Raw genomic sequence first — 576,716 nt, 5'->3', positions numbered from 1 at the left:
CATCGGTTTAAAGCGTCGATTCTCTGTGTTAAAACCACAGGGTTAAGGATTAATGTGTAGTTAAGAAGTTAAGCAGAAATAGTTTGTAGGAACTATTTTCCGGTGGATTTTCTAAGAATGAAAAACAACCGCGAGCTATCTTTGGACTAATACGCTGATTGTTGAAATGACCTGCTATACTTGTCATTTAGTAACTGCCCAGTTTCTGAAGGAATTTTCCCACCAGAATATAAAGTGGGCTATCCACACAATGAGAGGGGGGGAGCAGCAGAGAGAAGCATAGATTTACAAAGCATAGCAACAACACCTTCTCCTAGCAGGTGGCTGGAACCTTACCTTAGAAATTATAAGGTTCCGAGAAGGTGCATAAAGCCCTTTTATCAGAATTGGGTGTTTGGATAGGCGATTCTGCACGATTTTTCGCTAGGAAGTCAGTGGTGCTGTTTGTTTCTAAAGTTGGGCTTTCCATTTGTCATCTATATTCCAGATTGGAGGTATAAGGGTGTTTCTGTAAAATCTGCTTGTACTTCTTCTCTTTTCATTCCATTTAATGAATGAAGGCCTCCCCACTATTGAGTAGGGCCCGATGGTTTTTAAGTACATTGTTATATGTAATTTAATAAATCATCCATAACAAAAAAGATCTTGGATCAAATGGCCTATTCTTTGGGTCTGTTTTGAGATCTAAATCCATCCTTATAAGCTAGTGATTCAATCCCATCCCTAGTAGGATCGAAGCTTCGACAAAGATATCCCGGCCTATGACCTATTCTGACACTAGGAATTGGTCCAGTCTAGATGCTACATGTTGTGCTCCTCCTCTCTTGTTGTTCCAAGTGAATAATCCATTGATTATAGGTATATCTAGTAAATGCAGACTTTATATAATGTCCCTGAATGCCTCCATATCCGCATCCATTCTCCTAAGACCCCCTTTCTTTTCCTCTAACAAAGTGATGCCATTAAATTTCCCTCCCAAAATCCATAGCTCTTCCTCGTGTAATCGTTTTAGTTTTGCTAGATTGTCTAGGAAGCCTCTTTTTTCCCGTGGAATGTGAGGCCCATATACCCCCATCAGCATGGCCCAGTCTCTGGACCCAATATGTCTGAAATTTCCTGATAGGATTCGAGACAAGCTCACCCATTCATCAAATATCACCTCCTTCGGGTTCCATAGGATATCCAGTCCTCCCAAGTTGCCATTGGAATCCTGAGCCACCACCTCGTATTGTAGTTTCATGTTTTGTACAACTTCTTTTAGTATGTTTTCAAAGATTTTTATCTCTTGAATGATCATTATGATCGTGTGGTCCTTGCAAATCCTATCTTTCAAGTACCTTTTTTTGCCCCTGCTATTGAGGCCTTGAACTTTCCAGGGTGTAATGATCGTTGGGAAGGTTTGTTAAGGTGGTGGAATACTGCTAATAGCGGTACCACCCTTCCAAAATTTACCAACATGTCTCCCACCATCTAAATGGATTCTTGTAAGTTTTTGTGGCCCCTCTTCTTCCCACCTTTCCTTGTTGCTATTATCTCTGGCCCCTGCCCTTGGTTGTGGGCCCAACTGTTCCGACTGTTCTAAGCTTAGCTGACCTTGCTTGGCTTTAAAACTTTGGAAGGTTTCCCGGTATAGTCAATAACCTTCTCATCACCTGTTCCTCCATGCTCATGTCCTCGTTCATTCCATCTATGTCCATGTTAGCTTGCTCCTCTTGTATCACAGGGGCCTCTTTCTCTTAAGGTTCCTCTTCCGCTTTCCTTTTTTGTTTCTATTCGCCTTTTACCTATTTGTGGGGATTATTTGATCTCCCCTTGTCTTTGGATTCATTGGAACTCTCCTCTTCTTCCTCGATCAATACCTCAAAGAAGTTACCCTAGTTTGACCCTTTCTTTGGCTGCTATTAGGTTGAGTTAATTGGGGTCTTTGCATTTCATTTCTTCTACTAGAACTCTTGAAACCCTTCCTTATCCTCATTTCCTTTACCCTTGCCTTGAGCTTCTGATGATTCCACAGACTCACTCTGGTTGAGGGGGCATGCTTTGTACAGATGTCCCTACTCGTGACATCTCCTGCACCAGAAGGGAATATGTTCGTAGTCTAGGGTTTGTTTCCATACTTCATCTTGATATTCCAACTCTATGTATTCTGACAAAGGTTCTGTTATATTCACGTAAATGTAGGTTCATGCATATGAGGTATATATTCCTCGTTTGGTGGTATCTGTCCCTTTCAGAAAACTCCTTATTGAGTTTCCTATTCCTTCCAGTATTTCTGGATCCTAGAAGTCCATTGGCAGACCAAACATTCTTACCCAAATTGAGGTGTCCATCAGCTTCTCTTGATCGGGATTGTAGCATTCCTCCTAATGCCTCATGAAGAGCCCTGCATTATAATAGAAATATGGGCCGTTCTCAAATATTCATTCCTTGTCTTCGAGGCTGGTGAAGATCACTGTAAAGAACCATCTTGCCCCCAACTTCAACTCTATGTGCCCCTTCAATTTCCATTTGTGTTGTATCCATTTCACCAGTTCTTTCTATGACAATCATGCAACGATAAATTTACAGATTAGGGCATGGTCCTTCATATATTTCCTATATGTCTCTAGTTTGTTGTTTGGTATTAAAAACTTCGACTTATTAATGTCTTTTGGCATGCATTATCCTCTAAATCTGTTTTTCCATTGAGCCCCCTAATACTGGCATTCTGTTTATCCCTCCATTTCTACCTCCACTTCTCGCTACTCCTGCGCCTTGCACACTTTATTCTCTCATTGTTACTTTTTTATAGGAGGGGGCCTCTTCTGCCCCACCCTCGACCCCCCTTGGACACTCATCTTGCCATCAAAGCCTGCACAGATCGCTTTGGTTCTGCAACTGTCAGGAAAGTTCAGAGCATTTGCAGGGCTTGCAGAAACCCTAACCTCGCGCTCATCACTTAGATTGTAGTTGAATGTCTGTTTGGTAATGAAATTTGAAATGGGACATGATTGGAAAATTCCTAACCTTAGGATATAACCTTGCATCATGTCTGACAATGTTAGGCCCCTATACTACTAGTGTAACCCCTTATTGTTATTAGTACAACCCACTTATTATATTGATGTACCCATGTAGTGCCCATAATGTTACTATTGTGCCATATAGAAGCCCACTATTGTTATTATTGTGCCCTTATATTATTATTGTTATGTCGACTCTGATTATGTTATGACCCCTTAGACTTCTATATATAGAAAGGAGGTCTTTTCATTCGTATCATCAAAGAATTGTTCATTTATGTAATGTAAAGGAAGTTTCCCCCTCGAAGAGGCTGAATTCTAAGGTGTTGATCTATCTTTTCTATCTTTTCTTGAGCTGGTTTCATAACATTTGGTATCAGAGCTTTGGATTCTAGGGTTTCGCTGCTCCAAACAGGTCATAGTGGCATTTTTGCTATAACTTTTTTTTATGCGATGTTTCAGAAGCTAAAAAAAAAACCCATTTGAGAAGAAATCGCACTGAATCTTGGGTCCAAATTTCAGATCTTTTCGTGCTATCTTTGCGGAGATATGATCTGAGGAAGTTGGTATTTTTGCAGACTCCTGAATTACATTCCAAAGAGGTGACCTGGGGAAAATCGTCATAACTTTCTCTTTGAGCATCGGATTGAAATTTCGTAAGAAGGTACAGGAAGAAGACGGACTCTAGTTTCTTGTGTATCTTTTCCAGAGCCAAGGGTCGAAACAGGGACACGTGGCACGTCGTACAAGTTTGCTCTACTGAACTAGTCTATAATCAGGTCACTGTGGGAGATTTGACATAACTCTTTGTTGGAGAATCCAACTGGGATCAGACTGGTGGCATTGGAAATAGGACACAGAGGGCTACTATAGGTTGCAATTTTAGAACTTAAAGATCCAAAAGTACAAAGTTACAACCGTTTCAAGGTCGAGCTCCTAAAATCAAGAAAAAGAAAGATGAGGAAGTTTGATGGCAAGGATCCGGTAAATTGGATACTTCAGATGGAGCAATATTTTGATCTACATGGTGTACCACTATTACAAAAGGTATGTATTGCATCTTCATATTTAGAACCAGATCAATTTTTATGGTATGAAGGGCTTTGTTCTCGCAAAAAACTTGTTACGTGGTCAATTTTCACGGAGGAAATGATAGCACATTATGAGGATACAAAGAATAACACCTTCTTTAGAGCAACACCACAACAATTGGAAAGAGTAAAAGGGCTTTGTGACATAGTGGAAAGAAAAATTATGGAAACCAAGAAGCATACCCCTCACAACTATAAAGATGGAAGTGTTGTTTCTCCTAGCCTTCCACAACCTACAAGGGTTACACCACAACAATTGGAAGAAAAGAGAGAAAAAGGGCTTTGTTACAATTGTGATAGCAAATGCACTAAAGGTCATAAGTGCGCTGAGAAGAAATTATTTTACATAGAATATGAAGAGGAGGAAGAAAAGGATCAAGAAACATCAAAAGAAGAAGATATACGCCAGGACCCCACCCCAGAGAAAGAAGAAATGAATCAAACCATATCTTGTAAAGCATTGGCAAGAATTACCAATCCTCAAACTCTCAAGATAGAAGGACATATCAAGAAGAAAAAGGTGCAAGAAGTGAAAGATCACATTGAGAAAGAAGAAATGAACCCAACCATATCTTGTAATTCATTGGTCGAAATTACCACTCCTCAAACTATCAAGATAGAAGGACATATCAAGAAGAAAAAGGTGAAAGAAGTGAAAGATAACATCGAGAAAGAAGAAATGAATCCAACCATATCTTGTAATTCATTGGTCGAAATTACCACTCCTCAAACTATCAAGATAGAAGGACATATCAAGAAGAAAAATGTTCAAGAAGTGAAAGATCACATCGAGCATCAAGAAATGAATCCGACCATATCTTGTAAAGGATTGGAAGAAATTACCACTCCTCAAAATCTAGAGATAGAAGGATATATCAAAAAGAAAAAGGTTCAAGCAGAGAAAGATCACATCGAGCATCAACAACAAGTTCTCCAAATTTTAAAGGATAACGCCACTTCAGTGCAACATCAAACGAAACAACAGGTAGATCAACATCGTAGTGAAAAATGTTTTGATGTAGGTGATTGGGTATTTTTACTGCTACATCTCAAGCAAACTATTTATGAGAAGGAAATGTTGGCAATACTACATGCACTTAAAAAATGGCGACCTTACCGAATGGGAAGACTCTTCAAGGATGAGGATGTGGAAGCATTGTTTTGTGCTATTTCTATTATCCAACCAGATTGGATAAACGGAGCAAGGGACGAATGGAAGAAGGACGAAGAAGTATGGCCATGTATTCAAAAGTTGCAAAAGATCCCAATTCGAAGAATATTGCCAGAAATTGAAGAAGAAGGAAAAATCATATTGGATCTTGGAGCAGTCATAGAAACAAGAACCCGATAGCTACGAAATCGATCAATTTCAGAGTATCACATCAAGTGGAAGAACTTACGCGCTGAAGATTCCACATGGGAGGACAAGAATTTTATACAGAAGTATCAAGAACTACTCAAGCGTTGAGGACAACGCTTTTTGAAGGAGAGGGGCATGTTAGGCCCCTATACTACTAGTGTAACCCCTTATTGTTATTAGTACAACCCACTTATTATATTGGTGTACCCATGTAGTGCCCATATTGTTACTATTGTGCCACATAGAAGCCCACTATTGTTATTATTGTGCCCTTACATTATTATTGTTATGTCGGCTCTGATTATGTTATGACCCCTTAGACTCCTATATATAGAAAGGAGGTCTTTTCATTTGTATCATCGAAGAATTGTTCATTTATGTAATGTAAAGGAGGTTGCCCTCTCGAAGAGGCTGAATTCTAAGGCGTTGATCTATCTTTTCTATCTTTTCTTGAGCTGGTTTCATAACATACAAATATCCTACATAACTATGTTTCTCACTTAGATAGAACTTTCACATAAGGTAAGTTGAAGCAAAACTATAAAGGTTGCATGAAACCTAAAATATAAATGTTTAAGCTCAAAGTAAATATATAACAATGCAAAGGTGTGTAAAGTAATCAAATAAATAATATACAATTCGAATAAATAAGATTGACAAATAAATGAAGCCTGGGCATGCATTTTAGTGAAGTAAGGCAATTTTGGCTTGCTTTACAAAAATGCAAGCCTAGCCTTCATTTCAAGGCCAAAATGATTCAATTTGGAGAGTAATTTTTTCTACTCATAATTAACATTAATTTTGCACATAGAAAATTCTGTTGTGCAAGAGTATGCCAAATTGGATCGATTTCATACGGTTAAAGTCAAGGTTTGTGGGCGTAAAATAAATGCACACCATGACTTGTACTAAATTGGTTGTGCGATAATGATCATTCCAACCTAAATATTGTTACACAACATTTTGTCAATGTCCCTATACTCCCTGTTCCTCGATATTGGAGGACCTCCATAATGAACTCTATGTGATTTCCCATCATAAAGAGCATGCCTTTGCACCCCTATTTATGTGCAAAACATTCCCCTATTGCATAATTTCCTGAGAATCTTCCTTCAATCCCAGTTTTAAAGACGCTAGTGCTCAGTTCCTTCCCCGCACCGATTTGCAGAGTTTGAAACTAGGCCTGGTGCCGAACGACACAAGCGAGCCCTTTACCACTCGCGTTGACCCTCTTTTGGCAAGTTTTTTAAAAATGGAGTCGAAGCTTCCATGTCTAGAAGCTTCGTGAATGAAAGTCTAGTAAATGGTTGGGTTAGATAGAGCCTAGAGAGCCTGTTTGGGCTCCTTTCCCCTATTAAGATGGAACAAACCAAACCGATAATCCCTCTTCCATAATAATAGGAACCATCTCTCCTCCATCAAAGCTATATAAACTCCTCCTTTTCCAAGCTGAATTAGCCTTTTTTTGAGTTTGAATAACCAACAAGATATCTATAGCTTTATCCTTCTAGTTTATGTTTGTGAAGGGAGAATAACATGCTTGGTTTGGTTTGGAACTAAAGGGAAGAAGCCTTAAACTTTCGGCTGGCCATCTCCTTCGAGACTGCCCTGACATTCCTAGAGTCTTAGAGGTATGGTCTCAAGACCTAAATATACCATCCGTCAACCTCTGGAGATCATGTCAATGCTACACCTTCAGCTAATGATGGCAAGAGGATGGGAAAGATTAGATTCCCCTATAATTTATGTGAAGGAAAACATCTTCTTCACCTTTGTACTCTTATGGATAAAGCTTCCAACATTTTGGAAAACCTTACAAATCCTCAAGCCCAACTTCTTGTTGGTTATCAGAGGATTTCTTCTAACCCTCTCCTGGTTGGTAAAGAGATTGACTTGGATTCATCTCTTGCCCATTTGCCTCTTCTTGAGAATGTCTCTCTTATGTTTGTTCCTGACCAACCATTAGTTGAAAAGAGTGTCAACTTGGCTTTGACTTCAGTTGTTCACTCTTTTCCCGAAGAGAGCGATGATCATATTGCTCATGTTCTTCTCGTCTCCTGAGATTCCCATTAATCAAAGAGTGGCCCTACCGTCCCAGTTGTTCAGGAGAGTCCTTCTCCTATTCCTGTAGAGCATGGGGGCAATCATATGATGCCCCCACCAAGTAGTTCTATCGTTTCTTTTGATTGGAGTCAATTGACTGCTTTCCGCCTTCCATCTTATGTGCCTTTCCAGATCACAGTACAAGCCTATAATATGGAAGTACATGGAACTATATTGGATGAAGGTGCATCTATTAACATCATGTCTTCTACTACTTGGAAAGCTTTGGGTTCCCCACATCTTGTGCCTATCACCCATAATCTGTTGGCGTTCAACGAAGGAACCCATCATCCCTTAGGGATCCTTCCGAAGTTCCCTATTAGTTTGGGAGGAAAGACCATCTATATAGATGTGATGATAGGCCAAGGTCCCTTAGATTTTAATCTTCTCCTTGGACCCGACTATGTCTATGTCATGGGAGCTCTTGTTTCTTCACTTTTCCATGTGGTTTGTTTTCCACACGAAGGGAGAATAGTGACTATTGATCAATTATCGTTCATTAGTCACCGGGTGCCTCCTATGTAACCATCGTCCCCTATTGGTTCTTGTTTGCAAGCAGTACCCTTGCCGCCACACGTCAATTATGTGGCTACCAATTCCGTCTCCACATCTGCTGATGTTCACACAGATGGTATAGTACATTATGTACTGGGGGCATTGGAAACCGATTTGTCTTTGGTACCAGTTGACATGTATTCCTCCTAGAGTGTGATTCTCCCGTCTAGTGAGGACCTCTTGGGAGCCATGTTCTCGTATGGTCCATGAACAAGTGTCGGAGCATGGTTCCTGGTCTTGTGTCAAGCTCCTTAAAAAATGAAACAAGGAGTCATGAGGATAGTTCCTAGTCTTGTGTAAACCTCATTAAAAAATGAAACAAAGTGTCGGAGCAGAGTTCCTTGTCTTGTGTCAAGCTCCTTAAAAATCGAAACAAGGAGTTTTGAGGATAGTTCTTTTACTATGTAAACCTTGTTAAAAAATGAAACACCTCCCTTTTCCAAATCGAGTCTTTGATTAAGATCTCGTAAAATCCCAGTCGAGTCTTTCCTGGATCTCAAAAGTGAACCTTCATTCCATCCACCTAGTTGAATGAAATGAAGCTTGGGGGGCATGTACCTCGAATTGAGTCACTATGCTGGGGGCATGCAAACTTAACTCAAGCATAGTTTCTCTTTTTTTAAAGCTTGTGTAAAAATGAAACCAAACTCAAGCATGGTTTTTCATTTCAAGCTTGTGTAAACATGAAATCGAATTCAAGCAGAGCTCCCCATGGTTCAATCTTGTGTAAAAATGAACCCATAATCGGAACCAGTTGCTACCCTTTATACCACTCATTCCTCCAAGACGAGTCACCTTTAAGCTCTTTTCTAACTCGTAAAAAATGAAAATATTGTCGAGTATTTTCCCTTTTACACTCGTTAAAGCAAATAAAAGTAGGGAGTCATCTTTGAGCTCTTTTATGACTCTCAATATGAAAAGATTGTCGAAATCTTGTCGTTTTGAACTCTTTAAAGGCTGTGAAACATCATTTACCCAGTATACGTTTACCCTTTTTTCACACTGGGATAAAATATTTATGAAAAAGGTACTCCTTGATTGACATGGTCAAGTGGTTCTCTCAAGTATTGTTTTCTACTTTTTTCGGGCTCGAGAGACACAAATGTACGAAAAGGGACCTTTTATAGTTTTATTTTCCGTGTCTTTTTCAAACTCTCTAAATATGAAAACGATACCGAGTTACACCTTTATCGGACTCGTTAAAATATTAATTGACATCGGATTTGTCACAATGACGGACATGAGCTTCTCCTTCCTAGAGCTCATTAATTTCACTAGGTTGGATTCATTCGAAGGATGGAATTATAGTGTAAGCACATGCTATCCCCTTCAAGCTTGCGATTAAAAATAACTGGGGTACTCGCCAGAAATGGTGGGGGAAAATTGGAAGTATTTCATCAGTTGTATTCTTCACTTGAGGTAGCATGTCGCTCTTGAACATTGACACTCATCTACTGTTCGTGTCGGGTTTTGGGACATCCTCACTCTGTCACTTGCCTCCCTGGGTTTTGGGTTATCCATTTTAAACCTCTCATATGATCTCTGCCACGTCACCATGACCTCTGATCCTATGATGTCAAATGCTGCCAAAATTTGGAGTCGTGTCATCCATATGTTCAAGAGAAGTCTTCGTACCTGTACATTGCCTGATCATACGTCACCGTATTGGATTAATCTCTTTCATCGTGTTTCTCGTTTCGTGCCGATGATGAAGCATTCATTATGACCTTCCTTCGACAGATCACTTCCTGTCGACTTCAGTTCATTATCCAGGAAGTTGATCTAGAAACTCCTTTCCAGTACCTTAGAGCTTGCATGCCATAATGGAAAGTTCTTCACACTCGACGACAGGTTCACGTCATTGGCCTTCGATTGGATGACTTCATGGGTGTTCGACTTCAGTTCCTTATTCACACTCTGTGAATTGTGCTTCTGGTACCTTGAGAGCCATTATCATTATTGGTGGTTTCTCTCGTGCTTGTTAACATTTCACATCATTGACTAGTAATCAAGAAATTTTCTAGCATGTTCAACATCAACACATCTACTCATGTGCTAGAGATTGTACTTTGATGGGGTCGTATTGGAGCGCAAGACCTTGGGCTTAGATTACACAAGTCCAGGTTGCAGGGTGATGTGACATGATCATGCTTAAATACAAGTCTCTTTCAGATGGATGGCTGCGACAATACCATGAGTATGTTATATGTGATCCTTCTCATTATTAGATGGTTACGACCATACCTTGGGTTTGATATGATACTCCTTATTGGATGACTACGTCCAAACCACACTTTATGTATCATTTATCAGAGTTTTCAGTGATTTTTATGTATCTATGCTTGCTTGCAGGTTTTCCAACGACCGTCTCTGGTTCCACACATCTACTTGTAAGGCATTTCACCCCTCACTCTAGTTGACCTTCACGCTTTAGGGGGCATCTGTTACATAGCACTTTGTCATTGTCCCTATACTCCCCGTTCCTAAATCCTGGCGGACCTCCACAGTGAACTCTATGTGCTTTCCCATCATAAAGAGCATGCCTTTGCATCCCTATTTATGTGCAGAACATTCCGCTCTTGTATCATTTTCCAAGAATCTTCCTTCAATCCCAGTTTTCAAGACCAACGCTAGTGCTCAGTTCCTTCCTTGCACCGATGTGCAGAGTTTGAAACCAGGCCTGACACCAAATGGCACAAGTGAGCCCTTTAGCACTTGCTCCGAACCTCTTTTGGCAAGTTTTTAAAAAGTGGAGTCGAAGCTTCGAGGTCTAGAAGCTTTGTGAATGGAAGTCTGGTAAATGGTTGGGCTGGATAGAGCTGAGAGAGTCTATTTGGGATCCTTTCCCCTATTAAAATGGAACAAACCAAAGAGATAAGCCCTCTCCAATCATAAGAGGAACCATATCCCCTCCATCAAAGCTATATAAACTCCTCCTTTTCCAAGATGAACTAGTCTTTTTTGGAGCTTGAATAACCAACAAGATATCTAGCCTTCTAGTTTATGTTTGTGAAGGGAGAATAGTGTGTTTGGTTTGGTTTGGAACTAAAGGGAAGAAGCCTTAAACTTCCATTGTTGAGGCTAACCATGAGATGCTAGCAGTGGTGTTGGAACCCAGATACGTCAGAGGAGACCTACAACGTCAAGGATTTGGTTGTATTTCCTTCTGAGTTATATCAATACAACTAATGGTTATTTCCTTCATTGAGTGCCATATTACATGTGATAGCTTAAGATTCCTTAACTTTTTAAGTAGATTGAATGCGATTGTATGCTGTCACATTTGTTGTTGTCTCTTGTGTATTTGTTTCAGATATTTGATCAGAAAGAATGAAAGGAAGCTGGAGCAAAGGAGCGATATCACCATCAAGAAGATTAGTGTTCTAAGAGGTAGGCCCTCTTATTCTATTCTTGTCCAAGGAAGTTTACATTAGGTTGTTCTGTTTGCCGCTAGACCCACTCTTGGGCTAGAGGGATCACCTTTGTCCATAAAGGAGATTTACCTACTCCATAGTTACCTACTTCTATTATTTATGATCGAGATTCTCAATTTATCGAGAATTTTTGGTCAAGTTTATGGAAACTCATGGACACAAAGTTGAATAAGAAGATAACATTTCATCCACAAATCAACAACCACACAGAAGTAGTCAACAAAACAATAGTGTATCTCCTTCAAGGATATTTTGGTAAGCATCCTAAAAATTGGGATGAGAATTTGTATTACATCCAACATGCCTACAATTGTGCCAAACATTCATTTGCACAAGTATCTCAATTTGAAGTTTGTTTGGTTTATTTTGCAAAGTCTCTTGTGGATTTCATCTCTAGTAAAGTATTGTAGTGGATGGACATAGTGATGTGGACAAATCCAAACATTTCATTGAACAGATTCAGCTAGTGCATCAAGGGGTACACAAACATTTGGAGAAAAGAAAATCCAAGTATAAAGAAAGACATGATAAGCATCGGACTGATCATGATTTCCAAGTGGGAGATAAAGTTTGATTGTACATCAATAAGGAAAGAATACAAGGTGAAGGTAAAAATCTCAAGCCAATCAGATATGGTCCTTTCAAAATTTTGGAGAAGATTGGTAACAAAGATTTTTGATTAGATTTTCGGCCTTACATGCAAATTTATTCTATTGTGAGTGTGGAAAACTTGAGATTGTATGAGCCTCCTATGATTGATGATCAATAAGAGAATGTTCAAATTCCATATATAGAAGGTTTTTCTCCTAAATATTTAAATGAGTTGCATAAAGACTCAATTATTGACAGGAGGATAAGGACTTCATGCAGAGGTAATGTGGAGTATCTTCGAGTGGGGCTCAAAGGTACCAATATAAGCAAAGTAAGGTGGATAGAGATCAATAAAGTGAGGGAGTTTTACCCTCGCTTACTTATTGAGTAAAAATAGACTTTTGGTGGTCCAAAAGCTTCTAGTGGGGAGGAATGATCGAGGGGATAAAAAATATGCTCAAAAAATGAAAGTGCTCAAATTATCTCGAAACTGGCATCAAATCATAGATATCATTGTTTTTATTCCAATGACACTTGAATCGCCTCAAAACGACATAGTATGAGGAATTTATTGTGTTATGAAGTTTTTGGCAAACAACTTGAAAGTCACCTTGTAGGGTTGATTGGATAGTTTACGGATGCCACATGGCATTCTGTACAATGATGTCATGTTTATGGCATCATCTGAATGGGATGTACTGATGACATCTTGGACAAGTGACGTGAGACCACATGGCACATGATGATTCGTTGTATGGGTTCTATGGTGGACCAATCATAGGTCGCCACATGGGCCAACTAGAGGGTGCCACATGGCCCTATGAGAGGCCTCCAAGTGTTCTTGGTTTTCATGCCAAAATTTTGTTATGGAGCGGAATGGACCTCTGTAGGTTTTGAATGAATGACCTTCGACAAACAAACTGACTGCTCCACTGTTGAACCACAAGCATGATATGATCAACATAAGTAGTGAGTTATATTTAAAGTTAACCATTGGAAGCTGGACCCGGAGACATAGCCCAGGAGGGGTGAACTCTATCATCAATTTATTGTGTTGTGACTCTACTTATTGTTCATTTTTTAATAGTTAAAATCTACAAAATTTAACTTAGTTTGTTTACTTTTGAAATCATGATCCATTGCCCAAAAGACATAAAGTAGCTTTCAAAACTTTACATGAAACCTTCACTTTTAATTTTAGATCACTATGTTGTTACACAACACAGTGGTTAGAATTTTCTAATCATTAAAGCATGAATAAGACTAATAATAACAATAACACTACACAACACACAAGCTATTCAACAAAAAGGTATGGTGCCACCAATGGTTGAGATTGCATTAATGAAACGTACAATATTACAATGATGGTGCTGTCCCCCTCTGTCATTATCTATATGTTTTTATATGTCTATCTCGTGTGGGCAGAGAGTACACCTCTTTATAATGTCATATTGCAATGATAATATCATCATGAGAATCTCTTGATTCTAATGTGATCTAATTTGAGAATACACATTAACAATTTGATAACAATTTCCAAGGTTAGGAGAAAGTTGTTACAAGTTTTACAAATTACAATAATTATCAATTAAAAATCCTACATGTTTAAGTTGCGTTGTCCATAAACTTCTCCTTTGACAGTTGATGGGCCTCCAAATTAGACACAAATTAAGGCCCATGTAACCTTTCTTAGACGCATAAAGGTTATATTAAATCTATCCTTCTACACTTAATAATGTTTTTTTAAGCTTTAATATGTTCTTAGGAAGGTTTAGAGATAATTGCATATTATGTGTCTAATATTATTTCTTTTTGCAGAATATTGAGAGAACATTGATAGAATATTGAGTAAATTATGAATGAGATAATATAGGGAATTTCTCCCTACTATAGGATAGACCAATATTAGATAATAAATGAATAAGATATTATGAAATTATTAAACAAATTTTGGAGCTCCACTTATTGAGAAAATCTAGGAATGTATTCCATGTCATTAAATGAAGATTCCTCCTGTTGGGAACCATATCCACTTTTTGAGGGATTTTGGAGAGTAAAGTTTCCTTCTTTCAAGGAGGATGCTTCCCCGTCAATTTTTATAAGTAAAAATTCGAATTTTCCTCCAGGGGCATGTATTTCTTAGTATTCTTGTGAAGAAAACTTGTTATTTAGCAGCTCCACTTTCATTTCTAGCAGGGATGTACTTAGATTGATTCAAATAATGAAGTTTGGTGCCATTTTTAGCTTCTAAAGTTTGGTTTCCTTCATAGGACTTTGAGTATCCTTGGGCTTGGCCATCTCAGGAGCCTCATATCCCTATTGTACAATTTCTTTATTTTCTTTGAATGTATTTTTCACTTGCATCTCTTATTTCTGCATTTAGTGTTCATGCTTCCTTTGTTGTAGGTTATATTGGTTAAATGATTGAAGTGAGTTATTTTTTAGGTTATTTACAGAGTCACAAGCATGATTCATCCTTAGAACATCTTTGAAAAGTCATATTCATCATTGAGCTACTTGGATTGGTTTACTAGTTCACAAATCTATAATGTCTAGAAGTCTTTTGTAGAAAAAAGTAGTAATTTTCTTCTAATTTTTAGAACATGTTAATGAGCCTCTTTCGAGATGATTCCACTTGGATTCAGTCATAAAAACATTCAATTTAATAACAAAATTTACCCCATATAATTTTCACTTGACAAGGTTAGGAATTTGGTAGGTTAATTAGCTCACTCATTCTTGAATTTCTAGTTTTTGTAGTAATTTTCTGCTATTTTTTAGCACATGTTAAAAAGGGTATTTTTGAGTGATTCCACTTATATTGGAGTCTTAGGACATCCTAATTAATAACAAAATTTACCCCATCTCATTTTCATTCGATTTTATTGGTCATTCAGTGAGATAAATTGGAGGACAAATTAACTGACATATTGGGTATTTTAGCCTTTGCAAGTATAACAATCACATTTTTGTTTTTTTTTTTTGGTGTGTAGGTACTAATGTTGATTTTCAAGGTTATAATTGTCATCCTACATTCCTCCTACCATCATCATCCTCTTTCTCCTCACTACACAATGCCCTCAAAACTCTGCCATCGAAAGTACATTTTTGGGTCATTGAAGGACATTATGTGGATTTGTTTTTATGCAATATGGGCCTTTGAGAGTTTCTAAGCTTGGAAAAATCCTCATACAACCTTCATATATTTTTTTCTATCCTTTCCCACCTTTAGATCACCTTTTCCACCCTTATAATTCTCACGGATCCAATCTTGTAGCAAAATAGAGAAATCTTGTAGCATTATGTAGCACCATGTAAACTTGGCCATATTTTCTCCAGAAGCTTGAATTTTGCCTGTTAACCTTGAATAATTACCCTTAGGCTATGAAAACAGGATTGAGGAATCCAAAAGACCACTTAGGACTTTCCTTTTTGCCTCTGCAACATATTCCAACAATTCAGGTTTAGTAGACAGGTTGATCAATTGAATGACATAGTGATGATTTTCATGATTACTTTATGAAGCGCCTAATGAACCCTGTTACTAGCTATAATCTCTTTTGAATGCAGTGATGGATATTTGGTTCATGCTATTTACTTTATTCTATTATAATAGGTTTTATTTGCTGCAATAGGTTGAGGTTTCTGTTTCAAGCATTTCAATTTATACAATTAGTTTAGGTTCAATTTCATGATATTCACTTCATTGCATCATATCAACGAAAGAAGAACATATTGCATGTTGCACATATAGTGTTGACACCTCTTAAGTTTGTACGAACCCTAGGTTGATAATTTAAGTTGGTAGCCTTGGGATTTGCAGTATTCTTGTTGCAATACTAGGGCTCATCAATAGTTGAACTATCTTTTCACCAAATTCTTCCCAGATTGATATTCATAACTAATTGAAGGAGGTTACAAATAGATCTTCATGTGTAGAAACAATGCTTAGTGAGTCCTTGTCCTGTCCTTAGCAAGGCAAAACTATAAAGTGTAATCCTGCAACAACATCTCAATAGGCCCCAAACCCTATAAGAACACAATTGTTAGTTTTATGAGGAAAATAGTCTAAAACAATAGTTATTATGCCAAATTAGAAGTATAATTGGATCATAAGGATGAAATACAAAAAGAGACATATCGAAGTTGATAATGGTTGTTACAGTGGCAGAGTATGATCTAGAGAATAAAACAAGGTTAAAAAAAAGGTAGGAAAATGAGTGCAAAAATATGCAAATTTCACATCCCAATATCTCCCCCAAACTTAAGTATATGTATGTCCATGTTTGCATGATTTCATGTCCCAACATCTCCATCCCATTCCACTTCAACTATTGGTTCTTGTCTAACAACAACATCTTCAACACATTATTGTGGCATAACAGTTCAAAATTCTTCATATTTCTCTCCAACTTGAATTCCAACCGCAATAGTGGTTGGCCTTTCATAACCTGCTTCCTCCAGCACTTCATTACATCACAAATTTGACATTACTTATGCCATTTCTGCCAGGGTTTCTAATCCATTTTGTTTAAACTTTGGCATGGCCAAGACCAGAGCATCACTAATATTTTGATTTCAGTCTGCAATTTCCCTTTGTTGTGCTTTTCACTAATGAAAATGATTTCCTTTGACAGTCAGGGCATGTAATGGCACTGCCACTGTGAATAAGTTAATTACTAGACTGAAGTTTCCCTTCTCATTTTCCTCCTTCAATTTATTAATTTGTTAAATAAGGAGGTTAATTTCAGACTTACCTGGTAAAGAGACATCTTCTTGTTCCTTTTTGAGCTCCTCCTGGTTTTGTTGTTCCTTAGATTCCTTTGTTTCAGGTGGAACATCGTGAACTTCAAGTGTCGGGGTATGTTCTTTTACAAATTCTTCTTCTTTCTCCTCATTTTGTTGTCCCTTGCTCTCCTTTGGTTCTACTGTATTAGAACATTCATCAAATATTAGGGTAGATGATGGTGTAACAATAATTACCCGCACTCTCTTCTAGGATTCATTCCACCCAATCACTTTTTCAATTCCCTCTTTCTCACCACAGTTTTTGCACGAGTAAATATTTTAGATGCTTTCTTACATTCCCTGGGCATTTATGTTTTAGGAACCCCTGCTTTAGCTAACACTGTTCCAGGTGCCCTTGTTTCAGCAGTTTTTGCCTCTGGCCCTTCTTCCTTAATAGGGTATCCGGGATAACTATCCTTAGAATGTCCAGTAGATATATCCACATGTTCCTTAGTGCTTGCTCTTTTTCCTTCAGCAGATGTACCGTCAGACGTTCTTAATGAACTTTGTCTATTAGGGTTTCTGTGAAGGGGTCTAGGAGGTGTAACAACTCTTCTTTGTCTAGGAAGTTTAACTGCTCTAGTTTGTCTGCGAGGTGTAACTGTTATGTATTGTAGTTCCATTTTAGTACTTACCTCCTATTCTTCATTTATTGGCTTCTTCAAATTCCTATTTCTTAGTGCAGTTTGTATAAGAGTAGGTTTTTCATATACTTCCTTAGATTCCTCAGTTATTTCTGTTTCAGGAACCCCTTCTTCAGCTGACGTTGTTTCAGGTGCCCCTTATTTCAATAGTCTCTTCCTCAGGCCCTTATTCCTCAATAACGGATCCATGATAACTATCCCCAGATTGTCCAATGGATATATCCATAGGTTCTTTATTGCTTTCTTTTTTACCTTCAACAAATGTATTGGTAGACGTTCTTATAGAACTTTATCTCTTACTATTTCAGCGACGGGGTCTAAGAGGTGTAACCTCTCTTCTTTGTATCAGAATTGTAGTTCCTCTACTTTGTCTGGAAGGCGTAACTTCTCTATCTTCTGGTTTTGTTTCAACACTTACCTCTTTTTCTTCACTTTCTGGCTTCTTCAGTTTCCTCTTTTTCACCGCAGTTTGTACAGGAGTAGATTTTTCAGATACTTCATTAGATTCCCCGAGCATTTTTGTTTCAGGAACTCTTGCTTCAACTGATGTTGTTCCAAGTACCCCTTTTTCAGTAGTATCTGCCTCGGGCCCTTCTTCCTCAATGGGAATTCATGATAACTATCCACAGGTTGTCCACTGGATATAACCACAGGTTATTTAATGTATGCTCTTTTTCCTTCAGTGGATGTACCAGTAGACGTTCTTATGGAACTTCGTCTCTTACTATTTATATGACGGGGTCTAGGAGGTGTAACCGCTCTTCTTTGTCTAGGAAGTGTAGCTACTCTACTTTGTATGGGAGGTGTAATTAACCTATCTTCTAGTATTGTTTCAACACTTACCTCCTGCTCTTCACTTTCACTTTCCTTTGTTTTAGAGGTTGGTGCATGTGACTTTGCTAATAAACTAGTCCATGTTCTTTCCTGTTGTTGCAGTGAATGAATTCTGATTAACTAGATGAGCACATGGTTGGTTAAGTAGCTCTTTGGATGTTTTTCTATATGCATCGCCTCTACCATATGTTGTAAATATTTTAGCAAATAATAAGGAAAATATATCATTTGTCCATTGCAAAGATGTGTCAATAACTTAAAATGATAATTGAATATTATCCCAAAACGTCCCTCGCAAGTAATGAAATTCTAAATCAAGAAAGACACATCATCCCAAGGGTGAGGAAGGGATGTTCTATTAAAAGCTCTCCCCTTGTTCCTTACTTCCTCTCCTCGTAAAAATGTTTCCATAGCTGTTGGAATTGTTATTTTCGTAGAAAACCAGCGAGCCCCTGTCTAAGGTAAACCTATCACCCTGGAAATAATGTCCTTTGTAACAAAAAATTGGAATCCTTTAACCTCTTAATGTTTCTCCTGCAAAGCCTGTATGAATTCCATAGATCTATTCGTTGAAACCCTGCAGCTTATCAAAGTAGAAAACCACCATGCATTCCAAAATATTTCTAGGGCTTCTAGATGGTGTAGCAGTGCATCAATGGAGCCTGGTTCATGATGGACGACCACTCCTCCCATGGTTGTTTCAGAGACTATTACTACTCAAAACTGTTTCAAAGACACTTATAAGGCGACACTTGGTTAATACAAACAGTTGGGTAGAGAATATTAGTTGAATAAAATTTGGCAATGGGTAAGGAATAATTAAGGTCACCCTTTCAATCAATTTAGGCTTTCAATGATAAATGACAACTACCAATAATGATTTCCAAGTAGTCATGTTGATTTTCACCAATAACAACAGGAGTAAGGGCGGTAGTGGGTAATTATTGGTTTAAGATACGTGTATTGTGTGTCTTCCAGACGATAATTACAAAATTTGGCTTATCGTACACTCCTCCCCCCAACTTAATAACAAAATTCATCTGTGGCATGTGTAACAAAAAAAATCATATCCAATTCTAGAACGAGGATAAAGTTACGATGTTACAGAGGAAGCTACAAAAGAAGCTAAAATGGACACTAAAAACAATGCCATAGCTGGAAGCTAAAAAGGAAGCTACACAAGAATCTATATACGGAGCTACATTAGGGGCTAAAGATGAAGTTAAACTAGTCATTACAGACAACACTAATGTCAACGATAAATTGCGTTGAATTTAGCACTAGTTCTCTGTGATCAACGTAAAAACATCAAAATTAGCACCATCCTGATAAATAGCGCTGATTTTTTCAAAGTGGTGGACAAAATTACACTTAAACAATCAATGGAAGCAAAATAGGTAGCTAATGAGGAAGCTAATCACAGGGATTTGCTGTAGTGTTTGTCTCCTATATATATTTACACAAACACAAGGCAACCTAGTATTAGGATCATCAAATCGTGTCTTGTACATTTTTGTTCATTTTAAAAGGGGGCTCCCCCCTCAAAGAGAACTATAATTATTGTTTTCAACGTTCATAATGTTATTAGAGCTTATGATCCTAGGGTTTTGTTGCTTCAAACAAGTCATCATGGTATTTTCGTTATAACATCTTTCCTAGGACGTTTCAGATGGTGATATTTAGAGCAAATTTAGGAGAGATCTCAAAGAACATTTGATAAAAAAATTAGATATTGGTTTGTTATACTTTTGGAGATATGCTCTAAGGAAGTTAGGGTGCATGAATGCTCCTGAAATCAATTTCAAATAGGACAATTTGGCATTTTCACTATAAAAAAATTTGGGATGTTTCATATTGGGAAATTTTGAGGGGATAGAGGCAATATTTTTAGGTACCTTTTGTTATCACCAAAATAGGGGTTTACATCATTCCTAGTCATGGTCTTAGATAAGTGTCAAGTCACCCTATGTTTTAATGGGTAGGTGATAGGTTAGGAGTCCCAAAGTTTTCATTTTTCATATCCAAATAAAGTCTAACATCCTTTTTCCATGTTTCATAAGTCTTACATTCTTTTTAGAAACTCATAGCTTAAGCCATTTTGAAAATTTTTGGAATTAGCCCCGAAACCACATTTTCGTAGCACAGACAGTGTAAAATGTATGTTTTGCGCTACGAAAACGCTGCTCTTTTCGTAGCACTTTTCCCTGCGCGCTATGAAAGCAGGAATTCATAGAACAGTCTTGTCAAACATCAATCCGTTAGCATTCCGTTAAAATTTTCATTATTAGGTGTTAGCTAGGAGTCAGTCCTTAAGCATGCCACCATCCAAACTCATCATTTCAAATTTAGGGCTCATTATGAAAGATATTTTCATATTTTAAAGGGCTGGCTAGCCTCATCATTTTAGTTTGCATGCAAACCCTCAAATATAATTGTTTTCAAACAATAAGCTTTGGTAATCTTCCACCAAGGTTTTCCTCATCCATAATTCAGTCGAGGCTGATCACCATTGGCAGGCGAGGCTGATCAACAATATTTCAAGCGAGGTCGGTTTTGTTACAAGAATTCAGAAGGAAAGATGACAGAGGAGAAGAAACGTCACAGGTCTGGCCATTGTTTAAGAACAGAACCTGAAAGCACCAAGGTCATAGTCAGAGACAAATTAGTTGTAGAAGCTTTCAAGAAAGCATGATGCTGGAAGTTTTGTAAGAAATTGCAGGGAGGACATACTCAGGTGACAAAGGAGTTTGCACTCCATTTCACTGGCTCAAGCACAAAGGTTGGAATGCTGAACTTGCAAATTTCTCCAGAGGTCATAGCTTTGGTGACAGAAATTCCTAGGGGGCAAGATACATGGTTCAAAAACTTCAGATTCGACATGGAACCATGTAAGGTGTTCCTAAAGCTAGAGTTTTCAGAAACCGACTTAACCAAGGCAGTTCCCAAAGACTACATCAAGGACAACTATACCAACTTGCTCTTCAACATTCAACGTTATTTCACCTGTGAAGGCAGATATCAAAAGGTTTATTCATATCATTTTAAACTCCTGTTACATTTTACTGGTATGATTTCTCTAGATTTGCCTTCTTATTTCGAAGTGTAGTGAAGATGGAAGATAAAGTACAATTAAAATCTCAAGGATGTGAAACTTCCTTGTTTCATCATGGTCTAATTAAACTGATAGTTCTACATGAACTCAAGAGGATCAATAAAGAATGGTCTTCGTTTTTGTTTTTATGTGACTTTGGAGTAGAAAAACAAGGTGTAGACATTAGCCCTAGGGTTAAAGGAACTCCATCAGCAGAAACCAGCAAGTCTGTAATGTCTAGGGAAAAAAGTTATGTTAAGCTGAAACCTAGGAAGCAGGTGAAAGAAAAAGTAAGCATATCACCAGTAGTCATCCTTGAAACTCCTAAATCTACAAAGGAAAAGATGCCTGAGGTTAAGGGAATGACACAAGAATAGTCAACCAACAAACCAGTTCAAAAAATATTGACTAGAAGTCAAATTGCAAAGGAGAAAGGTAAAACAGTGATCTCGGGAGAAGGTTCCAGCTTGAAGGGTGATTTAAATTATATTTTAAAATCCATTGATATTACAGAATCCCCTTTGGTGTAGGCAGATGTGATAAAATATGATCAAGGAAAATCATAGAAATTGAAACCCTCCAGGAAATTGGAATTTGAGGATGATGTCACAACATTTGTTTTCAAACCCAGAAAACCCTTAACCAGGAAATCCAAGAAGATGCAAGAGTCCAATATTGAGCCGGGGAGAACATAAGAAACATCTGTTTTTCAAGAAGAATTGATTGACATTTTGTCTCCAAGACCTGAAGGTGACAAAAGCACGGTTCCTGCCACTCAGACAGAAAAAGCCAGTTTTGAAGTTATGGAAGAAAGGCTAAAAGATGCCAATAATGAAATTTCTAGACTAAGAGTGAGAGCAAGAGAGCATGCTGCTGAAAGGACAAATTTCAAAAGGATGAAGGCTCTCTGGGAAGCTGAAAAGGTGTCCAAACCAGAAATAGTAAACAGTGAAGCTCAATACTTTACTTGGACTATTCCTACAATCAAAGAAGCCAGATTTGTAAGGAAGATTAATGCTGAGATGAGAGCTACAAATAGGAGATTGAAGAGGCAAATTGAAGACCTAAAAATACAACTAACCAAATCTGGAAAAGGGTCTACAACAACAATGAAATAGGGTGTTGAAAAGGGGCAGTGAAGGAGATATATTAAAACAGTTTTGGCACATAAAAAGAGTTTTGGCATATAAAAGGAAGAACAATTGTGAAGAAGAACATTTATAAGGGTAAGTGATTTTGATTTTTGGTTGATCATATCAGTCTTCATGGAATTTTGAAAAACTCCCAAACTACAAATTTTTGAAGGCCGTGTTGAAAAAGAGCATACACAGCAGTTTCGTAGCGCGCTACAAAACTGCTGAAGATGATCATTTAGCACTTATGGATGCTTTCCAAAGGTAAGGTTTGATTAGTTCCAAATTTTGAAGTTGCTGGTAGACATGGGATCATGTATGAAGTCTCAGATGGCAATGGTGTAGAAAGAAAAGTCCCAGGAAGTATTTCATAAATGATATAAAAGCTGTGCTACGAAAACAGAGTATTTTCGTAGCACAGTCATGTTTTGTCTTTCCTCCATATTTTTGAGTTTCCTTTTCTTTGCACAGGTGGAAAATGAAATGTTAATGGGTTATTAATGCATGCCACATGTATACCAGCAAAACTACTCGAAGATAAGCTGAATGGATTAAGGGCCTTAAAAGGAGGAACTCTGTCTCCTAGTTTTCAGGACAGTTAAGTCATGACTTAGCAGGTTTTGCAACAGCACTATGGACATCATCAAGCTTGAAGACATGGTTGGAAGTTGATTAAAGAATGTATTGAAGACATAGATAGGGTTATTGAAATCATGTTTTAGGAGTTTCACTCCTATTTGTATTAGGACTCTTAAAGACAACTAGCTGTCAAGTTGTAATTAAGTAGTTTGTTTTATGAATAGATAGGTGTCATTGATAGGAATTCGAATTCCCCTAGAGATGGATCATAGTATCCAAGGTTGTAAAAAATCTATATTAAGCTTGAGAATCGAATTCCTCAGGGTTGGTAATTTTTCATTGTGTTATTGTAAGAAACTGTGGTTTTTCATACTTAATACAGAGATCAGTTTGACTACTCAAGATTCACAAGGAGTTTATGTGTTTGATGTTCTTATGGCCTTGTTCAATTACTTATTTGCAGTGGTATGAGCTTGTGATACTTAGAATTCATTGGAAAATGCTCTAACTTCCTTCACATGCTTGTAAACTGTGTTGATTCACTATGTTACTGTTCTATTTATAAACCTAGACTCTAAGTGCCTTGACTTCCATGTTTTGTTGATCATGTTGTTTTGTTGAAAACTATCTTGACTCCATAGCCCAATAGATGTTTTCTAATCTTTGATTCAACCAGTCAACTAGCTATACAATTATTCATTTTGTTCCTAGAGTTAGCCATCTAATCATAATAAAAAATCTTTAACCTAGTGAGAGAGCCCTCTTAGGTTGAGAGGGCTAAGCCTCAACCAAAAGATTGGTTTGAAAGAGTTACTCAGAGTCTACTTGATCAGCAGCCTATCAGGGTCAGATTTTGTGATAACACCTTTGATAAAAATTTCATGTTTTGGTTCATTATACTTTTGCATATGCTCTAAGGTTGTTAGGATACCTAAATGCTCCTAAAAGTAATTTATAGAGGTTAGTTTTGCATTTTCACTATAAAATATCTTTAGGGATGTTTCAGATCATGAAATTTTGAGGAGAGATAAGAGATGTCACTAGGTATATATGCTAAAATTTTCATACTTTGGTTCATTATAATTTTAGAGATATGCCCCATGGGGGTGAGGATTTCTAAAGGGTCCTAAAATCAACTTCAAACAAGTTAGCTTGGTAATTTTGTTATGAATTTTTTATGGGACTTTTTAGACTGTGAAATTCTCAAAGATCTTAGGAGACATATAGAAGTACCTCTAGTAAAAATTTCATAATTATATTTGAATAATTGGATACCAGGAAGACCATACAAGTTTTCTCTTGGGAAGAGACAAAAAATCAACAAATTTTGGAAAAGTTTACCATAACTTTCATTGGGCGCATAAAATTCTAGTCAGAAATGTGGAATTATAGAGAAGACATATCAGAGTATTATAGACCAAGTTTTAGATTAAGAAGGGCTCAAATATCAAATATATATCAAGAAAAATGTCACCCATTTAGATATTCTACATAAGTTTTTAAAGGTATATAACAGACAAGTAACATCCTTTGATTAGAAGATCCATTTTTTTCAAGTGATTGGAAATTGTAATAAAGAGGAGTACTATTATTATTCTCTCACATGGCTTGAAAGAAACATCCAAAAGCTACTATACCAATTAAACCTCCTAAAGGCTCATCCAAGACTTACGAAGAAATGAAGACTTAAAATTTAGGTTCTCCTAGTTAGAGAAGAAAGTTAATAAAATGACTAGTTGTATGTTGAAAAAGGTGGATTTATCGAGTTCTCAAGAAAACCTAAAATGGAAATTATGGATGTAATTGAAAAGAATATGAATGAAAATAAGGAACAAATACAAAAATCTGTAAAAGAATTATAAATCATTCTATTAAAGGATCTCTAAAAAAAGGATATGGAGATCCAAGCAAATCATGATCATAAGGAGAAGTGTTGAGACTCAATCACATATGGGAAGCATTTATCACAATTAGAGAGCACAAATATTAAATCACATAACCATAATCATGAATTTTCAATCCAAAATCCACAACATCAAGGCTTCAAGTCAACACCAAGGAACTGCCACATTTTGAAGATAAATATGAGGAAGTTTAATGGTAACGATCCTACAATATGGATATTCCAAATGTTGGGTGTGTGTTATATTATTTCCACATTTAGCCCCATGCGCAAAGTAGGGGGGTGGTAGCCCCCCTGCAAGGGGTTTGGGGCAGCGGCCCGAGTTTTTTTTTGGAACCTATATAAGTGGGCGGACCTACCTATGGTTTTGTGCATAGGTTTTTGCACATGGTTTTGGGCATGATGGTTTTCTGCCCATGGTATCTTGTAGATTGGGTCAAGGGAGCTATGGTTATGTTCTAATCCAGGGTTAATGGATTGGGGTTTATGAATGCTTCAACATGTATATATATGTTTTGTAACATTGAAAGAAATATAATGAAAAATCAATATGGTAGTCTCGGTTTTAGGAACCATTGGAAAATCTCTGTGTATATCTATTTTATGTTTTTGTTTCTTGTCATAGTATATTTTTCTATTTTTAAGAATTTATTTGCAGGTAATTTTTGTACAGGATTAAAACCTACATTTGGTATCATAGTTGTTTCGGTTTCAAGGGGACGCCTTTGTTGTTGAGGGGTTGCTCGGGCCTATGGTAGACCCTAGTCAATGGGAGATCCGCGGGATCAATTCTTCCTGTGAAAGAAGATGGTGAGTAGTGGAAAGATAGAGATCGAGAAATTTAATGGTCATAGTTTTGAGTTGTGGAAATCAAGATGGAGGATCTTTTGGTGGATAAAGATCAGTGGATTGCGATAGATCTAGGTACTAAACCAACGACAATGTCAGTTGAAGATTGGGAAAAATTGGATCAGAAAGCAAAGAGCACAACACAGTTGTGTATCTCAGATTCAATATTGTTGAATGTATTAGGGGAAGCTATGGTGAAGGATTTGTGGGACAAGTTAGGGACTTTGTACCAATCTAAGTCTCTGGTGAACAAATTGTTCCTACGAAAAAAGTTGTATAACCCGAGGATGAAGGATGGAGACTTAGTGACAGAGAATTTGAACGCCTTTAATATTGTGGTAAGCCAATTTTCCTTTGTTGATATTAAAATTTCAGATGAAGATAAGTGCATCAGTTTTCTATGTTCTCTACCAAATTCATGGGATAGTCTGGTTGTTGCAATAGGTAGTAATACAACTACCTTGAAGTTTGATGAAATAGTCTCATCCTTGTTGTTAGAGGAGATGAGACGAAAAAATATGGAGGGTTGGAATGGAGATGCCTTTTCTGTACGAGGAAAGTCCCAGAATAGAAAACAAAAATAAGTCCTCCAGTGGGAGATCTAAATCTAGAGGGAGATCTAAATATCTAGGAAAACCTGTAAAGGTTTGTTAGAAATGTGCAAAGGAAGGACACTTCAAAAAGGATTGTAGATCTAAAGCTCCTGAGAAAGGAAAGGAATCTAATGATGCTCCTTCTGCAGAGGCGAAAACCACCTCAAGTGAAGGTGGGGATGTGTAATTGGCTTCTTCTTCAAGTACACATGTAGATCATGAGGCATGGTTTATTGACTTAGGTGCATCCTTTCACTTCAATTCCCATAGGGAGTGGTTCTGCGAGTATGAGAAATATGATGGTGGTAATGTCTTCCTAGCGGATGACAAGAAGGAGAGAATCATTGGACGTGGAAAAGTCAAGCTGAAGTTGCAAGGTGGAAGGATTAGAGCACTTCCGGGTGTTTTGCATATTCCTGCATTGGCCAGAAATCTGATTTCTATAAGGAAGATGGATTATGCAGGTGTAAAAATAGTGTTTGAGAAAGACACCTTGAAGATGGTTCGAGGAACACTGTTATTGATGTGGGGAGTTCAGATTGGAATATTGTACAAGCTTCTAGGTAGTACTGTTATTGATGGGTACAACATTTATGTGATTCCTGAAATTGGAGCAGAAAATATAGTGGTCTCTGGAGAAAAGATCGTGTTACGGAATCAAAGGCTTGGACATATTGGAGAGAAGGTTCTTTGAATACTTCATGGTAATGGTATGGTAGAAGGTATGTCTAACTACTCTCTGGATTTCGATTTCTGTGAACATTGTGTATATGGGAAGTAGAATCGGGCGAGTTTCCCCTCTAATTCTAAGAGGGTGAAAGGGATATTAGAGCTTGTGCACAATGATGTGTTTGGACCTGTGCCAGTGTTGGGAACGGGTCCCCTGGGGTCTATTTTGGGATTAAAAGCCCAAGTTTTGGGGCTAAAAGCCCAAGTTTTGTGTAAAGGATGTAAAGCCTCCGCATTTTTTGATCATGGAGCGTGAAGATGTAAAGAGTTACTAAGGGTTTTCTGCCCTTCTTTTGTATAAGTCATGTCGGCTTTTGAGATCGGCCCTTGGTCCACAGACCATGGGATTGTATAAAAATGGAGTCTTAGAAGAGTCTACGACAGTGCAGTAGTTAAGTAATAAGTTTTGGGTCTGTGGAAGCTAAGAGCGAAGAGTCTTAGCATAGGTAGACGCTCTGCAGCTGAGTGCACAGAGGCCTAGGATAAAAGTATGCAGCTGAGTGTGCGGACCCCTGCAACTGTGTGCGCAGGGTATTCAAAGTCTGTACTGGGAATTTGGATTATCAATAAAGAGAAGTATTCTGAAATTACCCGTGTATTTTACTTATGTTAATTGCATATGATTATGTTATGTTGAACACTGGGTTTATGTTTTCTTGTTATTTTGATGCATGAATCTATATTTTTCCTTGTGTTATATTACCGCAAGTAGAGATATATGTTTACACAAAGATAATCATAAATGCATGTTAAAGTTGGCCAACACTTAATATAATTCAGGTAATTATACAGTAGAGGCACGTAAGTACTTGAACCACCTGTTAGGGTTGCGTAAAGGACCGTTGTAGACCTTTGTGGAGTTTAGAGGATGAATAAGAAGAATACATCGATAAGCCTAAAAGGCTTATAAGCCTGCGTGAGGAAAGAATTGAAGGTATAAAACCAACATCACAACCATCTCAGGGTGCAGAAACTTGGTTCTTGCATCCCCCCATACTGCTTCGGGTGAGACTTCAGTTCGCGCTCCGCGGATTGATGCCAAAAGGGCTAGTAGTGTGCGGATTTTCTTGTCTAATTAACGCCAAACCTTGGTCTAGGCCCATCAAGCCAACAAATGGTTCCGTTGCCGGGACTGGGATCTGCGTAAGAGATGTGTGATGTCACATCATTGGAATCCAACTAAGGAAGAGACCGTAGACTGGTTGGATAGAAAGGTCCATGAATTCGCGGTGCAGGAAAACATGAATCCACGATTGACGAAAGAACAGTGGTTGGATAGATATCTATACACAAAGATACAAGAGATCTTCTTCTGTTCCTTCCCAGTTAAATTATACGAGTGGATCGCAAAGTTGACAGACGACCGAGGGAGGTGGATGCTTAACGGTCCAATCGTTTGGACACCAGAGTTGGTGCAAAGATTGGAAGTCTTTGAAGGTAAGATTGTGCGTGCTGTTGATCATTGGCTCGATCGTATCATAAGAGGATTTGTGGCAGAGTTCGTGGTCGATACTTCGTCAGTTATAACGAAGTAGAGCGACGCTTCTTCAAAGGGCCGCGAGGTAAGTATTTAAGGTCTTTAATTACTTGGATTAAGATGTTATTATGTGAAAATCAGGTTATGTAGTTGCCTTGATGTTTGGAGCTATGCGAAGTGGAATAAATTTCAGGGACAGGGGAAGAAAAGGCCCTGAATATAGCCCGCTGATTGAGCCTTCCTTGAGTGACGACGAGGGAGCAGCACAGGTTTCTCTGCCGAGCGCTATTCAGTTGATAAAGCAAGGGTTCTTGTGAATACCTCATCCACCCACACCACCTCCATCATCACCTCCATCGCTTACACCCTCGCACACACCACCGCCACCTCCACCACCATTCAGTATGGCGAATTCAGTAAAGCTGCCTGTGTTCAAGGGCCTAGGGAATGAAGATCCAGACCAGTTTTGGTTTGTAGTGAAGGCTGTATGGGAAGCTCAGGGTATCATGGATGATCAAATGAAGAAAGAAACGTCGGTTAGTGCTTTGCAGGACCACACACTAATGTGGTACATTTTGAAGATATATAGATTGCGCTAAATAAGGAATTTAGTAGACCTAAGTCTGAAGCGCAATCAATTGTGGGATTCAAAGAGATCATGATGAAACCTGGTGAGACACCATGGGAGCTAGATCAGAGATTGAAGTGCAAGATCCACGAAGCTAACATGAATCTGACAGATGGGCAGCACCGCAAATGGTTTGTGGCTATGCTCCTGCCTCATCTGAGGGTTGCGCTATCACAACAAAAGATTAGGACTTAGGCGGAAGCTCTGGAGATTGCATGAAACACCGATGCCATATGATAATCTAGGGGTTCAATAGATTCACGCACAATTGCAGAACCTCTTCCTAGAGATGCAGACCCTAAAGAATGATAGAATAGTTCGACCAGAGGTACACAAAGAAGTTTGGTGCCTGAAATGAAAAGGTCAAGGGCATGAAAAGGATCACTGTTCAATATTTGCGAATTATGTTGTAGCAGGGGGGCCATTGCCTCTGAGGTCGGAAGATGTAGCAGGGCCAAGTATAGGGCCTATGCTATGGTGTGCTACGAAACATGCAATAAACAATTGCCATTTGTTGCAAAAATTCGTACAAACACCACAAAAACTCTTCTGCAACTTCTGTCAATCAATGGGTCATGATGAGCGCAATTGCTGTAGTTACGAATTGATGATGGACAGGACACTTGCATACAGGGTGCAGACAGAAATGCGGCTTCCAGACTAAGGTGCTGGAGGAGCGCGAGGCGAGTATCAGGGGTACAGACAAGGCCGAGGTGGAGGAGGATCTGGTAGAGGTCAAGGGTAGGTTATCTGTTACAATTATGGAGGACCAGGACACTACGTGCGAGACTGCCCGAATCCAACATGTCTTTCATGCCGCTATTGTATTCAGTTTGACCATGCAATGGAGGATTTCCCTATATTGTTGGCTAAGATACGCAAAAAGGGGGTGCAACCTCAACAACCAACTCAGAACCTACAAACGATGAGGGCTGAGCCTCGCGAGAAGACCCTAAGGTAAATATTATGCTGCGAAGTGGAGTGACAATTGGTGAGGATAAGGGGAAGTAGCCTAAATAAGGTGAGTAGGTCTGCAAAGCGCTAGAAAAGGAGATTGGGTTTGGTCTGGAACACGCAAAAGAAACATTTATGGAAGCGAAGAAAAGTTTCGTTGAGGCCTCTACCTCAGGGAGTCAAGAGAAGCTGACTGAAGAAATGGACCTGTCCATGATTACCACGTCCTTGCAAACCTACATGAAACTGCTATGTGATAGAATGGCAGTGAAGGGACTACAGGAACTGATCAATCGATGCGTTGGCAAGGAAAACACTACTGACGAACCACGCATAGTCAGAAAGCTTGGTAAGCATAAGGCAAGGACTGGACGTGAGATGAGACTCACCGCACAGATAGGAGAATACGAAATGGACCAAGTTATCTTGGACCTAGGGTCTGATGCAAATGTTTTGCCTAAACAGACGTGGGAGTGAATGGGGAGACCTGCACTGCAGTGGTCTCCGATTCAGTTAAGAATGGAAAATCAGCAAAAGATCATCCCAATGGGGAGGTTGCAGGGAGTAACAATGGATATTGAAGGCGCGAGCACATTGGTTGATTTTGAAGTGATAGAGATTGTGGATGACAATAATCCCTACCCCGCGCTCCTAGGGATCGATTGGGCCACTGACATGAATGGGGTGATCAATCTAAAGAAGCGAAAGATGATATTCGAGAAGAAACTGCTTCGCATAGTGGCGCAACTGGACCCTGCAGAAGGACCGTGCTATACTGAGCTGGTCCGCGATTATGAAAGTGATGACGATTTAGACCAGATTTACAAGATAACGACGGATCAAGATTGGGTGAATCTGATAGCAGATAGACGTATTGCATGGGACCACGAGAGCTCCTACACATCATATTTAGACGAATAACTAGAGCACTGACATAATTAACTATATGAAGTGTCTACGCTGCACTGTAATATGATGACCAAGTAGTTGCATTGTGTATCATCAAAGGTAAGAAATCTGCCTCACTATGATGGGTTAACTGATGTTGATCAATTTTTGGATGCATTTGAAAGGGAAGTACCAGAGAAGCATCACTTCTGGTCATTGGATTGGGCGCTGCGCACTATGCCCGCAAGATGGTGGGGTACACACAAAGATAGTTTTGATGATTGGTGCGAATATAGAAGGAAGATGAGGGTATGCGTTGGCCATCCAAAGGTATGATTAACCAAAAATTATGATGGGAGAAATGATCCATGCAACTATTTGGCCAAATGGACTAAAGTGTACGGAGTGAAGCCTCAACCAGAGTGGGTCCATCTGTTTTGTCATACCTTGGATGTTATAGCAATGAATTGGTACTTAGAGACAAAACTCCGCCATGGGACCGAAGAATGGGATGTTTTGTGCCAAGGATTTTTGATGATGTTCAGTTTTGAGGATGGATTTGAATCTATCGATGAAGCGTTGCAGGAGGTTAAGGCAATAATCTTCAAGATACCACAGGATCCTCTAGATTTGATTCAACCTGATTGGACTACCTAGTTGAGCCATGCACTGGAGTGTTACAATGTAACAATGGAAGAAGAAGACGAAGACCCAAGGAAGATTAATATCCCGGAGATTCAAGGTCACTGCAAAGTTGATGGACTGCAACTAGAGAACCTCGACATAACCGCGCCACTCAAAACTAGACATGTGAACATTGGCACGAAGGCATAGCCAAAGTTTGCAAATATTGGGGACTATTAGGACGACGCGACAGTAGATAAGATTGCCGAACTACTCCGCGAATATCAGGACCTGTTCCCCATGAAGTTTTGAGATCTAAAAGGGATAATAGGAGACTTGGGTGTCATGAAGATCACCATAAAACCAGATGTGAAACCTGTGAAGCAAAGACCTTACCGCCTCAATTCGAAGTATAAAGAAAGGTTTCGCTTAGAGTTAGATAAGATGCTCGTGGCATGTATCATTGAACCAGTCGAAGAATTTGATTGGGCCAGCCTAATAGTAGTTCACGAAAAGAAGGAGAAGGAAGAAATAAGGATATGCGTAGATCTCAGGAAATTGCATGATGCCTGTGTGCATGATCCCTTCCCAACTCTGTTCACCGATGAGGTCCTGGATAATGTTGGCAGCCAAGAAGCATATTCGTTCATTCATGGGTTCTATGGGTACCATCAGATCAAGATCGCACTGAAAGATAGAAGTAAGATGACCTTTGCGATTGAATGGGGATGCTTCCAGTATACGATGATGCCTTTTGGGTTGAAGAACGCGCTGACAATCTTTTCGTGCGTAGTCATCGCGGTGTTCAAAGATTTCATTCATAAATTTTTGGAAGTATACTTTGATGATTGGACAGTGTTTGGACTTGTAAAGCGTTATGTGGCAAGTCTGCGCTTGATGCTAGATACTTGCCGAAGTTACTAGATCGTGCTCAATCTAAAGAAATGTTTGTTTTATATCCATTTTGGGATCTTGCTGGGCCATGTGGTATGAAGACAGGGCTTGATGGTAGACCTAGCGAAGATCGCAGTCATATTCAATCTAGAGGCACCAAGGAGTGTGAAGAAGCTGCGTGCAACACTAGGGCATACGAGATACTATAGGAAATTCATCAAGATATATGCCCAGATCATCGCACTGATGGAAAAATTGTTAAAGAAGGATGTTACGTTTTGTTGGAATGAAGAATGCCAGAAGAGCTTAGATGTGCTAAAGGAGAAAATGGTCACCGCACTGATCTTAGTCTTCCCAGATTAGAAAAAGGAGTTTCATGTGCATGTGGATGTGTCATGTATTGTGCTGGGAGAAATATTGACACAGGATGGTGAGGGGGACTTTGATCATCCTATAGCGTTCGCAAGTAGGAAGCTGTCCAAAGCGGAGAAAAATTATTCCATGAGAGAGCGCGAAGGACTAGCTATGGTGTATGCACTCCAAAAGTTCAATCATTATTTGTTGGGTAGAGATTTTAAGATGTATACAGACCATTCTGCATTAAAATACCTGGTCAACAAGCTTGTGTTGGGGGGGAAGATATGCAGGTGGCTGTTGTTGTTCCAGGAGTAAGATTTTGAAGTTATTGCGAAACCAAGACGCTTGAATGCTGGACCGGATCATCTGCCACGCATTGAATAGGAGAGGAACCTACTAATTTGGAGGAAGGATTACCCGACACGTATCTCTTTGTAGTGCGTGTCGCGGAAAACCACTTTGAAGATATTATACACTTCCTGACGACAAGAATGGCTCCGGAGGGTTATACAAGTCAACAAAAGAAGGAAATGGTGGTATGCGTAGCAAAATTTTCTATCATTGTAGGACACTTGTACAAAATGGGATCAAATGAATTATTGTGACGCTATGTGCTAGAGTTTGAAAGAAACAACATCCTCGCTGAGGCGCATAGCGAAGCTGCAAGAGGTAATTATGCGGGAAAAACAACAACACAAAAGATTCTATGCACTGGGTTGTGGTGGCTGACCTTGCATAAGGATTCAAAAGCTTATTGTAGGGCATGCGATGCATGCCAAAGGACTGGCAGAACCTTGCACAGGGATGAGCTTCTGCTGAATTCATAGATATCGTTACAACCCTTCTAGAAGTGGGCGATTGACTTTGTAGGACGAATTCAACCTCTAGGAAGGAAGACCGGTGCACGGTACATCATCACCGCAACTGAGTACTTAACCAGATGGGCGGAGGAACAACCTGTGAAGGACTGTACAAGCATGATAGCAGCAAAATTTATCTTTGAGTACATATTGACAAGGTTTGGTTGTCAAAAAAATTTAATGAGCGATTGCGGTACACACTTTCTTAATGAGACGATCAACGCGATGACGGAAGAGTTTCAGGTTTACCATCAGAAGAGCACACCCTATCACCCGTAGGCTAATGGAACGGTAGAAGCATTTAATAAGATACTAGAGAACACACTAACAAAGGTTTGCAATGCTCAAAGGAATGACTGGGATGTGCGCATACCCACGGTACTATGGGCTTACAGAATGACTTGCAAGAAGTTGACTGGAAAAACACCATTCAGGCTGGTTTATGGCATAGAAGCTGTGATGCCGATGGAGTACATTGTACCTAGTCTGTGCATAGCGGCATTCACAGGAATGGTGGATCGCGGAGCCCTGGAGGAGAGGCTTGCGCAGCTAACAGAGCTTGAGGAGGATAGATTTCTAGCTAGATTCCATTAACAAGTTCAAAAGGAGCGCGAAAAGGCATGGCACGATCGACGCATCAAACTATGCACCTTCAAGATAGATGATTTAGTTCTATTATATGACAACAAGTTTGATAAATTTCTAGGAAAATTTCGGATGCATTGGCTGGGGCCCTATGTCATCAAGGATATTACCGATGGTGGAGCAGTTTAGTTGGTAAAGTTGAATGGAGAACCATTCCCAGGGATGGTGAATGGCAGTCGATTGAAGCCATACACCGATGATCTGGCTAGATGACTACATGACGGAAGCATAGTCTTAGCACTCCAGGCAGCTAAAAGGAGGCACGGGACTATAAACTACACTGCCCGAGTTGGAGAGCTGCACAAAATGAAGGAATGTCATAGTGTCAGCAGAAACGCGCGGGGAGCTATGCTACCCAAGAAGGGAGTGTGCAAGGTAGTCGAAAAGTGACCGTTATGGTCACTATTCATGACTTGACAGTGGGAAAATGGCTAAATGAAGTGTGTTGGGTTGCGTTATATTCTTTCCATGACTAGCCCACTTAGTTAACTAGGGCGTTAGAGGGGGGGCGGAGCCCCCCCTTCGTTGTGCCTATTGCGTAGCAGGGGGGTCACAAGGGGTTGGAGGGGTGCAGGTAAACCCCCTCTATGGGGCCTGGGGCAGCGCCCTGGAAAATTTTATTTTTGGACCCTATATTAGGTTGGGTGGACCCGGGGATGAGGGGGGGGGGCATTTAAGTCAGAATTTAAGGGCAGGATCAGTGAAAATTTGCCGCCAATCCAACATTTATGAATGAATTTTGGGGGGAATGGTCAGATTTGAATTCAAAAATGCTTATAAATTACAGGTGGCTGCCTAGCGAAAAACACTTGGCATTTTGAGAATTGAGGTGTTGAGCTGTTAGGCGTGTATGAAGCGTGAGTACTTTGAAGCTTTGATAGCGAGTTTAGCATTTGAGAAGTTACCAAAGGAAGTGAAAGAGTTGCTATCTAGTATCATGTCGACACCCACAAAAATCATGAGTGCAAGAGAAGTAATGGCAGCTGAGGGAATTGCACTGGAAGTAGCAATGGAAGCTGAGGGAGCTGCCCTAGAGATTGAGAGCATCGAAGTACCGGCAGAAGTGCCTAAATCACCAAGGATGCCGAAGACGAGGCCTACGCCGACCAAAGAGGGTCCAAAAGCAAAGAAAGATAAGCAAAAAGCGTCACTGCCAGTGCGCGCATCACCCATAAAGCACCCACAGAAGGAAAAGCCCACCGCACAGGAGAAGGGCAAGGTAATTGAGCTGGAGCCTAAAGAAGATGTTGAAGAACTCCATATGGGTGAGGGAGACATTGAAATGGGGGAGGAGGATGTTGAAGTTGAGGGGTCTGACCTTATCTCTAAACTGCCCGAGTACATTGCTCCGCCCAGAGGCAAGACAAAGGTTCCGAAGGACATTGATGAAAGCAAGGTCATGCTGCATCCACCCTTACTGCCAAGCAAAATCATCTTTGAAGGACCACGCCTAGGACGCGTCGTCCATTTAAAATTGGAGGATTGGGATTTGGCTGATACAGAGCGCTTTCCCCACTTAGCGACACATCAACTCATGCACCGCATCTTTTACAAAGACTCTGGTGTGACCATGCTGGAGCCAAGAAAGTGGGTGAAAGGGGTGGATAAAGCTGGTCTGTTAAACATGCCATGGGTACCGCATTACAACCGCATGCCCATAACCATGATAGTAATCAGGCAACTGCAATGCTTGGTGCATGATGGGTGCTTGTGGCTAGAGGAGCCGATACTGATCATCGACATGCTGATCCATAGGATCACTCGACTGTCACACGTAGGAGAAAATTCGGCCATGGAATTTGGCGGAAAGACAAGTGAGTGCGACCTCGCTGAAGTAATGAAGGATAAATTTAAGCTCACTAAGAAGCCACACGGCTACTCCATCACTAGCATAACCAACCCCGTAGTTAAGGTAGCCGCTCATATCCTGGCAGGAAATATTTTGAGGAAGTGTCGCGCAGATGAATTGCTGGCACCAGTAGTGTCATTAGTGGCTCAGTGCACGGAGGGTGTATAGTTCAATTGGGCAGGTTATCTCTGCAACGAGTTCCTCACAAACTGCAGAGAGGTGCAGGATCAAAACAAAACGTTCCACTATGCATGGTTGTTGCTATCCATAGTGTTGGTCACATAGGATTTACCAGAGGATAGTCAGTTTCCTCCAGTTGCGTAGGACCTACCGGAAGCAGCGAAGTTCGCTTTGCTCTGGGCTACGAAGGACCCCCAAAGGGTCAAGGATAACAAGGTCTTTTGGATCATGATGGAAATGAGTATCCAGATGGCCATCAACCGCAAGTGCAGTTGTCACCGACAATTTTTGATAAGATAACAGAGTATGTAGAATTCAAGGAAGACTTCCACCATGTCTCCATGCACACGCGGAAGGATCCTGAACAAAAGTGGTATGACCTGCAGATTGGCACACTGCTTCGGACTTGACAGCTGGGTCTAGCAAGTCTACAATGCAGTGAAAAAGGGAAGAGGCCATGCTGAAGATGGAACAATTGGCCAAGAAAAGGAGGAAGGAGGTTAAGGATAAAACCAAGGCAGAATGCGCTGCCGTGAAGTAAACAGGAGGACATGAAGAAGAGGAGGAGCACAACTCTAACGGGAGTCACAAGTTTCCTTCCCCGAAGACAGAGGAGGATGAACAACAATCAGAGTAGGGAGGAGTGGACTCGGAGACTACTCCATTCCAGATTAAGCGCAACAGGGAACAAGGGAAAGTAGGGCCGCGGAAGAAGTCTAAGGCCGACAGGACTTCCCTCGACCCAATCACCTTGTATGAAGGTGATTTAAATGAAATTGGTGATGTGGTGAGGGATGCGACCACAGAACTACTACAATAGTTTGAGCAGCAGTAGAAATAAGCCTTGGGCGCCATTCAGATGGGTCTGTGTGAGCTGCAGATCTAGGCGTTGCAGGTGCAGACCAGTGTGCGACGGAGTAGCGCAACGTCAACAAGTTTGGCACCTGACACCTTAGAAGCAGCAGGGATGGTACACAGACTAGATCCCTAGGCAATAGCGCTACCAGACGGAGTGATGATTATAGAAGCAGAAGCTGATAGGGCCACTGTCAGCACCCTCAAGGGGGTTGGACTCAATTTATCTACACTTGCAAGTGAAGCCCTTCACACTTTGCAGGATGGTGTGATCGCAGAACTTCGGGCCCGCAAGCAATGCACGCTACATGTTATCAGTGAGAAAAGGGTGAACAATGCTCAGATGGCTGCACAAAAGAATTATCTTATTGATCTCTTTAAGGCCATAACGGACAAGAATGAGTGCACAACAAAGGTAGTGGCTGAGGCATGCAGGTCTGTCCCAGAACTGGACATTCCCAAAGATGAGCCAGTGGATGTCAGAATTCAGAAGCTCATTACCGGAGTAGGCGAAGTGAGAACAGAGTTGGAAAAGGTTCAGTTTAACCTGAACCTTAAGATTGCAAAACTTGAGTTGAGGGCCCATCCTTCAACTCCGCCAGAAGTCAGAGAGCAACGCAAGGTAGCTGTTAAGGATGCCATTGTAGCAATAGATAGCGCAGTAAAGGATTGCACTGTGCTCTTCGAGCAGTCGCTCGAAGTAGTCACCAGCTTACAGGAGGATCCCAATGTGCAGAGGCTAGAAACAGAGGCGCGGGAGCTGCAATAGTGATATGATGAGGTTAAAGTGATGGCGCGCATAGTCGCCATTACCCGAACGCTAGAGAAGCTGCAGGAAGCTAAGGCGCTGAAAGAGTAGGTGGATGCAACACAACACAGGGAAGCATTATTGAAGGCTCGATTGAAGCCTTGGCTAGACAAAGCATATGTGCTCATGGCCACCATTGAAGGCAAACTGGCTAGTCTGTAGGAAACACAGCAAAATGTACAGGCAGATGGCACAGGGCCAACGACGGAGTAGTTGGTCGAGCAGATGAAGCAGGCGGCAACACAATGCACCGCCAAAGTCGCAGTGGTACAAGTGGAGCTGGGAGGTCTTTGTGACAATATCTCTGCGCCAGCAGAGTGACTCAAGGGCGAGTCACCATGTTTGTGTTGGGGGCCTATTGGGAACGGGTTCCCTGCGGTCAATTTTGGGGTTAAAAGTCCAAGTTTTGGGGCTAAAAGCCCAAGTTTTGTGTAAAGGATGTAATGTCTCTGCATTTTGTGATCACAAAGCGCGAATATTTAAAGAGTTACTAAGGGTTTTCTGACCTTCTTTTGTATAAGTCATGCCGGCTTTAGAGATCTGCCCTTGGTTCGCGGACCATGGGATTGTATAAAAATGGAGTCTTAGAAGAGTCTAAGGCAGTGCATTAGTTAAGTAATAAGTTTTGGTAGAGTTTTGGGTATGTGGAAGCTAGGAGTGAAGAGTCTTAGCATAGGTAGAGGCTCTGTAGCTGAGTGTGCAAAGGTCTAGGGTAAAAGTCCACAGCTGAGTGCATGGACCCTTGCTGCTGTGTGCGCAGGGTAGTCAGAGTCTGTACTGGGAATTTGGATTATCAATAGAGAGAAGTATTTTGAAATTACCTGTGTAGTTTACTTCTGTTAATTGCATGAGATTATGTTATGTTGAACATTGGGTTTATGTTTTCTTGTTATTTTGATGCAAGAATCTATATTTTTCCCTGTGTTATATGACTGCAAGTAGAGATATATGTTTACGTGAAGATAATCATAAATGCATGTTAAAGTTGGCCAACACTTAAGATAATTCGGGTAATTATACAGTAGAGGCGCATAAGTACCTGAAAGACCTGTTAGGGTTGCCCGAAGGACCATCATAGACCTTCGCAGAGGTTTAGAGGACGAATAAGAAGAATATATTGATAAGCCTAAAAGGCTTATCGACCTACACGAGGAAAGAATTGAAGGTATAAAACCAACATCACAACCATCTCAAGGTGTGGAAACTTGGTTCTTGCATCCCCCCATACTACTTCAGGTGAGACTTCAGTCCCTGCTCCGTGGATTGATTCCAAAAAGACCAGTAGTATAGGGATTTGCTTGGCTAATTAACACCAAACCTGGGTCAGGGCCCATCAAATCAACAATTGGTTCCATCACTGGGTAAGTTTGTGTACTATGTATCATTTATAGATGACTTCTCAAGGAATACATGGATATATTTCCTCAGGAAGAAATCTAAAGTCTTTGACATGTTTAAATAATTTAAGGCTTTGGTGGAAAACCCTACAAAGAAGAAGATAAATGTGATGAGGACAGATAATGGTGGAGAGTTCTACAAGAAGGAATTTGATTATTTCTGTAAAAAGTGTGGTATAGCATGGAAGAAGACAACTCCATACATACCTCAGCAAAACAAAGTTACAAAAAGAATGAACATGAGGTTGATGGAAATGGCAAGAAGCATGCTCAGTGATGGCGGGTTAGGATGCGAATTCTGGGCAGAGGCGGTGGAGACTTCATGTTACCTGGTTAATAGATCACCTTCATCGAATTTCGAGGATAAGTCTCCACATGAGGTATGGAATGGTAATAAACCATTTCTTTCACATCCGAGGGTATTTGGTTGTGATGTGTTAGTGTTGGTATCTTCGTCCCTCCATCAGTGATCAAATTTCTCTTTTGTCATGCATATTAGGTGTCCCATCCGATCAGCTGCATTCCATTAGGCCATGAATCAAATTGATGGAAATGGTTCATTGTCAATTTCCCTCATGACATTCACCTGCTGGCCTGTTTTCACATGTTTTAGGTCATTTACTATCATTTTGTTTCATTTCATTTACAAAAGTCAGTTTTAGGGTTTTAGTCTCACTAGGTCTAGGGTTTGCCATCATGGTCATCCAAAACTCAATAAAAGGTCAGCAGGCACATGAAGAGGTTTTATAAGTTCATAGAATCATAAATTCACTGATGATATGCTCAATAAATGGTTTTTACCTCAAAACTCTGTTTTGAGGTGAAAACAAAGTTTTTATATTTTATGTACAAATTTTATGTAATTTAAAGTGTTTCTATATGTAATAAGTTCATCAGCTGCTCTTGGTCACCTTGCCAACTCCAGCCACTGCAAAAACAAAAACATCAATGCATCAATCCATCAATTGATCAAGAAAAGTCACAGTTCAAATGAAAAACATAGTTTTTGAGCAAAAGTGACTAAGACTTTATAAAAGTGGGTTTGAAATAAGGAAAAATTAAAAGGCATCCATATATAAAGTGAAATTATGCTATTCATCTATTTCATTGTGCAAAACATCCTTGAAGAGCTAAAATCGCGATTTGGAGGCAAATTGAGCAAAAGAAGGTGAAAACCCTATTTTTCTAGCAAATCTGCCTGGTGCTGTGCATCAGAAGCTTGGCGCTGCACATCAGACTGGCGCTGTGCATCAACGGGTTTTAGCCAGTGTAAAATTACAAGGGCACTGCGCATTAGGAGAGCGCTGCGCATCAGCCAAGAAAGTGCCAAAACCATTCCAAATCGCCCAAAACTCTAAAAAATGCTACATTTCTCTCCTACAAGTAAGTTCTCATTGGTCTTGAGCTGAATTTGGTCTTCTACATATTTTCTTCATGAGTTTTGTATCTTGAAAATCAAAACCCTAGCTTGTCTTCATAAATTTTCTTTTCATTGTAAAACTTTCACTCCATAACCAAAACCAACATCTTTTTCCCCTTTTCTATACTTCATTGCCCTAAATTAATCCATTAATTCCATTTTCCCTATCCCACTCCCCTAAGAAAACTCATTCCCTTCATCAAACCCTAAGTCCCTACATAAAACCATAATTTCCAAAACTTCTCCCTTCATTTCCCAACTCCATTCCACATTTGTAAACTCTCTTCATACTCATCTTCCTTGTCCTCATCCATTATCATTTTCCACCTCACTTCCCTAAGACAAGCACCATGACAAGAAATAATGAATCAAGTTATGAAGAAGAAACACTTAGTGACAGCTCAAGGGAAAGAAATGTACAGCCTAGGAGACCTCACAAGGGTGGAAAAATTATTAGAGAGGAACCTATTAGCATGACTAAACTCCTTGCTTGCCCCCTTGCTACCACATGTTTCAGATATCAGTCTTGCTTTGAGTTTTGTGAGATGGTTGAGAGGGTTAAATACCATCATGAGTTAGCAAGGAAGTTTGTCATAAACATGGAGAATAATGTGGTGCACCTTGCTGGGATCAATTTCACTCTTTCACCAGCTATTATTGTAGAAGCTACTAGAATGCTAGATGTAGGGGAAAAGTGGAACAAAAGGCAGAATATCAACAAGCAGCATTATGAACCATATATCAAGGCCAAATATCATGGTAAACTTAGCAGGGTGTTTCCTTTCAAGTTCTTGGAGGATCGGTATGTTCCACTCATGAAACTTATCATCAAATACTTCACATGTGAGGGTAGGTTCTCCAAACTTTATGCCTACCATATCAGATTACTTATGCACTTCACCAGCGTCAGAATGATGAGTATTCCTTATTTCATATGTAAAAACATAGAGAGGATGACTGTGATTGCAAAAAGAAAACCATACCCACAGTAGCTCAATAGTATTTATCATTTTGCTGTCATCAAAATTATTGTTTTGCATCAGCTCACCCAGTTAGGAGTGTCATGGGAAATTTTCATTGCCCATGAAAGCTTCAAGGGGCCTCAAATATTTGCAAATCCTCAAGAGGAAGGTGAACCTTTTGGGCAACAAAAAGAGCCTGAAAGCAAAACTGAAGAGGCTCATATTCCTGTGTTTGTAACTTATGAAAGAGGCACTAGGATGCTTTTTGCATCAGCCAAACGAGTACTATCTCCACCAGGGGTGGAAGGGGTCTCGTTTTCTTCACCGGATCATAGGCAAATGCTATCTTCACCAGGGGTGAAAGGGGCTTTGCCTTCTTCTTCAGCTGAACAGGTACAGGGAAAAGACAAAGGAAAGCAACAGGTGCATGAAGAAGGCCCTACTAAAGGGCAAGACAAGGATTTTGTTTTGGTTGAGGAAGATGACACTGATTTGGGCTCTCAAAGCTCAAGAATCAAGGATATGATCATCAAAGAGAAGGAGGCTGAAATCCAAGCCTTATCACTTGACCTTGAGAGGGCTAAATGGATCATTAACTTTCTTGAGCAAGAGAACAAGCAACTAGAGGACAAACAAGCTATTATGGAGCTGCAAACAATTAGAGAAAATAGGCAAGTGGCAAAAAGAAGAAAAATCAAGATGACATCCCTTGAGCAAGAAATTGAGGCTGACCGAGAATCATGGTTGGAAAGAGTGAATATCCACCTTGAGAAGATGCTTGATAAAGCTAACAAAGAGAAGAAATTTCTGCGCCACATGGCTTATCATTACTTAGCTCGGAATAAAATTTGCAAGACAAGGATAAATAGCCTAAAAGCTAAGTTAAAGAGAGCCTTGAGAGCCAAAAAGGAACAAGATAAACTTAAAATTTTGGCTGAAGCTTCATTGGCTCAACAAAGCAATTAGTAAGCTTTCCTCTTTCCAAATTTGAAGAAAGTTTAGGAAAATTTTGTCATTTCACAATTTCGTAATTCAAAACACGGGAATTTTTCGCTGATGCGCAGCGCCACCGGCGCTACACATTGAGTTGGCTAGGTATTTTGCAAAATGGCTTGCATTTTTGGATTCCTCATGGAAAAATAATGAAACCCAAAAAGTTTCATAAGATTTGGAGGAGATCTGGGTCACATAAAGGGCAAAAAACACCTAAAAATTGCCCTCTCTGCCACTTTTTGGACCCACAGGAACAAGTATTGGGAGAAATGATTTTTGAAGGGGAAAGGGGACTCGAAATAAAAAAATTCTAGTTGTCCTAGAAAGTAGTCAGGTAGAGCTTTCTAACAAGCTATCTTGGGCCTAATTTGGTGAAGTGGAAGGCCTCCAAATTCAGCCTTGAAGTGGAACTGCGCATTAGGCTCAAGGTGCTGCGCATCATGCAAAATTTTGCCAATTTTTCCTAAAAACTCAGAATTTCGCCTAGTTTGTTGACATTTGACTTTTTCTTCTCTCTTTGGTAAATTAATGATGTAATATGATGTAATGTGATGTACTATGATGCAAATATGATGAAAAATGACTTGAAGAGGTAGATACATTAGTTAGAATTAGTTTGAGGATGAATGAATTAGTTTCCATAGTTTTAAAGGCAAGCTGTTCCACTGCTTATTTTTCAGTTCCTAGTTTAGATGTTGTTAAAATAGCTCTTAAATCATGGATTCAACCCCTGATGGCTAGCATAGGTTCTTCGATGCCTATATCTTGTACTTTCTTAGTCATTTGTCAAGGTTGGACTCTTGTGGATGCATTGAGCTACATTGTAAATCACTTATGCAGTTTGGCAAGGAAATGAACCAGGGTTTTGTAGCATTTTGTGGGATTCTTGTGGTAATGTGTATTGGCATTGTTTTTTCCTATGTTATTTAGTTTCTCTTATGTGTATATGTGCCATCATCTATCTTTTTCTGCATAACTAAATGAATCAAGATTAATAGGTGGAATCCATTGATGTTCAATGCTTTGCCTTGGGGTAACATTTAGTTTAAAATGTTTTTTGCTGTTTGAAGAGGACTCATGAACTTTACATGCCCTCTCCAACTCCTAACCAGTTTTTAGACTCACCATCACATTCATTTCAAAGTGCTAAAACACTTTCCTACCTCGCCCCACAGAAACCTCTGCAAATCTGAGTTGATTTCTCAGACCCAAAGCTACCTTCCTCATTTGATCCAGCAATCAACCATCAAAATTAAACGAAATCCTCTAAGCAAATATACCTAGCCTAAAATCAACATTAGTTTTCAGTCATCTCAAGCCTTAGTTGCCATATTCTTTTGAGATTGACAAGGAGAGAGCCCTCTCCCGACCTGGTAGGGCTATCTACCAGATTAAGCATGGTTTGATGTTACCCTAGATTTGCCTTCCTTCAGCCTGAGGTAGATTTAGGCCCTAACATGATGCACATGTACATGTTCCAAAGGAGAAAAGAACCAAGTTGGATAGTAAATATGAAAGGTGCATCTTTATTGGGTATAAGGATGGTTTAAAAGGTTATATGACTTGGAACCCAAAAATAGGGAAGGTTGTGTACAACTGAGATGTGGTGTTTAGAGAGGTGAAAGATGTTATTAAACATGAATTCTTACTAAAGTAACTTGAGAAGATAGAGTTTGAGCTAAAGGAGGAAGAATTAAACTCTACAGTGGAATAGGAGTAAGAAGATGAAGAGCCACAAACTCAAGCTGTGAGAAGATCAATTCAAGAAAGAAGGTAGCTAGAAAGGTATAGTCCATCTGCTTTCTATTCAAAATTTCCTTTATCGATTACTGATGATGATCCTAGAACTGTCATGGAGGTAGTAGATTCAGAGGATGGTAAACTCTGGAAAGAGGCCATGGTTGATGAAATGGCATCTTTGGACAAAAATGAGGCTTAGGATCTGGTGGATTTGTTGGCTTATTGGGGCCCGACCCAGGTTCAGAGTTAAGTTAGCCAAACAAATCCTGGTACTACTGGCTCTTTCGACAATAGTCTACGGAGCGCGGACTGAGGTCTCACCCAAAGTAGTATGGGAGGGTGCTAGAACCAGGTTTCCACACCCTGGAGATGTCTTATGAGTTCAAGTGGTCCGTAGTTTGAGCCTGCGCACAGGTTGCTTCGCGAACTTTCTCGTACCTCACAACCTGATATATTGCCTTCGCACAGCCCTTCCCAGGGGCTGAACGCTGCGCTCTACGTTATTACCCCAGACCTTACTGGTATTCCAATGCTAGTTGATTATCTTAACCTTATTGTGTGCTTTAAGTTATACTTAACAACATAAACCATTCATACAGGTGCGCGCAGTGAATAAACAATATATTTGCAAATTATATCAAACAAGCTTTAACCCAAGAACAGATACATAGAATTATATCAAAACTTCTCTTTATTATTTCCTTCCTCGGTTACAAACTCGACTTCACCCTACGGACTAGCTGTAGGGGTCCGTGCACTCAGCTTCGGACTACTAGGCCTCTGCGCACTCAGCTGCAAAGCCTTATCCTACTCTACGACCCAAAGACACACTTTACACTTCGACTTAGTCACTCAGATTTTTTTCCATCTTCTTCCTTCTCTCCTTTACACTTAGAGCCTCATTCTATTTATACAATCCCATGGTCCACGGACCATGGGTAGGTCTATCCAGCTGACATTACATGACAAAACTAGGGTGGACAACCCTATGACTCTATCATACTTTTGCGCCCTGCGCCCGCAATTTGCGGAGCTTTACAATAAGATGCGGTCAAAACTTGGGCTTTGAGCCCAAAAACATGCCTTGGGGGGATTCCATGCCCAACAGGCCCCCAACACAAACATCGTGACTCACCCTCGAGTCACTCTGTCGGTGCGGCGATCTTTGCACGGAGTCCTGCTAACTTTTCCCGCACTGCACAGAGGTCAGTAGCACACTGAGCTGCCGCTTGCTGGATCTGCTCCATATGCTTTTCTGAGACCTTTGTGTCGGGAGTGCTTCTCTACATCTGTATTGATATCTGCTACATATGTTTATAGTCCCGCGCCTTTGTCTGGATCCTTGGAGCGTGAAGACTGTGCTTTTGCCGGCTAGTCAGATAGCCAGCCCACCCATGTAGGGCTTCAAGCGGCTGCCATTCACTTTGCCTGGGAAAGGTTCTCCATTTAGTTTGACTAGCTGGACCGCGCCTCCCTCTGTGACCTCCTTAACAACGTATGGTCCTAGCCAATGCATTCTAAACTTTCCAGGGAACTTATCAAACTTACTGTTGTACAACAACACTAAATCATTTACCTTGAATGTGCGCAACTTAATATGGCGATCGTGCCAGGCCTTCTCACGTTGCTTTTGCACCTGTTGATGAAATCCAGCCAGGAACCGTTCCTCCTCAAGTTCTTCCAACTGCGCGAGCCTTTCTTCCAGGGCTTCACGGTCTATCATACCTGTGAGCGCTGCTATGTGCAGACTAGGTACAATATACTCCATTGGCATGACAACTTCCATGCCATAAACTAATTGGAAAGGTGTTTGTCCCATCAGTTTCTTGCATGTCGTCCTATAATCCCATAGTATTGTAGGTACGCGCAGGTCCCAATCGGTTTGTTGCGCATTGCATACTTTGGTTAGCGCAGTCTCCAGTATTTTGTTGAATGCTTCTACTATCCCATTGACTTGCGGGTGATACAGTGTGCTTTTCTGGTGATACACCTGGAACTCTGCTGTGAGCGCGCTGATGGTTTCATTCGAGAAATGTGTATTGGATTTTCGGACAGCCAAATTGGGTTAAGACGTGTTCGAAAAAAAAACTTCGTAGCTGTAGCGGCCTTGCAGTCTTTGATCGGCTGCGCTTCCACCCAGCGCAACAAGTACTTCGTCGCGGTGATGATGTATCGCGCCCCCATTTTTCCTTGAGGTTTGATAGGTCCCACAAAGTCGATTGCCCACTTTTTGAAGGGCTGCAGCGTCATTTGTGGATTCAAAGGCATCTCATCCCTTCGCGATGGTTTACCGGTCCTTTGACATATATCGCAGGCCTTACAGTGTGCTTTTGAATCTTGATGAAGGGTTGGCCACCACAACCCTGCGTGGAGAATATTTTGTGCGGTTGCTCATCCTGCATAGTGTCCTCCTGCAATGCCCCCATGTGCTTCTGCGAGGATCTAACTTCATTCAAATTCAGGTATGTACCTTCGCAGTATCTCATCATTTCCCATTTTGCATAGGTGCCCCATGATGATAGAAAAATCTGTTGCGCACACCACAAATTCCTTCTTTTGTTGGACGGAGTATTCCTTCGGCACAGTCCCTATTGTCAGGAAGTGGATTATATCTTTGAAGTGTCCATCCACAACGTGTACAGCAAAGAGCTGTGCGTCAGGTAATCCTTCCTCCAAACTAGTAGGTTCCTCGCCCGTCTCAATATGCAACAAGTGATTTGGTCCTGCGTTCAGGCGTCCAGGTTTTACCACGACCTCAAAGTCATATTCTTGGAACAATAAGAGCCACCTACATATGCACCCCCACAACACAAGCTTATTGACCAAGTACTTTAGCGCAGAATGGTCTGTATACATCTTGAAATTTCCTCCTAGCAAATAGTGTCTGTATTTTTGGAGCGCGTACACCATCGCCAATCCCTTGTGCTTGGTTGTGGAATAGTTATTTTCGGCTTTGGACAATCTATGACTTGCAAATGCGATAGGGTGATCCAAGCCCTCTCTGCCCTCTTGTGTGAGCACTGCTCCTAGCACTATACATGATGCATCAACATGGACATGAAACTCCACATCCCATTTTGGGAAGACCAGGATTGGAGCAGAGGCCAATTTCTCCTTTAGGACATCGAGGCTCCTCATGCAATCATCATTCCAGCAGAACGTGACATCCTTTTTCAATATTTTCTCCATCGGCACAGTGATCTGGGCATAACTTTTGATGAACTTCTTGTAGTACCCTGTGTGTCCCAAGGTAGCGCACAACTGTTTAACACTTCGTGGTGCTTCCAAATTTAGAATTACTGCAATATTCGTAGGGTCTACCATTAGTTCTTGTTTGCAGACCACATGTCCTAGTGGGTTCCCAAAGGGAACAAGGAACGCACACTTCTTAAGGTTCAGCGCAATCTGGCGTCATCGGCAAGTATCCAGCATCAAACATAAGCTTGCTACGCGGTGCTTAACCAATCCAAAGACAGTCCAATCATTCAGATAGACCTCCTGGAATTTATGGATATATTCTTTGAAGGCGGCAACAACTATGCACGAAAAGATGGCTGGCGCGTTTTTAACCTAAACGACATGACGATGTATTGAAAGCAGCTCCATTCAGTGGCGAAGGTGGTCTTGCTTCTGTCTTCTGGTGCGATTTTTATCTGGTGGTACCCTGAGAACCCATCGGTGAAAAAATATGCTTCTTTCTCGCCGACATTTTCTAATACTTCATTTGTGAATGGGGTTAGGAATGGGTCATGTACATAGCCATCATTCAACTTCCTGAGGTCCACACATATTCTTATCTCGCCCTTATGCTTTTTCTCCTACACTACCATAGGGATTACCTAGTCGTATTCTTCCACCGGCTCAATAATTCCATTTGCGAGCATTTTGTCTAGTTCTACGCGGACCTTTTCCTTATACTTCGGATTCAAGCGGTAAGGCCTCTTCTTAACTGGCTTCGTGTCGGGTTTTAGGGTGATCTTCATCATCCCTAAATCGCCAACGATCCCCTTTAAGTCCATAATCTTGGTCAGGAATAAGTCTTGGTACTCACGGAGTAACTCAGCGACCTTATCCACCATGGCATCATCCCAATAGTCATCGACGGTTGCATACTTTGGTTCGGCCTCCGTCCCAATGTTTACCTGCTTCATTTTTACTGGTGCGGTGATGTTAGGATCTTCAATCAATGGTCCTTGAACCTCGTGATAGCCTTTAGTTTCTGGAATGTTAATTTTTCGTGGATCTTCATCATCCTCCTCAATGTTTACATTGTAACACTCCAACGTGCAGCTCAGCTGGGTTGCCCATTCTGGCTGAAGCACTTCCATTGGCTCCTAGGGTATTTTGAAGATAACTGCTTTTACTGCTTGTAGTGCATCATCAATAATATCCCACTAATGATCCTCAAACGTGAAAGTTAACAGGAACCCTTCGTGCAAGATATCCCATTCGCTCATGCCATGGTGGAGCTCTGTCTCAGTATACCAATTCATGGGTATGATATCCAGGGTATGACAGAATAGGTGCACCCACTCAAGTTGTGGTTCTTCCCCATAGACCTTGGTCCATTTCGCAAGGTGTGCATGTGGATCATCTCGTCCATCATACTTATCCATTAGCCGCATCTGAGGTGTCCCAAACCGCATGCGCCTCATCCTTCTACATTCGCGCCAGCATTCAAACCTTCTTTGATGCATACCCCACCATCTTGCGGGCATAGCATGCAGTGCCCATTTCAGAGTGTTGAAACACTGCTATTCTAGTACTTCTCTTTCAAATTTGTTCAGGAAATTATCCACCTCGCTCAACGCATCATACATAGGCAGATCTCTTACTTCTGTTTCCAGGCAACCCAGTGACCTTGTCATCATGTTACAATTGAGTATGGTTACCTCGTGTAACCGGTTATGCCATTGTTCCATTTCCTCGTTCGAATCTGAGGTGCACGAGCTTTCACGTTCCCACGAGAGTCTGCCATCCGCTGTTGGATTTACCCAGACCTGCTCCCGCGCAGTTATCTTGTAGGTACAGTTTAGATCGTCATCGCTATCGTAGTCGCGCACTGGCTCTATGTAGCGCGATCCTTCCGCAGGATCTAAAGGTACCACTACGCACAGTGACGTTTTCTCAAAAATTATCTTGCATTTCTTTAGATTTATCACTCCATTCATGTCATTGGCCCAATCTATTCCCAGTAGCGCAAGATAGGGATTGTCGCCATCAACAATATCAATCACTTCGAAATCGGCTAGCGCACTCACACCTTCGATATCTACCGTTATTCCCTACAATCTTCCCATAGGTAGGATCTTTTGCTGGTTCACCATTCACAGTTGAATAGGAGACCATTGCAGCGCATGCCTACCCATGCGTTCCCACGTCTGCTTTGGCAAGATGTTCGCGTCCGATCCTAGATCTAAAATCACTTGATCCATTTCATATTCCTTGATCTGCACAGTCAATCTCATCTCTCTTCCTGTTCGCATTGTGTGCTTCCCCAGCTTCCGGACTATGCGTGGTTCTCCTGGCATGGTTCCACACATCGGGTGATGAGTTCTTGCAACCCCTTCATAGCTTTGTTGTCGCGCAGCAGCTTCATGCATGTATCAAAAAATGCAGTGAGCATTGATGGGTCCATTTCCGGTTCTAGTTTGTCTTTACTTCCTGAAGTGGAGGCATCCACAAAGCTCTTCATAGCTTCCATGAATGTCTCCTTAGCACACTCTCAATGACATTCTGGTTCCTTTGTTGGAGCCTTGCAAACCCAGGCACTCTCTTCGGGCTGCTTGCCTTTGTCATCTCCTGTCGTGATACCACTTCGGAGTATTATATCTACATTCGGGTCTTCCTCGCGCAACTCAACCCTCATCATTTGCAGGTTCTTAGTTGGGGGAGATTAGAGTGCTCCTTTATTGCGCAACCTCACTATCAGCGTGGGAGATTCCTCCGTCTCATGATCAAAATGGGTACAATATAAGCATGATGGTCTCGTTGGATTTGTACAATCGCAGGCATAATGCCCTGTCCCTCCGCAATTGTAACATATCAGCTGTCCACGACCTCTTCCTGGTCCCATTCCACCTCGACCTCATCTGCGCCCCTAAAATCCGGTGCGTGCCATACCTGCATTTTGATCAAGGGCCAGTGTTTTGGTCTGAACTCTGTAAGTAGGAGTTTGATCCATCATTAGTTCATAACTTCTACAGGTACGCTCATCGTGGCCTACTGACCTATAGAAATTACAGAACGACTGCTGGGAATTATGTGTATACTTATGTAATAGATGGCAGTTATCTGTAACATGCTTCCTCCTATCTGACATCGCGCACCATAATGTAGGCGCCGTGCTCGTTCCTGCTTGTGCCTCCGGTCTCAATGGCATTGGTCCTCCTCCTGCCAGGTAGTTCGCGAAGACTGGACAATGGTCCTTGTCATGTCCCTGGCCTTTGCACTTTATGCACCATACCTCCTCGTGTGCTTTTGGGTAAGCCGTCTTGTCTTGTTTCAAACTCTGCATCTCAAGGCACAAGTTTTTCAACTGCGCGTGGATCTGTTGAACTCCCAGGTTAGGATCTTGTATCGGGGTCTCGTGCAGTCTCATCGCGATCTCCAAGGCCTCGGCCTGAGTGGTTAGCTTCTGTTGTGACAATGCGTTCCTTAGATGTGGCATTAGCGATGCTACAAACCATGCGCGGTGTTGCCCATCCGTCAAGGTCATATTGGCTTCACAAATTGTACACTTTAGTCTTTGATCCAGCTCCCAGGGGGTCTCGCCTAGAAGCATCGTGATTTCCTTAAATCCAATGATCGACTATGTCTCTGATTTTGGCTTGCTAAATTCCTTGTTTAGCACAACTTGGATATCTGCGATCCCTGCATTCAGATTGTCATTGGAATGCTTAATGTACCAAGTCAGTGCGCGATCCTGCAGAGTGCTGACCAGCGTTGCTTTCTTTATATTGTCATCTGTGACTCCTTGCGCTTCCCATACAACCCTTACCACGAACCAAAACTGGTCCGGATCTTCATTCCCTACTCCTTTGAACACTGACAACTTTATCGCGCTTGCCATATTGAACTGTGGTGGTGGCGGAGGTGGTGTGGGCGAAGATGGGGGTGAAGATGGTGAAACTGGTGGTGGTGTAGGTGGGAGTGGTATGCACGGAATTCGCTGCTTTATCAAACTGATCACACTTCTTGGTGAAACCTTCGCGAGCTCTTCCTCGCTTTCTCGTGGAGGTGAAATCAAGGGGCTAGTTTCTAGTTCTGCGCTACCTTCATTTCTGTAGATCCTCCCACTTCGCATAGCCCCAAACATCAATTTATTTGCATAACCCACTTTTCACACAGTAGCATTTTAATCCAAGTGTTCAAATATTTAATGTACTTACCTCGCGGTCCTTTGAGGAAGTGTCGTTCTGCCTCGCTATAGCTGACTGAAGTATCTACTGCAAACTCGGTGATAAATCCTCCTATAATTCGATCGAGCCAGTGATCCACAGTGTGCACGATCTTATCTTCTGATGCTTCCAGTCTGTGCACCAACTCTGGAGTCCACACAATAGGTTTGTCGAGCCTACACCTTCCTTGACTGTCTGCTAGCTTCGCGATCCACTCGTACAACTCAGAGGGGAAGGATGTAAAGAAAATTTCATGGATTTCTGTATATAAGTAGCAATCTAACCACTCTTCCTTTGATAATCATGGATTCTTGTTTTCCTGCGTCGCGAAGTCGTGAATATTTCTATCCAACCACTCTTCAATTCCTTTCTTTGTCGGATTCATGTTGGCTTATTGGGGCCTGACCCAAGTTCAGAGTTAAGTTAGCCAAATAAATCCTAGTACTACTGGCCCTTTCGGTAACAGTCTGCGGAGCGCGGAATGAGGTCTCACCCAAAGTAGTATGGGAGGGTGCTAGAACTAGGTTTCCGCACCCTAGAGATGTCTAGTGAGTTCAAGTGGTATGCGGTTTGACCTTGCATGCAGGTTGTTTCGCGCACTTTCATGTACCTCGCAGCCTGATATACTGCCTTCGTGCAACCCTTCCCAGGGGCTGAACGCTGCGATCTGCATTATTACCCAAGACCTTACTGGTATTCCAATGTTAGTTTATTATCTTAGCCTACTTGCGTGCTTTAAGTTATACTTAACAACATAAACCATTCATATAGGTGCACGCAGTGAATAAACAATATATTTTCAAATTATATCAAACAAACATTAACCTAAGAACAGATACATAGAATTATAACAAAACTTCTCATTATTAATTCCTTCCTCGGTTACAGACTTGACTTCACCTTGCGCACTCAGTTGTAGGGGTCTGCGCACTCAGCTGCGGACTACTAGGCCTCCACACACTCAGTTGCAGAGCCTTCTCCTACTCTACAACCCAAAGACACACTTTACACTTCGACTTAATCTCTTAGAATTTTTTCCTTCTTCTTCATTCTCCCATTTACACTTAGATCCTCGCTCTATTTATACAATCCCATGGTTCGCGGACCATGGGTAGGTCTATCTAGCCGACATTACATTACAAAACTAGGGCAGACAACCTTGTGACTCTATCATACTTTCGTGCCCTGCGCCCGTAATTCGTGGATCTTTACAACAAGATTTGGTCAAAACTTAGGCTTTGGGCCCCAAAACATGCCTTGGGGGGATTCCATGCCCAACAGGAGTTGCCGGCTAGAAGGAAACCCATTGGAAGCAAATGGGTGTTTAAGAAGAAGATGAATGCATAAGGCAAGGTGGAGAAATAAAAATCTTGGTTGGTAGAAAAAGGTTATTCCCAAGTGTCGATAATTTGTTTTGGTGATATTTTTTCTCCTGTCACCAAGGTAGCTTCTATTAGATTACTTTTATCAGTTGTTGTTGCTTTTGATTTTGAGGTAGAACAAATGGATGTGAAGACACCATTTCTTCACGAGGATCTGGAAGAAGAGATCTACATGAAGCAACCTGAAGGTTTTGTAGTGAAGGGTAAGAAAGAACGGGTATGCAGGTTAAAAAACTCATTTTATGGGTTAAAACAATCATAATGGATGTGGTATCAGAAATTTGATACATATATACGGGGACTTGGCTTCACCAAAAGTAAAGCATATCATTGTGTGTATTTTAAGTTAATTTGTGACCGTGTTATTTATTTGGTCTTGTATGTTGGTGATATGTTGCTGATTGGAAATAAAAATCCAGGATTTGAAGACCCAATTGTCCTCCAAATTTGACCTGAAGGATCTTGGTGTTGCAAACTATATTTTGGGCATGGAAATTAAACGAGATCGGCAAAAGAGGAAGCTCTGGTTAAACCAGAGGAAGTATGTTGAGACAATTCTGCAGAGGTTTAATATGCATGATAGTAAACTGGTGAAGGTTCCTATTCCTGTGGGTGTAAAGATATTTGTTGAAAAGTGACCCAAGACACAATAAGAGGAAGAGCACATGTCCCATGTTCCATATGCAAGTGAAGTTAGTAGCTTGATGTATGCAATGGTCTGTACTAGACCAGACATTTCACATGCAGTGAGAGTATTGAGCAGGTTTATGTCAAAACCAGGGAAGGAGCATTGGACATAAGTGAAGCGCATTTTTAGGTATTTGCGTGGCACTAGTGATTATGGTTTGTGCTACCAAGGAAGACCAGGATTGGATAGAGTTTTGGACATCCGTGTCTTTGTTGATGCAGACTAGGCTGGAGATCTAGATAAGAGAATATCTACAAGTGGGTATGTATTTAACCTATTTGGAGGTTCATTCAATTGGATGAGCAAGAGATATTCTATAGAGGCAATTTCAACTACAGAGGAAAAATACATGGCAACCACTCATGTAAGCAACGAAGTAGTTTGGTTGTAGAGATTGTGTTCAAGTATGGGGTTAGTACAATGAGATATAAGGATAGACTGTGGTAGCCAAAGTGTAATTTTCTTTGCAATTTTCTTGGCAAATAACTATGCTTATCATTCAAAGACAAAGCACATTGATGTTCAGTATCACTTTGTGAGGGATATGGTTGAGGACAAAAAGCTGTTGTTGGTAAAGGTGGACACTTTGAAGAATGATGTAGATGCATTGACGAAGTCTGTGAGCACTAAGAATTTTTCTTGGTGTAGAGAAACAATGGGCATTGCAGGGCTGGACCAATGACTAAGCTCTCTTGTGACCCACTGTGTGGAAAATAAAACAAGAAGTTGGAGAAAGTTCGGTGTGTGTTATAGTCTTTCCACGACTAGCCTCATGTGCAAAGCAGGGGGGTTAGAGGGGGGGGGGGCGGGGCGCGAAAGATTAGGGGGGTCACAGGGAGGGGTGGTAGCCCCCCTTGTTGGGAGGTTTATAGGGGGTCCCCGAGATTTTTTTTTGGACCATATATTAGGTGGGTGGACCTACCTATGGTTTTGTACATGGGTTTTTGCACATGGTTTTGGGAATGATGGTTTTCTGCCCATGGTATCTTGTAGATCTGGTTAAGGGAACTATGACTATGTTCTAATCCAGGGTTAATGGATTGGAGTTTATGAATGCTTCATCGTGTATATATATGTGTTTTAACATTGAAAGGAATATAATGAAAAATCAATATGGTAGTCCCTGTTTCGGGATCTAGGGGAAGATATATGTGCATATATGTTTTATGTTTTGTGTTTCTCGCCATTGTATATTTTTCTATTTTTGTGAATTCGTTTGTAGTTAATTTCTATACAAGGTTAAAACCTACACCAAATGGAGAAATACTTTGATCTACAACAAGTGGCATCCTTACAAAAGGTAAATATTGCATCCATGTTTCTAGAACAAGAACAACATGTATGGTATGAATGGCTTTGTGAAAGGAAAAAGGATCATGTTATATATTGATCCATTTTTATAAAGGAATTTATAGCACATTATGGGGATATTAAGAGCAATAGATTATTTAGTTAATTGGTAAATATTCTACAAAAAGGTATAATTGTAGGGCACATTCAAGAATTACAAAATTCGAATCTCAGGGTAAAGAATATTTTAGATAATAATTTGTTAAAGCTCTTTATAAAGGAAAGAATCAAACATGAGGTGTGTCTCTTTGAAACTAAATCCCTAGAGAATGCTTTTATTCTAGTGAGGAAATTTGAAAGCAAAAATTTGGCTCCTAGAAAATTGGTCACCAACAACTATAAAGAACATCATGTTCCCTCTCCTAACCTCACTCAACCGATAAGGTTGACACCTCAATAAATGTATGAAACAAGAGAAAAAGGATTGTGTTTCAAGTGTGACAAGTACAGTAAAGGGCATAAATGTGGTGAGAAGAAATTATTATACATAGAATTTGAAGAGGAAAAAGTTCAATAATTGGAATCGTCACAAGATCTAGAGCTAGAAGAGACCACTCCAACAATATATTGTCATGCATTGGCAAGCATAAATACTCCAAAAATCCTCAGGATAGAAATATATATCAAAAAGAAAAAGGTAACAATGTTGATTGATTCTAGTAGTACCCGTAACTTGATCAATAATAGACTAGCAAAACTTCTCAACTATTTCATATTTCTAGCAACATATTTTCAAGTAATGATTGTAGATGGAGGTACCATAAATTGTTCAGGTAAGTGCCACATTATTAAGATCAATATGGGGGGTATTTATTGGATAGTACATAGATTGAAATACAAATGGGTGGTGTTGATGTTGTATTAGGGGTCCAACAGTTGTAATAATTGGGAACAATGACCTTTGATTTTGAGATCTCTTCATAAGATTTACCTTAGAAGACATGGAAATTAATCTTAGATATATCCAAGGGAAACCCTTTAAAGTGATAAGATTGAATGGAATGACAAAACTACTCAAAAGGGGCATTAGGGTGTAATTACACACTTGTTTTCACTAAATTTTCAAATGTCAATATTATCTATGTCAAGGGATCTACATAAAGCTATCAACAATCATTCCAAGGTATTTGGAGTAATGCCTAAAGGTCTTCCACTAGCTATAGATCATGACTATGCCATTCATTTGCAACTTGGAAGTGTACTAGAGATAAATGAATAAGGGAAAAATCATACTAGAAGTAGAAATAATCATTTAGACAAGGATTAAGCAATTGAGTAATCCAACAGTTGTGGCGTACCTTATAAAACAAAATAACCTACAAATGGAAGAGGTGGCATAGGAAGATGACTTATTCACGCATAATCACTAGACATTAGTCAAATGTTGAGGAAAATACTTGTTTTAAGTACGGGAGCATGTTAAGCCATATAAAATACCCATGAAAATCCTTATTAATCCCTAGATATTGAGTAATTACATTTTTTATTGTTATATTGTTATGTATGTGGTGACAAGGATAAATGACCCAACAACAATTATTAAGGGGTTCTTAATGGTATGAGGTCCCAACTAGAACTCTCACCTTTTGCGGTAAGAGACCCATCTAGATTCTAGCTCGATGTCCATTCTTGGTTTTAAGAATGCTATGAGATATAAAAACCGTCACAAAAGGGAGTTACAATCTCTAAGCTAAAAATTTATAAACATAAAATGTAACTGATATAAGCTAGTTAGCAACTGAAATATAAATAAGAATAAGGAGGCAATGAGCTAATAAATAAAGATTCCTAGTCAAAGAAACAATTAGCCGATTTCTAGGACAAAAATGAGTGCTTAACTTACTGGAGAAAATCTGGAATAAATAATTATTTTAATTGCATAAGTGGTCATTGATGAAACATGCAAAATTGAAACAATCAACATGTGAGAATAAACTATCTATTCAACACATTACTATGTGACCTAACAATAAAACATCTCACAAAATACATACCTGAATTAACTTGTTAAAGAATAGTCTAAGAAAAAGACAAAATGTCTGTGGAAATGTGGCTTTACAAATTGCATTAAAAGCTTCCTAATATAATAACAGTGAATGCAAAAGTACCTGCCTCCTAGCTTCAATTTGAAAGAAAATCAAGAAGTTCAAAATGTGGAACCCTTCATACTAATAGTTTTACAATATTTATAGATTGAGTTAGTAATTACCCTTGTGACTTTTCAACTTCTGTGGGATCAGTTACAACTATTTAGCTTATCATGATTTACAAATCTAATAAAATAAAATACTTAAAAACCATCAGAAATGAGGTTGGAAACTGTTAAACTTGATTGGATCCTTAATTGAGCTTCATGGCATCTTTTATATATGCCACCCAGAATTCATAGCATGATGCAATCATTTTGATCCTCTAAGGAAGCAAGCTCTCCATGAGTACATGATATTTTGTTATGTTTTAGGAGAGAACTGGAATGTCTTTCTTCAGGGAAACCAACATAGAGTTCAAGGTTGTTTGTTACTTAGTAGGCTCAACAAGGTGTTGCTTCAGGTTGTCCTTATTTATCTTGTTTGTGAAGACACTCAAAGACAGTTTGCATTTAAAAAAAATAACAAATTTTTGTTTATCTATTCATTTGGTTCGGACTCTCCTTGGACCCCAATTGATGGAAGTATATTCATTTTGATGATCCTTTTAGGGTTGCGTAAAGGACCGTTGCAGACCTTTGTGGATTTTAGAGGATGAATAAGAAGAATACATCGATAAGCCTAAAAGGCTTATAAGCCTGCGTGAGGAAAGAATTGAAGGTATAAAACCAACATCACAACCATCTCAGGGTGCAGAAACTTGGTTCCTGCATCCCCCCATACTGCTTCGGGTGAGACTTCAGTTCGCGCTCCGCGGATTGATGCCAAAAGGGCTAGTAGTGTGGGGATTTTCTTGTCTAATTAACGCCAAACCTTGGTCTAGGCCCATCAAGCCAACAAATGGTTCCGTTGCCGGGACTGGGATCTGCGTAAGAGATGTGTGATGTCACATCATTGGTATCCAACTAAGGAAGAGACCGTAGACTGGTTGGATAGAAAGGTCCATGAATTCGCAGTGCAGGAAAACATGAATCCACGATTGACGAAAGAACAATGGTTGGATAGATATCTATACACAAAGATACAAGAGATCTTCTTCTGTTCCTTCCCAGTTGAATTATACGAGTGGATCGCAAAGTTGACAGACGACCGAGGGAGGTGGATGCTTAACGGTCCAATCGTTTGGACACCAGAGTTGGTACAAAGATTGGAAGTCTTTGAAGGTAAGATTGTGCGTGCTGTTGATCATTGGCTCGATTGTATCATAAGAGGATTTGTGGCAGAGTTCGTGGTCGATACTTCATCAGTTATAACGAAGTAGAGCGACGCTTCTTCAAAGGGCCGCGAGGTAAGTATTTAAGGTCTTTAAATACTTGGATTAAGATGTTATTATGTGAAAATCAGGTTATGTAGTTTCCTTGATTTTTGGAGCTATGCGAAGTGGAATAACTTTCAGGGACAGGGGAAGAAAAGGCCCTGAATATAGCCCGATGATTGAGCCTTCCTTGAGTGACGACGAGGGAGCAGCACAGGTTTCTCTGCCGAGTGCTATTTAGTTGATAAAGCAAGGGTTCTTGTGAATACCTCATCCACCCACACCACCTCCATCATCACCTCCATCGCTTACACCCTCGCACACACCACCGCCACCTCCACCACCATTCAGTATGGCGAATTCAGTAAAGCTGCCTGTGTTCAAGGGCCTAGGGAATGAAGATCCAGACCAGTTTTGGTTTGTAGCGAAGGCTGTATGGGAAGCTCAGGGTATCATGGATGATCAAATGAAGAAAGAAACGTCGGTTAGTGCTTTGCAGGACCACACACTAATGTGGTACATTTTGAAGATATATAGATTGCGCTAAATAAGGAATTTAGTAGACCTAAGTCTGAAGCGCAATCAATTGTGGGATTCAAAGAGATCATGATGAAACCTGGTGAGACACCATGGGAGCTAGATCAGAGATTGAAGTGCAAGATCCACGAAGCTAACATGAATCTGACAGATGGGCAGCACCGCAAATGGTTTGTGGCTATGCTCCTGCCTCATCTGAGGGTTGCGCTATCACAACAAAAGATTAGGACTTAGGCGGAAGCTCTGGAGATTGCATGAAACACCGATGCCATATGATAATCTAGGGGTTCAATAGATTCACGCACAATTGCAGAACCTCTTCCTAGAGATGCAGACCCTAAAGAATGATAGAATAATTCGACCAGAGGTACACAAAGAAGTTTGGTGCCTGAAATGAAAAGGTCAAGGGCATGAAAAGGATCACTGTTCAATATTTGCGAATTATGTTGTAGCAGGGGGGCCATTGCCTCTGAGGTCGGAAGATGTAGCAGGGCCAAGTATAGGGCCTATGATATGGTGTGCTACGAAACATGCAATAAACAATTGCCATTTGTTGCAAAAATTCGTACAAACACCACAAAAACTCTTCTGCAACTTCTGTCAATCAATGGGTCATGATGAGCGCAATTGCTGTAGTTACGAATTGATGATGGACAGGACACTTGCATACAGGGTGCAGACAGAAATGCGGCCTCCAGACTAAGGTGCTGGAGGAGCGCGAGGCGAGTATCAGGGGTACAGACAAGGCCGAGGTGGAGGAGGACCTGGTAGAGGTCAAGGGTAGGTTATTTGTTACAATTATGGAGGACCAGGACACTACGTGCGAGACTGCCCGAATCCAACATGTCTTTCATGCCGCTATTGTATTCAGTTTGACCATGCAATGGAGGATTTCCCTATATTGTTGGCTAAGATACGCAAAAAGGGGGTGCAACCTCAACAACCAACTCAGAACCTACAAATGATGAGGGCTGAGCCTCGCGAGGAAGACCCTAAGGTAAATATTATGCTGCGAAGTGGAGTGACAATTGGTGAGGATAAGGGGAAGTAGCCTAAATAAGGTGAGTAGGTCTGCAAAGCGCTAGAAAAGGAGATTGGGTTTGGTCTGGAACACGTAAAAGAAACATTTATGGAAGCGAAGAAAAGTTTCGTTGAGGCCTCTACCTCAGGGAGTCAAGAGAAGCTGACTGAAGAAATGGACCTGTCCATGATTACCACGTCCTTGCAAACCTACATGAAACTGCTATGTGATAGAATGGCAGTGAAGGGACTACAGGAACTGATCAATCGATGCGTTGGCAAGGAAAACACTACTGACGAACCACGCATAGTCATAAAGCTTGGTAAGCATAAGGCAAGGACTGGACGTGAGATGAGACTTACCGCACAGATAGAAGAATACGAAATGGACCAAGTTATCTTGGACCTAGGGTCTGATGCAAATGTTTTGCCTAAACATACGTGGGAGTGAATGGGGAGACCTGCACTGCAGTGGTCTACGATTCAGTTAAGAATGACAAATCAGCAAAAGATCATCCCGATGGGGAGGTTGCAGGGAGTAACAATAGATATTGAAGGCGTGAGCACATCGGTTGATTTTGAAGTGATAGAGATTGTGGATGACACTAATCCCTACCCCGCGCTCCTAGGGAACGATTGGGCCACTGACATGAATGGGGTGATCAATCTAAAGAAGCGGAAGATGATATTCGAGAAGAAACTGCTTCGCATAGTGGTGCAACTGGACCCTGCAGAAGGACCGTGCTATACTGAGCTGGTCCGCGATTATGAAAGTGATGACGATTTAGACCAGATTTACAAGATAACGACGGATCAAGATTGGGTGAATCTGATAGCAGATAGACGTATTGCATGGGACCACGAGAGCTCCTACACATCATATTTAGACGAATAACTAGAGCACTGACATAATTAACTATATGAAGTGTCTACGCTGCACTGTAATATGATGACCAAGTAGTTGCATTGTGTATCATCAAAGGTAAGAAATCTGCCTCACTATGATGGGTTAACTGATGTTGATCAATTTTTGGATGCATTTGAAAGGGAAGTACCAGAGAAGCATCACTTCTGGTCATTGGATTGGGCGCTGCGCACTATGCCCGCAAGATGGTGGGGTACACACAAAGATAGTTTTGATGATTGGTGCGAATATAGAAGGAAGATGAGGGTACGCGTTGGCCATCCAAAGGTATGATTAACCAAAAATTATGATGGGAGAAATGATCCATGCAACTATTTGGCCAAATGGACTAAAGTGTACGGAGTGAAGCCTCAACCAGAGTGGGTCCATCTGTTTTGTCATACCTTGGATGTTATAGCAATGAATTGGTACTTAGAGACAAAACTCCGCCATGGGACCGAAGAATGGGATGTTTTGTGCCAAGGATTTTTGATGATGTTCAGTTTTGAGGATGGATTTGAATCTATCGATGAAGCGTTGCAGGAGGTTAAGGCAATAATCTTCAAGATACCACAGGATCCTCTAGATTTGATTCAACCTGATTGGACTACCTAGTTGAGCCATGCACTGGAGTGTTACAATGTAACAATGGAAGAAGAAGACGAAGACCCAAGGAAGATTAATATCCCGGAGATTCAAGGTCACTGCAAAGTTGATGGACTGCAACTAGAGAACCTCGACATAACCGCGCCACTCAAAACTAGACATGTGAACATTGGCACGAAGGCATAGCCAAAGTTTGCAAATATTGGGGACTATTAGGACGACGCGACAGTAGATAAGATTGCCGAACTACTCCGCGAATATCAGGACCTGTTCCCCATGAAGTTTTGAGATCTAAAAGGGATAATAGGAGACTTGGGTGTCATGAAGATCACCATAAAACCAGATGTGAAACCTGTGAAGCAAAGACCTTACCGCCTCAATTCGAAGTATAAAGAAAGGTTTCGCTTAGAGTTAGATAAGATGCTCGTGGCATGTATCATTGAACCAGTCGAAGAATTTGATTGGGTCAGCCTAATAGTAGTTCACGAAAAGAAGGAGAAGGAAGAAATAAGGATATGCGTAGATCTCAGGAAATTGCATGATGCCTGTGTGCATGATCCCTTCCCAACTCTGTTCACCGATGAGGTCCTGGATAATGTTGGCAGCCAAGAAGCATATTCGTTCATTCATGGGTTCTATGGGTACCATCAGATCAAGATCGCACTGAAAGATAGAAGTAAGATGACCTTTGCGATTGAATGGGGATGCTTCCAGTATACGATGATGCCTTTTGGGTTGAAGAATGCGCTGACAATCTTTTCGTGCGTAGTCATCGCGGTGTTCAAAGATTTCATTCATAAATTTTTGGAAGTATACTTTGATGATTGGACAGTGTTTGGACTTGTAAAGCGTTATGTGGCAAGTCTGCGCTTGATGCTAGATACTTGCCGAAGTTACTAGATCGTGCTCAATCTAAAGAAATGTTTGTTTTATATCCATTTTGGGATCTTGCTGGGCCATGTGGTATGAAGACAGGGCTTGATGGTAGACCTAGCGAAGATCGCAGTCATATTCAATCTAGAGGCACCAAGGAGTGTGAAGAAGCTGCGTGCAACACTAGGGCATACGAGATACTATAGGAAATTCATCAAGATATATGCCCAGATCATCGCACCGATGGAAAAATTGTTAAAGAAGGATGTTACGTTTTGTTGGAATGAAGAATGCCAGAAGAGCTTAGATGTGCTAAAGGAGAAAATGGTCACCACACTGATCTTAGTCTTCCCAGATTAGAAAAAGGAGTTTCATGTGCATGTGGATGTGTCATGTATTGCGCTGGGAGAAATATTGACACAGGATGGTGAGGGGGACTTTGATCATCCTATAGCGTTCGCAAGTAGGAAGCTGTCCAAAGCGGAGAAAAATTATTCCATGAGAGAGCGCGAAGGACTAGCTATGGTGTATGCACTCCAAAAGTTCAATCATTATTTGTTGGGTAGAGATTTTAAGATGTATACAGACCATTCTGCATTAAAATACCTGGTCAACAAGCTTGTGTTGGGGGGGAAGATATGTAGGTGGCTGTTGTTGTTCCAGGAGTAAGATTTTGAAGTTATTGATAAACCAAGACGCTTGAATGCTGGACCGGATCATCTGCCACGCATTGAATAGGAGAGGAACCTACTAATTTGGAGGAAGGATTACCCGACACGTATCTCTTTGTAGTGCGTGCCGCGGAAAACCACTTTGAAGATATTATACACTTCCTGACGACAAGAATGGCTCCGGAGGGTTATACAAGTCAACAGAAGAAGGAAATGGTGGTATGCGTAGCAAAATTTTCTATCATTGTAGGACACTTGTACAAAATGGGATCAAATGAAGTATTGTGACGCTATGTGCTAGAGTTTGAAAGAAACAACATCCTCGCTGAGGCGCATAGCGAAGCTGCAAGAGGTAATTATGCGGGAAAAACAACAACACAAAAGATTCTATGCACTGGGTTGTGGTGGCTGACCTTGCATAAGGATTCAAAAGCTTATTGTAGGGCATGCGATGCATGCCAAAGGACTGGCAGAACCTTGCACAGGGATGAGCTTCTGCTGAATTCGCAGATATCGTTACAACCCTTCTAGAAGTGGGCGATTGACTTTGTAGGACGAATTCAACCTCTAGGACGGAAGACCGGTGCACGGTACATCATCACCGCAACTGAGTACTTAACCAGATGGGCGGAGGAACAACCTGTGAAGGACTGTACAAGCATGATAGCAGCAAAATTTATCTTTGAGTACATATTGACAAGGTTTGGTTGTCAAAAAAATTTAATGAGCGATTGCGGTACACACTTTCTTAATGAGACGATCAACGCGATAACGGAAGAGTTTCAGGTTTACCATCAGAAGAGCACACCCTATCACCCGTAGGCTAATGGAACGGTAGAAGCATTTAATAGGATACTAGAGAACACACTAACAAATGTTTACAATGCTCAAAGGAATGACTGGGATGTGCGCATACCCGCGGCACTATGGGCTTACAGAATGACTTGCAAGAAGTTGACTGGAAAAACACCATTCAGGCTGGTTTATGGCATAGAAGCTGTGATGCCGATGGAGTACATTGTACCTAGTCTGCGCATAGCGGCATTCACAGGAATGGTGGATCGCGGAGCCCTGGAGGAGAGGCTTGCGCAGCTAACAGAGCTTGAGGAGGATAGATTTCTAGCTAGATTCCATCAACAAGTTCAAAAGGAGCGCGAAAAGGCATGGCACGATCGACACATCAAACTATGCACCTTCAAGGTAAATGATTTAGTTCTATTATATGACAACAAGTTTGATAAATTTCTAGGAAAATTTCGGATGCATTGGCTGGGGCCCTATGTCATCAAGGATATTACCGATGGTGGAGCAGTTCAGTTGGTAAAGTTGAATGGAGAACCATTCCCAGGGAGGGTGAATGGCAGTCGATTGAAGCCATACACCGACGATCTGGCTAGATGACTACATGATGGAAGCATAGTCTTAGCACTCCAGGCAGCTAAAAGGAGGCACGGGACTATAAACTACACTGCCCGAGTTGGAGAGCTGCACAAAATGAAGGAATGTCATAGTGTCAGCAGAAACGCGCGGGGAGCTATGCTACCCAAGAAGGGAGTGTGCAAGGTAGCCGAAAAGTGACCGTTATGGTCACTATTCATGACTTGACAGTGGGAAAACGGCTAAATGAAGTGTGTTGGGTTGTGTTATATTCTTTCCATGACTAGCCCACTTAGTTAACTAGGGCGTTAGAGGGGGGGCGGAGCCCCCCCTTCGTTGTGCCTATTGCGTAGCAGGGGGGTCACAAGGGGTTGGAGGGGTGCAGGTAAACCCCCTCTATGGGGCCTGGGGCAGCGCCCTGGAAAATTTTATTTTTGGACCCTATATTAGGTTGGGTGGACCCGGGGATGAGGGGTAGGGGGGCATTTAAGTCAGAATTTAAGGGCAAGATCAGTGAAAATCTGCCGCCAATCCAACATTTATGAATGAATTTTGGGGGGAATGGTCAGATTTGAATTCAAAAATGCTTATAAATTACAGGTGGCTGCCCAGCGAAAAACACTTGGCATTTTGAGAATTGAGGTGTTGAGCTCTTAGGCGTGTATGAAGCGTGAGTACTTTGAAGCTTTGATAGCGAGTTTAGCATTTGAGAAGTTACCAAAGGAAGTGCAAGAGTTGCTATCTAGTATCATGTCGACACCCACAAAAATCATGAGTGCAAGAGAAGTAATGGCAGCTGAGGGAATTGCACTGGAAGTAGCAATGGAAGCTGAGGGAGCTGCCCTAGAGATTGAGAGCGTCGAAGTACCGGCAGAAGTGCCTAAATCACCAAGGATGCCAAAGATGAGGCCTACGCCGACCAAAGAGGGTCCAAAAGCAAAGAAAGATAAGCAAAAAGCGTCACTGCCAGTGCGCGCATCACCCATAAAGCACCCACAGAAGGAAAAGCCCACCGCACAGGAGAAGGGAAAGGTAATTGAGCTAGAGCCTAAAGAAGATGTTGAAGAACTCCATATGGGTGAGGGAGACATTGACATGGGGGAGGAGGATGTTGAAGTTGAGGGGTCTGACCTTATCTCTAAACTGCCCGAGTACATTGCTCCGCCCAGAGGCAAGACAAAGGTTCCGAAGGACATTGATGAAAGCAAGGTCATGCTGCATCCACCCTTACTGCCGAGAAAAATCATCTTTGAAGGACCATGCCTAGGACGCGTCGTCCATTTAAAATTGGAGGATTGGGATTTGGCTGATACAGAGCGCTTTCCCCACTTAGCGACACATCAACTCATGCACCGCATCTTTTACAAAGACTCTGGTGTGACCATGCTGGAGCCAAGAACGTGGGTGAAAGGGGTGGATAAAGCTGGTCTGTTAAACATGCCATGGGTACCGCATTACAACCGCATGCCCATAACCATGATAGTAATCAGGCAACTGCTATGCTTGGTGCATGATGGGTGCTTGTGGCTAGAGGAGCCGATACTGATCATCGACATGCTGATCCATAGGATCACTCGGCTGTCGCACGTAGGAGAAAATTCGGCCATGGAATTTGGCGGAAAGACAAGTGAGTGCGACCTCGTTGAAGTAATGAAGGATAAATTTAAGCTCACTAAGAAGCCACACGGCTACTCCATCACTAGCATAACCAACCCCGTAGTTAAGGTAGCCGCTCATATCCTGGCAGGAAATATTTTGAGGAAGTGTCGCGGAGATGAATTGCTGGCACCAGTAGTGTCATTAGTGGCTCAGTGCACGGAGGGTGTATAGTTCAATTGGACACGCTATCTCTGCAACGAGTTCCTCACAAACTGCAGAGAGGTGCAGGATCAAAACAAAACGTTCCACTATGCATGGTTGTTGCTATCCATAGTGTTGGTCACATAGGAGTTACCAGAGGATAGTCAGTTTCCTCCAGTTGCGTAGGACCTACCGGAAGCAGCGAAGTTCGCTTTGCTCTGGGCTACGAAGGACCCCCAAAGGGTCAAGGATAACAAGGTCTTTTGGATCATGATGGAAATGAGTATCCAGATGGCCATCAACCGCAAGTGCAGTTGTCACCGAAAATTTTTGATAAGATAACAGAGTATGTAGAATTCAAGGAAGACTTCCACCATGTCTCCATGCACACGCGGAAGGATCCTGAACAAAAGTGGTATGACCTGCAGATTGGCACACTGCTTCGGACTTGACAGCTGGGTCTAGCAAGTCTACAATGCAGTGAAAAAGGGAAGAGGCCATGCTGAAGATGGAACAATTGGCCAAGAAAAGGAGGAAGGAGGTTAAGGATAAAACCAAGGCAGAATGCGCTGCCGTGAAGTAAACAGGAGGACATGAAGAAGAGGAGGAGCACAACTCTAACGGGAGTCACAAGTTTCCTTCCCCGAAGACAGAGGAGGATGAACAACAATCAGAGTAGGGAGGAGTGGACTCAGAGACTACTCCATTCCAGATTAAGCGCAACAGGGAACAAGGGAAAGTAGGGCCGCGGAAGAAGTCTAAGGCCGACAGGACTTCCCTCCACCCAATCACCTTGTATGAAGGTGATTTAAATGACATTGGTGATGTGGTGAGGGATGCGACCGCAGAACTACTACAATAGTTTGAGCAGCAGTAGAAATAAGCCTTGGGCGCCATTCAGATGGGTCTGTGTGAGCTGCAGATCTAGGCGTTGCAGGTGCAGACCAGTGTGCGATGGAGTAGCGCAACGTCAACAAGTTTGGCACCTGACACCTTAGAAGCAGCAGGGATGGTACACAGACTAGATCCCTAGGCAATAGCGCTACCAGACGGAGTGATGATTATAGAAGCAGAAGCTGATAGGGCCACTGTCAGCACCCTCAAGGGGGTTGGACTCAATTTATCTACACTTGCAAGTGAAGCCCTTCACACTTTGCAGGATGGTGTGATCGCAGAACTTCGGGCCCGCAAGCAATGCACGCTACATGTTATCAGTGAGAAAAGGGTGAACAATGCTCAGATGGCTGCACAAAAGAATTATCTTATTGATCTCTTTAAGGCCATAACGGACAAGAATGAGTGCACAACAAAGGTAGTGGCTGAGGCATGCAGGTCTGTCCCAGAACTGGACATTCCCAAAGATGAGCCAGTGGATGTCAGAATTCAGAAGCTCATTACCGGAGTAGTCGAAGTGAGAACAGAGTTGGAAAAGGTTCAGTTTAACCTGAACCTTAAGATTGCAAAACTTGAGTTGAGGGCCCATCCTTCAACTCCGCTAGAAGTCAGAGAGCAACACAAGGTAGCTGTTAAGGATGCCATTGTAGCAATAGATAGCGCAGTAAAGGATTGCACTTTCTTCTACGAGCAGTCGCTCGAAGTAGTCACCAGCCTACAGGAGGATCCCAATGTGCAGAGGCTGGAAACAGAGGCGCGGGAGCTGCAATAGTGATATGATGAGGTTAAAGTGATGGCGCGCACCGTCGCCATTACCCAAAGGCTAGAGAAGCTGCAGGAAGCAAAGGCGCTGAAAGAGTAGGTGGATGCAACACAACACAGGGAAGCATTATTGAAGGTTCGATTGAAGCCTTGGCTAGACAAAGCATATGTGCTCATGGCCACCATTGAAGGCAAACTGGCTAGTCTGTAGGAAACACAGCAAAATGTACAGGCAGATGGCACAGGGCCAACGACGGAGTAGTTGGTCGAGCAGATGAAGCAGGCGGCAACACAATGCACCGCCAAAGTCGCAGTGGTACAAGTGGAGCTGGGAGGTCTTTGCGACAATATCTCTGCGCCAGCAGAGTGACTCAAGGGTGAGTCACCATGTTTGTGTTGGGGGCCTATTGGGAACGGGTTCCCTGCGGTCAATTTTGGGGTTAAAAGTCCAAGTTTTGGGGCTAAAAGCCCAAGTTTTGTGTAAAGGATGTAATGTCTCCGCATTTTGTGATCACAAAGCGTGAATATGTAAAGAGTTACTAAGGGTTTTCTGACCTTCTTTTGTATAAGTCATGCCGGCTTTAGAGATCTGCCCTTGGTTCGCGGACCATGGGATTGTATAAAAATGGAGTCTTAGAAGAGTCTAAGGCAGTGCATTAGTTAAGTAATAAGTTTTGGTAGAGTTTTGGGTATGTGGAAGCTAGGAGTGAAGAGTCTTAGCATAGGTAGAGGCTCTGTAGCTGAGTGTGCAAAGGTCTAGGGTAAAAGTCCACAGCTGAGTGCATGGACCCTTGCAGCTGTGTGCGCAGGGTAGTCAGAGTCTGTACTGGGAATTTGGATTATCAATAAAGAGAAGTATTTTGAAATTACCTGTGTAGTTTACTTCTGTTAATTGCATGAGATTATGTTATGTTGAACATTGGGTTTATGTTTTCTTGTTATTTTGATGCAAGAATCTATATTTTTCCCTGTGTTATATGACTGCAAGTAGAGATATATGTTTACGTGAAGATAATCATAAATGCATGTTAAAGTTGGCCAACACTTAAGATAATTCGGGTAATTATACAGTAGAGGCGCATAAGTACCTGAAAGACCTGTTAGGGTTGCCCGAAGGACCATCATAGACCTTCGCAGAGGTTTAGAGGACGAATAAGAAGAATATATTGATAAGCCTAAAAGGCTTATCGACCTACACGAGGAAAGAATTGAAGGTATAAAACCAACATCACAACCATCTCAAGGTGTGGAAACTTGGTTCTTGCATCCCCCCATACTACTTCAGGTGAGACTTCAGTCCCTGCTCCGTGGATTGATTCCAAAAAGACCAGTAGTATAGGGATTTGCTTGGCTAATTAACACCAAACCTGGGTTAGGGCCCATCAAATCAACAATCGGTTCCATCACTGGGTAAGTTTGTGTACTATGTATCATTTATAGATGACTTCTCAAGGAATACATGGATATATTTCCTCAGGAAGAAATCTAAAGTCTTTGACATGTTTAAATAATTTAAGGCTTTGGTGGAAAACCCTACAAAGAAGAAGATAAATGTGATGAGGACAGATAATGGTGGAGAGTTCTACAAGAAGGAATTTGATTATTTCTGTAAAAAGTGTGGTATAGCATGGAAGAAGACAACTCCATACATACCTCAGCAAAACAAAGTTACAAAAAGAATGAACAGGAGGGTGATGGAAAAGGCAAGAAGCATGCTCAGTGATGGCGGGTTAGGATGCGAATTCTGGGCAGAGGCGGTGGAGACTTCATGTTACCTAGTTAATAGATCACCTTCATCGAATTTCGAGGATAAGTCTCCACATGAGGTATGGAATGGTAATAAACCATTTCTTTCACATCCGAGGGTATTTGGTTGTGATGTGTTAGTGTTGGTATCTTCATCCCTCCATCAGTGATCAAATTTCTCTTTTGTCATGCATATTAGGTGTCCCATCCGATCAGCTGCATTCCATTAGGCCATGAATCAAATTGATGGAAATGGTTCATTGTCAATTTCCCTCATGACATTCACCTGCTGGCCTATTTTCACATGTTTTAGGTCATTTACTATCATTTTATTTCATTTCATTTACAAAAGTCAGTTTTAGGGTTTTAGTCTCACTAGGTCTAGGGTTTGCCATCATGGTCATCCAAAACTCAATAAAAGGTCAGCAGACACATGAAGAGGTTTTATAAGTTCATAGAATCATAAATTCACTGATGATATGCTCAATAAATGGTTTTTACCTCAAAACTCTGTTTTGAGGTGAAAACAAAGTTTTTATATTTTATGTACAAATTTTATGTAATTTAAAGTGTTTCTATATGTAATAAGTTCAGCAGCTGCTCTTGGTCACCTTGCCAACTCCAGCCACTGCAAAAACAAAAGCATCAATGCATCAGTCCATCAATTGATCAAGAAAAGTCACACTTCAAATGAAAAACAGAGTTTTTGAGCAAAAGTGACTAAGACTTTATAAAAGTGGGTTTGAAATAAGGAAAAATTAAAAGGCATCCATATATAAAGTGAAATTATGCTATTCATCTATTTCATTGTGCAAAACATCCTTGAAGAGCTAAAATCGCGATTTGGAGGCAAATTGAGCAAAAGAAGGTGAAAACCCTATTTTTCTAGCAAATCTGCCTGGTGCTGTGCATCAGAAGCTTGGCGCTGCACATCAGACTGGCGCTGTGCATCAGCGGGTTTTAGCCAGTGTAAAATTACAAGGGCACTGCGCATTAGGAGAGCGCTGCGCATCAGCCAAGAAAGTGCCAAAACCATTCCAAATCGCCCAAAACTCTAAAAAATGCTACATTTCTCTCCTACAAGTAAGTTCTCATTGGTCTTGAGCTGAATTTGGTCTTCTACATATTTTCTTCATGAGTTTTGTATCTTGAAAATCAAACCCTAGCTTGTCTTCATAAATTTCCATTTCATTGTAAAACTTTCACTCCATAACCAAAACCAACATCTTTTTCCCCTTTTCTATACTTCATTGCCCTAAATTAATCCATTAATTCCATTTTCCCTATCCCACTCCCCTAAGAAAACTCATTCCCTTCATCAAACCCTAAGTCCCTTCATAAAACCATAATTTCCAAAACTTCTCCCTTCATTTCCCAACTCCATTCCACATTTGTAAAATCTCTTCATACTCATCTTCCTTGTCCTCATCCATTATCATTTTCCACCTCACTTCCCTAAGACAAGCACCATGACAAGAAACAGTGAATCAAGTTATGAAGAAGAAACACTTAGTGACAGCTCAAGGGAAAGAAATGTACAGCCTAGGAGACCTCACAAGGGTGGAAAAATTATTAGAGAGGAACCTATTAGCATGACTAAACTCCTTGCTTGCCCCCTTGCTACCACATGTTTCAGATATCAGTCTTGCTTTGAGTTTTGTGAGATGGTTGAGAGAGTTAAATACCATCATGAGTTAGCAAGGAAGTTTGTCATAAACATGGAGAATAATGTGGTGCACCTTGCTGGGATCAATTTCACTCTTTCACCAGCTATTATTGTAGAAGCTACTAGAATGCCAGATGTAGGGGAAAAGTGGAACAAAAGGCAGAATATCAACAAGCAGCATTATGAACCATATATCAAGGCCAAATATCATGGTAAACTTAGCAGGGTGTTTCCTTTCAAGTTCTTGGAGGATCGGTATGTTCCACTCATGAAACTTATCATTAAATACTTCACATGTGAGGGTAGGTTCTCCAAACTTTATGCCTACCATATCAGATTACTTATGCACTTCACCAGGGTCAGAATGATGAGTATTCCATATTTCATATGTAAAAACATAGAGAGGATGACTGTGATTGCAAAAAGAAAACCATACCCACAGTAGCTCAATAGTATTTATCATTTTGCTGTCATCAAAATTATTGTTTTGCATCAGCTCACCCAGTTAGGAGTGTCATGGAAAATTTTCATTGCCCATGAAAGCTTCAAGGGGCCTCAAATATTTGTAGATCCTCAAGAGGAAGGTGAACCTTTTGGGCAACAAAAAGAGCCTGAAAGCAAAACTGAAGAGGCTCATATTCCTATGTTTGTAACTTATGAAAGAGGCACTAGGATGCTTTTTGCATCAGCCAAACGAGTACTATCTTCACCAGGGGTGGAAGGGGTCTCGTTTTCTTCACCGGGTCATAGGCAAATGCTATCTTCACCAGGGGTGAAAGGGGCTTTACCTTCTTCTTCAGCTGAACAGGTACAGGGAAAAGACAAAGGAAAGCAACAGGTGCATGAAGAAGGCCCTACTGAAGGGCAAGACAAGGATTTTGTTTTGGTTGAGGAAGATGACACTGATTTGGGCTCTCAAAGCTCAAGAATCAAGGATATGATCATCAAAGAGAAGGAGGCTGAAATCCAAGCCTTATCACTTGACCTTGAGAGGGCTAAATGGATCATTAACTTTCTTGAGCAAGAGAACAAGCAACTAGAGGACAAACAAGCTATTATGGAGCTGCAAACAATTAGAGAAAATAGGCAAGTGGCAAAAAGAAGAAAAATCAAGATGACATCCCTTGAGCAAGAAATTGAGGCTGACCGAGAATCATGGTTGGAAAGAGTGAATATCCACCTTGATAAGATGCTTGATAAAGCTAACAAAGAGAAGAAATTTCTGCGCCACATGGCTTATCATTACTTAGCTCGGAATAAAATTTGCAAGACAAGGATAAATAGCCTAAAAGCTAAGTTAAAGAGAGCCTTGAGAGCCAAAAAGGAACAAGATAAACTTAAAATTTTGGCTGAAGCTTCATTGGCTCAACAAAGCAATTAGTAAGCTTTCCTCTTGCCAAATTTGAAGAAATTTTGGGAAAATTTTGTCATTTCACAATTTTGTAATTCAAAACACGGGAATTTTTGGCTGATGCGCAGCGCCACCGGCACTACACATTGATTTGGCTAGGTATTTTGCAAAATGGCTTGCATTTTTGGATTCCTCATGGAAAAATAATGAAACCCAAAAAGTTTCATAAGATTTGGAGGAGATCTGGGTCACCTAAAGGGCAAAAAACACCTAAAAATTGCCCTCTCTGCCACTTTTTGGACCCACAGGAACAAGTATTGGGAGAAATGATTTTTGAAGGGGAAAGGGGACTCGAAATAAAAAAATTCTAGTTGTCCTAGAGAGTAGTCAGGTAGAGCTTTCTAACAAGCTATCTTGGGCCTAATTTGGTGAAGTGGAAGGCCTCCAAATTCAGCCTTGAAATGGAACTGCGCATTAGGCTCAAGGTGCTGCGCATCATGCAAAATTTTGCCAATTTTTCCTAAAAACTCAGAATTTCGCCTAGTTTGTTGACATTTGACTTTTTCTTCTCTCTTTGGTAAATTAATGATGTAATATGATGTAATGTGATGTACTATGATGCAAATATGATGAAAAATGACTTGAAGAGGTAGATACATTAGTTAGAATTAGTTTGAGGATGAATGAATTAGTTTCCATAGTTTTAAAGGCAAGCTGTTCCACTGCTTATTTTTCAGTTCCTAGTTTAGATGTTGTTAAAATAGCTCTTAAATCATGGATTCAACCCCTGATGGCTAGCATAGGTTCTTCGATGCCTATATCTTGTACTTTCTTAGTCATTTGTCAAGGTTGGACTCTTGTGGATGCATTGAGCTACATTGTAAATCACTTATGCAGTTTGGCAAGGAAATGAACCAGGGTTTTGTAGCATTTTGTGGGATTCTTGTGGTAATGTGTATTGGCATTGTTTTTTCCTATGTTATTTAGTTTCTCTTATGTGTATATGTGCCATCATCTATCTTTTTCTGCATAACTAAATGAATCAAGATTAATAGGTGGAATCCATTGATGTTCAATGCTTTGCCTTGGGGTAACATTTAGTTTAAAATGTTTTTTGCTGTTTGAAGAGGACTCATGAACTTTACATGCCCTCTCCAACTCCTAACCAGTTTTTAGACTCACCATCACATTCATTTCAAAGTGCTAAAACACTTTCCTACCTCGCCCCACAGAAACCTCTGCAAATCTGAGTTGATTTCTCAGACCCAAAGCTGCCTTCCTCATTTGATCCAGCAATCAACCATCAAAATTAAACGAAATCCTCTAAGCAAATATACCTAGCCTAAAATCAACATTAATTTTCAGTCATCTCAAGCCTTAGTTGCCATATTCTTTTGAGATTGACAAGGAGAGAGCCCTCTCCCGACCTGGTAGGGCTATCTACCAGATTAAGCATGGTTTGATGTTACCCTAGATTTGCCTTCCTTCAGCCTGAGGTAGATTTAGGCCCTAACATGATGCACATGTACATGTTCCAAAGGAGAAAAGAACCAAGTTGGATAGTAAATATGAAAGGTGCATCTTTATTGGGTATAAGGATGGTTTAAAAGGTTATATGACTTGGAACCCAAAAATAGGGAAGGTTGTGTACAACTGAGATGTGGTGTTTAGAGAGGTGAAAGATGTTATTAAACATGAATTCTTACTAAAGTAACTTGAGAAGATAGAGTTTGAGCTAAAGGAGGAAGAATTAAACTCTACAGTGGAATAGGAGTAAGAAGATGAAGAGCCACAAACTCAAGCTGTGAGAAGATCAATTCAAGAAAGAAGGTAGCTAGAAAGGTATAGTCCATCTGCTTTCTATTCAAAATTTCCTTTATCGATTACTGATGATGATCCTAGAACTGTCAGGGAGGTAGTAGATTCAGAGGATGGTAAACTCTGGAAAGAGGCCATGGTTGATGAAATGGCATCTTTGGACAAAAATGAGGCTTAGGATCTGGTGGATTTGTTGGCTTATTGGGGCCCGACCCAGGTTCAGAGTTAAGTTAGCCAAACAAATCCTGGTACTACTGGCTCTTTCGACAATAGTCTACGGAGCGCGGACTGAGGTCTCACCCAAAGTAGTATGGGAGGGTGCTAGAACCAGGTTTCCACACCCTGGAGATGTCTTATGAGTTCAAGTGGTCCGTAGTTTGAGCCTGCGCACAGGTTGCTTCGCGAACTTTCTCGTACCTCACAACCTGATATATTGCCTTCGCACAGCCCTTCCCAGGGGCTGAACGCTGCGCTCTACGTTATTACCCCAGACCTTACTGGTATTCCAATGCTAGTTGATTATCTTAACCTTATTGTGTGCTTTAAGTTATACTTAACAACATAAACCATTCATACAGGTGCGCGCAGTGAATAAACAATATATTTGCAAATTATATCAAACAAGCATTAACCCAAGAACAGATACATAGAATTATATCAAAACTTCTCTTTATTATTTCCTTCCTCGGTTACAAACTCGACTTCACCCTACGGACTAGCTGTAGGGGTCCGTGCACTCAGCTTCGGACTACTAGGCCTCTGCGCACTCAGCTGCAAAGCCTTATCCTACTCTACGACCCAAAGACACACTTTACACTTCGACTTAATCACTCTGATTTTTTTCCATCTTCTTCCTTCTCTCCTTTACACTTAGAGCCTCATTCTATTTATACAATCCCATGGTCCACAGACCATGGGTAGGTCTATCCAGCTGACATTACATGACAAAACTAGGGTGGACAACCCTATGACTCTATCATACTTTTGCGCCCTGCGCCCGCAATTTGCGGATCTTTACAATAAGATGCGGTCAAAACTTGGGCTTTGAGCCCAAAAACATGCCTTGGGGGGATTCCATGCCCAACAGGCCCCCAACACAAACATCGTGACTCACCCTCGAGTCACTCTGTCGGTGCGGCGATCTTTGCACAGAGTCCCGCTAACTTTTCCCGCACTGCGCAGAGGTCAGTAGCACACTGAGCTGCCGCTTGCTGGATCTGCTCCATATGCTTTTCTGAGACCTTTGTGTCGGGAGTGCTTCTCTACATCTGTATTGATATCTGCTGCATATGTTTATAGTCCCGCGCCTTTGTCTGGATCCTTGGAGCGTGAAGACTGTGCTTCTGCCGGCTAGTCAGATAGCCAGCCCACCCATGTAGGGCTTCAAGCGGCTGCCATTCACTTTGCATGGGAAAGGTTCTCCATTTAGTTTGACTAGCTGGACCGCGCCTCCCTCTGTGACCTCCTTAACAACGTATGGTCCTAGCCAATGCATTCTAAACTTTCCAGGGAACTTATCAAACTTACTGTCGTACAACAACACTAAATCATTTACCTTGAATGTGCGCAACTTAATATGGCGATCGTGCCAGGCCTTCTCACGTTGCTTTTGCACCTGTTGATGAAATCCAGCCAGGAATCGTTCCTCCTCAAGTTTGTCCAACTGCGCGAGCCTTTCTTCGAGGGCTTCACGGTCTATCATACCTGTGAGCGCTGCTATGTGCAGACTAGGTACAATATACTCCATTGGCATGACAACTTCCATGCCATAAACTAATTGGAAAGGTGTTTGTCCCATCAGTTTCTTGCATGTCGTCCTATAATCCCATAGTATTGTAGGTACGCGCAGGTCCCAATCGGTTCGTTGCGCATTGCATACTTTGGTTAACGCAGTCTCCAGTATTTTGTTGAATGCTTCTACTATCCCATTGGCTTGCGGGTGATACAGTGTGCTTTTCTGGTGATACACCTGGAACTCTGCTGTGAGCGCGCTGATGGTTTCATTCGAGAAATGTGTATTGGATTTTCGGACAGCCAAATTGGGTTAAGTTCGAAAAAAAAACTTCGTAGCTGTAGCGGCCTTGCAGTCTTTGATCGGCTGCGCTTCCACCCAGCGCAACAAGTACTTCGTCGCGGTGATGATGTATCGCGCCCCCATTTTTCCTTGAGGTTTGATAGGTCCCACAAAGTCGATTGCCCACTTTTTGAAGGGCTGCAACGTCATTTGTGGATTCAAAGGCATCTCATCCCTTCGCGATGGTTTACCTGTCCTTTGACATATATCGCAGGCCTTACAGTGTGCTTTTGAATCTTGATGAAGGGTTGGCCACCACAACCCTGCGTGGAGAATATTTTGTGCGGTTGCTCATCCTGCATAGTGTCCTCCTGCAATGCCCCCATGTGCTTCTGCGAGGATCTAACTTCATTCAAATTCAGGTATGTACCTTCGCAGTATCTCATCATTTCCCATTTTGCATAGGTGCCCCATGATGATAGAAAAATCTGTTGCGCACACCACAAATTCCTTCTTTTGTTGGACGGAGTATTCCTTCGGCACAGTCCCTATTGTCAGGAAGTGGATTATATCTTTGAAGTGTCCATCCGCAACGTGTACAGCAAAGAGCTGCGCGTCAGGTAATCCTTCCTCCAAACTAGTAGGTTCCTCGCCCGTCTCAATATGCAACAAGTGATCTGGTCCTGCGTTCAGGCGTCCAGGTTTTACCACGACCTCAAAGTCATATTCTTGGAACAATAAGAGCCACCTACGTATGCACCCCCACAACACAAGCTTATTGACCAGGTACTTTAGCGCAGAATGGTCTGTATACATCTTGAAATTTCCTCCTAGCAAATAGTGTCTGTGTTTTTGGAGCGCGTACACCATCGCAAATCCCTTGTGCTTGGTTGTGGAATAGTTATTTTCGGCTTTGGACAATCTATGACTTGCAAATGCGATAGGGTGATCCAAGCCCTCTCTGCCCTCTTGTGTGAGCACTGCTCTTAGCACTATACATGATGCATCAACATGGACATGAAACTCTACATCCCATTTTGGGAAGACCAGGATTGGAGCAGAGGCCAATTTCTCCTTTAGGACATCGAGGCTCCTCATGCAATCATCATTCCAGCAGAACGTGACATCCTTTTTCAATATTTTCTCCATCGGCACAGTGATCTGGGCATAACTTTTGATGAACTTCTTGTAGTACCCTGTGTGTCCCAAGGTAGCGCACAACTGTTTAACACTTCGTGGTGCTTCCAAATTTAGAATTACTGCAATATTCGTAGGGTCTACCATTAGTTCTTGTTTGCAGACCACATGTCCTAGTGGGTTCCCAAAGGGAACAAGGAACGCACACTTCTTAAGGTTCAGTGCAATCTGGCGTCGTCGGCAAGTATCCAACATCAAACATAAGCTTGCTACGCGGTGCTTAACCAATCCAAAGACAGTCCAATCATTCAGATAGACCTCCTGGAATTTATGGATATATTCTTTGAAGGCGGCAACAACTATGCACGAAAAGATGGCTGGCGCGTTTTTAACCTAAACGACATGACGATGTATTGAAAGCAGCTCCATTCAGTGGCGAAGGTGGTCTTGCTTCTGTCTTCTGGTGCGATTTTTATCTGGTGGTACCCTGAGAACCCATCGGTGAAAAAATATGCTTCTTTCTCGCCGACATTTTCTAATACTTCATTTGTGAATGGGGTCAGGAATGGGTCATGTACATAGCCATCATTCAACTTCCTGAGGTCCACACATATTCTTATCTCGCCCTTATGCTTTTTCTCCTACACTACCATAGGGATTACCTAGTCGTATTCTTCCACCGGCTCAATAATTCCATTTGCGAGCATTTTGTCTAGTTCTACGCGGACCTTTTCCTTATACTTCGGATTCAAGCGGTAAGGCCTCTTCTTAACTGGCTTCGTGTCGGGTTTTAGGGTGATCTTCATCATCCCTAAATCGCCAACGATCCCCTTTAAGTCCATAATCTTGGTCAGGAATAAGTCTTGGTACTCACGGAGTAACTCAGCGACCTTATCCACCATGGCATCATCCCAATATTCATCGACGGTTGCATACTTCGGTTCGGCCTCCGTCCCAATGTTTACCTGCTTCATTTTTACTGGTGCGGTGACGTTAGGATATTCAATCAGTGGTCCTTGAACCTCGTGATAGCCTTTAGTTTCTGGAATGTTAATTTTTCGTGGATCTTCATCCTCCTCCTCAATGTTTACATTGTAACACTCCAACCTGCAGCTCAGCTGGGTCGCCCATTCTGGCTGAAGCACTTCCATTGGCTCCTAGGGTATTTTGAAGATAGCTGCTTTTACTGCTTGTAGTGCATCATCAATAGTATCCCACTAATGATCCTCAAACGTGAAAGTTAACAGGAACCCTTCGTCGCGAAGTCGTGAATATTTCTATCCAACCACTCTTCAATTCCTTTCTTTGTCGGATTCATGTTGGCTTATTGGGGCCTGACCCAGGTTCAGAGTTAAGTTAGCCAAATAAATCCTAGTACTACTGGCCCTTTCGGTAACAGTCTGCGGAGCGCGGAATGAGGTCTCACCCAAAGTAGTATGGGAGGGTGCTAGAACTAGGTTTCTGCACCCTAGAGATGTCTAGTGAGTTCAAGTGGTATGCGGTTTGACCTTGCATGCAGGTTGTTTCGCGCACTTTCATGTACCTCGCAGCCTGATATACTGCCTTCGTGCAACCCTTCCCAGGGGCTGAACGCTGCGATCTGCATTATTACCCAAGACCTTACTGGTATTCCAATGTTAGTTTATTATCTTAGCCTACTTGCGTGCTTTAAGTTATACTTAACAACATAAACCATTCATATAGGTGCACGCAGTGAATAAACAATATATTTTCAAATTATATCAAACAAACATTAACCTAAGAACAGATACATAGAATTATAACAAAACTTCTCATTATTAATTCCTTCCTCGGTTACAGACTTGACTTCGCCTTGCGCACTCAGTTGTAGGGGTCTGCGCACTCAGCTGCGGACTACTAGGCCTCTACACACTCAGTTGCAGAGCCTTCTCCTACTCTACAACCCAAAGACACACTTTACACTTCGACTTAATCTCTTAGAATTTTTTCCTTCTTCTTCATTCTCCCCTTTACACTTAGAGCCTCGCTCTATTTATACAATCCCATGGTTCGCGGACCATGGGTAGGTCTATCTAGCTGACATTACATTACAAAACTAGGGCAGACAACCTTGTGACTCTATCATACTTTCGTGCCCTGCGCCCGTAATTCGTGGAGCTTTACAACAAGATTTGGTCAAAACTTAGGCTTTGGGCCCCAAAACATGCCTTGGGGGGATTCCATGCCCAACAGGAGTTGCCGGCTAGAAGGAAACCCATTGGAAGCAAATGGGTGTTTAAGAAGAAGATGAATGCATAAGGCAAGGTGGAGAAATAAAAATCTTGGTTGGTAGAAAAAGGTTATTCCCAAGTGTCGATAATTTGTTTTGGTGATATTTTTTCTCCTGTCACCAAGGTAGCTTCTATTAGATTACTTTTATTAGTGTTGTTGCTTTTGATTTTGAGGTAGAACAAATGGATTTTAAGACACCATTTCTTCACGAGGATCTGGAAGAAGAGATCTACATGAAGCAACCTGAAGGTTTTGTAGTGAAGGGTAAGAAAGAACGGGTATGCAGGTTAAAAAACTCATTTTATGGGTTAAAACAATCATAAAGGATGTGGTATCAGAAATTTGATACATATATACGGGGACTTGGCTTCACCAAAAGCAAAGCATATCATTGTGTGTATTTTAAGTTAATTTGTGACCATGTTATTTATTTGGTCTTGTATGTTGGTGATATGTTGCTGATTGGAAATAAAAATCCAGGATTTGAAGACCCAATTGTCCTCCAAATTTGACCTGAAGGATCTTGGTGTTGCAAACTATATTTTGGGCATGGAAATTAAACGAGATCGGCAAAAGAGGAAGCTCTGGTTAAACCAGAGGAAGTATGTTGAGACAATTCTGCAGAGGTTTAATATGCATGATAGTAAACTGGTGAAGGTTCCTATTCCTGTGGGTGTAAAGTTATTTGTTGAAAAGTGACCCAAGACACAATAAGAGGAAGAGCACATGTCCCATGTTCCATATGCAAGTGAAGTTAGTAGCTTGATGTATGCAATGGTCTGTACTAGACCAGACATTTCACATGCAGTGAGAGTATTGAGCAGGTTTATGTCAAAACCAGGGAAGGAGCATTGGACATAAGTGAAGCGCATTTTTAGGTATTTGCGTGGCACTAGTGATTATGGTTTGTGCTACCAAGGAAGACCAGGATTGGATAGAGTTTTGGACATCCGTGGCTTTGTTGATGCAGACTAGGCTGGAGATCTAGATAAGAGAATATCTACAAGTGGGTATGTATTTAACCTATTTGGAGGTTCATTCAATTGGATGAGCAAGAGATATTCTATAGAGGCAATTTCAACTACAGAGGAAAAATACATGGCAACCACTCATGTAAGCAACGAAGTAGTTTGGTTGTAGAGATTGTGTTCAAGTATGGGGTTAGTACAATGAGATATAAGGATAGACTGTGGTAGCCAAAGTGTAATTTTCTTGGCAAATAACTATGCTTATCATTCAAAGACAAAGCACATTGATGTTCAGTATCACTTTGTGAGGGATATGGTTGAGGACAAAAAGGTGTTGTTGGTAAAGGTGGACACTTTGAAGAATGATGTAGATGCATTGACGAAGTCTGTGAGCACTAAGAATTTTTCTTGGTGTAGAGAAACAATGGGCATTGCAGGGCTGGACCAATGACTAAGCTCTCTTGTGATCCACTGTGTGGAAAATAAAACAAGAAGTTGGAGAAAGTTCGGTGTGTGTTATAGTCTTTCCACGACTAGCCTCATGTGCAAAGCAGGGGGGTTAGAGGGGGGGGGGGGGGGGGGCGCGAAAGATTAGGGGGGTCACAGGGAGGGGTGGTAGCCCCCCTTGTTGGGAGGTTTATAGGGGGTCCCCGAGATTTTTTTTTTGGACCATATATTAGGTGGGTGGACCTACCTATGGTTTTGTACATGGGTTTTTGCACATGGTTTTGGGAATGATGGTTTTCTGCCCATGGTATCTTGTAGATCTGGTTAAGGGAACTATGACTATGTTCTAATCCAGGGTTAATGGATTGGAGTTTATGAATGCTTCATCGTGTATATATATGTGTTTTAACATTGAAAGGAATATAATGAAAAATCAATATGGTAGTCCCTGTTTCGGGATCTAGGGGAAGATATATGTGCATATATGTTTTATGTTTTGTGTTTCTCGCCATTGTATATTTTTCTATTTTTGTGAATTCGTTTGTAGTTAATTTCTATACAAGGTTAAAACCTACACCAAATGGAGAAATACTTTGATCTACAACAAGTGGCATCCTTACAAAAGGTAAATATTGCATCCATGTTTCTAGAACAAGAACAACATGTATGGTATGAATGGCATTGTGAAAGGAAAAAGGATCATGTTATATATTGATCCATTTTTATAAAGGAATTTATAGCACATTATGGGGATATTAAGAGCAATAGATTATTTAGTTAATTGGTAAATATTCTACAAAAAGGTATAATTGTAGGGCACATTCAAGAATTACAAAATTCGAATCTCAGGGTAAAGAATATTTTAGATAATAATTTGTTAAAGCTCTTTATAAAGGAAAGAATCAAACATGAGGTGTGTCTCTTTGAAACTAAATCCCTAGAGAATGCTTTTATTCTAGTGAGGAAATTTGAAAGCAAAAATTTGGCTACTAGAAAATTGGTCACCAACAACTATAAAGAACATCATGCTCCCTCTCCTAACCTCACTCAACCGATAAGGTTGACACCTCAATAAATGTATGAAACAAGAGAAAAAGGATTGTGTTTCAAGTGTGACAAGTACAGTAAAGGGCATAAATGTGGTGAGAAGAAATTATTATACATAGAATTTGAAGAGGAAAAAGTTCAATAATTGGAATCGTCACAAGATCTAGAGCTAGAAGAGACCACTCCAACAATATATTGTCATGCATTGGCAAGCATAAATACTCCAAAAATCCTCAGGATAGAAATATATATCAAAAAGAAAAAGGTAACAATGTTGATTGATTCTAGTAGTACCCGTAACTTGATCAATAATAGACTAGCAAAACTCCTCAACTATTTCATATTTCTAGCAACATATTTTCAAGTAATGATTGTAGATGGAGGTACCATAAATTGTTCAGGTAAGTGCCACATTATTAAGATCAATATGGGGGGTATTTATTGGATAGTACATATATTGAAATACAAATGGGTGGTGTTGATGTTGTATTAGGGGTCCAACAGTTGTAATAATTGGGAACAATGACCTTTGATTTTGAGATCTCTTCATAAGATTTACCTTAGAAGACATGGAAATTAATCTTAGATATATCCAAGGGAAACCCTTTAAAGTGATAAGATTGAATGGAATGACAAAACTACTCAAAAGGGGCACTAGGGTGTAATTACACACTTGTTTTCACTAAATTTTCAAATGTCAATATTATCTATGTCAAGGGATCTACATAAAGCTATCAACAATCATTCCAAGGTATTTGGAGTAATGCCTAAAGGTCTTCCACTAGCTATAGATCATGACTATGCCATTCATTTGCAACTTGGAAGTGTACTAGAGATAAATGAATAAGGGAAAAATCATACTAGAAGTAGAAATAATCATTTAGACAAGGATTAAGCAATTGAGTAATCCAACAGTTGTGGCGTACCTTATAAAACAAAATAACCTACAAATGGAAGAGGTGGCATAGGAAGATGACTTATTCACGCATAATCACTAGACGTTAGTCAAATGTTGAGGAAAATACTTGTTTTAAGTACGGGAGCATGTTAAGCCATATAAAATACCCATGAAAATCCTTATTAATCCCTAGATATTGAGTAATTACATTTTTTATTGTTATATTGTTATGTATGTGGTGACAAGGATAAATGACCCAACAACAATTATTAAGGGGTTCTTAATGGTATGAGGTCCCAACTAGAACTCTCACCTTTTGCGGTAAGAGACCCATCTAGATTCTAGCTCGATGTCCATTCTTGGTTTTAAGAATGCTATGAGATATAAAAACCGTCACAAAAGGGAGTTACAATCTCTAAGCTAAAAATTTATAAACATAAAATGTAACTGATATAAGCTAGTTAGCAACTGAAATATAAATAAGAATAAGGAGGCAATGAGCTAATAAATAAAGATTCCTAGTCAAAGAAACAATTAGCCGATTTCTAGGACAAAAATGAGTGCTTAACTTACTGGAGAAAATCTGGAATAAATAATTATTTTAATTGCATAAGTGGTCATTGATGAAACATGCAAAATTGAAACAATCAACATGTGAGAATAAACTATCTATTCAACATATTACTATGTGACCTAACAATAAAACATCTCACAAAATACATACCTGAATTAACTTGTTAAAGAATAGTCTAAGAAAAAGACAAAATGTCTGTGGAAATGTGGCTTTACAAATTGCATTAAAAGCTTCCTAATATAATAACAGTGAATGCAAAAGTACCTGCCTCCTAGCTTCAATTTGAAAGAAAATCAAGAAGTTCAAAATGTGGAACCCTTCATACTAATAGTTTTACAATATTTATAGATTGAGTTAGTAATTACCCTTGCGACTTTTCAACTTCTGTGGGATCAGTTACAACTATTTAGCTTATCATGATTTACAAATCTAATAAAATAAAATACTTAAAAACCATCAGAAATGAGGTTGGAAACTGTTAAACTTGATTGGATCCTTAATTGAGCTTCATGGCATCTTTTATATATGCCACCCAGAATTCAAGCATGATGCAATCATTTTGATCCTCTAAGGAAGCAAGCTCTCCATGAGTACATGATATTTTGTTATGTTTTAGGAGAGAACTGGAATGTCTTTCTTCAGGGAAACCAACATAGAGTTCAAGGTTGTTTGTTACTTAGTAGGCTCAACAAGGTGTTGCTTCAGGTTGTCCTTATTTATCTTGTTTGTGAAGACACTCAAAGACAGTTTGCATTTAAAAAAAATAACAAATTTTTGTTTATCTATTCATTTGGTTCGGACTCTCCTTGGACCCCAATTGATGGAAGTATATTCATTTTGATGATCCTTTTAGGAAAAGAGTAATGTTGTCGATGTTGTGTCACTAATCAAGATATATCCTTTTCTAGTTTATTTTGTATCATTATGTATTGATTTATGGTGGCCAGGGTGCTGGCGTAATGGAAAATTGTTCAAACCCAGAAACGATTTCAGCGAGTTCGAGCTGAATTTCTTCTTGGATTTCCTGCGGAGAATCAGTCATCTACCTCCAAAGCTGGCTATTTTGCTAAATAAATAGAATTGCTAAATTTGGTTGAAACGACAAGTGCTTTAAAAGTCCCTTAAACATCTCACATCACAATCACAATTTCTCCAGACAGGTTTCATTCACTCATAACCATGTGATGCGATATTAGTCGGCGCTCCTCGTATCACATGTCGCATTTCACAACTCCGCCGACCAGGGTTACTCACTCTTGAACCATGCGATGTGATATCAATCGGCGTGTTAAAAAATTATATATTACAGAGCAATGGAACACATAAAATATTGCAGAAATATAAACATAGAAAACACATAAAACAAGAGAGACACAGATATACGTGGTTCACCTAGTTTGGGCTACATCCACGGAGAAACAATCAGTCCTTCTTTTATTATATTATCCAGCAAACTGAAGAGATACAACCTACAACAGATCCACTGTAACACCCTCTTCACTCTCAATCTCCTCCCTTTTTCTCACTCAGAATCCAGATGTCCATAGACACAATACAATTCCCTCATATATAGTGAGGGGTTGCCTTCTAGGGCAAAAAACCCTAAATTAAACATAACTTCTACCGTCAGATCATCCGCTTAATGAACGACCTAGATTGACTAGAAATTACTAGGCTTTTACAAGGCAATTTTACATCTATTTTTTAGCTCGCTGGGGGACCACTAGCCCCCGGACCCCCCATCCAAGGGGGGATTTACCCCCCCGGACTCTCGTGAGGGGGACAAGTCCCCCCCGCGTGGAGGGGTGTACAGTCTTCCTGGGGTATACATCCAGCTGAAACCTTTGAATACAGAAGATAATCAAACTCCACACCCAACACGGCAATCATCGCACATCGCAAATCGTAAATCGCAATTCAGTCCCAAGTCTCTATCGCATATCGCAAAGGGAGACGAGATTGCGATAAGCGAAATTGCGATGACCTTTTTTTTGTTTGCGACTTAGCAATTAGTCTCCACCGTTTGATCAAGGCACACTTAATCCAACGGTACGTAGTGATATCGCCTGGAAATCTTACGCGACGCTTACCCACCTCACGAAGTCGATAAGATTTATAAGTCCTCAATTTATAAAAGTTTGGGTTCGGATTTGAGATTAACGCCCGATCATCTTAAGGACCAATATCCATTGGATAACAGAGGCCATCAGATCTACAACTCGTGGGACTTCGATCAAAACATGGATTAAGACAGACCTAACCCCCACTGTTGACGGTGATGTAAGACGTTGAAAAGAAATCGACAGCTAGGAGAGAGTACGAGACTTTGACCATGATTTAGAAACTCGTGCACTTCTACTCCCGTAGTCATTGATCACTAGATTTTACACCCGACCAAAGAGAAAATGAAATGCAAACACACCAGATTAAGTAGAAATATAAATTTTCAAGCCAATTGTAAATTCAATGATACACATAGATACTACGAAGGGACGCAACACCTCCGGGATTGACCAATTACACAACACAAATACACAGAGTTATGTTTTCTGCAACTTAATCATATGTGGCCAAAACAAGCTGAATCAGTCAAAATCCTTTTCCAATCATTCAGAACTTAAATAAATATTATTCCATCCTAATTATCAGATCCTTAAAACACTGGATCGAATTTGCCTAATCTTAACAATATCTAATCTAGTCGATATTCTCCTTGAGAATCTCAACTGAATCAAAACTGCATGAATCAATTACAAAGCCATTCAATCCCTAAATCTTAGCTCAAATCATATCTAGAAAGCTAAAGGATCCCACTCCTTTGCTTGTAATTTTTTTTGTATTTTGGAATAAGTTCGAAGCCTTTTGCCTTCAAGCCTCATGCTCCTGCATCAGACTCCTGAGGACAAAATTCTTCATGGGCTCTTGTCCATGAGCTCTTCTACAAAACTGCCCAACTTCTGTAGCATGGAATCTGTCATCCAAGTAGCTTCAACAATTGGTTGATCTTTCCATTTGACCAAATACTGAAAATATTCCTGTCCTCTTGTCTTCTTCAACAATTTCTTGTCCAAAATCCTCTCTGGCTTCAATTCCTTTGCTATAGGTAACTGTTTTACCCAATCAATCTCTTGTTCTTCTTGATCCTCTGCTGTGTCATCTACCTGTTCCTTTTCATACCTGTATAAGTCAGCAACATTAAAAATTGGAGATATTCCAATATCAGGGGGTAATTCAATTTCATATGCATTTGTAGAAAATTTTCTCAAGACTCTGCATGGTCCAATTTTCTTAAACTTTAGTTTATTATACTCCCTTTTTGGAAATCTTTCCTTCCTCAGGTGTGCTAAAACCAAATCTCCAACCTCAAAATTAACTTCTCTTCTCTTCAAATCTGCTCTACCCTTGTATTTTATGTTGCTGTCCTGTAGTTGTTGTTTTACCTGTTCATGTATTGCTTGAACTTCTGTAGAAAAATCTTCTCCTTTAGCACTTCTCCTTTCAGCTTTTCCCAAGTCTCTCAATTCAGACACTCCTCTTGGGTGCATTCCATAAATTATATGGAATGGACTCTGCCCTGTACTCCTGTTAGGAGAATCATTATATGCATATTCTACCTGTGCCAATACTTGATCCCATTGTTTTGGATGTTCACCTGCAAGACTTCTCAAAAGATTACCTAAGCTTCTATTTACAACTTCAGTCTGTCCATCAGTCTGAGGATGATAAGCAGAACTGAAACTCAATTTAGTTCCAAGCTTCTTCCACAATGTCCTCCAGAAATGTCCAACAAATCTGGTGTCTTTGTCTGAAACAATGCTCTTAGGTAACCCATGTAATATTACAATCTCCTTAAAAAATAGATTAGCAATATGAGTAGCATCACTGGTTTTATAACATGGAATAAAATGTGCCATTTTTGAAAATCTGTCAACTACTACATAAATTGAATCATTTCCTCTTTGAGTTTTTGGCAAACCCAAACAAAGTCCATACTTACCATATCCCAAGGCCTATCTGGAATAGGTAATGGAGTGTACAAACCTGTGTTTTGACTCCTTCCCTTCGCATACTGACAAAATTTACAAATTTTCACATACTTTTCCACTTCAGACCTCATTTTCGGCCAAAAATAAAACATGTTCAACTATTCATAAGTCTTGTCTGCACCAAAATGCCCTCCAAGTCCTCCACTATGTTTCTCCTTAATCAAATTCTCCCTCATAGAAAAACTTGGTATGCACAGTTGATTTCTTTTAAACAATAGTCCCTCTTGCAGGAAATAATCCAGCCACTTGCTTCTGTCTAACAAAACAGGATTTCTACAAGCTTCAAATGCCTCTTTAAAATCTAGATCTTTCTCATATAACTCTTTAAGAAAATCAAAACCCAACACTTGAATTTGACTTTCTTGAACAAAAATGATTTTTCTACTTAAGGCATCTGCTACTTTGTTTGATTGACCAGTTATATGTTTTAATACAAAATTAAAGCTTTGTAGGTATTATACCCATTTTGCATGCTTTTGATTAAACTTTGGTTGTTGCATAATGTACTGTAATGCATGGTTATTTGAATAGAGTATGAACTCCTTAGACATCAAGTAATGTCTCCAATTATTCAAATATTGTACCACTGAATAAAACTCCTTGTCATAAGAAGAATATTTCCTCCTTGTCTCATCTAGCTTTTCACTAAAATGAGCTACAACCCTATCCTCGCGACTCAAAACAGCTCCAATGGCTTCTCCATTGGCATCACATTTCACTTGAAAAGGGTTATTAAAATAAGGTAAAATCAAAATAGGTTTCTTAGTAATCTTTCTCTTCAACAACTGGAAGTTCTTTTCTGCTTCAGCAGTCCATTTAAATGGTTGTCTGTCCTTCTTTATTGTGTCAATAATTGAAGCATTAATCTTACTAAAATTCCTTATGAATTTCCTGTAAAAACTAGCAAGACCATGAAAACTTCTTACCTCAAAGACACTTTTTGGTGAAGGCCACTCCATGATAGCCTTGATCTTCTCTGGATCCATCTTTAACCCCTCAACAGAAACAACGAAGCCCAAATACACCAACTCCTCCTTCATGAATGAACATTTCTTTAAATTTAACAGTAATTTTTCTTGTTGTAGCCTCTGTAAGACATAATTCAGATGTCTCACATGTTCCTCCTTAGATCTGCTGTAAACTAATATATCGTCCAAATATACTATTACAAATTTACCAATAAATTCCTTCAGAACTTCATTCATAAGTCTCATAAATGTACTAGGGGCATTCGACAATCCAAAAGGCATTACCATCCACTCATACAATCCTTCATTAGTTTTAAAAGAAATTTTCCACTCATCTCCCTCTCTAATTCTGATTTGATGATAACCACTTTTTAAATCTAACTTTGTAAAATATCTAGCTCCACTCAAACAATCCATCAAATATTCGATTCTAGGTAAAGGAAATATGTACCTGATTGTTATCTTATTGATTGCTCTCGAGTCAGTGCACATTCTCTAGCCTCCATCTTTATTTGGGCTCAACACTATTGGCATTGCACAAGGACTCAAACTCTCTCTAACCAGTCCCTTGTCCCCATTAGAAAAATCATTCATCACATAGATTTGATTCCAGGAACAAATATACCTAATAAATCAACTTACAAGATGACTCCCACAAATAACTATCCAACATCTCTTGAATTTCAATTGGTAAATCAGAAATTTTTTTGGAAGTAATTATTGCCTTAGGTTTTCAAACCAATGCAAAACTTACCTCATCTTCTTCAATCTGCTGTAAGTACTCCTTTCCACTCAACAAAAGGGTCTTTGGATTAGGTTTCTTCGATGTATCCTCTTCCTCTTGTGGCAGCAATGTATGATTGACACCATCTTTGCTGAATGTATTATTCTTTCCATCGTGCATAGCTCCTCTGTCATACTGCCATGATCTTCCCAACAATATATGACACACATCCATAGGCATCACATCGCACAGAATTTTGTCTCTGTATTTTCCCAACTACAACTCCACTTCACATTGCTCATTCACTACCAACTGATATCCCTTTTGAAGCCATGACACCTTATAAGGTGTTGGATGTTTCTTTGTTTTCAATTTCAACTTCTCCACCACTTCTGTGGAGACCAAATTATCTGTACTACCACTGTCTATTATCATTTGACAACACTTCCCTTGAACCTTGCACACAGTCCTGAACAAGGTTTTCCTTTGTGCTGGTTCAACAATTTCCTTAGCTGGTTTTAACAAAATTTTGTTGACTACCAAAGATTCCCCTTTCTCTGGTACATTCTCTTCATCTATTACCTTTGTTTCTTCCTCTTCAGTTTTTGCAACAATTGCATTCCTCTGATTCGTTCCTATATTTTCTGGGCACTCATAAGCTCTGTGTCCCAGCTTGTTACATCTATAACATCTAACTTCTCTTCCTCTACCTCTGCCTCCTCTTCCTCTGGAAAAACTCCCTCTGCCACTTGCATCACCTCCTGTGGGTGCATGCTGACTTGAGCTGCTGCTAGCTCCATCTCCAGGTGTTGTAGATCTTCCTCTACCACCTTGTCTTCCCCTTCCTCGGAAAGTACCTCTATTTCTGGCAGACTGCTTCCTCATGAGTTTTTCTTCAGCCTTCAGTACCATCTGATAAGCCTCTTCTACTATTTTAGGAGACAGTACACTTATCTCATCTTGAATGTCCATTCTAAGACCATTCACATATCTAGCAACCTTCTCATCTATATCTTGGATTTGTCCTACTCTTATACTCACTTTGTAGAATTCCTCTGTGTATTCCTTTACTGTCATAGACCTCTGTCTAAGATTCTGCATCTGTCTAAATAATGTTTGTTGATAGTCACTTGGCAGAAACTTACTTTTCAGTTTTTCCACCATCCTGTTCCAATTCTTAATTGGTTGTTTGCCAAGTCTTCTTCTTTCTTCCTGCACTCCATCCCACCAAAGTGCTTCATGTACTTTCAGTTTTGTGACAACAAACTTCACCTTCTTTCCTTCATCTATTTCTTCATAATTGAAGAATTTCTCCATGTCATTTATCCAGTCTATCAATTCCTCAAGGCTTAAGCTTCCTGTGTAGATTGAGACTTCAAGTCTAGGCTTGGATGTGGATCTCAATACTGACCTAAAGAATCTCATTTCAGGAGTTACATCTGCAGGTTCTTCATCTTCTGCAGCTCCAGCTTCAGGTTCATTAACATCTCCAGCATCTGCTTTTCTTCCCATTTCCATTGCTTCTAATCTAGCTTGCATTTGTTGCATAGCTTCCAACACTTCAGCATTTGCAACTGGTCGTCCTTTTCTTCGACCACCACCTCTTCCTCCAACTCTAAAAGCCATGTTGGATTTCTTTTTTTGATCCTTGAGATCCTATTCAATGTTAGTAGGCTACTCTGATACCACAAATGGTGGCTGGGGTGCAGGCGTAATGGACAATCATTCAAACCCAAAAACGATTTCAGCAAGTTCGGGCGGAATTTCTTCTTGGATTTCTTACGGAGTATCAGTCATCTACCTCCAAAGCTGGCTATTCTGCTAAATTAAAAGAACTGCTAAATTTGGCTGAAATGACAAGTGCTTTACAAGTCCCTTAAACATCACACATCGCAATCGCAATTTCTCTAGATAGGTTTCATTCACTTATAACCATGCGATGCGATATTAATTAGCGCTCCTCGTATCGCATGTCGCATTTCACAATTTCGCCGATCAGGGTTACTCACTCTTGAACCATGCAATGTAATATCAATCGACGATCACCGCACATTGCAAATTGCAAATCACAAATTGAAATTCAGTCCCGAGTCTCTATCGCATATCGCAAAGGGAGATGACATTGCGATAAGCGAAATTGCGATGACCTTTTTTCTATTTGTGACTTAGTGACTAGTCTCCACCGTTTGATCAAGGCACACTTAATCCAATGGTTAGTAGCAATATCACCCAGAAATATTACACGATGCTTACCCGCCTCATGGATCCGATAAGATTTATAAGTCCTCAATTTATAAAAGTTCGGGTCTAGATTTGAGATTAATGCCCAATCATCTTAAGACCCGATATCCATTGGATAACGGAGGCCATCAGATCTACGGCTCATGGGACTTCGATTAACACACGGATTAAAACAGACCTAACCCTCGCTGTTGACGGTGACGTAAGACGTTGAAAATGAAATCGACGGCTAGGAGAGAGTACGGGACTTCGACCACGATTTAGAAACTTGTACACTTCTACTCCCGCAGTCGTTGATCACCAGATTTTACACACGACGAAAGAGAAAATGAAACGCGAACACACCAGATTAAATAGAACTCTAAATTTTCAAGCCAAACTATAAATTCAATGATACACAGAGATACTACGGAGGGACGCAACACCTCCAGGATTGACCAATTACACAACACAAATACACAAAGTTATGTTTTCTGCAACTTAATCATATGTGGCCAAAACAAGCCGAATCAGTCAAAATCCTTTTCCAATCATTCAGAACTTACATAAATACTATTCCATCCTAATTATCTAATCCTTAAAAAAATGGATCAAATTTTCCTAATCTTAACAATATCTAATCTGGTCGATATTCTCCTCGAGAATCTCAACTGAATCAAAACTGCATGAATTAATTACAAAACCATTCAATCCCTAAATCCTAGCTCAAATCCTATCTAGAAAGCTTGTAAATTGATAGCTAAAGGATCCCACTCCTTTGCTTGTAACTTTTTTTATATTTTTGGAATAAGTTCAAAGCCTTTTGCCTTCAAGCCTTGACATACTCCTGCACCAATTTATAACAATGGAGTCATATGTCAATTCCTAAGAGTTGATCGCGGGAATTTATGTTGGGACCTGAGGATACTCTTTGGGCCATATCTCTAGATTATTAACAACATTTAGGAGCCCTTATAGTTAGATTCCTTTCTCTTTAACTAGATGTCAAAGTGATAATGATATGGTTGATATTTATTGCATGATTTGAAGATAAGGGCATGCTTGCAGGACTAGAGATTTGTGGGAATCATGTAATTTTAAGCCACATACCCTCTCATCCTCTACCTTGATGCTAACCTATTTTATTGTCTTGGTTTACGTTTTCAACATATTAACCTATTGTTTGAGCTTGATTATTTGTGCATTATTATTCTTCATTTTCTTTAGGAGATCCTGTACAATTCTCTCAGTGACTTGAGAGAATGTTGTACCTACTGAGGCCATGGAAATGGGATCATTCCTTAATAAGGCATTATGGGGATCTTAGTGGTGATTTGTATTGATGGAAGATGTGGCATGACATTTGTTTTCTTTTTGTGCTCCATAGTTCAGGCTATGATTGAACCTAAACTTATTCAACTTGGCCATCGTCTTCCTTCTAGTTGTTGAAAATGCAACAAGAAAATCGTAGTTTGATTTCGCCTTAGTCAAACTAGAGAAAATTTAAATTTCTATTTCAGTAGAAATCTTGGAGGTAGTTAACTGAGGTGACATGGCACTCATCACTTAGTTAATTTGAGTTGGGGAAGCTTGAGTTCAATTCAGTATGCTAAATTGTTAAATTGTAGCAATCTATCTCATTTAATTTGAGTTATAGTCAGTTTACCTAGTTCTAACTGTCAAAAGAACTAGTGGAGGTAAAGTTGTGGAAGTGGAACTTCAACCACACTCAGTGATAAACTAGTTAACTAATCAATCAGCCCAAAATAATTATTGCATGCAAATAATTCGAGCTACCCAGTTGAGATGGAGATACCAAAGTAATGTACTATCAATTGTAGCTTATTCCAATGTGTACAATAGGTGCATGCAGTTAGAGGAAGGACCTAATGGAATTGCGCAATTCAATAGTGGGAAATTCCTAAATAATAGGGCCCAATTTCCCAAGGGAACAACGGAAGGAAATTGGAGCTTGGAGGGCTTGAAAATTGGCTAAGTGTTGGCTAGAGTCAGTTAGTCAGGTAGAGGGATAAACTATACACTTGCAAGGTGTGCTCAAGCTTGAGAAAGCACATGTATATCTTATGTATTCTCTTATTAATGCAATATACATAGTAAGTGGTTTTGAGAAGTTGATTTCCCCTAAATAAATCTTTGTGCATGTGTGATGTTTCCTTTTGCATGCCTATGATTTGTGTTCTATATGGTGAATTAACTTCTGTAGATCAGTAGAGTAGCTTCAAGCCTTGTGATTTAGTAAATTTCATGAGAAATTTTGAATCTACACATTAATTTCTACATGGTATCATAGTAGGATTCACTGTAGATAAAATATTTTGAAGTTTCCATTGTAGGAGATTTGAATTTGAAGACTAGTGTTGCAGGTTTTCTTTAGGATTATGGATTTCAATGGAATAAGGCTCAAATATTCCCTTGATGGAAGCTCAAATTATGTTTCATGGAAGGACCGCATGGAGGCAGTACTAGAAGATAATGGGTTGAAGGAATTCATTGATAATGATATTATGAAACCAACAACATTTGATGCTAAGGATCTAGCAGAATGGAAGAAGTGTGTATCCAAGGTGAGGAGAATCATATTGGAGGGATTATGAGACCATATTGTCTCAAATATCCACGGGAAAGAGACTCTGTATGCAATGTGGCAAGCATTGAAAAATCTATTCCAGAATAGTAGTGACCACAAGAAGTTGGCGCTCAAGGACAAACTTCGAAATATCAAGATGCAGAGGAACAAGACCATTCCAAAGTACCTGAGCAAGTTCACACAATGTCGTGACGAGCTTGGAAAGTTGGTGTTACTATAGCAGAGGATGATTTTGTGAGCCTATTCCTTCTAGGCCTTCCAAAAAGCTGGCACAGCTACCAAGATTCGGTGAATGGGAGGGAGAAATTACCAAATTAGGAACGCTTATGGTCTGATTTTGTACAGGAGGAAATAAGGAAAAATACCATAGATGGAACTTCATCCAAGGGAAAGGATGAGGAGAACTGTTCCTTGGCTGGAAAGGGAAGAAATCCCAATCCAAAGCAGAATCTAGTCAAGGGGGCAAGAAGACAGACTTGTCTAGAATCAAGTGCTTTCACCGTCATGAACTTGGGCACTATGCCAATGCAACGAAGTGTCCACACAAGAATACAAGAAACAATACCTTAGGAGGAGCAGCGGTGAAACTTTTTCTTCACTGTTCGAGCTTGATTTTACTCATTGCATGCATGGCCATAACAGTGATGGGAAGCATGTGGTACCTTGATAGCGGTGCTTCGTTCCATATGATGGGAATGGATTTTTTTTAATGATTTGGAGGAGAAGGATCTCCAGATGCACATCGATAGGGGAGATGATGGAAGGTATAGTGCATCTGAGATTGGTACAGTCACCTTTTCGATGGAGTCGGGCTCCCCTCTCAAGCTCAAGGATGTGATGTTTGTTCCGGTTCTAAAGAACAATATTGTCTCCATTACAGTTTTGGAAGACCATCGTTATAATGTGATCTTCATCAAAGGAAACACATTCCTAAGACACATAGCCACGGGATAATTGAATTAGTTTGGGGTTCGTGTGAAGAACCTTTACAAGCTAGATCTGGAGGGTTGTGATGCATTGAGCACAAAGGCAGAGAAGGTGCAGAGCCACGATGTCGGTGAACTTTGGCATAAAAGACATGGTTGTTTGCATCATGGTGCTTTAAAGATCATGCAACAGATTACCACAGGCCTCCTCAAAGGAGCACTAGAGAAGCAAGACACATGAAAATGGTTTACCTTGGGGAAGTACACAAAATTCACCTTCCATGATTGAGACAACATAGCACATGAAATCCTTGAAAGGATACACTTTGATGTTCGTTGACCTTTCTTGATAGCCTCCAATGCCAGGGACAAGTATTTTTTCATATTTATTGATGACTTCTGAAGGGAAGTGTTGGATCTCTTCATGTAGAAGAAGGATGAGACTTTCTCCAAGTTCTTAGAGTTCAAGGCACTGATGGAGAAATAAACAGGCAAGAAGGTGAAGACTCTCATGAGCGATAATGGAGGTGAGTATGTGTCAAACGAGTTTAAAAATTTATGTGCAAAAGAAGGCATTCGGCAAGAGTTGACGCCACCACCACAACCCACAACAGAAATGGGTGGCTGAGAGGAAGAATCGTAGCATTGTGAGAGCAGCATGAGCGATGCTGCATGACCAAATCCTAACTCAACACTTATGGGCTGAGGCATTTAACAAAACAGTCTATTTTCAAAACAAGAGTCCTCATTGGATTGTTGGCATGATCACACTAGGGGAGGCTTTCTCAGGGATGAATTCAGATGTGTCAGACTTCAATATTTTTGGAGCCTATGTCTACTGCCATGCCTTTAAAGAATAAAGGAAGAAGCTAGAGATGACAATAGAGTTGGGGTATTTTTGGGTTACACAGAAACTCCCCACAACTACCGTGTGTATTTTTCATCCCTCAGATTGATAGTTGTGTGAAGGGATGTAAAATTTGATGAAGACAAAGCCATATGGTGCTCTCTTTAGAGGGAGCTGCAGATCCCACTAGAGGAGGAGCTTTTAGCTCCAAAGGAGGAGCCTTAGGATGATGTGGAGTAGCCACAAGTTGAGGAGAAGAGAGTGGAGACATCCACTCAAGCATAACCATCTTGAGAAAGTAGGAAGAGAACCAGAGAACCTGAGAAACTTGTGCAAGATGCGAGGGAGAATCTGCGTTCTCCTTTAAATCATAACAGCCAAAGATGGTCACCAGATTGGTACACTGGGTATATGGATATAATGATTGAGCTAGTAGAGACCGAACCATCCTCATTAGAGGAAGTAGTAGATAAACCAACATGGGTTGATGAAATGGTGGAGGAGTATGAATCCATTATGTATAAAAATGTTTGGGAAGTGGTCCCAAGACCAGTAGACAAATCAGTTGTCGGTTCGAGATGGATCTTCAAGGTGAATCAAGCAGTAGATGGAAGCATAGAAAAGTATAAGGCCATATTTGTGGCCGAGGGGTACTCTCTGGTTGAGGGGATTGACTACGAGGATACCTTTTCCCCTATAGCAAGGTAATCATTTATCAGATCAATCCTTTCATTGGCTACATAGATGGGGTGTAAGATCCACTAGATGGATGTGAAAACAACACTCCTTTATGGAGTTATTGAGGAGGAGGTGTATATCAAGCAACCAAAAGGCTTCAAGACTTTTTATCGAGAGCCTCAAGTGTACATAATCAAGTAAGCAGTGTATGGTCTCAAGCAAGCACTCCATGCTTGCTACAACATGATCGATAACTATCTCACTGGTTTGAGCTTCAGTAAAAGTGAAGCGAATGCAAAATTATATCTTATTTTGGTAGAAGGTAAATTGTTGATTATTGTTTTATATGTCGATCACTTTGTTGAAAAATGTGCAACAAGAAATGTTAAATTTAGAATGTGCTAAAAAGAGACCTGCTAAAAATAACATGTATAAAAATAGCAGTTTGGTCAGTGAGGTCATTGGCTTCATTGGGTGAGAGGTGAAACTGCTAAAAGTAGAAAGTTATAAAAATAGCATTTCTGGGTCCCTTCCTGTTTATAGCAGTCCCTAGTCTATATATAGGAAGTAAAATTAATTTTGGTCTTAACAGCAGTTGGAAATATTAATTAATTAATTCAGTTGAGTTTGTCAGGCCAGGGTAACTCCAGAATGAGCGGGAGAGAAAAATGATATTATTATTCATTAGCTAACTCATATTTATATACATAAATACAACGGATTAGTTCATCTTCCTGATGACTGTCCAGTTCACCCATCCGTTTCGGATTAGGTGTCAACATTCCCCCCCTTAATCTGAAGGGATGTTGGTGAGTCCAAGCATCGTTCTGAATCTTTCAAGATTTTCTCTTCCAATCGCTTTGGTGAAGATGTCTGCAATTTGCTCGTTTGTGGAACAATGACGGAGATGGATTGTTTTGGCCTCAACATGATGTCAGATCAGATGATATTTAGTATTGATGTGCTTAGTACGATCATGGAACTTTGGGTTCTTGGCCAACTTTATTGCAGATGTGTTATCAATCATGAGTGGAGTTGATTGTATTTGTTTTACCTGCAAATCTTCAAGAATTTTCCTGAGCCACACAATTTCTTTCGTTGCTTCAGCTGCTGCCACATATTCTGCTTCTGTTGTGGAATCTGCTGGTACTGATTGTTTGCGTGATCTCCAGGAGACAGCTCCTGATCCAAGACTCATAGCATATCCTGAAGTAGATACCCCAGTTTCTTTGTCTCCATCGAAGTCTGAATCAGAGTATCCAATCAAGTTGAAGTCGTCCACCTGTGTATACTTGATTCCAAGGTCTTGAGTTCCCTTCAAGTACCTTAGAACTCTTTTTGCAGCAAACCAATGTCCCTCACAAGGCTTTTGCATAAACCTGGAGAGGATTCCAACAACAAATGAAATGTCTGGTCTGGTAGTAGTGAGGTAGATGAGACTTCCTACAAGCTGTCTATACTTTGTTGCATCCTCAAATTCCTTTCCTTCAATAGATGTGAGCTTCAAGTTTTGTTCCATTGGAGTACAAAGGGGATTGCACTCTGTCATGCCAAATCTGTTTAACAAATCTCCAATGTATTTCTTTTGAGAAAGAAATATGGACTTTGGATGTTGGGTTACTTCAATGCCAAGATAGTAATGAACATAGCCCAAATAAGTCATTTCAATTTTTTTTCCTAATTCTTTCTTTATGGATGCAATATAGCTTTCATTGTTCCCTGTCATTAAAAGATCATCTACATATACCACAAGATATACAACTGTTTTGCCAACTTTCTTGACAAATAAAGTTGCATCATCAAGATCAAAATGATTGAAGTTGAGTTTCAGAAGATGCTCAGTTAGTTTTTCATACCATGCTCGTGGTGCTTGTTTGAGGCCATACAAGGACTTCACAAGTTTGCATACTTTATGTTCATGTCCTTTCACAGCAAATCCTTCAGGCTGGGACATAAAAACATTCTCTTTTAGATCTCCATTCAAGAATGCAGTTTTTACATCCATTTGATGGACTTTCCAACCGTTCTGAGCAACTAGTGCAAAGAGTGTCCGGATGGTGGCCCATTTTGCTGTGGGGGAAAAAGTTTCCTCATAATCGACCCCTTCCTTTTGTGCAAAACCTTTTGCCACAAGCCTAGCTTTGTGCTTGTCAAGTGAGCCATCAGCTTTGTACTTGTTCTTGTAGACTCACTTGCAGCCAATTGGTTTGGTTCCAAATGGAGGATCAACCAGCTTCCAAGTGCCATTCTTTATGAGGGCATCATACTCCTTCTGCATCACTTCTTTCCATTCATTATGAGAAGCAGCTTCTTTGAAGGAAGTTGGTTCAAAATATGTAGACAAGTTCAATTCACAATCATAAGTAACATCCATATCAACAGGTGAATTAGAGTTATCTACATCACCTCCATCTTGTCGGTTTGTATTTCTGGTTCCTGTTTTTCCAATTTCATCAAGATGAACACTTTCAAGTGTCTTTGTCAGCCACTTTGGGGGACCTTTCTGAGATGGTCCAGGCTGCTCGGTTGATTGAGTTGGGTCTGAATCAAGATTGAGTCTCCCAATTCTATCAATTACATCACTTAAAGCATCATCCGTTGTTGGAGTGTCATGCAGGGGAGATTGTTCTTCAGAAGAAGATTCCACATGTTGATCTAGTATAGGAATCCCCCCTTCAAGATGTGGAATCTGATTATCAAACTCTTGAAATGATTTTGGTTTTGTGAATCTATCCAAGCGATCAAATTGCCGCTCAACAACACTGTCAGATTTGGATGATTTAAGAAAAATGACATCTCTAGATAAAACAAACTTTTTATTTACTTCATCATAGAGGCAGTATGCTTTAGATGTGTTTGAATACCCCAGGAAGATACACTTACGACTTCTAGCACCAAGTTTGTTTCTATGTACCTTTGGTATTAAAGCATAACAGGTGGAACCAAAAATCCTGAGATGTTTTACCGAAGGAACATGTCCATACCACAATTCATAAGGAGTCTTGTTTCTTATAGCACTAGATGGACATCTATTCTTTATATATGCAGCACATAGAACAACATCAGCCCAAAACATTGTCTTTACATTTTTGAAGAAAAGCATGGATCGTACCATATTCAAAATTGTTCTGTTCATTCTTTCAGCTACACCATTCTGTTGAGGATTATAAGGCACAGTTGTTTGATGTTTAATCCCATGTTGGCGAAGATAGTGTTCAAATTCATTTGATGTATATTCTTTTCCATTATCAGTGCGAATAGACCCAATATGAGATTGTGCATCATTTTCAATCCATTTATGAAAATTCTTGAATGTTTGAAAAGCATCAGATTTGTTCTTCAATAAATAAACCCAACACATTCTGGTGTAATCATCAATAAATGTCATGATATATTTATTTCCATTTGCAGAAGAAACAGGAATTGGACCACATAAATCTAAATGAATGAGTTCAAGCTTCCTATGTGCTCTTGAATGTGAATCATGAAAAGACTGTTTGCTATGCTTTCCTAGAATGCAAGCATCACATTGCTTATATTTTCTAGGAATTGTAGGCAAACCAACAACACCATTTTTCTTCAACAAGCGGAGACTATCATAGTTTAAATGTCCAAATCTAGCATGCCATAATAAAATTGATGGAAGTGTACCTTCTTCATGATGAGAAATATATGCAAAATGTTGTGCATGAGCAGAGGTTCCTTGCAGTTTAAGAAGTCTTTCTTCTTCTATACCCCTCATGACAAGTGAATGGTCAGATGCCTTTCTTACCTCAAGCTTTCCATCAAACATATGAATGGAGTGACCTTGCTGGCGGATGTGGACCAGATACAACAAGTTTCTCTTGAGCTGTGGGAGATATAGAACATGATCCAGAAGAAAGTCTGGAAGACCAGACAGTTTAAGCCTGATTGTGCCAAGCCCTGATGGCTTGATTTTTGACTGATCTGCAAAGTATACTGCTCCATCAACATTTTCAGTGAAATCTTCAAAAAAATCTTTCCTATGAGTCATATGACAGGTTGCTCCTGAATCAAGCAATCAGTCATTTTTCGAAGAAGCAAGTGAAGCATTAAACAAGTCTTCATTTACTCCAATGTTACATTGTGCCTCAATATAGTGAGCGGATTCAGGTGCTTTACCTTTGTCTGTGTCATCAGTTTTACCTTTTTGCTGGTTTCTTCTCTGCTCAATCTTGTCCCATGGTAGCTTGCATGTAGAAGCATCATGTGATCCATTTCGTTTGCAGCGAATGCAATGCAGATCTGCCTTTTCTGCTTGAGAATGTCTGCCCCCCTGCCTCTGAAGTATCTTCCTCTTCCTCTTCGTCCACCTCTTCCTCTTGTAGAATCTTGAGCAGGATGCTTTTCTTTATGAGCAAGGCAAACAGTCTCTTCAGAAGATTCAGGTACTGTTTTCTTTCCAAAGGCTTTCTCTCTTTCAGCAAACTTTTTCACAAGAGAGTCAAAGGTTATATCTTTAAGGTTTCCATTTTCTTGTAAAGACTTAAGATAATTGGAGTAGGTAGGATAGAGTGCTTTGAGAAAGGCAATAAGAGAGATATCCAACTCAACCTTAGTGGATTTAATATCATGCATTATAGACTTTATTTCAGATGCAAGAGCAAGAGGATCATTATTTTTCAGTTCAAGAGTGAAGAGTTTAATCATGAGCTGAACAACTTCAAGTGCAGAATGTGTATCGCAGAGTTCTTTCAGCTTTTTTAGAGCTTCAAAGGCAGTGGAATAGGATGAAATATGACGACTTACTTCTTCATTTACAGATGCTGCGATCAATGCATAGGCTTTGCTGTTTTTGTTTTCCCAAATGGCAAGTTCTTTATCTGATGTAGGCTGCACAGGGGCTTTGTCTTCTTCTCCGACACACACTCCTTTCCACAACTCATTGTAGATGAGAGTGTGTTTTACCATCCAAGACCATTCTGAATAGTTCTCCTTGCCAGTGAGAACTATTCCTACCATAGAAATGATTGAATGCATTCTGTAAAAAAATATCTCTGCCAAAAAAAAAACTTCTGTTGATAAAAGACTTCTAGGTTAGTGGAGGTAAAACCAAAATGTACAGTTGTTATTTGTCGGTGAAATGATATCGTGATATGAATCACAAACCAGAAATATCATCATTCTGCCTTATAAAATCTCAAGCAATCCTCTTTCTTGTCCCTAAATATCATAATGCTGACTTATGAAAAAAATCGAACTTCATTTACTGCTGCAATAATATCACTTTGACTTCAAACATTTCAAATAATAAAAATCTCGAACTTCATTCCCATTTGCTGTTGCAATAATATCACTTTGACTTACAAAAATCTCAAACCATAATCGTGGCAGTTACGGGTACCCGTCCGCAAACAATCAATAATATTCAAAAAGCTCTTTCAGATAACCAGCGTGCCCAAGAGTAATACAGTGGAATTTAATAGAATTGAAAGAGAAATGAACGTGGGAGGACGGCGTAGGAAGACTTCAGAATTGGGGGCTTCTTATACGAGTAGGAGTCGACGAAGGAGATATCTTTTCTCCAAAAGTTTCAACAAGGGAGTTGGAGGATATGTTTAAGGCATTTACAGTTCATGGAGTTGTTATTCGTCGAATAAATGACACCATTGCGTTAGCAGTTTTTAGGAAACCTGCTTCTGCTTGTGAAGCACTACGAATCATTCATAGTCAATATAATATCCGTGCATTGGATGAGAATGACAGTCTTCTCAGCTTACTTTCTGATAAATATTTGGAACCTCCCTTTCCAAGACCTCTTACTTCTGCCCGAACCGCACAGAGGATGATTGTTGGAGCTTTAAGAAGCCAAGGGCTCACCAAACTTCCGCTGCGCCACTTCCGCTGGCTCACCAAAGGGGTGTCTATCAAATCCAGCTTTAATTCTATTCAAAAACTAGAAGGAGATATATTTTTGCAATAGAGAGAAGATGACAGACAAGTATGCATACTTTTTGCAATGGAGAAAATGATATAAAGTATGGTAAATCATTTCATAGGGTAACGGGCAGGTCCCGCGATCAAACCCGCGGACGTCCCAGCTTTGAATGGAAAAGATGACAGACAACCGGTCTACAGTCAATACCCAATTCTACATCTGCTAAATAACTGAAAGGATCTCGGCGGCAGGCATTTTAATTAAACACATAATATACTTTTGCATTCTCCAGAAAACTCACTGTTCGTTAATTTGGAATTCCGACCAGGAGCAGGGATTGTGTGTTCACCTTCTTTGTCATCTCTCGGCTGAGCAAAAACGTACAGATGCATGTAACCCGACTTCCATGTTGAAGAACATTGGTCGCAGAGCTACAACCTCTAGAATGCTAGGGTTTCGAATGATTCCAGTCGGCGTGAGGGAAGAGGGAAGGGCGTTACCAATGCAGTGACGCTTCAACGGATGTATAGTGAGCAGTCTTCATGACAGAGGCGCTCAGTCTCAGGATAGAGGGGTCATGAGGCAGCAGAAAACGGATGCGCAGAGATTCAATGAGGTGCATGGAATCACGCAGAGGACAGAGCGCTGGCAGAGGCAGGAGTTAAAGCTATTTTAGGAACTGGGACCTGTGCTCTGATACCATGTCAGGCCAGGGTAACTCCAGAATGAGCGGGAGAGAAAACTGATATTATTATTCATTAGCTAACTCATATTTATATACATAAATACAACATATCAGTTCATCTTCCTGATGACTGTCCAGTTCACCCATCCGTTTCGGATTAGGTGTCAACAGAGTTAATTAGTTAAGGAAATTCGAAGTTGAAGTCTTTGTGAGCATGCACATGAGTTGTCCCACTGATTGAGGAATTGATCCTTAATTTCCTCCACTGATTGAGGGAATAAGTATGAGTTCTATAATGAGAGAATCAGTTAACTTAGTTCTAACTAGTCAAGTCCAGTTAGATTATTTTAACAAGTTGTTAAAATAATAAAATATAGTTTGTTAATGCTTGCATGCATGTGACAACTATTGTTTTAGATAGCTGAGAATTCACTCATGGATAACTGTTGCATGTCAATTTTGTTAGAGACCCAGTTGAGATCAGATGTGGGACAGTGTACTATCAGATGCTTGACTATTTCTAGTCAGTGGTTTTTGCATGGTTGAGGAACTAGTGTCCTCAAGGATTGCGTAGTTGGACCATTGGTTAACTTGGTATGTTTGGAATTAATTGCATTTGCTTTTGCTATTATTTCCTAAGAAAACTACGTAAGGAAATAGGGATTGGACCATAGGTAAAGCCTATATATACAGGGCTTGGTTGGTTCATGAGATATATCTTCATAGTTCATTGAGAACTGGATAGCTTGAGAGATGATTCTTTTTGTATTGTGAAGAGGATTTCCACTTGATTGATAATACATGGTTGGGGTTTTATGCTGGTGCTTTCCCTTGGATATATCTTGTGTTATGTGTGATTATTTCTCTTGATCAGTTATGTTTGTTTCTAATTGATGCTCATGAATTCGATTATGCTTCTGCTTAATGTTTTGTAGAAGTAGAACAAGTATTATGCTTTAGGACATTGCATATATCGGTTTGTTCTACAGGTGAAATTTCTACATGGTATCGGAGCATAGGTGATCAAGCAAGAACAATATACTAGCAGGAGAAATTCAAATTTTATTATTCGGGATATAGATCTCAAGTTCTTATCACATCTATTTCATCGATGGCATTCTATGGTTTGAGGCTTGAGTATGCCCTTGATGGCAGCTCAAACTATATAGCTTGGAAGGATCACATGGAGGCAGTTTTGGAAGATAATGGTCTTAAGGATTTCATTGATCAATAAATCCCTAAGCCTACTAACGAGACTGAGTAGGTGGAATGGAGGAAGTGTGTGGCTAGAGCTAGGAGAATTCTCTTGGAGGGAGTGCGAGATCACACTGTCTCGAGCCTCCATGGGAAGGAGACTCCACATGCAATGTGGAAAACATTGAAAGATTTATATCAGAATAGCAGTGCTCAAAGGAAGCTGGCACTGAAGGAAAAACTTTGAAAGATCAAGTGTGAAAGGGATGAGACGATCTCTATGTATCTGACCAAGCTCATCACATGTAAGGATGAGCTTGCAAGTGTAGGGGTCGTGACATCGGATGAGGATATGGTGAGTCTAGCACTCCTTGGCGTTCCTAAGAGCTGGCATAGCTAATAAGACTCGGTGAATGGAAGGGAGAAACTACCAGATTGGGAACGACTATGGTTGGATTTGATGCAGGAGGACATCAAATGGAGCACCAGAGATAGTTCTTCATCCATGCATGATGAGGAGAACTGCACCTTAGCGAGTAAGGCGAAGAAGGGGAAAGAGAAGGTTTCTCTTTCTGAATCCAATTCTTCCAATGATGGGAAGAAGGTTGACAAATCGAAAGTGCGATGCTTTCGTTGTCATGAGGTGGGCCATTATGCTACAAATTGTCCATGGAGGAAATCCAAGAAGGGATCTGGGGAAGGATCTGAAGGTGAGGCACTTGCTTCATAGTTTGAGTTGGATTTCACACTCTTCACATGCTTGGTTTCATCCATGGTGGGAAGTGGTTAATTTCTTGACAGTGGAGCTTCTTTCCACATGATCGATGACAAGAGTTTGTTCAATACTTTGGAGGAGAAATATCTCCAGATACTCATAACGATGGGTAATGATGAGAAGTATAGTTTCTCAGGTGTAGGCATGGTTATTTTCAGAGGGAGCATGGATCTCGCCTTACCTTGACCGATGTCAAGTATGTACCAGGACTAAAGAGAAACTTGGTGTCGATCGCGATGCTGGAAGACAGAGGCTATGATGTAGTCTTCAGTAAGGGAAAGGTTCTCCTTAGACACATCATCACTAGACAGGTGAAGCAGATTGGTTCACGGGTCAAGAACCTGTATGCTCTTGAGTTTCAAGATGCATGCAAATCCTTGAGCAGCAAGGCAACTGATGGAGACTTGGTGGTTGAGAGGGAGGGTTTATTACCTCTCAACATGTAGAGCCAGAAGAAGTCTCAGATGATTATGGAGGAGCCACGATTGGTGTAGTAACTTTAGGTGGTTGTGGAGCAGCCACAATAGGGGAAGCTGATAGGAGATCGAGTAGAGACATCTACTCATGCAGAGACCTCCAGTAGGGGGAAACTTTGAGCCAAGTGGGCTGAGGGATCACATGCAGCCATACCTCCAGGTAGGAGGTGGGGCGATATAGATTGATCGTCCCAAGGAGGAGGGGCGGGATTCTTGAGGTACCCAACCTCTTGGATGAGACCTTACTACGGGAGCCCCGATGTGGAGTAGCAGGAACTGAATGATTGGGTAGAGACAAATGCAGATGGAGCGGCAGAGAGAGCTACAGTGCAGGGAATCCCAGGACAATGCATAGCTAGCAGGCTACAACAATGCGAAAGGCACAAGTGTTTTGCACAGTGCTAGGTGGCACAGAGAGGTGTGCAATGGTGCGAGATGCATGGAGATGTTGCAGTAGCACAGATGTCAGAGTGGGAGCACTTGTCAGCAGCAGGTGTGGAGCACCTGGAAGGTATGCTTTTTGATAAGTAATCTAGTGGTTTTTCAATACTATTTCTGATCTTTTCTGCATTATGAGCCTAAAAATATAAGGGTTTTGGTAAATTGGGTGAAAATGGACAAACAAAGCTCAATCACTAATAATCGACGTTTTCTATGCAGAAAGACGCGGAAATAAGGAATTATCGAGTAAAAACAAGAAGCGCAAGGAAAGTAACTGCTACCCCGTCGACAGGGAACCGGATGCGGACAAGATCAAGTAAAATTGGAGCCGAATAATCCAGGAAAAGAACGCAGGGTATCGTGACGGAGAACGCAAGAAGGAAAGAGGAGACCCGAACGATTAGCGAATCCCTCAGGATCTTCGATCCTGAGGGATCGCTGCTTTAAGCTTATCTTTTGTATCTAGACATCTCCGTCATTTCTGTTATATAAAGGTACCACGCCATCGAGCGTGGGGGACGACTGTTGTTATAATATAAACTCAGAACGATTTTGATCATTGAGCTGTTGTAAGATCTGATTTTGTATACTTTTGTTAATGCAATCAATATAAAGGATTTGGTGTTCACTTCGTTTCTACATCTGAAGTAACTCTAAGCAGTGTACCATCGTAGCCAAGGGCCCAGCTCCGACGGTCACTCGCTGTTGTATCATACGGTGATTTGTGTGGTTTGCTTATTTCTTTCATTACAGTAATCCGATATATCTTTGCTATGATAGACTATGCTTCTTAATTAATACTTGAATCTGAATAAATTCTTCAATTCATGTCTCTGTATTACACGAACTGAATCTATTTGAATTACATCCATTTCTACAGCAAGTTATTGGTATGAATGTTATCATTATTGGATTCATATGAAATAAGTATTTGTGAGACTTGAAGATAATATTGCTTTGTTCAGAAACATAGTCACATCATACATTACTCTCGGATCGCTGCAGTAGTATAGACCGTGTACATACTTCGGAGTTTGCTGTTCCATTTGGAGTTGCTGTTCCTTTTGGGTTTGCTGTTCCATTTGGGTTTGCTGTTCCATTTGGGTTTGCTGTTCCATTTGGTTTGCTGTTCCATTTTATATGATTGACGTTTCCTGTTTATGATAGTTTGCTGTTCCATTTCATTACTGCTGTTCCATTTTACAGAATTGCTGTTCCATTTTACTTTCGCTAATCTGCCTTTATTGCTTTCGCGTGATAGCAGGCCTAAGGCTGTCGTGAGCCCAGCAAGACGCTGCCTAGCTCCCTGACCTATAAGCCCGTGCTTTGGTTTTCTTTCTTTATTAGTTTCTAAAGGGAAGGGTTATTGGTTCCGTACCCTTGACTGATCATCTGCCTTGTGTGATTTCATTTCCTGAATTGGTTTAGTTACAGCTTAGTGTTTGTTTCCTTTCAAGTTATTAGAACGCTATACTACCGAGCACTACTTGGACAGAACAGCCTCGGATTGAGTTACTCCTTGAAAGAACAAAATGATCCCGGATTGACTTAATAATGTGGAATAATTGGTGGTGTGAGAGACCCTAGTTATAGCTCTACATTTTGGTGCCGTTGCCGGGGAAGGGTTAATAGCCATTTGTCCTTTATAGAGTAGTGCGCAAATCTGCTAGGAGGGAGTTTGATTTTTAAAACGGAAGGTAAGAACCTGCGTACGGAGCATGTAAAAGCCCTGCTCCACCGTCCGCTCTCTTAGTAGAATTGCTGGTTAAATAGGATTTAGCAGTTTAATTGGAGTGCATGACTAAGCAGAAAAAGTTAGAAAAAGATCAAAAGCCTCCATCCAAAGCCAAGGGGCCAGTGACCCTTGGACGAACGACCTTTATAGACGAAATCTATAAGAAAGCCGACTCTCAACCATCAGTAGGTTATAAGAAAGTCAATTCTAAACAGCCTACTAGTTCCCTTCAGGCCTCGGGATCACCATCCGAAGCCTTTGCTGAGGTGCACAGTCGAATAGAGGAGCAGGATTTTCAAGAGATTGAAAATTTGGCTCCTAGACCATTGCACGAAGGGACCCAAAGTAACCTTTGTGAAGGAGAAGGAGAAACAGGGGAAATTGAGGAACCTAGATCTCCTATTGAATTAAATCAGCCTTTGAATAGCCCGGACAAGGGAAGCGCTGTGAAAATCCTTGTTGAAGGAATTCATTCACCGCAGACAGTTGGGGCCATTATCATCCCTGATCAAGGGAGCGGTGTCAAGACAATCCCTGTTAAGACTACCCCTCCTCAACCAAGGAACACTCTCTTGGAAATTCCTGAAGATTACTGGCATATATTCGATCCCATGGCGCAGAATCAGCCAAACACCCAGACCTCCACATTGCAATATCCGATAGTAGATTCTGCAGCAAACGCGCCCATGAAAGCCATCCCTCTCCAACATATTCCCACATTTCATGGCCTCACATCAGAAGATCCGGACGCATTCTTGTTCGAATTTGATGTATTATGTAGAGGATACGATTACACCACCGATCCCCAGAAACTGAAATTGTTCCCCTCTACATTAAAAGGGGCCGCGTTGAGATGGTTTATGGGCTTAGGTGGTGGGGTTATTAACAATTGGGATCAAATGAAAGAAGCCTTTTTAAAGAAATACCAAGATTACTGTAGATCGAGGGAATTAAAAGATGAAATCTTTCAAATTTCAGCCAGACCAAACGAAACCTTAGAAGAATATGTGGAACGTTTCCAATATAACTTGCAAAGATCCCCTTATGCATCACTACCTCTGCCGGATAACGTGTTGAAAACTGCATTAATTAGAGGTATGAGAGAGCAATGGATCGAAACGTTAAACATCATGGGGAAAGGAGACATTTATCAGGAAAATTTTGCTGATATCATTGATCTGTGTATCAGGAGCTCAAGAGGCAGCACGAGGATAAAACCAGCAGAATATGATCGCTTCCCCAGAGATAACAGAACACTAACAGAGGGAGTAACACGAGTGGAACTTGGAAATTTGCTAGAAAATTTTAAAACTGATATCCTGGGAACACTAACTACACAACTTGACATTGTGCAGGCTAAACAGAAGCAAGCCGAGGCAGAGCAGAATCTAGCCATTTTTTGCCCACGATGCAGGAAGAAGCACATCCACAAGGAATGCCCGCTGGATACAGTCCAAATATGTGCTATCTGCACCAAGGACCACCTGACCGAAAGCTGCCCTTCACTTCCTGGTTTGAAGGCAGTATACAAAGAAGCAGAAGAGGAGTCAGAACCAGCATATTTTGTTAACCAGCGTCGTCAATGGCAGCCTAGGCAACCAGGTATGTTTTCAGACCCCTCCTCTTCTTTTCAACCCCCGCAGTTCAATACTCAGCAACAGAACATGTGGCAAAATCAGTCCCAACCCCCGTTTTCAAATTGGTCACCTCAAATGTTTCCTACTCCGAATCCTTGGATGTCCCAATTTGGTTGGCCAAACTGCCCTTATCCTCCACCATATTGGCAGAATAGTTCCTATCCTCCACAGTGGACCCCTTCCACTTCGCAAAGCTCATCCTGGCAGACAAGCTGGCCAAGATCGACATATCAGCCAGCAGGATCAATCCCACTCCCTCAACCAACTCTGCCAGCTTTACCACAAAATCCCCAGTCTAATCTGAGACCGCAACTCCCAGCCCAACCCAATCCCAATCCTAATAATAGGCCAGTCCAATCCATCCAAATCATAGACACATCAGAGATTGAGTCTGACCTAAGGGAGTGCAACGATCTTCAGTTAAGATCTGGGCGAATAATAGAAACAGAGGGAGACAAAACGGTGCATATTGAAAATCAGTTACCAGTAGAACAACCCCCACAACGGGAGGATGAAAACAAAGAGCAAAACAATAAACAAGCAAGTACATCCTCTCCTCCTTTCCCAGAACGATTAGTCATATCTCGACCTATACAACCTCCAGACTTTGACATTTTGGGAGAGTTACAAAATTTGTATATAAAGATCCCATTCCTCCAAGCCATACAAGATATTCCTATATATGCGAAAACCATAAAGGAATTATGCATCAAAAAATCAAGGAGGAATACAAATACTAACCCTAGAGTCCAAGTAGTTGGTACTTTATCCGACCTATTATCAGGAAAAGAGACACCTATCAAATATGAAGATCCCGGGAACCCAATTGTGATTGTTCAAATCTATGGCCAAACCCTGACTAACGCTCTAGTCGACCTGGGAGCTGCAATCAACATTTTGACAACCTCCACCTGCCAAAAGCTTGGCATTACGTCAGTAGAACCTACCTCTACTCTGTTAGAATTGGCAGATCGATCTGTAGTTCGACCAGAAGGTACTCTGAATGATGTCATGGTTTCCGTAGATTCATGGGAGTATCCCACAGATTTCCTGGTAATTAATCCTAAAACCCGACTAGATGGACATCCGTTAATCCTAGGCAGACGCTGGCTTGCTACTGCCGATGCCTACATAGGCTGCCGGCAGGGAAACATGACTATAGCTAAAGGACCCGATGTCAAAAATTTAATTCTATATCCTCCAGCTCAGCCGAGCCTGCTAATGATTAAAACTAACTCTTATCCTGTATCATATCTTGCTAACAACATCAGATCTCCATTAACTATACAGAAGGTGTTAGACTTCAAAGATCAAACAGAAGACGACGCCATTAACAATTTTATTAGTCAAGCTGAAGCTAGAACACATATGCAGTGTCTTATGATAGAGGCAGCATTTGACAGTGAGCTAGAAGAAGATCCCTTAAAAGATCCGCATGATCAGACAATACCAGTAACTGCTGTTGCTAATACTAAAGTGGTGGAAATTGAACCTTGTAAAACTTTGAATATTAACGCCAATCTTACACCAGATCAAGAGATAAAACTTGTTAATCTGTTACAAAAATACAAGGATGCATTTGCGTGGGATTACCCCGACATGAAGGGGATTGATCCTCAATTATGCACCCATCACATCTATATAGAGAAAGATGCAAGACCTGTCCGTCAGCCACAAAGAAGACTCAACCCTCACCTGAAAGAGATAGTAAAAGATGAACTTCAGAAGCTCTTAGATGTTAACTTTATTTACCCTATCTCTGAAAGTAAATGGGTCTCTCCCCTTGTGGTGGTACCCAAGAAAAATGGAAAATGGAGGATTTGTGTCGATTACAGGGAGTTAAACAAGGCTACACAAAAGGATCACTTTCCCCTCCCATTTATAGATCAAGTATTGGACACGTTAGCAGGGAAGAAATTTTTCTCCTTTTTGGATGGCTTCAGTGGATATAACCAAATCCAAATTGCCCCTGAAGACCAGGATAAAACTACCTTTACGTGCCCTTGGGGAACGTTTGCCTATCGTGTATTGCCTTTCGGCCTATGTAACGCCCCTGCTACATTTCAAAGGGCTATTCTCAGTATTTTTGCAGATCTAATAAACGATGGACTTGAGGTGTATATGGATGACTTCACACCGTATGGGGATGAATTTGATCCAGCTCTGGATACCCTGGAAAAAGTTCTACAACGCTGCATTGCTACCAGACTCTGCCTGAGCCATGAGAAGTGCTACATGATGATGACGGAAGGGCTCATTCTAGGGCACTACATTTCAGCAGCTGGCATCCAGGTAGACCCTGCTAAAATTCAGATTCTTTTGCTCATCCCTACCCCCACTACTCAAACAGAGGTACGTAGTTTCCTTGGATTTTCCGGATATTACAGACGTTTTATAGAACATTATTCACGAATTGCAGCACCTCTATATGCTCTGACAGGTAATGTCGATTTTTTGTGGACAGATAAATGCGACCAGGCTTTTAAAGAATTGAAAAAGTTGTTGTCAATAGCTCCAGTCCTTCGAGGACCAAACTGGAATCTGCCATTCCAGATCTCATCGGATGCCTCGGATACAGCAATCGGTGCAGTCCTAGGACAAGAAGAGGATAAGAAGCCATACGCTATTTACTATATTAGCAAAAATTTATCCTCTGCTGAACTCAATTATACTGTTACTGAAAAGGAATTTCTGGCTGTAATTCATGCTGTTAATAAATTTAGGCATTATATTACAGGTTACCCTGTTGATCATCTAGCAAACAAACCTGTCACGAATGCTAGAGTAACTCGATGGTTGATCCTGTTGCAGGAGTTTGACATCACAATTAAGGATCGACCCGGCAAGGAGAACCCTGTAGCCGACTTCCTCTCAAGAATACCCAAATCAAGCGAAGCAGCAGCCGTGGAAGATCAATTCCCTGACGAACATCTGTTTGCCATTGCCATTCGAACACCCTGGTATGCTGACGTCGCCAATTACCTTGCAGTGGGTAAGTTACCAAAACACCTAACCCCTCAGGAACGAAAGCAAATTGTTCAAAAAAGCACACGATTTTCGTGGATTGGAGACCATTTATTCCATACAGGAGCAAACATGCAAATCAGAAGATGTATTCGAGAGGATGAGATCCTAGACATCTTAAAGGCTTGTCACAGCGGACCATGCGGGGGGCACTTTGCCGACAAGAGAACAGCACATAAAATACTACAGGCAGGGTACTATTGGCCTACAATCTTTAAGGACGCGAAAAAGTTTGTGCAGGCCTGTGATAGCTGCCATCGAGCAGGAAAACCTGGTCAAGCTGATGAAATGCCTCTGAGACCACAAGTGGTTATTGAGCCATTTGAACGATGGGCTCTCGATTTCGTCGGACCCATTAATCCACCATCAAACCAAAGGACATACATCCTGGTGGCAACAGACTATGTTACTAAATGGGTTGAGGCTGAATCATTAGCTAGGGCTACAGAAGATTCGGTAATACAATTTTTGTTCCATTTGTTTGTACGTTATGGACTTCCGAGAGAAGTAATTACAGATGGTGGACCACAATTTGTTGGAAACAAACTAGCTGCAACATTTAACAATTATCATATCCAACATAAGATTACTACCCCCTACCATCCGCAGGCAAATGGACAAGTAGAAAACAGTAACAAGATAATTGAGTCGATCTTAACAAAGACCATCGCATCACACAGGCGTGATTGGGCTGCTCGGCTACCTGAAGCACTGTGGGCTTATAGAACCACATGGAGAAGTACGACAGGCTATTCACCTTATCAATTGGTGTTTGGGAAACAACCAATCTTTCCTATCGAATTCGAGATCCAAACACTACGAACTGCACAAGAGGTCGGCCTAGATCTGAATGAGGCACAGATCAATCGACTACGACAAATCAACGAATTGGATGAGATTAGGCTCTCTGCATTACAAAACACAGCATTAATCCAACAGCAGCGAGCTAAGTGGCACGATGCACTTATAAAGAATAAAGTCTTCCATGAAGGAGACTGGGCTCTGTTATACGATTCTCGGTTCCAGGACTTTCCGGGGAAACTCCAGACTCGCTGGCTAGGACCATATGAGATCCAGAAGGTGCACGACAATGGGACCCTCACTCTGATCACGATTGACGGTTCTGGACATACGTTCAAAGTGAATGGCCACCGAGTTCGCCTCTATCGAAAGCCTCTTACTCGGGAATCCTTTTGTCAACAGCTTCAGCAAGATACTGATTTGGAGATCCTAGGAGAGGAAGTGAAATCTTCCTCACCCATAACTTAAGCAATTTGTTTTTCATAATTTGTACATAACATCCTGTACATATGTTCTTTTCATCTTTTGTTTGCAGTATTTTGATTACCTTATTTCGCACAGCACTGGTTTGATTTTGCTGTTCCTTTTTAAAAGGAACAACACCCGTTTGATTTTGCTGTTCCTTTTTAAAAGGAACAGCACTTTTGGTGTTTTGCTGTTCCTTTGCAAAAAGGAACAGCACTTGTTGTTTTTTTGTTCCTTTGCGAAAAGGAACAACACTTTTTGCTTTGCTGTTCCTTTGCGAAAAGGAACATCACTTTTTACTTTGCTGTTCCTTTGCGAAAAGGAACAGCACTTTTGTGTTTTGGAATTTTTGCTGTTCCTTTGCAAAAAGGAACAACACTTTGGCATTTTGGAATTTTTGCTGTTCCTTTGCAAAAAGGAACAACACTTTTTGGTTCTGCTGTTCCTTTACGAAAAGGAACAACACTTTTTGGGCTTTGCTGTTCCTTTGCGAAAAGGAACAGCCCGTGTGGATTTTTGCTGTTCCTTTGCGAGAAGGAACAGCCCGTGTGGATTTTTGTTGTTCCTTTGCGAAAAGGAACAACCCGTGTGGATTTTTGCTGTTCCTTTGCGAAAAGGAACAGCCCGTGTGGATTTTTGCTGTTCCTTTGCAAAAAGGAACAGCATTCGCATTTTTTTTTTTTTAGATGCAAAATTTGGTTAATTCCGCTATTTTCCGCAAGAAGAGTCATCCACATGCTTAGTGCAGAGAAGACACCATCAGAACCTTTCTGCTTCTATTTGGACGTTTTGCGATTATACTCTCCTAAATCCTTCAGATATAGCAATGACATTATGCAATGAACATAAAAGCATGATATACCGAAACCTGCATATCATAAATCGCTATTATTTTAACAGTCAGTATATATAAGAAGTCAAGAGGAAGGACATTAACTTTCGTCTTTACTGTCATTATCTTGTTCCTGAACCATGGTTTGGAAATTTTTATCATGTCGATCTTCCTAAAAACTTTCTTGATCATTACTGAGGAATATGAGCAAACAATTTATATCTGTCTGTTGGGATTGTAAGACTTCTTCCACCATTCCCCGCTCTTAAGGAGTGCGGAACCACCCTTATGTGTAATTGAACAAAGAAAAAAGAAGTGTGCTGCAAAAGAAGAATAAAAGAAAAAATAAGAACAAGACATGAAATCGTCAAATGCAGGATAGGGGGTCTCATTCAGAGCCAGCCTACCATGATCATAAGGATGGAAGCGAAGTGGCATTCCCATTACGACCACCACACCAGGGATATGGTCCAAAGGTAAAATAACAAGCAAACCTTGGAACAGGAGGTCTCATCATGAGCCGGCCTGACCACGTTTCGTGCCTACCTTGTGAATGGCATTATGGTTATCTGGTCACCAAGCCAGCATAATGGCCTGCATTTTGACAAAGCACTCTTCAGTAGATACACAAAGGATAATGGTTTCGGAGGGTGAGATAAACAACTTTGCCAAGGTTATGAACACCTGTTGGCAGCAGAGCTCTGTTAATGGCATTGGAGTCGTAATATTTACACCAACAGGTATGATATTAAGTCTGTTTGTCTTTTATATCCTTTGCATGTATCATATGTCACACCCTGATATAATTATCGCATGAGCATTATCACCAATCATGGCAACGGAATTGACAATGACTACTGGAGACTTGGTACAGTTGACAGACGTCCAACCCTCGGCTCCTCATTATATCACACTGGCTTATCTTAAAAGCGATCCATTTTTCTGCCTCGGTTTCGGTACTTCATTGTCCTTTTACAACATGGCATAATTTCCACCTGATGTACTTTATGATTTGACTCCCGACTGGCTGCTGCTCCTCTCTTTGACGGCTGGGGGCAGCCTATCAGATCATGGGGGGGGAGGTGACCTCATTACTCCAATGGTTACGTGGCTGCACACCATTCGGGCAAAATAATAACACGATTTAACGGTATGATGATCTCATTCTACGGACTGCCATCCACGATCTTTCTCTTTGCTGCATGCTCTGCGAAAATCCTTCCTAAAAAGAGCATCGAGTATCCCCTCAGTTCGGTAAATACTGCGGACAGTTGCTGTGTCATTCCCGAGTTCATTCTTGAGAGTAAGCTATGGGCAGGAAAACAATCTGAAGTGAACCACACAAGCTGACCGCGTCTGCTGCTGCCCGCAAAATTCTGGAAAATGCAGGATGGTTGAATTACTTCAACCGCCTGCAAGAATCGAACGAGGCTGTAGCGTTGGAATTCCTGCAAAATCTGCAGGAAAACCACTCTATAGTCGGAGGAAAGCGGATAGAAGTCACGGAGGACATTATTGCAGAAACCACAGGATTACCAGCTGTTGGACCCAGATGGGAGCTGAAGAAGGAAAGACTGCAGAAAGCAATGGAAATTTTCCAAAGCGAAGGCCAAAGTCTGACAGTCAAAGGGAAAGGAGTTCTGCCGACAACACTGGGGGAACCCTGGACCGAGCTGGCGAAGATAGTGCAGAGCTATATCACATGCGAAGGGAGAAAAGATGTGGTAAGGGCTCGTCACTTGAAACTTCTAGCTGTTTTGAAGGGAAAATGCTCTGTAAATCTCCCTGCCTTTTTAAATTCATTATTACATGATGCGGCCCGAAGTTTGAAGAAGGCTCAGCACGCAGAGACGATTGTTAGCCACCACGGACTGATTCGGCTAATAATAAGCCACAGTCTTGCCCAACAGCAAGACACCTGGGAGGAATTGGTCGAAACAGTCAAAATGGGACTGGCTTTACCTCGAACCTCCAGCACACTGGAACGTTCAGAAGAACACAAGGAGCCAGCAGCAGAAAAGCATGTTGTTTCAAAACGAAAGCAGTCCTGTAGCACGCCGGAACAATCAGAGAAACGTAAGAAGTCGGCGGCAGAAAAGCATGCTGTGTTGAAACGGAAGCGATCCTCCGATACGCCGGAACGACCAAAGGAACCTAGAGAACCTTTTGGCACTCCCAACCTGCCTGAAAGACCCAGGAAGTCAGCTCGATTGGTTCGAATACGGGGAAGGTTGGAAAATATTCAGAAAACTGCGACCCAACCAATCGAAATCGAGGACGAACCTTCGGAAGAGGAAGGTGAATTACCCGAAGGAAATGCTGAGCAACTAGAGGCTGGAACTAACCAGCCAGAAGAAGGAATTGAGGAAGAAAATGCACAATCCATGGGTAGTCCGTTGCAAGACCATCCAGGAGAAGAGGAATTGGCAGCAGTTCTGGCCAATATGGGAGAATACGGCCAAGCCTCTAGTCCAGGAGGCATCGTTGACGGTCCCGCATAAGAAGAGTTACCTGAAGAAGGGCATGCAGAAGAGACAGGGGAAGAAAACCTGCCTGGCTTTGGTAATGAAGCAGAAGACATCAATTCGGGACAATCTGTCCCCAGGGCGCCGGAAGATGTTCCAGGAGAGGAAGAAGAAGTAAGATTGAAGGCCAAACCCTCTGCCGAGGCTAGGGAAATTGCAAAATTGAAGAAGAAGCACCAGAGGATGCTGGGTACGATAGCCAGACTTCGGCAACAAATCAAAATGTTGAAAGCCAGTCTGAGAATACAAAAAACCGCAAGGCAAAGGAAAAGGACCACGGCAGCAAGAACCCCGAGGGTTAGGGTTCGTTTTGATGGACGAAACCCCATCAGGAGACCTACTGTTGAGGAACAGTCCGCTGTTCCGAATGACAATGAGGAACAGGGTGCTGTTCCATCTGGCCCGGAGGAACAAATGGATATTCCAATGGAACAACAGGAGGCTCCGGTGGTAAGACCGCAACAACCCTTTGTTCGCATTAAAAAGGAAACAGATAACAAAGAGGTTCAAACAGAAGCACCCCCCTCGGGTGTAATTCGGGTCCTAAATTCCAAACAACGCAATAGGAAGGTCCAGGTTAAACTTCCAGCTTCTACGGCTCTGTGGAAGAAAGACCCGAAAACCAGAACCTTGCATAAAATGATGAAGGAAGCCCAGCAGGAGGCCGAGCAGTTACGAGAACAGACGGTCCCCAAGGAAAGATACGAGGAGCTCCAACAGCAACTTCGAAACATCAGTCAGTCTGAGAGCCAGGCATTTGAAGGATGGCAGAAGGAGCAGGAAAAGGTTGCTAAGGTAACTCGTCGACTAGATAGTGTTGTTAAGCAGATGGACACCTTGTGTTCCTTGTATACTGATGTTTTGACTTGTAGAGCCCCTGCTAAAAATTATGCTTTGTTTTTGCTTGAACGTTATTTGAGATTAAAAATAAAAGCTGTTAGGGCAGGAGCACCCATCCATATCAACACTGTTAATGATTTTATAGATTGCTGCAAGCACTATGGAGTTAAAGTTCAAAGGTTGTTATGTGAATTCTACTTGCACAATCTTGTCTTAGACCAGGAAACTGATTTGAATCCTGGCCCTTTCGTTGGCGATATACAATTTCAAGCCTTTATCTCATTTGGGGTGAATCAGTTAAAATGGCTTAAAGCTTACAACATCTTTCAGAGGCAAGAAAATAGTTTAGACCTATGGGTACGGGCTGAACCTAGGGACCCAGCAGCATTATGGAGAGAGCATAGGAGTATGATGAGGATCCCAGGTGTCATGAAGATATTAGGTTCCATGCATGGAGACTTGATCCGAAATGGTCTGGAGTATTTCCTGACTATTAAAGACCAGGCCTTCCATGCTGCAAAGTTTCGCTACCGAACCTCTAACCCAAACATCCAGCTCAGGGAACCCTTTAACTTTGAGAATTTTGAATTAGCTGCCAGTCGATTGAGTCTCTATGGGGAACAGATTCTGCGAGCAGGACCATTGTGGTTGGGGTATCGGTTTCGCAGCCCAATTGTTTGGCATCCTGCACCTGGTTATCAGGCTCTATATGAGATGCCTGCAGATCAGTTAGACCAGTTCTTTGACCATCTAGTTGCGAATCATGGTTGTCGGCCTCTTCGTGAGATCCCTTCTCCGGCCTACTCTCTCACAACCCTGCATGTCAATTACAACGTTTTCATGAGGACATGAAACAGGGTAAGCAGGGGGGTGTGTGGAGCACCTGGAAGGTATGCTTTTTGATAAGTAATCTAGTGGTTTTTCAATACTATTTCTGATCTTTTCTGCATTATGAGCCTAAAAATATAAGGGTTTTGGTAAATTGGGTGAAAATGGACAAACAAAGCTCAATCACTAATAATCGACGTTTTCTATGCAGAAAGACGCGGAAATAAGGAATTATCGAGTAAAAACAAGAAGCGCAAGGAAAGTAATTGCTACCCCGTCGACAGGGAACCGGATGCGGACAAGATCAAGTAAAATTGGAGCCGAATAATCCAGGAAAAGAACGCAGGGTATCGTGACGGAGAACGCAAGAAGGAAAGAGGAGACCCGAATGATTAGCGAATCCCTCAGGATCTTCGATCCTGAGGGATCGCTGCTTTAAGCTTATCTTTTTTATCTAGACATCTCCGTCATTTCTGTTATATAAAGGTACCACGCCATCGAGCGTGGGGGACGACTGTTGTTATAATATAAACTCAGAACGATTTTGATCACTGAGCTGTTGTAAGATCTGATTTTGTATACTTTTGTTAATGCAATCAATATAAAGGATTTGGTGTTCACTTCGTTTCTACATCTGAAGTAACTCTAAGCAGTGTACCATCGTAGCCAAGGGCCCAGCTCCGACGGTCACTCGCTGTTGTATCATACGGTGATTTGTGTGGTTTGCTTATTTCTTTCATTACAGTAATCCGATATATCTTTGCTATGATAGACTATGCTTCTTAATTAATACTTGAATCTGAATAAATTCTTTAATTCACGTCTCTGTATTACACGAACTGAATCTATTTGAATTGCATCCATTTCTACAGCAAGTTATTGGTATGAATGTTATCATTATTGGATTCATATGAAATAAGTATTTGTGAGACTTGAAGATAATATCGCTTTGTTCAGAAACATAGTCACATCATACATTACTCTCGGATCGCTGCAGTAGTATAGACCGTGTACATACTTCGGAGTTTGCTGTTCCATTTGGAGTTGCTGTTCCTTTTGGGTTTGCTGTTCCATTTGGGTTTGCTGTTCCATTTGGTTTGCTGTTCCATTTTATATGATTGACGTTTCCTATTTATGATAGTTTGCTGTTCCATTTCATTACTGCTGTTCCATTTTACAGAATTGTTGTTCCATTTTACTTTCGCTAATCTGCCTTTATTGCTTTCACGTGATAGCAGGCCTAAGGCTGTCGTGAGCCCAGCAAGACGCTGCCTAGCTCCCTGACCTATAAGCCCGTGCTTTGGTTTTCTTTCTTTATCAGTTTCTAAAGGGAAGGGTTATTGGTTTCGTACCCTTGACTGATCATCTGCCTTGTGTGATTTCATTTCCTGAATTGGTTTAGTTACAGCTTAGTGTTTGTTTCCTTTCAAGTTATTAGAACGCTATACTACCGAGCACTACTTGGACAGAACAACCTCAGATTGAGTTACTCCTTGAAAGAACAAAACGATCCCGGATTGACTTAATAATGTGGAATAATTGGTGGTGTGAGAGACCCTAGTTATAGCTCTACATTTTGGCGCCGTTGTTGGGGAAGGGGTAATAGCCATTTGTCCTTTATAGAGTAGTGCGCAAATCTGCTAGGAGGGAGTTGGATTTTAAAAACGGAAGGTAAGAACTTGCGTACGGAGCATGTAAAAGCCCTGCTCCACCGTCCGCTCTCTTAGTAGAATTGCTGGTTAAATAGGATTTAGCAGTTTAATTGGAGTGCATGACTAAGCAGAAAAAGTTAGAAAAAGATCAAAAGCCTCCATCCAAAGCCAAGGGGCCAGTGACCCTTGGACGAATGACCTTTATAGACGAAATCTATAAGAAAGCCGACTCTCAGCCATCAGTAGGTTATAAGAAAGTCAATTCTAAACAGCCTACTAGTTCCCTTCAGGCCTTGGGATCACCATCCGAAGCCTTTGCTGAGGTGCACAGTCGAATAGAGGAGCAGGATTTTCAAGAGATTGAAAATTTGACTCCTGGACCATTGCACGAAGGGACCCAAAGTAACCTTTGTGAAGGAGAAGGAGAAACAGGGGAAATTGAGGAACCTAGATCTCCTATTGAATTAAATCAGCCTTTGAATAGCCCGGACAAGGGAAGCGCTGTGAAAATCCTTGTTGAAGGAATTCATTCACCGCAGACAGTTGGGGCCATTATCATCCCTGATCAAGGGAGCGGTGTCAAGACAATCCTTGTTAAGACTACCCCTCCTCAACCAAGGAACACTCTCTTGGAAATTCCTGAAGATTACTGGCATATATTCGATCCCATGGCGCAGAATCAGCCAAACACCTAGACCTCCACATTGCAATATCCGATAGTAGATTCTGCAGCAAACGCGCCCATGAAAGCCATCCCTCTCCAGCATATTCCCACATTTCATGGCCTCACATCAGAAGATCCGGACGCATTCTTGTTCGAATTTGATGTATTATGTAGAGGATACGATTACACCACTGATCCCCAGAAACTGAAATTGTTCCCCTCTACATTAAAAGGGGCCGCGTTGAGATGGTTTATGGGCTTAGGTGGTGGGGTTATTAACAATTGGGATCAAATGAAAGAAGCCTTTTTAAAGAAATACCAAGATTACTGTAGATCGAGGGAATTAAAAGATGAAATATTTCAAATGTCAGCCAGACCAAGCGAAACCTTAGAAGAATATGTGGAACGTTTCCAATATAACTTGCAAAGATCCCCTTATGCATCACTACCTCTGCCGGATAACGTGTTGAAAACTGCATTAATTAGAGGTATGAGAGAGCAATGGATCGAAACGTTAAACATCATGGGGAAAGGAGACATTTATCAGGAAAATTTTGCTAATATCATTGATCTGTGTATCAGGAGCTCAAGAGGCAGCACGAGGATAAAACCAGCGGAATATGATCGCTTCCCCAGAGATAACAGAACACTAACAGAGGGAGTAACACGAGTGGAACTTGGAAATTTGCTAGAAAATTTTAAAACTGATATCCTGGGAACACTAACTACACAACTTGACATTGTGCAGGCTAAACAGAAGCAAGCCGAGGCAGAGCAGAATCTAGCCATTTTTTTCCCACGATGCAGGAAGAAGCACAGCCACAAGGAATGCCCGCTAGATACAGTCCAAATATGTGCTATCTGCACCAAGGACCACCTGACCGAAAGCTGCCCTTCACTTCCTGGTTTGAAGGCAGTATACAAAGAAGTAGAAGAGGAGTCAGAACCAGCATATTTTGTTAACCAGCGTCGTCAATGGCAGCCTAGGCAACCAGGTATGTTTTCAGACCCCTCCTCTTCTTTTCAACCCCCGCAGTTCAATACTCAGCAACAGAACATGTGGCAAAATCAGTCCCAACCCCGTTTTCCAATTGGTCACCTCAAATGTTTCCTACTCTGAATCCTTGGATGTCCCAATTTGGTTGGCCAAACTGCCCTTATCCTCCACCATATTGGCAGAATAGTTCCTATCCTCCACAGTGGACCCCTTCCACTTCGCAAAGCTCATCCTGGCAGACAAGCTGGCCAAGATCGACATATCAGCCAGCAGGATCAATCCCACTCCCTCAACCAACTCTGCCAGCTTTACCAGAAAATCCCCAGTCTAATCTGAGGCCGCAACTCCCAGCCCAACCCAATCCCAATCCTAATAATAGGCCAGTCCAATCCATCCAAATCATAGATACATCAGAGATTGAGTCTGACCTAAGGGAGTGCAACGATCTTCAGTTAAGATCTGGGCGAATAATAGAAACAGAGGGAGACAAAACGGTGCATATTGAAAATCAGTTACCAGTAGAACAACCCCCACAACGGGAGGATGAAAACAAAGAGCAAAACAATAAACAAGCAAGTACATCCTCTCCTCCTTTCCCAGAACGATTAGTCATATCTCGACCTATACAACCTCCAGACTTTGACATTTTGGGAGAGTTACAAAATTTGTATATAAAGATCCCATTCCTCCAAGCCATACAAGATATTCCTATATATGCGAAAACCATAAAGGAATTATGCATCAAAAAATCAAGGAGGAATACAAATACTAACCCTAGAGTCCAAGTAGTTGGTACTTTATCCGACCTATTATCAGGAAAAGAGACACCTATCAAATATGAAGATCCCGGGAACCCAATTGTGACTGTTCAAATCTATGGCCAAACCCTGACTAACGCTCTAGTCGACCTGGGAGCTGCAATCAACATTTTGACAACCTCCACCTACCAAAAGCTTGGCATTACGTCAGTAGAACCTACCTCTACTCTGTTAGAATTGGCAGATCGATCTGTAGTTCGACCAGAAGGTACTCTGAATGATGTCATGGTTTCCGTAGATTCATGGGAGTATCCCACAGATTTCCTGGTAATTAATCCTAAAACCCGACTAGATGGACATCCATTAATCCTAGGCAGACCCTGGCTTGCTACTGCCGATGCCTACATAGGCTGCCGGCAGGGAAACATGACTATAGCTAAAGGACCCGATGTCAAAAATTTAATTCTATATCCTCCAGCTCAGCCGAGCCTGCCAATGATTAAAACTAACTCTTATCCTGTATCATATCTTGCTAACAACATCAGATCTCCATTAACTATACAGAAGGCGTTAGACTTCAAAGATCAAACAGAAGACGACGCCATTAACAATTTTATTAGTCAAGCTGAAGCTAGAACACATATGCAGTGTCTTATGATAGAGGCAGCATTTGACAGTGAGCTAGAAGAAGATCCCTTAAAAGATCCGCATGATCAGACAATACCAGTAACTGCTGTTGCTAATACTAAAGTGGTGGAAATTGAACCTGGTAAAACTCTGAATATTAACGCCAATCTTACACCAGATCAAGAGATAAAACTTGTTAATCTGTTACAAAAATACAAGGATGCATTTGCGTGGGATTACCCCGACATGAAGGGGATTGATCCTCAATTATGCACCCATCACATCTATATAGAGAAAGATGCAAGACCTGTCCGTCAGCCACAAAGAAGACTCAACCCTCACCTGAAAGAGATAGTAAAAGATGAACTTCAGAAGCTCTTAGATGTTAACTTTATTTACCCTATCTCTGACAGTAAATGGGTCTCTCCCCTTGTGGTGGTACCCAAGAAAAATGGAAAATGGAGGATTTGCGTCGATTACAGGGAGTTAAACAAGGTTACACAAAAGGATCACTTTCCCCTCCCATTTATAGATCAAGTATTGGACACGTTAGCAGGGAAGAAATTTTTCTCCTTTTTAGATGGCTTCAGTGGATATAACCAAATCCAAATTGCCCCTGAAGACCAGGATAAAACTACCTTTACGTGCCCTTGGGGAACGTTTGCCTATCGTGTATTTCCTTTCGGCCTATGTAACGCCCCTGCTACATTTCAAAGGGCTATTCTCAGTATTTTTGCAGATCTAATAAACGATGGACTTGAGGTGTATATGGACGACTTCACACCGTATGGGGATGAATTTGATCCAGCTCTGGATACCCTGGAAAAAGTTCTACAACGCTGCATTGCTACCAGACTCTGCCTGAGCCATGAGAAGTGCTACATGATGATGACGGAAGGGCTCATTCTAGGGCACTACATTTCAGCAGCTGGCATCCAGGTAGACCCTGCTAAAATTCAGATTCTTTTGCTCATCCCTACCCCCACTACTCAAACAGAGGTACGTAGTTTCCTTGGATTTTCCAGATATTACAGACGTTTTATAGAACATTATTCACGAATTGCAGCACCTCTATATGCTCTGACAGGTAATGTCGATTTTTTGTGGACAGATAAATGCGACCAGGCTTTTAAAGAATTGAAAAAGTTGCTGTCAATAGCTCCAGTCCTTCGAGGACCAAACTGGAATCTGCCATTCCAGATCTCATCGGATGCCTCAGATACAGCAATCGGTGCAGTCCTAGGACAAGAAGAGGATAAGAAGCCATACGCTATTTACTATATTAGAAAAAATTTATCCTCTGCTGAACTCAATTATACTGTTACTGAAAAGGAATTTCTGGCTGTAATTCATGCTGTTAATAAATTTAGGCATTATGTTACAGGTTACCCTGTTGATCATCTAGCAAACAAACCTGTCACGAATGCTAGAGTAACTCGATGGTTGATCCTGTTGCAGGAGTTTGACATCACAATTAAGGATCGACCCGGCAAGGAGAACCCTGTAGCCGACTTCCTCTCAAGAATACCCAAATCAAGCGAAGCAGCAGCCGTGGAAGATCAATTCCCTGACGAACATCTGTTTGCCATTGCCATTCGAACACCCTGGTATGCTGACGTCGCCAATTACCTTGCAGTGGGTAAGTTACCAAAACACCTAACCCCTCAGGAACGAAAGCAAATTGTTCAAAAAAGCACACGATTTTCGTGGATTGGAGACCATTTATTCCATACAGGAGCAGACATGCAAATCAGAAGGTGTATTCGAGAGGATGAGATCCTAGACATCTTAAAGGCTTGTCACAGCGGACCATGCGGGGGGCACTTTGCCGACAAGAGAACAGCACATAAAATACTACAGGCAGGGTACTATTGGCCTACAATCTTTAAGGACGCGAAAAAGTTTGTGCAGGCCTGTGATAGCTGCCAGCGAGCAGGAAAACCTGGTCAAGCTGATGAAATGCCTCTGAGACCACAAGTGGTTATTGAGCCATTTGAACGATGGGCTCTCGATTTCGTCGGACCCATTAATCCACCATCAAACCAAAGGACATACATCCTGGTGGCAACAGACTATGTTACTAAATGGGTTGAGGCTGAATCATTAGCTAGGGCTACAGAAGATTCGGTAATACAATTTTTGTTCCATTTGTTTGTACGTTATGGACTTCCGAGAGAAGTAATTACAGATGGTGGACCACAATTTGTTGGAAACAAACTAGCTGCAACATTTAACAATTATCATATCCAACATAAGATTACTACCCCCTACCATCCGCAGGCAAATGGACAAGTAGAAAACAGTAACAAGATAATTGAGTCGATCTTAACAAAGACCATCGCATCACACAGGCGTGATTGGGCTGCTCGGCTACCTGAAGCACTGTGGGCTTATAGAACCACATGGAGAAGTACGACAGGCTATTCACCTTATCAATTGGTGTTTGGGAAACAACCAATCTTTCCTATCGAATTCGAGATTCAAACACTACGAACTGCAGAAGAGGTCGGCCTAGATATGAATGAGGCACAGATCAATCGACTACGACAAATCAACAAATTGGATGAGATTAGGCTCTCTGCATTACAAAACACAACATTAATCCAACAGCAGCGAGCTAAGTGGCACGATGCACTTATAAAGAATAAAGTCTTCCATGAAGGAGACTAGGCTCTGTTATACGATTCTCGGTTCCAGGACTTCCCGGGGAAACTCCAGACTCGCTGGCTAGGACCATATGAGATCCAGAAGGTGCACGACAATGGGACCCTCACTCTGATCACGATTGACGGTTCTGGACATACGTTCAAAGTGAATGGCCACCGAGTTCGCCTCTATCGAAAGCCTCTTACTCGGGAATCCTTTTGTCAACAGCTTCAGCAAGATACTGATTTGGAGATCCTAGGAGAGGAAGTGAAATCTTCCTCACCCATAACTTAAGCAATTTGTTTTTCATAATTTGTACATAAAATCCTGTACATATGTTCTTTTCATCTTTTGTTTGCAGTATTTTGATTACCTTATTTCGCACAGCACTGGTTTGATTTTGCTGTTCCTTTTTAAAAGGAACAGCACTTTTGGTGTTTTGATGTTCCTTTGCAAAAAGGAACAACACTTGTTGTTTTTGCTGTTCCTTTGCGAAAAGGAACAACACTTTTTGCTTTGCTGTTCCTCTGCGAAAAGGAACAACACTTTTTACTTTGTTGTTCCTTTGCGAAAAGGAACAGCACGTTTGTGTTTTGGAATTTTTGCTGTTTCTTTGCAAAAAGGAACAGCACTTTGGCGTTTTGGAATTTTTGCTGTTCCTTTGCGAAAAGGAACAGCACTTTTTGGTTCTGCTGTTCCTTTACGAAAAGGAACAGCACTTTTTGGGCTTTGTTGTTCCTTTGCGAAAAGGAACAGCCCGTGTGGATTTTTGCTGTTCCTTTGCGAAAAGGAACAGCCCGTGTGGATTTTTGCTGTTCCTTTGCGAAAAGGAACAGCCCGTGTGGATTTTTGCTGTTCCTTTGCGAAAAGGAACAGCCCGTGTGGATTTTTGTTGTTCCTTTGCGAAAAGGAACAGCCCGTGTGGATTTTTGCTGTTCCTTTGCAAAAAGGAACAACATTCGCATATTTTTTTTTTTTAGATGCAGAATTTGGTTAATTCCGCTATTTTCCGCAAGAAGAGTCATCCACATGCTTAGTGCAGAGAAGACACCATCAGAACCTTTCTGCTTCTATTTGGACGTTTTGCGATTATACTCTCCGAAATCCTTCAGATATAGCAATGACATTATGCAATGAACATAAAAGCATGATATACCGAAACCTGGATACCATAAATCGCTATTATTTTAACAGTCAGTATATATAAGAAGTCAAGAGGAAGGAAATTAACTTTCGTCTTTATTGTCATTATCTTGTTCCTGAACCATGGTTTGGAAATTTTTATCATGTCGATCTTCCTAAAAACTTTCTTGATCATTACTGAGGAATATGAGCAAACAATTTATATCTGTCTGTTGGGATTGTAAGACTTCTTCCACCATTCCCCGCTCTTAAGGAGTGCGGAACCACCCTTATGTGTAATTGAACAAAGAAAAAAGAAGTGTGCTGCAAAAGAAGAATAAAAGAAAAAATAAGAACAAGACATGAAATCGTCAAATGCAGGATAGGGGGTCTCATTCAGAGCCAGCCTACCATGATCATAAGGATGGAAGCGAAGTGGCATTCCCATTACGGCCACCACACCAGGGATATGGTCCAAAGGTAAAATAACAAGCAAACCTTGGAACAAGAGGTCTCATCACGAGCCGGCCTGACCACGTTTCGTGCCTACCTTGTGAATGGCATTATGGTTATCTGGTCACCAAGCCAGCATAATGGCCTGCATTTTGACAAAGCACTCTTCAGTAGATACACAAAGGATAATGGTTCCGGAGGGTGAGATAAACAACTTTGCCAAGGTTATGAACACCTGTTGGCAGCAGAGCTCTGTTAATGGCATTGGAGTCGTAATATTTACACCAACAGGTATGATATTAAGTCTGTTTGTCTTTTATATCCTTTGCATGTATCATATGTCACACCCTGATATAATTATCGCATGAGCATTATCACCAATCATGGCAACGGAATTGACAATGACTACTGGAGACTTGGTACAGTTGACAGACGTCCAACCCTCGGCTCCTCATTATATCACACTGGCTTATCTTAAAAGCGATCCATTTTTCTGCCTCGGTTTCGGTACTTCATTGTCCTTTTACAACATGGCATAATTTCCACCTGTTGTACTTTATGATTTGACTCCCGACTGGCTGCTGCTCCTCTCTTTGACGGCTGGGGGCAGCCTATCAGATCGCGGGGGGGGAGGTGACCTCATTACTCCAATGGTTACGTGGCTGCACACCATTCGGGCAAAATAATAACACGATTTAACGGTATGATGATCTCATTCTACGGACTGCCATCCATGATCTTTCTCTTTGCTGCATGCTCTGCGAAAATCCTTCCTAAAAAGAGCATCGAGTATCCCCTTAGTTCGGTAAATACTGCGGACAGTTGCTGTGTCATTCCCGAGTTCATTCCTGAGAGTAAGCTATGGGCGGGAAAACAATCCGAAGTGAACCACACAAGCTGACCGCGTCTGCTGCTGCCCGCGAAATTCTGGAAAATGCAGGATGGTTGAATTACTTCAACCGCCTGCAAGAATCGAACGAGGCTGTAGCGTTGGAATTCCTGCAAAATCTGCAGGAAAACCACTCTATAGTCGGAGGAAAGCGGATAGAAGTCACGGAGGACATTATTGCAGAAACCACAGGATTACCAGCTGTTGGACCCAGATGGGAGCTGAAGAAGGAAAGACTGCAGAAAGCAATGGAAATTTTCCAAAGCGAAGGCCAAAGTCTGACAGTCAAAGGGAAAGGAGTTCTGTCGACAACACTGGGGGAACCCTGGACCGAGCTGGCGAAGATAGTGCAGAGCTATATCACCTGCGAAGGGAGAAAATATGTGGTAAGGGCTCGTCACTTGAAACTTCTAGCTGTTTTGAAGGGAAAATGCTCTGTAAATCTCCCTGCCTTTTTAAATTCATTATTACATGATGCGGCCCGAAGTTTGAAGAAGGCTCAACACGCAGAGACGGTTGTTAGCCACCACGGACTGATTCGGCTAATAATAAGCCACAGTCTTGCCCAACAGTAAGACACCTGGGAGGAATTGGTCGAAACAGTCAAAATGGGACTGGCTTTACCTCGAACCTCCAACACACTGGAACGTTCAGAAGAACACAAGGAGCCAGCAGCAGAAAAGCATGCTGTTTCAAAACGAAAGCAGTCCTCTAGCACGCCGGAACAATCAGAGAAACGTAAGAAGTCGGCGGCAGAAAAGCATGCTGTGTCGAAACGGAAGCGATCCTCCGATACGCCGGAACGACCAAAGGAACCTAGAGAACCTGTTGGCACTCCCAACCTGCCTGAAAGACCCAGGAAGTCAGCTCGATTGGTTCGAATACGGGGAAGGTTGGAAAAGATTCAGAAAACTACGACCTAACCAATCGAAATCGAGGACGAACCTTCGGAAGAGGAAGGTGAATTACCCGAAGGAAATGCTGAGCAACTAGAGGCTGGAACTAACCAGCCAGAAGAAGGAATTGAGGAAGAAAATGCACAATCTATGGGTAGTCCGTTGCAAGACCATCCAGGAGAAGAGGAATTGGCAGCAATTCTGGCCAATATGGGAGAATACGGCCAAGCCTCCAGTCCAGGAGGTATCCTTGACGGTCCCGCATAAGAAGAGTTACTTGAAGAAGGGCATGCAGAAGAGGCAGGGGAAGAAAACCTGCCTGGCTTTGGTAATGAAGCAGAAGACATCAATTCGGGACAATCTGTCCCCAGGGCGCCGGAAGATGTTCCAGGAGAGGAAGAAGAAGTAAGATTGAAGGCCAAACCCTCTGTCGAGGCTAGGAAAATTGCAAAATTGAAGAAGAAGCACCAGAGGATGCTGGGCACGATAGCCAGACTTCGGCAACAAATCAAAATGTTGAAAGCCAGTCTGAGAATACAAAAAACCGCAAGGCAAAGGAAAAGGACCACGGCAGCAAGAACCCCGAGGGTTAGGGTTCATTTTGATGGACGAAACCCCATCAGGAGACCTACTGTTGAGGAACAGTTCGCTGTTCCGAATGAAAATGAGGAACAAGGTGCTGTTCCAATAGAAACTGCTGTTCCATCTGGCCCGGAGGAACAAATGGATATTCCAATGGAACAGCAGGAGGCTCCGGTGGTAAGACCGCAGCAACCCTTTGTTCGCATTAAAAAGGAAACAGATAACAAAGAGGTTCAAACAGAAGCACCCCCCTCGGGTGTAATTCGGGTCCTAAATTCCAAACAACGCAATAGGAAGGTCCAGGTTAAACTTCCAGCTTCTACGGCTCTGTGGAAGAAAGACCTGAAAACCAGAACCTTGCATAAAATGATGAAGGAAGCCCAGCAGGAGGCCGAGCAGTTACGAGAACAGATGGTCCCCAAGGAAAGATACGAGGAGCTCCAACAGCAACTTCGAAACATCAGTCAGTCTGAGAGCCAGGCCTTTGAAGGATGGCAGAAGGAGCAGGAAAAGGTTGCTAAGGTAACTCGTCGACTAGATAGTGTTGTTAAGCAGATGGACACCTTGTGTTCCTTGTATACTGATGTTTTGACTTGTAGAGCCCCTGCTAAAAATTATGCTTTGTTTTTGCTTGAACGTTATTTGAGATTAAAAATAAAAGCTGTTAGGGCAGGAGCACCCATCCATATCAACACTGTTAATGATTTTATAGATTGCTGCAAGCACTATGGAGTTAAAGTTCAAAGGTTGTTATGTGAATTCTACTTGCACAATCTTGTCTTAGACCAGGAAACTAATTTGAATCCTGGCCCTTTCATTGGCGATATACAATTTCAAGCCTTTATCTCATTTGGGGTGAATCAGTTAAAATGGCTTAAAGCTTACAACATCTTTCAGAGGCAAGAAAATAGTTTAGACCTATGGGTACGGGCTGAACCTAGGGACCCAGCAGCATTATGGAGAGAGCATAGGAGTATGATGAGGATCCCAGGTGTCATGAAGATAGTAGGTTCCATGCATGGAGACTTGATCCGAAATGGTCTGGAGTATTTCCTGACTATTAAAGACCAGGCCTTCCATGCTGCAAAGTTTCGCTACCGAACCTCTAACCCAAACATCCAGCTCAGGGAACCCTTTAACTTTGAGAATTTTGAATTGGCTGCCAGTCGATTGAGTCTCTATGGGGAACGGATTCTGCGAGCAGGACCATTGTGGTTGGGGTATCGGTTTCGCAGCCCAATTGTTTGGCATCCTGCACCTGGATATCAGGCTCTATATGAGATGCCTGCAGATCAGTTAGACCAGTTCTTTGACCATCTAGTTGCGAATCATGGTTGTCGGCCTCTTCGTGAGATCCCTTCTCCGGCCTACTCTCTCACAGCCCTGCATGTCAATTACAACGTTTTCATGAGGACATGAAACAGGGTAAGCAGGGGGGTGTGTGGAGCACCTGGAAGGTATGCTTTTTGATAAGTAATCTAGTGGTTTTTCAATACTATTTCTGATCTTTTCTGCATTATGAGCCTAAAAATATAAGGGTTTTGGTAAATTGGGTGAAAATGGACAAACAAAGCTCAATCACTAATAATCGACGTTTTCTATGCAGAAAGACGCGGAAATAAGGAATTATCGAGTAAAAACAAGAAGCGCAAGGAAAGTAACTGCTACCCCGTCGACAGGGAACCGGATGCGGACAAGATCAAGTAAAATTGGAGCCGAATAATCCAGGAAAAGAACGCAGGGTATCGTGACGGAGAACGCAAGAAGGAAAGAGGAGACCCGAACGATTAGCGAATCCCTCAGGATCTTCGATCCTGAGGGATCGCTGCTTTAAGCTTATCTTTTGTATCTAGACATCTCCGTCATTTCTGTTATATAAAGGTACCACGCCATCGAGCGTGGGGGACGACTGTTGTTATAATTATAAACTCAGAACGATTTTGATCACTGAGCTTTTGTAAGATCTGATTTTGTATACTTTTGTTAATGCAATCAATATAAAGGATTTGGTGTTCACTTCGTTTCTACATCTGAAGTAACTCTAAGCAGTGTACCATCGTAGCCAAGGGCCCAGCTCCGACGGTCACTCGTTGTTGTATCATACGGTGATTTGTGTGGTTTGCTTATTTCTTTCATTACAGTAATCCGATATATCTTTGCTATGATAGACTATGCTTCTTAATTAATACTTGAATCTGAATAAATTCTTCAATTCATGTCTCTGTATTACACGAACTAAATCTATTTGAATTACATCCATTTCTACAGCAAGTTATTGGTATGAATGTTATCATTATTGGATTCATATGAAATAAGTATTTGTGAGACTTGAAGATAATATCGCTTTGTTCAGAAACATAGTCACATCATACATTACTCTCGGATCGCTGCAGTAGTATAGACCGTGTACATACTTCGGAGTCTGCTGTTCCATTTGGAGTGCTGTTCCATTTGGAGTTGCTGTTCCTTTTGGGTTTGCTGTTCCATTTGGGTTTGCTGTTCCATTTGGTTTGCTGTTCCATTTTATATGATTGACGTTTCCTGTTTATGATAGTTTGTTGTTCCATGTCATTACTGTTGTTCCATTTTACAGAATTGCTGTTCCATTTTACTTTCGCTAATCTGCCTTTATTGCTTTCGCGTGATAGCAGGCCTAAGGCTGTCGTGAGCCCAGCAAGACGCTGCCTAGCTCCCTGACCTATAAGCCCGTGCTTTGGTTTTCTTTCTTTATCAGTTTCTAAAGGGAAGGGTTATTGGTTCCGTACCCTTGACTGATCATCTGCCTTGTGTGATTTCATTTCCTGAATTGGTTTAGTTACAGCTTAGTGTTTGTTTCCTTTCAAGTTATTAGAACGCTATACTACCGAGCACTACTTGGACAGAACAACCTCGGATTGAGTTACTCCTTGAAAGAACAAAACGATCCCGGATTGACTTAATAATGTGGAATAATTGGTGGTGTGAGAGACCCTAGTTATAGCTCTACAGCAGGTAGAGCTTCAGCATCAGAGTATGTTCCTAGCCCAACAGAGTGGTCAGTTGGGGGTGTTTTTGTTCCAAGTGTTGTTGGAACAAGTGGACTGGGTAGATGTGTTACATGCAGAACATTCCAGAGTTACAGGATTGGGTTCGAGAGAAAGCCTTTCTTGTTGAGAGGGAGTGTTGAAAAATGTGCAACAAGAAATGCTAAATTTAGAATGTGCTAAAAATAGACCTACTAAAAATAACATGTCTAAAAATAATAGTTTGGCTAGTGAGGTCATTGGCCACATTGGGTGAGAGGTGAAACTACTAAAAATAGAAAGTTATAAAAATAACATTTCTGGGTCCCTTCTTATTTATAGCAGTCCCTAGTCTATCTATAGGAAGTAAAATTAATTTTGCTCTTAACAGTAGTTGGAAATATTAATTAATTAATTCAGTTGAGTTAAGGAAATTCCAATTTTAAGTCTTTGTGAGCATGCACATGAGTTGTCCCACTGATTGAGGAATTTATCCTTAATTTCCTCCGCTGATTGAGGGAATAAGTATGAGTTCTATAGTGAGAGAATCAGTTGACTTAGTTATAACTAGTCAAGTGTAGTTAGATTATTTTAACAAGTTGTTAAAATAATATAATATAGTTTGTTAATGCTTGCATGCATGTGACAACTATTATTTTAGATCACTGAGAATTCACTCATGGATAACTGTTGCATGTCAGTTCTGTCAGAGACCCAGTTGAGATCAGATGTGGGAAAGTGTACTATCAGATGCTTGACTATTTCTAGTAAGTAGTTTTTGCATGGTTGAGGAACTAGTGTCCACAAGGATTGCATATTTGGACCATTGGTTAACTTGGTATGTTTGGAATTAATTGCATATGCTTTTGCTATTATTTCCTAAGCAAATACGTAAGGAAATAGGGATTGGACCATAGGTAAAGCCTATATATACAGGGCTTGGTTGGTTCATGAGATATATCTTCATATCTTCATAGTTCATTGAGAACTGGATAGCTTGAGAGTTGATTCTTTTTGTATTGTGAAGAGGATTTCCACTTGATTGATAATACATGGTTGGGGTTTTATGTTGGTGCTTTCCCCTGGATATATCTTGTGTTATGTGTGATTACTTCTCTTGATCAGTTATGCTTGTTTTTGCTTGATGTTACTCATGAATTCAATTATGCTTCCGCTTAATGTTTTGTAGAAGTAAAACAAGTATTATGCTTTAGGACATTGCATATATCGATTTGTTCTACAGGTGAAATTTCTACACACTTGATTTTGATGGGTGATGAGAAGTTGATTAGATATTACAAGGAGGACCTTGAAAGAGAGTTTTAGATAGTACACGAGTCTCATGCACTACTTCCTTCGATTGGAAGTATGGCAAGGTGATGGGGAATTATTTTTCCCTCAAGGAAAGTATGCCAATGAGATATTTTAGAGGTCATGCATGGACAGGTGCAAACCCATGGAGTCTCCTTTAGCGACCAACTATATTTATATGTCAATGGATAGGTGAAAAGTGACTTTGGAAACCCTTTCCCAAGGATGGAATGGAGAATGGAACCTGGTTTCTCTTTAAGAAAGGGACTTGGTCCTCTAGGGCTAAGGGGTGAGGATTGGAGGGCTGAAGGAGAAGGAATAGTATTATAGACGAGGTTCTCAATCCCTATAATCCTTGGGAAAACTTAGATTCCAAAATGGTCCTTGAAAAATAATATTTATTGAGAGGTGGGACCACATAGGGCCAAGTGGACCCTGTCTAAGTTCGGGGATGGAATGTAGCAACCAATGATGTTCCTATCCTAGACAAGGTGAAAGGAAAGGAACAAATAAGAATATTTACTTCAAAAAGTTGAATTGACCTTGCTGATGCCTAGCCTCAGGGATGCCTAGGAAAAAGTCAGTCCTAGAGCCAGGGCTTGGGATTCCCGGAGATTCCATCATTAGAATTGCCTCAAATTTGAAGGAGAGGGAGGGGACCCACCAACGCAATAGTCTATAGGAGATCGAAATTTTTTCTTAAGTCAATTCCTGAGAAATTGATGCCCTAGGTGACCTAATGGGGCTAGACCTAGGGAAAAGGATAAAAGGATAAAAAGAGGGTTAAAATGATCACCCTTTTTGAGGGATATGTGCCTAGTTCACTTAGGGATATGGATTCAGGGATAATGATGAGTAAGAGCTTGGTTTCTTGATCAAGGAGGCCCGGAAAGTCAAATTCATCCGATGTTGAGAGAAAGAAAAGAAAAGTGATCTTCAAACATTTATCCTTCAAAGAAAATGATGCAATTTTCTCAGGATAAATAACATTGGCCCATATATTAAATTAGCTAAAACATGCTCAATTCCACATTTAAATAATGCAACAACTAGCCCTAATTTTCACAGTATGCACCAACAAGAGTAAAAGAATTAAAATTTACTTACAACGTTATAGAGTATATCCAACCAAAATTTCGTTTGATCAATAAAGCTCCAAGACAAGAGAAATAGTCCAAATCCATACATCAAAATTCATCCATATCCAAAAACATCCACCAAGGAAAAAGTGTGAAATTCTCTATGATTAGAGAGATCCCAAGTCAAGTGATCTTACAAATGAGTGTATCTAACATCAATATGTATCCTCCTAAGGCATTAAAATTAGCCTATGGACTTACATTATCCCCAAATGATAAAATAATGTGCAAATAAAACCCCTATTGGTGACAAGCCCACAAAAATAGCTCACAAATGTAAAAATAAGCCTCATAAGGGGCCAAATAATAATATGTGCATGACGTAGGGGCCATATTGAGGAAAAAATTCCTCGGAATATGATGGACAAGGGGGTGGCCCCTTTTTCTCCAATTAGTAGACATGTAGTGCTCCCAGTGGGTATGAGGGCACAAAGATGACCCCATGGGTCTCCATATGAAGCAAAGATCCTTTGCAAGGGTCCAAGTGGTGGAATGAATGATTCCATGACATCGTACAAGTCTTGAGACACCTGTCAAGAGTGTGGGACTCCTGTGGGGGCATGCTGGGTATAATGTACCAAGCATATCACCATCATCCCAAAAGTGGATCGCTATTAATCTCCAAGCATCCATGAAGATCCGTGGAGCGCTATTTATTGTTGTGGAGGCCAATGGATCTCTATGCACACCCTACATGTGCCAATGTAGACCTCTGGGGTTAGGTACCATATAGGGAGACCAAACCCAAATGGAAACCACCTGTAGTCATGGATAAGATCTAATGCGTCCCTAGGCATCTAGTACAACCATTCATTAAAATAATAGGGTAAAAGAGCTTACAAAGCATGGATAACAACAAGGACACTTCATAATGGCATGCCCTTCCATAGTGGGCTTTGGCATGTGCTAGTGTCTCTAGGCTCCAAAGGGGGTTAGCCAAGTACATTATTAGGTGGTTTCAACCCTTAAAATGGATAGTATGTCCAAGGTAAATCCCTCTAATGGGGGTGGAAAGTTACAAATAAGTGAGGTGGAATAAGGAATGAGAGGGGCAGCGCTGGGCCACATGGTGGGGCATATGGGTAGCTAGATAAAGTGAAGCCCACACTTGGGTATGTAATGTATAGGAAGGAGAAGTCATGGTACATGAGGTGATTCGGCCTTGATTTTTCCACCTTTCTTCATATACCTTTTGCCTTTTATGAATTTTCTTTAATTATCTACTCGGGGCTCAAAGGACAAGAGCATGATGTGTAAGATATAGCAGTGATTACCCCCTTTAGGTATGGTGACTCATTTCCCTCTAGGGGTTGGGACAATCATGGGTTCCTAAATGATATAGGAGGCTCATCTAGGGCCTATGGAAGCATGGTGATGGCCAATGATTTGAGCAGAGCTCATGTAATGCCTTTTGCCCATGTGCTAATTATTTTTTTCTCGACCATATTTTGCATTTTATGGTACAATTTCATGTTAAATGTGGCCAATTGTGCTTTTCACTTTTTCTTTTAATTGCTTCAACCTCAGGGGCATCATTCTAGGCCTGACTCAAGGCGGGGGCGAGGGGATAGTGAGGCTAGCCCTGTGTGGATCCAGAATGGGAATGTGGACCCAGGTGGGAGAAAAGATGAATGGGGGAATAGTGAGTGGAAAGGGAGTAATATGTGAGAGTAAAGGAGTGGGACCATGCACCCAAAGTGTTATATACCTAGGAGGGATAATATGGGGTACAAAGGGAGGTACCCAAAGGAATAATGTAATAATGGGATGGGCCATAGTAATAAATAAGGTGGTTAACCCGTATCATGTAAAGGACCACAAGTAGTTAGTAATAATGTAATGGGCCCATGGTATTAGATAGATGGTATTGAGAGAACCATGGTAATGACCCATGGTATTGTATGTATGAGGCCTATATAGAGGCTAAAGGCTCCACATTGAGAGGTGTCAAGGATTATTGTATGAACATGCATATGGCTTGTGGAGTGTTCTCCTTCCTTAAGGAGTGAATGTATGGTGTTGCCCTACCTTAAGGGTTTGATCAATAAAGAAACATTTCTATCTTCTTATTTCTTGGGTTTATTTGCATTGTCATATATTTTCAGATCAGATCTATAACAAGTGGTATTAGAACACTTTCTTGGGCAAAAGTGGAGAATTTTTTTTAATTTTTTGCAGGAACTTTCTGGGGTGGCGAGTTTCAGATCAAATCTGTACATTTTGGGGCAAAATCTACAAAATCTAATTACAGAACTAGATTATTTGTGAAAAAATACTCGATTTCAAAAAAATAAAATTGGCTGAATCGGAGTCCAGATGAAGGAGATATCGCTGATCTAAAACTTAGTGGTGTTGCAGATATTTTTCGGGGCAGCGAATTTGCGGTGCAGATTTGGATGTCCTGGTGCAAACTCTATAGAATTTACTTGCAGATCTGGATTCCTTGTGAAAAAATACTCGATTTCAAAAAAAAAAATCAGTCGAATCGGAGCTCGGATGAGGGAGATATCACTGATTTAAGATCAGCTCTTTTTTTCAGAATTTTTGGTGACGACGGGAGAGTTGCAGCACATATTTGAAATTCCAGTGCCTGGATCGGGATTTCTATCACATGGGAAGATGCAGAATGGTTGTTCCATTTCTTAAAACAGGTCATAATAGGGATTCTGAGCAATATTGATGGAAGTGTGGCCATTTCAAATTTTCGCCAACTTTTTTTGTGATGGTGGGCCTAGATCAGAATTTGAGGGACTTATATAAATTTGATGGCTCTCATTCAGCCAAATGGCTAGCACAAATGGAGAAATATTTCAAATTGAATTACATCTATGATGATGCGACTTCGCTGAGTGTAGAAAAAATGTACTTGGACCACGAAAGATGGCAATGGTGGCAATGTCATCAAAAATGCCATCCAAGGACAACTACTTGGCAGATGTTCGCAAAATCTATTTGTGACCACTTTGACCATAAATCTAATTTTGTGGGTCCTCTTACTAAGCTCACACAGACCAGCACACAAACTAGCAAAGATTTTATTTTTACAGGAAAGAAGGAAACCAAGAAACCTAAAGGGTTATTTTCTGCTGGTATCTCCTTATTGCAAGTTCATGGATTGATTCAGAAGGAGAAGATCATTGTGTCTATAAATCCTAATTGCAAGCATAATTTTATCAATGTTAATTTGGCAAAAAATTGCAAGTTCCAACCAAACACATTGAAAACACACAGGTTGATGATGAGGATGTTCAAGTTTATAAGGATTTGAAGTTGTCCATGGATAAGTATGTGTTGCATGGTGATTTTTATATTTCAGATATGGATAACATGGATGTTGTTTTGGGATACCCTTGGATGGAATTAGTGGGTACTATCAATATTAATGTGCAGAAGAAATTCCTTAAGCTTTGGTATAAAAATAAGAAAATTGTTGAAGTTTGGTACCGGAGGACAGGTGGTTCCCTAAGGCTTTGATCTTTGGCCTAGGGAAAAGTGTCCAAAAGAATTTAATTTTTCTCCTAAAGTGACTTTATAATTTTTATAAAGTCAAATCTAATTTAAAAGTGATTTTAAGTGATAAAGCTACTAAAGTCTAATTTTAAAGTGACTTTAATAAAGTCAATGTAAAATTAGAAAGGAAAAGTGATTTTGGAAATAAGTGACTAAGGGGGTCTTTATTAAAGTGGGGTGAACTAAAAAATAGAAAGTGAGATTTAAATGAGCATTTAATCTCAGCCCTAGATCTCAATCTATTTCAGCCATTAGATTTAGGGATTCCCCAAAAGTCACTTAGGGTTAGATTAAAGGAGGAAAAGGAGGAAAAGGTCATTCATTCTTTCATGAGTAGATTGAGAGCAAGAGAGCAAGAGAGAAAGGGAGATTTCTAGACAGGGAGGAGAAACAGGCAGTAGCTTGGCACACATTCCAAGGCAACATTTTAGCAAATCCGTACAGCTGAGTTAGCACACAGTGAAAGACAAATATTGGGCACAATTTTCTAGAAATCCGTACAGCAAGTGCACAGAAATCGAGGAGCAAAAATCCGTACAACAAGTGGTTGTACCTTGGCATGCAAATCGAGGCAAATCCGTACAACTGTACTGCTGGTTTTTTTTGCATGCAAATCGAGGAAATCCGTACAACGTATTTATTACAGCTTACACGCTTTTCTAAGAGGCCGTACAACATTTATTGTTGTTCTATTTTGCTGTTTGCAAGTTTTTCCATTTGGCTATGAGGCACGGAAAACGAGATAAGTTGTAAAAGTTTGCTTGCTGATTTTTTGCTGAATATTTCTCACTGTAAAAATCATTTTCCAGAAATAAGAAAGAGCTCTCGAACTAGTTTTCCCCAAGAGTTGTAAGGGGTTTTTCCAGGGTCACCTTGACCAAAAATCACTGTGTTTAAATGAGTTAAATGGCTGTTTGTATGTGCTGATTTTTATATTTATGCATTTTCCAGCATTATGTAAAATTTCCAGAATTTGTGTTTTCAGCAAAATTTATTTTCCAGTTGTTGAATGTATGGATATGGGAAAGGGCATTTAACTATTTTGGAGAAATAAGGTGAAACTGAAAATCGGGGTGGGAAATGAGACATTTCTACATGGTATCAGAGCTTGAGTGCTCAAGTGCAGTTTGGGACAGCAAGGAGGAAAATTACAGCCTGCTGATTTTTCACTCAGAAAATTCCAGCAAGTTGATTTTTCACAAACAACAATTTTATCTTTACTACAGCAGTGCGATTTTTCAGTTTTAGGATAGCAGGATGTCATTGGGATTGAGGGTGGAGGATAGGTTGGATGGGCATTCCAATTACAACGTTTGGAAGGAGAGAATGCAGAGCATCTTTGAGGAGGCAGAAGTCTGGGACATCATGGTGCATACCACACAGAACCCTGTTTTTGTGCCTACTGATGCTACTCAGTTGGCTGATTATAATAAAAATAATAACAAGGGTAAGAGACTGATTCTAGACGGAGTCAAAGACCATTGCATTCCTCAGGTGAGAGGAAAGAGAAATGCCCATGAGATGTGGACAACCTTGTCCAATCTCTACCAGAGTACCAATGAGAACCTAAAAATGGTCCTGAAGGAGAAGCTGAAGACCATTAAGATGGGCAATGATAGTGTAGCGGGATATCTCACAAAGATTACTAATGTGAGAGATGAGTTCGCAGCAGTTGGAGAGGTCATTTCATCCACTGAGTTGGTGCGGATTGCAGTGAATGGCCTCCTCCGTTCATGGATGAACTTTGCTGATGGGGTTTGTGCACGGGAGACCCTTTCCACATGGGAGAGGTTTTGGGATGATTGCATTCAGACAGAGATCAGGAAAGGTCAGATTGGGGCAGCCAAGCCAGTTGAGCAGGATGAGGATGTAGCATTGTTGGCAGGAGGTAAGAAAGGCAAAGGGAAGAAGCAGGCTTCCACAAGCAATGGTGGGGGCAAAGGCAAAGGTAAAGGTAAACATGGTAACACACAGAAGGACTATTCCAAGGTGAAGTGTTGGAATTGTCAAAAGATGGGACATTATGCAGTTGTGTGTCTGGAGAAGAAGAAGAAGAAGGGGAAGAACCAGAGCATGACAACATCAGTAGAGGTTGAGGACTTTGTAGATCATTTTGATCGAAAGTTTGCGTTCACTGCGTGTAAGTCCTCTAGTGCAGGATCACCTGCCACACAGGTTCAGAGGGAGCATGCTTTTCCCTTGATTAGCGGACAATTTCGGGTATCTAGTATGTGGACAGTGGGGCTTCATGTCACATGACAAGAGTCCGTGAGTACTTCTCAGGGCTTTCAGAGAGTCGCACTGATATAGAGGTAGTACTCGATGATGACAGAGTTATTAAAGCAGTCGGTGTGGGGACACTGACATTTCAGAGGGAGTCCAAACCTCCCTTGAAGGTGTCAGATGTTCTTTATGTGCCAGGGATGAGGAAGAACCTCATATCTGTCTCATATTTGGAGGACAGAGGATTTGAGGTACTGTTCAGGGGAGGAAAAGTGTTGATGTATCCCGAGGGCACTCTAGCTGATTCAGTTAGAGTGATAGGTGTACGCCATGCAAAGGTGTACAAGTTTGCATTCCAGCCCCTTTTGGCATTGAGTAGTAGTATCGACAGCAGAGTTAGCAGTTCTAAGCTGTGTGAGATTTGGCACCGAAGGATGGGGCATATGTATCATGGAGCCTTGAGTACCTTGCAGGAGATCACTATAGGTGTGCCAGATTTCAATACTGATCACTTTGATACTTGCAACGGATGTGCGATGGGCAAGTTTGCCAAATCCCCTTTTCCCAGCAGTGACAACAGAGCGACTGGGATACTTGATTTGATTCATTCCAATGTGAGCGGTCGGATGTCTCATGTTTCCTTGAGTGGATATGAGTACTATGTTTTATTCATTGATTATCACTCCAGGAGGACCTGGATTTATTTCTTGAAGACCAAGAGTGAGGTCTTCAAGCAGTTTCAGGAGTTCAGAGCTCTTGTGGATACACAGACAGGTCAGAAGATCAAGTCCCTGAGGTCGGAAAATGGGGGAGAGTACACCCTTGGAGAGTTTGTTGACTATTATGCGGAGGCAGGCATTAGGAGGGAGTTCACTGTTCCTTACAACCCCCAGCAGAATGGGGTTGCGGAGAGGAAGAACAGATCCATCGAAGGGGCTGCCAAAGCCATGTTACATGATCAGGGGTTGCCATTGTTCTTGTGGGCAGAGGCCTGCAACACAACTGTTTATTCGCTGAACAAGAGTCTGCATCGTGCCTTGGGGCACGTGACTCCGGAGGAGGTTTTTTCTGGGAAGAAGCCTGATATTGGTCATCTTCGTATCTTTGGGTGCATTACATACTCCTACATACCCAAGGAGAAGAGGACCAAACTAGAGCCCACTGTAGAGAAGGGTATCTTTGTGGGCTATAGTGAGACCTCAAAGGCCTTTCGGATTTACATTCCTGCATAGAGGAAAGTTGTTGTCAGGCAGGATGTGAAGTTCGAGGAGGACAGGGCCTTTAGGAGATCACAAGAGTTAGAGTATCTGGATCAGCCAGACCCTCAGCAGTAGTTGAGTCAGTCGCAGGGATCCAGTGGGCAGGGATCAGGAGGATTTGGAGGTACATCTATGAGGATGTTAGGTCCATCAGTGAGTAGTGGCTTGTCGAGCCAGAGGGGTGGTGCTTCGGGCAGCATACAGAGCAGTTCACAGAGCAGTTCACTAGGGAGTCCACTGATGGACAGTTCACACGGTACCTCAACTTCTACAGGTTCAAGTACAAGCAGGAGGACAACAAACAGACAGTCAGGAGTTCAGGCTCCTGATGATGATGAGGAGGATGAGTTTCATTCTCCAATGAGAGAAGTATGCTCAGGGAAGAGGAAGCCCAAGTGGCTTCAGGACACCTTGAGAGTTGCCACATCTGTTGCTGAGCCTAAGAGGCCGGTCAGAGAGAGTAGACCACCTGAGAGGTTTTGTAGCTATATGGCAATGGCTACTAGCATCCTTGACTCTGAGCCTTCTAGCTGTGAGGAGGCAGCTAACTAGCAGGTCTGGAGAGAGGCCATGCAGGAGGAGTATTCTTCTATCATGAAGAATGATGTTTGGGAGGTGGTGCCGAGGCCTGAGGGCAAATCCGTGGTTACTTCCAGATGGCTTTACAAGGTAAAGCATGCTGTAGATGGCAGCATTGAGAAATTCAAAGCGAGGTTTGTGGTTAGAGGGTTCTCCCAGGTAGAGGGAGTTGATTATGAGGAGACCTTCGCTCCCGTGGCTCGATATATTTCGATCCGCTCCATTATATCGATAACAGCAGAGATGGGTTGGAAGATCCAACAGATGATGTGAAGACTGTATTTCTCAAAGGCTTCATATAGGAGGAGGTGTACATTGAGCATCCACAGGGCTTTTAGGTGCATGGGAAGGAGTCGCATGTGTGCAGACTGAATAAGGCCCTTTATGGCATGAAGCAAACTCCCAGAGCTTGGTACTCTAGGATAGATACGTACTTGCAGGGGATGGGTTTCATAAAGAGTGAGGCAGATCCGAACCTTTACTATATTGTGATAGGTGAGGAGCCTCTCATTCTGGTGTTGTATGTAGATGACTTGGTCATTACAGGTGCAGAGAGACTCATAGAGCACTGCAAGAGAGATCTTGCACTGGAGTTTGAGATGAAGGACATCGGCTTGATGCATTACTTTTTGGGTTTGGAGGTGTGGCAGGAGGAGGGACATTTCTTCCTGGGGCAGGGGAAGTATATTGTGGACATTCTTGGCAGATTCCACATGGAGGATTGTAAACCCATGTCGACATCGATGATCACCAACTGGAAGAAGCTTCATGCTTCGGATTCTGAGTTGGTGGATCCCACATTGTACAGGCAGCTAATTGGTTCCTTGAAGTATTTGGTCAACACTAGACCAGATATTTGTTTTGCAGTCAACACGATGAGTCAGTTTATGTGTGAGCCTAGGAAGGTTCACTGGGTGGCTGCAAAACACATTTTGCGGTACTTGCAGGGGACATTGGATTATGGTCTAGACTACGGGCAGGGGGATGGAGTGAGATTGGCAGGTTATATTAATTTTGATTGGGAAGGTTGTGCTTCTGATAGGAAGAGCACTTCAGGGTGCTGTTTTAGGTTGGGTTCGGCAGTAGTGTCATGGTTCAGCTGGAAGAAGAAGTCAGTAGCATTGAGTTCAGCGGAAGCAGAGTATATGGAAGCCAGTCTAGCTAGTTTTGAGGCCATATGGCTTCACAAGATGTTGTTTGGCTTATTTGGTCAGCCGTTGAGACCTTCAGTGATTTACTGTGATAGCCAGAGTTGCATTAAACTCACGGAGAATCCAGTATTTCATGACAGGTCAAAGCATATAGGGATCAAATATCATTTCATCAGAGACTGTGTTCAGAAGGGCACTGTGAAGCTTGAGTATATTCCCATTGATGAGCAGGTTGCAGATTTTATTACCAAAGCCTTACCATGGGGCAAGCATGACTACTTCAGAGACAAGATGGGTGTGGTGAGGAACACCTTCCTCGGTAAGAGGGAGTGTTGAAATTTGGTACCGGAGGACAGGTGGTTCCCTAAGGCTTTGATCTTTGGCCTAGGGAAAAGTGTCCAAAAGAATTTAATTTTTCTCCTAAAGTGACTTTATAATTTTTATAAAGTCAAATCTAATTTAAAAGTGACTTTAAGTGATAAAGTTACTAAAGTCTAATTTTAAAGTGACTTTAATAAAGTCAATGTAAAATTAGAAAGGAAAAGTGACTTTGGAAATAAATGACTAAGTGGGTCTTTATTAAAGTGGGGTGAATTAAAAAATATAAAGTGAGATTTAAATGAGCATTTAATCTCAGCCCTAGATCTCAATCTATTTCAGCCATTGGATTTAGGGATTCCCCAAAAGTCACTTAGGGTTAGATTAAATGAGGAAAAGGAGGAAAAGATCATTCATTCTTTCATGAGCAGATTGAGAGAAAGAGAGCAAGAGAGCAAGGGAGATTTCTGGACATGGAGGAGAAGGAGGCAGCATCTTGGCACACATTCCAAGGCAACATTTTAGCAAATCCGTACAGCTGAGTTAGCGCATAGTGAAAGACAGATATTGGGCATGATTTTCTAGAAATCTGTACAACAAGTGCACAGAAATCGAGGAGCAAAAATCCGTACAGCAAGTGGTTGTACCTTGGCACGCAAATCGAGGCAAATCCGTATAGCTGTATTGCTGGTTTTTTCCTGCACGCAAATTGAGTAAATCCGTACAGTTTATTTATGGCATCTTGCACGCTTTTCTAGGAGGCCGTACAACATTTATTGCTGTTCTGTTTTGCTGTTTGCAAGTTTTTCCAGTTGGCTGTGAGGCACGGAAAACGAGATAAGTTGTAAAAGTTTGCTTGCTGATTTTTTGCTGAATATTTCTCACTGTAAAAAGCATTTTCCAGAAATAAGAAAGAGCTCTCGAACTGGTTTTCCCCAAGAGTTGTAGGGGGTTTTTCCAGGGTCACCTTGACCAAAAATCACTGTGTTTAAATGAGTTAAATGGTTGTTTGTATGTGCTGATTTTTATATTTCTGCATTCTGTTAAATTTCCAGAATTTGTGTTTTCAGCAAAATTTATTTTCCAGTTGTTGAATGTATGGATATGGGAAAGGGCATTTAACTATTTTGGAGAAATAAGGTGAAACTAAAAACCGAGGTGGGAAATGAGAAATTTCTACAAAAATTACATTACATTACAGGATATTTCCATCAATAAAAAGGTAGAGTCCACAAAGGCTGAAGCAGAGGATGTTCCAGGGACTGACATATCAGATGATGAGCCATTGATGATCAACAATCAAACACAAACAAAGGCTGAAGCATAAAAGGTTACAGGTGCTGATACATCAGATGAGGGCTCAGTGGTTGAAGTAATATTGGAAGATAAGACACCACAACAAGCATCAGATAAGAGTCAGGCTCTAGTAAAGGGTGAATTAAAGAAAAAGACACCGTGGGTTAAAACTTCAACATATCATCACCCACATCACGCCGCAAGACAACAACCAACAAGATGGCAACCAATTAGCCATAAGGACAACAACCCCCTCATGACAGATAGAGCGGAGCGAAGATCCACCTACTACACATCAACACAGAAGAGCTGCCACGGTCAACTTCCATCTCAAGCGAGCGAGGCACCAGCGAGATCAAGGGTTCACCTTCCTCTTGGATGGCTAGATGCACGTGCATGGTACCAATGGACTACTCTTTTCAGGAGATCTTGTTATTTGTGTTCTTCCCATGTTTCAGGGATGAAACATGCTAAGGGAGGTGGAATGTTATATACCTAGGAGGGATAATATGGTGTACAAAGGGAGGTGCCCAAGGGAATAATGTAATAATGGAATGGGCCATAGTAATAAATAAAGTGGTTAACCCGTATCATGTAAGGGACCACAAGTAGTTAATAATGATGTAATGGGCCCATGGTATTAGATAGATGGTATTGAGGGAACCGTAGTAATGACCCATGGTATTTTATTTATGAGGCCTATATAGAGGTTAAAGATTCCACATTGAGAGGTGTCAAAGATTATTATATGAACAGGATATGGCTTGTGGAGTGTTCTCCTTCCTTAAGGAGTGAATGTATGGTGTTGCCCTACCCTAAGGGTTTGATCAATAAAGAAGCATTTCTATCTTCTTATTTCTTGGGTTTATTTGCATTGTCTTATATTTTCAGATTAGATCTATAACAAGTGGTATTAGAGCACTTTCTTGGGCAAAAGTGGAGAATTTTTATTTTTATTTTTATTTTTTTATTTTTATTTTTTTTCTGCAGGAACTTTCTAGGGCGGCGAGTTTGCAGATCAGATCTGTATATTTTGGGGCAAAATCTACAAAATCTAATTGCAAATCTGGATTCTTTGTGAAAAAATACCCGATTTCAAAAAAAAAATTGGGGTTTCCCAAGTAGTACCACCCTAGAACTGAATGGTCAATAAAGGAGATCCCACGGGACTAAGATCCAAGGGTAACAACCAAAAGAGATCAAGGGGATAGGAGCACAAACTAAACCCACTCTTTCTGCCAAATCCCCCCATCAATCCATACCCAGAAGTATCCATGATAAGTAAACCCAATACTCAATTACCAAATGACAAGACATACCTTTAGATTCGGGAGGTCCACCTTCAAACATACAATTAATACAGGTAGGTGAGGGACCACATGGCTGGCTCAGGTGGCAAAGAAATGGCACTAGGATCTAGTAGGAGGCATCAAGGGGCTGTTGGCTATCGGTTGAGGCTCATCATGGAGAAAAAAATTTCATGGGGATATCACCCACAAAGTGGTGAATAAGATCTAGCTCCAACTGGGACGTGATGTCTCGAAGTAGTGGGCGAGGCTTCTCGAACGAGAAGTCACAAGAAGTCCAAAAATATCTTGGTCACCATAGACCTGTTATCTTCACATGTCAAAGATCAAAGCCACAGGGAAACATGTTTTTCACGGTGTGTGATGATCACCCATGCTTAATGTTAGCCCATAAACCAAAAGAATATGCATTTTTTAAATTTGTATATGCAATATAATCTATCATGAGAAACATCATATGCGGTTAGTTCTAATGCAAAAATCATTATGCAATGCATCCTACCCTAAGATGCATATGAAAAAGCTATTATTAAGTGTAATCATAAAGCCACTACATCCAACTATCATCAAGTCAATATAAATATGCCTTCCTATATTATTAGAACAAATCCCAAAGCGAATGCAAATCCAAACACAAGGAGAATGGTGTGGGAGGGAGGTGGGAAAATATGATGCCCACACCTGGATGATTGTGTCAAAAGAGGTAAGAAAAGGATGTAATCTAGTCCATGAGATCTTCTCTTGCAACCAAAATATGTAGATGTCAATAACCAAGCTCATAAACTTTTGATGGATGGAAACCTCAGGCATGTCACTTCCACCATCTTCGTTATTATTTATGACATGGTTTATGGCCTTCATTGGGTTATGATTAGTGGGAAAGGGAGGTTGACGAGATGGAGAAACACAAGTAGGTTGTGCATGATGATTACACTAGAGAAGGGGGACTATGGAATGATCAAAACCCTGAGGGTGCATCCAAGGAGAAAAAGTGTAATCAATGAAGGGATTCTCCTTGACACTATACTCAGGAGGGGAAAAGGGCTCACAATTACTTGAGATTATATGACCAGGGGAGATGGAACCACTTGATGAAGACTCAAGATGATGACTAATAGGAAAAAGGGAGAATGAAATATTGTATTCAATAGGTTGTGCCTTTCCAAAATCATAATCTAAAGGTTCAAGTTATTTGAACATAGAATCATACTCAAGAGAAGTGGGAGCCCAATCAATGTCCTTAGTACCAAAGATTAGGTCTCTTCTAAAAGGAAAATTGATCACTTCCAACTTCTCCTCTTTATGCAAAGGAAAATTAATATTATCCTTCTCAAGGGTATCAATGGGTATGTCATCATAAGTAGTGCCTGAGGGGAAAGGAATATCAATCTCATCTTCATCCTCCTTGTTGGTGTTATAAATGGGAGCACAATCAAATTAAGGACCAAAAATTTCCCATTTCTCCTTTTCAATGTGGAAATAATCTTCAATATCATATTCCAAGGGGCGAATGGGATCGTCTCTCTCAAGGTTTTCAAAAGAGGTTTCATCGAGAGTAATATCCTTAAGAAAGCCAAGGTTGGTCTCAATTTATCTTTCCATAAATTCACCCTTCCCAACACATGTGTCCTCAAAATCATCATTTTAATTATGTGGACCCAAGGAGGACTCATCTTCTTGCTCATTACCTAGATTCTTAATGTCTTTATGATGCTCGATGAGAGATTCCTCTTGGATTCTTAATGCAGGGTATATTTTAAAATGACTAATAAAGCCATCAATGAACTCCTCAACAGATGAGATGCTCTTGGGTTCATGATCATGGAGCCATGAGTTATGACCACCGAGAGATCCCATGAAAAACAATATATGAACATCTTGGTGAACCACTTTCTCCTTTGAAGTATGTGCATTGAATATTTCCACATGGTCATTTGCGGAGAGTGGATCATCATCAAACATGGGAATACACGTAGCATCCTTCCCACGAAATTATTAGGATGTCCAGGGATGATATCAATGTCCAAAGCGAGAAATTTATGAAATAATGACAACCTATTTGAGGTATACAAGAAACATATGTAGGAGTCACACCAAGGTGATATAAAGATGCCTAGAAAATTCTTGCTTCACCCTACAAGCATCGACCTTAAAGTTCAATGAAGAAATAGGGCTTCATTCTTCCAATGGATTCACCAATAATGATGTGTTGATATGTCGTACGGGGAACAAAACACACGTCTCCTCCCTGGAAATGACACTAGAAATGTTATGTTAGGCCCCTATACTACTAGTGTAACCCCTTATTGTTATTAGTACAACCAACTTATTATATTGATGTACCCATGTAGTTCCCATATTGTTACTATTGTGCCACATAGAAGCCCACTATTGTTATTATTGTGCATTTACATTATTATTGTTATGTCGGCTCTGATTATGTTATGACCCCTTAGACTCCTATATATAGAAAGGAGGTATTTTCATTTGTATCATCCAAGAATTTCTCATTTATGTAATGTAAAGGAGGCTGCCCCCTCGAAGAGGCTGAATTCTAAGGCATTGATCTATCTTTTCTATATTTTTCTTGAGCTGGTTTCATAACATTTGGTATCAGAGCATATCAAGAAAAATGGAAAGCAAAATTATGGCAACCACGAAGCATACCACTCGCAACTATAAAGATGGAAGTGTTGTTGCCCCTAGTCTTCCACAACCTATAAGGTTGACACCACAACAATTGGAAGAAAAAAGAGCAAAAGGGCTTTGTTACAGTTGTGATAGCAAATACACTAAAGGTCATAAGTGTGCTAAGAAGAAATTATTTTACATAGAATATGAAGAGGAGGAAGAAAATGATCAAGAAAGATCAAAAGAAGAGGATATACGCCAGAACCCCACACCAGAGAAAGAAGAAATGAATCAGATCATATCTTGTAAAGCATTGGCAAGAATTACCACTCCTCAAACTCTCAATATAGAAGGACATATCAAGAAGAAAAAGGTGCAAGAAGTGAAAGATCACATCGAGAAAGAAGAAATGAATCCAACCATATCTTGTAATTCATTGGTCGAAATTACCACTCCTCAAACTATCAAGATAGAAGGACATATCAAGAAGAAAAATGTTCAAGAAGTGAAAGATCACATCGAGCATCAAGAAATGAATCCGACCATATCTTGTAAAGGATTGGAAGAAATTACCACTCCTCAAACTCTAGAGATAGAAGGACATATCAAGAAGAAAAAGGTTCAAGCAGAAAAAAATCACATCGAGCATCAACAACAAGTTCTCCAACTTTTAAAGGATAACGCCATTTCGGTGCAAAATCAAACGAAACAACAGGTAGATCAACATCGTAGTGAAAAATGTTTTGATGTAGGTGATTGGGTATTTTTATTGCTACATTTCAAGCAAGCTATTTATGAGAAGGAAATGTTGGCAATATTATATGCACTTAAAAAATGGCGACCTTACCGAATGGGAAGACTCTCCAAGGATGAGGATGTGGAAGCATTGTTTTGTGCTATTTCTATTATCCAACCAGATTGGATAAACGAAGCAAGGGATGAATGGAAGAAGGATGAAGAAGTATGGCCACTTATTCAAAAGTTGCAAAAGATCCCAATTCAAACAATATTGCCAGAAATTGAAGAGGAAGGAAAAATCATATTGGAACCTGGAGCAGTCAAAGAAACAAGAACCCGGCAGCTACGAAATCGATCAATTTCAGAGTATCTCATCAAGTGGAAGAACTTACCCGCTGAAGATTCCACATGGGAGGACAAGAATTTTATACAGAAGCATCAAGAACTACTCAAGCGTTGAGGACAACGCTTTTTGAAGGAGAGGGGCATGTTATGCCCCTATACTACTAGTGTAACCCCTTATTGTTATTAGTACAACCCACTTATTATATTGATGTACCCATGTAGTGCCCATATTGTTACTATTGTGCCACATAGAAGCCCACTATTGTTATTATTGTGCCCTTACATTATTATTGTTATGTCGGCTCTGATTATGTTATGACCCCTTAGACTCCTATATACAGAAAGGAGGTCTTTTCATTTGTATCATCCAAGAATTGCTCATTTATGTAATGTAAAGGAGGTTGCCCCCTCGAAGAGGTTGAATTTCTAAGGCGTTGATCTATCTTTTCTATATTTTTCTTGAGCTGGTTTCATAACATGTTACCACTCAAAAAAACAGGGGACCTAAAAGGGGTTCTTAAGAGGGCAACGGTGGATACTTAGCCCATTGTCACCACATCTAAGCCCCCCTGCTCTTTACGAACTTTCACCAATGGGAGGAGTCCCAGTAATTTAGGGATCACTTGTAAGTATATGTCAATGGATAGGTGAAAAGTGACCTTGGAAACCCTTTCCCAAGGATGGAGTAAAGAATGGAACTTGTTTGCTCTTTAAGCAAGGGACTTGGTCCTCCAGGGGTAAGGGGTGAGGATTGGAAGGTTGAGGGAGAAGGAGTAGGCTTATATATGAGGTTCTAAATACCTATAATTCTTGGGGAAACTTGGATTCCCAAATTACCCTTGAAAAATAGTATTTATTGAGAATTGGGACCAAATGGGGCCAAGTGGACCCAATTTAGGTTCGAGGATGGAATGTAGCAACCAATGATGTTCCTATCCCAGAGAAGGTGAAAGGAAAGGACCAAACAAGAATATTTACTTCAAAAAGTTGAATTGATCCTATTGAGGTCTAGCCTTAGGGATTCCTAGGAAAAATTCGATCCTAGAGCTAGCGCTTGGGATTCCCAAATATTCCACATTAGAATTGCCTCAAATTTGGATGAGAGGGAGGGGACCCACCATCACAGTAGCCTGTAGGGGATAGAAATTTTTCCTTGGGACAATTCCTGATAAATTGATGCCCTAGGTGACCTAATGGGGCTAGACCTAGGGAAAAGGGGAAAGGGTAAAAATAGGGTTAAAATGATCACCCTTTTTTAGGGATCAGTGCCTATTTCACTTGGGGATATGGAGTTATGGATAATGATGAGTAAGAAGTTGGTTTCTTGATCAAGGAGGCTCGGAAAGTCTTCATCCGATGTTGAGAGAAAGAAAAGAAAAGTGACCTTCAAGCATTTATACTTCAAAGAAAATGATGCAAGCTTATTGATATAAATAAATCTCTAGGACATTTCATTCATATAACATTGGCCCATAAATTAGCTAAAATATGCTCAACTCCACATTTCAATAATGTAGTAACTAGCACTAATTTTAGTAGTATGCAACAACAAGAATAATAGCATTAAAATTTACTTACAACGTTATAGAGTATATCCAACCAACATTTCGTTTGCTCAATAAATCTCCAAGACAAGGGGGTGGCCCCTTTTTCTCCAAGTAGTAGACATGTGGTGCTCCGAGTAGGTATGAGGGCACATAGATGACCCCATGGGTCTCCATATGAATTGGGAATCCTCTACAAGGGTCCAAGTGGTGGAATGAATTCCACAATGACATCGTACAAGTCCTGGGACACCTATCAACAGTGTGGGGCTCCCGTGGGGGCCTGCTAGGCATAATGTACCAAGCATATCACCATCATCCCAAAGTGGATCACTAGTAATCTCCGAGCATCCATGAAGATCTGTGGAGTGATGTCTACTTTTGTGGAGGCTAATATCTCTCTATGAATACCCTACATGTGCCAATTTAGACCTTTAAGGTTAGGATCCCATACAGGTAGATAAAACCCAAATGGAAACCACATGTAATCCTACATAAGATCCAATGTGTCCCCTAGGCTTCCAGTACAACCAATCATTAAAATAATTAGGTAAAAGAGCTTAAAAATCATGGAAAACAATGAGGACACTTCATAATGGCATGCCCTACCATAGTGGGCTTTGGCGTGTGCTAGTGTCTCCAGGATCTAAAGGGGGTTAGCCAAGTACCTTATTAGGTGGTTTCAACCCTTAAAGGGGATAGTACGTCCAAGGTAGATCCATATAATGGGGGTGGCAAGTGACAGATAAGTGAGGTGGAATAGGGAATGAGAGTGGAAGCCTTGGGCCACATGGTGGGGCATAGGGGTGGCTATATAAAGGGAAGTCCACACTTGTGTATGTAATGTATAAGAGGGAGCAGTCGTGGTACATTAGGTGCTCCAACCATGATTTTTCCACCCTTCTTCATATACCTTTTTCCTTTTATGAATTTTCTTTAATTAACTACTTGGGGTTCAAAGGACAAGAGCATGATGTGTAAGATATAACAGTGTTTACCCCTCTAGGTAGGGTGGTTCCTTGCCCTCTAGGGGTTGGGACAATCATGGGTTCCTGAATAATAGAGGAGACTCATATAGGGCCTATGGAACCATGGTGATGGCCAATTATTGGGGTAGATCTCATGTAATGGATTTTGCCCATGTGCTAATTATTTTTGTCCCTGCCATCTTTCTCATTTTGTGGTACAATTTCCTGTTAAATGTGGCCAATTATGCTTTTCACTTTTCTTTTAATTGCTTCAACCTCTAGAGCATCAATCTAGGCCTGACCCAAGGTGGGGGAAAGGGGATAGGGAGGTTAGCCCTATGTGGACCCAGAATGGGAATGTGGACCAAGGTGGGAGAAAATATGAATGGGAGTATAGTGAGTGGAAGGGGAGTAATATGTGCGGGTAAAGGAGTGGGACCACGCACGCAAAGTCGGGATTTCCCAAGTAGTACCACACTAGAACTGAATGGTCAGTAAATAAGATCCCACAGGACTAAGATCCAAGGGTAACAACCAAAAGTGATCAAGGGGACAAGAGCACAAACTAAGCCCACTATCTCCGCCAAATCGCCCCATCAATCCACACCCAGAAATATCCATGATAAGTAAACCCAATGCTCAATTACCAAATGACAAGACATATCTTTAGATTTGGTAGGCCCACCTTCAAAAATACAATCAATACAGGTGGGTGAGGGACCACATGGCTGGCTTAGGTGGCAAAGAAATGGCACAACGAGCTAGTAGAAGGCATCAAGGGCCTACTAGCTGCCAGCTGAGGCTCATCATGGAGAAAAATTTCTCATGGAGATATCACCCACAAAGTGGTGGGTAACAAGTACTTCAGGTGAAATTTTTAGTGTTGGGTCTGCAGTAGTTTCTTGGTACAATATGAAGCGTAGATATGTGGCATTTATCTCAGTGGAAGCATAATACATGGCTGCAAGTCAAGCAACATGTGAGGAGACGTGGATGAGAAAGATAATTGCTGGCTGGAAGATAATTGTTGGCTTGTTTGGTGCGATGATGGATCCAACTGTGATTTACTATGATAATCAGAGAATCAAACTCTATGAAAATATGATTTTTCATAATCGATCCAAGCATATTGATATCTGGTATCACCATCTATGGGATTGTGCGTAGAGGCAGATTATGTTGTTGTAGTAGATTCAGATAGAGGAACACAATGGTGATATTTTAACAAAGGATTTTTCAAGAGGTAAGTTTGAGTTCCATAGGTGCAGGATAGGGGTGGTTTATAATCCATTTCTTGCTGAGAGGGAGTTTTGAAAATGCAGCAAGAAAATCTTAGCTTGACTTTGCCTTGGCTAAATTAGAGAAAAAATGAATTTCTATTTCAGCAGAAATATTGGAGGTAGTTAATTGAGGTGACATGGCACTTGTCACTCAGTTTACTCAGTTAATTCGAGTTGGGGAAGGTTGAGTTCAGTTCAGTATGTTTGATTTCTAATTTGTAGCAATTTTGTTTCAATTAATTTGAGTTATTACCAGTTTAATTAGTTCTAATTGTCAGAAGAACTAGTGGAGGTCAGGTTTTGGAAGTGGAACTTCAACCACACTCAGTGATAAATTAGCCCAAAATAATTGTTGCATGCAGAGAATTTGAGTTACCCAGTTGAAATGGAGATTCCAAGGTAGTGTACTATCAGTTGTAGCACATTCCAATGTGTACATGTGGTGCATGCAATTAAAGGAAGGATCTAAGGTAATTATGCAATTCAATAGTGGGAAATTCCTAAATAATAGGGGCCAATTTCCCAAGGGAATGACACAAGGAAATAAGAGCTTGGAGGGCTTTAATATTGGCTAAGTGTTGGCTAGAGTCAATGAGTCAATTAGAAGAATTTACTCTACACTTGTAGGGTGTGCCCAAGCTTGAGCAAGCATATGTATTTCTTCTTTATTCTCTTACTAAATAAAAATATAAATAGTGAGTAGTTTTGAGCAGTTGCTTTCCCCTAGATAAATATATGTGCATGTGTGATGTTTCTTATTGCATGTCTATGATTTGTGTTCGATATGGTGAATTAACTTCTACAAATCAGTAGATTAGCTTCAAGTCTTGTGATTTTGTAAATTTCATGAGCAGTTTTGAATTTACACATTAATTTCTACACTTCCTTCTAGCTAGTATGAATGGAAATAGGATCCTTCCTTACCTCAAGAACTATGGGCCTCTTAGTGGTAATTTGTACTAATGGTAGATGTGGTGTGACATTTGTTTTCTTTTTGTGATCCATAGTTCAGGCTATGATTGAACCTAAACTCATTCAATTTTACCACCTTCTTCCTTTTAGCTAGTATGATGTCCATTTTAATCACAAGTAGGTGGCCTCTTTTTATTTATGGAACTATTGACAATATTGAATCAATATCCATTGTGAATGAATCTGGACGAGCTTTGGTTTTGTTTTTACTTGTTGAACCTAGAGAGATTCTTCTCTAGCTCTGGATTTTGCTTCATCTTGTTTTTTTACCGATGATGGATGTGGCATGACATTAGTTTTCTTTGTGTGTTCCATAGTTAAAGATATTATTTAACCTAAATTTATTCAATTTTACCACCTTCTTCCTCTTAAATAGTTTTATTCTCATTTCAATCACAAGTAGGTGGCCTCTTATGATTTATAGAAGTATTGACAATAGTGGATCAATCTACATTGTGAACGAATTTGGCTTAGCTTTTGCTTTGGTTATTCTTGTTGAACTTAGATAGATTCTTCTTTGGCTCTATATTTTGCTTCATCTTTCATCCTTTTATTCTCTTCTTCTTTACTTATCATTTCTTCTTTCGTTCTTCTAATTTCCTCAGACCTCCTTCTCCATTCCGTTTCTCTCCTCAATTAGTCTTCCTCTTATTGTTTATGTTCAACTTATTGAGCTACTTTGTCATCCTCCTATATGATCTGAGCTACCTCCTAATCTTGTCTCAATTTACTCTTTCTCCTTATAAGTTGCTTATTGTTTATATTCTTATTCTTGTGTTGATGCTTCTATATTTCCTTGCATCTTTTCTACTGTTCCTGAGAAGGATTGTAGCTTATTCTTGAGATGACTTCTACGAAATTTAAAGTGTTCTTGTGCTTCTCTTCATCTGCCAAGGTATCTAACTAATATTCCCACCTATACTTGAATGATATGCAATGATCCTTCACTGTGGATTTTGGATAATATATATGGAACATTAGATACCAAAAATAGAAAAGCATCATAGCCTCAGAATATTCTTTTTCCCTCTTAACATCCTTCAATTCATATGCTCACAAGTGGAATGGAATTTTAGGGAAGGGATGTTTCTTGTTCCTATAGAGAGTTCCACCTACTCCTATATAAACCTAATAAACTATCTCTTATGGTAATACCTTGTCATTTACAAATATGGGTAGCAGGTGGGGAGGTTTCGTTGCTCTAAACACTAATATAAATACCATCTTGATCCATGAACGAGTCACCGACTGGGGCATTATGTTATGCAACCAGCTCACAAATAAATAGATCAAGAACTTAAAAATTATCCTCGTCGAGGGGGAAACCTCCTTTACATTACATAAATGAACAATTTTTGGATGATACAAATGACAAGACCTCCTTTGTATATATAAGACTCTAAGGGGCCACAATATAATCAGATTTTACATACCAATAATAATGTAAGGGCACAACAATAATAATAAGGGGGGTACACTAGTATTATAGGGACTTAACATGCTCCTCTCCTTCAAAAAGGTGTTTTCCTCAATGCTTGAGTAATTCTATATGCTTCTGTATAAAATTCTCACCCTCACATGTGGAATATTCAACGGGTAATTTCTTCCACTTAATGAGATACTCTGAAATTGATGGATTTTGTAGCTATTGGGTTCTTGTTTCCGTGACTACTTCAAGCTCAAATATGATTTTTCCTTCTTCTTCAAATTCTGGAAACACTGTTTGAACTGGAAGCTTGCCACAGATAACCTTCTTTAATCATGAACCATGGAAAACTGGGCGTACTCGAGAATATGCAAGCAACTCCAATTTATATGCCATATTACCAATCTTTTGCAACACCTTGTAAGGACTGTAGTACTTAGGTGATAATTTATTATCTTTCTTAGCTTGCTTGAGAGAAATTTGTTTGTATGGTAGTAGCCGTAAAAATACCCAGTCACCTACATCGAAACTTCTTTCACTACGATGTTGATATGCTTGTTGTTTCATTTGATTATGTGCTAGAGTGATGTTATCCTTTAAGAGTTGGAGAACTTGTTGTTGATGTTCGATGTGATCTTCCACTGCTTGAACCTTGGAATTTTCTCTTAAAGATGATGTGATGGATAGTGGATGATATCCATAAAGTGCCATAAATGGGGTAATTTTTGCTGCTATATGGAAGGAAGTGTTATACCACCATTTAGCTAGAGGTAACCACTTGACCCATTCAGTTTTTTTATCAGATACAAATCAATGAAGATATCCTTCCAAACATTTGTTCACTATCTCAGTTTTCCCATCAGATTGAGGATGATAAGATGAGATATGAGCTAATTGAGTACCAAGACAAGAAAATAATTCCGTTCAAAAATTTCCAGTGAAAATGGGATCTTTGTCACTTACTATAATCTTTGGATTTCCATGAAGGTTTTGATTTTTTTCCATAAATGTAATAACAACTGTACTAGCTTTAAAAGGATGAGATAATTCACAAAAATGTGCATACTTAGTAAGTCTATCAAGTACCACCATGATAACACTCTTTCCTTAAGACTTGGGTAAACATGTGATAAAATCCATTGAGCCCTCCTTCCAATGCTAACTTGGAATGGCTAAAGGTTGTAACAAGTCCGGGGTCTTAATTGTCTCAACATTATTTTGTTGGCAAACCAAAAATTTTGCCAAAAACTTTTGAATATCAGATTTAAGGCCATCCCAAAAAAATTTCTTCTTGACACTATGTTAAGTTTTTAAAAATCATGAGTGACCTCCTAAGGGAGAGGTGTGCAATTCCAAAAGAATCTTTTGTTTGAGCTGGGAATTCTCACAAATATATAATTTATCTTTGTACCATAATGTATCATTTTTCCAGCTAAATGTATCAGATGCACTAGGATCTTGCTTCAACTTTTGAATGAGCAATCAAACCTCTTCATCATTCTTCCATTCATCCCTTGCTTCGATTATCCACTCAAGTTGGATAATAGAAATGGCATAAATCAATGCTTACACATCCTCATCCTTTCTTGAGAGTGAATATGCAACAACATTTTTCTTCCCATTTTTGTAGATGATTTCAAAGTCATAACCCAACATCCTTGTCATCCATTTTTGTTGCTCTTCTGAAGATAATCTTTTTTCCAAAAAGTGTTTAAGGCTATCATGATTTTTTTTTTTTGCATGAAGTGTCTTCCCATTAGTAAAGTCATCATTGCTTTAGTGCATGTAGTATTACCAGCATTTCCTTCTCATAAATAGGTTTGTGTAAATAATTTCCTTTGATTGGACGACTTTCAAAAGAAATGGGTCTTCCTCCTTGCATTAAAACAACACCAATTCGCTTTCATGAAGCATCACCTTCCATTTTTTTTTTTTTGGGTGAAGTCTAGTGTAGCTAAGACCGGTGCTCGGCACATTGCCTCTTTAAGATGTTCAAAGGCCTTTGTTGCTTCTAGAGTCCAAGAAAATGCATCTTTCTTCAACAATGATGTTATAGGTGTTTCTATTCTCCCATAATTCTTAACAAACTTGTGATAATACCCTGTCAACCCGAGAAATCCTCGAAGATGCCTTATGGTTGTGGGGATTTTCCATTCCTTAATGGATTTAATTTTGTAGGTATACCTTAACACCCTCATGAGATACAATATGACCCAAATATTCCATCTCATGTACTCCAAAGAAAATTTTGGAGGCTTTTGCATATAATTGTTTCTCCTCCAATAGTTTGAGCACCCTGTCAACATGTTGAACATGATCGTTCTAAGACTTGATGCAGATTAGTATATCATCAAAAAATACTAACACAAATTTTCTAAGGAAAGGTTTGAAAATGGAACTCATCAAACCTTGAAATGTGGAAAGTGCATTAGTAAGGCCAAAAGGCATGACCAAAAATTCATAATGACCCTCACGAGTTCTGAATGTTATTTTTGAAATGTCTTCAGTATTTATTCTAATTTGATGATATCCTGAACGAATATCCAACTTGGTGAAGTAAATTGTTCCATGTAATTCATCCAACAATTCATCAATGACAAAAATGGGAAATATATCTTTAATAGTGATCTTATTGAGCCCCCTATAATATGGACACATAAGGCATGATCCATCCTTCTTGTGCACCAATACTATTGGAGCAGATAAAGAACTTTGACGAGGTTGAATTATACCAGCCTCTAGCATTTCTGCTACCATACATTCAATTTCACTCTTTTGGGCATAAGGATATCTGTAAGGCCTGATGTTTGGAGGAAAACTTCCTGGAATCAAGTGAATCTCATGATCAAGATCACAAATAGGTGGGAGGCCTTTGGGAGTATCAAACACCTTGGAATGATTGTCCAATACTTTTTGGAGATATGGAGAAATAGATGTTTTCGATGTTTGAACCCCTAGCGAGCATAATTGTGTACTTATGCCCCATTTTTCTTTCTTAAGATGTTTTTTCATGCCATTAGAGCTTATTATATTTCTTGCTTTCCCTGTGATACCCCTTAATTCAACTTCATTTCCTTCCAAAAAAAATTCAAGAAAAATGATTGAAAATTGAAAGCTATCGTCCCCAAAGATTGTAACCATTGGACTCCTAGTACAACATCAACACCACCCATTGGAATGGAAATCACTGGAGAATCAAATACATATTCCCCCATGGTTAGCTTGATATTATGACACTTTCTAGAGAAATTTATAGTTCCTCTATTTCTAACCATCACTTGACACTCTGGTGTTGGATATAGGAAGCAAATCAATTCCTTGGTTATCTTACAGTGAATAAAATTATGGGTACTACCCGAATCAATCAACACTATTACCTTTTTCTTCTTGATATATCCTTCTATCTTGAGAGTTTGAGGAGTGTTAATTTCTACCAATGCATTACAAGATATGGTCGGATTCATTTCTTCTTTATTTGGGGTTGGTTCCTGGTGTATATCCTCCTCTTTTGGTGTTTCTTGTTCCTTTTATTCCTCTTCACAATCTATGTAGAATAATTTCTTCTTAGCACACTTATGACCTTTAGTGTATTTGTTATCACAACTGTAACAAATCCCTTTTGATATTTTTTCCTCCCATTTTTGTGGTGTCAACCTTGTAGGTTCTAGAAGGCTAGGAGCAACAACACTTCCATATTTACAGTTGTGAGTGCTAGACTTCCTTGTTGCCATATTTTTTCTTTCAACTTTTCTTGCCACCCTGAATGCCTTCTCCAATGAATTAGGTTCCCAAAGGTGAACCTCATTTTGGATGTTATCCTTTAAGGTGCTTATGAAGACATTAATCCTATGCTCCTCTTGAATTTCATTTACCCTGATATTTAATTTTTGGAAGCCCTCAATGTGCTCTGCCATTGAACCCTTTTGTTTGAGAATTATCAATTGCCTAAAGAAGATGTTTCTCTTTGTATTCTCATAATGTGTTATCATTTCCTCTGTAAAAATTGACCAAGTGACAAATGGTTTATGAGAACAAATCCATCAATACCATAAAAATTTATTAGGTTATAAATATAAAGTTGCAATGCGTACCTTCTCTATGTGTTGCACATTGTGGAGATTGAAATATTGTTCCATCTATAGTATCCATGTTACTGGATCCTTGCCATCAAACTTCCTCATATCGATATTTGGAATATGGTGGGTCTTAAATCCAAATATTTAGAGTCTATGGAATCATTATTAACATTCATTTTATTCTCATCATGATTTTCATCTAATACCTTTTCGCCATTAGGAACCATTTCTTGTAGCAACTTTGTCAAACCTTCCTTCAAACCTTCCATGTCTTCTTTTAAACCATTCTTCAAATATTCCATGTTGCCTTTCTGTTTTTATTCTATACCATCCATTTTAGCTTCCATACCATTCTTCCAACCATATATCTTAGCTCCCATTTCATTTTTGGTTACTCATTGTGAGAGAGAAATTTGTTGCACTTGATCTCGTAATTTTGATATATCATGTTGCATTTCTTCCTCTTCTTCATGTGTCATAGAAGAGATTTCTGGTTAATTACTAGGTGTGTCATTTTTGTTTTTTGCTTTGAGGTATTTTTAATAAAACAATGATATATTTTATTCACTATTCCCTTTGAATCACTTCACACTGATTTTTCAAACAAAAGTTATGCAAAATTTAAAAATACACACCTTTTTCATGCTTTTTAGGAGCTAGATATTGCATTTGTTGTATCTTTGTAATTGAGAATATCGAAGATCTAAAATTTTGTTATGTAGTATAACTCTATTTTCCTTTCTAACCCAACAAATCACACCAATATTGGATTCTTCAAGGAAGAGTTATTTTCAATCTCCCACGATGACCTGTTTATAGACTATTTCCATAGAGCGTACTTGTAAGGATTTCCACGTGTCACTATTTTGACCTTTAGCTCTGAAAATGATATAAAAAAAAGCTACCATCTGTCATATTTCTCTCACTTCTTACAAAATTCAAATATGATGTTCAGAGAGAAAGTTATGACGATTTTCCCTAGGTCACCTGTTTGAGATGGAATACTGGAACCTACAACAACCATAACTTCCTCGGATCATATCTATGAAAATATAGCAAGAAAAGATCTTAATTTTGTACATGAAGTTCATCAATATTTCGGCTCCATTTGGTTTCAATTTCGGATTATGAATCTTCGTAGAAAAAAAATTATAGTCAAAATTCCACGATGACCTGTTTGAAGCAGTGAAACCCTAGAATCCAAAGCTTTGATACCAAATGTTATGCAACCAGCTCACAAATAGATAGATCAATGACTTAAAAATGATCCTCTTCGAGGGGGGGAACCTCCTTTACATTACATAAATGAACAATTCTTTGATGATAGAAATGAAAAGACCTCCTTTGTATATATAGGATTCTAAGGGGTCGCAATATAATTAGAGCCTACATAACAATAATAATGTAAGGGCACAACAATAACAATAGTGGGATTTTATGGGGCACAACAATAACAATGTGGGGGCTACATGGGAACAACAACAATAATAAGGGTGATACACTAGTATTATAATAACCTAACACATTACTAGTATGACCCTTTCTGATATACATGGGGAAGCCTTAATAGATTCTCATATAAGGGCACAAAAAACTCTTGAAAATTTTGTGCATAAGCTGGCATATAATAATCCTATCAAATAATTTTGTTGTAAATATGGACTAACTCCTCATGAATGTTTCATCTTCAGTTCATTGTTGGGAATGGCATCTTGGCATAGAAAATTTCCAAAAGGTAAAAGTCCATAAAATATTGAGGTTGTTATCCTTCCTTGGGGTTCTGAGCCTATTCAATACATTCTCTTAGAAATCCTAATAAGATGTTTTCCTAGTTGAAAATTTTCCTTCAATTGCCACCGTGTACATGAGTGGAACTCAACCTTCAAGCAAGGTTTTAGAATTGGACCAACCACATAGCTGAGATAACATAGCAACCACCAACTCAAAAGGGGTTTTAAAATATTGACTTGTTACTCTTTATTCACTTGTGTTATGAAAGTACTCTTACCGGTCCACAATGTCTTGAGTAGTTCTCTAGGAAAATTTTTGAAGTTTGTTAGCCAATCTTCGTCCAAGCACACTTCTTCCCTGGGTATCTTATAGTACACCTCAATGTCAAATGCACTAAAAGAAGAAATGGGTTTTCCATGGCTATCTATGATCATGGCTTCTTTTGGATCTACATGCTTCATTAGGCATTTTATAACTTCATCACATGGGAACACAAATGGATGGGAAGCTACATTTAACAACTAGGATCTCCTTGCATTCTTGTAGATTTTTGAATTTGGATCATCTAAGGGTGGATTTTCCCTTTGAAATAATGTATATATATTTGACAGGTATACATGGTAAATTTTTTAATGAAACATGGCATGTCGTAGAACTTAGGTCTAGAAGAGTTAGCAGGTTGTTCTTCATTAGATGAATTAGTCGTGGAGATTTTCAATCTCGTTTCTTGGACATGCACATGATTTTTATGCAAGTCCCATAAAAGAAAAAAAAAACATTATGGATATTATCTTATAATGCAGAACACAGAGAGCTGAGGATTTGAGTTTCAAGGCTAGCTGGGTTTGAGAAAAAAAGGGGGTTTCAGTGGTGAGTAAAAACCAATATTGTTGGATTCACAATCTTGATTGGGATAGTTGTGTGTCTTCACATGAAGAAAATTATCGAGGTACAAGGAGATAAGTGAGATTTTATGGGAAATAAATATTTTCTCATGTATCAAACTTTAAGAGATAGATAACCAGTCTGGTTAACTTGAGCATAGTCCTAGGGTTGAGTTGAGCAAGAGAAAGGCATAGATGTAGCTAGTTGGGGTTTAAACTGTAAATGTCCTTTTCTCTACTATAACTCTATTTCTAGAGTCGATATTAGGGTTTTTAATCTTTTCTATGAGCTATAGGATGTGTAAAATGCACATTGAGTCACTATGGTTGAGGGTTCAAGGGTAATCAACTTAGCATAACCCAAAGATTAAAAAAATCCACCTTGAAACTCATTCACTTGGTCAAATATGAAGAAAAGAGATGATTTCACGCAAATAATATAATTCTTGGGTAAATAATTGCATTGAAAATGATTGTAAAAGACAAGCAAATTTGAATAAGCAGAAAAAGTACTTACTTTGGCTGAGCTAGCTAAAACTAATGTTAACCAAGAAATTTGAGGTGAAATGCCTTGTCAATTAAGTGATTTGACCTCCAGAAGAAGAGAAACAATGGGTGTGAGGAAAAAAGAGTGCTATAAGCCTTTTTTAAAGAGTTTCTCAAGAGATTTTTGCATTAGATACTTGAGTAATTTCTTTTTAAAACTTGAATTTTACCTTTTGTTAACTCAATGTGACTTAAGAAACTCAAGAAAAAACCTGGAGAGTGAGAGAAAATCTCAAGGGATTTATCTTAAATCTATCTTGAAGCTCAAGGATTTTTTTGTAGAGCTAAGAAGAAGCCTACTAATGTGTCGTAACACTCCATTGAGGCTGAATGGAGCAACACTGAGAGAGAGGAAGGCCAAAATTTGAGTCTGAGAGTGATTTTCTAGAGTTGTAGTGTTCATGGGATGAGAGATACTAGGGTGTTATGGCATGGTACAAAGCCTTAGTGGAGTGCTACAAAGGTAAAGAAAGGGATAAAAATGAAGTTTGAAGGCCAAGTCTGAGGGTGTAGTATTGTCTTAAGGCTTAAGAGGGTGATATGGTGTTGAAGTTTTGGTCAAGAGGGCATTATGGCAACCTAATCTGAAAATGAGATCTTGGACTAATATGAAGGTATTAAAAACTCATGTGCATGGATTTGCCTATATTACTTAGTGCAACGGATCGATAAGATTGTGAATAATATGGACAATGAAACAGTTAAAGATACATAACAGACACACACACATAACACAAGAAGATAATCAAGTAGTTCGCCCAAAAATCCTGGGCTACGTCTCCTGGTCCAACCTTCAGTGGTGACCTCTCTATTATGTCTTCAAGAGCAGATTTTTACAAAAGTGAGCTCAATTTGAGTCTCAACACAATAGATATAAAACAACAGGAGTTTACTTGAATCCCTCAAGTCTCTCTGAGTACATGTTGGGTGGCGCAAGCCCCGCGGAACGAGTATAGGGTGTGAAGCCCGGAATTTTGGGTAATATTAGGGTAAAAGACTCCGCGGAAAGCGTGGAGTGCGAACTATAGTAGGTTGAGTCAAAGGGCAGTCCACCCAAAAATAATGTAAAGAAATAGTAATAGAGTCGGCCCACGGAGGGATCGTGGGCCAAGGGAGAGTATAAATAGAGCATGGCTCTATGAGGGAAAGGTAGTTCTTTTAGAAGATGGAAGGTAATGGGTTCTGTAAGGTAATAGCTTGAAAGCATCTGTAAGTCTGAGTCAAGGGAGTAGGGTAGAAGGTAGAGGCTCTGCAGCTGTGTGCGCAGAGGCCTGGTAAGTTCACAGCTGTGTGTGTGGACCCCTGTAGCTGAGTGCACAGGGTGGATCTAGATGTATTGGTGAAAATTGATAATAAAGATAAGTTTTTTCTAAATTTTGTGCTAATAGCGACTTCACTGTTTTAGGATAAATGAACTATTGTGATTTTTGCATTTGTTGTGATTGAATACATGTGAACTGGGTTAATCTTGATGCACGAAGTAACCAAAAGTAATAAATGTTTGCTTAAAGACCGCTTTGACTAGATCAAACCAGTGATAAGTGACTCAATCTGTAATAAGCGTGATTAGGATATTATGATCTGCGTGGATTTGGCGCAGCACAACACTGCAGAATAGCGCGCGAGCCCCAACCCACATCCAAGACATCTGCAGGGTGCGGAAACCTGGTTCTAGCACCCTCCCCCACTACCTCAAGTGAGACCTCAGTCTACGCTTTGCGGGCTTTTGCCAAAAGGGCCAGTAGCTACGGGATTTGTTTGGCTAAATAATTCTTCCGAACCTGGGTCAAGCCCAAATAAGCCAACAAATGGTTCTGTTGTCGAGACCGGGATCTACCTAAGGGGTGTCTGGTGTGAAATGCGGGGACGCTAGAGGAAAGAGTGATGAAGGATCAGGACGGTAGTAATGGTGAGCACCATCCAGTTACCAATATTCAAGGGAGTAGGAAGTGAAGATCCGGAAAAGTTTTGGTTTGTATTGAATTCAGTATGGAACGCGCAGCAGATCACAGATGATAATATCAAGAAAGTCGTCTTAGTCAGCACACTACAGGACCGAGCGCTAACATGGTATATGAAGTATTCGGGCATCAACCCAATGGCGGGGATAGCAGACATCTACATTGAGTTAAAGAAGGAGTTCAGCTGGCCAAAATCGGAGTTGCAGTCGGTCGTAGGATTCAAAGAAATCACGATGATGCCTAGTGAGACCCCGTGGGATCTGGATCAAAGGTTAAAAAGCACTATTCGCGAAGCCAACATGACCCTGACGGATGCACAACACCGCGCTTGGTTTATCGCATCATTAACGCCATATCTGAAATCAGCTTTGTCACAACAGAAGATCTCAACCCAAGAAAAAGCATTGGAGGTAGCAATGTGGCTACACGAAACCCCGTACAGGACCCAGGGTTGGGAGTTTAGCAAATCCAAGCGCAGGTCCAAAATTTGTGTTTGGAAATACAAAAGTTAAAACAAGACCAGGTGCCGGAAGTTTGGGAAGAAGTTTGGTGCATCAAGTGTAGGGGCCAGGGACATGATAAAGACCATTGTCCAGTCGCAGTAAACCTTGTGGTCACAGGGGGACCAACACCATTGTGACCAGAGGCACAGGCAGGGCTGAGTGTGATCGCCCCACTCTGGTGCGCAATCTGTCAAGTAGGAGGAAAACACAACACGGATAATTTCCACCTGTTGTCGAAATACAATCAGACCCCCCAGCAGCTCTTTTGCAACTTTTGTAGATCGGTGGGTCATGAGGATAGAGATTGCCGAATGTTGGTGGATCAGGCATTTGCCTACCGAATACAGACTACAAGACGAGGTCAAAATCTAGTTGCAACGTTTGCGCGCGGTGGATTCCAAGGACGGGGTCAAGGACGGGGCAAAATGGGACCAGGAAGGGGTCGAGGACAGCTAATTTGTTACAATTGTGGAGGACCAGGACACTACGCACGGGATTGCACAAATCCAACTCAAGTATCATGTCCCTATTGCGAACAATTCGACCATGAACTACTAGATTGCCCTATGCTGCTAGCACAGATCCACAAAAAAAGGACACGACCTCCTGCGATGACACAGAATGTCTAGATGATAAGGGCCAAACCACGCAATGAAGAACCTAAAGTAAATATGGTATTAAGGAGCGGTGCAACCTTAGAAGGAGGTCAGTCTGAGTTGTATAAAGGTCCCTCGATGTTAACAAGTTTCATAGAAACTTGCATGAATTTACTTTGTGATAATAAGGCAGTGAAAGGATTGCGGGAGGTAATTAAAAAATATGCAGGATCGCTAGAACCTCACATAGTCCGACAGATGTGGAGCCATACATCTCGAACCCGACAAGAAATGTGGTTAACAGCGTGGATTGGTGACTATGAGATGGATCAGGTCATTCTGGACCTCGGTTCGGATGCAAACATCTTGCCTAAGTAGACATGGGAGTATATTGGCAAGTCCCCACTCCAATGGTCTCCGATCCAATTACGGATGGAAAATGAGCAGAAGATCGTGCCCATGGGTAGGCTGCAAGGAATCAGCGTAGACCTGGATGGTGCAAGCACTAGAATGGACTTTGAATTTATTGAGATAGTGGACGAAAAAATCCCATACCCTGCGTTTTTGGGAATAGACTGGGCATCGACATGAATGGGATTATTAATTTCAAGCACAGAAAGATGATATTAAGTCCCGCCACATAGTTGTTCCGCTAGATCCAACCGAGGGACCCCGTTACACGGAACCTGTGCGCGACGACGAGCAGGACGAAGCATTGGATTGCATCTACCAATTTTTTGCACAAAGGCCAATAAAGGGTAAGGTAATGGAGGAATGGAGAATTTCACAGGGTTACGCGGAACCATACACTGATGATTCGGAGGATGAAGACGAGAAATGGTGGAACATAATGAACGGGGCAACTACTTTAAGCTGCAATATGCTGAAAAGATTCATGTACTGCGTTAAAGCTTAGGATCGCGAGCTGCTGGTGTATGACGAGCTCACCATAGTAAATGAATTCTTGAAGAATTTTGAGAGCATAGTGCTAGAGTACCAGCGATTTGACGCGCTCAAATGGGCATTGTGCGCGACACTGGCACAATGGTGGGGTACCCATGAAGGAACTTTTGCAGATTGGCGAAGCTGTAAGTGCATGATGCAGATATGATTTGGGAAGCCAACACTCCAACTAACAGAGAAATATGATGGACGAGAGAATCCGCACATACACCTGAGCAAATGGACCAAAGCCTATGGCGAGGAGCCGCAACCAGAATGGGTACACCTCTTTTATCATACCTTATATGTCATCCCAAGGAATTGGTATACTGAAACAAAGCTCCAACGTGGCACAAGTGAGTGGGATATCTTGCGCGAAAGGTTTCTGTCAACATTTCTTTTTGAGGATCAATGGATGGATACAGTGGATGACGCCTTAAAGCTAGTAAAGACCGCAATTTTCACGTTGTCGCTGGAACCGAAAGAAGTCGTGCAACCAGATTGGTTGTGACAGCTGCACCGGGCCTTGGAATGTTACAATGTAAAAGTATAAGGGGATGAGGATGATCCGCGCGACATCCATATACCAGAATCTGAAGGAAGTCGGGAAGTGCGCGGCCTCGAAATAGAAGATCTAGACATCGCAGCGCCATTAAAAATGAAGCAAGTGAATATCGGAATAGAGGAAGAACCGAAGTATGCTACGCTTGGGGATTACTGGGACAACGCTACAGTGGAAAAGGTTGTTGAGCTACTCAGGGAGTATCGAGACCTCTTCCCTACTAAGATTATGGAGCTGAAAGGGATTCGGGGTGAACTAGGAATGATGAAGATAACTTTGAAGCCTGACGTGAAGCCAGTAAAGCAGCGACCTTACCGATTGAATCCAAAATACAAAGCAAAAGTATGAGAAGAGCTGGACAAGATGCTGGCAGTCGAGATCATTGAACCAGTTGAGGAGTCTGATTGGGTAAGTTCGATGGTGGTACAGGAGAAGAAACAGAAGGGTGAGATCTGCATCTACGTGGATTTACGGAAACTCAATGATGCTTGTGTTAACGATCCATTTCCCACACCTTTTACCGATGAAGTCTTAGAAAATGTGGGTAGACAGGAAGCGTATTCCTTTACAGATGGGTTCTCTGGATACCATCAGATCAAGATCACGCCGAAAGATCGAAGCAAGACAACGTTTGCTACAGAATGGGGTTGTTTTCAGTATACAGTGATGCCATTTGGGCTGAAGAACACGCCGGCAATATTTTCCCGCATTGTGGTAGCTGCATTCAAGGAATTTATACATAAATTCTTGGAAGTCTATCTTGACGATTGGACCGTCTTTGGCCTAGTTAAGAAACATACTGAGAGCTTACGATTAATGCTGGATACCTGCCGTCGACACCAGATTGCGCTCAATCTAAAGAAGTGTATGTTCCTTGTTCCTTTCGGGAACTTGCTAGGTCACGTAGTTTGTAGGCAAGGCCTGATGGTGGATTTGGCAAAGATCGTTGTCATACTAGGTCTACAAGCACCGCGTAGTGTCAAACAGCTCTGCGCTACACTGGGACACACGGGGTACTATCGGAAGTTCATAAAAGGTTATGCCCAGATCACTGCTCCAATGGAACAATTGTTAAAAAAGGATGCCATGTATTGCTGGAACGAGGAATGTAACAAAAGCCTAGGATTGTTGCAAGAAAAAATGTTATCTGCCCCTATCTTGATCTTTCCAAAATGGGACGTGGAGTTCCATGTGCATGTCGACGCATCGTGTATCGCGTTAGGAGTAGTACTTACTCAAGAAGGCGCGGAGGGAGTTGACCACCCGATTGTGTTTGCAAGTCGAAGGTTGTCAAAAGCTGAGAAGAATTACTCTACTACTGAGCGAGAGGGATTGGCGATGGTGTACGCACTCCAAAAGTATCATCACTATTTTCTTGGAAGACATTTTAAGGTGTATATTTACCACTCTACACTAAAATACCTAGTGAATAAGCCTGTGTTGGGGGGGCACATCTGTCGATGGTTGCTATTGTTTCAGGAATATGATTTTGAGGTTGTTGTAAAGCTAGGACATCTGAATGTGGGTCTAGACCACTTATCCAAGATTTAGACAGGCGAGGAACCCACGAGTTTAGAAGAAGGACTCCCAGACGACCAATTGTATACAGTGCACATTGAGGATGGCCACTTTGAAGATATAATCTATTTTTTGACTACCGGCACTGCATCGCAGGGGTATTCTCTGCAACAAAAGAAGGAATTGGTGACACGAGCAGCAGATTTCATTGTGATTGCCAACCATCTCTACAAGATGGGTCATGATGAGATATTATGCAGTTATGTACCAAAGTTTGAGCGAGAATAGATCCTTGTCGAAGCACATGGAGGGGTTGCTAGTGGACATTATGCGGGCCGCGCCATTGCCCAGAAGGTTCTTTGCGCCGAATTATGGTGGCCCACCCTACATCAAGATTCAAAAGCATACTGCTGAGCCTGCGATGTATGCCAATGAACAGGCAAGCCGTCGTGAAGGGAGGAAATTCCACTTCAACCACAGGTAACACTACAACCATTTGAGAAATGTGCGATTGAATTCATTGGGCCTATTGAACCACGAGGGAAGACGGGTGCACGCTATATTATCACTAAAACCGAATGCTTGACCTGATGGGCAGAAGCACAACCAGTTAAAGATTACACAACCGTGATAGCGGCAAAGTTCTTGTTCGAGAATGTGTTGACTAGGTTTGGGTGTCCTAAGATTTTCATGAGTGATCGAGGAATGCATTTTTTGAACGAAACCATCAGCGCGCTCACTGAGGAATTCCAAATATATCACCAACAGAGCACGCCATACCATCTGTAAGAAAATGGGACTGTTGAAGCATTCAAAAAAAATTTGGAAACTGTGTTGACTAAGATCTGCAATGCGCGACGGAACGATTGGGACTTGCACATCCCTGCTGTGCTATGGGCATATTGAACCACATGCAAAAAGTTGACATGCTAGACACCGTTTCGACTAGTCTATGGTAAGGAGGTTGTGATGCCTATAGAATATATCATGCCTAGCCTGTGGATTGTAGCAGTTGTAGGAATGGCAGATCATGGGGCCTTGGAGGAAAGGCTCATACAACTCGACGAACTGGACAAAGAACAATTTCTAGCAGGATTTCATCAGCAGGTACAAAAATAGCGTGAGAAAGCATGGCATGATCACCATATCAAGGTGCGCACGGTCAAGAAGGATGATCTTGTATTATTACATGACAGTAAGTTCGAAAAATTCCCAGGTAAACTCCGTATGTATTGGTTGGGACCTTACGTCATTAAAGAAGTAACTGATGGGGGTGAAGTTCAGCTGGCTAAGCTCAACGGAGACCCCTTCCTGAGAAGAGCGAATGGCAGTCGCATGAAGCTCTATACGGGCAAGCCGACCACCTGACTAACCGTTCCATAGAGAGTCTCACTGCTCCGACCAGTTGAAAGAGAGTGAGGGATGATAAAGTAGTCTTGGGGAAAGATGCGCATGTATCAGGGTACGCGTACAATTGGCCAACAATCAGGGGCGTGGTTCCGTGGACAGAGCCACGCGGGTGCACCGCTCCAAGGAATGATGACCGTTAATACCACTGTTCATGACAAGATGGCTACATTATGGCAAAAGGGAGTGGGCGGTGGGAAATTAAGAGCCACAGTATGAGCCAGATATGAAATGATCGACCACAGATTTCACACGGGAAGGTTACACGAGCTGGAACGAGCGACAATCCAGGCATTTGAAGTTCGCATGGCTTATAAATCACCATGGGGAATCCGCTGGGCAACCTACGCTTTGAAAATACAGATGGAGTTGTTCATCATCTCTGCACCCGGCATGCACCCGAAGGTAGTAATCTGGTCGAAGAAGGGGCAAGACTCTCTAAGGAGTCTGGTATTGACAGCTGTGGGTATCCCGTAGGCTGCAGTGTCACTAGCAGGGGATGTACCGGAAAACAAGGAATGCGAAGTAGAATTGGTCCAAATGCCATCGCCCCACCTAGGGGCAGGATGGCGTGTTACAACAGAACAACAGAAGGATGGACAGACAACGACCATGGGTGGAGATGCAGTCAATAAGTTGCCTCTGATGGTTCTCGATGAGTGGGATCCGGCGGACAGCAACCAGGGTCTTGCAAAATTGCAACACAGGTTGCAGCAGATACGTTGGTTGGAAAGGGCTACGGTGGTACTAGGAGGTCCCATATGTGGCTCACCCGCTCATGCTAAAATCCTTAGAGGGGGTGTTCTGTGTTAATCGATCAGAGCAGAATGAGCATCATCGGTTGCGAGATATGGTAGAAACACTGAAGCTGGAAAAGTGTTGCAGGAGACAAAGCAGGAGCAGCCGGATGACGAGCGCCACTCAACGAAAGGCAAACCACAAAGCCAAGACAGAGTGTCTAGTCATGCTAGTAAGTGACTCGAGACGAGTCATGATGATTGTGTTGGGGGACTGTTGGGTAGCGCAAGCCCTGCGGAACGAGTATAGGGTGCGAAGCCTGGAATTTTGGGTAGTATTAGGGTAAAAGACTCCGCGGAAAGCGCAGAGCACGAACTATAGTAGGTTGAGTCAAAGGGTAGTCCACCCAAAAATAATGTAAAGAAATAGTAATAGAGTCAGCCCGCAGAGGGATTACGGGCCAAGGGAGAGTATAAATAGAGCGTGGCTCTATGAGGGAAAGGCAGTTCTTTTAGAAGATGGAAGGTAATGGGTTTTGTAAGGTAATAGCTTGAAAGCATCTGTAAGTCTGAGTCAAGGGAGTAGGGTAGAAGGTAGAGGCTCTGTAGCTGTGTGCGCAGAGGCCTGGTAAGTCCGTAGCTGTGTGTGTGGACCCCTGCAGCTGAGTGCGCAGGGTGGATCTGGATGTATTGGTGAAAATTGATAATAAATATAAGTTTCTTATGAATTCTATGCTAATTGTGACTTCACTGTTTTAGGGTAAATGAACTATTGTGATTTCTGCATTTGCTGTGACTGAATACATGTGAACTAGGTTAATCTTGATGCGCGAAGTAACCAAAAGTAATAAATGTTTTCTTAAATACCACTTTGACTAGATCAAACCAGTGATAAGTGACTCAATATATAATAAGCGTGATTAGGATATTCTGATCTGCGCGGATCTGGCGCAGTGCGAGGCTGCAGAACAGCGCATGAGCCCCAACCCACATCCAGGACATCCCCAGGGTGCGAAAACCTAGTTCCAGCACCCTCCCCTGCTACCTCGAGTGAGACCTCAGTCCACACTTCACGGGCTGTTGCCGAAAGGGCCGGTAGCTGCAGGATTTGTTTGGCTAAATAATTCTTCCGAACCTGGGTCAAGCCCAAATAAGCCAATAGTACACTGACTCTCCCTCTCCTTCTCTGTCTTTTTTCTCTCTGTCTCAGCACTGCTTGCCTTTGTCTTTATCATTCTGTGGCTTTTAAGCCAATCAACGTTGTCTGTTCGTTTCCTCTTCTGGGCTCTCTAGCTTCCGGCCTTTGTCCGTTCAAACCCCCTCTGAGCGTTAACCAATCATGGTGTAACATCTTTAGGGATGGTGGCCACCTGTTCTGCAACAGAAGGAACCATCGGCGCTTTAGAAATCCCCAAAATAGTTGTTCTCTATTTACACAAAGAAATACACAAAAACATGGGAAAATTTGCCCAAACGCGGTCTATCGGACTTGAAATATTATCAATTCCGCCTTATAATCCCTTCGGATCCATTGTTGGGCACTATTGCAAGTGATCATCGATCAACGATTATTATTGATTTTGGGTGGCTCAGGCACACGGAGATTACCTGCCCGAAAAGGGTGGTTTTCTCTCTCTGATGCCTGGCCATATGGTGGCTAGTGTATGGGCTCGGGCAGAGCCCGACCAATACCACTTATCGCCTACGGCCTGCCCGAAATCCCGCTTGCTTCAGAACTCAAAACACATCTTGCTACATATAAAACCCTTTCGGGTCCGTTTTATCGCCCAATTCACATTTCCTTTGATTTTCATTTATTTAACGAAAACACGAATTTACATTGAAAAACTAATTTTTACGGAACTCAAAATATATATAGATTTTGACCCATAAGACCTATCGGGTCCGGTTTTATCGCAAGTCGCATGTATTGGCTCCGATCCTCTGTATCGTTCCGATGCGATATTATGATATCGCAATCGCATAGTCCCCAGGCCTTTGGTAAGTGCTCCCTTGTATTTTGCCGATGTGATATTGTGGGTTATCTTGGGCCATCTATTTGTGTGCTTGATCGACAATCCTCATTGACTCGTGCTGATCACGATCGCAACTTTCATATGGTAGCCCTCGATAGCCTCTGCTTGTCATTGTTGATTGCGATATGCCGATCGGATCTAGACCATTGATCGGCCAGATTCGACGGCTCCTGTGCATCATTCTTTTGACCTCAGATAGGCTCTGTTTTCTCATTTTCTTCATGTTTTTCACTCTCGATAGTGTTTTCCGCCATTTTTAAAAGTTCATCCTTTGCGATAGTTTTTTATTTTTGTAGACTTAGAGGGTTTTTAGGATCCATTTTGGATCACGCCTTCCCACTGAAATATTTTGGACCACCAAAAGTTGGTTTTTAAGCATCGATCAAGTGAGGATACAACTTCCTCACTTGTCCAATCTTTATCCATCTTGCACTGCTTGGTTTTGAAGCTTTGAGTCCAACTCAGGTACTCAACATCCCCTCTACACGTAGTTCTCACCTTCTTGTCCAGAACTGTGTCTTCCTGCAACTCATTGAGATATTCAGGCAACAAATCACCAATAGAAGGCAATTGAATTTGCTCTTCGGGATCTTAAATCATTGAAGGTTCATATATTCTCAAGTTCTCTGCATTAATCACTGAATAATTATGCATATAGGCTGGAAAATCAAGGCGAAAAGCGTTTTCACCAATTTTCTCAAGTATCTTGAAAGGCCCATACCTTATTGGCTTCAGCTTCTTACCTTCACCTTGCATTTTGTCTTTGCTGATGTACAGCCATACTTGATCACCAACTTGGAAGCTATGCTCAATCCGATGCTTGTCATGCCTTGCCTTATACTTGGCTTGGCTTCTTTCCAGCTGTTCCTACACTACCTGGTGAATTTCTTGGATCTGTTCAATGAACTTGGTTGCTTTGTCCGCATCATTGTGTCCATCAACTATTATGTCTTTACTAAAGACAAAATCCAAGGGAGACTTTGGTGTAAAACCAAAACAAGTCTCAAAAGGAGATCTCTATGTAGAAGAGTGTCTGGCACGGTTGTAAGCATGTTGTACATAACACAAATGTTCATCCCAAAGCTTGGGATGCTTGCTGAAATAGCCCCTTAGCAACTAGATCACTGTCATATTGACCACCTATGTTTGGCCATTTGTTTGTGGATGAAATGTTGTGCTCTTCTTCAATATGGTGTCCATCAACTCCCATAGATTTGACCAAAACTTCCCAACAAATCGGGAATCTTGATAAGATACAATGGAAGTGGGTAACCCAAAATGAACTCATACATGCCGAAATAACAACTTCGTTATTTGTTCAATTGTAATCTGCTTGTTACAAGGTATTAAAATACACATTTTGCTGAAACTATCCACAATAACATATAAATAATCATGACCTTTTCTAGATTTTGGCAATCCCCCAACAAAGTCCATGGAAACACTTTCCCAAGGACGAGAAGGAACTGGAAGTGGAGTTTACAAGCCTAATTTTCTATTACTGGGCTTGCTTGTAGCACACATGGTACACCCTTTAATATACCTAGAAACTGTTTCATGCATTCTTGGCCAATAACAGAACCTTTGCAGCTGCGCAACTATTTTACTTACACCAAAATGACCTGATATTAGAGAAGTATGTGCTTCTCGGATTATGTTAACTCTTTCAGTTTGAGGAATGCATAAATTTCCCAAATGATATAAGAGTTGGTCCTTAACATGATAATCCAATTCTTCTACTTGTTTGCCATGACTTAAAGTTGCATATACATCTTTAAAATCTACATCTTGAGCATATTGTTCAATGTAGCTTTCATGCAACACTGAGTTATTCTTAAGTATAGTAGATGCATTTATGGTTGGTCTTGATAGCATATCTGCAACTTTATTGTGTATGCCCTTCTTATATCTAATGACAAGATGAAACTAGTGTAGAAAACCCATCCACCTATAGTCTCTTGATTGCTGCAATTTAGTTTGTGAGTGTAAATACTGAAGTGGTTGATGATCTGTATGTATAATTGTTTCTTTTCCCATTAGGTAATGTTTCCACTTTTTCACACTCTGTACTAATGCATACAATTCTTTATCATATGTGGGATAATTAGCTACTGCAGAAGTAAATGTCTCAGAAGGATAACATATGGGTTTACCGTGTTGCACCAACACTGCTCCCATGGCATAGTCACTAGCATTTGTTTCAATCTCAAATGGTCGTTGAAGATATGGCAGTGCTAGTACTGGTGTTGTACTACTTTCTTTCAAGGTGTCGAAGGTTTTCTGATGTTTGTCTCCCCATTGAAACACCTAGTTCAATATTGTCAAAGCATGTAAGGGAGTTGAAATCAAGGAAAAGTTACCAATAAACTTTCTCCAATATTGTGTTGCTCCTAGGAAACTCCTAACTTATGTAGCAAATTTGGGTTTAGGCCAACTCACAATGACTTCAACCTTAGAGGGATCTATCTTCAATTCACCACGCCCTATAATATGACCCAAATAATTTAAAGATGTTTTGCCAAATTCACATTTTGATAACTTCACATAGAGATTTTCTCTTTTCAAAACATCTAAAGTCTGTTTTACATGCTTCAAATGTTCTTCCCATGTTTTACTGAAAACAATAATGTCATATAAATATAAAATTACAAAATCATCAATAAAAGGTCAAAGTACATCATTCATAACTCTCATGAAAGTGGCAGGAGCATTAGTTAAGCCAAAAGGCATAACCAGCCATTCATATAGCCCTTGCTTTGTCTTGAAAGCAGTCTTCCATGCATCTTGTTCTGCAACTCTGACCTGATGATAGCCACTATGCAAGTCCAACTTGGAAAAGTAAATTGTTTCTTTCAACTGATCTAATAGATCATCAATGCAAGGAAGAGGATAACGATTCTTTATCGTTATTTTATTCAGTGCTCTGTAATCAATGCACATTCTCCACAGAACATCTTTCTTTCTCACCAATACAATTGGAGATCCACATAGTGATGTGCTTGGTCTTATGAACGCTTTATTGAGCAGCTCTTGTACCTGCTTCTTGATCTCTGCATTCTCTAAAGTGGATAACCTGTACATTCCGATGTTAGGCAATGGAGCATCTTGCTGCAAATGAATATCATGTACTATTTCCCTTTTGGGTGGTAGACCTTTAGGTTCTTGAAATAGGATATCATATTTTGAAACAACTTTATCTAAATCAGCTTTCTATTTAGCATCACAACCTTCAAATACATTGGTTTTATCAGGGTTCTTTTCCTTTACAACCATTGGTAAAAATTTCTTGCAAGAATTTACAATTCTTTTCATCTGCCCTGAGTTTATGAGAGAGTAGTTATTTTTGAGTTTATGAGTTCTAAAAATGTATTATGTTCCATCTTTAGTGATTTGATACTTATTTTCAGCTCTATAGAAAATGGCTTTTCTATCATACAAGGACTTCCTAAAACAATACCACATATATCCAAGGGAACTATATCTAACTCAACCTCATCTACAAATGTTAACCCAATAGAAAACCTAAGTTTACATTGTCTAGTCACTTGTAGCTTTTCTTTATCACATACCCAACCTAATGGATATGGCTTCTTGTGAGGTGTTGTTAGTAAGTCCAACTTCTTTACAATTGTTTCAGAAATCAAGTTTACTTGTGAACCACTATCAAACAAAGTATCAATATTTTGGTGCTTGGAAATAACTCTAATATGAAAAAGCTCATGTATTTTCCTCTCATTATCTTCATTATCAATAGATTGTATATAATTACTTGTAGATGCTTTATAATTTTTACCATTTATACCTGTGGCTGTGGCTGTTGTTTCATCACCTGAGTCTGACCCCAAGTCTTTCTTAATAACATCATCAGTCTTCTTCTTCTTACCACCGAACTTCTTAGGTCTCAGCTCCGGATGCAAGGACCAGCAGTGTTCATCATCGTGTCCATCCTTCTTGCAGTGAGTGCACGAAGTTTTGTCTTTCTGTACAACATTTTTCTTCCTCTCCTTCCATTTCTGCTTCTTCTTCTCCTTGTTCTTGCTTGTAGAGGGTTTTGATGATTCCCCAATCTCTGGGTTCACATTCTTGCCTCTAGCCTCTAGATGTGTAGCCTGAACTTATACATCATCTAGGCTAGTGGGGTTAAACATGAGAATGGTGTGCTTCAAATAGTGATGTAGACCACCTATATACTTCAGCAAAGTTTCAGGTGAGTCTAGAGAAATGCCTAGGGTTAAAGCTCTTTTTCTAAATTCCTGGGTATAGCTTTGTACACTTTGGCCCTTTAATTCACGAAGAGTTTACTAACTCATCATTGCTTTCTGCATATAATCTAGTGGATAGAATTGTTTTTTAATGGCAAAAACAAATTCATTCCAGGTAGAAATAATTTTACCATGCTTCTTCAAATCAGCTTGTGTCTTGCCTTCCCACCACACTAGTGCAGTTCCTCCAAGGCGAAGACTAACCAGCTGAATATTTCTCCTCTCTGAATCAATGTTCTGTACCCTGCAATATTCATCAATCTGTCTAATCTAGTTATCTAGCTTTTCTGCATTTAATTCTCCATCATAGCTTGGCAAATCAAACTTTACATCTAATTTAATCAAAGATGTTTTCTTCTTTTTCTTTTCAGGGCTAGGAGATGAGGATGATGGAGGTGATGGTGGAGGAGATGATGGAGGAAGCTTTTCCCCTTTCCCTTTGCCCTCTGGGGCATCTAGAGAAGGTTCCTCTACTCCCTTGTCTTGTTTCGATGTCGAAGTGCTTTCACTTCGACCCTTGTTGAATTCTCGATACATCTCTTCTACCATGGCTGTCATGGTCATGAAACTATCCATGAACTAAGATTCTGATTCCAATGGGGTTTGTTTTTCCATTCTCCTCCTAGGATTTACTCTTCCAATTTTTGGATTAGGCTCAACAAGTTCTCCTTCTCCTAGTTTGAGCTTTGACCTAGTTAGCATTCAACAATCTAGCACAAGCTTGTCTAACATTAGCAAACCTAAAGCTTTGATACCACTTGATCTGAAAATGAGATCTTAGACTAACGTTAAGGTATTACAGACTCATGTGCATGGATTTTCCTATATTACTTAGTGCAACGGATCGATAAGATTGCGAATAATATAGATAATGAAGCAGTTAAAGATACATAACAGACACACACACATAACACAGCAAGATAATCAAGGAGTTCACCCAAAACTCCTGGGCTACGTCTCCTAGTCCAGCCTTTAGTGGTGACCTCTCTATTATGTCTTCAAGAGCAGAGTTTTACAAAAGTGAGCTCAATTTGAGTCTCAACACAACAGATATAAAATAGCAGGAGTTTACTTGAATCCCTCAAGTCTCTCTGAGTACACAGACTCTCCCTCTCCTTCTTTGTCTTTGTTTCTCTCTGTCTCAGCACTGCTTGCCTTTGTCTCTGTCATTTTGTGGCTTTTAAGCCAATCGACGTTTTCATTTCATTTCCTCTTCTGGGCTCTCTGGCTTCCAGCCTATGTCCATTCAAACTCCCTCTGAGCGTTAACCAATCATGGTGTAACGTCTTCAGGGATGGTGGCCACCTATTCTGCAATGGAAGGAACCATCGGTGCTTTAGAAATCCCCAAAACAGTCGTTCTCTGTTTACACAGAGAAATACACAAAAACACAGGAAAATTTTCCTAAATGCGGTCTATCAGACCTGAAATATTATCAATTCCGCCTTTTAATCCCTTCGGATCCGTCGTTGGTAGCTATCGCAAGTGATCATCGATCAACGATTATTATTGCTTTCGGGTGGCTCACACATATGGAGATTACCCGCTCGAAAAGGGTGGTTTTCTCTCTTCGGTGCCTGGCCACGTGGCGGCTAGTGTATGGGCTCAGGCAGAGCCCGACCAATACCACTTACTGCCTATGGCCTGCCCAAAATCCTGCTTGCTTTAGAACTCAAAACACATCTCGCTGCATATAAAAACCCTTTCGGGTCCATTTTATCGCCCAATTCGCATTTCCTTTGATTTTCGTTTATTTAACGAAAACGCGAATTTACATTGAAAAAATCTTTTTACGGAACTCGAAATATATATATATATATATATATATATATATATATATATATATATATATATATATATATATATATATATATATATATATATATTTTGACCCATAAGACCTGTCAGGTCCAGCTTTATTGCAAGTCACATGTATTGGCTCTGCTCCTCTGTATCGTTCCGATGCGATATTGAGATATCGCATCGCATAGTCCTTGGGCCTTTGGTAAGCACTCCCTTGTATTTTGCCGACGTAACATTGTGGGTTAACTTGGGCCTTCGATCTGCACGCTTGATTGACGGTCCTCATTGACTCGCGCTAATTGCGATCACAACTTTCATATGGTAGCCTCCGATAGCCTCCGCTTGCCACTGCCGATTGCGATATGCCGATTGGATCTCGACCGTTGATTGGCCAGATCCGACGGCTCCTGTGCATCATTATTTTGACATCTGATAGGCTTTTTTTTCTCGTTTTATTCATGTTTTTCACTCTCGATAGTGTTTTCCACCATTTTTAAAAGTTCATCCTTTGCGATAGTTTTTTATTTTTGAAGACTTAGAGGGTTTTTAGGATCCATTTTGGATCACAACCTTACAAGACAAAATTTTGAGAGAGAGACGTAAGAGGAGGATTTTATTAAGGCTCAAACGGGTGTTATAACATTGGCTTGAGTTCCAGGAGGGTGTTGCTTAAGAGTTTAGAGGCTAAAAAACCAATTTGCAAGGCTATAACATTAGGTTGAGGCTCACTGGGGTAATATAACATTGATTATGAGCCTAAAGAGGTGTTATACTAGCTTAGAAAGACTTATATATTCAAAGGAACTAAAGTTGAAACCTCTCTTTAAGAGTTATCTTAGAATTTTAGAGAGCTACAAGGTTTCTCTCAGAAGCTAAGCTAAAGGTTTGTGCTCATTATTGTTGTTGAGTTGGTCATGAAGTCTCAAACAGGCTAACAAGCCTCCCTCGGTTATATAAAGACACATGCATACACACACACACACACACACACACTGAGGAGACCTAGTCTTAGGATCATCAAACCTTGTCTTGTACATTGTATTCATCATAAAAGTATGTTCCCCCCTTGAAGAGGATTGTAATTACTGGTTTCTTATCAATTTTAAGGTGCTAGATTCACACCAGACTTTTTGTTAAATTTGTGTAAGACAAAACAACTTGATATTTATGGCTTAATTTAAAATTTCATACATTTTTTGAATGTTTTATTCCTGGAAATCCCATATTTATTTGTATTACTATTTTGTATAGTTTGACCACAACAAATGTTTAATACAACATTAAGTATTGAATTTATAAAAAAACAGTAAAGAGACTTTAACAACCTTTAGTTTTGTATATGAAATGGGTTGAATTGAATGGTGAAAAGCAAGGAGTTTTCATCATTGAGCAAGGATTTATTCTTATGAGGCCTATTTACCCTAAAATCCATGGTGATGTTGGCTTGATGGGGCTTGGACCCAGGTTCAGAGTCAGTTGTGCTAACCAAAAAAACCCTACACTACCGACCCTTTTGGCAACAACCCGCGTAGTGCAGGTTGCAGTCTCACTCGAGGCAGTATTGGGGGATGCTAGAACCAGGTTTCTGCATCCAAAAGGCTATGTGATATGGTTTAAGGTGTTTCCTGCAGTTTTATTTCTAATCCGACCTTCGCTAACCCTTATTCATGAAACTCAAGTGACTTTCAGATAAAGAGAGTTATAAGCTTCGTGTAACCATCTAATCATACATGAAATAACATCTAACAATTGATCTAGATCTTCACATATTAATTAAGATAAAATACAGATAAATATCATTTAGCTGGTGCAAATACAAAAAATACGCAATTACATAAAAATAGACATAGAATTGCTTCAAATATCTTTTATTACTTTAGATCTTCCTTATACAACTTTCCAGACCCTGTGCACACAGCTACAGGGGCCCGCGCACTCAGCTGCAGGGGCCCGCGCACTCAGCTGCAGGAGCCTTCTCCTTCACCCAAAACATAGAAAGATCTTCAATTACAGGCTCAAAGGTATTTCATCCATCAAGTACTTATCTAATTGATCTCCTTAGACTTGCTAAGATACCATTTTAACGTACACTATTTGGTTCCATTGTTGGGGAGTGAAGTAACGAAGAGATATTTTTCCTTGGAGAACGATAAAGATTAGATCTATTCCTTGCTGGTGAACAAGGAGTAGGCATTTATTTATTAGTTGCATTGTTTTCACTTAGCGAATCCACTTTGTGATATGGCGATTCCACTGGATTACTGATCCCACTATTTCAAGATTTCAGCTGCCAAATTTTGTACATGTTTCCCATAGGTAGTCCTTGGTTGCAAAAACTATGCCAGGAAACCAACTCAACCAGCCTTTAGGTTCAATATGGCCCTTGAACCAGAGGGGGCTACCTTAGTTGTTACGAGGCTTTATTTAACGATGTTTACCTGTCATTGAATAACAGCTTTTGAAGCACGATGACTAGATTTATGGTTTTAATTGGGGGTGGTTGGAGATCAATGACAATCCCTATTCATGATTAAAGGCCTCTCTCACAGGGTCCCTTCTGAAAGTGTCAGCTTCCAGCCTAACATAATGACTTAACTTTTCAAGGATTATGATAGAAGAATATAAGGAGATTCCTAATAATTGAGCAGTCAACCTGATTACTTAACAACTAAGGAAATTTGGTTGCGTGTAGAATATTTCTACAACCCAACAAAACACATTCTGGAGAAGATAGAAGGAAAAACAATAATCAGTTCAAAGAAGAGATAACTCAGATAGACAGATCAATATACTAATCTCTTTAACTTGTAGGGGATTTCAGAGAGATTGAAACTCAATCTATTCTTACCCAGATCTTCTATAATACTTTGAAAATGTGTAGAAAATAGGTTATGGAAACACTAGAAAGACATACTAGAAACAAAAATTCTGTCATAAATTGGAGCCGAAAGGCTTTCATTAGAAATCCTATAATAGAAGCTATTACAGAGTCAAGAGCCTTGGCATCAAAAGCCAACCCTTGTTTATTACAAATAAAAGAATATATAGGAAAACCTTAAGTTGAACCTTCATCTGATGTTACAAGCTTTTAGGGATCAAAATCTAACAATAATCTAAAAAAATAAATCTCTCTAATTTATATGTTGGAAACTTTGAACTGCTTGCAAGTATCTTGCCTTGAAATTTGGAATTGGTTCACTAGTGCTCATGTTCTGCCTTTGTTTGTTGATACCCAAAATACGCTCATCTTATGCCATGTGTTGAATTTTAGTTGTAGCATGTCTTTGATTACTTGAAATATGTTGTGTGTTGCCTCGAATTGTTGAGCTGCTTGAGTCAAATTCCTTGGAATTGAATTTGGAATGCTCTGCCACTTGTCTTAGGTCTTAAGAATAGAGAATGTAATCCTATGCCTGTTGATTTTTTGCCTTGGTACTCTGAAGTTGTTGAATACTCCCCTGTTCTTTCTCCCTTGGTGTTTTTCAAACTGCTGACGAGAAATCTGAGTGGGATAGCTCGATCAAGATATCTGAACTACTTTCAGCACTCCACAACAACGCAATTGTTTCAATACAAGTCCTTTCTCAAATTTTAATCAATTTGGTTTGATACACCAAATGAAATGAGGTGTAGTGTTTTCCAATTGTTGCATTAGCCTAAAAATGTACCTGTAAAACCACTAATGGATTTCGAGGGGGGCCTTGGTGGTATGTGGTTTCAAGTCAGGGGGTGCGAAATTTACGATAGATTGCCACATATACAAATATGGTCTTATCAAAACCACTTTTCAAATCCCCCCTCTTTTTTAAACTTTGGAAAACACGAGGGGTTCGAAATGAATGATGGTCGTTGATCTATGAGTTGTAGCCCTCGGGGCTTAGGTGGAAACTATATAATCAGGGCCAAGGGACCCATGACCAAAACCTTTTTGGGGCTTATACCCTCAGGCTAGAAAAGGGGGCCGATTCTTTGAAGTATAACATTATGATAGTCCTTTGAAAGAACACTTCGGGACTTAGTGGAAAAGGGGGTCGATTCTTTAGAAATATTATGCTACATGGGACCACATAATATGTTCTTAGGCCTTTATAATATCATGACTTTGCAATCGATGATTTTATAACATAGCACTTGGTTTCACCCTCCATGACTTGCGATCGCCGATCACCTTCCGTGATTAGTCCTGGTCCTTCGGCTCTTCACGTGACCACATTTAAGCCCCCATATCAGAGCTCCTTTTCCTGGCAATTCACAATCGGAACTTTTAAAGTGTCAACAGTTGCAAAATGTCGATTGCAATCACCGATCACCTTTTGCATGTGGCCCTTGGTCCTATGACTCTTCATGTGCCCACTTCCATCCCTCTTATCGGAGCCCCTCTGTCAGAAGTTTTCAATCAGAGGTTTCACTCTGATGCAAAACAAGCCTCAACCTCTAATCGTTGATATGCGATTGTTGATGTCTTCACTGCCACGTGTCAACCTGTGAGTGGTGACACATGTCACCCATTTTTGGCCCCTTATGACCCTTGAAAATGTCGAATCCACCTACCACGTGTTCACCGTATGACCACGCCATTGTTTACGTCATCCTCCATGTGGCCCTTATCGGATCTGATTGCTGACTACCACATGTCACTTTTGGAGGAGAGAGAAAAGGCCCAACCTTGCTATGATTTGCGATGAATTTCCTTTATAATTTTCTTTCGGCATTTCCCGAGACTTTAACACTAGAGGCCTATTTCCTATTGATTTAACACTTCAGCGCAACACTTCTCTGATAATGAGATATGCAATGCCCCTTTGGACCTTCAATCGCCGATTGTTGATACTGTGGGACCTCCGATCACCAAGATCCGAGACTCAACGCTTAGCCTTTTTCCTTTGTTTTCTGGATTTTGAAGAGTGAACTTCAACTTGTTCTATCTTTTGATCCAGGTGTCCATTTGGGGAGTTCTATATACCATTGGAAAGATAATTCAGATTAATTTCCAATGGAGAAGGCCCGATGAAGATATGAGTCCTTTCCATGCTTGAAAAATGACCTCAAATCTCCTTGTCTTATTTATTTAGATTTCCAAAGAAAATTTATATAAGCCTGAGGATTTAGCCAGGAGGTATACTAGCTATTTTTTTTTTTGTAACTTTGAAGGGTTTCAAAATAAGTTACAACATGGTATAGCATTCAATCTCATGGGCTTCACTATGACTTCAAAATCATATTGTTTAAAAAGGAGAAACCATCTAAAGATTTATGCCCCTAACACAGGCTTATTGATGAGGTACTTCAAAGAAGAATGATCCATGTACATCTTAAGTGTGCACTTAGTAGATAATACATGACCTTTTGTAGTTCATAAACCATGGCCAAACCTTCGCTCTTTGTGGTTGAGTACTTCCTTTGGGCCTTAGATAGTTTCCGACTAGCGAAGGCAATCGGGTGATCGATATCTCCTGCCCCTGCTTGTGTTAAGACGACTCCCAACGCTATGCAAGACACATCCACATGCACATGAAATTCCTTCTTCCAATCTAGGAATACTAGGATTGGTGTCATAACCATCTTCTCTTTCAGAGTATCAAAGCTCTTCTAAGAATTGTCATCCCAACAAAACGCAACATCCTTCTTTAACAGCTTCTCCATGGGCGCAGTGATATGCACATATATGCCTTAATAAACTTCCTATAGTACCGAATATGACCCAATGTCATGCGTAGCTGTGTTATGTTCCTAGGGGGCTCCAGGTTGATAGTGACAACGATCTTGGCAAGGCCTAACTTCAATCCATGCTTAAAGACAACGTGGCCTAACAATATTATGTAAGGTACATAGAAAATACATTTCTTCATGTTCAGAGAGATCTAGTACTTCCTACAATTATCCAACATCAAACACAGACTAGAGACATGCTTCTTGACCAGCCCAAACACTGTCCAATCATCGAAGTATACTTCAAAAAACTTATGCATGAACTCATTGAACGTTGCAACAACCACCCTAGAGAAAATTGCAAAAAAAAAAATTGAGTCTGAAATGCATAATTGTATACTGGAATGACCCCCATTCTGTAGCGAAGATAGTCTTACTTCTATCCTCCAACGCGATCTTAATGTGGTGGTATCCTGAGAATTCGTCCGTAAATGAGCAAGCATTTTGTCTGCTAACATTCTCGAGAACTTTATCTGTAAACAATGTAGGAATGGATCATGGACACATGCATTGTTTAGCTTCCGCAAATTGTGATATCGCCTTTTGTTTTCTTCTTTTGGACCACCATAGGATTGACCCACTCAGATTCCTCTACAGGCTTGATTATTCCAGTCGCAAGCATTTTATTGATTTTCTCTCGTACCTTTTCCTTGTATTTGGGGTTCAACCGATATGGGCGTTGCTTAACTAGCTTCGCATCGGGTTTTAAATTGATCTTCATCACCCCCAAATCCCATACTATCCCTTTCAAGTGAGAGAACTTGTTCAGAATTAAATCATGATATTCATGTAGTAATTCAGCTACCTTATCCACTATATCTTCATCCCAATAGTTGGCAATGTTCACGAATTTTAGTTCTTCTTTTGAACCAATGTTCACTTGCTTTGTGCGCACTGGTTGCAAGATATCAGGGATATCCACACTAGGTCCCCCAAATTCGCATTGTCCCTCTGATTCAGGGATATTAATATTCCACAGATACTCATCAGCTTATTCTATTGTAACATTGTAACATTCTAAAGCATGTTGTAGCTGTGTACTCCAGTAAGGCTATACCCACGTGATAGGTTCGACTGGTGTTCAGAAGATTATTGCTTTAATCTCTTGAAGTGCTTCATCAATGCATGCGAACCCATCTTCAAAACTGATCATGATCAAGAAAATTTCTTTCACCTCATCCCAGTCAGCGGTCCTATGCTGCAACTCTATTTCTAAATACCAGTTCTTCGGGATAACATCCAGGGTATGAATAAATATATGCACCCATCCCAGTACTACTCTAGCCCAAGCATGCTTAGCTACGGAGTTTTGATAGGATCCAGTGCTTTAACGCTGGTATGATCGCACCCACTCAGGTTGAGGTATTTCACCCCACGCCAGATGTTCACACGAATCATCCTTCCCTGTGTATTTTTCAGTGACTCAGTTGTTCACATAGCAAAATCTTAATCGCATCATTCGACGATATTCCTTCCAATCAGCAAAATTATCCCTGTGTGTACCCCACCATATTGCAGGTGTAGCTCTTAACGCTAGATCTAAGGCCTAGAACCGATGTTCCTCTAGTTCATCCCTTTCAAAATGTTCAAGAAATATATTAACATCACCCAAGAAATCATAATTGGGTAACTTACCTTTCTCAATAGATACACATCGTAGTGATTTTGTAAGCCAATTACATTGCAGCATAGAGACCTCATGCAACTGATTTAGCCAATTTTCAAACTCTTCATCTGAGTTTGATTGGTAGGAGTGGTACTTCTCCCAGCTAATCCTTCCATCCACAGTGGGATTGATCCAATCTTCATTTCATGCAGTTAACTTATAGATGTTCTCAATGTCTTCATCTTCATAATAGTCACGATTTGGTTCTGTGTATCATGCACCTTCAGCTGGATCCAACAAGACAATTACTCAAAGTTCATTTTTCTCAAATACCATGCTTCGCTTCTTTAAGTTGATGATTTCATTCATGTCAAAATCCCAATCAATCTCGAGAAACGTTGGGTATGGATTACTATCATCGACATTATGAATAACTTCGAAATCAACCACTGCTCTTGTACCTTCAATATCTACAGTTACTCCATGCAGGCACCCCATTGGAATTATCTTCTGTTGATTCGCCATGCGCAGCTGAATTGGTAACCATTGTAACTTAGGATTTCCCATACGTTCCCAAGTCTACTTCAGCAGTACATTAGCATCGGAGCCCAAGTCTAAGATTACCTGATCCATTTCAAAATCACTGATATGCGCAGTCAGCTGCATCTCCCTACCGAATTTTTTATTGCTTTGGTTTACCTTATTGATTGTGTGTTATCCTAGTAACGACTTATCCTTGTTGGTGCAGTTATCTATCAGTTCTTGCAGTCTCTCCACTACCTTCTGATCCTGTAGTAACTTCATACAGGTTTGCATAAACGAATTCAATACTATTGAATCTTAATATTGGGTTGCAGTATCATCTTCAAGTTTCTCCTTTCGCGAGACTATCAACATTGGGTTGTGAGATGTAGAAGCACCTGGGCCCATAAAATTATTTCTTGCTTCCATAAATGTCTCTTTTTCTTTATGCAAATCAAACCTAACATTACTTTCACCAGCTTTTCGAAGCCATGACTCTAATTCTGGTTGTTTCCCTTCAACCTTGTCTTCACTAGTGGCTACACCACTTCGCGTGACTATGTTAACACTAGGATTATCTTCGCGTGGCTTAGATCTCATCATTTGAATATTTTGTGTTTGTTTTTGGGACTTCTTCTCCAACATATTCACTATTAAGATCAGGAAATCTTCTATAACATGATCAAATTGACAACAGTATTGACATAAAGGGGTGTTGGATTGTGACATTCACATGCAAAGTGGTCTGGTTCTTCGCAATTGTAATAAATAATATGGCCCTGACCCCTCCCATCTCCCCCTCCTTGTCCTCTTCACCGTCCTTGAAATCCTCCATGACCTGTAGGTGAGCTTTGGTCATTCTGCGCGCGGTTTTCAACCTGCATCCTATACAATGGAGTTCTCTCCATCATTAATTCATTGCTTTGACAATTCCTCTCGCCGTGACCAACTTATTTACAACATTTATAAAAAAATTGTTTCAGAGTCTGTATAAACTTCTGTAATAGGGAGAAATTATTGGTTGAATGTTGTCCTAAAACTTGGCAAATACTACACCAGGTACTTGCACCGGTGCTTAATCCAGTGGAAGACTATAGTTTATTGGGTTAGGACCTCTCGTGGCTATATAATCCTGGAACATAGGGCTGATCTGGATGTAAACAGGAACGCAACAAATTATAGATACAACCACACATATAGAGATGCAGTAGAAATAATACTTCATTTCATTACTGTAAAATACTGAAATATGCTTACAAAGAGAAATTGAAATAAACTAGCTAGGGCGATGGTAGCTTATCTCTGAGAAGATATGTGGTGGCTACATCCCTCTGAACTGTGTCACAATGAGGTTCGAAGGCCTATTTATTGTTGAGAAACAATGGAAAACCCTAAACATCCAAAAACCTAACCCTAGAAGATGAAACGCCAAACTGTGGGCCTCGTTAGGGAAATTGGTACATCAACTTCCCAGGGTCGTAACTTTGGCATACGATCTTCGTTTGACGCGCACAATATCTTGTTAGAAAGATATATCTGAGAAATACAACTTTGGGAAGAGGAATATCGGTCCATGGACCCATGTTGCTCCTAGTTTTCCCAAAATAATGTCGTTTAGGGCCTCAAAAAAGCTCCGGAAGTTCAGGACTCGAAAAAATGCTAAAAATAGTAAATTGTGCTACAATTAAGGAAACTGAAAAGCTGAAAGAAACAATAGTGGGGGTCTAAGTGGAATTGGCAGGTGGCCACCAATATCCACCTGGATCATTCCTCCCCCCTTAGGAAGCAATGGTCCCCATTGCGTTGAGTTCCTCCATGAGATGAGGAAACTTCTGTTGAACTTGGTCCCTGGTGAGCCACTTGCCCTGGTGAAGGAGTTGGCTTGCTTTGACAACTCGATACAGTTGGATATTCTACTGGTGAGTGTGCTTGATCTGTGTGTCCATGATCCGATCAGTTGCAACTTGTTCCATGCAATCTGGATTTAACTCTGTGGGTGTGAGTTGTTCTGCAATGTCAGATGTGTCTAGTAATGGTGGAAAGTATGGCTGAAGGTGGTCCACATTGAACACTGGGTGTAGGCTAAGGAATTGGGGAATGTTGAGCTCAAATACATTGTCTCCCACAACCTTGGTAATGGTGTAACGACCATATCGGAGTGGTCTAAGTTTCCAATAGGCTTCGGTAAGGCGTTCCTTTTGCAAATGCAACCAAACTTTGTCGCCCACCTGAAACTTGTGTGGCACCCGTTGTTGATCATGTCGCTACTTTTACTTGGAATTTGATTTCTCCAGAATGTCATGGACCTACTGGCAAATATTTTGGACGTGCTCAATGAATCTTTTTGCCTTATCTGTTTCAGACTGGACATGAGCCAAATCTGTGTGAGTAGATGCAAATGGCATGGCCACATCAATGGGAAATAGTGGCTGGAATCCCAACCCCACCTAAAAAGGGTTGTGGCCAGTCGAGCTATGGAGAGCCCAGTTGTAGCCGTGATGAACATAGGGGAGGCTCTCATCCCATGTGTGTGGATGATTTGACTTGTACATGTGCAGAATGTGTACGATCATCCTGTTGACAACCTCTGTCTGGCCATCAGTTTGAAGATGGAAGGTTGTGGACTTAGTGAGTTTGGTGTCCAGCATTGACCAGAGACTGGACCAAAATGTACTGAGGAACTTGTTGTCCCGGTCTGAGATGATAGACTGTGGGATCCCAAAATGTACCCACACTCTTTCAAAGAAGAGTTTAGCAGTGGCTTCTGTTTTGATATTCTTCTTGCAGGCCGCCATAATGGCCATCTTCAAGAACCTGCCGATGACCACTAAAACAAAGTCATTTCCATGCTTCGTAGAAGGAAGGCCCGACATGTAATCCATGGATATGGATTCCCAAGGTCGAATAGGGGTAGGTAGCGGGGTATAGAGGCCTTACTTCTTGATGGTCAGTTTGGCAATGGCGCAGGTAGTGCATGATCTGATGTACTTCCCGACATGTTGTCGAAGATTCGGCCAATAGAAATACTTCTGCAGTACTGCCACCATTTTTCAACTCCGAAATGCCAAGTAGCCCGACTATAGTGTGCTTCCCAAATCATCTTGGCACGCTCACTTGAAGGAACACAAAGGTGACCTAGGTGGCATAATAAGGCATCCTGGAGGTCAATATCTAGAACATGCTGACCCTCCAAGAGTGTCTGGTATGTGTGGCCGAATTCTGGGTCACTTTTGTAGATAAGTGGCCATTTAGAAGTCTCGTGCCCACAAGAGTTGAGAACGGTGGTTAATGCCATGATCGGTGGTCGACTAAGGAAATATGAAACATTATTGGTGTTTTCCTTCTTATACTTGATATTCAAATGGAACTCTTGCACGTATGTGGACCACTTCTGATGGTGATCATTCTGCAATTTCCCTTGGGTATGTATGAACTGCAGGGGTCGGTGGTCTTTGTGGATGACCGTTTCCTTACCCCAAATGTAGTGCTTTCATTGTCTGCAAGCATGCACAATGGAATACATCTATTTTTCATAATTTGGATACTTCTAGACTATGTCTAAAAGTGTCTCACTGTGATATGCCATTGGATGCTTGTGTTGAGTAAGGACTGGCCCAATAGCATAGTTAAAGACATCTATCTCAACCTCAAATGGTTGTTGCAAGTCTGGTAATGCGAGCATTGGTGCCGAGCAGAGGCGATCTTTCAACTCTGTGAATGCCTTCTGTTGAGATTCAGACCAAAAGAATTTTTCTTTCGCTCCTCCCTTGGTGACTTGATTCAAGGGTCAAGTGATATGAGAGAATCCCAACACGAACTTGTGGTAGAAGTTGGCAACACCTAGAAAGCTGCGGAGCTCTATCAGAATGGTTGGAGATGGCCAATCCCGAATGGCTTAGATATTGGTTGGATCCACATGCACCCCACGTTCATCAATAATGTATCCTAGATATTGAACCTGGGTCATGCCAAAAGTATATTTGTCCAAATTGGCACATAACTTGTGTTGCCGCAGTGTTTGGAGAACTTGTCGGATGTGGTGGAGGTGATCTTACCAACTTTGGCTAAAGATCAGGATGTCATCCAAGTATACCACTACAAAGGAGTTGGTGAATGGCCGCAAGATGTCATCCATTAGCCTCATGAAGGTTGTAGGAGCATTTTTCAATCCGAAAGGCATAACTAACCATTCAAAAAGGCCCTCCTTAGCTTTGAAGGCAGTATTTCACATATCGGAGGGTTCGATTGGTACCTGGTGATATCCTAACTTTAAATCGATCTTGCTGAAATATTTTGCCCCCTTCAGTTGGTCCAAGAGGTCATCAATCCGTGGGATCAGGTACCTATTACGGACAGTGATCTTGTTTAGCACTCGATAGTCAATACAGAGTCTCTAAGTCCCATCCTTCTTCTGTACCAACACGATCAGGCTCCCACAAGGCGATGAACTCAGACGGATGTGACCTTTCTGCAATAGCTCCTAAATCTACCTCTCAATTTCATCGTTCTCCAAAATGGAGCACTAATAGATTGGTCCATTGGGCAGCGATGCACATGGGGTCATATCGATGGAGTGCTTGACCTGACAGTGCAGAGGAACCCCTGTGAGGGAGGTGAAGATCTCCTTGTACTCCTCCACGACCTTGTCCATCTGTAGTTTTCGTGCGGTGGGGCCCTTTCTTGAGGTCATGGCCATTGTCTTCTTTTTTCCTTGAGGGCGTATCGTCAGGAAAACAAATTTCCCGGTTTTGGAAATGAGCTTATTGCATTGTTTTGTAGTAACCAAAGAGATGGCGGTAGGTGGTGCTACCTCTGGTATCCTGTACAACTTATTTCCCAAGGTAACAATAACAGCACAGGGCCTTGATTCATACACAGCATGTCGCTTCCACAAGTATGGTTGTCCTAATAATACATCACAAACATCAAGGGGAGAAACATCACACAATACCTCATCCGTGAAGGGCTTGATGTTGTATGGAAGGCGACACTGCTGGCTCACGCGAAGAACCCGTCCTTGGTGAAGCCATCCGATGGTGTACGGTTATGGATGTGATGTGGTAGGTAAGCCTAACTGCTTCACGACCTCTACCGAAATGAGGTTCTTTTCGCTCTCGTTTTCGACCATGAACTATAGTGGGGAGCCCTTTACTGACATATGGGAGTGGAAGAGATGCTCCTCTTCCTCTGGATCTTCGTGGTGGCAACGATGGTGTTGGCCTCCACATCGATAATCTGCTTCCCTTTGTCATTCCCCTTGTCAGGTTCTGACTCAAAGTCGAAACATGCATCTGATTCTGAAACCTTTAGCTCGGCCACCAGTGACTGCTTGGCCCAACACTCACTTGTGTTGTGAGTGGAGCTCTTATGGAACTCACACCACTTTCCGTGTCCTTTTTCGGCTTCAAGGTACTGTTCTTTGCTTATAGCTTTGGCGGGTTGTCTTGGGCTGCACTGCCTTGGCTTTGTCCTTTGTTCTACAGTTTGGGGCCACCTTTCCCTTACTTCGGGTTCGCAGATCCAAAGTCTCGCTTCTTTTGTTTAAACTTTTTCTCGATCTTGACAGCATATCGGTATGCCGCGTCGAGCGAGGAGATGTTCAGGAATTCTGTTTCTTCCTGGATGTACTTGTGCAGGCAACCGCGGTATTTGAGTAACAATGATGTACTTGTGTAGGCAACTGCGGTATTTGAGTAACAAATGCTGCTCTGAATCCTTGATAGCCAACTTTGTGCGAAGGGTATGGAAAATATTGGTAAACTCTAGCATGTCTTGGTCCCTTCCCTGCTGCAACATGGTCCACTTTATGTATTGATCCTCATAGCTTCCGACAAGGTAGTACTGCTCCTTAATGGCAGTCCAGAATGAATTCCAAGTGGGTGAGGCTGAAAACAGTGAGGCCATACTTTCATCCTTCTGCTCATAGTAGGTTTCCCACCAGTTCTTGACATGGAGGGCAGCTTTGAGAAGAGCGAAAGTAATATTTTCCCGACCGGAAAAATCATGAATAGAAAAATACCCTTCTAGCAGATTTAACCATTTATCTACGACGTTTGCATCTATTTGACCCTCAAATACGGGAATGTCAAAGTCATCTTGTACCTTAAAGGGTGTGGTACTTCCAGAGTAGCTGCTGGAAGTACATGTGTCGCCCCTGGGTAGTATCTGAAGGATCTGGGAAAAGTTGTCCATCATCGCATTCCTTTGTCGCTTGAGGGCCTCTTCGAGCAAGATTTTGGTAGGATCTCATGCCCCCTCGTCTTTCTTTTCATCCTCCATGGGAGGCCATCAATATTTGTGAGGCAAGTCTTGCAAAGTTTCGACCAGTTCAAGCCCTAACTCCTTATATCTCGACCTCGTTGGGGACATGCAAAGAAAGACAGAGAAAGAGCAGACTGCTGTGATACCATTGATCCGAATTTAAGCAGGAATGCAACAAATTACAGATATAACCATACATATAGAGATGTAGTAGAGATAATACTTCATTTCATTACTATAAAATACTGAAATATGCTTACAAAGAGAAATGGAAATAAACTAGCTAGGGCGATGGTAGCTTATCTCTGAGAAGAGATTTAGCGGCTACATGCCTCTGAACTATGTTATAATGAGGCTCGAAGGCCTATTTATTGTTGAGAAACAATGGAAAACACTAAACATCTAAAAACCTAACCCTAGAAGATGAAACGCCAAACTGTGGGCACCGTTTGGGTAAATTGGTACATCAACTTCTCGGGGTCGTAAATTTGGCATACAATCTTCATTTGACACGCACAATATATCATTAAAAAGATCTATCCGAGAACTACAACTTTGGGAAGAGAAACATCGGTCCATGGACACATGTTGCTCCTAGTTTTCCCAAAAAAAAGTCGTTTAGGGCCTCAAAACAGCTCCGGAAGTTCAGGACCCAAAAAAATGCTAAAAATAGTAAATTGTGCTACAATTAAGGAAATTGAAAAGCTGAAAGAAACAATGGTGGGGGTCCAAGTGGAATTGGCAGGTGGCCACCAATATCCACCTGGATCAAGGGCATTGATCCTTATGATGACCTTCAACCTTGCATTTTGTGCACCAAACTTCAGAATGTGTCTCTGACTTATCCTCCTTTCCCTTCTTCAGTTCCTACAACTCCATATGCAGGCTTGCTGGTTGTGCCTAGATCTACTCAACTCCTACATTCGTATCCTAGATGGGTGAAGCTTCTAGCTTCATCGTGATTTCCAATGCTTCAACCTGAGACCTAATCTTATGTTGAGATAACGTAATCTTAAGTGAGGTAATAACAAAGCTATGTACCAGTCCCTATGTTTTTCATATGATATTTGAAGATTAGCTTGACTTAGTAATCACTTCAGTCATTGATATATCCCATGAAAATTCATTAACCCTCTGCTTAATCTCCTTGATCTCAATTATAGACTGAGATTTCAACTTCGGCTTCGTAAATTTTGTGTTCAGCGCATCCTTTGTATTAAACAATGAAGCAGCTAGGTGAGTCGTGTTGTATCTGATATACCATGTAAGCACCCTATCTTGTAGCGCTATAACCAGTTGTGCTTTCTTCATATCATCATCATTGATTTGTTTTGCTTTCCACACAACTTTTGCAAAAAACCAAAACTGTTCAAGATCCTCTAATCCCTAACCCCTGAATACAGACATTTTTACTGTATTTTCCATACTGAATAACAGAGGTGGAGGTGTAGGTGTATGAGGTGGAGGCGAAGGTGGAGGTGGAGTGGTCAGATGTTGAATTCCATAAGTACCCTAATCTATAGCCTGCACCACACCTTTGGGCGTACTAGGGGCTACTTCATTCTTCTTCACTTTCAGACTCTCCTAATAAGGGACTGTATTCACTTTCAAAAAAATTATCTTGATCTACTCTGAGTCGCTTTCCACTTCACGTAGATCCATTTGGGCCCCTCTTAAACATTAAGGTAAAGGCATAACCCTCTTTTCACACAAAATCATTTTAATCTAGGTTTTTAATGATTTCAGGTACTTACCTCTCGAACCTTTGAAGAATAGTCGTTCGGCCTTGCTATAGGACACAGATGTATCTATTGCAAATTCAATGACGAAATTGTCAAAGATACTATCAATCCAGTAATCAACAGCCCTCGCAATTCTTTTTTTTTTTAACACAATCAGATATTGATTATATTGCAAAAAAGAAAAGAGGAGCATACTCCTATTACAATCGATGAGGTTTAGATTCAAGTAGAAAGATGAAAATGGGAGCGCAGTCCCTATTTCTATGCTTAAAATCCAATGTTCTATTCATTCCTTTGTCTATCCTGGCATATTGCCTTACATACTATCCTGAGAGTAGCATAAAATTGCAATACATTTAAATTATTTTTCGATTTTTCAGTATTGATTGACTGACTACTTCTATTGAGAGTGGTGCTTCTTGCCTTGTGGAACTGAGTTTTCTCATTCCTGGATCTGTGTGGTTGACTTGATGTAGGCGACAACTTCCTCTAGGTGCTCACATTTATTCTTGAGTGCAATAATTTCAGCTTTCTGAGCTTCACTATCTCTTTGTTGATAAATGAACTCCCTCCTCATTTCTGTCCTGAGTTCCTGAAGGGCATCATTGAATCTGCTTATCATGAATTTATTTTCCCTACATGTGGGACATCCATCATTTTTTGCAGCTTTTTCAATTGGGTTGCATTCCATTTTGTTCCACTGTTTTGCTATATTTTTGATAAGGCTATTGTTCCTCTTGTAAGTGCTATTACTGTGCTTGTTGTTGTCTTGATTGTGCCTTCTGCTGGTGTTGTTTTGCTCTGTTGTATTGTTTTTTGAAGATTGTCCTTCCTTTGAAAAACGCTCTGAACTGAAGCAGACTGTCACTGCCCAAGTGTAAGGGAGGCACAACGATGCCCAATCAGAGAGAGAAGAAAGGCTCTGAGACCGATTGAAGGAGATATCTGCCAGAAGCTTAGCGATAGCTGCATGAGTTGGAATGAAGAGATCACAATGTGATGGATGATGGCTCTGAGGGAGATGATGTAAATTTCGGTGAGTGGATGAGTCAATAAGAGATTTACATGGGGATATGGAAACACAAAGAAGAAAACTATAGCAAATTAGGGGATAAAGACACAAGGCGAAGTGGAGAACACGGTGCCTATTAAGGAACAAGGAGTTAGGAACACACTTGATGTTATTGCAGTGATTGGGGATAAGCATACGCTTACAATTTATGAACAAAAATTTTCTTTGGAGCTTGACATTGATATGACGGATAATTGCGCTATTCATGCGGAGAGGATCTCGATCCTCCTTGGCCTGCGGGCTTAAGATAGAGGCATATTTTTTTGTATTTTTTGTATATACACCTGTGATTGCCATTTGAGTACAGCTGCTAGAGTATCTGCCTCATGATTTTCTGATGTACTTTCACAGTTGGTTTGATTTTTCTTATTCTTTTTTTCAATGATTAACTCTTTCCTCATGGAGATTGCTTTGATCTATGGGATGGAGCTAAAGTATATATCTTCATTTTCCTTAATTCTTCCTGCCTCTCTTTCTGTTGCTTTGTTAGCAAAATTATCAGCCTTTTTGTTATGTTCTCTTAGAACATGCTTAAACTAACAATTCTTGAGGCTTTTAGATTCATTCTTATCCTCTTGTAGATTTTGTTCATAGCTAAGTTGTTGGGGCTCTTGTATTTGATCATTTCTTCTATAAAAATTGCTGAATCTCCTGTTACTATAGGATCTTGGATTGTTTTGTTTTTTATTATCCTTGAGCCTAATAGTAAACTGTAAGCTTCAACTTTGTTATTTTTTGTTTCTCCTAGGCCCCATTCGTAGGTGACTATCTCTTTCCCATCTAGATCACTTATAAATCCTCCTGTCCCTACTTTCCCTGGGTTGTTTTTCGATGCCCCATCGAAGAAAAGAATGAATCTATTTTGTTTTTTTTTTCCACTATGCGAATTCTTCTTCATTCATCCTTATTTTCCAACTTCGAGCTGTAGGATTTTTCTTTGGTCCTGCTTTCCTAGTGTTTTTCAATATAGCTTTCCCAATCACATCTCTCTCCTCTTGTTGTAAGTTGTTGTGACCCACTGTTGACATCCCTTTAGTGTTTAAAATTTCTGAAACTAAACCCCAAGCTTTTAATAAGATTCTACATGTTCTTGGATTTTGTTCTTTGACGATGCTTTTATTTCTAGTTAGCCAAATCTGCCAACACAAAACTGCTGGAAGGCATTCCCAAAGCCTGTTAATTGTAGCCTTGTTCTTTGTAGAATAGGGATAAGCCTTCTCCCATGCTTTATAAAACTCTGAGAAGGTGTTTGTGAAATTTAAATTGATTTCCAGCAGACTTGAAATTTGCTTCCAGCACTCTCTGGCTATCTTACAGTTTAGAAAGAGATGTTGTATGGACTCTTCTTCTTTCAGGCACATGGAGCACCTGGAGGGACCATGAATTCATTTCTTTTTTAAATTTCTTATGGTTAGTATTTTGCCTTTTAGAAGAGTCCATATGAATGCTTTTATTTTAGGAAGGCTTTCAGTCTTCCATGCCAATTTCTAGAGGTTCCATTCGTGATTATTTTGGTGATCTTGAAGTGCTTTGTTCCCTGTTTTAATCGTATGTCCTCCTCCACTAGGATCCCAAACAAAATCGTCCTCTTCCTCAATACTTATGGGCATTGCCCCTTTGAGATGATGCTTTAATTTCTCCCATTGTCCTTTCAGATTTAAAGGAATTGTTGTGATTTACCACTCATGCAAAGTTTGTTGATCCCATACTGATATTGAGTGAAGAGTGTTCAATCCTCTTTCTATCATCCATCTTTGTATGCTTTGGAGGTAGAATTGAAGGTTTAAGGGCTCTTTTCCCATGATTCTGTCATCCCATATTGGCACCATTTTCCTGTTGCTGGGAGTTTTAGATATATGATTTCTGATTAAGGGGATTATTTTTTTCACAAGTTTCCAAACTTGCATGCACGGCCTCATAGGGATGTTGTCAATCAATAGATTTTTTCTAGCTTGATTCAAATATTTTGTGGCGAGAGATTTTTTCCACCAACTCTCCTTTCTGGTTATCATTCTCCAAATTATTTTCATTCCTAGTGCAGTGTTCATTAGGCCTGGTAAACGAATGGATAGTCCTCCCTGTTCATATGGTAATGTGACTTGATCCCACTTAACCAAACTGAACTTTTTTCTCTCTTGCTTCCCTCCCTACCATAGAAAGCTTCTTATGATTAATTCCATTTGCTTATGTGCGCTTGCCGGTGCCAAAATTATCACATACTGATATATTGGGAGAGCTAAAAGTATTTCTTTTATCAAAATCACCCTGCTTACCATATTGAGCCACATCATACCCCATTTTTGTATTTTGTCTTTCATTTTTTCAACTTGTTTGCTCCATAATTCAGCCTTCAGATTCTCTTTAGCTATTGGGAGTCCTAAATAGAAGAAGTGCGTCCATCTTTCTTGGGTTGGGATCTCAAGAATTTGCGAGATACTCTGCATTGTTCTTGATGGTGTGTTCCAACCATATATTTTGCATTTCGAGTTGTTTAAGAGACCTCTGGATACCTAAAGAAAGTCGTCTATAACTTTTTAAAATCTTCTTGCTATTATACTTGATGCCCCTCCCAATAAGAGGGTGTCATCAATGAAGAGGGAGTGATTAATACTTTTGACTCCTCTTGCAATTTGGAGACTTGTAATGTTTTTTTCTCTTCTTTTTCTTTCTAATGTTGTGCTTAGTGTTTTAGCGATTATAATGTATAGAAATGGCGAAAGCGGACACCATTTTCTCAACCCTCTTGAACTCTGAAAAAAAAAATTATTTGGTCTTCCATTTATTAGAGGCACTATCCAAGGGGCCAAGATGCAGGCCTGTATGATCTCTATTATTACTTGAGAGAACCCAAATTTTTTAAGAACTGATGTTAGGTATGTGTGGCTGACCCTATCAAAAGCATTAGCCATGTCTAACTTTATTATAATTCCTTTCTCTTTCCTTTGTATGCTTGTGTGGATAGCTTCCTGTACAACAATCACATTGTCAATGATTTGCCTGCTAGGGACAAAGCCTCCCTGATTTTCAGAGATTATTTCAAGGAGAACTTGCTTGATTCTATTGGTTATTATTTTTGTGATAATTTTGTAGGAGGAGTTACAGAGAGATATTGGTTTATATCTGTTGAAGGTATTTGGATTGGGACCCTTTGGAATTAGTGCCAGATAAGATGATTTGATATTTCCTCCCATTTTTTTGAAGACATTTTTAATTATTCTCAAGACGTCTTTTTTTACGACATTCCAATGCTACCTATAAAAGGCAATTGTGAAACCATCTAGTCCCAGGGCCTTGTCTGGGTAGAGACTCCATATTGCTTCCAACACTTCTTATTCAAAGATTTCTTTGTTTATTTCTGAGTTTTGAACATCTCTTTTTTTTTTTTTTGAGTGTGTTGTAGAAAGTCCTCATGATCTGTTGGTTGTTCATTAGCTGTTAATAGATCTTTGAAGTGGTTATGAGCTGATTTTTTCATTTCCTCCGCTCCCTTTATTTCTTGCCCATCCACTTGAATTTGATCTATCTGATTTCTAGCTCTTCTTATTTTCATTGTGTTGTGAAAGAAGGCAGTATTTTTGTCCCTGGCATTCAGCGAGAGGCATCTAGATTTTAGTCTAAGCTCTTCTTCTTCTTTTCTGTTTTCTCTATATATTTCCCAAAATAATTCCTTTTCTTGCAGGTAACCTTGCTTTTCCTCCACTTTATTTTCCTTTTCTTCTTGCATTTTGTCCATTTTTTTTGCAGCTCTATTTTCCCTTTTTTTTAATTTCATTCTCTCTTGCCCATATTTTTAGGTTTAGTCTCAGATTATTTAATTTTGTTTCCCAAACATAATGGGGTGAACTTGTAATTTTTTGTGCCCAAGCCTCTATGATTTAAGTTCTAAAATCTTCATTGTTGTCCCAGATTGAGTTGTATCTAAAAGGAAGAGGACCTTGATTGTCCATTTTACCCAATATGATTGTTATTGGTTTATGGTCTGATGTCGTTGTATGTATAATTTTGGACTTGATAGAAATGAATTCAGCTGCTATGTTTTCTTGAACTAATATTCTGGCCAGCCTCTCCTTTATATTTCTCTTGCCCACACTCTTATTTCTCCAAGTGTATTTCCCATTACTTGGCGGAACGTCAATTACATTGTGATGCTCCATCATTGCTTCCAAAACTTCCCTTGATGGATCCGCATAATATGTCCCTCCAAATTTCTATTATATATTTCTAACCAAGTTTAGGTCACCTCCCAAAATTATTTTCCCATTTTGAATTTCTGTTAGAGTTTCTTTCATTGTATTCCAGCATTTCTCTTTTTCCTTGTAATGGTTTGGAGCGTATATGTTGATGAGAATGTATTTTTCCTTTAGATCAGTTTTGATCTAGTGCTTCTCCATGTTTTGATTTATCATTTCCAATTTCCCTTTTTTCCAAAGGGTGCAAATTCCTCTTGAAGCTCTTGTGGCCTCTAGCGCTAATCCTTCATAAATTTTTAATTTTTTTATCATTTTTCCAGCTTCTTCACTGTTTATTTTGGTCTCCTGAATCATGAAAATTTTTGGCACTTATTTCATTAAAATGTCTCTTGTTTCATTTACTTTATAAGTTGTACCCAAACCACGATAGCTCCAATAGACCACTATCATTATTTATTGATTTGATGGTGTGTGGTACCTTTCCCTTTCTGCTGATTTTTTTCGCTATTTCCTGAGCTTTTCCCAAAGAAGGAGTCCATTGGTTGCTGAGTGCCTAGAGCCATCTCCTTGGCTGCTGCTTCATCCCTTAATTCCTTGTTAGATTTTCTGCTTGCTTTTTTTTGGTGTTCATTGTTTTGAAGAATCTCTTTGGACTGGTTTCTGGTTAAGATATGGTACTGAAGGAGGGGGGAGGGGGGGAGGGAGGAAAATATGAGAGAGCTGAGGGAATGGGGGGGAGATCGAGGTGAAGATGGGTAGGGAGGATCTTCTAGGGGCCCAAAGGGGTTAAAATTTGTGAGGGGTGGAGGGATGACAACGGAAGGAGATGAAGGAGAAGTTTCATTTGAGACCTAAGGTTGCGATGAAGGAGGAGGAGATTATTGGTAGATTTCTTCCTTTTAACTTGTTCCCATTTATTTTCTGGTTCCTAAAAACTTTCATTTTCTTTTTTTTTTACAGAATCTATTTGCAAAATGACCATATTCGTGACATACCTTGCATTTGAATGGAATTTGTTCATAATCCAGCTACTATATGTTCATCCATTAATCTACTTTGATCTTTATCGCTTCCGGGAGCCCTTTTCCTAGATCCACTTCCACGCATATTTTGGCACATGCATGCATGTTATCCTTCGGTTCACATCTGTCTATATATTTCCCTACTGCATTCCCTATGGCCTTTACTGACTCATCTCCCCAGCAATGGAGGGGTATGTGGGGTAACCTGACGCACACTGATATGGCACTGGGTACATCCATTTCAGGATCAAAGTCTGGAGTCTATCGATTTAAGTATAATCCTCTGGTATCCATGAAATATGGACCATTCCTAAATATTAGATCTCTATCTTCTTTTGTTTCAAAATGGAAGGTGTAGTACCCTCTTCCGCAGAACCTTATTGAGATTTTCCCATTGATGGTTGAGCTCCAGTTTCTTTGAACCCATTTCTGAAACGATTTGGGTGACGGCCATAGCCCTGTGAACTATCCAACTAGGCCGCGTTCAGCGAGAGACAGCGCTGCTTTGTGCGAGAGGGAAGGATTAAGAGAGATTTCTGGGATGTCATCAAGTTTTTTGACAAACTTGTTTATTGTTGGCCTAATTCTTAGAAGTCCTGTTGTAGCTATAAGGGATGCAAATGTGTTAGCTGCATCTTCATTTGCCCGTTGTCGCTCTGGAGGTGGTTCACCCTCATATGGAGGATCCATGATCCAAATGGATCCAGGAATGCCCTCTAAGTCTTCACAAAACTATTAAAAATCATGCCCAAGGTTATAAATCCCTTAAAAGATCAAAATTATCATAAGAGGGACACCCTTAGCAGGGCAGAGAAACACTATCGGGCAACCCAAAACCCATGAAATCATGAAAAAATAGAGCAATTACAAGCGGAACAGGTGATGCATAGTAGTCGTCTGATTTGGCCGATCAATCGCAATCGGCGGTAACCTTCAGTAGAGATCAGCGGGATCTACTTGACAGTTGCGATCACGAACAGCGATATCAGTGATTAACATATGTATATGGCAACCATGATTGGCGAAGTTAATATGGACCGTTGATCAAGCGCACAGATCTACGGCCCATATTAACTCGCAGGTTCGCTATCGGGGGATTGCAGGAGCACTCACAACGACTCGGGGACATTGCGATGGGAGATTGCGATATCGCAATCGAGGCGACCCAATGATCCGAACCCGATAGGATTATCGGCAACATTTTATAGTATTTGAGATCCACAAACAAGGCCATTTCAATGATTTTCATGATTTTCATTGTATTTCTAAAATACAAAGGGGTGAAGCCTTCCTGATATGCGATATGCGACCAGTGGGTGGACCCGATAGGGGATTAAATCATATTTAAAGGACTTTGAAGTCTGACATATCATGTTTTTGTAGATTTCCCTGTTTAAAATGAATTTTCTTGTGTTTGACAGAGCGCGGTTGTTACAAGCGTTTCAGAGGCCCGAAGCACTCTGACACTGCAGAATGGGTAGCCACCTCCTCTCCATGCATTGAGCAATTATTGTATAACACTGGAGAGGGATTCAAAGTGTTCAAGAGGTTGGGGAGACCGAGAGATAGGACCATGAAACTAACAGGCAATGCATTTCTAGCTATAAAGCCACAGACAGAGAGCATAACAGGGAGGAGGAAGTATTCAGGAAAATGTCGAGACAAAGTTGGGACAGAGAGCATTAGGGGAGTCTGTGTACTCATAGAGAACTTGAGAGGTTCAAGTAAACTCTTATTGTTGTATTCTGTTGTGTGTGAAGCTCAAATTGAGCTCACTGTTGTAAACAAAACTCTGCTTGAAGACATAATAGAGAGGCCACCACTGAAGGCTGGACCAGGAGATGTAGCCCAGGAGTATTGGGTGAACTCCTTATTAAATTTTTTGTGTCATGTGTTATCTATTATGTTTTGTTATTGCTTCATTATCTGTGCATTTCGCAATCTTATCGATCCATTGCATATAATGACATAGACTAATCCATGCACATAAGTCTGTAATACCTTATTATTTATCTTAGATCTCATTTTCAGATCAAGTGGTATCAGAGCTTTAGGTTGCTAAGGTTAGACAAGCTTGTGCTGGACTGTTTATGAATGCTCACTAGATCAAAGCTTAAATTAGGAGAAGGAAAATTGGTTGAATCTAACCCAGAAATTGGTAGAGTCTATACTAGGAGGAAAATGTCAGAAGAAAACCCTTTGGAATCAGACTCTCAGTTCATGGACAGTTTCATGACCATGAGAGCCATGGTAGAAGAAATGTATAGAGAATTTAAGAAAGGTCAAAGTGAAGATTCTTCTACTTCCAAACAAGACAAAGGAGCAGAAGAATCTCATATAGATGGCCATTCTGAAGGCAAAGGGAAAGGAAAAGAGGTTCCTATGTCCACACCTCCTGACAGCCCTAAAAATAAAAAGAAGAAAACATCTTTGATTAAATTAGATGTTAAATTTGATTTGCCTGTTTATGATGGAGAATTAAATGCAGAGAAGTTAGATAACTAGATTAGGCAGATTGATGTGTATTGCAAAGTGAAAAATATTCATTCAGACAGAATTAAGATTCAGTTGGCCAACCTACGCCTTGGAGGAATTGCCTTGGTATGGTGGAAGGCAAGACACAAGCTAACTTGAAGAAGCATGGTAAAACTCTTTCTGTCTGGAGTGAATTTGTTTCTGCAATTAAAAAACAATTTTATCCACTAGCTTATATGCAGCAAGCTATGATGAGTTGGCAAACTCTTTGCCAATTAAAAGGGCAAAGTGTACAAAGCTACACCCAAGAGTTTAGAAAAAGAGCTTTGATTCTAGGCATTTCTTTAGACTCACCTGAAACTTTGCTGAAGTATATAGGTGGTCTACATAGTTATTTGAGACATACCATTCTCATGTTTAACCCTACTAGCATAGATGAGGTATCTGTTCAAGCTACCCATCTAGAGGCTAGAGGCAAGAATGTGAACCCAGAGATTGGGGGATCATCAAAACCCACTACAAGCAAGAACAAGGAAAAGAGGAAGCAGAAATGGAAAGAGAGGAAGGCCAATACTGTACAAAAGGCCAAACCTTCATGCACTCACTACAAGAAGGATGGACATGATGATGAACATTGTTGGTCTTTGCATCCAGAGCTGAAACCCAAGAAGTTCGATGGCAAGAAGAAGAAGATTGTTGTTGCTATACAAAAAGATTTGGGGTCAGACTCAGGTGATGAAACAACAATTGTAGCCACAGGTATAAAAGGTAAAAATTCTGAAGCATCTACTAGTAATTCTGCCCAAACTATTGATAGTGAAGAAAATGAGAGAAGAAGACATGAGCTTTTTCATATTAGAGTTATTTCCAAGCATCAAAATATTGATACTTTGTTTGATAGTGGCTCACAAGTAAACTTAATTTTTGAAGCAATTGTAAAGAATTTGGGACTGCTAACCACACCTCACAAGAAGCCATATACATTAGGTTGGGTATGTGATAAAGCAAAGCTACTAGTGACTAGACAATGTAAACTTAGGTTTTATTTTGGGTCAGCATTTGTGGATGAGGTTGAGTTAGATATTGTTCCCTTGGATATATGTGGAATTTTTTTAGGAAGTCCTTACTTGTATGATAGAAAAGCCATATTCTATAGAGCTGAAAATAAGTATCAACTTGTTAAAGATGGGATAGAATATATTTTAAGAGCTCACAAACTCAAGAATAATTATACTCTAATAAACTCAAGGCAGATGAAAAGAATTGTAAATTCATGCAAGCAATTTTTACTGATGGTTGTAAAGGAAAAGAAACCTGATAAGAGCAATGTATTTGAAGGTTGTGATGCTAAACAGCAAGCTGATTTAGAAAAAGTTGTTTCAGAATATGACATCTTATTTCAAGAACCTAAAGGTCTACCACCAAAAAGGGAAATTGTACATGATATTAATTTGCAGCAAGATGCTCCATTGCCTAACATCAAAATGTACAGGTTATCCACTTTAGAGAATGCAGAAATCAAGAAGAAAGTACATGAGCTGCTTGAGAAAGGGTTCATAAGACCAAGCACATCACCATGCGGATCCCCAATAGTGTTGGTGAGAAAGAAGGACAGTTCGTGGAGGATGTGCATTGATTACTGAGCACTGAATAAAATAATGATCAAGAATCGTTATCCCCTTCCTCGCATAGATGATCTATTGGATCAACTGAAAGAGGTTGTTTACTTTTCCAAGTTGGACCTACGTAGTGGTTACCATCAGGTTAGAGTAGCAGAGCAAGATGCATGGAAGACTGCTTTCAAAACAAAGCAAGGGTTGTATGAATGGCTAGTTATGCCTTTTAGATTAACTAATGCTCCTGCCACTTTCATGAGAGTAATGAATGATTTACTCAGACCTTTTATCAATGATTTTGTAATTGTATATTTTGATGACATTATTGCATTTAGTAAAACATGGGAGGAACATTTAAAGCATTTAAAGTAGACCCTAGATGTTTTAAAGCAAGAAAATATCTATGTTAAATTATCTCAGTGTGAATTTGGTAAAACATCTTTGAATTATTTGGGTCATATTGTAGGGGTTGGTGAATTGAAGATAGATCCCTCTAAGGTCACAGTCACTGTAAACTAGCCTAAACCCAAGTCTGCTACCGAAGTTAGAAGCTTCCTAGGGGCAACACAATATTGGAGAAATTTTATTGCTAACTTTTCCTTAATTCCAGTTCCCTTGCATGCTTTGACAAGATTGAACAAGGTGTTTCAGTGGGGAGGCAAACAGCAGAAAGCCTTCGACACCTTGAAAGAAAAAATTAGTATAGCACTAGTACTAGCATTGCCAAATCTTCAACAGCCATTTGAGATCGAAACAGATGGTAGTGATTATGCCATGGGAGCAGTGTTGATGCAACATGGTAAACCCATATGCTACCATTCTGAGACTTTTAATTCTGCAGTAGTTAATTATCCTACATATGATAAAGAATTGTATGCATTAGTCCAGAGTGTGAAAAAGTGGAAACATTACTTAATGGGCAAAGAAACAGTAATACATACTGATCATCAACCACTTCAGTACTTGCACTCACAAACTAAGTTGCAACAATCAAGACACTATAGGTGGATGGGTTTCCTACAACAGTTTCATTTAGTTATTAGATATAAAAAGGGAAACACAATAAAGTTGCAGATATGTTGTCCAAACCAATCATAAATGCATCTACTATACTTAAGCATAACTCAGTAATGCATGAAAGCTACATTGAACAATATGCTCAAGATATAGACTTTAAAGATGTATATGCAGCTTTAAGTAATGGCAAAAAGGTAGAAGAAGTGGATTACTATATTAAGGACCAACTCTTGTATCATTTGGGAAAGCTATGCATTCCACAAATAGAGAGAATTAATATAATTAGGGAAGCACATACTTCTCTGATATCAGGTCATTTTGGTGTAAGCAAAACAATTGCACAACTACAAAGATATTGCTATTGGCCAAAAATGCATGAAACAATTTCTAGATATGTAAGAGGGTGTACCATGTGTGCTAAAAGCAAGCCTAGCAATAGAAAACTAGGCTTGTACACTCCACTGCCAGTCCCTTCCCGTCCTTGGGAAATTGTTTCCATGGACTTTGTTGGGGGATTACCAAAATCTAGAAAAGGTCATGACTACTTATACATTATTGTGGACAGGTTCAGTAAAATGTGTATTTTAATACCTTGTAATAAGCAAATTACAGCTAAACAAACAGCGAAATTGTTCTTTCAGCATGTCTAGGTGCATTTTAGGTTTCCCACTTCCATGGTATCTAATCAAGACTCCCTATTTATTGGGATTGGTCAAGTCTGTGGGAATTAATGGACACCAGACTGAAGAAAAGCACAGCCTTTCATCCACAGATAGATGGCCAAACAGAGGTAGTCAACCAGATAGTGATCCAGTTGCTCAGGGGTTATTGCAGCAAGCATCCCAAGCTTTAGGATGAACATTTATGTTATGTGCAGCATGCTTACAACCGTGCTAAACATTCTTCTACACACATATCTCCTTTTGAGACCTATTTTGGTTTTATACCAAGGTCTCCCTTGGATTTTGTCTTTGAAAAATATATAGCAGTTGATGGACACAGTGATGTGGATAAAGCAACCAGATTCATTGAATAGATCCAAGCGATTCACCGGGAGTGCAGGAACAGCTAGAAAAGAGCCAAGCCAAATACAAGGCAATGCATGATAAACACCTGGTGGAGCACAGCTTCCAAGTTGGCGATCAAGTATGGTTGTATATCAGCAAGGACAGAATGCAAGGTGAAGGAAAGAAGTTGAAGTCAATAAGGTATGGGCCTTTTAAGGTACTTGAGAAAATTGGTGAGAATGCTTTCCGCCTTGATCTACTAGCATACATGCACATCTATTCAGTAGTAAATTTAGAAAATTTAAGACTATTTGAACCTTCATTAATTGAAAATCCAGAAGAGCAAAGTCAATTGCCTTCCATTAATGATCTATTACCTGAATACCTCAATGAGCTGTAGGAAGATACAGTTCTTGATAGGAAGGTGAGAACAACACGCAGAGGAGATGTTGAGTAGCTAACGATTGGACTCAAAGGTTCAAAACCCAGCAGTGCAAAATGGATAGAGATTGGACAAGTGAGGCAGCAATATCCTCACTTGATTGATGCTTGAAACCCAACTTTTGGTGGTCCTAAAGCCTTTTTCAATGGGAAGGCGTGATCCAAATGGATCCAGGAATGCCCTCTAAGTCTTCATAAAACTATTAAAAATCATGCCCACGGTTAAAAATCCCTTAAAAAATCAAAATTATCATAAGAGGGACACCCTTAGCAGGGCGGAGAAACACTATTAGGCAGCCCAAAACTCGTGAAATCATGAAAAAATAGAGCAATTACAAGCGGAACAGGTGATGCACAGTAGCTGTCTGATATGGCTGATCAACGGTCTAGATCGGATCGACAATCGCAAGTGGCGGTAACCTTCAGCAGAGATCAGCGGGATCTACTTGAGAGTTGCGATCGCGAATAACGATATCGGCAATTAACATATGTATATGGCGACCACGATTAGCAGAGTTAATATGGACCATCGATCAAGCGCACAGATCGATGGCCCATATTAACTCGCAGGTTCGCTATTGGGGGATTGTAGGAACACTCACAATAGCCTGGGGACATTGCGATGGGCGATTGCGATATCGCAATCGGAGCAACCCAATGATCTGGACCCGATAGGATTATCGACAACATTTTATAGGATTTGAGATCCGCAAACAGGGCCATTTCAATGTATTTCATGATTTTCGTTGTGTTTCCAAAATACAAAGGGGCGGAGCCTTCCCGATATGCGATATCCGACCAATGGGTGGACCCGATAGGGGATTAAACCATATTTAAAGGACTTTGAAGTCCGACATATCATGTTTTGGCGGATTTCTCCATTTAAAATGCATTTTCCCTGTGTTTGATAGAGCGCGGCTGTTACAGGCATTTCAGAGGCCCGAAGCACTCTAACATTGCGGAATGGGTGGCCACCTCCTCTCCATGTGTTGAGAAATGATTGTATAATGCTGGAGAGCGATTCAAAGCATTCAAGAGGCCGGGGAGACCGAGAGCATAACAGGGAGGAGGCAGTATTCAGGAAAATGCCGAGACAGAGTTGGGACAGAGAGCATTAGGGGAGTCTGTGTACTCATATAGAACTTGAGAGGTTCAAGTAAACTCTTATTGTTGTTTTATGTTGTGTGTGAAGCTCAAATTGAGCTCACCGTTGTAAACAAAACTCTGCTCGAAGACATAATAGAGAGGCCACCATTGAAGGCTGGACCAGGACATGTAGCCCAGGAGTATTGGGTGAACTCCTTATTAAATTTGGTGTGTCATGTGTTATCTATTATGTTTTGTTACTGCTTCATTGTCTATGCATTTCACATTCTTATCGATCCATTTGCATATAATGACATAGACTAATCCATGCACATAAGTTTGTAATACCTTATTATTTATCATAGATCTCATTTTCAGATCAATCCATTTTCTCTATAGTCACTGCAGCAAGAGGCCGCTGAGAGGCGGCTACGTGTAGGGCGAGAACCAGCTAGGTCACATGGAGCAGCAGCAGGGGCGCGCACGGTTTTTTGCTAGTGTCTCTCAACGGTTCTCTTATGATTCATCAACAACCCTTGCAACCTTATAATCAGATCTTTCAAGATGTTTAACTAATTCTGGAGTCCACACAATAGGATCATCGCGCTTACAAGTAGGTTCACTATCTGCAAATTTGGATAGTCACTCATATAACTCACATGGGAATGATGAAAAGAAAACTTCATGTACTGATGTGTAAAGATACCTTTGTAATCACTTTTGTTTTGATAAGCGTGGATTCCTATTCTCCTGGCCTGTCCGATGTATCCACTTCTTGATTTCCTTATTAGTTGGTATCCACTTATGCCACATCACACATCCCTCAGATAGATCCCGGTCCCGACAACGGAACCATTTGTTGGCTTAAGGGGGCTTGGATCTAGGTTCAGATTTAGTTGCACTAACCAACAAAACCCTAAACTACCAGCCCTTTCGACAACAACCCACACAGCGCAAGCTGCATGTTAGAACCAAGCTTCTGCATCCAAAAGGCTATGTCATGTGGTTTAAGGCGTTTCCTTCAATTTTAGTTCTAATCTGAACTTTTCGAACCCTTATTCATGAAACTCAAGTAATTTTCAGATAAAAAGAGTTATAAGATTCGCGTAACCATCTAATCGTACATGGAATAACATATAACAGTTGATTTGGATCTTCACGAAGTAATTAAGATAAAATACAGATAAATATCATTCAGTTGTGCGTAAATACAGAAAATACACAAATGCATAAAAATAGACATATAGTTGCTTCAAATATCTTTTTATTACTTCAAATATTCCTTATACAACTTTCCAGACCCTACACACACAGCTGTAGGGCCCGTGCACTCAGTTGCAGGAGCATTCCCCTTCTCCCAAAACATAGAAATATCTGCAATTACAAGCTCAAAGTTATTTCATCCATCAAGTACTTATCTAATTGATTTCCTTAGACTCACTAAGACACCCTTTTATATACTCTTTTTTATTACAGTACCATGGTTCGAAAATCATGGGCGGATCTCAAAACCCCTTGACTCCTATTTGACCTACGCTACTCACGCTCCTCTCCTCAAAATGTAGATACTTACAATATTTTGACAAATTTGACCCAGGGGACCCCATCCCAACAGGCGACACCTTAAGGTAGTGGTCTAATGTGTGGTTGCACCCAAAGATATTATATTAATGGTGTTGTGACCATGCACACATAAGTGGATCAAATCCCACCCCCATGCCCGTCTTTTATCATAAGTAAAATCCTGCTAGCGTGATTATATTTCAAGGGTTAGTTCTATAATTTTTCCAAGGTTCCAAACTCACGATAATCAAGAGGAGACAAGAAAAAAAAAACTATCCATGTTAAGATTTAGTGTGGCCTAGGTTGGGTACAATCTGAAGGTGATTTTGATGACTTAGATGCCCCTAGCTCAAATTTTCTTAGACCACAAGGCCAAACCCACAAGTCAAGAACACACTAGCAAAAAAAATAAAAATTTATCTGTAACTTTGTGGCCACCTTTGATGGTGAATCGTTGAAACTCTTTAGAGGTGGATCTCTTGAATTCCTTGTATATTTGTTGTTCAACTATAATCTCTCTTTCAATATTTGTCGATGAATAAGTTTCATTTCTCTTTCCATGATTGAAATATTCACTAGATATACACAACCCTTGAAGTAGTTGACCCTAGTAAAAATGGAAATAAACAATTGCAATAGCCTGAATTGTTACCAATATCACACAATTTCTATAAAGTCACTATAAAATCCCCTCTTTCTTATCAAAATTACCCTATCTCTCACTCTAGTTTGATCTCCAAAACTGCTCTCCACAACCATAAACAAGAATATAAACCTACATTTCTCTCATTAATAAGACATCCCCTCTAAATTTATTTTCAAAGTCGGCCTCTTTTTGCCAAAGATTTGAATTCTACTATCCGATGGCTCCATGTAACATCTCGTCTCTCGTCCAAACATTCTTCTCCACTAGTTCAAAATTTTAGTTTGGGAGTAAATAAGGGGAAATGATAGTGAGAATCTTTCTTTGCCACCCTACCACACTCTCTTTGTAATATATCCCAAAGGAAACATCTTATGGACTTCTCCTCATTCCAAGAATGGTACCCAATGTAAATCCTATTGAAGAATCTAGGGCAATTAGGTGTAGAGTGATTCTTCGGGACTATATAACAATTTGTGAAGTCCTTTTAGAATTTTTATTTTGTTAGTTTGATCTTATTCTTCTCTTATTAATGCATGTGTGTTTGCTTCATCAACTACTATCAAAACATAAAACAAGAACAGAAGATGTTGGCTCTCTTCCAGGGCCAAAACCTCTATTCTCTTGAGAGGAAAATCCTTTGGTAAGTTTTCTCTTATTTAAGCTTCTTTCTTGATCAATGCCAAACCCTATAGCCTTAACTAGAAGATCCTCCAAGCACAAGTCAAGTCCTTCCTTTTCTCTGCACTATGTTTCCCTGACACTTTGTCCACCTCCTTCCGGCACTTCGTTCCCCAGCACTTCGTCCTTCTTCTGGCACTTCGTTCTTCCTTCCATTGTTAGTAGACCTTCTAGAAGAGATACTTATCTTTAGTGATATCCTTCACCTAATAATACTCCTTCCTTCTCTTGATCAACCGAGTCCCTTCTTGATGTATAGTGGTAGGCTTAGTGTGATAGCACTGCAACCCTAATTCTCGCATGTGTGAGAGTTCTTGTTGATGTTATATGGCTCCTTTTTCCTTCGCTTGAGGTCCTTCCTTCTTCGCTTGGATAGGAGGCTTAGTAGGCCTAGTTTGTAGCCCAAATGATGAGAGATGAGCAACTTTAATGTTGTTGTTGTAGTGATTGCAAATATCCCTCCTATTCCTCGCACATGTGACTGCAATTCACCCTAAAACAGTCCTTTATACTTTAGTTATATTTCCTCCTTCTTCACTGCACTAGAGGCTGTTGGGCACCTAATCCTCTAAGGGTTGGTGTGGAAGTTGAACAACCAAAGGGAGTCCAAAGGACCACTTGGAATATGAAGCCAAGGGTCACGCATATGTATTATAAATATGTATCATTGTGAATAAGAAAAGTAATCTAATGTTTATCTTTCATATTTATTTCGCCATGTATGTGTTTAACATGGTATCAAAGCGGGCGTTCTCCTGCCTGCTTCATTTTGAGCCAATGATTTTGTGATTTATATGTGCATGAAAATTTAGCCATCAGTCTTTCATTTGATGAATATCCTATCAACTATATTTTAGCTTCATTATCTACCTTAGTAACTCCTTTCTGACACTCTATCTATTCTAATGATACTCTTTCTGATGATCTGTCCACCCTAAGGCCCTGGCTCAAGTGGATTCCAGAAACGTTCTCTACCATTGGAGAAGTGTAGCTCTACCATTCTGGATGCTACTCGGTCATCTACCCCTCTAAATATTGTCTTACATATGAGACCTAAATGGTGTATGGCACGCCCACCGTGGGGCTCGAACCCATGACCACAATCACCTCAATTTCAGCTTCAACATTTTGAGGCCTTTCAATTTCTCCTTTATACCACTCAAGCTAGGCCTTGACATTGAAATCTATTCCATTGGCAAGAAGGGCTTTTGCTCAACGGATCCTTCTGGTGGCCTACGCTCAAATCCTCCTCCAATATCAAGCTCATCTATAGTATCCTGAACATCTGAGGCAATTTGCAAAATAGTTTCCTCGAAAGTTGCAATGGTAGTCCACATCGTATCCAATTTCAAAATCCAGTTTTATTTGAGAAATTAGCTTCAATTAAGGGCATCTCTCCGATATTGCAGATGTCTCTCATGCGCCCTAGAATTTGGTCACCTCTAGATTTAGTTTTTGAAGTAATTGTGAATTTATTTTTCCAACTATATTGGTTGCTTTTAATTAGTTTCTGAGACAAAATCTTGATATTACTCGCATTGAAGTATTGTAGTTAAACACGCTTATTATACATTCCCTTGTTCATTGTGTGTTCGGTGCACCAAGATAAACATTGAAATTGAATCTGCCATTGTAACCGTTGAGCTGGACCTGGAGAATTTGGCCCGAAAAATTTCCCTGAGCCACAACCTGCCATACCAGATTCAGAGTTGTATCCATAGACAAAGATGCCCTGAGCATGCCTTAAGTTGGTGATGTCTCTTCAAAGAATTGGAGACACTTCCTCTAGTAGAAGACTTCAGCTTCTTGCCAGTTTTGGAAGAGTTCCAGGAATTGCATTAACCATTCGAGATTTGGTGGTAATCCTTAAACCATCACAGGTTGAGACCTCCCTTTTCAGGTTGAGGTTCTCCTTTTTATGCGGGGTGAGACCTCCCTTTCATGGTTGAAAATTTCCCTCTTCAAAACATCAGGAGCACTTCCTCTAACAGAAGACCTCAGCTTCTTTGTCAGACCTCGAAGAGTTCTAGGAATTGCAATAAGCATTCCAGTGTTGGTGTTCATCCTTAAACCACCTCCCTTGATACCAACATTTCAGAGAATACATTTAGCCTAGTGCTTACATGCATTTTTGCACATTTTTTATTACATCTCTCTTCTTGACTTGTACATAACCCTTCGGATTAAGGGGGGGAATGTTGGACACCTAATCCTCCAAGGGTTGGTGTGGAAGTTGAACAACCAAAGGGAGTCCAAGGGACCACTTGGAATATGAAACCAAGGATCACTCCTATGTATTATAAATGTGTATCATTGTGAATAAGAAAATTAATCTAATGTTTTATCTTTCATATTGCTTTCGCCATGTATGTGTTTAACAGAGTCTCCTTTAAACTCGACTTTTCCACCTTTTATTTTACTTCACTTGCTCGCTTATTTTAGAGATGATTTCATTTTCTTTGGAGGAGTGGACAACCTCTATATATAGAGGATTGTCCCTCCTTTAGGCCGACTTGACTTCCTTTTCTTTGATGGGTGCTTTTAATGGTGTCTTTGCTAGGAGGAGACTTGACTTTTCTTGGAGGTGACTTCTTTTACTCTTATACATAATGTAACATACCCTTAAGGTCTTCAACATAATTCTTTTGACTCTTTGACTCATCTATAGCACTTAAACATGTGCTAGACCTATTTCAATGAGCAATAAACTCATTGACATATATTATAAAAATAATATTTCTTTTCTTGAATAAATACAAATATCAAAAGTACATTTATGAAGATCGAACCTAGTTACATTTCCTTCGACACTCCCTCTTAACTTGGGATGTATTCATATAACACTACAAGGTGTTTGGCTATGTTTCAATCTTCAAAGAAATCACATAAGAGAAATCAGATTTGCAATCCATCGGTTATAGCATCATATCAATCAACATTGTTATAGTGCAAGGCCTTGACTAACATCTCCATCTCTTCATGAGACCATGAGCTACAATGTTGGTGAGACCAATGATTTATAGAAACCTTCATCATTGTCTCTCAAGGTACATACCCACCCGCATGTTCACTAAGTATGGTCTTCTAGGACTATTCTTATCTTGGGTTCCCAGCCCTCAAATAATATCGTTCCTCTTGCCTAATCTTGTCATGTCTGCCCTACACATCCTCAAAGAGTATCAGATCTCAGATGATTACCTAATCCTCTCATTCTTTCTTCCCAAGTGAAGACAAGAATGTTGTGTCTATCACTTCCTCTCAATTGAGGAAGACGTGCCCAAAGTATACTCTAACAAGGTACTCGTCCAAGTTCCTTTGTAATTGGGAACTTCTTACAACTCCCTCTTAGCTAGGGACTTGGCCATTCATCAGCAACTTCTTCTTTGTGGGTCCTTCAGCTGCTCGATCTTTTTCCTTCCTTCGATGTCATGAAGTATTTATTTGAACTTCCTCTTGGTAAGGCACCATCCATCGATCACTTTCCTTCCTGGCTTGATATGTCATTGCTTCCTTCGTGGAAAGTGGTCTTCTTGTTATATATAAGGTTTTCTTATAATCTTTCCATTCCTTTGTCATATTTGTCCATGCTTCGTGCAGGTTTTAACCCGGTACAGAAATTACCTACATACGAATTCTAAAACACATAAAATAAAAAAAGCAAGAGCATAACACATAAAACACATATACACATAGATTTTCCCCTGGATCCCAAAACCGAGACTACTAGGTTGATTTTTCATTATATTCCTTTCAATGTTACAATACATATTTATACATGCTGAAGAATCTAATACCATGAACCGAAAACCATAGGCAGGTCCACCCAACCTAATATAGGGTCCAAAAAAAAAACATCCCAAGGTGCTGCCTCGGACCCCGTAAAGGGGGGCTACCCGCACCCCCCCCCCCCCCGCTGCTGCGCAATCAACGCAACGAAGGGGGGGCTCTGCCCTCCCTCTAACCCCTCGATTCACTACGTAGGTTAGTCGTGGAACGAATATAACACAACCTAACATTCTCCCACTTTTTTTTTCCTTTCCACAAGGGGCCACAAGAGAGCTTAGTCATTTTTCCAGCCCTAAAACGCCCATTGTTTCTCTACACTAGGAGAACTTCTCAGAGCTCACAAATATTTTCAATGCAACTGCAGTATTCTTCAAAGTTTCCACCTTTACCAGCAACACCTTTTTTTCTTATATCACATCCCTCACAAAGTGATACTAAACATCAATGTGCTTTGTCTTTAAATGATAAGCAGGGTTCTTTGCCAAGAAAATTGCACTTTGGCTGTCACAGTCTATCCTTATAGCTCCTTGTACTAACTCCATACTTGAACACAATCTCTGCAACCAAAATTTTCCTTGCTTGCATGAGTGGCTGCCATGTATTCTGCCTCTGTAGTTGATAGTGCCACTACAAATTGTTTCTTACTCATCCAACTGACTGCACCTCCAAATATGTTAAACACATATCCACTTGTAGATCTTCTCTGATCCAAATATCCAGCCCAGTCTGCATCAACAAAGCCATGGATATCCAAGAATCTATCTAACCCTGGTCTTCCTTGGTAGCACAAACCATAATCACTAGTGCCACACAAATACCTGAAAACCTGCTTCACTACTGTCCAATGCTCCTTCCTTGGTTTTGACATAAACCTACTCAATACTCCCACTGCATGTGCAATGTCTGGTCTAGTACAAACCATTGCATACATCAGGCTACCGACTGCACTTGCATATGGAACACGGAACATATCCTCTTCCTCTTCTTGTGTCTTGGGACACTGTTCAGCATATAGCTTTACACCTACAGGAATAGAAACCTTCACCGATTTACTATCATGCATATTAAACCTCTACAATATTGTCTCGACATACTTCCTCTGGTTTAACCAGAGCTTCCTCTTTTCCTGATCTCTTTTAATTTCCATGCCCAAAATATAGTTTCCAGCACCAAAATATTTCATGTCAAATTTGGAGGACAATTGGGTCTTCAAATCCTGGATAATTTCTTTGTCATTTCCAACCAGCAACATATCATCCACATACAAGACTAGATCAATAACACGTCACCAATTAATTTAAAATACACACAGTGATATGCTTTGTTCTGGTGAAGCCAAGTCCCCGTATAAATGTATCAAATTTCTGATACCACATCCTTGGTGATTGTTTTAACCCATACAGAGACTTCTTTAACTTGCATACCAGTTCTTTCTTACCCTTCACTGCAAAGCCTTCAGGTTGCTTCATGTAGATCTCCTCTTCCAGATCCCCGTGAAGAAATGTTGTCTTCACATCCATCTGTTCTACCTCAAAATCAAAAGTAGTAGCAACAGATAAAAGTAATCTAATAGAAGTTACCTTGGCAACAGGAGAAAAAATATCACCAAAATCAATTGCTGGCACCTGGGAATAACCTTTTGCTACCAACTGAGATTTGTATTTCTCCACCTTTCCTTCTACATTTGTCTTCTTCTTGAACACCCAAGCCTTATTTTTGTGAAAAGATGTCATTTCATCAACCATGGCCTCTTTCCAGAGTTTTCCATCCTCTGAATCTACTGCTTCCTTCATAGTTATGGGATCATCATCATTAATAGATAAAGAAAAATTTGAACAAAAAGCAGATGGACTATACCTTTCTAGCTGCCTTCTTTCTCGAATTGATCTTCTTACACCCGGAGCTTGTGGCTCTTCATCTTCTGATTCCTCCTCTGTTGTAGAGTCTGATTCTTCCTCCTTTAGCTCAAGCTCTATCTTCTCAAGTTCCTCTGGTTGGACTTCATGTTTAATAACATCTTTCACCTCTTTTAACACCACATCTCGGCTGTACACAACCTTCCTTGTTGCTAGGTTCCAAAGCTTATAACCCTTTAAACCATCCTTATACCTAATAAAGATGCACTTTTCAGATTTACTATCCAAATTTGTTTGTTTCTCCTTTGGAACATGTACATATGCATCACATCAAAATACCCTCAGATGTGAAAGAGAGGATTTCTTACCAATCCATACCTCTTGTGGAGTCTTATCATCCAACACTGATGAAGGTGATCTATTGACCAAGTAACATGCTGTCTCCACCGCCTCTACCTAGAATTCCTATCCTAACCCAGCACCACTGAGCATGATTCTTTCCCTTTCCATCAACATCTTGTTCATTCTTTCTACAACTACATTTTGCTAAGGTGTATATGGAGTAGTCTTATGTCGTGCTATACCACACTTCTTATAGAATTGTTCAAATTCCTTACTGCAAAACTCTCCACCGTTATCTGTCCTCAGCACCTTTATCTTCTCTTTGTCTGGTTTTCCACCAGAGCCTTAAATTCTTTAAACCTGTCAAAGACTTCAGATATCTTCTTAAGGAAATATATCCATTTATTCCTTGAGAAGTCATCTATAAATGATACATAGTACATAGACTTACCCAGTGATGGAACCTTCACAGGTCCAAACACATCACTGTGCACAAGCTCTAATATCTGTTTCGCCCTCTTACCACTAGAGGGGAACTCACCCGATTTTGCTTCCCATATACACAATTCTCACAGAAATCAAAATCCAGAGATCTATTACTCATACCTTCTACCATACCTTTATCATGAAGTATCCGAAGGCCCTTCTCTCCAATATGTCCAAGCCTTTGATGCCACAACATGGTCTTTTCTCCAGAGACCACTAGATTTTCTACTCCACTTTCAGGAACCACATAATTGTTGCACCCATCAACAACAGTGCTACCTTGCAGCTTGTATAGAGTTCCAGTCCAAACTCCCCACATCAATACCAGTGCTCCTCGAACCATATTTCAAGTATCCTTCTCGAACATTGTTTTTACACCTGCATCATCCAACTTGCTTATAGAAATCAGATTTATGGCTAATGCAGGAATATGTAGAACACCCGAAAGTGTTCTAACCCTTCCACCTTGCAACTTCAACTTTACTTTTCCACGACCAACGATTCTAGCTTTCCTATCATCCCCTAAGAAGACATCACCACCATCGTATTTATCATATTCGTAGAACCACTCTCTATGGGGAGTGAAGTGAAAGGATGCACCTGAGTTAATCAATCATGCCTCATGATCTACATGTGTACTTGAAGAAGCCAAGTACACGTCCCCACCTTCATCTGAGGTGGTTTTCGCCTCTATAGAAGAAGCATCATAAAATCCCTTTCCTTTGTCAGGAGCTTTATATTTACAGTCCCTTTTGTAGTTCCCTTCCTTTCCGCATTTCCAACACACCACCTTTACAGGTTTTCCTGGAGATTTAGATCTCCGTCTAGACTTAGATCTCCCACTCGATGACTTATTTTTGTTTCTATTCTGGGACCGTCCTCGTACAGACAAGGCATCACCATTCTGGCTCTCCATATTTTTCCGTCTCATCCCCTCCATTAGCAAGGATGACACTATTTCATCAAACTGCAAGGCAGTTGCATTGCTACCTATTGCAATAACTAGACTATCCCACGAATCTGGTAGAGAACACAAAAAACTGATGCACTTATCTTCATCTAAAATTTTAATATCAATAGATAATAACTAACTTACTACAGTATTAAATGCGTTCAGATGCTCTATCACCGAGTCTCCATCTTTCATCCTCAAGTTATACAACTTTTTCCGTAGGAACAGTTTATTCACCAGAGACTTAGATTGGTACAAAGTCCCTAATTTGTCCCACAAAGTCCTCACTGTAGCTTCCCCTGATACATTCAACAATACTAAATCTGAGACACACAATCGTATTGTGCTCTTTTCCTTCTGACCCAACTTCTTCCATTCTTCATCGGACACTCCCGTTGGTTTAGTACCTGGATATACCACGATCCACTGATCTTTATCCACAAACAGATCCTCCATCTTGAGTTTCCATAACTCAAAACTTTGACCATTAAATTTATCTATCTCTATCTTTCCACTGCTTGCCATCTTCTTTCACTACCAGAATCGATCCCGCAGATCTCCCACTGAACAGGGTCTACCACAGGCCCGAGCGAAACCCCTCGGCAACAAAAGCGTCCCCTTGAAGCCAAAACAGCTCTGATACCAAATGTAGATTTTAACCCCATACAGAAATTACCTGCATAAGAATTCTAAAATACAGAAAATAAACAAAGCGAGAGCATAACACATAAAACACATATACACAGAGATTTTCCCCTGGATCCCAAAACTAGAACTACCAGATTGATTTTTCATTATATTCCTTTCAATGTTACAATACATATTTATACATGTTGAAGCATCCAATACCATGGGCCGAAAACCATCACGTCCAAAACCATGGACCGAAAACCATCGCATCCAAAACCATGGACCGAAAACACTTCGAAATACTCTTCTCATGGATGCCTCATTGAGTTTGCTTGTTCCCATGCTTTGATCTAATAGCCCTTCATGACTTCATCTTGATATTGCTTCAACATTGCTTTGTTGGATTCCTTCTTCATCATGACATCTTTGTAGAGTAGAATCAATTATCTGCGTCTTTCATATCTCCAAGGCCTTCATAGGTGTCAAGGGCCCTTTGATCTTTATCTTTCTTTGTCAGAGTTGTCATGCCTTCTTTCGGGAGATGTCTTCAATGTATCTTGTCAAATAGTGATTCTTTGTGATCATGGTGTTCTTCACATGCTTGATCTCTTTCCTCATTTTCTTCTTCATGAAGAGATTGGTTAGCTACCTTCTACTCCTTGTGGGAGCACTTCTTCATTGCTTGCTTCAAGGACTAGTCATCATTTATTCTTCACATACTTCTTAGTCAACAATCTTATCCTCCTTGTGTGATTATATCCTCTTGTTGACCTTCATTGCATTGTAGTACATGCCTTAGAGCATGTCATTAGTGAAAGAGATTATTTCCTACTTGATCATGTCATAGAACTATTCCCATGACTCAATAATATACATATGATAACATGACTATACTTTTATGCATACATACCTCATCTTGATTCTACATTGATCATCTTAGCCTCATTTGTTTGTCCTTGGTGTCACCCTTCTTGCTTCATATTAGCTTGCCTTCATATCATCCTTTTCTTGAATCCCATGAATGAGATTACCAATGAGACATTTTCTTTGGTTCATGAACATTCTTTTGAAGATTCCATCATAGGATCTTACATACCCTTGCCTTGCAAATGTTTCCTTTTCTTTTGATGATGAAGGTATTCTAAGATCCTTAATCATGATCAATTTCTTTCATCGTGGATGAGGTCCTATACTAGGTATGCTTCTTCTACATGAATGTCTTGAGCTATATCTACCATGTTTCTAAATTCTTAGAAGATATTTCTAACCATGCATTTTTGTTCCCATTTATAAATGCTCTTTCTACATGAGTATCTAGAACCTTATGTAATTCAAGCTTCTAGATTCTAGAAGATGTTTCTAGCCATGTGCTATGTAGTGTTCTTCTTGAATGTGTACGAAAAGAAACTACTTTAAGTTGTGGATGAAAAACAGCCCTAACAATAAAAATGGTTGTTAAATAGTGTGGATCTTTAGCAAATGATAGAAACAAATCCTACCAAAGCCCTAATCTATGCAAAAAATTTAGTTAAACAACAAAATGGAATAATATAATAAGCGCAAGTAACTCCAATAATCCAATGGAAACCAGATATATAAAGAATATATTTTATTAAACAACACATGTGAAGGGATCAAATAATGTTACCAGTCCCACTCTATGGGATGGGTTCTTGGCTATCCTCAATGTCTTTAGATTTTGTAGAGTCTCTCTCCTCTATAATGTGTAAAACCCAGCAAACAAAATGTTTGAGCTCAATGAGAACTCAAATGAAAAATAAAATGGTGTGCGACTATGATAATTATCAGAGTTACAACAGCGAGTGCAACAATGAAAATAATCAAAAGTGAAGAATGAATGTAAAACCCTTCTATTTATAACAAAATATTAGGTTATCATCGAATAATGAGTAATAGTAAAATATTATTAACCTCATTCTAGAATTAACCATTTGGAATATTTTATTATATTTGGTTAGAGGGAAAACGTATTTAAACTTTTGTTTAGAAATAATAAATAAACAAATGATTTATTTATCATCTCAAAAAATATGGTTAAGGAATAATAAACAAATGATGATTTATTTAAGTATTCCTAGGGGATTTAGTCAAACTTGACAAGGAATAATAACTAATTAGTTATTAATTAATTATTCCTGGAGAAAAATAAGATAATTAATGGTTTATCTATTTATTTCTCATAACTGGGTCAAATGTGACAAGGAATAGTGATTAAACAATGGTTTAATTAATTATTCCTAGAAGATAATTAAATAAATAGTGATTTATTTAATTATTCTTCATGGGTTTAATTATAAATGACTTAACAAATGTAGTTTATTAAGTAATTTCTCACAGTGAAAGCAATTTTACTATGGAAAAATTGGCCCTAAATGGTGTACTTCGATCCATCTAGTATATTATGGCTAGATGATCATTTTTTTGTGATAACACCATGCAATTTTTATTTTATTCCTACAAGCTCCTATCCTACTCAAACTTTGAAAGAAGACTTTAAGTAAAGAGTTTGACTTATTCATTGTAGAGATCTGGAGGATCTTCCTTCTTTTGGTTCTTTTCTTCCTCTTTTACCTCTTGAGTCCTGTGAGATTCTTCCCACTTTATTTTGTTGTTGTTTTCCTTCTTAAGCTTAGGACAATTCCTTTTGTAGTGTCCATATTCTTAGCATCCATTACATTGGATTTTGGACATATCTTTGTTGTTTGTTCTTTGTGGACCAAATTTGCCAAATTTTCCCTTTCTCTTGGCCATGGTAGCAAATGATTTCTCCTTTGATCCCACATATTCCTTGGCTTTGAGTCTTGTTTCCTATGTTTTTCATAGAGACCACATTTCACTTAGTGTGGTAGCTTCCTTCTTGGCATATATGCTAGATGTGAAGTTCCCTGATTCCTCAGGTAGAGAATTGAGTACTACAGTTGTCATTTCTTTGTCAGACGTGAATTCCCCTAGCTCTTGAAGTTGATCTCTCATCTCATAGATATTCACAAAGTAGGGAATTATTCCTTCCTTTGATATATTCATCTTGTACAATTAATTTCTTAGAGATATCACTTCTCCAGTTGTGGTTACCAAGAATAGATCTACTATTTTATCATAGATCTCTTTTGATGTTTAAAATTTGGAGACATAAGGAATGAGAGAATCCTTGATAGATTCTACTAGAATCCTTTGAGCTCTTGTCTCATCCTTATTGTACCTGGCAAAGGCTTGGATTTGTTCCTTAGTAGGTATAGAAATATTTACTTTGACATGTTCCAGAAGTTTATTCTCCTTGAGAAGTAAATCAATACTCTTCTTCCATGCAAGAAAGTTATTGGTACCTACCAATTTGTTTCTTTCCTTGCAAAAAGACATTGGTGTATATTCAGAAGGGGACATATACTTACTTGATAGATTTTTAGTTGTAGTGGATTTGATTTCTCCTTGAAGACTTGATGGCTTGCCTTCCTAGGATCTTAATGTTCTTCAAGTTGCCTTCTCCAATTGGACTTGCTTGATGATGATATTTGCTTGGTAACTTGTAGATGATGTAGGTCCCTCCTTTATATACTCTTCTTTGTAGGTGCCTTTATGTAAGGCTCTTCTTCTTTCTATGTAGTCTTCCTTGATAAATGAGACATGGTAGGCTTTCTTGTCCTTGAAGTGATTAAGACTTATTGAATTGACACTTCAACTTTGTAGATGCCCTTCCTTGAAGAGTCACATTATGAGTGTTCTTGAGATGCCCTTTCCTTGATGTATCACCTTACCTCTAATACTATGTTGAATAATCTAGGGAAATTAGGTGTAGAGTGATTCTTTGGGACTAGATAACAATTTGTGAAGTATTTTTACAATTTGTATTTTGTTAGCCTAATCTTCTTCTTCTCTTATTAATGCATGTGTGTTTGTTTCATCAAACTGCTATCAAAACATAAAACAAGAACACAATATGTTGGCTCTCTGTCAGGGCCAAAACCTCTCTTCTCTTGAGAGAAAAAACCTTCGGTGAGCTTTCTCTTATTGAAGCTTCTTTCTTGATCAATTCCAAACCCTAGACCCTCGACTAGAAGATCCTCCAAGCACAAGTCAAGTCCTTACTTTTCTCTCCACTATGTTTCCCCGACACTTTTTCCACCTCCTTTTAGCACTTCATTCCCTGGCACTTTGTTCTTCCTTCCACTGTTAGTAGAACTTCTAGAAGAGATACTTATCTATAGTGATATCCTTCACCTAAGAATACTCCTTCCTTCTCTTGATCAACTGAGTCCCTTCTTGATGTATAGTGGTAGGCTTAGTGTGACAGTACTGCAGCCCTAATTCTCACACGTTTGAGAGTTCTTGTTGATGTTATATGGCTCGTTTTTCCTTCGCTTGAGGTCATTCCTTCTTCACTTCAATAGGAGGCCTAGTAGGCCTAGTTTGTATCCCAAATGATGAGAGATGAGTAATTTTAACGTTTCTACTATAGTGACTGCAGGAAGCCCTCTTATTCCTTGTACGTGTGACTGCAACTCACCCTAAAAGAGTCCTTTATACTTCAGTTATATTTCCTCCTTCTTTGTTGCATTGGAGGCTCCTTTAAAATCGACTTTTACACCTTTTATTTTATTTCACTTTCTCGTTGATTTCAGAGATGATTGCATTTTTTTGGAGGAGTGGACAGCCTCTATATATAGAGGATTTTCCCTCCTTTAGGCTGACATGTAGGATGACTTGCTGCCTTGAGGTCAACTTGACTTCCTTTGCTTTGATGGGTGCTTGTAATGGTGTCATTACTTATTTTGATGGTGTCTTTGCTAGGAGGAGACCTGACTTCACTTGGAGGTGACTTCTTTGAATCTTATACATAATGTAACATACCCTTAAGGTCTTTAACATAATTATTTTGACTCTTTGACTTACCTATAACACTTAAACATGTGCTAGACCTATTTCAATGAGAAAGAAACTAATTGACATATATTATAAAAATAATATTTCTTTTCTTGAATAAATACAAATATCAAAATTACATTTATGAAGGTCGAACCTAGTTACATTTCCTTCAACAAAGCCTAGATTCTTCAAGGCACAAGGCTAAGTGAGAAACTTATGGATACATCATATATAACTAATCAATAATAGGTTGACTAAGAGTAAGCATGTCACAAAGTTGGATTTGAACATGTGTGGGTGTTGAAGAATCTAGGGCACGAGGTTAATGAGATTCTTCTTTTACATGATAACTATTAATGTTTAACGTGTTAGCATATTCTTTAACATTAGTGTGTCTTCTTTAGATCATTAAATAGCTATCATAACAAATAGACAAGAACATGAAATGTTGGCATTCTTCCAGGGCCAAAACCTCTCCCTCTTGGAGAGGAAAACCCACACATAATTCTTCTTATAGAGATTCCAATTGACGAACACCAAGATCATGACCCTTGACTGACTAAGCAACTCAAAAACAAAGACATCAATCCTCTTCTTCATACTGTTGAAATCATCATCATCACTGCACCTTTTTCGAGATCATCACTGTGTTTGCACCACCAAGATCTTGACTGTTGTTGCATCTCGAGACAAAGTATCACTGTAGGATTACTTAGATCCTTTTCATAACAATGATCACCACGATCCCTCTTCTTCCTTTCATTGAGACTATGACTATGCTTTTCTTGCATTGAGATCATACTTATCAATGTTCCAAAACTGAAATCTCTATGGAACTTCTACAGGACATGATGACCATCTGAGAAACACATGATTACTTTACTCACTCGAAATTCTAAGTTATTGTGCCACCCAAAAAGCTTCAGGTATCTTTCTTAACTGTGTCTTCATCTAAAACTTCAAAGGTACATTGAGATCACTATAATATGAGGAGGCCGAGATACTTCACTGTAATTGTCATCAAAGCAACAGAGGTGCCTTCCTCCTGTAATGCGGATCCATAGGAAACATTGCCATGTATTAGACTTCTAAAATTCCTATACCCAAACGAATTGCTTCAAAGAGAAGTGCAAGTTTTTGTTCATCTTATTTGCGGTGATCCTAGGTGGGTATATATAGTGGTCATGCCTCCATAATGAGCTAACCTAACCAAGTGATTCGTTGTGTCTCTTTTGATAGCCAAATTATTTTGTTGGTCGACGTGACAGATTTTTCATTTTTCTGCTTGCCTGTCTTCAAGATGATTCTGTTGGTCTTGGAGGGTTGTTCTAGACACTATGTAGCTTCATATACATTTAAAAATATGCTCAAGAAGAGCTCTTTAACATGATTTTGACTCTTTTACTTTCTTAGACCTATGGAATGAGCAAGAAACTCATTCATATAATTTACACAAATAATATTAATTTTTCTTGACAAGTACAAAGATCAAAATTACTATGACAAATGCTGAACCTAGTTACATTTTTCTTCAACAATACCTCTTAACTAGGGAGGTATTTACAATGGTACTTGGTTATTCTCAATCTGAACAATTTCTCATAAGAAGAATCAGATTGGTAATCCCAACTATATAGCATCATATCAACCAATATTGTCATAGTGCAAGGCCTTAGCTAACAACTCCATCTCTCCATGAGACCATGAGCTACAATTATGGCGAGACCAATGATTTATAAACACCTTAATCATTGTCTCTCAAGCTACATACCCACCTCGGTGTTCACTGAGTATGACCTTCTAGGACTATTATTATCTTTGGTTCCTAACCCTCAAAGAATATCGTTCCTCTTGCCTACTCTAATATTGGATGTCCTACATATCCTCAAAGAGTATTGGATGCCAGATGATTACCCAATCCTCCATTCTTTCTTCTCAAGTGAAGACAAGAATGTTGTGTCTATCATGTGTCTTCATTTCCATCCATGGCCTTCACCTAGACTTACAATTGTTAGTCATGCTCTAGTGCATGACACATGAAATAGAAAAACACAATTGTCACTCCTTTGTAATCAGGGGTGATCTAATTCAGTTCCATCTTGATCAGGGACCTGTCAGAGCTTCCTCTTAGCTAGGGATTCTTCAATACATCAGCAACTTCTTCTTCATGGATCCTTCAGCTGCTTCATCAACTTCTCTCCTTGATGTCATGAAAGTTAGTTGATATTCTTTCTTGTAGGACAACAGTCATTGATCACTTTCCTCCTTAGTTTGTCATGTTATTCATTTCTTCATGGAAAGTGGCATTCTTGGTACATATCTAGAACCTTCTCCATCTGGCTACTTCTTTCTCTTAATGCTTCTTTTAGGAATTTCCATCCACCACATGAATGCTAGTTTTCCTTGCACTTACAACTCTTGCTCTAGTAGCCCTGCATGAACTCATCCAGACATTATTCAAAAAATCAAGGCATAACAATAAATCAAATTATGCCTTTTGAGATGGCTTTCTATCATGATATCTTTTCTTTCAGCATCCTACATGTTGACTCATTTCCCAAATATATACATATATATATATATATATATTGTCAAGGGTCTCTATCTTTTCTAGACTTCCATGAGAATCTGTGTATCTTTCCAAGAGATTTCCTAGCCAACTCTTCTTGGTCTTGGGATGTTGATTGTCTTTATCATGGTTGCATATCTTGCGATCTCTTCCTTCCACACACATTCCATTCCCAGGGGTTTTCCAATTATTGTTATGTAATTGTATTCAACCACCTCATATTTCGTATAAGGACATATTATGTTCATTTCATCTGGTGTAACTTATGTCTTTTTGCATCCTTTCAGAGGAGGAGATCATTTTCCTTCGATCATGCTTCTTAAGATAGAGTTATTGATTTGCAACCATACGAAATGCCATTATAAAATTTAAATACATGTATGCATACCTCATTTTACCTTTACTTTTTATGGGCTTCTTTCAACAGCTTCCTTGATTGAAAGATTGTCAACCCCTTGAACTGCTCTTACGTCATCATATTGTTTTTCATCAACTCCACAAGTTAGAGTTACTATTGAAACATGTGCTTCATCCCTGGATTAGTGAATCTTCTAGTGAAGATTCCATCAGATAATCTTGAGGATCTTAAAGATCCATATCTGGTAGATGTTTCCCTTTTATTGCATGATGAGCCTTCTTTTAAGTGTTGGAATTTTGCAAAGTTGTTGCCTACAACTTGCCTTCTTTCATAGAAACTCTAAGTTGATAACTGAGGTATTTTACTTATACTTGAGACTATAGTCACCCTCATGATGATTACATGAGATCTTTTTTCTAATATTTCCATGATTTCATATCATGTCTATAATATATTGTAGTCACATTCTACGCAAGATCTAGAAGCCAAAAAAAAGAGACTTGTAGAGAGACTAATTCAATGAATTCTACTCCCTCTTACCATGGGCTTCCATCTTATCTGGTGACATGAATTTTCACATAATTTTCAAAGTTCCTCTACCATATTTTCTAATGTCTACCTTTATGAATTCAAATCAGACCTCGTTCAATGACTTCACTCATCTATGAGGACCATAACTATCATCCTTATTTTATGCAAGGACCTTTTCATGGGGATTATGACTATCCTCTAGCATTTCGATTCCCTTGCAAACCGAAGTCATTAAACCAAGAATTGATTAAACATGACATATACTTACTTGGCATGTGAAGAGGAGATGTTCATCTTGATGCTTCCTTTGCTTGAGTTTCCCGTCATGGACTGCTAGTATCCTTTTACCAAGAATTCGTTGGAGACCTTCTAGCACCATGACATTTTGTATCTTGTCATCATCGAAACTGCTTTATGATATTGAGATCATCTTGATTCCTATTTCATCTTCTTAGTAATTTTGACTCCTTCTATATTTGAACACATTGTTGACATGCTCGTGATATTGTCATCCCACAAGTGGACCTTATTACATTCATCATCAACAAATTCATACTCTTACCAGAGCATTGAGCATCATGCTATGTTTATAGACAAGATTTGAAATTGTGAAAAGTATATCGTTGTGACATTGTACTTATGAGCACTGTACATACGAAGTATGTAGAGAGGCATTATGATGTGAGCCTGAACTTGCCAATGAATAACATAGATAGAGATAGTAACTAGATTGTGTATAGAGGTACTGTCTTAATGTCGAGATTGTCTTCTTCAACAATATTTTGTTTGACTGAGATTGTGATATTTAGGAACCCGAAACTTACTCTTGTAATTTAGCATCAAAATTGGGATTATAATTTATGTCGATACCATGAGTGCTTCAGTGATCATTTCCATATATGCGAGACTGTATACTCTGTCCCCACCTAAGCTTCATCACTGTTGCATTATTTATTGTCACATTTTTCCTGAGACCTTCATTGTTTCTTTGTTGAAATCATCTTTGCACTTTGAGATCATGGCTTTCATTCAAACCGTGACAATGGGTGTCACAATTGTATTGAGACTCGTTATGACTATATTCAATTGTGACTATGATGATATAGAGTATGTCTTTGTTTTATCATCAAAGTTATCTTATTACAACTATCCGAAGCCTTGACAGAGATGTGTTGTGATTGTATCTTTTCTTTACAAGTATGTAGAGACTGTGTTGAGAGATTGCCAAAACAGAGATACCCAAATTGTGTGGTTGCACCCAAAGAGATTATATTAATGGTGTTGTGACCATGCACACATAAGTGGATCAAATCCCACCCCCATGCCCATCTTTTATCATAAGCAAAATCCTACTAGCATGATTAGATTTCAAGGGTTCGTTCTATAAGTTTTCCAAGGTTCCAAACTCACACTAATCAAGAGGAGACACCAAAAAAAACTATCCATGTTAAGATTTAGTGTGGCCTAAGTTGGGTATAATTTGAAGGTGATTTTGATGGCTTAGATGCCCCTAGCTCACGTTTTCTTAGACCACAAGGCCAAACCCACAAGTTGAGAACATACTAACAAAAAAATAAAAAAATAAAAACTCTTTGTAACTTTGTGGCCACCTTTGATGGTGAATTGTTGAAACTCTTTAGAGGTGAATCTCTTGCATTCCTTGTGGATTTGTTGTTCAACTATAATCTCTCTTTCAATCTTTGTTGATGAAGAAGTGTCATTTCTCTTTTCATGATGGAAATATTCACTAGATATACACAACCCTTGAAGTTGTTGACCCTAGTAAGAATGGAAAGAAACAATCACAATACCCAAATTGTTACCATATCACACAATTTCTATAAAGTCACTATAAAATTCCCTCTTTCTTATCAAAATTACCCTATCTCTCACTCTAGTTTGGTCTCCACAACCATAAACAAGAATATAAACCTACATTTCTCTCATTAATAAGCCATCCCTTCCAAATTGATTTTTAAAGTTGGACTCTTTCTACCAAAGATTTTAATTCTACTATCTGAAGGCTCCAAGTAACCTCTTGTCTCTCGTCCAAACATTCTTCTCCACTAATTCACAATTTTAGTTTGGGAGAAATTAAGGGGAAATGATAGTGAGAATCTTTCTTTGCCACCCTACCACACTCTATTTGTAATATATCTCAAAGGAAACATCTTATGGACTTCTCCTCATTCCGAGAATGGTACCCAAGGTAAAGCCTAGATTCTTCAAGGCACAAGGCTAAGTGAGCAACTTATGGATACATCATATATAACTAATCAATAATAGGTTGAATAAGAGTAATCATGTCATAAAGTGGGATTTGAACCTGTGTGGGTGTTGAAGAATCTGGGGCACGAGGTTAATGAGATTCTTATTTTACATGATAACTATTAATGTTTAACTTGTTAGCATATTCTTTAACATTAGTGTGTCTTATTTAGATCATTAAATAGCTATCATAACAAATATACAAGAACACAAGATGTTGTCATTCTTCCAAGGCCAAAACCTCTCCCTCTTGGAGAGGAAAACTTGCACACAATTCTTCTTATAGAGATTCCAATTGATGAACACCAAGACCATGACCCTTGACTGACTGAGCAACTCAAAAACCAAGACACCAATTCTCTTCTTCATACTATTGAGATCATCATCATCATTGCACATTTTTTGAGATCATCACTGTGTTTGCACCACCGAGATCTTGATTGTTGTTGCATCTCAAGACAAAGTATCATTGTAGGATTACTTAGATCCTTTTCATAACAATGATCACCATGATCCCTCTTCTTCCTTTCATTGAGACTATGAATGTGTTTTTCTTGCATCAATATCATACTTATCAATGTGCCAAAATTGTCATCTCTGTGGAACTGCTACAGGACATGATGACCATCTAAGAAACATATGATTACTTTACTCACTCGAAATTCTAATTTATTGTGCCACCCGAAAAGATTCAGGTATCTTTCTTAATTGTGTCTTCATCCGAAACTTCAAAGGTATGCTGAGATCACTGTTATATGAGGAGGCCGAGATACTTCACTGGAATTGTCATCAAAGCATCAGAGGTGTCTTCCTCCTGTAATGTGGATCCATATGAGACATTTCCTTGTATCATACTTCTGAAATTCCTATACCCAAAATCATTGCTTTAGAGAGAAGTGTGAGTTTATGTTCATATTATTTGCGGTGACCCTAGGTGGGTATATATAGTGGTCATGCCTCCATAATGAGTTGACATAACCAAGTGATCCATTGTGTCTCTGTCACTAGATGACATCACTTCAATTTAAATTATTTTGTTGGTCGATGTGACAGAGTTTTTCATTGTTTTGCCTGCTTGTCTTCAAGAGGATTGTGCTGGTCTTGGAGGGTTGTTCTAGACACTAGGTAGCTTCATATACATTTACAAACATGCTCAAGAAGAGCTCTTTAACATGATTCTAATTCTTTGACTTTCCTAGACCTATGGAATGAGAAAGAAACTCATTCATATAATTTACAAAAATAATATTTCTTTTTCTTGACAAGTACAAAGATCAAATTTACTCTAACAAATACCGAACCTAGTTACACTTTTCTTCAATACTCCCTCTTAACTAGGGAGGTATTTACAATGGTACTTGGTTATTCTCAATCTGAACAATTTCTCATAAGAAGAATCGAATTGGTAATCCCATCTGTATAGCATCATATTAACCAACATTGTCACAATGCAAGGCCTTGGCTAACAACTCCATCTCTCCACAAGACCATGAGCTACAATGTTGTCGAGACCAATGATTTATAGACACCTTCATCATTGTATCTCAAGGTACATACCCACCTAGGTTTTCATTGAGTATGACCTTCTAGGACTATTCTTATCTTGGGTTCCCAACCCTCAAAGAATATCATTCCTCTTGCATACTCTTATCTTGGATGCCCTACACATCCTCAAATAGTATCAGATGCCATATGATTACCCAACCCTCCATTATTTCTTCTCAGATGAAGACAAGAATGTTGTGTCTATCATGTGTCTTCATTTCCATCCATGGCCTTCACCTAGACTTACTGTTGTTAGTCCTAGTCTAGTGCATGACACATGAAATTGAAAAACACAACTGTCACTCCTTTGTAATCAGGGGTGATCTAATTCAAGTTCCCTCTTTATCAAGGACCTATCAGAGCTTCCTCTTGGTTATGGACTCTTCAATACATCAGCAGCTTCTTCTTCGTGGGTCATTTAGCTGCTTGATCAAATTATCTCTTTAATGTCATGAAAGTTAGTTGAGCTTCTTTCTTGTAGGGAAACAGTCATGGATCACTTTCCTCCTTAGTTTGTCATGTCATTCCTTTATTCATGGAAAGTGGCCTTATTGGTACATATTTGGAACCTTCTCCATCTGGCTACTTCTTTCTCTTCATGCTTCTTTCAGTAATTTCCATCCACCGCATGAATGCTAGTTACCCTTGCACTTACAACTCTTGTTCCAGTAGTCGTGCATGAACTCATCCAGGCATTATTTAAGAAATCAAAGCATAACAATAAATCAAATTATACCTTTTTAGATGGCTTTCTATCATGACATCATTTATGTCAACATCCTGCATACATGTTAACACATTTCCCAAATATATATGTATATATTTTCAAGGGTCTATCTTTTTCAGACTTCCATCAGAGTCTTCGTATCTTTCTAGGAGATTTCCTAGTCAACTCTTCTTGGTCCTAGGATGTTGATTGTCTTTATCATGGTTGCATATCTTATGATCTCTTCCTTCCTCACACATTCCATTCCCAAGGGTTTTCTAGTCAGATTTATGTAATTGTAGTCAACCACCTCATATTTCGTATGAGGACATATTGTGTTCATTTCATCTGGTGTGATTAATGTCTTTTTTCATCCTTTCAAAGGAGGAGATCCTTTTCCTTCGATCATGCTTCTTAAGATATAGTTATTGATTTGCAACTATACAACACGAAATTATAAAACTTAAAGTATACATATGATCCAAGTGGATGTTAGTGGCCACCCACCTATCCCACTTGGACCCCCACAACTGTCTCTTTCAGTTTTTCAGTTTCCGTAATTGTAGCACAATTTACTATTTTTAGCAGGTTTTCGGGTCCTGAACTTCCGGAGCCATTTTGAGGCCCTAAACAACGTTTTTTGGGAAATATGGGTGCAACATGGGTCTATGGATTGATGTTGATCTTCCCAAAGTTTTAGTGCTCGGATAGATTTTCTAACGAGCTATTGTACGCATCAAACGAATATTGGGTGCCAAAGTTACGACCCCGGGAAGTTGATGTACCAACTTAACCAAAACGGGGCCCACAATTTGGTGTTTCATCTTCTAGGGTTAGGTTTTGGTATGCTAAGGGTTTTCCATTATTTCTCAACAATAAATAGGCCTTCGAGCTTCATTGTAACAGCGTTCAGAGGCATGTAGCCACCACATCTCTTCTCATAGATAAGCTACCATCGCCCTAGCTAGTTTATCTCCATTTCTGTTTGTAAGCATATTTCAGTATTTTACATTAATGAAATGAAGTATTATTTCCATTGCATCTCTGTGTTTATGGTTATCTCTATAATTTGTTGCGTTCCTATTTAAATATGGATCAGTGGTATCAGAGCGGTTTGCTTTTTCTCTATTTTTCTTTGCATGTCCCTAATGAGGTCAGGATATAAGGAGTTAGGGCTTGAACTAGTCGAACCTTTGCAAGACCAACCTCAAAAATCTCGATAGCCTCCCATGGCGGATGAAAAGAAAGACAAGGGGGCAAGAGATCCTATCAAAATCTTGATTGAATAAGCCCTCAAGCAGCAAAGGAATGCAATGATGGACAGCTTTGCGCAAATCCTTCAGCGGCTACCTAGAGGCGACGCGTCGACTTCCAGCAGCTACTTTAGAAACGCCACGCTCTTTAAGGTACAAGTTAATTTTGAAATCCCCATCTTCGAGGGTCAAATAAAGAGGGTTATTTTTTTGTTCATGATTTTTCCAGCCGAGAAAATATTGTTTTCGCTCTTCTCAAAGCAACCCCCCACGTCAAGGATTGGTGGGAAACCTACTGCGAACAGAATGATGAAAGTATGGGCTCTTATTTTCAGCTGCACCCACTTGGAATTAATTTCATGATGCCATCAAGGAGCAGTACTACCCTGTCAAACCTATGAGGACAAATACATAAAGTGGACCACACTGCGGCAGGGACGGGACCAAGATGTGCCAGAGTTCACAAAAAAATTTCATACCCTTCGCACATAGTTGGGTATCAAGGATTCTGAGCTGCATTTGGTACTCAAATACTGCGACTACCTACACAGGTACATTCAGGAAGAGATGGAGTTCTTGAACATCTCCTCACTCAGCACGGTGTATCGATATGTTGTCAAAATCAAGCAGAAGTTTAAACAAAAGAAGCGTGACTTTGGATTTGCAAATCCGAAGACCAAAGGACAAAGCCAAGGCGGGGTGATCTAAGACAACCCGTCGAAGCCGCAAGAAAAGAACAACACCACGAAGTCGAAAAAGGACACAAGAAAGTGGTGTGAGTTCCACAAGAGCCCCACTCATAACACAAGTGAGTGTCGAACCAAGCAGTCGTTGGTGGCCGAGTTGAAGGATTCAGAATCAGATGCATGTTCTGACCCAAAGTCAAAACCCGACAAGGGGAATGGCAAAGGGAAGGAGATCATTGACATGGAGCCCAGTGCCACTATTGCCACCGCCAAGATCCAGAAGAATGAGTTTGAAGATCCAGAGGAGGGGGAACATATTTTCCACTCACAGATGTGGGTGAAGGGTTTGCCACTACAATTCATTGTTGACAGTGGCAGCCAAAAGAACCTCATTTCAGCAAAGGTCATGAAGTGGTTGGGCCTATCGATTACACCACACCCGCAGTTGTACAGTATTGGGTGGGTTCACCAAGGACGACATCTCTGATTTCGCCAGCAGTGCCACCTTTCTTATAGCATCAAACCCTTCACAGACGAGTTATTTTGTGATGTTACATCTCTGGATGTTTGTGATGTATTATTAGGTCAGCCATACGTGTGGAGGAGACATGTTGTGTATGAGTCAAGGCCTCGTGTTGTCATTATTTCTTTAAATAATTCATTATACAGGATACCGAAGGTAGCCCCACCTACCGCCACCTCCTTGATCACTTCCAAGAAAGGTAGCAAGCTCATCTCCCAAACTAAGAAATTCATTTTCTGTCTGGTTTGCTCCCAAAGTAAGGGGAAGATCGTTACCACATAAATGAACCCCGCGAACAGTTCCTCTATGCGGCAGCAGCAATAGAGGGATACGATCATGAAAGAACATAGGAACAACTTCTCCTAACCCACAGGGGTACCACATAAGCTTCAAGTGGGAAACAAAATTTGGTTGCATCTGCAAAAAAAATGCCTTACAAGAGCCCATCAGAAGCTCCGACCACGCCGACATGGTCCTTACACCATTAACAAGGTTGTGGGAAATAATTATTTGAAGCACAGCATTCCCCCATTTCTTCGCTTGCACCAAGTGTTCAATGTGGACCGTCATCAACCATGCTTCCCACCATTACTAGACACATCAGAGATTGCAGAATAGCTCACTAGGGACCAAGTTCAGCAGATGGAGGAACTCAACGCAATGGGGACCATTGCTTCATAAGGGGGGAGGAATGATCTAGGTGGATTTTGGTGGCCACCCACATTTCCCACTTATACCCCCATAACTGTCTCTTTCAGTTTTTCAGTTTCCGTAATTGTAGCACAATTTACCATTTTTAGCAGTTTTTCGGGTCCTAAATTTCTGGAGCCATTTTGAGGCCCTAAACGACGTTTTTTTTGAAATCTGGGAGAAACATGGGGCCAAGGACCAATGTTGCTCTTCCCAAAGTTTTATTGCTTGAATAGATCTTTCTAATGAGCTATTGTATGCTTCAAATGAAGATCGGGTGCCAATGTTACGACCCCAGGAATTTGATGTACCAACTTACCCAAAACAGGGCCCACAATTTGGTGTTTCATCTTCTAGGGTTAGGTTTTGGGATGCTAAGGATTTTCCATTGTTTTTCAACAATAAATAGGCCTTTGAGCCTCATTGTAACAGAATTCAGAGGCATGTAGCTGCCACATCTCTTCTTAGAGATAAGCTACCATTGCCCTAGTTGGTTTATCTCCATTTTTGTTTGTAAGCATATTTCAATATTTTACATTAATGAAATGAAGTATTATTTCTGATGCCTCTCTATGTTTATGGTTATCTCTGTAATTTGTTGTGTTCCTGTTTAAATCCGGATCAGCATACCTCATTTTACCTTTAGGTTGTCTAGGCTTCTTTGAGCAGCTTCCTTGATTGAAAGAGCTTCAACCCCTTGAACTGCTCTTACGTCATCATATCATTATCCATGAACTCCACAAGTTGGAGTTACTATTAAAACACTTGCTTCATCCCTGGATTAGTGAATCTTCTAGCTAAGATTCCATCATAGAATCTTGAGTATCCTAAAGATACCTATCCAACAAATGTTTTCCTTTTATTGCATGATGAGCCTTCTTTTAAGTGTTGGAGTTCTGCAAAGTTGTTGCCTACAACTTGCCTTCTTTCAATGAAACTCTAAGTTGATTACTGAGGTATTTTACTTATACTTGAGATTCTAGTCACCCTCGTGATGATGTCACGAGATCTTGTTTCTAATATTTCCATGATGTCATATCATATCTATAATATATATCATAGTCACATTCTACGCGGGATCTAGGAGCCCAAAAAATATACTTATAGAGATACTAATTCAATGAATTCTACTCCCTCTTCCCATGGGATTCCATCCTATCTGGTGACACTAATTTTCGCAGAATGTTCATAGTTCCTCTACCATATTTCTAATGTCTACCTTTTTGAATTCAAAGCAGACCTTGTTCAATGACTTCACTCATCTATGAGGACCATAGCTATCGTCTGTATTTTATGCAAGGACCTTTTCATGAGGATTATGACTATCCTCTAGAATTTCCATTCCCTTGCAAACCGAAGTCATTAAACCAAGAATTGATTAAACATGACAGATACGTACTTGGCATGTGAAGAGGAGAGCTTCACCTTGATGCCTCCTTTGCTTGAGCTACCCATCATGAACTGCTAGTATCATTTTACCAAGACTTATTTGGAAAAATTCTAGCACGATGACATTTGTGATCTTGTCATCAACGAAACTACTTTATGATCTTGAGATCATCTTGATTCCTAATTCATCTTCTTGGTAATTTCGACTCCTTCTATATTTGAACACATTTTTGACATGCTCGTGATACTGTCATCCCACAAGTGAACCTTATTACATTCATCATCAGCAAATGTATACTCTGATCTAAGAATCAACCATCATGCTATGTTTATAGACAAGATTCGAAATTGTGAAAAGTATATCATTGTGACATTGTACTTATGAGCATTGTACATACAAAGTATGTAGAGAAGCACTATGATGTGAGCCTTAACTTGCCACCGAATAACATAGATAGAGATAATAACTGGATTGTGTATAAGGAGATTTTCTTATTACCGATATTGTCTTCTTCAACAATATTTTGTTTGACTAAGATCATGGTAGTAAGGAAACCAAGACTTACTCTTGTAATTTAGCATCAAAACTGAGATTATAATTTATGTCGAGACCATGAGTGCTTCAGTGATCCTTTCCATCTATGCAATACTGTATACTATGTCCCCACCTGAGCTTCATCATTTTTGCATCCTTTATTGTCACATTTTTCTTGAGACCTTTACCATTTCTTTGTTGAAATAATCTCTGCACTTCGAGATCATGCCTTTCATTCAAACCGTGACAATGTGTGTCACAATTGTACTGATATTCGTTATGACTATATTCAATTATGACTATGATGAGACAAAGTATGTCTTTGTTCGATCATCAAATTCTCTTATTACAGTTATCCGAAGCCTTGACAGAGATGTTTTGTGATTGTATCTTTCTGTTACATGTATGCCGAGATGATGTTGAGAGATTACCGAAACAGAGATAATGAGATAGTGTGGTTGCACCCAAAGATATTATATTAATGGTGTTGTGACCATGCACACATAATTGGATCAAATCCCACCCCCGCGCCCATATTTTATCATATGTAAAATATTTCTAGTGTGATTACATTTCAAGGGTTCGTTCTATAAGTTGTCCAAGGTTCCAAACTCACGATAATCAAGAGGAGACACCCAAAAAAACTATCCATGTTAATATTTAGTGTGGCCTAGGTTGGGTACAATCTGAAGGTGATTTTAATTGCTTAGATGCCCCTAGATCACATTATCTTAGACCACAAGGCCAAACCCACAAGTCAAGAACATACTAGCAAAAAAAATAAAAAATAACTATTTGTAACTTTGTGGCCACCTTTGATGGTGAATTGTTGAAACTCTTTAGAGGTGAATCTCTTGAATTCCTTGTAGATTCGTTGTTCCTTTCAATCTTTGTTGATGAAGAAGTGTCATTTCTATTTATATGATGGCGATATTCACTAGATATACACAACCCTTGAAGTAGTTGACCTTAGTAAGAATGGCAAGAAATAATCACAATACCCTGAATTGTTACTAATATCACACAATTTCTATAAAGTCACTATAAAATCCCCTCTTTCTTATCAAAATTACCTTATCTCTTACACTAGTTTGGTCTCCAAAACCCCTCTCTATAACCTAAACCAAGAATATAAACCTACATTTCTCTCATTAATAATTCATCCCCTCCAAATTGATTTTCAAAGTCAGCCTCTTTCTACCAAAGATTTGAATTCTACTATCTTATGGCTCCAAGTAACCTCTCGTCTCTCGTCCAAACATTCTTCTCCACTAGTTCAAAATTTTAGTTTGGGAGCAAATAAGGGGAAATGATAGTGAGAATCTTTATTTTCCACCCTACCACACTCTCTTTGAAATATATCCCAAAGGAAACATCTTATGGACTTCTCCTCATTCCAAGAATGGTACCCAAGGTAAAGCCTAGATTCTTCAAGGCATAATGCTAAGTGAGAAACTTATGGATACATCATATATAACTAATCAATAATAGGTTGACTAAGAGTAAGCATGTCACAAAGTGGGATTTGAACATGTGTGGGTGTTGAAGAATCTGGGGCACGAGGTTAATGAGATTCTTCTTTTACATGATACATATTAATGTTTAACTTGTTAGCATATTCTTTAACATTAGTGTGTATTATTTATATCATTAAATAGCTATCATAGCAAAGAGACGAGAACACAAGATGTTGGAATTATTCCAGGGCCAAAACCTCTCCCTCTTGGAGAGGAAAACCTACACACAATTCTTCTTATAGAGATTCCAGTTGACGAACACCAAACCATGACCCTCGACTGACTGAGCAACTCCAAAATCATGACACCAATCCTCTTCTTCATACTGATGAGATCTTCATCATCACTGCACCTTTTCCGAGATCATCACTATGTCTGCACCACTGAGATCTTGATTGATGATGTATCTCGAGACAGAGTATCACTGTAGGATTACTTAGATCCTTTTCATAGCAATGATCACCACGATCCCTCTTCTTCCTTTCAATGAGATTATGATTGTTCTTTTCTTGCATCAAGATCATACTTATCAATGTGCCAAAATTATAATCTTTGTGGAGCTGCTACATGACATGATGACCATCCAAGAAACACATGATTACTTTACTCACTCGAAATTCTTGGTTACAGTGCCACCCGAAAAGCTTCAGGTATCTTTCTTAAATGTGTCTTCATCTGAAACTTCAGAGGTACATCGAGATCATTGTAATAAAAGGAGGTCGAGATACTTCACTGAATTGTCATTAAAGCAATAGAGGTGTCTTCCTCCTATAATGTGAATCCATACGAAACATTTCCCTATATTAGTCTTCCGAAATTCCTATACCCAAACAAATTACTTCATAGAGAAGTGTGAGTTTTTGTTCATCTTATTTGCAGTGACCCTAGGTGGGTATATATAGTGGCCATGCCTCCGTAATGAGCCGAAATAACCAAGTGATCCATTGTGTCTCTTTTGCTTGCCGACATGACTTCAATTTAAATTATTTTTCTAGCCAACATGATAGAGTTTTTCATTGTTCTGCTTGCTTGTCTTCAAGAGGATTGTGTTGGTCTTGGAGGGTTGTTCTAGACATTAGGTAGCTTCATATACATTTACAAATATTCTCAAGAAGATCTATTTAACATGATTTTGACTCTTTGACTTTCCTAGACCTATGGAATGAGCAAGAAACTCATTCATATAATTTACAAAAATAATATTTATTTTTCTTGACAAGTACAAAGATCAAAATTACTTTGACAAATATTGAAACTAGTTACACTCTTCAATAGTGGGGAGGGTAAAAGAATTCCCTCACAACCACTTAAGCTACACCCAATGTCATCCCTAGTAAACCAATTAACAGAGACTATTGGGCCTAACCTAGGGGGATTCAAATCGGATACCTAATAGCTCAGAACTAGTGAGATTCCCATCAACATGACCAAAAATTAGTATTTATACAATTATGTTATCTAGCTATAATACTATAGAGTTAATATAACTATTTTTTTCCATTGAAAATTCATAGACATAATGAAATTACATTTTTTAGATGCATAAAGCATTTTCATAAATGCATTTCCCTATGTTCATATATACAAATTATCATCGAAGAAATAGCATTAAGTGTTTTGTCCCTTAAGGATCACAAAATTTTGCATGAGCTTTACATAAAAAATAGTAACTAAAGTCCTCATCATATTACATAATTGAATATATTAAAAAATCAAGTTGTTTATAACCTTATGGTGAAGCCAATAAGAAGTAACTCTAAATATTTCTATGAAAGATAAAGAAAATCAAGCTTAAAAAGGATTAGTAGTGACATTTGTCACCCCATTTTGAGTCACCAATAATAACACCTAGCCTTCTTCCAAATTTTAACCTTCTTTAGAAAAGGATATTGTAGTAATGTTTAACTCTCTAAATACATGTGTATATGAGTTAAAATCAAACTTTGAACTAACCACTTGTAAATCAAGGGCTTGAGCATAATGTTGTATAAAAGTGAAGTCGCATTCATCTAATTTATTTACTAAGGTTGAGTCATTGAATACCTAAAGTCTTGTGATATTTTTTCAAATACACACTTCAACAACAATTTTAAAGCCAATAGTTATACGAAACTATTATTTCATGCTTTGAGTCCTCCTTTAAATTTAATAAAATGGTCATTTGAGAAATAAAATACCCAACCAACACTGATGTAATTATGACCTCTCTTAAAAGCGCCATCAAAGAAACCCTAACAAAAGACTTATCAAATTGTAATTCAAAAATTTGTCTTTGATTGTTAACTAAATCCCCATGCTACAAATCTAAGTCAAGGTTGAAACTTAAACATACACTTGAAAAAACGAATAAATACTTATCAAAATGTAATTCAGAAATTTGTCTTTGGCTATTAACTAAATCCCCATGCTACAAATCTAAGTCAAGGTTGAAACTTAAACATACACTTGAAGAAAAGGAAGGAATTTCTCATCAACCAAATACCCCATAGAACCAAACAAGGAATAGCTCTATATTTTTTAATTCTATAGAAATTATAATTATTTACTTGATAACTTACTAATCTCAAAGATCCAATTGTGTGTTAATCTTGGTGCTAAAAATTTGTTGAGCCTTCAATCATAAATTGATTTCATGAAGAAGCCCTTTGGTGAAGAGATTCACTAGAATCATGCAACATTTTATATTTGTTTCCAAAACTTACGATAGCATTAGTGTCTAGTCTCACTACATCTCTTGATCCCAACTTCTAGACTAAGAAATCACTAACAATCATGAAATAATGTACTAATGTGTTCCATTGATTTTCGTATTTATGGTATACTTTCTTGGATTATTTATCCAATTTGAAATGAAGTTTGGATATATGTATTTTTATGAAAGAATGTCTCTCCATATGCTATCCTTTGTCATGACTTTCCAAATGTTCTTGCCTATTAAGGATAAGCCAAATATGTACATTCTTCAAACCCCAACCCACATTCTCTTTAGGCATGATATCTTCTTCCATTTAACCAACATAATGAGATTATTTTTACATTTTCCATACTATAAAAGTTGAAACATAACTTCCTTGTTACTTCTAAAACACATGTTGGATTATATGCTAAAGTTCCAAAAGGAGAGAATTGCCTTTAACAATAAATTTTATCAAGGTCAAATGCCCACCAATTGAAATTCACCCATGACTCTAGTGATTAATTCACAAGTTATTTTGACTTAAATATCATTGGCAATGACCATATGATCTTTATAAAGATAAAGGCATCATGAAATAAAGTTTTTCAATGGAAACCATATTGCAGAATTTTATGAGAGATAGATTTGGCTACAAAATGCTTACCACTATGGAAATGAAGTTGCGATCTATCATGATATCTCTCAAGAAACATGTTGGTTTGAGTTTTCCCAATATACTAAATAATTGTGCCATTAGAATGTCTTCTAAACAAGCAATTATTTATCAAAACACACTTTTTAACCTAAAACATTCACTTCCTCTTTTCGTTAGCTTGTAAATCAATAAGACATTGGTTTTTTATAGGTAATAAAGAATACATTTATACCATGTATTAACAACTATATCAAGAACAATGTTGTAGGAGTCAAGTGCAAGAAAAATAAAGCAAGCTCATCTTTAAAGTTGTTTAGATCTTTATCACTCTTTTTAGTCAACGAGACAGCTAAACCTATACCATGGATGGTCTTAGAGGTGACAATTTCCAAAATGAATTTTTGAATCTTACCAAGCCAATTGGGATAAGTTTGGAACAACAAACACTTCATTATAGACAACAACAATTTGACCACCATTTACTTCCCTGAAACATAATGTTTGAATTTATTTGGATAAATGACAAGTGAAAAAACATGTTTTTCAATGACAAAATATTTACCTCATTCACATTTAGGATTTTTCACATAAATGTCACTCATATTTTGGTATTTAAAGATCTAAATATACAATAATGGTTGAAACAACTTCGTTGCTAATAATATTATAGATTTTAAATTCTCTAGAAAAATTAGGCTTTGCTGAACAGGGGAAAATTGATAGCATCTTTGAAAGTTTGAAATCCCTATTGAGTGCTTTTATCCCATTATAAAACAATATATTTTCTTAGTAGCGGGTGGATAGGCCTAATGATTTTAATAAAATTGACCTTACCTATGAAGGCATGAATGACTTTCTTAGAAGTAGGTGGGGGTACTCTTTTCAAAGTAGAAATCCTTGTAGGATCAATGATTACATCATTTTAGATACAACATGACCTAACAACATTCCTTAATTAACACCAAAGACAAATTTGTTAGGATTTAGTGAAATTCCAAATTTCCTATATAAGAAAAACATGTCTTAAATTATCAAAGTTGTCTCTTTGATTTTACAATAGACTAATACATAACCAAGGAAAATTTGGACAACAACACCAATTGTATCATTGAAGGTATTGTGCATGACATGCTTAAAGTTAGCACCCACGTTGATCAACCCAAAAGTAGGCAAAGATACTCCATCTTTGTTGAGCACGCACTATACTTGGGTGCGGGGGGGTGAATCAATATAAGGACATTTTTACTTATTAAAACATTCATGGACCATAAGAAAATAATCGTATATGAGATCTATCAGTTGTAGAAAATGGAACATGAGATTTATAACTTATTTTTATAGTTCCTTGTAGGCATCGACCTACTGGAGACACCAACCCCCACTAGAGAAAACCATGGTAGGCACCAATCTAATCTTATAGATTTTTGTAGACACCAGTCTATTGGAGACAAAAAAATCCCCACTACTGCAAATATTCATAAGAACCAACCTAGTGGAGACACCAATACCAACTGTTGTAAATATTTGTAGGCACCAACATACTGGAAACATTGAATCCCCACTTCTAAAAATATTCATAGGCGCCAACCTAGTGGAGACACCAATCCCCAACACTAAGCGCCAACTTAGCAAAACCCATTAATCCATTGGTTTCAGCAATGACCTTCAATTACAACTCTTCTTTAGTGCATATAACTTTTTCAAAAGATGATAACATTCACATTACATTCATGAGATCTACTTTCTACTTTTTCCTTCACTAGATCTTCTCATTGCTTCTACCTTCACCAGGTCTTCTTATTGCTTTTGCCTTCAGTAGGTATGTTCACTACTTCTACATTCACTAGGTCTAACCACAATTTGAATCTTTGAATGAAGTTTATGGTAACTCTCCCAAATCTTGTTATTTTTGGCATTTTTCTAGGAACAAACTTGTACATCATACCACATATCCAATTTTTAAAATTAGATTTTGAAATTTTTACCTGAGGCATTTCTATGTCTCCTTGAATCCCTAAAAATTTAATAATGTAAAAATTCCTATAAAAGAAGTTACAACAAAAATTCCAAGCTAACCTATTTGAAATTAATTTCAAGATCATTTAGAAACCCTAACTTCCACATGGCATATCTTTGAAAGTATAACAAAACAACGTTTGAAATTTTCGCCTGAGGTATCATTATATGTCTCCACATATCTCTAAACTTTTCATAGACTAAAACATCCTAGAAAATAAGTTATAGAAAAAATTCCAAACTAACTTGTTTCAAACTAATTTCAAGGGCATTCACGAACCCTAACATCCACATGGCATATCTCATAAAGTATAATGAACCAATGTCTGAAATTTTTATTAAATGTATCCAAAGATATTTCTTACATCTCCTAAAAATTTCTCAATCTACAACAACCCAAATAGTATGTTATAGCAAAAATTCCAAACTGACATGTTTGAAACAGATTTCAGGAGCATTTAGGGACCCTAACTTCCTCATAACATATCTCTGAAATTATAGTGAACCAATATATGAAATTTTAACTGAATACTTCCCTCGATCTCTACTCAATATGCTCAAAATTTCTCCATTTGTAGCATCCCAGAAAAATAGTTATAGCAAAATTCCAAGATGCTTGTTCACTCCACAAATTACATTTTTTGCTAAAACACATTTCCCTTCAAATGTTTTATTGATGCAAGAGCATCTAGGCCTAGCTAGCAATGTGATGGAGTGGTCACATGTTGTGGCTAATGCAAGTTTGGAGGAAGACTTGGTTGTTTAATTTGTATTAATTTCAAGTACATGTAAGTAGTTAATTATTGCCTAATTCTGAATAGAATTGGGAATAAATGGCAAAGTGATCCTCCCTGCGTGGAGATCAAGCCAAGTAGTCTAGTTTGTTTAGATTAGGATAGGATTTTATTTCTAAATGTATAGTTTATTCCTTCAATTGTGGAGGAGATGGTTAGCTTAGACATATATGTATTTTCCTGTCTTTTCTGAAGGAGAGAGAGACAGGGAGAGAGGATTCGAGAGCATTGTAAGCCTACGGGCAACGTAGGAGAAGAAGGCCGCTAACTAGAATAATCAGGCTAGAAAGGGGCAGAGAGCCTCAAACTTGTAATTATGTATTTATGTGTGTATTTACAGAGAAAGGAATGAATCGAGAGTGAAAGAGTGTGAATAGAATGGAATCAGATAGATAGTGGGTGGATTGCATTTCTTTTGAGACAGAGGTCTTTAATGTTGTAATCTGGCCCAAGGCCGAGACTCTGTAATGGATTCATTGTGAATAAATCAGTGTTGCGTGCATTATTATATAAACAGCCCGTGGAGGCCTCGAATGCTTGCTTTTTCTCTGTATTTGGATGATTTTGGTACTGGCTCTGTGTTTTCATACTTTACCGTAGAAATCCCCGTGGTTAAGGCAAACTTGGTGTAGTTTGGGTCCGCAAGCGGAAATCCCATTTACACAGAGAAATCGCACAAAACACTTAGCGGATTCGACAAAACGGATTTGAAATAATATAAACGCCGCTTTTGGGACTTATCGGGTCCGGGTAATATTATATATATCACATCGCTCAATCGGATCGGCACAGGTCACAGGCCTGTCCCCAAACCCCAGCAATATGTGATTTCCGACATATCGCATCGGGGTGTTGAAGTGGAGCGATAAAGCCTTGAGCGGGCATATTGCTATCGCCGATAGAGATTAGCGATATCGCATCAGACCTCCGCGAGGGATAGCGCTGATATTTGTGGACCATTGGAACCCTGATCGTTGATATTGCGATTTAATCTGAGCCGTCTGATCGGCCAGATCTAGATCCGCGGCACTAACACATATAATCGCTTTAAAAGGTGGAAAGGCATTGTTTTAGCATTTTCAAGGGTATTTTGGTCCCGAAAGGGAAAAACATTGTTTTTAAGCTTTTCAAAGGCTTTTGGGTTCTAAAAGGAAAAGGGGTGTTCGGCGGGGTGATTATTGGGTTTTATAGATCTAATTGTGGGTTTATATTGAACCATTATTTCCGATGCGTCATTTTTGGTATCAGAGCAGAATTGTAATTGAATAATTGGGGTTAAATAGAACAGAGAAATTATGTATGAAGGAATTAAAAACAGAGTTATGTGCTAAAGTATTTATGCAGGCAAGAGGAAGGATCAGATTCTAATCTGACAGAAGGAAGACACATAGAGGTGATGTGTAGCATAACTTGCAGATGCAAGAGATAGAGGAAATCCATCCAAAACATAGGTGATAGAATAAGAAAGTGTGAAGGTTGTAGCAATATAGAACAAGAGAAGCTGTGAGAGAAGAACCAAATGTGTTCTTAAAAGCAGAGCAAGGAAAGCCCTCTGAAGTGGCAGTGAACCTGAAGAATCCAACAAGAGATTAGATAGAGAGGACAGCTGAAGTGTTCTCAAGAGAGGGTGAGAGATTTCAGAAGACTAGAAGGAGCAAAGGTGTTGCTCAAGAGGAGGTTCCAGATAGAGGACCGTGTTTACCAAAAGACTGAGTGAGGAGAGCTTAGTGAGGTGAGATCGTAGTAAGGAAGACTTGTTGTTGTAGAGGCTTGTTGTAGAGGAGTGAGGAGCTCATGAAGAGAGAGGAGAAGAAGATGACTACTGATAGTCATAGCAAAGGTTCATAAAGAAGCCACAATAGAATGAAAGATGCCAAAGCAAATGGCATGAGGATGAGTCAAGAAGAGTTTGGTGGAGAGAGAGCTGAGATAGATTTCCATATTGGAATATTGATGGATATGCTGTAGAGAAGTGATGAAGACCAGAAGCATGGTTGGACCATTAGAAGGAGAGTAAAGTCACAGAGGCTACAAGAGAAGAGAAATCAGCAAGTGAATTTAGAGATAGCAAAAGAGTTGAGAAATATTGAGCAGATATTGAATGCTCAAGAAGAACCAGTGGAACTCAAAGAAGCAGAAGCAGAAATGGAAGTTTCCATTTGCAGACCAGAACAAAGTGAAATGTTGGGTGGAGAGGATAATGAGAGATCAGCTGAAGATCTCATGGACTATTGGCATAGTTCAAAACAATTAGAAGATATGATGACAAGGGAAGCAGATGAATCAATGAAGCCTTATGATTTTTATTCTCATAATTTGTGTATGTTTGCAAGATATGCAGAGGATGATGGACAGTCTGGTGAAACTGTCACAAACAGGAATGAAGCTCTTAAGATGAAGTATGGTGGAGAATTCCTTTTAGAGGAAGGAGGTTCTGATTCATTGCAGCAAAGAAAGTTCATAGATGAAATTATGTTTGGTGTAAGACAATCAGATGAAGTTGATATGGACCAGAATTCTACTAAAAATACCATAGTGGTATTACAAGAAGGTAAACAAATGAATATTTTTAATGAATTTGATAAAAAAAACTTTGCAATATGATAGTGCAAAAACCAGGATAACTCAGGAGGATTTCTAGGAAAAGAATGAAGCTGAGGATGGAAGTTGTGATGAACTATTGGAGAGAATCCACAAGGAAATAGAATTCTTGGAAAGATTTCTCAAGGAACCTGAAGAAGAAATGAAGCTTTCAGAACCTGATGGAGAAAAGGATATGGTTACTATGCATAAGGATGAACTATCTCTAACATTTATAAAGTTAAGTAGATGTTTAGACTCTTCAATTAATGATGTGACTGCAGATGTGGAAGACAAAATTAATACATATGATGTTGAAATCGGAGAAATTGAGCAGAGATTATTTGAAGGTGAGATGAAAGATCAGGAGCAACAAGGAAGTTATGTCCTCAGAGACATGAAGGAGACAGAAGTATTAATCTAGCAAGATGAAGATGGAAGGAATCAGCAATTTAAAGGAGATGATCAGTAACATGAGAATGAATTTGAGGAAGGCATTAGATTGCAGAAGTATAGCAACTGGCAGCAGAATGAAGAACAAGAGATTAGTCTGGCAGTACAAAGAAAGACAAGTGAAGACCGAAGATATAGATGGAGAATGAAAAAAAAGGTCAAGTGGAAGCTATTGCAACAGAGGTGGAAAGGCAATCTGATAAATGAGTTCGGGGAACTTGAACAAATTTATATTGATTTGTTAGAGAAGGAAATATTCAAAGGAATGGAGTCACAGCAAGAAGGATCTGCTAAAATTCAAAAGATCTATGATGGAGGATTGGTGCTTAAAGCATCAAAAGAGGATGGAAGGTATTGTGTTTTTAAAATTGATGATTATTGTATGTTTGCAGGTCATATAGACTTGAGGAAAGATAAGAAGTTATTGGAAACTGTTATATTAACAGGTGAAGAGATGACTACTCACAGTCATATGAAGAATAAAGAGAAAAGTTGCAGTCAAGTGAAGGAAGATGTCCAGTCAGATGACATCCAAGGGATAAGTCAAAAGGAGGATGGCAAAAGAATTATTGAGATCAAAGGAATGTTTGGAAAGAAAGAGATCCATTCATATGAATATGGAACAAAGATTTTTCTTAGGAAAACTGATGAAGCTAATACAAAGCAAATGGGGAATCTTATGGTGTATTCAGGAAGTGGAAGTCAACTGGAAGAGTTGATGATGAAATTATTTGAGGAGACCTTGGTATCTCATAATTTTGAAACTAATATTGTGTGTGTAAATGCAGGATACACTGAAGTAAGACAACTGTTTAATGTTGTCATAGGGGAAAGGAAAAGCAAAGATATGATTTTTCAAAAGTTAAAGGAAGGAAACTCACATAATCATGTGATGCAGAGGGAAGAGTAGTTGTTAAACATAGCTATAGTAAATTATGCAGATATTGGACAACTATTGAGGACTAAAGCTAAAGGAGAGCGGCTACTGAAGGTTGATATAGAAGACTTTGTGGATATTAAATAGTCATTGAAGATTATTGACCTTGAAGAAAGCCAGAGTAAAGAAGGACTAAAGACAGATGTTGCAGACAGTGAAGTTAGTAAAGATTGTGCAGAGCTTTTGGGAAAAATTCCAAATGAGATGGCAGATTTGTGGCATGAGTCAATTCTTTTGGAAAAGAGGCAAGGAAACCAAGGAATAAGTGATTAAATTGTACAACCAGAACTGAATGCAAACAAAGTTGTCATGAATGACAAATATGAGAAAGAAGTTGTCAGAAGTGTTGGCATAATGAGGAAGCAAGGTAAAATATTTGTGTTTAATGAATTGATTAACTCTGATGAAGATTTATATGCAGGAATAAGGCAATGTGAAGTCAATTTGAACCAAGGAGTTGATTCTGAAGATCAGATCAAATTAATGAAGGGTGAGATCAGAATGTCTCAGAAATATGGAATGATGTTGAATCTACAGTATGGGAGTGTTGAACTAGAAATGAATTCAAGAGATGATAGTAACAGAATTACTATTATACTACAGGGATTTATTGACGAAGAAGAGGTTGAAGATGACATTTCAGATGCAGACAAATATAATGCCATAATCCTTAAGAGTGCAGAAATGAAGTTACTAAAAGAAGAAATATTCCAAGTACCTAATCAAGCAGGAAAAATTCTGAGTTTTCAAGAAATTTGTAGAATTGCAGGTATACTGGAATTTGAAGTAAGAAGTAGTGAAGTCATGAATGAGAAACCAGAAGAAGGAACTGGAATTATTGCAGAGGATCAATGGAGAAGGCATTTGTACATTTCAGAAATGTATATGGGAAAATATTGGCACAGGGATTATGATGTTCTTATTCAAGAACACAATCAGTTGCAGGAGAATAGTATTCAACATATGAGAAGTGAAGTGGACAAAGAATTGGATGAGTTGTGGAGACTCATATAGCAGCATTCCAATAAAACAAATAAAGGACAAAAGAAGAAAGGAAGATTGGCTGGAAAGAATGGTACAGGTGAAGGAAATGGAAAACTGCAAATTAAGATGTGGGAGCCTGTCATAAACTATAATGATGAGCAAACAGCAGTAAGATATATGAAAAGGACAGCAGCAGACAGTGAGAGCATAGCTAATGGGGCAATGCAGCATAAAATATGGAGACTGGGAGAACAACAAACAATAGCAGTAACCAAGGACAGACTACCAAACAAAGTATGGGATCCAGGAGGACACAGATCAAAAGCGCATGATCAGGAGATCATGATTAATTTAAACTTTGGGAGTCTGATGCAGGAGCATCTAGGCCTAGCCAGCAATGTGATGGAGTGGTCACATGTTGTGGCTAATGAAATTTTGGAGGAAGACTTGGTTTTTTAATTTGTATTAATTTCAAGCACATGTAAGTAGTTAATTATTTCCTAATTCTGAACAGAATTGGGAATAAATGGCAAAGTGATCCTCCCTGCGTGAAGATCAAGCCAAGTAGTCTAGTTTGTTTAGATTAGGATAGGATTTTATTTCTAAATGTATAGTTTATTCCTTCAATTGTGGAGGAGATGGTTAGCTTAGACATATATGTATTTTCCTGTCTTTTCTGAAGGAGAGAGAGACAGGGAGAGAGGATTCGAGAGCATTGTAAGCCTACGAGTAGCGTAGGAGAAGAAGACCGCTAACTAGAATAATCAGGCCAGAAAGGGACAGAGAGCCTCAAACTTGTGATTATGTATTTATGTGTGTATTTATAGAGAAAGGAATGGATCAAGAGTGAAAGAGTGTGAATAGAATGGAAGTAGATAGATAGTGGGTGGATTGCATTTCTTTTGAGACAAAGGTCTTTAATGTTGTAATCTGGCCCAAGACCGAGACTCTGTAATGGATTCATTGTGAATAAATCAGTGTTGTGTGCATTATTATATAAACGGCCCGTGGAGGCCTCGAATGCTTGCTTTTTCTCTGTACAGATGATTTTGGTACTGGCTCTGTGTTTTCATACTTTACCGTAGAAATCCCCATGGTTAAGGCAAACTTGGTGTAGTTTGGGTCCGCAAGCGGAAATCCCATTTACATAGAGAAATCGTGCAAAGCACTTAGCAGATTCGGCAAAACAGATTTGAAATAATATAAACACCACTTTTGGGACTTATCGGGTCCGGGAATATTATATATATTGCGTTGCTCAATCGGATCAGCGCAGGTCACAGGCCTGTCCCCAAACCCCGACGATATGCAATTGCCGACATATCGCATCGGGGTGTTGAAGTGGAGCGATAAAGCGTTGAGCGGGCATATTGTTATCGCCTATAGCGATTAGCGATATCGCATCGGACCTCCACGAGGGATAGCGCCGATAGTTGTGGACCATTGGAACCCTGATCGTCGATATTGCGATTTAATTTGAGTTGTCCGATCGGTCAGATCTAGATCCGCGGCACTAACACATATAATCGCTTTAAAATGTGGAAAAGCATTGTTTTAGAATTTTCAAGGGTATTTTGGTCCCGAAAGGGAAAAACATTGTTTTTAAGCTTTTCAAAGGCTTTTGGGTTCCGAAAGGAAAAGGGATAGTTTTCAAAGGAAAAGGGGTGTTCGGCAGGGTGATTATTGGGTTTTATAGATCCAATTGTGGGTTTATATTGAACCATTGTTTCCGCTGCGTCATTTATAATTTTAAACATTATCATAATCTTTCATGAAAATACATGTTAATTCAAAAAGTCACAACAATTCATTAATTAAATAATTAGTTCCCCTTTTTATTTGACTTTTCCAAATTGGAAAATGTCATGGGCTTCCTAAACCATTGGTTTGAAACCACCATTTCATTTTTTGACTCCTCTTTTTTCATGAGAACCCACTCTTTAATATACTTGGATGCTTATATATAATATTAATGATATAAATGATAACATTTTTTTCAACAATCTCACTCTTTGTCATTGATGGCAATCCTGCAATGAAACACATAATCCACTAGGAATATAATATCAATGATATAATCCCTTTAATATTAATGACAATAGTTTATTTAATAATCTCCCATTTTGACATTGATGGAAATCCCACAACAAAACATATAATTCACTAGGAACAAAAAGAACCCCCCCTGTTGCAACACTCCATTTGTCTACAACTCTCACCCTTTGACAACAATGATAAGGGCATGATCCCCTTGAACTTGTACTTCTCCCAATTGATATTCAAAGTAAAGTCCTGGTTGATCAATCAATTAAACAAGGTCACATCATTATCTGTCAATCCAAATTTCTCCATTTGTAGCAGCCCAGAAAAATAGTTATAGCAAAAATTCCAAGATGCTTGTTCACTCCACAAATTATATTTTTTGCTAAAACACATTTCTCTTCAATTGTTTTATCCTTTTATACATTATCATAAACTTTCATGAAAATACATGTTAATTCAAAAAGTCGCAACAATTCATTAATTAAATAATTAATTCCCCTTTTTATTTCACTTTTCCAGATTGGAAAATGTCATGGGCTTCCTAAACCATTGGTTTGAAACCACCATTTCATTTTTTGCCTCCTCCTTTTTCATGAGAACCCACTCTTTAATATACTTGGATACTTATATATAATATTAATGATATAAATGATAACATTTTTTTCAACAATCTCACTCTTTGTCATTGATGGCAATCCTGCAATGAAACACGTAATCCACTAGAATATAATATCAATGATATAATCCCTTTGATATTAATGACAATAAATTATTTAATAATATCCCCTTTTGACATTTATGGAAATCCCACAAAAAAACATATAATTCACTAGGAACAAAAAGAACCCCCCCCCTGCTACAACACTTCCTTTGTCTACAACAGCAATGATAAGGGGATGCTCCCCTTGAACTTGTACTTCTCCCAATTGATATTCAAAGTAAAGTCTTGGTTGATCAATCAATTAAACAAGGGTGCATCATTATTTGTCAATCCAACATCTCCATTATGCCAATCGTCTTAGTCAATAATAGTAGTACACTATAAATAACTTCAATAACCCTCTCAAAACTGAGGGAGAAACCAAAGCACAATTGATGAACCACTCAATCAAAATTCAATCAACTAGAATCTTCAATCAATCCTCAATCGACGACTATCAATTCTTTAGATGCAATTAAAAATAATGTTGCAGAATTGTAAAACCAAGGAGAGACATTTGTATGAAGTCCTCAAGAAGTTGTTTAAGTATTCCATGAGAATCTGTCAATCCATCCATAGTCGATTCGAATAGTCAACCTTGGTCCATGGTTCATCCTTTCATGAAACTTTCATAAATATATGAAAGCATGATCGCCTATATTCCAATAAGTATGGTTCATGGTAAATTTCCTATAATTCTTTTGATGAGGAGAAATGTAAGGCACAAAGATCTAGTCTACTGCAACAAGGTCTAATTTACGAACATGAGTCAAACAACCTAGCATTTTAGTAATGTTATTGGAATCTTTCTCAACTACTAGAATAACCCAACTCATTAATTTGTTCATCACAATTAGTAGGGGGTTTCTCTTAACTCTGAATCCCACTTCCAAGAAATATCACTTTTCTAGGTTTAATAGCACTAGGTGTGGGCAGGCAACAATAGCATTTGTATCTTGAGAGGGATAGGGGAAGCAATGCCCTATCTATTATTTCTAAGTGAACCACCATTATATCCAATTTTGCTAAGAATTCATAACCCAATACTTGCCATGTGTTTTTCAAAACTAGGAGAAACATCATTGGTGATTAGTAATGCCTGAGATGAATCAAAAGGAGAGACATAGGTTGTCTCACAAATATTTGTACTACAAATCAATGAGCATGGAATCTCATCAACAACCTTCTTCTCAATGTGTAGTAGTCAATAGATGGTGTCATCATTTTCTATGAGCTACAGTACTAAGGAATCAATATCTTCCTTCAAAACCTATTATGCATCAAACATGTGGTTGTTATCAAAGTGGAGAATACTATTCACGAATTTCATCAATGGTGGCCTACCAATGTAAAACCTCATTATTCAATTGTGAATTTTTCACTTCCATCTAGTGAATAGTGGTCTTCGAGTCACAATTATTTTCAAACTTCAAGATTATATTCAACTAAACATTTGAATTCACTAGTTCCTTTTTACATGAAACAATTTCATCTTCTAGCTTCTCGCAAGTTTCTTCCCTTTCCTTTAGCTATATTCTCACCACTTCTTATCTATTTTGCTTCTTGTTGAATCTATAGACTAATAATAATATTCTTTATTTCTTCAAGGTTTTGTGGCATATTTTCTTTTGCATGATGATCCTCCTCTTCATGTTTTTGTAGTTACACCTTTTGTTTCGAATTATTTTTTCTAATCTTGTTTATTTCACTTAAGGCATAAATGAGTTCCTCTTCAACATACACTTCCCCATCTATTTTGGTATTTTATTTTTTTCAGTCCAATGTTTATTTCCCTTTGTCTTCATCAATTTTTTTTCAATTACCATAAATAATTTTCCTCTCAATCACTATTAGAACAACTTTTCAATTAGGGTTATCTCAGGTGGTTGGCTAGAATGACTATCATCCTCTCTACCCAAGTTCAAATCCCCACTAGTTACATAAGGAGTTTTGATTCCTTGATAATTATTGTGTAATGGATTTAAGCTTGAGAAAATCACTCTTAAATGAGTATAATTGTGGGTTGGAACAGTGATCCAGGTGGCTTTAGACACATGCAGAAGTCCAAGGGGACTCAGAAAGGGTCAAAATTAAAAGTGGTCAGATTGCTCTCAAACCAGCACCAGATCGAATTTCTCATCGCCATGATTCCAACGGTGTGAACAGCACTCAAATCCGATCTTGTATGGAGGAGATAGATCAAGTCAATTTTTTGGTCAAAGTGGGCCAGGTTTAAGTGTCCTACAAATTCACCATCAACCGATGTGGGAATTTAGCTCCCAAGAGCGGGAAAAATTGTTGTCTCTTTAATTTATCTAATATCACTTATATTAAACAAAACAAAAAATGACTTATTATTATAAAATAAAAATAAAAATATTAAAATAGGTGTTGGGCCATAACCCCCGCCACCTCCATTGGACCCCAAACCATACATGTACTAAAAAACAAATTTTAATGCGCCGACAGGCCGTGACCCCCATCGGCCCATGCGCCATGTTAAAACAAAACTATAACGTGCCCCCCATAACGGTTAGAAAAATGCGTTATATTTTGGAGCAAGCAGTATATATATATATATATATATATATATACCCGACTTTTCATTTTCACGGAGAAGAACGGAGGCTCCAAATGGGGAAAGGAGAAACGGATGAGTATATATATATATATATATATATACCCGACTTTTCATTTGCACGGAGAAGAACGGAGGCTCTGAATGGGGAAAGGAGAAACGGATGAGTAGTGGAACCATGACACAGTCCACAGAGGCGGAACCATGATGGCACACTTTTCGAGATAGAATTTTTGCAGAGAATGGAGGCTCCAAATGGGGAAAGGAGAAATGGATGAGTAGTGGAACCATGACACAATCCAAAGAGGCGGAACCATGATGGCACACTTTTCGAGACAGAATTTTTGCAAAGAATCTTAAGATGCTAAAAAGGTTCCTTAGGAGGTAAAAATTCATTTTGTCAGAATGTAATCAAGTTTATAGTCATTTTTCTCAGATTTTCCCAGGGAACGCAATGGAGAGGACAGATTAACCTTTTGAGAAGTAGATTCTCATATTCCTAGTGGAGGAGAATCTTTGAGAATCTTAAGGGAATCTTCCAGATTACTTGGAGGCTGAAATTTTCTAGATCAAGAATGTAGCCAACTTTATACTCATTCTTCTCAAAATTTCACAAAGATCTCAATGGAGAGATTAGTTTTCTAATTTGAGTTTCAAATCTCCAGTCAAAGCAGAGGAGGGAATCTTTAGAGAATCACGAGGGAATCTAAAAGATTCCTACAGGCCCAGATTTTTCCGGTGTCAGAATTCGACAAATGGATAGTTGATTTTACACCTCGCGATGACACAAATTCAATGCTGTCGTTAGTGTTTACAACTAAGCCTTTTATTTTTTGGCCATTTTCCTTATTAGAGTGACAGTGTCAGATTTCAAATTGTGTACAGTCGATCTTATGCCATTTGATGCCATAATTTCGATGGTGCATTCAGATCCAGCAGCTGAGTATTCCATTCTTCAACAAGCATCAGAGTGGAGGTATATGAAGTGTTGATTATCATGTACTTCTTTGATCATGTGTTGTAAGATGTGTTATGTTGTTTCGATTCCTGCTTGATGTATGATGCTGAATCTTTGTGTCTATTTCATGTGAGATGTATTCATCATGGATTGTTATGTATGTTTTGATTGAGATCCCCTTTTTTCCATGAGGGCGGGATACTCATTGGCACCACGGGTGTTTTGGTTGAGATCCCTTTGATGCCATGATGGCAAGATACTCATTTTCACCATGTGTGAGATTATGTCATGCTGATAGGAGGTCTATTGTGAGTGATAGTTCCTGTAGCAGAACGTCTCATGGAGAGACTTTTCCACTCATGTAGAGGGAACATGTCCTTGTATGATAAAAAACATAGTCCATGTACATCTTCACCATTTCCAGCACTGAATGAAGCGGCCAACACCATCTTGACACTGGGCCCGGAGACGTAGTCCACATTGGATGAACTTCGTTATCAATGTCTCTTGTTTATGATTTAATGATCGTCATTGTGTTTCCATTTGCTTAACCATGCATACATGTTCATTTATGCTATGTTAAAATGCAATTCTAACCACATCATAGGAGTAAAAGATCTTGGTTAAATCCGATAGTTGAGTCAACTTGGATCATGCCAAGAACCTCACTCTTTCCTTCAGGTTGAGATGGAGATTTATTTATTTCCTTGGAAAAAAAACTATCAGGACTACATTTTTATGAGTCACTACCCCTTTTTAGATAGAGGCTCTTCTTATACTTATAAGATTTCTTCTTTTTTTCACACCTGTTTTTTATTATTTTTGTGTTGATGATGTTTACTTCCTTTCTTTATGTTATGGTAGTCTTCATCATCACTACCTTCATCCTTTTCATATAGAAACTTAGCTGCAAAATGTCCTACTTTCCCACAGTTAAAGCATTTAAAGGAAAAATGAAATGAAGGGCACCCAAGCTTAGGTTAGGTGCCTATCACTACACCTACCTTGCTTTCTTGAGTTTCTTTTCCCATAATTTTGGCATTTGTGTATAGATACTCGGCTACCCTATTATTTAGAACATGGACAATAGGAAAATCAACTAATTTATTGACATTTTACTATTGTTTAGAAGCACAAAGTACATCTAGAAAATTAATATTAGATTTTAGGGAAGTCATATCATTTGCACTTTTATAGGGAAAATTCCATAAAACAACAAACTTAAAATGTAGGACAATAGTTACAAATTGTTATTTTATACCCTATAATGAGAAAATTATGGCTATATATGGTGTTTTCTTTAGCTTTGCTAACATTTGTACCTCTAATTCCACCATTTTGCATAGATTTAGACCTAAAATTATTATGGGCATCCTAGCTCCGGGTCATGGTAACAAACACTTCATCGGATTACTCCTATTTTATAATAGATCTAGTACGAGTAATTTTCTTAAATTTTTCTCATTAATTGGAATTTAAAAAGGGCTCTATACATAGAGGATTTAGGTTGTTTATCATTGGGTCATGTCAAAATTTGTGAAAGCAGAGGTGTAGAAGGTCTGCAATCTATTATCAACTTGAACTCAAAGAATATTATTTTGTTATTCATGTCTTGAATAAGTTGTAGCATAGCATATATGCCAATCTATTTTATTTTAACTACCGAAAGGCAAATCAATTCTAAGATTATATTATTTAAATTCAAGGCAAGTTTGTATGGAAAATCCAAAGTTGTCTACATTATTCTCTTCATATCTATCTTGGTAAGCAAGAGGTATGATATTGTTTAATGGGCCAATCCTACTTTTTGGGTGGGATGAATAACCTCACTAATGTTATTACATAGCTTCATGAACCTAGGGTTGAAATCCTTAATGGTTTCACCACTAGTGAAAGGTAGATTATTAAATCTATTGAAGTATTCAACAAAGTTTCCCAAGCACTAGTATAAATTGGTTAAATTTATGACTACATTACTAAAAAAGTTATTCATAAACCTCACTAAGTTAAATACTAACAAATTTGAGTAAGTTTGATCTATTTTAAATGATTTCGTTATAAATTAGTATCATAAACTACTAATATAGATAGGTGATAAACATATATGACTAGAAAATGACCATATGAATAAAAAATAGTAGTACTTCTTACTCATAAGTAATTAAGTTTTAGTAGTGTAGTTGTTTTAATGTGTTTTATACTAACACATTATTTCCATGATGAATTCCTGCATTTTTCCTATCTTAATTCTAACAACTTTTTTCATGGTCTTTAAATAGATCCAAATTATCAAAATCGTGGTTTTGGCAATAGATTGATTAGATTCAAAGATTTGTTGTCTATTCGATTTTGACCAAAAACAACAAAAAATGGAGAAATTCAGTTAATATTTAGACAACCCCTGGGCTTAGCCATGGAATATGGTGGTCAAGAAAAAATACAAGGACATTTATCCATGTGGTGCAATGATGTATCTTTTTCTTTATTTATTTTATGTTAATGTCTAACAAATAAGTGAGGAGGACCTAAAAAATCACATCAAACTACAACTTAAAACTTCTGTGTGTATGGCTTTGAATTGGGTTTTTATTTGTTGATGGACCCATCCTAGAGGGGACTCTCTCCACCCCTATAGAACTTGAGGAAATGGAATTTAGGTCATGGTATCTTCATGAAGAAAAGAAATGAAATTTAGGCCATGATCTCTTCGGCTATCTCCCTCTTCTTTTTTGGGGTACATTGCACTCATCATTTCATCACGACCTTACATAGGACATCAATTGACCCTCATACATACATAATTAGAGGCACATATGACTACTTGTCATTCACTACTAGACCTTCCTTACCATTTGGGATCATCACATAAATTTGGCATTTTCTATTTTTAGTAAGTCTATTTTTAATAAGGGGTGACACCTAAGATGACATGTGGTCGTGACTTCGAACTGACTAAGATATAAATGGTTATATCCTCTCCATTATTTCAAATTTCCTTATCCCTAAGGTCCAATATGATTTTTTCCTCTTATTTGTGTAAATAACCTCCCTAACCACCTTATCCACTCACCTACCTACCTTATATGTTTACTTCTTATTTTGGAATTTGGATGGGTTGTTAATACATGTGAGGGTCATTAAATTAGTTATAAATTATTTTTAACTCCATGTAATTTCATTTAAACCTATCATTATATATTTTTCTAATTTATAGTCTCCCACTCCATTTTTTATTTACTAGCTATTCTAAAAATGGTAACTAGTTCACTGAGTGCATGCATAAAGGAACCCAAACCTAGTATGAATTGTTTTTATCTCATGGAAAGGTTATTTATTGTATTGATCTTCATAAATAATATCATATCATAGTTTCATGAGTAGTTTGAATCGTCTTCTTTGGTTACTTGGTCAAATTTCTCAGCAATTGTGTTATCTCTTCTCTCTTGTTTGGTAGTAGCTAGTCTAATATTTTTCGCACCTGGATCATGTGCTTAAAATCATACATTCTTCAAGGCTCAAGACCTCGAACATATTAAAAAGAGACATCATTGGCTAGCATATAGGAATTTATCCATCCCTTAAACCATGGCTACCTAGGTTCACAAGAATTTCTAAGTTATGATAAAAGAGAAGATGACTCATTAATTTTGTTGAAAGGGATATTACAATTTCATGTTTGAAACCAAGGAAAATAGGGAATTAATATTTAGGAGTGTCCCTTACTTTATTTGCTCCCCGGGAATGTACTTAAATAGATGGATTTTATGTTTTAACCATGAAAATGATATACCATAGACAATTTCAGTACAAGTGCACCTCCCTCGCTAGCCACTTCATTGTTAGGGATATGACTCCCTTATAAATATAGAAAATATCCTTAGGTGATACATTGATAAGTAAAAATCAAAGGAAAATATGTTTTCATGTGATTTGATATGTGTCAAAATAGAACTGGAAAAATTCCTTCCAATATTTATCCTCCTAACCCTAGAAAATTATCAAGACAATTAACCTGTAGACTATGAACAACTACCTTTCCAAATGCAATCCTTGCCATGAATATGGAAATTTTTCCGAAGAATACAAAAACAGAACCCACAAATTTCGTAGTTATTTCTTGACAAAGATGAATAATAGAAAATAGTAAAGAGGAAAACCTTGAAAAGTAACTAGTAATCAAAACCTCAATTCTTAGTGGCAAGCCCCTTAGCAGCATCAAGATAAGAATATCCTATATCTTGACCTCCAAATACAAGTAATTCATCAATCTTGTGTATTGATTTAGTTCCAAAATCATCAACTTAGGCATCAAATGTGAACCCCCAAATGCTTCCCAATAGATCAAACCTCCCCACCTAAATGTTGGACCACATCCTCCAGACTTAGTCTTTAAACCATATTGTGTTTAATCCTAAGATCGATTCATCGCATGAGAGCCCAATTGCACATGCTTAGGTATTTTCCTGATGATGAGTCTTATTATAGACTCAAAACATCGACTCATAAACGACTATTGTGGAATTAGTTCTGAACACTAAATAGTCTCAAGATACCCTCCACAGAAACCTTCAAACAATCATATATAGAAGGATGCAATTTTCCCTCTACTCATACAACATCCATAATCACACCAATACATATCAACTCTATTTTCACCATTTTCTCAAATGCATTATCACAAGAGTGCACTAAACCCAAAATCGATCCACAACATAACAGTCTTCAATATACAATGCTCAGATCAAAGTCACAGACCATAACTTGCTTAAATGGCATTATTTTTTCATACTCATGCACAGGTATACAACATTCTACTATCCATTAAAAATGGTAGAAAGTGTCAAAATAATTCCTTAGACATCATTCTTCATCCAAAGCCAGTCAATGGATTAGATCAGGAAATCAACCCACAACACACAAAAACTTGATTATCGATCTCATAGGAAAATTATACACTGATGCGTAGGGGTATTCCAATGTCATATTAAAATTTACGTGAGTCGATCCACATATGGAATTCATATGTCATATTAAAATTTATGTGTTTCAATCCCCATAAAGCATTCATATTTCAGATCAAAAATCTTTTTTTGGCAACTATATCTTTTCTTTTCAACTGAATAAATCATGCATGGAGCAACTCTCGAGCATATGTAGTCTTATCTGGGATTGGACCACAATACTTGTAGCGACCAAACCTCCCCACCTAACTGTTGCGACCAAACCTCCCACCTTACTATTGGACCACATCCTCAGATATTTTCTGACCACTACATCTTTGTCATCAATGATTAAAACAAATCGCATTCAGCACTAAAACAAATCAACTCACTAGATAGAATGGTTGTGGAAGCCAAACTACTCACAAAATAATGAAAACACATGGAAACCATTTCTCTAATCAACTCGACTTCACATAATGAAACTGTTGTGATGGGGTCCTTAGGGTCAAATTTTGTCAGTTAAATCAATTTTTGTAAAAGTTTTTGTTAAAGAATGTAAAGTCTTCGCGAAATGTGGAAGCGGAGCGCGAAGCTAAGTAAGAGTCAAAGGGGCATTAGTCCCTTGTATGGGTAGGTGATAGGTTGGTTTTGAGACTCACCCATGGTCCACGGGCCATGGTATTGTAATGAAAAGGCTATATATAGTTGATTCATAGTGAGTCTAAAAGAATAAATTTTGATAGAGAATCAGTGTAAGGGCACGGTGCTAATATAGGAAAAGTTTGTTTTCTGTACTTAGGCGAAAGGGGAAGGCTCCTGCAACTGAGTGCGTAGAGACCTTAGTAAGTTTGCAGCTGAGTGCATGGGCCCCTGTAGCTGGGTGCGCATGGATAAGAAGTCTGTATCTAAATGTTTACATATTAATCAAGATTGTTTTGAGCTGAATATGTGCATATGTGATTTGTTTATTTACTTTTTTTTAAATTTATGTATCTTTGCTCTGTAACTTTTTTATGTGAATTAATGCTTTAATTTTGTGCGGAATGAATATATCTGTAATATTTATACATAATAAGTATAATCAACCTCCTTCACGGAGCTCGGGAAGTTGTTAAATAAATCTGTTATAGTTAATTACTCGAAAGGGGTAGATTTGCGCGAAGGCAGATCTAGGTCATAAACGCTTCAGAATATATTTTTTATTACACGAAAGTAGTGAATCTGTATCTTTTATGTCTTTTAAGTACAATCAAATACCTCCACAAAGGTTTGAAGGTTATTTCGGTAGAGTTGCAGTGGCTGACAGTCGGAAGGAATAGGTCTGCACAAAGGCAGATCTAAGCTATAAGAACCTTAGGAAGACCATCACACATGCCTTTGGATGTAGAAACCTAGTTCTAGCATCCCCCAATAATGCTTCAGGTGAGATTGCAGCCTGCACTATGCAGTTTGTTTTTGAAAGGGCCAGTAGTTAGGGTTTTGTTAGTTGGCACAAATAGCTTTGAACTTGGGTCAGGCCCCCTTAAACCAAAAAATGGTTCTGTTGTCGAGACCTGGATCGATCTGAGGAATGTGTGATGTCGAATAAGTGGTTCCCTACCAAGAAATAAATTGAGAAGTGGATCAATTGAAAGGAACACACGTTTGCAGCTCAGGAGAACATAAATTCGCAGTTATCCAAGGAGCAGTGGTTGAGTAGATACCTATACTCAGATGAAAGTGAAAACTTTTTATGTTTCTTTACTTGCGAATCGCATAAGTGGCTGTCTAGATTGGTGGATAATCAGGGTATGTGGAGACTTGAATACCCTATTGTGTGGACTCCAGAGCTGGTGAGGCACTTGGAATCTTTAGAGAACAACATCGTGCGGGTCGTTGATCACTGGATTGATCGAACACTCAAATCATTTGTGACTGAGTTCGCGATTGACACAAATGTTGGTTACAGCGAGGCAGAGTGCAAGCTCTTCAAAGGACCACAAGGTAAGTACTTACGATCTTTGAAAACTTGGATTAAGATGTTGTGTGAAAAATGGGTTATGCCATTACCTTGATGTTTGGGACTACGCAAAGCGTGTTAAAAATTATATATTACAGAGCAATGGAACACATTAAATATTGCAAAAATATAAACACAGAAAACGCATAAAATAAGAGAGACGCAGATATACGTGGTTCACCTAATTTGGGCTACGTCCATGGAGAAACATCTAGTCCTTCCTTTTGTTGGAATCCTCATGATTTGATGAATCGAGCAGAGGGGTAGATGAGAAGCAAATATGTTCACCCTCTATGTTTTTAGAAATGACAGATGACACATTGGACAGATTTCCAGAGGAAGATGTGTCCTTTCCGCATTGTAATGATAGACTAACATTTGACATGTCCTATGAATGATTGGAAGTAGAAACATCCGGAAATGAATTTTCACAGGGGAAATTAGCAGTGGCAGAATCACAAGAGATGTCAGGATAAAATGGATGAGGTGTGGCTAGAAGGGAGTCATCCTTGACTGCAGGCTCTTCTTTAGATTCCCGCACACACTCATCATGAATGATGGCGCATGTTGGCTGCATAACACCATCTCTGTTGACAACTTGATCCTCGTTCACAGTAGGTGAGGAGTCTGAAATGGAATAACACAAGAAAGTACAATCCAAAGGATCAATAGAATGCAGTGATGGAGGTTGAGGGAATGAATCCACGTGACAACCAACAAGATTTCAAGCCAAATCTACGCAGATCCCAAGAGCAGGTGGGGTGGGAGGATGTGAAATTTCAACAGATGTGTGTGCATGATCTCCCACATCACTCCATGGTGGTGGGGTTGTTTGATGAGGTGAAGGCAGACAGTCACTTGTGACAGCAACTATGCATGCCTGTGATTGTGTAGCTCCATCACTGAAGTGTGTTGAGTGGGATTCGGATATGCGAAGAAGATACTCAAATCTCCCATAAAGAAATTCCCAATCAATTTCATCTTTAGGAAATCGGTATACAAGATTAGAAAAGCGTGTGTAAAACGAATCAATGGATTCATCGGGTGCTTTTTGTAATTTTAGAATTTCTTGATCAAGTGATTTATGGCTAAAGTGATTGAAAGCACGGTCTATCTTTGCGACCAGATGAGCAAGAGAATGAATAGATTTTTTGGGAAGCGTGGCACACCGGTGCATTATATGCCCTCGAAGCATGTAGACGAATAGCGCACAGCTCATGTATTCTTCAAAGGTTCCACGTCTTTCACATGAGCCTACAACGCAGACCGTGTGCCTAACCAAGGCTACGTGGCCTCCACCATCAAATGTTTTATGTGACAAGTTATCCGAGATAATGAAGTTGTTTCCATAATACATACACTGCGGAAGAGCAACTCTGTAGTTAGTCATGATAGATATGTAGAGATTCAAAATAGATGTGAGGACTCAGATTGTCATCTAGCCCTCCTTCTAGTGCCAAAATATTGACAGTGTTGGACCCGCCAACATGTAAGGGGATCTCCTTGACAAGAAGTCCCAATTAGACCTCAGACCGTTTGGTGTAGGAGTCCTAGCAGTGGGTCATACGGTAATGCCTTGACCATGATTTCACACAGAGGCAAGTAAGATGTCCATGTTGGTAGCAAGGGTGTGACAGTTGTAGTAAGTCAAGGAAGGTGCATGAGAGGTTGTAACACACTGAGGGTGAAGTGAGTGCACCCCTTGGAAGCCTGTAATAGTATGCGGCTTGGAAGGGAACACACGAGCAAAGATGCATCACAAGCTGGAAAGCAAGTTAGCAAGCAATCCAAAGTGATGGTTAAACCAACAACACATTTCAGAAAGATTCATACATACTTATACAGAATAGTCCATACATGCATGCATAAGCAAACAAATACATATATCATTTAGAGTAAACCAAATAGCATAGAATACAATACAACATATGCATGAAACGTGTTGGCTCTGTTATATTAAGAAGTGTAAGTTCCAGTCATACAATACATCCATGTCCAACCACTAGTTCCGACAGCGGAATGTTACAGCCACAACCGCCTGCTCCTCCAAAGAGATGTACTAGCTCTGCGTAGTGGAGAAGCCAAGGCTCGTTACAATATTGTCCAAGCTTTCTCTAAGATAGTCCTATCGGAAGCTTGGCTGACCAAAAGCATTTACAATGAGTTATGAGGTTCTATTTATAGCAAAGGGTGGGGTGACCCTTGACATTCCCCTTTGTGATAGTTCATCTACCCTCATGACTCTTCATTTGCTCTATGACTGTTACATCCAACTATCGACAATTGAACTTCCACTTGACAAGACATTACATTACAATGCACATGTGCCCATGTGAGACAAAATAGCTTGAGCAAGCCATGCAAGACATCACTGACACTCAGTCCATTGTGATCAGATCGACTCTTTGACATGCTTGTGATGGTGAAGGTGGTGAGATGATTCCAAGCTTAGTCATCCATGATGGTGTGCATGCGCTTCATGGTGACATCTTGCTGAAGTGAACTCTTTCCTCAATTGCATCCTAGTGCATTGGTGTGACTCCATCCAACTCATCTGCTAACATGTGCATGGTCTTCTTGGGGGCGGCCAAATCGGCAATACACTGATGCATGGTGTCCATGTTGATCTTCCAGTGCGTGTTGGTGGTCATGCACATCAACTGTCAACTACATGTTCATCTCTAGTCAAACTTGCTTCTTGTCTTTGCCTTAGTGAGTGTGTTGAATGGGTGGGATCACATGCATGCGCATAATGACATGCATGTTGCTGAATTCCCTTACATGCGATTAACAACACTGCTCACCATGTTTGCTCCATGCCAATCGTTGAGATGGATCTATAACGTGTATGCGCGCAGCTTCATCCGTGAGTGCATGTTGGGCCAGCTACTACACATGTTCCTACTGCAACTCATTCTCTTGTCTATGCAGCTCCTGTTCTTCCTTGAGTTGCTGCTTCAGCACATGCAACTTCTTCTATGTTTCGTTCTCGATCTTTGCACGATCTTCATGTCACGTCGTCACCTCATAGCCTGAGTTTCCATAATTTCTTTCATCACAAGTGGGTCTACTTGAGCTTGCAACTTTGTTCAGTCTCTGTGTTGTCAAAAACCTTCCTCTTGCATTCATTGCATTCAGTGTGCTATCTTCATCTATTGTTCATAGTGTTACTTTCTATGATGTTGTTGTCATCGTATCTTGATTTCCTTGTCTACAAACAACTTGATGTCTTAGTGGGTAGACAAGTTCATAGACACTTGATCGACTACATCCCCAAGTGTGCTCTAAATAGTGTCTTCAACTCTGCTCTCCTGGAAACCATTATACCTGTGCTGTTGAGAGGCATATGAACACCTACGATACTTGGAGACATGGAAACACTCAAGGCAAGCAATTTTTCAGTCGAAAACCAAAACAAACTTGAGAAATAACTTGCAACATACCTATGTGACTAATCATGAAGGCCGTGCAATTTCAGCCGGGAGGTCGGGAGACTTACTGCCAAAACTGTGCAAGGCACAGTCCAGGTTATCAGGAGGATAACTGACTACTGGAACTGTGCAATGCAAAGTCCATCCTAGCCTACTGAGGACTGAAATTGCACAATGCGCAATGTGCAATTTCATTCAGCAGTGACATGAAACCAGGAAACTACATTGCACAATTTATGGGGCCAACAGGACACTACCTCCAAGAATTGTGCAATGCAAGCCTGGAGCTCAGTGCCTAGCTAGACTTGCACAATTTCTGGAGGGAAGGCAAAGTTTTCACTTCTGGAAATGCACAGTGCTAGCTAGGCAAAGCACGTTTCAGGCCAAGATAGCCATTTCGGCCGACGGGTGACTGAAAACATGAGAAGTGTGAATGCATGATGAGATGGGTCCAAATAAGAGTGAATGATCATTCATGCAAATATCAAGTGCAGGATTTAGGAAACAGGAATGCATGCATGTGTGTGAAGTGAGTCACCGCAACGACAACTGTCCGTGCAAAAACAGGTTCATGCATGCAACAATAGTGAGATGTTAACAAAAACTGAAATGGTGCTAGTACAAGATAGTATGTATCAAAATGACAACAAGCGCTCATTGAAATCAAGCAGACAGCATTCATATGAAGCAAAACACAAAAAGCACCATAAACATAGTGCGAAACATGAAAAGCAGGTTTACCCCAAAACAGTTGAGCTAAATGTGCCAACGACTCCTAGATGCAATGTGGGATGTCAAAGCTACAAAATCGATTTGAGGAATGAGCTCTGAAGCGTCCGGTTGATGAGTTTTGATAAAATAGAGGTTGTGATGCGCATGCCAAAAATCTAGGGAAAGCGACACTTGGTGGGAGGTTTATAAAATGATCTTTGCATGTAACCTCCATCTGTTAAAAATAGATCGTTGAAACAAGGGATTCCTTTGCATGCTACCTTGGGAGGAGCATCCCATGCATGCAAAACACTTTTGCTTGGTCCTGGAGGGAACCAGTCAAGTCAACTACACATGCAACAGTTTGCTCAGCTGGGAGGAAAAAATGTGCAATTCTGGGAGGGAGCTGGGTTGGCTGCCTAGAGGGATTGCGTAATTTTTGGGTATAGTAGCTGACTGTTTCCCAGGATTTCACAATTCTGGGTTGAGCAGTACTTCTGGGAGGAATTGTGCAATTTTTCCAGTGAACAGTGACAAGCAGATTTGCGCAATTCTAGAGCCTAGAAGGCTTCCAGACAGAAGTGTGAAATTTCTGGAGGGAAGGTTGGTTTCCCTCCAGAATTGCACAATTTCTTGAGGGAGTTGCCCAGCCTGTAGTTGGACCAAGTCCGGTGCAACAGCGTGTGAGGGGGATGCATCAATCTCTCATGGGCAGGTTGTCATTCTACGAGAAAAACGTTGGATCTTGTGTACTTGGCAAGGAAATACATGTTGTTGTGAAAGGTTGGTAGGAAGGCTCCAAAACGAACCTAAGGAAAAATTTTGGAGGCTGGTTATAGCCCTTACGAAATATGGGCCTATAGGATGACAGGAAAGAAGTTGACAGGCCAAACTCTGTTTATGTTGGTCTATGGGATTGAGGTGGTGATTCCCATGGAATATATTTTTCCAAACTTGCACATTGCAGCTTTGATACAGATGACAGATCATGAGACCTTGGACGAATGGCTCGCATAGTTGATAGAGTTGGAAGAAGACCGGTTTCTTGCAGGATTTCACCAACAAGTGAAAAATGAACGAGAGAAGGCGTGGCATGATAGGAATATTAAGGTGCATACCTTCAAGGTGAATGATCTTGTGCTGCTCTATGATAGCAAGTTCACAAAGTTTCCGGGTAAATTTCAAATGCACTGGTTGGGACCGTATCTAGTCAAGGAAATCACAGATGGTGGCGCAGTTTAGCTCGTGAAGCTGAATGGTGAATTGTTCCCTGGGAAGGTGAATGGAAGTCGGTTGAAGTTGTATACAAGGGATCATGCCCCTGCATAATGACTATATGGTAGCAAGACAGTCTTAGCGCTCCAGGCAGCTGCAAGGGAGAGCGGGATTATAAACTACACTGCCCAAAGAAGAAGAAAACATAGTAAGGAGGTTGTGTAATGGACGCAAGGGGTACAGCAGATGAAGTTGCGACAAAAGAATGTGTGATGGATGAGCTGTGCGATGGGGGTCAGTGTCGCGCAGCCGGGGTCCAAAAGTAGTCGTTGACGTTATTGTTCATGATTAGATAGAAAAAATATCATTAGGAGGAGCGGGTAGGCAAAATTTATGGAGAAAATATTTGGAGATTTGCTGCCAAAGATGCATTTATGATTAGAAAATGAAGGGAACGTCAGGTTTGAATTCGAAATCACCTATAAATCTGGCATATTGGTTTACCTAAGAACACTTTTCTTTCTAACTGATTCGTATAATCCCCCTTATTTTTTCTCTATGAATCAATAGACTTGGGAGGATTTTGTTGCAAGCCCGGCATTCGCGCAACTGCCTGAGTATAACCAGAAACTTATCCTTGACAGATGATTGAGCCTGTAAGTTCTGAAGTTGTTGTCTCTCAAGAAGAGACCCCTATAGTTGTGTCAATGGAATTCGTGTCATCCTTTCCTACGACGTCGAGGTCGCCTAGGCTGAAGAAACCGACTTCTAAGGAGAAGAAGAAGAAACCACAACTTGTACCGGTGAGGTAGTCACTGAGGAAGAACCCCGCAGAGGGTTGACAGAAAGAAAGAAAAGACAATGCAACGCAGGCAGAGGAACCCATGGATTTAGACATAGAAGAACTCTGCGATGGAGTTGAGGAATTGGATGTTGATGAGGGTGAGCCTATCACTAGGCTCTTAGTGTATATCCCTCTATGGAAAGGGAAAGTGAAGGTAACCAAGGACTTGGATTCGGGTAAGTTCATGATCTCTACGCCGCTACTGCCAGAAGAAGTGGTATTTGAAGGTATGCTCTTAGCACATATCTCGGTGTTAAAATTGGAGGATTGGGATCTCGCCGACCATGAGAAATTTCCTCATTTGGCCACCAATAAATACATGACCAAGATTTACTATGAAGAGACTGGGGTCACAAGGCTGGAACCGATGAAATGGGTAAAAGGCGTCGAGCAGGCCAGGTTGCTCCATATGTTGTGTGTGCCACACTTTCACAGGTCAATTATCAATATTGTCTATGTGTGCCAATTGCTCGCGTTGGTGCACGATGGGTGTTTGTGGTTAGGCGAACCCATCCCCATAACAGACATGTTGATCCATAGAATTACGAAGTTTCCCTATAAAGGGGCAGATCCAACTAAGGAATTTGGAGGCAAAAGCAAGGAGAAGGAACTTGCAGATAAAATGAAAACTGAATATGGATTGGTCAAGAAGTTGCACAGATACTCTATCCACTCTATTACAGACCCAGTGATGTAGTTTTTTGCTCAAATACTGGCTAGAAAGTTCATGATAAAATGTCGCGTGGATGAGGTTCCGGTGCCAATAATTTCGTTAGTTGCACAATGCACAAAGGGGGTGTAGTACAACTGGGCGCAGTACCTTTGCAAGGAATTTTTAGCTAATTGCCACGAAGCACGGGAGGAAAGCAAGGCATTTCACTATGTTTGGCTCATGTTGTTAATTGTATTAGTTGCATGACGACTACCTGAGGATAGTAAGTTCCCTCCACAGGATGAAGATTTATCAAAGGCAACGAAGTTCGCCTCTCTATGGGCAACGAAGGATCTAGAGAGGATCACGAAGTCAAAATTATTATGGATATTGGTCGAGATGGACCTCCGCATAATGATAAATCAAAGGCCAAGGTTGTCTCCAACCTTGTTTGAGAATTTGCAGGCCTTCGTGGAATTTAAGGTTGATTTTCACAATATATCTATCTACGCTAGGCGAGACCCTAAGAAGATATGGCACAAGTTTCCATACCTAGTAACGAAGGCTGATGTACAAGATATTGTGGGGTCATGGCTAGTGGAGTGACGACAACCCACAGATTTGGGCGCGGGTACCAGCAAAGGTGGAGAAGGCTCTTCCGCACATACAACAGCTACACAAAAATGAAGAGAAGTGCCACGGGAGTTGGTCGAGTAGAAGAAGAAAGAAGTTGTTGCCAAAGCAATGGTTGTTAAGGTAGTTTCCGATAAAGAGCGCACTGCAAAAGAGAGCACAGTGGAAGTTGAAGCATCGGCTTCCCAACATACTGAAGAGCAGGAAAAGTCCGAGCCAGAAGGAGGCAGGGGTGACGTGCAGAGCACTCACTTCAGGCTGTTCAAGCGATAAAAGGAGACAACTATCGGACCAAGGAAAAAGAAAAAATCGGGCAAGTAGGCACACGCGGATCTATTGGTCCTCACTGAAGGGGACTTGGATGAGATCGGAGTCAAGGTCCGAGATACAACAATGGAACTGTGACAACAATTCAAGCAACAATTCTAGTAATCACTCGAAAGCATGCAGAAAGATCTCCACGAGATGCACATACAGATAGGTTATCTACAAGCGACCAGGGTTCAAGAAAGCCTGCAGCAAGCGAGAGCGAGCATAATGGAAATAGAACGGACTCTAGACCTCAGAGTCATTCCCTTGCCAGAATGATCATTATGTGCCAACTCTAAGGAAGACAATGCTCAGCTAGGAAAGATCAAGGGAGTGGGTATGAATTTAGCCATGCTGCCTCTTCAGACCCTCCACGCGCTTCATCAGGGGGTCTCGGATGAGCTTCAGATCATATAACAGTGCGTGTTATTAGGGATTAGTGAAGTTAAAATGAAAAATGAATAGATATTCGCCAAAAAGGTTGAGGCTCTTAAGGAAAAGGAAGAGCTAGCAGTGCGAAGTCAGAGCCTAGAAGTAGAGATTACACAAGCATGTAATTCAATACCGTAGCTACACATTCTAGAGGATGCAGCCGCTTCAGCAAAGGTTCAGAAATTAGCCATTGCAGTGCGAAAATCTAAGGAGGAGGTAGGTCGAGTCACTTTTCATTTTCAGATGAAGATCTTGGAACTACAATTGAAACTGTAGTCGACTACTCTGCCAGAGGTCAAGGACTTGCACGGTGCAGCCATCAGAGAACACATGTCTACTTTGGATAATGCAGTATCAGGCTGCAATTATCTCTTTGAACATGCAATGGAGCTATGGACCACTCTGCAGGAGGACTAAAACCTGTAGAGATTAGGCACAAATATCAGAGAGGCACAGTAGAAAGTTGATGAGATCAGGGCGACTATGCGCACTTTGGCGTTGGTCTAGAACTTCACACGCTTGCAAGAAACCAAGGTGTTGCAAGCACAGGTTGAGGAGCTGTGACACAAAGAACAAGTTTTGAAGGCTCAAATTCAACCATGGACAGAGGAGGCAAGCCAAATTAATCTGGCTATCCAAGAGAAGTTGAATACTTTCCAATAGACACAAAGGACCATGCGCCTCGCGATGGAGGGGCCAACTACAGAGAAGTTGGTCGAAGAAGTGCAGCAGGTTGTCGTACAGAGCACAGCGTACCTTGAAGTCCTGAAGATGGAGTTCAGTGAACTCCTCCATAAAGTGGAGAAACTAGCTAAGTGACTCGAGGGCGAGTCACCATATTTGTCTTGGGGGCATGTTGGGATGGGGTCCCTGGGGTCAAATTTTGTCAATTAAATTAATTTTTGTAAAAGTTTTTTTTTAAAGAATGTAAAGTCTTCGAGAACTGTGGAAGCAGAGCGCAAAGCTAAGTAAGAGTCAAAGGGGCATTAGTCCCTTGTATGGGTAGGTGATAGGTCAGTTTTGAGACTCACCCATGGTCTGCGGGCCATGGTATTGTAATGAAAAGGTTATATATAGCTGAGTCATAACGATTCTAAAAGATTAAATTTTGATATAGAATCAGTGTAAGGGCACGGTGCTAAGGTAGGAAAAGTTTGTTTCTTTTACTTAGGCGAAAGGGGAAGGCTCCTGCAGCTAAGTGCGCGGAGACCTTGGCAAGTCCGCAATTGAGTGAGTGGGCCCCTGTAGTTGAGTGTGCAGGGATAAGAAGTCTATATCTGAACATTTACATCCTAATAAAGACATTTTTGAGCCAAAATTGTGCATCTGTTCCTTGTTTATGCACTTTTGTTCAAATTTGTGTATCTTCGTTATGTAATTTGTTTTATGTGAATTAATGCTTTATTTCTGCGCAGAACGAATAGATCTGTAATATTTATGCATAATATGTATAATCAACCTCCTTCGCGGAGCTAGGGAAGTTGTTAAATAATTATTCTATAGTTAACTGCTCAGAAGGGGTAGATCTATGCAAAGGCAGATCTAGGTCATAAATGCTTCAGAATATACTATTTATTGTGTGAAAGTAGTGAACCTATATATTTTATGTCTGTTAAGTACAATCAAGTACCTTCACGAAGGTCTGAAGGTTATTTTGATAGAGTTGTAGTGGCTTCCAGTCGGAAGGAATAGGTTGGTGTGAAGGTAGATCTAAGCTATAAGAACCTTAGGAAGACTATCACACATGCCTCTGGATGCAGTAACCTGGTTTTAGCATCCCCCAATATTGCTTTGGGTGAGACTGCATCATGCGCTACGCAGGTTGTGTTGTCGAAAGGGCCAACAATTGGGGTTTTGTTGGTTGGTGCGAATACTCTAAACTTGGGTCAGGCCCCCTTAAGCCAACAGAACCACATAAGGAATTCTTCAAACTCAAATTCAAAATTTTCTTCAGAGCCGCGAAAACATCATATTTTCCTTAGAGATCTAACTGATGCACCTGTTTGATCTGCAATACTCCAAAAACTTCATATTTCACAAAAGGTGCAATTAATCCATTAACAAGGCTTTGAAATGACTTTTACAGAGGAGAAATATTGTTTGGTTGCAGATGATGATCACGATGTCTATTGGAAAGACCGTAAAACTTTGGTTAAAAGAGATTACATGCACAGGAAGTTCAAAGGCCAACAAATCTCAAATAAACATCAATAACCCAAGTGAATATTCCACATCACTTCTTTAGATCAATATACTTTATTTCTCCTCAAAACACTGTTTTGAAATCATGCCCTTTTGGAAGAGCAAATTAATTTATTTTTTTGTGAGAAGCTCAATCAATTCCATACACACAGAATAATTACATCCTTAGTTTATATAAATTCATGAGGGTCCTTATAGAGAGGACGACTAGACAATTTTAGGAGGGAAAATTGAAATGGAAATTTGAATTTTGAGCCAAACCTTCTAAAAATTGATTTAATTAAGAAACCCCTTCGCATATCATTTGACCTTTTAACATTGATATTCAAATGTACTTTCCACATCATTATGTAATTTAGGGTTTCCTTACACAAAATTGTAACATGACTGCCATATCATCACGCCTCATTTTCCTAAGCTAATTGAATGATGTCACGTCAACAACATTGAAACCAATAGTGTGATGCCACCTCAGTAGCCTTTGGGGTTTTGACCATGCAATGGGGCTTGCGACTTTGACCATGCATATCTCTCAAACCGTTAGGGCTCTTATGGCGCTCCACACATCAATAGAATCAACATGACAAGGAGAATCCAATGGAAAGGATCACAAAGGAAAATTTGTTGATCTATTGCACCAAAAAACTCCAATAAAAGTGAGGTACATACATCCTCCAAGGAAACCAAACCCTAGAGCTAGGATTTCACCACAGCATCATCATCCTAAACATCAAGTTGCATAATCCTATGGGCATCATCATACCTCCAACTAAAGTTGACATCAATCACAATATATGCATTCACTCTACATCTTTCACCTATGCACACCTGTTGCACTTGCAGCCACTTTGACATCAATGAAAACATACACAACAATTATATCTATTAACTTAATTGACACAAGTACCTATTATGGTCAACAATAAGTTTTCTTCCTTGTAATTTGCACTCATTATTCCATTTGTAAATGGAAACCTTTCTAAATAGGATTTCTCCTTTGAATAGATTAAAATTTAAGTTCACTAGAATTTTAGTACATGATGAATATTGGGCACCCTCCTCCCACCCTTATGATATTGCATCTTTTCAAATCAAGATAGAAGAAGATTATCTTTGAGCTTTGCACTCTTCCTAACTTCTTCATGTTTTGCATCCAACATTGCATAGGTAATATACTTTTTATTGATGGTAGGGAGACATAACAAGGTGAGAAAGGACATGAAATTAGGATGCTCCATGCATGAGAATGAGGTGGTTCCACACAACTTGTATGGAAACTTATCCAACAAATTAAGTACCCCCTATGTTTGATCATTTTTTACCACTTAACTTAGGGAGGACTGCCCTCTAGAGGACTTTTGACTCTTCACATTAGTTTCTAGCATTGCCATAGGAGCAACTGGCATGCTACTAAGAATGAAGAACTAAAACTATCACTAAGATCAAGGGAAGCATAGGAGTTAAAATTTCTTGGGAAAAAATTACTACCACAAGTGTCGCACAAGAAATTCTCTTCTTTTAAGTAAGAAAATGGTTCAATAAGGGTAGCAGGCATAGGATGGGTTCTCTTTAATCCTATATGAAAAGTTGTGTGTACCTATTTTTCGAGTACTAGTATTACCTCTAACAATATAGTTGAAGCCTATGCCCTTCGTAAGGTTTGAATCTTGTCAAATATTTGTGCAATCAGAGCTTGATACTAGTGGGGGATTTTATAATTTCCAATAGGTATATTGTCTCTGGCTCCAACCCAAAATATCCCAAACTATTATCAATGACTGGAATGATAATTTCAATCTTCAATCACAAAATGTGAGTTATTTTCAGGGTACTAATAGATTTTTATGTAAACTTAACTACCTCTAAAAAGGAGGGGATAATAGTCCTCAACCATGAGGAATTATGCCAGCCTATTTCGTTATTAATGAAATGTATGTCGTGAATCATGAATTAAGTAGGAATGTGGTTTGTCTCACAATTCATTGTGTACTTGGAGCAAGGGAGGGTAAGATGAGACTGCCCATCTCATTTCATACATAAGAATAATCCCTTTGGAACACCTATGAATCATTCAGTCAGGCTCATCATAATCACGTTTGGATTTTAATGGAGTAATGCTTAAATTTTCATGGCCTTTGGTTCATAAGATCTTGGCTAGGCTAGGTGTTTGAATTTGTTTCCTCATGTATGACTATTCTAGCGCTCATGTTTAGCATCATGAAGCATTCAAACTCCAATTTGGCTATCATTTGGGAGTGTATCTTTGGAAAAACAAGTTTGAAGTGCTTTAAATTTATGGTCGAGCTTGCCGTTGAATTCTTTGGGATCTCTAGGATTTGCGTCATGGTTTTTTAGTATACCGATAACTTCCTCCTGGTTTCTTTGCTCAAGTTGAGAATTATAAATTGGAGCATTGTGAGTTTTTAGGGTCAATCAGGTTTCTTGCATCAAATCTTGCTTGCAAAAGACCTTGCTCCTATTCTAGTATTTTCTTAGGCCTTGTTTGAGCCTTCATTCCTTTATTTTTTTGAAAGCCTTAACATTGGTATCTTCATTTCTTTGTCCTATGATCGAGCCTATAGTAACTATATGATGGATTATAAATAACTTAAGGAGAACAAGAGGCTCGTTAATTTTCATAAAGAGGCAATTGTCAAGCATGATAGTTCAATTCAATCAATCTAAGAGAAACTGGAAGAACAAGAAAATATCACCAACTCACAAAGTGGAAGTTAATATTATGGGTATTCTATTACCAAAAAAAATCCTATCATTGATTTAGAGTATGAACAAGGAGAATAGCATTGCCTAATTGTGCATCTAGCAAAAGAGATGCATTTTGGAAAGGAACTTCCATGTTAGCTCAATAATTTGAAATCATGGAAAGTAGTAGAAAAAGCCATTGTTCATCAAGTGATGAAGCAAGTGAAATCAACAAATGAAGTAAAGGATCTAGCGAATGTTGTGGGGAAAAATGCCTATGCAGGACGATCCTATCCACCTAAGGCGTGATAGTGCCTTAGCAACAAACGAATGCAGCTACTTCGGTTTCTTCCTTTATGAAATATGAAAGAGAGGAGATTGGTAGACTTACCGTTATCTTTCGGTTGTCCCTCGATCTAGATCCTCTCCTCTTTGTGTGTCCACAGCTACTTGCCTCCTTGCTTTTGCTCCCACGAGATCACAAGAGAACAGCTACCTGTGACAAGAGAACAGCTACATGCAACAAGAGAAGGACACAATACAAAGGCAAATATACATATTCATAAATGATTCAGGATTAGAAGTAAATCAAATACACTAATGCAAATCATACAATAAACACCAGCATATAGGAAAGAACCAAGAAGCTTTATTGATTGATAAACAAGGTTCAGGAAGAGATACAACCCATAGGGTTCCAACCCAGCATCTCCTTCCCAGCAGAATGGAATTCCTTCTTCAGCCCCTTTCAAAGCATAAGCACCCAATGATCCAACCACAAACCAACAGCAATTCTTTGCAAATACAATCCAGCCTCCTTAGACCTCATGAGAGAGCTCTATATATAGGAGTTTTGGAGAAAGGATGAGTCAGCTTGAGGCTGGCATGGAGCTGACTAGTGTCCTCTCCCACTTCAGTTCTTGAGTCCACTTGGAGGTTCTTGCTTCCACTTGGAGATTTGGAACCTCTTACTCATCACCAGTCGAATTCCCTGATCCAAGTGTCATTTTGGAAGCTTCCTGGGCATTGACACCTTGAGGAATGAGTCTGCCACTTGTCCAGTTACGCTCAGCGCAGGTGGCCTTCTTTGCAGTTGACATTCAGCGCAGGTACACAGTGGAGCACTTGACATTCAGCGCAGATGCTCAGTGGAGCAGTTGACATGATCCAGAATTGCCTTGTTTTTGAGTGTTTTCAGGTGGAGAACTTTTGTAAACTGCTGTGGTTTGTTGGCCTTGTTCCTCTAGGGGTAGGAACAACATGTTTAGGGACTTTGGATCCCTTAATTATTGACATTTCATGCTCAGTGATACAAGGCACAAAAATGTCTATAACAGTTGCCCCCTAAAGTATGAGGCTGTTTATCGGGTGAAATTCTTTATCCAGGGGAGTCTGAAGTTCATCCATTTGCTGGGAGGAGACCTGTAATAAGATACAATACAATACATTATGATTCATTCTGCTTTCATGATCTAGCTGAGGCGGGCATTCCCATGCTCAGCTTTATAAATACATTTTGGTACATAGAACAGACGATCGTCTGATGGTAGACTGATAGTTCTGGCGAAACTATCATCCTTTGAGAAGGATGATCATCTGCTGCAATGATGTACATGTCAAATGTCTTCATTTTCCTGAATATATATCGCAGCCCGGATGGATGAAACTAGATCCGGGGTCTTCAATACTCGTTCGATCTTCACTCTAAGTACAAGTCGATCCATGTGAGAATTGTGCTGAAGTCGAACATGGAAAGACATTGCTTGATTACCGGTCAATGATGTAAATCGTTAACAAGCGCGAGAGGAATCATCGATAATGATAATGACCCTCAAGGTACTGCAGTACAATCCACGTGGTGTGAATAAAGGACTTGGCATCGAACACCACGCAAAATCTTCTGGTCGAAGGTCTTTGATGTATACCTGTCGCCGGAAGTGAGAAACTTGCCATTGAGGCATGCAAGCTTCAAAGTACTGAGGGGGTTGTTCCTAGATCAATTTCTTGGATAATGAGCTGATGTCGACAAGAAGAGATCCGTCAAAGGAGGGCCTTAATGAATCCCACATCAGTGACACGGAACGGAGCTAATGATTTTAGTGGAGGTGAAAACAATCTGTGACATATGATTCAGGGTGGCGGTCATGAATGGATGAAGGATAATGTATGGCATTGGATGGGACCCGGTTGACTCTTTCTGAACGACTTCTCTTGAACATATGGCGACACTAATGCGATGGATTGGTAGCATTACCCCAAGTATGGATGGTGTGGCAAAGACCATGGTGATGTGACCGGCGAATGAAACAACCCAACCCGATGTGATACGGAGGAAAAGTGTCATGTTCAAGAGCGACCTGCTACCATCAAAAGACTTTTTGATTTTTCCCAATTTTTCCCCAGTCATTGCTGACCAGTACCTCTTTATTTTTGTCAAGCTTGAGGAGGATAACATATGCTTGTTCTATAACCTGCCCTTCGGGAAATCCCATCGCTATGTTTTAACGAGCCTAGTGATAGGGAAACTCGTTCTCGTCTAAAGACAAGTTTGTCGCTATTTAGTGATTTTAACGAGTCTAATGACAAGGAAAACTCGGCCCTTTTCATTTTTAGAGAGTCTGAAAAGGTACATAAAGTTAACTCCACAATTCCTTTTTCGTCATCTAATCCCTTAAGTCCAAAAAAGTATAAAACAATACAGAAGGGATGAGTTTTCGATACTTTTAACGAGCCGAATAAAACAAGCGCTCGATCTTTTTGTGCAATAATCCCTCAGGTCCAAAAAGATTAAAATCTAGAGGAGGGATAGCTCTTCCGGTCATTTAACGAGCTGGAAGGCCAAAACTCAGCAATCTTTTCATATTTTACGAGTCAGTTGAAAAGAGCTTAAAGAAGACTCGTCTTTTGAGGAACGAGTGATGAACAGGGATAGCAGCTGATTCCAGGTACAGGTTGGAATTTTCCAATCACGGCAGTGTCACGAGGATGGCTAGGTGAGATCACTCTTCGCAGTTGTTCCTTAAAATGGGTAAACAATCATATGGAGGTAAACGATCGGCCAAATGAACGGTGGAGGTGAAGGTGCACAAAACACGACCAAGGTCTTTTTATGGTTGATCAGGCTACATACTCAATAGTTATTTACCGGTATGGGTTCATTTTTTAACGAGCTTGAATGCGCCAAAACACTGCTCAATCTTATGTTTATTTTTTAACGAGCATGAACTATGTGCTAAAACTGCTCGGATCTTGCGTTTATTTTTTAACGAGCATGAACTTTATGCTAAAACTGCTCGTTATACCAGTCATATGATAAGATTGTCTCATGTGAGATTTCTATTTTTTAAGGAGTTTCATCTCACTACGCTTTACTCTGCACCTTTCCTTTATGCAAGTTCGGAAACGGCTAACCCAAAAAAAAACAGATAAATAACCGGTTCCGAAACGGCTAACCCAAAAAATAGGTAAATAATCGCTCTTTGCTTGCACTCCAAAAAGGTTTGCATGCCCCCAGGTATAAAATACAATTTCAAGGTTGCCCCTCCTCCTTCTCACTTCTGCTTTTCTTTGGGTGTTCACAGCTACTTGTCGTCTTGCTAGTCCGGTTTAAGGATACTTGTCTTCTCGTTAATTTTAACGGGTCTATACGATACTTGTCTTCTCTTCAACCCAACTTTCAATAGATTTTTTGCAAGATCGCAAGAGAACAACTACTTGCGACAAGAGAGCAGCTACTTGCGACAAGAGAAGAACATTACTCAAAGAGAAACATTGGTGTTACTGAGGGAGGCTTACCTCTTTCTGGTTACCCAAAGATTGTCTCGTTAGATAAAACATTTCCTTGTCCTACCTTTTTCAGGTTACCTAAAGATTGTCTCGTTAAACAAAACACTTCCTCGGCAGTGCCTACCGAAATAGACAAAGGTGGGCGACGGGTCCCGTCCTTCCCAAGTACCTTGACAAAAGAATCCTATTCTAGAACAACCCTCTTTCCTCCACGGACGGGGTACGGGCTAGTCATATTCCTTCGTGGAAATCATATCTTATACTCAAAGTTCTCTGTCGAAGCAGACCAGGACGCATGCCCCCTGGGTTCCAGTCATGTCCTCCCGGATTACTCGCGCTCATCAGGAGGACGGACCATGGGTTGAGACACTTCTTTCGTGAATAGACCATTTAGGGATGGTATGCGACTATTTGCGATGTGTGATCCGGGAAACGAAAGTTGGTCCACAAGCTTGACCACTCTTCCTCCATACGGAAAACACATTACTCTAAAGAGTGAGGAGACTATTACTCCCATGCAATATATATAGTCTCGTCCAAGGAGTAGGTTATAATCCAAGGGTCCTTGAACGACCATCACGTTCATTTGAACGTTCTTCCCTTCCAGTGTTATTGGCACATTGGGGAGGATCCCTAAAGGGCGACTGGTTCCCTTATCAAAGCCTGATAGATTCCTCATCTCAAGCAAAAGTGCAAGTGAACCAAGCGCTTTCCAAGCAATAGAGGAAAGGATACTCACAGATGCCCCCTCATCAATGATAGTGCCAGCCATCACCATTCTGTATATTTGACAAATAATTCTGAATGGTATACTGGCTGGCAACCGGGGTCTGCCTAGTTGGTTCCAATCAAAGGACACAACCAGGTTGCTTGGTGGTGGGACCAAATATACGGCCGGATAGCGCTCTGATGAACTTCCTTCCTGCGATAAAGGAATGGTGGCATTGCCCCCTTGATCATCAGAGTCAGTGCTGATGAAGAGAATCTGGACGGTGTCGTCTTGATTCTCCTCTGTGATGGTGTCATTCGAAGATGGATCCTCTGAAGGCAAAACCGGGTCAACTGCCGTATCAACCTTTTGACTTTCGTCAGGCATGGATCCAGACGGTTCATCTTCAATGACAGGTGCTTCGGCTGACCACCTGGGCGGGTCAACCGGATTCTCAACTAGCGAGGGACTTGGCAAGAGTTTTTGATATCCAGGAGGAAGATTCGCTCGTAATATCGGGCGATCTTCCAGAACTCTTTTCGCCTCGTCTAAGAAGGGACAATGGTGGATGGCGTGATCGCCTTCACACAGTCTGCAGGGAAATTTAGCTTTCCCGCTCTGTCCTGGAGCTTCACTCCCACTAGTTGACGGTGAACAATCGACATGGCTATCAGAGGTCGATGCTACCGAATTGTGCAAACGGGGGGACCAGTCTCTTAGTATCGGGGGGATACATGGACAATCTCTGTGGAAGTGGTCTCCCCTGCATATGACGCATGGCGATTTAGGCCTTACGAGTGCGGTGTGCGGATTTCTGTTAGATGACGATTGTTTGCCCCCAGTCGCCTTAGGCTCCTTCTGCTTCTTTTCTTTCTTCTTCTTCTCCTTTTTCTCCTTAGGAACCCGGCTCTTTGAACGACCAGTTCCTTCAAGCGAAGAAGAAGGAGGAGAGGAAGATGAAGTAGAAGGCTGGGAGGCAACTCTTGTCTGATCTAACTGTTGACTCGACTGTTTAGGAATGGTGGCATTCTGAACGACACTGGTTGAAAAGAGCCATACAGGTAGGCCAATTGTCAACCCTGGAAGCGACAACGTGGCCATGTGGGGTGCACCAACATCTCCCCAAGAGGAGAAGGGACTATGATTCCCACCAAGGGGAATTCTTTGGTTGGTGTGCTCCATCTTTTCAACCCAAAGATCAACGCGGGAATAAGGGTGATTGTTCCGTTTAAAATAAATTGTTAACGACGCTTTAGACACAACTTGCTTTTTCAGTTTTAAAGAGTCGAGAAAAAGCTAAAGATGACTCTAGTCTCCTTCGATGTTTTAACGAGCCTGAAGTGACAAATGCTCGGTTGGACTTTTTCTGTTATAGAGTCTGAAAAAGGCCAAAAGAAACTGCTCTGGAGATCTAGGCAGAGGGTGTGCCAAACCTTTCGCAAAACCACGGAATACGTTTTACGGTACGGGTGGTCGATCTTCGTGAATGTTGTGTTCACTGCATTGCGATCAGTAGGGCGGCCGACACGGCTTCCTAAGGATAAAGGATATATGCCTATAGGGGTCTCCCAATATATACGCGACGGTACGTGGGAGCACAAGTCCGTATTAGTGCAATCGTCCCTCAGGAGGAATCACCCACCTTCTTAGAGATCGACAGTCACTACGTTTAACGACGCCGGAACACGTCTCTACCTAGACCTCTACAATGAGCGTTATGTTGCAAAGCGTTGTTAGTTCATTCAATATATTTTAAGTTGATCTTTTTAAAGTTTGTCTTTCAGGATCACCACGAGATGTATTGGTACAAATTCCTAAATGCAGTCTAAGATGATAAGCAAGCTTTATAATCTTTCAACTTTGAAAATCCTAGCTACTAAGGGAAAAGAGAGCGACTATCTTTTCTCAAAGAGCAATCAGCACACTCTAATGCACTCTTCCTAAATCCAACATGAAATCTTATAAAAATGCAAAATGCACAATGCAGGTGTTTGTTTTCACTTTCTTAGTATAAATGCCTACAAAGAAAGTTTTTTGCACAACTTCGAATTTGCTTTTAAATGACTGAAAATAAACAAGTTTACTTTTTCCCAAATCAGCAAGGGTAGAAGAGATTACAATCACTTTGCGATTTCTCGAAAGAAATACTTGTTTCGACACTTAAAAGTGACAAATTCAAACCAATAAGCAAAAGCAAATGATAAATCAAACTGCAAACAGCCAATGAACTCTCTTCTAAGATCACAATCAATCACTCAATCAGATCTGAATCAAGGCTACAGGATGACTATTTTGCTCATGCAAAGGAAAACTGTAAATGATGCCACAAACACATAAAAACACTTACAGTCTTTTTGTACAAAAATGAGGCGGAATACAAGCAAAGAAAAGGGGTTTCAGAGGTGGTACCTATGATGGTTAAAGGCAGCAAAAACAAAGATCAAAACAGGCAAAAGACAGCAAGGAACCCCAGTTGCACAAGGCCACACTGGTTCAGCGCAGGTACAACACTGTCAGTTTGACATTCAGCGCAGGTAGCCTTCACGGGACCTGCGTTGAAATGCAGACTGCCTTCACAGTGTCTGTGCTGAAAGGAGAAACTCTCGTTTCTCTTGGTTTCTGGGTCATAAAATGCTCAAAAATCAACTGTTTCAGGCCAAATCAGAAACACAAGCAAGGTATAAACAGAGGGATGCTTTGAAAGGGTACTAAAGACTATCACAAAGGATCATCAAGTCATTTATGAGTCCATTGTTGAGATCATAGACAAAAACCCAGTGAAGGATCAAAGCAGCAACATTCTACTTTGCAAAGCAGTTCGATTGTTGCCGTTGAGTCTATGAAGTAAACAATGATGCAAACTCAAACAAAATGACTAAAACAAAGTTCTTCCCCAGCGGAGTCGCCAATTTGTTGTGGGGAAAAATGCCTATGCAGGACGATCCTATCCACCTAAGGCGTGATAGTGCCTTAGCAACAAACGAATGCAGCTACTTCGGTTTCTTCCTTTATGAAATATGAAAGAGAGGAGATTGGTAGACTTACCGTTATCTTTCGGTTGTCCCTCGATCTAGATCCTCTCCTCTTTGTGTGTCCACAGCTACTTGCCTCCTTGCTTTTGCTCCCACGAGATCACAAGAGAACAGCTACCTGTGACAAGAGAACAGCTACATGCAACAAGAGAAGGACACAATACAAAGGCAAATATACATATTCATAAATGATTCAGGATTAGAAGTAAATCAAATACACTAATGCAAATCATACAATAAACATCAGCATATAGGAAAGAACCAAGAAGCTTTATTGATTGATAAACAAGGTTCAGGAAGAGATACAACCCATAGGGTTCCAACCCAGCATCTCCTTCCCAGCAGAATGGAATTCCTTCTTCAGCCCCTTTCAAAGCATAAGCACCCAATGCTCCAACCACAAACCAACAGCAATTCTTTGCAAATACAATCCAGCCTCCTTAGACCTCATGAGAGAGCTCTATATATAGGAGTTTTGGAGAAAGGATGAGTCAGCTTGAGGCTGGCATGGAGCTGACTAGTGTCCTCTCCCACTTCAGTTCTTGAGTCCACTTGGAGGTTCTTGCTTCCACTTGGAGATTTGGAACCTCTTACTCATCACTAGTCGAATTCCCTGATCCAAGTGTCATTTTGGAAGCTTCCTGGGCATTGACACCTTGAGGAATGAGTCTGCCACTTGTCCAGTTACGCTCAGCGCAGGTGGCCTTCTTTGCAGTTGACATTCAGCGCAGGTACACAGTGGAGCACTTGACATTCAGCGCAGATGCTCAGTGGAGCAGTTGACATGATCCAGAATTGCCTTGTTTTTGAGTGTTTTCAGGTGGAGAATTTATGTAAACTGTTGTGGTTTGCTGGCCTTGTTCCTCTAGGGGTAGGAACAACATGTTTAGGGACTTTGGATCCCTTAATTATTGACATTTCATGCTCAGTGATACAAGGCACAAAAATGTCTATAACAGCGAAGACACGGGAGATGAAGCCATTAGGTGTTTAGCCAATAGCTATATAATTGGATATGTTCTTTAAAGTTCTCAAGCTTTTAGGTTGGATATACATCTATAGATATCTTAGTATCATGTTTTATCATAAACTTTCTATGGTGAATTATTGATTAGAAACACCTTTTGATGTACTTATGCTTTAGGTTTTATTAACACAAATCCTCCAATTATGGTTTCAAAAAAAATATGGTTCAATGATTTCCTTTTTCGATATATTGTTATTTTGAAATGGATTTGAACTAGTGAATGGTTGTAAGACCTAGTATTTGCAAGCTAATTTAGAAATTAACAAAGGTTAAGCAAGTGATGTAAAATAACAAAAATGTAAAAAAATGAATAAGATAAAACAAAACGAGAAGGTAAATGGGTTAATTAAAAGATTAAAATAAATAAAATAGGGGAGAAGGCTAAGAAATGGGAAATGAAGGATCATGGTTGTTAACCTTCACCTTGCTCCCTGACTCTTCCTATTTTTTCCTTCACTTTCATTCTCAGAGTGTCTTTTGGCCAAAAGAGATAGAGGCATAGAGATCCATGGGAGCATTGTAACTAGAGAGATGACTCCCTTAGAAATATAGGAAATCTTCCTGGGCGATACATTGATAAGGTAGAAACAAAGGAAAATATGTTTTCATGTGATTTGATATGTGACAAGATAGACCTGGAAAAACGCCTTCCTAAGTTTATCCTCCTAGCCCTGGACAATTGGCAGCACTAGTAGCCTCTAGAAAACTAACAACTACCCTTCAAGTGCAATCCTTGCCATGAATATGGACATTTCTCCAAAGACTACAAAAAATAACCCATAGATTCCTTAGCTAGTGCTTGACAATGACGAATAATGGAAAATAGTAAAGAGGAAAATTGCCTTGAATAGTAACCAATAATCATAACCTCAATATTAGTGGAAATACCCTTAGCGCCATCAAGATCCAAATCTCCTATATATCAACCTCCAACTAAAGGCAATCCATCAATCCCATGTCTTGATTTAGTGTTGAAATCATCGACTTAGGCATGGAATTGCAACCCCCCAGTGCTTCACAATAGACTTGAGCTTCTATCCTTGGAGAAGTGCATCTCTTCTATAGAAACTCTAGTAAACCCCTTCTTTTATTCAACAATAAGAGTCGCACCAATTCTGGAGCATCATTTGGTCCAAATACCAATGTTTCCTCTAATAGAAGATGAAGAAAAGGTCTCATGTATACTGTGAGGAAATTAACAATATTCCTAAGCAACAACCCCCTAACAATTGCAATAATAAATCATAAATGATAATTAAAGAAGGCGATAAAAAAGAAGATATATTAGAGGGCGATACCCACAACAAATCAAGGAGGAAGATGACAAGAGAGGAAAGAGAGGAATCAACAGGTAGGGATAAAATGATGGGGACTCAAACAACCATATTTGAATCCATATCAGATGTAACAAAGATCAATTGAGACTCTTAGAGAAAATGTACCGTTATAAGGTGGTAGCCAAACACCCCTCCTAAATAATGAATATTATCTATTGGAATTGTATCAAATGAGGGAGTAGAAACAAAGAAGCAACTCCTTTGGAACTAATCAGATCAAATCAACCTACTATTCTTTTACTATACAAGACCAAGGTGGAGGATTCAAAAACTCTTAAGATATGTAAGAATCAATAGCTCCACAACAAAGAGTGGTGGTGGGTTAAAGAGGGGCCTCTGGGGGGATGGAGTACATGTTTTTCTCTTAGTTTAATTTAGATTCCTTGTAAATGCACGATTTCTTTGTTTACTAATCAATTCAAATCTTAAGCATATTTAAGAAAAGTAGATAAAATCCATGTAAAGACACTTATTTGGATATTGTATTAAACTCTTCCTTTCCTTTCAGTTGTGCATACACTCTAAATATCTTTCTTACATTTAACCTTTGTTGACCACTTCACTTAGAAAGGACTTCCCTCCAGGGGACTTTTGACTCTTCACATTGTTTTCTAGCATTGCTAGAGGATCAATTGGCATGCTACTAAGAATGGAGGACTCCATCTATCACTAAGATCAATGGAAGCATAGGATTTAGCATTGCTTGGAAAATAGTCACTACCACAAGTGTGGCACAATAAATTCTCTTCTTTTTAGTAAGATAATGCCTCAATACAGGTGGAAGGTACGAGAGGGTTTATCTTTAACCTTGTGTGAAAAAATGTTTGTACCTATGCTTGGAGTATTAGTATTACCTCTAATGATCTAGTTGAAGCCTATGCCCTTTGGTAAGTTTGAATCTCGCTAAATCTTTGTGCAATCAAAGCTTGATACATGTAGGATATTTTATTATTGTCATTAGATACATTGTCTCAAGCTCCAACCCCAAAGATGCCAAACTATTGTCAACGAATGGAAGGATAATTTCAATCTTCAATCACAAAATGTGAATCTATTTTTATGTGTATTAATAGATTTTTTTGCAAACTTAGCTACTTCTAAAAAGGAGTTGATAATAGCCCACAACCATGAGGAGTTATGCCAACCTATTCCATGATTAACAAAACCTATCAGGAATCATGCGTTAAGCAGGCATGTGGTGTGTCTCACAGTTCATTGTGTACTTGGAGCAAGAGAGGGTAAGATGAGACTGCCCATCTCATTTCACACATAGGAATCCTCCCTTTGCCATACTTTTGAATTGTTCAACCAGGCTCATCGTAATCATTGTGGGATTTCAATGGAGTAATGCTTAAATTTCCATGGCCTTTGGTTCAGAAGCTCTTCTATAGGTTGGGTGTTCGCAATTTTGGCCTCTTGTATGGTGATTCTAGCACTCATCTTTAGCCTCATGAACCATTCAAACTGCAATTTGGTTGTAATTTTCGAGTGTCTCTTTCGAAAAACATGTTTGAATTGCTTTAAATTTTTTGTCAAGTCCGACATTGAATTCTTTGTGGTCTTTGGGGTTTGTTTCATGGTTTTTTAGTATATTGGTAACTTCCTCTTCGTTTCTCTGCTCAAGTTGAGAATTGTAAATAGTGTGTTGTGAGGTTTTTCGGTCAATTAGTTTTCTTGCATGAACTCTTGCTTGTAAAATACCGTATTTCTATTCTAGTATTGTCTTAAGTCTTGTTTGGGCATTCACTCCTTTATTTAGATCCCTAGAATTGGTATTTTTATCTCTATCCTTTAATCGGGCCTATTGTAACTATAAGTAACTTCAAGAGAACGAGAGGGTTGTTAATTGTCATAAAGAGGCAATTTTCAAGCATGATATTTCAACTCAATCAATCCAAGGAAACTGAAAGGACAAATAAATATCACCAACTCACAAGTGGAAGTTAATATTATGGGCGTTCTATTACAAAAAAAATGAAAAAGAGAAACATGTCATTGAATTAGAGTCTAAACAAGGAAAATTCATTGGCCTCAGTTGTCCATTTAGAAAAAGAGAAGAATTTTGCAAATTAAACCCAGGTTAACTCAATAACTCGAAATCATGGAAATTTAGCAATAAAATGTTGAAAATAGCAACAATAAATGATAAAAATAGAATCCAGAATATTCCAATTTTAATTTGTCCTTGAATTAAAATTGTGAATTAAATTTGAATTTAGTCTCACCAGTTGCTTGAAAATAATTAATTCATTCATTATGGATTTATTAGTTGGAGAAATTCAAGTTAGAAGTCTTTCTGAAGTCATGCAACAGTTATCCCTTAAATTAAGGACATGAGATTGAGTTATATTTGAGTTGTAATTAGTTAGCTCAGTTTACTGAGTTAAGTCTAGTTAAATTAGTTCCAAACTATTTGAGGAACTAATTGTGAGTTATTAGTCAGTTGATGCATGCATGCACTCAACTAGTGTACTCCAGATAACTGAAGATTCTCTCATCAGAAACTCATGCATATCTATTCTGAGAAAGACCCAGTTGAGCTAAATGTCAAGGACGGGTTACTATTAGTTGCATGTGTCTTCCTATAAATGAAACTCATCCATGCAGTTAAGGTAAGGTTCCTCGAGTATTGCACAGTTTTACAGGTGTGAGATCAGTGTGAGAGATCATTGTTACACTTGGTAACAGGAGGATCACCCAGGAGAAACTACACAAGAAAATAGGAGGCTTGGAGGGCAGAGGAGAAGGTTTATGAGAAGCCTTGTTTTCCTGTGAGCATCCAGGAGGATTGTACTGAGAGCTGGTTAGCTGTGAGAGCTAAGGCTTTGTGTAATTCTAATATATTTCCACCTTGTATGATAATACAGATAGTGGGGTTTTTAGCTGAGGCTTTCCCCCTGAGTATTATTTTGTGTTTCATGTGCTTTGATTCTACTCTGGTTATATGTGATCTGCTTGATCTTGCTCAAATCTTTTAAGCTTCCGCTAATTGATTGTAGAAGTAGATTAAAGTATTTTGATTTAGTTATATTGCATTATCATATTAATCTACAGCCAGAATTTCTACATAAAATTCATTATTTATCAAGCAATAGAGCAGGTAACATCAACAAATGAAGTAAAGGACCTAGCTAAGACATAGGAGATGAAGCCATCAGTTGTTCTACTAATAGCTATATAATTAGATGTGTTCTTTAAAGTTCTCAAGATTTTAGGTAGCATATACACCTATAGATATATGCATCATGTTTTATCATAAACTTTCTCTGATTTTCAATTATACGTTGCATTTTTATCTTTTTTGGCTTATGAATTGTTGATTAGAAACACATTTTGATGTACTTATGCTATAGCTTTTATTAACACAAATCCTCCAATTATGGTTCTATGAATTCCTTTCTTGATAGATTTATTGGTTTGAAATGGATTTGAACCAATGAATGGTTGTAAGACTTAGTATCTACAAGCCAATTCAGCAATTAACAAAGGTTAAGCAAGTGATGTAAAATGATGCAAATGTAAAAGTTGAATATGACAAAACGAAAATAGAAGGAAAATGAGTTAATTAAAATATTAAAATAAAATAAAATAGGGGAGAAGGCTGAGAAATGAGAAATGAAGGGTCATGGTTGTTGCATTTCACCTTACTCTTTGGATCTTCCTATTTTTTCCTTCACTTTCATTCTCATAGGTTATTTTGGCCAGATTAGAGGTAAGGCATAGAGAGCCATGGAAACATTGTAACTAGAAAAATGTTATAATGACACGTAGAGCCCCCATTCAAAATTGGTTTTCCCATTTGGATTTCCAGGGAGAATTTGTAGTTCATGGTGATTGATTTTCTGTGTTGTTGTGAGAATATCTCATGTGATTAATATTTCTCTATTTCATATTATTATTTTTCTTATTTATTTGATGGGTTTGAATATACAATCCTTGTTGTAGATCTATGGATTTCTACAATAAATTCATTCTCCATGTGCAAATGAAGAATACCAACAACTAGAACTTGTATACCATTCATTTATTGTGTCTAGGAGATCAATGGCTCTCATTTCTTTATTTTTTTCAATTGATTAGATAAATTTCTAATTTTACTCCTCATAACCATGTATGCAAAACTACCAAGGTCATTGGGAGAATTTCTCTTTCCTTTTTACTAATCTTCCCACTATTTGTAATTCATCTCCCCCTAAGCCACTTTCACTTTGCTTGTGTCAAATTCCTTATTTCCTAGGCATTTTCTACCTCCCACGAGGCATTGGATGCTTCCCATGGGTCATATGACTCTTTGTTTGTGAAGGTGAGGCCATACAGGTTGCACATAACCCATAGAGACTCTTTCTTTCTCCCTCTGCAAATTAAATTGGTTAATGGGTATGCATGATATAAGTGTCTTCCTTTTGGAAGCTCTTTGGCTACACACACAATTTAAACACATAATTTATGGTCCCTTAAACTAAGTTTTTCAAAATGAGAAAATAATAGCATGGTCAATCTGCATTCACAAAGTGGAAATATTAACCATGCAACAAAACAACATATAATAATTTCAAATTTCCTTCTTAGGATTGCATGTTTTTCTTAGCACTATTAAATTGGATAAGAACTACTAATAGATCACATAAACATTCCCCTAAATACTCCACTCAATACTTCTAACACTAAAAAACCATGTATTGCAAAATCAAATCCTAAAGCATGTTTCAAAAATAAGACCATCATGCCCATGGTATGCACTCCACATCTGCATCGACATCATTATCTTCATTTAACGTAGTGGTAATTTCTTTCTATTCTAGTGTGGGTACATACTCTTCCTCAAGAAGTGGTTCCTCCACATAATCATTCTCAAATGAAACAATAGGAACCTCATAAATTCTCACCTGAGACTTTCAACGATCTCCAACAAATACATATTTTCCTTTATTCAATTTTAGATGAATATCGTCAATAAATTTCACAATACCCCTCATAAAAGTATTTCAATTAATCTACATAGAAATTCCTTGGGCTCTTATCTCTGAACATTCAAAATAACATGGTTGAAGTGATCACAAGGGTGAATTTGAGAGACATAAGCTAGCTTCATCACATTAGAATTTGCAAGGACATATTAAGCTTCCCATTTTGCAATTTTGTTGGCATTGTTGTTGGGCTCAATTACCAAAACAACACCTCTTTTCTTGAGATTATATTAGAGGAGAATGCTCATTTTGATGCTTGTCTTTTCGCAAAAAAATGGCACTAAAAACTAAAATTTGGTGGGATCATGAAGTGAAAGAGTGTCATCATATTTCTTTAGTTATTTGGATAGTTGCTTCATTGAGAGGTGTTTTGTTCCAACCTTTAAGGAAGTTGGTTATAAAGAAAAATATGCATATTTCCTTGTTGGCAATTGAAGCACAATCCACTTGCATTTGTCTATGAGCATTGGTCTTGGCACCTTAGCAATAAAACCAAGCCTCGGAGTCAATAAGTACAACCATTTGGCATATGCTTGCTTGATGTTTAACAATAGAGAGAGATTCATTTTATTTGTGTATGATTAATGACAAAGAAAACAACTAACAAGCCTATTTATTATTAATACTAAGTTGTTGATGTGTATAGGTTTCACTAAATAATAGTGTGAAGTTCATTCACATATCGCAATGTTATATGCTAGTAAAAGAAAATGGAGCAAAGGTTGCACAAAGTATAGAAACCTTGTAACCATTCCAGGATTGAGAATTGAGATATTTCTTATCCTAGAACAATGAGAAGAAGTTAAATTCTGCAAGTATCCATGTTGGTGAAGCAAGTTGACTAGAAGTGTGAAGTTGATTCACATATTGCAATGTTATATGCTAGTAAAAGAACATGGAGCAAAGGTTGCACGAAGTATAGAAACCTTGTAACCATTCTAGGATTGAGAATTGAGATATTTCTGATACTAGAACAATGACAAGAAGTTAAATTCTGCAAAGGATCCATGTTAGTGAAGCAAGTTGACTAGAAGTCCCTCATTTCCATATCATAAGATGTTGGAGCAATTGAATTCTTAATTGTGACATAAATACCAAAACATTGTAGACCTTACCATGTGTAAAGGAAAGAGGGAGAGTTTAGAAGACTTGAGGGCCACCAACACTCAACTACAAGAAGAGAATTGAAACTTGAAGGAGTAGGTCCATATGTTCAACCAGAGGATGGAAGAGACGGAAAAGAAACTTAAAACTTCTGCAAAACTATTGCCATTGCTAAAGAATAAGTTTGATGAACACCAAGATTCCTGCATTGTAGTCATCATAGATTAACAAGCAAAGAGTGAAACTTGTACACCTTGGTGAGAACGTCATTCAATTGGATAGTAAGCGAGGAGATAGGAGTTACCTAGATGAGGACTCAACTGCAACAAGAGTTGGTAGAAAATGAGGAAGCCTTGGAAAAGTTCCAAGAAACTATCCAAGAGCACTGAGAAGCGAGGCCACTTTCCATTTCCACTACCCAATCCAACACCATGATACTTTAGTAAATTCACCTTCCATGATCTTCTCAAATGCAGCTTAGTGTATTCAAAATTCAAACCAAAGTCATCGATTCCAAACTCTTAAGGCGGATGGTATATGATGCACAAGGGCTAAGCAAGATAAGGCAAAACATCCTAAGCTCCATTTTAGCTACACCATGGGTCAATCATGAAGGCATCGAATTTGATGGAATAAAGGAAAAGGCCACACAAAAACAATATCAATTTTGTGCAATGAAAGACATGAGAGAGTTGGTCTATTCATTAGAAGAGAGGGCAGTGGTCCATGAAGGTGGCAGCTCACTACCACCACATCCTTCTTGTGACAAATTGACGAAGGGAAATGATGAGAAGAGTTTGAAAGTTGATTCTACACCATCCCTTAGAAGAAGTAATAATCCAATCAATTATGGAAAGAAGGAGAAGAAGACCAAGGCGCCTTCCTTAAAAAACACATCCTTTGTTCATAATTGTTGCAATAAATGACGCCATAGAACTGTGGACTATTGGTATTAAGATGCATGCTTATCCTATGGAAAGAAAGGCCAACAAGTGGCATCTTCCTAAGAGAAGCAAGCCACATGCCATAAGGAAAATTTATTTTAGAAGAGGAACAACAAGAAAAATTTACAAATCCAATAGTGAGCTCAGAGGTACGTGGAGAGGAGTGTGTTAGGCAACCCTTATGGTAGCAACAAGAAAATTTTCCACCACGAAAAGTCAAGTGGACATTAGGAAGCATGGTTTTGGTGACTTCATCCAAAGCTTCACCCCAAGAACTACATGACCAAAAGAAGTGTGGAAAGTGAAGCGTAGTAGAGATAAAGCAATCACTGCTTCTCCAACTCAAGAAGCAAAATTTGTCCAAGGAGAGATAATAACACAAGAGATTTGTATCACCATCAAAGAGAACAATGATTTGATGCCAACAACCAAGGATGCATCATTCCAATTGCTACCTCTGATCTTGTGAAAGAAGTTTTCCTTCTTGAAGATTGGTGCATGAGGGTTAATGGCCTTTGGTGGGCTTATTGAGAACTCCACAATTTGTTTATAAGCACGTATAGCAACCAAAGAGTTGTTTCCATGTTGGGAAGAAATTGATCATAGTAGGAAAACACATGTCACACTTCCCTTTTGGAATTGCTACATGATGGCATAATGTGTTAGGGTCATACTGATTAAGAAGACTAGCATTTGACTTGGATTCATTGTTGGCCAAGATGCATTGTCTCCAAGACCAAGAGGGGTATGGCAATGGATGTTCATTGTAGATTTCAAATATGGAGATTATTCAACATTGAGAATCAACGAGTAGAACTATATATTACGTGAACAAGGGAGCTACGAATAAGATCCAAAGCCATAGCCAATAGTAAAGCCACAAAACAAGGCTAAATCTAGAGTCAAAGCTACAACCAGGAGCTAGAGTTAAAGCCACATTCTAGAGAAGCATATGGAAGACATATTGATCCAGATAGGTTTATTTTGAGGTTTTGGAGATTTAAAAGCCTCCCAATGAGAGGGTATGATCTGAAATGGACATGAATTAATGAATGGTGGTACCTACAAGCCAATTCAGCAATTAATGAAGGTTAAGCAATCTATTTAAAACAATGCAAATGTAAAAGTCAAATTAGACAAACTAAAATGAAAAGGAAAAATGGATTATTACTAAAAGATTAAAATAGTAATAATAATAGTAATAGAATAGGAGAGAATGTTAAAGAATGAGAAATAAAGGGTCATAGTTGTTGACCTTCCCCTTATCCCCGAGCTCTTCCTATTTCTTCCTTCTATATCAATCTCGAAGTAGCTTTTGGCCAAGAGAAGAACAGACATAGAGAAGCATGGAAAATTAGAGATTGTCGAAATGAAACACTAAGCCCCCATTAGAACAAGTTTTCGTATGTGGGTTTTCAGGGTAAAACATTTGACTTCATGGTGTGGTGTTGTGAGAACCTATTATGTGTTTCGTACTCCTATACATCATATTAAATTGCTACCTAGTGATTTGGTATTCCTATACTTCATATGGGTGTGAGAATTAGATCTTTGTTGTGGTTTTATGGATTTTTGCAATAATGCCATTCTTCATGTGTAAATGAAGAACACCAACAGCTAGGAATTTTAAATAGTTCATTTATTGTGTTCTGTTGAGTTGTGTTATATTCTTTCCACGACTAACCGACGTAGTGAACCGGGGGTTAGAGGGGGGGCGGAGCCCCCCTTTGTTGTGTCGATTGCACAGGGGGGGATCACGGGGGGCCTAGCCCCCGACCTTTAAAAAAAAAAGCTAACAACAACAATTTGGACCCTATATTAGTTTGGACGGACCTACCTATGGTTTTCGGTCCATGGTTTTGGATGCGATGGTTTTCGGTCCATGGTATTGGATGCTTTGGCATGTATAAATATGTATTATAACATTGAAAGGAATATAATGAAAAATCAAGCTGGTAGTCCCGGTTTTGGGATCCAGGGGAAAATATCTGTGTATATGTGTTTCATGTGTTATGCTCTCACATTATTTATTTTCTGTGTTTTTAGAATTCGTATGCAGGTAATTTCTGTACGAGGTTAAAACCTACATGTTCAAGAGATTGTTGTCTCTCATTTATTGGTGGTTGTAATTGATTAGATAAATTTCTAGTTATGTTCCTCATTGCGACTATATAAAGCTATTGAAGTTTTTGGGAGAATGTCTCTCTTCTACATGCTATTAATCTTTCCACAATCTATAATTTCTCCCCACCAACCAAGCTAATTTCACTATGCTTGAGTGTTTTCTACCTTCCATAGGAAATTGGATGTATGCCACAGGACATACGACCATATGTTTATAGAGGTGAGGCCATATGTGATTGTACAAGCTATACACATTGTCTAACGATTCTCTCCCGAGGTAATTAAATTGGTTTTTGGGCATTTAGGATATAAGTGTCTTCCTTTTGTTAATTCTTGGGTTATGCACATAGTTTAAACATAATTTCTGATTTGTTAAACTATGTTTGTCCAAATGAGAAAACAATACCTACATTCCCAAAATGGCAGTGTTAACCATGCAGCAAAACAACATACAATATGTCAAATAGTCTTGCAACTCAAGCTTGCATTTTTTTCTTCACGCCATTCATAGGGATAAGAGCTCTCTAAGAGATTGTGTAAGTGTTCCCTTAAATACTCCACTTAAGACAAAATTATGTATTGTGAAATTCAAGCCTAGAGCATATTTACAACAACAAAAACAACAAAAATCATTACGCCCAAGGAACGCACTCTTAGTCTTACACATTTGCATCAACATCCTTCTATTCATTTGGCTTGGCCACAATTTCTTCCTTTGATGGAGGGGGCACTTGCTCTTCCTTAGGAAGAGGTTCCTTTGTATGTTCTCAAATGCAATAGTGGAAACTTCATATATCTCACAGAAGGCTTTGAAATATCTCCAACAAATACATTTTCCTTCATTCAATTTTAGACAAAATGTTAATTGCTTTCACAATACCACACATATAACTGTTACAATTAATTTGTGTAGCAAATTCCTTAGGCTTTTATCCCTTGACACTCAAAATACCATTTGGTTGAAGTGATCACAAGGGTGATTTCGAGACACATACCCAATTTCATAACATCTACACTTGCAAGAAGAGCTTGAACTTTCCATTTCACAAGTCTATTGGCTTCGTTGTTTGGTTCAAATGCCAAAACGACACTTTTCTTGAGCTCAGATTGAAGGAGTGTCCATTTTGATGTTTGTCTTTTCACTAAACAATGGCATTGGAAACTACAATTTATGAGCTCTTCTTGAAGTGAAATGTTGTCCTTGCATTTCTTTAATTATTTGGACAATTACTTCACTAAATAGTGTTTTCTTCCAGCATTGGAGTTAGTTGTAAAGAGCATTGTGCACATTGTCTTGCTAGCAATTGAAGTACAATCCACTTAGACATTAAACCTTGGTCTTGGCACCTTAGCAATAAGACCAAGCATTGTAGTCAATAAGCACAACCACTTGGTGTATGCCTATCTAGTGTTTAACATCAAAAGACATTCATTTAGTTTGATAATAATCAACAACAAATAAACAACTGAGAGGTTATTTATTATTAACATTGTTAACTAGATGAAAGTTTCACTAGCCAACACTGGGTAGTTGATTGGTATATTGCAATGTTACATGCCTATAGAAGAACATGGACCAAAAGTTACATAAAGTACACTAAAAGTTCTAAGACTAAAAACTGAAAATTTATGACACTGAATACAATAAAAAAAGATTAAATTCCATAGAGAATCCTTGTTAGTGAAGCGAGTGGGATATAAGTCTCTCATTTATAAATCATTTGCTTTTCACTAAAAAGTCAATGATCTATTTTTTATTGAAAGTAACTACCAAATTAATTTAATTTATTTGCTCCAATGGAATAAATGAATTTAATAAATGAATTTAGTAGTTCCAAAATCCTTTATTATTACTACATTATGCAACTTACGAATTTGATCTCTGCAATTTCATTTGTAATTAAAATTGATAGCTCATTATCCTTTGCATCAAAAGATTTTTTTTTTTGCAATTTCATATTTTTTAAATTTTAATTTACAAATATAACAATAAAACCATAAAGTTGAAGTATCATTTTCCTTCACACAATTAATAAAGAATTAAACTCACTTTTAATGATTTAAAAACAATTTTAATAATATTTTTTCCAAAAATACTAAGATTTGGGAAATATTGAATATCATAAACATAGCTTTTGGATATTTGTTGTACCATGACCCATTATAATTAGTATTCAAATGATTTTAATTTTGACAAGCTCAATTGAAATTTAATAATAACTTTTATATTTTCAAAAATGTATAACTTTCATATTTTCAAAAATGGTATATCTATAATATTTGTATCACAATTTTAATTTCATAGTAAATTTAAAAATATAATTTTTATTCTAATCTCGTATCAAAATTCATAATATGTAATTGAAATTTGTTATTAGACATTTTTTACTAACAAACTCATAAAAAGGATGTGGTTAAAAAGACCTTTGAAATATGTATCCTTATTCGACATGGTATATATATCTTGGATCTTTACACATGTTATAGCATCAAAATTGAATGACTATTCGTTATGTAAACAACTATTCATCCTTATTAGTCCCTGCCATCTCGCAATCGGCAGGGACTATAGTAATCGTTAGTCTTCGACTTAGCATTAGTTTACAGTTTTTTTACTCTGTTATACGGCGCTTAATATAAAGTCTGGAAATACGCTGTGCGGTGTTCTCCCCAAATAACCAAAATCTGATTCCCCGCTTAAGCTTTCCCATCTTATTTTTCACTCAATATATTTATGATGGAGTTACTATCTTCAGTAATTAAAATATCGTATATATACCGCATGATGCCTTTATTCAATAAATATGCTTGTGTCCAAACTACTTTTAATTATTTATACCCATGATATATTTCAGGTACCTTTATTAAATAATTAAAAGTATACCCATGATATATTTCATGTATTTTTATTCAATACGTTTATAATGAGGTTATCATTTTCCATGTCCATTATCATTTCCTATATCCATAAGATTATTATGTAGACTCGTGAACTTTAAATATTGTAGGTTTTAAATATGTATGTTTGATGTTTTTTTTGAAACGATTGAGTGGTTGAATATGGGGGATATTTTTCACTGATTTCAAATTGTATGGTTTTTTTTGCCCATAAGTCATATAGGATGTTTTTTTTTTTTTTTTATTTCAAAGCGTATGGGGGTATTTTTTGTCCATAAGGCTCAAGGAGTAGGCTTTAACACTTTCATGGAGATTCAATTCCTAGGATATCTAAGTTATGAGTTGTTGGATATACTCTTGGTGTTATAATGGCAACCACAAAATTTGATCTTAAGCCTCACCCAAATTACTCCGAGATATCAATTCACCATGATAAATAATAGAATAAAAATAAACTATATATGTTTATGATGGTAGTTATTATCATTTTCAATCAAAGCTATATTTTAATAATTAAATATTATATTAGGCCTCACCCAAATTACGTTGAGTTACCCATTCACCATGATAAATAATAAAATAAACATAAAATGAATTATTTATGTTATGATATTTATCATCATTTTGCCCCAAGGGATAGCTCAGTTGGTCGAGCTCCTGTTGCTAAGTACCTCGCTTATAGGGAGGTCACGGGGTCAAATCTCCTTGATGCCCTCGGAGTTACGTCTTGCTAGTTTTGGCCGACAGGTAGATCCCTCCAGGTTGATCTACCTAGATTTTCCCCATGAATGTAGCGATATAGCGCTCACTCAGTGTCCGTGAACCACCCTTAAAAAAGATAGTTAAACTTTTCAATCAAAGCATGTATTTAATAATTCAATATCATATTTCCATATATCATTTAACATTATTAAAATGTTTAATAGTAGTCTATATAACCATTGATTTTTTTTACTAATTATATATTTTTTTAATTATGTATATTTATCTAATTTTTATCACCATTTTCAATTTAAATATATATTTTAATAATTGGATACTATTTTTTATATTATTTTTAAGGAAAAAAATAGTTTTTCTTGGCTTGAGGGTTAGAGTGAGATTGTTTGTACTTAGCAAGCTGACAAGTATATTATGGCTCAATATCACTAATTGGGATTTATATATGAATAAGGAAGATAACAAAAAAATTACAAGGCTCAAAGTCAATACAACAATATATAGGCCTCAAATCATTGGCATTATGGCTCATAATGTCACTAACTAGAATTTGTATATGAACAAGGAAGATAACAACCATTCAGCCCAACCACCCAAAATAACCTATGACTCACAACTATTACAACAATATTCATCTCGTACTAGTTTAACACAACTTTGGCGATATAATTAGTGTTGCAGTTAAGATGTTGCCTCCTTATAACCACCTTGGTGACTTAGAAAGTAAGAACATGAAATCTAATGCTGGAGTATATATTAATGAGAACATATAGAACACCCCTCGTATCGTAGAGGGGACATTTTCCGGTCACCATTGAAGCCAAACTTTGTTTCTTTTGTCGATGGTTGTACCCTCCAATGTGTTTTGAACATTGTTGTAAACGATTAAACTTGTGTGAAAAGATGGGGGCTCTGTTTTCTTTTACCTCATTGTCATTGTCTTTGTCTCACTTGTTTTGGTGTTGGTTGTCATAACGTTTTTACATTTTCATTTCCTCTCATCGCATCGCAGCTCTGACCGTGGAAGTGGGGTCTTTCTAATCCTCAATTCATTATATAAGAATTTCATTCTGGTTCATAAGAGTTTTTTCTCTCCTCGCAATTCTAGATTTCAATTCTTCAGTACAATTTTTCAAACCTTTATGGTTAATGAAATATATGAAATATGGCCCTTGTGCAATCACTTTCATTTCTGATTTATTAATGAAAAGAATATTTAAATCTGACAAATTGTTTGAGTTGTGAAATCTATATATTGTTAGTACTCTATCGATTTTTCATGATATTAAATTTTTTTATACATTTAAAAATTAATAAATAAATTATTTTCCATCATAAATTACTATTAAAAAATTATTCTAATCAAAAATCACTATTTCATTTTTTTTAATTTAAGCCTGATGAAAAAGAAATTCCATGATACTAAATCTATTTTTAGTATCATGATGATGTTGCAATTAGTAACGTTCAAAACCAAAATCTTCTTATTGACCATGAGCAGAATAATTTATTAGTATCATGATGATGTTGCAATGAGTAACGTTCAAAACCAAAATCTTCTTATTGACCATGAGCAGAATAATTTATTATTTCCATTGTAACATAAAACCATGTATTTCAAATTCAAGATGATGTTTAATTGTTACCATTATAAATCATATTTTCTGTCCAATTGGTAACATCATAAATCAGAATTTCTAAATTGACCGAAACCTTTAAGTTCACAGTATTGTCCCCACTCTGATTTCAAATTTTCAACTTGAACAATCTGAGAAACTCTTTAAACCAAAAAACCCTGTAGAAGAGCCAAAATCCATATTCCAAATCTACCCACATAATTACTTGAAAACTAGGAATGAAAGTGAGATACAACATGATTCATATGCTCCCCTTATCCACTGTTTAACCCTCCCGTCACTCCATGAAAACAACCCTTCTAAATTTATTTGTATATTCATACAGAACAATATTGTTCTAAATTTTTGTGATGCATGTGTGGTGATATTTGTTGTCTTTTGAGATAACTCTAGGTTAATTAGTTATGCCAAAGAATTTATAATGTTTTGTTGTTTTGAATGTTTGGATGACAAGTGAACAATTTATAAACAGGTGCTTCAAACTTAGATAGATTTCCAAGTAAAATAAAAAACATTTTTTTGACGGCACATAGTTAATTTGATTTTCATGGGGTGGATAAGTAGAGCATGGAGAAGTATAATTCATTTAATATTCAAATTGAATATTTAACCAATTATAAGAAGAAATTAAGAAGACAATGTTTACTTAATCAACAAAATATAATTACACTGTTACAGAAATCTAATGTAATTTATATTTAAAGAGAAATTTACAATAACAAACAATTACGTAAATTATTCTCTTATTTAAAATCACAACTTCGATTCAAAATGACACTTAAACTCAGTTACATTTTGAATCGGATAACTGCAAAAGACTTATTTATATGAAGAAAATGTAATGAATGGATAAGATGAAATAGAACTCACTAAGAAACAGAGCATATGAGATAAATCTGGAATCCTTTATTATTCCAAAAAAATGTTCCAGCTTAGTACAAATCTGCTTGATAGTTTGTTCAAGGGTTCAACCCATAATAACTCCAAGGAATTACTTATACAAAAATTTGAAAAAGATCTATGTTCTGTTGGAATAGCATACCAAAATAAAACAAAATTACAAAATAGGACAATATTGTAGGAACTGAAAAACTGTTGAAGAAGTGGTTCTATCTTTTGGGAAACTGTTGATGATATGGCCTGAAAACACTAATGAGTTGTCATATTGTTACGATCATAAATTACTCAATTGTTTCACACAATTGATCCCATCTTTGTTCACTTGGGATTTCCAAATTCGCCATCTTTCTAAATGTTTAATCCACTTCTGTATACCTCTCGAAATTTGGCTTGGTGAAAAATAAATGTCTACTTTCATGCATGATGGTTAAATCAAATTCCAAGGCTTCCAGAAAGGCCTTCTCTGTGATTTTTCCTTTGATCCCTCCAAACTTGGGTCTGTCTATTGCAATAGTATATAATTTCTTGCAATAATCGTCTAATTTGATCAACTTATCATTTCGATCTATCAATCTTGGTAGTCCATTTTGATTTAAAACATTCAACTTTGAATGAAACCTTTGGACAGCAATATCCAAGGTTTGACATTTTGTCTCTCACTGGTTAATCAAATTCCTTTTTTGTAAGACCTTAATATCTAAGATTGTAGTTGTTCTATCAAAAATATTTATTCCTTCCAGCTCATCTCTACTTTTAGAATTTAACACTTTGATCATATCTATGGCTTCTGCTCGCTTGGTCTTCAACACTATTTTTTGTTCTTCTATCACTGATTTGCATCTGGTGATGAGTTCTTGTTGCTCAAAACAATCTATATGGATGGTCATAGATCTGTCGTGGATTGGCTAATATGTGTCCAAATATTTTCCTTGGCATGGGCCAAAGTATCTATCATTAGGGACTCACTCTCCAACTTCTGGATCTTAAGTTCCAATTTGTGGGATTTCCGCATCTCATGCACATAAAAAGTATCATTCTTGACTTTCTGCAATTCCAAACTTTGGAACTTTTGCAATAATTTTTCATTCCCCTGTTTCTGTATGGCTAATTCTTGTGATAATCTTGTTTGATCAGTGGTTGATGTAGACTCAATGGTTGTTGATGATGAACTAGGATCTGTACCTACAACCGTTATTGGGATTGTTGTCACTGGAACCATAGAAAGTTGTGTTTCTTCCTTCTCCTTTAGCAACTCTTCAATCTGCTCTTCCATTTTCTTTCGTTGTATATTTTGCTCAATGATAAGATTGAGCATGTTCTCCTTTTGTTGATCATTTTCTGCTATGTCCTTTGTTAGAGGATCTTCTGTAGAACGCAGCTTCCACTGTTTTTTTAGTGCAACAATCTCTGCATCTTTCTTTTTTAGGAGTAACTCTGCAGCTTTTACATCTTTGGGATCATATCCTACTTTAATTACAAAGTCCTCCAATCCCTTTATTCTGTTATATTTGGCTAAGGAAGAGATTTTTTCTAACTTTCACTGACACTGAACATTGGATAGGGCAATCCTAAGTTTAGAAAGAGACATAGATGTAGTTGTCATGGTAGAAAACAATATTTCACCAGTCTATTTGTGCATATCCCTCTGGTCAAATGAATGAATTTGACTGGTATCACATGAAAACACGGTCTTTTTATAATCTGATGGAGACTTAGGAAATGGAATTTGGGCTTGCAAGAAATCCATTTGCATTGTCTTTCTCACTGTCAAAAGTAGAAAGAAGCCTATGCTAGGAAGTTGAAGTTTATTTCCAGAATTTGCTATATACATTAGAGTTCAAGGTCTCATTCTTCTGTTTAATCTCAAGGAACCTTGAAAAGATGTTCTAATCATCTGAAGAATTGGTTCCTTTAACATGAATGATTTCTATAGGCTCCCTAGAAGGTGAAGTTGTAGGAGGAGTGGTTGAAACACTAGTTGTACTAGGAGTTGAAACATTAACTCTTGTTGATGTAGAAACTTCTGAATCTCCGAGATCAAAATTATCACTGGTTGAGTTTCCTCTATTGATGTGACCAAGCCAACCTTTGGCTTCTTCTATTGAAAAATGAAACCTTTCGTAATCTCCTCAATAGATGAAGTCTCCTCTCTCGCGCTTTTCTATTGCTTGCCCTGAGCAAGTGGAGTCTATTCAGTGGGGGTGGATACAACATGTTCATCTGCCTCTTGAAGTGTCCCATCAACCCATTGCTCTTGATTAAGAAATAATACTCTCAAGGCAAAAATAATACCAAAAGGATCATAGGACCAGGTGAAGCTACACTGGAAATTCATCTTCTTTAACAATGTATTTGCTTCAACACCAACTAATCTGGGGTTGCAAATGAATGATCTAATCTTTGCCTTGACCTTGAATTGAGATTTCCTTTTTCCTGACACAAAGTGCAAGTCATCCATGTCAATCATTTGCCTAATATATTCCAAAGAGAAGATTCTCATAGGAACATATTTAAGCAACTTATATGGTGCAAACTCACAACCATATACCCTTATCTTTATATAGTTCTAGTGTAAATACTAGTCACCAGTTTTAGTCTTCTCAATCAAGTGTAAAATCCTTTTTATCTCATCTACAATCCTTGGCTTTGTCTCACAGTTGAGGAGTTGTGCCACTAGTTGTATGAATGTATCTATAAATTCTTATAATGAAGAGTTTGTAGAAGTCGTCCTTACTATTTCGATCCAATGAATCATTGATTGATTCACTCCTTGTTCATCCTATCTGCTGAGCTTGATAGGAAAAAGATCTCCCCGCTAAAATATAGAAAAGACATATAAACAAGAAAACAAAAAACAAAAAACAAAAAAAACATGTGAACAATTACAGAGCTGTTACTGAACACTCCCTGTACAGTAAAATTCATGAATTGTTCATGTATATTATCAACCAAGAATTCGTTGTAATTATACATGAATGTTGGTTGTTGATCCTTGTTGAAAATGGAAAGGAAACCAAGGATGGTTTCATCAACACACTAGTCATCTGGATATCCTAATAAGTAGAAAAGCAGAGAAATACAATGTCTGGAGGCTTCAAAAAACATGGAAGATGAACAAGGCGGATTTCTTTTTGGTAATTCTGCATCCTCAGGTTAAAAGATTTCAAAGATTTGGGCTCTCTGTGAAAAGGTTAACTTATGGTACAAATCCATAAGTGTCGCTGATGAAAAATAGCTGAAAGAGTCTAATTGAGGGATTAAGAGCTTTTGATTTATGGTTTCAGCAAAGATGGTAATCAAAATATCTCCATTCTGAGCCACCACTGCTCTTTTTACAGGGTCGTATTTGGCTTGGCACCAAGTAATTAGGTTAGGGAAATCATGTGTTTTTGAGAAACTGAAAAAAAATAACAGTGATTCCTAGGATCTGATTGGGTCTAATTGATCAAGATATTTTTGTTTGAGCCATAAGTGCAGTTCATGGAAATCGAACTCACACTTGGCTTTTGCAATCTTAAAAAGTGAGTCAACAAGAGGAACATGGTCAAGATCAAGTTGGGTGGTAGTAGCAATGATTTCTTTTGCACTCTGCTTTTTAGCTTTCCCTTTTGGGGCCATGTTGACAAAGAGAATGAAGAGCGACTATGGTGATAGATTGATCGAATAGGAAAAAGTTCTGCAAAAAATTGTTTCCCCTGCAAATAACAGTAAACGTAAAAATAAAATGACAAAAAGGTGAGTTTAGATATATTTATAACATGCAGGGATGGGCTAACAATTTTATAGTTTAGGTATATTTATAACATGCAAGGATGGACTAACTGTTTCATTTATGACCGTAGCGGCTCTAATGAATGAGTGGAGCTGCAACAGACAAATAGATACGGACATGACAAGGCAGTGGGCACGTAAGGTGGTGACAAATAAGATGACTTAGCAATGGGTATTCGAGGTGGTGGCATTGGATTGGTTAAGGAATAATGGTCAAGGCACGAGATGAAAGACCGTTGGCAAAAGGAAACCATGAGCGGTTTACGAAGGGGTAGTGAACGGTTTATGGTTTTGAGTAGGGGTGTGGAGTAATGAAATGGTGACACGTAGGGTTGGGGCGTCTGCTATTAAAACCACTTTGCAAACCTCCCATATCGCGTTAACGAGAAATGGTAGAGGGGGGTGCAAAGTCTCTCCCATGCCATTGATCTAGGTGTGGAGTAGATGAATCGTCCAATGATGCACGTTCTTTATTGAAAGCCGACAAGAAATTTTATCTGTTAGCAACTTTAACCTAAACAATATATATGCACCATATATCACAAGGTTCAATGTCAACGGTTTATAACAAAAATTAATCCCTATTAATAAAATTAATCATTAATTAATAAAAATTTAATATTTCTAATGTGCATTTAAATTAGCAACCTTTGCATTTATTCTTTTTATTTGAAATTGAAGCCTTTATTTTCTTCTTGCTTCCCTAACTTTTTTTTTGAAATTGAAGCCTTTATTTTCTTCTTGCTTCCCTAACTTTTTTTTGTTTTCTCTTCTTTTGCCTTCATTCTTTAAGGCAACAAACTCCTAACATTTGCATATAAAATATGCAACTGTCCTAGCATTTTTATTTTTATTTTTTTCATCCATTTTCTCTTCTTTTGCCTTCATTCTTTAAGGCAACAAACTCCTAACATTTGCATATAAAATATGCAACTGGCATTTTTATTTTTATTTTTTTCATCCATATCTAACTCAACATATTGAATTAATTTTTGACAAATATACTAACTTATCAAAACCAAATAATGTTGTACCAAATTACAACATCCGAGTACAACATTCCTTCATCATCTAATTGGCATATATAATACAACCACCACCAAAAAGTTTTGCATTCCTTGCTAATCTAATTGGCATATATAATACAACCACCACCAAAAAGTTTTGCAGATAAACAAGGACTTACATGACAAACAAAAATACAATGTTTATTTCGGTTAAGGAAAGAGAGGATTACAATCAATTTTCTTAAGTAGATTTAACTACATCATTTTGAACACATAATATTCTAGTGTCAGAATACACTGAAAAATGTTAAAAAATAGAACAAGTGTCAGAATACACTGAAAAATGTTAAAAAAATAGAACCCGAGCAAGAGAAGAGAACTAAGGTAGAAAGGATAATAATGATGACAACTCATACACTTCGCAGAAGGTGGTGGATAATGATGACAACTCGTGCACTTAGCAGAAAGTGGTGGATAATGATGACAACTCAAGAATGTAAATTGGATAACGGTGACAACTCAAGAATGTAAAGTGGAATGTAAAGTGGATAATGGTGACAACTCATAAGAATGTGATCTAACAAGTGGACAATGGTGACAGTTCACACTTCGCACCAAGCGGATAATGATGACAACTCATAAGAATGTGATCTCAGACTAGGTGATCTAAAAACTCATCTAACAAAAATTTGTTGATTGAAATCTTTCAGACTAGGTGATCATCTAAAAACTCATCTAAACAAAAATTACTGATTGAAATTCTTTTACAAAATCTGCAGATACATCGACAAGCAGTTGCACAGGCAATACTTTATTAGTAAAGAGGCTGTGCTTTGTTTACATTAGGACAAATGGATTGAGAGTACATTAACAGACCACTTTAATCCCAGAGTTTAAGAACCCAAAAGGAAACCATGCGCAAACTTTTAATCATGTAAACGAGCTAGCTAACTATTAAGATTGATTAATCAATATTGACTATTTTTTCTATTTATTAAATCCTCTCTTTTTAATCTTTCGTGAATATTTACATTTTATTTTTATTATTAGCAAGCCACAAATTCAAAAACACATCAATCTTTCCCTTTGATATCGTATCCGTACACTAGCTCACAAAGAGTCTAAAAATCTTTTCCAAACTGTTAAGAACACTTGGAGAGTTTCAAAACACTTCCACGCCCTGGGATGTTGAAAACACTCACATTGCTTCTCTCAATGCAACAAACTGTTCTGAGAAATCATTTCTTGGCGCTATCATTTTCCTTGTATGATACCGTCTAATGACAAGAAATTAAAAAGAAACCAACGAACCTTTCTAGATAAGGACAAAAAACACGTGTCATATCAAGACTGCAGATCAAGACAATCCTTTAAAATAAGCACTTCCAAACTATATCTCACCAGTGCCTTTGCAAACATCTCTACTAAAATATTCTTACCCACTAGTGATATTTGTGCATATACCAAAAACGTGGAGGGAACGCCATTCTAAAACCCGAACGAAAACATAAACATCACATATTTGGAGTGGCAGGTGTCCTTGGCCATAGGAATTACAACGCACACAGCTGTGAAATATTATATACTTCGTAAATAAACATGAGAAGAATTGTGAATAAAAGAATCATTGACACCATCTTATTCACAATTAAATTATAATTTTTAAGAACTTTATCTATTGGCATCCAGTTGCAGTAATATTTCAGAAAAAGTCAAATAAGTGTGGAATAAACAACCCCCCTTAAAAAATTCCATAATCAAGGCAACCCTTCAGTCATTGAATCCACGTTATGTGAGCTCGTCATTCTACTTAACTACAGTCAATACAGTAGCTAACAGCTCGGACGGACAAGACAGTGCTTCCTAATTCTACCCGCCCACACAGATAATGAGGACAATTATGTTCACTGCCAAAGGCAACGGAGAGATAAATTGGGACCAGGTCATGTTAGACCTGGAAAAAATGGCTCTGCATCTGGAGCTACTAGATGAGAATTTAAGGCCACAAACAAACAAACAAAAATCTCAGTTCTGGGTAACACTGAAAGGGGAAATTTTGAACATAAAGAGCATAGCGCATCAGATTGTTGTGGACCAGGGGATGAATGGACATGCCAAACTGAATGTGATTTAGTCAATCTTAAGTCCAAGCTTTCAAGTTAGAAAGCGAGGCTACTTTAGCAGGCTGTCACGGACTAGATCCTACATCAACCTGCACAATTTGCACAATGGGACGTTGACAGAGACCAAAATCATGCCATCAGCCAAGCAGACAACCATGTTCAGATAAGCAACTTTGGAAAGCATCAAAATCGTGACCTATCGAGTATTTTAAATACTATGGAAGAAATACACAAGATTTTACCATTAGCAAACAATGGACAAGCAGTTTTTAAGAATTATCAGGGTTGCATGAATAATCAGCCAAGCAGACAACCATGTTCAGATAAGCAACTTTGGAAAGCATCAAAATCGTGACCTATCGAGTATTTTAAATACTATGGAAGAAATACACAAGATTTTACCATTAGCAAACAATGGACAAGCAGTTTTTAAGAATTATCAGGGTTGCATGAATAATCTAGGGAAAAAGTTTATAGCCGCTAGTTTGAAAATCATGTGTTAAGAGACTACAGATACACTAGAATGGTAGATGAATAAAATCTTATTCTCCAGCCAAAGCAAGTTACAACACCATACCATTGCCAGATCCAAGCAGTGATAAAATTGAAATTGCAAGCATCTACTTACTTGGACAATAATAAACAAAAATCAGACCCACTGTTAACAGTACAAGACAGTGGTAACACCCAGGTTTCCAATGATATTAGCTGAATTAATAGCATTAGCCCATTGGCTATGCAAGATGTACAATCAAGAGCACATAAATAATTTCAAGTTAAGAACTTTATATGACAATTCACATTAACTTCACTAGAGATGCATATTTTCACCATAAACATAAATAAATGTGCATGTGTGTGTGTGTGTACCATACTATTCATTTATTGGAGAAAAAAATGTTTAGAACAATGCAATAAAACAACTATTAAACAATTAACTGTGTTCTTCAAACTAATACACATTAATGACGAGTAAATTGTATATATAGCAACAATAGCAGTCACTTCAACATATTCAAATATAAATTACTCGAATGACCAACACTATATCTCTAGCAACAATCACAAACATTTAACTTAGACAAGAGACTTGTCCATGTATATATCACTTAATCCAATTACAAATTTACTCACCGGTACATGGTCAAAACAAGCATACTATGCCTCAAAGAAATAATCTCACAGCTCTTAATTAAAAGAAAAGAATAAGAGTGGTATCATCATATGTATCAATAGCATTTGACAGAATAGAAACTTAACAAAACCTTTGTTCGCAACCTTCAACCACAACAAGGAAAATATGCATTTCGCAAAAAAAGAGCATCTTAACCCTAACTCCTAGCAGTCTGTTTTTCCTTGGACTTCTGAATCTTCAAAACCTTCTTGACAATCTTCTGTTCTTCTACCAAGAATGCTCGAATAATTCTGCAATTGCATCAAAAACAGATATTGTTACATCACAGATTAGACAACAATCTAATACAATACAAATTAACCAATAGAAATGAAATTGAGCATATCATTCTTCAGAATAGCGTGTGCCAAACAAATAAGATAGTTGGAGGTGAAAAGAGGAACTATTAATGAAAAATGATCCATAGACTGTTATAGGAAAAATGGGACAACTAAATAATAGTAACACTACGATCCTCCACCAAAACAAAATACTCTAATGACAAACGCACAGAATAACAGGTAAAATACAGAAAATCAGAATAATAGATCAATCTGCAGAATCTCTCGTGCCAAACAAATGAGAAAATTCTGGCAGAAAAAAGGAGCCATAATAAAAGATACAATTGACCCTGTAATCACTAAAAAAATTAAAATAGGCAGAGAGTTTGGACGTGTTGCTGCTGTAATTATCCAGGCTTTTCAGAGACCATACTTTTTCTCTTACTCTGGATGGTATATTATCTGCTGTTGTAATGCTGGAACTGTTTCTTGAAAGCTTTTTTTCAACGCTCGGACAAGATTATTTTATGTTGGTTTTGATGTTGTGATTTCTGGAACAATTTTTGAAGACTACTGGTCTGGTCATTTGAACAGACATGTTTGTGTTTGATGTAAATAACATCACTGCCATGTATTTTGACTCATACCAAAGATGTATATCTCCAGCTTTTTGAGATCCACTAATTAAAGGGACAATTTTTTAATGTTTTCACTGTAAATATCAATGCATACAAATATTACCCTGCAGAATAATGTACCCGATTTAATAAGAAAAATACGAAAGCCCTAAAACAATAACCCAGAACAGGGGATGGGTACTGACCCATGGTTGATGGTTGATTTGTTAACAAAGAGGAGCATTCAAAACGAATTAAAAACAACCAAATACACACACACACACAGCGCTACCGTGAAACCCTAAACGCTATAATCTGGAGGTTAAAAGATACCGACATTAATAACCAAAAAGAAATAAGCAAATATTTAAACACATTACCGGTCTCGGACAGCTGAACCCGATAAAACACCTCCATAGGCTCTGTTTACAGTTCTCCTGTTCCTGCTAAGCCTTGACCTCTTGTACTCAGCTGGCCTCAGATGGGGAATCTGCAATCCACCCATAGATTATATGATTAAAATTGGAGTTCACGACACATCGAAATACTTGATGACATTAAGATTTCATATTTTATCTGCGACATTTTTGCTGGGGCCTATAAACAAACCCTGGACCTAACTATTCAGGTTTACCATTTTATCGAATCACTGCATAGTAAAAACTCCGGCTTTTTTTTCTGATCTACAACATTTTAACCTAATTGCTAGAGTAATCTATGTATGGTTATCCAGATCAGATCATGGTATTCCCAAAAAATACTACAAACAGCATTAGGTTCACAGATTACCACGAAACTGTAACCAATCTACAAAATAGCTCAATCAAACCCTTACCCCATGGATTCTCTTGCCTGTAACAGGACATTTAGGTCCACTGGCCCTCTTCTTTGCGGTCTGGTATATTAGCCTCCCACCTGTCATCAACAAACAATAAATTACACTAAAAGCCACACAAAATCCATAAAAGAGTTAAAGGAGTCGTCAATCCTTCAAATAACTTAAGAACATCACACTGAAACGAAAAACAAAAAACTACGAGCATTTCGTGGCACCTGGAGTCTTTAGAACCCTGGTCTGGTTAGATTTCGTCGCATAGCTGTGGCGCTTGCGATACGTCAGCCTCTGTGCCATCTCTTCCTCTCAGTTGCACCACAGCTTGCAAAGGACTCTCGCCTCCTGCTGATTAGGGTTTATTCAATTGGCAACCAAAGCTTGCAAAAAGAACCCTCACCTCCCGCTGATTAGGGTTTATTCCATTAGGGTTTTTATTGCCTTCCCTTTAGGGTTTCTTCCTTATTTATGTTTCTCCCTTTAAATAAACACCTCATTTGCATATATTTGAAGAATTTTTTTCATCCTCAAATTTCAATAATATTGACAAGGTCCAAGACCGAGTATTAAGCGATCTATTACGATATTAAGATTTTATTTTTGTTGTGGTTTTCCTATTGAGCCATTCATATAAGATTTTCAAATAGCATATTATCGGTTAATTTTAGAAGTGTGGAATCGTTATTAATAATTATTAGCTTTTTGTTTTATTTTTAATTTTTTTTATAATTTTTAATGATAATTAACATTTATTAAGACTAAAGTGGTTTATCGAATTTCGAGAAAAGAGAGTTTAATTGTTATTCTTCAAAATCTTATTACTGTGATCAAGGAACAAGGAAATAAGCGTTCTAAGATCGCTATAGGTGGGCTGACTTAATAAGTCAATAAGATTGGAGGTGTAGCTCATGATAGGGAATTGAGAGCGGATGTGGGCAAGAGTCGGGTAGTCTAAAAGGAAGTGATTTTCATCTTCTACTTTCTTAGTATCACAAATCTAACAAATTCTATCATCCTAGGGAGCCTTGGGAGTAGACCATCGCCCGGTCTCACTCCCAAGCTCAAGAGAGTTAGTTCTAATCCTAGCGATGTTTATTTTCTTCTTAGTGCTAGTCAACATAGAGAAATAATTATAGTTATCAAGGGTGGGGTTGATCACCTCCTTATAGTACCTTAACTTCCTTTTACCCTCCAGCTCCTTAGCATCCCACATCTTGTCCTTAAAACTAGAGGTAATAGTATCTTTGAAGTTGTATAGGTTTCAATTTTTTAATATAATCTTTTTAATTGAAAATCGTAATTTTAGTTTTGAGTTTTAATATGAGGTTGATGTATTTAAATTTTAATATTTGTCTTGATCTTGGATGAATGGTAGTTTGTCTTTTACTTGTCAGCATCTCATTGCCTCTCCCCACCACTCGTTGATAAATGTATGTAAGCTCTAACCTTTGTCTTACCCACAAAACTCACCACGTTTGCTTCCTTCTCTCACCTCGCTCTCTTGAACTACCTTCACCGTCTTCTTAGACCATGCAACATTTTCATCATTAATTGCCTTCTTCAATTGTGACTCATAATACCCATAGACTTGCTCAACGCTTGATCAAGTTTACTAGCGACCTTGACTTGCATGGGTATTCATAACGAGAACAACCCTTTATTTGTGCCATACATCTCAAAAATGGCTACACATACATAGATCTCAACAATGCAAGTAAAGGTTATAAACATCAATGTAAATGTCAACAAACATCAAGTTTGGCTAGATGCATAGCAATGTACCTTATTCGGCTTAAAGTGGTGATACAACATATGAAAATACCCATTCACCCAGTGACCAAGTGTTGAAGTTGGTAAACAAAACCTGATTTAGCTAAAGTGAGCTCACAACATCCAAATCCTTTCATCTTCCTCCCATGCTCTAGCTCCTCCTTTAGTGCAACATCGAAATCTTAGTTAGCTTCGATTTGTCAAGGTTTTCACTTAGCTTGTAACAACATGCATATGTATGGAACATCAATAACAAGTTTGTGTGTGTGTGTACTTCAGGGTGCATTTGAAGGTTTGGTAACTAATAAAATAATATAATGTCTTTGGTTGCAACTGGAACAAACACGCATGTATAATCAACATCATAGTTACATCTACTAATAGAGATTGCAACTAGCTTTATTGTTACCTTTTTAAGTGTTGCTCATGCTCTTGCCTTTGCTCCTTCGATATGTGTTATTAGGTAAACAATTAGCTTTGTCTTTATCAATGGATGAAACTAAGGATGGGACTTACACCTTTGTAGTCTTCACTTGCAACACTCATAGTTTTGCCTCCTTTATTAGGTTTTTTATCATCACTAAAATTGGCCCTGTACCTAGATGATCAACCATTATTGGCTCTCAAACTAGAAAGGATGAGAACATAGACAAGATCTTGAACTATGCCTAAAAGACTTGCTTATGGATTTATTTCTGACTCTCTAGCTGGCTTTGTACCTGGGCAATGTTGAGTGAGAATCCTCCCTTTGGTTAACTCCATAAATGCATTAGAATAGGGTCAGATAATGCTTACTAGAAACAAGATAGAATTCTTATTATATAATAATGACCTGGATTTCTCATATGGGAATGATGGTTGCTACTTAATTGATTGTGAAGTGGATTCAATTATTGAGCGACGTTAAGTGGAAGAGAAGGTGGGAGGACTTGCTTTGTGTTGGCTATTGCATTCTTCCAATTCAATCGGGTGAAGCCAAAGGCTAGGACATTGCTACCTTTGCTTCCAATGCTTTTGGCATTCTTGAATTGTATCACATTTGAGTATGTAAGTATCAAATTTCTTCTAAAATCAAAAGGGAGGTTGCTAAGACAATGGTTATATTTGGATCTACTTATCAATCTCAAACTTTGACTAGAAATGGAATTCTAGGTTATGGACCCAACAATGAAGGGAATCACTAGAAAGTTCAAATTTCCAAGAACTAAGGTCAATTCATTATACTTTGCTAGACCTAGTCTATGTTTGAGCCTCCTTATGACAATTTACACATACTTTCCATACAAATTCCATATGGATAATGCTAGACCAACATTGTTTTTGAGCTCCTAGTGACCATTTAAACATACTTTCTATGCAAAACACCTAATGGACAATGCTAAAGGATAGGTGCCCTACTTTCCTACTAAATAGTTTCTAAGATTTCATCAACATTGTTACTTGTAAGATATCCTTCCAAAAACTCCATGTGTGTGGCTCGTAAGCCTCACATTGGTTATGCTAAATAGCTTCTTGGTTTCAGTGTGAAGTATTCTTTCTTGGTGATTATGGTAGTCTACACGCATCTTGGATGATGGAGGAAAGAAATTGTGCCAAGAAAGCATTCTCTCAATAGTTTAAATACATTGTGATGTCTCCAAAGGAAATGATGTGGTGGAAACAATGGACGTGGTGCTCAATTTGAATGCCAACCTTGACATGATTTCAACAATGTAGGCATCATGGGCCCCATTAAAAGCATATTGGACCTAAACATGGACAAAGTCAACACCATCTTAGCTATGAACATGAAAGAGGTCATTTGCGTCATCAAATACCCAATAAGGGCACTAGTAGCAACCAAAATAAAGGGTTCATTCTTTGCACTTCAAACTTAACATTCCTCTTGGGAAGATTGATGCCTCATGTTTATAGCCTTACCAAGGACACTATCATAGGATTGGTTAAGAGAGGGTTGGGTTCTCATAGCATTGGATCCTCACTAGATGAGATATTGCCTTAGCTTACATATGGACTAATGCAAGATTTGTCGTTGTCATTACAGAACACCTATCATACTTATTGCCAAGTAAAACAGTGAGACTCTCTCAATGTATTACTTTACAAACTAGCATTGATTTTTATTTTCCTCCAACAAAACAATGTACAAATTCATTTTTGGTCGGATAGTAGCCATTGTCGTGACACCAGTTTAACATCAAGATATTTATTGAGGGTTTTTATGTCCTACTAGGGATATAGTGCAGTCACTTAAAGCAATGGATTTCTGCAGTATAATTTGTAAGTAATAGTATGGATTAAGGTTTGATATAGTTTGCAAATACTAATATTAAAGTGTCATTTAAAATCTTGTTTTATTTGGGCTTTGAATGGTGTGCAGAGTAATGAGGTCCACATCATGGAATGTATCCTTAAACATGGTAACATCTATAAGTCACCGCGTGTCGAATCCTATACAATATATTCATTATGTTGCATTCATTCCTCTATAGTGTATTTATTACTTTACATTCACTACTATGCAATGCTACATATGGCATTTGAATACATGTTTATTCCTAGATTCGGTTGTTTGTTTAGTTCTCTAGATTAGCCATTGTATCCAATTATTTGTTTAGTTCTCTGGTAATAGTTCTTATGACTTTGGTGTTCCTTGGTTTGGTGGAACATTTAGTTCTTCACATTTGTCGTTATGTTTAGTTCTTTGGCAATGGTGGTTTTTTATTTTCATCATTCAATTCTCTACATTTGCTATTATGTATGGTTGACTATTTAGTTTTTTGGCAATGGTTCTTTCGAGTTTGGCATCACTTCATTTGGTTCTACATGTGGTTCCATGCATTTGCCATTATTGATAGTAGTTCATTCAACTACTTGGCGGTGGTTCTCTTGAGTTATATCTTTCATCTCTCGTTTTGAGCATTCTAGTGGTTATTTAGTATCAAACCATCTCGGTGTTGGTCATATTTCATCTTGCATATATGATTTTGGGTTGTTATTTTGGGCTTTCTTTTGCAAGTTTTCAATTCCAATGTTGGGGACTAGAGGTGATGTGAGGAAGATGCTAGGACAATGGGTGGGAGTGTGGGTTTTTTATTTGTTTCTTGTGTTTTCTAAAATCTAGGTGGTCATTATGGGTTATTTTAGGTTTTGCTAGTGGTGTTTATTTCAGATTTGGTGATTCACCTCTTGTTTTGCTTGTTACAGTGGTTATTTAGCCTCTCATTCATCTAGCTTGAGTTGGTTATTCTACCATTGGTTTTTTTGTTGTTCTAGTGTTTGGGGCTTGGCTTTTCACTTCTTGTACTAGGTGTTCCAATGGTTATTTAGCCAATGGAAAACATTTTATCATTAGTTTGTCTTCTTTTCTAGCATGCATTTTTGTATAAAATAATCCAGTTGCACAAATAGTAGAAAAAGTTATTCAATTAGAGAATCATTCAAATCCTACAAGTAAATGTTTCATTCATGTCATGGTTATGTTTACGTTCATGTTTATATGGTGTTATGAGTGACCTCTTGTCTAACTTAAGCATTTCAACATCCAACAACAAAATGCATATATGCAACATGCATGATTACATGGAAAATGCACCTCATAGGTTATATGATAATGTGAGAAGTACAAATCAAAGGTTAATTTACAAATATTCCTACAAAGACCCATTGGAAATTCAATTGTTGTTTATCCTCCACTTGCTTAGTGATAATAATTCTTACTATGATAGATAATAAGTGTAACACCCTCCTCCCACGTCTACCCAAGCAAGCGGCCAACCGAGCTAAACATGCGACGAGAGGCCACTATGATATGATTCGACCTCCTAGGTAACCTTAAGGAAATGGAATCAATGGAACATCACACACAATCATCCAACATTATCAATAGAACCCTCGGAAGACAAGTCAGACACTCAAACAACTTGTCCTTGGGTCCTACTGTTGTTCTGGACCTCTTAGGCCATAGTCGCTCTCATGCTATGGGCAAGGGAGCGACCAGAAACCCAAAGTCGCTCTCATAGGCCTGCCTGTCAGTAACTGTGGACCAAAATTACTAGTTCTATTCTAGCGATCCCGAGATTTAAGCCACTTTTTAAGGCCTAGAACCCAAGTCACTGCCCAAAATGGAATGAATGCTTAGAATCAGGAAAATTACAGGGAAACAATGATGCAAAAGCAATGAGATGATCAAGACCTTAGCTAGACCCCTACTAGCCATGATAGGCATTTCATCAAACATATCGTGAACATGTAACCTACAGGTGTAAACAACATAATTAAGTGTAGGGATCTCATACTTATCTAAGAATCGTTATGAACCATTGTCTCCTTATCACATTAGCTGTTATCTCATCCATTAGGTCATAGATACATTGATCATTCAATAACAAGTAAGAACATGATGAGAGCCATACATAGTTGTTATCATAAAACATATAAATAACCAACATAATAGGGGCAGAAATATCCATGAAATCACAATCATATAAACCATATATAATCCACCAGAATACTCATAGAAATACAAGGATAAATAATCTTTCATTAATTATGCAAAACCCAAACCCGTGATGGGGCTTCCACGTTTCACCCGACCTTAGAATGGTTGAGCCAAATCTCTCTTCGGCCATTCACACTCGTGCCATATTCGAAGCATGAATGTGGGATCTCATAGAACACATCAATCAAACTCATCCAGGGCTTCCAGAGGCCATCCACCTCAACCCATCAAAGAATGATTCCACCTCACGGTCAGACATCATAAAACCATCATCAGATTGGTCTCCATCCAAGCCTTAAAGGGCTTCCAAATCATTTGTTCCAACCAAGCCTTCCAGTACTAGTAACTCAACCGAAAATTATCGTCGGGCTTCTAGAGAATTTGTCCAACCAAGGCTTCCATAACTAGTAACTCAACCCACCAAGGGCTTCCAGGACTAGTAACTCAACCCAACTTGTTACAGGGCTTCCAAAGCGTTTGTCCAACCAGGGCTTCCAAGAACTAATAACTCAACCAAAGCTAAGGAAACCTGAGAACCAAACAAAACAAAACAAGGAAATAAACCCATAAATTCCATGGCTATCCAGGAAATGGCAAGGCTAGGCAATCCATTGTCAATCGAGGCAATCCTCCATGCCAATGACAACTCACAACCAAGAAACCATATGCATGCCAAAACTAGTGAGGAAAACATACATGCAACTCGGTACATGCAAGCAAAATTATTTTAGTTGTTGATTGTCATGTCCTCTTGTACTTTCCTGCTCCAAGAATCCAAGTATGCCACACCCTCCAAGAGTGCTCTAAGAAAACTCTAGGTATCGAAGAGTATGAGAGAGAGAGAATAATGAAAGAGCTCCAAAACTGAACTGACCAAGTCTTGCCCACTAATCCTCAAAAGCCTTTTTATTAATGAGGCCACTATTTTCTCCATTTTCCTCCTCACATGCAACATGTGACCTTTCACCTTCCTTTTCTCCTGATTTCCATTATTTTCATAAATAAAATGCCAATTAATGTCTTGTGCCTTTCCAAAGCCTTTGCCATATCCTTTGCCAATTTCCCATAATAAACTAAATCAACACCCATTCAGATGTTTCCCCACCATTCAGCTTGGAATACATGTCCCATCACTGTGGCCTTATATATTTTTACATGGAATTTTCACCAGGGCTATTACAGAACCCTCCCCCTTGGGGGAACACCATCCTCGGTGTTCAACAACACTTATAACCAACAAGACTGCCGAAAACAAAACATACTGCCCATGGAGCTTTATAACTGCTCTCGTTGCAGTGTTTATAATGACCATTTGCTAAAACAAAACATCATGACAACATGACAACATACCGCATAGTGGAGCTTTATAACACAGTTCATTATGGTATTTACAATAATCATATATACACATCTGCTAAACCAGCAAATAAGAGAATACAATGCTCGTATCAATCAACAAGGGAATCCATAGGCTCACACGCCCACCCTCAAAGTAGTACCAGGATTCACCTCCTTCCCAGGAAATCTAGAATCTATTACCACAATCAAAGTTGAATCCAATGTCTAGAGCTACAATCCCGCACCACTTGTCCTCTTAGTGAACAGTTACTGACTCATTGTTCCAGGGCGCACTCCCAATGTGCATTTGATTCCATCTGGCAATGCTCATAGCCCAAACAAATCCATCCTCAACCTTCCCTTCTTTGCTACACAATCCCTCGGGAAATCCAGTCAACCCTTCCATGTAGTCACTCACCTTCCAAGTTCCGCTGGCACCCCCATCCTGGGCAGTCCATCCCTTGGCAAGGCTTCCTCGCATCATAAGATATAAAAACCAAGGCATATCCCTGCCTCAAAACCATCATACTAGTCAAGCATGCTCATGGCAATCAATGGACACTATTGGGTACTAGTGTCCCACAATGAAACTTGTTCCTGAATGCTTTACTAGCATACTGCTACATTTTCCAGTTCCTTTTGTTGATGTTCCTAATTCTTGCATTCAATTTCAACCACCCAAACGAACATTTCTGCACATCTTGTACCAATCATATAACTTCCATTATATTTAAAATAAATTGAAATAAATTCACATCATCAATAAGGTACATTTGCAATCTTGTTCACTTCCTCTCACAACAAGTCAAACTAGCATATTTGACCAAATCAACATGTATAAAAATATCTTATAAAGTTAGCTCAAAACATAACCATCATATATCAAAATCATAAATCACATGTAACCATCATAAACCAGAATCATAGATCACATGTAATCATCATAGACCAAAATCATAAATCACATGCATAATAAAACTAAAATGAGATACTTATCCTTTAATCAATCCTTAGCTTCTGCCTTTGTCCTTATTCCATATGCACTCTGGATCAGTTGCCACACATGACAACACCCAGTGCCTTCTCCACAACCATGTGCACATACCCATAGTGTGCAACACACACATACAACCACACATGACATACAACACCATGTGATACATGCACCTACACCTAATATACAACACATACACCTATACCTAGTGCATAACACAATACCATACATACTCTACGTCCGGTGTACAACATGACACAACACATATATGTACACAATGTACATCACAAGACATGCATCCACACACAACGTGCAACACCACAAATGCATACACATACACCCGATATACAACACAACTCATACATCTATACCCGATGTACAACGCCACACAATACATGTACTTACACCTCACATACAACACAATAAAATACATGTACTACACAAAGTATAGCATAGGGAATACACGTGTCACAATACCCCGACTACACAATGCACATACATAGTACCACATGCCCGCAACACCTCATGTATGACATGCACGTAATACCACACGTACACTAGTACCATATGTACAACATGTACACAGTACCACCTCTACAAAGCACCACTTGCACCACGTGTGCATAACATCACATGTACATGGCACCACCTACACAACGTGTACACAACGTCACATGTACACTACACCACATGTACAATGTCACAATACCACATGTTCACAGTACCACATGCACACATGTACACATGTACACAACATTACATGCACACAACGTCACTTGTACAACATGTACACAACACTACATGCACAGAACACCACTTGTATAATCATGCACACCACACCATATGTACATAACACCACATGTACAACAAACACACAACACCATATGTACATAACACCACGTGTACAACAAGCACACAACACCATACGTACATAGCACATCCAACATGTACATAGCATCATCTATACACAACATCACATATCCAACATGTGTAGAGCATCATATGCACACAACAACACATATCGATCATGCACACAGTACAATATGTACGCAACGCCATGTATCCAACATGTACATAGCACCATCTATACCCAACACTGAATATGCAACATTCATACAACACTATTTGTACTAACACCCTGTACATAATATTACATAAACAACATGTACACACACTACATATGCACAATACTGCATGCACACAATCATCACAGATGCAACATGTACAACATGTATGACATATACCAAACAATAATACCACACATCTGAAACCACACTACCTCTACCAAGCAACCTTGCTTCTAGTGTCTTATCCATGCTTGTCCCAACATGTCACAGACCACACTGCTTTCATTTCGTTGATGTATCCCTCAGTATAACCTGTCCATAACATAGACATAATATAATCACATAATATCAACTCATAACCACATGATATTGACCTCGTATATTTGTCATGACTATTCTTCCATTTGATTCCTCATTAATCATTAACCTCTTCATGTCATTCACCTGCATAAGCAATCATTCCTCCACAAGAATGATCCCTAACAACAACAATGACATGAATACATACATACATATATAATCATCAACATGAAACAATCATCATCATGTCAGACAACGACATACATACATACATGTATACATATATAAACATCAACATAATCATGATCATAACATAATTACTAGATAACATAAGGTCTAGGTTAAGATAACTTCCTTTATTCATGCTCAACATGCATGACATTGAGAACAACAGTTGCTAACATAGCCAAGGCATCTGACACCTCAAATCCATTTACTTTAACTTTTCTTGATTACCTTTCCCATGACTGTTTTGTCATCGTCCATTTACCACAATGGACTCAACCAGTCTAACTGACTGTCATAGTCTTACCTTCTGCTGCGGTTACTCATGCAACGAGCTTCATCTGAATCTTACACAGCTCTCCCCAAGATCCATTAACTTTCCTCTTTCCCAACCAATTCCCAAGACTCAAAACATAAAAGGAAATGCCAAGAAACAAACAAGAAGCAAGACCATGAAATCCAATAACAACACGACACCGCAACAAAGTGGCATAGCTATGCACCAGACACAATCAAAATAGAAAAAATCAAGCGCAACAATCGCAAAAGACCAAAGTACAAGACTAGCAATAGACACCATAACTCAATCCCCATGGTTCCCAAGGAAACTCAACCAAAGCCTTCTTCAAGGTTTCATGGAAACCTCTCTTGCCATGCAACTCCCTGCATCATATTGTCATTAACGCATAAATGTTAGTGCATAAATAAACATAACAATACACCATTTACCTAATCCTGTTGTGCCAAGCACATTGCCTTGCAACTAAACACATCCACGCCATCTCTCAAGGGACTCCAATCCTTTGACAGATCTACCTGTAACAAAAGACTAGTTAATATACTTGTCGAGTACATGTTCATGAATATAGCATGTATCCACATAATGCTAGACAACGTTAAGGTTAAGAAGACTTCCTATATGCAAAGCACTCATTCATTTGGAATTAGGATTTCCAAACATAGCCAAAGGAATTCTTACCCAATTCCTTTCTTTTACCTTTCCCTTGCTGCAACTGAGTTTTATTATATACTGTCATGCCACCCAATTGTTACTTATATAAACACATCAATTATTACCTCATCATGCTAATACTAAACATGTTTCCTGCAACTTTTCACACATGTCAACCACATGTTCCAAATATCAAGACAATCATATCTATCAATTTGAATTCAACTTTTACAAACAATCATGTCATCATCCATAGTCAACTCATAGTCATTAGACATAATGCTACAACTATCACCTACTTACATGCAAGTACACATCAATTGTCTCGACACATATGTATTAGTACAATCATCTTAAAACAAGGTCATTTCTTCATGCAACCCTATAGACTCACACTCATATCATGCAATTAATCAAACATTCAACCAACTTGCAAACATACCATGTTAAATGAATCAACCAGATGACGTAACAAACACCAAACATTCAAACACCAAATAGATGACATAATCAAACAATCAAGCACCAAATATACAACATAAGCGAACTCATACCTTAGTGTATTTCAGGGGAGACTATCTTGTCTGCACAATCAATCTAGTTAGTAAGATATAACTTTACAACATGTCAACTCAAACATAAATAAGATCACAGTATCCATAACACTAACTAACTAACTAACATGTTCACATCATAAACTCATAAGCATTTATCGTTTATGCATAACAACCACATGTGCAAAGTCACCACAAATATGTCGGCTCATACTACATATCGTAACCATAACCATCTGTATAGTCCAATCCAATTTAGCATGATACATATAACATCGAGATATTAACGTTATAACCCTAATAATCAAGCTAACTAACATATAACAACAATTAGTTAACATATAACATGTTCATCAACAACATATGACCTAATATCAAGCTAACTATCATATAATAGCAACAAGTTAACCTATAACATACTCATCAACAACATATAACATGATCATCAAGTTATCTAACATAAAACAAAAATAGCAATGCATACAAACACAGGTTACTACCATTATTCACTATCTGACACATGTGCATATAACTACACTAATCAACTAACATCTATCATGAATGTAACCATAACATCAAAAGACATGTACATAAACTTAATGCATATGACAATCCTTAACTTACATACATGCATGCCAAACATACAATACATGTATGTCGATCTGCTCTTATCCCAAAGTCTAATGTTGCAATCTCATTATGATGATCTGCATCTCCTGCTCTATCTCAGCCAACACATTAGCATCATAACAAACAATAGCATCATGATGACCTAAATTGCATACAATGACTTCATAAGGCATATTCGACCTACCATTCATGCATAACTATTACCAAGACCATACATTCATAACAACTGCATATATATATTCAACACATGAGTACAAAACCATATACACACCATTCTAGCTAGAGTCCAGTCATCAATGTATGACCATACCAACTACACAAACCATGACCTCATGCACGACAACAACAACCACCTCATGTGCACTTGATAATATGTGATCATTGACGTGCATAACAATGCATAATCAACCATACACACATGAAGACATACTCCATGACAACACCTTCAACCTTCACATGGCGACATCACTACAACCATGATCAACACCATGCAAATGAAACAAGCACATGGACTACATGCATAAGGGAAAGGTATGCAACCAACATGAAAGCATGATCAACACGCATCCCAAGGAGAGTGCAACCATGCTCTGATACTACTCTGTAACACCCTCCTCCCACATCTACCTAAGCAATTGGCCAGCCAAGATAAACATGCGATGAGATGCCACTATGATATGATTCGACCTCCTAGGTAACCTTAAGGAAATGAAATCGATGGAACATCACACACAGTCATCCAACATTATCAACAAAACCCTTAGAAGACAAGTCAACCACTCAGACAACCTGTCCTTGGGTCCTACTGTTGTTATTGTTATGCTCTTAACCTGCAAAATGATACCCAAATACAAAATATGCGAAGAAAAGATACCCAAAACACAGAATAGCAATGATTTTATTATTCAGAGAGTAATGTTCACTTGCCTCTTCGAGGGGGCAACCTCCAATAGAGCAAAGCTCGACTACAAAATAAGACACGATGCTCCTCACGGGGAGTCTCTATCCTTTATATATGACTCATACATGCAATACCACGGGCCAATACCGTGGGTTTTATTAATACCATCTATCTAATACTACGGCCCATTTGCAACTAACTGTGGTCCCGTCATTAATTGTGGGTTAACCATTTACAAATATTAATATGGGCTTTATTGACTCTTGACTATGACATGATCCCATGACATAAATAAGGGGGTTAGGGTGGGACCCTAACACACCCTACCCCTTAAGACTAGCCTTGTCCTCAAGGCTGAAGCTGTGGAAACTGCTGAAGAATAATGGCTGGTTCCCAAGTTGCATCTTCCCGAGAGGTGTCTTTCCATTTGACGAGGACTTCCTTAATCATGCGGTCGCGCAGGTGCTTGTCTCGTGTGCCTAGAACCTGTTCGGGTTGAAGCCAGATTGATCCTTCTTCGTCCAATTCAGGTAGACTGGTTTGAACTCGGCAATTGTTCCCAATCACTTTCTTGAGGCACAATACATGGAAAACTGGATGGATTTTTGCAGTAGGTGGCAAAGCCAACTTGTAAGCCACTTCTCCAATGCACTGAAGTACTTGGTATGGTCCGTAGAATTTTGGAGAGAGCTTTTGACAACCCTTGTCTTTGAGTGATGCTTGCTTATATGGTTGCAGCCTCAAAAAGACCTGATACCCTTCTTGAAATTGGCGCTCTGAGCGATGCTGGTCGACCTGTTGCTTCATGCGGTTCTGAGCTTGATGAAGATTGTCTCTAAGATGGGCGAGCATGGTTGCGCGGTGTTGTAGGAGTTGATCCACTGCTTGTACTTTGGAGCACCCCTTGAGATAAGAAGTAGGGGAAGGCGGAAGTTGACCATATACTGCTTCATAGGGAGTCATTTTGGTGGTGGCATGATAGTTGGTGTTATATCACCATTCAGCCAGAGGTAACAACTGTACCCAAAGGTGTTGCTTTTCTGAAGTGAAACACCTAAGGTAGGTTTCTAGACATTTGTTGACGGCTTCAGTTTGACCATCCGTTTGCGGATGATAGGAAGTACTGAGTTTTAGTTGAGTGCCTTGTATCCTGAAAAGTTCCTGCCAAAAATTACTGGTGAAGATCGGGTCGCGATCAGACACAATAGAAGTGGGCATGCCATGCAATTTGAAAATCTGATCCATGAAAGATTGAGCGACCAAAGTTGGTGTAAACGGATGGGGTAGGGCGCAGAAATGAGCATACTTCGACAGTCGGTCCACAACCACCATGATGACTGACTTGTTCCCGAACTTTGGAAGACCTGTAATGAAATCCATAGAAACCTCTGTCCAAATGGATGTCGGAATGGGCAATGGTTGTAATGTGCCTGGTGTGTTGACGGTTTTCCCTTTGTGGCGTTGACAGACATCGCATTCTGCTACGAAAGTAAGGATGTCCTTTTTCATGCCTATCCAAAAAAATGATCTTCTGGTGCGAGCATACGTCTTCTGAAAGCCCGAATGTCCTGCCATGGGAGATGAGTGCAATTATGCCAAAATGCGACTTTTGAGGGTGGATGTTGGTGCTATTACGACTCTGTCCCTGTAGCGAAGAATATCATCCTGCCACGAGTAGCCCTTGGTGGAATTTGGATCTACCTGCAATTTAGAAATGAGTTGGGATAGCCCGGGGTGTGAAAACCATTCCTTGCGAGCCTCTTCAATCCACTCTGGAACGGGGAGGGAAATTGCTAGCAGAGTACTTTCTTCCTCAAATTGGCGAGATAATGCATCTGCTACACTATTGTCTTTCCCTTTCTTGTAAATGATCTCATAATCATATCCCGACATTTTGGCGAGCCATTTATTTTGTTGTGGGGAGGATAGGCGTTGCTCCAAAAACTATTTAAGACTATGATGATCTGTGCGGATTTGAAAACGTCGCCCCAATAAGTAAGGTCGCCAGGTCTCGACTGCATTTAAGATGGCCATCATTTCTTTTTCGTAGGTAGATTGGCCCAGATTCCTCCCACTTAGTTGTTGGCTTGTGAAGGCCAAAGGTCGCCCTTCCTGCATTAAGACTGCCCCAATACCTGTCCCCAAAGCATCACATTCAATGACAAAGGATTGGTGAAGTCCGGTAGTGCTAAGACTGGAGTGGAACACATGGCGTTTTTGAGAGCGGTAAATGCCTGTTGTGCTTCCTTGTTCCAGAAGAAGGAATTTTTCTTTAGGAGTTGAGTGAGGGGCTTCGCTATGCGACCATAGTTGCGGACAAATTTATGATAATAGCCGGTGAGACCCAAAAATCCTCTCAAGCTCTTCAAGGTCTTAGGTTGAGGCCATTCTTGCATTGCCTGGATCTTTTTGGGGTCCACCTTGACACCTTCACGCCCCACAATGTGGCCCAAATACTCAACTTCTTCCATGCCAAATGAACACTTGGACATCTTGACAAATAATTTATGCTTGCGGAGCAGTTGCAAGAGTAGATCTACATGCTGAAGATGTGCAGCCCAAGTGCCACTATAGATGAGGATGTCATCGAAGAAGACAAGGACAAATTTCCTGAGATATGGTTTGAGAATGTGATTCATAAGGCTCTGAAAAGTAGAGGGGGCATTACAAAGACCAAATGGCATGACCAGGAACTCATAATGGCCTTCATGAGTTCTGAAAGCAGCCTTGGGAATGTTGACTTCCTTCATGCGAATTTGGTGGTAGCCTGAGCGAAGATCCAACTTAGTGAAGAATTGAGCCCCATTGAGTTCGTCCAGCAAATCGTCAACCACCGGGATGGGAAATTTATCTTTGACTGTCAGCTTATTGAGGGCCCTGAAGTCGGGACACATCCGCCACTCCCCATCTTTCTTGAGCACCATGACCACTGGGGATGAATAAGGACTAATGCTGGGACGAATGACACCTGCTTCCAAAAGTTCCTTGATTATTTTTTCTATTTCATTCTTTTGGGTGAACAGATATCTGTATGGCCGCACATTTGGGGGTTGGGCCCCTGGAACCAAGGTGATGCTATGATCATGTTCCCCTCGCGAGGGTGGAAGCTCATGAGGCTTGTCAAAGACCGGCAGATGGTTATTTAAAATCTGTTGCATCTCAGGATGAATTGGCAGAGACTTGGTTTCGACTACCTGGATGGCATTAAATTGAGCTACCACTCCATGATGGCCCTGTTTTAACAATTTTTCCATCCTATGCGAGCTGATGATAGAGGGGGCTCCCGCCTGGAGTCCAAGGAGGGTATGTGTGGAGTTGTTCTGCTTAAAACTCATATATAACTCTTGGAAATCCATTGTGATTGGCCCAAGAGTGCGGAGCCATTCAGCGCCGAGGACAATGTCGCAACCCCCCATGTGTATGGCAAACATGTGGGTTTTCAACTGATAATCCCCCATTTGAAGTTTGACATTTTCACAGTGGCCTTCACATTTCATTGTGCCCCCATCCACAATTTGGACTTGGAAGTTAGAAACTGCTCGTACAAAACAATGCACTGCTTCTACGACTTTTTGATGGATGAAATTATGTGTACTTCCACTATCAATCAAGACTACTACTGGGCAATGTTTAAGAAAACCTCTGATTTTGAGAGTTTGAGGGGAAGAAATCCCTGCCAACGCATGCAACGAAATAACTGGTTCGTCAGAGACATTGTCCTTTTGGTTGTCTTCTTCTAGCGCCTCATGTTCCTCAAGTGGTGGATCTTCCTCTGTTGAGCTATAGTCAGTGGCATCTATTTGAAAAAATTTAGGCTCCTTGCATTTATGACCTGGGGAGTATTTTTCATCACAGTAGTAACATAGTCCTTGCTTTCTTCTTTTGGCCATTTCCGCAGGTGACACCTTTTGGACCTTAAGTGTTTGAGTTGTGTTGTGAGCTTGTGGGGGGTGAACTTTAGTAGAGAAATTTGGCCGACTGTATTGGGCTGCTAATGCACGTTCCACGTTACGGGCTACCTTGCAAGCCTCTGTCCATGTGGGAGGGTGGTGCAGTAAGACTTGAGCTTTGATGGCTTCTTTAAGACCGCTGATAAAACATTCCGTGTAGAACACATCTGAGAGACCCCAAGTGCGGAAGGCTAAGGCTTCAAAAGCTGTAATATATTCATCCACTGTACCAGTCTGTCGGAGCTTAGTAAGACGACCCAAAAAGAGTCCTCCTGTTCAAAGCGGCTTTGAAGAGCTTTTGTAAATTAGGTCCAAGTCTTAAAAGGTCCATTGCAACATTGATGCCATTCCCACCATTGCCACCTTTCATTGTCCAAGTACATGCTCCCCAACATAAGCTGAGTCGCATCATCTAAGATACGATTCAGTTTGAAATACTGGTCCATTTGTGCTATCCATGCCGACGGGTGTGAACCATCAAATTTATGCATATCCAACTTGGGAGGTCGCTGACTGGGTGGTTGGTGGGTGTGCCAGACGTGAGGAGAGTGGCTAGACTCACCCTCATTGTATTCATTGCCATTATACACCTCCTCGTGGGCTTGCTCCTTGCCCTTCGGGATTAATTGCTGGACCTGGATACATAGTCCGTTAATCTGATTGGTGAGGGTTTGCATGGATTCTTCAAGTTTGTCCATCCTTTCATTGGCCATCGCTTGGGCTCTAGTTTCTACCATACACCAACCTGATGAACAATTGGGACCGCCGAAAAAATTTTCACTAATAATTGAATGGTATTTTTTTTTTTTATTTTTTTTTTATTTTTTTTTTTTTCTGAAAACTCCTAACGAAGTTTTACTCCTTCCTGATCAATACTGCAGTCTCCAAATCCTCAAAATGTCAATGTGTCCAAAAGTCCTATGAAAATTATACCCTGGTATAGGAACCCTTCACAACAACTCCGATCTGGAGAATCTGAGAGATCTGAATGGCGGATCGGATAGCTCTGGGCGGCGGAACAGACTGCTGCTGCGGATCGGCTGGATCTAATAGATCGGAATGACTGATCTGCAAACTCGAGACTGCGGGACTGATGTCTGCTGCTGCTACTGCACTCCTTTGCACAAGCGGATCTGATATAGATGATGTGCGATCCCCCGATAGAAAAGGGAACTATGGTCTTGAGGAGTGTCAGGTGCTACAGAACACAATATACATTAGGGTCTGGCAGTAGTACTCGGCCCAATGTTTCAGGGCTTTGACTAAGGAGGATCTACCGTACCCTTAGACGTACAACCCGACTAGCCTATCGTACGGGCGAGTAATCTCTCTGAGTGCTGTTCTCGGTGTACTGTAGCCACAAGACGGCCAACGGTTTATCTATGGTGAGGTTTCAAGGGAGCCTAGGGGGCTTCCGATATACCCAGAGGGTACGTGGAAGACAGTCCATGCGCAGTTCTGTCTAATGCGCTACTACTCGAAGGGGTAGCCACAGGGCTTACAAGGGAGTCCAACAGACGTGACCACCTCTTGTATTTCCTGCATGCATGCCTCCCCAAATCCGCAGGTTTATGCGCTCAACGACAGATCCCGTGGTTTAAAGACGCCGAAACACGTCTCTAGCCGAATTATTTTTTTTGCTAAGAATTGGAGATCCCACCGGCCCTGGAAAGTGCTCTGATACCACTTGTTATGCTCTTAACCTGCAAAATGATACCCAAATACAGAATATGCGAAGAAAAGATACCAGAACACAGAATAACAATGATTTTATTATTCAGAGAGTAATGTTCACTTGCCTCTTCGAGGGGGTAACCTCCAATAGAGCAGAGCTCGACTACAAAATAAGACACAATGCTCTTCGTAGGGAGTCTCTATCCTTTATATATGACTCATACATGCAATACCACGGGCCAATACCGTGGGTTTTATTAATACCATCTATCTAATACTACGACCCATTTGCAACTAACTATGGTCCCGTCATTAATTGCGGGTTAACCATTTACAAATATTAATATGGGCTTTATTGACTCTTGACTATGACGTGATCCCATGACATAAATAAGGGGGTTAGGGTGGGACCCTAAAAGTTATGGACCTCTTAGGCCATAGTCAGTCTCATGTTATGGGCAAGGGAGCGACCAGAAACCCAAAGTCGCTCTCATATGCTTCCCTGCCAATGATTGTGGACCAAAATTGCTAGTTTTGTGCCATCGACCCTGAGATTTAAGTCACTTTTTTAAGGCCCAAAGCCCAGGCCACTGCCCAGAATGGAATGAATGCTTAGAATCAGGAAAATTACAGGTAAACAATGATGCAAAAGCAATGAGACGCTTAATACCTTAGCCAAAACCCTACTAGCCATGACAGGCATTTTATCAAACATATCGTGAACATGTAACCTACAGGTGTAAACAAAATAATTAAGTGTAGGGATCTCATACTTATCTGAGAATCTGTTATGAAACCAGCTCAAGAAAGGATAGAAAAGATAGATCAACGCCTTAGAATTCAGCCTCTTCGAGGGGGCAACCTCCTTTACTTTACATAAATGAATAATTCTTGGATGATACAAATGAAAAGACCTCCTTTCTATATATAGGAGTCTAAGGGGTCATAACGTCATGAGAGCCGACATAACAATAATAATGTAAGGGCACAATAATAACAATAGTGGGCTTCTATGGGGCACATTAGTAACAATATGGGCACTACATGGGTACATCAATATAATAAGTGGGTTGTACTAATAACAATAAGGGGTTAAACTAGTAGTATAGGGGCCTAACATGCCCCTCTCCTTCAAAAAGCATTGTCCTCAACGCTTGACTAGTTCTTGATGCTTTTGTATAAAATTCTTGTCCTCCCATGTGGAATCTTCAGCGGGTAAGTTCTTCCACTTGATGAGATACTCTGAAATTGACTAATTTTGTAGCTGTCGGGTTCTTGTTTCTGTGACTGCTCCAGGTTCCAATATGATTTTTCCTTCCTTTTCAATATCTGGCAATATTGTTTGAATTGGGATCTTTTGCAACTTTTGAATAAGTGGCCATACTTCTTTGTCCTTCTTCCATTCATCCCTTGCTTCGTTTATCCAATCTGGTTGGATAATAGAAATAGCACAAAACAATGCTTCCACATCCTCATCCTTGAAGAGTCTTCCCATTTGGTAAGGTTGCCATTTTTTAAGTGCATGCGGTATTGCCAACATTTCCTTCTCATAAATAGCTTGCTTTAGATGTAGCAGTAAAAATACCCAATCACCTACATCAAAACATTTTTCACTATGATGTTGATCTACCTATTGTTTCATTTGATTTTGCACCGAAGTGGCGTTATCCTTTAAAAGTTGGAGAACTTGTTGTTGATGCTCAATGTGATCTTTCACTGCTTGAACCTTTTTCTTCTTGATATGTCCTTCTATCTTTAGAGTTTGAGGAGTGGTAATTTCTTCCAATCCTTTACAAGATATGGTCGGATTCATTTCTTGATGCTTGATGTGATATTTCACTTCTTGAACATTTTTCTTCTTGATATGTCCTTCTAACTTGATAGTTTGAGGAGTGGTAATTCCGACCAGTGAATTACAAGATATGGCCGGATTCATTTCTTCTTTCTTGATGTGATCTTTCACTTCTTGCACCTTTTTCTTATTGATATGTCCTTCTATCTTGATAGTTTGAGGAGTGGTCATTCTTGCCAATAGTTTACAAGATATGTTCTGATTCATTTCTTCTTTCTCTGGGGTCGGGTCCTGGCATATATCCTCTTCTTTTGATGTTTCTTGATCCTTTTCTTCCTCCTCTTCGTACTCTATGTAAAATAATTTCTTCTCAGCACACTTATGACCTTTAGTGCATTTGCTATCACAATTGTAACAAAGCCCTTTTTCTCTTTTTTCTTCCAATTGTTGTGGTGTAACCCTTGTAGGTTGTGGAAGGCTAGGAGAAAAAACATGTCCATCTTTAAAGTTGTGAGGGGTAGACTTCCTTGTTTCCATAATTTTACTTTCAAATATGTCACAAAGCCCTTTTACTCTTTCCAATTGTTTTGGTGTTGCTCTAAATAAGGTGTTGCTCTTTGTATCCTCATAATGTGCTATCATTTCCTCCGTGAGAATTGACCATGTAACAAGTTGTTTACGAGAACAAAGCCCTTTATACCATAAAAATTGATCCGGTTCTAAATATGAAGATGCAATACATACCTTTTGTAATAGTGGTACACCATGTAGATCAAAATATTGCTCCATCTGAAGTATCCAATTTACTGGATCCTTGCCATCAAAATTCCTCATCTTGCTTTTTCTTGATTTTAGGACCTCGATATTGAAACAAATATAACTCTGTACTTGCGGATATTTAAGTTCTGAAATTGCTACCTATAGTAGCCCTCTTTTTCCTCTTTCCAATTCCACCAGTCTGATCCAAATTGGATTCTCCAAAAAAGAGTTATGCACAATCTCCCAAGATGACCTGATTATAGACCTTTCCAGAAGAGCGAACTTGTATGAAGAGCCACGTGTCAATTTTTTGACCTTTGGCTCTGAAAAAGATATACAAGAAACTACAGTCTGTCCTCTTTCTGTACCTTCTTATGAAATTTCAATCCAATCCCCAGAGAGAAAGTTATGACAATTTTCCCCAGGTCACCTGTTTTGAATGTAATTCAGGAGTCTACAAAAGACCAACTTCCTCAGATCATATCTCCGCAAATATCACGCGAAACGCTCTGAAATTCGGACCTAAGGTTCTGCACGATTTCTTCTCAAATGGTTTTTTTTGCAACTTCTGAAATGCCACAGAAAATAAGTTAGAGCGAAACTACCACGATGACCTATTTGGAGCAGCGAAACCCTAGAATCCAAAGCTCTGATACCAAATGTTATGAAACCAGCTCAAGAAAGGATAGAAAAGATAGATCAACGCCTTAGAATTCAGCCTCTTCGAGGGGGCAACCTCCTTTACATTACATAAATGAACAATTCTTGGATGATACAAATGAAAAGACCTCCTTTCTATATATAGGAGTCTAAGGGGTCATAACGTAATGAGAGCCGACATAACAATAATAATGTAAGGGCACAATAATAACAATAGTGGGCTTCTATGGGGCACATTAGTAACAATATGGGCACTACATGGGTACATCAATATAATAAGTGGGTTGTACTAATAACAATAAGGGGTTAAACTAGTAGTATAGGGGCCTAACAGAATCGCTATGAACCATTGTCTCCTTATTGCATTAGCTGCTATCTCATCCATTAGGTCATATATACATTGATCATTCAATAACAAGTAAGAACACGATGAGAGTCATACATAGTTGCTATCATAAAACATATAAATAACCAACATAATAGGGGTAGAAATATCCATGAAATCACAGCCATGTAAATCACATATAATCCATCATAATACTCATAGAAATCCAAGGAGAAATAACCTTTCATTAATGATGCAAAATCCAAACTCGAGATGGGACTTCCACGTTCCACCTGATCGTAGCATGGTTGAGCCAAATCTCTCTTCAGTCATTCACCTCCATGTCATATTTCAAGCATGAACGTGGGATCTCATAGAACACATCAATCAACCTCATCCAGGGTTTCCAGAGGTCGTCCACATCAACCCATCAAACAGTGATTCCACCTCATGGTCGGACATCACAAAACCATCATCAAATTGGTCTCCATCCAAGCCTTCTAGGGCTTCCAGAGCATTTGTTCCAGCCAAGGCTTCCAGGACTAGTAACTCAACCCACCAAGGGCTTCCAAAGCATTTGTCCAACCAAGGCTTCCATGACTAGTAACCCAAACCAAGTTGTTACAGGGCTTCCAAAGCATTTGTCCAACCAGGGCTTCCAGGAACTAATAACTCGACCCAAGCTAAGGAAACATGAGAACCAACCAAAACAAAACAAGGAAATAAACCCACAAACTCCATGGTTATCCAGGAAATGGCAAGGCTAGGCAATCTACTGTCAATCTAGGCAATCCTCCATGCCAATGACATATCACAACCAAGAAACCACATGCATGTGCCATGCATGCCAAAACTAGTGAGGAAAACATACATGCAACTCAGTATCTGCAAGCAAAATTGTTGTAGCTGCTAATCCCGATGTACTCTTGTGCTTTCCTACTCCAAGAATCCAAGTATGCAACACCCTCCAAGAGTGCTCCAAGAAAACTCTAGGTATCCAAGAGTATGCGAGAGAGACAATAATGAAAGAGCTCCAAAACTGAACTGACCAAGTCTTGCCCACTAATCCTCATAAGCCTTTTTATTAATGAGGCCTCTATTTTCTTCATTTTCCATTATTTTCATTTATTTTCCTCCTCACATGCAACTGGTGACCTTTCACCTTTCTTTTCTCCTAATTTCCATTATTTTCATAAATAAAATGCCAATAAATGTCTCATGCCTTTCCAAAACCTTTTCCATTGCCTTTGCCAATTTCCTTAGCCATAATAAACCGAATCAACGCCCATTAGGATGTTTCCCCCACCATTCAACTTGGAATGTGTGTCCCTTTATTACCAATTTCTCCATCGATGTCAGAATTCAAGCCAAAATTATGTCCTTTTAATATTCCTCCATTTATGGTTACTTTAAGAATAAGGATTCAATTTTGCTACCTCCAAATACCATAAATTCACTTTTTGTAATCATTTTTGTCCAAACCATTTTGTATAAAAGATGCTTCTAATGCAGTCAATATAGCCTAATCCTTCAACAATAAAGATTATTCTTTTGCACGCATCTTTTGGTTTTCTTTTATCTAGCCTTCTTGGCATTGTGATGGTAACATTTGTAGATTTTACCTCCATGTCTCAAAGATATCCAAAGAAATGGATTTGATTTTCAACTAAATAAGTGTTTACGAGGATAACCATTTGGAAAAATGCACTAATTATGTTTTGTCAATGGCCTCATGGAGCTTCTTTTGCTTTAAGAGCTTTCCCTCTTCATGTATATTTTCTTGCGTGCAATGTTGATATGGCAACTAGGGGCATATAAGAACTCTCTAAATGTCAAATTACAAATTGGAAAGAAAGCTACACGGCTTCATTAAGAAAAAAGAGGCTGAGTTAGGGATTCAATCCACTAGTGTGTGCATAAGCACTAGCCCAAGGAAGGGACTTTGGAGATTTTTTTGATGTTTCATACTATTTAAAATCTAGATAGATTGGCTAATGACTATGGAGGACTACTTAAGAAGGCATATATGAATAGGTTGACTTGCTACGTAAGTAACAACATTAACAAAAAATATAGCTTTTGCGTAAATAATAAATATCTTGATCCTAGTTTTCTTTGATTTCTTATTCTTTCGAATTTTGTCATGCTTTTGAATAATATTTTTTTATGACTTGTGTACACTACAAATTGGTGGTAAAAAGATAAAAGACATTCAAGAATACTTGTTACAAATAAACTAGAGGAACATCGAGATGAGGAGTGGAGGGAATGTGGAAGACAATAATGAATTGAATTTAGGATATTTGTTTTTTAGAAAGAAATTGAGGGAACAAAGCTTCTTAAGTTGTTTAGACTTATAATGGAAGGCAACAATGCATAAAGAAAATAAATCTATTCTCAAAAGTTTTGGTGTATATGTATATCAAACAAGCCAAACTAAAAAAATATGACTATTAGAGAAGATTGATGCATGAATAAAATTTATTTTCTAGTTGTCTCGCTTCCACAATATTTAGAATCAAAATTACTAATCTTATAGAAATTATGATCCTAAAACTATATCATAGTGTGAAATAAAGACATTGATTGAGGATTTCCATGGATTAGTCTATTCATTATTTTTATTGGTTGATTTATTCGTTATTGTTCACTTTCTAACTGTGAACTGTCTTTGCATACAGGTTGTATGGAAGATTTACAATTTCTTTGCCCCAAATTTATGTTGAAGATTATTACAGACCTCACTTCCAACATAACAAATTAAGGATCATAGTTTGGACATATCATTATGGTTTTTGTTCACACTAACAAATTTTGAGTTCATTTTAGCTTCTACATTATCTATTTTGCTATGACTTTACAAAATTTAAGAACACTGGCCCAATTACTATTTACACTATACCGAAAGCCCATAAAACTCAACAAATGTTGTATTTTGTTGCAAAATAAGGTCAAGGCTTATGCAAGATGTAAACTATAAAAAATAATGAATAACAACATTAATAATAAAATATGCATCACAGAGATTAAACAACCACTTAGCCTAAAATCTATTACATTGTTCTATGAGTTACCCATTCATAGAAGCAAAACAAAACATGCAAGAAAGTAAAATGAAACAACAACGACAATTGGATGTTGCACTAACCATGGAGTGAGACAAAAAGAGCAGTAAAGTACATGTCATGAAGCCTTTCTTCCTCATCATCAAAATTTCACTCTTCATCTTAGTTGCATCCTAATATTGCTAATACTCAAATCAAGTCATTCATCTTGCTATCTGCCTCATTGAACTCCATCTCGTCCATGCCCTCTTTGGTGTACCAGTGCAATTTGGCCTTCCTCCTGATGGACCATGGATTGACACCATATGTGTAAAGGCATGGCTTAGATTTTCAATTTAATTCTAATACAAAATCCTCATAATTGGAGTATAATCCCTTTTAATCAAATAAGCCACTAAATATAATAGTAACTATAATCATTTAGTCAAATAAACCACTAAATATAATAGTATGTAGGACATTCCCATCCCTTAGGTTCAAACTCGGTTCACGATTCTTCTTTATCATGTCCCTTTAGGGCTTTTCTAATTCGAAATAAATAAACCAAAATTGGAAGCCTCAAGTCGTTCTGTGTGGTAACGTTTTTCTTTCATCACTCCCATCTATCCTACCCAAAACATGTCTATGCCAAAGAGTTCAAGCCATCATAAGAAGATAGCCGTCCAAAATGATTTTAAATGTTCTTGAATTGCCTCTCCACATGGATATGGGCGTTATCTTCCCCTTCGGGCTTTGGTTGCCTACCCACATGGATATGTGCATTACCTGTTTTAGTTGCCTGGCCCTGATATGGGTAGCAATGATTTTGTGATTGGTGGTAAGGTATTGGTGTAATGTATCAATGGATTTGTTTAACAAGTAGATTACTTGTTTTGTTTTTGGTTTTTTTAATTTATTTTTTGGTTGAATTTGTTCATAACTTTAAATTATTTTTTGGATAAATTTGTTCAGATAAAAAATTGTTGGTATCATAAATTTTAACTAAAATTACTTCATAATTAAGTTTTAAATAAAATCATTCCACAATTTGAATGGCATTCATTCTTACATTAAAAAATTATTTTAATTAATAAAAATAACAAAAACTCACAGATCTAGCCAATTTTTTTTCCTAAACTTCAAAACTTAGAACCTTTGTTTGACTCAATGAACTCGTTGAAAATCTTGCACCATTTATTACAGGTTATAACTTATAAGTATTGCGACACTTCTGATACCTAATCAAGTCCCTAATATAGCAAGAAATATTAAAATATTTTCAATTTAACTCAAATAAAGATGTTGCTTGCAAGAGTTCAAGTAAAAGTCGAAGATAAATAGTAGGTACCATCATTACAATAGCCTCAAGAAGCATGATTCACAGTTCATAAATTATCTCTACTAACATAACTATTGTAATTTGCATTGATTGTGAAAATTTCAAAGGGAAAAATTACAGTGGAACAAACTGCTCGCTCACTCTTCTAAACATCCCCTGGATGGATGTTAAGTTCCCAAAAGTTGACTTACACAACAACAAGATCAAAAGCCTCTCCTACCCTACTTAGCACATGACAGTCCCAATGAGAGATTTTTGTTTTTTTGTTTTTCGTCTGTTTCACTTGAGTTGAAGAATATTTAACCCATAAAACAAGTGTGTAAATATTAAGATAAAACTTCCAGTGTAAATATTATAATTAAAATTCATATGTTAATTTGAATAAATTTGGTAATGAAATCAAATGTGTCTTTCTTTCGAAATTTTAAAGCGAAAACATGGGCGGTCCTTATCTCATTGTTTTGTAAGTTTCTTTTGTTGGGCACCCTGCAAAAATTTGTGCCACGTTTTGCTTAAGTGTCGATGTGCATGCAAGCGACACGTGGCTAAATGCAGGGAAGGCTGTTGTCCACTGCCTGTTATAGTGAGGGGGTTGACTGGCCAACGTTCTTGAGATTCGGGTTTGGTTTTTGTACTTGGATATGCCTTTACCAGTATATGCTAGTAGGCCTGATTACACAACAATAGAGAAATTATTTGGATACACTAAGCAAGGATAAGCAGAGAAAAAGAGTAAGAGCATGCAACATTCTGCTCATACAATTAAGGATACTGTAACACATGAAAAGATGAATGAGATTTCAGCTAAAGCAAATATTGTTCTAACAATATCTGCAGAGTGAGAGCAATTTATGATAGTTACATGTTCTTTAAGCTGATTTGTAAACCTCAGGCCGATGAAAATTGAAATTTTTGTAGCATTTTTGAGGTTTATATAAAGTGAATGAATTACTTGAGGTTGTCTGGCGGGAATAATATATATATATATATATATATATATATATATATATATATATTGCTTAACAGATGTTGTGCTCGTCATACTCAGTTTATGGGAATAAATATTGGGAGTCCTTTAATAATTGATTTTGATCTATGTTACAGGGCTCTTTGCACAACAGTAGAAGAGTTGCGGCAATAGTTTGAGGTTGAAACCCCACATTATGCCATGGGAGATTATGCTCCAATCTCTAAGCGTCAGGGCCAATAAAGAGGAGGAGGAGGAGGAGAAGAAGGAGAGATCTAAATGTTTGGCCAAAGAGAAGCAGGAAATGCCATTTGAAACTGCATCTAAACTTGATGATGAGGAATCCTTATGTTTTTTATTTTGACTTGATGGCTATGTTGGTTGATCATGGTGCTTTGTTTTCAATACAACTAATAAAGTTTTTGGGTGTTTGTATTATGGGTTTTGGTTTCAAATTTGGCTATATTTGATTTAGATGGATGTTAAAAGCAACGTGGGAGTGGATGCATTTGCATGGTTGGCCCCTGTTGTATCTCTTGTTGTAGATGTTGTAACTACTAACTTCCAATTTCAAATGCTCACAGCATCTACAGGAGGACGTCTTTTTTTCCATTTATATGACATTTTTTTTCAAGGAACTGGAGAAGTAATCTCAAACCTCCTTTGTTTCTTCTACTCAAAATCTCACCTAGTTTAGTAGTAATCTTTGGCTTTGTTTTGGTTATATTACCTTTTGCACAAACTGTGCACCAATTGCCATCTTATGTAAAAAGGAGCTATTGTCATGGTTGGTTTAAACTGAGTAGAAAATTGTAATCCCAGGGGGTTTTGACTGAACACCTCATTTACTTTTAATCCCATGGGGCTTCAATTGAACACTTATTCATCATTGATCTTTAATTTTTATCTTCATCTGAAAGCATCAATTTTCTTAAACCAATTGGACTTGTATGGACAATTGAAGGATTAATCTTTAATTTTTATCTTCATTTGAAAGCATCAATTTTCCTAAACCTCGATTTTCTTAAACCAATTGGACTTGTAAGTACAGTTGTGGGACATGAGAAATTATAGGTATTGTACATGTCCAAGTTCAAATTTAAATATATTTTGAGTACTCCGTTACTAAAATCTGTACTTGCAGGATATGTCCGAACTTACAACCATCCCTAACTGTAGATTATCAGAGGGCCTAACCATAAAGAAATGGGGTTGGGCCCTTGGATTACTTGAATTGAATTTAAAATCTGGTTAAGCTCAGATAAACTTGAATCAGGTTAAGCTTAGATAAATTTTACATGTGTTTTGAATCTCTTTTTTTTTATAGAAATGTTGTGGTATTAGATTTTGGACTTGTCCCACGTTTGTTTTGGCATGAAATAAAGGCACTCATATCGTTGTTCTTCTTACCTGGTTATAATTGCCTCCAAATTTAGCAAAATTTTGTTGGAAGTTACCATTAAATCAAGAAAATCAATACATAATAGCAATGAGAATTTGGACTATTAACATAAATAAACATTAGTTTACCTTGGAGACAACTGCAGTTTTCAACCTCTTTCTCGATGACATCCAACACAAAATCGATGAGTTCAACCCCTTCAGTGTAATGGCCCTTGGCGCAGTTGTTACCACACAAAGTTGTCAAGCCTGAATATACGACCGTAAGGGCTTGACATCACACTGCCCATGCTTTTGGGCTTAAGTTCCATGAGAATAGCCCCTGAAACAAACCTTAACCAACCCACCCTACAAGAATGCCTCCGTTGCGACCTCGCAAGATTACTAGGCACATTCCATCAAATGAACACTGTGAGGCCTCTACACCTTCTCGTGGCCACTTTATGTTCTTCAACTTCCTTTGCCAACAACGTCACACTCATTCATACTAGAGGATGGAGCAATGGGACGGATCCCAGCAGGGCCATTACGTTTGCCAGCAAGTCACATCGTAGGATGGTGTGAAGTAGCGTATTATTTTTGTCCCGTCATTTCATGAAGGCAATGGGGAAATAGTCCAGACGACAAATTTAATTAGTTGGAAGGACGAATAGATGGAAATTTTCAATTGGTTGGAAGGGCGAAAATGAAGCTGTCTCATTGGCGGGGTGAATAATGTTTTCCCACCCCAAGCCGACAAATAAAACGCCTATCGATGAATTATTGTATTTGAACTATGACAAGACAATATAACACTAGATTCTTCTCTTCTAAGTTCAATGCCATCTTCAATTTTGTGAATCGAACTCTGTATCACAAGTAATTATTTATATTTGATGACAAAACAACTTTTTAACTTTTCTCAAAATAACTTTTTAACTTTTTATCTATTTGTTTAATCATAAATGAGACTTTACCACTATAAAAATCTTATGTTAAATATAATAAAACTATTTATCATTACACTTTTTTTTAATCAATTTTAATTACATTTGAACATTAAAATATATCATTCTTTTCATAATCATATTACATAGGGATACATTTTCTTCCTTCCTAGATTTACATGCCAAGTTTGTTCATGGATTTTTCCTTATTTCCTTTTCTCTTGCATATGTTCATCCATCCCGAGGGGTTATCAGGAACATATGTACATGAGGCAATGACGAAATTTCCTCAAGATGCTTCCATTGTCAAATGCTCTAGCATATTTGTTGTTTCCTTGTCACTATTTGAATGTGTTGACACCTAATCATAGGGACTGGGTGAACAATTGTAATTAGTGTAAATAATTAATAAGAGAAAATGAAGAGTCATCGAGAGATGAAACTCAAGAGTCACTCCCTCATGTATATAACTATGAACAACCCAAATGAATAAACAGATTCTCATTTGAGGAGTTACCTCCTAGCCTGACATGGTATCAGAGCCAGTGCCATTTTTTGGGCTCCCTCTACTTTGTAACTCCAATTCTGCCTATTCTGCCCATTTTGCCTATGTTCTGCATCCTTTGTAGAACTGACACCTCTACCATTGCTCCAATATTTGTGTGGAATAGAGGAAGGATTGAAAGTTGTGGAGGATTCATGTACGTTGGTGTGGTGAGAACAACCAGTTGACCGAAGGCGTTGTGATTGTGACTGTGTTGAGGTTTGGGATATGTTAAATGTTTTATATAACCTGCATATTATATCACTGGTGTTACTCGTTGTGGTATTACTTCATTGTGGTATTGTATTATGTCGAATGTTGTGGTATTACTCTGTTGAACGTTGTCCATACCACTGTAATACATTGAATTAGATTACGTTGTGCGCATTCACCTGTGCTGGCCCGACAGTCACAATTCATTTGACTGTTGAACGCATACCTCTGCTCCCATATGTTACGTTGAATGTTGGCTTCTCACACTCTTGTTACGTTGTATGTTGGCCCGACCTATACCTTCGTTAACACCTCTCACCTCACGCTGTCCATTGGCTTCATTGAATATTGACGTGTTGGTGGCAACGTATACCCGAGATATAACGTATTGTGGGTTTGGTTATAAGGTATATCCACAAGTGGTGTAACCCTTTCAAACAGTGGCTAAGCATATGGGTTTTATCACCCCTATCAACGAAACCCACACCGCTTCCTCCCCATACCACACTCCACAAACCGCCCGACTCTCGGTTACCAACTTGCCATACCATACACTGCTCATGGCCTCTAGTCAATACATAGATAATACCTCCCCCGGTTCATAACCCTGACAGTTATAACCCCACGCATTAACACGTCCCCCATATACTACCTCCCCTTATAACCCCTCCCCATACAATACCCCCCCCCCCCACAAAAATACCTCTGTCCTACATATCAAAGTGATTTTTTTTTCTAATTTTACACCAAAACTGCATTTTTTTAACACTAGAGGTGCAATTTTTTTACATTGGAAGCAGAAGTATTTTTACAATGCACAGTTTCTTAAAATCCATTCATTGATATCTAATGTGGGAGTGGTTCTCACCGGCAAGGAGAACTGTCCAAAATGGTTGCAGAAAATCAAACACACTCTCATTTTTAATGAGCTGTGGAAAGAAGTGTGTGTTGGAGACAGACGAAGAACCAGAACAACCTACCTCAGAGAAGGAATTTGTCATTTGGGAAAATAAGAACAACAAGGCTTATGCCTTGATTGCAGCATCAATAAATGAAGAGGTGAGTCGCCATATTTCGCCATTTTCAAATGCTTTCAAAGCCTTACAAAAACTGAAGGAACTCTATGACTTGCACTCTGCACTTGAAGTTGTTCAACTCATGATTAAATTGTTCAGCCTTGAATTACAAATTGATGATCCTCTTGCTCTTGCATCAAAGTCACTAATGTTGAACTGCACATTCCTCTGATAGCTTATGTCAAGGCACTTTATCCCACTTACTCAAATTATCTTGAGTCATTGCAAGCAAATGGAAACCTCAAAGAAATTACCTTTGACTCCCTTGTGAAAAAAATTGCTGAAAGAGAGAAAGATTTTGGGAAGAATACATCTCCTCAATCTTATGAAGAGGTTGTGTATCTTACACATAGAGAGAAGAATCTTGCTCAAGATTCTTCTAGAGGAAGAGGTGGTCGAAGAGGAAGAGGAAGAATAAATTTCAGAGGCAGGGGGGGCAAACACTCTCAAGGAGAAAAGTCAGATTTGCATTGCATATGTTGCAATAGAGATGGATCACATGATGCATCCACATGCAAGTTGCCTTGGGACATAATTGAGCAGGAAAGAAACCAACCCAAAGGTAAAACTAATGACAAAGAGAAAGGTAAAGCACCTGAATCCACTCACTATGTTGTGGCACATTGTAATATTGGAGTAAATGAAGACTTATTTAATGCTTCACTTGCTTCTTGGAAAAATGATTGGTTGCTTGATTCAGGAGCAACTTGCCACATGACCTTTAGAAGAGATTTTTTTGAAGAATTTATTGACAATGTTGATGGAGCAGTATACTTTGCAGACAAATAAAAACTCAAGCCATTTGGGCTTGGCACAATCAGGCTTAACTTCCTTGGTCTTCCAGACTTTCTTCTACATGATGTTTTATATCTCCCATAGTTGAGGAGAAACTTGTTGTCCTTGGTCCACATCTGCCAACATGGACACTCCATTCATATGTTTGATGACAAGGTTGAGGTGAGAAAAGAATCAGATCACTCACTTGTCATGACGAGGATAGAAGAAGAAAGGCTTCTCAAGCTACAAGGTACCTCTGATCGTACACAAAATTTCTCATACAATTCTCATTATGATGAAGGTACATTTCCATCAATTTTATTATGGCATGCTAGATTTGGACACTTGAACTATGACAACCTCTGCTTGTTGAATAAAAATGGTGTCACCCGATGCAATGAGTGCTAAGTGAACTATTCAAAAATCATGAGAAATTAGTCAGTTACGACTACCTCTCATGGAAATGGTCATATGTTTGAATGACTTACTTAACGCAGTTGAATCCCAAAAAACGATCTAAAAAAATGGTGTTACTGGTTTGCCTACAATTCCTAGGAAACTTAAGCAATGTGATGCTTGCATTCTAGGAAAGCATAGCAAACAATATTTTCATGATTCACATTCTAGACCACATAGAAAACTTGAACTCATTCATTCACATTTATGTGGTCCAATGCCTGTTCCTTCTACAAATGGAAATAAATATATGATGACATTTATTGATGACTACACCAGAATGTGTTGGGTTTATTTATTGAAGAACAAATCTGATGCTTTTCAAACATTCAAGAACTTTCATACATGGATTGAAAATGATGCACAATCTCATATTAGCTCTATTCACACTGATAATGGAAAAGAATACACTTCAAATGAATTTGAAAAATATCTTTAATAACATGGGATTAAACATCAAACAACTATGCCTTATAATCCCCAACAGAACGGAGTAGCTTAAAGAATGAATATGACAATCTTAAATATGGTGCTTTCCATGATGTTTTTCAAGAATGTAAAATTGATGTTTTAGGCTGATGCAGTTCTATGTGTTGTATATGTAAAGAATAGATGTCCATCTAATGCTATTATAAACAAGACTCCTTATGAAATGTGGTATGGGCACAATCCTTCGGTAAAGCATCTCAGGGTCTTTGGTTCCACCTGACATGCCTTCATACCAAAGGTACATAGAAACAAACTTGGTGCAAGGAGTTGTAAGTGTATCTTCTTGGGGTATTCAAACACCTCCAAAGCATACCGTCTCTATGATGAAGTCAATAAAAAGTTTGTTGTATCTAGAGATATAATCTTTCTTGAATCATCCAAAGCTGACAATGTTGTTGAGCGACAACTTGATCGCTTGGATAGATTCGCAAATGCAAAATCATTTCAAGAATTTGATAATCAAATTCCACATCTTGAAGGGGGGATTCCTATAATGGATTGACCTGTGGAATCTTCTTCTAAAGCACTCTCTCCCCCGCATGAAACTCCAACCACTGATGATACTTTGAGTGATGTGATTGACAGAATTGGGAGACTCAATCTTGATTGAGTCCCAACTCAATCAACCGAGCAACCTGGACCATCTCAGTCCCCAAAGTGGCTGACAAAGACACTTGAAAGTGTTCATCTTGATGAGGTTGGAAAGACAGGAACAAGAAATTCAACCCGACAAATTGGAGGTGATGTAGATGACTTTGATTCACCTATTGATATGGATGTTTCTTATGATTGTGAATTGAATTTGTCTACAGATTTTGAACCAACTTCCTACAAAGAAGTTGCTTCTCATGATGAATGGAAAGAAGTGATGCAAAAGGAGTATGATGCCTTGATAAAGAATGGCACTTGGAAGCTAGTTGATCCTCCATTGGGAACCAAACCAATTGGCTGCAAGTGGGTCTACAATAACAAGTATAAAGATGATGGCTTAATTGACAAGCACAAATCTAGGCTTGTCGCAAAAGGTTTTTCACAGAAGGAAGGGGTCGATTATGAAGAGACTTTTCCCCCACAAAAAAATGGGCTACCATCCAGACACTCTTCGCCCTAGCAGCTCAAAACATTGGAAAGTCCATCAAATGGATGTAAAAAATGCTTTCTTGAATGGAGATCTAAAAGAGAATGTTTTTTATGTCCTAGCCTGAAGGATTTGTTATGAAAGGACATGAACATAAAGTATGCAAACTTGTGAAAGCCTTGTATGGCCTCAAACAAGCACCATGAGCCTAGTATGAAAAATTAACTGGGGATCTTCTAAAACTCAATTTCAAACATTGTGATCTTGATGATGCAACTTTGTTTATCAAGAAAGTTGGAAAAATAGTTGTATATCTTGTGGTATATGTAGATGATCTTTTGATGACAAGGAACGATGAGAGCTACATTGCATCCATAAAGAAGGAATTGAGGAAAGGTTTTGAAATGACTGATTTGGGATATGTTCATTACTATCTTGGTATTGAAGTAACTCAACATCCAAAGTCCATATTCCTTTCTCAAAATAAGTACATTGGAGATCTGTTGAACAGGTTTAGCATGGATGAACGCAATCCTCTAACTACTCTAATGGAACAAAACTTAAAGCTCACATCCATTGGAGGAATATAATTTGAGGATGCAACAAAGTATAGACAACTTATAGGAAGTCTCAACTACCTGACTACTACCAGACCAAAAATTTCGTTTGTTGTTGGAATCCTCTCCAGGAATATGCAAAAGCCTTGTGAGGGACATTGGTCTGCTGCAAAAAGTGTTCTAAAGTACTTGAAGGGAACTCAAGACTTTGGACTCAAGTATACACAGGGGGGCGACTTCAGCTTGATTGGATACTCCGATTCAGACTTTGATGGAGACAAAGAAACTGGGGTATCTACTCTTGGTTATGCTATGAGTCTTAGATCAGGAACTATCTCTTGGAGATCACACAAACAATCAGTTCCAACAGATTCCACAATAGAGGTAGAATATGTGGCAGCAGCTGAGGCAACAAAAGAAATTGTGAGGCTCAGGAAAATTTTGGAAGATTTGCAGGTAAAACAAATACATTCGAATCCACTCATGATTAACAATACCTCTTTCATAAAGTTGGCCAAGAACCCAAATTTCCATGATTGAACGAAGCACATCAATACAAACTACCATATGATTCGACATCATGTTGAGGCCAAAACAATCCATCTTCGCCATTGTTCCACTAATGAGCAGATTGCAAACTTCTTCACCTAAGCGCTTGGAAGAGAAAAACTTTAAAGATTCCAAATGATGTTTGGACTTACCAACATCCATTCAGATTAAGGGGGGGCATGTTGACACCTAATCATAGGGATTGGGTGAACAATTGTAAATAGTGTAAATAATTAATAAGAGAAAATGAAGAGTCATCGGGAGATGAAACTCAAGGGTCACTCCCACATGTATATAACTATGAACAACCCAAATGAATAAATAGATTCTCATTTGAGGAGTTGCCTCCTGGCCTGGTAGAATGATCTGATTCATCGGTACATTTGTGCCCACTCGTTGGTGTTGCCACAATTATGGCTAAGTCTCTTTCCATATTGATCGAAGGATGAGCTTCCTTTGCTAAAGGTTGAGATGGTTCAATACGAGGTTGAGCTAAGTTTGAAAGTGCATATTTAACAATAGGTGAATTTTGTTTATGTGAGTTATCCTGCTCGTGAGTCGTGGTGGTATTAGATCCTTTGGTTCCTTGTGGATCTTGTTATTCACGGTTCTTTTTTTTAGCATCCATATGTGAATAAGGTCCTTGTGAATAGGGCCAGGTATTCTAAAGGTGACAAGATTGTTGATAAGTCATGTAGTGAAAAGCAATGATTTCATAATCTACTAGCTATGAATAAACCTTGTCTCTCCATTTGAGAAGGATTTTCTCCAACAATCCTTTAATGAGATCCACTTCAACACATATGCGAACAAATGTGGGGATTCCTTTTGAAATTATATCAGAGATTATTTTGATGAAGCAACCTAATAAGTTTCCCACATCTTTTAAGATATTTAGGTGTGTTATATGGATGGCTAGATTGGGGAGCCTTACCCATACTGGAGTTGCTAGAGATGACACAGAGAAGGGATTAAAATCTCAAAACCAAGGTTGAAAGGAGAGGTTAGACCGGCCCCAAAACCAAGGTCCTTGATCAAAAACCTTTTGTCGATCCTCTACCTTATTAAAGAGCACAACAAAGAATCATTTTGAATAAAAATGAAATACAATGTTCTAGGACCAATTTTGGTGTACCCACTCCTGAGGAGCTGATGTTGAGGGCCAAAGACCATTGAAATGATAAATAATTTCTTATTGTTCATAATCTGCAGCTATTAATCTAATAAAAATGTTTTCCACTTCAAGAGAAGGGGTTTCTGTTGCCCGATCCACCACGAATGCTAGTCCAGAGATATCTTTAGGGTTTGGAGGTGGAGGTCTTAGTTGTAGAACATCCTTAAAGGATTTGGGTTGGGATGAGGAGGATGCACCCCAACCTTTGGCTCCACCTCTCACTCTTGATACCATATAAATCATGGCATCCTTGACTATGGCATACTCATTGAAAGATTTATGATCATGAAGTTGTCGACCTCCATATAATAGCCAAAAATTTCCATAAGGGATTCTTACCGACTCATGTATCTTGGTTGCGAGTGAGGAAACAAGATCTATAGCTTTGATCTGCAGACAAAAGGAACCTCCTGAGTTCAGTTTCACAAAGTTCATAAGATTCACCAAATCTGAGGTAAAACCCTCATCCTAAGAAAAGAAAGAACTTCGCAGAACTGGGAGCCTTGAGATCTGAGATTACCTCAAGGCCGGTGAAGGGTTCATGAAATTGGAATCATTTGCTAGTGTCAAAGCTTCTCTCTCGTTTATGAAATCCATGCTCACGGCTTCTGAAATCTTAACTCAAAATGTTCGATTCAGACTTCAAGCCCAACTTGGTGAAATACTTTGCTTGTTGCAACTGATCTAGCAAATCATCTATCCTAGGTAGGGGCTATATGTTCTTGAGCGTGATTTTATTCAGTGCACTGTAATCTATACACATCCTCCAAGTCCCATCCTTATTTGGCACAATGATGATGGGTGACCCACATGGTGATGTACTCGATCGAATGACACCCTACTCCAACAATTGCTACAACTATTTATTCACCTCACTTGCTTCTATAACAAATCGCCTGTACAACCAAATATTTGGCAATGGGGAGTCTGGCAATAGCTGGATCTCATGCTCCACTTCTCTCTTAGGTGGTAACCCTTTAGGCTCTCGGAACACATCCTTGTATGCTTGTAGCAACTCCTCCAATTGTTGTTTATGTTTCTTAGTACACCCCTTTAGGGATGTCTTGCCTCTTATTGAATCCTCTCCATACTTAATTTCTCTTAAAAAATATAAAACATACTTCTTGCTAGAACTGATCAATTTCTTGGCTTGGTTGGAACTTACCAGTGAAATTTTCAACTTACCTTTGTGCGCTTGGATGATGAATGGTTTTCAATCCTTGATGAGCCGGTACTGGTTAGCTCTCCTCATGAATATTGCATCATGCATGTACATATATGGACTCCCAAACACGACTCCAAATACATCAGTGGGAACCACGTCCAAATCTACTTCATAAATAAAATCATTATTGATAGCAAATCTAATTTTGCATTGTTTTGTTACCTTCAGCTCTGCATCCTTATGTACCCATCCCATTAGATATGGGTTTGTATGATCACGAACTTCAAGCCCCAACTTCTTAACCAGTTTGCTGCAATGAGATTCACTTGCGATCCTGAGTCAAACAAAGCATCAATCTTCGTCTTCTTGACCTGTATCATTACATGGAAGAGTTTGATCATTTCTTTCTCTTCCTGTTGCTGAAAGCTACTAAGATTCACCTCCTTCTGCACTGATGTACAAATGATCTTCTCATCCACGTCCAAGTTGCTTTCAAATTGGTTGCTTGAATTAGAGGCCATGAGATTCTTCTTCTTATTATCTCTCTTCTTGTTCTTCGGGTTTAGCTCTGGATGCAACTTCCAACACTTCTCCTGTATGGTCATTAATGTTGCAGTGGTTGCTAGGATCTTTTCACTAGTGTGTTATGGTTGTCGTCTTTTTATCTTTTCCCCTTTTTTGCTTCTTCTTCCCCTCCTTAGAAGCTTCTTATTGCTCCTTCTACTTCGATCCACTTGATTGTGCTCTTTTCAGGCCTATGTTCTCCAGGTACTATGCCTGTACACAAGCCTCGTCCACCGATTTGGGCTTGAGCAGTGTTACTTTCTCACGCAGATGGAGGTGCAGACCCCCCAAATACTTGAGGAGTAAATTTGGGTTCTTTGGAGAGATACACAACATTATAGCCATCTTTATGAATTATGTGGTGTACTCCTGCATGCTTTGGCCCAGCTTTTGCCTGAAGTAATGCCACTGGATCCACTGGTCTTCCACATACCTGTTTGGTAATTTAATTGAGTTTAAATTACTGCATAAATTATCGACTAGGGCTTGTAAAATGATGAAGTGTATGTGCACCAATTGTGATAGGATTCTTTATTATGTGAGTAAGTTGTCAAATTAATTAGGATGTTTTCATGCACATGGTTCAGCCAAGAAATTATCACTCTTGAAAGAAAGGAAAATATCACACTGACAAAAATAGAACTAAATTGAAGTGCAAAAGTAAATAGAAAAACCAAACTAAATTCTTTTTACATTTGCAGAAAAGAAAACTAACCTAGATTGCAGAAATAAAACATCATACGAGCACAATTAAATTTACTTCACATTGATAAAAATAAAACTATACAGAAATAAAAGATCACACTGTCAAATATGAATCACACTCATAAAGCTTTGAAAGAATTATAATTCTAATTGTAATCAAATGATTCTACTCTTCATGTGCACAATATATCCCTATTCGATTTATTTCCTATGAAATGATTAAGTCTATAAAAGAAATATATAGAAAAAATTGTCACAAAACTTTGTTCTGACTGTCATAGGTATTCTCTGAAATTCAAAATTGAAAGATTAGCAACAATAAACTAATGCTACAAAAACTAAAATGTAAAACTGAAATGCTAACTAAAAACAAAATAAGACCTTACAGCTCTCAGGGGGCCCTCATGTGAGTTGAAGGTAAGCAACAATTAATCAAGGATTAAACATGCATCAATGCAATACGTAGAGGAGTAATCAAGCTTTGATTTTATAAATGCAAAGAGTGTTTTCAAAACAATAACTGGTCTGTCTTGTCATGCCGAGAGGTAGGTTTTATAACCTCCTTCAATAAACTGTTTAGAGATTTTTACGTCTATCCTACTCGACATAAATCCTAAAAATGACATAAGATAATTCAAAATAATCGTTCTTCGTGATTTGCTATCAGAGAAGCAAATCATGAGGCAAAATATCAGCTTTGTCCTTGTCATCGATCTTGCCGCTCGCCTGATTCGCCTTGAGCTCCTTTTTCGCTGGGTTGACTTCCACATTGACCTGCTCATATGGTACCCTTATCATCCTGTTGGACCATGAAGATAGGTGGGTATCGTTATACCAATTTTCAACTACCTGTCCATATATTTCACTCCTCAACTGGTATCTCAGAACCTACAGATTCTTCAAGTAAGCTGCAAAATCGATCATTAGCTGCAAAATTGGTGCAATCTGGTAGCTCATGTAAATATTAAGTCAAATAGTAAGGAAATAATGAAATCATGAATAAAATATGATTAGGTACTTGCATTTTCCAATAACCTTGAGAACATATACCTTATTGGGGTTATTATGATAAAAAAGGAATAAAATGGAGTGTATGGAGTTTGGGGAAGGTGTAAAAAAGAAACAATTTTGGTCTTCAACATTCCCCCACACATAAGATATTGCATGTCCTTGTATAAAAATTATCTACAAATCTAGCTCTGTAGAAAATATACCTGTAGGTTAACCCGATAATGCAATATAGATCAAAGCAAAATACTATAACCTACTTCTACTATCAAATTTTGCTTTGCGGAAGCTTAAAGATCGAGTTGAACTATATAACCACAAGAAGAAGAATAAATGCACAACACACATGAAAATACTTTGGGGAAGCCTCAGCTAAAAACCCCACTATCTATATTATCATAGAAGTTGGAAATACATAGGAATTATACAAAGCCTTAGCTCCCACAGCTATCCAACTCTTAGTACAATCCTCACAGATTCTCACAAGCAATCCTGGCTTCTCACAAGCCTTCCTCTCTGCCCTCCAAGCTCCTATTTCCTTGCACTATTCCTAGTGGATGATTCTCCTTCAACCAAGTGGAAAAAATCGATTTACCAAGTGGATGATCTCCTGATCTCACACATTGTCAGAACAACGCGATCCTCAAGGAATTGATTCCTTCTGCATGCATGAGTTTCTTTATAGGAAAACACATGCAATTGATAGTACACTATCCTTGTCTTTAATCTCAACTGGGTCTTTCTCAAAATATACATGCATGAGTTTCTGATGATGGAATCTTCAGTTAACTGGAGTACACTAGTTGAGTGCATGCATGCATCAACTGACTATTAACTCACCATTAGTTCCTCAAACAGTTTGGAACTAATTTAACTGGACTTAACTCAGTAAACTGAGTTAACTAATTACAACTCAAATATAACACAATCTTATCTCCTTAATTTAAGGGATAACTGTTACATGACTGCAGAAAGAATTCTAATCTAATTAAGTCAAAATAACTTAATGAATTATTTCCAAGTAGCTGTTAAGACTAAATTCGATTTTAATTCATAATTGTAATTCAAGGACAAATTAAAATTGGAATATTCTTGTTGTCACATTTCAACACTCCCTCTCAATAAGAAAGGGATTATCTGCCACCTCGATCGTGTCTCTATGGAACTTGAATTTACACTTTGACAATACCTTTGTCAAAATGTCAGCATCTTGCTCCTCTGTCAAAATATATTGCATCAACATGATCCTCCCATCATCAACAACTTGCTTTACCTTGTAAATCCAACGGGAACTCACAACTGACTTGTTCTCCGGTCTCGGAACCACGTCCCAAACACTGTTATGAACTATGGAGTCATACTCCTCCACCATAGCATCAACCCAAATTGGCTGCTGCACTGCTTCCTCAAGGGAAGATGGCTCGGTCCCAACACATTCCCCAACAAGGGCCATGTATCCAGTGTACCTCTCAGGTGACCTCCTCTATCTGTGCTGAGAATATGGTGCTCCCACATTCTCTCTTGCATCTTGCAACAATTTGTCAGCTTCTCTTGTGCACTTCCATCCATCTCTGGAAGACTCTACTTGAGTGTATGTCTCCACTCCTGGAACCTCTACATGTGGCTGCTCTGCACCAGTCTAAGGCTCCTCCTCCTTAGGAGCCAATTGTTCCTCCACAGACTGTAGATGGAGCTCCCTCTCAAGGGAAACTCGCATGGCCTTCTTCTCATCAAACTTGAGATCTCTGCAAACCACTGTCCTCCGACTGGTAGGCAAGTACACCCTATATTTGTGAGGTGTATCAATGTACCCCACAAGTATCCCCAACTCTGCTGTTAGCTCAAGCTTCTTCTGTGCATCCTTCATCCCACGACAATATACCGATGAGCCAAAGATCCTGAAGTGACCTACATCTGGTCTCTTATCCGGAGAAAGCTTTCTCTGGTGTCTTCATCCCAAGTATGCGATGCGGGCTTCTATTATGCAAATAGATTGTTGTGTTGCATGCCTCAGCTCACAAGTGAAGTGGTAGGACTTGGTCATGCAGTATTGCCCATGATGCCCCTACAATAGTTATGTTCTTCCTCTCGGCCACCCCATTCAGCTGTGGGTTATGAGGTGCTGTCAACTCTCATTTAATTCCTTCTGCTGCACAGAAGTCCTTAAACTCTTGAGTGACATATTCTCCATCGTTGTCGCTTCTCAAGGCCTTGATCTTCTTCCTTGACTCTTTCTCGACCAAAGCTTTGAACTCACAAAACTTTGTGAAAGTTTGGTCCTTCTTCTGCATGAAATAAATCTAGCATTTACGAGAATAGTCATCAATGAAAATCACATAATACCTTTGCTTCATTGTGGATGTCGTCGAGAATGATCCACACACATCAGTATGAACTCGCTCTAAGATAGCCTTTGCTCGACTGTCTCGATCATGAAAGGAAGACTTGGTGTACTTTCCCAAGGTACAACCTTTGCATGTGTCAACTTGCTCAAGTTTACCTTTGGGAAGTCCTGTAGATATCTGTTGCATTATCTTCAAAGCCGCATGATGCAAATGGTCCAACCGCCTGTGCCACAACTCGCCAATGTCTTGGCTTTGCACCAATTTTTCTTTCGTACTCAATACTACACAATCAACTACCTCTAGTTTATAAATATTCTTCACCCGAATCCCTATCCTCTTGGTCTGACCTGTGGCTATGTGTCTTAGGAACACCCTTCCTTTACTGAAGACAACATCGTAGCCTTTGTCCTCCAACATCGCGACCGATACCAAGTTTTTCTTTAGTCTGGGCACATACCTCACATCTATCAAGGTGAGAGGAGGTTCAAGTTCCCTCTGAAAAGAAACCATGTCCACTCCTGAAACACTATACTTTCCGTCGTCACCCATCTCTATGTGCATCTCGAGGTGTTTCTCCTCCAAGGTACTGAATAAACTTTTATCACCGATCATGTGGAATGAGACTCCACTGTCAAGATACCAGACACAACCCATCATCGATGACACCATGCATGCGATGAGGGTAAAGTCCATTTCGAACTGATAGGCTAATGCATCAACTTTCAATCCATCTGAGGATCCCTTCATGGACTTCTTCGATGGCAATTAGTCGCATAATGTCTCATCTCGTGACAATTAAAGCATCTCACTTTAGACTTGTCACTCTTCTTCCCTCCATGAGAAGAATTCAATTTGGAATGGGAAGCCTTCCCCTTCCCTTTCCTTGCCTTACTTGCTAAGGCCAAATTTTCTTCATCATCATCCTTGGATGAAGAACCATCTTATGTGCTCCTCTTGATCTCCTCCTGCATAAGATCCGACCACAATCGTTCCCAATCCAACAATTTCTCCCTTCCATTCACAGAGTCCTGGTAGCTATTCCAACTCTTTGGAAGGGCAAGGAGAGCGAGGCTCACCATATCATCATCGGTAGTATTTATTCCCACACTGCTAAGCTCATCTCTGCAGATGGTGAGCTTGTTCAGATATGTGGAAATAGTATTGCCCTTCTCCATCTTGATTCTTCGAAGCTTATCCTTGATTGCCAATTTCCTTTGGTCGCTACTGTTCTGGTAGAGGTCCTTCAATGTCTTCCACATTGAATATGGAGTATCCTTCCCATGGAGACTCGAGACAATATGGTCTCGAACTCCCTCAAGCATGATCCGTCTCGTGTTATGCTCTTAACCTGCAAAAAGATACCCAAATACATAATATGCGAAGAAAGATACCCATAACATAGGATAGTGAGAGACAACAACAAATATTTTATTATTCAGAAAGCAATGTTCACTAGCCTCTTCGAGGGGGCAACCTCCAATAGAGCAGAGCTCGATTCAAAAATAAGACACGATGCTCCTCGCAGGGAGTCTCTATCCTTTATATATGACTCATACATGCAATACCATGGGTTTTATTAATACCATCTATCTAATACTACGGCCCATTTGCAACTAACTGTGGTCCCGTCATTAATTGCGGGTTAACCACTTACAATTATTAATATGGGCTTTATTGACTCTTGACTATGACTCGATCCCATTACATAAATAAGGGGGTTAGGGTGGGACCCTAACATCTCGCCTTCGCCACACACTTCTTCCACTCAGCCAACTCTTGTGCATTAGTTGAAGCTAGCTTTTGGATTTTTTGATCAATGAATTCCTTCAAGCCATTATCTTCTAATACAACCTCCATTCTATCTTTCCATGCTATGTAATTCGAGCTACCTTCCAAGGCATACTCGAGTCTCAAGCCATAGAACGCCATTGGCCAACCTTGAAGTATGATAAGAAATTAAGAATTCAATTTGCACCTGCAACCCCGAACTTCAAACTTCGAATTCTCTTCTCAGTATACTATTCATAGCTTCGAATACTATTCAGTATACTATTCGAAGCTTTGATCTATATTGCATTATCGGGTTAACCTACTTCTACTATCAAAGTTTACTTTGCGGAAGATTAAAGATCGAGTTGAACAATATAACCAGAAGAAGAAGAATCAATGCACAATACACACGAAAATACTTTGGGGAAAGCCTCAGCTAAAAACCCCACTATCTGTATTATCATACAAGGTGGAAATACATAGGAATTATACGAAGCCTTAGCTCTCACAGCTAGCCAACTCTTAGTACAATCCTCATAGATGCTCACAGGCAATCCTAGCTTCTCACAAGCCTTCCTCTCTGCCCTCCAAGCTCCTATTTCCTTGCGCTGTTCCTAGTGGATGATTCTCCTTCAACCAAGTGGAAAAACTCGATTTACCAAGTGGATGATCTCCTGATCTCACACACTGTCAGAACTACGCAATCCTCAAGGAATTGATTCCTTTTGCATGCATGAGTTTTCTTTATAGGAAAACACATGCAACTGATAGTACAATGTCCTTGTCTTTAATCTCAATTGGGTCTTTCTCAGAATAGACATGCATGAGTTTATGATGAGGGAATCTTTAGTTAACTGGAGTACACTAGTTGAGTGCATGCATGCATCAACTGACTGTTAACTCATCATTAGTTCCTCAAATAGTTTGGAACTAATTTAACTGGACTTAACTCAGTAAACTGAGTTAACTAATTACGACTCAAATATAACTCAATCTTATATCCTTAATTTAAGGCTTATCTCCTTAATTTAAGGGATAATTGTTGCATGACTGCATAAAGACTTCTAACTTGAATTTCTCCAACTAATTAAGTCAAAATAACTTAATTAATTAATTCCAAGTAGCTGTTAAGACTAAATTCGATTTTAATTCACAATTTTAATTCAAGGACAAATTAAAATTGGAATATTCTTGTTGTCACATTTCAACAGTCCTCATACAAAAAATTTCAAAATTTGTGATCCACTTTGTCACTGAACTACCTCCAAGGCTTGAGCAAGAAAATCTAAATTGGTATTCTCTATTTTCTGATTTTGTTTTTGGTTGCCATCCTTGGTTTATTCATTAAAATCTTGCACTGTAAACTTCTGATTTTACTTTTAAGAAGTTTATTTTGAGCCTTTAGCTTCTTGTTTTCTTGTACCAGTGGCAAAGATGTAAGAGGATATTATCATTTTGAGTCCTTTGAATGTCATTTTGTACTTTCATTGCTTCATGTTCCCACTTCAGAAATTTGTTTAACACTTCTAATTCATAAATTTCTTGCTTAAGAACATTTTCAATTCTGGAATCTTTTGGAGGGATGAAGTGAATCTCTTCACTCTGAATTTCTTCTTGGTTTGAGGATAAATCAACAATTTTTCTTTGTGCCTTATGTTCAAGAGATTCTATATAATCATAGATCTCTTGTTGAATAGGGTCAATGTTAGGGTCCCACCCTAACCCCCTTATTTATGTAGTTGGATCGAGTCATAGTTATAGTTAAGTAAGGAGTCAATAAAGCCCATATTAATAATTGTAAGTGGTTAACCCACAATTAATGACGGGACCACAATTAGTTGCAAATGGGCCATGGTATTAGATAGATGGTATTAATAAGAACCATGGTATTGATCTATGGTATTGCATGTATGAGTCATATATAAAGGATAGAGACTCCCTGCCAGGAGCATCGTGTCTTATTTTGTAATCGAGCTCTGCTTTATTGGAGGTTGCCCCCTCGAAGAGGCAAGTGAACATTTCTTTCTGAATAATAAAATACTTGTTGTTGTTTCTCACTATTCTAAGTTCTGGGTATATTTCTTCGCATATTCTGTATTCTGGTATCGTCTTGCAGGTTAAGAGCATAACAAGTGGTATCAGAGCTCTTTCCAGGGCCGGTGGGATCTCCATTTCTTAGCAAAATTCTTTTTTGGCTAGAGATGTGTTCCGACGTCTTTAAACCACGGGATCTATCGTTGAGCGCATAAACCTGTGGATTTGGGGAGGCATGCATGCAGGAAATACAAGAGGTGGTCACGCTTGTTGGACTCCCTTGTAACCCCTGTGGGTACCCCTTCGAGTAGTAGTGCATTAGACAGAACCGCACACGGACTATCTTCCAAGTACCCTCTGGGTATATCGGAAGCCCCCTAGCTCCTTTGAAACCTTGCCATAGATAAACCGTCGGCCGTCTTGCTGCTACAGTACACCGAGAACAGCACTCAGAGAGATTACTCGCCCATACGATAGGGTAGTCGGGTTGTACGGCTAAGGGTACGGTTGATCCTCCTTAGTTAGAGCCCTGAAACATTGGGCCGAGTACTACTGTCAGACCCTTATGTATATTGCGATCTGTAGCACCTGACACTCCTCGAGACCATAGTTCCCTTTTCTAACTTGGGATCACGCATAATCTCTGCCAGATCAGATCTCGCAAGGGGGTTTGCAGTAGCAGCAGACATCAGTCCCGCAGTTCTGAGTTAGCAGACTAGCCATTCTGATCTATTAGATCCATCAGATCCGCAGCAGCAATCTGTTCCGCCGATCAAAGCTACCCGATCAGCCATTCAGATCTCTCAGATCCACCAGATCTGAGTAGTTGTGTGGAGTTCCTATACTGGGGCATGATTTCCGCAGGACTTTTGGCAGCATCGACATTTTGAGGATTCGACTACTGCAGTATTCCTAAGTAAGGAGTAAAACTCCTTTAGGAGTTTTAAAAAAAAAAGTCTGAGACCCTCTGGGGCGCTTATTGGTGATCTAGCCCTTAAGAATCACGACAACGAGCTGATCAAGGTGGTACCATTCAATTGTTAGCGAAAAAAATTCGGGCGGTCCCAAATTTCAAGTACATCGGATCGGTGCATGGTAGAAACTAGAGCTCAAGCTATGGCCAATGAGAAGATCGACAAACTTGAACAATCCTTGCAAGCCATCCAAGCTCAGCTTGACAAACTATCTGATGCACTCTCTAAGGGCAAGGAGGAAGCCCGCAAGGAGGCGTATATTGGCAATGGACACAGTGAGGGTGAGTCTAGCCACTCTCTTCACCTCTGGGGCACCCGCCAACAATCCCGTCTGCGACCTCCCAAGCTGGATATGCATAAATTTGATGGTTCTCACCCGGCCGCATGGGTAGCACAAATGGAGCAGTATTTCAATCTGAATAACATCTTAGATAATGAGACTCAACTTATGGTGGGGAGCATGTACTTGGACAATGAAAGATGGCAATGGTGGGAATGGCATCAACGTTGCAATGGAAGTTTTATGACTTGGGCCACCTTCAAAAAAGCTCTTACAGAGCGCTTTGACCAGGAATCTTCTTTTTTGGGTCGTCTCACTAAGCTCTGACAGACTGGCACAGTGGATGAATATGTTATAGCCTTTTAAGCCTTAGCTTTTGCGGATGGGGGAACAATGAAATGTGAAGGCCACTATGAAAATGTCAAACTTCAAATATGAAAATGTCAAACTTCAAATGGGGGATTATCAGTTGAAAACCCACATGTTTGCCATACACATGGGAGGGTGCGACATTGTCCTCGGTGCTGAATGGATTCGCACTCTTGGGCCAATCACAATGGATTTCCAGGAGTTATATATGAGCTTTAAGCAGAACAACTCCACACATACCCTCCGTGGACTCCAGGCAAGAGCTCCCTCTATCATCAGCTCACATAGGATGGAAAAATTGCTAAAAAAGGGCCATCATGGAGTTATAGCTCAATTTAATGCCATCCAGGCCGTCGAACCCAATTCTCTGCCGATTCATCCTGAGATGCAACAGATTTTAAATAACCATCTGCCAGTCTTTGACAAGCCTCATGAGCTTCCACCCTCGCGAGGGGAACATGATCATAGCATCACCTTGGTTCCAGGGGCCCAACCACCAAATGTGCGCCCATACAGATATCTGTTCACCCAAAAGAATGAAATAGAAAAAATAATCAAGGAACTTTTGGAAGCAGGTGTCATTCGTCCCAGCATTAGTCCTTATTCATCACCGGTGGTCATGGTGCTCAAGAAAGATGGGGAATGGCAGATGTGTCTAGACTTCAGGGCCCTTAATAAGTTGACAGTCAAAGATAAATTTCCCATCTCGGTTGTTGATGATTTGCTGGATGAACTCCATGGGGCTCAATTCTTCACTAAGTTGGATCTTCGCTCGAGCTACCACCAAATTCGCATGAAGGAAGTCAACATTCCAAAGACTGCTTTCATAACTCATGAAGGCCATTATGAGTTCCTGGTCATGCCATTCGGTCTTTGTAATGCCCCATCTACTTTTCAGAGCCTTATGAACCACCTTCTCAAACCATATCTCAGGAAATTTGTCCTGGTCTTCTTCGATGACATCCTCATCTATAGTTGCACTTGGGCCGCACATCTTCAGCATGTAGATCTGCTCTTGCAACTGCTCCGCAAGCATAAATTATTTGTTAAGATGACCAAATGTTCTTTTGGCATGGAAGAAGTTGAGTATTTGGGCCACATTGTGGGGCGTGAAGGTGTCAAGGTGGACCCCAAAAAGATCCAGGCAATGTAGGATTGGCCTCAACCTAAGATCTTGAAGAGCCTGAGAGGATTTTTGGGTCTCACAGGCTATTATCGCAAATTTGTCTGCAATTATGGTTGCATTGCGAAGCCCCTCATCCAACTCCTCGAGAAAAATTCATTCTTTTGGAATGATGATGCACAACAGGCATTTACAGCTCTCAAAAATGCCATGTGTTCCACTCCAGTCTTAGCACTACTGGATTTCACCAAATCCATTGTCATTGAATGTGATGCTTCGGGTACGGGTATTGGGGCAGTCTTAATGCAGGAAGGTTGATCCTTGGCCTTCACAAGCCAACAACTAAGTGGGTGGAATCTGGGACAATCTACCTTTGAGAAGGAAATGATGGCCATCTTACATGCAGTAGATACCTGGCGACCTTACTTACTGGGGTGACGTTTCCAAATCCGCACAGACCATCACAGTCTTAAATATTTTTTGGAGCAACGCCTATCCTCCCGAAAAGAAAATAAGTGGTTCGCCAAAATGCTGGGATATGATTATGAGATCATTTACAAGAAAGGGCGCGAAAATAGTGTAGAAGATGCATTATCTCACCAATTTGAGGAGGAAAGTACCTTGCTCGCAATTTCCCTTCCCATTCCAGAATGGATTGAAGAGGCTCACAGGGAATGGTTTTCACATCCCTGGCTCTCCCAACTCATTACTCAATTGCAGGCGGATCCAAATTCCACCAAGGGCTACTCGTGGCAGGATGAGATTCTTCGCTACAAGGACAGAGTCGTAATATCACCAACATCCACCCTCAAAAGCCGCATTTTGGCAGAATTGCACTCATCCCCCATTGCAGGACATTCAGGCTTTCAGAAGACATATGCTCGCACTAGAAGATCATTTTTTTTGGACAGGCATGAAAAAGAACATCCTTACTTTTGTATCGGAATGCGATGTCTGTCAACGCCACAAAGGGGAGACAGTCAAAGCACTAGACACATTACAACCGTTGCCCATACCGACATCTATATGGACGGAGGTTTCTATGGATTTCATTACAGGTCTTCCAAAGTTAGGAAACAAGTCAGTCATCATGGTGGTTGTGGACCGAATTTCTAAGTATGCTCATTTCTGCGCCCTACCCCACCCGTTTACACCGACTTTGGTCGCTCAATCTTTCATGGATCAGATCTTCAAATTACATGGCATGCCCACTTCTATTGTGTCTGATCGTGACCCGATCTTCATCAGTAATTTTTGGCGGGAACTCTTCAGGCTACAAGGCACCCAACTAAAACTCAGTACTTCCTATCGTCCACAAGCGGATGGTCAAACTGAAGCCGTCAACAAATCTCTGGAAACCTACCTTAGGTGTTTCACTTCAGAAAAGCAACATCTATGGGTACAGTGGTTGCCTCTGGCTGAATGGTGGTATAACACCAACTATCATGCCACCACCAAAGTGACTCCCTATGAAGCAGTTTATGGTCAACTCCCTCCTTCCCCTACTTCTTATATCAAGGGGTGCTCAAAGGTACAAGCAGTGGATCAACTCCTACAAAATAGCACAACCATGCTCGCCCATCTTAGAGAGAATCTTCATCAAGCTCAAAAACGCATGAAGCAATAGGTAGATCAGCATCGCTCTGAGCGCCAATTTCAAGAAGGGGATCAGGTATTTTTGAGGCTGCAACCATATAAGCAAACTTCACTCAAAGACAAGGGTTGTCATAAACTATCTCCAAAATTCTACGGACCATATCAAGTACTTCAGCGCATTGGAGAAGTGGCCTACACGCTAGCTTTGCCACCCACTGCAAAAATCCATCCAGTTTTCCATGTCTCGTGCCTCAAGAAAGTGATTGGGAACAATTGCAGAATTCGAACCAGTCTACCTGAATTGGATGAAGAAGGGTCAATCTGGCTCCAACCTGAACAGGTCCTAAACACACGAGAACGGCACCTGCGTGGCCGCATGATCAGGGAAGTCCTCGTCAAGTGGAAAGACACGTCTCCGGAAGATGCAACCTGGGAACCAACCACTATTCTTCAGCAGTTTCCGCATCTTCAGCCTTGAGGACAAGGCTATTCTTAAGGAGGAGGGCATGTTAGGGTCGCACCCTAGCCCCCTTATTTATATCGTTGGATCGAGTCATAGTTATAGTTAAGTAAGGAGTCAATAATGCCCATATTAATAATTGTAAGTGGTTAACCCGCAATTAATGACAGGACCACAGTTAGTTGCAAATGGGCCATGGTATTAGATAGATGGTATTAATAAGAACCATGGTATTGATCCATGGTATTGCATGTATGAGTCATATATAAAGGATAGAGACTCCCTGCGAGGAGCATCGTGTCTTATTTTGTAATCGAGCTCTGCTCTATTGGAGGTTGCCCCCTCGAAGAGGCAAGTGAACATTTCTTTTTGAATAATAAAATACTTGCTGTTGTTTCTTACTATTCTATGTTTTGGGTATATTTCTTCGCATATTCTGTATTCTGGTATCGTCTTGCAGGTTAAGAGCATAACAGTCAATTTCTGGTGTCTTCCTTGTTGAACTTGCAATTAGGGATGGTATTTTCTCTAATTCTTCTTCTTCTAAATCAACAAAACCTAGAGACTGTTTAATGGTCAATTTCATGAGTCTTGCACTTCTTCTTGGTGGTTTTTCAATAGTAAGGGCTTGCTTTATTTTGCCACTTTTGTTTTTCTCTGTTACTTATTTGATGGCCCTTCATGTGTGTCAACAAATTTCTTCTTTTTAAGACTCTTTAAAACATTTACAAGAGGAATTTCATCATCAGAATCATTTTATGTGTGCTCATCCTGTGGAATTTCGTATGCAGATGTTTCATTTTGTAGTTTAGGGTTTGAGGGAAATTTTTGGCGACTTCTTCTAATTTTAGAATCAGACTCATTTTGTTCAACTTCCTTAAAGTGATTTCGAACCAAAAAATCCTCCCAGTTATCTCATTGACTCTTCAAATGGGCTTCAATTAAGATTTTTACCAACCCGTGATCATACAGGCCACTGCCAATTGATTCAATTTTCCTTTGAATGTTAGTGACCATTTTTCTCAAACTATAAAGCAGGAAACATGGCAAATTGATTTCTTTGCCAATAATGAAATGCATCATTAACCGAGCATGATAGAAGAACATATTTCCAAACCTACCCTCACAGGTTATGAATTTTTGAATAATTAACAACAAATTTCTCCATTTACTTTTCAAAGCTGTTACTAGAATTCCCTACTTAAAAATGATGATGTCCATACCTAGATTTTTCAGGAAGATTTCCCAATATTTCTCTCTAATTTTGCAATTTTTAAACCAAATTTCTCTGTTTCTTGACAATCCTGTAGCTTCTACCATGAATTATTCTATCAAGACCAACCTAATGTCTCCAATTTCTACTTCTATCCCATCATATACCCGAGCAAACGACTTTGTAACCTCTTTGTAAGCTAAAAGAGAATTGTCTCACCAGATGGATCATATATAAGAGGAGCATGGAGCAATGTTTCTAGAGCACTATGATATAACCCTCACACTTGTGAGATTTGAAACACTTCTTACCAAAGGAAAAATACCTACATCTTATGGCACTCCAACTACTCCCTTAAACATCTCAACCTTTACCTGATTTCTGTCATGGTTATAGTTTTGGATCATAGTAACTCTTCTTGGAGCGTTTACATGTTCTCAACAATGTTTCTTGTCTTTATGTTTAGATAACATCACAAACATTGTATATTCTTTGTTAGTTTTTCAGACAAAGATATTGCTCTTTCATCATTGGTTTGGTTACTCCAGTAGTAGACCATAACCATCTTCAAGCTCTATTATATCTATACCTTTGTACAACAAATCAAACTCAAATATGTCATATCTTTAAGCCCCATCCTTCATATCATGATGGAGAATTAACAGAGTTGTAAACTGAGTTAACCTTCCCTGGTCTTCTTTTCTTGGAGCAAATGAAGCCAATAGTAGATTCATCTAGTTGCTCGAAATACAGAATGGGGACACAACATCTTCACAATACATAATTATGGAAACTCTCTCATAAATTTGGGTTGTCTGAAGAATACAATAATAATTTGACCAATTCAATGTTGGGTCAAAAATGTATACAATTCTCCTGTATAGATGCATAACTGACCCAAAATAAATATGAACATTATTTACATTGGCAAGAGGAACACTGTAACCCATCTTGGCATCAATAGAGCAAAACCATTTCTCTATAATAACCTTTTAGTGGGCAATTTTTTAATTTTAACCAGAAGGAAATCTATGCAAAATGAAAAATGACATTTGGGACATAATTCAACACAAGATTTTTTAGAGGAGGATGAGCTTTCTCCAATTTCAAACTTCTTGATTGCCATTTCTTCTGGTTTATCTGATCCTTCTCTTGTCATAAGATTAGCAAGATAATTTTCTTTGTCTACTTTATAAATTATATCAAAATTATATCCATCTAGCCAAAGAGCCCATCTCATGATTCTGGAGTTACCTTGTTCTAGAAGTCTTTTATTTTGGAGCATTCCTTTCATATTCCTGAGGTCGGTTTTGACTATAAAATGAGTGCTCTTAAGGAACAATCTGAATCTTTTAATTCCTTTCTTTACAACAAGAATTTCTTTGTGTGAAGAAGGGTAATTTAATTTTGGACTAGAAAATGTACCTGAAGTATAAGCACACACTTCTTCTCTTTTCCCATGTTCCCGTAAAAGGATTGCCCCCCAACAACAATCTAATGCATCTGTTTCTAGTATAAAAGGAAGATCTTCTTGAGGAAGAGTGAGAGGTGGTAGTTGCTGTTATCGGGAAATCTAGTGTCCACTCGGAGCTGCTAGTCCCACTAAGACTGGTAGCTATCTTAGAAACAAACAAGCTAAAACTACTTTCGCTTTCCTTTATGAGAAGTAGATAATAGGGGAAAAAACGACACCAACCTCAGTCTTGCGCTTGGTTCCTCTCCATTTTGACAGATCTTTGCCGCTTTTCCTTTGTCTACCCAGCTTCAAAGAGCACCTGTGGGATCAAAGCAACACAATACTATCGAAGAACAGAGATCTACAATCATAAACAATATAGGACCAGATATATATTGACCACACAAATGCATATATCATCAAACATACAAGAATGTGGAGGAAAACTTGAATAGCTTTATTAATATCAAGAATAGCAAAGAGGATTACAACTAATTGTTCTGACCCAACGTCATCCTCCCAGCATGAAAGCCCTTATTCACCTCATGAAAAGCTTAGATCACCCAACACTATGATATTCCACCAAGAAACCAACAACACTTCCTTACAAGATACAAAATTCCAGCCTCTGGATCTCTGGGATGAGGGATCCATATATAGATGATTGCAGGGGGGTGAGTCAGCTTCTGGGATTTTGATTAGTGTCCTCTCTCTGATAGTTCTTGATTCCACTTGGAGATTGATGATCTCTTACTCATCCCTGGGCGAATTTAGAGAGGCAAGTGTCACAGGAGAAGTTTCTGGAAGATTCCATGACGATCCACCTTGCAAACTGTCTCTGCCATTTGTCTACTCTCGCCCATCGCACCCTACATAAGGGATTTCCAGTATGCATCGCACCCTTTTCACTGAGCAGGTGAGATGCATCACACCCTCTACACTGGGCAGTCTGTATGGTCCAGCTTTGACCAGTTCTGAGCAGTTTTCTGTGGAGAACTTCTGGGAGATGATGTAATCAGCTGACCTTGTTCCTTTAGGGTGTGAAGCAACACTTTTAGGGACTTAGGAGCCCTTGGTTTATGGACATGTATGATTAGGGTTGCAGTGCCCAAAAATGTCTATAACAGTTGCCCCCTAAAGCATGAGGTCGTTAATCTTTTGATGTCGGGTGAAATGCTTTATCATGAGGATCCGAAGTTTTTTCGAGCTGGAAGGCGTCCTATAATAAGATACAATACAATACAATATCTTCATAATATTTTTCATGATCTAGCTGAGGCGGGCATTCCCATGCTCAACTTTATAAATTCATTTTCATGTACATAAGACAGACAACCATCTGTGTGGCAGATTGACGATTCTGATAGAGTAATCATCCTTTGATTCGGATGATCATTTGTGTAGCAATGATGTACATTTGATGTCTTTATTTTCTTGAATATATCGCAGCCCGGATGGATGAAACTAGATCCGGGGTGTTCAAACTCGTCCAATCTTCACTCGGAGTACAAGTCGATTCATGTGAAAGATGCTCTGGAGTCGAACATGGAAAGACATCGCCTGATTACCAGCGAATTATGTAAGCTGTTAATAGGCACGAGAGGAATCACCGATAATGATGATGACCCTCAAGGTACTACAGTACAATTCGCGTGGTGTGAAAAAGGGACTTGGTGTCGAACACCACGCAAAATCTTTCGGTCGAAGGCCATTGATGTAAACCTGTCGCCGGAAGTGAGAAACTTGCCATTGAGGCATGCAAGCTTCAAAGTACTGAAAGGGTTGTTCCTAAGTCGACTTCTTGGATAATGAGCTGATGTCGACAAGAAGCGACCCGTCATAGGAGGGCCTTAATGAATCCCACATCTACGACACGGAACGGAGTAAATGATTTCGGAGATGAAAACTATCTGATGATACAGGGTTCAGGGTGGCGGTCATGAAAGAATGGAGCGTGAATGTATTGCAGCGGATGAGACACAGGTGAATTCTCTAAGCGACTTCTCTTGAACATACAGGCAACACTGACATGGATTCGTAGCGTTAACCCCAAATTTGGATGATGCGATGGACCAATGGTGATATGGTCGGTGAATGGAATAACCCAACCCGACTCGGATGTGGAGTGAAAGTGTCATGTTCAAGAGCGACTTGCTACCAATAAAGTTTCTTCAAGTTTTCTTCCCATTTTTTCCCCAGTCATTGCTGACAAGTACCTCTTTATTTTTGTCAAGCTCGAGGAGGATAACATATGCTTGTTCTATAATTTTCCCTTCGGGCAAACTCGTCGCTATGTTTTAACGAGCCTAGCGACAGTGAAACTCGTTCTTGTCTATATGGACAAGTTTGTCGCTATTTGGTTTTAACGAGTTTAACGACAAAGATAACTCGGTCCTTTTCAATTTTAGAGAGTCTGAAAGGGACGTAAAGGAAACTCCAATAATCCTTTTTCGTCATATAATCCCTTAAGTCTGAAAAAGTATAAAATCGTATGAAAGGGATGAATTTTCGGTAATTTTAACGAGCTGAACAAAACAAGCGCTCGATCTTTTTGTGTAATAATCCCTCATGTCCAGAAAGATTAAAATCTAGAGGAGGGATAACACTCCTGGTAGCTTTAACGAGCTGGAGAGGCCAATTGCTCGACAATCTTTTCATATTTTACGAGTCAGATGAAAAGAGCTTAAAGGAGACTTTTTTTTTAGGAACGAGTGATAATTTCAGGTAGCAGTTGATTCCAGGTAAGGTTTGGAATTTTCCAATCACGGTAGTGTCACAAGGATGGCTAATAGGATCACTCTTCGCAGCTGTTCCTCAAAAGGGGTAAACAATCAAATGGAGGTGATTGATCGGCTAAAACAGAGTGGAGGTGATGATGAGAACACGACCAAGGCTCAAAAGCTGATGATAATGCATTCACAATGGTTATTTCCCGGAAATTGATTCATTTTTAATGAGCTTAAACTCTGGGGGAAACATTTGCTCATTGCTTAGGTTTAATTTTTAACGAGCTTGAACTCCACATAAAAGCTACTCGTGCCAGTCGTATAATAAGGATGTCTCATCGATAGGTTCAATTTTTAGGGAGCTTGCACCATTTGAAACTTTGCTCCGGATCCTTTAATTATGTAAGCTAGGAACAACCAATCCTACGAGTTTAAAGGGTTGTGTTACACAAAAATATCGTCACCATGATTATTTGCAGTCAGTATGGGTCCATCATCACTCGTACTGTCCTCCTAAGCAAGTCTAAGACCTCAGCTCTTCAAATCAAGCTTTGGAAATGGGAGAAAGACATTAAAAATCAATGTAACTCTAGTTCCGCACTTTCTCTCATGGTCACCTGCGGTCCCGCACCTTCTGTGTACAAAAACTGCGTACCTACCCGCTCTGTCCCTAACGGTGTAGGTGCGGACCCCTGTGAAAGTCAAAAGGCGCAAGTTTTATCTTAAAAAACTCACTTTGGGTTAATTCTAGAGTTTTCTAGAAGGAATTTTGACGTGGATTGTTCGCTCTGAGGTGGTTCATGCATCCCAAAAGAGAAGGAGCTAATCCCTTGACTAAAGGAGCTATCCCTTTGAAGGAGGACCTAGTAACTTCCCTCCATTGCACTATAAATACAGGCATTGGGGTGAGGACTAGGGAGGTTAGAAGCTGAACATTTTGAGGGTAAATGTTGGTGAAATTAAGACTTCCTAGTTGAGCTTAAGAGGAGAGATCACATACCTTTTTGGCTTCATTGGGGAGTGAGTGAAACTTGTCAAAGTAGAGGAGACTTCTTGTTGGACCCTGGGAGGAGCTTGCACAGCGTCAAGGCAAAGGTTGTAAAGTTCTTATTGTTTTGAATTAATACAATCAAACTCATTTTTCTCAACAAGTATCTTATGTTATTTGTTTCATGGACTCCTTGACTTTCATGTTAAATATGTTTTATGCAATTGGCTTTTCAGGTGCTATTTAATTTGTTTGCCTTGTTTGTGTTTGCAGATTTGCGAAAAGGAGCTCATTTGGATCAAAGGAGCGAGGGCATCCACAAGCTTGCGTTGGACCAAAGGTAGGACCTAAAAACACTTGTTTGCTATTGTTTATCAAAGCATATTTAGAGAAAGATAGTGTCTGGTTGGTTTGCTTGTCATTAGGTCCTCTTTAGATTCTAAGGAGGTCTATCTTGTCCGCAAGATCGACTCATCCCGTGTGACAAAATGGCGACTCCGCTGGGGACTTGATTGTTTTCCTTGTTTATACTTTGACCTGAGAAACTGTGTTTTTCGTTTCTGTTTTTGACTTGATGATTGTGGGATTGGGTAGATTTAGTTAATTTTGAGTTAGTTTTTATTTTTCATAGTTTTGGGAGAGGTACGCACCCTCTGAGTTAAGCACAGTGCGTACTTGTACGCACTTTTTCTTTGTGCACAGAGCGTGAACGCACCTGTGTAAACAGGCTGCCTGCGTACCCTGTCAAAATCTTGAGAAATTTTAAATTTTTCTCTTTTTTATCAGTTTAGAATTTGTTTATAGGTTTTAGCCATTGCCCAGACCTGCTTGTTCCCTGTCAAAAACTTTCCTTGGTTTAATTTCATTAGTGTTAGGGTTTTAGGTGAAATTCCTAGGAATTTTGCTTGTTGGGCTTGTTTTTCAATTTGGTTGTGTAGTGGCTCTAAGCTTAGAAGCTGTAGGGACCTCAGATCACTTTGGTGTCTGCCAGCCTTCTTATGAGTCTGACCATTTATGAAATCTCCCCTTGTTGAGGAATCCGCTTTGAGTTTTCTCATTTCAAAATTTCAAAAAGCTTGTATTTAAAAGTTTGGATTTTCATTTTTAAAAAAGAAAACGAAAGATTGGTTGTTTTTTGACTAATTGTGATTCTACATAAATTAGTCCTTAGCCCACATTTAGCTAAGTAAAACATCCTCAAAAAGACTTTTAGTAGGCTTTGACTTCAAGTAGGTTTTTATAGTTTGTAGCTCTCAAAGTTAGTCATTTTCATTAGTTTTGAGTGTTTTATTTACAAAATATAAAAAAAATCTCTTTTGGAAAAAGTTTGTTTTTTGTAGTGATTGAGTGCTTTGAAAAGAAAAGGGAAATTTGTGTGAAATAGCTAGTTGTCTCGTTTTGAGTGCTTTGGAAAGGAAAAGCTCTTCTTTAAATTTGTTTAATTGAGAAAGATTTGTGTTTACAAAGTATTTGCATTCTCAAACTCTTTCTTAGTTTAGAAGTTCATCGAAGAGAAAAGATTGTTTAAATCATCTTAGGTGCATCTTTTTAGTGATTTCGAGTCGAGTCTTTACACCACGAGTTTCATCTCCGCCACCTCTTGACTTAAACAAAAACCACTAAAATTAACGCTTAAAGTAAAATTCATCTAGCAACATTTTTATTTCTAGGGCTCTGATACACCAACTTAGCTTAGGCTAGTGTCTTGGAGTAGGAGAGTAATTAACTCTCCAAGACAGTAAAAACAAACAAGTAGCTGTATCTTGCGGTAGGAAGAAATCCAATTGTTGCATTTATGCTCTGGGAAAGCTCCTCTTAAAGGAGAAGCACGAGATCGTGTCCGAACCAGTGTGGGAATCAATCCTTCCTCATTGGGAACGACGCCAGATATTCACGTATTAAAAACGGTAAACCTCAGATTAACCATTGTCGAGGAGCCTGGGGTCACTTGTTGGTAAACCTTGGATTATGTCAAGGAGCCTTCAAGGGGATTGAGCTTGCTACTCTGCCCTTGCGTGCGTATCGGATCGTAGACTGTTCCCCCAGGTGTATTTGTCTCAGTTGGTAGCCTTAGTGACCATATTCTTTAGGATTTTTCCTAAGGTGACAGTGGTGGGAAGATCCCACTGTACCTGGAGCAGACGTCGGCTAGACTCACTTGGATTTTCTGGGGGGTTCACTTCACTCGAGACAATTAAGTGGAGGAACTTGGTCCAGTCTATTCATTAAGCAGGTTGCCGGGGTAACTGTTCCAACCGCCATTTCTGTACTGAATTCTGCGACGTTGGATTTCATCACCAACTAGTGTTTTCGGTCCGGAAAGTTACTGTTTGTGTGTGTTTGATCTCTAGATTCTTTAGGCGTGTGATTCAAATTTGTTTGGTTCTTTAGAGGCTTTAGGTGGTTTTCATTGAGATTTTACTTTGTTTGCGTGTGAAGTAGTTAAAAGTTTTTAACTGTGGCTGAATTACCAAGACAGTCCCGTAGACTTCGGGGCCAGTCTCCTGAGTTTGTAACTGTGGCTGATTTACTGAGGAAGTCCCGTAGACTTCGGGGCCAACCTCCTGAAGAAGTCCCGAGCCATTTTGAAGGCTTGAAAGTCCTCGTAACTCCTAGTGGTAGTAAAGTTGGGTCACCTGAAGAAGGAGAGTCTTCATTGGTTGTACATCCTGATTACCAAACTCTAGTAACAGGTTACGATCCGTAATCGATTTTAGTTTCCGAACTTGCTGGTAGCTTTTCATCTACTAGTGATATAGGTGAAGAACCTGAGATATCTGAACCTGTTACTCCAACATCGGGGTTTGTCTCTCCAACTTCTAGTGGTCCTGATTCACCTAGGGTAGAAAGAGTAATTACCCAAGATCTTCCTTCTGGACTTATTGCTATTGAAGAACTTGCTCCGGAAGAAGAAGTAGGCATCCCTATCCCTGAAAATCAACCTGTTCTTGATCTAAGGGAGCGTGAATCAATTTTTTATAGTCCGCCTAGGAGTATTACTTGGTATCTTTCTTAAACTAATTATTTGGAAAACCCAGGGTTAAGTTTTTCACCACCTCGTGCTCCATATCATCCTAGAGGTTTTTATACTCCTGTAAATATGTCAAGTCAGTCGTCCATGTTTACTCAATCACTTGAATCCTTTTTGTACGGTGGTCCTTCTGTTCCCTCTGGGTATCAGTCACTTTCTGGTACTTTTTCAGGAGCATCTCCTCAACCCATTGAACAAGGTTTATTAACTGGAAGCAATGGTACAAAGCCGTTGAGCGTAGAAGACATTCTTATGATGTCAGGTTCTATTCCCAATTCTCAACCTCAAGGTGGCCAGTTACCGCCTGGGGGGCAGCCTCAATTAACGCCTGGGGGGCAACCTCAAGGTACATAATTTGCATCTGGGGGGCAACCTCAAGGACAGTACGTACCTACGGTACAGTACGTTCCTCAAGGTCAACCCCAGACTCAATATGTACCCCAAGGTCAACCCCAGCATCAATTTATACCTCAAGGTCAACCCCAGTATCAGTACGTGCCTCAAGGGTATCTACCCCAAGGTCAGTACTCGAACCAAGGTTTCCAACCACCCCAAGGTCAATCTTATGTTCAAGGAACGGGAAATGTACCTTTCAATTATCAATCCTACCCTTAACCCGGTTATGGTCCTCAATATTCTCAACCTGTTATGGGTTAGTACCCCGGAATGAACATAGTGTGGGATGCATCGCAAACCCAACAGGTGTTGCAGCCAAGTGTACAATTGTCATCTCAAATTGGACAACCCTTAGTTTTTGGTACACCCCAGCAACCAGTCCAGTCTAATATTCAAACTTTTGTACCTTCGGTAGTTTCTCAGTCTGGGCCTACTGCGCCTCGTACTCCATCTCAAACGACTGCTGCAACTGCCGCAACATCTGTTCAATCTACCCCACCTACTTCTGGAGTATCGACAGCTCCGGTTTCTACTGTTCCTGTATCTACTCCTCAGACATCTTTACCACCGTCTGGATCCACGATTCAAACTATGGTTCAGATGCCTGTAGGACAACCTGGTTTAAGTACGGTTGTCACAAGTCAACCTCAATTCACCTATCAACCGTACCAGGGACAGTACCAATTCGGTCTTGCTGTTCAGCAGCCAGTCTATCAGTATCAACCGTACCCTGGGTACACTTATCAACAACCTCAACAACCCCAGTACGGTCCGGTTAATCCTGGTTTTCCGGGAGGATACAATATCCCGAATGCGATTCCTATTCCTAGTTATCCTGGATATCCTCCTCCTGGGGCTGGTCTCATGACCCAGAGTTTTAGGGATCCTAATCGGCAGTTACCGTTTATCGCAACTTTGGACTTACCTGACTTGTCGCGCCTAACGAACGATCCAATTAATTATCTTCCGTTTTGGCCGCCAATGCCGAATAAGTTGCCCACTGACATTCCCAAGTTCGAAGGTAAATCTGGAGAGGACCCGTCGAACCATGTGATGACTTAGCACCTCTAGTGCGTCTAACTCCATCACAGATGATTTGATCCGTCTTAGACTTTTCCAGCGCACTGTAATTGGTCTCACGGCCAAGTGGTACATTGAGTTACCGCGAGGCACTTTTTATAATTTTAGTCAGTTAGCTACCTCGTTTTTAACTCATTTCCAGTTACCAGTCCGATATGACAATGGCACGGAATTGTTAACTTCGCTAAAAAAATCTACATCCACGTACATTTCAGATCATATTCATGAGTGGAGACGTCGACGACGTTTAGTGAAGGTATTTATTGCGGATCAAATCTTGGCTGAGTGGTTTGTAAAATCTTTGTTGCCAAGGATCACTGAAGATGTTGCTAAAGCCGGAGTTGTTACTGAGGAGAAAGTGATTGCTCAAGCACAGTACCTTGACTTGGTCTATACTCAGTCAGGTACGTTACACGAAAAGATCCCCGATCTTCCCAAGTCAAATCAAATCGTTGCAGCTCCTTCGGGATCTCATGCCGCTGACGGTATGATTGGTACGGTTAACACTAAAAGTAAGAAGAAGTCTTCCAAGAATTCTTCTCCTATCATAACCTTGCCTGATTCCCCGACAGGAGATTCTTCTGCAGAGGTTTCTGCCGATATTCACGTTGTAGAGTCATCTACGGCTAAATCAAAATCCGGTGGGAAGAAGAAAGGAAAGAAGAAGAATAAAACAGACAAAAGTTCAAAGGAGAAACCTGAAAAGGCGAAATCCAATGATGAAAAGCGCAAACCTTGTTATCCTTGTCTCATTTGTGACGAAGAACATTTCACAAGAGACTGTCCTCATCGTGCAGAGGTTGTGAAGATTTTCAAAGGTTCCCAAACTCCTGCTGTCTTGAAGGATCCATTTCCAAGTCAAGACAGTAAGATGATAGGTTCTTCCTCGAGTGCCAATGAAGAACCCATATTGATGATGTCCCATGTTAGGATTGCGACTCGATCGCAAGATTATGGTAGTAAAATTCCTGTTGATGGCAAAGAAGCAGAATCTTCTCATTCTAATCCATCAACCTCAGCTCTCGGTTCTGATCCACTACAGATCGAGAAACCTAATCCAGACTTAGTAATCAAACCGCCCGCCAAGGGTATACTTCGAAAGTCAGCTTTCAATCCACATGCGAGAGCGGCTCAGAATTATAACATTGTTGAGGATTTAGCTGTTTCACCCTTGGAAATGTCGGTTTTGGAAGTGCTGCAATCATGCCCAGCACAGCGTAAATTACTTTTGTCGGCTATAGGAGCTGTTGATGTTCAAGACCCGAACCTAATAATTTTCGATCTAGAAAATAGTACACCGCATTTGCCTCATCAAATGGCTTTCCAGATCCCAGTGATAGTCAAAAATAGGCCTATTCATCGGACTGTAATTGATGAGGGAGCCTCAACGTGTATTATGTCGATACAATGTTGGAGATCGCTTGGTTCTCCTTCACTAAATCAATCCCCGACAATTCTTAAGGCCTTTGATGGCCGTGGGTTTCATCCTTTTGGCATTCTATAGGATTTGCCTTTAGGGGTTGAAGGAAAAATCGTTAATCTAGATGTGGAGGTGGTTGATGCCCCTCTAGATTACAACCTTCTATTGGGTCGAAGTTGGTCTTACGCTATGATAGCGGTCGTTTCATCGGTCTTCCGAGTAATAAAGTTTCCACATAATGGAAAGATCGTAACAATAGACCAGTTGGCTTACTTTTCATCCGACCCAGCCTCTTCGGAGAGTATTTAGCATGTCGGTAAAACGACTATCCCATATAAGGATGTTGGAGTAGGATTAGTTAAAGATGCTGGTTTACTGGGAACTTTTCCTTTTCCTCCAATCAACGCATTATCTTCATTTGCAACCATTCATATGATTACATCAGACACCATTTTTTATGATGATCCTTGGATCGTTCCTTCTGAATCTGAGATAGACTCATTTGGTAATTCCATGCCTTTGAGTCCATATGAAATTGCCTATGAAGCCGTGCAGTCTTTTGCCGACTCGTGTTCAACCGAAAATGACTTAATGAATGTGGTCTGTGAGGAATCACTTTTCACATCAACCTCGGATTTAACTACGTTTTCTGAACTTGTTCATTCTGACGAGCAAATTCGTGAAATCCTATGTGTAGATGATTTACCATGGGAAGATCTCCATCACAGATCTTCGTTTTTACCTGAGGATGATCGTTTTGAAAATGATTTCTCATCAATTTTTACAACTGAATATGTCAAGGAACCTCAGAATCCAATGAAACATCCCAATTCAGAGTTAAATTTGGGAAACATCTCTCGAACTATTCCTATTGACATTTCGGTTAAGCCCGGAATTGTTGAGAACATTCATATAGGTGCCTCATGTACAGATGACGAAATTCAATTATATAAGGCCCTATTTCAAGAATTCCGTGACGTGTTTGCCTGGTCCTATGAGGAAATGCCAGGAATTGATCCCGCGATTGTTGTTCATGAGATCAAGACTTACTCGGACGCTAAACCCGTCCGGCAACGTTTGCGTCAGATTCACCCACGAAAAGCTGCTGCAATTAAAGCAGAAGTTGAAAAACTGTTGAAAGTAGGTTTCATTTATCCGATCCCGCTAACGGATTGGGTATCGAATATTGTTCCGGTTAACAAAAAACAGGGAACAATAAGAATATGCATCGACTATAGGGACATTAATCGAGCTTGTCCAAAGGACAATTACCCAACTCCCTATATCGATCAAATCATTGATGATTGTGCTGGCAGCGAAATATTTTCCTTTATGGACGGTTTTTCCGGATACAATCAAATCAACATTCTACCTGCCGATCAACCAAAAACGACTTTCATTTGTCCATGGGGGACATTTGCTTATTGCAAGTTACCTTTTGGACTTAAGAATGCCGGTGCAACTTTTCAAAGGGCGATGTCTTATGCATTTCATGACATCAAGCACATTGTGCAACCTTATCTCGATGACTTGCCTGCTCATTCATTACATCGAGCTGATCACCTCGTCCATTTATGAGCAATCTTTATGAGGTGTAGGCATTATCGTATTCGGTTGAACCCACACAAATGTGTCTTCTGTATAGAAACGGGTCGATTGCTGGGATTTGTAGTTTCGAAAGCCGGCATTCGCGTCGATCCCTCGAAGGTCGAAGCTATCATCAATTTGCCTCCTCCTTTGAGTCTTCGCCAACTCCAAAGTTTGCAAAGGAAAGCAAACTTTTTACGACGATTTATTCCTAACTATGCTGAGGTTACAAAGGGTTTTACCCAGTTGTTGAAACAGAACACTCCATTCTATTGGGATGAGATAGCTCAGAAATCTTTTGATGCACTCAAACACGCGTTGACCCATGCACCGTTGTTGCATCCTCCCAACTACAACCAGGATTACTTCTTGTATCTCGCCGCCTCCCATTCCACCATTGGAATGGTCTTAGTTTAGGAAGATGAATTCGGAACGGAACATGTGATATATTACCTTAGTCGAACGTTAAACCCAACTGAGCTAAAATAGTCACATGTGGAGAAATTGGCATTGGTAGCCGTTCAAGCTGTCCAACGTTTTCGTCACTACATTCTACTACGCAAAACTACGGTAATTTCGGATTGCAACCCTATGATCTACATTTTGACCAAGCAATTGCTAGGGGGCAAGTACTCTAAATGGATCGTTATCCTGCAGGAGTTCGACTTGGAATTTGAGAAATCTAAGTCTAAGAAATCTTTAGTTTTTGTGGAGTTAATGTGTGACTTCCCGCGTGCTGACACAGAAACTATGGCGGAGGAGCCCATTGCAGACGAATCCTTGTTTCTAATCAGCACTTTAGATCCATGGTATGGGGATATCATCGTTTATCTCCAGACCCAATCCTTTCGGCCCGAAATTTCATGGTCAGAACGTCGAAAGATTCGTTTCCAGTCCCAACAATTCAGGATTATTGGAGATACACTTTATCGCCGTGGGGCGGATTCTATTTTTCGACGTTGCTTAACTCACAAGGAAGCTGAAAGGGTTCTAAATGACTGTCACTCTGGAGCGTGTGGCGGTCATATGTCTGGGTTTGCCACAGCCCAAAAGATATTGCGCGCTGGCTACTTTTGGCCATCTTTGTTTAAAGATTGTATTACGGCGGTCCTAAAATGCCACAACTGCCAGATTTTTGATCGTAAGATGCGCGCTCCACCTGCTCCTCTCCACCCTATAATTGTCGTTGGTCCTTTTTCCAAATGGGGTATCGATTTTATTACATGTAACCCTCACTCGGTCGGGGGGCATGCGTATATCATCCTTGCGGTAGATTATTTTACTAAGTGGGCCGAGGCGATGCCTACATTCGAGGCAGACGCCAAGATAGCTGCAATTTTCGTGTTCAATCATATAATTGCTAGGTTTGGTGTCCCACAAGCGATAATCACTGATCATGGGCGTCATTTTCGAAACGTTATGATGACCGAACTTACAGGCCAGCTTGGTTTACGTCACGATAGTTCAACCCCTTATTATCCACAAGCGAATGGTCTGGTTGAGTCCATCAACAAAGTTTTAGTTATCATGATCCGACGAATCATTGGGATTCATCGGTTGAATTGGCACAACATGCTATTTTCAGCGCTTTGGGCGTACCGAACTTCAGTAAAAACATCAACAGGGTTCACTCCTTTCCAACTAGTCTATGGTTTGGAAGCTGTGTTACCCATTGAATGCGAAATCTCGCCACTGCAAATGGCCATCGAGTTACTTCCAGCGACTTCCGAAGAGGAAAAGCGTTTGTTATACTTAGCTCAATTAGATGAGAATCGACGTGATGCTGTATTGGCGATTGAGACTCACGCAAAACGTATGAAAGCTCAGTATGATTGAAATGTGACCGCTCGAAATTTTTCAGAAGGAGACCTAGTGTTATTGTATGATCAAGCTAATGATAAATTAGGCGTTGGAAAATTCGTTCCTATGTGGCATGGTCCCTATGTTGTCAAGCGAAAGCTAGCCAAAGGGGCTTATGAATTGGTAGACTTTGATGGGGACTCTTTGGGTAAACCCAGAAATGGCCTTTACTTGAAGATGTACTATGCTTAAAAGAATGGGTATGGAGATTTTTAGTTAGGATAGTTTGTTTTTGTTTTTGTTTTTGTTTTTTTTTTTTTTTTTTTCTAGCTGGTGTGTTTTAGTTTAAAAAGTGTGCTTAGCTTAGAGAGCGTTTTTTCGTCATTATTCCTGCTTATCTTGGTTTTACTCTTGATATTGCAGATGTCGATGCCTCTCCAAACATACATTGGATTTGCTGATGGTGCTTGTCGTAATACACGAAACATCTCTTCCACAACTTGGGTTATCTGTTCGCCCTCTGACGAGTTAGTTTCTATGCATGGGGTAAGCCTCGGTCAAACAACAAACAACATTGCAGAGTATAGTGCAGTGATTGAGTTATTATCTGAATCTATTTCATTTGGAATTCGGGGTTTGATAGTGCGGTTAGATTCTGAACTCGTTGTATTACAGCTTAATAGAGTATATGCCATTATAATCCAGTGTTATTGAGATTATTTTTGAGAGTGCGTCTCTTGGAACGTGAATTTGATTACATTGAATATCATCATATTCCAATGTCTTTAAATACATTAGCAGATGCAATTGCTTCTCGAATGTTAAATAGACATTTGCAATAATCATACATGTAAATTTAAAACCATTCCATAACATGATTTACAAGATAAGCCGGTAATAGTGATATATATATATAAGAGTGTGTCAAAAAATACATCGTCCTCGATAATAGGTTGAAAAACACCTTATGATCGGCAAAAATGATAAGTACAAAAAACAAAAATGTCACATGTGCCCACAATAGGCGATCATCCTATCACTGGTAATGATCTCTATAAGAAACCACTGCCCGGGCCACCTTGCAAAGGAACCTCCTAAAAGGTCCCGGGACTCCAATCACATAGCGCTGAAGTTGACGAGGAATGTCATCTATAGTGGTCTCGGGAATATCTCTTGTCAAACGCTCGAGATGACCCTCCAACTCGGCCAAAAACTCTGCTGATTCGTCCTGCGGGGCAGGCACGGGTGCAACTGGTTGCTTCCTATCGAAAGGCCGGAGAGTGGCTGGTTGCTGTGAACCCACATCTGCATTTGAAACTTTTGCTATCAGTTTTGAGACGATGGAAAATAACAAAAAAAATTAAAATAGGAACAATGTTGAAAAGGATTTTACCTGAGTCATCCCACTGCTCTCCTGGTGGAAGAGCCATGTCTGGGTCAACACGAAAATCTATCCCAGCATAAGGGAAATCCTGAATGGAAAAGACCTGGTTTTCCAGCCATTGCAAATACTCAGGTTTGAATCGAGCAACCTCTGTCCTCTCGTCTGGGTGACGGGCCATGACTGCGACCCATCGCATCAGTTTGGGCTCTCGAGGAAGCCCAGCTCCAACAGTAAGGTGCTGTTGGATCAGCATAGGAACCCTCTCCAGGCCAAAACTCACGACCAAAGCCCCATAACCAAAGGTCTTTAGTCGTCCGCTCTTGGCCCTGGTCAGTTGGCCTTTCACATTGGCCAGCACAGCATCGCACCAGTTGAAGATGGTGCCTCGAAAACAATCAACTGCCATACGCATCTGGGATCCGGTGGCAATATGTAATGCGGCAGCTCCACAAAGTCTGGTGACAGTAAACGCAATCACCATGATTTCAGGACGGGATATGGTCTTTATGTCTATCCCTTTGTCTCTAGCCTGGCTGTTGTAGTACTTTAGCCGGAGGCTATCGACAGACTGGCCACCTGGCCTAGTCCCGTGCAGAGTCAAGTCTTCGCCTCTCTTAGGCAAACCAGTCAAGAAATAAATATCCGCCGGCTCGATTTCGAGCTGGTGGCCGCCAATGAAGAAGCACTGGTCTTGTATGCTCCATCTGTCAACCAGCCACTGTAAGAAATCCACCTGAGCCCTCATGCCAAGAATGGCCCAGAATTTGTACAGTCCGCACGCCCTCAAAGCATCAAGTGAAGGCTGATGATTCCATGCGGCAGCATCCACGTCCTCATGCTCTCGTTCACGCCAATCTAGCATGATGTACTCTCTGCATCAAGTATAAGGATAAATTAAATTGCTAGAAAATATTTTGTGTGGTCCATTTTTGAGAACTTTTGGGTTCAAAACCCTTGCGGCGGGGTACGCACCCTCCGAGTTAGACACAGTGCGTGGGACCGCACTTTGTCTACATGGAAGGTGCGGACCCCGAGCTTTTTCCCAATGGAGAAAAAGTCGGGGTCCGCGGGTCCGCAATGGTAAACCTGCGGACCCCCGCGCGCGGATTTTGCGCCTAAAAACCCTCCCAAAAATGAAATAAATGACTTAAACAAAAAATTAAACGGTTAAAAATGAAGAGTGGGATGATGTGGATTACCTGGAGAAGATGACGTTCGATTCCGACAGTAGGATTTTCCGCAATCTTCACGGGAAGTTTTCTGAGCAAAAGCACTATTTTCTCACCCAAACTCAAACGGTAAAAATGAATTGACAAAGGCCCTTTTTATAAGTTTTTTGAGTAAATGAATTGCAAATTTGTTTATGTTTCACTTTGAAAAGGTATTTTGCGACATTTTTATCCATTTCAAACAGGTATGAGTAATGTTTGTGTTTTTGTGCAGAATAAAGGATTATTAAGGCGAAATCTATCATTTTCAACGAAAAACAAGTAGAGTCATCTTTAAGCCCTTTTCTGACTCCTAAAATATGAAAAGATTGCCGAGCGTTTCTTTTACACTCGTTAAAACGGAATTAAAAGACGGTCCACTTACAGCTCTTTTCCGACCGTAAAAACATGAAAAGATTGCCGGATTTTTGTCGTTTCAAATTTGATATTGGTTATAAAACGACGTGTCATTGATCGCTTTTTTACTTTTTCGGGTCAAGGGCACTAATAACGAAAAGTATTCCTTGGTCGTAAAAGATCAAGCGGTTATCTCAAGTATTATTTTATACTTTTTCGGGCTTGGGAGACACAAATTTACGAAAAAGGTCAACCCTGGAGTCTTCTTAAGTTTTTTCAGACTCTCTAAAATTGAAAAACACCAAGTTTCTCCTATACTGGACTCGTTAAAATTTCACAGTAAAGGACCTGTTCAATTACAAACAGGAACAAACCACTCCTTCTTAGGGTTCGAATTTAAACTAAGTTGGACTCGTCTGAAGGATGAGCTTATAATCAAGCAAATGTTATCCTCCTCAAGCTTGTCAAAAATAAAGAGGTACTTGCCAGAAATGGTGGGGGAAAAGAGAGAAAAATGAGTCTGTTTGTCATACTTTGTAACCACTCTTGAACACGACACTTTCATTCACCTGGGTTGGGAAATCCTTTGCCTAACAGTTGGTCAAACCACATTGAAAGTCTTCAGCCGGTTTCTGGGTATTAACTTTGGGTCAATTGTCACCAAGCCATCTGTCGTGTCGTTATGTGTTCAAGAGGTCACTGCCAATAAGCCATTCATCTGCAAAATATCTGTCATCCATTTTGACCATCCCTGAGTCAGTCCTTGCAACTAAATTTCTTCAACTTGATCTATGATTTCGTGTTGTGGGCTTGCCTATGACGGATCGCTTTCTATCGACATCAGCACATTATCTAGAAAGATGATCTAGAAATCGTCAGTACCTTGAGATCTGCATGCCTCAATGGCAGGTTTCTCGCCTTTGACGACAGTTTACATCATTGACTTTCGATCAAAGGATTCCGTGACATGTTCGACATCAACACATTTATTCGCATCTCATGGATTGTACTGGGTACTTTGAGAGCCATTGACATCACTGGTGGTTTCTCTCACACTTGTTAACGGTTTACATCATTGACTGGTAATCAAGTGGTTTCTACCATGTTCGACTTCAACACATTTATTCGCATGGATAGAATCGTACTATTTCGGGAAGTAGAAATGAAGACCCTGGATCTAGTTTCCACCATCCAGGCTGCGAGGAATTTTGTATTCATTATGTTGTGGACTATTCATAAACAGATGGCTGCATCCATACTGTGTTCACACGAGTCTATACTTGTGATGTTTTGCAAGATCATTCCTATATCATAGCAGTAGATAGCTTTCTAGTTAGTTTTGATCTGAGTATGGGAATGCCTACCTCAGCGATGATATGATCTTATATATATATCTTGCATTGAATGTTTTTACAGGTTCTGACCGGGTTCTCCACAAGATGATCCTCGAAATGATAAAGTACTTCACTCTTCCTATATGATAAATGAAATCCTCATCTACTACAGACTTCGCACTTTAGGGGGCAATATGTTACACAAAAATATCGTCACCATGATTATTTGCAGTCAGTATGGGTCCATCATCACTCGTACTGTCCTCCTAAGCAAGTCTAAGACCTCAGCTCTTCAAATCAAGCTTTGGAAATGGGAGAAAGACATTAAAAATCAATGTAACTCTGGTTCCGCACTTTCTCTCATGGTCACCTGCGGTCCTGCACCTTCTGTGTACAAAAGCTGCGTCCCTACCCGCTCTATCCCTAACGGTGTAGGTGCGGACCCCTGTGAAAGTCAAAAGGCGCAAGTTTTATCTTTAAAAACTCACTTTGGGTTAAATCTAGAGTTTTCTAGAAGGAATTTTGACGTGGATTGTTCGCTCTGAGGTGGTTCATGCATCCCAAAAGAGAAGGAGCTAATCCCTTGACTAAAGGAGCTATCCCTTTGAAGGAGGGCTTTATCCCTTTGAAGGAGGACCTAGTAACTTCCCTCCATTGCACTATAAATACAGGCATTGGGGTGAGGACTAGGGAGGCTAGAAGCTGAACATTTTGAGGGTAAATGCTGGTGAAATTAAGACTTCCTAGTTGAGCTTAAGAGGAGAGATCACATACCTTTTTGGCTTCATTGGGGAGTGAGTGAAACTTGTCAAAGTAGAGGAGACTTCTTGTTGGACCCTGGGAGGAGCTTGTACAACGTCAAGGCAAAGGTTGTAAAGTTCTTCTTCTTTTGAATTAATACAATCAAACTCATTTTTCTCAACAAGTATCTTATGTTATTTGTTTCATGGACTCCTTGACTTTCATGTTAAATTTGTTTTATGCAATTGGATTTTCAGGTGCTATTTAATTTGTTTGCCTTGTTTGTGTTTGTAGATTCGCGAAAAGGAGCTCATTTGGATCAAAGGAGCGAGGGCATACACAAGCTTGTGTTGGACCAAAGGTAGGCCCTAAAAACACTTGTTTGCTATTGTTTATCAAAGCATATTTAGAGAAAGATAGTGTCTGGTTGGTTTGCTTGTCATTAGGTCCTCTTTAGATTCTAGGAAGGTCTATCTTGTTCGCAAGATCGACTCATCCCGTGTGACAGGTTGAGAAACTACAAACTAAGAAAATAAATGGTCGCTCTTTACTTTCAGGCAAAAAGGTTTACATGCCCTCAGGCATAGCGAAGTAGAGTTTCCAGGTTACCATATGAAAGTTCTCGCATTCGCAAGATTGCTCCAACCGCGTTGCAGACAAAACACTTCCTTGGTGATGTCTACCAAAATAGACAAAGGTGAGTGGCGCGCTCACCTCCACTCACATAACTTTGACGAGGGAATCTTATTCTAGTTTAATCCCATTTTCCTGAATGGACGGGTGTGTTAGACTAGTCATATATCCTTCGTGGAAACCTACCCTATACCCAAGGTTTTCCTGCCGAAACAGACTATGGTGCATGCCCCCTAGGTTTCAATCATGTCCTCCTGAATTACTCGCGCTCTTCAGGTGGACATACTTGAGATTGATGAGACATTCCTTGTGTGAAAAGACCATTTAGGGATGGCGTTTGACTATTAGCTACATGTGAGCCGGGGAACGAAAGCTGGTCTACGAGCTGGACCACTCGGCCTTCATGCGGAAAACACATTACTCTAAAGAGTGAGGAGATAACGGCTCCCATGCTATAAATATAGTCACGCCCAAGGAGTAGATTATAATCTAGAGGTCCTTGGACTACCATTACGTTCATATAAACAATTTTCCTTCTCAACGTTATGGGTACATTGGGAAGGATCCCTAACGGTCGACTGGTTCCTTTATCAAAGCCTGTCAGATTTCTCATCTCAGGCAGAAGCGATGGTGAACCAAGCGCTTCCCAAGCAGTTGAGGAAAGGATACTCATAGAAGCCCCTTCATCTATGATGGTACTGACCATGATCATTTTGTAATCTTGTACAATGATTCAGAATGGTACATTAGCTGGTAAACGGGGTTTTCCTAGTAGATTCCAATCGAAGGAAACGACTAGGTCTCTTGGAGGTGGGACCGAATAGACGGCCGGATATGACTCTGACGAACTTCCTTCCTGCGGTAAAGGAATAGGTAGATTGCCCCCATATTCATCAGAGTCTGTGTTTACGAAAAGAATTTGAACGGTGTCGTTCTCATTCTCTTCGGTGGTTGTCTCATCTGAAGATGGACCTTCCGAAGACAAGACCGAGTCGACTGCCTCCTCAACCTTTTGACTTTTGTCTGGGATGGATTCAGCGGGTTTATATTCAATGATAGATGCTTTGACCGATCACAATGGCGTGTCGGTCGGATTTTCAACTAGTGATGGACTCGGCAAGAGTTTCTTGTATCCAGGAGGAAGCCGTAGCGGTGAAGCGGGACGGTTATCCAAGACTCTTTTAGCTTCATCTAGGAAGGGACAACGGTGGACGACGTGATCGCCTTCACACATTTTACAAGGAAATTTACATTTCTTTTTCTGTCCAAATGCTTCGCTTTCACTGGTTGATGGTGTACTTTCAACATGACCTTCAGAGGTTGATGACACCAGATTGTGTAATCGAGGAGACCAGTCCCTTAAGATCTGAGGGATGTAAGGACAATCTCGATGATAGTGGTCTCCTTTGCAAATGACACATGGAGATTTAGGCTTGGACGGTGTGGTGTGCGGATTTTCACTAGAAGATGCCTGGTTACCCCTTTTCGCCTTTGGCTCTTTCTTCTTCTTCCCATTCTTCTCCTTCTTAGTTACTTGATTTTTGGCTTTACCAGCTTCATCAAGCGAAGAGGAAGGAGGAGAGGGAGAATCAGACGAAGTGGAAGGTTGGGGGGTAACTTTAGTATCATCTAGTTGTTGACTTGATTGTTCAAGAATCATGGTGTTTTGAACGACGGAGGTCGAGAAGAGCCATATGGGCAAGCCAATCGTCAATCCTGGAAGCGACAATGTGGCCATATGAGGTGCACCAACATCTCCCCAAGAGGAGAAAGGACTAGGATTTCCTCCAAGGGGAAATCCTTGGTTGGTGGACTCCATTTTCCTCAACCTAAGACCAACGCGGGAATGGTGATATTATTCCGATTAAAGTAAATTTTAGACGCTTTGACACAACTTGTTTTTTCAATTTTTAAGAGTTGAGAAAAAACAAAAGATGACTCTAGTCACCTTCGATTTTTAATGAGCCTAAAGTGACAAGTGCTCAGATGGACCTTTTCCTTTAAGTAGTCTGAAAAGCAACGAAAGAGACTACTCTAGAAATCTAGACAGAGGGATTACCAAACCAATCGCAAAACTGCAGAATACTTTTTATGGTACGACAGTCAATCTTCCCGAATGCTATGTTCAGTGCATTGCGATCGATAGGGCGGTAGACACAGCTTCCTATGGATAAAGGATATAGCCTATTGTGGTCTCCCAATATATACTCGACGGTACGTGGGAGCACAAGTCCGTACTGGCACTTGTCGTCTCAAAGAGGAGGAATCACCTAACCAACAGTGAAAACGACAGTTCCCAAGCTTTACGACGTCAGAATACGTCTCTAGCCTAGACTTCTAAATGTTGTGCGTTAGGTTCCAAAGTGTTTTTATGTTCATTGAATTTATTTTACAGTTGATCTTTCTTAAGAAATTTGCCTTTCAGGTTCACCGTGTGATGTAGATATACAATTCCTAAAATGCAATCTACGATGATAAACAATCATTTAGTCTTCTTTTTGCAATGAAAATCCTAGCTACTAAAGAAAGAGAGATGATATTCTTTCAACATAGAGCAGAGAGCACACACTAGATGCACTGTCCTAAATCAAACCAACAAGCAGTCTAAATGCAAATGCACATGCATGTATTTGTTTTCAGCTTTCTTAATGTGTGAATGACAAGAAGAATGCTAAGTACAAATCTGAATTATCTTTTCAAAGCGATAGTACTAACAAATTTCTCTTCAAAAACGAAAGGAAGATAATGACGACACTTTGCTATTTTGAATTGAAAACTGCTTTCGACACTTGAAAAACTACTAATTCAAATCAAATACAAGAGTAACTGTATAATCGACCATCAAGAACAATAGAATTCTTTTCTTTGACTGAAAACGACACTTGCGACACTTTCAAATCAAAAGACGACAGTTTGATTATGCTACTTTTTGTAAAAGAGAACTGTAAATGGCGCACAATACATAAAAAACATTTACAATTCTTTTCACAATGGAGGTGGAATGATGGAAAGGAAGGGGGTTTCCACAGTGGTATACTGATCACAGACAGCAAAACTCCTGAATAGAGCTGAAGAGAGTGAAGAAAAACCAAAGTCTGAAGGCAAAATTAGCCTTTTCTGACCATCGCACCTGTTACACAGGGAAACCAGTATGCATCCCACCTACTGCACACGGGAGGTGCGATGCATACAAACTTCCTTGAAGAGAGGGTGCGATGGTACCAGTGCGAGACTTTTACTTGGTCTTTGGTCACAGTTTGCAGCTCAGTTCAGGGATTTAGGCCGAGCAAGTGATGTTCAGTAAATATAAATCACAGGGGTTGATCTAATGAGGTTACTAGAGCCACCACTAGGGCAATTAGAAGGTTTGCAAATCGATTGTTCAGTTTATAAACAAAACTCGGAGATAGACTGAAGCAGCATTGATCTACTTTGCACTTGCATAGAAAATGCAGTTCGAAGGCTAGCTGGCTTGACTTCAGGCTCCGTCTGTAAGTTTATAAAATAAACAAATATAGACAAGCAAACAATCTATTCACGTCCCAGTGTGTTATCGGGAAATCTAGTGTCCACTCGGAGCTGCTAGTCCCACTAAGACTGGTAGCTATCTTAGAAACAAACAAACTAAAACTACTTTCGCTTTCCTTTATGAGAAGTAGATAAGAGGGGAACAAAGGACACCAACCTCAGTCTTGCGCTTGGTTCCTTGCTTGGTTCCTCTCCCTTCTGACAGATCTTTGCTGCTTTTCCTTTGTTTACCTAGCTTTAGAGAGCACCTGTGGGATCAAAGTAGCACAATACTATCAAAGAATAGAGATCTACAATCATAAACAATATAGGACCAGATATATATTGACCACACAAATGCATATATCATCAAACATACAAGAATGTGGAGGAAAACTTGAATAGCTTTATTAATATCAAGAATAGCAAAGAGGATTACAACCAATTGTTCTGACCCAGCGTCATCCTCCCAGAATGAAAGCCCTTCTTCACCTCATGAAAAGATTAGATCACCCAACACTATGATATTCCACCAAGCAACCAACAACACTTCCTTACAAGATACAAAATTCCAGCCTCTGGATCTCTGGGATGAGGGATCCATATATAGATGATTGCAGGGGGGTGAGTCAGCTTTTGGGATTTTGATTAGTGTCCTCTCTCTGATAGTTCTTGATTCCACTTGGAGATTGATGATCTCTTACTCATCCCAGGGCGAATTCAGAGAGGCAAGTGTCAAAGGAGAAGTTTCTGGAAGATTCCATGACGATCCACCTTGCAAACTGTCTCTACCATTTGTCTACTCTCTCCCATCACACCCTACAGAAGGGCTTTCCAGTATGCATCGCACCCTTTTCACTTAGCAGGTGAGATGCATCGCACCCTCTGCACTGGGCAGTTTGTATGGTCCAGCTTAGACCAGTTCTAAGCAGTTTTCTGTGGAGAACTTCTGGGAGATGATGTAATGAGCTGACCTTGTTCCTTTAGGGTGTGAAGCAACACTTTTAGGGACTTAGGAGCCCTTGGTTTATGGACATGTATGATTGGGGTTGCAGTGCCCAAAAATGTCTATAACAGCTGCTCAATCTTTTGCTTGATATTTTTGACTGCTTGAGTCATTTGATCAGACTAAATGCTTCCTTTCTTTAAACGTTGTTGTAGAAATTTGTATCATTTGCTTGTTTAGGATAGAACTGTCTTATATAATTTAAACATCCCAAAAACCTTTGTACAGTTTTGATATCTGGGAGAATATCAGGAAAACTAGCTAATGAACGTAGAACATGAGGTTGTAATTCTACTTTCCCTTGAGATATAAACAATCCCAAATACTCAATGCACGTTTTAGCAATAATGAATTTGTCAGATGAATTAGAGAGGGCAAGTCCATGTTGATGGACTGTTTGATAAAAACTCTCTAAATGACTTTTATGTTCTGCAATATCTCTGTTGTACACAAGAAGGTCATCAATATATACAATAATAAAAGGAAAATCTTTAAAGGTATCCTCCATTCTTTTTCGAAACTATGATGGAGCATTTTTAAAACCAAAAGGCATGACAGTCCATTGATACTGTCCTCGTGGTACTACAAGGGTTGTTTTGTATCTATCCTTTGGAATAATCCCAATTTGCCAAAATCCACTTTTCAAATCAAATTTGCTAAAAACATTTGTTTTATCAATATTGGATAAGAGTAACTCTTTATTGGGAAGAGGATACCCGATCGACATTAATGCTTCATTTAAAGCCTTGTAATTGAAAACCAGTCTCTTTTTTCCTCGTTTCTGCTCAAAGTGTTTGTTGACATAAAATGTAGGACAAGCCCATGACCTCTTACAAGGTTCAATAAGCTTTCTAAATAGTAGATCTTGGATCTCTTTATTACACAATTCTTGTTCTGAGGGGCTAATATGATTTGCAGATGCTTTTTGAGCCATAATTGTGTCTTCTTTTTTGAATGGAAGAGAGACAAAATATTTTTCTCTAGACCAAAATGCATCAGGGTGGTCAGTGTACAATTTTCTTTGATTTTCTGATTAATATTTGCAAGGACAGTAGCACCACGAGTATAATCATGCTTAAAATTTTTCTAGATGTTACTTATATCAGCTAAAGTAGTCTCTTGATTAAGAGCTTCATCTGGCTTAATCTTTAGTGTATATCTGTTCTTCGCTGGAACTGGAATCTTACTTACTTGCACATTAAAATGATTAGATTTTTGTCAATCGTAATGGGCATGAACTTTTTCATAAAATCTTGTCCTACAAAATATGTCTGCCCCTGTGTCATAATTAAACAGTGACAAAAACTTATGTTGCTCCCAGCGATAGAGGAAAATCTGGAGCAATGTATGGAATCTGGATAAGCTGTTTATTGACTGCCTTGAACTGGATTTGAGTAGGCTTCCAGTAGTAAGCAGGGATTTCTTTGTATTTACAACAACTACTCATAGCACATGTATCAATCTGGGCATCCAAAGTATATTCTTTATATCCAGGGACTTTTATATTTATAGGGATTACAATCCTGTCATCAATCCCACTGATATCTTGGATATTTTCATTGTTGTCTTGATTTTTTGCAGTCAAAGCTGTCTGAGAATCTGCAAAAGAGAGAGAAAAAAACTTGGAGTTTAAATAATCTAATTCTTGCATTTGAACTCTGATTTTTTGTGCAAGAACTTTCATTTGTGCCCTATCTTCTCTTAAACTTTTTTGAACCTAATGAATCTTGTCCAATATTTGCTCTGTGGCATTGGTGGACAAAGGAGGATCCCAATCCTGGAAATTTTCTATTGTAATAGAAGTTTGAGGGAGATCATTTTTCAAATGATCTATTTTCTCTTGTATCCTTCTTCTGGGTATGAGTAAACTGGGATGTAGAGATGCTTTGCCTCTTTCTATTCTTCCACCTCTTGTTTAAGAGTAGAGAAGGAGAACATTAAGCAATCAAAGATATATGAACAATCACTATGATTATCATCTAAACAGATTTGTCTGAAATCTTCATCTAGATCTTAGGAATTGTCTGTCTGAGTTACAGAAAAGCATTCAAAACCAGAATCTGACTTAGAAACAAGATCCCATTCTGTTGGATCATGTGCGGTTTTAAATATAGAAGAAATTTTCTTTTGAACCTTTTTCTTTTCTTTATTGGGGAAATTGTTTGCCCAATGACCAAGCTTACCACAGATAAAACATTTTGTTTGCTTGGCTGGTTTATTCCTCCTTCTAAATATGAATATAGATCTTTGCTTTGGAGATGAGTATCTTTTCTTTGATCTAGAGGAATATTGCTTGGTTTTGCATTGACATTTATCAATTTGATTTCTTTGAGAACCCTTCTTGGAGGTGTTCTTATAACATCCAAAATGATATGTCTCCGAAAAGAAATCACAGATAGCAGGACTGAAATGTAACTATTTTTTGACATTTTTCTTGGTCTTATATGATGCACATTCATTCTTCAATATTGTGAGGATATGCTGATGCAATGTTGCTAATGATAATGTATCAATAGAAATATCCTAGGCCAAAAGTGACTGATGAACCAATTCTGGAATCTTACCAGGCATATATGCTATATAATGCCTAAAATATGCAGTATTTTGATGATCAGGAATCTTAGAATACAAATTCTGCATGGTGCAATAATATCCTGATAAGAGATCTAAACTGCACAGTATTTGACATAAACATCTGGGCGAAGTGCTTATTATCAGAAGATATAACTCCCAAAAATTCATGGGATAGAGCCATTAGTATTGCTTTTAGTGGATCATCACTTTCTAGAATTTCATTCTACTCATCTTTTTTGGTAGTTTCCCACCACAGTCTTGCATTTCCAGTTAAATTCCAAGTGAGGAGAATTACTATATCTTTCCATGAAGCTTTTGTATCAACTTTCTTCTGAGAAGCCCAAGCATTTATCTGTTGTAACAGAATAAGGGTTTGATCTCTTGTTAAACAATCAAAATTTATAAAGAAAGTATTCCCCTGCTTATCAGACCTGAAAGTAGAGAATGAATCATAGTTGAATTCTGTAGAGGCAAGATTCTGTGTCCATGTGCTAAAGTGATTGTTCTTTGATTGTGAACCAATGTCAAGTCCTATTGTTCTTGCATTTTTGTTTGAAAAATTAAATCTTTCATTTCTTTTGTTCTTTGGGGGATTTGATGATCCTTCATCTCCTGACTGACTTGCCATCTTGATTTCTACAATATAGAAATTTTCAATTTTCTGTTTTAGTAGATGTAGCTTTTCTCAGGCTAAGCTAGTGCCTTGAACTAAAGCAGATAGCTCTCTATCATTTCTATCCATCATTTTAAGTGAGAGTTGTTGTGAATTTCCAATAGCTTTGGCCAATGTGAATTTCAGGCCTTCTTCTTCTATCTCATAATAATTAGGAGGGTTGTTAGTTTTGACTATATATGCTTCAAAGCTAGTTACAACCCTACTTATTACTCCTAGTTGATCATTGATTATTCTGAGCTATTTTTCATATATGTCTAACAATGTAAACTTTGAAACGGGAACTGATACTGTTACCGGTTTCGTAAAGATAGCAAAAAAGTGACCTGATTTTGAAAGGGGTGATGTAGAATGAACATGTTTTTTTTAGAGCATACTTTTTGGCACTTTAATTTTTTTATGTACATTACATTTTAGAATCGTTTAAGAATGGTAGTGATTTTCATGTTGATTAAAAAAAGCGAGTATTCTGCATCACCACTTTTTTTTAAAAGACCTGTGTTTTGGCTTTAAATTTTCTAATGTATAAAATGTAAATAATTATTTTGTGAATTTGATCATTTTTGAAGTGGTCGTTTTCTTCACATTTTCTTGTTTTTTATTTTAATTTTAACTTTTTTTTTAGTGAGGTTTTTATTGTTTTGCATTTTTAATTTAGGAGGTCGATATTTAGAATTTTCGATATTCTACATATTTATACATCCTTAATTAATTTTTGAATCCACATGAAATAATTGTTTCTAAAAAACAATATTTTTTAATAATGGACATAAAAATAACCATTTTTAACATAAATATAACTAAAAAATTACATATTTTGATAATTTTTTTCTAGAATTGACATGTCAAAATCACAATTTTTATACGATAATTTTAACCTACAACAGTTAAATAATAGCTTTTTTTATGAATTTCATGTCAAAAAAATAATAATAATCACTTTTTTTTTTTTTCAAAAAATAATGATTAACTTAAAAATCAATGCGAAAATCACATATTACAAATATTGAACATATAACAACCATAATTGAGTGTTTATTATTCTCATAAAATGTCAAAGTCAAAACATTGCAAAGCTTGATTTACAAGCATAACTTAAATTTAATCAACAATGTCACGTAATCCAAACTCTTCGTCCTCTAGAGTTTCATCATTGTCTTCTTCCACAATATTTTCTGTTTCCTTTTGCTCACTTTCCTCTTCTAATGGGTCTTTGATGTCTGCGAATCTCCCAATGTATGTCTTTCCAAACATTCCATGTAATGGTGGTTGGGGTTCCTTTGCCTTTTTTGCCACACGTGATTCACTAAAGTCCCCTTTAATCAACCCAATTTCTTGCATTGCATCTAGAAGAAATTGAAGAACATTAATTCTTTGCTGAATGAAATTGCACTGTACTAGATCTTTTTCAATTGCAATGCAATTTCTTCCTTTTTGAATGCAACATGCTAGCGTTCTACCTAATTATCAAGCACAAAAGAAATAATGAACTAAATTAGTACAATGACATATTAATTAAAAAATAACATATTGAAATTCAATTCCATATAATAAAACTTACCTGAGCCAAAAATAAATCCAGAACCCAATCTCCTTCATCTAACAAATGTCTATAAGATAATTAATCAATAATTGTGGTTTTTGATAAATGTTAACTATCTCTCCTTTTTCTTTTGATTCCGGGAATCAACCAGCCACCAGCCGGGCGGATGGCTGGTGGCTGGGTGATTCCCACTAGCCGAGCGGGCGGCTGGTGGCTGGTTCATTCCAAGAATCACCCAGCCACCAGCAGGGCGGGCAGCTGGTGGCTGGGTGATTCCGGGAATCAACCAGCCACCAGCCGGCCACTGGTTGATTCCGGGAATCAACCAGCCACCAGCAAGCCGGGAATCAACCACCCACCAGCCGCCCGCCCGACTGGTGGCTGGTTGATTCCCGGAATCACCCAGCCACCAGCTGGGTGGGCGGCTGGTGGCTGGTTGATTCCCAGAATCACCCAGCCACCAGCTGGGCGGGCGGCTGGTGGCTAGTTGATTCCGGGAATCAACCAGCCACCAGCTGCCTGCCCGGCTGGTGGCTGGGTGATTCCGGGAATCAACCAGCCACCAGCCAGGCGGCCAGCTAGTGGTTGGTTGATTCCCGGAATCAACTAGCCACCAGCTGCCTGGCTGGTGGCTGGGTAATTCCGGGAATCAACCAGCCACCAGCCCGACGGCCGGCTAGTGGCTGGTTGATTCCGAAAATCAACTAGCGACCAGCCGCCCGCCCGGCTGGTAGCTGGGTGATTCCGGGAATCAACCAGCCACCAGCCGGGCGGCCAGCTGGTGGCTGGTTTATTCGGGAATCAACCAGCCACCACCACCAGCTGGCCACTCAACTGCTAGCTGGTTGAATCCCGGAATCAACCAGCCACCAGCCGGCCGCACCAGCCACCACCCGCCCGCCCGGCTGGTGGCTGGGTGATTCCGGGAATCAACCAGCCACCAGCCGGGCGGCCGGCTAGTGGCTGGTTGATTCCGGGAATCAACCAGCCACCAGTCGGTCACCCGGCTGGTGGCTGGGTGATTCCGGGAATCAACCAGCCACCAGTTGGGTGACTAGCTGGTGGCTGCCGCCCAACTGGTGACCAGAATCAACCAGCCACCAGCTGGTCGCCCGGCTGGTGCCTGGTTGATTCCGGGAATCAACCAGCCACCAGCAGGGCGGAGCGCCCAGCTGGGTGGAGCCCCCAGCCGGGCGAGCGGCCGGTGGCTGGTTGATTCCGGGAATCAACCAGCCACCCGCCCAGCCGGTGGCTGGTTGATTCCGGGAATCAACCAGCCACCCGCCCAGCCGGTGGCTGGTTGATTCCGGGAATCACCCAGCCACCAGCCGGGCGGGTTGATTCCGGGAATCAACCAGCCACCCGCCCAGCCGGTGGGCCGGTGGCTGGTTGATTCCAGGAATCATCCAGCCACCAGCCGGGCGGGCGGCTGGTTGATTCCCAGAATCAACCAGCCACCAGCCAGCCAGCTGGTGGCTGGTTGATCCCCGGAATCAACTAGCCACCAACCGCCCACTCGGCTGGTGGCTGGTTGATTGGTTGATTGATTCCCGGAATCAACCAGCCACCAGCTGGTCACACGGCTAGTGGCAGGTTGATTTCGGGAATCAACCAGCCACCAACCAGATGGAGCCAGCAGCCGAGCGGGCGGCTGGTGGCTAGTTGATTCCAGGAATCCACCAGCCACCAGCTGGCCGCCCGGCTGGTAGCTGGTTGATTCCCGGAATCAACCAGCCACGAACCGGGCAGTGATTCCGTGAATCAACCAACCACCAGCACGCGGGTGGCTGGTGGCTGGTTGATTCTGGGAATCACCCAGCCACCAGCTGGGCGGCCAGCCGGTGGCTGGTAGATTCTTGGAATAAGCCAGCCACCAACCGGGCGGCCAGCTGGTGGCTGATGATTTCCGGAATCAACCAGCCACAAGCCACCCACCCGGCTGGTGGCTGGTTGATTCCCGGAATCAACCTGCCACTAGCCGGGAGGCCAGTTAGTGGCTGGTTGAATACCAGAATCAACCAGCCACCAGCCGGGCGGGTGGCTAGTGGCTAGTTGATTCCGGAAATCAACGAGCCACCAGCTGGCCGCCCGGCTGTTGGTTGGTTGATTCCGGGAATCAACGAGCCACCAGCCGCCCACCCGGCCGGTGGCTGGTTGATTCTAGGAATAACCCAGCCACCATCCGCCCGCCTGGCTGGTGGCAGGGTGATTCCCGGAATCAACGAGCCACCGCCCGGGTGGGCAGCTAGTCCGGAATCAACCAGCCATGCCTGGTTGATTCCGGGAATCAACCAGCGACCAGTCGTGCGGGTGGCTGGTGGCTGGTTGATTCCGGGAATCAACGAGCCACCAGTTGGCCGCCCGGCTGGTGGTTGGTTGATTCCAGGAATCAACGAGCCACCAGCCACCCGCCCAGCCGGTGGCTGGTTGATTCCGGGAATCACCCAGCCACCAGCCGGGCGGGCAGCTGGTGGCTGGTTGATTCCGAGAATCAACCAGCCACCAGCCACCCTCCCGGCTGGTGGCTGGTTGATTCCGGGAATCCGGAATCAACCAGCCATCAACCGGGTGGCTGATTGATTCCCCCACCCGGCTAGTGGCTGGATGATTCCGGGAATCAATGAGCCACCGGCCGGGTGGGCGGCTGGTGGCTGGTTGATTCCCGGAATCAACCAGCCACCAGCCAGGCAGGCGGTTGGTGGCTCGATGGTTCCGAGAATCAACCAGCCACAAGCCGGGCGACTATCTGGTGGCTGGTTGTTTCTTGGAATCAACCAGACACCAGCCGCGACCATCTGGTGGCTGGTTGATTCCTGGAATCAACCAGACACCAGCCGCCCGCTCGGCTGGTGGCTCTGCCCGATAGGTGGCTGGTTGATTCTCGGAATCAACCAGTCACCAACCGGCCACCCGGTTGATGGCTGGTTGATTCTCGGAATCAACCAGCCACCAACCGATCGTCTGGTTGGTAGCTGGTTGATTCTGGGAATCAACCAACCACCAGTTGGTAGCTGGTTGATTCTGGGAATCAACCAACCACCAGTTGGTCGCCTGGCTAGTGGCAGGTTCATTCCAGGAATCAACCGGCTGGTGGCTGGTTGATTCCCAGAATCAACCAGCCACCAGCGGGGCGGCCAGCTGGTGGCTGGTTGATTCTCGGAATCAACCTGCCACTAGCCGGACGGCCAACTAGTGGCTGGTTGATTCTCGGAATCAACCTGCCACTAGCCGGGCGGCCAGCTGGTGGCTGGTTGAATCCTGGAATCAACCAACCACCAACTGGGCAATCAGTTGGTGGCCCGGGTGGTCGGTTGGTGGCTGGTTGATTCCGGGAATGAACCAGCCAACAGCCGGGCAGGTGGCTGGTGGTTGGTTGATTCCGAGAATCAACGAGCCAACAGCTGGCCGCCCAGCTGGTGGCTGGTTGATACAAGGAATCAACGAGCCACCAGCCGCTCGCCCAGCCGGTGGCTGGTTGATTCCGGGAATCACCCAGCCACCAACTGGGCGGGCGGCTGGTGGCTGGTGGCTAGTTAATTCTGAGAATCAATGAGCCACCAGCTGGTCGCCCGGCTAGTGGCTGGTTTATTCCGGGAATCAACGAGCCACCCGCTACCGGCCGGGCGGGCGGCTGGTGGCTCGTTGATTCCTGGAATCAGCCAGCCACTCGCCGGGCGGCCAGTTGGTGGCTCGTTGATTCCCGGAATCAACAAGCCACCAGCCGCCCGCCCGGCTGGTGGCTGGGTGATTCCCGGAATCAACCAGCCACCGACTGGGCGAGCGACTGGTGGCTCGTTGATTCCCGGAATCAACCAGCCACCAGTCGGGCGGCTAGCTGGTGGGTCGTTGATTCCCGCAATCAACTAGCCACCAGCCACCCACCCGGCTGGTGGCTGGTTGATTCCCGGAATCAACCAGCCACCAGCCATCGACCGGGCAGGTGGCTGGTGGCTGGTTGATTCCCGGAATCAACCAGCCACCAGCCGGGCGGCCAGTTGGTGGCTCGTTGATTCCCGGAATCAACAAGCCACTAGCCACGCGCCCGGGTGGTGGCTGGGTGATTCCCGGAATCAACCAGCCACCAGCCACCCTCTCGGCTGGTGGCTCCGCCCGGCTAGTGGCTGGTTGATTCCTGGAATCAACCAGGCACTAGCAGGGTGGCCAGCTGGTGGCTGGTTGATTCCCTAAATCAACCAGCCACCAACCAGGCGGCTGATTGATTCTCCCGCCCGGCTAGTGGCTGGATGATTCCGAGAATCAACCAACCATCGGCCGAGCGAGCCGCTGGTGGCTGGTTGATTCCCGGAATCATCCAGCCACCGGCCCGAGGGCCATCTGGTGGCTGGTTGATTCCCGGAATCAACCAGCCACCAGCCGCCCGCCCGGCTGGTGGCTCTGCCCGGCTGGTGGCTGGTTGATTCCCGGAATCAACCAGCCACCAACCGGCCACCCAAGTTATGGCTGGTTGATTCCCGGAATCAACCAGCCACTAACCGGTCGTCCGGTTGGTGGCTGGTTGATTCCGGGAATCAACCAACCACCAGCTGGCCCCTCGGCTAGTGGCAGGTTGATTCCGGAAATCAACCACACACTAGCCGGGCGGGCGGCTGTTGCCTTGTTGATTCCCGGAATCAACCTGCCACTAGCCGGGCGGCCAGCTGGTGGCTGGATGATTTTGGGAATCAACCAGCCATCAACTGGGTGGTCGGTTGGTGGCTGGTTGTTTCCTGGAATCAACCAGCCACCAGCCGGGCGGGTGGCTGGTGGCTGGTTGATTCCGGGAATCAACAAGCCACCTGCTGGCCGCCTATTTGGTGGCTGGTTGATTCCAGGAATCAACGAGCCACCAGCCGCCCGCCCGACCGGTTGCTGATTGATTCCGGGAATCACCCAACCACTAGCCGCCCGCCCGACTGGTGGCTGGGTGATTCCCGGAATCAACCAGCCACTGGCCAGGCGGGCGGCTGGTTGATTCCCGGAATCAACCAGCCACCGGCCGGGCAGGCGGCTGGTGGCTGGTTGATTCCGGGAATCAACCAGCCACCAGCTGGCCGCCTGGTGGCTGGTTGATTGCCGGAATCAACCAGCCACTAGCCACCCTCCCGGCTGGTGGCTGGTTGATTCCCGGAATCAACCAGGCACTAGCCGGGCGGCCAACTGGTGGCTGGTTGATTCCTGGAATCAACCAGTCACCAACCGGGCGGTTGATTGATTCCCCCGCCCCGCTGGTGACTGGATGATTCCGGGAATCAACCAGCCACCAGCCGGGCAGGCGGCTGGTGGTTGGTTGATTCTGGGAATCAACCAGCCACCGGCCGGGCGGGCGGCTGGTGGCTGGATGATTCTGGGAATCAACCAGCCACCAGCTGGCCGGCCAGCTGGTGGCTGGTTGATTCCCAGAATCAACCAGCCACTAGCTGCCCGCCCGGCTGGTGGCTCTACCCGGCTGGTGGCTGGTTGATTCCCGGAATCAACCAGCCACCAACCGGTCGCGCCACCCGACTGGTGGCTGGGTGATTCCGGGAATCAACCAACCACCAGCTGACCGCCCGGCTTGTGGCTGGTTGATTCCGGGAATCAACCAGCCACTAGCTGTTTGGCAAGTGGCTGGGTGATTCCGAGAATCAACGAGCCACCAGCCAGGCAGAGCCACCAACCAGGCGGGCGGCTGGTCGCTAGTTGATTCCCGGAATCACCCAGCCACCAGCCGGGCAGGTGGCTAGTGGCTGGTTGATTACGGGCGGCTGGTGGCTGGGTGATTCCTGGAATCAACCAGCCACCAGCCACACAGCGCCCGCCCGGCTGGTGGCTGGGTGACTCCCGGAATCAACTAGCCACCAGTCACCCACCCGGCTAGTGGCTGAGTGATTCCGGGAATCAACCAGCCACCAGTCGCCCGCCTCGCTGGTGGCTGGGTGATTCCGGCTGGGTGATTCTGGGAATCACCCAGCCACCAGCCAGACGGGCTGCCGGGGTGGGGCGGCCCGGAATCTCCCAGCCACCAGCTGGGCGGGCGGGCAGGCCACCGGGGTGGTGCCACCCTAGGCTGCGCCACCCCGGCGGCCCGCCCGCCTGCCCGGCTGGTGGCTGGGTGATTCCGGGAATCACCCAACTACCAGTCCCCTGCTCGGCTGGTGGCTGGGTGATTCTGGGAATCACCCATGCACCAGCCGGGCAGAGGGAATCTCCAAGCCACCAACCAAGCGGGCTGGGGGGCCACCGAGGTTGCGTGGCCTGGGCTAGTGCCACCCCAGTGGCCCACCCGCCCGCCCGGCTGGTGGCTGGGCGGGCTGCTGGTGGCTGGGTGATTCCAGCCACCTGGGTGATTCCCGGAATCACCTAGCCACGAGTCGGGTGGGCGCGGGTGGCTGGTGCCTGGGCGATTCCCGAAATCACCCAACCACCAACCAGCTGGTTAGGTGGGGTGGCGCGAATCACCCAGCCACCAGCCGGGCAGGCGGGCTGGCCGTTGGGGTGGCCGAGCCTGGGCTGGCGCCACCCTGGTGGCCCGCCCACCCAGCTAGTGGCTGGGTGATTTCGGGAATCACCCAACTACCAGCTGAGCGGGCGGGCAGGCCACCGGGGTGGCACAGCTTGGGCTGGCGCCATGCCGACGGCCCGCCTGCCCACCTGGTTGGTGGCTTGGCGATTTCAGGAATTTCCCGGCCACCAGCCGCTCGCCCGGCTGGTGGATGGGTGATTCCGGGAATCACCCAGCCACTGGGCGGGCGGGCCGCCCGGGTGGCGCGGCCTGGGCTGGCGCCACACCGACTGCCCACCAGCCTGCCCGGCTGGTGGCTGGGGGATTTCGGGATCACCCAGTCACGAGCTGTGCCACCCCGGCGGCCTGCCCGCCCACCCAGCTAGTGGTTGGTCGATTCCCGGAATTGCCCAGCCACCAATTGGGTGGGCAGGCTGGCCGCTGGGGTGGCGCGGCTAGGCTGGCGCCACCCCAGCGGCCCGCCCGTCCACTCCACTGGTGGTTGGGCAATTCCTGGAATCATTTTTCTTTTGTATCTAGCATGTCATGGTTGAAAACATGTTGAATTTATACTTAGGAAAGAAAAATGATATCCTACCAAAAACACTAATGTGTTTTTTTCCTCATAAACAACTTTGTTTGGCACATAAAAATTTGGTTTTACTAGCATTTTTTAAAATTTTTGATAATTGACCCTAAAAAAAAAGGCATTGTTCCAGTATCATCACTTTCGTTTTTAAGCTATATTTTGCATGAAAATTTCGTACTAAATTTCGTAGTCACTGCCATTTTTAAAACATGTTCAAAATTGACCCCTAAAAAATAAAATCATCGTTCCAGTATACACACTTTTCATTTTTAGCACTGTTTTTGATGTTTTTTCGGGGTTTTTTGGCTAGAGTTCCCGTTTTGAGTTTATAGTTCCTGTTTCAAAGTTTACATTGTTGTCTTGAGAAGCATTCATGGTATCAATACTCTGGTGAATTTTTCTGACATGTTCTTTGACTTCAACCACTTCCCTGGCTAAGTCATCTATGTTCTGGGCTATGCAAACTGACTGATAATTACCATAATTTTGCATTTTAGTGAATTCAGAAGGTTCTGGATCTATAGCTGTTTTGTAATGCAAAAACTGAAGATCACTTTGAACAACACCATCCTTGAATTTAGGTGTGCTATTACTTGGATCTAATCTTCTTTCTGGTAATTCCATTCTATTTCCTGGCTTCTCTCTGGGAAGGGAGATCATGCATAGATCTCTTGTTGGAGGCATGATACATTCAGGACAATTTGGATGCTGTCCTAAATGGTGAGTTGTTACCACTGTTTGGTATTGTTTTTTTGTTTTTTCTTCTTTATCTCCATCGCAGTAAATGCAGTCTGCTAATGGATTGTTCTTATGCTTATCCAAATACTTAGAAACGGGTGCTGAAATATTTACTTGGCGAGGTAATCTAGAAGATAGACTTCTAACTAACTTTTTTTTGCGAGGAATTTGATTGGAACATGAGACTTGTACTACCATCTGGCCTTTTACAGTTTTTAACTGTTTGGAGGAAGTATTTGCCAATTGTGGATATTTCTGTGACATCGGGGTGTATTGGCTATTCCATTTAGATGGTAAACTTAAATCACAAAACCCTACCTGCAAGGGAGTTGTGTTTCTAGGGCCAACAATAACTCCTTCTTTTAAAGCTCTTTGTGACAAACTAGGATTTAAAGGAGGCATACTTGAAGAAACAAATTGAATACATACATGTGACTGTAACTGTGCTATCTGGGACTGGGGAGCAGTGTCATACCCATGAAATTGGATATATGCTTGCAGAAAATCATTTATATAGGGGTCTGTTAATGATACTTGGTATCGAGGAACCACTGAAGACTAGACTGGACCATTATTTAAGGGACTTTGAAAACCACCAATTAAAGCATCTTCAAACTTATTGTGTCTGGTGTCAAGAACACATGTAAGACATGAATTATTTAAACCTGGTTTGACTAAAGGGTTGATATCAAATTGAATGAGTCCAATATGAATGTATTTATATGCATGACACAAACCCCATTCAGTATCATATTTTCTGATCAAAGGAATTTGATAGACACTCTGACCTACTGAAACTGTAACATTTACAAAAGAAAACCTGAAAAGAGTAGCAGCACGAGACTGGAAGATGGGTAGTTTGTAAATTTTATCAGTTTCGATTGAAGGTAATTCCCAATTGGGTTGGGGATTGAACTCTTGTTCAACTACTTTATCATCAAACAAAACATCTTTCTGATCATTACTAGTATACTTAGTTAACCATGACCATCTTTTCTCATGAGCTGCTTTTCGTGACTCAACTGAGAAATCAAAATTTGAACTACTAGCCATATCGATGAGAATAAAGGAAATAGAAACACCTAGTGGTAGAGCAAATGTAGGAGTAATCTGCTTACTCTGCCCAACGCCCTAACGCTTATCCTTCGGCAACAGCTGGACTTATCACGGACTTACGAGCTCCAAATGGTTCTCCTACGCACATATTCTTCTTTTCCTTCACTCCAAAAGAATATGGATAATGGATCTGATACCAAATAAATATTTCAGCACCCGTTTCTAAGTATTTGGATAAGCATAAGAAAAATCCATTAGGAGACTGCATTTACTGCAATGGAGATAAAGAAGAAAAAACAAAAAAAAACAATACCAAATAGTGGTAACAACTCACCATTTAGGATAGCAACCAAATTGTCCTGAATGTATCATGCCTCAAACAAGAGATCTTTGCATGATCTCCCTTCCGAGAGAGAAGCTAGGAAATAGAATGGAATTACCAGAAAGAAGATTAGATCCAAGTAATAGCACACAAGACAATCTTCTTTTTGGTAATTCCATTCTATTTCTTGGCTTCTCTCTCTGGGAAGGGAGATCATGCATAGATCTCTTGTTGGAGGCATGATACATTCACGATAATTTGGATGTTGTCCTGAATGGTGAGATGTTACCACTGTTTGGTATTGTTTTTTTGTTTTTTCTTCTTTATCTCCATCGTAGTAAATGCAGTTTGCTAATGGATTGTTCTTATGCTTATCCAAATACTTAGAAACGGGTGCTGAAATATTTACTTGGCGAGGTAATCTAGAAGATGCATGACACAAATATATACCAAATACGTAGATGCAGGACATAGATATATAAACGCAAAACAAAGATTCAGGACAGAGATTAAAAACCAGAAACACAGAAATGCAGAGCTTCTATTATATGCAAATTTCCATAAAAAAAAAAGATGTCTTGGACAAAGGCTCTTGCTTCCATATATAGGAAACAAAGAGGTCTCCCAATCATCATATTTCCCACTACGAATCTCTCCTAAAGATTTCAATAGTAAAATGATATGAGATAAAGGGGAGATTCTTGACAAGGGGAACCCATGAAAGCCTGTACAATAATGTAGAACTTTTACGGAAAGTAAAGTGATGGGATACAAAGTGGATATTCCCGGCAAGGGGAACCCACGAAAGCCTTAAAATAATGTAGAACTTTTACGGAAAGTAAAGTGATGAGATACCAAGTGGAGATTCCTGACAAGGGGAACCCACAAAAGCCTATACAATTATGGAGGACATGTACAAAAATTAAAGTGATGGGATACAAAATGGAGATTCCTGACAAGGGGATCCCACGAAAGCCTAAACTTATTTATTAAAGCTTTGTACTAAAAGTTATATACAGATGATCTCCAACAGTTACCATTCTCCTTTAGGACTTCCGTCTGTGTCATAATCACTAATGCCAAGACTAGAATCATATTCTTCAACGAACCTGTCTAAATCCAATCCTGGTAGATTTTGTAACCATGGAGGTTTGCTACCAAAGTTGGCAGAAAAAGCAGAGAATCCCATGTATGGATCTAAAGGAACTGGAGGGATGCCCACTTCTCCAAAGTAATTTAGTTGCATTCTAAAAGAACCATATTCAAGCTCTATTAGATCTATACCTTTGTACAACAAATCAAACTCAAATATGTCATATCTTTCAGTCCCATCCTTCATGTCCCGATGGAGAATTGACAGAGTTGTAAACTAAGTTAACCTTCCCTGGTCTTCTTTTCTTGGAGCAAATGAAGCTAATAGTAGATTCATCCAGTTGCTCAAAATATAGAATGGGGACACAACATCTTCACAATACATAATTATGGAAACTCTCTCATAAATTTGGGCTGTTTGAAGAATACAGTAATAATCTGACCAATTCAATGTTGGGTCAAAAATGTATACAATTCTCCTGTATGGATGCATAACTGACCCAAAATAAATATGAACATTATTTACATTGGTAAGAGGAAGACTGTAACCCATCTTGGCATCAATAGAGCAAAACCATTTCTCTATAACAACCTTTTGAATTTTAAAGGGCAATCTTTTAATTTTAACCAGAAGGCAATTTGTGCAAAATGAATAATGACATTGGGGACATAATTCAACACAATATTTTTTAGAGGAGGATGAACTTTCTCCAATTTCAAACTTCTTTATTGCCATTTCTTCTGGTTTATCTGATCCTTCTCTTATCATAAGATCAGCAAGATAATTTTCTTTGTCTGCTTTATAAATTATATCAAAATCATATCCATCTAGCCAAAGAGCCCATCTCATGATTCTGAAGTTACCTTGTTCTAGAAGTATTTTATTTCGGAACATTCCTTTCATATGCCTGAGGTCAGTCTTGACTGTAAAATGAGTGCTCTTAAGGAACAATCTGAATATTTTAATTCCTTTCTTTACAACAAGAATTTCTTTGTGTGAAGAAGGGTAATTTAATTCTGGACTAGAAAATGTACCTGAAGTATAAGCACAAACTTCCTCTCTTTTCCCATGTTTTTGTAAAAGGATTGCCCCCCAACAACAATCTAATGCATCTGTTTCTTGCATAAAAGGAAGATCTTCTTGAGGAACAGCGAGAGGTGGTAGTTGCTCAATCTTTTGCTTGATATATTTTACTACTTGAGTCATTTAATCAAACCAAATGCTTCCTTTCTTTAAATGTTGTTGTAGAACTTTTGTATCTTTTGCTTGTTCAAGATATAATTGTTTTATATAATTTAAGCATTCCAAAAACCTTTGTATAGTTCTGATATCTGGGAGAATATCGGGAAAGTTAGCTAATGAACGTAGAACATGAGGCTGTAATTCTACTTTCCCTTGAGATATAAACAATCCCAAATACTCAATGTGTGTTTTAGCAATAATGAATTTGTCAGATGAATTAGATAGTGCAAGTCCATGTTGATGGATTGTTTGATAAAACCTCTCTAAATGAGTAAAAGAAGAATCTGTGCGTAGGAGAACCACTGGGATCTTGTAAGTTTGCGATAAGTCCAGTTGTTGTCAAAGGATAGGCGTTAAGGCGTTGGGCAGATTACTCCTATTGTTGCTCTACCACCAGGTGTTTCTATTTCCTTTATTATCATCGATATGGCTAGTAGTTCAAATTTTGATTTCTTAGTTAAGTCACAAAAAGCAGCTCATGAGAAAAGATGGTCATGGTTAAATATGTATACTAGTAATGATCAGAAAGATGTTTTGTTTGATAATAAAGTAGTTGAGCAATAGTTCAATCCCCAAACAATTGGGAATTACCTTCAATCGAAACTAATAAAATTTACAAACTGCCCATCTCCCAGTTTCGTTCTGCTACTCTTTTCAGGTTTTCTTCTGATTTATAAATTTTGATTGTTTAACAAGGGATCAAACCCTTATTATGTTACAACAAATAAATGCTTGGGCTTCTCGGAAGAAAGTTGATACAAAAGCTTCATGGAAATATACAGTAATTCTCCTCACCTGGAATTTAATTGGAAATGCAAGATTGTGGTGGGAAACTATAAAAAATGATGAGAAAAATTAAATTCTAGAAAGTGATGATCCACTACAAGCAATACCGATGGCTCTATCCCATGAATTTTTGGGAGTTATATCTTCTGATAATAAGCATTTCGCCCAGATGTTTAATTGGTGGTTTTCAAAGCCCCTTAAATAATGGTCCAGTTTGGTCTTCAATGGTTCCTCGATACCAAGTATCATTAATAGACCCCTATATAAATGATTTTCTGCAAGCATATATCCAGTTTCATGGGTATGACACCGCTCCCTAGTCCCAGATAGCACAGTTACAGTCGCATGTATTTATTCAATTTGTTTCTTCAAGTATGCCTCCTTTAAATCTTAGTTTGTCACAAAGAGCTTTAAAAGAAGGAGTTATTGTTGGCCTTGGAAACACAACTCCCTTGCAGGTAGGGTTTTGTGATTTAAGTTTACCATTTGAATGGAATAGCCAATACACCCCGATGTCACAGAAATATCCACAATTGGTAGATACTTCCTCCAAACAGTTAAAAATTGTAAAAAGACCAGATGGTAGTACAAGTCTCAAGTTCCAATCAGATTCCTCACAAAAAAAGTTAGTTAGAAGTCAGTCTTCCAAATTACCTTGCCAAGTAAATATTTCAGCACCCGTTTCTAAGTATTTGGATAAGCATAAGAACAATCCATTAGCAAACTGCATTTACTGCGATGGAGATAAAGAAGAAAAAACAAAAAAACAATACCAAATAGTGGTAACAACTCACCATTTAGGACAACATCCAAATTGTACTGAATGTATCATGCCTCCAACAAGAGATCTATGCATGATCTCCCTTCCCATAGAGAAGCCAGGAAATAGAATGGAATTACCAGAAAGAAGATTAGATCCAAGTAATAGCACACCTAAATTCAAGGATGGTGTTGTTCAGAGTGATCTTCAGTTTTTGCATTACAGAACAACTATAGATCCAGAACCTTTTGAATTCACTAAAATGAAAAATATGGTAGTTATCAGTTAGTTTGCATAGCCCAGAACATAGATGACTTAGCCAGGGAAGTGGTTGAAGGCAAAGAACATGTCAGAAAAATTCACCAGAGTATTAATATCATGAATGCTTCTCAAGACATATATGAAAACCAGCTCAGAATAATCAATGATTAGCTAGGAGTAATAAGTAGAGATGTAACTAGCTTTGAATCATCTATAGTCAAAACTAACAACCCTCCTAATTATTGTGAGATAGAAGAAGAAGGCCCGAAATTCACATTGGCCAAAGCTATTGGAAATTCACAACAACTCTCACTTAAAATCATGGTAGAAATGATAGAGAGCTATCTGCTTTAGTTCAAGACACTAGCTTAGCTCGAGAAAAGCTAGATCTACCAAAACAGAAAATTGAAAATTTCTGTATTGTAGAAATCAAGATGGCAAGTCAGTCAGGAGATGAATGATCATCAAATCCCCTAAAGAACAAAATAAATGAAAGATTTATTTTTTCAAACAAAAATGCAAGAACAACAGGACTTGACATTGGTTCACAATCAAAGAATAGTCACTTTAGCACATGGACATAGAATCTTGCCTCTACAGAATTCAACTATGATCCATCCTCTACTTTCAGGTCTGATAAGCAGGGGAGTACTTTCTTTATAAATTTTGATTGTTTAACAAGAGATCAAACCCTTATTTTGTTACAACAGATAAATGCTTGGGCTTCTCAGAAGAAAGCTGATACAAAAGCTTCATGGAAAGATATAGTAATTCTCCTCACCTGGAATTTAATTGGAAATGCAAGACTGTGGTGGGAAACTATCAAAAAAGATGAGCATAATGAAATTCTAGAAAGTGATGATCCACTACAAGCAATACTGATGGCTCTATCCCATGAATTTTTGGGAGTTATATCTTCTGATAATAAGCACTTCGCCCAGATGTTTATGAGTCAAAGACTGTGCAGTTTAGATCTCTTATCAGAATATTATTGCACCATGCAGAATTTGTATTATAAGATTCCTGATCATCATAATACTGCATATCTTAGGCATTATATAGCATCTATGCCTGGTAAGATTCCAGAACTGGTTCATCAGTCACTTTTGGCCCAGGATATTTCTATTGATACATTATCATTAGCAACATTGCATCAACATATCCTCACAATATTGAAGAATGAATGTGCATCATATAAGACCAAGAAAAATGTCAAAAAACAGTTACATTTTAGTCCTGCTATTTGTGATTCATTTTTAGAGACATATCATTTTGGATGTTATAAGAACACCTCCAAGAAGGGTTCTCAAAGAAACCAAATTGATAAATGTCAATGCAAAACCAAGCAATATTCCTCTAGATCAAAGAAAAGATACACATCTCCAAAGCAAAGATCTAGATTCATATTTAGAAGGAGGAATAAATCAGCCAAGCATAAGCTTGGTCATTGGGCAAACAATTGCCCCAATAAAGAAAAGAAAAAGGTTCAAAAGAAAATTTATTTTATATTTAAAACCGCACATGATCTAGCAGAATGGGATCTTGTTTCTCAGTCAGATTTTGATTTTGAATGCTTTTCTGTAACTCAGACAAATAGTTCCTCAGATCTAGATGAAGATTTCAGACAATTCTGTTTAGATGATAATCAGAGCGATTGTACTTATATATCTGATTTCTTAATGTTATCCTGCTCTACTCTTAAACAACAGGTGGAAGAATTAGAAAGAGACAAAGCATCTCTACATCCCAGTTTACTCATACCTAGAAGAAGGATACAAGATAAAATAGATCATTTCAAAAATGATCTCCCTCAAACTTCTATTACAATAGAAGATTTTCAGGATTGGGATCCTCCTTTGTCCACCTGTACCATAGAGCAAATATTGGACAAGATTCACCAGGTTGAAAAAGTTTAAGAGAAGATAGGCTACAAATGAAAGATCTTGCATAGAAAATCAGAATTCAAATGCAAGAATTAGATGATTTAAACTCCAAGTTTGTTTCTCTCCCTTTGAAGATTCTCAGACAACTTTGACTACAAAAAATCAAGACAACAATGAAAATATCCAAGATATCAGTGGGATTGATGACAGGATGGTAATCCTTGTAAATATAAAAGTTCTTGGATATAAATAATATACTTTGGATGCCCAGATTGATATAGGTGCTATGAGTAGCTGTTGTAAATACAAAGCAATCCCTGCTTACTACTGGAAGCCTACTCAAATCCAGTTCAGGGCAGTCAATAAACAACTTATCCAGATTCCATACATTGCTCCAGATTTTCCTCTACTGCTGGGAGCAACATAAGTTTTTGTGACTCTGTTTAATTATGACACAGGGGCAGACATATTGCTAGGACAAGATTTTATGAAAAAGTTCATGCCCATTACGATTGACAAAAATCTAATCATTTTTAATGTGCAGGGAAGTAAGATTCCAGTTCCAGCCAAGAACAGATATACACTAAAGATTAAGCCAGATGAAGCTCTTAATCAAGAGACTACTCTAGCTGATCTAAGTAAAATCTAGAAAATTGTTAAGCATGCTGATACTCATGGTGCTACTGTCCTTGCAGATATTAGTAAGAAAATCAAAGAAAATTGTACTTCTGACCATCCTGATGCATTTTGGTCCAGAGAAAAATATTGTCTCTGTTCCATTCAAAAAATAAGGCACAATTATGGCTCAAAAATCATCTGCAAATCATATGAGCCCCTCAGAACAAGAATTGTGTAATAAAGAGATCCAAGATCTACTACTTAGAAAGCTTATTGAACCTTGTAAGAGTTCATGGGCTTGTCCTGCATTTTATGTCAATAAACACTCTGAGCAGAAACGAGGAGAAAAGAGACTGGTTATAAATTACAAGGCTTTAAATGAAGCATTAATGCCGATCAGGTATCCTCTCCCCAATAAAGAGTTACTCTTATCCAAGATTGCTAAAGCAAATGTTTTTAGCAAATTTGGTTTGAAAAGTGGATTTTGGCAAATTGGGATTATTCCAGAGGATAGATTTAAAACAACCTTTGTAGTACTAGGAGGACAGTATCAATGGACTGTCATGCCTTTTGGTTTGAAAAATGCTCGATCAGAGTTTCATAAAAGAATGGAGGATATCTTTAAAGATTTTCCTTTATTATTGTATATATTGATGACCTTATTGTGTACAACAAAGATATTTCAGAACATAAAAGTCATTTAGAGAGTTTTTATCAAACAATCCATCAACATGGACTTTCCCTCTCTAATTCATCTGACAAATTCATTATTGCTAAAATGCACATTGAGTATTTGGGATTGTTTATATCTCAATGGAAAGTAGAATTACAGCCTAATGTTCTATGTTCATTAGCTAACTTTCCTGATATTCTCCTAGATATCAGAACTGTACAAAGGTTTATGGGATGCTTAAATTATATAAGACAATGTTATCCTAAACAAGCAAAAGATACAAAAGTTCTACAAGTTTAAAGAAAGGAAGCATTTGGTTTGATCAAATCACTGAAGCAGTAAAAAATATCAAGCAAAAGATTGAGCAGCTAACACCTCTCACTCTTCCTCAAGAATATCTTCCTTTTATACTAGAAATAGATGCATCAGATTGTTGTTGGGGGGCAATCCTTTTATAGAAACATGGGAAAAGAGAAGAAGTTTGTGCTTATACTTCAGGTACATTTTCTAGTCCAAAATTAAATTACCCTTCTTCACACAAATAAATTCTTGTTGTAAAGAAAGGAATTAAAAGATTCAGATTGTTCCTTAAGAGCACTCATTTTACAGTCAAGACTAACCGCAGGTATATGAAAGGAATGCTTGAAAATAAAAGACTTCTAGAACAAGTTAACTCTAGAATCATGAGATGGGCTCTTTGGCTAGATGGATATGATTTTGATATAATTTATAAAGCAGGCAAAGAAAAATATCTTGTTGATCGTATGACAAGAGAAGGATCAGATAAACCAAAAGAAATGGCAATCAAGAAGTTTGAAATTGGAGAAAACTCATCCTCCTCTAAAAAATCTTGTGTTGAATTATGTCCCTAATGTCATTATTCATTTTGCACAGATTGCCTTCTGGTTAAAATTAAAAGATTGCCCACTAAAATTCAAAAGGTTATTATAGAGAAATGGTTTTGCTCTATTGATGCCAAGATGGGTTACAGTCTTCCTCTTGCCAATGTAAATAATGTTCATATTTATTTTGGGTCAATTATGCATCCATACAGGAGAATTGTATACATTTTTGATCCAACATTGAATTGGTCAGATTATTACTGTATTCTTCAGACAACCCAAATTTACGAGAGAGTTTCCATAATTATGTATTGTGAAGATGTTGTGTCCCCATTTTGTATTTGGAGCAGCTAGATGAATCTACTATTGGCTTCATTTGCTCTAAGAAAAGAAGACCAGGGAAGGTTAACTCAGTTTACAACTCTGTCAATTCTCCATCAGGACATGAAGGATGGGGCTGAAAGATATGACATATTTGAGTTTGATTTGCTGTACAAAAGTATATATCTAATAGAGCTTGAAGATGGTTCTTTTAGAATGCAACTAAATTACTTTGGAGAAGTGGCATCCCTCTAGGTTCTTTAGATCCATACATGAGATTCTCTGTATATAACTTTTAGTACAAATCTTTATTACAAAGCTTTAATAAATAAGTTTAGGTTTTCGTGGGTTCCCCTTGACAGGAATCTCCACTTTGTATCCCATCACTATAATGTCTATAAATGTCCTCCATTATTGTATAGGCTTTTGTGGGTTCCCCTTGTCAGGAATCTCGACTTGGTATCCCATCACTTTACTTTACGTAAAAGGTCTACATTATTTTGCAGGCTTTCATGGGTTCCCCTTGTCAGGAATCTCCACTTTGTATCCCATCACTTTACTTTCTGTAAAAGTTCTACATTATTGTACTGGCTTTTGTGGGTTCCCCTTGTTAGGAATCTCCACTTTATCTCATATAATTTTACTTTTGAAACCTTTAGGAGAGATTCGTAGTGGGAAAGATGATGATTGGGAGACCTCTTTGTTTCCTATATATGGAAGCAAGAGCCTTTGTCCAAGACATCTTTTATTTTATGGAGATTTGCATATAATAGAAGCTTTGTGTTTCCGCGTTTCTGGTTTTAAATCTCTGTCCTGAATCTTTGTTTTGCGTTTATCTATCTGTGTCCTGCATCTACATATTTGGTATCTATCTGTGTCTTGCATCTTCGTACTTATTTGGTATCAAAGCCATTATCAATATTCTTTCAGATTGAAGGAAAATAAGAATCTGTGCATAGGAGAACCACCGGGAGCTCGTAAGTCTACGATAAGTCCCACTGTTGCCGAAGGATAGGCGTTAGGGCATTGGGCAGATTACTCCTGATGTTGCTCAACCACTAGATGTTTCTATTTCCTTTTTTCTCATTGATATAGGCTTTTGTGGGTTCCCCTTGTCAGGAATCTCCACTCAGTATCCCATCACTTTACTTTCCTTAAAAGGTCTACATTATTTACAGGCTTTCGTGGGTTCCCCTTGTCAGATATCTCCACTTTGTATCCCATCACTTTACTTTTCGTAAAATTTCTACATTATTGTATAGGCTTTCATGGGTTCCCCTTGTCAGGTATCTCCACTTTATCTCATATCAATTTACTATTGAAATCTTTAGGAGAGATTCGTAGTGGGAAAGATGATGATTGGGAGACCTCTTTGTTTCCTATATATGGAAGCAAGAGCCTTTGTCCAAGACATCTTTTGTTTTATGGAGATTTTCATATAATAGAAGCTCTGCATTTCTGCGTTTCTGGTTTTTAATCTCTGTCCTGAATCTTTGTTTTGCGTTTATCTATCTGTGTCCTGTATCTACGTATTTAGTATCTATCTGTGTCTTGCATCTCTCTCTCTCTCTCACACACACACACATATATAAGTTCATTATGTAAATCTACCACGATCTATATCGTAATTATGCTTTATAATAAGAATAGTCAAGCACTGAGAGGGATCAAATATCTTTTCACTCTAAAAGAGATTTTCATCTCAAGAGATTTGATCCCTCTTGGTGCTTGGTAGATCCAAAGTTAAGATGGATCAGGTTGGTTTAATTTCTCCCTTTAAATAGGCTATATTCCACATGAATACCATGGGTTCTCATAAATTTAGATCTCAAAAACTATTGATAACTTGAAGTCAAGATTACCTTAACTACCTAACAAAAATTAATAAAATTAATAAAGATAATATAGAAATTTTTTTTTTATTCTTTTCATTTGAAATTATATTTATATTTATTTTATTTTATTTTCATTGAGTCAAAATGTTTATAGGTCATTACATTGCAAAATCTCTACTGTATTGGAACTTTCAACATAATAAAAACATCAAATCATATATAATAAGATGAATGGTTGTGATACAACATAGTCCCTACCTCTACTGCTAATTAATTGATTAAAGGTTGTGCTCTTATCATTAAAGCTCTTGGCACAATGAAAACTCCCTGCATAAGTGTACCACGACGTTTTTCACTTGTGTATATTTATTATTTCTAATATTTTAATATTAAACAATCCATATCTCTGTATTACCGTGATTTTTCGCACTTTCATATACGTATTATTGCTAATATTTTAATATTAAATAATCCATATCACCGTATTACAAATATCGCTATGTCTTCCGCTATTCACAATAACATCGAGGCAAGAGGTGGACCCATACAATATTATTAGTAATATTTTAATAATAAATAATCCATATCTCTGTATTCTAAATGTTGCTAGTAAATTGAGTAAAGGTTGTGCAGAGTGCAGACAAAATTTTGTACAATGAAAGCCCTCCGTACAATGAAATTTCTTCACGCAAAACTCTCCACATAAGCAGTGTAAGCATTGTTTATGGTTATCTTTGTGACATTAGGCATATGTGTGAGAGTGTAGAGGAAGCCCATTGTGCGGAGGAAGCTTTCAAGTTTTCATTTTGCGAATCTTTGCACTCCACACTAAAGACTTTGCTAATTAATTGATTAAAGGTTGTTCTCTCATAATGAAAGGTACTTTATGTAATAAGAAAATTGAAAAGTAAAAGTTTTAAATGAAAAATAGTTTAAGATTAACTTTCCCTCTACACCCCTACTGTCGTGCACAATCCCGATCCTCCACACGGTAATATCTTTGCACAAGGAAAGCTTCACACAAGGAAAAATAATAGTACTAGTTTGAAATTTTTCCATATTTAAATTAATTATGCGTTGACATTGTGTAGAGCATCCACTATTGCCTTTGATTTTCTTGATTCTTTGGTAGTTTTTAATTGATCTCGCATTAATGGAAAAGAAGAAGACTTAAAGTCAATGAAAGTTAGATCGATGGTATATTTAGATTGTTTGAGTGACTTTGCAAGCATAGAGTTAGGGAATAGAGCCATAATTCACCAAGTTTATTAGCAAGTGTGGCACATGTTGAGGTTTATGGAGTGTGAACAAAACTTTGTACAATGGAATCTATCCACAAACTTCAACAAAAAACTCTCCGCATAAGCACAATTGTCAGTGAACACCTCTCAAAGACCGAGTGATTTTTCTGCAGTTCAGCAAAATTAACTTCTTCTGTACTTAAGACTTTGCTAACCAATTGATTAAAAGGTTGTAATGAAAGCTCTTCACATATTGGAAGTATTGTTTATGGTTATATTTGTGTAATTAGGCATATGTGAGGGGCTGCGTAGGAAGCTTTCAAGCTTTCATTTTGTGGACCTTCACATTTCGCACAATAACAAACCTTCCACACAATTCATATACGCTCACACTCATAAACAAGATTTTTAATCACAAAATTTACAAAAATACTTTTGTTCATGTTGACACCTATAAACAATGTTAGTCCCCACCACTATGCTATTAGTTGGATTTACGAAGAAGTGTAGACCATATTGCAAATATCACTATGTCTATTGATATTCACAATAACACCGAGGAAAACGGTGGACCCATTTAGGTATTATTGGTATTATTTTAATAATAAATAATCCATATCGTTGTATTTTGAATATTTTTATCCAATTGAGTAAAGGTTGTGCAAAGTGTTGGGCCTTGGAATTGGTATGATTCTTCACTTCATTTCCTTAGTTGATAGTTAGTTTTTCAAGCTTTTTGAGATTAGATTATGATAATTTTGATGCTAAGGAGTTTTAGAAATTAGTTAATAATAGTTATGATATTTTACCTTATTCATGAATCAATTCGAATATTAAAGATGTTATTAACTCATAATTTGGGTTAATATGTGGGCAGGAAATATTTGATGTTGATTGCTGTTCCCTGAATGACTAAGGAAGCCTGAGCCATAAGGAAACTGTTTGGAATTTTTGCAGCACGCTGACGAAGGATTCACGCCCTATATGCACGAGAGAGATGGAAAAGGAGCATAATCTGTTATTTCAAAAGGGATCCTGAAGATTTTTATAACTCAAGTAACTGAAGGTTTTAAATTTAGAATTATGTTGTAATATAAAAGCACAATTAAACTGTAGTAAAAGGGTTAACTTTCTCTTATCAATTGTAAAAGGTGGTTGAAGAAACAAATTGTCTTAAGTTTTCACAGACTTACCTGTAACTTATTGTTGCATATGAATGAAGATTTTGGTGATTTGGTTTTAATATAGTATATTGAGTTAACTTCAAGATGGTTAGATTCCAAAGACTATGGGCCGAGTCTGGAACACTTACTATCTTTTATGTATCATTATTTCTTATTACTCTCAGTTTTGAATGATTTGTTGTTACTTTGATTGAATTATTGTTCGCAAGATTCACTGTTAGTATTTACCAACAATTGTAGTGAATAGCGATTATATAAAATTCCTTTTACAACATTCTGTTTCATTATTGTTTTTTGCATAAAAGTGAGGATTGTTAGCTTCAAAGAATTTAATACTTTTTTGATAGATGCATTTCAATTCCTTCATCATACTTATCGTTTCCTGAGAAACTATCTGAATCACTTTATGATTTCTGCATAGGAATGCAACCATTTACTTTTGTTATCAGTTTGGTTATGATTTAGAGATAGGAAGAAAGTATTCTTCAGTAAAAGTTTCTGTTGTCCCTTTCATTTCTTAGTTTTTGCTTCTTATTATTCGAACTCAAAATAAGGTAATAAGAACACTAGCCTTGCACCAATTGTGCAGACAACCTTGCAATAAAAAGACGAAATCCCAAGTTGACAACTTAATGTGCAGAGGTTTAAGTTGATTCTTTAGGAATGACTTAGTTCCCAACATTTTGGCGCCATTGTCGGTGAGGTTGTCAAATAAATGTGTAAATGTATCCCTGTGTGACTGGGTATTAAATACAGAAGGTAAGAACATATGCACGCACTAAGTAAAAAGCTTGTGCCAACACCTTCCGTCAGGTGGTATTCTCTAGAACCATTTAGCGTGCATGACTAGGAAAAAGCATATGACTATAAATCAGGAAGTTATAGAATCAAAACTCATTTCAAAAACCATTAGAAACCAAGGTCATTCTAGCCTTGGAAGATCGACCTACATAGATGAAGTCATCCAGAAGTCTGAATCTCAAGCATAGGTAGGACCCCAAACAATATCCGGGAAGGGCTCTACTATTTCCCATCGAGTGTTAGGATCATTTACTGTAGCTCATGCTGAGATTCACAATAAGACTAAAGGATTTGAATGAAGTTTTCAAGATAGATCCATTAGACACCTTAGTCCTTCTAGTCAAATTGAGGGAAATTCTTGTAATTTGAAAGAGGGGGAAGGTGAAACAAGAAATATCACGGAAAAGATGATGAAAATTTAGAATAATACGTTCAAATATTTCAATATAACTCACAGAGATCACCTTACACCACTTTACCTAGAGAAGTGTTAAAAACTGCTTTAATTAAGGGCATGAAAGACGAGTGGATAGAGACACTAAATTTAATGGGAAAAGGTGATATTTCTAAGGAAGACTATGGTAATATTTTTAAACTATGTATCAGGTTCTCAAGTGGAAGTAGATGAACCAAATCTGGGATTCGAGATCCTCTTAGTAGAACCAACAGGACTGCAAGTGGAGGTGTAACTTGAACAGAGATCGGTAATTTTTTAGAAGATTTTAAAATTGATATCTTGAGCACATTAGCTACACAGTTGGATTTTCTGTAGGTCAAACAAAAACAAGCTGAAGCAGAATAAGCTCTGGCTATTTTCTGTCCTTGTTGTTGAAAGAAGCATAGCCACAGGGAGTGTCCACTAGATATGATTGAAACATGCGTTATTTTCACTAAAGATAATTTGACAGAGCAATGTCCTTCACCCCTTGTATTAAAAGTTGTATTCAAAGAATCCGAGGAAGAATTAGAGCCAACATTTCTTATGACACAACAACGTCAATGGCAAACTCACCCTCCAAGTATGATGTACGACCCTTCTTTGCTTTATTCTGGATAATGTGCTCAACAATAGATTCCTGGATCAACATGGCAAGGCCATCAATCTTTTAATTTGACTTGGCAATCTCAGCCATACTCTGTACCTCCCTTGGAAAATCAGCTATTTGCTGGATCAGTGTGGCCAAATCAATAGTATTCTACACCTTCATGGAAAAATCTAGCAAACAATCCGTACCCTTCATAGTGGGAAAATTCATCCTCACAAGGACCAATGTGGCCTAAAAAATGGCAGCATTCTATGGGACCAATCAACCCATCCGTAGGAAGGTTATCCCAGTCACAACCACTATTACAAGCTCCATTGTAATTGTCCCTAAATCCTGTTAGGGTCCAACCCTAACCCTCTTATTTATGTAATAGGATCGAGTCATAGTTATAGTTAAGTAAAGAGTCAATAAAGCCCATATTAATAATTGTAAGTGGTTGACCCACATTTAAATAAGGGACCACAGTTAGTTGCAAATGGGCCATGGTATTAGATAGATGGTATTAATAAGAACCATGGTATTGCATGTATGAATCCTATATAAATGATAAATACTCCCCTTGAGGAGCATCGTGTCTTAGTTTGTAATTGAGCCCAGCTCTATTGGAGGTTGTCCCCTCTAAGAGGCAAGTGATCATTGCTTTCCTTTCTGAATAATCAAATACTTGCTATTATTTCTTATTCTTCTGTGTTCTGGGTATATTTCTTCGCATATTTGGTATTATGGTATCTTCTTGTAGGTCAAGAGCATAACAAGTGGTATCAGAGCACTTTCCAGGGCCAGTGGGATCTCCATTTTTAGCAGTTTTTTTTGGCTAGAGACATGTTCTGGCATCTTTAAACCACGGGATTTGTCGTTGAGCACATAAACCTGCAGATTTGGGGAGGCATGCATGCAGGAAATACAAGAGGTGGTCACGCTTTTTGGACTCCCTTGTAACCCCTGTGGGTACCCCTTCGAGTAGTAGCGCATTAGACAGAACCACGCACTGACTGTCCTCCTTGGTTAGTTCCCTGAAAGATTGGGCCGAGTACTACTATCTGACCCTTATGTATATTGCGATCTGTAGCACTTGACACTCCTTGAGACCATAGTTCCTGTGTCTCTCTCTAGATGACACATCATCTTTGCCAGATTAGATCTAGTAGGTGGGGTTCTGTCGCAGCCGCATCCGCCATCAGATTTATCAGATCCACCATTCAGGTCTATCAGATCCGCCAATCAGATTTATCAAATTCGCCATTCAGATCTAGCCGTTGGGTTCGGTAGAAGTCGCCACAATTAGATCCGCCACTCAGATCTAGCAACAGGGGTTCAACCACTGCCACATTCCTACTCATACTCTGTAGTTGAGGGTTAGATGACAGATCAGACTATTTGTGTGGGCCCCTATACCTGGGCATCATTCTTGAAGGACATTGGGCAGAATTGACTTTTCTGGGATTCGGCTACTGCAGTATTCCTAAGCGAGGAGTAAAACTCCTTTCGGAGTAAAAAAAATAAAAAAAATAAAAAAATTAAACAGATCTTAAACAACCATCTGCCAATATTTGACAAGCCTCATGAGCTTCCACCCTCGAGAGGGGAACATGATCATAGCATTACTTTGGTCCCAGGGTCCCAACCACCAAATGTGCGTCCATATAGATATCCGTTCACCCAAAAGAATGAAATTGAAAAATTCATCAAGGAACTCTTGGAAGCAGGCGTCATTCGTCCTAACATTAGTCCTTATTCATCGCCTGTGGTCATGGTGCTCAAGAAAGATGGGGAATGACGTATGTGTCCAGACTTCAGGGCCCTCAACAAGTTGATGGTCAAAGATAAATTTCCCATCCCGGTTTTCGATGATTTTATCGATGAAATAAATGGGGCTCAATTCTTTACTAAGCTTGACCTTCGCTCGGGCTATCATCAAATTCGCATGAAAGAAGTAGACATTCCAAAGACTTCTTTCAAAACTCATGAAGGCCATTATGAGTTCTTGGTCATGCCATTTGGTCTTTGTAATGCCCCATCCACTTTTCAAAGCCTCATGAACCACCTGCTCAAACCATATCTCAGAAAATTTGTCCTTGTTTTCTTTGATAACATCCTCATCTACAGCCACACTTGGGCCACACATCTTCAGCATGTAGATCTGCTCTTGCAACTGCTCCGGAAGCATAAATGATTTGTCAAGATGTCCAATTTCTCTTTTGGCATGGAAGAAGTGTAGTATTTGGGCCACATTGTGGGTTATGAAGGTGTTAGGGTGGACCCCAAAAAGATCCAGGAAATGCAAGATTGGCCTCAACCAAAGACCTTGAAAAGCTAGAGAGGATTTTTGGGTCTCACGGGCTATTATCACAAATTTGTCTGCAATTATGGTCGCATTGCTAGATCCCTCACTCACTCCTCAAGAAAAGTTCATTTCTCTGGAATGATGAAGCGAAACAGGCATTTATAGCTCTCAAACATGCCATGTGTTCCACTCCCGTATTAACACTACCCGACTTCACCAAATATTTTGTGATTAAATGTGATGCTTCAGGTACGGGTATTGGGGCGGTCTTAATGCAGGAAGGTCGACCCTTGGCCTTCACTAGTCAACAACTAAGTGGGACAAATATGGGACAATCTACCTATGAGAAGGAGATGATGGCCATCTTACATGCAGTAGATACTTGGAAACCATACTTATTGGGGTGGCATTTCCAAATCCGCACAGACCATCAAAGCCTTAAATATTTTTTGGAGCAACGCCTATCCTCACCACAACAAAATAAATGGCTCGCCAAAATGCTGGGATATGATTAGGAGATAATTTACAAGAAAGGGTGCAAAAATGTCGTAGCAGATGCGTTACCACACCAATTTGAGGAGGAAAGCACCCTGCTCGCAATCTCCCTTCCCATTCCAGAATGGATTGAAGAGGCTCGCAAGGAATGGTTTTCACATCCTGTGCTCTCCCAACTCATTAATCAATTGCAGGCGGATCCAAATTCCACAGCGGGCTACTCTTGGTAGGATGAGATTATTCGCTACAAGGACAGTGTCATGATATCACCAACATCTACCCTCAAAAGCCGCATTTTGGCAGAGTTGCACTCATCTCCCACTACAGGCGATTCAAGCTTTCAGAAGACTTATGCTCGCACTTGACGTTCATTCTTTTAGACAAGCATGAAAAAGGACATTCTTACTTTTGTAGCTGAGTGCAACGTATGTCAGCACCACAAAGGAGAAAAATTCAAATGCCCAGGCACATTACAACCATTGCCCATCCCGACCTCAATCTGGATGAATATTTCTATGGATTTCATTACAGGTCTTTCGAAGTCAGGAAACAAGTCAATCATCATGGTGGTTGTGGACAGACTTTCTAAGTATGCTCATTTTTGCACCCTACCCCACCCTTTTACACCGACTTTGGTAGCTCAATCTTTCATGGACTAGATCTTCAAATTGCATGGCATGCCCAGTTCTATTGTGTCTGATCGTGACCCGATCTTCACTAGTAACTTTTGGCAGGAACTCTTCAGGCTACAAGGTACCCAACTACAACTCAGTACTTCCTATCATCCCCAAACTGATGGTCAAACTAAAGTAGTCAACAAATGTCTGGAGACCTACCTTAGGCCTTCAGAAAAGCAACATCTATGGGTACAATGGTTTCCTCTAGCTAAATGGTGGTATAACACCAACTATCATGCCGCCACCAAAATGACTCCATATGAAGCAGTTTATGGTCAACTCCCTCCTTCACCTACTTCTTATATCAAGTGATGCTTGGAGGCACAAGCAGTGGATCAACTCCTATAGAACCGCACAACCATGCTGGCCCACTTTAGAGAGAATCTCCATCAAGCTCAAAACTGCATGAATCAACAGGCAGATCAACATCGTTCAAAACGCCAATTTCAAGAAGGGGATCAGGTATTTTTGAGGCTGCAACCATATAAGCAAACGTCACTCAAAGACAAGGGTTGTCAGCAATTATCTCCAAAATTCTACGGACCGTATCAAGTACTTCAGCCCATTGGAGAAGTCGCCTACAAGCTAGCTTTGCCACCCACTGCAAAATCCATCCAGTCTTCCATGTCTCATGCCTCAAGAAAGTGATTGGGAACCATTGCCAAATTCAAACCAGTCTACCTGAATTGGATGAAGAAGGGTCAATCTGGCTCCAACCTGAACAAGTTCTTGACACACGCGAACGACACTTATGCAGCCGCATGATCAAGGAAGTCCTCGTCAAGTGGAAAGACACCTCTCCGGAAGATGCGACCTGGGAACCAGCCACTGTCCTTCAGCAGTTTCTGTAGCTTCAGCCTTGAGGACAAGGCTATTCTTATGGGGGAAGGGCACGTTAGGGTCCAACCCTAACCCCCTTATTTATGTAATAGGATCAAGTCATAGTTATAGTTAAGTAAAGAGTCAATAAAGCCCTATTAATAATTGTAAGTGATTGAGCCGCATTTAAAGAAGGGACCATAGTTAGTTGCAAATGGGCCATGGTATTAGATAGATGGTATTAATAAGAACCATGTTATTGACCCATGGTATTGCATGTATGAATCCTATATAAAGGATAGAGACTCCCCTCAAATAATCAAATACTTGTTGTTATTTCTTATTGTTCTGTGTTCTGGGTATGTTTCTTTGCATATTTGGTATTCTGGTATCTTCTTGCAGGTTAAGAGCATAACAAATCCTCAACCACCACGGCGTCCTCAATTACTGGCTCAACAAAATCCTAATTCCAACAATAGGCCAGTCCAATATTTGGAGATCGTTGAAATTTTAGATCGAGAAACCAACTCTCTTAAGTGTAATGAGTCGTGGCTGAGATCTGGATGATTTATCCTCCTAGAAGATTATAGAGTTAATCATGAACAAGAAGATAATGAAAATCCCATTGAAGAGCAACTTTTACCATAACATATTTCTCCAACTATAGTTGTTTCGAAAATAGAGACATATAATGTATTAACCAAACAACAATACCTCGTTAAAACTATAGTTGCTACTCCTCCATTACCTGAAAGACTAACAATGATTAAATCGCTAGTTCATTCTGATTTCGATCTTGTAGGGGAATTAAAAAATCTATCCATAAAAATCCCTCTCCTCCAGGCTATATGAGATATTCCAATTTATGCTAAAACAATTAAAGACTTGTGTGGTAAAAATCCTGGAAGGAAACCCAAATATCCTCCTACGGTCCATGTCTTAGGAACACTCTTTGACTTGATTTTAGGGAAACATATACCTGTCAAATATAGTGACCCTGGGAATCCAATAGTCACTGTTCAAATTCAGGGTTGTGATTTTCCGAATACCCTGGTGGACCTGGGAGCTACTATAAACATCTTAATTGTAGAAACATGTGGTATCCTTGGGATCACAACCTTAAAATCAATTTGTAATTTGTTAGAACTAAATAAAAATCAAAAGTCAAACTAGAGGGCACTCTGGAAGATGATATCGTTTCTATAGATTCCTGGGAATACCCAGTGGACTTTTTGGTTATCATTCCTAGGAACATATTGGATGGGAACCCTTTGATATCATGGAGGCCATGGTTGACAACTGGAGACGCATAGATAGGATTCCAGACAAGGAATATGGAAACTATAAAAGGAACCACTGTTAAAAATCTTGTCTTATACCCACTTGCTAAGCCCAGCCTACCTATTGAAAATTATCAATTATTCCCACCCAAATATCAGGAGGAAAACCTGCGTTCTCCTCTTACCTTGGACAAAGATCTTGCATATAAAAGTCAAACCAAGGATGATATAATTAATGGATTTATTAACAAACCTTCCACTGTTGGAAATCCAACATGTCAAATGTTGAAAGCCATGCTTGATAATGAAGCCCAGGAAGATCCGCTAGAGGTTTTAAATAATGATCATATACCTACGACTATTTTCCATAATAACATTCCCATCGAAATTGAGCCTGGTAAAAATTTAAATAAGAATGCCAATTTGGATTATCAGTAATGAAACAAATTAATTCAGATTCTTCAGAAATACAAACAGGCCTTCGCGTGGGAATATTCTGACATGAAGGGCATCGATCCACAACTATGTACCCATCACATTTATATAGAAAAAGATGCCCATGCTATTCGGTAGCCTCAGAGAAGGTTAAATCCACACCTTAGGGACGTAGTGAAACAAGAATTGCAAAAGCTCCTGGATGTTAATTTTATATACCCCATTTTAGATAGCTAGTGGGTTTCAACATTAATTGTAGTCCCTAAGAAAAATGGTAAATGGAGAATTTGTGTGAACTATAGAGAACTGAACTAGGTTACGTAGAAAAACCATTTCCCCCTTCCATTTGTAGATCAGGTCCTTGACACTCTTGTTGGAAAGAAATTCTTCTCCTTTCTAGACGGTTTTAGTGGTTATAATCAAATTCAAATTGCTCTTGAAGACCAGAATATGACCAGATTTACTTGCACTTGGGGAACATTTGCATATAGAGTTTTTCCATTTGGGGCGTGCAATACACCAACCACCTTCTAGAGGGAAATTTTAAGTATATTTTCAGATTTAATTGGTGAAGGACTTGAACTGTACATGGATGATTATACTCCATATTGATCCGTAATCTGCCGTGGATATTCCACTGGACAGTTCATCACGACAGATATGATAATATTTTATTATAAATCTAAGATTCTACATTATTACAATTTTATTTGATTTCTAGATTTGTAGATATTGTTGAAATTAGTGCATGCATGTAAAAGTAAATTATGCATAAAAGAAGAGAACGAAAAAATAAGCTCACACACATATAAGACACAAGGTATGCTCTCTGGGAAACCCTTTCAGGAGAAAACCTAGCTAGAAGGTGAGGTTGCTTCGCTCTCTTTCTCTGTCTAGAAATATGGCTGCAGATGTAAAGAATTAATGTTTGTGGCCTGTGGGCTGCTACAGTGAACAAATCCTCTCTGTGTGCTCTACCTCCTATCTCTCCTGGCTATATTTGCTCATCTATGGAACAAATGCTCTATAAAGAATGGAATGCCTCTTCCTTCTAGTGGCCCAGTTATAACACAACCCGATAACCTACTAGTGGCCCGGTTGTAACATAGCCCGATAACCTACTAGTGGTTAAATTTGACTACATCAACTCTTAACTAGAGTTACAAAATAGGCTCTTCTAGAGTCTTCTACATCACAAACACATGGCTAGCCCCTTTCCCATGAATAATGGGGGCTGATGCGGCATCCTCCCGAACTATAGGTGTGAAAACAGGAAGGTCAACTTTTGAGTGGCATAAATTTTTGCATACGGACTCCGATTGGCTCGATTCTTGCGCTGTTGGAAAGATTTTTGTGTGTAGAATAACTTGAAAAGGTGTCACACTTAAGAAACAAAGTTTTACCACTCCAAAAACGTCGTTTGATGCCTTAAAACACTCCTGAAAGGTTTCAGACCCCGTTTCACCAATCTGGGTCCTGCTAGTAAAAATGGTCCCATGAGATGATTCCTCCACTTTTTCCACTCCAAATGAGATGTACAAAATCTAGAAAAAGTTCTTGAACTATGCATTTCTACCAGATTATGCTTTAGCCATGAAAAGTGTCATATGATGATGACTGGAGGCATAGTTCTAGGAAATTACGTTTCTGCTACAGGTATTCAAGTGGATCCAACAAATATTGAGTTAATTCTTACGTTGCCTACTCCTTGTACACCTACAGAGGTACATAGTTTCCTTGGCTACGGTGGTTATTATCACAAATTTATAGAAATTTTTTCAAAGATAACAACACCACTATAGGTTTTAACATGAAATGTTGAATTTGAAAGGATCGACATATGTGACATTGTTTTTGTAGAACTTAAAAAGTTGGTCTCAATAGCCCCTGTGTTAAGAGGGAAAAACTGGAATATACCTTTCCACATTTCATCAGACACATCAGAAATAATGATAGGAGTTGTCCTTGGGCAGGAGGAAGACAAAAAGCCTTATGCCATATATTATATTAGCAAAAATCTCACACCGGAAAAGCTAAATTACATAGTGACGGAAAAAGCATTTTTAGTTGTTGTGTATTCCATTAATAAATTTTGTCACTATATAATAGAATATCCAATCTTCTTGTATATTGATCATTCTGCCATTATTTATCTAGTTAATAAACCTATTACCAATGGTTGAATAACTCGATGGTTTCTCTTATTGTAGGAATTCAACATTACTATAAAGGATCGCCCAGGAAAGGAAAATCTCATTGCAGATTTTCTTTCTACAGTACCTAAAATAGTGACCCTTTGCCAGTGGAAGATCAATTTCCAGATGAACACTTGTTTGTCATAACAATCAAGATTCCTTGGTATGCTGATGTAGCCAATTACCTGGCAACAAGAAAACTGCCAGCGCATTTGCCACCCCAGGATAGGAATATGATTATTCAGCGCAGTGCACGGTTCTCTTGGATAGACGACTACCTCTTTCATATAGGATCTGACCTTCAAATCCGCAAATGCATCAGAGAAGATGATATTTACGACATTCTCAGGGCCTGTCATGATGGGCCAGGCGGTGGACATTTCGCCGATCATAGAACTGGGTATAAAGTACTCTAGATGGGTTATTATTGGCCCACTATATTTAAAGATGCAAAGAAGTATGTCCGAAGCTATGGTAGTTTTCAGAGTATGGGTCACCCCATTCAAGCTGATGAGATGCCCCTACAACCACAATTTGTAATAGAACCCTTTGAAAGATGGGCACTAGATTTCTTAGGCCCCTTTAACCCACCATCGCATAAGAAGGCTAACATCCCGGTTTGTACTGATTATGTGACCAAATGGGTAGAAGCAACAACTCTTACGAAAGATACAAAAGAAGCAGTCATTAGTTTCTTATTTGAATTATTTGTGCGATATAATTTGCCTTGAGAAATAGTAATTGGGGGGTCACAGTTCACTACTCTTAAAATTGCTACTACTTTACAGAAGTACCACATTAAGCATAGAGTCACTTCTCCTTTCAACCCTCAAGAAAATGGACAAGTGGAGAGCACCAATAAGGTTCTGAAAACAATCATGGCCAAAACAATATCTGTGAACCACCAGAACTGGGCAGCTAAACTCCCTGAGGCCTTATGGACCTATTGAACGATGTGGCGTAATACTACTGGATATTCATCATACCACCATGTTTTTGGTAAGGATCCCATTTTTCCTATTGAATTTGAAATTAAGACTCTCAAGGCTACAAAAGAAGTTGGAATGGATTTCACAAAAGCACAGAAACAATGTTCACAACAACTTAATTAACTGGACGAGATGTGCCTATTGGCCCTGCAACGTACAACTGTAGTTCAACAGCCAAAGGCCAAATGGCATGATCTCCTTATTAAAAAGAAAACCTTTCAGAAAGGCAGCTGGGTGTTGTTATACGATTCCAGGTTTCAAAATTTTCTAGGAAAACTTTAGACGAGATTGTTAGGACCATATGGGATTACTAAAGTTTATGACAATGGTACAATGACCTTGACTACCATTGATGGTTTTGGCATCTCCTTTCTTGCTAATGGACATCGACTCTGTTTATACCATCAACCACTTACACGAGAGTCTTTTTGCCATCAAATAAGTAATGATTCCAGTTTGCAGATTGTAGCTGATTGGGGAGGTATCTTTGTAGCTACATCTAGTTGATTTTTCTCAAACACTCTTTTTATTTTGTACATAATGTGTATATTATGAAATTTATGTTAATTTTTTTTTGTTTTTTGTTTTTGTTTTTGTTTTGTTTTTTGTTTTTTGTTTTTTTGTTTTTTAAGTAAAATAATAATAATAATTTTAGTAATAATGAAATAAGGGGAAAAGGGTTGTTATTCTTGTATCATAGTTGTTTCTTTGGTTGCATCTATTGTTCCTTCACTGTTGTTCCCTTAGTTATAGTCCTTGTTCCCTATCATTATGACTTGTTGTTCCCTTTATCACAATTGCTGTCCCTTTGGCCACAACTGTTGTTCCTTCATTGTTGTTTCCTTGGTCACAACCAATGTTCCCTTTCGTGATAGATTATTGTCACCACTTGTCACAATTTTTGTTCCTTTGTTCGCAACTGTTGGTCTTTCACTGTTTTTTCCTTCGTCATAGTCGTTGTTCCCTTTTATAACAACTTGTTGTTCCCATTAATCACAATTGTTGTTCCTTTGGTTTTAAATGTTGTTCTTGCATTTGTTTTTCCCTTAGTCACATTCTCTGTTCCCTTTCATCACACATTAGTCGTTCCCTCTTTTACAACTGTTGTTCCCACTAGTCACAGTTGTTATTCCCTTTGGACACAGTCATTGTTCCTTTAAGTCACAAATGTTGTTCTCTTATAGTTTCCATTTACGTGAGTTATAAAAAGTTTTTGTGTGAAATTATTCTTACCTTGAAGCACTTTTCCCACATCATGGTGACAAAAATTATGTCGAACCAATGGTTACCATAAGAGAATATTTTATTCGACTTCTCAAATTTCATCAGAAATTTAACAATCCTGATATTGTAATTACATAAACTGTTCATGACATATCTCCTTAATTACCACCAGATGAGTTTCTTTTCTTCCTTATAGTCTTGTGATCTCCTTAACAAATAAAATTTTGGGAGGCAAATAGCAATTTAAAAGGATAATTGTTATAATACTTTTTACGCCATCCCTAACTCTTAAGGAGTTGATGAGCCACCCCATTCACTAATCCTTTATCATAACGAAATGAGAAAATCTAGAAAAAGAGAGAATATTCTTTTAGTGAAAGGATAGGAGGTCTCATTACGAGTCGTCCTACCATGATCATAGGACTTAATAAGGCGACATTAACATTTTGGTCACTATGCTAGCATAATGGCCTTTAACACTTCAGTCAAAGGACAAGAGGTCTCATCACGAGCTGCTTGTTCACCTCGTTAAGATTTGATGAATGGCATTGTTACTAACTGGTCACCACAACTAAACAATGGCCTTATGACAAAAAATAGAAAAATTAAGTTATGAATCTATTTTTAGTAGAATGGGATACTAGCATATAAACGAGATAAAATGAAAGCCTGTCGAGGATATGGACGGTTGTTAGCAGCAGAGGTTATGCATGTGGTATTGAAGTATAATTGGAATCATGTTACAAATATTTTGCTAATTTTTCCTCCCTTTCTAATAATAAAGGAGAATCGCCACACTATTATGGAAATTAATTACATCACGAAGGTGGTAATTCAAGTATGTGTGAACAACTACTTATTCTAATATATTAGGAATGTAAGTTTAATGGAATAGCCTTGGGAACCTAAGAATCAGATACACCTACTTGGGATTAGCCTTTGAAAACTATGCATCAAACCTACTACTTTTGTGGGACTAGCCTTTTGAAATCAGACTTGGAAACTGCCTAGGGAACTACCTTGGAACTCAAAACCTTCCTTTCAGTCTTACAACTCCACCTCTTGGAACCTTACACTCTGCCATGCAGCCTATGAACGAACCTTTTCCTACCCTCGACTTATAGCAATCTGCATGAAGCACAAAGCACGAAGTTCGTATGATGGATGGGAATCTATTTTTATTTCCTTTCTCTCTATTGGTAATATTTTGGTGAGAATTCACTTTACCCACGATTGGAGCCTTTTCCATTCTTCGATTTTTGCACAAATTTTGTTTTGTCATCATTCTCTACATTTAATACACCTTATCATCACGCCGCATGCCCTTAGTTGATACTTTCATGATTTGACGATTACTCGTTATGGTAATTAATTTGTTGATATATCGTCGATTCACCACATCATCAAAGGTCGTGGCCGACCTTTACTTTTAAAGGGGGTGAAAAATCACACATATGACAAGACGATTACATGCTTAATTATCACAGTAACTCTACCTGCATGTGTTTGTATTTATTTCCTGGTAATTGTTGAATGATTGTTACTTTTTGCATTTGTTAATGGCTAAACCTTATTGAACACAACTTCAGATTACTATTTGAGAAATAACAGAGATGGGTGGTCGATTGATTCGCAACGAATCAACCCAACTAAGAATCTCAAAACAGGGACACAATATCTTGGAGTGAGCATGTTGGATAGAGTCTTTTTTCTTGATTACAGGGATTCGATAATGCAATCTCTCTAGAATTTATGCAAAATCTAAGGGCACAACTACAGTAAAGGGAAGGCAGGTGTAAGTTAATGAAACAATTTTGTCAGAATTTACAAGCCTTCCTATGGAAGGCAAAAAATGGCTTGAAAAGAATACCCCATTGTAGAGTGCAACATTTTTGTTCGCATATCGCAAAGAAGAATTGATTCAGAAAGGAAAAGGATACAACCTTGCTTCATTTTTAGAACCTTGGAAAGAATTAGTAGGGGTAGTACAAAGATATATCACTTGTGATGGCCGGTATGATGTGGTTAGGCCTCGACATTTGAAGTTGATGGCGACACTCAAACATAAGGTAATTCTAAACTTACCTTACTTTTTGAATGAACTTCTACATGAAATTTTTGGAAGATTTAAAAGGTCCAAAGATCAAGCTTCGGTGGTAAGCCACCATTGTCTTATAAAATTGATAGTTGTCAGAGAATTGAACCGAGTTCACTTAAGTTGGAATGAGTTTGTGGGAAACATTGAGCTTCCACCGCGAATTGAAACACCTACCATAGAATCTGAGTGACCAGCAGAAAATGAAGAGGCCAACATGGCAAGGGAAGGAATTACACAGGGACAAGCCTAGACCTCAGCTCCACAAAAGTTGACCAAGGTCGAAAAGGGAATAGCTACCATTTTGGTCTCCCTACCCGCTAAAAGAAGAAGGTCGTCCAGATTGGCTAGAGCAAGAAATCCCACCGATTTTAGTGTGCATCCAATAGAAGGAAGTGCATCCCAGAAGTTTCCTGATATAGAAGAAACTCATCGAGAAAGTTCACTCCAAGTGCATGAAGAAGAAATAGCCTAAGTATTGGAAGGGTTGGGAATCTTTTTTAATTCTGTGAATTTTGACGAAGTTGCGGGTTGTTCGGGAAATCTGCCAAAACGAACCCTGACTGCCAAATTTCCTATATCCCCTTCTAATTAAGTAGCTATCACTATTCTGGAATCCTTAGAAGACCCTGGAGATACTTCTCTCCAAGAACATTTAGTATATTCCATTGCAACTATTATGGAAACCTGTTCTCCTCCTGAAGAAACAACTTTACGCTCTCCTGTGAAACAAGATGATGATCTTTACAACATGCCCTAGTCTAATGAGGGCCCTGTATAACCTGTAACTATCACCACAACTGAAGAAATTGTAATTGAAAGACCCGAGACTATCATTGCTACTCCCTCTACTTTGGTCGTCCAAACCGAAAAACTTGTTGAAAAAAGAAGAAGAAAAATTGGTCATGAAATAGAGTTGCTTAAAAAGGAAAATCGGAAACTATAGAGAAAAGTAAAGCAACTCATAAAATGGTTAAGAAACAACAAGAGGAATTATAAAGGAAAGTGAGAAACTCGAACATGTATGGTCCAAACCGAGAACTTTGTAGCCTCTGTAGAAACTCAGACGAAAGAAATTCTTGTTGTTACTATGGGGACATAGACTGACTTGGATGTAGTAGACATCAACGTGATGGCTGCTAAAGTGACTACTCAAACAAAATTGTTAGTTCTTATTGACAGGACTACTCAGATAGAGCCTGTACCACCTTATACCCCCTTAATTATAGATGATACCGTTCGGGTGCTAAATAAGAAATTGGTAGAACAACAAGAAACTCTGACACGATGTCGAGGAGAGGTGGTGCCCCGAAGGGAGCATCAAGAAATGCTACAAAAATTTAAGGTGTTGACAATCACTGAGGGTGAAAATTACGCTAAATTGAGAGCAGTGGAGAAAAAGTTAAAGATTGTACAAGGCTAGCTCGAAAAATCCCTGGAGTAGACAAAGAAAGTTTGTTCCATTTATTCTGATGCTCTGTCTTGTAGATTCCCAACTGTTATAGACATTTTTGTGCCTTACAACTCCAAGCATGAAATGTCCATAAACCAAGGGCTCCTAAGTCCCTAAAAGTGTTGTTCTAACCCCTAAAGGAACAAGGTCAACAGATCACATCTTCTCCCAGAAGTTCTCCACCAGAAACTGCTCAGAATAGGTCAAAACAGGATCATTTCAGCTGCTCCACTGGCTAGGTGCGTTGCATTGCACCTAAATACACTGTGAGGGTGCGTTGCATTTCAAAAGTCCCTTCTGTGGGGTGCGATGGGCGAGAAATGACAAATGGCAGTGTCATTCCGCGAGGTGGAGAGACAATGGAAGCTTCCAGAATCTTCTCCTGTGACACTTGCCTCACTGAATTCGACCAAGGATGAGTAAGAGGCCTTCAGTCTCCATGTGGAAGCAAGAACTGACAGAGAGAAGACACTAATCAAATCACAAGCTGACTCATCCTCCTTACACATATCTATATATGGATCCCTCATCTCAGAGATCCAGAGGCTGGAATTTTGCATATTGTAAGGAATTGCTGTTGGTTTTTGAGACAAACATCAGAGTATTGGGTGATCTATGCTTTGTTTGAGGTGAAGAGAGGATTCTTTGCTGGGAGGTTGATGCTGGGTCAGGAACCACCGGTTGTAACTCCTCCTGGATCTTTTCTTGTTTATCAATAAAAACTATTTGAGTTTTTCCTCCATGCTTTTGTATCATTGATGCTTGTTACATTTGTATGGTTATCTTAAATCTGATCCTAAGTTGTTTATGAATATAGATCTATGTCTTTGTATAGTGTTCTTCTTCTGTGATCATACAGGTACTTTGTGAAGCTGGGCAAGTAAGGGAGCAGGTAGCTGGAGACTGTCAAAGAAGAGAGGGATTGGATCAAAGGATTAGCGCAAGACACAGGTTGGTTCTTTCTATTCCTCTCTATCTATAGTTCATAAAGGAAATACAAAAGTAGTTTTTCTCTGTTTGTTTCTAAGGCAGCTGTCACACCTTAGTGGGATAGAGCAGTTCTAAATAGACACTTTTCCCTGTAACAAAATGGCAACTCCGCTGGGGAGTGTCTAATTAGTTTGTTTGTGTATCTCTTTGTTGTTTGTTTCATAAACTTATAAGTAGCATTCGAACTGCATTTGCCATAACAAATGCAAAGTAGACATCTGCTGCTTCAATCCATTCACTGGATCTGTTTATGATTTGAACAGCTGATTCACAAACTATCTGATTTCCCTTGTGATAGCTCTTAGATCCTCCTTAGATCTACCCCTGATTGTGCATTACTGATTGCTTTTACTCGGCCAAAAACCAAAGACTGAACTGCAAACTGTGACCCGGAACCCGGACAGATTCTCGTTTCTGGCCCAGCGCAGGTACTGTTAAGAGATCCTGAATTTCAGCGCACTTCCCGAAAGGGCAACCTGCGCTGCATTTCAGTTTCTCTGTGTTACAGGTGCGCTGATCAGACTAGCCCTGTGCAGCTGTGGTTCTTGTGCTTCATTCTTTCCAGTTCTGTCTCTGAATTTTGCTGCCTGTGATCAGTATATGTCTGTTTAAAACCCCTTTTCCTTACTGTTATTCCGCCTCCTTTGTACAAAAGAACTGTAGATGTTTTTGTGTGTTTGTTGAGTCGTTTACAGTTTTCCATTGCAAAAGTAGAATAGTCGTACTGTCGTCCTTTGATTTGAATCTGTCGCAAGTGTCGATTTCGATCATAGGAGAAAGTTTGATTGCTGTTGATGGTCGATTATACTGTTACTATTGCCTTTGGTCTGAATTTGTGATTTTCTAGTGTCAAGAACAAGTGTTCATTTCAAAATCGCAAGGTGTCGTAATCATCTCTATTTTTGATTTCGAAAAAGAGCTTGTTTATATTTGTCGCTTGAAAAGAAATTCAGATTTGTACATCAACTTTCTTTTTAGCATCAATACTAAGAAAGTCGAAAACAAATACATGCATGTGCATTTGCATATAGACAGTCTGTTTGGCTTGATTTAGGAAAGTGCATTTACAGTGTGCTCTTTGCTCTTTGTGAAAAGATTGTGTCTTTCTTTTCCTCTAGTAGCTAGGATTTTCATTGCACAAAAGAGATAAATTTTTTTTTATCATCTTTAGATTGCATTTTAGGAATTACATCTACATCTCGTGGTGAACCCAAAAGGAAAACTTCATAAGCAAGATCAACTTAAAATAAATTCAATGAATCTAACAACGCTTTGGAACTTAACGCACAACATTTAGAGGTCTAGGCTAGAGACGTATTCCGGCGTCGTAAAACCTGGTAACTGTTGTTCTCACTGATGGTTGGGTGATTCCTCCACTTTGAGACGATAAGTGCCAGTACGGACTTGTGCTCCCACGTACCATCGAGTATATTTTGGGAGACCCCTATAGGCTTAAATCCTTTATCCTTAGGAAGCCGTGTCTGCCGCCCTATCGATCGCAATGCACTGAACACAACATTCGGGAAGATTGACTGCCGTACCGTAAAAAGTATTCTGCAGTTTTGCGATTGGTTTGGTACTCCCTCTACCTAGATCTCCAGAGTAGTCCCTTTCGTTCCTTTTCAGACTCCTTAACGGAAAAGGTCCATCTGAGCACTTGTCACTTCAGGCTCATTAAAAATCAAAGGAGACTAGAGTCATCTTTTGTTTTTTCTCGACTCTTAAAAACTGAAAAAACAAGTTGTGTCAAAGCATCTAAAATTTATTTTAAACGGAATATTCATTACCCTTTCCTACGTTGATCTTGGGTTGAGAAAATGGAGTCTACCAACCAAGGAATTCCCCTTGGAGGAAATCCTAGTCCCTTCTCCTCTTAGGGAGATGTTGGCGCACCCCATATGGCCACATTGTCGCTTCCAGGACTGACAATTGGTTTGCCTGTATGGCTCCTCTCGACCTTTGTCGTTCAGAACACCACTATTCCTGAACAATCGAATCAGCAATTAGACGAATCCAGAGTAGCTCACCAACCTTCTACTTCCTCTAATTCTTCCTCTCCTCCTTCCTCTTCGCTTGATGGGGATGGTAAAGCCAAAAGTCAAGTTCCTAAGGAGAAGAAAGAGAAGAAGAAGAAAGAGAAGAAAGCGAATGGGGGCAAACGAGTGTTGTCTAACGAAAATCCACACACTGCACCGACCAGGCCTAAATCGCCATGTGTCATTTGCAAAGGAGACCACTTTCACAGAGATTGTCCTTGCATCCCTCGGATCTTAAGGGACTGGTCTCCTCGTTTGCACAACCCGGTGTCATCAACCTCTGATGATCATGTTGAAAACACACCGTCGACTAGTGAGAGTGAAGCCCAGGACAAAAAGGAAAATATAGATTCCCTTGTAAACTGTGTGAAGGCGATCATGCCGTTCACCATTGTCCCTTCTTAGACGAAGCTAAAAGAGTTTTGGATGATCGTCCAGTTTCACTGTTACGACTTCCTCCTGGATATAAAAAACTCTTGCCAAGTCCTTCACTAGTCGAAAATCCGGCTGACCCGCTCAGGTGGTCGGCCGAAGCATCTGTCATTGAAGATGAACCATCTGAATCCATACCAGACGAAAGTCAAAAGGTCGAGGCGGCAGTTGACTCGGTCTTGCCTTCAGAGGTTCCATCTTCAGATGATACAATCACTGAAGAGAACAAGGATGACACTGTCCAAATTCTTTTCATAAGCACAGACTCCAACGAACATGGGGGCAATTTACCCGTTCCTTTACCGCAGGAAGGAAGTTCGTCAGAGTCGTACCCGGCCGTCTATTCGGTCCCACCTCCAAGCAACCTAGTTGTCTCCTTTGACTGGAATCAACTAGGCAGACCCCGTTTACCAGCTAGTGTACCATTCCGAATTATTGTTCAAATATATAGAATGGTTATGGCTGGTACCATCATAGATGAAGGGGCTTCTATGAGTATCCTTTCCTCAACTGCTTGGGAAGCACTTGGTTCGCCATCGCTTTTGCCTGAGATGAGAAATCTGACAGGCTTTGATAAAGGAACCAGTCGACTGTTAGGGATCCTTCCCAATGTGCCCATAACATTGAGAGGGAAAACCGTTCACATGAACGTGATGGTAGTTCAAGGACCCCTGGATTACAATCTACTCCTTGGACGAGACTATATTTATTGCATGGGAGCAATTGTCTCCTCACTCTTTAGAGTAATGTGTTTTCCGCACGAAGGAAGAGTGGTCAAGCTCGTGGACTAGCTTTCATTCCCCGGATCATACAGAGCAAATAGTCATATACCATCCCTGAATGGTCTTTTCACGCAAGAAATGTCTCAATCTCCAGTCCGTCCTCCCGATGAGCGCGAGTGATTCAGAGGGATATGACTGAAACCCAGGGGGCATGCACCCTGGTCTGCTTCGGCAGGAAAACTTCGGGTATGGGGTAGGTTTCCGCGAGAGAATATGACCTCCGTACTCCCGTCCGTGATTGGAAGGGGGAGTTGGACTGGAACAAGATTCTCTTGTCAAAGTTATGTGAGGTGGCGAGCACCGCCGCTCACCTTTGTTTATCTCGGTAGACATCGCCAGAGAAGTGTTTTGTTTGCGCTGTGAATAGAGCAATCTTTGGGTAGCCTGAAAGAGGTATACCCTTCCTGATAAAACAAATGTTTTGTCAGCTCGAATAGAGGGTGACCTTGAAACTCTGTTTTATACCTGGGGGCATGCAAACCTTTTGGAATGCAAGCAAAGAGCGATCATTTATCTATTTTTTGGATTGGTCGTTTCCTAACTTACATAAAGAAAGGATGTGGGGCAAAACTCTAAAAGTTTCCGTTTTTATGTGAGACATTCTTATCATACGACTGGATTAATCGAGCAGTTTTAGCACATAGTTCAAGCTTGTTAAAAAATAAACATAAGACATGAGCAAATGTTTCCACCCGCGTTTAAGCTCGTTAAAAAATGAACTATTCCCCGGTAAATAACCACCGTGAATGAAGTACTTCAACCATTAAAGCCTTGGTCGTGTTTGCACCGTCACCTCCACTTTTTCATTGGCCGATCATTCACCTCCATTTGATTGTTTACCCATTTTGAGGAACACCTGCGAAGAGTGATTTCACTAGCCATCCTTGTGACACTGCCGTGATTGGAAAATTCCAAACCTTACCTGGAATCAACTGCTACCCGTTTTATCACTCGTTCCTCAAAAGTCGAGTCTCCTTTAAGCTCTTTTCAACTGACTCGTAAAATATGAAAAGATTGCCGAGTCCTTGGCCTTCCAGCTCGTTAAAGGGACGGGAAGTGCTATCCCTCCTCTAGATTTTAATCTTGTTGGACCTGAGGGATTATTGCACAAAAAGATCGAGCGCTTGTTTTGTTCGGCTCGTTAAAACTATCGAAAATTCATCCCTTCTGTATTGTTTTATACTTTTTCGGACTTAAGGGATTAGATGACGAAAAAGGAATTTTGGAGTTACCTTTACGTTCCTTTTCAGACTCTCTAAAATTGAAAAGGACCGAGTTATCTTTGTCGTTAAACTCGTTAAAAAGATTAATAGCGACAAACTTGTCTTTAGACGAGAACGAGTTTCACTATCGCTAGGCTCGTTAAAACATAGCGATGGGTTTGCCCGAAGGGCAAATTATAGAACAAGCATATGTTATCCTCCTCAAGCTTGACAAAAATAAAGAGGTACTGGTCAGCAATGACTGGGGAAAATTGGGAAGAAAACTCAAAGAATCTTTATTGGTAGTAAGTCGCTCTTGAACATGACACTTCCACTCCGTGTCCGAGTCGGGTTGGGTTGTTTCATTCACCGGTCACATTTCCATGGTCACGCCATACCATCCACATTTGGGGTTAATGCTACCAATCCATCACATCAGTGTCGCCGATATGTTCAAGAGAAGTCATCCAGAGAAGTCACCTGTGTCCCACCCACTACCATACATTATACTCCATTCTTTCATGACCGCCACCCTGAACATTATATCATCAGATCATTTTCACCTCCATCAAAATCATTTGCTCCGTTCCGTGTCATTGATGTGGGATTCATTAAGGCCCTCCTGTGACGGATCACTTCTTGTCGACATCAGCTCATTATCCAAGAAGTTGATCTAGGAACACCCCATTCAGTACTTTGAAGCTTGCATGCCTCAATGGCAAGTTTCTCACTTCCGGCGACAGGTTTACATCAATGACCTTCGACCGAAAGAATTTGCGTGGTGTTCGACGCCAAGTCCTTTATTCACACCACGTGGATTGTACTGCAGTACCTTGAGGATCATTATCATTATCGGTGATTCCTCTCGCGCTTGTTAACAGTTTACATCATTGACTGGTAATCAAGCGATGTCTTTCCATGTTTGACTTCAAAACATTTCTCACATGGATCGACTTGTACTTTGAGTGAAGATCGGACGAGATTGAAGACCCCGGATCTAGTTTCATCCATCCGGGCTGCGATATATATTCAGGGAAATAAAGACATCAAATGTACAGCATTGCGGCACAGATAATCATCCACTCAAAAGGATGATGGCTCTACCAGAATCATCAGTCTACACTCAGACGATTGTCTGTCCTATGTACATGAAAATGAATTTATAAAGCTGAGCATGGGAATGCCCGCCTCAGCTAGATCATGAAACCAGTATGAAGATAATGTATTGTATTGTATCTTATTACAGGTCTCCTCCCAGCATTGAAAGAACTTCGGATCCTCATAATAAAGCATTTCACTCGACACCAAAAGGTTAACGACCTCATACTTTAGGGGGCAACTGTTATAGACATTTTTGTGCCTTACAACTCCAAGCATGAAATGTCCATAAACCAAGGGCTCCTAAGTCCCTAAAAGTGTTGTTCTAACCCCTAAAGGAACAAGGTCAACAGATTACAGCTTCTCCCAGAAGTTCTCCACCAGAAACTGCTCAGAATAGGTCAAAACAGGATCATTTCAGCTGCTCCACTAGCTAGGTGCGTTGCATTGCACCTAAATACACTGTGAGGGTGCGTTGCATTTCAAAAGTCCCTTCTGTGGGGTGCGATGGGCGAGAAATGACAAATGGCAGTGTCATTCCGCGAGGTGGAGAGATAATGGAAGCTTCCAGAATCTTCTCCTGTGACACTTGCCTCACTGAATTCGACCAAGGATGAGTAAGAGGCCTTCAGTCTCCATGTGGAAGCAAGAAATGACAGAGAGAAGACACTAATCAAATCACACGCTGACTCATCCTCCTTACACATATCTATATATGGATCCCTCATCTCAGAGATCCAGAGGCTGGAATTTTGCATATTGTAAGGAATTTCTGTTGGTTTTTGAGACAAACATCAGAGTATTGGGTGATCTATGCTTTGTTTGAGGTGAAGAGGGGATTCTTTGCTGGGAGGTTGATACTGGGTCGGGAACCACCGGTTGTAACTCCTCCTGGATCTTTTCTTGTTTATCAATAAAAACTATTTGAGTTTTTCCTCCATGCTTTTGTATCATTGATGCTTGTTACATTTGTATGGTTAACTTAAATCTGATCCTAAGTTGTTTATGAATATAGATCTATGTCTTTGTATAGTGTTCTTCTTCTGTGATCTTACAGGTACTTTGTGAAGCTGGGCAAGTAAGGGAGCAGGTAGCTGGAGACTGTCAAGGAAGAGAGGGATTGGATCAAAGGATTAGCGCAAGACACAGGTTGGTTCTTTCTATTCCTCTCTATCTATAGTTCATAAAGGAAATACAAAAGTAGTTTTTCTCTGTTTTTTTCTAAGGCAGCTATCACACCTTAGTGGGATAGAGCAGTTCTAAATAGACACTTTTCCCTGTAACACCAACTAGTGATTATGCTTTGTTTTTATCAGAGTGATACCTTCTACTCAAGATTAAAGTCATTCGATTTGGACAATATTATGAATTTGTTTATTTATTTTTTATTTTTTTATTAAGTATTTTTAGCAACAAGATGATCACACAAAATACTTCTTGTGTGAATTATACATGCATAACTTCTTTTTGGAAGAACAAAAAGATGAAAACCCCAGTCCTTTTATTGGTGTTGTGAAATTTCAGGCATTCATCTCTTTTGACGGAAATTAGGTAAAATGGTCCAAAGTGCATGATATATTCCAACTAAGAGAGAATGGCCTTGACCTATGGGTTAGGGGAGAACCAAAAAGTCCCCTATGCACACTCATTAAACACAACAAGCTTATAGACATCCCGGCGTGTTAAAATTGGCAACTAGGTCCAAACTCCATGTGGGTCATATTATTTATGGCAGCTGATATTTTTATTGGATCCCTCTCATTGAGAGGTGTAGGATTGATCTAAAGATCATCCGCTTCCAATAAGTATTTATGAAGTTATGAATTTATTTATGTTATGGACAAATTGTTAAGTCAACCAACAACTTATGTAGGGTCAGAAGCCCAACAATCATGTCTATGCAACCTCTACATTTTAGTATAAATAGAATAGGACTTCAGTCATTTTTCTACACACACTTGGATCTCTTCCTCTCTCTACTTGTATTTGGGTTTTAGTAAGAGGAGAGATCCTAAGGAAAAGCTGGAAAAGCAGAAACTGCCGGAAAAGCCGGAACTGCTGGAAAAGCCAGAACTGTCAGAAAATCTGGAAAAGTCGGAACTGCAAGAAAAGCCGGAATAGTTGGAAAAGCCGAAAAAGCTAGAATTGTCGAAAAAGCCGGAAGAGCCGGAAAATCCGGAACTTCCGGAAAATCCATAATTGCCGGAAAAGTCGGAAACGCCGGAAATATCAGAAAAGCCGGAAAAGACGGAAAAGCCAGAAAAGCCAGAAAATCGAAAATGCCGAAACTGTCGGAACTGCCGGAAAAGTCGGAACTGCCAGAAAAGCCAGAACTGCCGGAAAAGCCGGAACTACTAGGAAATGCCGAAACAGCCGGAGCATCTGTCTCCGAAGGAAGGCAACATGATGTATGAGATCATGGGCAACATAATAAGCAACATGATGTTATGAGCATGGGCAGCATAATGGTGCATGATGATATGAGTATGGGCAACATGATGTATGAGATCATGGGCATAATAATAAGCAGCATGCTGATATGAGCATGGGTAGCATAATGATGCATGATGATATAAGCATGGGAAACATAATGATGAATGAGATCATGAGCATGGGAAACTTGATGATGAATAAGACCATGGAAGATGCAGCATGATGAGAAACATGAAGATGAGAGAAACTCAGTCATCAAGGTTCAACACATGTGACAGTACAACAAGGTGTCACACGGTAATGTGTAGCAAATAGATGAGATGCAACACTATGATAAGTGAACGAGTCACCTTAGAGAATTAGTTGAAGCAATATGTCTTCAACTGATCTCATGCCGATATCAAAAGTCAAAGTGATTGAATTCTATTGTAAATGTACTATCTCTCTCACTTTCTCTGTTGAAATTTGAAGAACATAAAAGAAGAATTGATAAAGGGTTTCCCCTCATTGTGGGGTTTGTCCCTGGCTAGCGCCACATCTTGTGTCCTCTTGTCTTGGCTTGTCTTCTGTGATTTATATTTGTGTTCTATCTACAGTTTAATTTATGCTGATGTGATTGCTAATGTGGAAAATAAATTGAAATAAATTGCTCTAGCATAGAACATACCTAAAATTAACATGGTATCAGAGCTGAGGTGAAGACAATGCCCAAGCAAGAGTGAAAGAGAAATCACCAAAGACAATAGGGACAAGAAAAAATGATCAATAAGTTCCACATCTCTCTTCTAAGTTCACTAAGGGTGAAGTGGAAGTAGAGAATATTATCAGAATGGCACAGCGGAAGATCACTTCATTGGGAAGTTCAGATCTAAGGGTGGATGGAAATCAGATGCCTTGGTTGCAATAAGTTCAGCCATCATGCAAAGGAGTGTCCGAATAGAAGAGACACATCTCTTGATGAAGATAACAATCATTCTAGGGACATCTTCAATGATCAGAGGAATGATAAGTAATGCAGGTCATCAAGGAAATGGTTGACTCTTCAAAGAAAGCAAGGAACCCCAGAATCTCTTTTATGTACCTGATCACAAGAAGAACATGGTGTCCATATTGGAAATGGAAGTTTAAGGTTTCAGGGTTGCACTCATCGATGGGAAGATACATGTTTTGAAAATAGATTTTTCAAAGATGTTTTAGGGTTCAGGGTTGTATCAAGTCCACTAGGGACCATGTCCATTGACTCAGCACCGGAGGTCTGTGAGTCAGATGGTGACCGGGATGCCTGAATTCAAAAAGAGCATGAAGGTACATGTCTGAGATGTACCAAAGGAAAATATTGCAAGGGGACCATTCACCTCATGTAGTAGGTCCACAGGTTTGGAACAACTCGTGGAGTTTGAGATTCATGAACGAGAATCTCATGTATACAGGTGGAAGAAAGCCCTCTATGGCTTGAAGCAAAACACCCCAGGCGTAGTATGAGAGGATTGGTATCTTTTTGATGAAGCTAAGATTCACTAGGAGTGAAACCGATCCAAACCATTAACCGAAGGTTATGGATGATAGACCTCTCATACTGGGACCTCATAAGGACGACCTATTTCTGGTAGGTGTAGACCCTCTCATTTGCAGAAGTAAGAGGGAGTTGGATTCCGAATGTGGAATGATAAACTGCAAGCTTGTGACTACCTCGAGGATATGAACTTTCAGAAGTTATATGGTAGTGATGTCGGACCAAATTTTGGAAATGCCTCTGAGTTTCATAAACTCAATCATGTTGATGTTCTTGGTGAACCCCGGACATATGTTTTGAAGTTAGCATGGTGAGCTCATATTTGATTGAGCCTCACTGGATTGGTTCCAAGAATCCTCTGAGATATCTTCAGGGCACAATCTCTCATGGATTGAGATGCACTGCTGGAAATATGAAAACTGCATGATTATTCGAATGCTGAATGGGCAGGCAGTGTGGAGGATCGCTAGAGCACTTCTCAGTGCTGGTTCTCTTTGGATTCTGCTTCGATATCATGGATGAGCAGGAAGCAGAAATCGGTTGTTATAAGTACCGTCGAGACCGGATACATAACTACGAGTATGACCTTGTATGAAGTTCCCTGGTTGTGGAAAATCTTCAGTGAGTACACATGATGAATACCATTGTGATTCTATGTGACAACCAAAGGTGGGATTCGATTATTGAGGAATCACGTATTCAATGATTGCTCCAGCAGATAGACATCAGATACTGCCTTATTTGGGATATGGTAAGTCGATGAGCAAGGAGGCTCCATCGCATTGAGATGATGTACAGGTCACTACACTTTGTCAGAGCCCCGGGGAAAGATCAAATTTGTGACTTTCCCGGACGACTTGGAGTCGTCAAGAGACCCTTGTAAAATGGTCCTGCATGTTGCATACATTGAGCTCTCAGAGCTCTGGGGGCTTGCGGTTCTTACTGGAGCAACATACGACCACAGGGTGACTCACCCTCCCCTGGTGGTGCGCATTGGGACAAGATGATTCGCTCTCCTGTGGATAAGATGACTCGCTGTCTTGTGGGACAAAATGATTCACTCTCTTGTGGGACAGGATGATTCACTCTCCTGTGGACAGGATGATTCGCTCTCCTATGGACAAGATGATTCTCTCTCTTGTGGGACAATATGATTCGCTCTCTTGTGGGACAGGATGATTCGTTCTCTTGTGGACATGATGATTCACTCTCCTATGAACAAGATGATTCGCTCTCCTATGAACAAGATGATTTGCTCTCTTGTGGGACAAGATGATTCGCTCTCTTGTGGGACATGATGATTCGCTCTCCTGTGTAGCAGGATGATTAACTCTCCTGTGAGGTCTAGATGATGTGTTCTCCATGACGATTGTGTAGTAAGATGATTAATTCTCCTGTGAGGTCTGGATGATGTGTTCTCCATGACGATTGTGTAACAGGATGATTAATTCTCCTGTGAGGTCTGGATGATGTGTTCTCCATGATGATTGTGTAGCAAGATGATTAATTCTCTTGTGAGGTCTGGATGATGTGTTCTCCATGATGATTGTGTAGCAAGATGATTAGTTCTCCTGTGAGGTTTGGATGATATGTTCTCCATGACAATTGTGTAGCAGGATGATTATTTCTCTTGTGAGGCTTGGATGATGTGTTCTCCACAACGATTGTGTAGCAGGATGATTAGTTCTCCTGTGAGGACAGGATTGATTAAGTTCTCCTGTCGAGGCATCCTACCCATGCAGTCTGGGACTCATGGGAAATACCTCTCATCTTATCAATGAGTAGGGAAATGAGGATAGGGACCATAGTAGTATCGATGGACGCATCGTTGTATCTACCGTACCCCTATGCTAGGATGACCTTCATTGATCTGGGATCAATAATATTGGTTTGGGACCAGTGGTAGGATTTGTACCTGCTATGACACTGACTTCGGGTCGGTTGAGGACTAGTCTGGGACTAGTGGTACATACTCTGAGACTGACCTCGAGTCAGTAGAGTATTGGTCTGGGACCAGTGGTAGGAGTTGTACCTACTATGGCACTGACTTCGGGTCGGTTGAGGACTGGTCTAGGACCAGTGGTACACACTCTAAGACTGACTTTGGGTTAGTGGAAATGGTATGACACATTCTCGACAATTCCTCTTCTTCATGGTTCAACAGAGCTAAGTTGAACAAAGAAGAGCCAGCAGAGTTGAGCAGAGCAGAGCAAAGCCATCAGATTTGAGTAGAGTAGAGTAGAGTAGAGCAGAGCCAACAGAGCTAGCAGAGCTGAGCAGAGCAGTGCAGGGCACTGATGGTAGAGATAGTACAGTTGGACATATGGATCAGCGGATGGAGTTCACCCTAGTTGAGAGGGAATGTTAAAATTGGCAACTAGGGCCAAACTCCATGTGGGTCATATTATTTATGGCAGCTGATATTTTTATTGGATACCTCTCATTGAGAGGTGTAGGATTGATCTGAATATCATCCTATTTCAATAAATATTTATGAAGTTATGAATTTATTTATGTTATGGACAAATTGCTAAGTCGGCCAACAACTTATGTAGGCTCAGAAGCCCAACAATCATGTCTATTCAACCTCTACGTTTTAGTATAAATAGAAGAGGACTTCAAGTCATTTTTCTACACACACTTGGATCTCTTCCTCTCTCTACTTGTCTTTGGGTTTTAGTAGGAGGAGATATCCTAAGGAAAAGTTGGAAAAGCCGAAATTGTCTAAAAATCCGTAAAATCTAGAAAATCCAGAACTACCAGAAAATCTAGAATAGTCAGAAAAGCCAGAAAATCTGGAACTGTCGGAAAAGTTGGAAAAGCCAGAACTGTCGGAAAAGCCGGAACTGCTGGAAAAGCTGGAACTGCCGGAAAATCTAGAACTGCCAGAAAAGCCGGAAATGCCAGAAAAGCCGGAAATACTGGAAAAGCCGGAAAAGCCAGAAAGGCCAGAAACGTCGAAACTGCCGGAAAATCCGGAACTGCCGGAAAAGCTGGAACTACCGGGAATTGCTGAAACAGGGAGAGCATCTGTCTCCGAAGGAAGGCAACATGATGTATGAGATCATGGGCATCATAATAAGCAAAATGATGATATGACCATGGGCAGCATAATGATGCATGATGATATGAGTATGGGCAACATGATGTATGAGATCATGGGCAACATAATAAGCAACATGATGATATAAGCATGGGCAGCATAATGACGCATGATGATATGAGCATGGGAAGCATAATGATGAATGAGATCATGAGCATGGGCAAATTGATGATGAATAAAACCATGGAAGATGAAACATGATGAGCAACATGAAGATGAGAGCAACTCAGTCATCAAGGTTCAACACATGTGACAATACGGCAAGGTGTCACATGGTAATGTGCAGCGAATAGACGAGATGCAGCACTATGATAGGTGAATGAGTCACCTTAGAGAATCAGCTGAAGAAATATGTCTTTAACTGATCTCATGCCAATATCAAAAGTCAAAGTGATTGAATTCTATTTTAAATGTACTATCTCTCTCACTTTCTCTGCTGAACTTGAAGAACATAAAAGAAGAATTGATCAAGGGTTTCCCCACATTGCGGGGTTTGTCCCTGGCTAGCGCCACATCTTGTGTCCTCTTGTCTTGGCTTGTTTTCTGTGATTTATATTTATGTTCTATCTGCAGTTTACTTTATGCTGATGTGATTGCTAATGTGGAAAAGAAATTGAAATAAATTGCTCTAGCATAGAACATATCTAAAATTAACATGGCATCATTATTTCTCCAACACATATTCATAATGATGTTCTATAGATTGGACTGGAGTATTTTGAAGAAATTGAAACAGAATCCCTATGAGTTGCTAAGCAAAGCTGGAAGATGTCAACTAATGAGGTCAAAAATAGGGAACCCTTTGGTTTCAGGAAATTTCAAGCAGGAGCAAGCAGGGTGTAGGATTATGCTCACTTGGTCCTAATAGAGGGCTCCAGTTGGCTTGGATGCAGATATAAATGTTCCATAATTTGGTATCCTCCAGATGATTACAAGGTTGATTATGAGCTATCAAACACAGATAAGTCAATCGCAGTCCAAGAAATTAAAAGGAGCAACATATTCAGACACTATGGCGAGTGCCCTTACTCGACATACTCTTTAACCCTACTACAGATCAACCATATCATTGCATGAGGGCATGCAAAAAGGTAAGTCTTGGGGTGATATTGGGCCTTGGAATTAATATAATTCTTCACCTCACTTCTTTAGTTGATAGTTAGTTTTTCAATCTTTTTGAGCTTAGATTATGATGATTTGGATGCTAAGAAGTTTTAGAAATGAGTTAATAATCGTTTTGATATTTTACCTTATCGATGAATCAATTTGAATCTTAAATATGTTATTAACTCACAATTTGGGTTAATATGTGGGCATGAAATATTTGATGTTGGTTGTTGTTCCCTAAATCACTGAGGAAACCTGAGCCATAATGAAACAATTTGGACTATTTGTAGCACGTTGACCAAGGATTCATATCCTATATGCACAAGATAGTGGAAAAAGAGCATAATTTGTTATTCTGAAAGGGATCCTGAAGATTTTATAACTCGAATCAAGCAATCCTCACAATCTTTCAATTCTCAGGATAACTTTACTATTTTAAATTTAGAATTATGTTGTAATATAAAAGAACGATTAAATTGTAGTAAAAGGGTTAAATTTCTCTTGTCAATTGTAAAAGGTGACTGAAGAAACATATTGTCTTAAGTTTTCACAGACTTTTCTATAACTTACTGTTGCATATGAATGAAGATTTTGGTGATTTGGTTTTAATATAGTATATTGAGTTAACTTCAAGACGGTTAGATTCCAAAGACCATCGGCCCAGTCTTGGAACACTTACTGCCTTTTTTATATCATTATTTCTTCTTACTCAGTTTTTTCTTCTCATTAGTCACACTCAAAACAAGGTAATCAAAACACTAGCCTTGCACCAACTGTGCATACAACCTTGCAATAAAAAGACGAAATCTTAGGTTGAAAATTTAATGTGTAGAGGTTTATGTTGATTCTTTAGGAATGACTTAGTGCTCAACATGGAATGCGAACAAAAATTTGTACAATGAAATCTATCCACACAATGAAATCTTTTCACACAAAACTCTCTGCATAAGCAGTGTAAGCTTTGTTTATGGTTATCTCTGTGAAATTAGGCATATGTGTGGGAGTGCGAAGGAAGCTTTCAAGCTTTCATTGTACAGATCTTTGCACTCCACACTAAAGACTTTGCTAATTAATTAATTAAAGGTTGTGCTCTCATAATGAAAGTTGTCATAATTGTGTGGAGCATGAAAGCAGAATCAAAACTTTTATTTAAAAAATGTGAAATATCATTTTACTAGAAAACATGAAACCTCTATGTAATAGGAAAATGTGAAATATCATTAGATTACATATTAAAGTTATAAATTTGTTTCTGCTCCTCTATTTTCTCCCACATATCGTGCATAGTTAAATTTGTAAAAGTTTAAAATGGAAAATAGTTTGAGATTATTTTTCCCTCTACACACTCATTGTCCCAGAAAATCCACATCCTTCACATAGTAAAAGTTTTTCACAAGGAAAACTAAAATACACAAGGAAACATAATAGTACCAATTCAAAATTTGTTCATATTTAAATTAATTACGCATCAACATTCTGTGGATTTTCCACTATCGCCTTTGATTTTATCTATTGTTTGGTAGCTATGGATCGAGACAGAATTAATGGTGAAGATAGAGGCTTAAATTTAGGAAAGTTAGATTGATTTTATATTTACATTACTGGAGCGACTTTGCAAGCATAAAGTCATGGATTAAAGCCTTAATTCACGAAGTTTATTAGCAAGTGTGGCACAGGTTGAAGTTTATGGAGTGTGAAAAAAACCTATATACAATGAAATCTCTCTGCACAATGAAATATTTTTTCACAAAAATCTTTGCATAATGAAATCTTTCCACGAAAGAGCAGAGAATAGTGATTTTCCCGCACTGCCACAGAATCAGTTTCTTCTGCACTAAAGACACCGTACTGTAGATTTTTTCTCGAAACACATGTGAGAGTGTAGAACTTGTTTGAGTGTGGAAAAGATCAAAGCCAACATGCAATGTTGCACAATCAACTTCTCCGCACTTCAAAGCCAATATACAATATCAATTCTCATTTATCAAATTTAATATCGCATATTGTACTTGTTATTTGTGTAATTTAACATTAGTGTTTATAACATATTTTATTACGTAATTACTGTAATGATAACAGGTAACATACAAACTATTGGAAGCATTTAGTACTAGAGCATGTGAGAAAGGACAAGTGTGTTATATGCAAAAACTCTGTCGAGACGATAATATTTACGAAGATGTGAAAACTTGGAAATTGCACTTAGCATTGAAGAATTAATTAATGCTTAATAGTGATATTAATATCTATTCAGCAAATCGATGTACGCAACTACATTATCATTGAAGAATTTAATAACATTTACATTAATGCATTGTGTAATGATTATTGGTTTCAAACATATCAATAAAATTATATCTATCAATATTATAAAATACTCCTTTCGATATTTATTCAGTTGAATTCAAGTATACATAGTGCTTTTAAAAGAATGGCTTTGGTTAAAGATGTTATTGATGTTGGTGTTGGTGCAACTGGTGTTGGTGATCGATATTTTGTATCTACATGTGACCAGTAAGAAAGGTTATTCATAGACGAAGGATATGTGCAAAAAGTGTAGTTTATGAGTTACACATTAGGTTGGAGGCCAAGTGATAGTTATGCAAATGGATCAACTTTCATTTCTTCAATGGAAAATTGAATCTATTTCGAAGGTTATTTCTTGAATAAATAGTTTAAGACTCATTTCTACTATGCCATGCCTATATGAAGGTGAAACATGGAGATGTATGGTGCTATTCAATCTTATATTTCTGGTGACGTTTAAAGGAAAATGGTTTTTGGTAATGTAATGATCCTGGAAGTTTTGTAAAGTTGTTATCAATGCTGTAATCTTCGCCTTTTCCATTCAAAGTGTTGTGTTTACAATCAAAGCTTTTAATGCACAAAAAAAGGCGACATGTTAGTTTTTAGTTTAAAGTAAAATGACAGAAACCATACCAATTTATAAATTGTTACTTAATTCACTTATTTGAGTGAACAAAGTTCATTTAGTATTTGGATAATGCGACAAAGGCGATAAGGCATCTATGTCATGAATTGACATCTAAGATTTGAAATCACTTCGTTTTCCGCACAGTAAAAGTTGGTTGATAGCAAGGCAAGTTTACATAGTAAATGTGTTGAATACACATTCGTTCAGTGAATAAATGCATAAAATACTTCTATTTATTGGCAAGAGAGCTTTAGTTAATCAAAATAGAATGTGGTTTAGGATATTAATAAAATAGTATCTTGATATCAATTTATAAAGCGTGCGAAACAGATCAATCATGAAACATAATCATATCAATTAGACTATGTCAAGTTGGAATTTAAGTAAAATGTATATAATTTAAAGTAACCAGTTTAACAAAAGTCTTTTCTGATAAAAAATCACACAAATTAGTACTAGCCATATTTATGATGATCATTGGTTAGTGAATGCCATTAAAATGGATAGTAGTTAAGTGTCATTTCAATACTTACATGTCAATTCGTGATTTAGATGACTTATCACCTTTGATGCATTATATGTAAACATGTTTCCTCTCAAATAAATTTTCCAAATTTCATTTTATTCTAGACTCGTTAATAAGTTCTAGGCATTTGACTTGCTTTGTTTATTCTGAAACAGTTAAGTGTTTTTAGGTTTTGCTTTATAATTTGTTTATTTTTTTTTAGTTTGTTAATAAGAGTGAACAAATGGCTAAAGAAATAATGGAAGAAGCACACAGGAAGAGGTACATGTAGAGAACCAATATATCTTAATGCTTATTCAAGATATTTTAATGTTAATGAATAAAATATTGGAACATCAACAAACACTTAGGCAATTCGAGGATGGACTAGATGTCATAAGAAAGTTGTTAGAAGAGCTCTTGTAAAACATGAACAAAGCAATCAAATCTCCATTTTGGCTACATAATTAGTAAAAGCGTTAATCTATAGAAAGAATGGTTAATTAGTAGAGAAATTGTTACCAAATTTTGCTATTTGCTCAACCAATTTTGATTTTCAGTATATGCTAAAGGGTATGTATTATAATATTCTCGACATAGTTAAAGAAAAAAAACACACCAGACTATTCTAGATTACATACGTATGTATATATGAAAAATATTTTATAAGTTATATCGTAAACTTGCTTATTCGATTTAGAAATTCGTTTAAGCTCTGTATGATAATGATTTATTTAGATATTTGTTTAAATCTTGCATGAAATAGATTTTTTTATAGAAAGAATATTGGATTGGTTTACAATGTAAACAAAGAAAATCATGATTGTAAAGTCCATTAATTAATAACAATGTCACTGAAAATGATTAACCAAGCTGTAAAATCTCGCGTAACCAACTTGCAATATTGTCTGACTAGTTATAGAACTTGCAAATTTGATAAATCAATAAAACAATGTAAGAAACAAGACTACAAGAAAGCAAACATGACATAGAATAGTACAAAACATAGAACCTGAATAAAATAGTTCATTGAAATATGTTCTTGTACAATGTCATATTAGCATTTGCATTATTTGCAACATTCATCTTGTTTTCTCTAATGATTGCATTCCTACTCTTGTTCTCATAAGTATAGAAATTAGATCCCAACATCGGATAAACTGAAAGAGTTATTTGACAATAGTCCAATTCTTGAACCATAAAATATAAGGCAATTTTAAGATGCTTGAAAATGTAAGCAACGAGAACTGTGCCATTATTAGGTTGTTTGACAAAGAAAATAAAGAAAACCGTCATTACATATGTACAACCACATTTTGATAGTTTATTGTAAATGTGCCATGTGTCTCAAAATTATACAACATATCGATAACATCTTATTTGTCTATACAAATATTCTTCTCAGAACACACTATATTTCAGTCTTGTCATTTGCATGTATGATTCAGTTTAATCGATGTAAATAAACGAAGAGAGAACCTTTCTTGCAAGTGATGTGATAAAGCATGGTTTTATTCATAGTTCTAGCACTTGTAATTGAACTACTGCATTTTGTGCATACAATTTCAAATGGATTTGTATATGCACTAATCGTTCTCAGCTATCCTTGGAAGTACTATAAAATTGATTTAGAAAAAAATGGCTTCGTAACATGGAATCAAATGTCTTTTTATTCCTTTTTCTTTATCTATGTCTATATAAACAATATAATAAAGTTTACCGTGCATATTCCACTCGACAAAGAAAGTAGGTTTATTAGATTTTCGTCTTTCTTTCCTATTTTTAATGGACATATGAATATCGATTGTGAAGTTTTAATTAATTAATTACACAAACTAATTAATTAATTAATTAATTGATTGATTGATTATGCAGATCTTAAACGAATTTCTAAATCGAATAAGCAAGTCTACGATATAACTTATAAAATATTTTTCATATATACATACATATTAACTAAATATTATTTGAATTATTTCCTATCACTATCCCATTTCCTCCTCTTTTACTCATACAATGTGACCCACAGTTGTCTTGCTTCCATCTGGTAAAGAATGAATTTGTTGATGCCTTCAATTTATAAATTCACTAATGAAATAAAACCAACATATATAGTACACATGAGATCAAAATATGCATTAATATGAGGTTCAATGTGAATATTTATTGCGTAGAAATTTGACAAATGATAATCCACTTACTCTTTATCATGTGTCTCTTTCCATTCGTTTCAATAAGCTCCTCTTCTCTTTTGTCTTCGTCCTTTTCATCGTCCCAAATCATTGCACCTCGTGTGTTATTGACATGCTTGATGTACTCACTGGCATAATAGAAAGACTCATATGATATATATACCCCTCTGCCATAGACCCCTCAGGTTTTTCCCTTTGTCGAGCAAAACCTTTCAATTTCTTCATGTACCTCTCTAAGAAGAACATCCAATGACAAGAAAACACCCCAATTAATTCAACCTCAGCTACTAGGTGAATCAAAAGATGAACTTGCAAGTCCATGAAACTCATCAGTAATTCCTTCTCAAATATACAAACAATTTCAACTATCTCTTGATGCCACCATGGAATTCTAGTCATATGAATCTCCTTTGATGTGATCCAATGTACAAATGCAGACAATTTAGATATGGCACGTCGTAGGTCTTGGGGGGAGTCATGTTTCACACACCCACACACAAGCAAAGGATAATGACACTACACAATAAATAATACATTATACAAATATTAATTATAAAATATCCCATTGCATAAAATAATAAAACCGTGTTTTTAACATACATACTCTTAGAAGGTTCAAAGGGTCATGCGATTTCAACCCCGTCAAATGGTCTTCCACAGTGAAGCAGCGTCGTAGTGAAGACCCATATAAAGAAGGCACCTTGACACTCACTATAAATTCCTTTGTCAAAGAAATATCATCTTTATTTAAAATCCATGTGTCGTGGTGGAAAAAGTCGTTTGTGCGGACACAACTGACCTCCCTAGGAGTCTAAACTCTCTAGCGACAAACAAGACAAAATGGAGTGATCTTTCTCTAAATATATCTTTTAACACATGAAAACTACAAGTGTTTAGGCTTACCTTATTCCAAAACGCGGTTGTTGTAGTCCGTCCTCGCCGATCCGGATGAGCTCCTCCTTCAAGTCAATTCCTGCAACCACAAACAATCAAACAATTACCAAGCACTTGCATTTCATATAATAAAACATATATTCAACATGCAGACCAAGGAACACATGAAATAACTCATTAACACAAGCTATTGAGAAAAATAAACCAGTTTGTATTAATAACGAAACAAAGAAACTCTTACAACCTGGCCTTGGTGTTGTGCAAGTTCCTCCCACGGTCCATCAAGGGTTTTCCTCTACTTTGACAAAGCTCACCCACTTCCAAGTAGAATCAAGCAAAGACAATCTCTCCTCACAAGGTTCTAAATGGGAGTCCTAATTCCTGCAGCATTTACCCAAAGAAAATGTATAGCTCCAACCTCCCGTCCCTCTGGCTCAATGTCTTTATTTATAGTGCTGTAAAGAGGTTATTCAGGTCCACCATTAATGGGATAATCCCCCTCTTTGGGTGGGATGGCTCCCTTATTGATGGGATAAGTTCCTCCTTAATAGAGATACATGAACCAACTGGAGGCGCATCCAATTCATCAAACCGACCTCTAGAAAGTTCTAGAAGTAACCACAAGTAACTTTTTTAAGATGAAACTCGCGCATTTTGCCTTTTACAGAAGGACGCACCTGTCCCTTAACATACAGAGCGTCCAAGGACGCACCTTTTGTGAACATTGTGAGCGTCCCCGCAGGTAAGGCTTGAGAGAACCTGCGTCCCCAGAGATAAACACATTTTTTACAAGACTTTCTCTCTTTTTTGAGTTTGAGATGGATAGCAGAGGCATAAGACTTGCCTAAGAGGGTAGTATGACTGTTGATTTGAGCCATACTAACTGTAAGTAGTCATGGTGACATTTTTTAGTGTAACAGATTGCCCCCTAAAGTGCGAAGCTTGGAATAGATTAGGGTTTTGTAATTCTAGGAAGGGTGAAGCGCTTTATCATTTCAAGGATTGTCTTGTGGATGACCTGGTTGGAACCTGCAATTTTCAACACAAAATACATGTATAAGATTATATCATCACTGAGGTAGGCATTCCCATACTCAGATTCAAAACTTTAACTAATGGACTAACTACTCTGATACAGGAATGATCTTGCAGTACATCATTTTTATAGACTTTTGTAGACACAGTATGGACGCAGCCATCTGTTTATGATTAGTCTACATAGATAATGAATACAAAACTCCTCGCAGCCTGGATGGTAGAAACTAGATCCAGGGTCTTCACTTCTACTTCCCGAATTGGTACGATTCTAGCCATGTGATTAAATGATTTGATGTCGAACATGTTAGAAACCACTTGATTACCAGTCGATGATGTAAACTGTTAACAAGCGTGAGAGAGACCACCAGTAATGTCAATGGTTCTCAAAGTACCAAGCACAACCCGTGAAATGTGAATAGATGTTTTGATGTCGAACACTTCACGGAATCCTTTGATCGAAAGTCAATGATGTAAACTGACGTCAAAGGCGAGAAACCTGCCATTGATGCATGCAGACTTCAAGGTACTGTCGATTCCTAAGTCATCTTTCTAGATAATGTGCTGATGTCGATAGAAAGCGACCCGTTGCAGGCAAGCCCGCAACACGAAATCATTATTCAAGTTGAAGAAATGTTGCTGTAAGGACTGACTCAGGGATGGTCAAATGGATGACAAGTATTTTGCAGATGAAAGTTTTGCTTGCAGACCTCTTGAACACATAACGACACGACAGATGGCTTGGTGACGAATAACTCAAAGTTAATCCCCGGAACCCGGTTAAAGACTTTCAAAGTGGTTTGATCAACTGTGAGGTAAAAGATTTCCCAACCCAGGTGAATGAAAAGTGTCGTGTTCAAGAGTGGTAATAAAGTTTCTTTTGAGACAAAAGGTAACAAACAGGTTCATTCTTCTCTCTTTTCCCCCACCATTTCTGGCAAGTACCTCTTTATTTTTAACAAGCTTGAGGAGGATAACATATGCTTGATTATAAGCTCATCCTTCGGACGAGTCCAACCTAGTTTAAATTCGAACCCTAGGAAGGAGTGGTTCGTTCCTGTTTGTAATTGAACAGGTCCCTTACTGTAAAAGTTTAATGAGCCCAGTATAGGAGAAACTCGGCGTTTTTCATTTTTAGAGAGTCTGAAAAAACAAAAGGAGACTCCACGTTGAACTTTTTCGTATATTTGTGTCCCTCAAGCCCGAAAAAGTATAAAATAATACCTGGGGGAACCGCTTGATCTTGCGACCAAGGAGTACTTTCATAATAGTGTCGTTGACCTGAAAAGTAAAAAGCGATAAAGGACACGTCGTTTTATTTCCTTATCGAGTTTGAAACGACAAAAACCCGGCAATCTTTTCCTGATTTTGCGGTCAGAAAAGAGCTAAAAGGGGACCGTCTTTTAATTCCGTTTTAACGAGTGTAAAAGAAACGCTCGACGATCTTTTCATGTTTTAAGAGTCTGAAAAGGGCTTAAAAGAGAACTCCAAGGTTTCACTTTTTCGTAAGTTTTAACGAGTTCGAAAAAGGGATAAAAATGTACTCATGGTTTTCACTTTTTCGTAAGTTTTAATGAGTTCGAAAAGGGATAAAAATGTACTCATATGGCCGACTTTCAATTTAATTTACGAGCAGGAAAAGACGGAAAGAACTCGGCGTTTTCATTTGTTTTACGAGAATGAAAGATAGCAAAATAATCTCGGTATTTTCATGAGTTTAACGAGTCTTGAAAATAACTAAAATTGACTCGAGATAGGTTTCATTTTTACAAAAGCTTGAAACAGAGAAAAACTATGCTTCAGAGTAGTTTCATTTTTACACAAGCTTGAAACAGAGATAAAACTGTGCTTGATGCCCCCTAAGCATAACTGCTAGAGTGCATGCCCCCCTAGCTTCATTTCATTCAACCATTTGGATGAAATGAAGGTTTAGTGACGAGATCATTTAAAAGACTTTGACCTAAAACTGTAAGAAAATTATGCAAAACACCGAAACAACTAACCTAAATATACAACTTAACATTTACGAGATCTAGTCAATCTCTCGACTCAAGTAGAGGAGGATTTGTTTCATTTTTTAACGAGCTTGACACAGGAAAAGAACTATGCTCGGATTCGGTTTCATGTTTACGCAAGCTTGAAACGAAAAACTATGCTTGCTATAAGTTCACATGCCCCCAGCATAATGATGAAAATCAAGGTACATGCCCCCCAAGCTTCATTGCATTCAATGAGGTGGATGGAATGAAGCTTTACTTTCAAAATCTTGGAAAGACTCGACTTGAAAAGGGAGTTGTTTCATTTTTTAACGAGCTTGAAACAGAGAAAAACTATGCTTCAGAGTAGTTTCATTTTTACACAAGCTTGAAACAGAGATAAAACTGTGCTTGATGCCCCCTAAGCATAACTGCTAGAGTGCATGCCCCCCTAGCTTCATTTCATTCAACCATTTGGATGAAATGAAGGTTTAGTGACGAGATCATTTAAAAGACTTTGACCTAAAACTGTAAGAAAATTATGCAAAACACCGAAACAACTAACCTAAATATACAACTTAACATTTACGAGCTTCATTGCATTCAATGAGGTGGATGGAATGAAGCTTTACTTTCAAAATCTTGGAAAGACTCGACTTGAAAAGGGAGTTGTTTCATTTTTTAACGAGCTTGACACAAGACAAGGAACTATGCTCATAACTACTCTCTACAATCTACCTAACAAAAAACTTTACTCTAAAAACCTTGATTCATTTTTTAATGAGCTTGACACAAGACAAGGAACTATGCTCTAAAATCCTTGATTCATTTTTTAATGAGCTTGACACAAGACAAGGAACTATGCTCATGACTACACTCTACAATCTACCTACTTAACCTACCCTTGTTTCATTTTTAAACGAGCTTGACACAAGACAAGGAACTATGCTCAAGACTCCTTGTTTCATCTTTTAACGAGCTTGACACAAGACAAGGAACTATGCTCAAAAAGTTCGCATGCCCCCAGCATAATGATGCAAAGCGAGGTACATGCCCCCCAGGCTTCATTGCATTCAACCGGCTGGATGAAATGAAGGTTTACTTTCAATATTTAACTTGAAAAGGGAGTTGTTTCATTTTTAAGGAGGTTGACACAAGAAAAGAACTATCCTCATACCTGATTCATTTTTAACGAGGTTGACTCAGGAACAGGAACTGTCCTCATACATGATTCATTTTTTAACGAGGTTGACTCAGTAACAGGAACTATCCTCAAAACCCTACTTTCTACAATCTACAAAAAGAACCTAAAGTCTAGCTGATTCATTTTTTAATGAGGTTGACTCAGTAAAAGAACTGTCCTCATGCTAGCCTATTTCGTTTTTTAACGAGGTTGATACAGGAAAAAACTATCCTCGTAAACTGATTTATTTTTTAACGAGGTTGACTCAGTAACAGGAACTTTCCTCAGACGCACTGATTCATTTTTTAATGAGGTTGACACAGTAAAAGGAACTTTCCTCACACTAGCCCGTTTCATTTTTTAACGAGGTTGATACAGGAAAAAACTATCCTCGCACACACTGATTCATTTTTTAATGAGGTTGACACAGTAAAAGGAACTTTCCTCACACACACTGATTTCTAACTATCTATATGACCTAAAAACTAGCTGATTCATTTTTTAATGAGGTTGACTCAGTAAAAGAACTGTCCTCATGACATCCAATTTCATTTTTTAACGAGGTTGAGAGAGGAACAAACTATCCTCGTAACATTGATCATGGCTTCCAACTGGAGGAAAGACATGTCAATGGACACACCTTGATCATGGCTTCCAAGAGGTCTTCATCCGAAGGAAGAATACTTCTTGGGAAGGAACACATGTCAAGGGACTCAAAAGGGATAAGAACATCGTGTTCAAGTAATCCCATAGAGTTTTCCATGTCAATTACCGGAGCTAAATCAAAGGAAGATGAGCAAACAGTGAGAGGCTCACTTACATCGGTAACTGAAATCATGGGACCGGTTGCCACATAATTAACCCGTGGCAGGGTAGATACCACTTTAGAATCAGGAACATTTAGGGGTGTCATATTATTGGTAGTTGAAAAAAGACTAGGGAACGAAAGCTGGTCTACAGTCACAATACTGCCATTGTGAGGGAAAGACATCACGCGAAAGAGTGTCGATACGACAACTTTCATTGCATAAACATAGTCTCGCCCAAGGAGTAAATTGAAATCCAAGGGACCTCGAACTACCATAAGATCAACACAAACAGTTTTACCTTCCAAGGTAATAGAAAACTTAGGAAGGATCCCTAAAGGTTCACTAATTGTTCTGTTAAAAGCTTTCAGATTCTGCGTAATAGGCGCAAGCTGAGGGGAACCCAAAGCTTTCCAAACAGCTGAGGATAAAATACTAACAGAAGCACCTTCATCTACCTGAGTACGATGTATGTCCCTACCACCAGCCTTGACAATGATTTGGAAAGGGATGGAGGAAGGAAGACGAGGTTCTGTCAGTCTATTCCAGTCAAAGGAAAAGACCTCAATACTTGGAGGGGGTTCTATAGAAACAGGTGAAATGCCCCCTGGCATAGAAGAATCTGATGTAACAAGAAGAACCTGAGTGGTATGAAGTTCACTCTCTAAATGGAAAGTGGGATCGACCGAATGTGAAATTGAATCGACCACTTGATCAACTAATGGATCATCAACCTGAGTGACATGAGTTTCACTCTCCAATGGGAGAGTGTGACCGACTGTATTTGAATTTGAATCAATCACTCCGTCAGTTGACGGTAGGTTGGGAGAAAGTTTACGGTAACCAGTTGGAAATTCTTGCTGTGGAACAGTAAGGTTTTCCAATAATGTTGAGGCTTCATCCATGTGAGGGCAAATGTGAGTTTGATGACTCCCTTTGCATAACTTACAAGGAAACCTAACTTTACCTTTTTTCCCAGGAACCTGACTATCACTGGTTGATGGATCAACGGAAAGTTGATGGGATTTTTCTGACCATACTTCCAAGACCTTTGGAATACCAGGGCAATTGACAAGGAAGTGGTCACCCTTACAAAGCCTGCAAGGGTATTTGGGTTTACGATGCATGTCGGAATTTTCCTCAACACAACTAACACTTACAGCCATGGTTGGTTGGTTGACTTCTTTCTTATCTTGCTTCTTCTTCTTCTTCTTCTTCTTAGCCTCCTGGTTACTAACATCAAGGCTTTTACCAGCCGAAGAGGAAGAAATGGAGGAAGAAAAATTAGGCGAAGAAGGTAAAGGGTCAACAGAAGGTTGGTGATGTTGAGATGGTGAACTCTGTTGAGGTGAAGCATCCGATTGAGATGGAACAATTGGAGTATTTTGGGCCAACGAAGTTGAAAATAACCATATCGGTAAACCTATTGTAAATCCAGGTAATGACAAAGTAGCCATATAAGGAGGACCAACATTTCCAAAGTAAGGAAAAGTACTAGGATTCTCATTAGGAGGGGTTCCTAGGTTGATAAATTCCGGAACATTTGCCATTATATTCAACTTCAGTGAATTTTATTAACAATTTAAAACTAAAATTAACAATTCACAATTCACACTTAACAACTAAAATTCACAATTCACACCTATGGTCTCTAAAAGTAAAAACAAACAAATTAACACGCGCTATCAAATCTAGGAGTCAAACCACACACAAACAGTAAGCTCTCCGGACCGAAAACACTAGTTGGTGATGAAGCCCAACCTCGCAGAATTCAGTACAGAAATGGCGGGTGGAACAGTTACCCCGGCAACCTGCTTAATGAATAGACCGGCACAAGTTCCTCCACTTTAACCGTCTCGAAGTGAAGTGAACCCCCCGGAAAATCCAAGTGAGTATAACCGACGTCTGCTCCAGGTACAGTGGGACCTTCCCTCCACCGTCACCTCGGTAGAACCCTAAAGATTATGGTCACTAAGGTCACCAACAGTAACAAATACACCTGGGGGAACAGTCTAAACTCCGACAGCACGCAAGGGCAGAGTAGCAAGCTCAATCCCCTTACCGGCTCCTTGACAACAATCCAAGGTTTACCGATAAGTGACCCCTGGCTCCTCGACAATGGTTAATCCGAGGTTTACCGTTTGTAATACGTACTGTCTGGCGTCGTTCCCAATGAGGGGGGAATCATCCCCTCACTGGTTCGAACACGAGCTCGTGCTTCTCCTTTAAGAGGAGCTTTCCCAGAGTGCAATTGAAACAATTGGATTTATTCTACTCAAGATAAACTATCTGTTTGGTTTTGTAGTCTTGGAGAGTTAAGTACTCACCTACTCCAAGACCCTAGCCTAAGCTATGTTGGTGTTTCAGAGCCCTAGAAATGTAAAAATTACTAGATGAATTTTAATTAAGCGATGTGTTATTAAGGCTGTTATTACTCAAATGGGTAAATGGAGATGAAACCAATGGTGTTATGACCCGACTCAACTGAATGCAATCGAATATGATAATGCAATCCTTTCAATTCGATGAATCCTAACTAGAGTAAGGAGAGAGTTTCCATTCACTTCCAACAATGCAAAAAATTGATCATTAAGAGAAAATTTAACAAATTCTCTAATGCACTAATTTCATCAAGAAAAACTAATGCAAATCAATTCCAAACCAATTTTTATTTTTATTTTTGTGTAAATTCAAATCAAAGAAAGCTGATCTAAATCTACGATTGATTTTTCAGAATGTAAACTATGCAATTGTAATCTATGCACAATTCACATGAAAAGTATGCAAATGTAATCTATGCACATTTTTCATTCATATTCTGAAACTGAGAACTCTAATTATGAAAATGTGATCTATGCAAGAGAATTCTCAAACACAAGATGATTCTAATGTAATCTAAGAACCAATCAAGTGCAAGTCGAGAAAATTGGGTGAGAGTTCCAAAGATCAAAACATAAAAACACTCAAAGGCGATTAACACTCATACACAATTTAACCCCCCCCGGCGAATGAGGGGGAAATTTTTTTGCAAAAACAAAAGCAAAAAGATGCAAAATTGTGAAAAGACTGAGAGAAACCTCCAAGTAATGACCAAAGGAAATCAAATTAAGAATTTCTCAAAAAAGAGACTCAAAACACCCAATTGATGAAAGCTAAAAGCAGGAATGCTAATGAAACAAGTTCAGGTGAAAATTTTTGACAGGGTACTAAAGGATCTGGGCAGAAAACACTAGGAAAAACAAAATCTAAAAGCAATTAAAACAAAAATGGAGTTTTCCTAAATTTTTACAGGAAGACGCAGGCAACCCGTTAGAACAGGCGCGGGCCCGCTCTGTGCAAACGGCAACAGCGCGTCCAAAGACGCACTGTGCAGTACTCAGAGGGTGCGTCCTTCTGGAAAAGTTAAGAAAAACCAAATCTAACTAAATCTAAAGCTAAGCCACCCAAATACTAATTCTCACAGTCAAAAACCAGAAAATAAAAATGATTTTCTCAGAGCAAAGTTCACACAAAGGAAAAGACTTTCACATTAATGGATTCCCCAGTGGAGTCGCCAATTTGTCGTGGCAGAAAAAGTCGTTTGTGCGGACACAACTGACCTCCCTAGGAGTCTAAACTCTCTAGCGACAAACAAGACAAAATGGAGTGATCTTTCTCTAAATATATCTTTTAACACATGAAAACTACAAGTGTTTAGGCTTACCTTATTCCAAAACGCGGTTGTTGTAGTCCGTCCTTGCCGATCCGGATGAGCTCCTCCTTCAAGTCAATTCCTGCAACCACAAACAATCAAACAATTACCAAGCACTTGCATTTCATATAATAAAACATATATTCAACATGCAGACCAAGGAACACATGAAATAACTCATTAACACAAGCTATTGAGAAAAATAAACCAGTTTGTATTAATAACGAAACAAAGAAACTCTTACAACCTGGCCTTGGTGTTGTGCAAGTTCCTCCCAGGGTCCATCAAGGGTTTTCCTCTACTTTGACAAAGCTCACCCACTTCCAAGTAGAATCAAGCAAAGACAATCTCTCCTCACAAGGTTCTAAATGGGAGTCCTAATTCCTGCAGCATTTACCCAAAGAAAATGTATAGCTCCAACCTCTCGTCCCTCTGGCTCAATGTCTTTATTTATAGTGCTGTAAAGAGGTTATTCAGGTCCACCATTAATGGGATAATCCCCCTCTTTGGGTGGGATGGCTCCCTTATTGATGGGATAAGTTCCTCCTTAATAGAGATACATGAACCAACTGGAGGCGCATCCAATTCATCAAACCGACCTCTAGAAAGTTCTAGAAGTAACCACAAGTAACTTTTTTAAGATGAAACTCGCGCATTTTGCCTTTTACAGAAGGACGCACCTGTCCCTTAACATACAGAGCGTCCAAGGACGCACCTTTTGTGAACATTGTGAGCGTCCCCGCAGGTAAGGCTTGAGAGAACCTGCGTCCCCAGAGATAAACACATTTTTTACAAGACTTTCTCTCTTTTTTGAGTTTGAGATGGATAGCAGAGGCATAAGACTTGCCTAAGAGGGTAGTATGACTGTTGATTTGAGCCATACTAACTGTAAGTAGTCATGGTGACATTTTTTAGTGTAACACCATGGGACATCACCTTCTTTGAAAGACCAAAAGGGAATAACCTCTCCTCTAGTTTCTTGTCTTAGTCAATCTTTCTTTTTAGTTTTTGAAGAAATAAGATCTCTCTTAACAACCAATGTGTCATTTTATTTCGATGATACACGCCTCCATAAAGAAGATGAACCATTTTTAAATATATGCATGGGATCTAGTAAGTGGGCAATATTAAGATGCTCCCAATATGGGAACTCCTAAAGACATATTTCCTTTTCATTCAAATGGGAAATTTCTCAACATAGGTGTCGAAGAATTCTGGATCATCGAACATAGGATCCCCATTTGATCGAACATTTCTGCAAACTTCGACTCCTTATCTCTCTCTCATATGCACTAAGCCATTCATATGGTGTCATGTTGCTCTTCCATAAGGGCGTTATTTTGGGATGAATACCCTTGTTGAGGCAAATTAATTACCTATCATTTAATTGTCAACCCGGGGGTTTCGTAAAACTTGCAAAGCATGAATGCATTATATATGCTAGAAATCAACTTTCAATTTAGATCAATCTAACTACAAAACCAAATAATGAAAAACCAAATTCACCTATTCTAATTCAACACTCAATTCAAAATAAATTATAGTACAATTATAATACAGCGCGCGGAATTGAAATCTTAATCTTTCAATCTTGCAGAAATTGAAAATCACACCACTCTTTCAGAAATGAAAGCAAAAACAATCATTCTTAACGTCTTACACATGAAAAGATATGAAAGCAAATAAAAAAATGCTCTTAACTTCTAGGTAGAAAGCAAATAAAGAAAATCACTCTTAACCTCTCACACAGGAAAAGATATGAAAGCAAATAAAAACAAATGCTCTTAACTTCTAGGTAGAAAGCAAATAAAGACAATCATTCTTAACCTCTCACATAGGAAAATATATGAAAGAAATAAATCTTAATCTATGCAAGTAATAAATACCAATCTATGAAAAACAATAAATATTAAAAAAACAATAAATCTCACAAATTGTAAGTGGCCAATCCAAAAGTATGAGAGATGGAAAGTTGAGAGGCTCCAAATGCAAGCATTACCAAATCAAGGTGAACATCACTCATGAGCATGGCACCAAATCCAAATTCTATATTCAAAAAATGAGAATTTCCCCAAATTTACACATGCCTTCGAAAGGAGAAGGCTCTCCTATTTATACAAAAACATAAGAAGCTACCTCATTAATGGAGGTCCATTATTCTCTCCCTAAATCCCTAGAAAATATCATAGAGTTACAACTCAAATAGGTAATGATGAGGCACATATCCTCTTTGACCTTTATCCAAATCTTCTTCCATATCTTGAAGATAATTCGAATTTGAGTATTGGAGGCCACATAAGGGTGCCTTGGAAGCTTCCAAATGACCTACACATGTCATGAAAATCAAGCCACTTTTAAGTATTAGCAAGTATATGTAATTTTTCTAAATTTTAACCATTTAATTCACTTATAATACTAGAAATCATTAACTTTTTGAAAACACAAAGGTAACCCATATAATTATGAAAATGGAGGCTAATGAAAGGTTATATGGTTATGGAATTGTGACATGTGAGTGAAATGGTGGTGATAAAGGTGAAAGTGGATGATATTTTGAATACATTTTGGAGACTTTTTAACCCTAGAGCAGTCATACACTAGTTTCTTTCATAGGTGGTCGAACCACCTAGCCTTCGGAGAAGTTCCACACCATTGACATCCATGATACCCTTTTGTTACAAGACCTGCGAAATTATTGTATACAGGTTCTCACATTAGCGAACATGAAGATCAGAACAATTGCAACAAATTAAATTAAATATATTCAAAACAATATTGTTAGGTATATAAATAAATAAATAAAATTTTAATTTACCGGAGCAAACTCCTAAACCTAGATAATCATGTATGGTATAAGCACATATTCCATACACCATAAAAATTCTCTTTGTTGGGATGGGTCTTGATACATCATACATATGTATCGCTTCCCATAATTCCTTCAATTCATGTATCACTTCCATATTCTTCATTTTTCTTCTACTAGGGATGATGAGAGCCAACATAAGATGTTCATTCTTCACGGACAACCATGGGGGGATATTTTTATTGATCACTACTACAAGTCAAACATAATAGTTGGTGTTTTGTCGGTAATATGGGTTAACGTCATCCATGGCTATGCTAAGTCGTAGAATTCATGCTTCATCCTTAAATTTTCTAGACCATGTATCCTCTATATGCTTCATGGCTATTGAATCTGTTGGGATTCACATAACTCTTGACTCACTTTTGTGTGAGGCATGTTATCCCTACAACATAACTAATTCTTTGCAACGAAAAAGCCTTTGAATCCTTGGGATTATAGGCATGTGCCTCAATATATTATGAGGAGGACCATGTAATTTACCCGTTTTTTAAATAAGGTACCTGTCATGCCCACATTTCAGACATATCTCTTTGTCTGTGTATTATCCTCTATATAGAATGCAATCCTTCAGACATGCATGATATGATATATACTAACACCCAAGATTTTCAATAATTGCTTTGCCTCTTCGCAACTACCCAACAAGACATTATCGCTCAAAAGAACATTATCTTTGAATAACTTGCAATTGGTGGGGAATATAATTGTATAATGTCAATATTTAATGTTCATAAAATTGACCTTTTTAACGTTGATTGTGTGACAAGGTTTCTCAAAATATAAGGGAACTGATCGATCATGTAGGTGAATTACCTCAATATTGCTGAGAAACATGCATTTGACATGCCAAACTTTTCTTTCAAGTTGTACAACAACATTGTTGTCCCCAGCTGAGTAGACTTTGACTTGTTGCTGGGTCCAAAGAGAGGGGTGGTGGAAGCAAATTTCAGGCTTTCGAATAAGGTATCAGTGATATGAGCATCATCCCCTAACTCATCATTCTGGAATGCATATAACAACATTTCCTCCACGACAGTCGTATCTCGTAAGTAATTATCCATGCCAACCTCTAATTTATTACCTCCATTGTCAATTTGTGATGAAAAATTACTATTGTTGTAGTCGTTCCTAATTGGTGAATTTGGACGTAGTGGGAATTGAACAGGTGGTTGATTCAACCATTCTTTGTATGCTTCCTCTCCAAGTATTACTCTTACTGCAACCGTCTCTTGAGTTGACGTTGTAGTGGGGTGCACTAGAATATGATATATGGTTTGTTCATCATCACTAAAATCCTAATTTCAAAAAATATCGAACGTCATCAATAAATATCAATGATATTAGTAAGCACGTCAATGCAATTGGTTTGTTGAAATTACATTATACCAAACAATTATTACCATCATTTATCTAGGATTGTGGTTGTAAGATGTCATGTTCTAATTGTCAAGGTGAAGAGGTTTTCCATTTTCATCTACCAATTGCTTGCAATATGCTGCTCCTGATAAGAGCTTCCGACGTTTTTGAAATGGAGGAATATTTTTTGTGTCTAAACTCGATTCTAAATCAGGATACTGCAAATTTGGATACATTTTTATTCAAATTGACATAGATTTAAAAAGAAAAATAGATAATCGAAATATAAATCAAATCTAAACTTACTGGAGATGGAAATTAGGGAGAACTCAGTGAAGGACATTGATTAGCAATATGGAACGAGCTTGAACTTGAAGAATTGGCCATTTGATATTATTGAAAGTTTGTCCATGCATTTGAGAAAAATCAAAAATAAAATTTTGTGTTCATATATAAAATTAATTTCGAGAACCATATAACCACAATTTGAATTTCAATATAGTTTTCAAACCATTTTTCAAGAATAAGACGACTTTAAGTGGAAAATGTATACTATGAACTACTGTAATTTATATGGATGCATCCTAAAGGATAATTTGAGATTAATATGTCATTTTAAGTGAAAATAAAATTTCAAATATATTTTAAACCCTACATGTGCACTTATAAGAACAAATCACACTGATGTGTTTAAATCATAATAGCACTGGGGCGCTCAAATAATACCCACACCAATTTCTGAAATTCTGAAAAATATAAAATATGTTATCATATCGGTGCTCTTGTACAAAAACACACTAATGTGTTTAAATAAAAACAACACTGGTGCACACATGTTTTTGGGATTTTGAAAATAAAAACAAATTCTACCATGTTGGTTCTCTTATAACAATTACAACACTGATGCATTTAAATACAAACCACATCATTCCGTTAAAATATTAATCACATCGTTTCGGGATTAAAAAAAAGGATTGTATCATGTCTATACGTTGAGAAATTTTGGTGCCTTGACAATGTTGGTGCGCTTTACTTGTAAATGCATCGGTGCTCTTTAGTATCAAATGCACCGATGTTCGGATTAAGTTAAAAAAAATGTGAATTTTTTTTTTTTTTTTTTTTTTTTTTTTTTTAAATTAAAAAATGAGTGGCAATTGATTTTTTCGAAATATAATTTGATAAAGTCTTTTAAATAGTAAGATACTATTCACTATTTCATTATTTTTCCAAAAATTTCAAGAGAGTGATTTGCAAGAGAGACATACCAGGAGCATTGTGCAACAACAAAAATACTTTGGAGCAATAGAACAGTTTAGAAGATTAGAAGCTGAAAGGTATGGTGATTCATGCAAAACCCTGCATAGTAATTTTTTTAAATTTTATTGTTGATTTTACTAATAAAAACTTTTACAATTTCTGTTGGGGTTTAATTAAAAGGGAGATCATTTGCAAGAGAGATATACTGGGAGCACTGTGGAGGAGAAAAATATTTTGGAACTGCATAAAGACCAGAATTTGAAAGGTATGTTATTCACTCAAAACCCTGAATACCCAAAATTTTACTATTAATTTTTTCTACAATTTTTGTTAGATTTATCCACAATTCAGAAAAGATAAATAAATAATAAAAAAATAAAAACCTTGTATAATAAAAATTACTATTGATTTTACTACTAAATATATTTACGATCTTCTTTCCTATTTAAATTTAATTAAAATTCAGAATAATAATAATAATAATACTTACCTTAAACCCTTGCGTCTTCTTACTTATGTGACTGCAAAATTTCACCTTAGGTTTAACACCCTCTACCACTTCACAATTAGGGTTTTACACTTTATGCATTTTCAATTTAATGGGTTTGTGTACTTACTCTATATAGGGTGTTTGACATGTAAAGTAGGGGGATCACTTATCGAATTATATCCAAACCCTGTTGGCCCTATCTGTTTTTTTGAAAACGGTGTATGTTTTGCTGTGCGCTAATGTAATATAACGCATTGATGCGCCTTGTGTAATACAACACTCCAATGTATTACAACCTTGTCGGTTCTGTCCAATTTGTTCATCAGTGCTCTCAGTGTCATATAATGCATTGACACACCTCTGCCAAGTAGCACTATTAAGCCATTATGGTGCATTATTAGTTACAAATTAGACTGTCATAATTTAAAATTATTTAAAAGAATTAATTTTCGCTAACGGTGCTGAACAATTAAACGCCCGATGTGTTTAATGGCCAAAACAAATTGGTGCGTTTATTTAAATAAACACATCGGTTACCAGAGTTCTTTTTGGATTTATTTGGTTTATGTATAAAATATATTTCATGGTTTTTGTATTGAATGGTACAGGTTGTATATTGATACAAAATATCTGAGAAAGTTTCAAGTAACAAAAATATTGATCGACACAATGATAGCACATCGAAAAAAGCAAAGAAGGTAATTTCTTTGTATTTTTTAACAAAATTAATATGTTTGAACTATATGTAAGTTTAACTAATATGTATTGGTTAGTGCGTGTCATGCAAAGCCACAAAATGAAGAAGGTCGATAATATTATTTATAATCTAAGTGTAGAAGAGCATAAAATCTTAATAGAAAAATTGCAGAAGGATGAAAAAATACTATTCAATATGAGTTTTTTTGTTTGTTTGAATTTTCATTAATAATATACTTAAGAATATTAGATAGCATGTTTCAAAAATCTATTAATTCATATATGTTTAATGTTCTACAGGGAGCAACAACGAAGGAAAAGATCAACGTCGTTCTAAGAAAAGAAAAATTATAGAACATGTAAATGATGATGAATTGGTCCTTAGCTCATCTGGAGTGGTGTTGGAGGTTAATGAGGGGGGGGGGGGGGATTTTACGGAACTATGATGGATATAGTGGAATGAATGTATAGACTTACTTTCCACTTACAATACAAAATCAATCCAATGATTCCAAGAACCAAATTATATCTAAACTATAGGAAGTGTTTATAGAGCAATGGTCAATGAGACATGTAAAGCTTGCAATAGAAAATATATTCAACCACAAAAAAGAATCATTCAAAAGGTAATATTCCTAATTAAAATGATTTCTAGAATTATATGCATATATTACTACAAACCATTCATTTATTAATATCAATTATATATATATATATATATATATATATATTTTCAGGAAGATTATGAAAATCCCAAATGATCAATGAGTTGATATATGAAACATGCCAATAGGATTGTCCAAAAAAGTGTATATTGATATGGTCAAAGAAATAGATATAATTGCATCACAACAGGAGTCATCTAAACAAAAACGTGCTTCAAATGTATGTAATCATGATTGAATTTGTACATACAAAAAAAAATATAGCATTAAATATTAATTTTCAAGAATTTTCTTGTAGAAAATAAAGCAAAATGGAATTCATTCAGCACATAAAACAAGACGATGAGGAAGAAAAGGGTTGATATCAAAGTTTGTGAGTAATTGTTAATATTTCCTTATAACAACTCAAGGTTTCATTTTTGTATATTTTAAGTTGTTTTACAACAACCATCCTTGAATGTCTTCAAATAGGTGCTAACATACAAAGAAGAGTCATCAGAAGAATTGATTGACATTGGGTTAAATATGGGTTGTGAGTATATGTTGGCATATCAAAAATTAATTGTGGAATTTGTAAGTATTTATGTTGTTTTACTTCTCTAAGTTTATAATTAATAGAACAAAAAAAACTTGTGTATTAAATCTATGATTTATAATGGGGTTTAAAACATGCAGGAAACAAAGTATGGAACTACGCCAACATAAGACTTGTTGCAATAAGGCATGGGACTTGGTTTTGAACCAAGTGTACAGTTTATGAGCCATTTCTTTCTATGGTACATTGCTATTTTATTTACATCGATGTATATTATTTATTTTAATTTTCATTATTCTCACCAATGTAGATGCACTCATTACACTTTATCTTTAAGTTTGTAGATGGAACAAGTTCAAGAAGACGAAAGCAATCGATGAAATCAACAGAAAATTCGTCCAAATAACCCAAGTAATGGAAGTAATTCAAACACTTAAAGTAGTTCTAGCAAAGAATGCTGATATATTCGGATATCAGTGCAACCTATTGTATATTTTGAAATAATTGTCTGTGAAAACCATACATTTTGTTTAATGTAATGGACATAATGTCCCAATTGTAAGCCAAGGGGTTACCAATAACAATCCTAGTTTGTATGACAAAGAGCCTCTTATTGATATGTAATAAAATACATTTTAATGTATTCTATTGTGTTATCCAATTTCGTTGTGAAACACTATACAACTGATTAAAGATATGGATGATTAAATATTATAACGAAGAGATGTGAAATTTGATAATATAATAAATTAATCCAAACATCATATACAAATGAATTAATCAAATTTTAATCTATATAAATAATGTTATAAGATATATGTCGATTTTTTGATGAATAGCGGATTTTAAAAATTACAATAATTGCACTGTCACGGATCGATGTTTCCTGAAAAGAGAAAATATCATATAAAAAAACAATTGTGTCCATAACATAAACACACATTGGTGCGTTATGATATATAAAAGCACCATGATGGGATATTTTTTGCATGACCAAAGCCTTTTTAGAAAACGACAACACTGGGGCGTTTAGTTCTTCAAGCACCGATATTGTTTGCAGTTAACGCCCCGACGCATTGCAATTCTTAATGCACCAGTGCTTTCATAGAACTTACTCCCAGGTCCTGCAAAATATTATTTCCAGCCTCATGCATTATTAAATTTAATAACACCAATCTTTTTATAATATTAGCGCACGTGCATTTAAACAAATAATAGACATCAACACTGTGAGTTTAACTAGAAGCATTGGGTCTGCAATATTTGTTTTTGTGCATTGGTGTCATTCCTTAAAAGAACGCCCCAAGTCATTTTTTTGATGTATAAGCCCCGAGGCAGTATACATTTCATGCACCAATGTTCTTTGCATTCAATGCCTCATTTTTTTTGGTTATGCATGTGGCCCAGATGCTTTTAATATATGTAGCACACTGGTGCTACTTTTTCCATTAAGCGCACTGCAATTTTTTTTTTCTAAAACCTTTGGCCACCTAGATTTTTTTAGTTGGGATGAAGTTCCATTATAATCTTTGATAAAACGTCAACTATCACAAACGGATGTTTTAGCACATGTTTTTTTTGACAATTTTTGCCAATTTTATAACAATAAAAACCTTCATTATAGCCTCTATTAGAAAGTATTTTCCTTGTAGTGATGAGAGATCTTTCATTGTTCTCACCTCATCCAATTTACATATGCTTCCATTTAAAAAATGATGTAATGGGCAGACCAAATGGGCTTTAAAAAACCAAACACGCAGCCCTGAAAGCTTCTGCATGTAAGCATTACAAAATAATTTTATAGTGTAGTCAAAATCCTGTAGGCACTGCAAAATTATTTTGTAGCGCCCCTAAAAATTGTAATTTGAATTTCGGGAAGGCGAAACAACTCGCCCTTGTTCCCAATGAACTACTCACATCCCTAAATTTCTTCTTGATACAAATAACAAGTTCATACACCTTTATTCATTTATTTTCCAATGTTAACTCGAACTTCTCAATCAGGAACAAATCTACAAAGGTTTTGACAACACTCAACAAAATGGGGTGATCTGTTTTTTTCTATGACAACACTCTATTCGCTATAAATGCCACGCAGTCACTCCTCCTAAAAACTGTGGCTCGTTCCTCTCAATGCAAATTTGTAGAAGACTTCAATAAATCAAAACTTCCCTTTAGGACTTGGCTTTCCAGATCTCATATAGAGTTTACATTGATTTCTGACAGCAAAACTCTTCACCAATTCATGTTCCAAAGATTCACATGGAGGTAGGGCTAAACACAAGGATCTCAATAAAGGGTTACATTGATTTCAATACTTAGAACCAATGTCCATTTTACAAGCCTAGTAATCAAACCTCTAATTAAAATCGTGAAGGGTATTCAAGTTCCTTTCTTACATCAATTTCCCATCTTCTAGACATCACAATACTTGTGAAATTAATCCATTCATATTACATACTAAAAAGACAACAAGAATCACACATAGATTCCTAACTCACTCGATTGGTCATTTACATTTACCCCAAAGACCAACAAATTCATTAACAATATACATACAGAAATTTTAACAAATACAAAGGCACATAAACATGTTTCTCATTAATAAAATTCAAATATACATTAAACCTTGCCAGAGATACAATGTGGGCATATGCAACCCAATCCTCTTTTGAATTTTGTCTCTACTCCTTGCTCTTGAGCTTCTCTTTCTTCTCCTCCTCCTCTCTTCTTCTCAAACACTCTGTTCTTTTAAGAAGAATGCTAACATTGGGACAACCAAGAGTCACAAGATATGAATCGTTTCCCCTTCTGCACAAAATAAGGGAAACATAAACTATATTTACATTAGGAAATAATTCCTCCAATTTGTTCAAAACTCACTTCCTAATGTAAATATTTACAATTTCTTACAAAAACATTTAAATTTCTCCCAACATCATCATGTGACCATCCCATCACATTGGCAAGCTTTCGTCTAGTCTTCATCAAATTTTGTGCTCCATCTATGCACTTGCATCAGAGTCCCAAGGTACAAAAATTTATGACCCCCTCGTCATATGCATCTGGTCTTCTCATAACAATTTCAACTCGTGAGCCGCAATGCACCTTTACAATAAGAAGTCTCCACCTTGCTACATGATACCTCACCTAACTTTCTCCTGAGTTTGCGCTTTTGGCATCTTCCTTGTCCTCTTCTCTAAAACCCTTCAAGCATTCCTTGCTCTAGGATACTACAAATCTCCTCACCTTCCTCTACTATCACCTACACAGTGAAACTTTAAATTCTTACAAGATCTTTAATCAACTTGTATCTTCTTCTACTACTTTTGCTGCGAACTCTGACCTTTACTTATTGTCAAACTATTCAAACTTGCCAATACATTGGTCAAAATTTTGCTTAGAATCATAGTTTGTCTCTTCATACAACCAACTATACCTTCCTGCTTTCCTTTTGTCAATTTCATCTTTTAATTTAATCCTTAGCTGAAATTTTCTGTCTTCAGGCTCTTGCATACCTTCTCTTATCACAAAATTTAGACAATCTTCATTTAATTCCGATTTATTTCTTTCCTTCACAACCTGTTGATTGTAGCTTGTAGTTTCATATTCATTTTCATCCAAGACAATCTTCTCATTTTCCAATTCTAATTTTTCATTTTGAATATGAAATCCTTGATTCATTATCCTCTCTTCCAAGAGTTCTAGCTCCTCACATAATTAAGAAAAAACTCCTTGAATTGTATTTATAACCTCTATGAAATATCCATCACATGGATCTTCTGCCAATCATTCCTCCAAAAACTCTACTTCGTCAATTGTGCTTGCTTTCCTTGGCGTTTTAAAACAAAAAGCAAACTTTGTTTGCCTATCGCTTCTGCACAATTTCCATATAATTCTGGAATTTATGTTACTCTCAACATCATCATACACCCCTCCATGTCTTGTGTAATATCTCCATTTTGGTCCTTTGTTGTAGCTCAACTCCTTTGAGCTTTTCCTCCAACCAAGAATTTATCTTTTGTTAAAACTCCTTGAGTTTCATCAAATGAGCATTTGATCTTTGTGTTAGCTTCACCTGCAACAAATTTCATTATACTTTCTTCTAGAGAGTTCATTCATAACACTGGTCTTCCTCAAATTTTATAGCAATCTTCTCATTATCTCTAGCTGTAATTTGATTTCAATTGCTTCTCTATTAAGTTTGTCCTAAATTGATCTACTATGACTTCTCTCTAAACCTTTAATATGAATCTCATTGGTCACAAATATCCTTCTTCCATGAGATTCTTCCTACTCACTATGAGTTGCACACAACCCTTGAAATAAGCTAACTCCATCAACCTGTTTGTAAATACCATAATAGCTCTCCCATGCCTAGTCTTCTCATGGTATTTCTGCTAACTCCTTCCTTTGGAATCTTCATTTGAGCACTCTCTACTCTTATATCTTCTGCATGCAATTTACTCACCTTCTTCCTCTAAGAAATTTGTTGTTCTTCCTCACTTTCTACTACAAGGTTCCTTGTTGTCATCCTCAATTGCAAACATTCATCATTGCTACTTGTAATCAGAAATTAATCCACAATTAACTTAAAATAAAAGACCATTACCTCCTTTTTCAATATTCTCTTGAACACATAACTGTTGCTCTGAGTTCTTCTTCTAATTTGACAAACATCTTTTGTCTCATATTCCTTTCCAATGAATGTTGTCTCACATTCTTCTTACTCATCATCCAACCATAACTCTGGCAATCTTAACTTTCTTGTAGCAATTGTTTCACATGATTGAGTTCTACCCTTAACTCAACCATCTCCTTCTTAAATTCTTCATTACTCATTCCTTTGAGTCCAATTTCTTTGGCATTTTTCTTCTTATGCTTGTGAATTTCCTCTGAACCCGTGCTATGATTAATAACAATCATCTTCATCTATTCCTCTTGTGAACTCTCCTTTTCTACTAGTGAGTTGCAACAAGACCTTCTTTTCTCTGTAACAAGTTTGCTACTTGTCACCCATACCAAGTCATCCTCATGATATCTTCTCTTCTCTAGGTTCTCTATAGTAGAAACTCTTCTTGATCACTCTTGCTCCTCCACTTTTGGCTGTTGCATATTCAATTGCTTACTCTTCTTAGCTTTCCAACAACTTTATTTTTTTGTTGTATTTTGTCAACATTTCTTCATCTAAGAGATTTTCCTACTCCTTCTTTGACATAACTTACTTGCTATGGTAGTTGCTATCGATTTAGTCTTCCTAATAATTCAACTTGTCCCCCTCTTGGTATAAGGTTCTTCTTCTCTTCAGCCTCTTTTCATTGTCACATTGTCTTCAAACCTGGAAATTCCATCTGTACATGGATCAACTCTTCTTGACATGCAAACATCTCCACTATCACTTCATTTCACTTTCAGTTGTACTGTAACTCGAAAATCCAATCTATGTTATTCGAACTGCATCACCAAAGAGCGTTCGGGATCTGATATTCTCCAAAGAACGTAGTTGCACTTTGATACCACTTGATGATAGGCCAGGTTACCCCGGCTACCAATCTGCAGGCTAACTCCACTCACAACTCATGTTCAACAATATTTCATGCAACATTTAAAATATGTAGCCAAAATAAGAATATGAATTTACTTTGGAAAATGCCATGACAGATATTTCTCTCACCTTCCAATCCTTTTTCTCACCTCATCCAATTTACATATGCTTCCATTTAACAAATGATGAAATGGGCTTTCCAAATGGGCTTTAAAAGTCAAACACACAACCCTCAAAACTTCTTCCTGTAGGCGATATGAAATAATTTCGCAGTATAGTCAAAATTTTGTAGGTGTTGTGAAATGATTTCATAGCACCCCTAAAAACTATAATTTGAATTTAGCGAAGGTGAAATGACTCGCCTTTGTTCCAAATTGATGACTCATTGTCCTAAATTGCTTCTTGACACAAATAATGACTTCCTACACCTTTCTTCATCTCTTTTCCCAGGTTAAGTCGAACTTACCAATCAAAAATAAATCTACAAGGGTTTTGACAACATTCAACAAAATATAGTGCTTTCTTTTTCTATGACAACACTCTATTCAATGTAAATGTCACACAATCACTCCTCTTGAACATCGTGGCCCATTCCTCTCAACGCATATCTGTAGTAGACTTCAATTAATCAAATCATCCCTTTTGGACTTGGCTCTCTAGATCTCAATCAAAGTTTAAGCTAATTTCTGATAGCAAAATTATTCATCAATTCATTTTCAAAAGCTTCACATGGAGGCATGGCTAAACATAGGGACCTCATTCAGGGTTTACATTGATTTCAACACTCGGAACAAGTGTCCATTTTACAAGCCTAGCAATCAAACCTCTAATTAAAATCATGAAGGGTATTCAAATTCCTTTCTTACATGAATTTCCCATCTTCTAGACATCACAATCCTCGTGATCCATATTCCATACCAAAAAACAACAAGAATCACATATGGATTCTTAACTCGATTGGACATTTACATTTATGCCAAAGACCAACAACTTCATTAATAATATACAGACAAAAAGGTTAACAAACACAAATGCACATAAACATGTTGCTCATTAATCAAATTCAAATATACGTTAAACCTTGCCAGATATACAATGTGGGTATATGCAGCCCATACCTCTTTCGACCTCTGCCTTCGATCCTCGCTCTAGAGCTTCTCTTTCTTCTCCTCCTCCTCTCTTCTTCTCAAACACTCTTTTTTTTAAAAAGAAAGCTAACATTGGACAACCAAGAGTCACAATAGATGAATTGCTTCCCCTTCTCCACAAAATAAGGGGAACTGAAACTATATTTACATTAGCAAATAATTCCTCCAATTTATTCAAAACTCACTTCCTAATGTACGTATTTACAGTTTCTTACAAAAACATTTAAATTTCTCCCAACATCATGTGACCATCTCATCACATTGGCAAGTTTTTGTATAGTCTTCATCGAATTTTGTGTTCCATCTACGCACTTGCAACAAAAATAAACGAGAAGAATAAAATAGAAAGTCAAAAAAGGAACATAACAAAATGAATATGAAAAATAAAGGGAAAAAAGGAAAAAAAATCAAAATTGATATACTTTGTAATCTATAGTTTATATTATTTGTGTTTAAGTTTGAGAATATTTTTTATTTAAATTGACTATCTCTGATTTTTTTTAAATGTATATGTTAAAGAATTAATAAGTATACTTATAATATATATTAATAATATAAATAACTAAAAACTACACTACAATTACTAAATTCTATTTTTTGTTTTTTTCACTACAAACACTTTTTTTCAAGAGACAAAAACAATAGTTCTTATATTAAAATAAGTTGTTATATTTTCAGAAAATATATAACCACAATGTCTGTGAAAATATCAAAATAGGAAAAATGACATCTGCAATAAAAGGAACAAAGCACTACCACTGCAAAATAGGGGAGTAGCCCTTACAAAATGAAATAAACAATCTGATCACAAAGGAAATATCCAACAACGCCTACCATAAAAAAGAGAATGGGACCTCATGCAAAGGGGAAGGTTCCAGAGACAATAATGGAACCCTTCTCTAAGCACTCAAAGTGAATCTTCTTAGGCATAGTAGAAATTCCATTATTGGAAATCCAATCAGCCCAGGAATTCTGCTCCCTGACTATATGACAGAAGGAGACTGAGTGGAAACCTGTCTTCATAGAGGCAATTTGGTCTAACGAGTGGCATAAAGACGACACAACTACAGAGGACTTCCCCAAGGCCTAGTCTATAGTCACCTTCGAATCTCTAGTGACCATGATCTCCTCCACCACGAGCCGTAATACAAATCTGAGGGTACCCCATAAGGCCAACACTTTAGCCCTTGTATTTGTGCCCAAACTAGCATGCAAAAAAAAATTGTAGCTCCATCAGGGGGAGATGGAGATAATTGCACCACAACCACACAATCCCATCCACCAAAGCACCGTCGAAGGAGCCAATAGGAAAGATCTGCTCAAAGGGTTTGTAGGACCAACAATGCATATGATTCTTTGGTTTTATAGGGCCTATCTCCGAGAAGTATGCAATGATTTTGAGAGGTGTAGCTCTCATATCAGGGGTTGCATTGTCAAAAATGTAGGCATTCTGGCAGTGGCATAACCCCCACAGGATGTAAAGTGGAATATCCCTGAAATCTGCATGACTAGAAGACCAGACATTGAGGAAAGCAAAAAATGAAGTGCGATTCACATCACAAATGACCTAGAGGGCATAGGAGACTTCATCCTAGACGGTGATGGCAAAAGGGCAGTGCAAGAATAAGTGTAGCCCATCCTCAGAGTCAGATTTGCAGAGACAAACAATCATCATAGTTACCTAAGTGTGGTCCAATGATTAGGTGGGGAAATTTTGTCCCCATAGGTCGTATAATCCAATCCCAAGTATAACTATGTACATTTGAAAATTACTCCAAATATGATTTTCTTCTGTTTGATTGAAAAATAAATAAATCATCAATTCAATATTCACTATAAACATATACTAAAATTACAATATGTTTTGAGATCATTTAATTTTTCAAAAATACCTTTATACGTTAGTTATTAGAAACATTACATTAGAAACATTACAATATTAATAAAGCATTCACCATTATTTGTGTATATAATCATTTATCGAATTAGAATCAAATTGTTTAAATGGTATTAATAAATTTATTTATTTAATAAAATTTTTATACTTTCTTTTATTTTATTTTATAAATTTGAAATTAATAAACAGATCTTATAATAACTAATAACAATTTCGCATTACACATAGTTCATTTTTCTCACCCACTAGTATAAAATTGAATTATGTCATATTTGAGTGGGGGATAAAAACAGAATAATAACAAAATATTATTACAATGGAACATTTCCAATTCTTGTGCATAAGATTGCTAAGTTCCAAAATCACACATAATTTTATTTTAAACCAATTAAAAATAATAATAGCAATCTTTCTGGACACATAATCCCCGGTTGCCAACCAAAAATTGAATTATCACCAATTTAATTTAGGCAAAAACATAATAATAATAAAGTACACTGTAAGAGTATTGCCAACTTTAAAATTGGTTGAATAAAATATACTTCAAATGTTTCGAAATGGAAAACGAATATTGAACTAGTTAGTTTTTGGAGTTTTGGATAGATGGTGATTAGGTGCTTTGTTAAGATAGAGCTTGATGTAAAGTCATTGGTTTAATTCCGTACTTTGATTGTGGTGATATATTGGACATGTTGAAGATGTAGTTATGCCAATTATAATAATCATGGGTTAAGTTAGTTTTTCTTGATGTGAAGTCACTGGTTTAATTCCCCACCCTGATTGGAGTGATATATTGGAAATGTTAAAAATATAGTCATGCAAATTGTAATAATCATGGGCTAAGTTAGTTTTCAAAAAGATAGAGCCAATAATACTAATAAGTACTGGCTTGTTTATAAAAAATGGAATTAATGAGATTCATTTAAAAGAGGAATTAAGTGCTATATGGAGATGTATAGTTACAGAGGAGCTTTGATGCAGAAGAAAAATTAGCAATTTGAAGCTTATTTTAGTAATATGGAATTAATGAGATTCATTTAAAAGAGGAATTAAGCACTATAAGGAGGTGTATAGTTACAAAAGATGTTTGATGGGGGATGTAGAAGAAAGATTAGCAATTTGAAGTTTATTTTAGTGATAGCTTTCTCTACTAGGAGAGAAAATTGAGAAAATCAACTGTGGTAGGTTTATGTGTTTAAAATTGAAAAACTTGCTTAATATCTTTTGTTTTTGGATTCTTAATTTAGATAAGATTTTGGTATGTAAAGAAATATAATTGAATGGCAGCGATATTTACTAGATAATTTTTTTGGTAACTTCCAGGATTTTCATTTCCTATGAAATGTTTCACTTTCATAATAGCCAATCATGCTTGATATTTGATAGGGGTTACGATCTTTTTATACATTTTTAATAGAGGTATGGATAACCTATGAATGAGTATTGAATATATGACTGAATGAAAATTTAATACAAATGATTTTTTTATTATTTTTTTAACCTTGAGGGTGTCAGGAGAATTTAATGTGTGACCTCCTAAATTGATGAGATACTTAGTAATGAGAACTCTACTAATTGAACTAACTTTCAAGACTAAAAACTTAATACAAAATATTATGAATGAATGAATAATATTTTCACGTCCACTAGACTGAAAATAGTCTATGAGACTACTAGCCTCCTTGTTTTTTGTCTTTTGCAATTCAATCTTTTTCTTACTCAAATTAATGATGAGCTGACCCAACCTAATTATAAATAAAAAATTTAAGATACCTTTCTTACAATGTGAAATTCTCGATATGTTAAAACTCTTTCCAACCCATTGACAAATAATATATATGAGTTTTCAAATTGTAAAGTTAAAACTATTTTAATTCATTTATTTAATATGAAATACTGAAAAAGAGAATTACACTGCTTGGAGTTGTTTTTCTAATCTAAGAGAATAGAAAGAGCTCTGCTACATCCCTAGGCTTTTCCCTCTGACTTTTAAAATCCCTTTTCATTTCACCTCTAAATAAACGAATCCAATTAAAGATATAAAGAAAAATCTATTCCTGGTATTAAATGAAATGATATCTGTGAATGATATCCTTAATAAAATGTACACACCAATTCATTTCAAATTCTATTATAAATATATACTCATATATTGCTTCTCACTCTACACTTACCTTGTTCTAATTTGTCATAATGATATTCTTTATTGCACATTAAAATCTATCCTGCTCATGAATATAGTTTTGTAGTTTTGTCCACGGTGGAAATTTCAATAATAAAAAAGGCCACACATGGTGAGGATGTATGATTTATTTACCATGATTTATATATTTTTTTAATAGATATAAAGTAACTTTATACTCCGTATTCATGGGAAGTAAGCGGGAGGGTTATTTATTGTTTTGATGAAAAAATAGAAATTTAATATGTTTGGAGTTTAGGGAGTGCTACACATAACTAAGTAGGATATTTGGTATTGCGGTAGGGGTTAGAATTGGTCATTTTGGGGAAAAATGGCACTGGATGGTATTTGAAGACTTAATGATCGTTATTCAACAAGTGGTTAAACTCAAAGAGAATTTTATTAGTGTTCAACTTCTAATTTTATAAAGGATAAAAATGCAAATCGAGAAATTTGATTCAGTAGAGTTTCATCATGTGAAGAGATGTCTAAATCCCATGGCAGATGCATTGGTGAATAAAGGAGTTGTCGTAGAACAAGGGATGTTGGGAAAGTACCATATAAATGTTATCTTTAAACCTCTAACATGAAAGTAAGAATTAAAGTCCATACAAAACGTGCGTCAATTGGATTTAGTGTAATTAGTAGCTAGATTAGTAAGTGGGAGACCCGATGGCCTCATGTCAGAGCTTGTCCTCGACCGACGATCCCACAAAATCAACATATTGAAGAGTTGTGGCCTTACTTTAATGCAAGGGCTTAGGTCCTTCTAAACACCCAGTTGAGGTTCATTCTAGTACATGAAACTTGGGATAGAAGGTGGATTGATGTTAACTCCAGTAAATGCAAGTGGGATATGCGGTATAACTACTCCATAGGCATGGTGAGGCAAGCACACTTGAGTAACAGAGCTTTAATGGTGCTGATTAAGAATTTTCATGGGAATGAATTGTGCAAGGAATGTTTGGCCAGTGCAATAAATAATGTAGGACATCAAATCAAAGGATGTGAGTGTTTGTGTTGGTTGATAGGAATGGAAAGGCTAGGAGGAAGCCTATATAACATCAACAAGGTTGTTATCTTAACCATTGAGATATGTCACTAAAGCATAATTTTGTAGGTGGAAAAGCTGTTCGGGGTGCAAGCGAAAGCATGGAGGAAGAAATATAGTTCTCGAACACCAGGGAGAATGAGGAGGTTCCCCAATAGCTAGATTACATCTCTCCGATTATGGAGTACATTATAACTTTGTTCCATCTGCAAGGTGAAATAGTGGCAACGAAAAATCAAGTCCATATGCAACTCCTTAGTCAAAAGATTGATTTGCTACAAAGAAAAATAAACATGCTACATGGAAAATTGGGCAAAATGGGTAGTCGTATGAGAAAATTGGAAGCCATCAACAACAAGGGAGTGGAGGGCACCAATGTTGGCAAGGATGTAGGGGAGGAGATGGGACCGAACCAGGATTCTGCTCAAGAAAAATTGACGTAACCGAGAGCATGGGTGATTGCAGGACTAAACTCTGATTATGGGTCATCAAGTTGAGGCTATTTTATTTGTTGTTGTTGTTTTTTTTTTTTTTTTGAATTATGTATTGCAAATATGAATTCTTTTAGGATTATTTTGGAAGGTCCTCAAAAATTAACAACATAGTTATATAGTAAATAGAAAGTGTAGTAGAAATCAAGGCCTTTTTTGAACATGTATGAACTCAGTAATAGAGGTATCAATTGAATATGTACAAGGATCTGACCATGTAACCAGTTTGATGTTAATATAAAAGCCTATCCATTTGGTTAAAAAAAAAAGTATTCATGCATGGAAAGACTTTCATTGAATGACACGATTTTGTTGAATCTTATGGGGAGCAACCAAATCACATTTACATTGAAGTTAATAGTTATTAGACATTACATAAATTTATGAGTATGTATGTTCACTTTGAACAATAGTTCTTTTGACCACCTATTATTATTATTTTTTTAACAAATGGTTATTACTTACTTTCATTTTAAACTCGAATTGAAAATATATTTATATTTCATAAAATTTGTGTTGTGTTACAATTATACATCCTTTAGAAGTATTTTTTGTTGGTCATCAACACTGTAGTAAGCAATACAATTTTAAATTGTGATCCAAAACTATGCCTTAGAGTAGGCACAGGGGTGTTACAATGTTCTAAAAATGCTAGCTTGTAGATCCTCTAAAAAAGACCAACTAAAAATTGACACTTACAAAACATGGTTTGTAGGTAGGCTTAAGGAATTTGGGTTAAGCTTAGAACCCCATCCAGTTAAGGTTTCCTTTTGCTAGATGGAACCCCTCATTCATGAGGAGGTCCACCTTCTTGTTGTTGTACCTATGGACATGAATAAATGATTTGGAGTGAAATCTTCCTAGCATATGATAGATCATTTTTACAATAGCTTGGAGTTTGATGTTGGATAGAAAAGAGTCATTGATGTTTGTCTAGGTGGATATTGGTGGGCACCCGCCTATTCCACTTGTACCCCCAATATTGTTTGCTATTTGTTTCTTATTTTTCAACATAGTTTCCTATTATGATAATTTTCTATTTTTGGTAGTTTTTGGGTCTTGAACATTCAGAGTTGTTTTGAGGCCCTAAACGATGTTTTTTGGGGGAACCGACAAACATCAATCAAATGCTATATTTATAGTTGAAAGATGTTGTCCTCAGCTAGACCTTTCTAATGGGATATCATGCGTGCCAAATATAGATCGTATGCCAGAGTTACTACCCAAGGAAGTCGACATTCCAACTAACACCATCAGGGTCCATAAGATTTTGGTGCTTCATCTCCTAGGCTTAGGTTTTTGGATATTTAGTGTTTCTCATTGTTTTTTCATGATAAAAGGCCTCAAAGCCTCATTATAACACAGTTCAAAAGGCATGTAGCCACCACATATCTTCTCAGATATAAGCTACCATTGCCCGATCTAGTTTACTTCCATTATGCATGTAAACAGTTTTCAATATTTAGTATTTATTAATTGAAATTTTGTTTTGTTGTACCTTTTTGATTTTGTTAAAATTTGTATTTCATTTTGTTCCTTCATAAATATGGATCAGTGGTATTAGAGCGGTATTCTCTTTCTTTGTTTCTTTGTGCATATCCTCAACAAGGTCGAGGTATAAGGAGTTGATACTCGAATTGCTTAAGCCCTTGCAAGACCGACCTTGCCAACCTTGACAGCCTCCCATGGAGAAAGAAAATAAAGACGAGGGAGCAGGAGATCCTATAAAATTGTTACTTGAAGAAGCCCTCAAGCGACAAGGGAACAAGATGATTGATAATTTTTCCCAAATCCTTCGATGGATACCAATGGGCAATGCATCTTCATCCACCAGTCACTTTGGAGGTACCACCCCCTTCAGGTACACGTTAATTTTTACATTCCTATATTTGAAGGCTAAATAGACATAGATGCTCTAGATAAATGATTAAATATGCTAGAAGGATATTTTTTAGTCCATAATTTTTTTGATAGAGAAAATGTTGTTTTTTCACTCAGGCCACACCCCATGTCAAGGACTAGTGGGAAAATTAATGTAAAAAAAGGGCTGAGGAGGAATCCTCACTATTTTTAGTCGCACCCTCTTGGGACGCTTTTCGAGATGTTGTTAAGGAACAATATTACCCTGTTAGAATTTAAGAAAACAAGTACATAAAATGGACCACACTACGTCAAGAAAGGGACCAAGAAGTTTTGAAATTCATGAATATCTTCCATACCCTTCGCACAAAGTTGGGTTTCAAGGACTCTAAGAAACGTCTAGTGCTCAAGTATTGTGGTTGTCTGCACAAATAAATCCAAGAAGAAATGGAGTTCTTGGACATTTCTTCACTTGGTGGAACATACTAATATGCCGTCAAGATCGAGCAAAAATTTAAATGAAGGAAGTGAGACTTTGGATTTGTCAATTCGAAGCAGGTCAAGAGCACCTCCAAATAGTTTAAAAAATAACAGAGCCAAAGTGGAATGACCTAGGATAACCCATCAAAGCCACACGAAAATAATAGAAATGGGAATACGAAGAAAGATACAGGAAAGTGGTGTGAGTTCCACAAGAGCCCCACCCATAACACAAATGAATGTTGCATAAAGAAGTCATTGGTGGTCGAGCTAAAAGCTTCAGAGTTAGACACATCTTCCAAAGCTGCGCTAGAACCTCACAAGGGGAAACAAACCATTGATACATAACCCAGTGCCATATTTTCCACCACCAAGGTCAAGAAAAGTGAGCTCGAAGATCTGGAGGAGGGTGAGTATCTCTCTTCTGCTCAAAGATGTGGGTGAAGGGTGTTCCGTTGTATTTCATTGTTGATAGTGGGAGTTAAAATAACCTTAGCTCAGCAGAGTTCATTATGTGATTAGGCCTACCAACAACACCAGACCCATATCCATACACCATTGGGTGGCTCCACCAAGGGTGATATATTTACGTCAGCCAACAGTGTCACTTTCCCTATAGCATCAAGCCTTTCACGGACAATGTATTGTGTGATGTTTCTCCTCTTGAAGTTTGTGATATTTTATTAGGTAAACCATACTTTTGGAAGCATCATGTTGTGTATGAGTCTATACCTCATACTGTTATTATTACTTTGGGAAAAAAACTATATAGGATACCGGAGGTAACCCCACCTATTGCCATTTTTTTTTATCTCTACTAAGCAATGTAGTGAGATCATCTCCCATACTAGAAAATTTGTTATATTCATGATTCGCTCTCAAAGTAAGGGGAATATTGTAGCAATATCTATGGCCCCTAGAAAGAGTTCCTTTGTGTAGAAAAAGTAAGTGGATAAGGTCGTGGAAGAGTACAGGAACATCTTCTCCTTACTCATTGGGGTACCTTTGCACTGTCAGATCAAGCATTCAAATTTCAATCGATTTGTCCCCAAGAGGTCCTCTACCTAATGGGCCAATCTATCATTGCTCTCTTCTTTAAAATGATGAAATCAAGTGGAAGATCCAAAAATTTCTACAAAAAGGGCACATCTGACCAATTTCCTCACCTTGTGGGAGCCAAATTATACTTGTACAGAAGAAGGATGGTAACTGGATCCTCTACATTGATTATCAGGCACTGAACAAAATCACCGTTAGGAACAAATACTTGATCCCATGGATTGATGACCTTCTTGACCACGTCAAGGGGGCTAGGTACTTCACTAAGATTGATTTGAATTTAAGTTATCACCAAGTTCCAATAGAACCTACGAATGTATGGAAGACTACCTTCAAGTCCAAGGAGGGTCTCTTTGAATGGTTGGTCATGTTAGAAAATTATATATTACAAAGCAATGGAACACATAAAATATTGCAGAAATATAAACACAGAAAACGCTTAAAACAAGAGAGTCACAGATATACGTGGTTCACCCAGTTTGGGCTACATCCACGGAGAAACAACCAGTCCTTCTTTTATTATATTATCCAGCAAACTGAAGAGATACAACCTACAACAGATCCGCTGTAACACCCTCTTCACTCTCAATCTCCTCTCTCTTCCTCACTCAGATTACAGATATACATAGACGCAATACAACTCCCTCGTATATACAGAGGGGTTGCCTTCTAGGGAAAAAAACCCTAAAGTAAACATAACTCCTACCGTCAGATCATCTGCCTAATGAATGGCCCAGATTGACTAGAAATTACTAGACTTTTACAAGGCAATTTTACATCTATTTTTAGCTTTGGGGGTGCCGCCCCCGAACTCCGCCGGGGGACCGCACCCCCCCGCGTGGAGGGGTGTACAACCTTCCTAGGGTATACATCTGGCTGAGACCTTTGAATACAGAAGATAATCAGGCTCCACACCCAACAGGTCATGCCCTTTGGGTTAACAAATGCCCTCGTAACTTTTATGAGCTAATGTATGATGTCTTGTGGCCTTTCACCAACTTGTGTGTGGTTGTATATTTGAATAATATCATCATCTTCAGGAAGAGTTGGGAAAAGACTTACAACATATTCGACATGTCCTTCATGTTGGAAATTTTTTTGCAAAATTGAATTTCTAATCATGATAATTAATTGTGAATATGTATATATATGTTCTTCAATTAATGTTTTCTTCATCTATTAGGTCATCAAGCAATTATACAAATACAATGCATAGAAAGAAGAGGAACACCAAAAATTAGGCTAGAGGCTAAGGAAAATCACATGAGGGGAAAACCCATCAATTCTTCCTTATAGATTCCTTGTCAACAAGAGAAATCCAAGTCAAACGAACTAGTGATCCAAGTGCCAAGTCATTCATCCAACCTCTGTTATGTTCTTTTTACAAGATAGTCAATTAATCTACCACATCACAGAGATATAGGCGTCATAGAATATTTTTTTCATTACAAGAATGATGCCACATGAGCTTGCATCAATATAGAGAAATATGTCCACAGGGAACATCATCCTTATAGAGAGAAACTTGTGACGTATGTCCACATATCATCATCACAAAAATTATCATATATTCACAGGAACAAAACTCACATCATATACAGGCACATAACTCACATCAGATATAGGAACATAACTCACATCAAATACAACCTTGAATATTCATGTATCACAGGTGATAGCAGCCTTAGAATCTTCGTTGATATATTTTAGATGTATGTGCCTCAAACTTCCATTTCCCAAATGTGAATTTTCTTCCATAAAAGGAGACCTGAGTTGCTTGGAAAATGGTGGATGGATAACGCCAATATATAGTTGTTTCGTTGTGTGAAAAGACATGACACTTGGGTAGGTCGACTTGTCCTCTGGAGGGGTGACTTGGTAGCTTGGAGGGATGAATTACGAAAATTCAAATTTTCTTTCTTTTCATAGGGTCACGAAGAACGTGTCCTTTGAAATTTTCTTTAAAATAAATCATGAATAACATGCTTGACAATAAAAATAATAATAATAATTGTTCTTCTTTATGAAATACATATTGATATAAGTACAATGACGATTATGAAGATCGAACATAGTTACAATTTCAACAATCCATCTTAACTAGGGAGGTATTCATAATGACTTATCAGGATATTCTCAAGTTGAGAACTAATATAAGAAAAGATCTGGATTGATAAGCATCAATGATCATAACATCATCATAACCAACATTGTCAAAATACCAAGGCCTTACTAAGTATGCTCTATCTCTCCACTAGTATAGAGCATAATGTTGGGAGGCATTAATTTGGACACCACTGCCTCTCAAGGCACATACCCCACCTAGGTGTTCTGAAGATATGTCCTCATAGGAACATTTCCTAATTATAAGGAAAATTTCATCATATGGACCATTCCTTACCAAGTCCATGTACTTGACACTCACGGTTGTTAGTCTTAGTCATAATATATGACTCAAGAATGTACGTCGTTGATGATTATCCAATCCACCATTCTCCCTACTCATGTTCATGCACTAGAATTATAGTGGTTAGTCTTGGCCATAGTACACGACACATGGAGAACACGATGTCCATCCTCACTCCCTCTCAACTAGGGAGGAGTATTCATCCTCACTCCAACTCAAACAAGGAGGACATAACTACAGGCCCAATCTTGTGTTGGAAGTATTCATACTTCCCTTACATAAACTATTTATCCATTTTTGGAGATATTTTTTGTAGCTTCTCGACTCCTATATGAACCATACTCTTGAATCATCAAGTGCTTCCATCTTCTATGAAAATCCAAGTTATTTTCAATCTTTGTAGAAAGTCACGATCGAATCCAACACATCATCAAATAGTTCATCAAACATTTTATGGAGCCAAACTACTTCACAACTAATTGTACCAATAACCACATCTTTTGCTTCTATAATTCAACAAAATTATGCTTCCTATTCTTCTTGGAAACCATACCAGATCCTAACCATCAATAACATCTCTACTCATCATTAATGTTGCCAAACCAAACGATGTATCCTTAAATCCCAAGTTGTAGTGTAAGATTCTACAAGTCAACTTCTGCTTCCAGCTCCCTCTGAAGTCAATATTTGTTCCTTTAGCTCATAAATCATTCTTTCCAAAGTATTAGGTATTCTTTAATTATGAGGCTTCTTCAAAATTTGAGGAAACTCTTGTAACTAAGGAAATCAACTTAACATGATCTTCTTGCTCTTACTGGGAGAACCTTATTGCATTAATGCTTTCAACGGATGCATTATATTTTCCATCTCTTCGGTTCTTCTATGTATGGAAAATACTTTTAGTTATGCTTTGTCCATTTTTCTTATTGTCAAAGCCTAGGTCATCTCTACAAATATCACTGGGAGAACAATTATAACCAAGAAGTGAATATATAGTCAAGATACTTTAAAAATTAAAGACAATAACAATAGTATTAATTAAAGAGAAAATAATACTTATCTTTCAAGAAGAGTCATCTCCCTCTTAAACTTGAAATTATTCCACTCATCATGATCCTTGTCTTCTCTTCAACATGGTGGCATGTTTGAAAACCCATAAGCTAAAGTTTCTTGTTTCATTGAAGAATGATTGGTCCTAGGGTTTTGTCTCTAAGATTTTTATTGACCATGCCTTTGCTTGGGTTTACAAGCCCTGGATGCATCAATAACCAAAAATCTATAAAACCTACCATCTATCCATCCTTACAGTCTTTCTATTATAGGGATCTATTCCTTTTGCAACAAGAATTATTTGTACTTTTCTTCAATTGATATATATATCATCTTCCTTCAATAGAGGCGCCTCAAACCTTCAGCCACCGAACTCCAATTCAAGCCATAAAGATGTATGTTTTAACCCTGTACATAAATTACCTGCAAACAAATTCTTAAAAAATAAAAAATATACAATGTTCAGAAACACAAAACAAATACATAGATATTTTCCCTTATATGCCAAAATCGGGAATACTAGGTTGATTTTTCATTATGTTCATTTGAATGTTATAATACATATATATACATGTCGAAGCATTCATAAACCCCAATCCATTAACCCTGGATTAGAACATAATTTTTGTTCCCTTGACCGGATCTACAAAATAGCATGGGTAGAAAACCATCATGCCCAAAACCATGTGTGAAACCAATGCACAAAACCATAGGTAGGTTCCCCCACCTAATATAGGGTCTAAAAAAAATTCCCAGGGCATTGCCCTGAACCCCATATAGGGGGGCTACCGCCCCCATGAAACCTCCCCATGGGGGGGCTGTGCCCCACGCAATGAACAAGGGGGGCTATCACCCCCCCATGTCTGCAACTAGTCATGGAAATAATATAACACACACCAAACCTTCTCCAACTTGTTGTTTTCTTTTCCACACAGGGGGTCACAAGAGAGCTTAGTCATTGGTCCAGCCCTAAAATGCCCATTGTTTTTCTACACCAAGAAAAATTCTTAGTGCTCACAAACTTCATCAATGCATTTGAAACATTCTTCAAAGTGTCCACTTTTACCAACCACACCTTTTTGTCCTCAACCATATCCCTCACAAAGTGATATTGAACATCCATGTGATTTGTCTTTGAATGATAAGCATGGTTCTTTGCCAAGAAAATTGCATTTTGGTTGTCACAGTCTATCCTTATAGCTCGTTGTACTAACCCCATACTTGAACATAATCTCTGCAACCAAAAATCTTCCTTGATTGCATGAGTGGTTGTCATGTATTCTGCCTCTATAGTTTAAAGTGCCACTATCGACTGTCTCTTGCACATCCAACTAACTACACCTCCAAATAGGTTAAACACATACCCACTTGTATATCTTCTCTAATCTAGATCTCTAGCCCAGTCTACATCAACAAAGCCATAGATTTCCAAAACTCATTCCAAACCTGGTATTCCTTGGTAGCACATACCATTATCACTAGTGCCATGCAAATACCTGAAAACCCGCTTCATTGTTTTCTAATGGTGCTTCCCCGATTTTGACATAAACCTCCTCAATACTCCCACTACATGTGCAATGTTTGGTCTAGTATATACCACTGCATACATCAGGCTACCGACTGCACTTGCATATGGAACATGAGATATATCCTCTTCCTCTTTTTGTGTCTTGGGAAACTGTTCAATAGATAACTTTACACCTGCAGGAATAGGAACCTTCAATGATTTACTATCTTGCATGTTAAGCCTCTGCAGTATTGTCTCAACATACTTCCTCTAGTTTAACCAGAGCTTCCTCTTTGCTTGTTCTCATTTAATTTCCATGCCCAAAATATAGTTTGTAGCACCATGATCCTTCATGTGGAATTTGGAGGACAATTGGGTCTTAAAATCCTCGATAATTTCTTTGTCATTTCCAATCAACAAAATATCATCCATATACAAGAACATATAAATAACATTGTCACCAATTAATTTAAAATACACACAGTGATATGTTTTTCTTCTTGTGAATCCAAGTCACCCTATATATGTATCAAATTTCTGATACCACATACTTGGTGATTGTTTTAACCCATACATTGAATTTTTTAACATGCATACCAGTTCTTTCTTTCCCTTCACTGCAAAGCCTTCAGGTTGCTTCATTTAAATCTCTTCTTCCAAATCCCCATGAAGAAATGTTGTCTTCACATCCATCTATTCCACCTCAAAATAAAAAGCAACAACAACAAATAAAAGTAATCTAATAGAAGCTACTTTGGAAATAGAAGAAAAAATATCACCAAAATCAATTCCCATCACCTGGGAATAACCTTTTGCTACCAACCAAGATTTATATTTCTCCACCTTGCCTTCTACAGTCATCTTCTTATTAAACACCCATTTTCTTCCAATGGGTTTCCTTCTAGTAGGAAACTCCACCAGATCCCAAGCCTCATTTTTGTCCAAAGATGCCATTTCATCAACCATGGCCTCTTTCCAAAGTTTTCCATCCTCTGAATCTACTGCCTCCCTAACAATTCTGGGATCATCATCAGTAATAGATAAAGAAAAATTTGAATAGAAAGTGTTAGATGATCCAAAATAAAATATTATCATAGGTTATAAAGTTAGAAAAAAAAAAATTTATTAATTTAAGATATTAAATTAATAATTAATAATCTAGAATATTTAATTTTTAAATGTAGACATTTAGAATTAGAATATTGTTGTAAAAAGATATGACTCTACAAATGTGTCGTATCTTAGGCTCTAATTGAGGAGAATTGTTAGTAAGTTGTTTGAATAGATTTTATTGTAAATTGACACTTGTTATTTTATAAATGATCCATAATTAGATGTAGTTAGGACATTGAGCTTATAAATAACTCATTGCAAGAGTGTTTTGTTGTTCGGGTGTAAACTCTTGCAAAATTCCAGACGTAATTGCTTTTCTTATTAATAAAACTACGTGTTTGAGGACACTTCTACCATTATTGTGGTATCAGAGCTCCAATAATGCTGTAGCTGACGTGAGGAGGAGATTCCAGCTCTACAAGTTCTTGGAAAAATCCATTGAATTGATCAAAAAATGATTGGTATGGAAATGGTCGAGTTTTTTGTTTAAAATGAAAAGAAATTTTATTATTGATTTTAGATTTTAAATATGAAAATCACTTTTTATTATTATAAAAATTTGCCTATGTATCTTGAATTTCTATTATCTCCTCCCCTTCAACATGCTGGTTGGCCATGATAAGTATATCCTCCACTGTCAGATCTAGCCCACTTTCAACCGCTATATCTCCTAATTACCTTAGGCAATCCTCATTCTCAAATTGTTGTCTTTTCTTTTTTAGCTCTCGGCCTAGCTGTTATAGACATATTTGGGCACTGCAACCCCAATCTCATATGTCCATAAACCAAGGGCTTCTAAGCCCCTAAAAGTGTTGTTTCATACCCTAAAGGAACAAGGTCAGCTGATTACATCATCTCCGAGAAGTTCTCCTTGAAAAACTACTCAAAACTGGACCATATAGACTGCTCAGTGCTAAGGATGCGATGCATCCCACCTGCTACATGCAAAAAGTGCGATGCATACTAAAGATCCCTTCTGTAGGGTGCGATGAGCGAGAGCAGACAAATGGCAGAGGCAGTTTGCTAGGTGGAAACCCAAAGAATCTTCTAGAAACTGCTCATTTGACACTTGCCTCTCTAAATTCGCCTAGGGATGAGTAAGAGATCATGAAATCTCTAAGTGGAACCAAGAACTATCAGTGAAATGACACTAATCAAAATCCCAGAAGCTGACTCAACCACCTGCAAATATCTATATATGGATCCCTCATCCTAGAGATCCAAGGGGTTGGAATTTTGTATTTTGTAAGGAAGTGTTGTTGGTTTCTCTGTGAAACATTGTATTGTTGGGTGACCTAAGCTTTTCATGAGGTGAAGAGGGCTTTCATGCTAGGAGGATGGCGCTGGATCAGACAACTTGGTTGTGATCCACTCTTCTACTACTTCTATCAATAAAGCTATCTGAGTTTTCCTCCATATACTTGCATATCTCTGAATCTTGTATTTGTGTATGCATTTGTATGGTTAATATACATCTGATCCTATATTGTTTATGGTTATAGATCTCTATGCTTTGATGGTATTTTGCTGCTTTGACTCTACATGTGTTCTTTGAAGTGAGACAAGTGAGGAAGGAGTGGCGAAGGCTCTATCAAGGGAGAGAGGAAACAAGTAAGGAGCCAAGAGAAATACTGAGGTTGGTATTCTCTACTTCTCTCTCATCTATCTCTCTTAAAGGAAACCACAAGTGACTTTAAATTGTTTGTTTCTAAGATAGCTACCCGTCTTAGTGGGATTAGCAGTTCTGAATGGACACTAGTTTTCCCGATAACAAAATGGCGACTCCGCTGGGGAGCGAATAGTTTGTTTGTTTGTTTCTATTTGTTTGATTTATAAACTATAGACAGAGCCTGAAGTTAAGCCAACTAGCCTTCGAACTGCATTTTCTATGCAAGTGAAAAGTAGATCAATGCTGCTTCAGTCCATCTCTAGGTTTGTTTATGAACTGAACAACTGACTTGCAAACATCCTAAATGCCCTGGTGGTAGCTCTAGTAACCTCATTAGATCAGCCCCTATACTTTGTGTTTACTGTCTATCATTAGCTCAGCCTAAATCCCTGAACTTAGTTGCAAATTGTGAGTGAAAACCAAGCTTAGTCTCGCCCCTGGACCATCGCACTGTCTCTCATTGGTAACTTGGATGCATCACACCTCCCGTGTGTTGCAGGTGAGATGCATCCCTGTTTCCTTGTGTTACAGGTGCGATGATTGAGTGAGACTGTTTCTGCCTCCAGATTTTGGTTTTTTCTTCATTGTCTTCAGCTTTATTTAGTAGTTTTGCTGTCTATGATCAGTATATCACTGTTGAAACTCTCTTCCTTTGCATTATTCAGCCTCCATTGATAAAGAATTGTGAATGTTTTTTTATGTATTTTTCATCATTTACAGTTCTCAGCTTAATCGAACTGTCGTCTTTTGATTTGAAAGTGTCGCAAGTGTCATTTTCAGTCAAAGAAAAGAGTGTCGTAAAGTCTTCCTCTTTTGGATAATAGATTACACTTTTGCCATCGTATTTGATTTGAATCATCAATTATTTGAAGTGTCGAAAGCAGTTTTCAAGTTGAAATTGAAAGCGTCGTCTTAATCTTCCTTTCATTTTTGAAAATAAATTGCTGAAGTGTCACTTTGAGAAAAGATAATTTGTACTTAGTTTTCTTTTTGTCATTCTCACATTAAGGAAACTTAAAAAAAAATACATGCATGTGCATTTGCATTTAGACTGCATGTGGAATTTGATTTAGGATAGTGCATCTTAGTGTGTGCTCTCTGCTCTATGTTGAAAGAATTTTACTTCTCTTTCCTTAGTAGCTAGGATTTTCATTGCAAAAAGAAAGTAAACGACTGTTTATCATCTTAGATTGGATATTTAGGAATTGTATATCTACATCACGCGATGAACCTTAAAGGAAAACTTCTTAAGAAAGATCAACTATAAAATAAACCTCAATGAACATAAAAACACTTTGGAACCTAACACACAACATTTAGAAGTCTAGGCTAGAGACGTATTCTGGCGTCGTAAAGCCTGGTAACTATCGCTTTCATCGTAGGTTGGGTGATTCCTCCTCTTTGAGATGACAAGTGCTAGTACGGACTTGTGCTCCCACGTACCGTCAAGTATATATTGGGAGACCACAATAGGCTATATCCTTTATCCTTAGGAAGCCGTGTCTGCCGCCCTATTGATCGCAATGCACTGAACACATCATTCAGGAAGATTGACTACCGTACCTTAAAAAGTATTCTGTAGTTTTGCGATTGGTTTGGTAATCCCTCTGTCTAGATTTCCAGAGTAGTCACTTTCGTTCCTTTTCAAACTCCTTAAAAGAAAAGGTCCATCTAAGCACTTGTCATTTCAGGTTCATTAAGAATCGAAGGCGACTAGAGTCATCTTTAGCTTTTTCTCGACTCTTAAAAATTGAAAAAGCAAGTTGTGTCAAAGCGTCATAAAATTTATTTTAATCGGAATAACATTACTATTCCCTTGTTGGTCTTAGGTTGAGAAAATGGAGTCCACCAATCAAGGATTTCCCTTTGGGGGGAATCCTAGTCCTTTCTCTTCTTGGGGAGATGTTGGTGCACCTCATATGGCTACTTTGTCCCTTCCAGGACTTACAATCGGCCTGCCAGTATGGCTTTTCTTGACCTCTATCGTTCAAAACAACGTAATTCTTGAGCAATCAAATCAACAACAAGATGATAATAGAGTTGATTCCCCACCTTCTACTTCGTTTGTTTCTCCCTCTCCTTCTTCCTCTTCGCTTGGTGAAGAAGGAGAGGGAGAAACAAACCAAGTAAATGAGAAGAAGAAGAAAGGGAAGGAGAAGAATAAGAAGAATACAATGGCAAAAGGGGGCAACCATGCATCGTTTGGCGAAAATCCACACACTGCACCATCCAAACCTAAATCTCCATGTGTCATTTTCAAAGGAGACCACTATCATCGAGATTGTCCTTGCATCCCATGGATCTTAAGGGACTGGTCTCCCTGCTTGCACAATCCGGTGTCCTCAATCTCTGACGATCATGTTGAGAGTACACCCTCAACTAGTGAAAACGAAGTCAATGGAAAAAAAGGAAAATCTAAATTTCCTTGTAGAATATGTGACGGATATCATTCCCTCCACCGTTGTCCCTTCCTGGACGAAGCTAAAAGAGTCTTGGATAACCGTCCTGCTTCACCGCTACGACTTCCTCCTGGATACAAGAAACTCTTGCCGAGTCCATCGCTAGTTGAAAATCTGGCTGACACACCTTTGTTGTTAGTCGAAGCACCTATCATTGAAGATAAACCTTCTGAGTCCACACCGAACCAAATTCAACAGGTCGAGATGGCAGTAGACCTAGTCTTGTCTTCAGAAGGTCCACCTTCAGATGATACAGTCACCAAAGAGAATGAGGACGACACCATTCAAATTCTTTTTGTCAACATAGAATCCGATGAACCTGGGGGAAATCTACCCATTCCTTTACTGCAGGAAGGAAGTTCGTCAGAGATTCATCTGGCCGTCTATTCGGTCCCTCCTCCAAGCAATCTAGTAGTTTCCTTCGATTGGAATCTACTAGGGAGATCCCGCCTACCATCCAATGTACCATTCCGGATCATAGTACAAGCTTACAGAATGATCATGGCGGGTACTATCATAGATGAAGGGGCTTCCGTGAGTATCCTTTCCTCAACTACTTGGAAAGTGCTTGGTTTGCCATCGCTTTTGCCTGAGATTCGAAATCTGTCAGGCTTCAACAAAGGATCCAGTCGACCGTTAGGGATCCTTCCAAATTTGCCTATAACTTTGAGAAGGAAAACCATTTATCTGAACATAATGGTAGTCCAACGGCCTTTAGATTACAATCTACTCCTTGGGTGTGACTACATTTATAGCATGGGAGCTATTGTTTCCTCACTCTTTCGAGTGATGTGTTTTTTGCATGAAGGTAGAGTGGTCCAGCTCGTAGACCATCTTTCATTCCCTGGTTCAAACACAACTACTAGTCAAATGCCATCCCTAACTAGTCTTTTTGCATAAGAAATGTCTCATCAATCTCCAGTCCATCCACCTGATGAGCGCGAGTGATTCAATGAATGTGACTAAACCTAGGGGGCATGCGCCCTGGTCTGCTTCGACAGGAAAACCCTAGGTATAAGGTAGGTTTCCGCGTAGGATATATGACTAGTCTGACACACCCATCCGTTTAGGAAAATGGGATTAGACTGGAAAAGGATTCCTTCGTCAAAGGTTATGTGATTGGAACTAACACCATTCACCTTTGTCTATTTCAATGGACAGAGCCAAGGAAGTGTTTTGTCTGCAAATGTGGATGGAACAATCTTGCTAATGCGAGAACTTCCGTATGGTAACCTGGAAACTCTACTTCTCTTTATACCTGGGGGCATGCAAACCTTTTGGATGTAGGTGAAAAGTGACCTTTTATTTTCCTAGTTTGTAGGCTTATTTTCTTAGTTTGTAGGCTCTCAACCCTTTAACCTCGTAGGTAGGTCATTCCTAGCTTGCATAAAAAAGGCTCTGGAGCAAAGTTGCGCATGGGGAAAGCTCCCTAAAAAATGAACCTACTGATGAGAAACATCCTTATTATACGACTGGCACGAGCAGGTTTACGCGAAGTTCAAGCTCGTTAAAAAATAAACCTAGCAATGAGCACATGTTCCCCCAGAGTTCAAGCTCATTAAAAAATGAACCCACCTTCAGTAAATAACCATTGTGATCACATAATTATCAGCTTTTGAACCTTGGTCATGTTCTTACCATCACCTCCACTCTTTTTTAACCGATCATATGCCTCCATTTGATTGTTTACTCTTTTGAGGAACAACTGCGACAAGTGATTCTATTAGCCACCTTCTTTACACTGCAGTGATTGAAAAAGTTCCAAACCTTACCTAGAACAAGTTGCTATCCAAAAAACATCACTCGTTCCTCAAAAAACGAGTCTCCTTTAAGCTCTTTTCATCTGACTCATAAAATATGAAAATATTGCCGAGCAATTGGCCTCTCTAGCTCGTTAAAGTCATTGGAAGTGCCATCCCTCCTCTATATTTTAATATTTTTGGCCCTGAGGGATAATTACACAAAAAGATCGAGCGTTTGTCTTGTTCGGCTCGTTAAAACTATCGAAAAGTCATCCCTTTCGTATTATTTTATACGTGTTCGGACTTAAGGGATTATACTACGAAAAAGGACTACTGGAGTTGCCTTTCTGTTTCTTTTTAGACTCTCTAAAATTGAAAAGGTGTGAGTTATATTTGTCGTTAAAATCATTAAAACAATAGCGACAAACTTGTCAATTACAGACAAGAGCGAGTTTCACTGTCGCTAGGCTTGCTAAAACATAGCAACAGGTTTTCCTGAAGTGAAAATTATAGAACAAGCATATGTTATCCTCCTCAAGCTTGACAAAAATAAAGAGGTACTGGTTAGCAATGATTGGGGAAAAATTGGGAAGAAAACTTGAAGAACTTTATTGGTAGCAGGTCACTCTTGAACATGACACTTTCACTCCATCACCATGATTGAGTCGGGTTGGGTTATTCCGTTCACAGATCATATCACCATTGGTCCTCCGTACCATCCATTTTTGGGGTTTACGTTACCAATCCATTTCAGGGTCACCGATATGTTCAAGAGAAGTTGCTCAGAGAATTCACCAACTCAGCTAACATCTCATCCACTGCAATACCTTCACGCTTCATTCTTTCATGACTGCCACCATGAACCTTGTATCATCAGATCATTTTCACCTCCACAAAATCATTTGCTCCGTTTCATGTCGTAGATGTGGGATTCATTAAGGCCCTCCTACGACGGGTCACTTCTTGTCGACATCAGCTCATTATCCAAGAAGTTGACTTAGGAACAACCCTTTCAGTACTTTGAAGCTTGCATGCCTCAATGGCAAGTTTATCACTTCCGGTGACAGGTTTACATCAATGGCCTTCGACCGAAAGATTTTGCGTGGTGTTCGACATTGACTCATGTATTCGCACCATGTGACTTGTACTGCAGTACCTTGAGGGTCATTATCATTATCGGTGATTCCTCTCGTGCTTGTTAACAACTTACATCATTGGCTGGTAATCAGGCGATGTCTTTCCATGTTCGACACCAGAACATCTTTTCACGTGGATCAACTTGTACTTTGGGCAAAGATTGAATGAGTTTGAAGACCCCAGATCTAGTTTCATCCATCCGGGATGCGATATATTCAGGAAAATAAAGACATCAAATGTACATCATAGCTGCACAGATAATCATCCAAGACAAAGGATGATGGACCTACCAGAATCATCAGTCTGTCACACAAACGGTTGTTTGTCATATGTACATGAAAATGAATTTATAAAGCTGAGCATGGGAATGCCCGCCTCAGCTAGATCATGAAAATATTATGAAGATAATGTATTGTATTGTATCTTATTACAGGTCACCTTCCAGTTCAAAAAACCTCGGATCCTCATGATAAAGCATTTCACCCGACATCAGAAGATTTACGACCTCATGCTTTAGGGGGCAACTGTTATAGACATATTTGGGCATTGCAACCCCAATCTCATATGTCCATAAACCAAGGGCTTCTAAGCCCCTAAAAGTGTTGTTTCATACCCTAAAGGAACAAGGTCAGTTGATTACATCATCTCCCAGAATTTCTCCCTGAAAAACTACTTAGAACTGGTCAAAACTAGACCATACAGACTACTTAGTGCTAAGGGTGCGATGCATCCCACCTGATACATGAAAAAAGTGCGATGCATACTAAAGGGCCCTTCTGTAGGGTGCAATGAGTGAGAGCAGACAAATGGCAGAGGCAATTTTCTAGGTGGAAACCCATAAAATCTTCTAGAAACTTCTCATTTGACAATTGCCTCACCAAATTTCCCCAGGGATGAGTAAGAGATCATGAAATCTCCAAGTGGAACCAAGAACTATCAGTGAAATGACACTAATCAAAATCCCAGAAGCTGACTCACCCACCTGCAAATATCTATATATGGATCCCTCATCCTAGAGATCCAGGGGGCTGGAATTTTGTATTTTGTAAGGAAGTGTTGTTGGTTTCTTTGTGAAACATTGTATTGTTGGGTGACCTAAGCTTTTCATGAGGTGAAGAGGGCTTTCATGCTGGGAGGATGGTGCTGGATCAGACAGCTTGGTTGTAATCCTCTCTTCTACTACTTTTATCAATAAAGCTATTTGAGTTTTCCTCCATATACTTGTAAATATTTGAATCTTGTATTTGTGTATGCATTTGTATGGTTAATATACATCTGATCCTATATTGTTTATGGTTATAGATCTCTATGATTTGATGGTATTTTGCTGCTTTGACTCTACATGTGTTCTTTGAAGAAGGACAAGTGAGGAAGGAGTGGTGAAGGCTCTATCAAGGGAGGGAGGAAACAAGTAAGGAGCCAAGCGAAAGACTGAGGTTGGTACTTTCTGCTTCTCTCTCATCTATCTCTCAGAAAGGAAAACACAAGTGACTTTAAATTATTTGTTTCTAAGATAGCTACCCGTCTTAGTGGGACTAGAAGCTCTGAATGGACACTAGTTTTCCCGATAACACTAGCGATTCTGGTTCTTGAAACAAACCCAATTTGTTTTCTTTCTAGTTCCATCCCTGGATCTCACAACAACCGGAGTCCCTCCGTCCTTAGAAAACGCGAATTTCACTTGGTCCTTTGAGACAACAACATATTCTCTTTTGCCAAGCCCTCGGTTGGAAATATTTAGAAGCCATCTTGAAGTAAATTTTTTGTGACTTCATGTTCTGGGATAAAAAATGCATGCGATGTATGTGCATTCTCCAAGAAGCACAATGTATCATGATTATTTTTTGGGCTAATTTTCAATGCCGCTTTGAGTTTTTGACACATCATCTTCACGGTTTACAAAAAGTCTTAGATCCGCATGGGATGGCTCGTTTTTGTGTGGATCCAGTTTTTTTTTTGGGTGAATTTTGCAGTAGAGGTTAAGCCTCTAAAGCCATAGAAAAGGATGATTGGAAGTAACATTATTCAGGATAAAGTAAACTAGGGTGGTTGCTGGCATTTGGAAATTTAATTACAATGATGGCACTATTTGATGATCCAAAGTTCAATTCGGTGTTGAGGGATGCCTCCATGATTCAGCGTGCAGTTTATTGAGATTTGATTCCTTTATTCCGTATGTGGGAGTTGATTCCACGAACAACAAGTGATTGTGTGAAACAATTACAATCATAGCATAATTTTGTTTTTTATGGTTTCTTCCATCGACGCTATAGAAGTCTTGAACGGTGTTCTCAGGTCGCCACAATAAGGCATCCATTAAAATGATGATTGTCTAAGAATTGCGTATTGGGTTGATTAGTTTTCAAGTAAGTTTGACTTGTGATTGCAAAATAGTGTGGTAAGGATTGGTATTATTCAAATGTCAATGCCAGTTTATGATTATGGTAAACAAAGGCGATAACAGTTTCAGTTGAAAGTCAAAGCTTGATTTATTTTTAAATATTGTGTTGAACATATTATTCTGTCAAAAATTAGTTAGAGGGTATTGAAAATTAAAATTTCTGGAATTTCATTGGAGTAATAAGGAGATTCTATGTGTAAGTTTTTTTTTGTAATGGAGAAATAAGGTGAGTTGGGTAATTTCTCAAACAAGTGATTTTTCTTTAAATTTGGGTTCATCACATTGTAACTCAAAGTAATTTTGACTTTGAGGGGGGGGGGTAACATTTTTTTTACCAGTATTTGCGAGAGCATTGTAAAAGTCAAATTTTGAAAGTTACCTTGTAAATATTTGAGAAAGTGACTAGAGCCAAGTGCAAAGCTTAGTCATTTTTCTCATGTTTCAACGACTATACGAGGGTCAAGGCCAAGCCTCGATAGATCATTTTTGTGTAGTGTGTTGCATGTTGTGTTGCGCATCTTGGTATTTTTTCTGAGCCTGATTCTTGGTGTGAAGATTCAACACTACAATGTCAAAGTTGATTAATTTGTTTTCTGATTCCGACAAACTTGAAGGCAAAAAATCTTACAAAAGACGGCAACACCTCATCGAAAGCACTCTCATTTATAATGAACTTTGGCATGATATATGTGATGGTGGTATTAAGCCAAATAAACCCACAGATGCAACTGCGCTAGCAAAATGGGAAGTTAAGAATGCCAAAGCATTAGCTCTCATTAAATCTTTTGTTAAAGATGAAATGTATGTCCATATAGCAAATGCTACAGATGCTTGGTCTGCTTTGCGAATTTTTAAAGACTTCTTTGATACTCAGCCTGAATCAAAGAAAGTTGATCTACAATTAAAATTGTTGCAACAAAAATTGACTGAAGGAGGTGATGTCCTTGAATACATCTCTATACTTAAGAATATTAAGCATGAAAACATTAATGCTGGTTTTCAAGCAATAGATGATAATTTTATGGTCACAACTTTAATTGCTGGACTTCTTCCTACACACATTTTTTGGAAACTCTACAATTAACTGGAAAGTTGGAGAAGCTAAAGTTTGATGAGCTCTGCGAAATGTTGACCCAACATGATAAAACCTTTGGGAAGAAAAAGAAAGTTGGTGAAGATGTCTTTTTCACAAAGGCCAGCACTAGTAAATCATCAACTGACAGTTCTAGAAGCAGAGGAAGAGGGAATTTAAATCAGAATCAAGCAACACATAATGTACAAAGTCGTGGTCGAAGCTAAAGAAGAGGAAACAAATTTAACAGTGGCAACAATTCAGGCAGGAGTAATTTTCAAGGCAGAGGAAACAGTCAAGGAAGAGGCTATTTTCAAGGAAGAGGCTATTTTCAAGGAAGAGGAAATAATCAAGGTAGAGGATAACCTCAAAACAAAAGTCAAAGTAGAGGAAGAGGACAGTCTTTAGGAATAAGAAGATACTTAAGTCAAATTGTGTGTCGAAGATGTAACAAAGTTGGACATTATGCTGAAGATTGTCAAACTTCTATTGATAAAATCCCCAAGTTTCATTAGCACTCAGCACAATTTGCAAATGATCAAGATGATGATAGTTCAGAATATGTCTTTACTTCTTTGCCGACATTATGTTGTGGGGAAAAATGCCTATGCAGGACGATCCTATCCACCTAAGGTGTGACAGTGCCTTAGCAACAAAAAGATACAACTATTCTGGTTTCTTCCTTTATGAAATGTGAAAGAGGAGAGATCAATGGACTTACCGGTGTCTTCCGTTTGTCCCTCGATCCAGATCCTCTTCTCTTTGGCTGTTCACAGCTACTTGCCTCCTCGCAAAACCACAAGAGAACAGCTACTTGCCTTCCTGCAAGATCACAAGAGAACAACTACTTGCGACAAGAGAAGAACACGACACAAAGGCAGATATTCATATTCATAAATGATTCAGGATTAGAAATAAATCAAATACACTAATGCAATCATACATCAAAGATACACCAGTATATAAGAGAAAACCAAGATAGCTTTATTGATAAATAACAAGGTTTAGGAAGAGATACAACCCAGAGGGTTCCAATCCAGCATCTCCTTCCCAGCAGAATGGAATTCCTATCTTCACCTCCCTTCAAAGCATTTAGCACCCAATGATTCCAGTCTCAAACCAACAACAATTCTTTGCAATAACAAAATTCCAGCCTTCAGATCTCATGGAGGAGAGATCCATATATAGATGTTTTGGAGAGAGGATGAGTCAGCTTGAGATCTGACGAGTGTCCTCTCCCTCTATCAGTTCTTGATTCCACTTGGAGGTTCTTGCTTCCACTTGGAGATTTGGAACCTCTTACTCATCACCAGTCGAATTCCCTGAGGCAAGTGTCATTTTGGAAGCTTCCTGGGCTCTGACACCTTGAGGAATGAGTCTGCCACATGTCCAAACTCGCTCAGCGCAGGTAGCTAGTGTTGCAGTTGACATTCAACGCAGGTAGACAGTGGAGCAGTTGACATTCAGCACAGATGCTCAGTGGAGCAGTTGACATGATCCTGAATTGACTTGTTTTTGAGCAGTTTCAGGTGGAGAACTTCTGTGAATTGCCGTGGTTAGTTAGCCTTGTTCCTCTAGGGGTATGTTTAGGGACTTTGGATCCCTTAGATTATGGACATTTCATGCTCAATGCTGTAAGGCACAAAAATGTCTATAACACATTACAACTTTCCTCCCATCTTAAAAGTGATTATGAAGATGCTTGGATCTTGGATTCAGGGGCAACTCAACACATGACTTGTCGACGTGACTTCTTTTGGAATTTTCAAGATTGCCAACATAATTTCATCTTTCTTGCAGATGATACAAAACATACTCCTTATGGAAAAGTGCAGTTAAAGTTTCTCTCCTTGGCATTGGAGAAAAAATGATTTCAAATGTATGGTATGTACCAACCTTTAAGAAAAATTTGTTATCTTTAGTCATGATTCGACAAGTAGGACATCATGTAATTATGGAAGATGGCTTAGTTAAGATTAATTCAGTCAAACAGAGCTTGCAAACTGTGATGACATGTTATGAAGATGGAAAATTGTTAAGGATGAAAGGGACAATTATTCCAAGGCATTTTGACTTTGCAGGGGCAGTGACTATAGGACTTTCACCTATAAGATTGTGGCATGTAAGATATGGACATTTAAATTTTGATAGTCTTTCTAAATTGAAAAAACAAGGGATGGTTAAGGGACTTCCAACTTTCAAAAAGGAAAATGCAAAATGTGAAGCTTGCATTTATGGAAAACAAAGTTGAGAAAGTTTTCTAACAAGTTCATGGCGTGAAAATAGGCTGCTGCAACTAGTTCACATTGATGTTTATGGACCACTACAAATTTCATTTGGTGGTTGAAAATATTTCTTACTATTCATTGATGATTTCAATAGAATGAATTAGGTTTATTTCTTGAAGCAAAAGTCAGAAGCATTTGAAAGTTTAAAATTTTTCGCCAACTTGTTGAAAATGAAGTCAAAGAAAAGATAGGCACTCTCAGGACAGATAATGGGGGAGAATTCACTTCAAATGAATTCAAAACTTATTGCAGCAATAATGGCATAAGAAGACATCTTACAAAACACTCTACAACAAAATGGAGTAGTAGAAAGAATGAATCACACCTTGTTAGAAAGAAATAGATCTCCAAATGCTTCTTTAGACGGAATCACACCTTATGAAGCATGGTTTAGTTTCAAACCTCGAGTTAAACATCTTAGGGTTTTTGGATCAGTGTGTTATGCCTTAGTTCTGAAAGAAAAAAGATCTAAGCTTGACTCAAGAAGTTTGAAATGCACAGTGATTGGATATTTTGATGATAAGAAACGGTACCGTCTTTTGACCAATGGAAAATTTATTGTGAGCAGGGATGTAATTTCTGATGGCACAGAGAGTAAGAGTGCTGAAGAAATAGAAAGTCTTCTTCAAAAGTTAGAAACTAAAGGCAGTCAAAGAAAAGGAAATATGCAAAGTCAACCAAATTCACCAAATTGGTATGAACTTGATTTTCCTTCATCTAAAGATGATTCATCCAGTCCATCTACTTCAAAAACACCATCTGGATCTTCTAGAGTTCGTCTGCATCTCCGAGCAGCAACAATTCTTCAGACAATGATTCTCCACCTCCAGAATCTTCAATTGATCGACAAACATCAGTTTACATTAATCCTCTTTACAATGATGGTGGCTTTTCAGAATCTCAAACAAGTGAGCATCAATTACCAAAATGGGCAGTTCAACTTTTGAAAGATGTAAGGCCTGATGAGCAGAATAAAACAGGAACAAGGAAGTCACACAGAAGTGAAGGAAATTTTGCCTTGCTAGTAAATGATTTTACTGAACCTTCCACATACAAAGAAGCGGTAAAACATAAAGAATGGAAACAGGCTATGATTGAAGAATATCAAGCAGAAATTGATAACAAAACTTGGAAACTTGTTGATTGTCCTCAAAATGTTAAACCCATTGGATGAAAATGGGTTTACAGAATTAAGTACAACCAAAATGGAGCACTTGAAAAGTATAAAGCAAGACTAGTTGCTAAAGGTTTTGTGTAGCAGGAAGGCATTGGTTATGAGGAAACTTTTGCTCCTACAACTAAATGGAACCTAATCTGATTAACACTTGCATTGGCCGCTCAGAAAGGATGGAAAGTTCATCAAATGGATGTAAAAAGTGCTTTTCTCAATGGGCATTTACAAGAAGATGTATATATAACACAACCACCAGGTTTTGAAATTGAAGGGTAGGAACATAAAGTCTGCAAATTGATCAAGGCTTTATATGGGTTAAAACAAGCTCCCCGAGCTTGGTATGCAAAAATGGATGAATGCCTTAGGAAAGTTGGTTTTCAATGAAGTGAATTTGATGATACTTTGTATGTGTGATAACAGGGTAAATATCTAATGATTCTTGTTATGTATGTAGATGATTTGATCATTAGTGGAAACAATGATGATCATATTTCACAGGTCAAAACGGAGTTACATGCAGGTTTTAAGATGACAGATTTGGGATTACTTCACTACTATCTTGGAGTTCAAGTATTCCAACGTCCACATCATATTTTCATTTCTTAGAGTAAGTATGCAGCAGAGGTTCTTCAACGACTTGGAATGCAGGATTGCAAGCCCGTTCTTACCCCCATGGAGCAAAACTTGAAACTTTCAAAATTTGAAGGGGGGTAAATGGTGGACAACACTACTTATAGGCAGTTGATTGACAACTTGATTTATTTGACAAACACTCACCCTGATCTATCTTATGCAGTCGGTATTCTTTCACGTTTTATGCAGGAACCACAATACAGTCACTGGAATGCAGCCAAAAGAGTTCTTTGATATATCCAAGGAACAAAAGGTTTTGGTCTTCTTTACACAAAGACTAAAAACTTTGTACTTGGTGGATTTTCAGATGCTGACTTTGCTGGAAGTATTGATGATCGAGCATCAACATCAGGTTATTTAATGAGCATGGTGATCCAGGTGGATATTGGTGGCCACCTGCCAAGTCCACCTGGACCCCCACCATTGTCTTTCTCAGCATTTTCAGTTTCCTTAATTGTAGCACAACTTACTATTTTTAGCAGTTTTTCGGGTCTTGAACTTCCGGAGCCGTTTTGAGGCCCTAAACGACGTTTTTTGGGGAATCCGAGAGCAACATGGGTCCATGGAATGGATCGATGTTGCCCGTTCCAACAATGATAGTGCTCGGATAGATCTTTCTAATGAGCTATTGTACGCGTCAAACGGAGATCATATGCCAAAGTTATGACCCCGGGAAGTTGATGTACCAATTTACCCCAAACGGGGCCCACAGTTTTGCGTTTCATCTCCTAGGGTTAGGTTTTGGAATGTTAAGGGTTTTCCATTGTTTCTCAACAATAAATAGGCCTTCGAGCCTCATTGTAATACAGTTCAGAGGCATGTAGCCATCACATCTCTTCTCAGAGATAAGCTATCATCGCCCTAGCTGGTTTATTTCCATTTCTGGTTGTAAGCATATTTCAGTATTTTCCATCAATGAAATGAAGTATTGTTTCCGCTGCATCTTTGTGTATATGGTTATCTCTGTAATTTGTTGCGTTCTTGTTTAAATCCGGATCAGTGGTATCAGAGCGGTCTGCTTTTTCTCTGTTTTTCTTTGCATGTCCCCAACAAGGTCGGGATATAAGGAGTTAGGGCTTGAACTGGTTGAACCTTTGCAAGACCAGCCTCGCAAATCCCGACGGCCTCCCATGGCGGATGAGAAGAAAGACGAGGGGGCAGGAGATCCCATCAAAATCTTGCTCAAAGAAGCCCTCGAGCGACAACGGAACGCGATGATGGACAACTTTGCCCAGATCCTTCAGCGGCTACCCAGAAGCAACGCATCGACTTCCAGCAGCTACTCTGGAAACGCCACACCCTTTAAGGTACAAGTTAATTTTGAAATCCCCATATTCGAGGGTCAGATAGATGCAGATGCCGTAGATAAATGGTTAAATCTGCTAGAGGGTTATTTTTCTGTTCATGAATTTTCGAGTCGGGAAAAGATTGTTTTTGCTCTTCTCAAAGCAGCCCCCCACGTCAAGGACTGGTGGGAAACCTACTGCGAGCAGAAGGATGAAAGTACTGGCTCACTATTTTCAGCCGCACCCACCTGGGATTCGTTCCGGGATGCCATCAAGGAGCAGTACTACCCTGTCGGAAGCTATGAGGATGAATACATAAAGTGGACCACGCTGCGGCAGGGAAGGGACCAAGACGTGCCGGAGTTCACCAATCTTTTCCATACCCTTCGCACAAAGTTGGGCATCAAGGATTCGAAGCAACATTTGATACTCAAATACCGTGGCTGCCTGCACAAGTACATCCAGGAAGAAATACAATTCCTAAACATCCCCTCGCTCGGCGCAGCATACCGATATGCCGTCAAGGTCGAGCAGAATTTTAAACAAAAGAAGCGAGACTTTGGATCTGCGAATCCAAAGCAGGGGAAAGGTGCCCCTAAACCACAGAACAAAGGACAAAGCCAAGGCAGGACAGCCCAAGACAACCAGCCGAAGCTGCAAGCAAAGAACAGCGCCGCGAAGCCGAGAAAGGACACTGGAAAATGGTGCGAGTTCCATAAGAGCTCCACTCACAACACAAGTGAGTGTTGGGCCAAGCAGTCACTGGTGGCTGAGCTAAAGGTTTCAGAATCAGATGCATGTTCCGACTCTGAGTCAGAACCCGATAAGGGGTATGAAAAAGGGAAGCAGATCATTGATGCGGATCCCAGCGCCACTGTTGCTACCGCGAAGATCCAGAAAAATGAACCCAAAGATCCAGAGGAGGAGGAGCGTCTCTTCCACTCCCAGATGTGGGTAAAGGGCTCCCCGATACAGTTCATTGTTGATAGCGGGAGTCAAAAGAACCTCATTTCGATAGAGGTCATGAAGCGGTTGGGCTTACCGACCACAGCACATCCACAACCATACACCATCGGGTGGCTCCACCAAGGACGAGATCTTCGCGTGAGCCGGCAGTGTCGCCTTCCATACAACATCAAGCCCTTCACGGATGAGGTATTGTGTGACATTGCTCCCCTTGAATTTTGTGATGTATTACTAGGACAACCATAATTGTGGAAGCGACATGCTGTGTATGAATCAAGGCCCCGTGCTGTTATTATTACATTGGGAAATAAGTTGTTCAGGATACCAGAGGTAGCACCACCTGCCGCCATCTCTTTGATTACTGCAAAACAATGCAGTAAGATCATTTCCAAAACCAGGAAATTTGTTTTCCTGATGATACACCCTCAAGGAAAGAAGAAGACAGTGGCCGCGGCCTCCAAACAGGGTCCCTCTGCACGACAACTACAAATGGACAAGGTTGTGGAGGAGTACGAGGACATCTTCACCTCCCCGGCAGGGGTTCCTCTGCACTGTCAAGTCAAGCACTCCATCGATCTGATCCCAGGTGCGCCACTACCCAATGGACCAATTTATCGGCGCTCCGTTCTAGAGAACGATGAAATCAAGAGGCAGATTCAGGAGCTCCTGCAGAAAGGTCACATCTGTCCGAGTTCATCGCCCTGTGGGAGCCCGATCGTGTTGGTACAGAAGAAGGATGGGACGTGGAGACTTTGTATTGACTATCAGGCGCTGAACAAGATCACTGTCCGTAATAGGTACCCGATCCTGGGGATTGATGACCTCCTAGACCAACTAAAGGGGACGAAATATTTCAGCAAGATCAATCTGAAGTCAGGATATCACCAGGTACCAATCGAACCCTCCGATGTGTGGAAGACTGCCTTCAAATCCAAGGAGGGCCTCTTCGAATGGTTGGTCATGCCTTTCGGATTGACGAATGCTCCTGCAACCTTTATGAGGCTAATGGATGACATCTTGCGGCCATTCACCAACTCCTTTGTAGTAGTATACTTGGACGACATTCTGATCTTCAGCCAGAGTTGGGAAGAGCACCTCCACCACATCCGACAGGTTCTCCAAACACTGCGGCAACACAAGCTATGTGCCAATTTGGAGAAATGCACTTTTGGCATGACCCAGGTTCAGTATCTGGGATACATCATTGATGAACAGGGGGTGCATGTCGATCCAGCCAAGATCCAAGTCATTCGGGATTGGCCCTCTCCAACCACTCTAACAGAGCTCCGCAGCTTTCTAGGCCTTGCCAACTTCTACCGTAGGTTTGTGTTGGGGTTTTCTCATATTTCTTGGCCCTTGAGTCAAGTCACCAAGGGCAGGGCGAAAGCAAAATTCTTTTGGTCTGAATCTCAACAGAAGGCATTCAGGGAGTTGAAGGATCGCCTCTGCACGGCACCAGTGCTCGCGTTACCAGATTTACAACAACCATTTGAGGTCGAGACAGATGCCTCTGACTATGCTATTGGGGCAGTCCTTACTCAACATGGACATCCAGTGGCATATCACAGTGAAACACTTTCAGACACAGTCCGGAAGTACCCCACTTATGATAAAGAGATGTATTCCATTGTACAGGCCTGCCGACAATGGAAGCATTACATTTTGGGGAAGGAAACGGTCATCCACACAGACCACCGACCTCTGCAGTTCATACAGACCCAAGGGAAATTGCAGAATGATCGCCATCAGAAGTGGTCTACATACCTGCAACAGTTTCACTTGAATATCAAGTATAAAAAGGGCAGCACCAATAATGTTGCAGATTGCCTTAGTTGGCCACCGATCATGGCGCTAACCACCGTGCTCAACTCTTGTGGGCACGAGACTTCTGATTGGCCACTTCTCTACAAAAGCGACCCAGAATTCGGCCACACATACCAGACACTCTTGGAGGGTCGGCATGTTGCAGATTTTCACCTCCAGGATGCCCTATTATGCCACCTCGGTCACCTTTGTGTTCCTTCAAGCGAGCGTGCCAAGATGATTTGGGAAGCACACTACAGTAGGGTTGCTGGGCATTTCGGGGTCGAGAAAACAGTGGCAGTACTGCAAAATTATTTCTATTGGCCGAATCTTCGACAGGATGTTGGGAAGTACATCCGATCATGTACTGCCTGTGCCATTGCCAAACCGACCATTAAGAAGCACGGCCTCTATACCCCGTTTCCTACCCCTAGTCGACCTTGGGAATCCATCTCCATGGATTACGTGTCAGGCCTTCCTTCCACTAAGCATGGAAAGGACTGTGTTTTTGTGGTCGTCGACAGGTTCTCGAAGATGGCCATTATGGTGGCCTGCAAGAAGAATATCACAGCAGAAGCCACTGCTAAACTCTTCTTTGAACGAGTGTGGGTGCACTTTGGGATCCCACAGTCTATCATCTCAGATCGGGACAGTCGGTTTCTCAGCACATTTTGGTCCAGTCTCTGGTCAATGCTGGACACCAAACTCACGAAGTCCATAGCCTTCCATCCTCAAACTGATGGCCAGACAGAGGTTGTCAACAGGATGATTGTGCACATTCTGCGCATGTATAACTCAAAGCATCCACGCACATGGGACGAGAGCCTCCCCTATGTTCAACACAGCTACAACCGAGCTCTTCACAGCTCCACTGGCCATAGCCCTTTTCAGGTGGGGTTGGGATTCCAGCCACTATGCCCCATTGATGTGGCCATGCCACTTGCAGCTACTCACATGAATTCAGCTCATGTCCAGTCCGAAACAGATAAGGCCACCAGCTTCATTGAGCGCATCCAACATATTCGCCAGCAGGTCCATGAAATTCTTGAGAAATCAAATGCCAAGTACAAGCAGCGACATGATCAACACCGGGTGCCACACAAGTTTCAGGTGGGCGACAAAGTCTGGTTGCATTTGCAAAAGGAACGACTTACTGGAGCCTATCGGAAATTGAGACCACTCCGATATGGTCCTTACACCATTACTAAGGCTATGGGAGACAATGCATTTGAGCTCAGCATTCCCCCATTCCTTGGCCTGCACCCAGTGTTCAATGTGGACCGCCTTCGGCCATACTTTCCACCATTGCTAGACACATCCGACATTGCAGAACAGCTCAAACCCACAGAATTAAATCCCGACTGCATGGAACAAGCTGCAACTGATCGGATCATGGACACATAGATCAAGAACACTCGCCAACAGAATATCCAACTGTATCGAGTTGTCAAAGCAGGCCAACTCCTTCAGCAGGGCAAGTGGCTCACCAGGGAACAAGTTCAGCAGAAGTTTCCTCATCTCATGGAGGAGCTCAACGCAATGGGGACCATTGCTTCCTAAGGGGGGAGGAATGATCTAGGTGGATATTGGTGGCCACCTGCCAAGTCCACCTGGACCCCCACCATTGTCTTTCTCAGCATTTTCAGTTTCCTTAATTGTAGCACAACTTACTATTTTTAGCAGTTTTTCGGGTCCTGAACTTCCGGAGCCGTTTTGAGGCCCTAAACGACGTTTTTTGGGGAATCCGGGAGCAACATGGGTCCATGGAATGGACCGATGTTACCCGTTCCAACAATGATAGTGCTCGGATAGATATTTCTAATGAGCTATTGTACGCGTCAAACGGAGATCATATGCCAAAGTTATGACCCCGGGAAGTTGATGTACCAATTTACCCCAAACGGGGCCCACAGTTTGGCGTTTCATCTCCTAGGGTTAGGTTTTGGAATGTTAAGGGTTTTCCATTGTTTCTCAACAATAAATAGGCCTTCGAGCCTCATTGTAATACAGTTCAGAGGCATGTAGCCATCACATCTCTTCTCAGAGATAAGCTACCATCGCCTTAGCTGGTTTATTTCCATTTCTGGTTGTAAGCATATTTCAGTATTTTCCATTAATGAAATGAAGTATTGTTTCCGCTGCATCTTTGTGTATATGGTTATCTCTGTAATTTTTGCGTTCCTGTTTAAATCCGGGTCACATGGGGCCATCAACAATGTCTTGGAGTTGCAAGAAACAAGATACAATGGCCACTTCTTCAGCAGAAGCAGAGTACATTTCAGCATGGGAAGCAACATGTGAAATTGTTTGGTTGCGCAAAATTTTGCAGGACTTGGGCATTTCTCAGGCAGAAGCTACGCCATTATTCATTGACAACCAGTCAACCATTAAGCTTTCCAAGGACCTAGTTTTTCATTCAAACACAAATAATGTGGACACCAAGTATCATCATATCAGATCTATCATTGCTAAGGATGTCCTCAAGCCAATTTATTGTCCTTCAGAAGATCAGATCTACGACATTTTCACGAAACCTCTTGGTAGAATAAAATTTACTAAGTTCAGGGATGAACTTGGTACTTGTTGTAATATATCATTGGATCATAGGGGGGAATGTTAGATGATCCAAAATAAAATATTATCAAACGTTATAAAGTTAGAATAAAATAATTATTAATTTAAGATATTAAATTAATAATTATTAATCTAGAATATTTAATTATTAAATGTAGACTTTTAGAATTAGAATATTGTTGTAAAAAGATATGACTCTACAAATGTGTTGCATCTTAGGCTCTAATTTAGGAGAATTGTTAGTAAGTTGGTTGAATAGCTTTTATTGTAAATGGACACTTGTTATTTTATAAGTGATCCATAATTAGAGGTAGTTAAGACATTGAGCTTATAAATAGCTCATTGCAAGAGTGTTTTGTTGTTCGGGTGTAAACTCTTGCAAAATTCCAGATGTAATTGCTTTTCTTATTAATAAAATTACATGTCTGGGGACACTTCTGCCATTAAAAAGTAGAATCACTATACCTTTATGGATTCCTTCTTTCTCGAACTGATATTCTCACAACTAGAGTTTGTAGCTCTTCATCTTCTGATTCTTATTCTACTGTAGAGTTTGATTCTTCCTCCTTTAGCTCAAACTCCATCTTATCAGGTTCCTTTGGTAGGACTTCATGTTTAATAACATATTTCACCTCTCTAAACACCACATCTCAGCTGTACACAACCTTCTATGTTTATTGGTTCCAAATATTATAACCTTTTAAACCATCCTTATACCCAATAAAGATGCACCTTTCAGATTTACTATCAAACTTGGTTCTTTTCTCCTTTGGAACATGTACGTATGAATCAAATACAAATACCCTCATATGTGAAAGAGATGGTTTCTTACTAGTCCATACCTCATGTGGAGTCTTATCTTCCAATGCTTATGAAGGTGATCTATTAACGAGGTAACATGCAGTCTCCACCGCCTCTGCCTAGAATTCATGTCCTAACTCGACAACACTGAGCATGCTTCTTGCCTTTTCCATCAACATCCTTTTCATTATTTTTGCAACTCCATTTTTTTGAGGTGTGTATGGAGTATTATTTTGTCACACTATACTACACTTCTTACACAACCCTTCAAATTCCTTCTTCCATAACTCTCCACCATTATTTGCCCTCGACACCTTTATATTTTCCTCTATATTGTTTTCCACTAGAGCCTTAAATTCTTTAAACCTGTCAGAGACTTCATATTTATTCCTAAGGAAATATAACCATGTATTCCTTGAGAATTCATCTTTAAATGATACATAGTACACATACTTACCCAGTGATGGAACCGACACAGGTCCAAACACATCACTGTGCACAAGCTCTGTAATCCCTTCCTCCCTCTTATTACCAAAAGTGATACTCACATGATTATGCTTCCCATATGCACAATGTTCACAAAAATCGAGATCCAGTAAGAAATTAGTTATACCTTCCACGATACCATTACCATGAAGTATTCAGAGGCCCTTATCTCTAATATGTCCAAGCCTTTGATGCCATAGCATGGTCTTTTCTCTAGATACTACTAGATTTTTTGTTCCACTTTCAGGAACCACAGAACTGTTGAACCCATCAATAACAATACTACCTAAAAGCTTGTAAAAGGTTCCAATCTGAACACCCTACATCAATATCAATGCTCCTTGAACCATCTTGTAGATCTATTTATCGAACATTGTTTTACACTTGCATCATCCATATTGCTTACACAAATTAGATTTCTGACCAATGCATGAATATGCAGAACACCCAAAAGTGCTCTAATCCTTCCACCTTACAACTTCAACTTGAATTTTCCACGTCTGACGATTCTAGCCTTCTTATCATCCCCTAAGAAGACATCATCACCATCATATTTCTCATACTCGCAGAACCATGCCCTATGGGGAGTGAAGTGAAAGGATGCACCTAAGTCAATCAACCATGCATCATGATCTACATGTGTACTTGAAGAAGAAGCCAGGTACACATCCCCACCTTCATCTTAGGTGGTTTTCACCTCTGCAAAAGGAGCATCATCAGATTCCTTTCCTTTCTTAGAAGCTTTAGATCTACAACCCATTTTGTAGTGCCCTTCCTTTCCGCATTTCTAAGATACCTTTACAGGTTTTCCTGGAGATTTATATCTCCCTCTAGATATAGATCTCCAACTAGATTTAGGTTTTCCTTTGTTGAATTCTTGGATTATTGTATTGACTTCAACGCTCTTGCACTAGGCATTGTTCCATAGTTAATAAGCTCAATATAAACTGAAGTCATAGAATTCAATTATGCTTGATCTATATAATGTCTTATTTTGAATTAAACTCGAGCCTATCTTCATATTTTGAATTAGAATTTGCACTGGTGATAACATGGTTTTTGTATTTGAGATTTGGCCTTATGCAGGGAGCTTGGTCCCTTATTATCATCAGGTCACCTCAAAATAGGATCTAAGGAGGATAGCCTTATTAGAGCGCCATTACAGAGACTTGTCAGTCAAATGAGAATAACATTTAAGGATCTCAAACTAATGGTCACATTTAGACGTCATATACTCTTTCATAATTTATATTAGTACACAAGTGGACAAGATTACAAGCTTGAATTTCTTGTATTTGGGTTGGATAGATTAAACAACATTGGAGACAATGTGAATCATTCACGGAGATGAGGCTCAAATGGATATAGATGGATTACTCCATAAAAATATAACAATATTTGGATGCCATAGATATTCATATTGTCCTTTGTTCTTCTTTTATTGCTTGAGTGAGGGTGCACATATCTTTTTCTTATCTCTTTACTTTGGCCTTCTATTTTCCTTGAGTACTTTGTAGATTGCAAAAATGATGACTTGTATGATGTGTGTTGTGTTCTCCAATTGAGGGATGATGTTAGACCTGTTTTAGTTCTCTCATTTAATAGGAACTATGTTATCAACCACAAACTCATATTTGGATCTTGTTCCTAGCTTTGATACCATGTTGGAAATTTGATACTGTGTATATATCTGTTCTTCAATTGATTTTTTCTTTATCTATTAGGCCATTAAGAAATTATAAAAATTCAATGCACATAAGGAAAAGGTGTTGGGTTATTTAGTTTCCCTTTAAAAAGATCAACAAACCTTTAAACATTAAATTTTTAACCCGAAACTCGTCTAGTTATCTCAAGATTGTCCACACTGTATGCGTAAAGAATAATGTTTATGTAACTTCTTTTTTTTTAGCCCTATTTAAAGGTAAATGCATGAAACCATAAGAAACAATAAAAAAACTTAAAATAACACTTTACACACAACTTCATAAATTCAAAGCAATCAAAATGCTTATTCAAAAAATTCAAAACATTAAAACTTCTAAAACCAACTTTGTTAAGTACATGTTGTTTCCTAGGAAACTTCAACTACAAGAAAGAAACATCACACTTGACTAAAATGAAATCTGTTGAAGGGAATGTCACACCTTATTGTTAACAATTATTTATCAATCATAAGAAGCAACATAATGAATAATGCTTAAGAAAATCAACTATCAGGAATCTAATCCTAATGATATTTACTCAAATTGTTGTAGCAACTATCTCTGTAATGATCAATTCAATAATCAACAGTTAATTCCAGAAGGAAATCAAATAATTGTAGAACAAGAAAGAAAATTCTGAAATGTAAATTTAATGATACAAAGAGGGCATTAGTCACTCCAGGATTTGGCCCATGATCACTGGAAGTCAACTGTCTTAGAGCGAAATCAGTGCAAGAATTAAAACTAAACCGTGTAAGTCTCCATTATATTAATCAACAACAATATTACAGTGTTTGTAAAACTTCAGAGCATAATCATGAGAATAACATTAAAAAGTATTTTTCATCGAGGCTTTATTCCTCGCTTTTATAATTATAAGCAATTCCATAATTAAAAATAAAGGAGCGATCCTGATAATCTAAAGATTCCCAGGATGCTCAATTTGAGTTACAAAATCTCTTAAGTTCCCTCGGAATAAATGGAAAAAATCTCATTCATAGCTAGTATTTCCATGATGATCATTAATATTTTCTTATCTAGGTCATAACTAACCCAAGTAGCTTCGCTCTTGTCCAGCTATCTAGGGAACAACATCTACTTATCAACATCCCTGTTAGTTATCATTTTGAATTGTAAGCGTAACTCATCTTTTCATGGTCAAATCAATTTGTTTAGAGAATAAAATGATGAAATACTTTATTAACTACTTTCTAAAGTTATCAACACACAAATTACCATATTATATACATAAAATACTCAGAAAACTAATGAAAGGATAAGGAAATAGAGTAAGAAAATGTGTCAATTTTGGAGCCCAACATCTCCCCCTTGCTTACCTATTTGCATGACCTCATGCAAACAAATGATTAACATGAAGAGAAGTTAAAGAGTAAGTTGGGTGAGATTCCTCTCCATAATTTTGGAAACCATTCCTGCTTCAGACTTCCTGGAGAGCGACATACTTACCTGCTTCAGTCAATTCATACTCAACCTTATAGTAATTTTGAGGGAACCAAATTATTGGGTACATGTATCTACATCCTATCCAATTAGGGCCCTCCTCTAATACCTTTGTGGCATAATCCTCTTCCCTATCCATTGCAGCTTCAAACTTTTGATGATTGAAGGGCTCCCTATTTTTTATTTCCACGATTGAGACCTTCCAACTCTATTTGGCTTCCTATAGGGCCTTAGACTTAATATCCAACATATATTCTAACCCTGACTTCCACACATAATTAGGAATGGGTTCTAAAGATTTGACAACTCTAGTCTGCTCCATGAATCTCTTATGGTGGATGAGCGTATGTAAAGGACTTTGTAGTTCCCCTCTGACCCGAAGGTCAAGGCCAAGTTCTCATATTTGGAACACATTGTAAGCTTTTTCCCATTTACTCTGATTTTTAGAAAAGGATATGAAAGCATGAAATTGTAAATCCCCTATGAAATGGGTAGGGTTCTCATCTCTTTGATCTTCTAGAAAGAAATTATGCATATATAGTTCATAGAGGAAATACCATGTGTTATCATCTTGTTTATGAAAGGAGTCAATAAAATCTGAAACATTACTAAATTCATAAGGTTTCCTAGACCAGATAGCTTTGACCTTGAGAAATAAGTATCACTCCAACAAAAATAAAGCGTAGTTCCTAGCTGGGGACTTGCATTCCAAGGCATCCGAGTATAAAGAACAAGACTATTCTATTTGTTCTATAGCTTTTTCAAGTCGTTTTTCCAGAGTTTTAATATTCCCCTTTGTTTCTCGCAATTTGGAATACGTTTCATCTTCTGTGACTGTTAATGCCTTAAATTTTAGCAAAAAATCATAATGTTCTTTCTGGGAACTACCTCCCTCTGATATCGTGTTATGGTTTCTCGTTGTTCTTCTATTTTCCTATTCAAGACTTGGATTGTGGCTTCCACAATCAGAGGAGTATACAAAGGGATAGGTTCAGTCTGTATTCCTCTTGTAGTAGAAGTTGGCATCTCTATTTGAGTTCCCACTTCAATAGTAGGCATTTCTAGCTTAGTCTGAGTCCCTAAAGTAGAAGAAACAAGAATATTTCCACTCTCATTTTGGGTCCCAATTTCTTGAAATCCATGCTTCCTTTCTTTCCTTTTCTTAGACTGCCTCTAAATTTTACTATTTCGCAGCCATCTTTTGAGTTGTCGGACCCTTCTCTGTAATTTCTTATTTTATTTCTTCAACCACTCCATTTATTTACTAACCTTGTCTTCTCGTTTGTTTCTTAGTCCACTATTAATCCTATGTGTAAAATTTATAGCTCATTTAACTTGAAGAGAGGAAACAACAACAATGGTTTCTAGTTTTTCAGTCACCGGTTCCTCAACAGGCTCAATTATATCCTCAGTCATGGGTTCAACAAGGTTTCTACCATCTCGGGGTCCCTTGGGAGAATCATCATTGGATTTTTGCTCCATGTTTTCCCGAGGAGATTGTACCTTTTCAGAAGGGGATGGTTCCTGAGGAGAATATATCTCTTTAGCAGGGGATGGTTCCTGAATGGTTGTGATGGAGTCAATAGAGAATTCTTTAATATTTTCAGGCTCTCCTAAAGGTTCCAAAATAACAATAGTGATGAAATTGGGAGTAGAGGTTGGAGGTACGGGTGATGTCATTTGTTTAGGAGAATCCTTTGAACAACCTACAATAGATTATAGGTCCATTGAATTCAAAAAAATTTCCAACCCCTTTAAGATTTGGGTTGCTTCCACTTAATTTTTTTGAGGAGGGCCTTCCTCATGATTTTTAGGTTTAGTTTATTCCAACAACTATTCTGCAAGGTTTATGGAATCTCGAGACTTAGCCAACCAACATGCCCTTCTCCTTTTTCGGGGTAAAGAGACTAGGATAAAGGCCATCCTCTTTTCTACACTCATGAATTGTTGAGAAGCAGAGGTATTTGGATTCCCTTCCATCTTGACATTCTCATTTTATTCAGCTTCTCCCGGTTGCATATTATCAAATATAATCTGTTCGAGTTCTTCATTGGGTGCTTCTTCTCTTGGTAAAGTCTCTGAAATTCCCAATAATTCCTCCCAATTTAACTGTGATTGGTTCAGGTTTTTGACAATTATTAATTTTATCAGTCCATGGTGGCTTACCATCGAAGGCTGATCTTTGGACCTTCTAAGTCTCACAGTGGTTTCATGCAAAAGTGAACTCAGAAAATAGGGCAAGTTCAGAGTTACCTTTTGTCTTAGTGTCGTCAACAACTTTAGGTTTCGCCCTCTAACTGTTGGGTTGCGTTATGTTCTTTCCATGGCTAGCCCCCCCATGGTTTTGTGCATTTTTTGCGCACATGGTTTTGGGTGCAATGGTTTTAGGTCCATGGTATTGGATGCTTCAGCATGTATATATATGTATTGTAACATTGAAAGGAATATAATGAAAAATAAATCTAGTAGTCCCGGTTTTGGGATCCAGGGGAAAATCTCTGTGTATATTTGTTTTATGTGTTATGCTCTTGCCATTGTTTATTTTTTGTTTTTAGAAATCATATGCACATAATTTCTGTACGGGGTTAAAACCTACATTTGGTATCAAAGGTGTTTTGGTTTCAAGGGGAGGCCTTTGTTGTTGAGGGGTTTCGCTTGGGCCTGTGGTAGACCCTGTTCAGTGGGAGATTTGCGGGATCGATTCTAGTGGTGAAAGAATATGGAGAGCAGTGGAAAGATAGAGATCAATAAATTTAATGGTCAAATTTTTGAGTTGTGGAAACTCAAGATGGAGGATCTGTTGGTGGATAAAGATCAGTGGATCGTAGTAGATTCGGGTACTAAACCAACGGGAGTGTCCGATGAAGAATGGAAGAAGTTGGATCGGAAGGCAAAGAGCACAATACTATTGTGTGTTTTAGATTCAGTATTGTTGAATGTATCAGGGGAAGCTACGACGAAGGCTTTGTGGGACAAGTTAGGGACTTTGTACCAATCTATGTCTCTGGTGAATAAACTGTTCCTACGGAAAAAGCTGTATAATATGAGGATGAAAGATGGAGACTCAGTGACAAAGAATATCAACGCATTTAATACTGTCGCAAGTTAGTTATTATCTGTTGATATTGAAGATAAGTGCATCAGTTTGTTTTGTTCTCTACCAGATTCACGAGACAATCTGGTTATTGCAATAGATAGCAATGCAACTACCTTGCCGTTTGATGAAATATTCTCATCCTTACTGATGGAGGAGATGAGACGGAAATATATGGAGAGCCTGAATAGAAAAAAAATAGAAAAAATAGAAAAAAAAAAAGTCATCAAATGGGAGATCTAAATCTCTAGGAAAACTTGTAAAAGGTGTGCTGGAAATGTGGAAAGGAAGGGCACTACAAAAGGGACTGTAAATATAAAGCTCTTGACAAAGGAAAGGGATCTGGTGATTCTCCTTCTGCAGAAGCGAAAACCACCTGAGATGAAGGTGGGGATGTTTACTTGGCTTCTTCTTCAAGTACACATGTAGATCATGAGACATGGTTGATTGACTCAGGTGCATCCTTTCACTTCACTCCCCATAGAGAGTGGTTCTGCGAGTATGAGAAATATGATGGTGGTGATGTCTTCTTAGGGGATGATAGGAAGGATAGAATCGTTGGTTGTGGAAACGTAAAGTTGAAGTTGCAAGGTGGAAGGATTAGAACACTTCTTGGTGTTCTGCATATTCCTGCAATGGCCAGAAATTTGATTTATGTAAGCAAGCTGGATGATGCAGGTGTAAAAACAATGTTCGAGAAAGATACCCACAAGATGGTTCTAGGAGCACTAGTATTGATGTGGGGAGTTCGGATTGGAACTCCGTAAAAGTTGCAAGGTAGCACTGTTATTGATGGGTGCAACAACTTTGTGGTTCCTGAAAGTGGAGCAGAAAATCTAGTGGTCTCTGGAGAAAATACCATGTTATGGCATCAAAGGCTTGGACATATTTTAGAGAAAGGCCTTCGAATAATTCATGGTAAAGGTATGACTAATATCTCTCTAGATTTTGACTTATGTGAAAACTGTGTATATGGGAAGCATAATTGAGTGAGTTTCCCCCCTGGTAGTAAGAGGGTGAAACAAATATTAGAGCTTGTTTATAGTGATGTGTTTGGACCTGTGAAGGTTCCATCACTGGGTAAGTTTGTGTACTATCTATCATTTATAGATGACTTCTCATGGAATACATGGATATATTTCCTCAAGAAAAAATCTGAAGTCTCTGATAGGTTTAAGGAATTTAAGGCTCTGGTGGAAAACCAGATAGGAAAAGAAGATAAAGGTGTTGAGGACAGATAATGGTGGAGAGTTTTGCAAGAAGCAATTTGAAGAATTCTGTAAGAAGTGTGGTATAGCATGATAGAATACTACTCCTTACACACCTGAGCAAAATGGTGTTGTGGAAAGAATGAACAAGACGTTGATGGAAAGGGCAAGAAGCATGCTCAGTTGTGTTGGGTTAGGATAGTAATTCTGGGCAGAGGCGGTGGAGACTGTGTGTTACCTGGTCAGTAGATCACCCTCATCAGTGTTGGAGGATAAGATTCCACCAGAGGTATGGACTAGTAAGAAACCCTCTCTTTCACATCTGAGGGTATTTGGATGTGATGCATATGTACATGTTCCAAAGGAGAAAAGAACAAAGTTGGATAGTAAATCTGAAAAGTGCATCTTTATTGGGTATACAGATGGTTTAAAATGCTATAAGCTTTGGAACCCAGTAAAAAAGAAGGTTATGTACAAATCAGGTGTGGTGTTCAGAGAGGTGAAAGATGTTATTAAACATGAAGTCCCTTCAAAGGAACCCGAGAAGATAGAGTTTGAGCTAAAGGAGGAAGACTCTACAATAGGAGAGGAATCAGAAGATGAAAATCCACAAACTCGGGTTGTGAGAAGATCAGTTCGAGAAAGAAGGAAACCTGAAAGGTACAGTCCATATGCTTTCTATTCAAATTTTTCTTTATCTATTATTGACGATAATCCCAGAACTGTGAAGGAAGCAATAGATTCAGAGGATGGAAAAATTTGGAAAGAGGCCATGGTTGATGAAATGACATCTTTGCACAAAAATGAGGCTTGGGATCTGGTGGAGTTGCTGGCTGGAAGGAAACCCATTGGCAGCAAATGGGTGTTCAAGAAGAAGACAAATGAAGAAGGAAAGGTGGAGAAATACAAAGCTCAGTTGGTAGAAAAAGGTTATTCCCAGGTGTCGGGAATTGATTTTGATGATATTTTTTCTCCTGTTGCCAAGGTAGCTTCTATTAGATTACTTTTATCTGTTGCTGATGCTTTTGATTTTGAGTTAGAACAGATGGATGTGAAGAAAATATTTCTTCACGAGGATCTAGAAGAAGAGATCTACATGAAGCAACTTGAAGCCTTTGTGGTGAATGGTAAGAAAGAACTGGTATGCAAGTTAAAAAAGTCTTTGTATGGGTTAAAACAATCACCAAGGACGTGGTATCAAAAATTTGATACATTTATACAGGGACTTAGTTTCACTAGAAGAAAAGAAGATTATTGTGTGTATTTTAAATTAATTGGTGACAGTGTTATTTATCTGGTCTTATATGTGGATGATATGTTGCTGGTTGGAAATGACAAAGAAATTATCTAGGATTTGAAGACCTAATTGTCCTCCAAATTTGACATGAAAGATCTTGGTGCTGCAAACTATATTTTGGGCATGGAAATTAAAAGAGATCGGAAAAAGAGGAAGCTCTAGTTAAACCAGAGGAAGCATGTTGAGACAATACTGCAAAGGTTTAATATGCAAGATAGTAAACTAGTGAAGGTTCCTATTCCTGTAGGTGTAAAGTTACCCGCTCAACAGTGCCCAAGACATAAGAAGAGGAAGAGGACATGTCCCGTGTTCCTTATGCAAGTGCAGTTGGTAGCCTGATGGTCTGTACTAGACCATACATTGCACATGCAGTGGGAGTATTGAGCAGGTTTATGTCAAAACCAGGGAAGGATCATTGGACAATTGTGAAGCGGGTTTTCAGGTATTTGCGTGGCACTAGTGATTATGGTTTGTGCTACCAAGGAAGACCAGGATTGGACAAAGTTTTGGATATTCGTGACTTTGTTACTGAAGACTGGGTTGAAGATTTGGATTAGAGAAGATCTATAAGTGGGTATGTATCTAACCTATTTCGAGGTGCAGTCAGTTGGATGAGTAAGAAACAATCTGTAGTGGCACTATCAACTACAGAGGTAAGAAAGGAAGAAGTTTGGTTTCAGAGATTGTGTTCAAGTATTGGGTTAGTACAGGGAGCTATAAGGATAGGCTGTGACAGCCAAAGTGCAATTTTCTTGGCAAAGAACCCTGCTTATCATTCAAAGACAAAGCACATTGATGTTCAATATCACTTTGTGAGGGATATGATAGAAGAAAAAAAGGTGTTGCTAGTAAAGGTGGACACTTTGAAGAATACAATAGATGCATTGACAAAATCTATGATATATGAGAAGTTCTATTGGTGTAGAGAAACTATGGGCATTGCAGGGCTGGATAAATGATTAAGCTCTCCTGTGGCCTCCTGTGGAAAGAAAACAACAAGTGGGAGAATGTTGGGTTGTGTTATATTCTTTCCATGACTAGGCCCCCTAGCAAAACAGGACGGTGGAGCCACCCTTCGTTGCGCTGATGCACAACGGGGCTGTCACAGGGGGTTTGAGGGGGGTGGTTAGCCTCCCTCTACAGGGTCTGAGGCAGTGCCCTGGGGAATTTTTTTTTTTGGAACCATGGTTTTGCCCATGGTTTTGTGAATGGTTTTGTGCATGGTTTTCACACATGGTTTTGGGCGTGATGGTTTTTGGTCCATGGTATTGGATGCTTCGGCATGTATATATATGTATTGTAACATTGAAAGGAATATAATGAAAAATCAATCTAGTAGTCTTGATTTTGGGATCCAGGGGAAAACCTCTGTGTATATTTGTTTTATGTGTTATGCTCTCACCATTATTTATTTTCTATTTTTAGAATTCGTATGCAGGTAATTTTTGTACGAGTTTATAACCTACACTAACCACATCATAGTGTTTGTCGCATGTGATATATATTTGGACCACTCCTGCTAGTTCCTTCCATGGTTCCCACAATGAAGTCAGGTTGTACCCCTTCCCTTTCCTCACCAACTCTTCCCCATGATTTAGAAATAGAGATGTTGCGCTATGTAATAGAGTGTGCATTGCGAACCATTCCTTGCCTTCCAAAGGTAGGGTTGTTACTTCAACCAATACTTCTGCATTCACCTGAATTTGTCTGCCTTTGACTTACATCATTCCATTGTTTAGGTTCTTTATGAATTCTAATGCCACTTCATCGTCAAAACCTTGCAACCAAAGGAAATATTTTGTCCATCCCACCTGATCCAAAATTCTTTGTTCTTGTTCTAAAACCCGTAATTGTACATGTTCACTATGTATTAAGTGAGAACCCATTTTCATTATCATTGCAAGGAGAAATCTTGGAAACAAACTAGAAACAACAAGCTTAGCAAATCCAAGGTCAGAAATATTATGGAGTAGAAAAACTTCAAAAGACCATAAGACGAAATGATTATTGCAGAGTTTACAAATATATGTTATATTTTTAATATTTTTAGCTCCCACCCCCCTGAGGCAATTAAAGGTTGTCCTCAACCATTTATTATACACAATTCATAAAATAATCGACATGAATTATGGAGATACGAACACATTTATTTAGCATGATGGATTAACCGCCAAGAAAAAGGAAATAATGGCAAGGCATGTGACTCATTTATTATAGGATTAATCGAGGATTACACTGAAAAAACAAGATATTTGCTACACCCAAGGTATATAAAAGAATGAAAAAGTGTGTGGATGAGGCCCTTAAGCTCCGACCATGGGTAAAATGGATTTATTGAAAGACCACCTTTAAAGGAAAAAAGGTAAAAGAAATTTAAATATTTTCATTCAAACATTTCCTTTAGAGGAAAAAGACAAAAGGAATTTAAAGTAGATTTACTAATTCCTTGAGAGTTATATTCTTGACATGTAGAATAAGAAGTAATTATTGATACACATTCATCGCTACCACATTCCAAGGGAAAGAAAGAAGCCCCTATATTAATTCATTTATTTTCCTTTGTTATGGTTAAGGGAAAGAAAAATGGTTTTTTTTCTTAATGGCACTTTGAAATGTACTTCAATACCACATACATGTTCCCTGCTTCTAGTAGGCGTCTATGGCCTCGACATGGTTTCCTTTTAACCCATTGATTTGTCACTATCCCATTTCAGTTTTAAAAAGATGTGACTTTTTAGTGTTTCTTTAGTTATTGACAAAAGGCCATTATTCTGGAGTGGTAACTAGTTGATAAGAATTTCATTCACTAGAAACAATGAGAAGAACAAGAATGCTCGTGATGAGACCTCTTGTCCTGTGATCTAATGATTAGATGCCATTACCCTGGCTTGGTGACCAAAGTGTTAATGTCGCCACATTAGATCCTATGATCATGGTAAGTCGGCTCGTGATGAGACCTCCTATCCTTTGTCCTTTTTCTTCCTTTATTATATTGTCATGATAAAAGATTAGTGGATGGGGTGGCTTATCAAGTCCTTAAGAGTTAGGCATGGTGTAAAAAGTATCACAATGATTACCTTTTTAGTTTGCAATTTTTCTCCCCAAAATATATTTTTAAGGAGATCAAAGAATTATGGGAAACTTTTAAACAGAAATAAAAAATCTTCTGGTGGTGTTTTGAAGAAGTGTAGGATAAATATCTTTATAAACTTACAATATAAAACTTGTTCGAGAGGTTTGGGAGTTTTTCAAAATCTACTTGAAAATTTTCTTATAATAGATTTTCTAATGGAAATCATTCAAGAAAGTTATTAATTTTACCATAATTCCAAGGAATATTCAAAATCAAAGAAAGAATTCTAAATAAACAACTTAATATTGAAAGAAAAAAATAGTTAAAACTAAAGGGAACAACAATCATGATCAAGGAAACAACAACTGTAGGAAAGGAATAATAATTGTGACTGAGAAACAATGGCTGCAACTAGGGGAACAATAACTGAGATTGAGGAAACAATAGTTGTGACTAAGGGAACAACAATGGGAACAACAATTACTACTAAGGAAACAACAACTGATATTGAGGGAACAACGATTGTGACTAAGGGAACAATGGCGGAAACAACAACTATGACCAAGGGAATAACAATTGTGACCTAAGGGAACAACAAATGTGACCTAAGGGAAGAGCAAATGCAACATAAGGCAACAACAACTACGAACTAAGGGAACAACAACAGAAACTTGAGGGAACAACAACTGTGACCTAAGGGAACGACAACCATGACCTACGGGAACAACAACTATGCCGTAAGGGAACAAAAAATTCAACCTAAGGGAATAGCAACTGCAACCTAAGGGAACAACAACTACGACTAAGGGAGCAACAACTATGCCCTAAAGGAAAAACATTCCCCTGCATTTTATTATTGTATTATGAAGTTCATTTATTATTATTATTTTAAATGATTTTCTTAATAAATATCTAATTATATACAAAATGGAAAGAATTTTAAAAAAATATTCTTTAGCAAGTTGTAGTTGTGAGGTTACCTCCTTGATCAGCGAAAACTTGTAAATTCAAATCATTGTTTACCTCATGAAGAAAAGACTCCCATGTAAGAGGTTGGTGATATAAGTGTAATCAATGTCCATTAGCAAGGAAAGATATGCCATATCCATCAATGGTAGTAAGTCTCACTATATCATTGTCATGAACTTTGGTGACCTCATATGGTCCTAACCATCTAGTTTGAAGCTTCCTCGGGAAATCCCAGAATTTGGAACCATAAAATAGTGCCCAATATCCTTTTTGGAAAGCTTTCTTCTTGATGAGGCGATCATGTCATTTGGCCCTTTGTTTTTTAACAACAGTTGTGCGTTGTAAGGCCACTAGACGTATTTCATATAATTCATTAAGTTGTTGCAACCAATGTTTCTGTGCTTAGACTGTCAAATCCAGTTTGACTTCCCTTATGGTTTTGAGAGTCTTAATTTGAAATTCTATCGGAAAAATGTGTTCCTTCCCAAAAACGATCTGGTATGGTGAGTAACCAGTAGTGTTGTACAAAGTTGTTTGGTAGGTCCATAGGGCCTCAAGAAGCTTGGCGGCCCAATTCTGGTAGTTGGTGGATACAGTTTTGGTTAGAATCACCTCCATAAATTTATTGGTACTTTCCACTTGTCTAATTTCTTGTGAATGGTAGGGGGAATTAACCCTGTGTTTGATATGATACTTTTGCATTGTAGCATAAATCTCGTGGTTAGTGAATTGTGAACCTCCATCTGTGATGATATCCCTGGGAATTCCATATTGCACGAATAGTTTAAATAGGAAGTTAATAGTTTCCTCTTCTATGGATTTTGAGAGGGCTGCTGCATCCAATCATTTAGTTACATAATCTGTGCATACCAAAACATATGTCTTTTTGTTCGAAGGTGGATTAAAGAGGCCCACAAAATATAATGCCCATATTTCAAAAGGTTCAAGTAAAACTTTAGTTTCTAGGGGCATTTCATCAGCTTGAATGGGACGACCCATCCTCTCACAGTTATCATAGCTCTGGACATATTCTTTTGCGTCCCTAAATATGGTGGGTTAGTAGTGGCCCATCTGAAATAATTTATACCCAATCCTCCTATCATCAAAATTCCCTCCACATGGTTCATCATGGCTAGCCTTAAGGATATCACAAGTCTCATCTTCGTTGATGCATCTGCAGATTTGAAGCTTTGACCCCGTGTGAAAGAGATATTTGTCAATCCAGTAAAATCGCGCACTATGTTGAATAATAAGCTGCCTTTCTCGAGACGGTAAATGTGTTGGAAGTTTTCCTACTGCCAAGTAGTTTTCCACATCTACATACCATGATGTTTTGACCATTACAATAAACAAGTGTTGATCTAGAAACTGATCTTCCATAGGTGAAGAGTAGGCTATTGTAGGGATTATGGATAAAAAGTCTGCGACCAGGTTCTCCTTCCCTTACTGGTATTTTATGGTAATGTCAAATTCTTGTAATAACAACAACCAGTGTGTTATTCGACCATTAGTAACATTTTTATTAACTAAACATCTAATGGTCGCATGATCAATGTATAAAAAAACGGGATATCCTGTTATATAGTGATGAAATTTATTAATATAGTAAGCAACAAATACAAATTATTTTTCTGTAAATGTGTAGTTCAGTTCTGCTCGTGTAATATTCTTGCTAATATAATAGATAGCTTATGGATTTTTATATTCTTCCTGTCCAAGTACGGCTCCTATTGTCATATCATATGCATTCGTTGAAATATGAAATGGAAAGCTCCAATATGGCCCTTGTAACACAGGGTTTGTTGAGACCAGCTTCTTAAGATCTTCAAAAGCAACATTGCATTTATTAGTCCATTCAAATTCCACATTTATCATTAACACATACAAAGGTGCTGCTATATTTGAAAAATGTGCTATAAAGAGACGATAATAACTAGCATATCCAAGGAAATTTCCCACCTCTGTATGTGTACGTGGAGTAAGAAACATAAGAATTACCTCAATTTTTGTTGGATTGACTTGGATACCTACAATAGAGATATAATGCCCCAGAACTACGCCTTTTGTCATCATCATATGGCATTTTTCATTGCTAAGGCATAATCTGGTGGCAATACATTGTTCAAGAACTTTCTCCAAATTTTGTAAGGCTTTCTCAAATTCATTGTCGTAGGGGGTAAAATCATCCATGTAGAGTTCAAGTCCTTCACTGATTAAATCAGAAAAAATGCTCAGGATTTCTCTCTAGAAGGTGGTTGGCGCATTACATAGCCCAAATGGTAAAACCATATATGCAAAGGTTCCCCATGGATAGGTAAATGTGGTTTTGTCTTGATCTTCAGGAGCAATTTGGATTTGATTATATCCACTGAAACCATCAAGAAAAGAAAAAAAAATTCCCAGCAAGAGTATCAAGGACCTGATCTACAAAAGGAAGAGGGAAATGATCTTTTTGTGTAGCTTTATTCAATTCCTTATAATCCACACAAATTATCCATTTGCCATTTTTCTTGGGGACCACAACCAGAGGTGAAACCCACTAGCTGTCAGAAATAGGATATATAAAATTAACATCAAGAATATTTTGCAGTTCCTATTTTACTATGTCCCTAAGGTGTGGATTTAATCTTCTTTGTGGTTGGTGAATGGCACAGGCATCTTTCTCAATGTAAATATGATGTGTACATAATTGAGGGTTGATTCCTTCATGTCAGAATAATCCCAAGGGAAGGTCTGTTTATACTTGTAGAGAACTTGAATCAATTTTTCACACTGTTGTTCATCCATATTAGCATTGACGTTCAAAGTATTCCCTGGTTCAATTTCAATGGGAGTAGTGTTGTGAACCATAGTTGTGAGTATGTGATCATCATTTTGAACATGTAATGGGTCCCAATGGGCCTCATTATCAAACATTTCTTTTAACATTTGGAACATCAGATTCCCAATATTACATTGTTGGTTAATAAAACCACTAATCAAATCATCCTCAATCTGCCTTTTAAAAGTAAGAGCTTCATCAAAAGTAAAAGGAGGATGCAGATTTTCTTCCTGATATTGAGGAGATGGTTGGTAATTATTAATGAATAGGCTAGGTTTGGTGGGTGGATATAGGATAAGGTTTTTAAGAGTCCCTTTTGCAATCTTCATGTTTCCTATTCAACACCCGATATACACATCAACGGATTCCACTTATGGCCTTTCTAATATCAGAATGTGTCCACCCAACCAATTTCCGGGGTTAATAACCAGGAAGTCTACTGCATATTCCCAAGAATCCATAGAAATGATAATGCCTTTGAGGGTTCCTTCTAGTCTGACTATCGATCTGTCGGCCAATTCCAACATAATGGTGGTTGGTTTAAATGTTGTAATCCTAAGGATCCCACAAGTTTCTATAGTCAAGATATTTATTGCAGCTCCTAAGTCCACAAGGGTGTTTAGAAAATTATGCCCCTGAATTGGAACAATAACTACTGGGTTACCAGGTTCATCATACTTAACAGGTACTTTCTTCCCTAAGATAAGGTCAGAAAGTGTTCCCAACACATGGACTATAGGAGGGTCTTTTGGTTTCCTCCCAGGCTTCTTAACACACAGTTCCTTAATAGTTTTGGCATAAATTGGAACATCTTGAATGGCCCAGAGAAGAGGAATTTTAATACTTAAATTTCTTAGTTCCCCTATGAGATAAAAACAAAAATAAATCGACAATTTAATTACAGTAAGTCTCTCAGGGTATGGTGGAGCAACATCTGTAGTTGTAGCGGATTCTTGTTGTTTCACTAATTTATTAGGTGCTTCTGTTTTAGTGATAACTATGGGTGATGAAGAATTTTCTGTTAAAGGCTTCTCTTTAGTGAGGTTTTCATTGTCTACCTTCCCCTATTTCCCTACATCATCTTCTGAGAACATCGTTCGTCCATATCTTAACTGCATCTCATTACATCCGAAGGGAGTGGATTCATACTGTGGATTTTCAACAAGTTCCACATACTAGACAAGTCTATTATTAGGATTAGGATTTGGCTGTGTAGGTAGATGAGGGTGCAATGGAGGTAGGACATTTAGGGGTAATTAGTGAGAAGTTTGCAATGGTGCTTGCGACTGAGGTAGTGAACTGATGGATAGGTTGACTGGTCCCGTAGGGCGTTTCCAATTCCAGGACCACATTGGTCCCTGTGTCAAAGAATTTTCCCAATGGGATTGGTGTGGGTTGTTTAAAAATTTTGCCATGGGGGTGTAGGAAATTGTTGATTAGGCCATGAAGGTCCAACAAACTGCTGATGTGCCCATGGTGGTGCATAGTATGATTTGGATTTCTAGAAATTTTGTTGCCACTATGATCCAAGAATCTACTGTTGATATATTGTCTGGAATGAAACAAAGCAGGGTCTTGGATCATACCTGGAGGTCGTGTTTTCCACTGTCATCATTGTGCCATGAGATATGCTAGCTCAGGGTATTCCTCCACCTCTTTGAACACAACTTTCAGTGTTGGGAGCGAGGGACAACATTCTGTGGAGTGATCTTTGGCACATATGGCACATATTTCGACTGGATCCAGCATGCACTCTTTGCGACTATGCTTAGTTTGACAATGAAGGAAAAAAATGGTTAAAGCATGTTTTGCCTCTGCTTGTTTCTATTTTACCTGCAATACATCCAATTTTGTAGTTAATGTACTCAAAATATCAGTTTTAAAGTCTTCTAGGAGATTACCAATCTTTGTGCAAGTCACCCCTCCTCCTGTAGTTCTACTAGTTCTATTGAGGGGGTCCCGAACTCCAGATTTGGCTCGTGTACTTCCTTGCGAGCATATGATACATAGATTTATAATGTCATCATATTATTCCTTAGAAATATCACCTTTTCCCATTAAATTAAGTATCCCTATCCATTCATCTTTCATTCCTCTAATCAAAGTGGTTTTCAGGACTTCTCTAGGTAGAGTGGTATAACGTTATCTTTGCAAGTTGTATTGGAATCTTTCGACATATTATTCTAAAGTATCATCTTCTTTAGATATCATTTTAAATATTTCTTCTTTTAGATCCCTAGATCAAAAATGGTCCTGATATTTGGTGAGGAAAGCATTTTTCATTTGATCCCATGAAGTTATGGTACCTCCCCCTAATACCATAAACTAGCATAGAGTTGCTCCCTTTAAAGAAGAAGGAAACAATTTTAGCTTCTTAGGATCATTGATATAGTCATAACCTCGGCATAAGACACCAAATTAAAACATAAATGTGTTAGGATCCTCAAAATTCATTCCATGAAAGTTTGGAATATTTTGTAATGGGATAGCTTTCATTGGTGCATTAGCCTGCAAATCAATAATAGGGTATTATATGGTGGAATTTTGGGTTCCTGGTGTTGCATTTTCCATTTGATAAAAAAATTTCTATTAATCCTCAGATATTTCATGGTCAGGGGATATTATCTGAGGAACAATTTATTAGCTAAGGTCTGGGTTCTGAGTAGGTATTACAAAGCTACATAGATTGGGAATTTCATATTCCCCCTTTGTAACAGGTGTTGCTGGAAATTCAGAAGATTGTAGTTGTGCCTCACTTGTTTCACCCCCTCCTTCTCATAGGTTACAATAATGCCCATCTCTTTTACTGGAAGGACTGAGGTTATTAATAAATGTATTTTGAAAACTCTTCTCAGAGCTCACAGTCTTATCGTGAATCTTAGCGTGAGTTGCAGATGATGATCCTGCCACTTGAGAGGCAATAGTAGAACCCTTCCTAGATGTTGTTCGGGAACCTACCGATGCTTGAGATTCTGAATGGAGAATGATTTCGTCTATAAAGGTCTTTCTCCTAAGGCCAGAGTGACCTTGATTTTTTGTGGTTTTTGAAATAGTTTGAATCTATAGCTTCTTGATTTACAGTCCTATGCTTTTTCCTAGTCATGAACACTAAACAATTATAAAAGTATCAACTAAGGGTAGGCACTGGCACAAGATTTTCACTTAGTGTGTGCGAAGGTTCTTACATTCCATATTTAATACCCAACCCTACAAGGATACAACTAACACTTCTTTGATAACCTCCCCAACAACGATGCCAAAATGTTGGGTTATTTAGTTACCCTTTAAAAAGACCAACAAACCTTTAAACATTAAATTGCCAACTCAGAACTCGTTTAGTTATTTCAAGGTTGTCCACACTATATAAGCAAAGAATAATGTTTATGTAACTTAGTCTGTCTAGCCCTATTGAAAGGTAAATGCATGAAACCACAAGAAACAACTAGAATTTATTAAAATAAAATTTTACACACAACTTCATAGATTCAAAGCAATCAAAAAACTTATTCAAAATAATCAAAACATTAAAACTTCTTAAAAACATATCTGTAAGCACATGTTGTTTCCTAGGAAACTGCAGCTACAAGAAAGAAACAACACACTTGTATTAAACGAAATCTACTGAAGGGAATATCACACCTTGCGCTTCAGAAAATCAACTATCAAGAATCTAATCCTAATGATATTTACTCAAATTGTTATAGTAAATATCGTTGAAATGATCAATTCCGTAATCAACAATCAATTCTAGATGGAAATTGAATAATTGTAGAACAAGAAAGAAAATGTTGAAATGTAAAATTAACGATACAAAGAGGGAAATAGTCACTCCAGGATTGGGCCCATGATCACTGGAAGTCAAATTCCTTAGAGCGAAATCAGTGCAAGAATTAAAACTAAACTGTGTAAGTCTCAATTATATTAATCAACAACAATATTACAATGTCTGTAAAACTTCAGAGCATAAGCATGAGAATATTAGTAAAAATGATTTTTCACCAAGGCTTTATTCTTCACTTTTATAATTACAACCAAGTCTATAATTAAAAATAAAGGAGTGATTATGAGAATTTAGATATTCTCAGGACACTCAATTTAAGTTACAAAATCTCTTAAGTTCGCTCGGAATAGAGGGAAAAAATATCATTCACAATTGGTCTTTCCATGATGATCATTAATCTTTGATTATACATGTCACAAATAACCTGAGCATCTTTGCGTAACTCGCTCTTGTCCATCTATCTAGGAAACAACATCTGCTTATCAACATCCTTGTCAGTTATCATTTCGAATTGTAAGCACAACTCATCTTTTCATGGTCAACTCAATTTGTTTAGAGAATAAAATGATGAAATACTTTATTAAAATATTTCTAAAGTTCTCAACACACAAATTACTCTTGGGGAAATTATATGTGTTATAATTTCATAATTAAATTATCAATCGAAGCTCATAAGCTTCCAGGTACAAGCGTAGGTAATGCAGGATCATAGCATCTAACTGTAGAGCCTCTACTTTGCACCTGATTATCCATCATTACCTACAGTTTTCCCTCACTCATTTCTCTCTTTTGCCTCATTTTCCTTGCAAACCTACCCAGATCATTACATTTAATGTCTTTAAGCATGATTTAGTGAACTTTGCTAATGTGTGACTGTTTTGTTTAGATTTTGACATATTTACAGAGATTCCGCAGCTGTCTGGCAATTCCGCAGCCATTCAGCGATTCCGCAGCCATCTGGTGATTTCGCAGCCTTTTTGTTAATCTCAAGGTTCCACGTGTCATTTTGCAAAACGAGCCACATGGGCAGATGGGAATAAAGGTGCTCAAGGTTCCTGTGCTGTTGGTTCGATCAGCCACATCATCTACACCTCCGGTCAACGAGGGTCAAGCCACGGTCAACAAAGGCAGCTTAACGGTGTTGCGTAAGCTGTTGGGTCACGTCAATGCAACTGGTGATTTGTCCGTGTTACGCAGGTTGTGGGAAACATAATCCAACTCTGGATTCAATTCCCATAATGACCAGAACCTCCAGCTCATCCATGAGGCTTATGACGTGTTGCTGAACCTTTATTACGCATGACAGATTAGTTAATTTTCAGTTTCTAGCTTTACGCATTAAGCAATCGTTTAGATGCCTATAAAAACTTGCGTCTGTGTACGCTTAATGTTACTTTTTAGTTGCTGTGTTTTATGAACCTGTTATAATTTTAGTGCATTTCAAGACTCTGTTTTGATAGTGCTATTCTAGCACTCTTGACTGTAATTTTCTGCATATGGAGTAATAGAAGCAGTGCTGTTCTGACATTCTCAATTCCTTGAGTCTTCTTTGGGTTGTATGAATGGAGGGCCCCTGTTCATGACTGCCCTTGTATAGTATTTTATGTTCATATTCTTGCTATTTCCTTATTTTCCATTCAGCATTTCCTTTTCTTTGAAACATGTACAGCTAATTTATTTTCATTGTCATTTCATTTGCAGCATTCACTTAAACTTATCAGTATTGTTCTTTTGCAGGTTTTTAACCCGGGATTGTTTTTTGTCTTTATGTATTTGCTTTATATCTGATGGCATTTTCAGTTGACAGATTCAAAGTTGCTGCCTTTACTTTATTTTCATAGCTGATTTCTTGTTTAGTTTCTCAAAGTTGTCTGATAACATATTGATGGTCTCTTTATCTCAAATTGTTCATCTTTTAGAGGTCAGAATACTAATAAATTTCAGCTGGCTTTGAGTACTTTTTAGACTAATCTTTAACTACTTTCTAATCGTGCTTTACACAGTACTATGTGTTAGAAGCAGAGAGTTAGGGAGAGCTGAACATTATAACTAGTCTTTAAAGTAGATTTTTCTCATTTTTAATCACTTTTTAAACTCATCTTTAGCTACTTCCTAATCGTGTTTTACACAGTACTATGTGTTAGAAGCAGAGAGTTAGGAAGAGATAAACATTATCATTGGTTTTTAAAGTGATTTTCTTACCTTTTATTTGCAGCAGCATGAATGGTGTCTAGTGCCATTAGAAAGTGGTTCTTTGCTTTCAGTTCATTTTAAGTTATTTATTTCTTTCAAGCTTTTCCTTTTCAGCAAGTAGTTAGAAATCACCTTACACACACACTCACTCATCTGTTTATAAAAACTCCATTCCATCTTAGGAAGATAAATTAACCACAAACAACACCCCAAACGACAAAAAGCTCTAAGAGGTTGCTTAAGTACATATAGTACACCTTCACTTCATCAGCTTACGAGCCCCGGGTTGACAATTAATGACATCAATTTAGGAACACTAAATTGACTAAACATTTTGGCGCCGTTGCCGGGGAAGTGAAATTAAGTAGCCATATTCTTAGAAAAAAAAAAAACATACAAATTTCAAGGAAAGAAGTTGATAACCTATCAAAGTATGCTCTCCTCTTGCACTTCAAGGTGATCTGGAGGATCAGAAAAGAGAAATTTATTGATTTGGTAGTTTCTTGAGTATGCTCTCTTCTTGCACCTAGAGTGAACTGGAAGATCAGAAAAAGAACTATTAACTTGACTTGAAGAAAAATAATAAAAAATGACATGCATAGAGCTAGAGATTCTAGGGGAAGGTTTTTAGCTAGAGCTCGAAGTTCAATTTTTACAAGTCCATCTGCTTCAAGGGATAGACAAGAGACACCCCCCTTATCTCCAACCGACACTCCTAGTCCTAGAATTCCTGGAATTCAAGAGCCAAGAGTTGACTCTCCTACACCTTCTATTGAATTTGAACCAGGAAGGGATTCTTCTCTTTCTCCTACAGAAAGACCAATTGTAATTGAGGAAGTAGAATCACCTGAAGAAGAAGGAGAAATCTCTTCTCATTCACCCTTTGTAGAGGAACCAGAAGATTTTGAAATCCCTAGGAGAGCCATCATGGCAGAGGAAGAAGGAGGTGGTAGAGGTAGAGGTAGAGGTAGAGGTAGAGGAGGAGGAGGAAACAACAATAACAATAATGGAGGAAGAGGTCCCCTTGGAGGAGGAAATAGAGATGGGGATAATTCATTTGGGTTTCCCATTGTTAATGAGGATTCCCGAGCCACTATGAAAAACATATCACCATCTGTCCTCCCAAATTTCCATGGGTTAAGGACTGAGGACCCTGAAACATTCTTATTTGAGTTTGAAGTGGTGTGTCGAACTTATGACTACCTGGATGACTCTCAGAAACTCAAATTGTTCCCTTCAACACTGAAAGATCAAGCTTTGAAATGGTTCATGGGGTTACTCACTCAATCCATTAGGTCTTGGGATGAAATGAAACAAACCTTTTTGGATAGGTATTTGGACTACTGTATGCCTACTAATCACAAGGACGAGGTATTTAAAATGATGCAAAGAGAAGATGAGAGCTTAGAAGATTTACTTGAAAGATTTCAATATAACTTGAAAAGAGCAAAAATGAGTACCTTGGATGAAGAGACCTTAAAAGCCCTCTTATTAAAAGCCATTAGGGATGAATGGATAGATATCTTAAACATGATGGGGAAAGGGGATATTTCTCAACTTTCACTCAATGATATAGCAGAACTCTATATCCATATCTCAAGGGGCAAATCAAAAACTCAAAAAGGGCCTAGAGATCCTTCTCTCCTTAGGGCAAATAAATCTGCAACAGGATCAGTAAGTAGGGCTGAAATCGGCAATATGCTTGATGAATTTAAAACTGACATCTTAGGGAGTCTTAGTGAACAACTTGATACCCTTAAGATTCACAATAAACAAAGAGCAGAAGCTGAGGCTTTGGCTATCTTTTGCCCGAAATGTAGAAAGAAACATGCTTTAAGGGAATGTCCCTTAGATGCACACGTTGTAGAAACATGTGTAATTTGCTCAGAAACTCATGAGACCAAGGATTGTCCTTCAATTCCTGGCCTCAAAGCAGTCTTTCAAGAGGATCCAGATACACTTGAATCTCTCTATTTTATTGCAAGGAGACCTTGGCAAGGACAACAGAATCAAGGGTTTAACAACTCTATGAATTCTCAATCCCAACCAAATTGGAATCCTTGGCAACAACCTTGGCCTCAACCTCAAAATGCTTTCCAAGCATGGATGCAAAGCATGCAAAATCCTTATGGGAGATTTGCTCAATTCTATCAATATCCTCCATCATTTCAGAATCAGCAGGCTCCACAACTTCCAAATCAAGGTCAACAACTATCATTGCCATATCCTCAACAACAACAACCTCCTCCACAAAATCAAAATTCTCAATTATCGCTTCAATCCCAGCAGAAATCAAATCAACTTCCCTCTCAGCCATTACCAAATCCAAATAATAGGAACCCTCAAAATGCTTACATGATGGAAGGTCAACCATTCCCTACCTATATGGTTGTTCCTCTTAATGAAGTACAACTCAGATCAGGTAGAATCTTAGATCAACCTTCTACAAGTGTTCAACAACCAAGCATTTCTGAGGAAGAATCTCTCAAAGTCAATAAAGGTTCTGAAGCATCACTTCAAAACCAAAATATCCAAAAAGAAAAAGAAAAAGAATCAACCTCTACAACTCCCATAGTTGAGCAACCTACACCTTTAGCTACACCTCCTTTTCCTGAAAGATTACAAATTGACAAAGGAGTGGAAAAGAAAATATGGGTGCCTGACTATAGTTTTCTAGATGAATTGAAGAATGTCTGTATCAAGATCCCCTTGTTACAAGCCATTAAAGAAATTCCCATTCTAGCGAAGACAATAAAGGAGTTGAGTTTGAAGAAAACAGTAAAAAGAACCAGAGATACCAAAAGGATACATCTAGTTGGAAAAATTGCAGACATTATGATGGGTAAGATTACCATGCAAAAGTATGTGGATCCCGGTAGCCCTATTGTCAAAACTTATATTAATGGGGTTGAAATCCCAAATACTTTGATTGACTTAGGAGCCGCTATCAACATCATGAGTAGACAGACCATGGATCAGTTAAAGCTTCCTAACCTTCTCTTTACACCTACTTTACTGCAACTTGCAGATAGATCAATCATTAAACCTGATGGTGTATTGGAAGACATTCCAGTCTCTCTAGATTCTTGGGAATATCCAGTTGATTTTATGATTTTAACTCCCAAGAACAATCTAGGAGGACATCCTCTTATTTTAGGAAGACCTTGGCTGGCCACAGCTGATGCTTTCATAAGTTGTAGATCTGGGGACATGTATATATCAGATGGTAATTCCACCAAGAAATTCAACTTGTATCCTCCAGCAAAGGCAATAACAGAAATAGGAGAAGATGAGTGGGTTGATGATGAGGATACTATTCAACCTGTTCTAACCATCTCTGAAATCAGTGAGGATAGTCAAATTCTAAATACATTAGAAAATTTTGAAATACCTTTAGAATATGACCCTACACAGTTTCAGTTAGATGCAGACATTGAATATCTCTCCTCTAGACAGATGTCTCTCTTCTCAATGGAAGAGTTTGGTAGTTCTACAGTTGAAATCCTTCCAGGAAAAACATTGAACATTAACAGAAACTTGGAAAGATCACAACAAGAAGAATTAACCAAACTTTTGCAAAAACATTCCACTGCCTTTGCATGGGAATACACTGACATGAAAGGAATCGATCCTAAGACTTGTATTCATCACATCTATATTGAAGAAAACAGCAGACCTATTAGGCAACCACAAAGAAGGATGAATCCAAACCTTAGGGAAATTGTGAAAGAAGAACTCCAGAAATTGCTCAAGGTAAACTTCATTTACCCCATTTCAGATAGCCAATGGGTTTCTCCCTTGGTTATAGTGCCCAAAAAGAATGGTAAATGGAGAGTTTGCATTGATTATCGAGAATTGAACAAGGCAACTTTAAAGGATCATTTCCCTCTACCTTTTATTGATCAAGTACTAGACACTCTAGCAGGTAAAAAGTATTTCTCATTCTTGGATGGTTTTAGTGGGTATAATCAAATTCAGGTAGCACCTGAAGATCAAGACAAAACCACATTCACTTGTCCTTGGGGAAATTTTTCCTACCGAGTACTCCCTTTTGGATTGTGCAATGCACCCGCTACATTTCAAAGGGCTGTACTAGGAATCTTTTCAGATCTGATTCATGATTGTGTAGAGGTATACATGGACGATTTCACAGTTTATGGTAATACATTTGAAGAAGCTTTGGAAAATTTGGAAAAAGTACTGGTAAGATGTAAGGAAACAAATCTTTCTTTAAGTCATGAAAAGTGTTTTATGATGTTTACTGAAGGGATTGTTTTAGGACATCATATTTCAGGAGATGGGATTAAGGTTGATAGATCCAAAGTTGAAGTCATCTCTAAGTTACCTATTCCAAATTGCCAGAAGGATGTTAGAAGTTTTCTTGGGTTTACTGGGTATTACAGAAGATTTATTGAAAACTTCACTAAGATAGCATCCCCTCTTTTCAAATTGCTTACTAAGGACCGTGAGTTCAAATGGGATCCTGAGTGTCAATCTGCCTTTGAAGCTTTAAAGACTAGAATATCTGAAGCACCCATCTTAAGGGGGTCAAATTGGAAACTCCCTTTCCATATTTCCACTGATGCTTCAGATACAGCTCTAGGAGCTGTTTTGGGACAAAAGGATTTGATCCCTTATGCCATTTATTACACAAGTAAGAATTTGACTCCCACTGAGTTAAATTATACTGTTACAGAAAAAGAGTTCTTAGCTGTGGTACATGCGATTAATAAGTTTAGACACTACATAACCAGCTATGAAACCTTTGTCCATACTGATCACTCTGCCATAAGATATTTAATGAACAAACCTGTTACCAATGGTAGAGTTACAAGATGGCTTTTACTCTTACAAGAATTCAACATTACTGTGTTAGATAGACCTGGAAAACAAAACACAGTAGCTGATTTCTTGTCTAGAATCCAAAACACTAATGAAGATTCTCCAATAGAAGATAAGTTTCCAGATGAATACTTGTTTGCAGTGACTACCAAGACTCCTTGGAATGCAGATATGGCTAATTATCTAGTTACAGGGAAACTTCCTCTACACTTATTTCCTAATGAGAAAAGGAAAATCATTCAGGAGAGTTCACATTATTCTTGGATTTCTAATGAATTGTTCAAAACAGGGCCAGATTGTATAATCAGAAGGTGTGTTCGGGAAGATGAAATGCCTGACATTCTTAAGGCATGTCATGATGAACCATGTGGCGGGCACTTTGCTAACAAGAGGACAACCTATAAAATCCTTTCTCTAGGATATTATTGGCCTTCTCTCTTTAAAGATGCAAAGCAGTATGTTAGAAGGTGTGACAGCTGCCAAAGAGTTGGGAAACCAACTCCTTCAAATGAAATGCCACTACAGCCTCAGGTATGCATCGAACCCTTTGAGAAATGGGCTCTAGATTTCATTGGACCAATTAATCCTCCATCAAAGCAAAATAAGTATATACTGGTTTGTACTGATTATGTTACTAAGTGGGTAGAAGCGAAAGCATTGCCTTCTGCCACTGAAAATTCAGTTGTTCAATTCCTTTTTGAGGATATTTTCACTCGTTTTGGTGTCCCAAGGGAAATTGTAACAGATCAGGGCAGCCAGTTTACATCTAAATTGATGGAGAAGCTGATGGAGGAATATAAGATCAAGCACAGAACATCTACTCCCTACCATCCGCAATCCAATGGCCAAGTGGAATCTACCAATAAAGTTCTTGAAGGCATTATCACCAAGACTGTTCATATTCATAGAAGAGATTGCACGGAAAGGCTTCCTGAAGCCTTATGGGCTTATAGAACTACATGGAAGAACACAACAGGACATTCTCCCTATGAACTTGTTTATGGGAAGGAAGTCCTGCTTCCTATTGAGTTCCAAATCAAGACCTTCAAGATGGCAGTCCAATTGGGAATGAGCCTCTCAGAAGCCCAAAGACACAGAATGGACCAGCTAAATGAGCTAGATGAAATAAGGCAAGATGCAATTCTAAGGACCGATCTAGTTCAGCACCAAAGATCTAAATGGCATGATCGTCATATCAAAGAAAGAAAGTTTCAGAAAGGAGATTGGGCTCTATTGTTTGATTCAAAGTTCAAAGACTTCAAAGGAAAGTTTCAAACTCATTGGCTTGGGCCATATGAGATTGATGAAGTCTTTAGCAATGGAGCAGTTCGAGTGAAAACTATTGATGAATTTCATACTCCTCTTATTGTGAATGGCCATCGCTTGAAGATCTACCAAAAGCCATTCTCAAAAGAAGAGTTTGTAAAGTTGTTTAAAGAAGATTCTGCAATCAGGTTGGTGGAGAAGGATTCTTCTCCTCCATCAGCCTAATCTTTGGTTTTTGAAAAAAAAAAAAAAAAAAGAAAAAGAAAAAAAAAAAAAAAAAAAAAAAAAAAAAAAAAATAAATGTATAAGCCTGAAAACCAATCTCTGATTGGCAGTCTTATGCAGAAAACCTGAGGTGAAAATCAGGGTCACCTGACACCTCATGTTTTCCAAAAAAAAAAATCTCTCTCTCTTCCATCTCATTTCGCCATTCCATTCACTTCATTCACCATCTCATTCATTTAATCACTCTCACTCCACCTCATTTCTTTCCATCCATCCATCCATTCATTACATTTCATTCCATCAATAAAGTCATTTTTTTTAGGTAGCTAAAGTTGTTTTGTGCAGCCGGAGAGTACCACTGCAGTTTCCGCAGCTGTCTGGCAATTCTGCAGCCATTCAGCCATTCCGCAGCTCTCTGCACCTGCATAAAAGAAACACAGTCTGTTTGAATTTTTTTTTTACAGTTCAGAAGTCATCAACAATAAGTGGAAAAGAGTCATGCAACAGCAATAAAACAATGAAGGGTTAGTGGCAAATGATCAAAGGCAATCCAAGCGCGGATATGAGGTATGATCTGAATCCTAAACTTACGGTTATCTCATTTTGCAAAGTTTCCGGGTTATGTTTCTTGCCATTTAATGTAATGATTACCAGTCTTTCCCATCATGCGACCAAAAATCCACGTATCCCCCACACTTATCGGTCTTGTTCATCACGATTTTGAAACTCAACTGCGGCTGCTCCTCCATTAAGGTTTTCGTACCTAAGTGACGTAGACTACTGTACTACGTCTCTCTACGTCATAATCCCGCAGCCAAGTGTAAACCTATGACCGAAGCCTAAGGACCTAACCGTTTCTACCCATCATTTCATAACCCTCCTACTCTCGTATCATTCCATTCACGCTGTTTCATTTCCACAGTTCCCTTATTCCGCTGTGCTCACTACGCTGCTACCTTAGCCATACTCTGTTTTACTTCTTCCTCTCTGCTAATTCTGATTATCAGTGAAAGTATGTTACGGCTGTTACATTAGAGCCGTAAATTTATTGTGTTAAGGCCACTGTTGAAGCCGTGTAACCTTTTTTCCAAAAGTTTTAGAACAGAGCCGTAGAGCCAATGGGTAAACTCTTAAGAGTAGAACCAGAGGGTTCAAAATTTCTGGAGGGATATCCTCAAGTTAAAGAGGCTTTGCAGAAAGCAAACTGGCTCCAATGCATCCAGAAATTCAGAGGTTACCACAAAGAGGTTACGAAGGCCTTTGCACGTTCCTTTAGAGACAAAGACAATCAAGTGGAGATAGGGGACCTAAAGTTTACAGTCACTGAGAGCAGTATAGCACAGGCCACTTCACTCCCACAAACTGGAGAAAGATGGTTCAAAAACAGATCAGTACAAGACCAACAGTGGAAGCAAATCTTAAAGAATCCAGGTATGGATACCAGCATTTTTACAAAAGGGATTCCTGTTACTTATGTCAAGGAAGAATGGACAACTTTACTTTTATTAGTGCAAAAATTCTTTACTTGTGAGGGAAGGTTTGGAGTTTTATATGTTTACCATGCCAAAGTCATGATGCATTTCTTAGGAGATGATATTAACCTTCCATATTTTCTACTCTCAAGTCTTAGAAAAATGTGTTCAATTGTCCAAAGGAACCCAAGAAACATTGAACCACATCTGTATCATCATGGTCTTGTTAAGATGCTAGTTGAGGAACAGTTGAAAGTAAAAAGAGATACCTGAGAGAGATTTCTTGTGAGAAACCATTTTGAAGAAGCAGGAGAAACCTCTGTGCCTAGAAAGAGTAGAAGAAAAAGAGAAGAGGCTACCCCTGAAACTGTTGTCCAAGAGGAAACTGCCCAAGAACAGATTGAAGAAGAAACTGATGTACATCATTCTGAACATGAAATTGACCCTGAGCCTGCTGTGGACATTGATCAAACAGCTCAAAGAATTATCACAGAAACCCTTTCAGAACTTGCCCAAGAAGTTGCTCAAAAGAGAAAAGAGAATAGGAAGAAACAAAAGAAAGATAAAGGCAAAGCTGCAGCCCAAGAAACTTACCTTACTCCTGAGAATTCTAGTGAAGAAGATATTCAGCCCTTAGCACAAAGGTTGGCCCAACTCCATGAAACTGCCCTTTCCAAGAAGGTGGAAAAACAAAAGCAAAAAGCACAAAAAGAAAAGCAGAACATCACCACCATGAGAAGGAGTAGAAGGATACAAGACAAAGTGGGGGCCACAAAGGGTAAAAAGTCACTCATCATTGACTTGAGCACACCTGAAAAGGTTGCTACAAGACCTGACTTTGAGAAAAGCCCTCCACACGCTGAGTATGTTGAGACCAGTCCTCCACGTGAGGAAAATCCTTTTGAGCATGAGCTTGAATTTGAACATGAACCTGAATTTGAGCATGAGCCTAGCCCAAAGAGGTCACCAGAGGTTGACCCAGATCAGCAGAAAGCTTATAATTACCTGGAAACGTTGGAACAAGCAGCTGCTGGTCCAAGCACTGTTCAACCTTTGGAGCAGCAAGTTCAATCACTGAAGCAAGAAGTATTTGAGCTGGAGGTACTAAATCGCCACATCAAACAAGAAAATGAAAGACTGAAGGAACAGAGCAATGTGGACAAGATGGTCCAAGATAACACCATGCTTCATATGGGCCTTTGGCAAAAGGAAAACAAAAAGCTCAAGAAGAGATGCAGGAAGTTAAACAGGGCCTTGATCAATTTAAAATTCCGATGTTTGATGAAAAGACCAAGAGTCAATGTGGCCACACAGAGGAAGAAGAGAAGGCTGGATGTCTTAGCAGAGGCATCTCAGCGGGTGGATTGAACAATGTTTTCGTTGCATGAGGACATGCAACACCCTCGTAGTGGGGGTATGTAGAGCCTCTACTTTGCACCTGATTATCCATCATTACCTACAATTTTCCCTCACTCATTTCTCTCTTTTGCCTCATTTTCCTTGCAAACCTACCCAGATCATTACATTTAATGTCTTTAAGCATGATTTAGTGAACTTTGCTAATGTGTGACTGTTTTGTTTAGATTTTGACATATTTACAGAGATTCCGCAGCTGTCTGGCAATTCCGCAGCCATTCAGCGATTCCGCAGCCATCTGGTGATTCCGCAGCCTTTTTGTTAATCTCAAGGTTCCACGTGTCATTTTGCAAAACGAGCCACATGGGCACATGGGAATAAAGGTGCTCAAGGTTCCTGTGCTGTTGGTTCGATCAGCCACATCATCTACACCTCCGGTCAACGAGGGTCAAGCCACGGTCAACAAAGGCAGCTTAACGGTGTTGCGTAAGCTGTTGGGTCACGTCAATGCAACTGGTGATTTGTCCGTGTTACGCAGGTTGTGGGAAACATAATCCAACTCTGGATTCAATTCCCATAATGACCAGAACCTCCAGCTCATCCACGAGGCTTATGACATGTTGCTGAACCTTTATTACGCATGACAGATTAGTTAATTTTCAGTTTCTAGCTTTACGCATTAGGCAATCGTTTAGATGCCTATAAAAACTTGCGTCTGTGTACGCTTAATGTTACTTTTTAGTTGCTGTGTTTTATGAACCTATTATAATTTTAGTGCATTTCAAGACTTTGTTTTGATAGTGCTGTTCTAGCACTCTTGACTGTAATTTTCTGCATATGGAGTAATAGAAGCAGTGTTGTTCTGACGTTTTCAATTCCTTGAGTCTTCTTTGGGTTGTATGAATGGAGGGCCCCTGTTCATGACTGCCCTTGTATAGTATTTTATGTTCATATTCTTGCTATTTCCTTATTTTCCATTCAGCATTTCCTTTTCTTTGAAACATGTACAGCTAATTTATTTTCATTGTCATTTCATTTGCAGCATTCACTTAAACTGATCAGTATTGTTCTTTTGCAGGTTTTTAACCCGGGATTGTTTTTGTCTTTATGTATTTGCTTTATATCTGATGGCATTTTCAGTTGACAGATTCAAAGTTGCTGCCTTTACTTTATTTTCATAGCTGATTTCTAGTTTAGTTTCTCAAAGTTGTCTGATAACATATTGATGGTCTCTTTATCTCAAATTGTTCATCTTTTAGAGGTCAGAATACTAATAAATTTCAGCTGGCTTTGAGTACTTTTTAGACTAATCTTTAACTACTTTCTAATCGTGCTTTACACAGTACTATGTGTTAGAAGCAGAGAGTTAGGGAGAGCTGAACATTATAACTAGTCTTTAAAGTAGATTTTTCTCATTTTTAATCACTTTTTAAACTCATCTTTAGCTACTTCCTAATCGTGTTTTACACAGTACTATGTGTTAGAAGCAGAGAGTTAGGAAGAGATAAACATTATCATTGGTTTTTAAAGTGATTTTCTTACCTTTTATTTGCAGCAGCATGAATGGTGTCTAGTGCCATTAGAAAGTGGTTCTTTGCTTTCAGTTCATTTTAAGTTATTTATTTCTTTCAAGCTTTTCCTTTTCAACAAGTAGTTAGAAATCACCTTACACACACACTCACTCATCTGTTTATAAAAACTCCATTCCATCTTAGGAAGATAAATTAACCACAAACAACACCCCAAATGACAAAAAGCTCTAAGAGGTTGCTTAAGTACATATAGTACACCTTCACTTCATCAGCTTACGAGCCCCGGGTTGACAATTAATGACATCAATTTAGGAACACTAAATTGACTAAACACTAACCTAAACTAACATCTAAGAATTCTGGAATAAGGTATTGAATTGAGTACATAAGTTATGTTTCTAGTTTAATTTATCTAATGACGAACAAAAATAAATCTAATTAAGCTTCCTCCAAATTCAAGCAAATAAACAACTATCTATTCAAATGATTATTGCTCTACAATTCAAATAAAGCTCACTTAGGAAATTAAAACAACTACACTGTAAATGATATTCAATCCCTAAAGCATTAATACACAACCTATACTAAATAATAACACTATGTCTCTAATCAGTTCTGAATATTCAAACAAAGCATAAGCTACAAGAGTCTTGTGCCATTGATATATAAATTCATAAGCAATAAACACAAGAAATTCAATTTAAAACATAAACGTTTGTTTCTTCATAAATTCGTTTCAAATTGAAACTTCCCTTTTCCAACATTCATGAATTTGAAAGTGTAATCATGGAGTTAATCATGTACGGAGTATGGTCATAACAATGCTCCAAGGCTTGCAAAGACTTAGCAGCAATGCACTTGTTATCTTTAATCCAAATCTATGAAGACATTACACAAATTTTAAGTACGAAATCGAGTGCAGAAATTCTGAGATCTATTTAACAAAATGACTTGGAAATCAAATGTAAATTTATTGATTGAAGCAAAACACACTTCCTACACAAAAATATTCCCGGGATCACACCATAAATCAGAAGGAAATTACATAATCTAGAGTGTAGAAATAAATTGACAAAGCAACCAATTCTACTTCAAACCATTTGCAAGGAATAAAATATAAAAATGAAATAAACACACTTACATAATCTATGTTGACCCTGCAAAAACGATGGGTTCAGGCGGCCTTTCCTGTCCATGTGTTGCACGTCTAAGCTCAATTCATGAAATGGACACTAAGGCTACAGAAAATCACCTTTTATTAATTCATCCAAAAATAGAGTTCAATGTATAGCAACCCTGTAGTTGTGCTTCTTCTCCTATGTAACTCTCGTATATGTGTAACTCCCTCTCTAGTACTGAGTGATTGAAATATTTACTATGCTTTTATAATTTGAGATCCTGATGTTAGGCGGATAAATTCCTCTTGCTAACAAAAGAAATCTCCCTAAATCCTAAAAGGAAACTATAAACAAATAGTCAAACAAGTTAATTCCTTCACTAAATCTATCATTCCTTGAATCATAAGCTAACAAGGTAAGAAATATAAATTCATCCTTATTACAACATGCTTGATGAAGATTCCTCTTTGTGCTTCAGTGCAGCTTCTCCATGCTTGAATCTAGACTTGCACACATGGAAACAACAAAGGATCAAAGGCATATGCAACATAAATGATTCAATAATTCAAATTATTGATTAAGGAGACTAGTAGCAAACATCACTCCAATGGAAAAACATAAATAACATCATTCCAATGGAAGAATATTAATAACATAAACCCTCCATGAAATTGATCAATTAATCCATTAAACAATGAAGTGAAAAGAAATGCTTGTTTGTATTAATTTCTAAAACATAAAGGAGCTACAAAACCTATGCCTTGATGTTGTGAAGCTCCTCCCATTTATCTCAATCCTCTCCAAGAATGATAAGCTCTCCAACCTAATTACTCCAACATAAACTTACTCTCAGCAGCCTCTCTCAATTCCCCCACCTATGGCTTGATTAATAGGCCAAAAGGAAGTAGTTTGAGATGCTTAATCCAAGGATGAGATCCACTAAAAGAGGGATGGGGGCTCCTTGAATAATGGGAATTAGTTCCATAAAAAATGAGGTTAGGCTCGAATAAACATGAGTTCTAGGTTTTCCATTGGGAATGATTCACCCAACAATGCTTCTAGATCTCACTTTTTATTTTTACTTTTTATGATTGACCTGCATAGTTTTTGTTTAGAAACAAAGCGCAGTTCTACGCAGTTTTACAGTGGAAGAAACTGCACATGTGAGGTTTTTGTTCAGAAAAACTATGTAGATGCTCAAAAGCAGGGTTTTGTACCAAGAGGTCCATAAATTCCACTTTATTCAAGGTATATAAGTTGTTGAATTGCAAGGGAGTGCTTCATTACACTTGGATGGTGTTATGTTCCTATACCAATAGGTGTCATATATCATGATTGACTTGGTTTAGCTCTGAAATATGTACATACCTTTGCTTTCTACAAATGTTTTCCATATTTGTAAAAAATCAAAAAAATAAAAAAATGTAAAGAGGGTATGCCCTAAAAGAAAAATCAAAGGGCAAAAAGAAGGAAAAAGGTAAAAAAAGATGAAAAATGAACCCCAAAAAGAAAAGACCATGAAAGTGTGCAAGCCCAAATGCCACTACTGTTTCACTTTTTGTATAAATGATTGTGTACAACTTGTTACTTATGCCACAATCCATGGTAACCAAATAGTTTAATCTTGGTTATTCCATGTTTTGAATTTCATGCTTAGAGATAGAGAATAAAATCTGACCAAACTGTTTAATCTTGGAAAATAAGTAGATAGGTAGAGTGAATAAAAGGATGCTCAATAGTTTAATCTGAGCCCTTGGATGTAATAAGGTTAGACTTAGTTAGAATACCATTGTAAAAGAAAAGAAAAGGTTTTGATAAGGGTTTGCCAGTTTAAGTGCACCCTAATAAAAGAAGAAAAAATGGTAGGATAAGTAGGTAGGGTAAGTAGATGAATGGTTGCAGAATTATGTATGATGAATGATTATCCAAATATCAAGTCATATACTTTCATCATCAAAAGCACTTAAAGATATGGATGACAATGAAGACATTTACATCATAGAAAAAATTCAAACTAATTAACCTCACTCATTTTTTCCCTAAATTTTACTAATTTCCCATAAGTACTAAAGGCACCAACAACCTGAAAGTTAAAGGGTCTCAGAGCATTTCTCTAACTTCTAGAGGGACCGGACCCTCGGCCCAATAACTTGTAAGGTCTAAGTGCTAAAGCCCCTTCATCAAAATTCACCCCTTTCATAATTCATTCATTCCCTTCAAATCCTTTTCCCAAGGTAAAATCACTCTTTTACTTAGGAAAAATAAATGGTTCTTTATAACCCACCCCCCCCCCCACAAACACATTTTAGCCTAAGTCATAATGTTGGATGATGAATGTATTTTCAGAAACATTTACTTAGTGCATTTCCTTTTCCGTGTTCATATTAACTCTTAATTCTTATGATTTATTTAACTCCAAAAACAAATTACCCTTTCCCGTATTGTTAATAAAAATCCCAAAATAAATTAGTATCCCGTCCTGATGGCTTGAAATATAAACCATAATAAATTCAATTAAGTTGGATTAATTAATTGAACCGTGATTAATTAAGAGCCAAAACCCCTCGACGCGTTAAAAAAGGGATTAATTAATCATATGGAATAATTAATAGCCTCTCCGCCAATACAATCACCCCCGATACCATTAAAGTTATTAATCCTTTATTTGTCCATTCATATCATCCCCGATATAATTAAAGTCATTTTAATTATGTTGATTATGCCATCGGGTCCCCTCCATTAACTCCCTAACACTTTCCGCTGTTGATTACCGCGTGATCTGCCTTCCCTCATCCAACGACCCTCGCTCATATCGCGCGAGCCTTTTGGTCGAGCATTAACCATCTGATGCAAGCTATTTTGACTTTTCGCCGATGCTACATGTCATCCAATTTGTGGCATCACGCGACTGTCTGCCAAAACCACCAACCTCCCAAAAGCAGTGCGATAGATACTGCTTATTGCCTCCACTAAAAGACAAAGTGTCCCATGGGTTAGTTGACCCCAACTGTCGTTTTTGCATTCACCCACCAAAATTCATTGACTTTGTGTATAAAAACAAAAATATTCGTTGTTTTCCTTTTTTACTGAAAAAAGAAACTTCTGCCTTCCATGCACACACAGAGTACGTCCAAACCAACAACTTACTCCCAACCGCCAACCACCATCAGTCGTTGAACTCCAGGCCATTGCAGACTACTGTGCGCACCTAGAAAAGCATTCACCACAGCCATTTGTCCCTTCAGTCAACCATAACCATGTATTTGCCACATTTCATTCTCAAAAACCCTATTTTTGTATTGAAACCTCCACCAAATTACTCTAAACTCAAGTAATCTAGTACAATTAAGCTGTTTCTTAGCCCCAAGGCTTCCGTAAGCACTTTATTTTTATCTAAAATCCTTGAAAACCCCAACTTTCTTCCTTGAATACACAAGAACCAAGGATGTAAGCTCTCGTCGACCTAAATGTCACGCCAATCACTACTCCCCATAGGGATTTGGACCACCTTCCCTTGGCTGATAGAGATTTTCAAATCAAGGACCTTACTTTTGATGAAACCCCCTTGAAGCTATACTGCAAGTATCAGGACAATTATCTGAACAATGTTGATAAAATAGGTCTTTGGGAATCAAACCTACCTAAATATCAATTCCCCACTGTCCATATTTTCCTAGATATTGTCCACCAATGCCATGCAAACTACGACCCCAATATGAGAGTTGTAATGTCCCCTGACCAGAAAGTCCTTTTCACCATTACAGCTGAGTCTATAAATGAAATGTTGCAATTACAACCTGGCCAGGACCTCACTCCCCTTTCCATTGCCGATTTACTTGAAAAATCTTCAAGGCTATCCAATTCCGAAATTAACCAAGTCAGTCAGACTTTCATTGAAGAAAAATATAGATCAAAAGACCCCCCTCCTTACATGTCATGCGCCTTTACTGGTCTGGGCAGGGATATTGTCACCATGTTTGCTTGCATTATGGGTTTTACCACTAGTGAGTATGTAGATGAAATGACCTTTGCCTACATGTCTATTTTCACCCCTGGCCAACCTCCTGCAGCCAAATTTGACTATGCTGCATTCATTGCTGATAAGATGCATGACCAATTCATGAGATTAGAGAACGAGAGAGTATTTAAATATTCTTCAGTCCTATATCATCTTTTCTTATACTACCAAACTGATAAATTCCATTTCTCTGTACAAAAGCTTGACACCAAAGGGAACCCTAGGTTAGTCATCTTCTGGACTTCCATTTTTCATTATTCGCCTTCTTCTCCCCATCCTTATACAGATTTTATTGATCAATTTGTGCATCTAGTAACTACCATGTTGAGAGGAAGTCCCCCTCCCAGAATCAATGATGATATTAAGAGAATTCTTCAGTTATCCAAGCAATACAAGGTTGGGGACTGGTACTTATACCAGAACCATACTGAGATCAGAATTTATGGGTGTGAGTTGCCTCCCTTTAAACTGCCCAAATACCTCCCCATGCGATTATTTGCCCTGGAGTACTATAGGAAAATGATCAATTCTGATGAAATCCACTTTATGAAGACTAAGAAGAAAGCTCAGCTAAGGATAAAGGATCACCTAGGCCCATTTATTTGCAACAACAGAAAAGCAGGGAAAGAGGCAGAGGAAATCCTTGAGAGATTGAGATTGAAAAAGAGTTTCATCTGGCCTTATGATCCTCATAGCTTCATCTGTGACAGAAGGCAGAAGCATAAACTATCCCCCTACATCCATCATAGAATTCCAGAGATAGAACAGTATGCAAATCAAAATGAATGGGTGGAGGGAACACTTATAGAACAAGATAGTACACAAGTTGAAGTAGAAAATGTTTTGAAAGATTTGGAAAGAAGACTTGATCTGGATCCATTTGTACATGTGCCTCGAGAATCTTCACATAGATCAACACAGGAGCATAGTGCACAAACATCAAGATAACCGGAGACTTCAGGACAGGGAAATGATTCAGGGTCACAAAGCATTTTTGAGGAGTTGACCAAGACTGATACAAACATGGGCAACTCTCCAGTATTGCAAACCCCTCTTACTGAGGAGCGAATTCAAAAAAGAAGTCGGAATGAGGCTAGCCCCTCTACAGTGCCATTGGACTAGGTATATGTAAAGAGGTAGAGATTGAATCCTCTGTCCGAACAGGAATATGAAGAGACAAGAAGTGACACAGTGTAGACAACACTAGTAGGGGAGACACCATCTACCTTTCAAACACAGGCACTAAGCAGGAAACAAAGTATAGAAGTATCATCACTAAGGACAACTTCAGAGCAGAGCCAGGATTTGAAAGAAAAGTACAAAGAGATTAAAGCTAGGAATGAGAAGCTCAAAGCTCAAACCTATGCCCAATATCTGAAAATGGCTCCTACAAATTAGACAAGGTTGATGTCAGCCTTTGACATCAAAGAGGGAAAGATGTAGATGAGCTTTTTGAAGCCAATAGTACAACAGCCAAAGTCCATGGCTGATTATTTAAAAACAAATTTTGAAGTTCTTGCCAGAGACATCCACCCAATTGATCAGATCGAGCTCCATAAGGAAACAGGTGAGATGGTATATTCCACATTGACTAGTAAAGCCATCACTACACATCAGTTGCAGAATTCTCTGAGTAATACTACAACATGGTTGCAGTTGGAAAAATCCTCTTCTCAGGCTAAGGACACAGGGATAAAATCATTAGAAGACCTAGTGATTGAGTTGGGACATGATCCCAAAGATGTTAAAGCAATTGAAAGATTGATAATTAAAAAGAATGATGACATCACTACACTTAGGAAGCAACTCAAACTCCCTCCCCTTCTACATCCAAAAACTACAGAAGTAATTGTGAAACAAAATTAGGAAGCACTTATGGACTTGGTCCTTAAGTTGAATGAACAGTTGAAAGAAACAGAGAAAGAACTAGAAAATTCTTTGCAATCCAAACAAGGCAAGCCGACCACCGTTCCTCAGACTGTAATACCCATAATTTCTACAGCAGTGCCATCTTCTATTGCAACATCTTTGGCACCCAACATTCCCCTAGCAACATATTTGCTAGTAACAACAACAAGTACATCAGAAGCAGTAGTAACTTCAACAGGGCAAATAGAAGACTTAATAAAGTCCATGGAGGAAATGAAAATCCAAGCAACTGAAATAAAGAAACTAAAAGAAATGGTTACCAGCTTGGAAAACAAGTATGAGCTATCACATATTAATTACACTGAATAAGAGAGAAAAAATAGATGATTGAAAGAATCAAGACATTAGAGAAGGAATTAACATTGGAAAAGCCTTTGAGAGGTATTAGAGAGATTTTATGGACCAATATCATTGATTCCATCAATGATATTTGGTCTTCTATCCAAATCATTTTTGAACAGACTGAGTTAGTTAGACTAGCTATAGAGGCTATATAGAAGACAAGGGAAGAATTGGGAGAGAAACCTGAAGAGGCAACCCAATTGATCAACTTCTTGAATAGCAAAAGCAAGCACTAGCTGGAACAATGGGATATCGAGGATCGAATTGGTACTATCCTTGAAATTAAGAAAGTTCTTATTAAAAAGAACTTAATGCTTAACTTGGAAAAAAGATGTCAAAGTATTCAAGAGGACATAAATGATTTTATGTTAAAATATGAAATTCTAAGGGATAAAGGACTTCCAAGCCCACTAGTCATAAATGACAAGCTGATGACTCATGATGACTACATTGAGAAACTACACAAACAAGCCAGAAATCAAGCCAGCTCTTCCACAGTGAAAGCACTACCTATAGGAAAAGTGTTGTATGATGGTTTGGAAAATATTTTCTATATTGAGCATGAAGTGAAACACCTATTTACCGTCCATCCCAATTTTGCTAAGTACACAAACCTGATGAAATATATAGGAAATTGATCAGGATGAAGATACCAAATGAAGAATGGTGGACCAATATGACCAATATCCTATAATTTACTATGGTAACTCTGAGGTAAATAGAAAATATTTACTGAGGTAAAGTCTAGTAAACAGGTAAAGAGTATCAATAGGGAAAAGTAAGCAAAGATCTAGCACACAATTACTAAAGCAACAACAAGAGGCAAATCCGAGTTTCAACCTCCAGCTTATTCACAAATAAAGGGACAGCAACAATCAATTTTCCATCTGTCTCTATCTTTTTGTAAAAGATATTTTGTATTCCCTATAATAAATATCATGTGGTTATGAGATATTTTTGATGTAATTTTTGTATAAATACTTCTCCATTCGAAGTATTGTTGGTGGATTCTATAACATCTCTTTAAATCTATGCTATCAATCTGAGAAAGCTTTTGTAGTCAAATTTTGATTTTTGCTGGAAAAGGAACGAAAGTTGAGGACATTTCATCATATTCTCATGCAGTATAAATACAAATAAGTATTCTATCCTTGTGATTTTATGTGCTTTCTATATGTTTCAATGTTTCATGCATCATAAATCTAAATGGTAAAATAGTCAAAGTATATCATAATTAGATTTATTGCTCTCCGCTATCAACAGTCTACCATTTCTATGTTTTCTTCTAAACTATCTCGATAAAGGAATTCTTAACTACTCCTTTATCCCTGTAGTTTTTCTCTAATAAGTCCCTGGTATAGGATTCTTAATTGCCCTTTGCTAGTTGACCTATCTTCCTTTCCTCTTTCTAATCCTAACTTGAGGATTCTTGATTTCCCTCTAGTTTTGAGAAGAACTATCGTCCATTCAAGCCCCATTGTTTTTATTCTGCTATCCTGCCCGTTGAACTCATACTTCAGCAATTTGATTTAATCCAGTGAATTATCCCTGATTGACTCCATAGCCCATTGGCCTAAAAAACTAGTTTGCCCATTTTTTTTCAGAACTCTACCACTCTCAAACAAAACAACCTCATTAAACATTAATACTAGCCTAAAATCCTTTCAAACATAGCTAAATCATAAAGAGAGAGCCCTCTCTAGACTTAGGTGGGCTAGCACCCGAGTCTAAAAGTTGGTTTGTAGTTACCTTGGATCCTTTCCTTCTTTTAATAACTTCTATGGAAAATTTGAGTGATAAGATAGTGGCAACCATACTGGGGAGAACTAATCCTCAGTTGAAACAAACCTTTAAGAAACCTAAAAAGCTTGATTTGAAATATATTAAAGGAGTGATAGAAGTTATTTTGAAAAATCCATAAAAGAATAGCATTGAAAGGCTCGAAATCTGGCTTCAGGAAGAACTCATTACACCAGCGCTAACCCTGATCCAAATCCTCCCCCGTGTTTGAAAATCCCAACTTGATTCCAAGAATCATTAGAAGACAAGAAAGTTCATTGAGCCCCAGACCTTTGTTCAGATCACGTTCATGTCCAATTGAGTGGCTTTTCCTAGAAGATCTTCCTTTTGATGAACACTTTGAACTCTCTCTATTTAGAACCACATCTAACAGTGAATTATTGGACTTAGTCCAGGATCCAGAATTCCTCAGAGAACTTGAAACTCAACAAGCCAATTTTTCAATTGATCGATATTTGCAGAATTCCACTCAGTGATCTCTTACCATCGATAGAACACTTGAACTTTCTAAAACTACTTCTCTTTCTGCTAGTTCATCATTATTCCCTCACTCTTCTGAAATCCATTCCAGCCCTCCCTTCATCCCTTCACTTCCTTTCCCACCAATCATCACCCAACATCCCAATACCACCTCCGGTTCTTCCTCCATAGCCCAAACACCTCCTATTACCCCAACTCCTGTTCATACCACTACCCAACCTAGAATCATGGCCAATAGATATGATCCCCTTGTGATGCCTGCTCCCCTAGGTGCCATGCCTCAGGACTATCAGAGTAAAATTACTACTTTTGATGGCACTGGAACCTACACAACTCAGCAGCACACTAAGAAAATGACCGACTATTTTGAGATATATGAAATTGACACAGTTGATGTTCAAATGAGAATTTTTGTTCAAAGTCTGACTGGGGAAGTTAGAACTTGGTTTAGATCTTTAGCCCCCAAAGTATAGATATCTTAAGAGTTCTCTACCAACAATTCTTGAATAGGTGGGAGAAAAGGAAGGACCCCCTACAGATTTTATCTGAATATGAGAACCTTAAGAGGGGACCTCATGAAACCATTCAGGACTATTGCACTAGGTTCAATAGTGTTTATAGTGCCATTCCACTCGACCTTAGACCCCCACCTGGTTTAGCCCTGATCAAATTTCCTAATGGATTTGATTCAGATATGGCTTTCCAGTTAAGAGAAAGGAACCCCCCCACTCTAGAAGAAATGTAGAGTGTAGCAGTAAGTGTTGAGGCTAACCTACTTTCCAAAAGAGCCAAAGCTAGGAACGAGAGAAAAATACCTGCAAAAGAAGAGAATACACCCTTTGAACAAGGGATGGATCTATAGTTAAAGGAATGAATAGATTGTTGGAAAAAGTTGAAATAATTGAAAGAAAATCTCCTTGGGATGGCCAACAGGCTAATTCAGGGAGAAATCCTAACTTTAGGAAAAATCAGAACCAAAATGTTGGAAAGAATATTCCTAAACAGAATATCAAACCACCTTTCCATGAAAACTATGCAGAGGCCTCCCACTCAGAAGGCCCTGAACAAGACACTCCGATCAATTTAATGGGTTTAGATGATGAGGAAGGCATCTTCCTAACTCAAGACGACCAGGAATCCCATGTACTCTGACAATTCCAGACCCAAACAAGGGAATCATTTGATTTCAGACAGGGATATGACTCTACTATTTTTGAGGTACATAAGCAGTATAATTTAAGAAGCAGAAAAGTATTGATGCCTCGGAACCAAGCCAGAAAACAGGTCCTAATCAACCTAAAAAGGGTAAAACAGTTCCAGTGACAAAAACACTTTAGATCCTTTCTAAAACAAATCAATATCCCTCCAGCCGCACCATAGAAGATGTGTCTGATAATCAGCCCAATAATGAGCAACCTTCCACTTCACTTCCCTCCAAGGAAATAGTGGAAGATTCTCCAAATATCAGATTAGAAAAATCAGCAAAGGATGTCCCAAATCCTGAAAGAGAAGAAAACATAGAAAACACTGCTGCCAAAAATCCAAAATTTTAAACAGACAAAGTAAACCTGCCCTTTAATCTTGGAGCAGAGGTGGCCAAGCTTAAAATTTCAGTTCCTTTGACAGAACTAGTAAAACATGATGCTTACAGGTCTCAGATAAACAAATCATTAAATGTCATTGAAAATGAAGATTCTGTAAATCTCTTTGATGACTAGCCTGAGTTGATTTTTGGCCCTAAAGTAAATGGGAAACCAATGGAAGGAGGGATACCACCCTTCTATGTCAGTCTCAATATCCATGATAAAATTTTGCATAATGCCATGTTCGACTCTGGTGCTTCGCACAATCTCATGCCCAAATCTATTATGGAGAAACTTAACTTAGACATCACTAGACCCTATAGGGATTTATTTTCCTTTGATTCCAGTCAAGTGAGGTGTTTAGGACTTATAAAGGATTTATGTGTTTCTTTGGTTCAATACCCTGCCAAAACTATACTCATGGACATAGTGGTAGCAGACATTCCACCCAAGTATGGCATGCTGTTGTCCAGATCCTGGGGTGCCAAACTTCAGGGGTCTCTACAATTAGACATGTCATACGCCACCATATCTATTTTTGGACAACCAAAGAAGCTATATAGAGAAACTTTAATGAAGTATGTAGTGAGTAGTCAAGAAAGACCTCAAAACTTTCCTATTTACTTAGTGCATTCTGATATGGATTCCTTTATTCTCTATAATGCAGAAACTAATCTAGAAGATACTCCAAATGATGTAGCAGTAGAACCAAAAGAAATTGTAAAAGAAAAGTCAACTGTCCAAATTCAAGAGATATCAGATGACAAAGAAAATCCAGATACCTTAGCTAAGAAAGATTCCACTACTCTAGATACAAATTATGAACATGAAATTTTATGGCATTTAGAGTTTGATGGTTCAGTAAACAAACTAGGTGCAGGGGCAGGGGTATGGATCTATAACTTAGAAAATGATCATGCAGAAGGTCATGCCTATAGGTTAAATTTCAAATGCACAAAAAATATGGCAGAATATGAAGCACTCTTGCTAGGCCTCAAGTTAGTCAAAGGATTAGGAGCTATAAAGGTATCAATCATGGGAGATTCTGAAATGATAGTTAAATAGATTAATGGAATTTACATAACCAAAGACCCTAGAATAGGACTTTACAGAGGTACAATTGTAGAAATCCTTAACACTTTTTTAGAAACCAAGCTTGCAACCATTCCTAGAAAACATAACATGCAAGCTCATAGCCTGGCTATGTTTGCCAGCACCTGCAAATTGCCTTTTCAACCCAATCACCAGTATACTGTTGAGGTTAGGCATAGGCCAGCTATACCTGATAATCTTAAGAACTAACAAGTTTTTGAAAACGATAAGCAGATTAATCACTTTCTGACATTAAATGAAGAATTTTCTAGCATTAATATAGATGTAGACATAGTTTCATATTTTGATCACACTAATGAGTTTGAAATTAACAAATTGGAAGAAAACTAAATAAACATGCTTCACCCTACTAAATTCATGAAAACAGATATTCAAGACTTAAAGCAAATGGATATTGATGAAATAATTGATGATGAAACTGAAGTCATAAATCTCAAAGATAACCAATTACCCAAGGGATTGACTCCTTTGGAGGACTTATTTGACTCCAATGATATTCCTAAAAAGCCTAAGATGGAGCCTTTGAAAGAAGACATTGAAGAATGCAACATAGGAACTCAAGAGAATCCTAAGCTGATAAAATTGTCTAAATCATTACCCCCGATGAAAAGCTGAAATATATTGAGCTAATGAAAGAATTCTAGGATGTTTTTTCCTGGAGTTACGAAGACTTAAAATCCTATGATACCAGTATTATACAACACACTATCCCTTTGAAAGAAGATCAAAAACCTTTTAGGCAAAAGCTAAGAAGAATCAATCCTGTTTTATTACCTTCCATTGAAAAGGAGATCAAATGAATGTATGAAGCAGGAATCATTGCCCCCATTAGGTTTTCAGATTGGGTGTCTAATCTTGTCCCTACAAGAAAGAAAACAAGAGAAATCAGACTGTGTGTTGACCTTAGAAATTTGAACAAAGTCTCACTCAAAGACAACTATCCCTTACCTAAAATGGATCACATACTGCAAAGGGTAGTAGGTTCTACAAGGATTTCACTTTTAACCAGATTCTCGGGTTACAACCAAATTTTAGTCCATCTTGATGACCAAGAAAAAACTACATTCACAACCCCATGGGGCACCTTCATGTATGTCAAAATGCCCTTTGGATTGAAAAATGCAGGGGCCACCTTTCAAAGGGCAATGGATATTGCCTTTGCAAAGGAAATCCATGACTTCTTGGTTATATACCTTGATGATATTACAGTGTTTTCTAAGTCAGATCAACAACACCTGGATCATCTCAGGCAAGTTTTTCTTAAATGCAGAAAATATGGCATTTCTCTGAATCCAAATAAGTCTTTATTTGGGTTGGAAGAAGGAAAATTGTTAGGCCAAATTATCTCTAAAGATGGAATCCAGATTGACCCAACCAGGATTGAAGCTATCTTGCAAATACCTCACCCAAGAAACATTAAAGAACTTTAGGCATTTTTAGGGAAAATATTTTTTTTAAGAAGATTCATCTCTAATTTAGCTGAACTAATTAGATTATTGAATAACATGTTGAAAAAAGATTCAGCTATTAAGTGGACAGTAGATGATAAAAAATAATTCGAAGAAATAAAATTAGCCTTAACTCGAACACCAGTCCTTACAAGCCCAAAATTTGATAGATACTTCATTATCTTTTCCTTTGCATTAGAACATACCATAGTTGTAGTCTTACTACAAAAGGATGATTAAGGATGTGAAAAACCAATAGCCTTTTTTAGTAAAGCTCTTAGAGATGCCTCATTAAAGTATAAAATAATGGAGAAACAAGCTTTTGCTTTGGTAAAAGCTATTAAGGATTTCAGAGTGTATATTTTGTATTCTCATGTAATAGCTTATGTTCCCAATGCTGTAGTCAAAGATATCCTGACACAAGATGGAGTTGATGGCAAGAGGGGAAAATGGATAGCTACTGTTTTAGAATATGATATAGAGAAAAAACCTACCAAGTTAATTAAAGGTTAGGCATTGGCCAAACTTATGGCAGAAACAAATTTCCAAGCCCTAGACATAAATCTTATTGCAGAACTGGATAACGAATAGGAGATGGCGACTCCACAGATCAGCCAGCCCTTTCTAGATTCCCCTTGGTATGATGATATTATATATGTTCTACAAAACCTGCAGGCTCCTCTAGGGTTATCCAAAACTAAGAGTAGGTTTTTGAAAATGAAAGCTTCAAAATTTTTCATTATGGATAATACTTTGTTTTGGAAAAATCATGAAGGTATTTTGTTGAACTGTTTATTAAAAGAAGAATTTGACAAAGTACTCCAAGAATTTCATGCAGGGGATTGTGGTGGACATCTCTACTGGAAGTCAACTGCTGACAAAATTATAAGAGCTAGATTTTACTAGTCAACCTTGTTTGCAAATGTTAAAAAAATTGTAACTTCCTGCCATAAATGCTAGATCTTCGAAGGAAAAATAAACTTTTACCCTTGCCTTTGAAACCTATTTCCACAGAAAAACCTTTTCAACAATGGGGTCTTGACTTCATTGGAGAAATCCATCCACCCTCTTCTGCTCAGCATAAATGGATACTCACTGCAACCGATTACTTTACCAAATGGATAGAAGCTATTCCCTCTAGACATGCCACTGATACTGTAATAAAAGGTTTTCTAGAGGCTAGTTCTGTCTAGGTTTGGTTGTCCTAATAAAATCATCACAGATAATGTTGCAACCTTCAAGTCAAAGAAAATGATTGATTTCTATCACAAGTATCATATAACACTTAGTCATTCCACGACTTACTATCCTCAAGGGAATGGACTTGCAGAGTCCTCCACTAAAAGTCTAATGAATATTATCAAAAAACTATTGGAAGACAATAAGAAAACTTGGAACAAGAAATTAACCAATGCTTTGTGGGCAGATAGGCTTACAACTAAGAAATCCATTGGAACCAGTCCCTATGAGTTAGTGTATGGAATGGAAGCAGTTTTCCCCTCATCTTTAGGAGTTCCAGTCATGAAATTACTTCAAGAAGCCCAAGTGGAACCAAATGATATACAAAGGAGAATTAACCAGACTATCCATTTACAACAAACCAGAGAGGAAGTATACAACAGAGCCCAAGTACTGCAAGAAAAACTTAAGAAGATTTTTGACAAAAGGACCAAAGCAGAAGACTTCTATCTGGGAGACAAAGTGTTAAAGTGGGATTCAAGAAGAGAGGACAAAGGAAAACATGGGAAGCTTGATTTCCTATGGAAAGGTCCATACATAATATATGCCTTCAGAGGAAATAATTCATATTTTCTTAAAGAATTGGATGGTGCAGAGATCGAAGGAGGACTAGTTAATGGTCGAATGTTAAAGCACTACATTGATCCTAGTTTCTAATCTTACGAGTCTTTTAAACTGTATATATTATATCCTTTTACAGTTTAGTGTTGATTGGATGGTAAAATTTTTGAAGTTGAAGCCCAAAGAGAAGGCCCTAAGCTTCAGAAGTATTACTATTATACATACAAATAAAGCAGCAGGAAAAAGGAGATTTTCAGAGCACAATAAAAGTCTTTTAAAGGCCATTGATCTACAGTTCTTGACTTTCCACCAGGAAAAGCCATCCCTAAGCGGAGCCACTGTTATGTTCCTATACCAATAGGTGTCATATATCATGATTGACTTGGTTTAGCTCTGAAATATGTACATACCTTTACTTTCTGCAAATGTTTTCCATATTTGTAAAAAATCAAAAAAATAAAAAAATGTAAAGAGGGTATGCCCTAAAAGAAAAATCAAAGGGAAAAAAGAAGGAAAAAGGTCAAAAAATATGAAAAATGAACCCTAAAAAGAAAAGACCATGAAAGTGTGCAAGCCCAAATGCCACTACTATTTCAATTTTTGTATAAATGATTGTGTGCAACTTGTTACTTATGCCACAATCCATGGTAACCAAATAGTTTAATCTTGGTTAGTCCATGTTTTGAATTTCATGCTTAGAGATAGAGAATAAAATCTGACCAAACTGTTTAATCTTGGCAAATAAGTAGATAGGTGGAGTGAATAAAAGGATGCTTAACAGTTTAATCTGAGCCCTTGGATGTAATAAGATTAGACTTAGTTAGAATACCATTGTAAAAGAAAATAAAAGGTTTTGATAAGGGTTTTCTAGTTTAAGTGCACCCTAATAAAAGAAGAAAAAATGGTAGGATAAGTAGGTAGGGTAATTAGATGAATGGTTGCAGAATTATGTATGATGAATGATTATCCATATATCAAGTCATATACTTTCATCATCAAAAGCACTTAAAGATATGGATGACAATCAAGACATTTACATCATAGACAAAAGTCAAACTAATTAACCTCCTCACTCAGTTTTCTCTAAATTTTACTAATTTCCCATAAGTACTAAAGGCACCAAAAACCTGAAAGTTAAAGGGGCTCAGAGCATTTCTCTGACTTCTAGAGGGACCCGACCCTCGGCCCAATAAATTGTAAGGTATAAGTGCTAAAGCCCCTTCATCAAAATTCACCCCCTTCATAATTCATTCATTCCCTTCAAATCCTTTTCCCAAGGTAAAATCACTCTTTTACTTAGGAAAAATAAATGGTTCTTTATAAAATCCCCTCCCGCCCCAAACACATTTTAGCCTAAGTCATAATGTTGGATGATGAATGTATTTTCGGAAACATTTACTTAGCGCGTTTCCTTTTCCGTGGTCATATTAACTCTTAATTCTTATTATTTATTTAACTCCCGAAACAAATTACCCTTTCTCGTATTATTAATAAAAATCCCAAAATAAATTAATATCTCGTCCCTATGATTTGAAAAATAAACCATAATAAAGTTAATTAAATTGGATTAATTAATCGAACTGCGATTTATTAAGAGCCAAAACCACCCGAAGTGTTAAAAAAGGCATTAATTAATCATCTGGATTAATTAATAGCCTCTCTGCCAATACAATCACCCCCGATACCATTAAAGTTATTAATCCTTTATTCGTCCAATCATATCATCCCAACTATAATTAAAGTCATTTCAATTATGTTGATTATGCCATCGGGCCCCCTCCATTAACTCCCTAACACTTTCCGCTTTCGACTACCGCGCGATCTGCCTTCCCTCATCCAACAACCCTCGCTCATATCACGCGGGCCTTTTGGTCAAGCATTAACCATCTGATGCAATTTGTTTTTCCTTTTCGCCAATGCTACATGTCATCCAATTTGTGGCATTGTGCAACCCTCTGCCAAAACCACCAACCTCCCAAAAGCAGTGATAAATCCCGCTTACCACCTCCACTAAACGACAAAGTGTCCCATCGGTTAGTTGATGCCAACTGTAATTTTCCCATTCACCCGCCAAAAGTCATTGAATTTGTGCATAAAAACAAAAATATTCATTGTTTTCCCTTTTTTACCGAGAAAATAAACTTCTGCCTTCCATGCACGCACAGAGTACGTCTAGACCAGCAACTTACTCCCAACCACCAACCACCATCAGTCGTTGAACTCCAGGTCATTGCGAACTACTGTGCGCACCTAGCAAAGCATTCACCACAACCATTTGTCCCTTCAGTCAACCATAACCATGTATTTATCGCATTTCCCTCTCAGAAACCCTGTATTGGTACTGAAACCACCACCAAATTACTCTAAACTCAAGTAATCCTGTACAGTTAAGCTGTTTCTTAGCCCCAAGGCTTCCCTAAGCACCTTTTTTATCTAAAATCCTTGAAAACCCCAACTTTCTTCCTTGAATACACAAGAACCAAGGATGGAAGCTCCTGTCGCCCTAAATGTCATGCCAATCACTACTCCCCACAGGGATTTGGACCACCTTCCCTTGGCCGATAGAGATTTTCAAATCAAGGACCTTACTTTTGATGAAACCCCCTTGAAGCTATACTACAAGTATTGGGACAATTATCTGAACAATGCTGATAAAATAGGTCTTTAGGAATCAAACCTACCTAAATACCAATTCCCCATTGTTTATATTTTCCCAGATATTGTCCACCAATGCCATGCAAACTACAACCCCAATATGAGAGCTATAATGTCCCCTGACCAGAAAGTCCTTTTCACCATTACAACTGAGTCTATAAATGAAATGTTGCAATTACAGCCTGGCCAGGACCTCACTCCCCTTTCCATTGCTAATTTACTTGAAAAATCTTCAAGGTTGTCCAGTTCCGAAATTAACCAAGTCAGTCAGACTTTCATTGAAGAAAATACAGATCAAAAGGACCCCCTCCTTACATGTCATGCGCCTTTACTAGTCTGGGCAGGGATATTGTCACCATGTTTGCTTGCATTATGGGTTTTACCACTAGTGAGTATGTAAATGAAATGACCTTTGCCTACATGTCTATTTTCACCTCTGGCCAACCTCCTGCAGCCAAATTTGACTATGCTGCATTCATTGTTGATAAGATGCATGACCAATTCATGAGATTAGAGAACGAGAGAGTATTTAAATATTCTTCAGTCCTGTTGTTAGAGTTGGTCTAGTCAGCCCTCCATTAGAGATCAAAACTCTTTATGCATTTCATTTTTAGGTGTCCCGCTCCATTCATTTAGCTGCATTCCGCTAGGGGCATGCCATGATCTGACGGAGAAGGTCATGGTAGTCATTTCCCCTCATGTCTGGCTCCTGCTGGCTTAGGTCTTTTGTCAATGATCACCAAAGTCCATGAAAGTCAAGGTCTGGTCCTTTAATGGACAAAAGTCATTTTCAGTCATTAGGTCTAGGGATTAAATCAATTTGGTCTTTAAATATTTCTAGTAAAGCCATGCAGGCCAGAGTGATGCCCTTGTAAAGTAATGATTCACAGAGTTTCATCGTCATATTGATAAACTTCGACTGTTCTTCAAAACTTTGTTTTGAAGAAAAGTCAAACAGTGTTATTGGTGACAAAATTTTCAAAAAGGTCTTCATATGATATCTTCAAGAGTAGTCATGGTTTTTGTGGCCAAATGTCCTGTCAAGCAATCCTTGCAAAGAGTGCCGAAAATTTCATCACTTGAGCCAAAATTCAGAGGAAAAGTGAAGATCAGGGTTGTTTTAAAGTCAGTGAAAAAGTTTCAAACATAAACATTAGAAAATGGGTTTTTTGAAAAAGAAAAAATGTAATCCATCACTTCCAAATCTTTATATACAAACTCCCACCTAAATCCAAGTCATTGTGCAATCAAAGGTAGAAGGAAAGCATTGCAAAGTCGTGGGTGTGCAAGCGCGTAATTTGGAGCAGTTTGGAGGAAGTTTCAGGGGCGCGACGCACATAGGCAGGGGCGCGGCGCACACACAGGGCGCGGTGCACACAGAGCCCGCCCGCAGTGCAAAGTTATAACTAGCGCGACGCACACCCAGAGCACGACGCACTAGGTTTTGCGCGCGGCGCACAGAGACAAAGCACCCAGAATTTGCCAAACTCCCTCAAATTTTTTTGTGAAGCACATAAATTGCAAGGTAGGCTCCATAAACTCACTTGTGCATCAAATTTGATAAAGATATGGTGGTTTATTGCCTATGATTAAATGCAAAAAATTTCATAAAGTTAACCACAAGAAGACACCAAAAAACCATTTTTCTAGGGTTGTGCCATTGTGTTGTTGCTACCAAGGCTTTATTTTCCCTACCTTACCCCTGTTCCTTATTCCCCTATGCCATTTTTCCTATTATCACTACCTTAACACTACCAAACTCATATTCCCTTTCCCTTCCTCCTATTGCTCAATTAAAACCCCAAACCCTAACTTGTCAAAATACCCAAAACCCCTATAGATCCCTAAACAAAATTCTCCCTATAACCCCTATTCCCATTACATTACTCCCCTCCTAATACTCCCTTTGTTTCATTGTTCCCCTTGGTGGCAGATATCACAAACAACACCCAACTTCACCATCATCAAAGGGGAAGCCTAAATATAGTTTATAAACAGCGGTCATGGCATCTGAGGGTTCATCAGAGTATGAGGTGGAGACCCATAGTGATACAGCTTCAGGAGAACAGGTTCCCTAGAGACATCATAGGAGTGGCAAACATGTTAGGGATGAGCCAAACACCCTCACTGAGTTGCAGGCATGCCCTCTTGCTATGTCATGTTTCCAGCACCTAGCATGTTTTGAATTTTGTCAAAGGGTGGCAAATGTCAGAGTTCATCATGAGTTGGCCCGTCTGTTTGTGCTTCACCTACATGGAGGTTAGTCTATCTTGGCCGAGGTCACCTTCACATTGACACCCGAAACTATCTCAGTGGCAACATGCATACCAAATGTTGGAGAACAGTGGCATAAGAAGAAGAAGGTGGATAGGCATCATTATGAGCCTTACATTAAGGCCAGTTGTTTGAGGCATCTCACAAGAGTCTTCACATTCAAATATTTGAAAGATGAGTATGCTCCACTCATGAAATTGATCATGAAGTACTTCAGTTGTGAGGGTAGGTTCTCCTGCCTATATGCCTATCACATCAGGTTGCTCATGCACTTTACCAGGGTGTGGATGATGAACCTCACATTTTTCATTTGCGGGAACATAGAGAGGATGAAAAATTTCATGCAGCATAAGACCCCTCAGCAGGAGCTCAACAGTGTTTATCACTTTGCTCTTATCCGGATTTTGGTGGATCATCAGTTGGGATTGCAGGGAATTTCTTGGGAGGACTTCATCTCCCGTGACTTCTTCAATGCTCCACAAGTAGTATCAGAGGCAGAGCATGAGATAAGTGGTCCTTCACATCAGTATGAGTGCCATGAGACTGCTACTATGCCAGTATTCATCACCTATCAGAGAGGCAGTAGATATTTGTTTGCAGCGGCAAAGCGAGTGTTATCTCCACCCGGGGTGGAAGGGGCCTCGCTTCCTACATCGAAGACATAGGAACAGGACAGAGGTAAGGAGCCAATGCATGATGAGGGGCCTTTAGGTGAGCCATCAGATGAACGAGAGAGCAAATTTTTTCTCCTTCATGATGATGAGACAGATACAGAACCAACAAATGCAGAGATTAGAGAGATCATCCAGGAGGAGCAATCACTGATTGAGGCCTTATCCATTGACTTGGAGAGGGCTAAGTGGAACATGAAGTACCTGGAGCAGAGAAACAAATAGCTAGAGGATCAACAGGCGATTATGGAGCTACAAAACATTCGTGAGCATCGCCAAGCTGCACAAAGGAGAAGAGTCGAGCTCACGTCATTGGAGCAAGAAATCAATGAGGATCGGGAGGCCAATCTCAAGAAAGTGAACATGCACTTGGAGAGGCTGCTAGACAAGGCTGACAAGGACCATGCTTTGTTGAGACACATGGCTTATCATTATAGGACACGGAATATGAGCGCAAGGGCCCGGATAAGGAGCTTGAAGGCAAAATTGAGCAAAGCAACAAAAGAGGCAAAAGAGCAAGATCAGCTTCGAATCTTGGCTGAAGCTTCCTTGGCACAACATAGCACTTCATAGAGGACCTCCAGCCCAAATTTCAAGAAATTTGGGGAAATTTTGGTCACATGACAAATTTTTGGGCAAAACACAGGTTTTTTCTCCCTGTGCAGTGGCGCGACGCTAAAAATTGGGAGCTCCAAATGAAGAATGGTTTGCATTTTTGGATTCAGCATGAAAAATCACGACTACTGGTGCTTGGAAAAGAAATTTGGGCAAGATCTGAGTCTCCAGGAGGTCAAAAACACCCAAAAAATGACCTCTCTGCCCCTATTTTGACACACAAGAAGCAGTCTTGGGAGAATGAATTTTTGGAGAGGCAAATGAGCACCAAATTCAGAAATTCCAGTTGGGTTAGAAAGCAGACAGGACAAGCTTTCCAACAAGCACACTTGGTCACATTTTGGACTCCTGAAATTGCCTCAAAACAGGCTCCAAAGTGGCGCGGCGCACACAGGAAAAATTGCCAAATTTGCTTCCGTTTCGCGAAATTTCGATTCGCGACTTCTCCAAGTGGGCCCGCTCATCTACATTTCAGTTTTTTGGCACCTAAGGTGGAATTTAAAGTATTTTTTCTCCATATTGGCTTCTATCGAAGTGGTGAAGGAAGGCAAACGGTCACCCAAGCCATTTGTCATGTTTGTAATGCTGCACCTGTAGCTGATGGTTGGCTCTTGGTTACAGGGAAAAGTGTTTATGCAGAACTGCTAATCCCACTAAGGTTGGTAGCTACCTTAGAAACAAAAAAAGTAAAACTACTTTTGTTTTCCTTTATGAAAGATAGATGAGAGAAAAATAAAGGAGACCAACCTCCGTCTTGCGCTTGGTTCCTTTGCTCGATTCCTCTCTCTTCTGATAGTCCTTTGCTGCTTGCCTTTCTTGTATACCCATCTTCACAGAGTACGTGTAGAATCAAAGCAGCATAAAACTATACAAGAACATGGATTTATTATCATAAACAATTTAGGATCAGATGTAAATTGACCATACAAATGCATAAAACATCAATCACACAAGAGTATGGAGGAAAACTTGAATAGCTTTATTGATAATCAAGAAAGAGCCAAGAGAGTTACAACCAATTGTTCTGACCCAGCATCATCCTCTCAGCAAGAAGCCCTTCTTCACCTCATGAAAAGCTTAGATCACCCAACACTATGATGTTGCCTCAAGAAACCAACAACAATTCCTTACAAGATGCAAAATTCCAGCCCCTGGATCTCTGGGATGAGGGATCCATATATAGATGTCTGCAAGGGAGATGAGTCAGCTTGTGATTTGATTAGTGTCTTCCCTCTGATAGTTCTTGCTTCCACTTGGAGATTGATGATCTCTTATTCATCCCTGGTCGAATTCAGAGAGGCAAGTGTCATAGGAGAAGTTTCTGGAAGATTCCATGCTTCTCCACCTCGCGGATTGACACTGCCATTTGTCCCTTCTCGCCCATCGCACCCCATAGAAGGGATTTTTTGAAATGAAACGCACCTACTGTGTGTATTTAGGTGAGATGCAACGCACTTTGCCTATGGAGCAGGTGAAATGGTCCGGTTTTGACCAGTTCTGAGTAGTTTTTCATGGAGAACTTCTGGGAGAAGCTGTAATCAGTTGACCTTGTTCTTTTAGGGGTTGGAACAACACCTTTAGGGACTTAGGAGCCCTTGGTTTATGGACATTTTATGCTTGGGGTTGTAGGCCCAAAAATTTCTATAACAGTTGCCCCCTAAAGCATGAGGTCATTAATCTTTTTTGATGTCGGGTGAAATGCTTTATCATGAGGATCCGAAGTTCTTTCAAGCTGGAAGGAGACCTGTAATAAGATACAATACAATACATTATCTTCATAATATTTTCATGATCTAGCTGAGGCAGGCATTCCCATGCTCAGCTTTATAAATTCATTTTCATGTACATAGGACAGACAATCGTCTGAGTGTAGACTGATGATTCTGGTAGAGCCATCATCCCTTAGATTAGATGATTATCTGTGCAGCAATGATGTACATTTGATGTCTTTATTTTCCTGAATATATATCGCAGCCCGGATGGATGAAACTAGATCCGGGGTCTTCAATCTCGTTCGATCTTCACTCAAAGTACAAGTCGATCCATGTGAGAGATGTTCTGGAGTCGAACATGGAAAGACATCGCCTGATTACCAGCCAATGATGTAAGTTGTTAACAGGCGCGAGAGGAATCACCGATAATGATAATGATCCTCAAGGTACTGCAGTACAATTCACGTGGTGTGAATAAAGGACTTGGCGTCGAACACCACGCAAAATCTTTCGGTCGAAGGCCATTGATGTAAACCTGTCGCCGGAAGTGAGAAACTTGCCATTGAGGCATGCAAGCTTCAAAGTACTGAAATGGGTGTTCCTAGATCGACTTCTTGGATAATGAGCTGATGTCGACAAGAAGCGATCCATCATAGGAGGGACTTAATGAATCCCACATCAATGACACAGAATGGAGCAAATGATTTTAATGGAGGTGAAAACGATCTGGTGATATAAGGTTCAAGGTGGCGGTCATGAAAGAATGGAGCGTAAATGTGTTGCAGCGGGTGAGACATAGGTGAATTCTCTGAGTGACTTCTCTTGAACATATCGGCGACACTGACATGATGGATTGGTAGCATTAACCCCAAATGTGGATGGTGTGATGTGACCATGATGATGTGACCGGTGAATGAAACAACCCAACCCGACTTGGATGCGGAGTGAAAGTGTCATGTTCAAGAGCGACTTGCTACCAACAAAGTTTCTTCAAGTATTCTTCCCAATTTTTCCCCAGTCATTGTTTACCAGTACCTCTTTATTTTTGTCAAGCTTGAGGAGGATAACATATGCTTGTTCTATAATTTTCCCTTCGGGCAAACCCATCGCTATGTTTTAACAAGCCTAGCGATAGTGAAACTCGTTCTTGTCTGTTATGGACAAGTTTGTCGCTATTAGGTTTTAACGAGTTTAACGACAAAGATAACTCGGTCCTTTTCAATTTTAGAGAGTCTGGAAAAGGGACGTAAAGAAAACTCCAAAAATCCTTTTTCATCATCTAATCCCTTAGGTTCGAAAAAGTATAAAACAATACAGAAGGGATGAATTTTCGGTACTTTTAACGAGCCGAACAAACAAGCGCTCGATCTTTTTGTGTAATAATGCCTCAGGTCCAAAAAGATTAAAATCTAAAGGAGGGATAACACTTCCGGTCACTTTAACGAGCTGGAGAGGCTGTAGTGTCCTATATAGGGTGCTAGATTAGGCTATATTTATTATCGACCAGGATCAGTAAACTTCGAGGCATGCGTCTACAATCTATAGACATAAAGGATTCCTAACTAAGTGTTCGTGATGGTAGGTTACAGAACTTCTTTACGGAAGGTTGAGGTATGCTCCCTATCACCTAGACACTCAGGTCACTCAATTCATCTACCTATTCTAAAAACACTGTGTATTACTTAAACCAAGATTTCAATCCCCTTACGAGGATGCTGTGCATAAAACCCCTGTTCAGTGAACACTCAGCATTCAATGTTTATCATTCATGAAAGATTGAAATATACTAAAATCATAAGCACACTTAAAATTCAAATATATGAGAAAAAGGGTTCATGAAGATGCTCTTAAAAATAACGAAAGATCAGATCCCTTACAGGATACAATTCAACGATCTCAGCGATGAATCCTTCAAGCTACCATCATAAACATTACTCATACGAATTTCTAATTAAATCAATGAAAGCATAAACTGAACTCTAATCACTGTGCATACTATTGAATATTCAGAAGTTGCAAATGAAATGAAATGACAGTATACCCGTTCCACGCAGGGCCCGTCCGCGTTTCAAAGGTATACTGGACTGTGCTCAAGCAACTATAGAATCAACGCAACAATGAAATCGTGACTGCAACCGTGTTTTTGGTATTAAGTTCAAAAGCTCTGTTTTCAAAACGATACAATGATAACCACCAACTGACAACACATAACTGTGTTTACATATGTTTTTACAACGTTTACATTTCGGAATGAATGTACATTCGTGATGCGGCTGTTGCCGCTTTTGCTATGGCATAGTTTTTAAGTTGTTTCCATTCTGAACCGATTTCAAAAAGGAACAAAACTAAATCGGTTTAGAACCCTATGCTGTTGCTGCTTTTGTCGCCAACATGCTGTGCTTTGACCGTCATTGACCGTGCCTTCAGGAGTGTTGGTTCTGCTGTAGGATAGGTGTTCGTCCATGCTTGTACATTCTATTTTTCATCCCTACCCTTTGCTTTAGCTTAGCTGTCATGCCATATGTCAAACAATAAACCAATTACAGGATGTTGCAACTTCCTGTAGTCTTTTTATCAAAAATCCCTAATTCTTTAACATAAAACTCATAAATCAATTCTAATGTATTTAACAACTATAATACTGTTAACTAATCAATTTCAAGGGGTCTAAGAGATGTATGAGGGAAAAAGGTAGGCAAACGATGTGTTTCAAGAGGAAAAAGGAGGTCAAGGAATGGTACCAACATCTCTCCCCGACTTAATGAATTAGCATGACCTCATGCTAACCCCGATGTGCTTCCTCTGAACTCTGTCCCTGCCTGTACCTCTGCTGCCTTCAACAATGTATCCACATTCTTCTTCACCTGGGCATCTTTCTAACCATGGAGCTCATGCTTTAAACTTTTGTACTTTTCCTTGAGGACCTTCTTTTGGTTTTACCATTTAGTGGCCCACTTACAAATATCTGTTTGTTCAGCTTCAAGTTCCTTAATTTGTTCCCTTAACTTTTCATTTTTCTGTTGAGTCTCTTTACTCTGTGCTCTAAGTATTTCATTTTCTTTCTTGATAACTTTTTCCAGCATATTAGCCTCCATTAGTTCTTCCTTTAACTTCTCAATTTGCTTCTCCAGTTTCTTCTGTTTCTTAATGGCAGGTTGTGAATCTTTTTCTTGCCTGTTATTGCTTTCAACCTCCATCTCAGCTCCTGGTCCAGGTTGTGAGTGGGCACTACTTTCAATATTCATCGGCATAGGTGCATTTGATTCAGGCTGGTCTTCTTGTAGCTGGGCCTTTGATGTTCTCCTGGTTCTTCTTGAATAGGTGGTAAAATTTTTATCTTGCTCTGCTTTTCGAGCATCCTCTTTTCTCATTTTCCTCGTCCTTATATTGCTAACAGGTGGAGGTACCTTGCTTGCTTTGTGTATAGGAATCTCTTCATCGATATTATTCATAAATCCTGAGTTTTCCTGTGGTTCTTCCTTGTCCTCTTCGTCTTTAATTTGGTTAGCAGCCAAGAACTCCTTCCACGTTTTCCCTCTTCTCTGTAATTCATACTCAATAAGAATTTTAATTAGCCCAAAGTGATATAAACTCTTGTCTTCGTTACCTTTCTGCTTTTGGATGGTCTTCGACATTTTGGTTAGGCTTTGCAAGAGGAAGTATGGCAGGCTGATAACACACTGCCCTTTCAAATGTAACAGTAACTTGATATGGTACAAGTAAACAAGACTGTAGCGGCCTTCACAAGTTACAAACTTTTGGATGATATAGACCATCTCGTCCCAGGGATGCACCAGCCAACTCCTTGGGACGCCTTTCTTCTAATTAACGGATGAAACCCTGGATCTGAACATAAATTGAGTCCATGATTTCTCTTTAAATTGCTTTGTCTTGAAGTACTTCTCCCCTTCTGGGCTGATCCCTAGGGCTTGAGCTATGGTGTCTTCCGAAACTCTGAATGAAAAATTACCTATCAGAGCTTTCTCTCCGTTGAATGTAAAAGTGAACTATTTGGTGACCTCTTCATTACTTCCACAAAATTTCTCTAAAAAGGGCAGCCACTGTATTTCTTTAAGAATTGAAATGCAATCTTCGTGATACTGGGAATTGTTGAATATGCTTGGTTCGACCCTATTGGTCATTTTGGCCGAGAGTTGTGTTCTAACTCTTCTTTGTTTATGTTTTGCAAATTCAACAAAGAAGTTTTGATTTGTTACCTTTTATCTTCCGCCCCAATACTGCTGACCTGGTGGCGTCCTCAGCTCTTTAACACTAGCTCCTTTAGTAACCCAAGCGATGCTCGATTGACTATCTTGTAATGGAGGTCGAACCCAATTAACTACATTTTCCTTTCGTGGCGCTTGCTACTTTCAGTCTTTACTGTTGAAGTCACAGGAGTCGAATGCTAACATAGAACAACTGAAAATGATAATGAAATAACTGGCTTAACTCAATTCATAACATATTCATCTTTTGAAACAGAGGAATGGTTGTACTGGTTGTATGGATGCCATCATAGAAGCACTAGAAGCATATATATGAAGTACTGGGATATGATTTCAGGTAGTCGTTTGCATCATTTGGCCTCGTCGGGTGGTTAAATCATAATTCGACCATTTCAAACATAATGAACAAGCCTGCATAACATTTGGTTTTCAAACAATTCACCACGTGTCCTGCTTCTGTTGGTACTCGACCAAATAGAAATGTTGGGATGGCTGTAGGGTCTAACTGGTTGGTAACAGAGATTGAAAAGGGTGATATGAGAGGGGATTAACAAAATCATATAAGTATGAGATGGGTTGGAGTATTGGAAGATGATAGGGATTAACAATAGGATAATGAGTGATAGGTATGGAGGTGTCTCTGAAATTGATCGTTGCAGTCACAGTTATTAATTTTAACATTAAAAATTAATCTAAGAATTTAAATGTTAAGAATAAGGAATACATTACACTTTTGTTGATTGTTCAAGCGTTGCATTGGCATGCTAGGTAGGACTAGTCTCTTTTGACTATTCTTTGCTGTTCATAACAG

The 576,716-nt window shown here is 39.1% G+C and overlaps 1 protein-coding gene across 1 annotated transcript; it reads right to left on the bottom strand.

Annotated features, from left to right (window-relative positions):
* Positions 1-312,179: 312,179 nt before the first annotated feature.
* LOC149243962 (large ribosomal subunit protein eL34-like) lies at positions 312,180-314,474 on the bottom strand. Its single transcript, XM_089374688.1, has 4 exons — positions 314,238-314,474; positions 314,020-314,099; positions 313,565-313,674; positions 312,180-312,537 (listed from the first exon to the last, which is right to left on the bottom strand). The coding sequence occupies exons 1-4, from the start codon at positions 314,314-314,316 to the stop codon at positions 312,444-312,446; spliced, it is 363 nt and encodes a 120-aa protein (XP_089230814.1). The 5' UTR covers positions 314,317-314,474; the 3' UTR covers positions 312,180-312,443.
* Positions 314,475-576,716: the final 262,242 nt, after the last annotated feature.

Source organism: Pinus tabuliformis, chromosome 8 (assembly GCF_031772625.1).
Source record: "Pinus tabuliformis cultivar Carrire ecotype Pingquan chromosome 8, CPIR1, whole genome shotgun sequence".
NCBI classification, from domain to species: domain Eukaryota; kingdom Viridiplantae; phylum Streptophyta; class Pinopsida; order Pinales; family Pinaceae; genus Pinus; species Pinus tabuliformis.
The sequence above is the reverse complement of the archived record's forward strand: the minus strand, read 5'-3'. Positions and strand labels throughout refer to the sequence as shown.

Coding starts and splice junctions, on each gene's coding strand:
- LOC149243962 (XM_089374688.1), bottom strand. CDS start 314,316: ATGGCACAGAGGCTGACGTATCGCAAGCGCCACAGCTATGCGACGAAA. Junction 314,100..314,237: donor CAGGGTTCTAAAGACTCCAG/GTGCCACGAAAT, acceptor TGTTGATGACAG/GTGGGAGGCTAATATACCAG. Junction 312,538..313,564: donor GGTTCAGCTGTCCGAGACCG/GTAATGTGTTTA, acceptor ATGCAATTGCAG/AATTATTCGAGCATTCTTGG.